This window comes from Acinonyx jubatus, chromosome A2, assembly GCF_027475565.1.
Source record: "Acinonyx jubatus isolate Ajub_Pintada_27869175 chromosome A2, VMU_Ajub_asm_v1.0, whole genome shotgun sequence".
Classification (NCBI taxonomy): domain Eukaryota; kingdom Metazoa; phylum Chordata; class Mammalia; order Carnivora; family Felidae; genus Acinonyx; species Acinonyx jubatus.
In genome coordinates this window covers 139,087,178-139,592,525 of record NC_069383.1, presented here as the reverse complement: position 1 = coordinate 139,592,525, position 505,348 = coordinate 139,087,178, and the positions used below count along the sequence as shown (strand labels likewise).

Below are 505,348 nucleotides of genomic sequence, written 5' to 3'. Positions count from 1 at the left end.
ACTTCATAATTTTAGGGCCCATGAGAGAATGTGTCTCTACTATGTTCCACTACTCTCTGGGTGTTGACGATTCCCAGGGTGTTCCATGGAAGGTGGATAAACTCTGGATCATACAAAGAAATTTCCTGATGTTGGTGGAGGATTGGGAGAGAATGAGATGGGCTCTGGGTCCTTCCAGACTCTGACTTTCTATTTATTCACTTGTTTCTCACCCCGTAAGATGGTGTTTCATCCGACTATGACAGAGATGAGTGTTTCCTGCCTGTCTTTCCTGCTAAATTCACCTCTGACCACCCTGATCTGCCTTCTTTACATTTGACACTTTCTCCTTTTCCATCCAGGACGGGTTCTGTGTTTGCTTTCCCCGTTCTCAGAAATTTTGTCATATATACTGTCAAGAAAAGGTAGGGAGAGATTGCCAGAGAAGAAAGGGAGAAGGATGTAGCTGGAGAGGCTGAGCTGAAACATGATATAACGGGCTGGGATGTGGGTGAAGGAGGGAGAGAGGAAAAAAGTCCTTGAGGCTTGGTTGGTTGCGGGGGAGGGTAGAGGTATGGAGATGTTGCCTGGAGAGGCTGCTGGCTGTGAGAGACTCTGGGAGAAGAGGCATGAATACTTGGGGGTGATTAACTGGTGCCCCTCTCAGGTTTCCTGAGAAACACAAATAAAAAGATTTCTTTAAAAATTTTCTCTTACATGGGGCACCTGTGTGACTCAGTTGGTTAAGCAGCTGACTTCAGCTCAGGTCATGATTTCCCGGTTTGTGAGTTTGAGCCCCACATTGGGCTCTGTGCTGACAGCTCAGAGCCTGGAGTCTGCTTTGGATTTGGTGTCTCCCTCTCTGCCCCTACCTCGCTCTCACTCTGACTCTCTCTGTCTCAAAAGTAAATAGACGTTAAAAAATATATATTTAAAAAATTTTCTCTTAGAAGCTGGACCATGCTGACTTGGGTCTGATTCTGCAGATGGGCAGGGGAGGCCCCTGCATAAACAAAGGTTACAAAAAAAATTTCATTGCCTCTACTATGCCAGAGTCTGTGCTAGGCAGGTGCTGGGGAAGCAAATATAATAAGAAATGATCCATGCCCTGGAGAAATTTTTGGAATTCATTAATTCTAAGAAGCTATGCTTCCAAGATTCTAAAATTTTAGAATCCCATTTTGCTGAAATTCTCCGAAATTCCCTCAAGGGGGCTGGGCAGTACATTTCTAGCACTTGAGGCAGGGAACAGAATTTCTGGGAGAAAGGATTGGTGTCCCCTCTTCCCTCTCTTAGGAAAATCCTGGGCTTTGCAGAGGTTCTGACACCAAAGCCCAGTTGCCTTTGGGATGAACCTTGTCTCCGACTCAGAGGATAACTTTTCCCAGGACAGAGAACCCCCTGTGGCTTACCCATTGCTCTGGCTCCATTTCTGGTCTTTGTCCCAGCCCTATCTTCTCTCTTGGCTGCTTCTCTGTGCACACTTGGCCACCAACACACAATGCTTGAAATCCACTGCCTGGGCCAACCTTGACCTACATCCATAAAGAGCTGAGTAAACTCATTACCTTGAGTCCTATTTAGAGTCTCTGTTGAAGGATGATAGCTTTTAGTTTAACTAGAACCCCGGACCTTGATGAGAAATGTTGTTAAGAGAAAATATTGACTGAGGTTTTGTCCCTGTTAGACAAATTATGTGTATACAATTGGCCAACACTCACTTGTGAGTCTTAACCTTTCAGGGAGCAGCAAGAGTGCAGACACCTCAGCAGATGGGCAGATGGAACCTGAATGAATGGGTGTGCCAACTGTCTCTTTTTGCTCAACATTAGTATCTTTCCATTTCCCTGAAGTTTCCACTCATCTGTCAATATTTTGGTTTATGTCACAAACATGTGTATCCAACACTGGTCTGCTTTGGACTGTCATTTGCTAGAAGCAATGATCTTAGCCTCTGTAATTCTGTTGGTGATTAATAATCAGAATTAACAATAGCCATTCCTGATATCTAATTAGCACTTTATGGGTAGCACAGCAATTTCACTTTGTGTCACTCAACCTGACCCCTGTGAGGTGGGAGGTGGCATGGCCTGGTGGTTAGAAATATAAATTTTGGGGTCCGAGAGACCTGAGACCAAATCCCAGATTGACTATTGGCTAGCAGTGGGATCCAGAGCAAGTTGTTTAACGTCCTCACCAGCTTTTAGGTGTATTTAGTGTAACTGTATTTAGCCTGCTGCCTGGTGCATGGTTGAGGTTCACTGTGTAGGAACTTCCCAGGATCATTGTTTCTATTTTACAGGTGAAAGTGAAGTCAAAGGACTTGCCCAAAGTCAGACACTCCTAGTTCAGGGTTCTTTCCTCCCTATGAGGCTACCTGACATCCCTCCTTGGAGACAGGCAGGCACCAGGGATGCTTGAAACCCTGCTCAAGAGATGAGGTCAACACTCGCCAGCGCTTTGAGGGGTTATCTTTTCACGCTCCCCAGTGAGATGAAATACAATGTCAGGTGATGCATAGACTTTGCCTTTCCAGGCCCTGGCCAGTGGTTTAGTTTATCCTCACCTCCTGCCAGCTGATCAAGGCCAGCCAGTGCTTACGGGGATCCCATTCCTTACACCATGATTGGGAGTGAGTTCTCTTGCTTCCTGTTCTGCTCCCTCTATCTCTGCCCACACCTACAAAGTGTAAACACTAAGAGCAAATGTTTGAGAGGATGCTTGTTCACAGACCTGGATGGTTTCAGGTAGCAGGAAGTTATCATTATTAAATACAGGTTTGTCATAATTTCCTTATATCAAACACATGTTTTATTGCTGGGCTTATTCTCTTCTTCACACACAGCCCACCTATAGCATAACTAGGGGCCATCCAGGTTTTCACAAGGGCTTAGCTTTCCGCCCTGGCTGCCAACTTGCACTTTTGCTCCCGGAACTGAAGCAGATTGAGACAGGAAGAAACCAATGATGTTTGAGCAAGGGTAGGTTTTCTTGAAGCTTTTTTTTTTTTTTTTTTTTTTTTTTTACAGGCTGGACTCTTCTGAGGGGATGGGAGGCTTTAAAGGCCAGGTGTTCTGGCTGAAAGCAGTATGGGAAAACTTCCAGGCATGTTTGCCACTGGGTGGGAAAGTGCTGGTTGAGCCCTCATTCAGACCTACATGTGGTGAGGCCCCCAAATCAGGCTTCTATCTTGTCCAAAACAGCTTAATCCAGGTGGCTTTTCACATGCCCAGTATGTTTTACACTGTACAAATGGGCTTCTGGAAAATATTTCCCTTCATCCAGAACTATTTTTAAAGAAAAATGTTTTCATCTCTTTTTTTCTCCTTCATAAAACAAGACATAAATTGGAATTTAAATGCCTAAAGGAGATTTTAAAAACTACATGACCCTGCCCTCCAGAAAAATACCACTGTAAACCCACCCAAACCATGTCCCCTCATCTGGGCGTTTATTCCACACATGCATGCTTGAAACAGAAACGGGCCAAGTTGAGAATTTTAACAAGCACAGCGCTCAGCCACATTCGGATATGTGCATGTGCCTGTGGGCTGATGTGCATGTTAGATGTGACCTTTTGGTGATGAGAGATGGGCATCATTTCTTTCAAAGCACGATTGGCATGTGCTCACTTAAAAGGATTCTACTGTTTGACCTTTGGCAAGGCCAAGGTCACGGCTAATGGGAAAGAGGAAGATGAAAGGGCCAAGAGGAAGGGAAGTTAGGAGAAGTACTTCCTGTCTCCATGAAGAATACCTGCCCCTCATCTGTTATGAAAAGAAACTCCACTTAGGGAGCGTTAGCTGCCATGGTCAGGTGAGGCCCCAGAGGCTCCAGTGCTGTCTTCCACCTGCCTAGAATCACCAGGGCAGGGAGGAGTTATAAGTGCCCTGACAGCTAGAATACCTGTCCCTAGTGACTCAGGACAGCTCATTTAATTAATGACCATCCAATGGGGTTTTATACTGCCCCAGGTTGGCCATGCTAGAGTATGAGTTCTCTCATCCAGCATAATGGAGATCTGCAGTGGGAGGTTAATCAGAACATCAGTTCAAGTGGGGAATTGGCTGGAGAGGTCAGAGAGCACCCTGAGAGCCGTAGAGAATGTTCGGAAAGCCATGGGCAGTCATCGCTGTGCACCTGAGGGTGTGACTTAATGGAGTGGGCTGGGCAAGGTGGGTCAGTGACCAGAGTTTTCATGGTATTATTATCCTCATTTGACGGATGAGGAGACTGATGTTCAGAAAGTGTAAATGGATGCTTAAGCTCAAACACTCCTGTCCATTTTAATTTAGCTCTTTTTCTTAGAACCATGTCTTCTCTTGTATGGTTCTTTCCTTCCTCCCTCCCTCCCTCCCTCCCTCCCTCCCTCCCTCTTTCTTTTCCGTTAAATAGAGGAAGAAACATGTCATATATAAGTGCCTACAGTGTGCTTGGGCACTTTAGACATTACGTTTCTAATTCTCACATCAGTGCTAAATTTGGAACATCGTTATCTCCATTTGCCGGTGACGAAACAGAAAGAGACATTCTGTGACATGGCTGAGGTCCCACGTTTAGTAAGTGTATTAATTTCCCAATTGCTGCCATAAAAAATTACCGCAGACTTGATGGCTTCAAACAACACAAATTTGTGATCTTACGGTTATGTAGGTCAGAGGTAGAACACAGGTCTAAAGTGAAGGTTGGCAGACTGCACTTCTTTCTGGAGGCTCTAGGGGAGAATCTGTTTCCTTGCTTTTCCCAGCATCTGGAGATCACCTGCATTCCTTGGTTCATGGTCTTCTTCCTTCATCTCCAAAGCCAGAAATGTGGCATCTGGCTGATCCCTTTCCCGGTCCTCATGTTTTTCTTTCTCTGACCACTGCTGGGAAAGGTTCTCTGCTTTTAAGGATTCACATGACTAGGTTTGGGCCCGCCCAGATAATCAGAGATAATCGCCAGCCTCCAAGTTCTTCACCTTAATCACATTTTCAACATCCCAGTTGCCATACAAAGTAACATGCTCCAGCTTGTGAGGAGCAGGATGTGGACATCTTTGGAAAGGTATTATTCTATCATCATAGTAAGAGAAGGAGTTGGGATTAGAAATGGGTTTGGGGTGCCTGGATGACTCAGTTGGTTAAGCATCTGACTCTTGATTTTGGCTCAGGTCATGATCTTATAGTTCATGGGTTTGAGCCCGGTGTTGTGCTCTGCACCGACAGCATGGAGCCTGCTTGGGATTCTCTCTCTCCGTCTCTGTCTCTTCCCCTCCCTCAATCATGCTCTCTCTCTAAAAGTAAATAAATAAACATTTTAAAAAAAATGGGCTCTGTCCATGTTAAAATTTACTATACATCTTCAAACACTGTGGTATCAAAGGAGGGACACATAGATTAATTGAACATAATAGATTCTAAAAATAAGTTCACACAAGTATGGCCAACTCATGTTTGACAAAGGTACAAAATGGCAGGATAGTCTTTTTTATAAATGGTGTTGGTAAAATTAGGCTAAATAAATAAATAAATAAATCTTGACCTAAATCTCATGCCTTATGCAAAAATTAATTCAAAATGGATCCTGGATCTAAATGTAAAGTGTAAAACTATAAAACTTTTAGAAGAACATCTTTGTGACCTAGGCTAAGGCAAAAAGATCTCAGACATGACACCAAAAGCAAAATCCATAAAAAAAAAAGAATTTGAAAAATTGGACTTCATCAAAACTAAAAGCTTTGCTTCGTGAAAGTCCCTGGTAAAGAGATGTAAAGACAAGGAATAGGAAGAAATATTTGCAAGTCACATATCTGACAAAGGACTTATATCTTAGATGTATAGAGAAATCTCTAAACTCAAAAGTAAAGAAACAAATAATCCCATTATATATCTACAAAAGTCTTGAACAAACATCTCACCAAATGGGGGTACAAATGTCAAATAGGCACATGAATATATGTTCAGCATCTCTTGCCATTAGTCAAATGCAAATTAAAACTATAACAAGATATTACAACACACCTGTTAGAATGGCTAAAATAAAACAATACTGATAATACTAAGTGCTGACAAGGATGCAGAGAAAGTGGATCACTAACACATTCCTGTGGGAATGAAAAATGGTATAGTCATGCTGGAAAACAATTTGGCTGTTTCTTATAAAAGTAAGTATATATTCACCATGCAACCCAGCAATTGCCTTGCTGTGTATTTATCCCAGGAAAATGAAAACATATATTTACACAAAAGCCTATACACAAACGTTCATAGCAATGTACTTGTAATATCTGATAACTGGAAGTCACCCAAATATCCTTTAGCAGGTGAATGGTTACAAAATGGTGTTAAATCTGTACAACAGAATGTATTTAGCAATAAAAAGAAATGAAGTGTTGATACAGGCAAGTTGGATGGATCTCAAGGATATTATGCTGAGTGAAAAAAAGCCAACCACAGGAGTTATGTATGTTTACATTTATATAACACTCTTTTGTCATAGTTTTGCCATAAACTCTTTTGTCACACTTCTGCCATAATTTATATGACGAAATTTTAGTGATGGTTGCCAATGGGCTGGGAGTGGTAGAGGGTGTGATTATAAAAGGAGAGCCTGAAAGGGTTTCTTGATGGTGACAAAACAGTTCTGAATCCTGATTGTGGTGGTGGTTGTGCAAAACTGTCCATGTGATAAAATGTCTTAAGTCTATATACCAAAAAAAGGTGTATGTAAAAACAGATGGAATCCAAGTAATGGTTTAATTAATAGTGCACCAATGTCAGTTTTTTTTGATGATGTGGCTATGTTAGATGTTATCATCAAATTATGTTAAGTATACATGGGAGCTCTGTACTGTTTTTACAATTTCTTGTGGATATTAAAGGTTTTTTGTTTTTTTTTTTTTTTTTTTAAAGTAAGCAAATAAATAAAACTAAACAGAACACCTTGAGTCTTCTCACTCCATGCCTGAGGTCCCTACCTGGCAGGTCACTACCTGGCAGTGATGATCGCATCCAATGCTTCGTTATTTGCCTTTACCATAAAATCTGAACAGAAAAAGAGAATAAATCAATATTTTGGCTGAAACAGTATTTTTCCCAGAAGGTTCTGTTGAACACTAATTCAGCAGCATTTCATGTTAGGCAAGAATAAACATTCTGTGTCCAGGCACATTTGGGAATTCCTGGGCTAACTAGGTTTCCTTAATGAAAGGCTGCTTTGTAGGACATGAGCATATGTTATGGATCTCCATGAGGGGGCTACAGAACACAGTGATTCTTTAACTTTTTGTCCATAGGACATATATATTTTTTTCTCCTCTGGGAATCCCAAGAGCCTAGGGATCCATGTACTTGAGAAATAGTGAGCTAAAGCATTTTTCAGAGAAAAGAAAAGCAAGGAGCATGGCATCATTTTCACCATGGAACCAGGCGTTTGGCTTCAGGCACTGGATTCTCTCAAGCCTTTTGCCATGTGGTGAGTATCATAACTTATAGGAGATGTGTTGGAAAGAAAGAGGGTCAATCCTCATTGTGTGAAGGGTCTGAGTTTTATTTTTTGATTTTCCACTTTGAGTAGAGACTTTGGAGAAAATTCTTCCTCTCTTATCTCCACTCTTAGGGTTGGAGGTCCTATTCCCCATCTGACATTGGAACTGGATGGATAGAGAATGGCTAACAATCCATTCTGGAAGCCAAATGTGAGGAGATGGGTCTTTGGGCAAGTGGGATGGAGGGGAGGAAACAGATCTAGGAGGAGAATTTTCTGATGATTACAGGGTTGGCCATGTGGTGAAACCCTAAGTTTCTAAAGAGGCCTACTCATTAGGAATGAAACTTGGAGATGGAGAAGACACTTTGAGTAGACTGAAGAAGTCACTCCATATCTCTACATATCTGTGCACTCTTTCATATGGATTGTAACATATCTAGTATATTAGTTACCTCTTACTGCATAACATATCACCCTCAAACTTAGTAGTTTAAAACAATAAAATGACTATACTTATCATTGTGAAAATTGAATAATGTATAGAATTGTTGAATCACTATGTTGTATACCTGAAATTAATATAGCATTGTATGTCAACTATATTTCAATAAGTTTTTTAAAATTGGTTAAAAAAACAGTAATAAAATTTATTACCTCATGTAGTGTTTGTTGATAAAAAATTTAGAAGTGACCTAAATGGTTCTGGGTCATGGTCCCTCATGATGCTATAGTCTTCTAAAGTTTTTTTGGGGGCTAGAGAATCTGATTCCAAGATGGCTTACTAGCATAGCTGACCTGTTCATGCTAGATGTTGGCAAGAAATCTCAGTTCCTCACCATGAGGACCTCTCATAAGGCTGCTTGAGTGTTCTTACATCATGGCTTACATCTTCCAGAACAAGTGATCCAAGAGGGATCAAGGTGGAAGCTGCAATATCTTATGATGTAGTCTTGGATGTCACATGCCATCATTTCTGCAATACCCAATTATTTATACATATGAGCTCTATTTAGCTCTATTCAATGTGAGAGGGATTACACATGGCATGAATTCCAGCATGAAAGAATCACTGGGGACCATCTTGAAGGCTGGTTACAAAAACCTATAAAAGAAAGAAATTATTGAATGAACATCTTTAAATGGATGATAAGTGTTCTTGAATGGCTAAGTGCGTGACCATTTTTAGAGGTTGTACCTCTCTTCCAAAGAAGAGGCATAATTCTGGGGTCACAACTTCCCCATTCTTTCAACAGATATTTATTGAACACCTACTATGTGCCATCAGTTTCCTTAGGGCCTTTGCAGGGGGAGCCTTGCTAGAGAAGCATGTCCTGGAAGCACAGTCAGCAAGCACATTGTCAGATAGATAAGCTCAGGCAGAAGTACTGTGTTGATTCATGACCAGATCAGCATATTTGCCATTCATCCTAATCATTCTTTTAAGTAGGGGCCTCAAAAAATCGCACCAGCATGAATAGCATATCTACCCTTTGTTTGTTTTTTGGATAATGACTTCATTTCACGTGCTTTGCTTAAACGGATTGCTCTCTTCTCCCTCCTCTCTCTCTGGTCATAATTCTTTCTGTTCCCATTTCAGGTGGAGACAGGTGCCCTCCAAACTACACTCCTCACATTTATCAAAGCTAAATGGCTTCCCGCTGCCTTCTCCCATCTTTTTTAAAAGCAAGCTCCTCTTACGTTACTTACTCAGCCTAACCTGAGGAGGAAACTTGATTAACGCACAATTTATCTCTTCCCTCAGGTTATTTATGCCTCACTCAAAATTCTTCGTTGCCAGCAAGAAGCAGACTCTGGTCATCTCCAGCATAAAGGAATTTATTAGAAGGACATTAGAGTTCTCAGAATTGATAGGTGGCTTGAAAACCAACCTAGGAAATGAGAACCAAGGGCTTTCTGTAGGGCCAGGCAGCAGCGGCAACATGGTCAGTGTGCTGTTGTGGCCACTGTGATAAGGCACCTTCATTTGCTCTTCCTTTCCTTGCTTCATAGCTTTAAGGTTCAAAATTCTGGGGAATAATATCAATTTGGCTTGGCAAATGTCAGTGCTGGTCGCAGGCTCTAAGAATGGGAACAAGCAAGACTTGATCCACATTGTAAAAAAAAAAAAAAAAGGCATAGGTTTCTACAATTCACTAATTGAATTCACTAATTCTCTAAAAGGCTCTGGCTGATTTGTCACCATGCCATTCAAACTGAAGCTCTCCAGTGCTCAATAAGGAGTCAATTACTTCACAGTCCTTAGGATCTACCCAAGCCTTGTATTTTCTGTAAATGAGCCCTCCAAATTGGCAAACACTCTTGGGAAGTGTTTCAATTGGATATTCTGTTAATTTACCAATAATCATCTCCTAATGTCATTTATTACAGAAAATTAGATGAATGTAGCATGAGCAGAAAAATATTGATTGCTGCTCTCTGAATTTTTAATATGAATATTTGATTTATAAATTAATTCTTCATTTTATTAATTACAAGAGTGAGGCAGTTTCCCAACCCAAGTTATGATGCTGAGGATTATTGTGACTTTCTCATCAGCAATTTTAGGTAATGATTCATTAAAATGAATTTCTTTCCAGGTTTTGCGTCCTGTTCTTGCAAGGTGCCTCACACTTGCTTGGGTTTGTGGTTACCTTTTTATGGTCCTTCCCTAGCCATTTTTTCTCAATCTATTTGCCCATTCTGGCCAATTTTTTTCTGAGCGTCTTCCTCAGGGGGTTGGCCTGGTTGACCTCTACCATGCCCCAGGATCCTATAACCTCATTTAGAAAAGCATTTGGCTCTAGTTGGTTCAAAGGGCCTCTGAGTGTCCAAATGTCTTTCCCCAAAACCTAGCCACAGCAGGCATGTAGCAGGGGCACCATTAATTACTTGTGGAATGACTGAAAGAATGAGCAAGTGAACAAATGCTTGTTGTTTTTTCAAGTATCTTCCACAGTGACTCTCCCGTTACATGTTTTAAAACAAACCCCAGATATGGAGAAAATGCAGCCTTTGTGATTAGAATTTCAGGTTCCAGAGTCAGACAGAACCCTTTCTTTGCTATATACAAGCTATGTGACGCAAGGCAAATAAACTTACCTCTCTGATCCTGTTTCTTCATCAATAAAATGGGCATAATTAGATTCTCTATATCACTGGGTTTACCTTGTGGAGGTCTTGTGCAGAGGGCAGGACCAACCTCCCACAACCCAAAATTGGTTGAGATGTTGAGATTAATGATGTCACAGATGTACCAAAATGGTATGAAAATATTTATTGCATCATGAAATGGTCTAGGGGAGGACTGGGCAGCTCCTAAATTGGTCTGAAAGTGGCTTGAAGGGCCAGTGCCTCTGGCTTTTCCTGTGGTCAGGGGATGGGACTAGAGTGAGTTTCCATACATGGGCAGGAGTTCTCATGGTTTAAATTTCCCTTCTGGACAAGGGATGGAGTGTCTGAGCCCTACAGTGTAGGGCTCAGTATTTAATAAACGGATTATTAATGCAATGGTTGATTTAATCCTTTTAGAAACTTTTGCATCTACTATGTATTTTCCTCTTTATAACAACCCAAGAAATTGAGAGACTGGGTCCAAAGTAGAACTTGTACAAAGGCCAACAAATGGTAGCTGCTGACCTCACTATTGCTATTCCCATAATCTTCACCTGCCTTGCCACCATCACCATCACCATCACCATCACCATCACCATCACCATCATTACTATCACTATCACCATCACCATGGCCATTATTACCATCACTATCACCATCGCCATTACTATTGCCATCTCCACCATTACTCCACCAAATCTCCAGGCAGTAAGTACTATTGCCATCTCCATCCTTACCATCATTGTCGTTGTCGTCACCATGACCATCATTACCATTGCCATCACCATTGTTACCATCATCATTGCCATCACCATCATCACCAATGCCTCTGCCACAATCATCAACAGCATCATTGCCATTATCACAATCTCCACCGGCATTGTCATCACTATCGTCACAAGATTTCTCTTAGACTATCCACTTTCTTAGGTTGGAGACCTCTATTTTCTGCCTTGTTGTGGACCAAGTGACATTAGTTAAGAGTAACAAAAGCCATAGGGTCACCCAGCTTAAAAATAAGGACTTTCATCTCTCAAGGAGCTATAGTCTAAGAAGGGTGGTTCCCAGGGGCTCAATGACATCTTTAAAGACCCTGGTTCTTTTCTTCTTTCTGCTCTGTCATCCTCATTGCGTTTACTTGGTCCTTGGCTGGTTCATAAGATGAAGGACAGCAGATCAACATTCACACACAGAAATGTGCGTTTGGTAGAAAAGGGGACTGTTTCTTTCATTAGTTGTTTTGTTTGTTTGTTTGTTTTTTATTTATTTTTATCAGCAAGTAAAATCTTTTGCTCCTTTACTGATATCTAGTGGGTAGAGGTCAAGCATGCAGCTAAATATTGTCCAATGGTAGGGCAGCCAGCCCACCACCACCTCCAACAAATGTTAGTAATGTCAAAATTGAGAAATTCTGATCTAGATAATTAACTGAACAAATAAAACAGGCATGCCTTTCAACCCTATCTCACAGGGGATGTTTACTCTCCCTGTTTCTGTCTCTGTCTCTGCCTCTCTGTCTCTGTCTCTTTTACACAGTCTTTTTTTTTTTTATAGTGTCACTTTATAAGTGGAGAGAATTATGGCAGAGACTGAAGAGACGGCATTTTATTTCACTGTATCTCTGTCCTCTAACACCTCAGTGCTCACAGCCCGGGGCCTCTGGTGCCCCAGCATAAAATCTGTGAGATTTAAACGTATACTATGAGATGCCTTATAAAACATACAAAATATGATCTGACAAGGTCCTTTCCCAATGCCCTCTTCTGCACAAAATCTCCAGGCAGTAATTCAATTTCAGGGCCTTTCTCCTATTAAAATAGGTGTGTGACGTCACCCAAGCCCTGGACGAAAGCACAATCTTATAGTTGGCACTGAGCATTTCCTTCTTTGGGTAATGGATTTTATTTTGCCAAAAATGAGCATTAAAGAGCTTCGAAGGAGACACCATTGTTTTTAGATGGTTTTGTTTGCCTTGGAAAATGTGAGACGTCACTGCATAATGATAACAGCCATTAAGTTCGGGTTTGTTCTGGGGTTAATGGATTACTATAATGCTGTGGGAAATTATTTTCCAATAAATGTTAAATTTCATTTTTTTCTGAGCCTCTCTCTCTTTGCCACATGTTCAGTGTTTTCTTCTTCTGTGTTAAAGATGTGCAAAGCCCCGAAAAGGGGGCTGATAAAACCTGCTGTTTTATCATTTCTGTCTCTCTCTCTCTTTTTAAAAAAAAAATTTTTTTTTAATGTTTATTTATTTTTGAGACAGAGAGAGACAGAGCATGAACAGGGGAGGAGCAGAGAGAGAGGGAGACACAGAATCTGAAACAGGCTCCAGGCTCTGAGCAGTCAGCACAGAGCCCGACGCGGGGCTCGAACTCACAGACGTGAGATCATGACCTGAGCCGAAGTCAGATGCTTAACCGACCGAGCCACCCAGGCGCCCCTCTCTCTCTTTTTTTTTAATATCCCACGTTAATTATTAGTTTGCCTTGGGGAAAAGGAATGGTACTAAGTATGTTTCCTCAACAGAAGAAGCTTGGTGAGCTTTGTGGATACTTATTTCTGTGCGGCTCACATGCATCGAACATTGGCTGTTTCCACAAAATTCCCAAGTTCATCCTGGTGGATTATGATCGTTTCGGTTACCAGTGTGATCCTTTTAAATTCATCCTTTATTACTGTGGTGGCTGAGAATAAATCTGTTAGGCTGACAGGACTGCCTCAGAAAGGCGTTCGGCACAGGTCTCTCTGTCACATTGCCAGCAGTTTCGGGGCGGTGGCTTAAAGTTTTCAAAATGGGTTTGAGGAAATACACAGCTTTCCACATGACTTCTTCCCCTTATCCGATTCTTCCTCCTGCTCTCTGAGGTGTAATCACCCACTGCTTCTGTTGAACAGCCGGAGGCCAAAAGGTCAGTTTTTAGGATGAAACAACCTGCATTCACTCTGTGAACGTTGATGGAGCACCCAGGACGCTCCAGTGCACAACACAGAGACACCCTGAGGGTCCTGACCCCAAGAAGGTCACAGTCCATATTCTCCCAGAGTCTCTACACCTCAAACTCTCGCTAGCCCCAGGGTGCTGAGATAACACAAAGACTGGAGTGCCGAGTCAGACTTGGGAGAATCCGAGCCAGATCTTTCCTAGTATCCAGCTTAACTGACAGTTTAAGGAGACAAGTTATTGCCAGGCACGGGGGAAGCCGGGAGAGGTCACAACCCCCATGGAGTCCCCAGGCCCCCCTCTTGCCACAGTAGAATGCTCCCTCCTCCAGATGTAACAAATGAAGTCTCTGAGCAATGCCTGTGGGGGCAATGCTTACATGAAAAAGCTATTTTGATCGCGAAGCATTTCTATTTTACACTCCAGTGAGCACAAAGGTTACCTGACGTCTTCTGGGGGAGGTACACCCCATAAATCCAGGGATTTTGGATTTGTTTGCTGTAAGCACCCCAGATACCTCAGGTGCATCCCGCTGAAAGCACTCCATGGGGGAGGACTCTCTCCCAGTAAATACATCATCTGTGTTTTCCAGGTCAGTCACTGGCATGTTCATGAGGGGATTGCCTGGGTCACTTTCCTTGCTCTGCCAAGGCATTCTCTGAAGAGAGAGAGAACAGATTGCAGGCATTGTTCATTGTCCTCCCAGGAGCCACGACTGACTAGCAGGGTCTGGTGCAGGTGCTTGGGGACGAGCTTGGGTGTGGCAGCAAATGTGTGGCTCTGCGCTCCTCTGAGCAAGCCTGTCCTGTGCATGTGAGGCCTTCGGAGCACAGCCAGTTGCTGAAGGTCTTTAACTCGGTTTGGCAGAGAGAAGAGACTCAAACCAGGGTCCCGGCGCTCCAAGGCTTTCCAGCAGGGTTCTTGTGTATCCCACTGGATTAAAATTCAGACTCTGGAGTGAAAGCACCATGCACCCTCTACTCCTCACCAGCTACAATCTTGCTCACCTTTCAAAATCCAGAAAGGTGAAGGACATTGCCAGTCTCTTTTCAGGGCTTATTCCGGGCCAGATGCTGGGCTCAGTGCTTTATGACTACAACCTAGTCAAATACTCCTCGCTCTCCTTTGGGGCGGGCCCCCTCGTTATTCTCATTTTGCAGACAGAGAAACTGAGGCCCAGAGAAGGTTAAGCTACTTAGCCATGGCACATATCTTAAATGTGAAGAGAAGGTAGTCAAAGCCGGACACACTCTTGACCGGGGCATTTCAACCACACACTGCGTTTGATTAGAGAGGATTTCTTTGCAAAAGTGGGTTCATCAAATTGCCATTTGTCATTTCCAGCCATTCTACCTCCCCACATTAAACAGTATGAGTTTCCAAGGAGCCCCTCTTCAGTTCCCATCCTGCGGAGTGTGAATGGTTGTTATAAGTAGAAAGCGAGGGCTTTCAAACAAGTTGAAGGAAAAAGTGCTGAAAGCCTAAGCAAAGAATTGAGAATGGGTTTTATGTGCCAGGACCCTGTGTTGTGGCAACACTTATTTGAGTTTGTTGACAAAGATCCAACGTTTGTCGGATGGCCATCAAAATGCATGGCGCCACTCCTTGGTCAGATCATATAGTAGTAACAGCAGCATAGGGAAAATAGAGCAAACTCTGGCCTCCAAACCTGTCAGGTCACCTGTGACCTGTCTTTACCTGCTTCTCTCCTCCTTAGGGCTCCTTTTCTCTACCTACTGGATGAGACAGCCTCTGAGCAGGCCAGCTCAGTCCTGCCAGCTCTGACCTGTATTTGGCCGGCCACTTCCTCCATGGAACTTCTGATAGAGTCTGAGCATATTGCAAACACGGATGTCTCACAAACATTATGGGTGGTGGCTCTTTTATCTTTTTGGATTCTTGATCCCACTTGGGAATCTAATCACATGGGAAACCACAGATCCTCTCCCTAGCAAAATCTACATATACCCAACATTTGGCCCACAATTTCAGAAGATCCTTCCTCCAATGCCCATGGATCTTAGGCTAAAACCCCCAGTGTTAGGCAACAATATACTTGCAACTTGGAGACAGAAGCGCAGGAAACTGTGTTCAGAAATGCAATTCATGCATAGAACATGAACAGAGTTTCACAAAACTCCCCATTGTGGTAGGCAGTTATTGGATGGCTCCCAATGATCCTTGCTTCTTGGTACTCATGCTCTTGTGTGATCCCCTCTGCTTGAGTATGACCTGGTCTCAGTGGCTTGCTTCTGATGCACAGAATGTGGCAAGAGTGAAGGGATGCCACTTTGGAGATCAGGTTATAAAAAAACTCTGGCTTCACTCTTGCTCACTCTCTATGTGTGGCTCTCTCACTTGCTCTCTCTAATGGACACTGGCTGCCGTGCTGTGAGCAGCCCTGTGAAGACATACATGTGGTCAAGAGCCAGCCAGAAAAGTCTGTGAAGAACTGAGGGTCTTCATCCAATGATTCACAAGGAATGAAATCCTGGCAACAATGATGTGAGTGAGCTTGGATCCGGATCCTCCCTCAGTCTAGTTGTAAGATGACACTGAATTTGAAACTGTAGTTCCAGCAGGCACCTTGGTTGCAGCCTTATGGGACACCTTGAGGCAGAGGCCTTTAGCTAAGCTGTTTCTGGATTCCCAATCACAGGAATGCTTATTTTCTGAAGCTTCCAAGTTTTGGGGTAATTTGTTACAAAGGAATAGGTAACAAGTACACCCACAGTCTAACTCCAGGTGCAAAATATGACATAAAAGCTCATGAAGCCTCTGAAAGGGACACTCGGGAGACTCGGTGCCTTTAAGAAGCATGAAAACAGCAGCCATGGGATCCCAGGCTGGGGAAAGTGAATGACCTTAACTCCATAGGACTCCTATGCCACCCAGCCACTGCCAATGCTAGGTTTCTCATGGTATCTGAGGCCTCCTGGCTTTGCCTTCTTGGGTTCTGGGTCTTTTTCACAGACAAATACAATAGGGAAAGAAAGTTGATTGGCTCTCATCATAACGAATGATGAAGTGGTCATCAATTCATTTCTCCAGGGCAGATGTTCTGTGGCCACAGAGAAGGGGTGACCTTTGCTCAACCCACAGATAAGACATTATTTTTTTTGGCTCCCCAGTCAACGCATGGGAGTCATGTCACAAAAAGCCAAGAGGCTGTGGTCTGGACAAATGGCTCTGGGCAAACCGGCCGCTGTGATGAAGGGCAGGTCATCCAGAGGTTGGGCATGTCAAGCTAGTTAACCATCAGAGTGCAAATCATGCCAGCAGAAAGACATAACGTCAGCCACCATAAAGCAAGGAAACTACCAGCAAGGCTCCTGCAGGATGGAGGTGGGCTGGAATGGGGAAAGCTTGCCTGAGGATGATAGCAACAGGTAGGCTAAAGAGGCTAAAGACTCCATTAATATTTAAAACTTTCTGGCCCTGGGGCGTCATGCACTGATAGGAAGGAAGGCATTTTCCACCTCATTGTCTGGATGTCCTGTGAGTAGTAAGAAAGCCCAGTTGGAGGGAGACTAGTGAAGGAGGCGGAGACACTGGGTACCTTCCTCTAGTTTCCTCCAGGGTACCTGCATTTCAACAGGGGACTCTTCGGGTTAGGGAAAAAAAATTCAGATTGAAGGGAAATGAGCTGCAGAAGTTGTGCTCTATTCATCACTGTCTCTACTCTTGGTTCTAGAAATTACCATCCCTCAGAGTTGCCCGTGCCTCAACTAGGAAAAATGGGAGGATTACTTTGGAATTCTATTGTGCCCGTGCAAAGAAACCTGACCACAATGCTTACCTCGATGGAACTGAGGTTCTGAACCTTTTTTTCAAGCCATGACCTTCTTTGGCAGTCAGGGGAGTCTTGTGGAAAAATATTTTTACATGCATTAAATAAATAAATAAATAAATAAATAAAATAAAACAAAACAAATGTAGGACTACAAAGGAAGCCAATTATTAAAATAGTTATCAAAATAATTTTAAAAATCCAAATTTGGGATATAGTGATAATATGTGCTTTTAAATTATGCATTAAATAACTAATAAACCACCAGGATTTCAAAATAGTGATAACTGTAAATGATAAATCAAAATAAGGTCAACAATTGTAACGTTAAATGAAAATGTCTGTGATTTTTATTCACAAAGTCACAGGCATTGTTGATACTCTTCTGGTCTGTTGCCCACACTCACAAGGGGTAGAAATGCAAAATGTTAGAGGTTTATAAAAAAAAGGTGTAACTTTTCCCCTGCAAGTTTGAGACTCTAAATGGTTTCTCACTATGATTTGGGATCTGTAGATTCAGAAAAAAAGATTTATTCTTCTGATGGGGAATATGTTTTGGGAGTAGCAGTCCAGGGCTGGTGCAGCTGCTCAAGAGAGAATCAAGGGTTCAGACTTCCGGCTTCTTGTTCTGATATCCTTAGTATGTGACTTTGGTCCTCATGGCTACAAAATGGATGTAGCACCTCCAGGCTTTGCTTCTGCATTTCAGTTAGGAAGAAGAGGGGAGAGGAAGAGGGAAAAGGTATGTGCCATCTGAGTCTGTCTGTTATCAGAAAAACAATAATTTTCTTGGAAACCCCTTTCGGTTTTCTTCAGTTGACACCTCCTTAGCCAGAACTGGTGACTTGGTCACCTCCAGCTACATGGGAATCTGGGGAGAGAGTATTCTAACTGGGTACACTGCTGCCCAAATGAGGGTGGTGTTAGCAAGGCTAAGGGGAGGGGACATTGGGTAGATTAACCAATGTTGGCTACAACTATTGTCTAATTTTTATTTATTTATTTATCTAATTAATTAAATTATTTTTAATGTTTATTTTAGAGAGAGAGAGAGAGCGCGCACACGCGCAAGTGGGGGAGGGGCAGAGAGAGAGAGGGAGACACAGAATCCAAAGCAGTCTCCAGGCTCTGAGCTGTCAGACAGAGCTTGACACAGGGCTTGAACTCACAAACCGCCAGATCATGCATGACCTGAGCCGAAGTTAGAAGCTTAACTGAATGAGCCACCCAGGTGCCCCTAATTTCTTTCTTTCTTTTTTTTTTTAAAGATGTGTTTCTTTCCTTTTTTTTTTTTTAAGTTTATTTATTTATTTTGAGAGAGAGAGAGTGAGAACGAGGGAGACAGTATGAGCAGGGTAGGAGCAGAGAAAGAAGGAGAGAGAATCCCAAGCAGGTTCTATGCTGTCATCATGGAGCTCGATGTGGGGCTTGATCCCACAATATGTGAGATCAAGACCTGAGCCAAAACCAAGAGTTGGATGCTTAACTGACTGAGCCACCCAGGCACCCCTGTTGTCTGATTTCTCGACAAGTTTTCTCCTCATAATCTTCTGATTTCCATCATTCCCATTTGGATTAGCTGTGGAGGGATTCAAGGTCAGCCTCATTCATTCATTTATTCATTCATACATTCATTCACTGCTTATTGAAGGTCCTGCTAGGCACTGAATCAACTATGTTGAACAAAACAGCCGTGATCTGGAGTTCTCATGGAGATGATAGAAAATGTAGTGGGATTATAAATTCATGAATGGTGAAGAAACACAGCTTCTTTATTTCCTAGAACTTGTCCATCCTACCTCTTAACCTTCTCCTGCTGGGAAGAGACCAAGCTTAAAGGAGCCAGTTAATAATATCTCAGGTTCTTATGGTTTCAACGGTCTCTTTTCAGTTAAAATATCCAGTGTGTTCAAAGTTCACCTGCCTCCCTCAGTTGGTCCCACTCCAGAGCATGTGGAAATAGCAGGGGTCCGCCATATGTCCCTGAAAATGGTGGGAGGCTTGGGAAGCCAGACCCCTGCCCTGCTCCACCTTGCCATGTGCACCCTGTATACCCTCTGCTACATCTAGTGCCTGTGAATTGGGGCAGATGATTCTGGACGAGAGCTGATCCCACCAGCGCAGTGAATGTGAAGTAGGCAAGGCCTCTGCCATCACCCGCCTAAGACACCTTCTCATCCTGGGGCCTTGGCTCCAAGGGCAAAGCTCCACCCCCGTGTCCCTATCTGTTCCCCTCGCCACTTCTCAGATGCCTGCACCTGTCTCATTTCTCCCTAAAGCTGGCAATATGGGAGTCCTCTGTCCCCTCCACCAGTCTGCTTGATATGTGAAGAAAGATCATATTAGTTAGAAATATTGGTCTCTTCTACCTGCAGAGACAAGCTAGCAGGTCAGGTCAGTTTTTGCTTTCTCAGTAAGATGAATGTACTGACAGCCAGGATCTCGGGAGCAGGACTTAGATGTGTGTGTGTGTGTGTGTGTGTGTGTGTGTGTGTGTGTGTTTAGATGTGTGTGTCCGTGTGCATTGGTGGGAGGGGGTGGGGATGGGGATTAAGACATTCCTTTGCTATTTGCGGTCCAACATCCCTATTACCCAAAGAATTAATGTTTAGAAACTGAGTTTTTTTTATGGTTATGCTGGACACGGCACTATAGCTTCTAATAAAAATTCAATCAATCTATAAGCAAGGAGGCAGGGCAGTGTTTTGATTAATTCTCTGGTTAACCAAGGATTAATTTAAATTCCTGCTTTGTTCCAGAATTGTAATGCAAAATCCTTGTAAAGTGTTAGTGTCCTCCCTTTCTCTCTTCCTCTGTTGACAATTGCTAACGTGGACTCTGAAGTCACCGCCCTGTAGGTGTACAGACGAAGAAAATGCCTCAGGGCCACAGCTTCCAGAAGGTCTTGGAAAAGCTGCTATTTTGACTCCTTGCTGGATTTAAACTCATTTTGCCATGTGCCCCTTTATCCTGAGTTAGGGTAACAAAATTAGGTTCCCTGTGAGTCAAGTTCTAGTGCATCGAGGTCTTAGGAGGCTGTCAACTCTGCAGGGATGGGGGCAGTGTCTATCTTGTGTGCCAGCTTGCAGGGCCTGCCTGGCACACAATAGATGCTTTATGATATATCTAAATGAGCAAATGACTCTTGTTAGCCAACAGTTCACCCTGCAGGCATTAATATTCCCTCTGATCCTTCAGGCTACCCTCTGTGAAAGAGCTCTATCTGATAAAGTGGAATCTCACCTGGCTGGGGGCGCGATAAAGAATGCGTATCATCCAGTTCTCTTTCCTCCATTGCATTCCTGGGAAACTTGTGTCTTCCCAGAAGAGCTGGAACTCAGCGCTTGGCTTCTCTCTCCCCGACGAACCAGCTTAGGCTCCCCCACGTTGTGTCCTCTGGATATGAGGATGTGAACCACAGCCGTTACGACTGTGGGCTCTGGGACCAGACAGGGCTTCTTGAAGTCCACGTCCTAGTAGAAAGACTGTCCCAGAAGCTCCCCTTCCATCACTACATTCAAGTCGCTCTGGCCTTCTCCATGCCTTTGAACATGCCAAGCACAGTCTTGTCTCCAGGCCCTTTGCTAGTGGTTTTTCTACCCAAAAACCACTTCCCAGAGTGGCTCACTCCTTAGCTTTCAAACCTCTGGTCAAATGTCTCCTTGGAGGGGCTTTCTTGCCAACACCAGTCTTATGAAAGGAGAAGACAGGATTCAGTAGGCAGACGGGGAAAGATTAGGGCCTGAGGTCCTGGGGTGGGGAAAAACACCTATTTTGGAACAATGCTGGGAGTGTCTGACCACAGCAAATGCCCTCAGGCGTAAGGTTCTTCTTAAGAATGTAACATACCCCACCTAATCCCCCTCAGGTTTCCCCTCAAGAATTTGACAAAAGACCTAAGTAGGGCCAGAGACCACCCTCAAACAATGGAAACAAGCCAATCAGGAGTAGACAACCCAGCGCCTACAGCTATAAAGCTGATAAGCGCAGAACCTGAGAAGGAACTAGGGGGCAGGGGTGGGAGAGGGCTGACAAGAACACTATAAAACAAGGACCCTTGCTTGTAGTCCTTGGGCAGGGCATTCACTTTCGAACGTCTCCTCTCTGTAAAGAGACCTTTCCTACTATTCTTTCTTTCTTACCTTATATTCTAATAAACTTCTGCCTGATGCTCATTTTGTGTCCACCTCTTTATTCTTCGAAGCAGTGAGACAACGAATCCCGGGTATTGTGGTAAAGAATCCTGAAACACTCTCAAGCAAGTCCTCCTTCCCTGCCAGTTCCCTTGCGACAGACTCCCTGCTTTATTTTCTTCTGGCACATTCCAGCCTGTGCGGTTGTCCATGTGTTTATGCAGATCCCCCACTGGAATGTCAGCGTTATGAGGACAGGGGCGTTTACTGCCTTGTTTTCTGTTGACCCCCACTGCTCAGAACAGGACCTGATACAATGTAGACAGTTGAAATCTATTTGTTGCAATGAACAGAGGAATGAATAAAATCGCCTAAAGCTTGCTCAGACTCGGTTTCCTCATCTATCAAATGGCTATAATATCTTCCAGGTTGTCATGAAGATTAGTTGAGATCGTGCGTGGAAGTGATGGCCTTCATAGGAGCTCTTGATATAAGATGCTGAATTTGAAGTCTCCCTTGGCCACCGAATATGTTCTGGGCTCCAAGGATCAGTAAGGTAACTCCAGACCTTATTAATTAATAGCTCTGACTTTTAGCTCTGCTGTGTGGACAGGTAGAAGAAATATCCCTGCAAACAACTTAATTCCTTAAAGCAGAACACTGCCACCTGGCACATTATTGTTATTTCAAAGCTAGTGCTTTGAGGCGTTTGGGAGCAATCTCCTTGAAGGCATTCCTCTAGCTAAGGCATTAGAGCTCAGACTATAATTTCACTGTAAATGTGTCTTTCCTCTTTAAGCAGAGGGTCATTAAGTTTAATAGTGTCAAAGTGCTCTCTGTATTACATGCAACTTAATTAGCACACCCGGAATTATTAAACAGCCCGTTCGCACTGAGAAATATATTTATACTTCTTTTTCTTTGGCTTATACCGATTTATCCGGCAGCACACCGTAACTGTAAATTACAAAGGAGTAATTATTTGCTCCTAAAAAGGAAGAAAGAAATTGAAATGTGGACGGGCACATGCTTGGCTGGGATGGGGACTCAGGGGGCATGCGGTGGGAAGGAAAGCTTGGTGGGCATCTCATGTCTTCAAGAAAGGTTTCCTCGACTCCAAAACTGGGTTAGGTCTCCTAGTTGTGTCTTCTGGAACTCTTCTTCCTGAACACATGTATCCCATAGGTTTCTCTGTTTACCATCTGTCTCCCACTCTAGATAGGGGAGCAGAAGTGCAGCTGCTTCTTTATAAAGCAGATCTTTATTCAATACCTGCTCTGGGCCAGGGATTTTGTCATTGTGTGTATGTGGGTTGGGGACAGGGTTACAACGGTCATCAAAAACAGAGTTGCTGACTTTATGGAGTTTACAGCCGAGACGAGAAGATGGATATTAAATATAAAAAAAAAAATTACAACCACAATAAGGTATTTAGTGCTATGAGTGTCTATTTTGGAAGTTCGACCTAGTCAGGGAGCTCAGGAAAGTTTTTCACAAAGAAGCAATGTTTAAGCTGAGACCTCAAGGATGTGTGGGCATTAACAACCTGAAGAGGGGAGAGAGAAAGCAAAAGCAAAGGCCCTGAGGCAGAGGAATCCAGGGACAAGCAAGAGAAACCTAAAACAGGCCAATGTGGGGGTCAGTGGTCCAGATGAGTCTGGAGATGGGGGTAGGGCTACACCACATAAGACTTTGAGGCTTGCTCTTGTGGAACATTTGCTCTCGTGGAACATTTGCTCCTTCCCTCTTGGGAAGGCCCAAGCCATGTGGAAAGGCCACACACAGACACTCCAGTCAATAGTCCAGTTAAAGCTCAGCCTTCACGTCACCCCAGTCCAGGCACCAGACCTCTGCATGAAGCTTCCAGATGATTCCAGTTGCCAGATGTCTAGTCACCTCTGCCCATTTTGGCCCTTCCATCTGAGGCCCTAGACATGGTGAAGCTGAGGTAGACTATCCAGCTGATCCCTCTCTGAATTTCTGACCCTCAATCCATGAGCATGCCATCATGGTGGTGGTTTTACACCATGTAGGCTTGGGTGGTTTGATATGTAGCAGCAGGTAACCAGAACTTGTGTTAAGGAGACAGGATGGGCAGTTTTGCCAAGGATAGCAGGTGGCAGCTACCATCACCTGTTCTACAATCACCTGTTCTGCTTCCAGGCCCTTCTTCTGCGGGTGATGGGGTGGAAGACCTGGGACGTGCCATCTTCAATGCAAGGGCTTGCCTCTTCTCTTTCAGGGAGGAGAGGGAATTGAGTGGATGGGTTACTCCCTCAGAGTTCTTTTTTTTTTTTTTTTTTTTTTACCGTTTTCCAGGTGTGAAAGTCACACACTGGCTGTGATTATCTGCCTGAGTCCTTATTTAATTGTTATTTTGGGATCAGTTGTTTTTGAAAGATCCCCCAGCTGATACACATTGCTGGTGTTTTGCCAAGAGAGATAAACAGTCTCAGCTTGTACCGCAACTGGATTCAGTGTGAGCAAAATATAGCAGCTGTCTCCCAGCAGAGCCGTCTGCCCAGGAAATACCTGGGTGGCCTGATTCAAATTCACCTTTCAAATCTTTACCTTGTCAATTTTGGTAACGCACAGATGCTCTGGTCCTTCGGGACCGCCTAATCAGGTTTCTAACACCTCAAACAGTTGCACTCCCTGAAAAGTGTACTGGCGAGCAACTTAATCTTCATTGCCCCAAACTAGTGATTATTCTATTCAACCAAAATGGAGACATAAAACCCAGTGCTGAGCAAATGTTCACTTCTGTGGTCTTTAAAGAATGTTATGAATTAAACTGAAAATTGAAATTACTCAGCACAATAATAAATGCTTACTGAGTGTTGTTATTTTGCACATCAGGTGGTAAAACTGTAACTGTGAATAAATTGCTCATAGTAAGATTCCCCCCCCTTCCCCCCTTAATGCTGTAGTGGCAGATGGGCTAATAAATATGCAACACTTTGTACCGACATTTGCAATTTCAGAGGGGTAAAGGCTCCCCCTCCCCTTCCATACAAACAAAATGCACAATCATCCAATATTGTACTTTTTAATGGAAAAACTTAACTCATGTAATGTAAATAGCATTCCATTTTCAACAATTTTACTAGTTTAGCAACAGTTATAATGTGAAAGAACACATAAGCTGGTATTTATGTTCTTTCCTTGCAAGAGCATTTTCTTTCTGTATGGGACTTTGAATTTAGGGAGCATTCTTGTACCTTAACTGGCAGTTAAGGTGGGGCATCAGTAAGTAAGCATTTATTATATGTCCCGTTTGCTTTTAGTTGACATGAGGCCATGTGAATGATGGTCAGGAGCAGGCTGCGGTGACAGGCAGGCCTCTGACCCTACTTAGCTGGGTGACCTTAGGAAGATCCCGTTCCCTCTCTGGTCCTCAGTTTTTGCATCTGCCACTTGGACTTTTAAGTTCACATTACCCCTTAGGGCTAGCATGAGGCTTAAATAATGCAGGTAGTCCCTGGCCCGTGGTCGCCCTCAATGACTGTTTGCTTTCATTATGATGGAGGTGGCTGAGAGAGGTAGAGTTAATAAAAACCTTTGTTCTGAGGAAGGATGACTACAGTTAAAAATATACTAGTGGCGGGGAGCCTGGGTGGCTCAGTCAGTTGAGCATCTGACCCTTGATTTCACTGCTCAAGTCATGATCCCAGGGTGGTGGGATTGAGCCCCATGTCGGGCTCCACACTGAGGGTCAGCCTGCTTAAGATTCTTTCTCTCCCTCTCCCTTTGCTTCTCTCCCTCACTTGTGCTCTTTCATTCTCTCTCTAAAAAAAAAAAAAAAGAAAAAAAGAAAAAAAAAGCGCGCGCGCGCACACACACACACACACACACACACACACACACACACATAATTGTAGCAGGGGAGGTGCCAGGACTCTTAGAGGTCCAAATAATTGCTTTAAAGAATCATCGCTTTCAGATGAAAACAAAGTCATCTATATTTTTATCACAGACATGGGGGAGACTTTTCTTTCTAAAATGTGCTCAACTTCTTTTATTTGTAAGCAGGGCAGAGGAGTAACATTGCCTTAGCTGTTCTGGAGAGCTGGGCAGGGTGCCACTGTCTAGGGGCTCCGGTGGGGTTGATGATTTCAACACTGTTGTAGCCACCAGATTCACTAAGACACGTGACATCTTCAGAGAAATAATTGCATAGGGCAAATCGATGGGGTTTTTTCAGAGATGAGATTCTTGGCTCCAGCAGTGTATCAGTGAGAACCAGCTTATGCTGCAGAAACACACAACCCTCAACTCTAACTCAAAACAACAAAGGTTTATTTCTTGCCCACACTGCATGTTCTTGCAGGTGGCAGGGGGTCCTGCTTGTCACAGTCTGTCAGGGATCTAGGCTGACAGAATAATGCAGGTGTCCATGCTAGAAGGAAAAGAGACATCTGGAGGTTCTTTCAATGGAAAGCGAGAAAAATGCTCCACAGGATGGTGACCCGTCACTAGCACTCACAAGTTGTCCGTAAAAGAGATGACTTTGCTTCACCTAACCTCAGTGGGGCTGGAAGTAGAAACCTACATGTTCTGGGAGGCAAAGAGCTGGAAATTTGGTGAGCAGCATTTATGGCAACCACAGTACATTCTCCTTCTCACGAGGTTTTTGGTCCCTACCTCATTCTGCAGTCAAAATGTCCTCACCCTCTCCCCAGGAGAGATGCTCCCCAAGTCCCTTCCTGTTGTGCTGTGCAGCTTAAATGGCAGGATCTTGGGATAATGGACCGAGGTTTCTATATCAGGTCTAGATATGGCTTCTGTTAATCCAGAGATCTATGAATTAAAAAGACAAGTTGCACACAATACCCAGAATGCAAAGGTGGAAGAAGGGCAGAATAACTGCAATGGTGATGGAGGGAACTCCTGTCTGCGGCGATTCTGAATTTTGCTGGCAGATACCCCTTCCCTGGGTCTGGGGAATACTGCTGGATTTAGGGCTGGGTTCTGTGGCTTCCCAGTCCATCTGGATCCATCTTCTGGGTGTTTTTTCTTTACCTTTAATCTCCTAGGCCACATCTGAAGTCAGCTTTGGAGAACATGCCTCCTTGGGAGCCAATCAGCTTTCTCAGCCTGCTTCCTGCCTGAGGAAAATTGGAGCTCCAAAGGTGGTTTTAAATCTTGAACAGCTGTAAACATTTTTAGCCCAGATGCCTGGTTTCTCTGGCTATACAGCTCTCTCAGAAACTTAATTAGTTTCTTATCTATTTGATTCTGATCAGCTTCCTGTGCCCATAGTTATACTCATAGATTTTTTTCAAGGCATGACTCTCTCTTGATTGGAACCTATTGGGCTTGACAAGGAAGCCATGCTCTGTCTCTTTCCCAGGGCCATTTTGATCTCCTCATTCCAGCAGCCAGGCCAATGGGGGAGCCAGCACTTTGAACATTGCAGTTGTCCAGGCAGAGGGGAAAAAGGCAAAGTGCAAAGAACGTTGCAAAGTTGTCCAGGCAAGTGGCAAAGTGTGCCCGCACTTCATCTCCCACCTGGAAGTGGGAGCACTTCTGCTCACATTTTATTGGCTAAAGCAAGTCATGTAGCCATTCCTCCCTCCAAGAGGGCAGCAGAGTGCAGAGAGAGCTGGGATATTTGTGAACAGCCCACATGACCACACGTTTTTGCATTTTGGTGAGCATGTAGCTGCATAACCAGAAAGTAAGAAGTGAGATTAAACTATAGAAGCCATTGATTATTCTGGTAAGTAGGCCAAGTCCAAAGTAGCATGTTTATGAAACACAGAGTACCAAGTACCTGTCTTGAAGGTTTTGCCTGGGAAAATATTTGTGACTGTCCCACTGGGGAGGTAGTTGAAAGAGGGTACAAGTCCTCATGATAGAAAAACAACTGGTTGGAAGGAGGGATTCTTGAAAATTGGTTGTTCCATGGAATTTGTGTTATCACTAAAGAATTTTGGTGTTTCTTTGTGTTATTCAAAACTTCTAGGTGGATAATAAAAACTTGTTCACATGGACTTGAGAGAAGATGTCGTCCCAGATATTTATTAGAGTTAATGAGGAAATTGGATATGACCTTGTGATGAAACGAAAGAAAGGCACAGACTCTTAATTTTTGCTGAATTAACAGAGAACTAAACCAGTAATTGAAAAGAGTTTTTAAATGTTTATTTTTGAAAGACAGAGAGAGAGAGAGAGAGAGAGAGAGAGTGAGTATGAGCGGGGGAGGGGCAGAGAAAGAGGGAGACACAGAATCTGAAGCAAGCAAGCTCCAGGCTCTGAACTGTCAGCACGGAGCCCAATGTAGGGCTTGAAACCACGAACTGTGAGATCATGACCTGAGTCAAAGTTGGACGCTTAACCGACTGAGCCACCCAGGCACCCCCTAAATCAGTAATTAAAAAAATTAATAAATGACAGTATTCCACTGATTTTAGACTTCTGATGGTAGAGGAAATTGCATGCCAGAGTTTTGATAAACATGTTGACTCTACACATTGTATTGGAGAGAACTACATCGTTGTAATATTGAATTTTCCAATCCATGAACATGGAACATCCTTTCAATTATTTAGGTCTTTGTTGTATCTGACTTCAAAGATGACTCCTGCCTCATGAGATTTATGCCCTTGTGTAGTGTCTACTCACATTGACTCAGAGTTAGTGTGTGAGACCAGTAGAGTATGGCAGGGATGATGGTGTGGGACATCAGAGGGTAGGTCATAAAAGACATAATGGCTTTTACCTTGGCTTCTTGTATTATTTCTCTGGGGGAAGCCAACTATAATATTCCAAGGTCACCCAAGCAGCCATATGGAGAGGCTCATCAGCCTTCAGATGCCTGCAGCTTGAGATAAAATCTTGACTGCAAGTTCAGAATAGCCCCTAAGCCAAAACTGTTCATTTAAGCCACTCTTGAATTCCTGACCTATAGAAATTGTGAGAGAATGTTTAATCTTGTTTTAAGCAGCTAAGTTTTAGGGAAATTTGTTATGCATCAATAAATAACTAATGTGGTTTTTAAATTAGCACCAATAAATGTTTATCATTTTCTGTGTAGAGAACTTCCACATTTTTTATTAGATTTATTCTTAAGTATTTGATATTTTTTGATGTCTTATAAATAGTAATATATTTTTTATTTAGTTTTCCATTTTTTTGTGTCTGTTATTTAGGAAAACAATTGATTTTCATGTATTGGTTTTTGTATCCAACAATAGTAATTAATTCTCACAATTTTTAATAATTTATCTACAGATAAAATAAGACACTGTAAATAAATTTGTTAATTTTAGTAATTTATCTGTAGATTCTCTTGAGTTTTCTATGAATACAGACAATACAACAACAATGTCATCTGCAAATAACAACAGTGTTGTGTCTTCCTTCCCAACTCATACATCTATTATTTCTTTTTCTTGCCTATTGCACTGGTTCAGACTATCAGGACGATGTTGAATAGAAGTGGCAACAGTGGGCATTCTTATGACATTCTCAATATCAAGGGGAGATCTTTCAATATTTCAGCCCTGAGAGTGTTGCTATTCATTTCTGATACCACCTATCAGATAACGGAAGTTCTCTTCTATTTCTAGTTTCTAAGAGATTTTATCATGAATGAATGTTAAGTTGTAGCAAATGCATTTTTACACTGAAGTGATTATACAATTTTTTCTTGTTAGTTAATACAGTAAATTAAATTGATTGATTTTTGAATGTTAAACCAAACTCACATTCCTCAAGTAAACCTGACTTCATCATGATGTTGGATTTATTTCTGTTTATATATTACTGAATAAATTTTTTTTGTTGCCAGGAGCTGAATGTTTATGTCTTCTCCAAATCCACACCTTGAAGCCCTAATCCCCAGTGTGATGATACTGAAGGTGGGGCCTTTGGAAGGTCACGGAGGTAGAGCCCTCTTGCTGTGATTCGTGCCCTTATAAGGGGATGGAGAGATCAGTGGTCTTTCTCTACCAGGTGAAGATACAGAAAAAAGATGAGTGCCCACAGACCAGGAAGAGAGCTCTCAGTAGACACTGAACCTGTCAGTGTCCTGATCTTAGCCTTCCTAGGTTCTAGAACTATGAGAAATAAATGCTTGTTGTTCAAGCCACTCATTCTATGATATTCTGGTATGGCAGCCTGAACTGAATAAGACAATTTTTTCATTTTTTTATTTTTTAGGCTTTTCAGTTGTTCCCAATGGGAAGCTTGGTCTATACCAAACTAGTCAACCAGTATTGGAAATAAAATTCCCTGGAAGGTTTTGAGCAGATGAGTGACCCAATATGTCGTATTTTTAAGGGCTCATTCTGGCCACCATGTTGAAAATAAATTGGTGGTGGGGTGCTGGGGCAATGGTTGAAGGAAGCAGAACAGTGAGAGAGAACATTTGTGTCGGTCCAGGGTGATAGAGGTGAGCATGGTGAGAAGAAGTTGGATTCTGGATGCATTGGGGGTAAAGCCTGTGGGATTCCTGATGGTCTGAAAGTGGAGGGTGAGAGAAAGGGGAGAATCAAGGTTGCTTCCAGATTTTCTGCTCTCGGCAACCAGAAAGATGGGTTTGTCACTGGTTGAGACAGAGGAGACTGTGGCAGGAGAAGGATTATGAATAGAGCTGGTTTGGTGAATTTTGAATGTGTACATTTGATATATTAACTCTTTCAATCTTCCCAAATGACAAATGCAATGTAATTGAGGTGTTCATAAAATAAAGTTTATTTTTTAAAAAGTATTTCACCACACACTACAAGTGAGGGTGGTTCAGTAATACGAGTTCATTTTGAAGATGAAGGATGACCATTTTCTTTGCTGTAAATGTGTGTCTAACCCCACTCCAAGATGATCACCTTTGTGATCATGAAGCCCAGCTCAAATGGGATTTTCTGCTTCTGCTATGGCAGGCCCTGAATATAGACTTTATTTGATTATTGATGTGTCAAAAAAGCCTTGTCAATCCTGTTCTGGAGAAGGAAGAGTTAGAGCCATTTCAGTATAATTTTTTTTCGTTTATTTATTTTATTTTCGAGACAGACTGAGCAAGCGCAAGTGAGCAGGGAAAGGGCAGAGAGAGAGGGAGAGAGAGAGAGGATCCCAAGCAGGCTCTGCACTGCCAGCACAGTGCCCAACTCGGGGCTCGATCCCACCGACTGTGAGATCCTGACCTGAAGCTTCGCTGACTGAGCCACCCAGGTGCCCAGAGCCTTATTAGGGAACAACAAAACAAAACAAAAAACAAACCCCAAACACTGACTTTAGAAAAGAAAAGTTTCTGAAACTTTCATTTCTTGGATGTGAGTGTATCCTGGGTCAGTTACAGTTTCATCATGAAAGAAGCAGGGAAGGTCTAGGGCATATGAAGGAGCCGAGGTTGACTCCCCAGATCCCAGCTTGGTTCTTTTTATTAGATGTGGAGCTGAAAGCTGAATCCTACAACACCACATTTCCTGATATTTTCACTCCTTTGAACATGAGAGTTTAACTCAAGAGAAGAAATGCTTCGGGTCCTGTTAAACTTACACACTATCTGTTGTGTTATGAATTGAAGGGTGCATTTCAGAAAAAGTGGAGGATTGACTATAAATGATCTTTTAGTGCCAACTGAAAGGTGGTAGCTGAGGGTGCCAGGTTACTATAGAAACACCAGGGGGATGAGACAAATTAGGCCTTGTGGAGAAGAAGCAGATTTTTGAAATGATACCCTGTATGCCTTGTCTGACATTTTCCTTCACAAAATGGGTAGATAATAGGAAGGAATGCTCCTAATATGCAAAAATATCAATAATCTTAGAAGGTATTTAGATACAGATAGTAAATTTCTCAATGACTAGAAAAAAATTTTTAACACACCCTCCCCCCCCCCTTTTTTTTTAATGTTTATTTATCTTTGAGAGGGAGGGAGATACAGAGCATGAGCAGGAGAGGGGCAGAGAGAGGGAGACACAGAATCCGAAGCAGGCTCCAGGCTCCTAGCTGTCAGCACGGAACCTGATGCGGGGCTCAAACTCACGAACCCTGAGATCATGACCTGAGCCGAAGTTGGATGCTTAACTGACTGAGCCATCAAAGTGCTCTTAACATAGAATCTTGCTTTTTAAGGGTAAAATGCAACAAATAAACAGAGAAAATATTTCTCAAGCTGCAGCCATAGAGATAGCACCTAATCAGGAAGCAAGGGGTCACGATGAACAACTTCCTTCTATTCATAAGGATACAGATCCCAGCCACCATAAGAACCATGGCTGGTCTGTAGTGTTGCCCACAGCCAAGTCATGGGATTTGATATCAGCTAGTCTGAGAGATCCTTGTGTATTATTAACTCTGGGGAGCTCTCGAACCTGTGTCTCAGTTTCCTAATTTGTAAAGTGGGCAAATGCCTATCTCAAAGAGCTGTCAAGAGCATTAAATGAGATGCTTGGGAACACAGTGAAAGCTCAATAAGTGGTTGTAGTGATGACAGCATAGATGGTGAGGACAATTGCCAAGGAAGTTATCTGCACCCCATGATAATGGAATTTCTGGGTCAGAATAAAGTACTGAGTAGGGTCATAGCCAAAGCCTATCCTAATGAATCCTTAGATTAAATGAAAAAAAAAAGGGGGGATAGTTTTCCCTTTGCTTTGTAATCTGATAGTATTTGTCAAATTTAAGTCAGTAGAAATGCCTTCAGAATACCATAAGAATGCATTTTAAAACCACAGAGTTTTTGCATATAAACCAGAAGCAGTAATTGTTATGATAAAGATGTAGATGTAGATGGTTATGGAGTGTGATCATGTGGCAGAGTGACACCAGAGCCTCAGGTGGTCTAGGATGAATCAAAGGATGCTTTAAATGCCCTTTATCCCTTCAGGTGGATGAAGTTATAACTTCCAGAAAGCATTATAAGAAATTTACCGTACCCACTGTTTTAGAGGCTGATGGATACTTTTATTTATTTATTTATTTATTTATTTATTTATTTATTTATTATTATTTTTTTAACTTATAGCTCAGTATTTGGAAATAGGAATAAAACCCAATGGTGCTGGAATTAGCAGGAGAGTAAAGACAAGAGGAAAATGGCTTCTCTCGCTAATGGGTTTCTAACACCCAACATGGCATGAAAGCCATGGTGAAAACAGCCACCAATGGTGGGGGGGTGTGAATTTCCCTTTTCTTCTCCATGGTTGAAGGCAGCAAATGTCATCAAAAGGATGGGAAACTGGGTTTTGAAGAAGTTGATATTTCTTTGGTGGACTGTTCTGTGTCTATAATTTGTGATAAAGTTCTAGACAGAAATGTGGGGAGAGAGAGATGATGGCTGACTTTCCAAATAGCAATGAAAGGAAAAGCTGGAGTGAATATTTCTGTAATTTCTTCACATAATTCACTCAAATATTAGAAAAACTTCATTAATGTAGCCTAAGGAGAAGAATGCCAGACTGAAATTATATAAAATCTGGATTACAGACTCTATTTAAACAAATATAGTTTAATTATTTCAAATGCTTTTCATATGTCTCAAGATACAAGATGTATTAATAGGTAAAATGAGAGAGTTAGAAAGACTGCTTGGAATAATCTATACCATGATGAATAAAAGTAAAAACCTTTAACATACAGGAGCTGCTTGGCTTGGAATTGATCATTTGTGAAATCTTTATTTTGGAAAGGAGCTGTTGATTTGGGAGGAGGAAGACTCCAGAAATTCATAGGAGAGTCAATTATTGCAACCATATGGGTCAGACCCAAGTTATTACAGATATTGAATAAATACAGGTTTGAAGACTTGCTGGAGTGTCCATTTTCCAATGACAGGTACGTACCCCAGGCGTTAAATCTGTAATCAGTGTTGGGGTGTGTGGGTGGCTCAGTTGGTCAAGCGTCTGACCCTTGATTTTGGCTCAGGTCATGATCTCACAGTTGGTGGGATCCAGCCCTGTATCGCTCTCTGCACTGACAGCATGGAGCCTGCTTGGGATTTTCTCTCTCTCTTTCTCCCTCTCTGCCCCTGCCTCCCTCAAAATAAATAAATGAACCTAAAAAATCTGTAATGAGTGTCAGTGCTAAGAATTTCCCCCAATTCTTAGGAAATTAGTCTTCTTTATGGCTTATTGCATGAAGCTAATGCTCCTGTTCTTTCAGAGTACTGATAAAACATTTTTTTTTAAATGTAGTCTTGTAACAACATACAAAATTCTAGCTTACGTACCTGAAAGTATATATGTACCATTCACATTGTCAGGAATAACACCATAGCCATGCATATCACCAGAGATCCAAATCTGAGAACCCGTTGTTCACCAGGCCCAGGCATAAATAGTAATCACAACAGCAAACATTTACTGAGTGCTCACTTTGTATTAAGTGCTTTTTCATAGGTACCTTATCTATCTATCTATCTATCTATCTATCTATTAAAGTTCATTTATTTATTTTGAGACAGAGAGAGTGCACGTATGTACACGAGCTGAGTAGAGGCAGAGAGAGAGAGAGAGACAGAGAGACAGAAGAGAAAGAGAATCCCAAGCAGACACTGGGCTCCCCTGACGTAGGGCTTGATCCCATGAACCATGAGGTAACCTGAACCAAAATCAACAGTCGACACCTAACTGAGCCACCACCTAGGTGCCCCTGAGGTACCTCATTTATTTGCCTCTTGTATGTCTCTATGTTTTCCCAATTGCTAGGGTCAAATTGTCCTTTAAGATTCAAAAAAAATTTAAAAAATTAAAAAATAAATAAAAAAAACAACCCCCAAAATTAACCCATAGTTTCATCCCATTCACATTCTGCAAAGATCTTTGGGCAGAGGGTCTAGAGTCTTCCAAGTCCCATCTCTGACTTGATAGGAGGCGTTCTGGTTTCTTGACCCTCATCCCTTCCTCTTCTCTCCCTCTCTGTTCTGCACATATCACTCCATGAAACAGCAATTGTCTTAATTCCTTCATAGCACAAAATACCTCCCATTCAAGGCTGTGTACACAAACAGACCTTACAAAAGATGTATGACTCTTAAGGGAGAGATATAAGCACATCTTTAAATTCCCAGGGCTTCTCCTGTAGTCTCATATTTAAAGATATGCCATATACATAGGAGAGTGGAAAACCACTGCTCTACATCTTTGCTCAGATTGGGAAAAATTGCTATTTTTATATGAAAGAAAAATACATCTGACTCACTAGGAGCTACTATAAATGGAAAGACTCCAAAACTTCTTCACAGTATTTAACTTAATGATACCAATTCCTGAATGGTTTTGTGAACTGATGGATTGTAGTTATAAAATACACACTCAGACATACGCACACATGTAATTCAATAGCCTAAGGCAGAGGCTCCAATCACACATAGTCACTCGACATTCTTCCTTTGATTTGGAAACTGGAACCCAGATACATTCATTAACATAAGATATAATCTGAGCCAGGAAAGAGAATGAGGGGTTTAGCTTGAAATGTATACTAGTCAGAGTGAAGAAAGCAAAACAAAACAAGCTATATTTTCCATTCTAGGGGTCATCAACCACATGAGGCTAAAGCAAGTTGTTAGAAGATTATTGGATTGCCCACAGATGAAATCCATCAAGTGATGGTTAGTTTGTTGATTGAAACTGTTGAATGTCACTGACACCACATGCCCTTGGGAATCTTCAAACTGCTCATTCTGGCACCACAGGAAGTAAAGAGGAGAGGTAAAAACAAGAAATGAGAATGGGTTAGGCCAGAGGGTCTCAGCCTTGACTTCTCTGAAACACTGCCATGCCTGGGTCACAACCCAGGTCAGGGAGGTAGGAATCTCTGGGGCTGGACCCAGGCAGAGCATTTTTCCTACTCCCAAGATGATGCAATGTGCAGATGGTTGAGTTTTCAGATAAGCCTGAAATCGTCAATTGGCCAAACATGGAAAGGGATCTCAGAAATTATGAGAATGCAGTCAGTGATATCCCTTTGAAATTAAGGCTGTAGACATTAACAGGGAGCTGCATATGCTGATCAGAGCAAATTGTAACCGGAATCTCTGGAATTCTTTTTTTGTTTATCTGGACAGTGAAGCATTGGTGGATCCTTACATTTAGCCAGCAAAAGAAGCCATGTTTTTTTTTTTTTTCTTAAATCAAATTTATTTTGATAATGGCAGATGTTCTTGAAAAGTACCTGATCTAAAGGATTAAAACCTTTTGATATAAATGAATTCAAAGGGGTTATAAGTATATTGTGCAGACCTAGGTACCTAGATGAATTTTAGAAATATTTAGATATCAGAAGTCAAAGAAAAGACAAGAATTAGGGGTGAAAAGACATTCTGCTTACTAGAATTAGCCCACAAGAAGAGGCTATGAATTTCTTTTACCAGTCAAAAGGTTTTAAAAGAAAAGAAAAGCTCTTTTCAACTGACTTGGCTAAGAGGTTTGTAAGTTTCCAGGGTTTGAAATGTATGAAGCACTTTTGCATGTAGTAGGAAAACCAGAGGGCGAAATTTTGATTGATTTTAATTAAGATAATCTTGAGTTTAGGAAGCTGTAAAGCAAAACTGGAAATGGTTTAATCCCATCTCATGATTTATTTATAGATTATTAAAACTCCATCATTAATAGAAATTATATTTCAGAATGGCATATTATCAGAAATAAACAAAGAGTGATTTCCCTCCTGGACTTCTTAAGCCAGATATGCCTAGATGATTTGGCTTAGCTCAGTGATTAAGGTCTCAGGGGCACCCTCCCCACCACTACCATGCTTTTGCAAGTATCCTTTACAGCAAATAAAGATAATGTTTTCTGATGTAGAGACTAAAACATTGGCAATACTTATTACTATTAGGATCAAGTTTATATGCTTAAATCTTGCCAGGTTCAGCACCAACATTGACAATGATAAGTTGGGCTGATGAAAACCAATCAATACCATTTCCCACACTTCACTTCTGTAATGCTTCACAGAGTTACAGGTGATTAACTACAGAAGAATATGTCATCAGTAAAAATTAGTGCTATCTTGGCCAGTGTTTATTGGTTATTTAATTCTTATAAGTCAAATTATTTTGACTTAATGTGATTTTAAATTATATTAAAGCCACACAAACCAGAACCAAAATATTCATTAAGATGTAGAGCTCCAATATTCATGATGAATGGACTTTAACTTAGATTTAGCCTTTGTTGTAAGTTAACTGTATTACCTATGGTTATAACTTTGTATAATTTAAAACATGAGAAAGAAAATTTCTTCATCTTAGGTGACCAAAGTTTCTGACTTAAACAAAGTTCAGGCGTCAGCATACCTTGTTTTAGATAAAAAGTGAGTATCAAGAATAATCCTATTGTGTGGGGTGCCTGGATGGCTCAGTTGGTTAAGTGTCTGACTTTGGCTCAGGTAATGATCTCACCGTTCGTGGGTTCAAGCCCCGCGTCTGTGCTGACAGCACAGAGCCTGCTTGGGGTTCTGTGTGTGTCTCTCTTTGCCTCTCCCCCACTCTTGCTCTGTCTCTCTCAAAAATAAATAAACATTAAGAAATTTTTAAAATAAAAAAAAAATCCTATAGTGTGGTCAGGGATCTGTATGAAATATCGGCGCAAAACAGAAACAAAAAACAAAAAACCCACTGCTACCACCAAACAACACACACACACTCTACCAACCAACCCACCAACTCTGGGAGACACATTTCTGGGCGTTGTGTTGGAGGTCAGGGCTCACAGGCCTGGAGAGGTGGAGAGGTGGAGAGGTGATCTTTTGCAGCATTTCACAAAGGAGGTTCTGTGGGTAGATAAACCTCTTCAGATACTCTATCGCAAAAGGGTTCTGAGGACAAAGAAATTTGAGAAGTGCTACCTATTCTACTCCTTGGACATTCCCCCTGCATGTTAATTTATTAAAGCCATTGAGAACTTCTCCAGTTAAGACAAATGACCATTTCTGCTTCTTTAGCATTGGATAGTATTATCCAACAGTGTTTGACCATGGGCTTCTTCCTCAAGCCCATAAAGTTTATTAACATTGAATGGAATTTATTTCTTGAAACACACTTTGGGAAATGCTGATCCTTGAAGTATAAAGGCTGACAATGGAGGGAAGAAAGGATCTGCACAGAGCAAAAGAGATGAGACCAGAGAGCGCAAGCTTCGGTTGCCAGAGAGCACTAGGACCCACTGTATAGTCTGTGATGTTCATCTCACTCTGTCATTTGAATCCTCATCTTAATTCTCTCAGGGTGGAAATAGAATTGGGTTGGAAGTGAGGAGTCATAGATTCCATTCTCCCTTCTGCAACTGTCTCTGGATAATTAACTTCTCAATCTGAGTCTCACTTCTCTCCATCATAAAATCAGAGTTTAAAGAAATCATCTCAGGGCGCCTGGATGGCACAGTCTGTTAAGCGTCCAACTCTTGATTTTGGCTCAGATCACGATCTTGCAGTTTCGTGAGTTCAAGTCCCACAGTGCTGGGATCTGCACTGACAGTGTGGAGTCAGCTTGGGAGTCTCACTCTCTCTCTCTCTCTCTTTCTGTCCCTCTTCTCTCCTGCTGTGCTCTCTCACTCTCTCTCAAAAAATAAAAAAAATAAACATTAAAAAAAATAAGGAAATAATCTTGATTATTCTATCTAGGCCCAATTAGATGATTCTACCTCAACTATTATAATGGGAGAAAAAGAGAAGATAGGATTTGCTTGGATTCTCTCCATGACCAACTTTTCTGGAATGCAAAAGGAACCATGTATGAAATAGAAATCCTATAGTACAACCATATGTGGATAGATGATTCCTATTCCTTCTTATTCTGGGTGTTGTGATTGAAGGTTAAGAGTCACAGGACAACCTGGGCTAAAGCTAGTTTTAGTACTGTACTCACTGTCATTCAACAGTTTCCACCCCCATCTCCCCCCCCAAAAAAACCAACCAGTCCAGAGACTTTTAGCAGCTCAATCTTTAATTAAAGCCAAAGGGCAAATTTAAAATTAGTTCTTTTAATTAATCGTCCTTCAGGTTGTACAATCTGTGATTGCACTATTCTTGGTTATTAAGCACAGTTTGCTCTTCAAAAAAAATCAAGATGTGATTGAAATGACTGATTTAAAATGAAGCTAATCTAAAAATATGGAGAAATACAACAGGGCAAATTATTATGCAAAAGTGTCTATGCATTTGGATATGCCAGTGTTTTCCTTTAATATAAAATAAAATAAAATAAAATTAATTGGAGAGAGACGTTATCATCACCAGGGAAGCTAAATCATCGATCTGATGCCAGTTATTAGCTGACTGTTGTTTTTCCATAATTCTCATTACCTGGGCTCTGTAATTAAATAATAATTTAGAGACTGAAGACTTAAAGTCGCTTGCAAGTTGCATCCCAAATTATATGAAACAAACTGAGTCAGTCCCCAAACTTATATCAAATTATCTTAGGATGTATTTTCATAGTGAATAAAACTGTTTTCTCAGGATCCCTTTGTAATAGTCATTTTCAGATATAATGCTCAGTACACATTTGATTAGAAAGGTAGAGATCAAGGTCTTGAAAATGGAAATTAATGGATTCTTCCCCATCGATACGTCTGCCATCAGGCAAAACTTCCGCCCTCTCTTCATGCTGGATCTGATCTTCTCAAGCATTATGACACATTAGACTTGCCAGGGGAGGCTTTAAAAATTTCCAATGCCCAGGTTGCACTTGTGACCAATCAAATCAGACTCACTGGTGGTGGTGAGGCCTCAAAATTTTTATAAACTTCCCAGGAGATTCTAATGTGTAGCAAAATTTGATGACCAGTGAAGCAGTATAGTCCAGTCAGTGAATTTCCAAGTTAACTGGCTGTACCATTTTGGTTCAAAATTGGCAGCATGAAGCCCATCTGTTTTTATTTTTCAACTCTTCAACTTTTCTGGAGCATAAAACCCACCTCAACAGAAATGAAGCTGCTCCTTTAAAAAAGGACAAATAAAATGTAAAAATTGGATACTAACAGTTTGTGGTAGATACATTTTGGAGTGTCCACTTGGTTCATGAGAAACTCTTTAGCTGCCTTCCTCTCTCCATCCACACCAGAGGGTTCTGGTGGCCATTGGACCAAACAGGCAACTTTAATAACCAAGTCTGGGATTTTTGAATTGAAATGCAGAGTTCATATTTCTTTGTGGATGGATGTATGTGCTGTGGAATGGCTGAATGTTCTGGAAGGTGAACAGTAGCTTAGAATTATGGGGAGAGAGAATTCGTTTTGCAAACAAGTCAGAGGCAATGCTTCTAGACTCCCAAAGTAGACATCTGTTGTTTTTGCTTGGTTGACATCCCTCCTAATTTTGTTAACAATGCCTTCTTCTTTAGGGGCCTCTCATTCCTATTCCATGTGGTCCTGGGGATAACTGACAAGACAAGCCTACTAGCCTCTTGCTCCTGGAGCAGAGACTCAGGGCAAAAAAAAGCTGCACTGCCATTTTTGTGACCATTGTTGGGAGAAATGGTTAGCTCCTACTATAGGATCCCTGGAGCTGCCCGGATTCCTGTGCCTCCTGGGGCCTGACCAGCAAGTCTCTATATTCTGAGATCAAAGGTGCTTGCAATTTAAGAATCCCAACACAGATTTTTAGGTCGTAGCTCAAATCAATATGGAGGTTTGTAGCATTCTGTTTTGGGGTTCATGAGGCACTCTTGCATCCTTAAGTATTGTTAGTTCATGGTGTTTTCGATATTTGTAACTACAAGTCTTAACTGGCACAGACCTTTAATTGACTCCATTTATGCGGATGGTCTTGAAACTGGCTAAAGCAGGATCAATGCTCTCCAGGTTCTCCAATCTTCAAGGTCATAACCAAGATAGCCGAACTATTTTATCATCTTGTATGCTTTCTGAAGCCTCAGTTATTTGTTTGCATTTTGTAAGTATGAACATCTTGGAGAAAAATTCATAACAAAGGTATACTTTGTGAACAATAGGATTAAAAGCTTATCAAACAGAAACATGGTTTTAAATAATGTATGATCCTTCGAACAGGAGCCCGAATCTATTCCTGAATAAAGAGCTCTTATTTCCTCTATCAAGCAACATTAAATGAAATTATAGTACTGCCATTAAATCCAATTGTACACCAATAATTTTTCATTTCCAATGGTACTCTTCTTTATTAAAAAATCTTTATTAAATAACAAAATATTCCAGCTAATATAAGTACTTCCTTGTGCTTAGTATTAATATACTTGGCACACAATTCGAGGCCATCTCCTCAAATTCAGGAAGCACGTGATTTTTGCCTTGTGGCGCAGCAAGTAAAGTTATAGTGATCGCTTCCTCCATTTCTCCAGGCCAAGTCGCAGAAGCAGTGAGGTGTGTAGGGTGTTCAAATGGATGGCTTCTTAAATCTGGATCCATGGAGCTAGATTTGAGTATTATTAGAATTCAGAGATCATTGGTAAAAACATTTTTTAGAAAAAGCACAGCACAGAGCTAGGCAGCTTACGTGATTAACAATGTTGTGATCTTTGGCAAACTCTGGATGAACCTTTATGTGATCATAAAATCTGACCAGTGCACAGTGTTTCCTCTTCTAAGAGTCTAAGGGAAGGGTAAACATTATCTTGGAATATTCTGGTAAAAATGCAAGGTAAATAAAAGGAGGCAGTTTAAAAGACCATCATACTTTATTTTTAATACAAATAGGTAATAAAACAAAAGGTACCCATATATCTTTTAAACAAGAATACATTTTCTGTGTATCAAGCCATCATTTACAGATTAACACTGCAAAAATTTTGAATTAATAGCTCTTAATTTGTTTCCATACGATTATAGGAGATAAAAAAAAATCCTATGTAGGATGAGAACGAACAAACAGGAACCAATTCGAAGTCCTAAAATCTTGTCTCTGTATTAATTGCTTCGCTGACAAAAAGATCACACGCATCTACAACAAAAGCGTAGGCATCCTTAACGTTGAACGTTATTTACAGAATAACTTTATTTCTCTCAGTTACTTTGGTTTCCATGGGCCTGCCAGGCTCTGTGGTGCCCACGCAGCTGAGTCACAAGCGCTCTCCTGCTCGCCAGGCAGGCTGGGGGATCTTGGCTCTGGAGGGAGGCCTCACACCAGCTCATAGTACTTCCCTGTCTGGGGATCAAAGTAACAGTTCAGACAGGGGTCATAGAGCAGAGTCAGCACTTCCTCGTCCTCTTCCACTTCCACGCTCGGATCTTCTTCACCTATGGGGACGGGAACCACAGACACGTTAGCTGCCTGCATGGACAGAAATTCCTGAACTGAAAGGGCAGAAGGGCCAGGAGGAGGGAACCTCCATCCCTCCCGGGAGATGCTCTTTCTGTGGGCAGAATGGCAAGGCCTGAACCGTGGGAGTGCACTGCAGGCCTGTGGACTCAGTACTGCAGCGTGAGACTGACCAGCTTCTCTGTGAAGGACAAGAAAAGTTGAGCGTGGAGAACTGGCGGGGAGGGAGACAAGAAAGCGGCAGGGCTGAGGGACTAAAGGGATCAGGGATATATGGGTGGGAGTCAAGACTTGGGGGTGACAGTTCCAGACTTCATCATGGGCCAGAGCTGTGTGGATGCACCCTAAAAATGCTACCAAATAAGCCTGAATTAAAGTGATAATGTTGTTTAGTATGGAACACATATGGAAAATTGTCGGGTGATGAGTAATTTTATTAGTGGTAGGAAGGTCTTTCAAGTTTGCTGGTCACAAGGACATGGCTTCACGTTCGTCCCTTGTGACAGCCAATTAGATGGTTTGGAGGAACTCCTGTTCTTTATTATTATTTTTTAAATGTTTATTTTTGAGAAAGAGAGAGAGCACAAGTGGGAAAGTAGCAGAGAGAAGGGAGACAAAGGGTCCAAAGTGGGCTCTGCGCTGACAGCAATGAGCCCCACGTGGGCCTTGAATTCACGAACTGTGAAATCATGACCTGAACCAAAGCCAGACGCTCAACCGACTGAGCCACCCAGGTGCCCCACTGCTGCCTGTTATAGTAGCAGGTTTGGTTGGTTTCCAACACATGGCATGGAATGAAAAAAAAAAAAAAGGCTGTTTTACTAAGATGCTTCCTGAGCACCTTATATGTGCCAGTGTTGTGCTAGGTACTTGTACACTTGATGCTATCACCAGCAAGTGAGTGCCCCCCCGAGTGCTTCTGAAAACCATGTAATGAGAGCCCAGAAGTCGGAGGCAAGACCTCCCTGAGCTGGAGAGGATCCGAGCAGGCTCAGGGAGGAGAGGTGAGTAGGACAGCACTCCTCTCTCTTCCTTAGCACAAGCTCCTCAGGACCAGAGAAAACCCAGTCTTTGGGCTGTGAGCTCACCAGGGTTAGTTTCAGAAGGGGCAGGGCTGGCATGTAATGGAGGCTCAGTCAATACTGGATGTTTTGGGAAAGGATGAATGCATGACTGTGAAAACAAAGTCTGTGCTAGTAAGTGTCACCGCCCAGAGTACGAGAAGGTGGTGGGACTCCATCTTTTGCAGCCAAAATCAGACCAAGCTGGTGCATGGATGCTGTCGGGGCAGTGACAAACTGGAGTTAAGTCCCAAGGAGCGGGGCCCAGGTGGTGGAGTGGGGGTTTGAGACTCTACGGCAGCCATTCCTCTGACCATCCAAAGACACATAACATGATCGTCCCTGCATCAGGCACTGAACGAGGTGCTGGGGATGAGGCAGTCTAAGAAGCAGGCCCTGTTCTCACGGAGTGTGCATTGTCTTGGGCAAAACACGGAATCAGCCGACTCCTTACGCAGATGGTGCCAGCAGTGGAGTAAAATGTGGAGCTACCTGGGAGGAATGAGGACCTCTGCCTTGCTTGCTAACATCTCAACTGGTGGAGCCCTCCATGGCCAAGAAAGCACTTGCCCTCGCAGAAGCTCTGGATCCAATGAAATAGAAGTTAATGTGTCCATCTGAAGGACAAGGGAAGCCGGGTCTGCAGAGTTCACCAGCTCATCCAAGGTCACTTGGTGAGTCAGAGGCAGAGTCAGGGATGAACTTGGGCTTCCAGACTCTCAGTTCCATCTTCTTTCTGCCATATGGGCACCATGCTTTTGTTAAGAAGGTGATGTGGCCACATTCAATGGAAGCTATTACATTATGGGAATTTAAACATGGAAGAGAGTAAAAAAATTGTAAATGTGTCCTCCATTTGAAAACCTCAGGTTTGGAAACAAAAGAAATTTCATCTCTCATATTTCAAAAATCACAAAGATAAGAGAGTCCATGTGGGAGGGCAGAGGCAAGATCTGGGCTTATTTCGTCTGGAAAAGACAAAGCCTGAGGTTACAGCAGCCTGTCTGGCTTCAAGTAGATAAAAGGCGGTAAGTGAGAGAGAAGTTAAGAAGATTCTGTGGGGTTCCAGAAGGAAACAAGAGGATCAAGGGGGGCAAGTTACTAGGAGCCAGATTTTGGCTCAGCAGAAGGAAGAATTTTCCACACTATAGAGCTGACCGGGAAGTGGAATGTGGATCCTGGAGAGGGTGAAGCAGGGACCGAGGCGGCCATTTGTGTGAGATTTTATTGTGCACAGGGTGGGACCAGATCCAATGATCCTGTGGTGCCTTTGATGAGTTTCTGGGACTCTTTGCTATAGTGGCTTATGTCCTTGAAGTATGACAGCACTGTGCTAATGGCCACGTTAATGGTGGTAGCTGACCTGAGCGCCCTGCATGGTTTCTAATTAAGAACAGGAAATCAGAGAAGGCAGGCTGCTTTTCCTTTACTTTCTATTGTTACCTTAAGAGTGGTCCCCAGGGTCCTGCCTCCACCTTCTTTCTCCATCTAAGTAGGAGAGATTGGGAATGCTTTTCAAGTTTCTCATGGAAGACGACCCCCTTTAGGTCACTTCTGCACATCAAAAGGAGGATGTGCATGTCCTTTACCTTCAGATATTCAATCCATCATCCCTTTCTTGTTTGGGCTACTTCAGAGAACAGAACCAATGAGTAACTAATGTGTGCCTGCTATGTGATGACATCTATACAGTCTGTACCATGTCAAGGTGTGGATGGGACATTCACACATGAAACAAAAGTAGCTACTGAAGATTAGTGATGGGGTAACTGGAAGTTGCAACTGCAGAGTGGCCAAGAGCACCAGGGGCCTTAGGACTGGCAGATGGGACGGATGGGAGATTTGCTGTTGACTGCCCGAATTGACTTTAGGGCACTCACAGGCTACTTTGCCTCACTGGATCCTCATTCCCTCATTTATCAAATGGGAATAACAAGGCCTATTTCATAGGATTTTGTGGAAGGCTAAACTGGACACTAGATAATATGCATAGCCCAGGGCACATAGTAGTTGTTCAATAAATGATCATTATTATTACTGTTAAGGATAATGACAATATTGAAATAAATCATGAAGTATAGGCTGTACATTTTTTTAGTCAGTCAGAACAGGAACATTGATAAAGGTTAAAGTCCTAAGAAAAGGCTTCATAGAGAGGGGCAGTATGACATTTGGATAATGGAGTCAGACAGACCTGGATCCAAATCCCATTTCTACCACTTCACAGCTGTGGGACACTGGGAAAATTCAGCACTTTGAGCCTTAGCTTTCCCCTACATAAGGACAGTAATACTGCCTGGGACAGTACCTAGGGGAACTAAGTAAGATACTCAGTTGCTCTCCGCACACATAGTGAATACTCAATAAATGTTGTTACAACTGTCATCATGAAAAATGTAAGATACATGAGTTAGACACAAGAGGGGTATGCTCGCTTACATCTTATTTCCTACCCCCAAACTGCACCTGTTTGATTTTTTACTACCAAAAGAAAAAAAGATAGTGGATTTGAACAAAACACAAAGCCCCCAACTAGTTTTACAAAGTACATTATAATAAATTCATCTTAAGATAAAAAGAGTTCTTACACCAAAAATCATGTATTTTTCAAAAAGTAAAACTAATTTTTCCATCCAGTGTAATGTTAAAACCACCTATCACTGAGGTAAATGATCATGAGTCAACATATCTCAGGGGTCTGCTGTCTGATGCTTTGTTTAGACTCCATCCACACACTGAGGGAAATTCTGACCTCCGGCACGTCATCTAATTGCTTAGCACACTCTGGGCTGGTACTTTCCAAAAAGATAAAATTTTAAGCTGGCGCTATTAAGTTAGAAAACTCAATACATTTTACGACCAGTCAGGAATCTTTCAAAGATGAAAATAACAGTTGTAATGGGCCATGGGTCTTTATCACCAACTGCAAAGGGACCGAGGTGGATCTAATTCATTAGTAGGGGTTTTGCTACATAATGCATCCAGACTGAAGCAATAACGGCTATATAAATGCATTCGTTCCAATACATATCACTGTAGAGCTGGAACCTCATGCGTTATGACCACGGACTAAAGCGGGTTTTTGTGGTTTTTAGTACTAAAGCTTCAAATGGATGAATTTTAAAACTGTACCAACAATGACACTCGTGCAAAAATTGGGTGACATTATGTATAATTTTACATTGAAGTAAGTGCTTTAAACTTGCATAAAGGGTTTTGTTTTCATTATAACTTAATTTTCAAAGCCTCCAATTTACATCATTTTGAGCCATTGTAATCCCTACGTAATGGAATTATAATATCATTAAGCAATTACCACTATGATGTCAAGCAATGGGAAGTGTTTTGAAAGGTAATTATTGTGCATGGATATGGGGTAATTTTCAATTATATTCTTGGATGGTGCAGGGTTTGTTTTTCCCCCCAAATGCTAAATTGCTCTATTTAAAGACTGGCTACAGAAACTGTAAAAGGACAAATTAACAAATAAAACCATTCTCTGCTACCAGACTAAGAGCATCTGGACAGGGGTCCAAATTACATTTTTACTCTTCACCACATAATAAAGTCATTTCCAGTGAAGTAAAATTGCCTTTCAGATAATAATCTATTTACAAACTTCCAGCTTCATCCACTTTGAAATTGGTTAACAGCAATAACAGAAGAAAAACCAACGGAGCCAGACCAAATGCAGCAGTATTAGCTGCCCTCCCCTCTGTTAGATCAGCTCAGGCAAACAATCCCTCCAATTCACCTTTTGAAAGTCTATTAACATAAATGCTTAATTATCTACATTTATTGCATTTTAACCACAGATAATAGAAAACCTATATGCAGAGGCTAAGTCTTCAAGCTTGAAAACCAATGATGTGACATCAGTTTATGAGATTTAAAATCTCTGAATCAAGACACTGCACCTGATTTTCGATTTTCTGACGTTGCCATCCAGAATTAAAAAAAAAAAAAATTAAATGCATTTTCTCTCTTATAGATCTTGAGAACTGATTGACTGTATTTTTATGTGCATACCAATACACTATTGTTTAAACAATTCAATGGGGAGGGATCTCCATTCCAAACAGTCAGCCTTAGGATCAACGAAGATGACATTTTAGATAAGATCCTGCAGAGCACCAGGTACTTAGAAACTCTTCCACCAATGCCTCTCACAGTAGGGCTAAATTAACTTGTACTGAGAAAGTCGACAGTGAGCTGCTGAATTTTGGTTTTCAGCAAAAATATGTCCTCAGATGGGAGAAAGATAAATGACTGACAATGGGATAAAAAGGACGAAAAGGGACTTTCTTAGAAACCTATATTGTTTCTTGGAAGGCAACTAACATGCTACGATTACAGTTCAGGTTTCATTGGGGAAATAAGTAGGTCAAGCCCTTTTGCAGAAACCAGTACCTATATTTTACATGGAAAATGCCTTTTAAAGCAACATGTTGGAGGGTTTGGTTGATTAACTGGGAATTACTGCAGTTTCGTTCTTTACAGGTAGTCTCTACTTGTGAATGTGCAGTGACTCAATTGTGCTTGTATATCAAATCATGGAGTTAAACTTACACAGTGATACATCTTAAACTTACACAACATTACATGTTAATTTTATCTCAATAAAGCTGGGAAAAAACCTACAAAACCATTGTGCTGCTTGGAAATATGTGGCTTACAACTCTGAATGCATTTTACTATACCCCCAGGGGGTCCCTAGCCAGACTATTGAGCTTTGAAGCCTACAGAGCTCACAGTATCTCAATGGCCGGATTTCAGGCAAGGCAGCAACACTGCATCTGGGGGAAAATGTATCCCAGTTCCAGCAAGGGAAGCTGAAGTCCTGGACCAGGACACCGTCTGGGGTGCATCTGGAGAATAAGTAGGTAGGGATGGTTCTGGAATAATAGAGAGAGCTTCAGACACCAGCAATGTGTTTAGTATTCTACTATAAGGCTCACTTCTAGGACTCCAAAAAGAAGGCATATCTTTGTGCTAGTAAGGGTGTTGATCACCATTCTCCCACCCTCTGCCCCCAACCTCCTCTGTGCAGAAAAGACACCCCTGGGATCCTGATAGCTGCATAAGAGAAAATATCTTCCATCCCCAAGGTTAATCTGAGAACAAAAGGCAACTAACTACTTGCCTAACAGGGGAAGGGGTGGGGACTCTGGACGCAAGAATGTCATAAATACTAATGAATTCATTATACAAGCTGAGCATTGAGGTGGGGATGCTATGGGTCTAAGGAGAGTACTGAAGAGAATACTATTTTATCCAGAAAGCTTCAAGAAAGAGAACTTCCTACAGGTAAAACATTGCAGTGGACATTTCAGTCGTATGGTTCTTACTAACCTAAAGGGAATTCTGCAGTCCTACAGCAGCATGGGGGTTCAGGGTGCAAATCGCCTGGTCAGACAGGCTTGGGTCAGAGTCCAACTCCACACTCAGTGGGTTTGTGACCTAGGCAGCGACCTTAATTCCACCTGTACAGGGTGGGACATAACATAGCCCCACACCTGGGAATGTAGGGAGAAGTCATCGTGAGGTAACACAGGAAAACTCGACACTGGCAGGCACATTATTACTTTTACATTACCAATACTGGTTTTCGGGGGAAAGTCTCCTATGCACCTTAAATAAATCCTGAAGATACAAGGAAGATCCAAAGAGTAGACCAAATCATCCTTCTGTTTCCCATGATTCATGCATTCACAACTCATCAAATATTTATGTAGCATTTACTGTGTCCTAGGTGCCAAGCCAAGCCCTTGGGGATACCAATGGTTGTTCCATGAGGCATAATGTCTGTATGATCACTAATAAAACAGATGTTAGAAGACTGCTTTTAGACTTGGAGTATTAGGTGAATGTCGAATAATTGTGCTGCAGGAAATAAGATTCTGGAAAGACTCCCTTGTTGCACCCGGAGCAGACGGCCAGATTCCCCTCTCTCTGGTTAGCTTCAGGGAACCATGAGGGTTTTCTAAATTCTTGACTAGTGATTTGGATATTATACCTATAAAATGAGCATCCGTTGCCTATTTATGTCTCATGGGGGATTAACCAGTGTTCATAAAGGAATATCCTATGTGGCCTTGCCATAAAAAAGGCACAAGGATGTTATTTTTATGAGACTCCGGCAACTCGAAAAGCACTTCTGAATGTCTTTCTTACTCAAAATCTATGTAAACGGCAGAAGAGGTTTTGCAAGCCCGACGAGAGAGGTCATTACTATTCTGTTTTGGAGCTGGTAAGCATGAATAATTTAAGGGTCATATCTGTAAAGGAACAAATGTCAAAAACAAATTGACAACTATTCTTCGAGCAAAGTCTGCTTTATTTTCCAAAGGTCAGTTTGGTAGTTCTCTTGAGTAAGTTCTGAAATCGTAACTTCCCATTTTTACATTTCACACGCACTCCAGGAAAACACATTTTTGGTTAAGTGTTAAGGGCTCGAGTGCCATGGTAATTGACATTCAGCAAGTGTGTCTCGGCCCAGGAGGAAGTATGGAGAGCTGCCCATCTCTCCCTCCAGTCGACTGGTGCAGAATGCGATGCTGTTCCTGCCTGCTGGCTGGCTCTGCTGGCAGACGGGCTGTGTACTTTAAGGTGGCATTTATGCACTTGAGGTGTTCTATCTGAGCAGAAACTGCGGGTGTGACACAAACTTGTACCGAATAAAGGAGAGACTCGGAGGCCAAATATAAGGCATGCGTGGAAATCAGTGCAGGGAGACCTCACCTGAAACGGAGTCAGGAAGCCCAGAAGGGGAGGTGCTCATCAAAAGCTTTCTATGGCAGCTGACACCGCATGCCTGGGCAGAAAGAAGTTCACTTTACTGCCCCAGCAGAAGGAAGAAAGATTTTCTCCTTGATGAGCAAGAGTCTAGCCAAAGAGAAACCATTGCTACCCTGAACCCTTGCTTTAGACTTTTAGACTCGCAAAGACTTTCCTTCAAAGCAGCCTCTCCCAACTCCCTCCTTTTTCTCTACCAAGTATGGTTCCTCTCCTTTGTTCTCCAGGCTTGGCTATGCTTCGCCATAGCTTGCGTGTCCTGAATTGCCATGCCTCTGCTATTTCTAAAAAAACTCATTTTGCTGGCAAAACACTTGCTCTTTTGTTTTTAAGGTTAAAACACGCACTTACTTTTGTGTGGCAACATTTCTTAGGGCCATGTGTTAGTCAGGCCATCGTTCTCTGCTGTTCATCTACAGTTATGCCTCTAGCTCTCTAGCTCTACAGATACATCTCAGCTTCTCCACTTGTGATGGAGCTGTGGGGGGTCAGCACATCACTTCCTGGCTCTAAACCCCAGTGTCCTTGTGTAAAAGATGGGCAATGACAGTAGCTACACCTCAGTAGGCTATTATGTGAATTAAAAGGCACTGGCAGGTGTGGGTCACAGGAAGGTGAAATAAATATTAGCTGTTATGACTTTCATACTAGACATCTGAAGACGGAAGATCGCCCTTCCCTGTAAGCCAGCCCCCAAAACCACCTTCACAGGTTCTGCAGAAAGGCATGGATGTGGAAGAAGCCTGGGTCCTAATCCTAGCTGGGGCTCTGAGTGGGCACTCGACCTTCCACAAGGTCAAACAGAGGTCGGTGGACTGCATCAGGGTTTTTAGCTGATTCATTGGAGCCCCAGGGCAGGGTTCTGGGTCCCTAACTGCCCCCTTTAGCCAGACCAATTCTGGTTTCATCTCTTTTATATGTTGGCATTTCATATGGAATTCATTTGAAAGAAAAGTTCTCACTGCCTGAACAATAAAGTTTAAGAGCCACTGCATAAGGTGACCGTTTTTAGTTGCTCAAATGCATGGGTGTAGGTTCAATGCTCCCACTGTTGAATTGTTAGAAATATACCTAAGATACTAAAAAATTGGAATGGGGGAAAACTGAAAGTAAGATTTCAATGGATGACTCATGTTTTCCCCCCAAGGTTGGTATAAAAAATGATGAGTTGAAGAACATTTCTCTCTCTCTTTTCTCCCCTTTCTCCCTTCCTGTCTTCCTACTAACAAACATTTACAGAGTATCTAATAATCAACAGAAAATGTGTAGGGTACTTGGGATCCAGGAGTAAGCAAACTGACAAAGTCTCTGCTTTTAAAAACTCACAGGCTACATAGCAAAAAAAGACATTAAACAAGTAAACAAACCACGAATTACAAACTGTGAGAAGGGCACCAAGTAAATATAACAAGGTGAAGGGAGATTGACCTACTTAGATAAGATTGTCTAGAAGGGCCTTTAAGAAGGTGGGTGACAAGCCAACACCCAGGCCTGCCAGCTCAGCAATCGGGTGATCTTGTCTCTCAGTCAGCACCTCAGTCCCTTAGATCTGGTCTCACAGCAACGTTGCCCCTCAGCCTCTACTCCCACTGGGAAAATGTGGCCACTAGTCATTTTTGACAAGCATGGATGGGAGGGGTAGGCAGGTTCAGGGCTGAAACAGGGAACCAGAGGTCTGCTTTTTTTTTTTTTTCCCCTTTAAAGAACTTAGCTGGGGCACCTGGGTTATCAGCCAACTCTGATTTTGGCTCAGGTCATGAACTCAGAGTTTGTGAGTTCAAGCCCTGCATCAGGCTCTGCTCTGACAGTGTGGAGCCTGCTTGGGATTCTCTCTCTCTCTGCCCCTACCTTGCTAGTGCTGTCTTTCTCTCTAAAAATAAATAAATAAATTTTTAAAAAAAATTAAAAAAAAAAAAGAACTTAGCTACTTAGCCCTTGAGATTTTTTTTTTTCCCCGTAGATGAGGAACTCTGAATAGAAAATTTCAATTCCTGATTTTATGTATATTATTTTTGAAGTAGGTAATCTAGGTACTTGGTTCAAAATTAAAAAAAAAAATTATAAAAACAGTGGTTGGGCTCTGGGGCTGGGCTGTTTGGACTCAAACCCCAGCTCTGCCAATGACTCATTGTGTGACCCTGGAACAAGGTATTCAAGAACTCTGTACCTCAGTTCTCTCAGCTGTAAAAGAGCAACAATTACACACGCACAAAAGCAGTGCCTTCCTCACAGTGTTGCTGTGACAGCTAGATGTTACAACTTAGCACAGCATCTGACAGATGGCCCTAAATTAATGCCCTTATGCAACAGAAGCCCAGGAAGAAGCCTGGACTGCCCACAGCCACGTCTCACTTTTCCTTCCGATGTTACCAACTGGATACTCGAAACCCTTATTTTTCTCTCTTTCTAAGAACGCTATCTTGGCATATTGATATGTTGTCTAAAACTAAGCCAATAACATGTAAAGATTAACCAAATAGGAAACACTAATTTTTGATGCTATTAATTAGCTACAAACCATTCAGGCATATCAGAAAAGGGAAAAGGGACAGCTGATAAAAACCTAGGCTGTCAGGCAGGAGGGGGGCCAGATCTGGTTAACATTGGCTGGAACATTTCTATAGCCCTCTGAATTTAATTTGTTAATTTGCCCTCGATGGAAGTTCTCTTTACCTTCAACATGACTGAGCTCCTGGCTGTCAAAACGTCACTTTGCAATGGTGACTTTAAGACCTCCTTTCAGCTACTTATCACTAATATATATCTTGGGTGCCTTTGCTCAAGGACCATGCTCTCTGTTCCTGTGGTTTATTTAGGACACTTAACATAACATATTATTTGTTCTCTCATGGCAAGGTCTCCTTCTGACAGCTGAGATTCTGTTTTTCTGTCATAAGTAATTATAAATGTACATCTCTAAAAAGATTCCCAATTTGGGGGGCATAATTTATTTCAGACAGTAAATCATGGAGACATCTCCATCCCTTGGGCAGCCAAAATGTACGCTTCAGATGTATGAGCTCTCACTCTGAATTCTCCATACCTGAAGAAAAATGGGATGCTCCCCTTTCTCCCTGGGGCAGTTAGGGGGAAAAATGTGGCACCTTTGTTGGAGCAGTTTATATTGGCTTCAGTTCCTTTATTATTATTATTATTATTATTATTTTTAACCTCAGATGTAGCGTTCCATCTTCAAAATTCAACTCTGAAAACCATCTCAGGGAGCCCCACTCTGAGGGTATTTGCCACTGCAGCTATGTACGTTAGACTCTCTCTACCCCTTCCATCTCAAGCCCTCTGTTCCCACCAAAGATTCTTTTCCCTTCCTTCTCTATGCACTCCTGACAATCATGTTCCCTGCTCACAACCAAAAACTAATGACTCATTTCTAGGACTCTGGCCAACAAAGGGAACCCAAGGCAAATCTTCACTCCTGCTTCCTTCCCATTCTTCCATTGCTACTTGTTATAACTCTGTGCCAGCCTTATCTTTAAAGACAAGTAGCCCTGTATTAGTGAAAACATGTATCTAGTGATGTGGGAGTATCAGATCTGCTTTATAATAATATGAACAGCTAATATTTGGTAGTGCTATTCTAAATGCTTCGTGTACAGTATGCCTTAGTGAATCTTCATGAAAAGCTTTCAGGTGGACATCATTATCAGTCTAATTTTACAAATGTGTTAACCGAGGGGTGCCTGGGTGGCTCAGTCGGTTGAGTGTCTGACTTCGGCTCAGATTGTGAACTTGCAGTTTGTGGGTTCGAGCCCTGCATTGGGCTCTCTGCTGTCAGGGCAGAGCCCACTTCAGATCCTCTGTCTCCTTCTCTCTGCCCTTCCCCTGCTTGCTCTCTCAAAAAATAAATAATTAAATTAAAAAAACAAACAAACAAATGAAGTAACCAAAAGTCATACATGTCACACAGCAGAAATTGGTAGAGCTGGAACCCAGATGAAGGTCAATTTGATACCAAAGGACTTATCATCCTATAAAATGAAAGCACAGGCTACCTCATTTTGGGGGTGCAAGCCTAAATGGTTAGCATTTAATAAAAACAGTGGCATCTCAAAGTGACTGATTTTCTCTATTTGTAGTTAACTATTTTAATTTTTTTATGTATAGCATTTTTCATATTCCTACCTTGAACACTCAAGCTTCCAGAAGAATCCAGATGCTGTTCTGTTGGCTGCTGACTAGGAGGAACAATTGGTGGGCTCAACATATTTAACCAGTCCCTAGAAAGAAAAGAAGAAAGTAAATAAACAACAGGTCTACAATTTCACATGTAAGTTTCATCTTTCCCCTGGAGTTTTAATTTCCTGGGGCTTCCACAAAGAAACATTTTTTTCCTTCTTTCATATTTCAGAAGGACAAAATGTCTAGAAGTTAATATTCAGTTCTGTAATCGAGTAATATAATGTCAACCACTGAACTAACTAGTTGTTCCACATATACATCAACTAACGACAACTACTCCTCTTGAAAGATTATCATTGTGGCTCTCACACGGTACACAATCCCTCTCATATAAGAAAGTTATTTCAGTGACTCAGAAGAAATGCGGCAAAGACAAAGCTCCTTATGACCCTAAGGAAGCCTAGCAAAGTCTCATGTCACTCCATGACAACATTCCAAAACAGAAGGTGGTCTTGGAGCGGTCAGAAACCAGCCACAATGGTGGGGTCCGCAGGCATTCACTAAGTGCCTTAGAGCAGCAGAGGGCAAAAGCAGGAACAGTGAGGGGAGCTGGGTCCCTGAGTGACCCGTTCCTTCAGTTCTCCCACTAAGAATGGGGGCAAAAACCACTCCAGAAAGCCCCTCCTACATTCCATCTTTCTGCCTCCAACTGCCAACCAACCTCGTTTCCCAACATTCTTTACTCCCCTTCCTCCCTCTTTCTTTTCCAGTCCTCCAGGTCCCCCTAGGAGGTAGCTGCATGTGTGTGATGCACGTGGGTGACCTCCAGAGGGTGCAAGTCAGTGTGTGTTCTACTTCAAGCCTCTCTCCTCTCTAAACTCGACACAGCTTCTTCAGGGGAAGGGAGCAGGAAGGGAATGTGAAGGATGTTCCAACGTGAGCTCTACTGCTTGCACTGATTTTATTTACCTTATTGTTCACCTTGCATCTGTACGTTTTACCTTATTCGTCTCAAGAGGAGCATGTCCTCATGACTAAACAATGTCTTTCTAAATTTCTGTATTGCCTACTGTCTTTACCTACAATGGGAGACAGTCCCAACAGTAACTAAGAGCACTGGCTCTCCAGGCCAATCTCAGCTCCATGTTTCCTCACGCCGAGAACACGGCCAAGCCACTTAACATCATAAGCCTCTTTTCTAAAGAGGAGTAATAATAGTACCTTGGAGTTTTATGTTAGGATTAAATGAAAAAAAAAAGGATGAAAAAAATTTGGCATGGATCTGGGTATAGAATCACATTCAATAAATTTCAGCTATGACCACCATTGTCTTCATTATTGATGAAAATCATAGCACGGCTTTACCTACAATGATAAACCATGGTAGGAGGAATTGGATTTTGTTGGAATTAAACCCAAGATGGTAGAATGGTTACAAGTCTCTACAGGAGAAGTTTTTCATGAAAGCCCTTCACTCTTCTAGTAAAAAAAGTATCTCAATGTAAAAATTACCCAATTCCTATTTGTAGTATTTTAAGACACTTCTCACCTTAGCTATCACTAGATTATGGCTAGTGAAATAAGGTGAACACAGTGTATAATTGAATTTCATAATAACACATTAAGGACATCAGAAAGGATTTGTCACAGACTTCCAAGCTAATGGGGCATTTTCTGATAAGCACCTTTTATTTAGTCCATTTCATTACAGTAGACCAAAAACTCCTACATTATGGAAAATTACAAGGTCACATACAAATTACCAGCTCCAGTGACCTCATTACTCAGTAAGAGTGTTGGAGAGCAAGGATGAACAACAACAAACAATAATGTTATCATGTGATGACATCCCCAGTGACAAATCAGAAGACACTCTGCACTGGCAACAGTAGCTCCTACTCATGGACCATGGACATGGGGAAAATGTAGATGAGGGTTGTGTGACTATTATAAAAGGCAAGACATTCACTTCTTAGGCAAGTTATTTGATTAGTATTTTTCCTTCTCAGAAGTAGCTATGAAAAGTACAGAGTTCTTCCTTGTGTGATTTTTTTTGATTGTTTTAAAATAATTTCAGATTTACAGCTTTTCTGTAAGAAATACAAAGAATACTTCTTTGCAAGAAGAGTGTAAAGAACTCCAATATATCCTTCCTCCAGATTCCCCCATTTAAACACTTTATCAATTTGCTATCTATCTATCTATCTATCTATCTATCTATCTATCTATCATTTCTCTATCTAAACAGGGTCTGGCAAACTATGGCCCATGGGCAAAGTCTGGCTTACTGCCTGTTTTCATACAAGGCTATACAAAATAAGAATGGCCTTTACATTTTTAAGTGGTTGGAAAATTAAAACAGTATTGTTTCATGACATATGATCATTATATAAAACTCAATATCAGTGTCTAAAAATAAAATTTTATTGGAATAAAGCCATGTTTGCTTTTTATGTATTGTCTATGGCTGCTTTTGTGGTACAATGACAGAGGTTAAGTATTTGTTATTTGGCCCTCTACAGAAAAAGTCTGATGATACCTGGTCTATAACTATAGGCTCATTTCTCCAACACTAACACAACATCACAGATTCATTCTCATCTCTCCTCTTGCCATAGTTGTAACTCTTTTTGATGGTGAGGTACATGGCTCCCATTATCCTCAATAAATTTACTTATTTTCTAAACTATAGGACATACCAAAAGTAGTTTCAGAATTGCTAGGCAAACAAAACAAAACCCCAAACCTACTCTCTAGAGTTCTCTATTTAGGTTTCTTTTTATCCCTTAGTCAAAATACTATGTTCTAAATTTACTTGGGTTAGTTCTTTTCCCCCTCCTTTTCAGCGTGGTTGTATTATTTGTTTTAAATATAGCTAGACTCATCCACTTGTGTTTGTACTACATTTTAGGCATTTTTTCTCCATTAACTGATTTTTATTATTTTTGTTGTTGTTGAGTATGTAAAATGTTAACAGTTCAAAGTCAAAATATGCAGAAAGTCATATTCAGGTAAAAGTTACATTTCCCCCATGCCTCCTAGACTGTTACCACCCCCTCATCACTTCTATGCCATCCTCACTCACCCCTGTATAAGAAATCCATTTCATTAGTTCTGGTATCTGCTTTCTATGTATCTTTTTGCAAAAAATAAGCAGCTACACGTCTAATGCAGAAGGTAGCATATTATAATGACTCTTGAACTTTGATTTTTTCAACTTAAAATACAACCTGGAAATCACTGATCCCAGCTCACAGAAAGCACATTCTTTTTCACAGCTGTGTAGTACTCCATGCATGACTATACCATCATGTATTTCATCACACTCTCCTATGTTTGGGCATGTTTTCAATATTTTGCAATTATTGCAATTAATGCTGCAGTGAATAACCCTGAGCTATCTATTTTTGTATACTTGGAGATAGATCTTCAAGGTAAATTCCTAGAAGTAGAATTCCTGGGACAAAAGGTAAATGCATACTTGGTTTTGTTAGATATTGGCAAAAGCCCTCCGCAAGAGCTGTACCACCTGTGTTCCCACCAGCAATGCAGGACAGTGCTGGTTTCTCTATAGCCATGTCACAACAGTATGTGGTCAAGTTTTTAATGCTTTCCAGTCTGAGAGATAAAAACTGATATATTAAAGTAGTTCTGATTTGTATTTGTTCTCAATATGAGCATTAGGAGTGGAGTTGACTGTCTTCATTTGCATAAGGCCATGTATGTAACATATAAATATATGCATGTATGCATTTTATATCAATATTTTAGGTCTGTTCATTTCTTTGCCCCTTTTTCTATCAAGTAAGCTCTCACTTTGTCATGTGTCTTTGGTTACCCTGGTTTTTTATTTTTTTTTTTTGCCATGCAAAAATTAAAAAAAATCTTTCTGTAATCAAATATATTAATCTTTTCTTTTATTGCCTCTGTATTTTGAGTTATAGTATATGGTGTGAGTTTATTTTGGCATAAAGTGTATCTAGTTTTATCTTTTTTTTAAATTTTTTTTTAATGTTTATTTATTTTTGAGACAGAGACAGAGCATGAACAGGGGAGGGTCAGAGAGAGAGGGAGATACAGAATCTGAAAGAGGCTCCAGGCTCTGAGCGGTCAGCACAGAGCCCGATGCAGGGCTCAAACTCACGGACCGCGAGATCATGACCAGAGCCAAAGTCGGACGCTTAACCGACTGAGCCACCCAGGCGCCCCTAGTTTTATCTTTTAAAAAGGACTGCAGAATTTTCTTGACAAGTGATGTTATTTTAACTTAAGATTTAGAAGATTTTATACAATTAAGAAATTTGGATCAGAGCAATACACTTGTTTGGCTTTTTACTAAGTATGCATTTACAAAGTATATTTTCAAAAAAAAGAAAGAGTTCTATGTTAACTATAAAATCAGGACTTTTCTTGCAGGACTTTTGAGAACTTTTAACACACTGAATCTCCCTAGAGGAGGACAGAGTATACAGCACTGCCTACGTGCGTGCACCTGGAACCATCACATCTCTTCAGATCGAGTCCATAGACCACACCTTGAGAAACGCCGCTTCAGGTTATACCATTTTCCCCATCCGGGTGCCATTGTTTTTGTTTGTTTTGTTTTATTTTCCTTTGTATATATTTAACAATTTCATTTTCTCAAGAGCATTTTTGGGTGGCTTGTTAATAAGCACAAGTACGTAGTCTAGCATCTGTATCTTATATGTTTATATTTTCATATGGAATATTTAATGCTAATCAACTTGACCCTTTATCAGCTTCTTTAAGCATGCCTTCCCCACAGGAAGCAGCAAACATCTGAGGAAGTGGGAGTTTGGCTGAGGCACACTCACAGAGTGCCTGCCTGGCTGGGGCAGGAGATCTGAAGGGGCTCCCTGGCCAGCTCTCACCCCAGCCCAGCTACTGCGCTCTGGAGTTGGCTCTTGCTCTTTGTTCCGCCACTTTCATACTCGCCTTGTCTTTGGCACTTGATACTCTTGTTGCTTTTCTGAGCTCTGATTATAACCCTTTTCTCCCAAGGACGGACTCTTGTTTTATGAAAGCCTCTAACTCCTTCGGTGGATGGATACCCTTTCCAGTCAGGCCTGCCCTCTGAAAATGCTCGGGTGCTGCTGCGTCCTCTCCCCTCCTCTCATGGGTTCAGGCAGCCCCCTCCCCCCCAACCCAGCCTCTCCTCCTGAAACTGGAGAGGAAGGACTTCCAGGCATGCTGAGCACTGTCACCGGAAGATGTTGTTTTACTTAAGAGTCAAGACAACGGATTCACATTAAATACCACATGTAAAAATATAGTGCAGATGGAGAATAAATACCATCTCGTGAATTTTCACAATGGCCAGATTTACCTAATATTAAAATCTTGGCCAAAAAAAGAATACCACAGTTTTCCTCCCACTTGCATGCCAGATTTCTTCGAAGCACTGAGCATTAAATGAATGAGATATTCTTACAACTGAGGATGCTGTCCTCAGTTAAGACAGACTATGGTTTCAGTGCCTTCATTTAAAAAGATTTTTTGGGGGGACGCCTGGGTGGCTCAGTCGGTTAAGCGTCTGACTTCGGCTCAGATCATGATCTTACGGCTCATGATTTCGAGCCCCGAGCCCTGTGTGGGCTCTGTGAGAACAGCTTAGAGCCTGGATCCTGCTTTGTATTCTGTGTCTCCCTCTCTCTCTGTTCCTCCCTCACTTGCACTCTGGCACTCTGTCTCTCTCTCTCTCAAAAAAAAAAAAAAATAAATAAAAAAACAAGAACATTTTTACATACATTTATTTCATTAATGTGTTTCCCATAAATACATTATATGTGTACATATATATATATATATATATATATATATATATATATACTTATATACAAATACATTATATGAAGCCAACAATTTAGCTTAATCATCTCTCTACATATTTGGTAACCATTTACTGAACTCCTGTGTGTCAGATCCCGGGGAATCAGAGAGCTCATAGTCAGACGGATGAAGCATTTTCGCCAGCAGAAAATGAACTACAACATGAGCTGTTCACAAAGGTTGCTGTGGGGCTGATCAGATCACCTGCTTGTTCCCTTCAAAGACGTCTCTTGTAATGAAACTTCTACAGTCTTGTATACACTGAAGTATTTATTGGGGGGAGGGGGTAATTACTTGAGAAATCTAAAAAAGATCTAAGAGATCCAGACACATTTTTCATCTAGCTCTTATTTACACCCTGAGCTACCTGCTGTCATAAAGCCCCGGGTCAGAGGAGCCAGCCAGTGAAATATTTATATGGGAGATCTTATAGCAGGAAGTTAGCAATTTGCAGCAACTTCTATCCAATACCTAATGATATTTATCATGTGGTGCCAGGTCATTTCTTATTCATTGAGGGAAATGTGGGTTTTAACAATCTTGTTATGGCCAGGGAGTAGACTGGGGACAAGCCTGGGAAATATCTTTCTCTGGGGGAATTCACAAATTTGTTTTAAAAGCCAGTGAATACTGTTTGCCCAGAAAAACATACATAAATACCAAATTTTACTTCCAATTTTAGGAGGTCATAGATCATCCAAAGCCCAGTCATGGACTTCTGGACTCCCAAGTTAGGTACCTCTACACCTTGCAATATCGTGGGGGTGGTGGTGTTTCTTGCGGTGTAATTTCCAAGGTTGGCAAAGTTTTTCTGTGAAGGGCCAGACAGAAAATACATTGGGCTTTACAAGCCAAGAGGTCTCTGTTGCAACTACTCAACTCTCCTGCTGTAGTGTGAAAGTACACATAAACAGTAAGTAAATGAATGGGCATGGCTACATTCCAGTAAAACCTTACTTAGAAAATATCATGCCATGAGCATCATCTGGCCCGCTGGCTGTAGCTGAATGACCTCCGTGTTAGAGCAAGGAGCCGTGAGGTGAAACATTCTCAAGGCTCTAATGAAAATTCCTGTCGATTTTCCTACTACATGTGATTGGAATCCGACTTTCTCACCAACTCTACTTCTACTACCAATGCCCATTGATGACCGTGCCTTATGCTCTCTGCAGCAAAGGCTTTTAATGGACCCCTCACTGCCATTCATTCTGACTTCCCTTCTCTGTTGTCTACACTGGAGCCAAAATTCCTATCTGATTATGTCAATGTCTGGTTTAAAACCCCTCAGCATCACTGGGAGGATATTGTATTTGAGGGAAAAACCCGAATCTTTATGCTGGCCTTTGAGGCTTTGCATAAACAAGTCTCTATGTATTTTTTTCTGACCACATCTTGCATTATTCTCCCTCTCACACACTTAGTTCCAGCCATGCTGGTCTTCCCTCAATTTCTGGAATATGCCATGCTCCCTACTATCATGGGACCTTTGGCCAGGCTGTGCCCCCTTGTCTAGAGCACGCTCTCCTCCCCTGTTTTTACCTTTCCTTGGCCTGGTAAAGTCATACCCAAACTTGTGATTTTAGCTGAAGCATCACTCTCTCAGGAAGTCTTGTCCAACACACCCTCTCCAATCTAGCTGAGCTGCTTTGTTACTCCTTCTGATAGAGCCACTGTGATCTTCTCATTAAGAGCTCTTATCTCAGCTCATAATTACATTCTCATTTCTTTGATCATTTGATATATGTATTTTCCCCCAATTGCTTCTTACCAAGCAGGGTGCCTGGCACAGGGTAGGCACTTCCTCCATATTTATCAAGGGCATGACTATTGAAAGAGTCTCTTTGGCAGTTCAGAATACTGAGTGCCACTCATTGTTGAAAGTTTCCCTAACAATCGTTAATACTGTTGCAACACTCTCCATATTTTCCCTCCATTTTGTTCCTTCTCCACCTGCCAGGAGCATGCTACTGGTTCTTCATCATGTGCTTGGCACACACAATTTGGGGCAAATCTGGAGACACACATCTTGCCTCTTTATAGCCATGACAGAAAAATTTAATTTTCTGCCTTAGAAAATAGAATGTTGGTTCAGATACATGTTTACTAGGATAAAAAAACAACAACTAAGAAAATACGTTTCTTTCTTTCTTCCTTTTCTTTCTTTTTTTTTTTGAAAGCTAAATAGCTTTTATCCATAGGATTTCTCTCCCACTTGAAGTAAGAAGATCAAATTATAAGTTGGGAACTCTTTCGTATATCTTTTAAGATGAACTGGAATAAGAATTAAGATGCTATTGTGTAATTCTGGTTCATTTTCCACAAGAATATTCTAACCTCAGTGTTGGATTCTTAGTGTTTGAAGGTTGACTTCTATAACATTCCCACCAAGTGATGATCTAATCTATACCTGGGTATCAGTAACTGTGTATGTACTACTTTCAAAAGACCATATTTCCTTTTCAAAAACTTTGACTGTTAAATGTTTTTTCTCATGTTGAGGCAAAATCTGTTTTCATCACCACCTATTTTTCCTTTCTTTCCCCTTGGCACTTTCAAGGAACAGTTGTAATCTCTCTTTAAGGCACAGTAGAAGAGAGCTAAGGGACTGTCCAGAACTCCTTCCCCTGCTCTCTGGAACAGCAGCCTGTAACCACATGGCCTCCTGGGAGTTATCATGTGAGCCTGCAACCTCAGTTGACTGGCCTATTATGTGGACACCTGACTTAAACTGGGCCAACTGTGTTTCCCTAGAACTTTTGAAACTGGATCTGAAAAGGAGAGACAGTCTCAAGTAAAGATGGATGCCAAAAAAAGCAGAACTCAGATGTCATTGGTCACCATATTTCCTATCACACAGAGGAAGCTAGTCTCAAAAGAGAATGAGGAAGCTTAAAGTCTGGATTCTGGGAATGAAACAGTGTTGGTACCATTGAATGAATATGTAACCTGGGGAGAAGAAACCAGTTTGGGCAATCCAGGATTTTGGTTTAGCACATGAGGAATCTGAGGTCTTGGTAGTTTCTCCAAGGGAAGATGTGCTGGAAATACTTAGGGATCCATTACTAGCCCTAACCTTGGATCTTGAATATGTTGGCATACCTCTAGTACCCACTGCCACCATCTTAGTCAATGTTTCTAGAATCTCTCTTTTGTTCTTCCCCCACTCAATCTGGATTCCCACTAATCCAATCCAGAGTGAGTTTCTAAAAATTTGCTCTTAGGGAAAAATTCAAAATCACCACATTGGCCTAAAGCTTTACATAGTCTGGTCCTATCTCTACAGAGTATTTTTGTGCCTTCCCCTCACTCTCACCATCATGCTACCTCCAGGCTTCAGAGGGAGAGCCACATCCTTAACCTGTTTTCTCATAATTGCCTAGTACTATAGAGTGAAAGTTTGTATCCCTCCAAAATTCTTATGTTGAAAACTAATCCCCACTGTGATGGTATCTGCAGGTGAGGCTTTGGGAAGTGCTTAGGTTGTGAGGGTGGAGCCCTCATTAATGAGATTAGAGCCCTTTTAGAAGTGATCCTAGAGAGAGCCTTTGCCCCTTCTGCCATGGGAGGACACAGTGAGAATACCACTGTTTCTGAACCAAAAAACAAGCTGTGACCACATTATAAGCTCCATCAGGTCAGGCAATCATGTCTGTTTTCTTCACCTTGGGCCTGATGCATAATAGATGTCCAACAAATGTTTGTTGAATGATTATATTGAAATTAAAAAAACATGTTTGTTGAATGAAAACTTGTAGGAAGGACAGTCAGGGCTATAAGAGAAGGACCTCCAGGTGTGAGTGGGGAATGGATGAGTTCTTGAGAAAGACCTGATAGGGAGGTTAGAATGTGCTCTGAGAGTGGCAGGAACAACAGCACAGGCCAGGAAAGGCAGCTGGTTCAGAACAATATGGGAATTATTTTTCTCAGATCTTTCTTCTGCTCCCATCCTGAAAGTGCTCAGAAGATGTTTACATTATGGTGGGATTTGGAATAGGACTACGTTTCTTCCATAGCAAAAGCTGGGAAACACGTTGCATAAAGAAGGGCTGTGTTTTCACCTCACATCAGCCTATGTTTATTTGGAGACATGCAACAAACAGTCACACAAAGGGGAAATCATACTCTTTCTTCTTCTGGCCTCTGCAAAATCATCTTTCCTGCCCATGCTTTTGTCAGAAAATCCATAAAATGGGGAGAACCCAGCTCCCTCCAAGTGCTCAATGCTCCAACAAATCACAAAAATCATTAATTCTTCTTCCTCTATTAAATATACTTTATAAGTTCTCTGTAGAATTGAATCTTTCCTGTTTGGCAGTATTTCCCCTCAGGCTAAAAAAATACTAATGATATAGCATCTTGGGACCATTTTACAGACACTGACTCATTAGATATGGCAGATGATTCAACTCTAGACGCACAAATCCAGGCATCAGCCATCAAATTCAACTATAGTATGTGAACAGTGATAGTGACAGCCCATCTCCTTGAGACAACATGGAGAAAGGCTGAGCCCTTCTTTGCCTTCTTTATACTGTTACCAGCATAGTTGCTTTATGATTTCACATTGAATAGAGGTTTATTGCACCTCCGGACTGTCTCAGACTTTATGCCAGGTACTGAGGAGTAAGACATGATTCTGCCCTTGAGGAATTCAGTCCTGCGGAGATGGATTGTTAGACCAACATTTAGGAGAAGGTTTCAAGTAGGGGTTTCGGAAAAAGTGATGAAAGCGTTGTTCCTGAAGGATGAGGAGGAGGCAGCAAGACAGGGAAAAGATGGAAGGATATTCTAGAAAAAGCAGCATGTTCTATATCAGAAAGGCGTGGAGAGCTGGGAGCACCCCTACTAGTGTGAAATGATGGGCACCGGGCATACATATGTATGCACTAGATGATGGGACTGTAGTCAATTGCTGAAGAAGGCAGGGGTCTTAGGTGACAAACCTAAGTGGCAAAAGTTCTAAAGTTTCAGGAAACTCAGTGTGAGCTGGTAGGAGTGCAAACTGGTGAAAAATCTGGTAATATCAGTCAAAGTTACCTTTGGACCAAATAATTTCACTGCTGGGCATTTATTGTAAACACATACTTGCCCAAGCTCACAAAAAATATGTGCATGAGGATGTTTATCACAGCACTGTTTACAGTAACAAAAAGTTAGAAACTACCTAAATGTCCATCAGCAGAGAACTGGCTGAATAGATTATGGTACATTAAAACAATGAAATAACATCCGGCAGTTAATGAAGAATGTGTTCACCTGTATGTGCAAATTCAGAAAGATGTCCAAAATCTATTCAGTAAAAATCTAAAAAGCAAGTTATAGAGTCTCATCTCATGTATGTTGAAAAAACATACAAATAAAACACGTAATTTCCTTGTAATAGGCACTGAAAGTTTCTGAAGGGTGCACAAGAAACTGTTAAGCATCAGCATACCTGGGAGTAGAAATGTGGGTTTGGGGGTGGGTGGAGTAAGACCTGTTGCTCACTTTCTATCTTTCTGCTCTGACTGAATTTTCTTCTACTTTCCTTTTTAAAGGCAGATTCTCTCTCTTCAGGAGCTATTAATTTGTTGACATCTGTAAGAAAACTTTTCTGAAACACAGCTTCAAAGTATCTTTTAAAAAGCATTTTAAGTGATGAGTGCTAGGAGAGAAACAGGGAGTCTAGGTTGGTCCCTCAACCAATAGGGGAGGAGAGAGGAACACAGTGCGTTCCTCATGCCAACATGCACATCTGAGCTGATCCTAGCAGCCTTCCCCATTGGAAATATCAACTTCAATGATGAAAGCAGAACATTTTGGGTCTTTATAAATGTTGGTAATGTTCCTGGAAATTGTCAAGTTTTCATTTGCATAAACAACAGCTGCTTTATCTAATGCTATAGATAGGACTAAAAAAAAATAGGTGGTGGCTTTTTATTATTACCTTTTTTAACACATCATCCATGATCCTGATTATTAAAACAAAATTGTTCCTGGGCTGAGATCTGAACTGTCATGTCTGACAACTCAATGAGATAACCTGATAAAGAGTGGTTACAATCAGAAAGCTGGAGGATGCTGTGCAATAGGCCAGACTAAAAGCTCAGAGGCAACACACAGACTTTTTCATTTTAGAAGGTGTATTCATGGAAATATGGAAAAAGAAGCTTAATATAATGTTTTAATCTGCTTTTCAAAGGATCCCTCCCTCCCTTCCTTTCCCCTCCCCCCTCCCTTCCTCCCTCCCTCCCTCCCTCCTTCTCTTCCTTCCTTCTTTCTTTTAGTTGCTGTAAGATGAAAGGTCTCAGTGTCATGGAAAACCAAGCTGACTCACTTATCCTTTACCTTTCACTGGAGGGGAATCATTTTGGGGTGAAAATTCTCAAGGAAGTCAGTTTATCTCCTCAAAACAGAAAAAAACTAATCAAGCATTGTCTGATTAATTAGAGACACTTGAAAAAATGCTATCAAGGCCTACAGCTGTAATCAATTCAATCAACATGCAGAGAGCCAATCTGGTTTTCTTGATTAACAAAGCTGAATGTTAAACAGAGAAGTGTGACATTGTAGTGCCATTAGCTAAGGTTACAAATTGTGCATTTTTCCTACATGTTCAAAGTCAGGTCAGGATAAAGTGAAAACTCTCTTATGATGAGGGTCATGGGCATGAACATTGCAATTCTCCCACTTGATATTTCCATGCCAGAAGAATAAGTTTCATCTAAGTAGTAGAAATAGGTAGTAACTTCAGAAGGCTTCAGTGCAGACACACAAAAAAATCAAGTACTTGAAAAGATCACAATAATAAAACAAAGACAAAAAAAGTGATGTGAGATTTCTCTCAGTTTAGTGTCACCCAAGTTGGTTATGGAATTCATCAGAAACAGACATGCCAGACATAAAGAGATAAAATTTTTCTTATTACATTTTTAAGATGTGGATGTGAAATGCATCTATATAGTGGCTGATGAGTAAATTGGAAAATTCAATTTGCTTATTTTATTTGCATGAAGTCAATTTAAATGTCAAGATGTCTAACGCAAGATTGGTTTATTAATGGTTTGTTTCTTGCTCTTTAAAATCAGTTATAACTATAAAGTGATGATTATATTTTGTGTAGTTGATCTTTGCAACACAGTCTGGAATTCTGTCTGTGAGAACAGCAATTCTCAATCTTTTGGAGATAAAAAATTCTCTCTCTCTCTCTTTTTTTTTTGTGCTTAGAATTTAGTAAGAGCACAAATAAATACTTGCTAACTAGTGTATTGCAATCAGATACATTTGTTGCATGTAATGTTACCAAAATAGTTTAATTATGGAAATATGGAAATAATTTACATAAAAAGTAAATTGAAAAGAATTCAAGGTAATATCAATATCATTCCCATTCACATGTTTTCTTGAAGAGAGGTGGAAAGAGTATGCATGGCATATAGAAGTCACTCCATAAATACTTCTGGAGGAAACTCCTGAAGAGTTCAAGCCTGCCCACTAGTAATGTATTGTAGTACCTGTGATTTTGGTTGGCCACTTTTCCTCTCCCTCTTCTGAGAATGTAGCTTTTCTTTCTTATGGGCAACCCACTTCATGTGGTTTGGGGGAGTGCTAAGACCTTCCTTTACTCTCAGTATGGGGGCAGACATGACACCCAAGGTATGCCAGAGGCCACTCTCAGACTTTTGCTGGGTTTATGAACAGGGTCCTGACTCATGTCCACCAAAATGTATACATGCTAATGGTATCTACTGAGTATATTTTCCGGACAGAAAATGAAAGGTAGAGGAAAACGATATGAAGCTGTGATATTTCTTTTTTTTTTTTTTTAATGTTTGTTTATTTTTGAGAGAGACAGAGAGAGTGGGGAAGGGGCAAAGAGAGAGGGAGACACAGAATTGGAAGCAGGCTCCAGGCTCTGAGCTGTCAGCACAGAGCCCGATGCTGGGCTTGAACACACAAGTGGGGAGACCATGACTTGAGCTGAAGTTGGACACTTAACCGACTGAGCCACCCAGGCGCCCCGAAGCTGTGACATTTCTTAACAGGTCCTTCCGAAACCTTACATTTCTATGGGAGACAAATACTGTTTTACCCCGCAGAAGGATGCACATAGAGTAAAGACTTCTCATTCAAAATAAACACATCTTTGGGGATGCAGGGCAAACAGCTGTCTCGTGAAACAACAGGTTTTATCTTCATCTTTGAAGAAACATTAAAAAAAGATCTGAATGCCTGCTCTTGCCACTTTATGCTTTTGTTCCAAGTATTGAGAATAGAATGGTGACCAAGCCACAATCCCCACTCACAAGGAGCTTAGAATCTAGAGGTGGATACAGGTAATAAATAAGTATACAGAGAAGTGGTGGGGTTCAGAATATACCATCCCAAAATGTGCCACTTTGACATAAGGATTATTTTGAGCTGAAGGCAATGGTAAGAAGTAGACACAACAAAAAGTCTTTGTCTCCCCTCTCTCTACCAGGAAGGGTTGGATGGTTTTTACTCATTGGAGACAACTCTAGACTCTTACCAGACACAACACAAGAGGAATCTACATAGCAAACCTTACTAACTTGCTCTTATCTTCCATTGGTTCCTACCATATATATTCATCCTTCCACAATCTGCCACTTCTAGAAGCTCAAAGTCCCTTTCCTTTGTCTTATCACTTTTCTACAAAATAGACTTTTTTTTTTAAGATGCTTTATGAGCCCAAGTTCTAACCATTCTTTTGAGTTACTCATCACTGAGAACTTCTGTGTGTATGCACTTTGCAGGTGTTAATAAGTCTCTGTTTTTCTTTTGTTATTTGTCTTTTGCCACTCTAATTTTCAGGTGAGCATGAAGGGGTAGAGGGAATAAGGTTTTCCTCCCCTACAGAAGGAATATTATTTCAGATAGCAAAAAGTATTCTAAACATCTAAAAGTAAAATTAGATTTAATAATTTTATTAATTAAAAATTAATTAAATAAAAGACTATTTGATGTTAACAGCTCTAGCACAAAGTAAAGGTGATAGGTCCTCATAAAAACTCCAACCTGTTTCATACAGACTGGTCCTAAACACACAGGGAGAATGGGAACCACAGGATGGCTGATTTGAGATCATCTCTCAGAGATGGATGTTTCTAATATAACGAGCCTCTCAGATGAACAAGATAAATTCATATTTAAACCATGTTTACTAAGAGACTCTTAAATACAGAGCACAAACTGAGGGTTGATAGGGGGTGGGGGAGAAAGGGGAAAATGGGTGATGGGCATTGAGGAGGGCACTTATTGGGATGAGCACTGGGTGTTGTATGTAAACCAATTTGACAATAAATTATATTAAAAAAATAAACCATGTTTACCTGTCACTATCACTGAGAATCCATAGATATTTTCAAGCTCCTACATGTGTAGAGAACTTTACAAGGAGTAATGGGGAGGAATGAATCAGAGAGAAGTCCATGACTTTATTTATTTATGCATTTTTGAGAGAGAGTCAGAGAGAGAGTGAGCAAGCATGAGCGTGCACAAGTGAGCAGGGGAGGGGCAGAAAGAGAGGGAGAGAATCCCAAGCAGGCTCTATGCTGACAGCATAGAGCCTGATGTGGGCTTGATCTCACAAACCATGAGATCATGACCTGAGTTGAAATCAAGAACCAGGTGCTGAACTGACTGAGCCACCCAGGCACCCCAGAAGTCCATGACTTTAGACTGACCACCTCAACTTCTAGGATCAATTTCCTAAAACCCAGCAAGGCTTGACTGGTCACAACATGGAATGCTAACATCTTCCTATGCTGTGTATCTGGATGAACAAGTGGCTAGGGGTGGGACTGTAGCAATAGCAATAACTACCTCCACTGCAGCAGAAAATACCTCAATAATCCAGCATGGAGCTGGACATTAGACACATATTTAGGGTACCAACATACCATAAAACTTAAGTTGCACAGTTTTTGATTTGAGCTTACATTTCCTTTTAGGCTTGCAATCTTTGGGTTAAAGTGTGCCTTTTTTCCTGCCTGGAATATGGGAATACCACCCAGGTTGTCCCAGGGATTAAATGAAGCAATAATAGCCTGTGGAAACTCTCCCCACCTTGGGGCCTGCTACAGAGATGGAGCCAGTAGGTGACAGATTTGGTAACAGTGTTAGTAGTTACTAGTGTCTGAAATTACAGAAAAACTTTCACTCTTAAGCAACTTTATACAACACCTTTTCTGGAGTTACAAGACAACTACATGTTAAATGTATTATAACTAAGTCATTAGCAAATGGAGAGCAGAAAACTTTGCAACCTCTAACTTTAACTAGAGAACAGTTACCTTAAAATCAGAATACAAAATAAAACCATCTAAACCATTTCTACGGAATGATGGGACTTAACGCTGCAGAGAGAGTAGGTGGAGTTTAATTTAATGCTCTAATTCAGCTCTCTGGGCTTTTGTAAGGAATACCTACAGGGTATCATTTTCATCACTAAGTGTGTCAGATTATCAGATGCCTTATTTATGTACTGATTTCCATTTTCCTTTCATAGTTTGGTTATTCTTTTATGTTTAGTAGTCAAATAAAACAATGATATGCTAAAAAGAAGCCTCTGTGAGGTGAATGACAAATTTAATTTTTCCCCAATGTTGGCTGGTTGCACAAGAAAAAAAGAACTGAGGAAAGTTGACAGGATCTTTAGTTGACTAGATTTATTTCCCAGAAGTTTCAGGGTGTGTTAATTGCAACATTTTGGTTAATGAAAAATATTGTGAAAGAATGCTGATAATGGGTGATAAATGGACTTTTGAACAAATACGATGGTAAAATGTTATTTTTAAAACATTGGGAGGTAATCATCAGAATTCTTTTGCTGCTTGGCCCATTCTAGTGAGTAAACTGGGCTTGCCAGAAAGGACAATAGTTCTTTCGCATCCCCAAGCTACCATCATCATCATGATTGTTTACGGTGTTACTCCAGCTTCTATTTAATTTAAATATGGTCCTTGTTCTAAAGAAAACTTAACATGGTAAACTGCTAAAAAGGCAGGAAGATATAGAAACATTAAAGTACCAGAAAGAGCAAACTGACTATATGAGACTAAGAATTACACTAATGGTTCTTATCGATCAATTCTTTTATTTAAGTGAAATATACACATGGAAAAGTGCACAGATAATAAATGTACAGCTCAATGAATGATCCCAAAGTGACTGTAATCACCACCTGGACCAAGAAGAGAAGCTTCCCTCACTCCTTCTCATCATTACACTTCCTGCTCCCCAAAGGTAGCCCAGATGGTAACTTCTAACACTACCAACTAGTTGGCCTATGTTTAAATCTTTTCTGAATGGAATCCAACATGTATTCTTTAGGTGTCTAGTTTCTTTCCCTGAATATTACATGTTTGTGAGAGTAAATAGTATTCCATTGTGTAAATATATTACAAATTACTTATGCCTTCTACTATCAAAGGGGATTGGGTTGTAAACAATTTGGAGCCATCATGAATGTGCTAATGTTGAGAGAAAAGACTTTTCCCTTCCAACTTTGGTCCGGGGGTTGAACTGCAAATGAACTGACAATAGCCAGGTGAGCAGGAAAAAAGACAAAGTTCATTTCCATGTGCACACGGGAGTTGCTCATAATAAATAACTCACTGAATAGCCAGAGATAAAAGTTTATATGCCAACTTACCAAAGGGGGTGGGTTTAATGGGCAAAGTATAGAAGGCTCTGTCTGGCTTTTTATGCTAATGGGAATGGGCAGTCGGTCTTCAAGGCAGCCGAATGGCAGCTGTATTTTCTGGAGGCTCGCTTTAGTGAGAGAAAGGGGGTAGAGATATGATTTCTTTCTGCATCCTCTGCTTTCACTGTAAAATAATCCTTATATCAACTCTATAGGTCTGAGTGGGTCCCCACAGTTTACATGTTTTTGGGTGCACATATGTATGCATTCTACTGGCCATACCTCTAGAAGGGTAACTTTTGAGGAAAAAGGTACAGTTATGTTCAGCTTATGTAGATGCTACCAGTTTTCCCAAGTAGTTGTATCAATTTATTCCCTCACCAGCAGTGTGTGAGAGTTCTAGGTCCTCCAGATCCTCACCAAAATTATTGATATTCTGTATTTTAGCCATTGTGATAAGGTGTAGTAGAATCAGTGTTCTTTTATTTTGCATTTCTCTGATTTTTAAAATGGCTGTGTATACTTTCATGTTTACTGGTCATTTGGATACCTTCTTTTGTGAAATGTCTGTTCAAGCCTTTGGCCATTTTTGTTTTCTTTGGAGTGCCTCTTTTTTCTCACTGATTTGGGGTTCTTCATATATTCTAGACTCATATCTATCCTGGAAACTTTCCTGTGTTGCAAATATCTTCTTCCACTCTTGTGACATGACTTTTTACATTGTTGAGTAGTGTTCTTTATTAAGTTCCTAATTTTAATATAGTCCAATTATCAATACTTTCCTTTATAGTTAATGAAATTTGAGACCTACCTTAAGACCATGAAGTTATTCTTTGAAATTGCTTTCTAGAATTTTACTGCTCAATATGGTAGTCACCAGTCACAAGTGGCTACACAGCACTTGAAATGGATCTAATCTGAATTGAGATGGGCAGTAAATAGAAAACACACACTGGATATCAAGTACTTAATATGACAAAAAGAATGTAAAGTATCTCATTAATACAATGTTTTATCCTGATTACAGAGGGACCAACAACCAACCAGAATGACATAAAGAAAGACTCCTTTAAGCTGTAAACATTTGGGCAAATAGCACACACAAAGAAATCTCATCTGAACTTCCTTTATCTGACTAAAGCAGAGCATTTCAAGAATCAGCTGCTGTTAATCCCCCTATTCTGGGGAAGTCTTCAGTCAGGGAGGTGACTGACCTTTAGCAACTGGACATTCCAAGAAATTGCATAAACAAGCCTTATCAGAACCTTCCATCCTTTCCCACTGAAGCCCCAACCCCTCCCTGACCCCATTTATTAAGCTGATGTATAAACCTTTACCCTTGGCTGTTTGGGGGTGTGGGGTGTCTCCTTATAGAATGCTTCCACATGCATGCATATAAAACTTTTCTTCAGTTAACAGGCTGTCAATAAATTCACAACCCTCACTTCCCACCAGTCACTCAAACCTAAGTTAGGAGAGAAAAAAGCCTTCCTCCCCAAAATGACATCTGAAATTATAGTATTTTGGATATACTGGGTTATAATGTAACCAAATTAATTTTACCTTTTAATTCTTAAATCTTCCTAGAAAACTTTAAACATGTGGCTCACATTCTATTTCAATTGGACAACAGTTCTAGTTGATGTTTTATTCCTCTAGATGTGATTCTTTTGCCTCTGGCAGGCAATGAGCGTAAGGTCAGAGGGCTATCGGCAATTAAGATGATTCAAAATAAATGTGTCTTGAGGCGTGTGGGTGGCTTAGTAGGTTAAGCCTCTGACTCTTGGTTTTGGCTCAGATAGTGTTCTCACAGTTAGTGAGATCCAGCCCTTCACTGGGCTCTGTGCTGACAACACAGGGCCTGCTTTGGATTCTTTCTCTCTTTCTGCCCCTGCCTCGCATGCGCTCTCGATCACGTTCAAAAATAAACTTAAAAAAAAATGTGTCTTGAATTCTCCAGAAAGCTGGTCTATATCTGGTTAACTCATTTACCTGAAGTAAATCATTTACCTGAAGCACTCTGGGGTTTACTATGGCCCCTTCTCTTCAAATATCCAGAAACTCCAAAGTTTTCCCCTTAAGCCGATGAGGCTGTTGGAGGCTATTCTTGGCTCCTCAGCCTCTCAGCTTCTGCTTTCTGAAGTGGAATTGTCCTGAGAAAAGTGCAAGGGCAGGCAGGCTGCCTCTCCTGCTTCCCTTCTCTTCTGGAGCAGGGCCCCATAAATTCTCACTACCCTGGAAGCTCTCCAATGGCTTTAATCAGATGATTCTCATATTTTGTCTGGCATTTCTGGTTGTTCTCAGAGGGAAGTTCAGTGTGAAACAACCAAGTCTGCCATTGCCAGAGGCAGAACTCCTATTAATTAATTAAAAAGTATGTCATGCATGTTATTTAATGTTGTAGGATTTTAATCATGGTTGATGTGGAGAATTGAGTTCAGAGTTCTTAAGAAGGAACAGTCCTAATTTCACTTCAGTCAAGTAAGGTTTTACAGAAGAGCAGGGATGACTTTTAGAGTAGGAGATACAGCAAGGTGGTAGTTCCAGGGTTAGGGAGTGTCATGTAGGGCTGGGAATAGATTCTATTTGATAACCTCACTGACTAAATGAATAATAGAAATTCTAGCTCAAAGAAGACACATGGATTATAATTCTCATGCTAGTTCTGATTGGTAGTATTGCCTGGAGTATGTTATAGATAAAGATTTTAAGTTTGTAGTGGTGCTCAGTGGGCAAGAGGATTGCAGTCCACTGGCAATGTCTACATTGGACAAAGGACAGGGGATAGCTGCACATGAGTGTGAATCATAATATTCCAGAAATCATATGCTATGATTGAATGATCATGCATCACAAGTATACTCTGGAACAGTTTGTAAATTAAAATAATTTAGATTCATTATGTAAAGTTTCTGAATATGCCACACCAAAATATGCAGCTTTGGCAAATTGATTGTTTTGAAGACACTTGAGAAACAATAGATTCAGGAAGGGATCCCTGACCTTCCCCTTTCTACCTAAAAAGAAGGGCATAAAATTTCCCAGGAGCAAGGTGCCCTTTCTAGTAAAAGGTACAGTTCAATCACCAGACACACCAATGACAGGAATCTACAGAACAAACCTTATTAACACAACCCTCATCTTCCAGTAGTTTCCATTCAGCTATGACCTATCTAAGGTTATAATGAAGGTCATGCAGAAACAGCATGCTTCGCACATTTATGGAAAACACTGGGCCAAGAGAGAGAATAGTTTGGGTGACAGAACTGAGATTCAGAATGATCTTGATAGTCAAGAATATTGGTTCAGATACCAGTATTTATTCCACAGCTATCTACCAAGATCCATTTTGTGTCAGATCCTGGCACAATTTTTTTTTTTTTTTTTGTAGAGTTCCTGCCCTTTAGAGCTTATAGTATGGAGGGTGAGACCAACATCAATCAGATAATCACACAGAAATGAATAAACACTGTGAAGTTAAATGGTGCTATGAGAACACATGAATAGGGACTTGGGGGTTCCCTATGGGAAGTGGTACTTGAGAGGAAATCTAATGGATGAATAGGTATTAACCAGGCAAGGTGGAAGGCAGGGTAGGGGAAAACATTCTAGGATGGAGCAGCAATGTGAAAAGGCCCCGAGGTAGGCAGGTTTGAGAAGAGGAAAGGAGGCCAATGTAGTTAAAGCACAAATCTCCAGAGGGGAATGATGTAAAGTAAGGTTGGCCCAGTAGGCATGCACCAAGTCACCTGACCTTGCAGACCACTGAAATATTTTGGTCTTTATCCTATGACCAATGAGAAGCCATTGAAGGGTTTTAATAGGGGAGTGTCACAGTCAGATCTGTGTTTAGAAAAGGTTGCTCTGTAGGGAATGGGTATGGGTTGTGGTGAAAAAGCACATGTGAATATATAGAGATAACAATATATAGCTTATACATTATAAGGTTATTGCAATGGTCCAGGAGAAAGAGTGATAGGTGACCGAAAAGCCAAAGATAAGCCATTAGTGGGGTATGGATAGTAATAAAAAAATGAATGTGATTCGAGCCACACTGGTACATACTATGTCCTGGTCAAAGGTCTAACTGTAGTCTGAACTGTCATATTAGCCTGTTCAATTTAGAGAATCCCAATCTGATAAACTCAAAGGTGTCCAAAGGAATATCAGGACTTTATCAGGACCGGAAATGGCAAAGTAGACTTGAAGCTGGAGAAATGAGAGATTGAAGGAGAAAACGGAACATCCAAAAAGCAATATTCAAAATTCAAGGGGTATTATGTGAAAGTGTGATGACTCAAATTATTGTTCTGGAAAGAGAACTAGGACCCAGAGGGAGAAGCTATAGGGAACTCATGTCAGCTCAGTATAAGGGCTGGTTCAGTAATGGAAGGAGCTGCCTTATGTTGCACTGAGCCTGCCTCCCTGGTGAAGACGTGCAGAGGAAATTTTTGAAGAGACACTGGGTTAAATCATCCTTGTAATCTCTTCAAACTCTCTAGGATTCCCAGATTCTCTCAGAGTGTGAGCTTTTTTTTTTGAAAATTTTACATTCCTAATATTCCTATCAACACCCCTACCATCACTATCATCCCTTTTTACCATTTAATGAAAACACACATACCAGGCCCTGTGCAGAACACTTTCACATACATTTCATTTAATCTTTATAATAACACTGTAAGGTAGGTAGTAAAATCCAACCCCTATTTTTTAGATAATTTAATTGAGGCTTAGAGAAGTAATTTCACAAGAATACAAATCTAGCATTTTTATTCCAGAGACAGTGCTTTTAACCAATGCACCACATCACTTCCTAAAACCACTTATTCTACTATATGCCAATGAATCCCATACTGACCTCAACAATTTTAACCAATTCCTAAACCTTCAAATGTGAAAGTGTATGAAGCACCATATTTCCTATGACAAAATATATTCAATGTCAAAGCTAGTAATTGTGTCAGATAGAATAAGGCTGTTATGCTTGGTAACAAACAACCCCCAAATCTCAGTGGCTTAAAAACAACAAAGGTTTGTTTCTTGCTCATGCCAAGTGTCCATAAACAGATGAGCAGGGGAACTGTTTATCAAAGTCATTCAGCGACCAGGCTGACATGAATAACCACCATCTTGAATGTTGCTGGTAAGTGTCAGAGGGAAAAAGAACTCCTCAGGATCTTACACCTACAATCAAATATTCCAGCCAGGCAACCATATGGGCCATTTTGTCCACCATACATTGGTTAGAACTGTTTGGTTAGTTGGCTCCATTCCAAACCAAGTGGACTTGAAATACAGTCCAACAATGTGCTTGGCACTGGGTGATGGGGCAATAGCTGGCAAAGTGTGTTAGTCACTGATGCAGACAGTAAACATGCAAACTGCCTTTGTCTCATACATTTCAGAGTTTCTACCAAGAAGAATATTGACTATCTCTCTACATTGGCTTGATTACTTACTCCAGGTTGAGAGTATTAATATATTAGAAGAGGGGAAATGTACAAAACATGCTGAATTCTGGTAGAAGTCTTCACTGTATATGTAAAACATAATTCGAACCATAATCATGTCTGGGATTCAAGCCCTTGGCATGCCATGTTAGTATGCTCATTTTTGTACTTGGGTTAGATACAAGTGCTTAGGCAGAAAATGTAATAGTTTATTTACTCTCTTACAAGTTTCACTGTACCTAACTATGTCAAGCCATCACTGGTGAACTGAGAGAAGATAAGAAGCAGTTCAAGCCTGACATTAGGTTTTGAATATTAAGATGTTACAATAAAAATCATTTAAACGCATTATAGATATGTTATTCTGAAAATTCTTGGCCATGCCGGTCCATCATTGTCATATTAACTAAACGTGTGCTCCTCAGGTCCCAATTTGATTTATATAAAAATGCAAATCTCTTAAAAATGTTTTGCTTTCTGGTAAATGTCTATAATAATATAAAATAAAACAAATAACTCATCTTATTTTTTGCTATGACTCGGAGCACTCAATTTAAATCTGAACAACTTTTACCCGCTATCTGTAAGCCCTCTGTGATCTCAACTACAGAACTAAAAACCTGCAAAGAAAATATGAAGACAAATCAGTGGCATCTATGAAGCATTTCACTGGAAACGGTTGTTAAGGAGATAACAATTGCTTGTTGTAAGTGATTCAAATGCCCAAAGAAACAAGTAAAAGTGGTGTTTGTGTACTTAAAAACATAATTAAAATTTGTATTACAAATGCTAGTTTAGGAAAGAACTGGTTTTAAAAGGCAATTTCCTGTAAGGTCATTGCCGTGATATTTCAGATGGTACCTTTTTCTAATTTTGAAAGCTACATATTTTAATAGAGAATGGTCCAAAATGTTTTTAAGGTCAAACTGGAAATATGTTGATGATTTAAAAATGCAAACAAAGTGCTTTACTATATTATACTACCAGAGTGTTATTGTAGTTTAAAAATATCATTAAATCAGCACAAACCCGCACTTATCATTTCCTGCACATTTTTCACACCGAGCTGCCTTCTGACTATGAGTAATCTGTTAATCTGCTCTTCGCCTCACAATCCGTCAAAGTGACAGATTCATTCCCTTCTCTAATACATAATATCTTCATTTACTGTATGCCTTGCTGCGACTTGCTTTTTTGCTAGCACTGAAATTTAGAAAATCACAAGCAAATTTAGAGCATGTCACATGGGTGGTTGTTCTTGTTTGTTTCCCATTTCTTCCATTACTCCAACAGGAGAAACTACAACTTTTCTGGACTCTTAATGGGAGTTAATAGTGTTTCCAAAATGAAGGCAATCTCAGGTTTCAATAAAAGTGTTAAAGAGGTCAGATGAGGGCAAATGTTAAACACAAGGTAAGTGTACCCTTTGCCACATGAAAACACTGACCATAGTGGAATTTTCTTCCAGTGCTAGTGGACAACAAATAGATTTTCACCTTTGAGCCTCACCCCTAGGCGTAAAGAAAAAAATATATATCATTTACAAAAAAAAAAAAAAAAAAAAAAGAAAGAAAGAAACGGACATTCATTTAGTAGTTAAGGGATGAATTTCTCCCTGCAAAAGACAGGCCTTCATTAGCATAAACACCAGCATTTACTTGAAGGCCACATTGTGATTTTATTTAAGCTGAAACCTTCACTTTTTATCATGACGTTGACTGACCTCAGACCAGGCCAGATCTCAGGTTTCTTGCTCATTGCTATTTTGATAATACAAACGGTTCTGCTGTTTCAAAACTGTTCCCTATCAATTCAACAAAATAATGCTATGCTCCCCTTTTCCCTTGCTTTGGTTCAGTTGCTTATTACTCTATAAATTCTGCAAATAGAGTGACTTAAGGACTGAAAAATAGGCGAACATGTAAAATTCCAGCTAGTTTCATCTTTAAATAAGAGATAAAGTACATCCTCTACAAATCACCCTTCGGCTTCACTTGTTACTGATACAAGCATTCACACACTAAAACAAAGGTCACTACTGTTAACCTCAAAAGTCAAAAAGCAAGGAAGATGTTTACAGCAAAATATGAGCAGTAGCCTTCTAATAGGTTCTGTTTCAGCACAGACATAATTTTGTTTCCATGCGTTTTCATCCAACACCCAACAGCACTTTCTTGTCCTGACTACCAAATTGCATCTGATTTGTCTTAATGGATGGCAAGGGAGCGAAAGGCTTTTAAAAATCAATGGACAAGAAAGAGTCAATAGAACAATAATGTTAGTGTTAATTCAATCAAATCAGCTGAACGTTGTTTGCCTTTTCTCCTTTAAGTCATTTTGAACGGGACGGACGTTTGACTCATGTGGTATTTATCATACTGAGTGAGTTTTTATGTGGTAATGAACAGCAAAATATGAAGCTGTAAACTCGGGTAAACAATATATTGTTAGAGTGAAAATGTGTGTGTTTTAACATTAATCAATTTCAAAGTGTAATGTTTTTCATTAACAAGTGAAACAAAGTAATTACTGGGAAGAAATAGAACCCACTGCCAACAAAAACAGTTTGTGAGTAGGTGCAGGTTTGGAAGAGCTGTGACTTCTCTGTGACAGGCTAGGGGCTCACCCCCACACATAAAACATTCACACCCCTCCTCGAGGACATGCAGCGCTGGGGGGCCATGACTTCATGGAGGGCACGAGAAAATCGCCTCTCCAAGGCACTGTGCACATAGTAGGTGCACGTGAATGTTGCTGAAGGTCTGAACTGCGCATGCTTTCAGTCCTCTCCTACTGTAGTAGGGTTCCTTGTTTAAATAACAAGGAGAGTATTCTGCACTGGGTTGCAAGATGAATGATGAGACAGTGAGTCTATGGATGTGACGGGCTATGGCCATTTAACCATAATGACGGTCTTCCATTTCTTCGGTTCACGTCATTACCCTGGACCTCAGCCTACAATCCCCTCCCTTCCCCCTCGGACAAAAGAGAGGTGAATGTTATAAACTGGAATTAGTACTTCGACTTTTTAAAGGTGCTCATTACTCTAGAAGGAAAAGCTGAATCTTTTAATTAAAAGTTGAAACGGTAACATGTTAGAATGGTAAATAATTGCTTTGGTAATTACCTTCTTTACATTGGACCCTGGGCCAAAGGTAATCTGAGTTCATCATCCGGATGGATAACAGTGACTGGGGAGGCCTGGGTGACCACAGGAGTTCTTCATTCCACTAGTTAAAAATGCTAAGAGTCTTCAGGGATCCATCACTTCAGGATTAATTTGGAGAGGTGAGGGGTAGAAGATGCAATCTGTTGTTCTAGACTCTTACGGAAATGGGTTTCTTGAGTTTGCAATTTTGCAAAATACGACAATTACTAAAATGCTGATGAGTATTTCCCCAGCCCTCATGGCTTAAGATTCTCTCATGGAGTACAAGTGAACTCAGGTTGAAATGCCAAGTCCCGTGGGCCCAAGAGAGATCTGGTCTGAGAGCAGGCAGACATTTCAACTGAGAAACTGAAGAATGGGGTCGGCAGATGCCCAGGCAGGCAGGGCCAGAATGAGCAAGCAGAGCCAAGTGAAGAAAGAGAAGTATTGTTCAGGTGTGCAGGCGTGCCAGCCAGTTAGGGCCTGGGACAGGGTGATGGGAGCAGGTGTGCAATCTGAGCTAACAGGCCCTGGTGGGATGATAATGGTCAGAGCCGGACTCAAAGTGGGTTGGGCATGTGCCAAGGGAGGAGGAAGGAGAAGTGATGGGGCAGTGGACCACCAGCTGCCCAGCTCTGTTAGAGAACTGCTGGAACCCAACGGGAAGGGTATCCCCGAAGTTGTGCCTAGGAGTGGTGCTAGGGGCAGAGAGGTCAAAGGCAAGGAGCAAGATGATTCTCAAGGGATTTGGCTTACTATCAGTGCCTTTAGCTGGACTGTTCTCCAGGGTAGGGCCACTCTGAGCTGGGCCTTTGCTGTAGACCAAGGAGGGCAGGGGCCCAGCTGGGTCTCTTTGTATCATGTGGTTTTTTTTTTTTTTTAATTTTTATTTATTTTTGAGAGAGAGAGAGAGAGATTGAGAGACAGCAAGAGTAGAGGAGGGGCAGAGAGAGATGGAGACACAGAATCTGAAGCAGACTCCAGGCTCTGAGCTGTCAGCACAGAGCCTGATGCGGGGCTTGAACTCACAAACCTGTGAGATCATGACCTGAGCCGAAGTCAGTTGCTGAACTGACTGAGCCACCCAAGTGCCCCTGTATCATGTGTTTTTAAAGTCTGTTGTAAAACTTCAACCAGTGGACTGAAAACCTCTTGGGGAGCCGGAAGGGCAGCAGTCCCTTGAATTTAAAGGGCACAAGCTCCATAAGCTCAAGTCCTCTGTCTGTTTCTCTATGTACCTTTTTGCTTCTTTTCCACATACGTGTCTAGATTCAGTTAGCCTGGTGAGGATTAGGCACATCTTCTGCAGCAGGGGCAACCCAAGCACATTTCTGGCAAGTGGCACCTGGCTCCACAAAATCTGTATTTGTGTAGGCAAATACAGATGAGCAATTTCCAATAAGAATACAGAAAAAAACACAGGAGTTCAATTTCAGAAAACTGTCTCTGTTGAAAGGTTTAAAATGATACTTTATTGGAGACTTTAGATTGTGGCTATCTTCTAAGGGCTCATCTAAAATAATTTCATGAGATTTCATCTGCTACATGTAGGAACAGGGCCAGGTCCCACTGGCCCTCAAGGGAGGAAAGTATGTAGGTATTTCTTTCTGGGTTCCAGCTAGTAGTTCAATCCATGGTGAGGCAGCTGGGGTAGGGAGATGGGGAAATTCATTCTTGTGAGATTCAATACATATTTCTTGAGTGTCTCCTCTGTGCTTGGCACTGTTTGACGAGCCAGGGATATAGTGAGCAGGAGAGATAAAGTCCCCAGACCCAAGCAGTTTACATTCCAGTGTATTCTGGAGGGGTGTGTGTGTGTGTGTAGACAACAGGCAAACAAGCAAGAAGATACCAGGTGGTGAGGAGCACTGTGGTAAAAACAAAAACAAAATAGATGATGTCATGAGGCTGACAGGACAGGGGCTATTTTAGGTTGGCTGCTAAGGAAGGACCTCTCTGAGGTGACGGCATTTAGATGGAGCCCTGAATGACAGAAGGAAGATGCTATCTAGGGTCTTTTCTAGCGTAAGGGAACTCCAAGCAGAGGGGCCATCTCATGCAAATCTCTTCAAGTGGAAGCAAGCCTGGAGTGTCCAGGAAAAAGGGACATGGCCATGGTGTTTGATACACAGTGAACACGGTTCACAGGGGTATGAGACATGGTCTGGGTGGTGGCACTGAGGGTGGGGAGCACGATCTGATCCTAAGAGCAGTGGGCAATGTTTGGGAGGTTTTGCATGAGGCCATGCTTGGCTCAAGTTTAGATGTGATGCCACTATTCTGGCTGCTGAGTGGGGACAGAGTGTAGGCGCTGAAGGAGCACAGAAAGCAGGTGGGAAGCCATGGCATTTGTCCAGGTAAGGGGTGAGGGCAATGGGGGCTGGGATTGCAGCAGTGGAGAGAGCGGCTGAATCTGGTGTCACTTCGTTGGAGGGATCACCAGGAAACCTGCTGGGGAAGGACATGGAGTGGGTCAGGGTGAGGAAGCAGGAAGTACTCTTGGTTTCTGCCTTGAGTAAAAGGGGGATGATGGTGCATTTTCTGAGATGGGGAAGAAAAAAAAAGATGTGTAGAGGGAGAGAAAACCAATGCTTGGATTCGAGGTATGTGCTAGAGATCCAAGTGGATATCTGTCAAGTTGGCAGCTTGGATAGATGAATCTGGAATTCACGGGAGGGTCAGGGCTGGACATATAACTTTCAGAGTCATTAGAATATGGAAGGCATTGGAAGCTATTATTAAATAGCTTGTATAAATAATACCTAGCATACCACATATTAAAGATTAGGGCCTTTCTAATGGTTATCAGTGTCTAGGGATCTCTGGTCAGCAGGGAGTGGAACACGCATGGAAATTAGATTTAAACTCTATCCAAACAAGAACCTCTCCTAAAAACACAGTGTTATCCTGCTTATGAATAAAGTAATACCACTGTCATCCTATTTTCAGGAGAGGAAAGGGTAATTCTTGCCAAGATGTAGGGAAAAAATTTGACATTTAACTTGTTAACATTCAGGATGAAGATTTTCATTTCTCAGTGTTATCTGGGCATACTTCTACTCTGCTTCCCTCAGCTCAAATCCTGATGGAGCTCCTACCCAAGCCAGTCCGGCTGAACAGCACCAGGAGAGAGAACATGATGCCATCCTGCCCTCAGGGAATTTGGAGCTCCAACAGCAATGACGGTCAAGGAGCTTCAACCAGTCTGGGGGCTCTGAGGACCCAGAATCTCTGTCCTCAGATGAGCAGGTGTGAATTTCTGGGGATGGGGGTATGAAATGAGAGTCGCTGATATGGACAGGTTTTCTGAAGCTAACAAGAGAAAGGATGCAACTAAAAACTGGTGCCTTTGGTTTTATCCACGGATTCTTAAGATGTAATGCAAAAATGCAGATAATCGAAAACAACGGTTAACACAACTAGTTTAGAGAAACTGCACAGCTAATCAGGAAATCCTTTGTTATGCTTTGGTCTGAAGGAGAAACATTTGCTAAAAATCCGACTTACTTGTTTTAAAATGATTCAAACTTAATCATTTGAGGAGAAACATGGCATGCAAGTTCTGTATTTAATTTTATTTATTTATACATTTTCTCTCTTTTGTGTTGGTGGGGAAAAAAGGCTTAAGCAACAGAGCAGCATATCAGACGTGAGTCCTGACAACTGGAGAGAAAAGAAAAATGAAGCCACTGCGATCGGTCCAGAGTAGTACTTGTAGGTTACGATGACAGGCCAGCTTGCCTCAGTCAGGCTGGCTGAGCCAGCGTGAACTGCGGTCAGTGGTTATTAATCATTTGTCAAAGTCCGCAGGGCTTTATCATCTAATTATAGTTATAAGTATGTTTATATTACACAAACATGTGGCAAAGCTGCAAAGGATTCAAGCCTTAACACAATCGGCAGTGACATTAAAAAAAAAAAAAAACTACAGATAGGCGATAAATCATAAAGCAAACACTTCAGAAAACCATGCCATTCATTACGGTTTGGGCATTCAGGAATTGTCTTCTAAACTGTTTATTTCTATAAACATTGAGAACCTTACAGAGCCTTTGACTACCTTCCCTCCTCCCCCTAATTTTCCAATGAGTTGTAAACATACCAAGTATAATCATCATTTGAAATGAAAGACTGGTTATCGACTCCATCCACATGAACAGACAACCAGAATATAATCACAGCTTATTTTATAAAACCCATTTCTGAACAAAAATATCTCAAACTGTTCTGAAGAATCTACATAAACACATAAATGGATGTGCCTGAGGGACAGCTGTAAACCCCACAAACCAATAGATGGCATTTTACAATAAATGACTTAAGGCTGCAAACAGCATTCGTTTGGTAGCAGGTAAGTTTACATGCTAGGAAACATTTCTCAACATGAATGAACTGTGAAATTGTTTCCTCCTACCCAACACGCCTCTAAACTGTATTGGATTATGTTAGCTGTGTCTACACCTTGTCATAGAGGCTGTCACGGTCTCAAACGGCAGTGTGGGTGGACACTGGGGGCGAGGGCCCCAGAATCTGAGATGCTGCCTTTAGGAAAATCTAGACACAAGGGGATAGGATGAGGTGAACCATGTGTATTTCAATTCCTAGACTGTGAATTTCTCAGGAAATGATTACCATTGTATCCCCACTCCATCCAATGTCAAGCATTGCCCTGTGAGTGCAAGTAGATTCTTATACTCTGAGGAAAACAATCTATGAATATATGTAGTGTTTTAGCTATTGGCATCCTAGAGTCAACTCTTCAAAACCCAAATTTGTCTGCTTTGTGGACTGCATGCTATCTTTAACCTTAATCAGAAGCACATAAAACTAAGAAGGTAGTTATGTTGCAGAGATAAGAATCTTCCCAGAGCAAAATGTAAATGAAAGACTTTGGAGATATTGATCGTTCTGTTACATTAATTAAGCTAATTGGAAACTGACTCTCTAAATATATGTTTGTGCGTGGGTACGAGTATGGGTATGAGAATGAATGTGGGTACAAATCTTAGGTTCTTAGGTCTCTGGAGTAGCTGCAGACAGGTCACTGAAGCTGGTGTGGCCACTTCCCGTCCCACAGGGCACCCACATGCTCTCTCGATGCACCTGCATCCATATATGTCCCCTTCCCCATCATGTTTGCATTACTCTGACCACAACTGCACTTAATTCAGGAAATGAAGAGACTACTTGCCTCTTGTGTGTTGTTTAGAGGCTTTGCAGGCAGAACTTTCAATATGGGATTCAGGTTAGATGCTTGTTCATCCAAGGGGCAGACTTGGAAACTTGTCTTTTCATTTCTTACATTTTTTTTCCATCTTCATTTATCAGTACCATTTAAATTTAAAGTTTAATTTTAAAGTTTTGTGTTTAGGGTCTAGGTGTGAGATCTATTTGTAAGAAATGTAGCAAATACAAACCTTAAAAGAATCATAGTTTTCTATTTTAAGTTAAATTACATGTATTACAGGATTCAATTTATCCCATTTTTATATGATCATCTATGCTGACCTTATAATTTTATCATTGTCTTTATTTATGGTCCAATAATGTCTTTCTGCCAATTCTTCCAAGCTGATGGATTTATGGAGCCAAGAGCCAAACCATGTAATCTGCAAGTTTTTTGAACAACTAAACAATAATTTTCTAGAAAACTGTTGGATAACCTGCTGGCAAATGGGGTTGGCAGCATTTTACTTTTTGCTTTGGATTTTGGCTTTTTATTTTATTATGTAAAAATGTAAATTAATTTTCCCTAAATGAATGAACATGTAATTGGCTAAATAAAATATGCTATATGTTAGGTTGGTGAATTTTCCTATATTATATCTTTGGGAATCAAATATTAAAAGAGATGTTTAAGGTTATACATTACTACATCTAAACACTAATTAATCCAACATTATAAGATGTATTTTCTATATAGGGCAGTGTCCCTCTGATGGTAGAACTGGGTTTCTTACGTAAAGTCTATAATGAATCTCATCAAAGCCACAGAATCAGGAACCTGGAAGTGACCTAAGAGAGCATGTAACTCAAATCCTTTCTTTTAAATACATGTTCATATTATTGGTGAGGTCTGAGCGGGTTGGGAGGCTTGTCTGAGATCATATGCTGGGTTAATAGCAGATTTAGGATGAGAGTTAGGTCCTCCTTCTCCTTTTATGGAAACAAAAGCCTCCACTTTCTAACACACCTTAGTCTCACTTTTCATTTGTTCAGATTTATAAATTCTGACTACTTATAATTTGGATTGACATTGTATTTCCAGTTACCTTAAAAGTTTACTCATACACAGATAAAATGTTTATGAGCTGAAGGATTGTAAGAGACACATTTTACATGTCAAGAGCCAACTGATTTTCAGAATGTTAAAACATCTTTTTATATACACTGAAATTACGACCTCAATTTTGAACTCTGTATTATATCTACTTATGATAGTGGCAATTCCCCCTACTAGATAACATGAGAGAATGACCAGATCATGTGTATAGACCAGCAACACTGAGAAGTGATTACTAATGAAGAACATTTACTCTGCCTATGTCATAATATTCTGGGCCCCATTAAAAGTCCTATAAACCATGTAGGTGGTCTCCTGTCAATTTTACATGGCTTGGTTGGCTGTTCATTGCTGATTGGACCAACAGTGGATACTTGGCCCAAGCTAGGCCAATCACATTCTCTCTCCTGGAAAGTTGGAATTGTCAGGCTGGGCATGCACTTTGAACTGTACTTTGAACTGTAATACATAAACTCAAGAGCTGTCAGACAGCCCTATGTGACTGGAAACAGAGAAAGCTGGTGCTTTGAGACCAGAATGGAACAGACAGGAAGAAGCAAGCAGAGATGGAGTGAGGAAATGCCTGGCTGCCTCTCAGTGTTCCAGCACCATACCCGTCCTGAGGCCTGGCTGCCCTTGGGTTCCAGGAGACAGCCCTGTATTCTTACTTGAAAAATCCTCCCTTTCTCTGTCTTTGTCTGTCTCTCTTTTAATACTAGCTAAGTTGTTTTTGATATGTTCAACCAATGAGTCTTAATTCAGATACTCTGAAATAAACTTTACACTTTAGAGCCAGAGCTACCGTACTATCACTGGTGTTTTGGTCCATTCCATGGCGATGGAACCTCTTACAGTATAGGTGAGAGGGCTTGATAATGAGATTCGTTATAATAACCAAGATCCTGGGGGTAGAGCTCAAGATAGACTGACTTTCAATAAATCCCTAATATTTAATAAATAGTGATAAAGTGATAAGGATTTGTACTGATAATTTTTTTTTAGTTCAGAAAATCACTTAATACTACATATATTTCAAAACACAAATTCAGATTTGCTTGCTTTAGTGAGCCTAAAATAATAGGTTTTGAGAAAGAGAGAGAGAGAAAGAGAGAGAGATGTGCATGTGTGAGCATGAGCAGGGAAGAGGGGCAGAGAGAGAGAGAGGGAGACAGAGAGGATACCAAGTAGGCTCAACGATATCACCTCAGAATCTGCCATGGGGCTTGATCCCACCAACCATGAGATCATGACGTAAGTGGAGCTCAAGAATTGGACGCTCAACCAACGGAGATACCAGACGCCCCAATAATGAGGTTTTTCTATATTGACAAATGATGCATAATGTCAATGACATTTTTGAAATAATGAAATAGTTTTGAGATTATTAGCTTTTGAAATTTGAAAACAAGAGAATGGCCTTTGAACTGATATAAGCTATCTTGATAAATTTAAAGGGACCAGATAATACAAAAAAATTCATGCCTAAAATGTACTAAACATTACATACCAATTAAAATCAAGTATCTATGCAAATAGAATAATATGAAATAAATTAACACTTAAAGAGAGTTCACTGTGTGCCGAAAACTGTGCTATGAATTTTTCATGTATTCGTTCATATGATTATCCCAAGAGTATGGGGTAATTATTATGCCTGGGTGACCTTGAGTTAAATGGCTTGCTCAAAAATCTTACAGCTAGTAAAAGACAGAGGTATCACTTAAACCCAGGTAGACTGTTAATCATCACACCACATTCTCAATAACAAAAAGTAGATTGAACTTAGACTCCTAAGGAAAAGAAATTTGGAAGTTCTTTGGAAGTTTTGGAAAACAATTTTGGGAAAACAAGAAAAATGCACAATCTTTAAAAAACATTTTTTTAGTGTTTACTTATTTTTGAGAGAGAGAGAGAGAACAAGCAGGGGAGGGGCAGAGAGAGAGGGAGACCCATAATTTGAAGCAGGCTCCAGGCTCTGACCTATCAGCACAGAGTCTGATGTGGGGCTTGAATCCATGAGCTGTGAGATCATGACCTGAGCTGAAGTTGGATGCCGAACTGACTGAGCCACACAGGCACCCTGCACAATCTTTTAAGGAATTTTTTTTAAAGGACACTTAGCTTATTAATGATTCTTACCGGGGATTAGAAGGAGAAGGTGGATTCATTTCTTGCTGATAATGATGACCCTGGTTGACGGGCTGTAAAAGAAAAACATTTGTGAGGTGCTAATCAGTGTTGTGTTCTTTACATATACTTTCACATGCACTCTCAGTGCTGTCATTTTTTCCTGAGGGACGATCTGCAAGGAGGGGCTGTTTATTTTACAGAAGACTCAAAGGCTGTTTTGGAAGATCCAGCAAATAACACAGTGGTACACATGAGAAAAACACATGTTATTTTAATGGCCAGTCACTGCACTAGATCGCTTCTATGGTGTAAAATTCACACGTGGAATCTTCCTCCCTGTGGAATTTTTACGCTGTTAACATTCATTGATATTTCCAGCTACAGTAAAATAGAAGATATTTCATGGAGCTAATGTTGCACAGTAAGTATCAGCAATAACTCAGAGACCCAGAGATAGGGAATATATATTTATATCTCAATGTTAGCAAGTTTGCAAGGATAGCCTGAATGTTCACTAATGGAATTACACATGTAAATCTTAGGTCAAGGTGGTCATTTTCCCCAAGTGCATAATAAAACCTCAAGCACTAATCAGTAAAGTGGAAAAAAAACCCCCAAAAAACAAAACGGTGCCAATACCTAAGAAAAATATGAAATCTCAACTTTTCCCTCCACAAAAAACATTTAAGTTACTATTTCAAAGCACCACTAAACTACCACATCCCCAAATAAGCCTTAAACTTTTGCCTCCAATGGAATTTGATGTTTTTCCTTGGTTCTATAAAGGGAGACAATTCCACTATATCTCTTTTTGAACATCAGCTTGCAGTATTTTTCTCATGTGGTTAACAACCATGTAATTCTAATACAAAAAACATTTTTTAACATTCTCATTTTATTACAAGCTGGAATTTGGTATATATTTTTGAATTGCATTTAGAGGATCTCCATTACTTCCTTACCCAACAGCGTTGGTGTTAAGCCTTTTTCACCCATAATGTGGCCCCACAGGGCTGACTCCAACTGAGGGAAACGGTACGGCAATGGTGCCTGTACATACAGAGCACATATTCCTTATTTTCCACATACTTCTTATTTTAACGGGTCCTAAAATATTAAAGATGTGGGTCATGGGAATTCTTTGGAGTAAACTGTCTCCCTCTATAAATAATCTCTTGGAAGTGTTCCTTTAATTTAAATCAAACACCCTGTCTGATAATCACAGTCACTTAGCCTGACTCTCTGTGATGCACCATGAATTTAAATGCACTCAGATACTTTGGTAATTGAACCGATATCAATGCATCACCATCTCAGTAATAAGAAACAACAGCTGGGAAAACAGTGGAAGGAAAAACATGTCATAAGACACATTTGATCTCACTGGAGAAATAAGACTTCCAGCAATTTGCAAGTGAAATTTAGTTTTATGATTTAGGCTTTATTATTTCACAGCAGAGAAAGGAATTAGCAAGCAAAGGGTCTAACGGGTTCTCTAGAGCATCTCACATGGTTGCAGAAATACTCTTGATAATCTGTTCATTGGTATTCGTCCAGTATTTCAGCTGTACTCGGCCTCCAGTGAATGGGCCTCCCCTGATTCACTTCCAGAGGCCTTTCCATAACTCTTTAAGTACCACAGTGCTGATATTCAGCAAATTTCCATCTTCTCAATTTTATACCATTAATTCTATTTACACCTGTCTCCAACCCCCTTATTCCAAATGACTTACTCCACCCTCTGGAGAATAGAAATGGCTACAGAATCCTATCTTGTTTGTGACTTAGCTCTCACTTAAGACTACACAGACTGACCCTTTCCACATCTGCTCCTGTCTATATAAAAAAACTGATCCAGTGATACAAGGAGTGAAAAAGAACACAGTCAACAAAAGATTCCCATGAATAGTGGTTTCTCAGTGTTAGAAAACAAACAAACAAAATAACCAGTGGAAATATTTTGAAGTAGTAAAGATTGCTGATGGGAATGGACAGAAAGGTAAAGGAAAAAAATTCAGTTAAAATAATTGTAGGGTGATGGAACTCGGTCTGAATACCTGATTCCTTAATTTAACTTTTAGTATTGAAAGCGAATTACCAAGTTGTCACCCCTAGATATTTTAGTCAATAACCAACTTCAATTTAGTGATGGCATATCATGGCAGAGCATTCTGACTTACACACATAACTGCTATGAACTGACTTCTACACCCCCAACGCTAGTGACTCCGTCTGGGAAGGAAGCATGTTTTGTTTTGGGGTGGGTCCCAAAACCAGGTGGCCTCAATTTCCTTTCTCTGTACATGTCTCCCTATTGCATGATCAGACTCAGGGACTGGAAGGGATCATGGCAATGATGCAGCTAAAAAGCCCCTCCAAGATATTTCAATTCCCTTAACTTTGCTTTGATGCTTTGAAAGGGCAGCGCTTTCACTAGCGTGAGGTCTTTTTGTTTTCCTAGATCCAAATCAGAATGAATGAGAAAGTGCCTAATGGTTTCTAAAAGCTCTCTGAATGTGATGGGGTGGGGATGGGGGAAGTGTGATGGGCTGTCTGAAGCCACATGTCTCCATCCACAAATGGAAATAGGTATGTTTCGATACATATGCAGCAGTAAACCTATTTGCACTATTTCTAGGTAGGTAATATTCTATGAAAGCACAGGTTAAAAAAATAAAATTGGTTTTTTGGCTTTGGAATTCAGCCATATTCAGGCTATTAACACCATAAGAAGCAGCAAAAGAATAGCAACCAATACCTACCAATAACTATGACAATAAGAACAGCACTAGCTGATATTCACTGAGCACATACTCTGTTCCTTGCAGCAATTCTATGAAACAGACAGGATTAATGACTATCCAAAAGAAGAGGAAATTCAGGCACTGGATTTCCAGTCATGCCAGCTAGGAAATAGTGGAGTGAGAATGTGAACCCAGTTTAGCACAGTTTACCCTTTTAACCATTAGGTTGTAGTGCTTACTCCAGCTCACAGGTTCACCTACAGTGGTGAATACCAAAGTTGTTGAAAACAAATATGAAAAACTCAGTTCACCTTATGGCAGGAAGAAAAAAAGTGGTCTGAGATAATTATCTGACGTCTAAGACTACTTCCTCACCGTAAATAAAACTCATGTGATTTCTTTCCTAATGAAATGTCACTTTATGTTTAAAATTAAAGAAAACAGGGATGCCTGGGTGGGTGGCTCAGTTGGCTAAGCGTCTGACTTAGGTCATGAACTCATGGTTCATGGGTTCGAGCTCCGTGTCAGGCTCTGTGCTGATAGCTTGGAGCCTGGTGCGTGCTTCGGATTCTGTGTCTCCCTCTCTCTCTCTGCCCCTCCCCCCCCCGAAAAATAAAATAAGCATTAAAAAATAATAAAAAAATAAAATTAAAGACAGTAAGTTTTGCCATATTGTTAAATTTGGGACAAACATAAGATATAATAGATAACACTCTGAGAACGAGGGCAGTTTATTTCACGGGGTGACTTTCATAGTCACTAAACACAGAACTCCTCACAAATTTCAGTGTTACACTGACTCCAATATCAGTTTTCATATATCATTTCTATAGTGGAATAAGAACATCTGCTCATCAGATTTATCTGCAGCTTAGCACAACCAACTCCTTACCTTTTTTAGTTCAGGAGAATTAAAAGAAAACTCATTACACCCAAAGAGAATTGAGAAGTTAATGAATGTGTAGATCAGAACAAATTAAGAGCTATTAAGTATAAAGAACCTGAAATGCCAATATATTATATATTGGACACGAAGCAGCGAGCAATCATTACGTAAAACGCTGATATGCTGATGAGCAAAGAAATGGAACAGATCCTAGAAACGCAGGCCCTGGTCCTTTTGGTGGCGCTGTTGCTATGCACTAGTGTCAGGAAAACCCAAATTCCTAAAATTTGCCACGAGCACAAGAAGCTTTGCTTCCCCATGATCAAGCTGCTAGAAATTCTGGGGTGAGGGAGAGAAGAGAAGGCTAAATAAAAGAACAGGAGATAACATAATCCTGCCATGTTAAAAGGTAAAGACAATATTTTCATGTTGTTATGTAAAACCTATGAAAATGGCAAAAATGTTGCAAGGTTAATCAAGACCATAAATAACTTGTCTGAGAACCTCACCATATGCTTGTAATTTTATTAAGTGCATTTTGCCTGGTTTCTCCAAATAGTATGCTCTGCAATGTGCCATGTTGATGGATGCATGCGATGAGCGTTTTTTTTTTGTTTGTTTTTTTTTTTTAAACAAGCTGAGGAGAGTTATGTGCTTGATATTAGATTATGGGAATTCTTAACTTGAAGGAATGATGGCTTTAGGGTATCTGCCTACAGGGTAGCATGCACATGAGGAACGCTTTTCTTGAATCTAGGGTAAAGGCAGGACAGAGAAATAATGAAAGAATGAAATAATAAAATAACGGAAGGGTTTGCTTGTAAAGCTCTGAGGGGTAAGTCTGGATTTCAGTGGTTAAGCTCACATCCAAACAAGCATAGTAGAACCTCTACCTATCCTTAGAGCCCTCAGCGGTCACAAAAAAGGGAAATGTCCTAGAAATCTTTTCTGATCACTCAGGTGGCCCTTTGAGGAGAATAACTTTGGGGGAGCAGCAGATAAGAGCTGTGCGTGTACTCTGCTAGGCACTGGGCATGTGCATTCCCCACACCCATTCAGTTCTCACCACACCAATAAAACGAAGCCCTTTTACTACTCCTAAGTTTACAGGCGATCGTGCCAGTAAATGGAAGAGCTGGGATCTGAGCTCAGGTTGGCTGATGTAGGGTCTACATTCTTTTGGCAAGAAGCTGCTACCATTAATAGCTACTCTTTTTCCTTAAAAAGAAACCATACACATACCCACCTACCTATGACACGGTTTTATGCTATTGTCAATCAAAAGCCCTCACCAAAATAAAATTCATTTAAGAATCCATCATAAGCAACTCCTAACTCCCTTCCTAAGACTTCCCAGAGCCAAGTTTTTAAATAAATCTCATGAGAGCTACTCCTAACGGAAACCCTCCAAAATTGATTACTTGTAGCCTGGTTTCCACAGAAGTTGTAAAGTATTGTTTTAATTGAATTTGGTTCTAAGTTAGAAACTTTGAAAAATTCGTCTGTCAAAGGCCAATGGATTTCTCAGTAGGCTTGATTTATTTAGCAAAAGATGCCTACAAAAGCCAATTTGCTATGAGAAATATGGTTACATTTAATTACACTTTTAAATGACTAATTTATTATGTCTAAACACCTTTTAAACAGTACATATTACTCTGAACTGTACAGATGCTGAGAAAAGCTGAGGAATCAAAACTGGTAGTAAACACAATAGATTTTGCTAAAGACTCTTCATTTTACTTTGCATAGGCTTTTGGGTTTCAGACTGCAGTGTGTGAAGTAGTTACATAAAGATGCTAAATTGAATGTGACCTGCTTAAATCTCCTTTTTAAACCATTGGTCATCAAGCCCTGAGAGATTTCTTTCCTTTGTGTATTTAATATCCATTTATCAAACTTGAATGTAAAATATTACCTGCATTGGTCAGGGTTTATTTAAGCCAAGCCAAGTTGATGTTTATTTTGGAATTTTGATGAAAATTATGCTATTGTAGAGTAAAAAAGGAGAACCTTTTAATACTTCTGGTTTATTCATTCAATCTGTGACCAACAAACAGTGATTGAAGGTGACCTCATGCCAGGCCCTGGGCTCAGCACGGTCCTGCCTTCCAAGAACTCACAACCAGGCCTGGGGCACACTGCTAACAATGGTTCCCTGATGTGGTAAATGCTAACACCGAGCCTGAAGATAATGGGAACCCACAGAAGGAAGCAAATAAATCTGTGCAGGGTGGTTGAGGGTCAAAGAGGGTTTCATGATGCAGTTATGTTTGAGTTGGGCCTTGGAAGACAAAGGGTGCTCCAGGTAGAGGAGAGGGGTGGAGGGTCTCCAGGCATAGGGAAAAGCATGATGAGCAATGACATGATTGACATGATCTGGACAAGGGCATCGCATGATCTGTGCAAGCTGCACAGTGTAGCCAAAGTATGGGGGAGTTCTGTGTATCTGCTGGGTAGGGGTTGGTAGTGATGGTGGGATAAGCAAAGAGTTCTGTTTAAGGTGACGGAGAAACAAAGAGGTTATCCTGTTAAAGGAGAGACTCCACCCTCACGTCCATAGATGCAATTCTGTTCCTTTTCAGAACTCGGAATTCCTTTCCCCCTCTTTCCACATGGTGAGCGTGCACTCATTCTTCAACTCTGGCTTAACTGTAGTCTTCTCTGTGAAACAGGTAGAATTAATTGTTCCCTCTGATGTGGGCCTCTCTTCTGTATCTATTATAGAACTCTTTATTCTCTTATCACTACTGCCCCGACTTACGGGTAGCTGTTTACTCTCTACCTCCTTCCAACCCAGTGAACATCTCAAGGCTGGGTCAAGCCTTATTTGTATCCCCAGCACAGTTCACAGCATACTGTACCACTCAAAAACAAAAGCCAAAGCAAAAAACAAGTATGTGGAATGAATTAATGTGGGACAGATAAGCTAGGTTGAGGTGAGAGTATAACAGCACTCTAGCTGGTCTTAAGGGCTGCTTCAAGTTAACACACTCCTTACTTGCTGCCTGAAGGCCCCTGGTCTGTAACAGAACTAACATACTTTCTTTGAGATTTGCAGACCATTGGTCTTGAGGAGTGAAGGACCAGAACTTTCCCAGACCACAGAGGCCAGCAAGTCTGTCTGAAGTCACCTTGGCTTTCCGACTAGCCTAGCAAATTTTGGCAAAATGTTTTTCTTTTTCAGGTCACACAAAAGATTTTACTGACCTCCCTCTGTGTAGCTGTAGAACTTGCCCTCCTTTGTGGAAAGAACAGTGCTTCTGTGCATCACGAAACAAGAACTGGACCCCCTCACACAACCCCTGAGCCCTGAGAGAATGTCTGTAGCTGGCACCATCGAGTCTGCGTGTGATCAACAGATGTTACTGGCCACCGCACTCACTCTGCTGATTAACTACCCTAAACTCCTTTAAAAACTCCTGGGCCATGCAGAAACCTTGGAGTTGCCCTTTGGCCAAGGGTCTGCCTGCTGGCCTCCTGAATAAAGCTCAAACTCCTTTCCTTTCCTTTCCTTTTTTTTTTTTTTTTAAGTAGGCTTTCACGTCCAATGCAGGGCCCAACATGGGCTCAATGTCGGGCTCAAAGACTTGAGCTGAGATCAAGAGTCAAATGCTTAACCAGCTGAGCCACCCAGGTGCCCCTACCCTTTCCAATCCAAACTCATCTCTCCAGTAATGATCTTTTAGGTGATGGGCAGGTGAACTTGGGTTCGGGAACAAGAGTGTAATGGAGATATTCCTGTCTGTTAGTAGCAGAAAGGAAGGTCTCTTACAATGAGGCCTCACGAAGCTACAGCAGGCTTTAGAGCTAAGTCTGAAGAGATAATCAGGTATGAGGTACAAGGATGTGTGCAGAGTGTGTTCTGGAAGTTATAACTTGGACCAAAAGTGTGGAACGAAAGCTGAGGAACAGTGAGAGATGAGCCCAGGGAGTGGGGCAGGTCTCAGATCATGGGGGGTCTTGTATTTTGCCTAAACAAAGAGGCAATGGGAAGCTAGGAAAGGCTTTATGCAGGGAAGAGATAAGATTAGATCTGGGCTTTAGGAAGGTCACTAGTGTGAATAATAAAGATAATAATGACAACTAACTTTAATTTACCAAATGCTTATTATGCCTCAGATACAGTGCCAAGTGCTTTACAAGGTCACAGCTTGGATTTGAACCCTGGCAATTTGTTCTCAGAGCAGAGGCCCCTCACCATCAGGCTGTGGTGCCTGGCCTGGAGGCAGAGAGGTAACCAGGAGACTATGGAAGGAATGTGGATGAAAATTAAAGTGCCAAAGCTATGGTGTTAGGTGGTGAGGGGATTTGGAAATGAAGGGGTGGGAGAAGTGGAGGTGTCCTCCACATTTCTGGTTTGAGTGCCAGTGTGGATGGTGGCGCCATTGAGATACACAAAAAGCAGGAGACCATCATGATCAAGTTATGAGTTTGTTCTTCTTTTTCACCCTCCCTGTACAACTTCTAAAGGGAAAGGCATGAGCTCTCAGACAGACCACAATGGTTCTTGCAAACTGTTCTATTTAAACTGTATGACCAACAAGATGCAGTGTTCATTAAGAAATGCAATTTTCCATTTGGTGATAGTTCCAATATTGAAATAGGCTGAATTTGATGCAATAATAAACATATCTTATGAATACCAAGGGTAGGCTTTTCAATTATTTTCTCTGTCTAAAAAATAGACTGTTTTCAATTTCTCATTTGGTCAAATGGAGGGGTTATTAAGTTCATTACCAATGATGTTATTTTTGGCCACGCACTTTTAGAGCGGAGCAGTTGTTGTGCATGAGGACTTCAGTCCTTGCCAGAACAGGACAGGGATGAGAACACCGTATCCAGGGCAACCAAGAGCTCAGCCTTTTCAGTCCATAAATAATCATTCCTCAGTTTGCCCTTTGTAATGCTGGTCTCCAAGTTACTTCACGACAGAAAGAGCTTGTTTAGGGGGCCACTGTTCTTTTTCTTACTTTCCATTTAAATGACTGCTAAGGATTATTTTATAAGAAAGGACATATTTCAATTCCATTCTAAATTTTATTGGCAAAAGTCTGCAACTTCTTTTTTTTTTTTTAAGTTTATTTATTTATTTTGAGAGAGAAAGAGAGAGCATGGGTGCATGCAAGTGCACACACAAGTTGGGGAGGGGCAGAGAGAGAGGGAGAGAGAGAATCCCAAGCAGGCTCCATGCTGTCAGCACAGAGCCTGATGAGGGGGGGCTTGATCCCACGAACTGTGAGATCATGACCTGAGCTGAGATTAAGAGTTGGACATTTTGGGGCGCCTGTGGCTCAGTCGGTTAAGCCTCCGACTTCAGCTCAGGTCACGATCTCACGGTCCGTGAGTTCGAGCCCCGCGTCGGGCTCTGGGCTAATGGCTCAGAGCCTGGAGCCTGCTTCCGATTCTGTGTCTCCCTCTCTCTCTGCCCTCCCCCGTTCATGCTCTGTCTCTCTCTGTCTCAAAAATAAATAAACGTTAAAAAAAAAATTAAAAAAAAAAAAAGAGTTGGACATTTAACCGACTGAGCCACCTAGGAGCCCCTGCAACTTATTCTTATGTTCTTAGCTCTGGCTCCAAGGATACTCTGAGTAACCAACCAGCACACAGAAATATTTTTCTTTGGGGTGGGGGGAGGGGTAGATACTCTTTGGCACCAAGGCTGCTGGAGGAGTTACACAGGCCCGATCATTCAGTTTAATGAAAATATAACTAAGGCAAGAGAAGCCTGCCCCCACGTCTTGTTAGAGCCAATCTGAATTCGTCCTCCATGAAGACTTGTTAAGTACTCTCCAGAGCAAAAATCTCACCTTCTGCTGGATGTAGCACTTATTTGGCAAATTAAGTCCCACATTGAGAAGTCACTTTATCATGGTGGTTAGAAGCTCAGACTCAGGAGTCCTGCCAAGCTAAGGCTGAATCATTTCACTCAAGAGTCTCAATTTTCCCATCTGGAAATGGGAACTCAACAGCATTTACCACACAGGACAGCAGTAAGGAATGGATTAGATAACACATGTAAGGCCTAGTGCCAGAGCATCTGAGATTTCTAAGACCTACAAAGATGCTGGAGACTTGGGAAAAAAAATTTCTTGGAAGGAAAATCGCAAAATTAATGAATATTTAATTCAATACTTAAAACATATGTTATCCACTGTCAACTACACTTGAACTCAACCTTTATATAATTTTATATAAATATAAATCAGTTACTCAGTTTTATATTCCCTTTCAAAAACTGTATAGTAAAAAAGTTGTATTTATTGTTGGATCACAGTGTATTTTAATGTTTGATCTGACGTTGAATGTGACCTTATATGTAAATATAAGTAAACTACAAGTAAATTTCCTTGGGCCAATGGAGGTCTTAAAATGTCTCTAGGTACTTAAAGAAATGGTAGCTCTAATTACCACTATTATAATAATACTGATTTCATTATTCTGCCTTATGGCATTTTTAAAGCTGTATAGGACTGTTCTGTCAGTGCTTCTGCTTTGTCCTTCCAATTCAGCCTTAAGATCCTTGAGGACAGTATTGGGGAAAATGGACGGAGTCAAAACACTGGGTTCTTCTCTGGTTCCACCACTCACCAGGTGTGGAAGCTTGGACCCAGGATAGGTTAGTTTCTTCACCTGAAGAATGGGAAGGCCCTGACCTGATCCAGCTCCTTGGCTGGCCTATAGTGAGGATGGTGGGCCATGTTTAAAAGGGCTTTAACTGTATAAACGTACGGGAAAATACAAGCTGCTGAAGCATCTGCAATGCCTACCATGGCCCTTAGACACAGGGAGGAGTAAACATCCTTCTTTTTCATTTACTTAATAAACATTCATTTAACAAATATCGACCCTCTTCTGTGTGCCAGGGCTTGTGCTAGGAGCTGGGGATACAGTGAGATACCTAGAATTGACAGTAAAATTACTCTTTTTTGCTTTCAATGTATGTTTGTATATATCACCATACAATTACCTGAAGGTAAGACAATTTAAGAAAAGACAGACCTAAAATGGGCTCCGAATATTTTTCTTTTTTTTTTAAAATAATTTTTATTTTTAAGTAATCTCTACATCTGACCTGGGGCTTGAACTTACAACCTCGAGATTGAGAATGGCATGTTCTACTGACTGAGTCAGCCAGGTGCTCCTGAATGGGCTCTAAATATTTCTCATGGGGAGTGTTCTCATGCTGGCCCTAGTTTTCCCAGGCAAGGCTGGGCGTTGTTAGAAAGAAGCTTGCTTGCCATTAAGGCAATAAACAAAGATGCAAACCCCTAGACTCACAGGTGGCAGGCAGGAGTTCCAGGTAGTTGTGTCGTCACTGCTGGTGCTAATGCTGACATTACAGTTGTCCACCTGGGAAGCACTCAGGCCATGGGAAGCCCCCATATCCTCCAGTTCTTCATTCTGTTGCCGCCGCAGGCTGGCCAGCATTTGCAACTCAGATTCACTCATCTGGCTGGGCTGATAGTTCCTCCAGTCATATTCCTGACCAAGAGAGAAGAAAGGGACAGAGCAAAGGGTTACTTGGCCATTCTTAATTTATTCTATTCACTACCAACAGATGTTACTCTACAGCCTTAATCCCTTTCAAGGGCTCTCCACTGACTGATGCCCTGACCCTTAAAGTGCCCTTATACAATGCCTACCCCACCTGCCTCACTTTGTTTGTTTGCTCCCAGCACATCAGCCACACTGTCTTTCATTAAAGTCCTCAAGAGCATCAAACTCATGTCTGCCTTAGTGCCTATGCACATGCTAGCCTGTGTGGCCCACGTACTGGCTAACTCCTAGGTGTCCTTTGGGTCCCAAATTGTGTCATCTTCCAGGGAAGCCTTTTAGGACAAACACAAACTGGGTCAGCCCCTCCACAGTAAGTGCTCTCATGGAATCATAAGGTGCTCATTTTTTAGCATTTATCACAATTGCAGTTATGCAATCATTTATGGGATTCACAGGTGGTCTACAGGCTCTACAAAGGCAAACACCATTGCCTTACATTCGTTGTATTTCTCATGTCTGGCGCTTGACCAGTGTTTGACTACAAAAAAATTCAAAAAGTTTTTTTTTAAAAAGAAAAATCACTTTCCAGGTGAAGATCCAGTTTACAAGAATACTGATGAATTTCATCACTGTAAACATTATGACCAAATACATTCAACTTTCAGTAAGATTGAGAATGACTGATGCTAATAAAAGCCACCAAATTAAATATAATCTTAAGATGGGAACAGTAAGTTCTGAAAGCCATAAAGACCTCATAGCTATAACAAACACACTGAACTGGACTTTACTATATATATATATACATATATATAATACTATATATATGTGATACAGATTACATGCGTATATATATACGCATGTAATCTGTCCGGTATATTTCTCCCCAAGAATACTACTACAAATCTTTAGAGGCTAATGGAAATATTCTTTCAACGTACAGGGAAGAAACTGTCATATGGAATTTTCAAAAACCTTTCTTTCTCTATGGTCTAAAACCAAGTTTGATGGCAAAGGTTAATTTTAACATCGCTAAAATGTTAGCATCACTTGTGAGTACTGATTTACATCCAGGACTGCCATATAACTTAAAAACAATCTTGGAATTTTCTTGCCCATCTGCAAACACTGGTTGTGCTCAAAAAGGTTTCATGACACACTAGAATTTTTTAGATACTCAAACCTCTATACTTACTTTCTCGGAGGACTCTTTGAGACAGCTACTGTCTTCTCTTCTTTTCTGCCTCATAGGGACGTAAAAAATTAAGGAAATATAATTTAAAAAATTCTTGTGTTTCTACGACATTAAAAAGTTTTAAATAAAGTACTGTCATTATCATAACTAGGGGATTATGGAAGCTTGTGATCTAATAATGTGATGTAGACATTTTCTGGAAAGTTGCTAGTGGAAACTCGTTTAAATTTTTATAATTTGTGGCTGCAGCAGCCTGGCACCCTGAGAGACCATGCAATCTCTAATAGGAGATTCCATGAGTATTTAATATGTTTTGAGAGTTCTTGAGACAAAACAGGTATCACAAGAAGAAAAAAATTTATACTCTAATGAGTATCTAATGAGTGTTTTTTCTAATGAAAAATACTAAAACAAAAGAGAAACAGAAATAATTTAAATGTAGAAGAAATAGTTGGGGGAACAATAAACATAAGAAAAGATGCTCAGCATCACTGTCATTAGAGAAATACAAATCAGCACCGCAATGAAACACCATTCATACCCATTAGGGCTGTCATTATACACAGTTGGACAGTAACAAGTGTTGGTGAGGATGCAAAGAAATTGGAATCCTCACGAGTTGCCGGTGGGAATGTAAAATGATGCCACCACTTTGGAAAACAGTTAGGTGGTTCCTCAAAATGTTAAACATGGGCCACATGGCCCAGTAATTCACTCCTGGGTACATACACAAGAGAAATGAAAACAGATGTTCATACAAAAACTTGAACACCAAAGCTCACAGCAGCACTATTCATAATAGCCAAAAAGTGGAAACAACCAAATGTCCATCACCTGTTGAGTAGAGTTTTGCTTATCCACACAATGGAATGTAATTTACCCATGAAGGGTCATGAAATACTGACATGTGCTACAACATGGATGAACCCTGAAAATATTCTGCTAAGTGAAAGAAACTGCAGACAAAAGGTCACAGATTGTATGATTCCATTTGTATGAGATGTTCAGAACAGGCCTATCCATAGAGACAGAAAGCAGATGGGCTGTTGCCCAGGGCTGAGAGGTCTGGAATGGGGAGCGACTGCCAATGGGTATACAGTGTCTTTTGTGGGGGATGCAAATGTTCTAAAATTACATGGTTACAGAATCTCGTGAATATGCTAAAAACTGAACTGTACTCTTTAGGAGGCTGACTTTTATGGTATATGAATTATATCTCAATAAAAACAAGGTAGTTCAGTACTCAGATGTGAAAACTAGACTCACAGCTTGACTGTGGGCTCAACAGTGAACACTGCGACTTGCTGCGCTTTGCTTCAGTTTTTCTGTCAAAAAAAAGGAAAAAAAAGAAAAAAGGAAAACAAAAATGGAATGAAAGATTCTAATGTGTCACCTAAGCATGTTAAGTGGCTTGTCATTGCTAACACACACTTTTACAGTGAGAAAGTAAATTCTGTTTTCATCTTTCTTGAGAAAGCTTTAATATGTACTCAGTGTGATTAATTCATCCATTCCTTTTATTTATTTAATCCACAAACCCGTACTGTGCCTCAGGTACAACCATAGGTATTAGGGCAGAAAACCAAGAGACAATGGGCAGTGGTTAAGCCTGACAGATCTGAGTCTGGGCCCTAGTTCCATTGGTTAGCAGCTTGATGTGACTGGGCAAATTACCTAACCTCTCCCTTCCTCAGTTTCTTCATCTGTAAAATGGATACCTCATGCATACCTCATATATACCTCATGTATACCTCATGTGATTTTCAGTGGGCTGAATGAAGTAATGTATGTAAAATGCTTAGCGTAGTATCTGACAAACAGCTACACTAAGGGCCCCCAAACTTAGGCTTTGTACCTCTATGAAAAAATGTTTGAGTATGTACCTTCTAATATATGATTATTTATAAATTAAACAATGTGTGTACATATATATATATATAATATATATATATGTATGTATGTAGTTTTTTAAAGAGATAGGAGTTTATTGAATATACCACAGGGAGTGGTGGGCAGGACAGCATAGGAGAGACTGTCTGCCACATGTATAGCTATATTAAACTAGTATGCATAGTATAAAACATATATAAAATGGTGGAGCTTAACAAAAATGGAAATAGCTCAAAAATTTTCTCCTTCAATGATCCCAATGGATCATTTTTGGTGTACATCTTGGGTGAGTACCTCCTTCTTGAGGACCACAGAGTTGGCAATCAATACATATGCTTCCTGTTATTACTGTTCTTTCCTCTCCCCCCTCCACCCAGTGGGAGTTCATCTATTCTGTACTATGCCAGGAGCTGGGAGTATAAAGAAAATAAGACACACCTCTGTCCTCATGGAGCTCATAGATGAGAAACGGGAGACATAACAGGCATTATAAATCAGGGTATTATATGTACCGGGATCAATACTACAACAGAGATATGACTAAGAAGCTTGAGGAATGCAGTACAGCAATGACTAACTGCCCAGCAGAATTGGAAGACACCTCACAGGGGTCCAAGATGACACTGGATAGTAATTAAATTTGTTGACAAAGGGAATGAGTGGCCTTCAGAGGGAGTGAGCTCTCTCTACCACCGGAAGTACTAAAGCAGAGGCTGGGGAAATGACACCTGCTGGGAATATTGCAGTAATCTGCAGTGGTGGAAATGGACCAATTGATTCATTCATTCATTTACTCTACAAATACTGAGACCCTATTGTGGGCCAGGAACTGTTGATGCTATGCACTCTGAATTTCCATGATTTTATTTCATACAATAGTAAAACGTGTTCTGACAACACCCTGGAAAAGGCAGCCAAAGATGAGCAGAGAAAGAAGTGACGTTCTCCAGGGTCATGAATAGAGCAACTGGTGGCAGAGACAGGTAATTAATTTAGTCTCCTGATACATTCTTGATTTGTAATCTCTTAAACCATTTCAAAATTATCAGAAAGGCTGAATCATTTATTCATATATATATATATTTTTTTTTGAAAGAAGTCTTGCAATAAAGTCTTCACATGAAAGGGGACTCAAGCACAAGACACTATCTAACTAAATTATACAACGCTTGAGAGGCAAGTGCCTTATCTAATTCTATCTCTGAAAGGCTCAAGATGTTATGTATAACCCAATTTTGCCTCAAAATATCCTTGGAGGAAAGAAGGGGGACATTGATATATCAGTCAGATTTGTTTCAGGAAGGAGGTAATGGGCTCAAGGCTATATACAATTCTGCTGTGCTCAGATTCCCAGGCAAGTCTTTCCCTCGTGAAGCCATTCAAGCTACTCATTTTCATTGATCTTCCTTCAGACATTTTTAGAAGGCTAACACAGTGAAGCCACAAAGACAAATGAGATGTGGCCCCTTAGAATCTAGTAAGGAAATCAAGAGCTAGAAAAAAATGAACATAAAATAAGGTAGCATACACCTGAATGTAGTATTAATCAGAGTCTTAATCATGATTAAAAGGAAAATTGATAATTCCAGCAAAATAATAAAACACAACAAAAATAAGCTTATAACTTGATGCCCTTCACCTAATCTCTCTTCTCAAGCTAGTAAGGCAGAAGAGCTTAATTGATCAAACACGTGCCTATAGAATGTTGTGAGCCTCAGATAAGAGCTCATTTTACTGAACTGTTCTAAGTTCTAAGGCTAAGTTCACAATGGTGGTGTAGAGCCAAAATGAGACACGGCCCTGGGTTAATAAGATCAGGTGAAGAAACTCATTCCATTCTATATGGATGGGAGAGTAATAAAATTGGGAGAAAATTGGGCCGTTATTCTCATTCTGGAACCGATAAAATCTCCAAGACTCTCTTTCTGAATCAGGTTTGCATTGTAACAGTGCCTGAACCCACAGCATACGGAACATCATGTTGTAAAAAACTCTTAATGAAAGGTCTACCAAACTATCCCTGGCTCTTTGTATTCTTTTAAGCTACACCAAGATACAAAAACTACTACTACAAAGGGACTGTGCCTGTTAGAGCAGAATATAATGTGAAAGGCAATGTGAGGAAAGGAGTTACACCAGTCTGGCATTTCAGAAAAGAGAGAAGTCACTTCTTGTAGGATTGGTCAAGCTTCATGGAGGAGATGGTCTCTAAGCTGGACCTCAAAGGATAAGAAGGGTGATACGGCAGCATATTCTAACCATCAGGCAGGAAAACATACGGCAAGCTAGAAGTATCGAGCTTATGTTCATAAAAAGCATTAAATACACTAGAAATACTTAGACATACTGTTTCAGAAATGAAATTGGAAATTGAGTTCCAAAAGAACAAGGATGGAAATGCCTAGAATTTAATCTAAACCTTTTATGACCAAATGGCTTCCACTGCCCTACCCAAGTTTATTAAAAGTCTATGATTCTAGAGGCGCCTGGGTGGCTCAGTCGGTTAAGCATCCGACTTCAGCTCAGGTCATGATCTCGCGGTCCGTGAGTTTGAGCCCCGCGTCGGGCTCTGTGCTGACAGCTCAGAGCCTGGAGCCTGTTTCAAATTCTGTGTCTCCCTCTCTCTCTGACCCTCCCCCGTTCATGCTGTCTCTCCCTGTCTCAAAAATAAACATTAAAAAAATAAAAAAAAAGTCTATGATTCTATCAAAGGACATATTCTTATTGGATTATATGATATCTCTATTATTTAGTCATTATTATTATTTTTAAAGTTTATTTATTTTTGACAGAGAGAGAGAGAGAGAGAGAGAGCTAGGGAGGGGCAGAGAGAGAGGGAGACACAGAATCCGAAGCAGGCTCCAAGCTCCGAGCTGTCAGCACAGAGCCTGACGCGGGGCTCGAACTCACCAGCCGTGAGATCATGACCTGGGCTGAAGTCGGACGCTTAACCAACTGAGCCACCCAGGTGCCCCATCTATTTTTTATTTTTAAGGAATTGTCATACCATTTTCTTACTAAAGAAAACAAAAACACTAATTTGAAATTTTTTAATGTTTATCAAAAATACAAATTGGAAAAGATATATGCACCCCTATGTTTACTGTAGCATTATTTACAATAGTCAAATTATGGAAGCAGCCCAAGTGTCCACTGAAAGACAAATGGATAAAGAAGATGTGATACACACACATACACACACACATAGACATACACACAGGAATATTAGCCATAAAAAAGAATGAAATCTTGCAACAACATGGATGGACCTAGAGAGCATTATGCTAAGTGAAATAAGTCAGACAGAGAAAGACAAATACCATTTGATTTCGCTCATGTGGAATCTAAAAGAGAAAACAAACGAACAAACGAGCAAATAGGGAGAAGAAACTGATGGTTACCAGAGGGGAGGTGAGTGGGGGATGGGTGAAATAGGTGATGGGGGTTAAGAGGTATTGACTTCCAGTCATAAAATAAGTAAGTCATGGAGATGAAAGGTACAACCTAGGGAATATGGTCAATAATATTATAATAACGTTTTATGGTGACTACGTTTGCCATGGTGAACATTGAATAATGTATAGAACTGTCAAATCTCTATCATACACCTGTAACTAATGCATTGTATGTCAACCATATGTCAATAATGAATTTAGAAAAAAGAAAGAAAAAAGGCATATTCTCAGTAGCTCTCATCAAAAGAATGGATAAATAAGTGGTATGATAGTGGCACAGTAGGACACTATATAACAATGAAATAAGTGATACACTGAATCTCACAAAAGAAATGCTAAGAAACCAGGCACAAGAGGATAGAGACTGGTAAAACCAGTACGGGGGTTTGGAGGAAAATCTGAAGGGATAGTGGCAGAAAGGGATAGTGACAAGGAGGGAGGGGCTCCTGGTGTGTTGGCATTGTGCTGTTTCTTGATCTGGATGGTGGTCACGTGGATTTTGTTCAGTTGGTGGAAATTCATCAAAGCAGGCACTTAGGATATATGTACTTCTCCATGACCAAAGCTGGCAAAGAAGTCCAAGATTCAAAAAAGATTTCCTAGGAAGTAATTAGTTGTTAATCACTCGCACTTTATTCTGCACTGTCTTAGCTGGGGCAAAAAAAAAAAAAAAAAAAAAAAAAAAAGAAAAAAAGAAAAAAAAAGGCATTTTGTAAATGCTGAAGAGTCAGTATCACTGGTAGGTTCAAATGTGTATTATTAAGAGTTTTGAAGTTATCACTAGAAAGTTTTGGAACCCAACAAAATAGCAAGAAAAGTAGTAGAAATCTATTTTCCAAAGCTAATTTTAAAGTTTAATTAGCATTTTATTATGAAGATTAATCTCCTCTCTATTGCTATTGGCAGACAGTGTTTAATGTCTACATTGATGTTTTAAATAATAGCTGGTGGTAAATTAGTGTTCAGGCATCTCTTCACCAACTAGCACCCCCTGAAGACTGGTTTCAAAGTCCTGAGCATGTATCCCACACAAGAGTTTGCCCTGATTCACTGGGGATGCAGACCCACTAAAGATAAGAATGAAGGGAAGACAGAAGCCTCAGAGATGAGCTGCAAGTGACACATACATGAGCAAATAGCTCTTTCACAATATATGGTAGCTTTTGGCATATGTCTTCACCATGCAAAGGGGTAAATCAAAATGTAAAGAGCAGGCCACGGTGTAACTTGAAAAACTTTGCTAAATCGAAGGGATGACCTACCAACTGAACACAGCAGACATCAGAAGGCGGGTTATTTAAAAGAAACAACTGGTCAGAATCTAGACTGTGTTTTGTCAATGGCATTCATGTTGACCTAGGCTTAACCAGACCTAATGCCACCTCTGCAATGTCTGTCACAAACATTTTGGCTTGTAACCTGGAGACACTTCAAAACCCCTGACTCAATTTGTATTTCATCATCTATGCATACTAACCCCTTAGAAATGTCTCAGGTAGAGAATTCTCAGGTAATTTAAATGCAATAGTGGCAAAAGTCCTTGCAAAGAGGTTGCTTTGTATGTCATATATATAGCTCTCTTTGGCGGGGCGGGAGTAGGGTGGGTAGAGGGCATGAAAGTATTTTTTTAATTGTTTTTTTAAGTTTATTAATTTATTTTGAGAGAGCAGGGAAGAGGCAGAGAAAGAGAGGGAGAGAGAGAGAATCCCAAGCAGGCTCTGCACTATCAGAGTGGAGCCCAATGTGGGGCTCGAACTCATGAACCGTGAGATCACGACCTGAGTAGCAACTAAGAGTTGGTCGCTCACCTGACTGAGCCGCCCAGTCACCCTGCACCAAAGTATTTTTTTAAAATTATGCTTATATCGATGGGCTAAATTTGTATAGAATACCCTTTTAATCCACGACTTCCATACAATATACTTCTATCCATTTTGCCTTGGAAGTCAGCTTGCTGATTTTCAGAAAGAATTCTCGGACAATCATAGCTGAACTCTAATAACCTTAAAGGAAGTTGATAAACAATTTCTAATTTTCTAGCACCTATCTACTGAGTTCAAGGTACTTCTTGAGTTTAACAATCAACTATAGACTAGAAGGCAGTTAGTAAAGCTAAATGGAACACGTTTTATATTATATTCAAGGATATGCCATCTGTAAGGCAACTGTAGCCTTGTACATGGGCTAAGCACAGTAGTCATTCAATACACGGTAGTTTAAAATATTAAAGAACCAGGAGGAAAACAATTACTGAGCCTGCTTATAGAAACGAAAATAGCAAAGCCAACCGATGTTTCTAGCATGGGAAGATGATAACTTTAAGTTCAGATGTCAAACAGTTTGGCTATACTGTAGTAATGACAGATACACCCAACATCTGTGCATGCTTGTGCATATTAAAATACTGTAAAGCTTAAAGTCCCAATGGAAGTTAAGTTGCCACGTGACCACAGAATTTTCCTAGTGGCCTTTTTCTAGGGGTGGTGGTGCAGTGTAGTGGAAGGTGAGCCAGCTTTTCTGGCCAAAGTTCTAGGGTTTGATACTCTGCTTTGTCACCTATTAGATGTGAACTAGCTAAAACCTCTCTGCTTCCTGTTCTCTCAAATAGGAATAAGTAAGCCCTCTTGTGAGGGTGGGAGATGAAGACTGGACAGGAAGTGTGGGGCACCTTGTAGACGGCTTGGCACACAGCAAATACGTACCCCAAAACCTTAAAGTCGCAAACAAGGTTCTTGAATCAAAGACCTTGATCTCAATGTGTCTAGGAAATACTGTCAGCCTGAGGCTTCTTCCATAAAACCGGGAAATGGCAAGCAATGACTTGCTCCTTTAAAATTAGGAAAACTAAGCCATCAAAGAAGATAGATTTCTTCAATAAACATTTGACTAGTAGGATGCTAACCTTAGCATTAGAATATTAGAGAACAGAGAGTAAAAAGTTACAGTGTGTTGGCTAAACAACTAATGTGTTTTCATCGATTCATACTTCTGATAGTCTCTTAATTTTTGCCCAGTCTTTCTATCTACCATTTTTGAAATTCCTGAGAATCTGAAACTGCTCCTCTTCACCAAAGTAACTGGCACATTGTTTGCATACCTAGCTGTTCAGAACTGGAGATATTAAAATGTCCTACTTCCTTTTGCAATCTCATATCATCACCCAAATTTTGGTGCACGTTTCCATTTTTAACTATTTAAACACACTTCTACTCTAGACCGTTTTGTCCACAATTAAATTGGACATGAGATGCAAAGAGTTTGTTTACTCAAAAGAACAAACTACTCTGTAGCATCACAAGTATTTGGACTGAAAAAGATACTCAAAAATTAAGACAGAGGGCTAGGAGCAAGTTCCACCTGGGAAACCTTGATGCTTAATGCAAATCCTTTTACTAGTAGCACCAATGTTATTTAAGCATCACATTCTGTAGCTTCATTGATACCCCCTGCAGTGCATTGACAGATAAACTGAGATAATGACTCTTTTTTCAGAGGCAAGGAGAGAGAGTATAGTTTGGACAAAACAGGAAAACACACTCTTCTCCAAAGGCTATTAATTGGTAGGAGTGTCCAATGTAATGAATGAAGTGTTCTCACCATGGCTAACACTATGGTTTATAAAACTGCTGTTAGTCCTGTCCAAGTTAAATTCACTCCATCAACCACGAAGCTGCACATCTATAATTCAGCTCTGGGAACAAGGCTTGCGCACAGAGGGTACTCTCTGGGGAATGACCGGAGAGACATCAGGTTCTGTGTCTAAATATTTTTCTCTCTTTGGTGAACATTGAGAAAACACCAACATGTTACCTGGCAGAAGTGACCCATTTATTCATTCTTATGTTAGCACTTGATTCAACTATTAACAGAGGACAAGAAGCACATATAGCTATCACTTATTGAATAGTACCAATAATTAGTTTTTGGAATCTACTGAATTTGAAAAAGTTTGTTTTAGAATGCCAGGCACACTGGTTTACATTTCTAACTACTCAGAAATAGGTACAAGAAAGCATATTTTTGGATTTTGGACTAAGTGTTCTACATGTACTATCTCATTTAATACTCATGATGACCCTATGGAATAAGTATTATTTTCTCCAAGTAGATAGATGAGATAACTGAGGTTCAAGGAGGTTAAGAAATGTGTCCAAGGCCACATAAGTTAAAAGAAGCAAAGCCAGAATTAAAATCCTGGTCTGTCTGATTTGAGCTAGGTGCTCTGAGGCATAGTGTCTACTGCTCTTGACTCTCAGAAGAATGAAAATGTAGATTGACATGCATAGAATTCTCTTTGGGGAAGGCCCTGAGGGTGGCAAAGATGAAGGCTGTCTATCAGGTGGCCCAGGAAAGCATGAGGCCAGTGGGCACCTGTAGTGGAAGCCTTGGAAGGAGGGAGAGTCACCGGGTGAACCTGCATAGTTGGGCCAGGATGATGGACGTAATTACAACACACAGAGCAACCTGACCCCAAAACAGGTGTTTTGCAACAATGGAATATTGTTGTAACTGAAGAAAGTCAGAGGTCAGAAAGACATTTATGAATTCTTTAAACAATGGGGTATTGCTGGAAAGACAGCTGCAAATGGCATACTTGAGTGGCAAGTTCAAAGAGACAGATGGCTTCCCTTTGAACAAAGAGTATTATTATATACCCTAGAAAATGCAGAACTTCTTGTAATGGAACAGTGGCTTGAAAGCTCTAAAAATTTACAAAATCATTTTCCTCTAAGTTTATAGAGTACAAATTGCAAAGGACAGTAAACTTCTACCATTTAAAAAAAAATATGGGCTCAAGTTCATCAGGGAGGCAGTGAAAGTAATCCCTTTTCATTATCCAAAGGAAATGGCTTGGCAATTCAAAAAAATTATACCATGGCTTTTAAAAGTGTCCTTCCACAATTCAGTTTTGATTTTTTAAAAATGAAAATGTGAAAATTAAACTAAAAAATTATATGAGATTCATTTTACTTTTTTCCTTATAAAAAGCCGTGTTTTTTTTTTTCTAAACAGAATACCTGAATTTTTTTTTTAAATTTTTTAACGTTTATTTATTTTTGAGACAGAGAGAGACAGAGCATGAATGGGGGAGGGGCAGAGAGAGAGGGAGACAGAGAATCTGAAACAGGCTCCAGGCTCTGAGCTGTCAGCACAGAGCCTGACGCGGGACTCGAACTCACGGACCGTGAGATCATGACCTGAGCCGAAGTCGGACGCTTAACCGACCAAGCCACCCAGGCGCCCCAAGAATACCTGAATTTTTAATTGGTAGCATATTTTGTCTTGTGACAATAACCATTCTTCAATAAGCTCAAACTTTTTCTGGAAACACAAAGCCTGTTATATACGTCTTTTTTGTTTGTTTGTTTAAAGATGCACATAATGACATTTACAGGTTTAAAATGATTCATTCAAAACTGTTTGAATGCAGTTATACATGTGGAAAAGTTTAATTACCAGCTATCTGCATGGTTGTGATATTACCCAGAGGGCTGTACTTGTTTCTTAATTAAAAATATTTGAACTTAATAATAGGGAACTCTATTTAAATATGAATAAAACATTGCAAGGAAGAAGTTTACCAAGTAGTTAGCAAATCAATTTCAGTAAGCGTTCCTTAAGAATTACTAGTCCTCTGTCGTATCAGGGGATGTATCTCCGTTTGTAAGAACCTTTAATTTTCCCTTGTCATAGAGTCACCTCTCGTTGGCACTTTGGGAGATCAGATTTTCGATGGGGTGTCCACTTAGAATTCTTGATTGCAGTACCTTGATGGCTAAGTGGATGGCTCAGGTCTCCTCGCAGTCTTCCAGAGCCCAGTAAATTACATGACCATCCTCCTGATCATTCAGGACACAAACCTGAGAATCATCCTTGATTCTGCCTGTTTCCTCCTCCTTTTGGCCCCCCCATTATGCCAGGAATCTTCCATTTTCTTCATCTCCACTCAGATCTATCAGAATAATGCCTCAACTGTTTTCCCTGCTTCTATTCCTGCCTTGTTGCATCCATCTTGACACTGTGAACTGGAAGTTTTTGAATGTACATGTCATTGCCTTGCTTCAAACCCTACAAAGACTTGCCATTGCATTTGGAATAAAGGCCACCTTCCTCACCATAGCCTTCCTGACCTTACATCATTTGAGTCCTATGTACCTCTCTGCCCTCATCCTCTACTACTTTCCCCTTGACCTTATGTCCCAGCTTTCTGACCTCCACTATTTCTCATAGATGTCCATTTCGGGAGCTTTGCACCCACTGTTCCTGATACCTGAAACATTATTCCTAGGTTCTCTGCATGGCTAGCTTCATCTTAAACTTTAATCTCAGCTCAACTGTCACCTACTTTGTCAGGTAGTATCTAAAGTATCCACCATTCTGGCCAACCCTGTTCTCTATTACATCACCTTGTTTTGGTCTTCCTGCACCTTTGTCACAGCGTATGATGACTTTGAGTATTTGCCTTCATGTCTTCATTGTCTGTGTTTCCCAACAGATACAAGCCCCCTGTCTGTTTTGGTTGGTGTATCTCTGGCACCTGGGGGAACATCTGCCCTGACAGGTGCTCAACAAAAGAGATGATGCTGTCACTTATCCAGAAGTAGAACCAGAACAGCTATAATTCATCACCTAGAAGTCCTTTATGTTAGAAACCCAGCCTAGGTGGTAGAAACCACCATCCATGTCAGCGCTCTAAATTTATGGACTACAATGCTAGCCACCAAAGGGAATTTCATACCTGCATTCATATAAGATTAGATGGACTTCTAGCCCCAGGATAATTGCCAAACTTTCTCTTGCATCAAATACATTTCCTCTGAGTCATACCAGTAAGAATCCTCCTAGGTCTGACTGAGCTTATCATATCTCTGTTAGAATTCACTACTAGGAAATACTAGTTGAAGTATTAAATCTTAAATATCTTGAAGGAAAGCTTTTCATTCAAATGAAATCCATTTGTGGGGGCAATTAGGAAAGAAAGAAATAAAAGACATCCAGATTGGAAAGGCAGTAGAACTATTTCTATTTGCAATGACATGATCTTGTATATAGAAAATCCTAAGGAATTCACAAAAACACTATTAGAACTAATTAACATTCAGCAAGGTTGCAAGATATAAAAAAATCAATATAAAAATAAACTGCATTTCTATGAACACTAGCAATGAACAAATAAAAAATAAAATTAAGGGAATAATTCTATTCACAACAGCATCAAAAAATTTACTTAGGAATAAATTTAACAACAGAAGTGCAGGACCTGTGTGCTGAAAATTATAAAACATTGCTGAAAGAAATTAAAGAAACAAACAGAAAGATATCCATGGATTGGAAGGCTTAATATTGTTAAGATGTTAAGATATTCCCCAAATCGATTTAAAGATTCAATGCAATCCTAGTTGCCTTTTTTTTTTTTCAGAAATTGACAGGTTGATCCTCAAATTCCTATGGAAATGCAAAAAGAATCCAGAAAAGGAAGCACAAAGTTGAAGGGGTCACACTTCCTGATTTCAAAGCCTACTATAAAACTAGGAATCAAGACAGTGTGGTACTGCATAGAGATAGACATATAGATAAACAGAATAGAACTGAGAAGTCGGAAATAAACTTTTACATGCATGGTCAACTGATTTTCAAAAAGGGTGACAGACAATTCAATGGGAAAAGACAGTCTTTCAACTGACAGTGCTGGCACAAGTGAATATCCACAGGCAAAAAAATGTAGTTGTACCTCTATTCCCACTATAGACAGAAATCAGCCAGAACTGGATCATAGCACAAAATTTAAGAGTTAAACTATAAAATTCTGGGGCGCCTGAGTGGCTCAGTCTGTTAAGTGTCGACTTTAGCTCAGGTCATGATCTTGCAGTTCGGGAGTTCGAGCCCCGCTCTGGCCTCTGTACTGACAGCTCAGAGCCTGGAGCCTGCTTTGGATTCTGTGTGTTTCTTACTCTCTGCCCCTCCTCTGCTCATGCTCTGTCTCTCTCTGTCTCTCAAAAATAAATAAAACATAAAAGAAAAAAAAATTTTAAAAAGAGTTAAACTATAAAATTCTTAGAAGAAAAGATAGGAATAAACTCTGTGATCTCGGATCAGGCAACCATTCTTAGATATTACACAAAAGCATAAGCAACAGAAGAAATAAATAAGCTAGACTTCACCAAAATGAAAAAATTCTATTGCTTCAAAAGATAGCCAAAGAAATGAAAAGACAAGTTACAGAATGGGAGAGTATACTTGCGTATCATGTATCTAAGAAACTGTATCCAAACTCTAAGACCTAGATACTAAAAAGACAAATAATCCATGAAAAAATAGGCCAAAGGTCTGAATAGGTGTTTTTCCAAAGGAGATATACAAATGGGCTGATAAGTGTACAAAAAGATGCTCAACAGCTTTAGTCATTAGGGAAAAGCAAACCCAAACCACAAGGAGATGCTACTTTACACACTAGGATGGCTGAAATGAAAAAGGCAGACAATAACGAGTGTTGACTGAGATGTGGAGAAATCCCCCAACCTTGCTTTGCTGGTGGGAATGTAATATGGTGCAGCTGCTTAGGGAAACAGTTTGGCAGTTTCTCAAAAGTTAAATGTAAAGTTCCATATGACCTGGCAATTCCACTCCTGGGTATACACCCAGGAGGACTGAAAACATATGTCCACACAAAAATGTGCATATGAATGTTCATAGCAGCATCTTTCATTATAGCCAAAGAGTGGAAACAACCAACTATCAACTGATAGATGAATAAGCAAATATGGTACACTCACATAATGGATTATTATTCAGACATAAAAAGAAATGGAAAGGTACAACATAGAAAGAACTTGAGAACATCATGCTAAATCAAAGAAGCCAGACACAAAAGGGCACACTGTGTCTGATTTCCTTTATAGGAAATGTCCAGAACAGGCAAATCCATAGAGACAGGAAATAAATTAATGGTTTCTGGGAGTTTGGGGGAAGCAGGCAATGGGGAATGACTATTAATGGGCACAGAGTTTCTTTTGGGATGATAATAGTGATCTAGGATTAGTGGTCATGGTTGCGTAACTCTGTGAATGCACTAAAAAAGGCTGAATTTTGTATTGTGTGAGGTAAATATTAGTGAATTATTAAAACAAAAGTCACCACCATGGTTTTCTGGGACCTGGAGAAAAAATCCTTTCGCAGAGTTAGCAACACACAGCACTCTTGAGGAAACTTGTTTTCACAGATTCTTAGCTGCAGCTATTAAGTGGAGAGAACGTTGGGTATTAGCACCCTTTCACTATGACCATGAATTTCCTTTTTAAAGGAAGAACACTGGAAGAACACTCCATTCCCATCGTAAATTCCCCCTGAAATGGGGCAAGGTGCCTATGCCTTCAATAATTTTACACCCTATTAAATTGAGGTTACCACATTCACAATTGCGAGCCGCAGATTGCAGTGATCATGTGGGTTGTAGAGATCACATTTTATTAACCTGAATTTTGACACGGAGGTCAAACCTCTCTGCACAAATGGTAAGCAGTGCCTTTGTGCCTTGATCCCCTCAACAAAAGATGAAGCTCCTTCCCTCTTTGATCCTCATGAAGGGAGTACTCTGTCAGTCTCCTTAGCTGTAAAATGGAATAATAAAAAATGGAACGCTGCACAGAGGGCTCCCATGCAGAAGGGACATGTGTCAGGTTTGTGCTTTGTAATTGGCAGTGAGCAGCTGTGAGAAGGGTCTCTTGAGACAACCCAAATGGTGTCTGCATACTGGCTTTTCCTAAAAGCCTCTTAAATTAACAGGATGGGTAAGGAAAGTGCCTTTCTCTCCAACCTTCCATTATTCCCTGGTATTATCTTAGAGCGCTATTTTTCAGGCAGTGGACTTGGCTGAGTGGCCAGCTACTTAAAGTCCATTTGTGCCTCCAGCTCCCAAGGTGCTTTTTGTGCTCTGGTTTTATTTCCATAGAAAGATGGAAAGATAAAAAATAAACAATCTTTTGGCTATATTACGATGACAGATTTTACCTAGTAGAAGCGTGGTGGCAAAAAGATTAGGGGAAAATGGACTGGAAGACTTCTTCAAGACTTGCTTTGGCTCTGGTTTTTGGCAGCCCAGCCAAGTGGAGCACCATTGTAGAATAAATCTGTCAGGTTAGTTTATTAGCTGTATTCCACTTGTTAGCACACCAAAGAAAAAAAATTACAGTTAGGTAGAACATTTGTTTTGGAACTATTTTCAAAAAAAAAATGAGAAACATGCAAAAATAATCCTGACAACTTTTATCCTAAACCACCATAAAACAAATCCATTTTCATTATGTTAGGTGATTTACTACTTTCTTGTGTGCATGCGTACACACATGCATACAAATGTGGGAAATAAGAGGAATGCACATTCCGGTTTTATCTGGATCTTTCTTGAGGAGTGGCCACCATTTAGAGAAGAGTCAGCATGTATTTATGTGGCCCAGAGTGGTGGACACAGGCAGCATTTCTGGACTCAGCTTCAAGTTCTAACTCCTCAACTAACTAGCTGCTGTCCTTGAACACAGTGCATAACCATTCTGAACTTCGGTTTCTTCATCTGGAAAATGAGGATGAAGGTCTCCACCTCTCCAGTCATTGTGAGGATTAAATACTTCACGAAAAAGGGGCTGGCATGGTCAATGCTAAGAAATATTAGCTTTTTCTATTTTGTTAATGATGATGTACGTGTGTGTTCCTTGTGTGAGCGAATAGTCCACCCTAAATTGCTTAGAACATAATTGAGCCAAAGCTTTACAGTATAACACATACAGAATACTTAGGATATGACAAATAGAGTAAACCTTTAATGTTTAAAAAAATTGAAATACTGGGGTGCTTGGGTGGCTCGGTGGGTTAAGCATCTGGCTCTTGACTTCAGCTCAGGTCATGATCTCACGGTCCAAGGGTTCAAGCCGCACATCGGGTTCTGCCTGGCTGTGCAGAGCCTGCTTGGGATTTTCTCTGCCTCTCCCCTGCTCGTGTGCTCTAGCTCTCTCAAAATAAAGAAATAACCTTAAAAAGATGGAATATAAGTTCATTTGTTCTGCAGAGCTTCATTTGTTCTCTGGTTTCTAAGTGCAGCTCTGGGGGGGTTGAAGGAAGAAAAGTACTAACATAGGAAGGAAGAAAATCAATCTGATGGACATGAATATAGCCACCAAACTAGCCTAGGGATTTCTTCAATGACACTACTCTATGGTTAACCTTCACTCATGCCATTTATTATTTGGGGGAACTGCTGCAAAGAGACCAGAAAGTGAATAGAATAATGATGTTTTTATGGCTCCTAATGTAGATTGTTATCGAAAATCTGCCAATTTTACTGGCAAGCCTTTGGCTCAAAAAATAAGATCTTCGTTTGTAATTTGCAGGCAGTGATAACTAAAATTATGAGAAGTAACTGGGAAATAAAAAATAACTATGATGATAATTATCTTTCTCATTAAAAACAAGAGGCATTCTATTATCACTGGGATGTGCAATATACTCTTTTAACAGCTGCTGCTACTGAGCTACAACACATCCCAATACGAAGGCAAATACATTACTGATCACCCAAATGATGAAAAATAGGTACTGCTGAAAATGTGTGCAAAATGGAACAGAACAGAAACACAGCAGGATGTGCTGCGGCCTCTGCAGACCAGAGCGAAACCACTTACAGCTACTTCAGGAATCGGTCTCAGCTTTTCTCCCGAGATTTCCTTTAGGGACGTTTTGTTTATTGAAGTTGGTACTTGATGGGCTGGTAGGTCCTTTGCTTTGATAACAGCATCTGGAGTTTTCTGAGAGGATTCACTTCTTCTGGGGGGAGAATGGCATGGTGTAGGCACCAAACTCGTTTGAAAGTCTTTTCTATCTATCTGCTTCGCCAAGGAATTCTGGCTTTCTGCTGCTCTTGCTTCTGCGTAGACACTTTTTAGAGGTCCTGTATCTGTCCACCTTGTAGCCGTCCCCCGCGTGCTCTCTCCTGTTAACTGAGTTAACCCTGAAGGGCTAGTTGTTGGGCCCAAGGAACCCTGGATACTGTAGTTACCCTACGTAGGGGAACAAAGTGAAACTATTTTGAGCCAAAATTTATGGTGAAGAAGTTAGTGAGAACAGTTTTTAATAAGTTCACTTATTCTCTGAACAAAGGCAAAAGTATAGCTATCCTATTTTATTCTGCATTAAAAATATAAGTAACTAAAAACAGCAATGCAATGCAAATAGGTATAAATCATTTGCTAAGATACTCTGCTAGATGGTATCTGGTCTTGATAAGGCATATAGGAAGTAGTCACCAAAATTATAGTCATTTCAAGAAAGCATGTGAAAGAAGAGGATCCATAGGAAGTTACTTTAGAATTATATACTTTGACTTCCTAATAAGCTAAGTCCATGGGAAGAGAAAGAGCTAGAACTTAATTTAGCTTATTTAGGCAGGGAAATGTTACTCTAAAAACAAATTGGTCTATCAAAGTACCTTTTTCTTACACTATTGTAGAGAAGTTTTATTCTTCAAGAGCAACAGGTAATAAACATGTTTTGTGAAATATTTTTCTTACATGAAAATTTCAATTATAGTTATTTTTTTCCATAAGACATGAGCATCATTAAATACAATTATTTGGAAAGCTAAAAAGGAAAGCAACATGAAATTTACAAGTATGTAGTTCTGGGGTTATCCCTGGGAAAGCAAAAATTAAAAATTTTAAATCTGAGAAAGGAGGAACTGCAAACATAAAATCAATGGCTGTGAAAATAAATAATGGAAATGAGAAATTCAGGGCTATTTCATTTGGTAGATTTTTCTGCTATAAAATAAGAAATTTAAAAACAAACTAGTGCAGGGGCACCTGGATGGCTCAGTCGGTTAAGTGTCCGACTTACGCTCAGGTCATGATCTCACTGTTCATGGGTTCGAGCCTCGAGTCAGGCTCTGTGCTGACAGCTCAGAGCCTGGAGCCTGCTTTGTATTCTGTGTCTACTCCCCCCCCACCCCCTGTCCCTGTTCACGCTCTGTCTCTCTCTCTCAAAAGTGAATAAACTTAAAATAATTTTTTTAAAAAACAAACTAGTGCAATCATTGCTTATACGTGCCATGGTAGATTTTTCCAATTTGTCTTATTTATTTAAGTATTTAAATACGTAGGGGCACCTGGGTGGCTCAGTTGGTTAAGCCTCTGACTCTTCATTTTGGCTCAGGTCATGATCTCATGGTTTGTGGGTTCACCACATCGGGCTCTGAGCTGTGCAGCCTGCTTGGGATTCTGTCTCCCTCTCTCTCTGCCCCTTCCCCACTCACTATCTCTCAAAATAAATAAAAGTAAACTTTAAATATGTGAATATGCAATAAATAGATATTAAACATGTAAATATGTAATAAAAGGATATTAAAATGATAAACTGAGGACAGAAAAAAAATCAATAAAAGCAGAGTACATTTTAAAGACATTATCTGATGTCTTAGAATGTGTATCTTACATTCAGTTTCAGTAAGCTATTCCCTACTCTTCCATTTGTAACCACAAAGAACCAAACATCTAGTTATTCCCCAAATTTGGTATTTTTTAACCTTTTTTTTGTTTGTTTTTAATTTTTATATGTATAGAGAGAGAGCTTAAGCAGGGGAGGGGCAGAGGGAGAGAGAGAGAGAAGTGTGGATCCCAACCCTGGGATCATGACCTGAGCCGAAATCAAGAGTCTCACACTCAACCATCTGAGCCACCCAGGTGACCCTGGAACAGATTTTAATTCAGTCTCACTGCTAGATAGTGCTAACTCTTCTCTAACTTAAAAAAAAAAAAACAACAGGGACACCTGAGTGGCTCAGTCGGTTGAGCGTCTGACTTTGGCTCAGGTCATGATCTCACAGTTGGTGGGTTTGAGCCCCTTGTTGGGCTCTGTGCTGATAGCTTAGAGCCTGGAGCCTGCTTTGGATTCTGTGTCTCCCTCTTTCTGCCCCTCCCCCACTCACACTCTGTCTCTTAAAAATGAATAAATGTTAAAAAAAATAAAAAAACAACTCTTGTTTAATTTTCTATAATTGTTATATACAATTGGCAGTGGGATTTCTTTGAACAAAAGACCCTCTACTAATTCATTTCCATCATATTTCAATAATAAAAACATGTACCATCTATTTAAAACAGATTGGCCTTAAAAATAGGTTGGTTAAGCACAGAAGGTATAATTATGCATCTTTGGGCCACAATCTTTGGATCACTCTGGGATTCCATTTTGTATATGACATGGGCAGAAGTTAGGAGCTTTTGCAATAAAATATTTATTAAGCTCCTTCTATGAGGGAGGCATTTTCTAGGCACCATATAAGATATACAGGTAAGAACATGGGCACTGACCTCGGGAGGCACAAAGTCTTAAAGGCAAAAAAAGCATAAAGCAGAGAGATAGATACCTACAAAAGTAATAATTTCATAAGGTAGAAGGCAGTAAATATCATTCCAAAAGTTTCAGATGTACTATTATGAGAATTTAGAGGGATGCATCAAAAGTTAGATGTTTGCTACATCATTTTAAAAACACTTTAAAAATAAAATTATTATAAGAAGTCTATTTTTTGCACCTGTGGGTGGGTCAGAGTACAGCCTTTTCTTCCCCCTCAGTAGTTTACTCAGGTGTAAAATTATTTCTTTTTGCTTGGCATGAGCGGTGATTACATACACAGAAATACTGATGAGCTGTGTATGGACATTCATCTCACATTTTTCCTAAGATATGCCCTGGTTGGGAGATGGGCCGAGGAGGACAGATTTAGCTGTATTCCCTGGTGAGCATTCTCCTGGTTGTACTGTATTTCCACGGTATTGTTTCTATGCTATTTTAAATATATGGAATAGATAAATAACTGGAGAATCTGGGTAGAGTGAAAAAGGCTTGCTTACTTTGGCTGCCCCAGAACCAATTCTGGTTTGCCCCAGATTCTGAAAGGGGAATTAGTATAAACGAGAAAGGGAAGAGATATAGGAGAATAATACTTTGATTTAAATTGGGTCGGCTTCTCTTTTAGGGAGGAAATAAATAGAGAATAAAACGTAGTAATGTATTTTCTAGGAGTGGTACACTGGCAAAACCCTATTCCTTTCTTTAGCAACACTTTGATTTACTAAAATAGATGATATACATATAGATGATATTTATTGATTTCATAAATGTAATACCTTTGGGCTCGACATGCTGTTTGATTAATTTTTTCTTATATAACATATGCATTTGTTATATGCATTAGAAGTTAGCTTACTACGACCTGATTGAAAAACAACCACTCTTTCCCCTTTGGTTTATCACTCAGCTACTGAAAACCTGTACAGCAATTGAATATAATTTGTCAGAGTGGTAAAGAAATTGTCATGCCATTTTCACATTCCAATCATCTGTTCATCTGTTTCTCAGAAGAACAAATACAAAATGCCTTTGATTTAACTTAATATATTTTTTTTAAAAGTCCCAAATCTCTTGAACCGTTTGTCTTCTGGGCTCAGAGGCATTTGTTTGTTAAATATTCAATCACGCCCCAGTGCTGGGAACATCAATAGAGTTTGCCTGATTAACTGTAGCACAGCATATGTACGCTGAAGATGAGAATGATTTCCCCAAGGACCCAGCACTTCCTCTGCTGAACTATGTTTCTTAAAAGGACATGCAGATGGGCATTTGGACAATAATTTCTGGACGCACAGAATGGATTGTTCTTGCTGAGCTGTAATTTTAAAAAGATAATTTTAATGACTCTTGAGGGCCACCTACTTGGAGCAGATGGGACCCAGGCTCTTTGTATCAAAACTTTAATGTTGAGTGAGTCAGGATGGAACTCTGTTTTAGCCTTTGTGAAAGTGGATGATCATATTTATTTATATTTCAATTGATTTTTTAATTCAGCCCACAGTGAAAAAACGTCTTCTATAACATTTTTAAAAGTTCTATAAAAAAACACGTCTGCAATATTCCAAACACACCTTTGATGGCAGTTCTGAATTTGTAATTGAGGTGGAGTCAGCAGGAGTTTTTACTTTTGTCCAATGTTTTAGTGACTAAATGTATGAACTGACAGCATCTTTTAGTTGGGACATTAGCGCTAGCAGCCAATAGAGATGATATAGGTATATATTTCCATTGTCACCTAAAGAGCACAATTATTTATATAGATACAGTTAAAGACATGAGTCATAACAGAGTGAGGAAAATAATTTCTTCTTGGGGCACCTGGCTGGCTGAGTGGGAGGAGCATGTGACTCTTGGTCTCAGGGTCATGAGTTCGAGGCACACGTTGCATGCAGAGATTACTTAAAACTAAAATCTTGGGGCACCTGGATGGCTCAGTCAGTTAAGTGTCCAACTCTTGATTTCTGTGCAGGTCAAGTTCCCACAGTTCGTGGGATGGAGCCCCATGTCAGGCTTTGCTCTGACAGCATGGAGCCTCCTTGGGATTCTCTCTCTCCTCTATCTCTGCTGCTACCTCTCTCTCTCTCTCTCTCTCTCAAAATAAATAAATAAATAAAGATTTTAAAAAATCTTAAGGGGCACCTGGGTGGCTCAATTGGTTGAGTGTCCCACTCTTGGGTTTCGGCTTAGGTTGTGATCCCAAGGCTGTGGAATTGAGACCCTCATTAGGCTCCATGCTGAGTGTGGAGCCTGCCTGCGATCCTCTCTCTCTCTCTCTCTCTCTCTCTCTCTCTCTGTCCCCTCCCCCTCGCTCTTTCTCTCCTCTGCCCCTCATCCCCACTCGTGCTCTCTCTCTCTCTCTCTCAAATAAAAATAAATAAAATCTTAAAAAAAGATTATTATCTTCTTTGATGATAATAAGATTGACCACTCAAATGTATCTTAAAGGTCTTCACTAACAACCATCCCCAAGAAGTATTTTTACTTCCACCTCTTGAATTTTACAGGAAACTATTAAAGTAATACAGTTCTCTCTGGGTGGCAAAGATAACTGATAGTGGTAACTTATAATGCATTTTACTAACTAGTTTATAAGGAAGTAAAATGAAAAGAAGATGTAAGTGTTTCTAACAGGTAATTAATCTGCAACATGCTTGATATTAAAAGGGGTTGGGCAAATTATTTTTGTAAATATGTTTACCTATAGCCAATGATGCTTCACAGACAAATCATAGCAGAAGTTAGAAGGACTCTACAGGATGGGCAAACACCATCATGTGAATATTTGGGGAAAATGATGAGACTCCTTTAATTGTTTAAGACAGAAACATATTTTTCTATAAGTTAAGACTTCATGCTCTTTTAGCTGATAACAATTTAAAGATTTCTTGTGGAAACTCTATCCACAATCAAATATTTACCTGCAAGATGTTTATCTTTTAGCTAAGTGGCATAATGATATTCTAAGCAGACAAAAGTTTTATAATGTTTTTACTTGCCTACAAAAATGAAGAACCAAGTCACAAGAACCAAGGGGCCTGTGACTTCTGCAGAGAAGAGAGCTTCAAAAGATAATAATAAAGACATATAGGGGCTCCTGGGTGGCTCAGTCAGGTAAGCGTCTGACTTCAGCTCAGGTCATGATTTCTCCGTTCATGAGTTTGAGCCCTGCATCGGGCTCTGTGCTGACAGCTCAGAGCTTGGAGCCTGCTTTGGATTCTGTGTCTCCCTCTCTCTCTCTGGCCCCCACCACCCCCTGCTTGTGCTCTGTCTCTCTGTCTCTCAGTCTCTCAAAGGTGAATAAATGTTAAAAAAAAATTCTAAAGATAATAGTAAAGACATATAGATGTGAACAGCCTTAAAAAGTTTCTCATGAAAATTAACTATTAAATTTGCCTGGTAGGTTTACAGAATATGTTATGTTGTAATTCATAATATACAGGAATAAAAATGCAAGGCCATATATTCAAAATAGAGGCCTTCCATTTTTTCCCAACACATACATTGACATTTAAAAGTTTTTAAAGGCTACACAGAAATATAAGCAGCCTCAAATGGAGTAAATATTCTTTCAATTTTGTGTATGTACGTGTGTGTGAGAAAGTAATTCAAATTCATTAGTTAAGTGCACAGGGGTGAATGTTTTGTAGACGAACTCAAAAATCTAAACTATCAGGAAAAAAATACAACGAAACAGCTTAACTGCTGAGTGTTAACAAAAAAGTACCTTGAAAGCAAAAATAATGGGAAAGCTGAGAGGGAGGACTAAAAGGGTCCTTTTATGCCGTTGTTGGTGAATTTGTCCTCTGCAGCCCTCTACGGAGTTAGATGGGGAGAAGATCTGGAAGCTTCCGCTAATTTGAATTCTCTAAGTAGTCAGTCTACATAATTCATGTCCAACTATGGATAATTTTTTGGCTTAATGTTTCAATTTGGATTGTGATACAGGACAAATTACCTGGCCTTGCAAGTATCTACTTTAGTGTGTGATACACAGCCAGAGTTTGGGGGGAAAAATGATGGTATTTCCAAATGAAAAATTAAGTTAGGGGAGTAATAAAATATTAATATAAAGCTAACTATCTCAAGTTGTAAACCAGGCGTATACTCAAAGCCACGTTGGGAATAATGGCATAAAATACAATGTAGAGATGATAACAGTAACAGGCTTTTTTTCCTTTCAGATGCTGCAATAGTGTGAAAGGAGCTTTCAAGGATAATTCACTTTACATGGTAGTCTTGATTTTATAGCTATATATTTCCATAGTGTGCTTTTCAAATAAGAAGTACAAACTCAAAATTAATTGAGTATCAGGAATATTAGTATACATGGCTGCCTAGGGAATAAAATATATAGTACAGCAAAGACAAGAGCATATGCAAAAAAAGAAAACTTATAATTTTGAGGCTCTCACACTAATGAAGATCTCAGATGTGAATTAATGAATAGGCACTTAAATTACAAAATCAATATATCACTGAAAGCTTATTTTAATTAGCCTTTACTATTGTATGTGTACTTTCCCTCTAGCTATCATAATAACACGATTTGATTTTGCTTAGTTTACATACTACTGAATATACCTAATTTCCCTTTAAAAATACTCAATGGTCTACCATCAAATAAAGTCTTTTAACTACAAGTTACAAACCTAAAGCATAGTAAGTAATGTAATTATACTCATTTTTCCACCGTTATTTATAACATAACATTGTTTTCCTTAAGTATAATTATGTTACTCTAAGGATATAACGTTCTCAAATAATGCAACTAATATAGTAAGGATGCCTAAATTAACCGAACTGACTTTTCTTCAAAGACTATATGTAAATAAACATTTGAAATATGTAATCCAATTTCCCATTGACTTACACAATTAATAAATGGGAGAAGTAATCCTACAGAAAAAGAAATGACCAAAAAAGCCCAAACAATTTGATAAAGAAGGGATCATCACAAATTCTAGAACTCATTTAAATACAACCCGACATTTTTGTTGGTCATGTTTTCTATTTTAGTTTGTGTCTTGTTCTTGCCTCTAACAACAAACCCTAAAGCCTGTATAATATGACAAGGCTTCTGCCCTTCTCTCTGGCTGCCACTGTTAGCAGGCTCCCACTAAAGGTGGGCCAGGCCCAGTGTTAGCAATGAGATGGTCTGAGTATAGGCTCTAGCTGTATGCTACTGGTCATTTTGATGGTCATGGCACAGGGGTGACCAGATAGCTATGCCTCTCAAAGCTTGGGTAATGCATGATACATTTATTTTCGATTTTGTATAGTTGGTAATTAGCATATGTCTGCATAATAAACAATGAAAAATGTAAGGAGTAGCTAATAGCAAAAGAAAGCACATAAAGTGATAACAAGTTAAAATATTCAGAACTAGTATTCATTTTCCCATGAAGCTCTATTGCTTCTTGTCAAGACTTTTCCTTCATACAGACAGAAGAGGTAAGTTCCTCATGTCGTGATATTTAAAGGGCAGTTTCCCATAAAACTTCTCTCAAAGTTTTCCAGGGAAGGAACTAATAATTCCCACCTGCCATGAAATTTCCACCATTACAGGAATTCTTTTGGTTTAGGTAAGAAAGATGGTGCTGTGCACATGGGAAAAGGATGGGCTATCGTGTTAATGAAATGATATTAATTAACTTATCAGACTAGCCAATTAAGACCTCAGAAGAATTGACAGCTGGGATGGAGGAGATACTAGATGCTGAAGGCAAATCTCTATTTTATAATTTTTATACCTTAACGTTATTCAGGGTGAAAGGGACAAAGACGTCCTGAGCACAATTTGATACGCTGGCATCAAATATACTATTTATGCAAAAAGGGATTTATAGTAGGTTTGTTTGGTAGGACTAATAGTTTCACCACACTCAGAAGCACATATTATAGAAAAAGGATTCCCCCATGCACTTTGCTATGGAAACTCATTAAAAGTTGCAAAACACCATAATTACTGCCTGAATACTCTCATCACATTCTCAACTGGCTCTGAAGGTAGAAGCTCTGTACCTAACCTGCATGCTACTGTCCGAATGGGGATCCTTGAGTTATAACTTGAAAAAAAATTTTTTTTGTAAGCATACACAAAAATTTTTCTAATTATAATTATATAAGCATTATATTACATATAATCTAATATATTTATATTTATAAATATATTTATTATATAATTTATTAGATATAATAATTATTATATAACTTTAATATAGAAATGATTTGTATAATTTCTCTAAACCATAACTTGGCTGTAATCTGCTTTTAAGATAATTATTTTTCACAGAAAATATGAATGCCTATCATTAGAGCACAAAACTAAAGGAACTTCACAAATAAATTCATTTTATATGGGGAAAAAGAGTTACTGGATTAAGTTTTAAGCAAATGTTTCAGAACTACTTTCCATTTGGTTTATAACGAGTTTTTTTTTTAAACTTTATGTGAATTTACCAATTTGTAAGATATGTTTGTATTCTAAATAACCGCAAACAGAAAACCCTGGGTAAGGCAAGTCCCAGCACTAATCCATGATTCATTATCTAGACTTTAATTGGCACAACTCTTGAAATTCTGGGACCATATGGAAAATAATTAGTCCTAATAGGTCTAAGGTGGAGAGATGGCAGGGGAGTAAGGAAGCCAGAAAACTGTCAATTTGGAATGCTTGGCCACTGCAGCACGATTCCCCCAGAGAGCCAGAACAACGTGTTCTCAATGTCTTACTGGTCTCGCCATCATACAACTAAACTGCGTGTTACTTCTCATTCTGTGAGGCAAAAATTAAAGCGAAAAAACAAAAACAACCCCAAAACTGGTTTCCATAATTAAAAATGAAATTGGCTGACTGCTAATAAAAAAGGCAGCAATTTAGAGTTACCATAACAACCTGAGGCAACTGTTGACTGACACTGCAATCTGCTGCATTTTTATAAATAGCAGTTGATTTCTCCTCTTTCATTTCAACTGGTTTTAGCGCTCAGTGGAGCTAATGCAACAACTGCGTTTTAAAACGACTGCACTTATCAAGCAGTGTTACCTCTTCGCTGCTGTCACCGCCATAAAAATCATCCTCCAATTCAGTGTCTCTCCTTGTCACACTGGTATCCTCTTTTAGATCCAAAATAAATGGGCACCCCTCTGGGGACAGAGTTTGAGTTTTTCCATGAGGTGCTGATCGCGGTCTTGATGAAAAAGTGAAAATGTCCTTTGGAACAGCCTGGGTTTCCTCTGCCAGTTGGTCACGTTCACTTTCCTTGCTGGCTTCTAGCCACAGGTGTGAAGCGTGGCGGGAGTCATCATCTAGAAGGAGAGACTGTCTGCTGGACGCCAAATAGGAAATGTGATCATTTTCAGGAAATATCCACTCATCTGACATTTGAAAAAGATGAGAAAAATTAGAGGAGTGTTCCAGAAGTGTTATATTAGGCAGGTGGTTAGTTCAAAATTTCTTGTGTTGAAACAGAGATTTATTAAATAATGCAGAAGTCAAGGAATGCAATCTATCCACATCCTGTAACCTGCTAAACATTTAACCCCATAGATCAGAGCCTACAGCTATGGGCAACTCATTTGCACTTTCTCTCCATCTGAGTTGAAGTACTGGCCGGGAAATTTATAAGTCTGAAATAATTATCACCTGTCTTGCAGCAAGCTCTTTATAGCACAGCCTCATCAATTTGATATTCCAGGGGGGAGGAAATCTTCCAAATTTAAAAGCGTTTGAGTAACTAATATCTTCTTTTACCTGTAGGAGGGCAGGGCATTTAACAAGTTTCTTTAAATAAAATATCTGGGCATTGTTCAGATTACAAATCATGGAGGAGAGGAAACCATGAAGACGTTAACAGGCTTTTCTTTTCCCTTTCACTGACTGAAGTGGGGGCAATTCATAGACTAAACTGAGTAGACTTTTCAAGTAATAGTAAATCCACAGAAATACTTGTTAATGTGACTGGTGATTTCTGCTGGTGAAAAAGTTCTTTATGTTTAACTATAGGAGGGAATGTTTTCATACAAAAATCTTTTTGCACAACATTGTTTTTGTTAAAAATACTGAATACTACACCACTGAGATACATTTATATCAAAACTTTAAAAAATCTTTCAAAAAGTAGAGTTGATGTACAACGTCACATTAATTTCAGGTGTATAACATAGTTTAATCTTTTATGTAACACTGAGGTATATTTTTATAGCTATGATCCAGGCAAATTGGAACAAATATTTACAATGAATATCATTAAAAGCATGCTTATTTTCTTTAGAATGATGGCAGGAAAAAGTCACATTTTCTCAACTTAGTCTATTTTCCTTAAAATTTACTTTTTTCCCTCCTACATTATGTCAATGGTGAAAATGTTACAAAAATCTGGGTTCAGCAGAACCAAAATGTGGACATGGTCATTTTATCCTGACTCTGGAATCTGGCTACATTTATCTTCACAAGGAAAGTAACCAAGATTTACTGACTTGAAACTCTAAAGCCTACATCAGGAAACCAACAAAGAAAAGACCTTTAATAAAAGTAACATTAATGGCACAAATGAAATTGTATTCAGCATAATGTATTCGCTGGTTGCGTAACTTAGCACTATCATTATATAACATAACTTGCCTGTAGAAAGAGTAACAAACACTTAGGGAACACCTACAAGGGACAAGGCTTTCACATTTTCTGTAGGTAAATGGCCAACAGCAGGCTGAATCTATGTCATCAGACCACATTCACAGGGGATGTGGAGACTCCTGGGTCAGTGTGCCGTGAGCAGGTGAAATAAACAGATTCACTGGGCTGTCCTCTTTGGGACAGCAAAGTCTTTCGCGTGGTGCTAAGAACATAGCACATGCTTTGTAAACTCTGTAGATGCTTTATTAATAAGTAAATGTTGAAAAAGATTTAAAAAAAACCCCAATGTGTTGCATTACATACATGGATCCGTAAAGAAAATTGGAGGAAAAGATACTGGGAATCTTCATTATGCAATTAAACAACGTGCATGACCTATTGCCAAACATATTATTAACTGTCAAAAAGTCAAAGTCAAAGGAGTGTTTTTACACCAAACGGACTCTAATTATCTCACCGCCACATGCTTTTTTGGAATTTGTAGTTTTACCTCAAAGTATTTCCATATCAATTGTAATGAATAATTTGGTGTGTTTTCTTAGGAAAATATGTAAATTACTGTGTAATCACAATATTGCAGCAAACAAGATAAATGCAAGAATGATCACCTAAACATCTAATTAGTTTTTCTACACAGTCAGATTTATGCTAGAGACACTAATTGCGCCTAACATTTTAATGAAGGTTTCAACATTGCATAAATACGACTGACAAACTACAAACAATTTTCATTTATTTTCCCTTTTCCCTCGCTCAGAACAATTCGCCTTTGTAAAAGTACCACACACCTGCTAGGCAAGATATGTTGATGGGCTCAATGTGCTAGACTCCAACCATCTCCATTATAAAGAGGATGGGGGACTTGTAACAATAGGTAATCTTTGGGGATGGTGATGATGTCAGGTGAAAACTTTGGAGTTTCAAACTTTCCTTCTGATGCATTGAAACTTGAACATAAAAATACCCTTTCATCCCTCAAAGTCTGACATGCAAGTGGGGTTAAAAGGAGATTTATGAAAAATGATAGATTTTTAGCAAGCGACTGAATCACAACTTTTCAAAATGACTGGGTTTGAAATGTTCGACATACTTAGATTTTATTCATTATTAACGATTCTGGGGTGCCATAAAGATGCCAACCTGCTTGATCAGGAGACTGTGGTGCTGGAGAGCTTGGGTTCATCTCTGCTTTCTGTTGGGACACAGTGTTGAGGGGGGTTGTCGCTTTATCTTCATTCCTGTTATTTCCTGAAGAACAGCCTTTATTGGAATAAATATTTTCCACTATGCTATTTTTGATTTTTAAAAAAAGTTATTTTCAAAGAACACTATTAACATGGGGTACTTTTCTACATGACTATTGAAAAGCACATCAGAGGTGACAATACAGATTATATGCAGTTTTTTTTCTTTTCCACTAGAATGTTTTAAAGATGAACTCAGCTGCATTTTTGTAGCGGTTCATCTTTAAACTCCTTGATATTTGCATGGGGGACATTTTAGATTTAAGTTTTACAATATGCAATAAAAGGAATTCCAAAACCCATATCATTTTTAAAGGGTCCTATATTTCCCCTTTGGTTCCACATAAAATGGAGTGTGTTTACTTTAAATTACAACTCTTGCTGAAACAGACTCTTTTAAACCAAGCTCTTTCCTTCAGCATCTTAAGAAAATGGACACAATTAATTTTTCTATCATTTTATAAAAATAACACAAATCCTAACAAGTTGAATTTCAGCATACCCAAGAACCCTACATTTTTGAGAAATTATGGTAGCAGATGAGTACAAGACATACTCTGGGCTTGACTCGGTAACTACTGCATGTGCAGACAAATCTATCCTTGCATTACCTCAAATCCAGTATTCAAAGGGATAACTATAATAGCCACCTAAATTTATCTAATGCTTTACTGGTTGCAAACAGTTGAAATTTTAACCTACATTATATCAGATGGCATAGAGTCAAAAGGGAGAGACAGTAAATGTAAAAAAAGATGAATATGCATATCTGAAAAGGGCTCAATTTAAAAAGAAGAGATATAAATGAAACATGAAAAATTACGAGTTAAGTTCAATTTTAGGAAAGTCTGCAGGAAGAAACCTCCCCTATCAAATTTGGGCCGTTTCTAAAAAACAGTAATTTAAGCTTATTCAGCCTTTGAGAGTAGAAAGTAGGAAGTCCTTTATTTCTGCGGTACTGTCTATTTAATCCAGCAAATCTCCGTTAGGGCTCTAGAGCAATTCTTTTGCAGAAAATTTGATTTCCATAATCCCTGTAGAAAAGATATTTATATTTTAAATGAATTGGTTCGTAATCCTTTGAAATTTACAACCTGCAGAGAGAGATTCCATTGTTCTGAATAATATACAGATATAAGATAGTATTGAATTAGGGTCGTACCTTGGTGTGCCTCTGTCCTTTCTCTGTTGGTGCTTTTTAATCGTAATCTTCTCCTGTTATTATTCTTATCTGCTGATGGTTCTTGAGGGGGATGTGGGTGCATAACATGCAGATCAGCTGGTATGTTTTCATATCAAAGAACAAAAAGCCAGAACAGAAAGTAGTATATGGTTTGAAATAACTCAGTAAATATAATTAGAGCCATAATGAGAATGTTCCCGTATCATTTTGACACCATGCAAAGCTATATCAAAAGCATAACTTATTCCTTCATGGAAAATAGGTATTTATTCCTACTCCAATATTAGGATCATATGAGGCTTTCAAAATTACTAACACATTTTATTCTTGTAACATAACCTTACAGAGAGCTACAGGTAATTTGGTTAATGTTAATCACACAACACGCTATATTAAAAAACATAAAAAATGGAACTGATAGCTAATACAGAAGAATAATTTCTTCCTTTAAAAGAAGAGGTAGATAAATTTCTAAAGAACCATGGAGAACTGAGATTAAACCTGAAAAAGAATTCTTAAGTGTAATTTAATTATGTAATAGTAATAATAATAATATTCATAGTAGCACTTAATAATAACTGAATGTTTAATTTCTTGGCACAATATGGTATATTTGACTGATTTTTCTTCTTGAATCCTCACAAAGACCATGTGAGGCAGTCATTACTACTATAGTGCCAGCAGTAATTTTATCCCCATTTTATAGATGAGGAAACTGAGGCCCACAAGGTTTGGGAAATTTGATTAAGGTCTCACAAATGGTGGTAGAGTTGGGACTAAGTATCTGTGTTATTCATTTCTTTAACTCAGTTTTGTATTGCATGGGAAATATAGTCTGTAATAATGATCATTAATCTCTAAAGCAAATAAAATGAACACAAGTGCCCCCCTTTTCAACTCTCACAAAAGTCAGACATGCAAGAATGGAAAAACTGACAGTGAGTGGTAAGCCTTTGGTGCTGGTCTCAATCCTTTCCAATGATTACAAATTTCAAATCACTTTGCCTCTCTGTTAGCCATGAACCTTCAATCTATAAAATGGGACAAAAATCACCTCTTCACCAACAGGGTTCTTTTTATAGCAACAAGAGAAAATAAAAAGCACTTTATAAATGGAAGAGATTAGTTAAAAGATATAATTAAGAAAACTTAAAATGCAGGTGGAGTTCTCAAAATATAGTGACAGTAGAATGCTATATTATTTCCTTGCCAATCATCATAAAATAAAAACACAGGGTACTGTGGCAATTTGAAATAGTGGAATAAAGAGAATAATAGGTTCTAGATGATAATATATGTATAAATTTGAACATACTTCAATATCCGCCATCTTTTTCATTTTTATTTATTTAATTATTTTTTTTCATATTTTTCATTTTTAAATGATAATTCTCTGGATGTAAGATCTAGTCAAGAATATAACTTCGAATTTATCTTCACAAGAACATTTCTAACTGTTTTCCCCTAGCTATCAAAACTTATGCATGGTGGCTCAGTAAGTTAAGCGTCTGACTTCAGCTCAGGTCATGATCTCATGGCTTGTGAGTTCGAGCCTCGCATTGGGCTCTGTGCTGACAGCTCAGAGCCTGGAGCCTGCTTTGGATTCTGTGTCTCCCTTTCTCTCTGCTCCTCCCCAGCCTGCACTCTCTCTCTCTCTGCTCCTCCCCAGCCTGCACTCTCTCTCTCTCTCTCTCTCTCAGAAATAAATACACATAAAAAAAATTAGAAACAAACTTATGCACGATTCTTACCATGAATAGGTACGGTCTGCTTTATTTGGCAAACATTTTCTTTATGTCTTTGCTCCTCCGACGCAGGTATCAGTGAGGCTGACATTTCTGCACTGCTAACACAGTTCTCTGCCATAGACTGTTGGCATGATCGGTTATTTCTGGACCTAATGGATCTTATTGTCTATAAGGAAAAGGAATTATCTGCACATTTTTAAATATGGGAATTGCATTTATTTCCTGTAGAATATACACAGATTAATAATATTTGGGCAACTAAAATGTGAGGAAAAAAAAACTAGAGGAAATGAATAGATTAGAAAGTTGGTGGAGAGGAAAATTATAGTAGAAAATTGGAAAGGAATGGAAGGAGAAATATAACATGAGATAAAACAAGTCAAGCGAGTCTTCTAGACACAAGTTAAAATGTGCTTATTTGATACATTCCATCTTTAGTAGATAGGCGGTGAGTTGAAAATTTCTGTGTATCTCTGAAATTCGGAGGAAATTAAAAATAAAAATACAACATTTGAGAATCTGGTTGTTGTAAGGTGTCTGGTGATGATCCAATTCCTTTTTGAAGGAGAGACCATAAAATGTGCTCACATATATTTGTCTTTAAGTTTTGTGAACACAGTTAATGAAAAGAATACTCAGAAATGTTAATTGTGTTGATATGGCAAAAATAAAACAGTTTTGAGGTTTTTTTAAAAATCCAGAATTTGTTCCAAATTTATTCAAGCCTTCTGCTTTTGGCATGTATTCTCTCTCCTTCTTCCTCAACCCCCAATCCCTGCACTGGGGAAAAAACCCTTCCCTTCCCATGCCTCTCACGCTTAGATGAGCTCTTCAAATCTTGCTCCTACCTCACTGGATATCCTCATGTTATTTCTTCTGCCAGAGAGTGGAGGTGGTCCAAGTACTCTGGATCCAAAGGCGATATGACAAACATCGTGATTTTTACTGGTACGCACACTGCCTGTTCCCTTGTTAATGAACTGATCTGTTTTGTTTAAGGAAGGCAATAATAGTCCATTAATGGATATAATGACTAGTACCATGTTGCAATGTTTCTGAAAATACAATCCAGGTGTCACATGATCCAAATTCACAGGGCACTTATAAAAAATGCAGATGCTGAAGCCTAACATCAGATCTACCAGATCTGTAGAATTAGCATCTTAGGGAGGGGAGGCAGAAATCTATAATTTTAACAAGCTCTCCCAAATAGTTCTTATGTTCACAATCATTTGAGAACCACTGCCACAAATATTTGCCTCAAAAAAAGAGAGGAGGAGGGAGAGAAAAGAAAGAACAGTTACTAAAAAATACATCCTAGTAAGGAAGTAGTTTAAATAAAACTAAGTCAAGTGAACAGATATTTGATTAAGCACTCTCTTGAGCACATACTAGAGGTTATCAGGGACACAAAATAGATAAGATATACTGCTTGCCCTCGAGGAGTCTGGAGGGAGGTGATAGTACAACAGGTAACCGTAACACAAAGCAGACCAGTGGGAATGAAGAATAAGTGACCTCTTATACCTCAAATAATTAAAATTAGAATTACCCTACAATCCAGTAATCACACTACTGGGTATTCCCCCCCCCCCAAATACCAATACATTAATTCAAGGGATATCTGCACCCCTATGTTTATTGCAGCATTATTTACAATAGCTAAACTATGGAACTATGGAAGCAGCCCAAGTGTCCACTGATAGATGAATGGATAAAGAAGATGTGAATTATACACACACACACACATATATACACTAAGTTACTAAATATTATTTAGTGTTAAAAAAGAATGAAATCTTGCCCTTTGCAACGACATAGATGGAGATACAGAGTATTATACTAAACAAAATAAGCCAATTAGAGAAAGACACATACCATATGATTGCACTCATATGTGGAATTTAAGAAACAAAACAAATAAGAAAAGGGGTCAGTCAAAAAGAGAGGGACAACCAAGAAACAGATTATTAACGACAGAGAACTGATGATTACCAGAGGGGAGGTGGGTGGGGGAAGGGTGAAATAGGGGATGGGGATTAAGGAGTGCACTTCTCACGATTAAAAAAAAAGAAAAAGAGTAAGTGACTTCTTGAGTGGACCTTGAGTGACATAAGATTTCAAGAATGAAAGATGTGGGGTGCCCTAGATGGAAAAAAAGTGTCTGAATAAAGACGAGGAAGAGTGAACTGGTAGGGTATCCTTGGGGAATGAAATTACCAGTTTAGCTGGAAGGATGAGTTTGGGTCACAATGAACAGAGCCTTAAAATGCTAAGAGCCAATTTTAAATTTGGTTAGGCAACAGGGTATCATTGAAAGTTTTGTGGGAGAAAGAGAACAAATTGGTTTCACCTCCAGGATAGGGCAGATGTGATTACCAAACCTTGCTGTCTTTCCCTTCTTCTGGGCATACAGCTACATTACATTTTGAGCCTTTTCTGCAGTTATATGGGTCATGTGACTGAGTTCTGGTTAATGAGACCGTAAGAAGTGAAATGTGAGAAGTGTAAACTAATTCCTGGCCTCTAAAACCCCCTGCATAATCCCCAGTAATCTCTCTGCCCTCATCTCTTGACAAGATGAAGAAGATCCAAGGGAGGACTTTAAGGCTCCGAGAAGAATCATTGCATAAAAGGAGCCTTGGTCTCTGAATGACCACATGGAAGGCTGCTGGAGGAACTCCTGACTAGATGAGGCTGTGGGGCTCTTTGTGACTGTAGGTAGGCTTCCCGGACTAAAAGAGCAGGTGAGGGTGATGGTCCTTAAATCAAAAAACTGCCTGCAAGCTAGAAAGTCTTCTGCTCTGCTCACTTGCAAGACAGAACCAACTTGAATATTATGATGTCGGCTCCAAGTAAGTCCACGTTTGTCCCACAGTCCTGGATATACATGAGCTATTGGCCACTTCCTGTCTGATCTATTCCTTGAAAAAATTCCTATAGTTAGCTGGGTGGTCTGTTTAGCCTCTGCTGTAGAGCTATGATTTTACATGTGCTAGAGTTAAAAACCACTCCCCTGAGAAGGCATGAGAAAAGGCACAAAAATTAGTGAAAGCATGCCACGCTTGGGAAGCTCCAAGTGTTTATTTAGATCTGAGTGGAAGCAACATGTGTGGAAAGATGGGTGTTCTGGGTCTGGTTTTGTGTCTGCAACAGATGAAGCTGAAGGGTTGGGCAAGGGTCAGATTGCTGACATGATATGAGAGAATGTTTGCTGGACAGAAGACTAAAATGGCTGGCAAAGTGGTGAGCAGCTGTACTGTTTCAGTTTTCTTCAAATTCTTGAAGCCCTGTTTGGTAGAAGAGAAATTCCATTTGTCCAAAGGGCAAGAACATAACTAATGAGAAGAATTTACTTCAAGGTTTTACTCCAACATAAGGAGCATCTTTCTTTAATTAAGCATGTCTGGTCATGGTGGTGGAGAATTTTCTGTCATTTTGAAGGTGTCCAAGCAGAAGTGTGGGAAGCTATTCTGGCTGTTCTGAGGCAGATTCAGATACCAGATGACTTCCTACTTTCCATTTCTACTTTCCATTTCTAGCCTAGTCCTCTCTTCAGAGCTCTACTCCTTGTCTCCAGTGGCCTTCTTGCTCAATTCCTTTTCCACGTCTCCAAGATGCTTCCAACAGAAAACTTGGTCTAGAGTATGGCACTACAATCCGTTGAGTTTGAACAGTTAGGATCTGGGTATCATTCTTGACTCCTCCCTCCACCTTCTCCACAGCCAATCCATGTCCACTTCTCTGTACTGCCTCTGCCAGCACTGCAATCCAGGCGATCATCATCCCTCTCCTGGATGATTGCAAAGCCTCTAAGTGACCTACCATGTCTGTTCTGGCTCCCTGTCCCATTCCCTCTCCAAAATGCGGCCAGAGGGTCTTATGATGGAGGTACTCCTTTCCCTCAAAACTTTTCAATGGCTTCCCCGCTGCTCTTAGGATTAAGAAGAAAACCCTTAACAGTAGCTGCAAAAACCTACATGTTCTTGCTTCACTTCATACCTTTCACTCTCATTTTCTGCTCTCTCAAAAGCCTGGCCTCCTCAGCTCTTCCTGCCTACCAGACCATTTGTGCATGCTGTTCCCCATGGCTAGAAGGCTCTTCCAGTACAGGTATTCCCATAACCTTTCCCTCACATAAATTTCCACCAAAATTGCTCTTTTACATGTGTTTGTGGGATTCTCTGATAATATATGCTTCAGTAGATATAAACTCAGTAGCCTACTTCTTCACCCCTGAATTGCTAGTCTGGTGCCTGACATGGAGTTATAGATACTTGCTGAGCAAAATGAATAAATCATTAAATGTAATGAATCAAAGGGATGTTGGATTAAATGACTAAATATTTCTTTTTTGTTAATTTATTTTTGAGAGAGAGAGAGAGAGAGAGAGCGAGCGAGCACAGACAGAGAGAGAGGGACAGAAGATCCAAAGTGGGCTCTGCACTGACAGCAGCAAGCCTGATGCAGGGCTTGAACCCACGAACCATGAGATGATGACTTGAGCTGAAGTCAGATGCTCAACCACCCAGGTGTCCCAGTGACTAAATATTTTTAACTTTGGCTAGAATTTCAGTTTTCATTTTAAGAAAAATCTGTCTGTGAACTGAGGACGAAGACTGGATAGGACGGACAACTGCCAGGATATGGGGGATGAGAAGGATCAACAATGACCAACACACATTGATAATTAAATGAGTGGTATGGCTTTCAACAGTAGTAATGCTATGGCACTACAATCAGATTCCTACTCAGATTACATGTGAAATTTTCTAGTGTTAGCAAATAGATTATTGGTTGTATGTACATCTGTGTTTTAAAAGTCATTATAAATATCCATTTGGAGTTAACAAAACCCTGTTAGCCTCTCAGGACCAATAACAGAAAGAAATGACACTCAAATCCCAGGCCAATTGGAAAAATTTGTTATAGAATCTATCATCGTTTGTACCTTTTGTGACCAAGTAGAACAAATCCTGGACTATTGATTTTGTTCTCAAATGTGGATTTTCCCCAGAAAGAGCCACTGAGGGTCCTGAATGTCATGGGAGTTGGCTTGGGCCTACATGGAGATTTTCAGTAATCAGAATAGGAGAATTTTTTTTTTTTTTTTGGAACTTCCAGTCATGGGAACCATTAGGAATGGGCATATTTTTTGCATATCTTTCTGTTCAAACATCTTATGGGGCAATTTCCTTAATGTTTTTTCTTACTCTTTATATATATATATATATATATATATATATATATGTGTGTGTGTGTGTGTGTGTATATATGTATATATATATATATGTGTGTGTGTGTGTGTGTGTGTATGTATATGTATATATATATATATATATATATATATATATATATATATATGTTCCCCCCAATTAATTTAAGCTCCTTTGAATAGAAAGGCCATTTATTTGGTACTGTATGTATCCCCACCTGTGGAGCCCAGTACAGTACATGGTAGACAACGGACAAATCTCACCACAATTATAAATAGCATTCAAGATTAAAAGGAAGATTTTTTTAGGGGAGGGCATATTTAAAAGGCCATACTGATATAGTTCCAGCTTTAATTCAACAAAATGTACATATTAACTAGTTTGTAGGTATTTAAAAAAATTCCTAAATACCTTGAATTTTTTAGAGGAATATCTTGCTTAGCAGTAGATATCCAGTGACCATTAAAGGTATACCTAAACCTCATATAATACAATCTTCTAAATCACAGAAAGTTAGATATGATCCTCATCTATACGGTTTCTTTAAAGAGTAATCTATCACTACGCATTTAAATTTAAGTCTATTTTCTAAAATTTACAAATGCTAGTGCATGTTTTCACAAACCAACACTCTATATATAAATACTCTCCCATTAGGTTATCTCCTTAGTTAATAGACTCAACTTTTTGGTACAATTAACATATATACATTCTTAAAGCCTGTTTCATTTTAGTAATTCTATTTATAATCATTGTCATGATTCTCTCTGTAAATATGTATCATGCTATTTATCTACTGTAAGAGAATCCTAATTAAAACCTACAAGGGAAAGTAACTTAGACTTTGGTTTCTAAAATAAAAAGTAAAAGGGACAAAGTTTCTATCTATAATGAGAAAAATCTTAATAAAAGAACACTACAAGCAGAAACCCATGCCTTTTGAATTCTAAAGGGAGCTCTTTTAAGAATGATATCAATATGCACAATATAAGGTTAAAAATCACGATTAAAGTCATGCTCTAGGCGTTTCATTTTCTTGAGTTTGTGGAAAATGAACTTGGTGTAGGTCAGAGATGTTACCATTAATTATTTTGCTATTTTATGAGGGGTACATGCCTTTGTAGTTAGAATATAAAACCTGAGGGTCTACTCTCTAATTGTCTCTTAGAAAAATAAACATTCATTTTTGTCTCAAGATACAATGTTCTAATTATAATAGTCATTTAAGTTTGCAGGGTTTTCAAAGCTTAACCAGAAAAACCTGCTGAATTTTCAACTCTAATCATTGAAGGGTCATGCTCAAGACTTACATCTATTATCTAGCAATCAAATCAGAATTAAACTTGCTACCAGAATCCAGACCTTGAATTGGATTAATTTTTATTTTATTATATGTGCACTGTTATAAAGAATGTCAAAAATACAAAAAGGGCTGTTCTGTGGAGCAATATTATTTTAGACAAGGTGCTTAACCTTTCTAAGCCTCACTTTCTTTCATTAAGATTGAGATAATGACAGTGCTTAAGTTATGGTGCTTTTGTTAGATTGTATGAAACAATGCATGTAACATGCCAAATACTGTGCTTAGTAGGGACTAAATGGTTAGTAAATATGCTATTAATATATTACATCTTGAATAGCATTTAACACTTTACAAAGTCCGTTCATAATCATTTATTTATTCCTTCATTCACCTATCCTTTCAGTAATGATTAGGCATCTGCCCTGGCCAGCCGCTCTAGGTACAGAGTAAGACAGGGAATAAGATGAACACATACCTCCTTCAAGGGGCCCACAGTCTCATGGGGGAGGCAGATATTACAGCAAGTCATTCATAAATAACTACATGATTACCAGTGTGATAAGAGGTGTGCAGGAAAAGTTCGGAAGGTTATTAAGTGTATTTAACAGAGGGCTGGTATCTAGTATTGGGGTTAGCGGGGGAGAGACATTCAACTTGGAATCTAAAAGATGACGGATATGATACGTACATAGCCTCTGTGCAATTTCCAATCACTTGTGATATTATCCTATGTCCTCCGTAGATGAAGAAATGGAGGCTCATGATGTTCAGAGATCTGTCCACACAGAGCAGGGGCTCAGAACTCCAGTGTCCCAAGGCTTACCACATACGATGCTGCCCTCAGTGGGCCACGAGGGCATTGCAGGGGATTCTTCCCATGTCCGCTATTTATTTTCTGTGCAGTTTTGTGAAGACATCTGATGAAACACTTATTTTGCTATCTGAAAAGTGGGTCTGTTAATGCCTGCATAGGTAAGTACCAGAACTTTAAGGATATGATAGTTAATATATGTGGTGAAGACAAATGGGGTTTATGAGGTATCAAATATAGAATATAATACTGTAATATCCTTTTTCAGAGGAAAGAAAGTGGGGTGTGGGGAGAAGGACAAATGGAAACGGAAGTGGGTTCAATGCCAGGCAGGTAACACATATGTGAAAGGCAGGCACTTACAGAATGTGAGGTGAGGGAAGTGTGGCTAATTTGAGAGTGCACATCCTATGCAGAAAATTTTATTTCAAAACTCTTTTAGACCAGTTGGGAGGACTGGCAGTCTGTAAACTCTGGAAGCATGATGAAAAGACAGGTAGGTAGGTGAGTGACTAAAGCAGGGCAGGCCTTAGGTGATGAAAATCACTCTTCAATTTTTGCAAATAATTAATACCAGTATTTAGCCATATCTCATTAATAAAAAATTTAAGACATTTTTGAAAGGCAATAAAACACATTAAAAACTAAAATTAGAATAGCTCTTTCTCCACTAAACTTGTGTATGACCTTAGACAATGTCATCTGTGTGTAAAGTTAGGCTATGGCAACAAGATAAAAAGCAATAAAGCACAAGATATTACTTTTCTTCACAAACTCTTAATTTATTAAAAAGCTATCAATGGCCTAGTTTTGGTCTTTACTATTAATGAGTAAAGGAACATTTTCAGGGAAACAGTTTTACCATCTCAGGAAAACTTTCCATTTTTAATAAAGAATGGAGCTTATACATAACATAGGCCTTAGTACATAATTTCCATCATTTGGTTTTGGAACTAGGACAGTTTCCTATAATATGAGAGAAGGCTCCCCCGAAATTGCTTAATGGGAGTGAGTAATTAAGAATGCATCTCTAAAACAGACTGCCTGGTCAATCCTAGGTCTACCACTCACTAATTACTTTATCTCTGTGAGCCTCAGTTTCCTTATCTTCAAAATATTGATTCTGATGGTTTCTACACAAAAAGGTGTATCAGAGGATTAAATGGGATAAATGATGTGTGATGGCTAATTTTATGTATCTATCACCTTGACTGGGCCACAGGGTGCCCAGATTAACTATGACTCTGAGAGTGACTGTGAGGGCAAGTCTGGATGAAATTAACATTTGAATTGGTAAATTCCACCCCAAGCCCCATGGTAGGTGGGCATCATCACCCAATCCATGGAGGGGCTGAATAAAACAAAAAAGTGGAGGAAGGGAGAATTTGATCTCTCTGCCTGACTCCTTAAGAAGTCTGCAGCTGCCCTCCGACTGGCACTTTCACTATCAGGTCTCCTGGTTCTCAGGCATTTGGGTTTGGACAGGAACTACATCATCGGCTCTTCTGGGTCTCCAGCTTGATGACTGCAGATCCTGAGACTTCTCAGTCTCCAAAACTGTGTGACCCAATTCCTTATGATAGGTCTCTCTCTCTTTATTCTAAAACCTAATGGTGGAAGTTATCTATCAAGGCCTGTATTATATGTAAGTTGTATATATGTGTGTGTTCTGTTTCTCTGGAGAAACCTGACTAATACACTATGTAAAAGATATAGCAAAAACTTACTAAACATTAGTGGTGATGATGATGATGATTTGCTGCTTAATATACTCACCTGCTCAAATTATATGGCTAGCATCACTCATTGATTACTTAATTCACAAATATCTATTCAGTTCTTGTAAGTGTTAAAGACTGAGCTAAGTGCTAGGGATACTAGGACCCCTGCAGTTTTGAAGCTCACATTCCAGTTGGGGACACAACAATAAGCAAACAATTAAGTAAACAAGAAGATACCAGGTAAGGATAAGTGCTGTGATGGAAACGAAAGCAGAGTGATGTTACAGAGAGGATGAGGACCTTGATGATTACAGTCCTAGGTTCACCACTATGTGAACTATGTGTAAAAATGTATGTGAGCATAATTCATACTAATACAGTATAGGTTAAAATACATATTTCCCTATTATATCATAAATAAAGAAATTTAATATTTAACTATATACTTAAAAGATTTTATTTTGTCACTACTTTTGGATTTACTTCCCACTATATATCTTAAATGAAAATACTGACATTAAATAAAGAAATATATTTTAATTTTATAGCAATTCTCTGGGTTTTTCAAAAGACAGAAAAGCATATAGAAGAAACTAAAAATGTCTCATAATTGCTCTAACATAATACATCTAGTAATGTCACAAATCATGAATGAAGTAAGTTAAAATTCTCTAATAGAGGAAGACATGAGAAGTAAAAGTCTTATCTTCCTGCCCCTTGCCTCTACTAGTCCTCGTTCTTAAAGGTCACTGTAAATTTTTTTGTATTTTCTTAAAAAAATGTATGCATATACCAGCATTCCTAGGTAGCTATCTTATTTACTTAAGTCAGTGGGCTCATACAGAAATAGCATCCTATGTTTCCATGTTTCACTGACACAGCTTTGAGACCTTTCCAGACCATCATAAGCAGATCAGGTCATCTGTATAGCTGTATCCATAATATCTTATTGTCTGGGTATTTAATCAACTCCCTACTATGCACAGGTTTTTATTATAACCCATGCTGTAATAGACATCTAAAGGAGAAATGGAAAGGTTGGAACAAGTCAGTCCTGCAAAGTAGCACAATTATCAAATGGATTAGATGTGTTTTTCACATTTAATATTGTAGTAATATTTATATATCAAAGTTTCATCAATATTTGGTGGAAAATCACAGAAAAATTAAAATTCACTCTGTGTATGATTTGTGATATTTCTGCTGTTAACGAATTTCACAGATACTGACCAATACCCAGACTAAATTCCTTTCATGCTTAAAAATTTTTAATGAAGGAATATGACCAGTTATGCCTTATTTTTGCTAAAGATGGGGAAAGAGGATATATAATTCAAATGTAAGAGACAGTGGAGTTTACTCTTATTATCAGACATTGGACCCAGAAATTGTGACATCTCTTTAAACCAATAATCTTAAGACAAGGCTTTACTGAAAGTGTGAGTTTAAAAAATTGTTTTGTTTTTTCCTGGAGTCAGGATCCAAATCCTTCTTCTTTTAGGTTCTACTTTACAGTGAATTTTGTTACCTGATTTGAATTTTGCTTTCATAATGTGAAACCCAAAGAAGAAATTCTAATAAGGATCTCACCAGTGCCAACTATAGTTAGATGATTATTTCAGGGTTGTGCTAAATGCATTAACTTACCTATGTGCAACTGTGCTGTAAGATAGAGATGCCAGTGTCTTCTTATTTAAAAAAGGAGTAGAAGCCCACTAAGACCTCTGCTGTGGAAAGGAGGGTACTTGGGAAAACTGCATTCTAATTTTTAAGCAAATTACTGGTTTTGATTTGTGCTTAGTGGACCATTGCATCTTGTCATTAGTAGCCGAATGCTCAACTTCAATAACCAGACAGATTCTCTGGTTTAATTAAACTGGGGTCCCATTAATGAAAATAAGATCATTAAAGACCCCACAATTCTCTGCAGGCTAACAGTCATTAGCTAATGTGCACTGGGAACTGACAAAGTGAACAGAGCAGAAGTGTGGGAACGTTGGCTTTTGGGAAACACAATTATCTTATTAATTTTATTAGTGCTCTTGATCAAGTTATGTGACATTCAGCAAAACGCACTCTAAAATGGAAGCTTCAAGGTTTCCTCTTTTGCTCAAGGGAACATACTAGAAAGCATCCATAGGAAGCAACTACTTCTTTCTGTGGCAGCTTCACTGGGCTCTCAGTGTGTGCATTTATAATAAAAAACACAATTGGCATGAGTACTGTACAGTCAATTATAAGAGCACACAGTAATTTTCTCATGCAATTCAAAATCTCATCATGGGGAATCCACTTTTCAGACAGACACAAAAACAAATAGTTAAAATGAAGAAATATCTTCTGGCTTTTCCAAGATTAGAAAGTCTGCCCTTGGGCATTATTCATTAGCTGCACCTTTCAAATAAAATATCTTATACAGAGAAGACTAATTATAATTATATTCATTTATAGTAAGTTTCAAAGCCCACAAATGACAAAATTAGCAACTGCAAAGTATTTGTAGAAAGAGAACCACAAAGTTCAATATACAGTAGCCTCCTCCCATCCCCAGATGATACGTTCCAAGACCACCAATGGATGCTTGAAACTATGAATAATGCCAAACCACATATATACTGTTTTTTTCCTATACATACATACCTCTGATAAAGTTTAATTTATAAATTGGGCACAGTAAGAGATTAACAACAATAACTGATAATAAAATAGAACAATTATAATAATATACTGTAATAAAAGTTACATGAATATGTTTTCTCTCAAAATATCTTATTGTGCTGTACTCACCACTCTTATGATGATGTGAGATGATAAAATTTCTACATGATGAGATGAAGTGAGATGGATGATGTAGGCGTGTGACCTAGAGTTAGGCTACTACTGGCTTTCTGAGGATACATCACAAGGATGTGAACCACAGTTGACCACAGGTAACTGAAACCTCAGATAAAGGGAGACTACTCTATTTTCAAGTAATCTTAGCTGCCTTGCATGTGCAATGGGATTTATGTTAAGAGGAACAATCATAATCCTTATGGTTATAAAGGAATAGAAATTGGGATTCACAGGGCAGGAGAAGTTTGCTATTAGATGATGATTATTAATTTTCTGTATACATGACTCAAGCTGACTATTACTATCAATTGAGATCCCATTCATGGAATTTGCAAAATATATACTAATATCCTCTTCTACAAGGTAGGATCAAATATGGCCTATGAAAAAGTTTCTGTTTAATTATAATATTGAGTTAATGATGCAATTGACATTTACTCAAATTCCTCTTTAATCTCAGGCATTACATGTGTCCTTGAACTTTAAATTTAAAAAAGATACCAAAAAAATCTGGATATAGACTTGTGTTTTCATTTAAAGACATAATTAATTCTTAAAACATTAAGCCAGAGAGATAAAAGAAAAACGAGTATTCACAATTGCTCTTATATTTGATAGGCTTTACAGCTTAGTCATTACTGTTACTGAAAGCATTCACAGCCTATCAGATACAGATAGAGTGTTTGGTTATCAAAAAAAAAAAAACAAACCACTCTTACTCATTTCATTCTGTGGTGAATCTTCCATTAAGATTGATTTGTGACCTGAGGTGTTTACAGCAGCTGTCTGGTTAGTGAGATCTTTTTCATCCATTTATGTCTCTGTCTATCCCTGCCCCCCTTAAAGATAGTACCTATAAAAATACACTATTTCTCACTACCTGTGCCCTGTGCTACCAAAATGCCTTGCCTAAAGTTGGCAATTATGGAAGCAGGTGATAGGAACATGGGGGTTTATTACGTCTTCACTCCACTTTTCTGGAAGTTTGGAAATTTCATAATAAAGGGTTTAGGAATATAGTGTCTATTTACACATAGTCCCCTGACAAGGTTTAAACTGAAAAAGTTACAAAATAGGTCCTAATTCTCTAGGAATATACAATTTAGGACATGTAATGCTGATGATGATCGACATATAGAAAATATACCAATAATAAATAAATCCAGGATAAATAGAGAGTGAAACAGTCCATTTCTGTAACTCATTCATTTCATCATGCTAGCTCCTTTCTCTGGATTCTACTTTGACCTCTCTCAAACTTTGACCCTGCTCTTTTCCCCATCTGTTACCTGGGAATCAACAAGTCCTGCCTGTGTTTCTCCTGTAGCATCACTTAGGGTCATCACTGACATTATTTGCTCAGATGGCTGTAAAGACATCTGAGTTGTATTTCTTAATCTCTGGTTTTACCTGACTTAAAGATTCATCTTGAATCTTGGTGTCAAATTCATCTTCCTAAGAAGGGCATTACTGTGTTTCTCCTTTAGGACAGTAGGAGGAGAATACTCTTCAGGTATTCTTCTGACCCAGCCATTCAGCCTTCGGAGGCCATTCTTCATACTTACTAATCCCTCAGAAAACTCACCCATGCATTTTGCTATCTCCTTGTCTTTGCTTAGTCGTCTGCACCATCTTACACTTCCATAAGTCTTATATTTATTTATAATAAAAATTTATGCAAGTATTGATTGAATGCTTTCAGGACCTACTTCTTTGTCTGTAAGTGCCTTATTATGACCATCATTTCACTTTCCTCAGGATTACTTCCATGTGAGTGTCAGCTGAGCCACAGCTTTGTTTGGATGTGTGATCCAGTGGTTTTCAACCCAGGCTACACATCAGAATCACTGAAAACATTTAAATATCCATCCAAGGCCAATTAAGTCAGAATCTCTGGAGATGAATCACAGACATTAGGAAAAAAGAATTTTTTTTTACAGAAGTTATTTTTAAAATGTCCCAGATGATTCTAACAAACAGGAAGATGAGAACCACTCAGCTGAAGATTAGGTTTCTTTTTTTTTTTAAATTTTTAATGCTTTTTTTTTTTTTACCTTTGAGAGAGAGAGAGAGAGAGAGAGAGAGCGAGCGAGCATGAGCAGGGGAAGGGCAGAGAAAGAGAGGGAGACACAGAATCGGAAGCAGGCTCCAGGCTCTGAGCTGTCAGCACAGAGCCCGACCTGGGGCTCAAACCCACAAACCATGAGATCATGACCTGAGCTGAAGTTGGATTCAGCCGTTTTAGGCCAAGAAACAGCAATCCCCAAATATGAACGTGTACAAGCCCACAGAGAGTGGTTAGATAGAAAGTCACACATGGGGTATGAGACATGAAACTCTGGAGGAGGTTGGGCTAGGGGAGGTTGGCTTTGTGTGAGTTCCCGAGGGGTGTTTCATTTTGTCTTCTAAAATGGTGGGAAAGGGCATTAAAGGTCTTTAATCAAAGAGCAACAGGATCACATTTCTTTCTTTTTTTAAAAATTTTTTTTACATTTATTTATTTTTGAGAGACAGAGCACAAGTGGGGGAGGGGCAGAGAGAGAGGGAGACCCAGAATCCGAAGCAGGCTCCAGGCTCTGAGCTGTCAGTGCAGAGCCCAACGCGGGGCTTGAACCCACAAACCGCGAGATCATGATCTGAGCCGAAGTTGGACGCTCAACCGACTGAGCCACCCAGGCGACCCAGGATCACATTTCTATTTCTACAGTCAGAAAGATAATTCTGACAGCAACGTGGAGATTAACTGGGAGGCTAGGGCCATGGTGGGGACCAGATCAATGAAAGTAGCAACAGGATAGAGTAGGAGACAGATTGTTTAGGAGGGATAATTTGCTGGGCTTGGAAGCATACAGGAAAAGGAGAGGAATAACCAAGGATGTTTTGATTTGGTATGTAAAAACCGAGAAAGTATTTTAGTTGCTAAAGAGAAGTTTACAATGATTTATCACAGACACGGGTCGATGCTGGAGTGACTTAGTATTTAACTTCAAGCTATAAAGCATCATTGCAATGCTGTTTTTTTCCGTTTTGTTTTTTTGTTTACTTATTTTTTTTGGTCTTACAAATAAATATGCTTATAATTTAGGTGCCTGAGTGAATACCTGATTCTGCTGAATTCAGGGGATGACCTCCAAATTTTATTTCGGTTTGGCGGAGCTTAGTCATGTTTAGCAGCTGTGTGACTTGAGGAACATCTGTTGTCAGCTGGCAGCTTCGAGGAATAATGTCTGTAGGTTCATTGGTTGGAAAGGGAACCCCATATCCAGCTGAAAACAGAGGCAAACATTCATTTCCCAAATGTAAGTCATTTTTGCCAAATGGACATACCTTATAAATGAAACCAATTAAAGTAAAATATTTTTAGAGTATAGCTCTGAACGAGTTACATGACCTTACAGCCTTGGCTTTCTCATCTGTATATGAGTGTTGTAATTGCACTGCTTCCCTTCTAGGACTGTATGAAATATTAAATGAGATAAGGTGTATAACATACACAGCAGGTTCGGAGACTTGTGCAATAAATGAGAGAAATCACTGAATATATTTTACACTTATGTTTCAATACTAGAAATGTGACTCAAGAAAAGATCTAGTTAGGGGCACTCTGATGCAGATTTCTGGGAGTACGTTGGCTCATTCATATGAGATCAGTACATGTGATGACATAATTGAATAAGTACCTAGAGCCCCTATATGAATAAAGCAATTTTTTAAACTTTTTTATACTGAAATAATTTTAGATCTATGAAAGTTACAAAAATAGTAGAGTTTCTAATACTCTTTACCCAGCTTCCCCTAATGTTAACATCTTACCTTTTAATACTTTCAAAGAACAGTTTGTTATTATTAAAATAGTGTTTTTATTACTGTAATTTGTATTTCTAATGAGATTTGATATCATTCATATATACTTATGTGGATATGCAAATTTTCAGTTTAGTATATCTTCCGTTCATGTTCTTAACTCATTTAGGTATGAGAATATTATTTTCTTATTTATTTGTACATAGGACCTCTTTTATGGCAGAGATATTAAGTCTCATCATATGTAGCAAGCAGGAATTATAAATTGGTATTAGCATTCCAAAAGTAATTTTACTATATGTATAAAAGGCTTTAAAAATGTATGTGCCATTTTACTGAGTAGTTTTACTTTACAAATCTATTCTAAAGTAAAAGAACATCAGAAACCCAGATGAAGATCTATATAAATAGGTGTTTATAATTTCTGAAAAATAAACAACTTGAATTACCAGTAAAGAGCCACAAGAAATTCTATTTATGAAGATGGCTTAATGATAGGGAAAGACTTGTGATAGGAGGTTAAATGAAAATAATATATATAAAACTCTAACTCTACTGTAGAAAATCAATAAATAAAATGTGTGAATGGCAAAAAGGCTAAAATGAAATATACCAAAGTGTAAAATAACTTTTGATGGTTTAGCTTAAGTGTAGCTTTTATTTTCTTCTACATGAAAATGTCTATAGGTGTTTAATTTTTATAAGTAAAATTTCTAATTTTAGAATCTGGTGGAAAAAAATTGTGCATGTATATGTGAATGTAAGTAATAAGAAAAATTCAACCAAGCATCCCTTGAAAAACATCTTATGTAAGTATAAACTCTAACCACATTTATAAAGGCAAATGATGTTAGGTTTATATGCACCTAAGTCGTGGCAGTTTCCTAATTAGATACTAATGTTCTAATCTTGAAAAGGAAATGAATCATTTAACTAAAAACTTAAATACCCATCAACAATGTAATGTAATGTAATGTAATGTAATGTAATGTAATGTAATGTAATGTAATGGTTTCTAAGTGTCCTAATGCTCCAGTCATTAAAGATGCAGTAGATTTACAAATCTTACTTTTCAGGTGTTCTTTGTTGGTCCATTTCTTATTTGTCATCGACATTTAGAAAATCAATATAAAGTAGTTGAGTAAATAAACTCTCGAGATAGAAAACATTTGGAAAAGTAAATAAACTAACTCCAGATGTATATCTGACATATCATTCCAAACTCCTCTGAGGTAGAAAAAGGCAATTTCCACAACAATGCTCATATTGATAAACTAAGATTTTATACTAAAAGAGGTAGAGAAGGCTAAAAGGCCCTGAAATAAAATGCTGCATTCTCAGTCACATAATGACAAGTCATGGAAACTTGAGCTTGTGGGGACTGCGTGGATGGTATAGGGAACAATGCCGCACAAAGTTTGAAATGTATCTCAAACAAAATCTGAGTTTTCAACTAACGAGAAATAAGCAGCTAACCCCTGGGAATCAAAATTCGAAGACAGAGACTATTACAAAACTCCAGTCTGAATTTTACAGGAATGTGGTTGACATGCAAATCAGATTTCACAGTAAAATGCTGTGTCATCTCTCCTTTCTATGTACCTACTCTCCTTTGCACCCATGATTGTCTCACTACTTATTAGATTGTTCATCGAGGGAAACTGTGGGCAGTATAAAACCTGAAATAGAAGGCAAAATCAAAGAAAAACTATTGGTTTATTATTTTAAAATAAAGACTATTAATAAGCCCATTTACCAACTACTGACTCTCAAACTTTGTGGAGGAATACATGGAAAGGACCTTTAGTCTCATTTTTGTGAAACCAAACTATGAAAGAGCTTCCCGACCTGGGAGTTGGATGTTCTGATAGACTGGAGTGGAAGTTAACTCGGCTCCCCACCACCCAGCTCACCAATAAATACCCCTTCTCCATGTCCAATTTCTAGGTCACTTTATTTTTTTAGCATTCATGGCTTAATTAAAAAATATGAATTCTAAAAACAGCATAGATCCTACATACAAATTAAATAGTGCTAAACTGTGAGTACATAGAGGGCATGGTCTGCCTTCATTCATTCATTTACTCGTTTTATCATTTAGCAAATACTTATTGAGCCTCTCCTATGTGCCAGGAGCTTATCTAATGGCTGGGAATCTAGCCAGAATGACCCTGTCCCTGGTCTTCTTGGAAACTCACATCTAGTAGGGAATGTGAAATAAATTATACTATAAATAACAATTTAATTGTATTTTGTTAAATGTTCTGAAAGAAAAGTTCCAGGTGTTATGAAAGAGGTAATGGGTCTCAGGGAAAGTCTTTTCTAATAAGGAGACATTTAAGCTGAGTCATGTAAGATAAACAGAAAGTGGCCAGCTGAAGTAGATGGAGTGATCATTCAGGTGGAGGGAACACAGCATTTGAAGACTCTGAAGGCAGAAGGGCTGTAGTGCATTCTAGGAACTGAAAGAAAGACAATTCTGCCAAAGGATTCTTAGTGTGGGAGAGAGACCAATGAGAGAATCCCGATGGTGTATTACCATCTGGCTCAAAGGGGATGCTCAGTAAACGGTCATGATGAAAGCCCCTTAAAACAGCTGACCTAGATTACAAACAGCTGCCAAGTCCTCCACTTTTCATCTTTGGTTTTTCTTTGCTCGGCTATATCCTGAGAAGTATGCCATGCACACATTCTTTCGATACCCCATCTTTCTCCCCAGATGGCAGATAACAAATCAAGCTGGTAATCAGACACCAAGGGACCAGGGACTATCTGCATTGTTCTTCCAGACAAGTTGTATCTTCTGTAACAGACTGTGTATGGAAACATACAGACTGCTTGATTAACGTTGAAAAATGACACAAATTTTAAAGTACTTTTGCTAACAAATCTGAAGAAAACAATGTTGGCTGGAGGGGTCAGCTCAAAACGGCAAAACGGTACATGAAGGAGAAGACTATGAGAAAACTTACAGATCTGCTCATGCAGCATCAGAACACAACCAGATGGTGGGTTTTTTGCTGTCTTTTGCTCCCAGTATGAGTTAGAATGTTTGAGTGACTCTGTAGCCCTGTTCGGCTTTCTTTGGCCATAATGTCATCATAAAATGAATCATTCTATAGGTGTTGAATACCATTGATGAGGCTCTTAGCTAGCTTTAAAAATTAGTCATCAATTTTAATATATGTATAAAGCACTTTGTGCATTAAAAATCATCACCCCCATTTTATTGGGGGGGGAATGTCTTATAAAATCGTGACATTTACTTAATATTTTAATGTTTATTTATTTTGGGTGGGGGAGGATCAGAGAGAGAGGGAGAGAGATTCCCAAGCAAGCTCCAGGATGTCAGTGCAGAGCCTCATGCAGGGCTTGATCCCACCAACTGTGGGATCATGACCTGAGCTGAAATCAAGAGTCAGATGCTTAACTGACTGAGCCACCCAGGTGTCCCTAAAGTAGTTAAATTTATAGACGTATCAGTTTCTGAGTTCTCCTAATTCATATAATTTAAATAAAGATTAATAATAGTTCAGTGGTCTCAAGACTCAACCATATTCATCTTATTTATCTGAGAACAGCCTGTAGTACCTAGCACAGTGATTTTATATATAATCTCACCTCTCTGAAACACCAGTGGGAGCCAAGTAGAAACTACAAGTCTTTAACTGCCAAAATATTTGTCTTAAGTTTGTTTGGGCTGCTATAGAACAGAACACCACAGACTGGGCGTCTTAGAAACAGCAGAAATTTATTTCTCACAATTCTGGAGGCTGGGGAGTCCAAGATCAAGATACCAGCAGATTTGGCATCTGATCTGGGCCCTGTTCCTATTCCTGGTTCAGAGACTGTTGTTTTCCTACTCTTACCTCACATGGCAGAAGAGGCGAGGGAGCTCTCTCGGTCTCTTTTATAAGGGCACTAACCCTATTCATGAGGGCTCATGACCTAAACACTTCCCAAGGCCCCCACCTTCAAACACCATCACATTGGGGATTAAGTGTCAACATATGAATTTTAGGGGGACACAAACATTTAGTCCTTAACAATATTGCTACAAAGTCTGTTTAATTTTTATTTGTTCATTCACTCATTTGCCATGTAACTGTCAGATTTTCTCTGGGCATGGCAGAGGTTTGAATCCTGCCCTTATGGAGCTCATTGTATAATGCAGAAAGATATTAAGAAACAGTATAATATAGTGGTTAAAAGCACAGCTCTGAATCAAGGCATCCTGGGTTCACATTCTAGTTCTATCACCTATTAGCTGTGTGACTTTGGCGTGCTAGTTTACCTTGCTGTGCCCTGGTCTCCTTATCTGTAAAACATGGATTAAAAAAATAATGCTAAACTTATAGGGTTATTGTGATGATTAAGTAAGTTAGTGTATATAAGGGCCTAAGAACAGTGCCTGGTACATATAGAAGTGTTTATTTTCAATAACAAAGACTTATGTCAATTATTTCATTACAACGGACACAAAATCACCATGTCTTAGCATGTGGTTTTTATAATAAAAGGTCTTGATGTTTAAAGGGGTAAATAAGCCTTAAGTACACCAGACACTTGGCTATCCTGAAATGAATCATGCCCTTAGTTTTTTTGAAAATATTTTGTTGATGGGAAATACACATTAATATAAAATTAAGCATTTTAAAGTGAACAATTCATTGGCACACAGCCCATTTACAATGTTGTACAGCCACCACCTTTATATATATAGTTCCAAAAACACATTTTCATCATTGCAAAGTAAAATTCTTTACCCATTAGCCAGTTTCTCTCCATTCCCTCCAACCCCCATCCCTGGCAACCATTCTATATGGATTTATCTATTCCAGACATTTCATATAAGCAGAATCATACAATATGTGACTTTTTGTCTGTGTGTATGATACATACCATGTTTTGTTTATCCATTCATCTGCTGATGAACATTTGGGCTGTTTCTGCATTTTGGTCATTGTGAATAACAGTGCAGTGACTATGCATGTACATGTGTCTGTTTTCCATTCTTTTGGGTATATACATAGGAGTGGCACTGCAGGGTCATATGGTAATTCTGTATTTAACATTTTTAGGAACTGCCAAACTGTCTTCCATAGTAGGTGGATTCCAATTTCTCCACATCCTTGCCAACAGCTGTTTTCCATTAAAAATAAAAATTATAGCCATCCTAGTGAGTGTGAAGTAGTATCTCATTGTGGTTTTGATTTACATTTCCCTAATGACTAAAGATGTTAAGCAGTTATTCATGTTTGTCAACTATTTATATATCTTCTTTGGAGAAATACTACAGTAGCTAAGTCCTTTGACTATTTGTTAATTGGTTGTGTGTATTTATTATTGAGTTGTAAGAGTCCTGTCAGATATATGATTTGTTAATATATTCTCCCATCCTGTAGGTTGTCTTTTCAATTTCTTAATAATGCCTTTTGATACACAAAAGTTTTAAAATTTTAATGTCCAATTTATCTATTTTTAAAATTTTGTTGCTGTGCTTTAGGGTCAGTCATATCTAGGAATCCATTGCCAAATCTAAGGTCATAAAGATTAAGTTCTATTTTTTTTTCCTAAGAGTTTTATTTAGCTCTTAAATTGAGGTCATTGATCCGTTTGAGTTAATTTTTATATATGGTGTGAGGTAGGGGTCTATCCTCATTCTTTTGCATGCGGATATCTGTCCCAGAACCATTTGTTGAAAAGTCTCTTCTTTCCTAATTGAATGTTCTTGGCACTCCCATAAAGAAATCAGATGTATGGGTTCATTTCTAGACTCAATTCTATCCCATTAGTCTATATGTCCATTCTAAATGTACCAAACTGTTTTAATTGCTGCAATTCTTGAGGCAAGTTTTGAAATTGGGAAGTGTGAATCCTCCAACTTTGTTCTTCTTTTTCAATATTGTTTTTGGCTATTTGGGTCCCCTTGCAATTCCATATGAATTTGAGGATTGGCTTTTTCATTTCTGCAAAGAGGTCACTGAAATCTTAAGAGATTGCACTGAATCTCTAGATCTCTTTGGGTAATACCAGCATCTTAACAATATTGTCTTCCAATCCATGAACATAAGATGTCTTTCCATTTATTTAGGTATTCTCTAACTTCCTTTAGGAATGTTTTGTAGTTTTCAGTGAACAAGACTTTCATTTTCTTGGTAAAATTTATTCCTATGTATTTAATTATTTGGGATGAATATATAAATGAAATTGTTATCCTTAGAGTTTTTGAGATATGAAGTCCTATTAGAAATAATATATAAAATACCTACTTATATAATTGCTAATTTTTAAAAAAAATGTTTATTTTGGGGGGGGGAATGCGCACACATGAGCTGGGGAGGGGCAGAGAGCAAGGGAGAGAGAGAATCCTAAGCATGCTCCACGTTGTCAGTGCAGAACCTGATGTGGGGCTTGATCTCATGAACTGTGAGATCATAACCTGAGCCAAAATCAAGAGCAAGAGTCAGAAGCTTAAGTGATTGAGCCACCTAGGCACCCTTAACCTTTCATTTTGAGAGAGAGAGAGAGAGAGAGAGAGCACATGTGAGCAGGGGAGAGAATCTCAAGCAGGCTCCACACCTAGCATGGAGCCCGATGTGGGGCTTTATCCCACAACTCTGGGATCACGACCTGAGCTGAAATCATGAGTTGGGTGCTCAACCAACTGAGCCACCCAGTGTCCCTACAATTGATATTTTAATCAGAATAGTTCTGTGTCTTGATATATAGATATTCATAACCCATTTTTGTGGGATCTACTATTGGCTAGGCACCTCTGCTACACTGAGATCTTATGCCTTTTCTTGCCCTGGGGTGGTTTACTAGGCAAGGGCAATCTGAGTTCAATTCCACTGCAGGAAGGAGTGGGCATGCAGCCTTAAGCTGATGAAATCTGATAGGATGTGCACTCACCTGACCTGGAGATAGAGAGGCAGAGAAACTCTCAACAGTGTTAATTATTAAAAACACTAAACCATACCAGTTACTGAGGAAGGCAAACTTGTATACTGTTGAGGAAGGAACAGTCAGAGGCCTGGCCTAGAGTTCCACCTTCCTGACCTCAGCACAAGATACCTCATTTCCATGGGCCTTATTTTCCTCCTCTGTGTAATTAAGACATTGGATTAGATGATCTCTAAGGCCCTTCCCTGCTCAATGAGTCCATTATGGCAAGATGTCAGTATTTCTAGTGTTTTCTCTGGCCTTTGAAGGGATAATTTTCTTCACATTGCTTGACATTCAATAAAGGCTTATTGAATAAAGACAGTGACTGAATGAATAATTGAACAATTAGCCAACCTTTACTTCATTAATTCATCAGACATGTATGACAGATTACCAACACCAGGCCATGTGCTAGAGATAAAAATATGGAGACTTAACCTATGCCCTCAAGGGGCTCTCAGTCTGAAATTATACTTTTAATTATTCTATTCTTGCATTTTTCAACACAGAACACATGCCCAAGTGCTGATATCTTATTTTATTTTTTAAGTTTATTTATTTATTTTGAGAGTGAGCACATGCAAGTGAGGGAGAGGCAGAAAGAGAAGGGAGAGAGAATCACAAGCAGGCTCCATGCTGTCAGTGCAGAGCCCCATGCAGGGCTTCATCTCACAAACTGTGAGATCATGACCTGAACCAAAATTGAGAGTCAGAGGTTAAAGCAACTGAGCCACCCAGGCACTCCACTGTGATATTTTAGAAAGAACACTGAACTGGGTGTCAGAAGACCCATAAAGTCATCAGTGACAGAGTCTAAGTCCATGCCTAGTGGATAATCACTTGTTCTTTCCTCTCTCTTTTCTCTCCTCTTGTTCTTCTCTTACCTGTGTGTGTGTGTGTGTGTGTGTGTGTATGTATATATATATATTTTTTAATGCAGAATGATACAAGTTAATCAATAATTCAGTCATGCAAATGCTTAAAAATGCCAGTCCATGTCCCCTTGGGAACCATAAAAGTCATAAATTCATTTGAACCAGCATGCTTTACTACTTGTTCAGCATAAGCCATTCCTCCGGGCAAGTGAAAAACTGGTTAATTTCTTGTTTTAGGGTTCTAGTAATTCACTTTCTATTATATTGCACTGTGTAAACAGAGAACAGCAATGGAATCAGGCAACATTGCCTAGCATGGGTGAGTTTAAGAGGTTCTAGAGTGAAATGCAGCAGTTTAAATAAGCCAAGGACAACAAAGTACTGAGCTTAAGTAACATTTAATACAATATCTTTAAATAAAATCTCCGAATGGAATGTACAAAACAGGAAAAAGAGTTTCCTAAGATAAAAGTCTCAATACTATGACTAACAGATCTGTCTTTGAAGGAGAAAATCAACCCTCCCACTACTTTCAGTATGAAAGACAAAGGGACATCCATAACTTATCGAATACAGACATGTTTAACATGGCCGGTCACCAAATCGTGACATTCTTATTCCATGACATGTCTTGCCTTTTTTTTTTTTTTTTTAAGGAGGCTCCAGCCCAGTGTGGGGCCTGAACTCATGACCCGAGATCAAGATCTGAGCTGAGACCAAGAGTCAGATGCTCAACTGACTGGGCCACCCAGGCACCCTCCCCCTGCCCCCAGCTTTCTAAAATTTCCCCTCCCTTCCACCCTCCCAAGAAGGGCAGTACACTGTAGTAATTAGGAGTATATACTCGAGTCCTAATGACAGGCTTCAAAACCTGCCTTTAGTACTTAACAGTTGTGTGACACTGGGCACATTATCTGACTTCTCTGTGCTTAAGTTTCCCTATCTATAAAATGGGGATAATAGTAACATCCACTTCATAGAGTTGTTATGAGCATTAAGTTAAGTTCACATATAAAGTGTTTAGAACACCTACTGCTCTTATTAGCACCATAATCATCACTGCTATCACTTCTGCTGCCAACCTCCTTGGCCAGGGACACTCATTTTGCCCCATACTGCTATCCTTTCTCCTCTTTTATCAAATGTCTTCATAAGTATTCTTGTACTGTTTATGTTTCTAGTGTCTAAAATTACACAGTGAACTTTCAGGGAAGGAAATTTGCTCTACCTCTTTATGTCACACAAAACATGCAGCCTAGTAATAGAATATTATATTAAATCATTATTCCCACCCCTACCATGTACCATACTGAACTCCCTGTTCCTTGAACACATCAGATATATTCATGATACCCTGCCTTTATGCACATACACTCTTTCCTCTTTTAGAAATGCTTTCTTTTCTTGTTATCCATTTTCATTACCTGGGAAATTATTATTTTTCCTTCAGGATATATTTTGGAAATTTATTTCTCTAGGTGAGTATAGACCAAACACTGCTCTATGGATAGATACTGACCCATGAAGTCATTTTCACTGGTCTGTGGTGAAAATGTCAGCCTTTATTCTGAAATTAACACCTTCCTAATGTGTGTGTGTGTGTGTGTGTGTGTGTTTAAATGTCTTTTTAATTAATGAAATGATCAGAATAATTGTAGTTTTTCTTTTTTTGTTTGTTTTAATGCTCTGATTTGGCAAATTCAAAAGTTGGCAACCTTATGTCAGTCAATTTTTTCTTAACTTGGTAGGTCTGTGAAATCAAAGTGCCTCTCCAGGTGGCTTTCTCAAATAAGAGGTAAGTGCTCCAGACTCTCCTCCCACTGCTTGTTAAGCCCACTAGTTAAGTTTCTTCCAGGTATAACAATCTACATGTACATGTAAATCTTCCTGAGAGATCCCAAGCTCCTCAAAGCAGAGGCTGTGTCAACCCAGTGCCTGATTACAGGAGGCAGATAAATGTTTAGCATCTACACAATGAATCATAGTTTTTATCTTGTCACATACATTTTTATATTTTATTGGATCTTCACAACCACTTCATAATAATTAATGAGGAAACAATGCTCAGAGATGTTCAGAACTCACACAAAGCACAAAGTTGGTATATGATCACAGCAATGGACTGTGGGACCATTAACCTGTATCTTTGGCCTCTACAATACCAATTTAACTTCTCCAAGATGTACTTGGTTTACACACCTTATGCTTTCAGTGGGAATGTAATAGTATTTTGCTTAACCAAGGAACAATTATTATCCTCACTTTACTGATGCAGAACCTGAAGCATAGAGATTGGGTGAGCACTTGTACAAGGTTAAGTCCTGGCAGCTCAGTGAGGAATATGGGGTTATATTCCACAGCACCCTGAACCACAGCATGCCTCCCCAAGTCTATTTGGAACATTTGAGGCAATCTGAGATGCCACATTCATAAGGCTTTTTTTCAGTCCTTCTGAAAAACTAAAAGAAATCATGCCAATGTTTGTTCTTGGAATTTTTTTACAGATTACCCATTCATTTTAAAAACTGATTATAAAACAAAATATGTGTATATTGTTCAAAAATACAAATGGTACTACAAGATTATGAGACAAAGTCATCATTCCCTGATTGCTGCCCTCCCCCCTCACTCATCCCCCCAGGCTCGCAATGCAGAGGCAACTATTCTGAAGCCTCAGCAATAGCTTCTATCTTCTGGTACTTATTTGTTTATAAACAGTAGCCTCATATTGGCATTTCTGCACTTATGCTTTAGATAATATCTCTGACTTCCTATTTTGGAAAAAAAAAAAGATTTAGCACTGTTAAACTACCATACCACCTTCCTTCCCTCCCCACATCTTTCAAATAGGATTTTTCATAATTTTTGGATAACTTATTATTTAGTATGGTACATTATTAAGATTATGTACAAAAATTGTGCCAATAGGCAACTATTTTTAAGGCAAAAATCTAAAAGGTGGACAACACCAAATGCAGGCAAGGCAAGAGTTACTCTCATTCATTTCTGGTGGGAATACAAAATGGTATAGCCACTTTGGAAGACAGTTTGACAGTTTCTTAAAAACTAAACTTACTCTTACCCTATGAACTGGCAGTCATCCTCCTTAATATTTACCCAAATGGGTTGAAAATTTATGTTCATACAAAAACTTGCACAAGAATATAGCAGCTTCATTAATAATTGCCAAATTTTGGAAGCAACCAAGATGTCCTTTGGTAGGTTAATGGAAAAACAAACTGGTAATACAGACAAGAGAATATTATTCAGCATCAAAATGATATGAACTATCAACCCATGAAAAGACATGGAGGAACTTTTTAAAAAAAATGTTTATTTTTGAGAAAGAGAGAATGAACGAGCAGGAACGGGGGAGGGGCAGAGAGAGAGAGGAAGACAGGGGATACGAAGCAGGCTCTGCACTGACAGCAGAGAGCTTGATGTGGGCTTGAATCCACAAACTGCAAGATTATAACCTGAGCCAAAGTCAGATGCTCAACTGATTGAGCCACCGAGGCACCCCTGGAGGTTAAAAGGCATATTACTAAGTGAAAGAAATCAGTCCAAAAAGGCTATATGTTGCATGATTCCAACTATGTAACATTCTGGTGAAGGCAAAACTATGAAGACAATAAAAAGACCAATGGTTGCCAGGAATTAATAGGGAGGGAGGAGTGAGTGGGTGGAACCTAGAAGACAAGGGCAGTGAAACTATTCTGTATGATAGTATATTGTTAGATACATGTTATTATTCATTTGTCAAAACCCACTGAGTATACACCACTAAGAGGGAATGCTAATGTAAACTATGGACTTTGGGTGATAATAAAGTGTTTATGTAAGTTCATTAATTTTGGCAAATGTACCACTCTGGTATGAGTGGCTATAGCTGTGGAGACTCTGCATATGCGGGGGTAACGAGAACATAGAAATTCTTTGCGATTTGCATTCAATTTTGCTGTGAACCTAAAACTGCCCTTAAAAATAAAATGTTTTTTTTAAAAAGCTGTACACATTTAAGCCATGTAACATGCTATGATTACGTTTCTTTTCTTGTACAACTTTTTGTTTTCCTTAGGGTTGATCACTGTTTTATTTTGTGATAGATTTTTGTACACACCCCACATTAATTCTTCCCAAACTCCCTATTAGCACTATAAAATCAAATCAACTTTACTTTCCATGTTCAAACACATCATATTGTATCAGATATATTCTTTTCCTAGAGACTTTCTTCTTGAAAGCCTCCATTTTCCTGCTGAAATCTGGACTGTTTTCTAGATGTGCTGAACAAATGTCATCCTTTGAATTCCTTTAACCACAATTCTGAAAATTCTCTTTGCTTTTCTCTGAAATCTTGTTTCTTGGATCCCACATACTCCTTTTTCTTGATCTATTCCTTATATTTTATGGAGAATATCTTCCAGATCTTTTCTGACAAAGGATTTAAATAAATATAAATTTTTGAGACCTTGCATGTCAGCAAACACCTTTATTTTGCACTCAGTTAATTGTTAGACTGGATGGGTATAAAATTCTAAGTTGAAAGTAATTTTTCCTTATATTTTGAAGGTATGGTTTCAAGGTCTTCTACCATCTAATGTTGTTGTATGAAGTCAGACATTATTCTTATTCCTACTCCTTTGTATGCAACTTCAATTTAAAAAAAATTCTGGAAGCTTTAATAATCTTTTCTTTTTTTCCCTCCTATTCTGAAATTACACAATGGTGACTCTTTTCTTCTTTCTTTTTCTTTTTCTGTTTTTGATGAGCTATGTCAATCTGAAAACACCTGACCTTTAATTTTGGGAAATCTTCCTATATATCATCCCTCCTGTTTCCTTTAGTCTCTCACTTAGAATCCTATCATTCTGTTGATGGGTCTCTTGGACTAACTTCTAATATTCTTAACATTTGGATCTTATTTTCAGTCTTTCGGGCTTCTTAAAAAATTTTTTTTTATTCTAAATCTTTGAAGAAAGACAATACAATACAATCTCAAAATAGCTATATAGTTTCTGTGTCAAAATGTCCAGTATACACTCAAAACTTACTAGACATATTAGGATACAAGAACAAGAGAAAAACAGACAACAAAAACAGACCCACAGGACAGACAGACATTGGAATTGTGAGCCATGCCTTTTAAAATAACTTTGCTTAATATATTTGAGAAATTAAATAATGAGATGGAGAATTTCAGCTAAGGAATGGAAACTATAAAAAAAATCTAATGGAAATTCTAGAAACAAAAAAATATAATAACTGAAATTAAGAATGCCAAAGTATGTGTTCATTTATCTTCTTGACAAATATCTAAAGAAATGCCTATCTAGAAGCTGCAAGAGAAATGTAGAATGATTCTAGCAGCACTATTCAAAATGCCTAATATGGACAAATAAATTGTGGTACATTCACACGATGCCATACTATGTACAGTAATTAAATTAGCAATATAGGTGAATCTCACAAACACATTTTACACAAACACATTAAAATACATGTTAAAGAATGTATATTTGGAAAGAATATATACTATATGATTCCATTTAAATAAACTTCAAAAATAGGTAAAATTAATTTAAATTGTTAGAAGTCAGGAGAGTGTGACCTCTCAAAAGAGAGAGGGACATGACTGGGAGGGGATTATGAGCAGGGATTCTAGGATGTTTGTAGTATTCTATTTCTTGATCTGGATCATGGTTACAGAAATGTGTTCACTTTGTGGTAATTCATAAAGCTGCACACTTATGATTTATAAATGTTTTTAAATTATATTAAAGGCTTATAAGATAATAAACTTCAATAAAATACAAGAACAAATAACTCCTATTTTACAGATGCAGTGTTTTCTTAACTTTGAGAAAAGCATGTATCTATTTCCTACTTTATCTATTTCCTTCTTTCTGTTAGTTCTTGTGTCTATCTAACATGTATCCAATGTACCTGAGTTGAAAAGTTCTCTGGATCAGTTTCTCCAGAGAAGAAATATCCTATTGCTTGCTTATTTGGAGTTAGAAAGGGAATCTGGGATCCGTTAGCAGTCCATATGGAATTTTAGCCAATTTCCTTGCTTTTAGCCACACTCTTTTATTTCCTGCCTTTGGCAGGGGGCTGCCAATTCTTGAGCCCCTCTGAGCTTCTACATTATGAATCTCATTGGTGAATCTCTCTGTAAACCCACTAGTTTCAGCTTCCTCTGCTCTTCTAAGTCAGTTGTCATTCCTCAATCTTACAAAATTTATGAACACACTTTGTCTGTTGTTAGCTACTCTTCCATAATTTTCATCCTGGTGGGTTTATTGCCATTTTTAGTCCTATAATTTTAGTGGGGTTGAGGAAGGATCAGAGATAAAAACATGTATTTAATATGCCATATTTTGATTTACTCTTTTCCTTACATTTATTTAAAAATATTAATCAGGTTATGATTTACCTCCTATGCTCTGATGTAGAATGCACATACATTTCTATAAATTTTGAGGTTTCTTATTAGCTGGGTGCTATTTTTTTTAAAAATGAAGTCTTTTGCTTTCTTGTATAGCCTTTTTTAAAAAAAAAATTTAACGTTTATTTTTTGAGAGACGGCATGAGCTGGGGAGGAGACAGAGAGAGAGGAGGTCACAGATTCTAAAGCAGGCTTCAGGCTCTGAGCTGTCAGCACAGAGCCTGATGCGGGGCTCAAACTCATGAACCATGAGATCATGACCTGAGCCGAAGTTGGATGCTTAACAGACTGAGCCACCCAGGTGCCCCTCTTGTATAGCCTTTAAATGGTACATAAGATGAGTGGCTGGACTTCCTGCCTTGTAATCTCTCTGGGAGCTGTTAATGCACTGCTGTGTTTTGTTATCAAATGAAATTTATAGCCACAGTTTCTTGTTCCACAGAGTGAACCACACAAGGATTTCTCAGACACTCATCCAGACAGAGCACAAGTCTAAAGTCTACTTTATACAAACTTCTAAGAAATCACCTTTGCCATCTTATGTGCTGCTCTGTTTCCTGGGCTTCTAGAAAAATTGATTTTGTTAAAAATAATCCCACACAAAAATCAAAAGGAAGCATCAGTATTCTCTCAATACTTTCAGTTGTTTAAGACTATCTTAGGAGAGTTTGTGCCATCTTATAAATTCTGGACAGTTCAGTTATCTGCAGAATATATTTATTAATCATATAATGAATAATCAATGTGTATATTTCCAATCTTTCTACAAATAATATGAGGAATAACTCAATCATTTTTCTATTTTAACATGATTATTGGAAAATTAATATATAAATGTAATTTCTCCCAAATGAGTTCATGATATAACCACAGAATAATGAGATAGTATACGTTGGACAATAGCAGAGCTTTTTGAATGTTGACATCTTTTGAACACCCTTGTTAATTTGGTGATTTTACTACATCAATGAGACCTATCTCCTTAGTTGGAAATCAGACATTTGCTTTGTTAGCCTCCCTTGCAGCATGTGACCTAGCCTCTACAAGTCAGACAGTACAGTCAGACCTACAGAGTCTTTGCCCAGTTGCAGTAGCTATTGGGGGTCTTCCTTGGAGCAGTCCTGTGGTGGGAGCTGCGTTTGTTTTTGGCTGTAGCCTCTAAGCCTGATTTTCTGGACATCCTTGAGATTCTCTGAACTGGCTAATTTCCTTAAATAAATTCTTTTTTCTGTTTCAACTACCTAGACAGGACTCAATCACTTGTAACTAAGAACCTCGACGGATTCGCATGGTAAGTGCGATCATAAACAAACAAGAAAAATAACCACAAAAATAAAAAAGATATCTTTGTGACATTCAGCTATATTTAAACAAGTGATTCAGAGTAAAGAATGACATATGCTACAACATGGATGAATCATGAGGTCTTAGGCTAAGTGAAATAAGCCAACTATAGAGAGACAAATACTGTATGATTTTACTTATATAAGGCAACTAAAATAATTAAATTCATGGAATCAGAGTAGAATGGTGGTTACCAGCAGTTGAGGAGGGGGGAAATGGGAGTTACTAATCGATGGGTTTTGGTCAAGATGAATACGCTCTAGAGATCTGCTATACAGCATTGCACCTGTAGTCAACAATAACATGTTATACACCTAAAAATTTGTGAAGAGGACAGATCTCATGTTAAGTGTTTATTCCACAATAACATAGAAAAACCATTTCCATGTACTCATACTATCCAAAGGTGTGTCTAATTTTTAAAAACACATTGGAGAATTTAAAAATCTTGGTAGCAATTTGAACATACCGTCTTTATCAACAGTGTCTTGAGGCTTGCATTTTAAAGTAAAGATCTTCCGTAGCTTACAGTTAGCAGAGACAATAATTCCATCCAATGACTGGAAAACTGCTCCCTTGAATATTTCACTGGTAAATGCTACCAAGTCTATACATAGATTGCACCACTAAAATAAAGGAAAGAAGGGTAAGTACTTTTCAATAATCACATAGGTGAACAAGCCATCTATATGTGGGTAGTCCAGAGAGTGGAGGCAATTATCTGGATCAACTTGCCCCAAAACAACTTTCCCCCTTAAGCAAATCTCTATTTTGGCTTCAGTTTTCTTAAAAATTGCATTGATTCTTCCAAAGAAGTCATCGTAATCTAAACTATACATTGGTCATCTGACTGTAGAGTTCTCATTACAAGGCAAGATTTTGACAACTTTGGGAAATAACTCTGGATCTGTAGGTAGTATGCTAGTGGGAAGCTAATTGCAGGTGCGTTAGACCACTTAAATCTTCAGGGATAAGTAGCCAATTGTTCCTTCAAGGGGACTAATTTGATCATAATTAGCCACTTATATTTGTTAAAAAAAAATCATGGATGAAATTGGAAGCCGGGTTTAAATTGTGGCCGGTGCTGTCTACTTATAACCAATTAACCTATTGTACAGAAATAGATTCTTCTAAAGAATTTGTAATTATGCCTGGTATTTGCCAGTTTTTAAAGTACTCTTTGCAGGGACTAATTTCTGCCCATTAAACAATTAGACTCCTCAATACTTCATCAAATGAATTCTCTAAATGGTCTGACTGAGTTAAAGAAAAGGAGAAAATAATCATTTAGTGAGAAATTAAGACATATTGAAGATTGCAGGACAACAGGAAAAAGAATTTTTGAAATTAAAAGCACAGTAGTATTTAAAGTTGTCTGTACTTCTTTTAAAATATCAGTTTACATAAGGTTCATCTTATTAATCTGTCAAAATCGAAAGTTATATTTATTTATAAAAGAGATAACGATGCTATTTATAAAGGCATATTCTATTCAGGAATGTCGATTTTATTATGAAGGAAAACCTGAGGTTTTTCCACAGGAGAAAAGTAAGACAGATTGCAGCAAGTTACTGATTAAATACAGGAAGATTAATCATAGGTATCTCAAGAGTAGAATTATATTCCCAGGCAATGGGGATGCTCTTGTTTTTTGGGTGAAAAGAAGTCTGGTGGAATAAGAGGCGGGAAGGAGGGCTGACTGTGATGTGGTAATGAGACTCGCTTGACCTGCAGGGTGGTGAGCTTCGGGGAGGTGTGGGAGGTAATGTTGGATGGGCCAGCAAGCCAGGTTCTGGAGGGGCAGAAAGATCAGGAGAACCTTGGACTCCAGAGGGTAAGGTGTCATTGCAGCTCTTGAAGGAGAATGTGACAAGAATGGAGTACTGGGAATTCTAGAGTATCCCTGATGCAGGAATATTTGGGGGTGGGAGGAAGGCTGAGGTAGAGTGGAGACAGACTGAGGCACAGGAAGACTAGTCAGTCAGTCAGTCAGTCAGTCACTTAGGCATGACATGAGGAAGGTCTTGTAGAGGGCTAGTATTGGGGGTGGGATATAAGGGACAAGTCCAGTAGGCATGTCATGGAATAAATGAAACATCAGGGTTTGGTAAAATCCAGGTTATAGGGGATGGTGCTACTGGGGTTTCCAGCTATCCAATAATAATTATTAACATTATTAACATCACCATTGTTGTTATGTGGTTCCTATTCTTAAAAGACTTAAGATTATGTACCAATTGCAATCATTCAGCCAGTCTGTCCCAACAGTAACTGTATTCATCCATTCCTCCTCACAGGTGCTAAGCACAGGTGCTAAGAGAAGTCACTGGGTGTGACTCTGACATACAGAAATGAATAAGAGTCCTTCCAGTCTGGGAAGGGAGGCAGACATGTGGCATCTGGTATGAACCGTTATTGCAGAGGGGGCTCAATGTGGGAGGATGGGAAGGCTCAGGTAAGGCTTCGTTTTAAAATATTTTAAATGTTTATCTATTTTTGAGAGAGAGAGAGAGAGAGAGAGAGAGAGAGAGAGAGAGAGAGCGCATGAGTGGGGAAAGGGCAGAGATAGAGGGAAACACAGAATCTGAAGCAGCCTCCAGGCTCTGAGCTGTCAGCACAGAGCCTGATGTGGGGCTTGAACTCACAGACTGCAAAATCATGAGCCAAGATGAAGTCGGACGCTTAACTGACTGAGCCACCCAGGTGCCCCAGGAAAGACTTCTTAAAAAAAAACATTTAAAAAATGCCATGATATTATATGTAAATACAAGCCCAAACATAGCAAATTTTATACAAAATGTAGTTCTTGTCATTTCTCCACTCTTCTAATCATACTGGCATCTCTTAACTATTTCTTCTCTCTGTATTTTTAAATAATACCTTTTGATTTATCAATTTTAGACATTATGTTCTGTTTTCCTGTTATGGTAGATTAAGACTTGTAGTTCACTTAACACTCTACTTCCTCTACTTCATCCTCCATAGGTAATTATCTCTCCTTTCTTTTTTTCTTTTTCCTCAAAATTAATATTCTGTGTTTTCCTTTTTGTGACTATGTAAATACTGTACACAACTAAGCCAAGTGATTCTCTATGATTACCTTTCTTCATGCAACTTCTTTGTAATTCTAGGGTTAATGATTGCTTTTAAAATTATCTGCTTTATTGCATTTGAATCCAAGTTTTCCTATATCTAGGAAAGGAAAGGCTTGGAGGTGACATTTGAGTTTGGTTTTGAACAAGGAATAATAGTTTCCAGGTCCAAGGTGACATGGGAACATGCTGGTCATTTCTTCTCAGGGCCCTGCCCTTTATTCCCTACTTCTGTGAACCCTCCTACTGGCTGCACCTGTATACCCCATCAGACTCCATCAGCTTGGCTTGGGAATTGGTGTCCACTTTCTTCAAAAACTCTGAGTCCCAGGAAACCAGGCCCTTACCCATAACACACTTTTCTTATCCATCATAGTCAAGCTTCTTTTATTTCTTCTGCCTGGATTCATGCATCATAGAAAGTACTCAACAAATAATGATCTGCATGTGTATGTGCATGATGTATGAAGACATACATATACATACATGCCAACACACATACTTTCAATCTTTCATTTTATTTTTCTAAGGTTTTATTTTAATTCCAGTTGGTTAACATACAGTGTTACATTAGTTTTAGGTGTACAATATGATGATTCAACACTTCTATACATCACCCGGTGCTCGTCACAAGCACACTTTTTAATCCCCATCACCTATTTCACCCATCTGGTAACCATCAGTTTGCTCTCTATAGTTAAGAGTCTGTTTCTTGGTTTGCTCTTTTCTTCCTCTTTGTTTCTTAAATTTCACATATGAGTGAAATCATATCGTATTTGTCTTTATCTGACTTAATTTTGTTTAGTATTATACTCTTTAACTCCATCCCAAGTCACTGCAAATGGTAAGATTTCATTCCTTTTTTATGGCTGAGTAATATTCCATCACACACACACACACACACACACACACACACACACACACACACACCACTTTTTCTTTATCCACTCATCAGTCAATGGACACTTGGGCTGTTTCCATAATTTGGGTATTGTAGATGATGCTACTTTAAACACTGGGGTGCATATATTCCTTTGAATTACTTTGAAGTATTTTTGTATTCTTTGGGTAAATACCTACTAGTGCAATTTCTGGATTGTATGGTAGTTCTATTTTTTAACTTTTTGAAGACCTTCATACTGTTTTCCAGAGTGGCTGCACCAGTTTGTATTCCCACCAACAGTGCAAGAGCATTCTCCTTTCTCCACATCCTTGCTAATATCTGTTGTTTCTTGTGTTGTTGATTTTAGCCATTCTGACGGGTGTGAGGTGATATCTTATTGTAGTTTTGATTTGCCATTTCCCTGATGATAAGTGATGCCGAACATCGTTTCATGTATCTGTTGGCCATCTGTCTGTTTTCTTTGGAAAAATGTCTATTCATGTCTTCTGCCCATTTTTTGTAACTTGGATTGTTTGGTTTGGGGTGTTGAGTTGTATAGTTTCTTTATATTTTGGATATTAACCCTTCATCAAATATCATTTCCAAATATCTTCTCCCATTCTGTAGGTTGCCCTCTAGTTTTGTTGATTGTGCAGACCTTTTAATTTTGATGTAGTCCCAATAGTTTATTATTGCTTTTGTTTCCCTTGCCTCAGGAGATATACCTAGAAAGAAGTTGCTATGGCTGATGTCAAAGAATTTATTGCCTCTATTCTCTTCTAGGATTTGTATGGTTTCAGGTCTCACATTTAGGTCTTTAATCCATTTTGAATTTATTTTTGTGTTTAGTGTAAGAAAGTCCAATTTCATTCTTTTGTATGTTGCTGTGCAGTTTTCCTAACACCATTTGTTGAAAAGACAGTCTTTTTCCTATTGGATATTCTTTCCTGCTTTGTCAAAGATTAATTAACCATATAACTGCCAGTTCATTTCTGGGTTTTCTATTCTGTTCCATTGATCTATGTGTCTTGTTTTGTGCCAGTACCATACTGTCTTGATTACTACAGCTTTGTAATATAACTTGAAGTACAGATTTGGGATGCCTCCAACTTTGCTTTTCAAGATTGCTTTGACTATTGGGATATTTTGTGGTTCTATACAAATTTTAATATTCTTTGTTCTAGTTCTGTGAAAAATGCTGTTGGTATTTTGATATGGATTGTATTAAGTGTGTAGATTGCTTTGGGTAGTATAGACATTTTAACAATATTTGTTCTTCCAATCCATGAACATAGAACATCTTTCCATTTCTTTGTGTCATCTTCATTTCTTTCATCAGTGTTTTATAGTTTTCTGAGTACATACAGGTCTTTCATCTCTTTGGTAGGTTTATTCCTAGGTATCTTATTGTTTTTGGTACAATGAGATTGATTCCTTAATTTCTCTTTCTGCTGCTTCATTATTGGTAAATAAAAATGCAATGGATTTTATATGTTGGTATTGTATCCTGCAACTTTATTGAGTTCACTTATCAGTTCTAGCAGTTTTTTGGTGAGGTCCTTTGAGTTTTCTAAATATATAGTATCATGTCATCTGCAAATAGTGAAATTTCTACTTCTTCCTTGGTGATCTGGATATCTTTTATTTCTTTTTGTTGTCTGACTGCTGTGGCTAGGACTTCCAGTACTATGTTGAATAAAGTGATGAGAGTGGACATTCCTGTTTTGTTCCTGTCTGGAGAGGAAGAGCTCTCAACTCTTCCCCATTTAGGATGATATTAGCTGTGGGTTTTCCATATATGACCTTTATTATGGTGAGATATGTTCCCTCTAAACCTACTTTGTTGAGGATTTTTATCATGAATGGATGTTGTACTTTGTCAAATGTTTTGTTTACATCTTTTGAAATGATTATATGGTTCTTACCCTCTCTTTTATTTATGTGATATATCACATTAATTGATTTGCAAATATTGAAACACCCTTTCAACCCAGGAATAAGTCCCACTTGATTGTGATAAATGATTTAAAAAAATTTTTTTTAATGTTTGTTTATTTTTGGGAGAAAGAGAGAGAGAGTGGGGGGGAGGGGCAGAGAGAGAGAGAGAGGGAGACACAGAATCTGAAGCAGGCTCCAGGCTCTAAGCTGTCAGCACAGAGCCCGACACAGGACTCAAACTCATGGGCTGTGTGATCATGACCTGAGACGAAGTCTGACACAACTGACTGAGCCACCCAGGCGCCTGGAATGATTTTTTTAAATGTATTGTTGGATTCGGGTTGCTAGTATTTTATAGAGGACTTTTTGTATCTATGTCTATCAGAGATAATGGCCTGTAGTTCTCTTTTTTTGTGTGGTGTCTTTATCTAGTTTTGGTATCAGATTAATGCTGACCTCATAGAATGAATTTGAAAGCTGTCTGGGGGGCCCTGGGTGGCTCAGTCAATTAAACATCCGACTTCAGCTCAGGTCATGATCTCACAGTTCGTGAGTTCAAGCCCCACATCAGGCTCTGTGCTGACAGCTCAGAGCTGTCAGGGCCTGGAGCCTGCTTCAGATTCTGTGTCTCCCTCTCTCTCTTTGTCCCTCTCCTGCTTGCACTCGATCTCTCTCAAAAATAAATAAACATTAAAAAATAAAAAAAAGAGAAAGCTGTCTGTCCTTCCTTTTCTACTTTTTAAAATGTTTGGTAGAATTCACCTGTGAAGCCATATGGTCCTGGACTTTTGTTTTTTGGGGAGTTTTTTGATTACTGATTCAATTTCTTTGCTGGTTATTGGTCTCTTCAAGTTTTCTATTTCTTCCTGTTCTAGTTTTGGTAGTTTATATGTTTCTAGGAATTAATCCATGTCTTCCAGGTTGTCCAATTTGTTGGCATATATTCTTTCATAATATTCTTTTATGATTGTATTTCTGTGGTTTTGGTTGTTATTTCTCTCCTGTCATTTGTGATTTATTTGGATCCTTTCTCTTTTCTTTTTATAAGTCTGGCTAGAGGTTATCAATTTTATTGACTTTTTCCAAAGAACCAGCTCCTGGTTTCATTAATCTGTTTTATTGTTTTTGTTTGTTTGTTTCTGTATCATTTGTCTCTTCTCTAATCTTTATTATTTCCTTCCTTCTGCTGGCTTTATGCTTTGTTTGTTGTTCTTTCTCTAGCTCCTTTAGGTGTAAGTTTAGGTCATTTTAGATTTTTCTTGCTTCTTCAGATAGGCCTATATTGCTGTATACTTTCCTCTTAGGACCACTTTTGCTGCATCCCAGAGGTTTTGGACTGTTGTGTTTTCATTTTCATTTGTTTCCATGTACTCTTTTATTTCTTCTTTTATTTCCTGTTTTACCCACTCATTGTTTAGTAAAATGTTATTTAACCTCCATGTATTTGTGGTCTTTCCAGATTTTTTCTTGTGGCTGACTTCTAGTTTCACAGTGTTGTGGTTAGGATAAAAATGTGCATGGTATGATTTCAATCTTCTTTTATTTGTTGAGGCCTGTTTTGTGGCCTGATACATGATCCGTTTTGGAGAATGTTTTGTGTGCGCTTGAAAAGAATGTGTATTCTGCTGTTTTAGGATGCTGTTTCTGATTATATCTGTTAAGTCCATCTGGTACAGTGTGCAATTCAAAGCCATGGTTCCCTTGTTGATTTTCTATTTAGGTGATCTGCCCATTGAAGTAAATGGGGTGTTAAAGTCCCCTATTATTGTATTGTTATAATGAGTTCCTTTATGTTTGTTGTTAATTGTTTTATATATTTGGGTGCTCTCATGTTGGTACATAAATATTGGTAATTGTTAGATCTTCTTGTTGGGTTGTCCCTTTTACTATGATATAGTGCCCTTCTTTTTCTCATTATAGTCTTTGTTTTAAAGTCCAGTTGTCCAATATAAGTATTATTCCTCCAGCTTTCTTTTGACATCCATTTGTGTGATAAATGTTTCTCTATCTCCCTCATTTTTTTAAAATTTAAACTCAAGTTAGTTAACGTACAGTGTAGTCTTGGCATGAGGAGTAGAACCAGTGATTCATCTCATACATATGACATCCAGTGCTCATCCCAACAAGTGCTCTCCTTAATGTCCATCACCAATTTAACCCACCCCCCACTCACCTCCCCTCCAGCAGCCCTCAGTTTGTTCTCTGTATTTAAGAGCCTTATGATTTCCCTGTCTCTGTTTTTATCTTATTTTTCCTTCCCTTTTGCTATGTTCATCTGCTGAGTTTCTCAAATGCCACATATGAGTGAAATCATATATATTTCTCTGACTGACATATCTTACTTAGCATAATACCCTCTAGTTCCATCCACATTGTTGCAAATGGCAAGATTTCATTCTTTTTCATCACCAAGTAGTATTCCATTGTATGTATATACCACATCTTCTTTATCATTCATCAGTTGATGGGCATTTGGGCTCTTTCAATAATTTGACTATTGCTGATAGCAGCACTATCAAAATCCCCCTCACTTTCAATGTGCAGGTATCTTTAGGTCTAAAATGAGTCTCCTGTAGGCACTGTATTGGTGGATATGGTTTGTATCCATTCTGGCACCCTATGTCTTTTGACTGGAGTGTTAGTCCACTTACAGAGTATTACTGATAGATATGTGTTTAGTACCATTTTATTATTATTTTGTTTCTGGAGATTTTCTCTGATCCTTTCTTGACTTTCTCTCTTTCATGTTTTGATGATTTTCTTTAGTGATATATTTGGGTTTCTTTTTCTTTATTTTTTGCATGTTTATTTATTAGTGGCTTTTGATATATGGTTACCATTAGGTTTGTATATAACTACTTCCGCATATAGCAGTCTATATTAAGTTGATGGTCATTTAGGTATGAATCCATTCTTTTCTCCTCTCCTCCCCAGACTTTAGGTATATGTTATTATATTTTATTCTCCCCTTTTGAATTGCTTACTTAGTTTTTACAGAAATATTCATTTTCATTATTTTTGTGTTTTCCACCATCATACTACCCTTTTTTGTCTCTTCTTTCTAGTCAAAGAGTCCTCTTTAATAGTTCTAGCAGGACTCGCTTGGTCGTCACAAACTCCTTTAGTTTATATTTTCCTGGGAAACTCTCTCTCTCCTATTCTGAATGACAACCTTGCTGGATAGAGCATTTTGACCACAAATTTTTCTCATTAAGCACTTTGAATATATCATGACACTCCCTTCTGACTTGCAAAGTTTCTGTAGAAAAATTTCTGCTTGACTTATGGGTTTTCCCTGGTAAGTTAAGGACTTTTCTTGCATTGCTGATTTTAAGATTTTTTTCTTTATCGTTATATTTTGCAAGTTCAATTACAATATGTCATGGTGTGGGTCTGCTTTTGTTGATTTTGAGGAGAGTTCTCTGTGCCTCCTGGATAAGGCAAGTTTTCAGATATTATTTCTTCAAATAAACTTTCTGCTGCCCTTTCTTGCTCTTCTTCTTCTGGGACTCCTATAAATATGAATGTTATTACATTTGATGGAGTCACTGTAAGTGACTAAGTCCACCTAAGTCTACTCTTGTTTTGTGTAATTCTTTTTTATCTTTATTATTCAGCTTGATAACTTATCATTACTCTGTCTTCTACATCACTAATTTGCTCCTCTGCTTCTTCCATCCTGCTATTCCTTTCATCAAGCGTGTTTCTCATTTCTTTTTCTGAATCCTTTATCTCTAAGTTATTCCTTGTCTCTATGTTAAGGGTCACATTCGTGCCTTCCACTCTTTTCTCAAGTCCAGTAACTATCCTTATGGTCACTGTTTGAAATTCTCTGTCAAGCATGTTATTTGTCCATTTCACTTAGATCTCTGGCTGTAGCCTTGTCTTGTTCTTTCACTTGGGATAAATTTTTAGTCTCATTTTGTCTGCCTCTCTATATCTGTTTCTGTGTGTTACGAAAGTCAGTTTTGTCTTCTGAACTTGAAAGTAGTGACTTTATAAAGAAGAGGTCCTGGGGCACCCTGCAGTGTAGTATCCCCTGTTCACCTAAACCTGGCACTTCAGGAGAGCATCCTGTATGTGCTGCTTATACCCTGCTGCTATGTCTGAGCCACTTTTCCTTTCAGTGCAATTATCCGCACTGACTCTCTGCCTTTTGTGGGCTGTGCTTACTCTCTGTGGTGCGAGTGGGACCCAGGCAGGGCAGCTTTGAGAGGGTGTGCCTGCCAGGGAATTTGGGAGTGGGGTGGCAGTATCAGCAAAGTCTGCACTGGGGCACTCCAAAATGCTGTAGTGGTGGAGGCCGCATTCTGGAGGTGCCAGGGGTGCGAAGGTGAGCAAAGATGACTGGACAGGGTGGGCCCTGCACACAAAGGGTGGCTGGGGTTCATGGTTGGGTGTGGTGCAGTGTCTAGGCCAGCGTGGTGACTGCACGTGGTGTGCAGTGGTGGTGGGTGGGGTGCACTGTGTGGCTTTCACAAAATTTGTCCTGAGCTGAGGGCTGAAGCCAGCAGGCTTGGAGTCGGCTAGTTCTCAACAGAACCTGTGGGCATGGCACACTGCCAGTGGGTCAGGCAGCAAGTATCTGTGCAGCTCTACTTCTCAAAGGTGGCTCTGTACTTATGCTAGGAGATGGGGGAGGAAAATGGCATCTGCGAGTTCCCTTCTTTCAGAGAAGTCCCCCAGCACGCTCTGGAATCAGTATGTGCAGATCTGTCTCCCATTTGCCCCCATGGTTGTGCAAACTACTGTTTTTTTTTTGTTGCCTCTCCATGCAGACTGCTGTCTCTTTCAGGGTGGAGGCCCAGCTATTACTCACCCTCCTGGCTTGCCCACCACTGAGTCAGCTGACTTTTAAAGCCCTAGGTACCACTGGTCTTATAAACTCATGGAATTCAGCCCCTCTGGGTTTTTTTTAACGTTTATTCATTTTTTGATGGGGTGTGAGTAGGGGAGGGGCAGAGAGAGAGGGAGACGCAGAATGTGAAGCATGTTCTAGGCTCTGAGCTGTCAGCACAGAGTCTGATGCAGGGCTCAAACTCACAAACTGTGAGATTGTGACCTGAGCCAAAGTTGTCCACTTAGCCACTTAACTGCTTAACTGACTGAACCATCCAGGTGCTCCCCCATTTTAAAGTGAACTCCACACCCAATGTGGTGTTCGAACTCATAACCCTAAGATCAAGAGTCATATGCTCTACCAACTGAGCCAGCCAGGTACCTCAGGCCCTCTGGTTTTTAAAGCCAAATGTTATGGGGATTAGTCTTCCCTGTGTGAGCCCCCTGGTGCAAGGGTCCATTTCTCTGCCCTCTTTGCATGCAGCTCCCTCCCTCCTGCAGGCAGCCTCCCTCTGCCTTTCTGCCCTTTCTAAACTTTTGGTTGCAGCTTCTTCTCTATATTTAGTTGAGGAATTTGTTCCTCCAGTCTTCAGATTACCCTCCGGTTTGTTGACTTGGATGTGGATGATACCTAGTTGAAATGTGGGATGGGGTGAGCTCAGGGTCCTCCTACTCCACCATCTTCCCAAGCTCTCCCTCAAGCAAAATCCTCAAACTCTCATTTTATAATCACTCAACTAACCCCATAAATGTGTGGGAACTGATAACTAGTGAATTCATCTCTTAGAGGTACAGATGGGAGTAGCTCCTGAGAAAGATGGGAATAACTTTCATAAGTCTCCACTGGCTAGAGGAAATAGAAATTACTGTTTTTTAGCTGGTATCTGTAAAGGTTCCACTTTTCATAAGCTTCAACAAATAACTCATTATTCATATAAACACTGTGATAGGCTTTTGGGAGTTTCAGAAGAATATGAACTCTCTACTATCAATATGCAGCTTATCTGAATTATAGTTGATCTTTTTTTCTTTAAATTAAAAAAAATTTTTTTTGAGAGACAAAGTGCAAGCAGGGGAGGGGCAGAGAGAGAGGGAGACACAGAATCCTAACCAAGAGCTGGGCTCCAAGCTGTCAGCACAGAGCTTGATGTGGGGCTCAAACCCACGAACCGTGAGATCATGACCTGAGCTGAAGATGGATGCTCAACCAACTGAGCAACCCAGGCACCCCAATAGTTTATCTTTATAAAATATTATTTTCCTTATTCTTGGTAATCAACCAGTCTTAAAATCCCTTTTTTGACATATTTCTTGACCTCTAATCACTTTCTTCCTATGTGTAACTCTAGTCTAGCAAAGAATTCTTGATTTACAATATTCCTAATTATGGGCTTAAAAATTATGTACCAGAAAGACAGCAATCTGACAGAGAAAAGACAGTTTTGCTTAGTTTGTTGCTTCAATTAGTAAGAGAGTTTATACTATTTAGCTCCAGCATGGAATTCTGCATAAAGGAATTGGCTGGCAAACGGCAAAAGAATGATTCAAAGCATGAATTTCTAGGTTTTACAGATTCATGTTTTGGCCCTATGGCTTTATTATATACTGGTGTAAGGCCAGTAGACTGTGTGAACACACACACACACACACACACACACACACACACACACACACCAGTCAAATGCATGCAATAACAAGTTCTTGGTCGTCCAGCACTTTCTGATTTTCCTTGCCATTACTGCAGGAAAGATGTGAAGATAATTGGATTCATTTTGCCAGTGTAGAAAGAGCCTGAGTCACTGCACACAGCTCTAGCTAGTGGTGCCTTTCTAAAAGGAAACAACAAATAAGAAACCACAATTTCATAGCCTAGCAGTCCTAAAGTACATCCCTTCTCACAATTTTAGAACCTCATTCTGTTTTTGTGTTCCTAAAATGATAACAAGGAATGGGGTTTAAAGACGTTTATTCTTGTGCCCTTTAAAATAATATTTCACATGTTAGCTTTAGTATCTCCATAGAAAATCTGCTTACAATGGCCATATTCATCTCAATCACCATCATATTGTTTATTAAATGGTGTAAGCAGAAATCAAAATAGCAATTTTATATCTGAATGGTCAAGAGAAGCAATTAGCTATTACTACTATAAAAAAACAGTTTCCTGAGGAAAAGCAAATCTTGACAAGTCCTTATGCAGAGACAGGGAAGTTAAGGAGAAGTTGGGGCTATTAGTGCTGCAGCTCCTGGTTGAACCACAGAAATGCAAGCTCCTTATAACGTATCTTCATGATGCCTATTTAGCAGTTGACCCCCACCTCCCATTCCTAATCTGCATTGAGCACACAGTCTCTTCCTGAAATAGCAGCCCATCTTTCTCCTGCTAATTCTCAAGTCATCTTTCACTGTGCCCTCTGAAATCCTTACTACTGAAAAGTACTTACATCCTCTGTATTTATCTAAGGGTCCTGCAATACCCTACTTTAACTGAAACCTGGCTTTTCTCTAAGATAGTAGCTTTCAACTCTGGAGTTGAAGCTCACTTATGGAGTTCACATGTGCTTCTACAACCTCCGACTTTGAGGCCATGGGGCTAGGTTGCATTGGGAGAGGGCTTAAACTTCCTACTGGGAACCCTATCTTCTTTGAAGTCTGAGGCATTGCATTCACAGGTTCTTCTACCCTTTTAAATTCACTGATCTTCAGTTCAGTCCCTGGTCACTCCCACTTCTGCAGACACACTGTTGCCAGCCCACATACACATTCCCGAAAAATGCTGGGACCAGATTCACCTTACCTTCTATAGTACTGTCCAATACCCTGAGTCCCTTAACCTCCTTTCCCTCAAAAGCTTCTTCACCTCTTCACTCAGTAATCCACTCAGATGGCCACATCCTGAGATTTAACTTCATTTCTCTGAAACACTTAACTTTTAAAATTTGGAATTAGAAATTACTTTCTATTATCTAATTATAATATTCTGTTCTTTAACCTGTCTGGAAATTCCCTCCAGTTAAACCCTCCTGGCAACTCCTTTTAAATACATTCCTCCTAGGGATGCAAGAGTGTGGGCTCTGGAGCCTATCTGCCTGGGTTTGGATTCTACCTCCACCATTTACCAGTTAGATAATCTTCACAGTTACTTAACCTCTCTGTGCCTTGCTTTCCTCATTTGTAAAATGATGGTAATTATAATACATCTCTCAGAGTTGTTAGGATTAAATGTTTAAATACATGTAAGCACTTATAATAGCGCCTAACATATATATGCTTAACATATGTTAACCATACAATCTTTTTGACTTTCATACCACAAAATACACAGACTTTAAGGGCACAGTTTGATGATTCTGACCATTCATTCACCTGCATACCATCAAGTTATAAAGTATTTCAGTCACTCCAGAAAGATCTTTTGTGCTGCTTCCCTGTCAATCTCAAACTCACCCCTCTCGAGGGCAACCGCTAATTTCTTTCACCTTAGATTAGTTTTGTCTATTACTTTATATACATGGAATCATAGTAAATGGCTTCTTTCACTGGGCTTAATACTTGAGGTTCATCAATGTTGTTGCATGTATTAGTAATCCATTCTTGTTTTGCTGAGTAGTACCCCATTCTGTGAATATACCACAATTTAACTGTTCAATCTTCTGTTGTGGGACATATGGGTTATTTCAAGATTTTGGCTTTTATAAATAAAGCTATTGTAAAATTCCCATACAAGTAGTTTTGTGTCCACATACTTACATTTCCATGGGTATACACCAAGGAGTGGAATTGTTGGATCAATGGATAAATGTTTAACTTTATCAGAAACTTCCAAAGATATTTCCAAAGTGGTTATGCTGGAAATTCTCCATCTATGCTGGAAATGTATGACAATTGCTTTATACCTCACGAGTATTTCGTATTTCCTGTGTCTTTTATTTTAGCCATTCTAGTGGGTGAAGTAACGTAACTGTGTTTTTCATTCGAATTCCCCTGAAGCTGGAGCTCCCTGGAGCTCTTCACATGTTTATTTGATTGCATAATCTTTGCGAAGAGCTTGTTCAATTGTTTTTGCCTTAAAAAATGTCATTTTTTTAATTATACAGTTGTAGAATATATTCTGGATATGTCTTTTGCCAGATATATGTATTAGGGATATTTTCTCCCAGCTGTGGCTTGCATATTCATTTTCTTAAGAATGTCTTTTTGATGAGTGGTTTTAAATTTTGTTGAAGCCCATTTTTGTCAATTTATTCTTTATTAGGGTTAATGTTTTCTGGGTTCTATGAAATCTCCTAAAAGTGTTTATATTTTTAGCATTTAAATTTAGATCTATGATTTATCTTAGTTTTCGTGAATGGTGTGAAGTATGGGTTGTGGTTCATTTTCTTTTCCCCATATGGATGCTCAGAAGTTCTAGTTCTGAAAAAAGATGCTCCTATCTCTATTAAATTGCTCTCGTGTTTGGTTGAGTATCAACTGACTATATGTGTTGTCTATTTCTAAACTTTTAGTGGTATCTATGCCAATAACACATTGTCCTGATTACTGTAGCTTTATACCATGTCTTGAAATCATGAGGTACAATTTTTACGTTTTGAAAATTGTTTTGTAACTTAAGACCTTTGAATTCCCATATATATTTTAGAATTTGTTAATAAATTTTGCAAAAACTATTAAAAAAAATAAAAAAAAGCCTTGGGCGCCTGGGTGGCTCAATCAGTTAAGTATTCAATTCTTGGTTTCGGCTCAGGTCATGATCTCATGGTTTTGTGAATTCGAGCCCGACGTTGGGCTCTGTGATGGCAGCTCAGAGTCTGCTTGGGATTTTCTGTCTCACTCTCTCTTTGCCCCCTCCCCCACTCATGCTATCTCTGTCTCTCTAAAAATAAATAAAAATAAACTTAAAAAAAAAAAGAAGCCTGCTGGATTCTGATGGGGATTAGATTGGATATACATTCTTTGGATCCATAAACAACATGTCTCCACTTATTTAGGTCTTCAGTTTCTGTCAGCAACGTTTTATACTTTTCAGTGTAGAGGTCTAGCATATATTTTATTAAATGTATTCCTGAATATTATGTATTTTTGATGCTATTGTAAATATTTTCAAAATTAAAAATTAAAAATAGAATTGTTGAATAACCATATTGTACACCTAAAATGAATATAACTGTTTATGTGAAGTATACTGGAATTAAAATTAAAAACTTAATAAACATATTTAAATTAAAAAATTTTTTTAATTTCAATTGTTTACTGCTATAAACAACTTATATAGAAATATATAGAAATACAATTGACTTTGGTTATATCTATGCTATGTTCTGTGACCCTATAAAACTCACTTAATCTAGTAGGTTTTGTTTAGTTTTTGTAGATTGCTTAGAACTGTCTACTTAGATGATTATATTGTCTGCAAAGAGAGAAAGTTTTACTTCTTTTTTTATGATCTGTATGTGTTTTATTTCTCTTTATTATCTTACTGCACTTGCTGGGACCTCCAATACAATGCTGAATAGAAGTAGAGTAGATAACCTTGCTTTGTTCCCTGTCTTAGGGGATAAACAGTCACTTTTTCACCACTAAGTATCATTTAGTTGTAGATTTTTTTTAATGGGAACCCTTTATCAGGTTGAAAAAGCTTCCTTCTATTCCTAGTTTGATGTAAGTTTTAATCATAAATGGCTAATGAATTTTTGTTAAAAGATTTTTCTACATTTATTGAGATGATCTTATGATTTTTTTCTCCATTATTATGTTAATGTGATCACTTACACTGATTTTCAAATATAAGACCAACCTTGAATACTTGATGTTAAGGATTCATATATTTATGTTCATGAGTGATACTGATTTATAGTTCTCTTTTGGGGATTTTAATGTCTTTGCTGGCTTTGGTATCAGAATTATGCTGACCTCATTTTATTCAATGATTTGGGAAATGTTCATTCTCCTTTATTATCTGAAAGAGTGTTTAAAATTGGTATTATTTTTTTCTTAAATGTTTGGTAGAATTATACGTAAAGCCTGGATGTTGATTTCTGGACCTGTATTTTCTTTGCAGGAATGTTAATTACAAATTCAATTCCTATAAATAAATATATGGCTATTTTAAATTTTAATTTCCTTTAGTATCAGTTTTAGTAATTTGTCTTTGACAGAAATTGCCCACTTCATCTAAACTGTCAAATTTAATGGCAAAATATTGTTCATAATATTCCTTTATTTTCCCTTTTCCCTTTCATTCTTGATATTGGTAATGTGTGTACTTTTTTTCTTGATTAATATAGCTAACAGCTTATCACTTATTATATCTTTTCAAAGAACAAACTTTTGGTTTTATTTTCTCCACTGTCCATTTTTTTTTTTATGTCATTGATATATTCTCTTGATTATTTAATTCTGCATATTTTAGATGCTTCAGATGCAGGGAAATCTGAGAGAGGAATGTTGAAATCTTCATCTAAAATTGTGTATTTATGTTTCTCTCTTTGGATCTGTTACTTTTAGGTTTGCTATATCTTCTACATGAGATGACTCCCTCATCATTATGAAATATGCTTCTTTAAATAATATTCATTTTCCTGCAGTCTACTTTATCTGATATTAACATAGTCACTCTAGCTTTTTTAGAGTTAGTGCTTGCATGGTATAACCTTTTTCTTTTTAAATTTTTCACCTGTGTCTTTAGATTTAATATACCTTTCTTATAAACATTATACTATGGTATCTTGCTTTTTAATTAATCTACAATCTCTGTCTTTTAGTCAGAGAGTTTAGTCCATTTCCATTTAATGTAATTATTCTGATGTTTTTGAGTTTAGGACTACCATCTTGCTATTTGTTTTCAATCTGTCCCATCTGTTCTTTGTTTAGTTCTTTCCTATATTCTTTAGGATTGAATACATTTTTAGTGTCCCATTAATCTAATCAATTGGCTGATTAGTTATACTCCCCCCCCTTTTTTTTAATGATTGCACTACAATTTACAATATGAATCTTTAACTTATCACACTCTAACTTTGGGTAATGATAGAATATCTCATGCTTAAGAAACTAAAAAAACGTGTACTAATATCTCTACCATTCTTTTTGTTAATGTCATATATTTCATATATTTTTCTTCTATACCATTATTATTTTTGCTTTCAACAAATACTTTTAAAGAAATTATGATATGAATAAAGAATCTTTTAGATTCATCTACATATTTAACATTACTGGCACTCTTCTCTCATTTACACCCACATTTCTACCTGGTACGTATTTTTTTCAGACTGAAGAACTTCCTTTAATATTTTTGTAGAGCAAGTTTGCTGGCAATAAATTCACCTTTTCAGTGTGAAAATGTTTTTATTTTGCTCCAACTTTTGAAGGATAGTTTCACCAAGTAAAGAATTCTTTATTTTTTAAACCAGGTTTAAAAAATTTTTTCCCCAGCATCATTCCATTATCTTCTTATTCTCATTGCTTCAGATGGGAAGCTGTGATATATTTTATCATTGTTCTCTGGTGTATAATGTATTTTTTCCTCTGGATGTTTTTTAAGATTTTCTCTTTATCATTGATCTTTAGCAATTTATGACATACCAAGGGCATGGTTTTAGGGTTGTTTCTTTTTGTTTGTTTTTTAAGTTATGATACACCATGGTATGCTGTGGTGTGGTTTTTGAGTGATCTTCAACTCAGTTTGTTGAGCTTACTGGATCTGTGGGTATATTTTTCAAATTTTAAAAAAATTTAACCATCTTGTCTATAAATTTTCTTGTGCTCAATCTCCTTGCTTTCCTTCTACTACTATGATTATACACATATTAGACTGGCTGATACTGTTTCACAAGCCATTTGGACAGTACTCATCTCTTTTTAGGCTTTTTTCCTCCTCCCTGTGCTTTTGTTTGAATAGTTTCTATATTTCTGACTTCAATTTTATTGATATTCCACAGTGTTTAACTTGGTGTTAAGTCCAGTGAGTCTCAGTGCCATTTTCTCCATTTTTTCACTGATTTTACTTCTTAAGTCTCTTTCTTATCTGTCCTCCTCATCTACTTCTTTGCTACTACTCTAATTCAGGCTTATACATCTCACCTACACTTCTGCATTGCCTCTTAACTGGTCACTCAGCCTCTAGCTTTTCCCATTCTGATATCATAGTTATTTTCTAGAATACAGATCATACTACAAAACTCCTCCATGTTAAATATTTTTTAAATTTCTAATGGGCTAAAATTCAAACTTCTCAACATGGCTTTCAATCCCCTTTATGGTTTCATCTAGCTTTCCTTTCTAGCACTGTAATTATGTACATTTGAATCAGTTAATGGATCAAATGTGACATAAACTTTCATTATTTTTGTTTTTGTGTATTCACAATTTGTCACAAACACACTATAACATCCCCCAACTTGGCTACATATATCTGATATTTTCCTTTAATAGCATTTGGTTCCTAAGATTAGCTTGGTGTTCACCAGAGCCCATTATCATTCATTGTTCATGTGTTACATTGTCTCCTCTGCCATAGTATAATCTCTTGATGAGAAAGACTCTGTGTCACTTACCTTTGGATTCCTAACATTTGGCACAGACCTAGACCTGAGCAAGGACTCAATAAATATTTGCCAACTGAAATGAACTATAAATTCAGAAGTTTATTATGACACTATATTCATAAGTCAATAAACATGGATTTATGTCAAGAGAAAATAAAATAATAACTATATCAACCAACATTAACTGAGTGCTTACTATGGGCTTGGCACTATTCTAGGTAATAATTGTTTTGATCCTAACAACTCCTCTAGGAAGCAGGTTCTCTTATGTCACCACGTAACTGATGGGAAAATGAAGCACAGAGAGATTAACTGACTTGGTCAAGGGCTCACAGACAGAAGTGACAACCAGAATTTGAATCCCTACAAACTAGCTGTAGAGACCACACTTCAACTCTAACAATATTGTGCCTATTCATGTAATTTATGAGGCAATCATCTGTTTTCCAGAACAAACATTTTTATGTAGTTGGTCCTACTTCACATAACCATTCAGGGCCAGCAAAAGAAGGCATGGGACTGCTCTTCTTTCCCCAAATTTCTTCAACATCCATATTAAACTGACAGGTGAGTAGAGTGAGAAAAACAGGTATTTTTAAATGATATTCTCAAAAAGGAAATGAAAACATTTACAAACCTTCAAATAAGCACCAGAAGGTTATAAACATTCTCTAGTATCTTAAATGTATATCTAAATGATCTTGTGTCTAAATAAACCTGCTTCCTCTATTTCCTTCTCATTCAGTGACACTCAAGAAATTAAATACTGTTAAAAACCAAAAACTTCTATATCACTAGCTTTATGGGAAAAATGATCTTTGAAAGGAAGTTTTAAAAACATTATACCACATTTTCAGTTTGTAATAAAAGCCATAACATAATCCAACAGAGTTGTGGTTAAAGAAAGTACAACTTCTAAAGAATTGTCATTTAAATGACAAACACTGGGTATTTAAGTGGTAAAGGTTACTAAAAGATTTTGGCATTATAATTTATCATACCACTTCCTTATAGCTCCAATGAATGATTCATGCTCAATGATATTTCATACCTGAACTTCCTATTCAGATACAATTAGATATACTATACATTAATGTATACTTTGGTGGCAAGACATTGATGTTCATCTGATACCATTACCAACTAACTAAAATTATATTGACAAAGAAGATTGATTTCAGTGAGTCTTGACTAAGTGGCTATCTCCATTGTTTAATCTGATGGTTATTAATTTTTCAAATTGCTCTTACCATTGAAAACCTAAGTTAAAAGAAGAAATTGTTGTAATTTAAATGTTAAAGTGATGGGGCGCCTGGGTGGCGCAGTCGGTTAAGCGTCCGACTTCAGCCAGGTCACGATCTCGCGGTCCGTGAGTTCGAGCCCTGCGTCGGGCTCTGGGCTGACGGCTCAGAGCCTGGAGCCTGTTTCCGATTCTGTGTCTCCCTCTCTCTCTGCCCCTCACCCGTTTATGCTCTGTCTCTCTCTGTCCCAAAAATGAATAAACGTTGAAAAAAAAATGTTAAAGTGAATCACTCATAATTAAGAATAACATGAAAAAAATTTTTTTTATTTGAAAGGTTGAACATTTAATGGTAACTGGAATAGTAAGTGGCCTATACATAAATATTCATACTGGTGTGGCTATAAGAATATTTATTTGCTGCCTTTGGCTATGTAAAGGTTTTAGCTAAAGAACAAAGCAAAGTGGAGTATTTAGCAATTATCCTCTAAATTGAGGTTGCAAACTGTATGCTCAGAGGGCCTATGTAGATAACCCAAATGTATGAAGCAGGAAGGGTCTGAGTGCACCTGCATTCTTTATGAGTGGAGAGGACTAAACTTCACACAGAGCTCAAAGCTCTGTTAAAAGTGTGCAGTTGGGGGCGCCTGGGTGGCGCAGTCGGTTAAGCGTCCGACTTCAGCCAGGTCACGATCTCGTGGTCTGGGAGTTCGAGCCCCGCGTCAGGCTCTGGGCTGATGGCTCAGAGCCTGGAGCCTGTTTCCGATTCTGTGTCTCCCTCTTTCTCTGCCCCTCCCCCGTTCATGCTCTGTCTCTCTCTGTTCCAAAAATAAATAAACGTTGAAAAAAAAATTAAAAAAAAAATTAAAGTGTGCAGTTGCCACTCGGCTTCAGCTGACTGCTCACTGCACAACAGACAATATTGACAATTTCTGATTTATAAATGTTAGCTAAAGAGCTTTAAAATACTGTGCTTCAAAGTTTACCACCAAAGTATCTACAGTTCCTAAGAAAGTAGATGTGAAGAAAGTTTTGGCAAAAAGCAGAGAACTAGAGCAACACCACACCAACACCAAGGAGGATCCTAGCAATGGCATTCTGAATGGGTGGTGCTCTCTCTCATCTTACTTCTTGCTATAGAAGGTTCCCCTAAAACACGGCTCAGCTTTAATTCGATAAGGGCCCAATGGGAATAGACTGCATTAACAGTGGAAATGAAAGACACTCTGCTGCTGTAGCATCTCTTGGATTGAGGGGAAAGGAGTATAAGTTTTAGAACTGAATTTTTAAATATCTGTTTGAATAGTACAGAATACTTCTGGGATTATCAAGCACATTTAGAAAGGTACATGACAAACTCATTTATTTTCTCTCTCATGTCAGGAGACACAGTAAGATTTGCCAATTTGGTTGAACAAATATTTATGGAGCACTTACTACATGCCATGTACTTATAGGGACTAGGGATAAAAGTCAATTAAGACAAGCTTATAGTCTAAAGGCGGGGAGATACATAAGCAAATATGATTTAGGTACAGACTGAAGAAGGGTTATGAAGACCATGAATTTGTGAATGGCAATGGTGAACTATACCCCAAATATCTAAACCACAGAGGGGATATCATGGAGGGCTTCCTGGAAGATATAGCAACTAAAGACCAAACTGAAGCTATAATCCTTATCTATGACTTAAGACTGTGCCAGGCACTGTTCTAAAAGCCTCATGTTTATATACTTGTGTAAATCTCCACAACAATCTTAATAGGATGTATATCTCATATTATCTGCATTTTATAGATGAGGAAAATGAACAGAAACTTGCACAGGGTCACATAACTAGTAACTGTCAGAATTCAGATACCATGCTCTTAACTTCTATATATTACTTATGGGTTTGTATTTAACAAAATATAAAATAATTAGAATACATTACAAGCAGTTATGACTTGGTGATTTCACTGGGATGGGGAATGCTATAGAAAAAAATGTCTTATCTTTGCTTATTGCTTAGGACTATCTCAAATGTAAGTGAATAATTCTTTCCAGATTCAACCAGAACACTATAGAAAAAATATTTTATCTTTGCTTATTGCTTAGAACTATCTCAAATATAAGTGAACAATTCTTTCTAGATTCAACCACATTGAGGAAAAAGTTCTAGATATGTTACAAATATTATGACTGCTTTGCCTTTTAAAATTTAGCATGACTTAAACTTACCTAAAATAGCGACCAATTTGCTTTCTTCACACCAGGATTTTTTAAAAACTACATGTAACTATTCTCCACTGAGTCATCTAACTGGAGAGTGGGAAGATGAGGTAGATGAATCAAAGAACACTGCCCCACAGGACCTATTACACATATTACTATTTATTTTTTAGTTTCGGCAGTACACTTCTTGTATCGTTAGATACCTGGTACTGCTAGCACAAATTCATGTGACTTATTTGTTAAATAAGAAATATTGGTCAATCAAGTTCACTTGCGATGTTATCAAGGTTCACTTGTAAAGAAAGATAGTATTTGATTTTCAAATACTGTATTCCTACAAATAACACTGTGTGTGTGTGTGTGTGTGTGTGTGTGTGTGTGTGTGTGTATGTATTATAGCCATGTACAGAATGATCAGTTAAAATTTAAGAAAATATCTAGAACTTCAGTTAGTTAACTGACAAAGGGGACTGAACCCACAAAAGCAAGGTAAAGACAGATTTGATTCATTTAACCGCACACAGAAAAGTGTATTGGTCTCACATACAATTTAACTCTTGGAAACCACCTAACATTGAACTCTAAAAAATCTTAGATGAATAAGGAAATCATACTTAAACATAGAAGGGTGAATGCAATTTTATATTATTATAAATGAATTATGCACCACTAATTGCCGTGTTACAGACTCCAACTCTATTACATATACAGTGAGTTTTACATTGCCTTCTTACATTTGCATGTTGTTAGAGGACTTTTATTTCTACTCAAAGAACTCCCTTTAGCATTTATTGTAAGACAGGTTTAGTGGTAATGAATTCCATCAGCTTTTTTGTCTGGGAAAGTCTTTATCCCTCCATTGTTTCTGAAAGACAGCTTTGCTAGGTATGGTATTCTTGGTTGATTTTAAGTTTTTTTTTTAATATTTATCAATATTTCTTTTATATTTATCATATTCTCTTCTGGCCTGAAAGGCTTCTGTTGAAAAATCTCCCCATAGTTTTACGGGAATTCCTTTGTATGTAACTTCTCTCTTTTCTCTTGTTGCTTTTAAAATTCTTTCTTTGACTCAACATGTAATTGTAATATGTCTGTAATATGTCTGTGTAGTCTTATTTGGGGTCCTTTGGGCCTCTTGGATCTGGATATCTATTTCTCTCCCCATGTTTGGGAAGTTTTGAGCCATTACTGATTTAAATACACCTTCTATCCTTTTCTCTTTCTCTTCTTCTTCTGGAATTCCCATAATGTGAATTTTGGGAATATTCAAATAATGTAAATTTTCCTTGTGTCTCATAATTCTCATGGGGTTTTTTCACTCTTTGTCATTTCATTTCACTTTTTACTCCCCTGAGTGGATAATTTCAATTGCCTTGTCCTCCAGGTCACTCATTCTTTTTTCTGCATGGTTGAATCGCTTTTGAAGCTCTCTATTGAATTCTTCAGTTCAACTTCCTATATTTTTCAGCTCTAGCATTTCTGTTAGTTTATTTTTGATGTTTTCTATTCCTTTGTCAAAAATCCTGTGCTGTGTGTAGTTTGTTTTCCTAAGTTCATTGAGTTGTCTGTCTGTATGTTCTTGTAGGTCACCAAACTTCTTTAAGAAGATTATTCTGGGGGCGCCTGGGTGGCTCAGTCGGTTGGGCGTCCGACTTCAGCTCAGGTCATGATCTCACGGTTCGTGGGTTCGAGCACTGCGTCGGGCTCTGTGCTGACAGTGCAGAGCCTGGAGCCTGTTTCGGATTCTGTGTCTCCCTCTCTCTCTGCCCCACCCCTGTTCACACTCTGTCTCTGTCTCAAGAATAAATAAACATTTAAAAAAAAAAGAAGATTATTCTGAATTCTTTGTCTGACACATCACAGATCTCCATTTGTTTAGAATCAGTTATTAGAGCTTTATTAGTTTCCAGGTGTCATATTCACCTGACTTTTCATGATCCTTCCTTATACTGGCATCCATACATCTGAGTAAGTGGTAAAAGGTTTCTTCTAAAATAAATGTATTTAAGATCCCCAAAGGTGAGTTATTTAAAGGAAAGTATTAATCACAGGTTGTACACAAACATGGTAAAGTCATGAGAGTAGTACTAAAATAACTGACGTTTGAGAAAGACTAGTCAAGTCATATCAGGCTCAAATTTCTTGGCCTGTAACCTACAGTTTACATCTCCATACATTATTGCTGCTTTAGGTCTTAGAGGTTACACAATAGGCATAAAATCTCCCAACCTATATCTGCCTGTTGTATTACAGGACTGCTGTTTCCTTAAGGCTATTTTTTGAAAATCTGGCCACAATGATTAATCATTCTTTGTTCTCCAAATGTGTACCAATTTCCAGCCTTCAAGCTTCTGTTCATGCTGTTCCTTCTGCTTGGAATGCTCACTTCCCTTCTCTATCTGTTGAATTCTTACAGTCCTTCAAAGGCCCAACTAACTGTAATCTTCTTCATGCAGCCTTTCCTCATCCTGCAGTCAGATGGGCTTCTTTCCCTTTCATGGTACCAGTAGAACTTCTCTCTTCACTGAGCTTTCTATCAGTTTTGGTAATATTCCAGATGCTCAAATAATTATATTCTCCCACCTAGTGGATTTTAAGCTCTTTCATGGGAGGGAAAGGAAGAGTATGCATTTTATTCTTTTTTATATACTTAACAAAGTACCTTATACACAGAGTAGGCCCATAATTAGTATTTGCTGAATTTAAATTTAATATTTTAAGCAACATTCATGTGACACTTACAATTTTGCGCTTGATCATGAAAAGTGGGATTTTTGCATGGAGAGGAGTTGAGGACAGTTCCTTATGGACCGTTGATAAATACAATCTTCTTTTAATGTTCCCTAAATCAGTAATTCTGAAAAAAGAAAGAAAAGAGAAAGATTTTCATCAATATAATAACCGCTGCTTTGGATAATCATCAAAATGATATAGTTTATCATATAGGCCCTTTCCAATAGGGAGATCAAACACAGAATTTAAGAACTGCCTTTTTTTTTCTTTCAAGGAGTAATAAAGTTTCTTCCTTAAATTCGAAGTGCTCACAAGCCTGAATGTATAAATTCACTTAATATGCTAATTTATTTCAGTACTCTACACTAGATTTCCACAGTCTTCTAGCCTATGAAAAAATTCAATTTGTATGAACTGAGAAACTGCTAGCTTTTAAAAACCATGCTTGTTCCAGCCCCTTAAGCTTGTGTTATCTTGGGATATACTGTCACCTACTAAATAGGAAAACATTATGGGTTTCTTTCCCTAGAAATGCACCTGTCATTTTATATAGGCTCTTAGTCTGCTTAGAGACAGACACAAAACACTGACTGTCGGTTTCACTTCCTAAGCACATATCTTCAAACCAGAATTATAATACACAAGTTTATTGCTCACTATTCAGGTCAAGCCACAGTGATACCAAGGACACTGAATTTGAACATCTTTAATAGATTTAGACCACAGTCATGATCACAAAGATTAGGTTTGCTTCAAATTGATAGAGGCTCATTTTTATGTTCTGCTTCCTTTAGGTCTCAGAGGCAACAGGAGGCTTAAAATCTCCAAACCTGTCTCAGGCTGCTATATGGTAGAGTTGATGCTTATTAAAGACTGTCTTTTTACCGGAGAATAGTGATGTTTCTACCATTTTTAGCAACTTTATCTACATGTACAAACTGCTAATTTTCTACAATTAGTAATCCCCCAAGCTGACAACATTTCATTCAAATGAACTACTATTAATATTTACAGTGTAATTAAATATTTTAAGTCAACATAGCCTTTTCTTTTTTAAAAGATGTTTATTTATTTCACTTGATCTTAGCCAAAAGGCCAAGAAGTGATAAGATGTTTATTTATTTATTTGGAAAGAGAGAGAGAGTGTGCATGCAAGTGGGGGGGGGGGCAGAGAGAGAGAGAAAGAGAGAGAGAGAGAGAGAGAGAGAGAGAGAGAGAGAGAGAATCCCAAGCAGGCTCTGTGCTATCAGCGCAGAGTGCAATATAGGGCTTGATCTTACAAACTGTGAGATCATGACCTGAGAGCCAAAATCAAAAGTCAGATGCTTACCCAACTGAGCCACTCAGGTGCTCCAACATGGCCTTTTCTTTTCTTTTTTTTTTTTTTTTAATTTTTTTTTTCAACGTTTATTTATTTTTGGGACAGAGAGAGACAGAGCATGAACGGGGGAGGGGCAGAGAGAGAGGGAGACACAGAATCGGAAACAGGCTCCAGGCTCTGAGCCATCAGCCCAGAGCCTGACGCGAGGCTCGAACTCACGGACCGTGAGATCGTGACCTGGCTGAAGTCGGACGCTTAACCGACTGCGCCACCCAGGCGCCCCAAACATGGCCTTTTCTATAGCTTTTCCTTATCTCCCTTCCTACTTTTCTAATCTCATTATTTCTTCCCTCTAAAATACATATTCTTCTGTAGAAAAACTATCAGTGAACAATGTTACGAATAAATACAGTAAAAATTAGATGAGATGAATTCAGAGTATGCCCCACCTAAAAATTATACCCTACCTGCACTAAACAATACTATAAATTTATTTAAAAAGCAATAAAGCCTTTCAATCTATAGTCAGAGGTAAGGTTAAAATGCAAAAGTGTTAAGCTTACTGCAGTTTTATACTTAGATGTATAAGTAAATATAGTATAATATTTGCCCCAAGGCAGTGTCTTCAAAGTGGGATGAGCACACGGGGAGGTGGGGTGGTTAGAGCTATCTTTCATCCCATCCTTTACAAATATTATTTTTGTGCACATTTCCAAATAAATGTGTTTTTGAAATAAATAAATGTACCTATGTGGTTAGAGTGCTCAAACATTTTACCAATAGGGCACAGGATCAAATATGTTTGGAAAGCATTGTCATGTTATTAGGTCTCTTGTGTAAGAAGCTCTGATTAGAAAAATAGAAGGAAAACCATATTGGGATTCTGGAAAAGGAGAGGGAAGAAAAAGTTCCCTCACATCATACAAAAAGTTTGGTTGCACCAACCAAAACTCAGTTGAGCACAATCTTATTAAAGCTCTGCTTTGCTTATAGAGAAAAGACTATGTCATTTTTATTTGAATTGGTAAGGATCAAACTCCAGAAGAATGTTTGAGCAGACTACCATTTTATCAACATATAGAACTACAGGAACATTCATTCATTCACATATTTAAGAAAAAGCTCACTGAACCAGACAGTATCCTGGGAGTACACTGGGGAATATGATGGTGAGAAAAGCAAGGTAAAAAAGGAGAAAGAGAAAAAATAAATGCCAGTTCTCCTAAATGCAATGAAGAAGAAGAGACGGAATTAGATAACATCAAGAAATGATCTACTTTATAATAAAGCCAGCAGGGTTAGGTAGGACCTAGGAGGTAAAAAGAGGGCATAAAGTAGAAAGGGTAGCCTAGAGCCAAATCATGCAGGGTCTTTAGCCAAGGTAAAGGGTTTTATAAATTTACTGTTCACACTAGGAGAGTCAACATTCCACCTTGCATGATGAATGGATATCATAAAAACAAATAATTATAGTCTCTTTGATTTCTTTATTTTATATGTATAACTGAAATGAGGATTTTAGAGTACAATCTCATGTGCTTTGATAAATGTATACACTGATGTAATCACCACTCCAAACAAAATATAGAACATTTCCATCACCTTAGAAAGTTCTCTCTTGGCCCCCTCTCATCAATCATCACTCCTGATTTCTAACATCATGTCTAAGTTTTGTCTGTTCTCAAAATTCTTATAAATGAAATGGTGTAGCATATACTCTTCTGTGACTGGCTTTTTCACTTAACATGACATTTTTGAGATTTATCCATGTTGTAACATGCACCAATGGTTCCTTTCTTTAATTGCTGAGGCTTGTATGGCTATGCAATTTATCTATCCATTCTCTTGTTGATGGATACTTATTTCCGGTATGGGTTTCTCATAAATAAGACCTGTCTGAATATGCCTGTGAGTTTTTTTGAGAACAAGTATTTTCATTCTCTTGATAACTAGGAATGGGATTACTGGGTAGTTGGGGAATAAATATGTATAATTTTATAGACTCTATAGATATCTTATAGGTTTCTCATAAATAAGACCTGTCTGAATATGCCTGTAGAGTCTTTTTGTGAACAAGTATTTTTATTCTCTTGATAACTAGGAATGGGATTACTGGGTAGTTGGGGAATAAGTATGTACAATTTTATAGAAATAATTCTCCAAAGTGATTGCAGTGGTTCCATACTCTCAACAACTTTTGGTACTAGCAGACTTTAATGTTAGCCAATTCTGGTTGGTATGAACAAATATCATTGCGATTTTATTTGCATTTGTCTTATGAATGACACTGACTACTTTTTTTTTTTTTTTAATAAGCTTTATGCCCAACATGGGACTCAAACTCACAACCCTGAGATCAAGAGTCGCTCACTTCAATGACCAAGCCAGCCAGGTACTCTCACCTTGACCACTTTTACATGTGTTTACTGGTATGTCTTGTGTAATGTCTGTTAAGTCATTTGCTCAACTTTATTGGGTTGTTTTCTTATAATTCTGAGAATTCTTTATATATTTTGGATATTTGTCCTTTGTCATGTATATGCATTGTGAATACTTTCTTGCCTATTGTCATAATGGTATCTTTTGTTAACCTTTTATTTGGAAATAATTTCTCACACAAAAGTATCAATAGTACACAGAAACTCATATACACATTATATTAGCTTATTGCTTAATGATACCTTTTGATTAGCAGAAGTTTTTAATTTCATGAAGTCCAGCTTATCATTATTTACAGTCGCACTTTGTATTTCCTAAAAAATCCCTGCCTAGCCCAAAGTTGCAAAGAAGATACTTTTCTACGTTTTCTTCTAGATCTTTATAGTTTTAGTTTTTCATTCTATGATCCATCCAATATTAATTTCAGTACATTATGTGAGGTCGTGGGTGTGGTTCTTTCTGTATGTTTATCAAGTTGTCCCAGCACTATTTGTTAAAGATTCTCCTTTTCCAAATTGAAATGCCATGGTACTTTGCTGAAAATCAATTGTATATGTGTGAGTGTGGATCTATTTCTGGGCTTTCTATGGATCCATTTGTTTCATTTATCCATTCTTCCGCCAATGTCACACTGTTTTGATCACTCTGGATTTGTAGTAAGTCTTGAAAGTAGATGAAGAAACTCTTCAACTTTCTGTTTGTTTCTTGTTTTTTTTTTTGTTTTTTGAGGTTCATTAGGCCCTTGCTTTTCCAGATAGATTTTAGGATCCACTTATCATTTTCTATAAAAAAAAGTTGTTAAGAGTTTTGGATTGTGTTGAATCTATAAGATCAATTTGGGGAGAACAATATTGAGTTACCCAATCCACTCACATGGTATTTATTATGTATTTGTTTAGGCCTTGTTTAATTTCTTTCACAATATTTTACAGCTTTAATTTTAGAAGTCTTGTGCAGCTTTTGTTAAATTTATTCCTAAGTATTTTGTTTTTTGATGTGATTGAAGATAATTGCTACTAGTACATAAAAATTTCATCGATTTTTGTATATAATTATTTCTGTGACCTTGCTTAATTCACACATTACTTTTAGTAGTTGTTTTGTAGATTCCTGAGGATTTTATACATAAACAATCATGTCTTCAGTGAATAAAGACTTTATTTCTGTTTTTTTTCAATATTTTCATTTTTATTTTTTTCTTGCATTACTGCAGTGGTTAGCACCTCCAGCATATACTAAATTGAAATGATGAGAGCAGAAAACCTTGCCTTGTTCCTAATCATAAGGGAAAAATGTTCACTATGGTTCTATTACATATGTTAGATGTAAGTTCCCTTTAACATATTGAGGATCTTGTCTTTTCTATTTCTAGTTTTTTTAAAGGTTTTTTTTTAAATTCATGAAAGGGTATGGAATTCTGTCCAATGCTTTTTCTGCATTGAGATAGTCCTGTTGTGTTTCTCCTTTATTCTGTCCATATTTTGAATTATACTGATTGACTTTCAAATGTGAAACCAACTTTGTATTCTTGGTATAAATTTCAATTATGCTAGTATTTTGTTGAAGAATTTTACACCTGTGTTCATGAGGTACATTGGTTTGTATTTTCTCATGATATTTATATCAGGTTTTAATAACAGAGTTAAGCTAATCCCATAAAGTGATTTGGGAAGAGTTTCCTCCTCTTCTATTGTCTGAAAATTTATTTAAAATGGTGCTAGTTTATTTACTTTTATTTTTAAATGTTTATTTATCTATTTTGAGGAGGGTAGGGGCACAGAGAGAGGAAGAGAGAGAATCCCAAGCAGGTTCCATGCTGTCAGTGCGGAGCCAGATGCAGGGCTCGATCTCACCAACTGTGAGATCATGACCTGAGCTGAAATCAGGAGTCGGATGCTTAATCAAATGAGCCACCCAGGTGCCCTAAAATGGTGCTAGTTTAAATGTTAATAGAATTAATGTAAGTCTAAAGCTTTCTTTGTGGGAAGATTTTGGTTATATATTCAATTTAACAGATTATGAGGCTATTCAGATTTCTAATTTTTGTTGTTTCAGTTTTAATACATTGTGATTTTATTGCCTTAAAGTTGTTCATATTATTCCCTTTACTATCACTTAACATTAGTAGGATCTGTAGTGGTATCCTGTCTCTCATTCTTGACATTGGTAATTTGTGACTTTTCTCTTTTTATTATTCAATCCCTCTATGGTTTATTAAATTTAACTTTTTAAAGAAACAACTCTTGGCTTTGTAGAATTTCTCTATTCTTTGTTTTCAATTTTATTGATTCTTGGTTCTAAGTTTATTTCTTTCCTTCTACTTATTTTAGGTTTAATTTCTTGTTTTTCCCCCTTCACTTCTTAGGGTGGAAAGTTAGATAATTAATTTTAAACCTCTCTCTTTTCTCATACAAACGTTTAAAACTTATAAAGCTTTCCTCTAAGCATTATGTTAGCTGTCTCCCACAAATTCTGATATGTTGTACTGTAATTTTCATTCAGTTTGAAATATTTTCTAATTTCCCAAATGATTTCTTCTTTGAATCTTGGGTTACTCAGATGTGTGCTATTTAATTTCCAAAAAGTACAGTCTTTCCTATATATTGCATTGCTATTGATTTTTAATTTAATTCCATTGTGGTCAGAAAACATACTTTGTTAAGTTTCCTTTTTAAAAAAATGTAATAAGACATTGTTTGATTCAGAATATGACTGATGGATGGTCTACATGCACTTGCATTTCTTATTTTTTTTATTTTAAAACTTTAAAACATTAAAAACTACTTTCCCCAAGTTTACTCAGTACTGATCCATTTATCTATAGGCCATTCTTTCATATTTCTGGGCAAGTCTGGCACCTAGATCACAATTTTCTTCTGCCACCATTCTGGGTAACTTTATCTACACAAGAGAGAAAAATTTAATTTAAACGTAAACCTTTTCCACCATGACAATCAACACATCTATTCCATTTTAGCACCTTATACAGATAGCCCTACTTTGTAGCCCATCATCACTAGGAATTGTTCAACTTCAAGGTCTCCATTTCAAATTTTCTTCCTGATTTCATTAATTCATTCAACTAGCATTCAGTCAATGCCTTAACAGCACAACACAAGGCACCAGAGATACGGAAGTAGCTAAGTTGCAGAAATCATTCTCCAGTGTGGAAGGAAAAATAAACATTCTTCAGTAGCTGTTTTAGCACATTTCATAGATGTTATCTTATTAGGTCTCACAAAAATCCTTCACTAAAGGCAGTATATTCATTCTCCATTTTGTAGATAGGGAAATTAGACTACATAAACTAAGGAAGCTACTAGTGTATGGAAATACAGCTAGGTAAGTAGCAGAATGTTAAAATTGCCTCTTTAAAATCCACCACGATTTCTGTGATATGACTGTATGGTCACTACCATAATAGCCTGAAGCTCTTTCATTCATTCATGCTCAGTGGCCACTATTTGCCACATGCTGTGCTAGCAGTTACAAGGCTGCCTTGGTGCCCTCCTTGCAGAACCACAGCCAAACACTTTCAATACAATACTTGTTCATCTGATAAAAACCACATACCCTTTTGCTTCTCCCCTTCTCACTCTTTTAAAACCATTTCCTGCTCAATTCTGGCTTCCAGTCTGGATCCAATTTTCTAATAGGTCACAAACATGTGTCTTACACTATGACTCCAGTTAAAGCCTCCTGAAAGGATGATCCAAAGCTAGAAAGATGAGTGTAGTAATCCACTAGAATGTGGTAATTCATCTAAAGAAAAAAATATCTACCAAATTTCAGAAGGTCTTTGTGCTTGGCACACAATCAGAACAAGTGACTTAGACTTCAGTTCTTGATGTATGCATTCCCCAAAGAAAAGGTAGTGATATTATTATTAAATATCTATTAGGGGTGTCTGGGTGGCTCAGTTGGTTAAGTGTCCAACTCGATCTCGGCTCAGGTCATGATCTCACAGGTCCTGAGACTGAGCCCTGCATCGGGCTCTGTGCTGACAGTGCAGAGGCTGCTTGGGATTCTCTCTCTCCCTCTCTCTCTGCCCTGCCCTATTTGTGCATGTTCTCTCTTTCCCTAAAAAAAAAAAAAAAAAAAAAAAAAAAAACCTTAAAAAATAAATATCTATTATGTATTGAACATTTCCTATATGCCAACACTGTATTAAGTATTCTAGATGCATTATCTCACAATGCTCTCATAAACCCCACAAGATGTCTATTAGTATTATCTCTACTTAACAGATGAGGAAACTGAAGCTTTAGTTCTCAGACACCTAGCAGAATGCAGATTTAAACTCAGATCTAATTGATCCTAGTACCTACTACATTCTTAACAAGATGCTGATTTTCTTTTGGGCAGACAGTGCCTATAAAAACATCCATAGTAGAAGAATCTTTGCTCCTGGGAACAAAATATTTAGCATCTGGTAACTAAGACTGTTTGGCGGGACAGAGCCCATGTTTGCCTTTGTAAGTATGTGTGTGCATGTGCACACACATTCCATTCACAAATTCTTCTTTTAAAAATTTGTAAAAAAACAAAAACAAAGACAACACCCCTCTGATTCAGGAACTATTATCTTGCAATTAAAAGCTCATAGGTTAATCTGACTTTCTTAATTTTCATGTTCTTGGAGGTCACTTCACCATGCCACCATAGGCTTCACATACTTACAATCCTCTCAGTTATTAGTGAGGAACCCTGTGAATCACTGATTCTGCCCTGTTTTGAACATCTGAGCTTCACTGTTCCAATTAGCTGTCAGGCTGAGGAAAGGACACAGGTGCAAGTAGTTTATTGGAGAGCTGATTCCATGAAACAGGAATGAAGGAAGAGGGAGAGTAAGACAATAAAAGAGGAAAAGCCAAGATAAGAATGTGCTGTCAACAATACTGCTATAGACCACAGGGGCTGCATCCCACCAGGATGTCCAGGACCATGGGAACATGTACAGAGCATCTCCCAGAAGTGTCCACTTGAAGAGAGGAGGTGGGAGCATATATTCTCTACCTTCCAACTCCCCGCAATGGTTAAGGGTTGCCTTGGGGGGCCTAACCTCCCTAGTATTTTCAGGCTATGCCTATCTGTGGGTGGAGTAGTAGGCTCCCACAACATCAAAGAAAGTCCTGGATGACACTTTATATGGGAAGCTATCCAAGCAAGCTTGCTCCAAACTACCCCTGCAGCTGCAGCTGATATCGGACGTGGACCCAGAGGACGTGACATGGAACACTGGAGTGGGCTGCCACAATGACAATACCAGCATGCTTTCTACTTAAACATACTCTCCCTCCTGTTGTTTTTTGGTGCCTTTGCTTATGCGTTTCCCTTGAAAGCCCCTTCTCTGATTATGCCAGCTGAAATTATATTCATCCATCACAGTTTGGGTTGTAATGCTACCTCCTCCCTGAAAACACCTCAGACTCCAAATTAAAAATAATTACATCTTTTTTTTTTTTTTGACTCACCACAACATGTTTTTCAACCTCTATTACTGAATTTCTTTCATTCCCTCTTGGTGTTCTAGGTCAGTAACTACAGTCCATTTTATGGGCCATAATCTGATGCAAATATGCAAATCTTTTCCTTTGTTTTCATGGGTGAATAACATGCAGTTCCATAAATTTCAGTTTTATCACTTCTAGTAACATTCTAATTGAGTTTGAAAGGGTTACTAGCATTTGGTACTCCCAAGCCCATTTTAGAGTTTCAAGCAGTCTCTCATTCTAAACTCCACAAAGAAGTCTGACTGCCCTGAAAGGTTTGGTGATTTGTAAGAGTTCCCAGTACGCACATGTACAAACACAACAGAGGTGGGATTTCTGCAGTTTGCTCCTGGGAACAAAATATTTAGCATCTGGTAACTAAGACTGTTTGGCGGGACAGAGCCCATGTTTGCCTTTGTAAGTATGTGTGTGCATGTGCACACACATTCCATTCACAAATTCTTGGTAAGAATTTGTCCTTGGGACAAGGACAATTCATTATCAATTCATCATCAGTGTTGTCTTGAGTTAATAGTAGTTTCTGAGTACTGCTTTTTTTTTTTTTTTGTGATCAATTGTTATTATTCTAGACTACTCATTATCAACAAGTGTGGAAATAAGCTGTAATGGTTAAGAGCATTAATTTCAAAGCCATACTTTCTGTGTTCAAATTCTGGCTTCACCATTTCTTAGCTGTGTGACAGCGGGTATGTTACTTAACCTTTTGTACCTCAGTTTCTTTATTAATAAAACGTGGAAAACCATAGTACTCATAAGATTGTTGTGAGGACTGCATATGTAAGCGAATATAAGAAAAATGCTCAGAATAGTGCCTGGCACACAGAAAATTCTAACTAAGTACTAACCATTGTCAACTTGGGTGGTCGTGGATTGTTTAGTGAATGCTGTGTGTTTTTAGCCTTTCATTTTCTACTAACTAAAATATTTATTAAGAAAGAAAGGCCCCCTGGGCTGTAAGGCTCCCTAAGAACCATACAGTGGGTACACAGCCCAACTTTGTCCTTGTAGAGGTCAGGTCTTTGGTTTGCACAAAATAGTTCTCCATCAGACCTAGCCATTATGGCTCTGATCTCTGGAAAAATGTCTAAATGCTCACGTGCCCAGTTTAGGACAGAGGTATTAGGACTAAGCCACTCATATGGTGATGAGAACTTATTCTACTGTCTTTGCAAAAATAAATATGCAAACCTTCCCTATCTCATAATCAAGAATACTTGGTTTTGGAGGGAAAACAAAATCATGTGATAAGCTTAAATGGTTCTGAAAGCAAGCTGAATTGCTACTTTAAAAAAATTAAAATTAGTCATTCATGAGAGAGAGAATATAAATGCATATGTGTGAACTACTTAAAAGCTTCATTATGCTCATGTGCTCATGTGCTTTTTTGGGGACAATTTAGTTGCTGTAAGGAAGGCTGCTTGTAAAACAGCTCTTCAGTTGTAATACAGGCTTGATTTTCACCATCTCAAACCTCCTGTGACCTAACAAAGCAGAAAAAGACAAGCAACACTGGCATTGCTCCTCTTACACTTAAAGATATATATATTTTTAAAAACCCATATGAGTTAATACATTTTTATATCTGTAAGTGAGCATTCATAGCTAAGGGTCAGCAATGTAATAGAAAAAGTAATGAGACCATGTTGAGAAAAAATGGGGTAGTCAACAGGAAAATCAACCTCATTTATTATAATATTCTAGTGATCAGCAGGTGTATAACTCTTTCAGCTATGGTCATTAACGACATTCATTCCAAACTTAACATCTACATTTGCAAACCATTTGAAAGTAAAATTACTTTCCAATTCAGTTTCCAATTTGCTTTTATATCTTCATCTTTGATTGACAATTTTTTTTTTAACAATGGCAACCTCAGTGAGTATTTGAGTAAATGGTAGCAACCATCCAATAGTGTAGATAAACTCATCTATTTAGATTACCTATTCACTTTTCTTCCATATATACAATCATTTACAACCACTGAATGTTCACTTCAGTTTAAACTTGCAAAACTGATGTCAGGCTTCTGGTGATTAGATTCATTTATTAGAATTATTTGTTCTTAAAGCCAAAGTGGTATTTATTTTTTTTATCATGACCTAAAAATGACCAAATTTGAATGCACACCTTCAGTGATGCCATCAAATAACTCCAGGTATAATTGCAAGAAAATAGTGAGTTTGCAAAATGGTACATTTAAATGTGTGCAATGATGTTTAGGTATATAGTTAACATGGCTGTGTACTGAAATTTAAAGTCATGTAGAAGACGCATAAGATACATTCATTCCTATGCTTCATGATCACCACAGGGAATTTTATTCCATTAATCTTTCCCAGATCCTTTCTACTGAAGTTTAATTCATTGAGGATTCTTTTGTCCTTTATAAAGAAGAATAGGAATTCTGAACCTAAGATGCTTTCATATGTTTAGTAAAACACATGGAGCTATCTTTTTATAATTAGCATTCATTACAAGGCATATTTCACAGGTATGACTTTAATAACTGGTACTCTTTGAATTTTTCTCTGAATATAATTTGATCCCCTTTTAAAAAGCAGCTTTATTGAGGCATAATTTACATGCCACAAAATTCACCATTTTTAGGTGCATCTTAATGGCTTAGTTAGGTAAGTGTCCAACTCTTGATTTCAGCTCAGGACATGATCTCACAGTTCATGGGATTGAGCCCCGCACTGGGCTCTGTGCTGTCAGAATGGAACCTGCTTGGGATTCTCTCTTTCTGTCTCTCTGCCCCTCCCCTGCGTGCATGCTGTCTCTCTTTCTCTCTCTCTCAAAATAAAAAAATAAACTTAAAAAAATTCACTACATTTTTAGTATATTTAAGGAGTTATGCAACTATGACCAGAATTCAGTTATTGAACATTCCCATCATCCAAATAGATCCTGCATACCTGTCTACAGTCAGTTCCACTCTCATCCCCACCCTCAGGCTACCCTGAATCTGCTTTGGGTCTGGAAACTTGTCTTCTCTAGATATTTCATATAAATGGAATACAGAATATAAATTTTTTTGCATCTCACATATTTCACTTAGCACAATGTTTTTGACATGCATCCATACTGTAGCTTGTATCATTACTTTTTATTGCAGAGTAGTATTGTAATATATGGATATGCCACATTTTGCTTATCCGTTCACCAACAGAATTGACAGAATTGTAGTTTGTCTCCAGCTTTGGCCAATCTAAATAATGATAGTAAGAACATTCATATTCAACTCTGGGTGTAGTCATGTTTTCACATTTCATAGGCTAACACCCAGGAAGACAGCTATTGTGCTGGGTATGGGGTGGTATCTCACTGTGGTTTTATTTTTTTAATTTTCTTAAGTTTTTATTTAAATTCCAGTGTAATTAACATACAGTGTAATATCAGCTTCAGCTATACAATACAGTGATTCAACATTTGCACACAACACCCCGTGCTCATCAGAACAAGTGCCCTCCTTAATTCCCATTACCTATTTAACCCATCCCCAACCCATCTCCCCTCTGGAAACCATCAGTTCTCTATAGTTAAGAAAAAGTTCAAAATAGAACTACCCTACGATCCAGCAATTGCACTACTAGGTATTTACCCAAAGAATACAAAAATACTAATTCAAAGGGATACATGCACCCGAATGTTTATAGCAGCATTATCTACAATATTCAAATTATGGAAACAGTCATTGTGGTTTTAATTCGCATTTCCCTAATGACAAATGATGTTGAGAATATTATCATGTGCTTTTTAGCCATTTATCTATTTACTTTTATGAAATGTCTATCCAAATCTTTTACTAAGTTTTAAATTGGGTGATATATTTTCTTACTAATAAATAGTAAGAGTTCTTTTTATATTCTGGATACAAGAATGTTATCATATATATGATTTGCAAATATTTTCACCATTCTGAGGCTGTCTTCATTTACTTAAAGGTGCCTTTAAATGCAAAACTTATATTTTTTTATAAAGTCCAATTTATTATTTTTTATTTTTGTTTTGTTGACATATCTACAAATGCTTTGCCTAACCCAGGGTTATGAAGATTTCCTACTGTTTTCTTCCAGAAGTTTTATATTTTTAACTCTTATATTTAGGTCTACAATCCATTTTGAGTTAATTTCTGTATATGGTGTGAGGTAAGGTTCTAATTTTTTTGCATATGGATATCCAAATGGCCCAGCATCATTTGCTGAAAAGACTATTTTTTTACCTACTGAATTGCTTTAGCAACTTTGTAAAAAAAATCAACTTATCATAAATGTAAGGTTCTATTTCTGTATGCTACTTCATTTATCTATCTTCTTCATGCCAGTACCATACTGCCTTCATTACTGTAGCTTTATACTAAATTTTGAAATCATTAAAGATAAGTCCTCCACCTTTGTTCTTCTTTTGCAAAACTGTTCTATTATGAATCTTTGAATTTCCATATAAATTTTATGATCATTTCATCAAATGCTGGAAACATTATGGTAAGTGAAAGAAGCTAAACACAAAAGACTACATACTGTATGGTTCCACTTATATGAAATGTTCAAAATAAGCAAATCTCTAGATGGAAAGAAAGGGCTGGGAGTAGCAGGAGGCGGGGAGTAACTACTCATGGATGCAGGTACTTTGTGGGCGATGAAGCATTCTAAAATTACGCAGTGGTGATGGTCGTACAACTCTGTGAAATATACTAAAAACCACTAAATCATACATTTTAAGGGGAGAATTTTATGGTATGTGGATTACATCTCCACTAAAAAAAAAAGCTGTTATGAGTTCAGTCACTTATTGGTGATGGGACTTTGGATAATGGGAAATATAGCAGAAAGATACAGAAAAGAGTAAGCATCACCTTTGTTGGTGATGCCCTTGTGCTTTAAGAAAACATTCATTCAATGACCCACAGTCATTGTTGTAGGTTCAACTGTGTTCCCCAGAAAAATATGTCCAAGTCTTAATCCCTGGTACCTATGAATGTGACCTTATTTGGAAAATGGGGTCTTTGCAGAAATAATTGAATTAAGATAAAGTCATGCTGGGTTAAAGTGGGCTGTAATCCAATGATTGGTGTCCTTATAAGAAGATGGAAATTCAGACATACACACACAGAGGGTACCATGTGACTACAGAGCCAGAAACTTGAGTGATGCATCTATAAGCCAAGAAATGCCAAAGATTGCTGGCAACTGCCAGAAAAGCTGGCAGAGAGGGGCATGGTAGATTCTCATTAAGTGTTTCAGAAGGAACTAACCCTGCTGACACCTTGATCTGGGACTTTTAGCTTCCAGAACTGTGAGATAATACTGTTGTTTCAAGCCACCTAGTTTGTGGTGATTTATTATGGCAGCCCTAGGAAACTAACACAGTAATATTTACATCTTTATTATTAAAGACAAAGGGTTTCAGGAACTAGAGTCAACCTCTTGGGAGTTTCAATTCCTTCATCTATAGATTGGGGATCGTGCTCGCTTCGGCAGCACATATACTAAAATATAAATTGGGGATAATAACATCTGTCTATTCATCATGCTGAAAAATAAAGAACAAATAAATAAATAAATAAAATTAAAATAAAAAAAAATTATAAACATGAAAATGAGAACACTGCTACCTGTGAGAAAAAAGGGAAATTTGTTTACACAGCCATCAAGTGCTAGATACTGTTCTATTTGTTGGGATAGGTGGTGTGCACAGATGTTTGCTTTATTAATATTTTATGATATATTTCTTGGGCATATGAGTGATAGTCAAACCCTTTCTGTACTATCCCCAGAAAATCAATGTAAAACAATAGTTCCTTTTAATGTCCTACTCTCTTGTCTTTTTGGCTATATTAATAAATAAATACAATAAAATACAAAATTATAAAAAAGAAACTGTGAAGCACTTTGTAAATATAGGATATTACTCCTCCAGATGTATGTTTCTAATTGATTTGTCAGCTCTAATTTATTGGGTTTTCTCTTTCCTTTTCTTCAAGATCATCTGTTTTTAAGCAACATTCACCTTCCTTAGAAAAGCTACAGCCTGGATGCTAGAATTCTCTAACATAAAAGTGAGATGTCAAACCATGGAACTCTCATACCACTCACTCTCCTAACCCTACCTCCCAGCACCCCCACTCCGAAAAACACACTTTGTCATAAATTGTCAATGAACTCACGTTTATTTTAGGAAATACAATACCAATGCACTGCAACCTTTTGTTTATACATAGGGTTAGGGGACTGCTTGTTCCATAACTGACTATTGTGTTGCACTGAATAGTATCATTATAAATGATCACTTTTTGAAGACCACCATAAAGAAGATATTTGGCACTAAAAGTACGTTTTTCACAAATTGTAAATCAGGATGCTCAATTATCAATATAAAATACTACATAAACTCTGATTATTAGGGATTTCTGAGTATTTAGAGTCTTGAAAAAACTTTTTAAAACTTTTGCCCTCAGTGAAAATTTGGCAGAATCCAACAAGGGGGGGGGGATCTGTTAAGTGTCCTTGAACACCTCCAGATTTTCCCTCCCTCTTCATCTCTGCTTTCCTGATTGTATCACTATACCTGTAGAAGATTATGAGCCTTTAGGTAATGTATACATTCTTTTACTCACATGAAAATCTCACGTGTCTTAAATGGAGAAGATTTTACAAGTACGTAAAGATACACTTATATGGAGGCTCATTACAACATGGAGAGAAAAACAAATAGAGAAATTTTAGATAAATATGTTATCCTATACCCATGCAATAATACATATAGCAGCTACTAAAAAGAATGAGACAGATTAATATGTAGTAGCATGGAAAGATTCCCAAGATAAATAAAAGTAGGTAGGCCCACTGTCACCATACCAAACCAATTTCTATAAAGTATAAATGGTAGATTCTCTTTGTGGAAAAAAGAATTATAATACCACACACAAACACACAGAATTAATCTCTGCAGGCACTCACGAAAACAGTTACCTTTAGAGAATGATTTCAAAGATTCTTAATTTAGGTATGGATTGCTTTTATTATATAATTTCTAAATGGAAGAGCTTTAGCCCATATGGACAAAGCAATGATTAGTAGTTTACTATCTGAAATAAAATAAATAATCTACACAGACAACGATATATAAAAAAGAAGGTTTAAAAAAACTCTTTACTTCTCGGGACCTCAAAAAAGATATGCAACATTTCACAGGTACCACAAGGGAATTGTAGCTAGGGTTTTGCTGCGAGGCCCATACTCATGTGGGGAATCAATAGACCATCCTTCGAGGTAAGAGCACAACAATTTACTTATAGTGGTTTATCGAGTGCTTAGTTCAATACGAGTGGACATTTTGTCAATAACATTCTAACGGATGCTATGGATGACAGTTCAGTGCTATAATATACAAGCTGGAAGGCCATATAATAAAATCTATAGGTCCCTGGAGTCAGAGGATGATCATTTGTAGAGGAACTAAAGAAAAACACCAAGAAATGTCTCACTGTAGAGCCTAATAATTGTTTTGAAGTAAAAAGCAAATAGATTTGGTTATTATGGATTGCATTAGTGGTAACACATTGGTGCCATTTTTATACATATTTTATCTTACAATATTTTAGTAAATGAAAGGTGAAATTAGAAAGCTTTCCTTCATTTGAATTAGGCTGGAAGCTTATCAATGTAAACACATTTCCCAATTAAGTTAGACAACACATAGAATTCATCACCTGAATCCTGTTGGTTAGAAATAAGAGCTTGAGATGAGCAGCAAATTAACTTGTTCAATTCCATAGACAATTCACAAGTTTCCAGCACAAGGCTAACATGGTCACATGAGCTATATCTGTACCAATTTTCAAAGCAAGGAAGTGTTCCCAGAAGGCACAAAACTACTGCTCGTTTAAAAAGTATATCCAATTAGATATCAAGATAATTTTATGGGCAGAAGATAATACCTGTCATTTTCACATTTGATTTCTGAAGCATTCACTATTCCCTTTTTCTTTTCCCTAAAGCTAGATTTATGTATTATTCAATATTCTGGGAGGAATTAAAATGTGCATTCAAATAGTTCCTATAGACTTATATCTGGGAGCTTCTGGGTTCTCTTTTCTCTCTCTTTCTCTCAAACATTCTTTTCCTTGGGGACTATTTTCCACCCCCCCTCTGATTTTAAATGTTTTCTGTATGTTGACAATTCAATCTACATCCCTAGCCCTGATTCATTCCTTGAACTCCAAACTGCTTACTTCAAACCTTTCCTGGATATTCCACAGACATTGCAAATGAAACCCACCAAGAGGAAAACCAACAAACAGATTCTTAACTATAGAGAACAAACTGATGGTTACCAGAGGGGAGATGGGTGGGGGATGGGTGAGATAGGTGATGGGAATTAAGGAGTACACTTGTGATGAGCACAGGGCAATATATGGAAGTGAATCACTATATTGTACACCTGAAACTAATAACACTGTATGTTAACTGGAATTTAAATAACTTAAAAAAAAAGACCCCAATTCCCCATCTTCACTACTCCCAGCAGGGCTCAAATCAGAAACTTAAGGGATTTCCTCTCTTCAAGTCTATCAGTTCTATGTTGAATCTACTCATTTCTCTAACTCTTATACGGTCACTCTGGTCCAAGCACTGTATGTCTTGCCTGCACAGCCTTCCAGCTGGTCTCCCTGCTTCCATTCTTATCCTCCTTTCCCTAGTCAAGACTCTCAAGTGCATCCAGAGTGACCATCTTACATGGGGATCTATTAGCCTGTCTTATGTCAGTAACTTCACGCTGCTCTGAGAACAAAATCTACGTTCCTAGCTCACAAGGTCTATAAATTATCCCGCCTCACTTACCAGGTCTCATTCTCTATAATCAGGAACCTCAAAGGAAAAAAAAAATCACTCTACATGGGTTAAATGAATGCCATGAAATATCTCCTCACAGAGGTATGGGCAGGGTTGAGGGAACGAGGGATCGTTAGACACTGAAAGGTAACAACAGAGGGCAGCCATAACCATTCCTAGGTGTATAAGGGCAAGAGGAGGACTGGAGCCAGAGCAACTGGATCTTCGTAGGAGGGGTCCCGCAGAAGGAAAGGAAAGAAGTACCCTGACTTCTCTCTTCCTGTCCTCTGATCTCCTGATGATACTTCCCACTGACTGAAAAGGCCTGAGATTGAGGGAGTCTGGGTGATTAATACAATGTGATGTGGGGGAACAGAAGGCATGTGCTGCCCTGGATACAGAGCACATGAGAGAAGACAGTCCGTGGATCTGGAGGGGTGGAAGGGAGATAAAGCAGCATGCATGCCAACCTCATTTGTGCCACTGTACAGCTTCACACCTGGTATACTCTTGTGACAGGAATTTGCACAGGGCTTTTCTTTCTGTGGCTACCTTTTTCCTTCCACAGCTGGTTCTTCATCCTCCTTCAAGTCTTAATTTAAATATCCTTATTGCCCTACCTAAGAACAAGTACCACCTTGGTTAATCCTTTGCCTGTTTCCTTCAGAGTACTTACCAGATTTGTAGTTATGTACTTGCTTTTCTCTGCCTTCTCCGTCAGAATATGAGGGCAGTGGCAATGTGACTAGCAGATGCCTGCCATACAGTAGGTGCTCAGTAAATATTAGCTGTATTAATGTTGGCCAAATTAGATAACAAAATCATAAGGTTGTGTCTAGAGACAATGGACTTACAGAAACATCTGCATGAATTCTAAACTGAGGTAGCATTTGGGAAAACCCACTTAATCTTTATTTTTCTGTAAGGCATGGTTTTAGCTTTTAAAAAAATCTTAATGCAAAGTAAAAATCTACATTAATAGATGTTCCATTCCTTGTTTACTTAAAAGGAGAGTGTCTATTATGGCACCAAGGGTCTAAAAGAGAATAAGTGAATCATTTAAAAGCAAGGTTTATGCTCATTTCTTTTACTGCTGTTTCTATAGCAATAGCATAAAATTACCTGTTTTGGTCTGTGATGCTCTTGGTACTAGAGTATTAGTCATTTCAACACCTCTTTTTTTCCTTTTAATTGAAATAAGGTAACAAAAGAACAGGGAGTAGCTTTGAATGTGGCAACACTTGGCTGTAGCTAACATTTTTTAGATATAAGAAGATGGCAGGTGCAAAGCATAATCCACAGTGGTGACAACTCTTCCACATGATCATATGTTTAAACATCTACGTGCTTCTCTCACCTCCTCTGAAAGAGGAGCATCAGCTGATTCTAAATTTCAAAGCATTTTAACCTACAAATGACAAGGGCCTATTTGATTTTGCAGAAAGTCTATAAAAAGCAACCTTTGGTTTCACTAATACACCACATTATTTTTAAAGACAACTGCATTTATTTTTTATTATTATTTTTAAATTTTTTAACATTTATTTTTTATTTTTGAGAGACAGAGCATGAGCAGGGGAGGGGCAGAGATCAGGAGACACAGACTCTGAAGCAGGCTCCAGGCTCTGAGGTGTCAGCACAGAGCCCAATGCAGGGCTCAAACCCATGAACTGTGAGATCATGACCTGAGCCGAAGTTGGATGCTTAACCTGAGCCACCCAGGTGCCCCAAGGCAACTGTATTTATAATGGGCACTCTCCACTTAGGATTCATTCAACAAGGTGCACCTCAACATCTAAGCAGTTAACAGATGAAAAGTGGTTGTGAGTGTTGGCAGGGGAAGGAAAGCCAGGAAACACCTGATTCTGGAAGGAGGCGAACGTGGAAGTCAAAACACGCAAGGAAAGGGAGGAGGATCAAGGAAAACCGGAAGGTAAAAGTGGTTGTGAAAGAATGCTGCCGACACATGGGTCACTGCTTGCAGGCCTGACGACACCGTCACCCTTCCCGAAGGAGGGAGAGCAGCAGCACTGGCAGAGGAGAGCTGTGTGTGTTATAAGGGCCATTACTGTCATCACCTGGCATCTCCAAAGGGCAACTGGAGTGAGCACAGGCCATGGGAGCAGGCCAGGTTAGCTTTAAATCCTGGTCACTATCTGTGAAACTTGAACAAGTAATTGTCAGAGCATTCATTTCTTCATCTGTAAAATGGGGCTAATAATACCTCACTTGCAAGGTTCTTGTGAAAACAGGAGGCTAGCCCTCTTTATGCCATCTGTTGCTATGCCCAACCCCTGCTGGTACTTAAATTGGACCAAAATACCTGAATTAGTCTTTCTCAGCTAGAAATGCTCATGTTGCATGTATGAACACCTACAATCAGAATTAAAAGAGGTGAAACAGTTGAAGCAAATGTTTTTCATAAGCAACAGTAATCAGGAAGTATGGAGTAACTTCTAAAAGGTGACAGCAGCCATCTTGGCAAGCACTAGCGTAAGTCCTGACTGTGGCCAGGAACCTACATCGTGCTTGGGGCTGGGATACTGGCCCTGTGGGGATACTGTGTGTCACAAACAGTGACCATATGGCAAGACTGTGGGGATGTAAAAAAATCTGGACATTGAGTATTCCCTCGTAAAAGTTTTATAGCTTTTCTGTCAGATATTTGGGGTGGTAAAGGCATGGCCGTGGATGTTACTGGAATTACTGGAGGATGTCCTTCCTGGAGTTACTGCAGCCCAAGAGGAGAGGGTCTGGAAATTGGTGAGAGAGCACCAAGGCCTGCACGGCCCTTCATTCTGGCCTAGAGTAGGGAGAGACCAGCAGAACACAGAAAACAGAGGGACACAAGGCAGATTCACAAGGACCCCTACGGCCACCTTCCTACCCTTCAGGTTTTCACGATCCTCATACCATCTCTGACTCCCCCACTCTCTCGCATTCTAATATTGTCCCAACCCTGACCTTCACACTCCCATCTTCTTTCTGAGCTTCAGAAGCCAAAGGCTTTTTTCCCTGTTCCTGATTTGTCAGGTTGCAAATCTCAACTAAAAGCAATCTAATTGCCTCATAGTTGACAGCTACCCAGATGTATGAATGTTAAGAAAAATCGTTAACTGAAACAAGGCAACATGGGGGAGATATTTCTGAACTTGGGACTTCCTGGCACTTCTAATGCAGGGGTTCTCATGACCACATTTTGAGAAACATGGCTGACTTCACTGGAAAAGCACTCCTTGGGCTTTCAATTCTGTTCAATCCCTACCTCTTTTTGGCTACCCTCTGAAATATCCACTCTATTCCTAGGTCCTAATGCATTCTTGCTGTATTATTTAAGCTTAACCTTAACCGGGGTTCTTTATTATTCTGCTCATGGTGGTGAGGCTATGATTTGTCAGATGCCTTATGCCAGGGCTCAAGCTTTAGAAGTTACTACCCAATGAGGTCCCAAAGGGCTTGCTTCTTTGCAGCCAGAGGCAGGACTGGATGGTATGAACCTTCAAATAAGGAGAATTATAAAACTTCCAATTCAAGTGAAGGCAGTGTGGGAGAAGAGAATAGGCTTTTCAGACTATCTGAACACAAATCGTGATTCTTCCATTTATTAGCTATAGCACTTTGGGCAAATTAGGCCTCTCTCTTCTCAATGTCCTCATCTTAGGACATCTTAGAAATAAAAGTAGGCTCTATCTACCTTGTAGAATTGCTATGGGGATCAGATGTGATAATGTATGGAAAATGCTTAGCATAGTCTAAATAAGGCATATCTGTGCTTTATGTGTTAACTGTGAATTGACTAAGTTTTGCTCATATTCCAGATCTTTAAGGTTATAACAAAGCATTTCTCCAAGTGTTTGAGCAAAATCAAAGCTCCTGAGAAATGAGCCACTCTTGATCATCCACCTTTGTACAAAAAGAGGATGGCTCTTGGTGTGACAAGAATACAATCTGGGTTCTGAATGTCTGTAAGAGAATGTCAACTCAGTCTGGTATCTACAGTACATTGATCTCACCTGAAGCACCAGCACTGAATGTCAGCATTTATGCACGTGTCAAAAAATTCGGCTATGAACTGACTGAATCTAGCACTTGCCAAAGGCTTGCTTGAGATGTCTGATGTTCCGAACCATATTATATTTCCCCCGCTAAAGAAATGCCTTCACAAAGTTGAGATTTAATGTTTCGTCCTCAGGGTTTTTTTTTTTTTCCTTTTTTTTAATGGAGAATCAATATAAGAAAAATCCATTTGAAGAAAACTTTATGTCTTTTGCAGAAATCATATCCCGGATGGCAAATAGGTTTCATCTTACGTGCCAACATCAAATGACTGGTAGTGACTGGAGTGCTCTGTTAAGAAGGATTGCAAGGTTGCCATGATCGATTAGCATGGTCTGCCGGGGACACCAGCGAGGAGCTGTGGTGCCTCTGTGATACATCTACCCACGTTCCCACTGCCACAGCTGAGGGCACGGCTCACTGTGCAACATGCTGTACCTTGTAGGAGCACCTCCTCACTGTACATGTCCCATAGGCTGCTCACCACTGGGTCTTTGCACTGTGAATCCCTCTGTCAAGCTGCCCTCCTCCCACAATCAAGTAGCCCTCAGAACTTGAAGAAAAGGTTACCTAAAAGTTACTGAAGTGGACTCACAAAGGGTAAGATTTGAAGACAGGATGCTTCTCAAATCAAGGTCTTAGAGAGCAGGGCAAGGAAATCTAGTGGAGGCTAGACACTATGAATGAAACTTAAGCCTGATTAGTGGTTATTAAGAACACACAGATGAAAGAAGAGGGTTTGAACAGAAGAAGGAGAGTCAGTAGGAGGGAAAAAACACATTTGGAGAAAAATGTTCTGACCATGGGCCATTAGGGCAATGATGGTATTTCAGACAGCTCAAAATGACAAATCATTGCAGTGTGTTTTAAAGAATTCTTTACCAGAACCATTTTAGTGATATTAAATTGTTTAAGTGGCCATCTGTGGAATAGTGCAGCAACCGGGTGGGTTTATGGACCAGTCTGGAACATCCATTAAAATAGCTACACGTGCTGCATGAAAGCTGTTTGTGACTTTCCTTTGCCAATCACAAATATGGTTAATTCCACCTTGGTAGTCATTTTAATTTTCTATAGGTTACTTAAAGCAGAAGGAATGTGGGTGCACTAAATTGTTTCCAATTTAATAAAGAATCTATTTTTTAAAAGCACAAAAGCCACAATTTTAGTTACCAGTTTTAGAACTTATGGTTCAGTTTTAAATCTTTTCTATTTGAAAGATTTACACAACAAAATCAGAGCAAAACATCATAATGGATAAACATAAAAGAGACTGTCTATTCTTATTATACTCAAAAATTTGCTTACTGGAAATAAAAAATCAAATATTTTATTATCTAAGCCCAATAACAATCACCACAACACACTAAAGTAGAAGTTATTGCTTATAAATGTCAAGAATGATAGTAATAATAATAAACACTTATACAGGGCTTACTCTGTGCCAGCTGCTGTTCTGAGTTCTTTACATTACATTGTAATCTTCAAACAAACCCATGGGGTGTGTCTTATTCTTTCCACTCTATAGATGAAGAAACTGAGGCACAGGGACAGTAAGCAACTTGCCTAAGATCACGTGGCTAGTGAGTGTGTGGACCAGGTTTCAACTCTAGGCAGTCTGGTTCTAGCATCTGTCCTCTAAACCACTACGACGTACAACCTCCTCACCTTTGGTCCAGAAATCCCATTTAACCCCTGTGTAAGGCATGATAGGAGGGGTGGGCTCGGGCTATTTTTGAGCTTCATGCCTCTCAGTGTTCCTTTAGTCCCCATGATTACTGTTTAAAGAAAAGGTAAGGATGCTTATGAATTTGGTTGGTAGGAAAGGAAGAATCCAGTTGGCAGGAAAAGCTGGTGACAGGATTCCATCTTGTTTATTAAAATCAGATCTTTTCTACTCACGTGAAAAGCCCAAAAGAACTTCTCCTGCACTCAACCATCAATAATTGCTACTGGCTTCCTATTTCTTCAATTTATGGTGACACCGTATTTGTCAGACATCCCTGAGCGATCACTGGTTTTTGCACTGTGAACTAGCTTAGTGATGAGAGCACAGCTTCTGAATTAGTTTCTGATAAATTTCACCAGAGGGGATGGGAATAATTATCACCTTTTACCCCACCGCCCTCAAACCACATGTCGACCAACAGAAAATGCAGGGTGCGGAATCGTCACACTGTGAAGATAGATGTAGCCTAATGACATGGAAAGAGATGCCAAATCGTTTTCAACTTTAGAGGGGCCAGCCTTGCAAGATTTAATTAGCTTACAGTTGAGAAGTAATTTGAAGCTTCAAATTATAGTTATTTAGAGACTCTTGAATTGCTCATCCTTTCACTTTATAAAACTACAATATGAGGCAGACTTCCATGGAAAAGATGATTAGAATAATAATAATAAAAAAAATCCCTACCGAGAGGCAATAAAAGGAGTGGGAAGAATCAAGCTTGGGAGCCAGGCAGCCCTGGGTTACAGCCCCACAGGTGCAATGCTGGGCTATTCATGAACTTCTCTGAGACTGTGTTCTCATCTATAAATTATCATTTGTCTTATGATGCTGTGTGAGCTATAGGGATTTGGTAAAATGCCTGGCATATGTTAACGTTCAATAAATTTTGGTGTACTTAACACTGTTCCTGTTCTCAGTTTATACTAACTCTGAAATCTTCTCTGAGAATCTCCGTTTCTGAAATCCCCTGCTCCTTCCTCTTCACCTCTCCTCGTGCTTTCGGAAATCTATCATCACTGGCCTCACTGCGACAGCCTCTTAATTTGGCTCACGCCTTCTAGTTTTCCTCTCAGCATCTTAACACTTCTGTAGAAAGACAACCACCAGTGTTATCTTCCTAACTTACAAACACGATGAACCCCTTGCTACAGAATAAAATCTGAAAACCTGTGCCTACTTCTCTGCCTTCATCTGCCATCACTCTTCACTCACTCCTATTTCTCTAGCCAAACCAAAATACCAGTGGGATCCCCTGTACATGTGTCTGCTTTGGGGCCTTTCACTTGTTCTACAGCAACTTTTGGAAACATCATCCACTCTATCAAGTATCTAACTCTAACGGGCAAAGAGGAGACCTGGAGATTACTTGCAGACTCCACAGAAATTACACACACTTCTGTAAGCATTTCTCCTACCATTCTATATTATATTTGTTCTATATCATTCTCTTTGATAGACTATGAACTCCCTAAAGAAAAACACTGTATCTTTAAAAAAAAAAGTTAAAAGTTTGTATTGTATTTTAATATGTATATTATCGAACAACTTTGAGATCCCATATCTGTAACAATGACCTTCCACAAATCTCTAGTTTGGCACAAAGAGACTCCAAATATGAAAAACGTTTCCACAGGACCGAATATCGAACAGAAGGGAAACACATTCATATCCACTGCCTGGACATCAGTGCTGCAGGTCAGCAGGGGCCTTGGTCCTTGAAGGAGGGTGAGGCTGCCATTGGGGCAGCAGCCATCTTGTTCTCCTGGCTCAGGGAGCTTTTCTTAGTTCACCAAAGACCTGGGTTGAGCTGTCTGCTTGTGCAGCACTGACTGAAGAACTGGTGGTGGAAAGAGAGTGCCACCTGGCCTGTCCCTTAATGAGGGGGACTGGCAGGAAGGGGGGCAGGAGGATGAGGGCCTGAGAAGGATCCCTTTTCCAGGGGATGGAAGAAGTGGAGGCAGTTTGCCCATGACAGGGGGTATTTGTGCCTTGAAATGAGGAATGATCACTTGCTAGCCAAAGAGTTGGTGTCTCCAAGCCTTCCAGTTGCCTTTTCCTCCTTTCCAGGTAGTCAATGAGCAGGTTCAACTCATTACCATACACTTTCCCTCAGTCAACAGGAAGAGAAGGTGCTGAATGCCTGAAGGGACAGAGTAGCTGGGTAAGGCGCCTGCAGTGCAATTCCAGCATGTTCCTGCTGCTCCCGTTCAGAGAAAAATCTCCTGTATTCTTTAGCCACAGCACAGGGCATCTTCCAGGAGCATATGACAATGTACTAGGGACAAGAAAAAGCTTTTGATACACTCATGAAGCATAATTACGGTGCAAGAGGAATGCAAAATGGGGACCCATCATCTTTAACTTCCTGGAGTGTTCGTGTAAGACTTGATTCAGAGGAGAGGTGCATCATTTCCACCATAAGGCCGTGATCCTGCAACCAACGACCTAGGATGGTTATGTGTTATTCCCTCTGTTCACTGTTGATAGAAACAATAACACAATTGATCTGAAGGCCTCTCTTGATCATGTTCTCTTTGAACCACTTGATTAAAAGTACTGGGAAGGCCCTTCTTTCTGAGTGTCCCCACCACTGACATCACCAGAATGGACTGGTATCACTCATGGTTGTCTTTGTTCCTTTTTGAATACTCAGCCACATTCTACAGTAATTCTTTAATGCTTAGCATGTCTTTACCCTCCTTTAAGCAGCCCTCTTGAGGAAAATAAGAAATCAGCAGAATAGGTTTATATGGCCTGCTGCTTTTAGCTACTGAAGATCTTCCATATTGTCCCCTGTGAAGCCTGGCCGATGAAGACATCTTAAGTCCTGAGATCACACAGCTGGTAAGCAGCACAGTACTGAACAGCTGCAAAAACTCTATCTGTGGAAGAGTAACAAAACCCACATGTAAAGATCAGCCTGCTAGGACTCCCCAAAAGTATCAAGACATTGTATATTCTCTATCTTTGTACCTCCAGGATCTAGAACAGTGTGTCTACAATCTTATATAGTACATGTTGAATAGATATTAAATGAGAGAACCTCTAAACAGCTTTCCTCAATTAGTTCACTCTCATCTTTCAGTTGGCCTATCAATCATTAGCCATTATTAAGTTTCTATATTTTTGGTTAATGATTATTCTTCCTTTATTAGAAAGTAAAGGATTCTATCAGTAATGTGGATTGAGCTAATGAATATTTTCTGCCTGCTACAAACACATAAGTTTGAAAAAAATGAAGTTTAAATGATAAGAGTATGTTGTTGATGAGGCATTAAATGAAGAGGAAATACAAGCCACAGCTGACCAGCAATCAGTTGATGTCAAAGTGTGTGGGGAGCAGGGGGAGGAGAGGAAAGGAGATCTGTCCTAAATAAATACAAGGATCAGATCCTAATATGTGTGTGTATGCATATAAAATTATGGGCAGAGGTCCCAGGACTGTAACACTATGTGGGGACAGTAGATGTGGCCTTGGGCTTACCTAAGATGAGAAGCTAGACCCGAGATTCCTGCATAAAACCAGACCCTGAAATGACAGTCCCCCTCCATGACACAGGTAAGACACTCTTTCATTGCTCCAGGCAAAAAAAAAGCTGGTCTCTAGCCAGGCTCCAGGGTTGAGGAAAAGTCTACTATGAGAAATCAAAACTCCAAACTAAAGCCATGTATGCGAATTTAGTCTTAGTTTAAACTACCCTTATGGCAAGGAAATTCCAAGTTTAAGAAAGACATTTAAAAACTGGTCCTATCTCGGTGAAAAAGCTGGAAGCCAAAAGCCTTGAGGTAGACAGAAGAGAATGCAAAGATTTTCCAGAGGTAAAACACACCTCAACGAAGACAAACACACTTTCCAAAGTCACTTACCAGTGTAAGGAAGGAGGGAGGGAGAGTCAGCAGATGTAAGAAACAGAAGGAACAGCTTCTTTAGAAAGCTATTAGAGCTATTAGAGCAATCGGAAAACCACTATAAAATAAGTATTATTTAAAACCACAATAAAATAGGATATCATAAACAATAGATTTGAAAAAATACCAAAACTTTTAAAAAGTTTATTTCATTAAAAAAAAAAAAAAAAGGACTGGGAAAACTACATATTAGCTATAGCTAAGGAATAGTGATCTGAGGAAATTACCCCAAATGGAGAGATGCAAGAAGAAATGATGAGATGGGAGGGGTGCAAATGAAGTGAAAGGTATCTAAGGTGCTTGCTTTGTAAGGGGATGGGCTAGTGACTTTCAACTTTGTTAAGGTCAATATACAGGTTACAAATTTATAAATGTAAAGGTTATAATCCCCAAAAGAATACAAATGGAACCTACAACTTCCAAACTAGCTAAGGTTAAACAAGTACTACATACAAAAACTTGATTTGGATCTAAATGTATAGCCTTAAATTACTTATTAAAAAAGTGAGATTAAGATTAATAAGTTAAACATTCAACTCAAGAAATCAGGGACATAATATATTCACAAAGTAGAAAGAAGGTAAAAATTAAGAGAATAACTAAAATAGAACCTTTAGAGTATCAACTAAAGCAAAAATCGGATTCTTTGAAGAGACTAATAGAAAACTTCTGGAAAAATTGGTTAAGAAAAGTATATATTAGAAATAAAAATATAATATTAACATTGTACAGATATGGTAGAGAAAAAACTACATATATATTCCTCTATATCTCTCTCTATAAAAAAACTCATACAACTTTTATAGCCCTCTTATATTAAATTTAAAACAAAGTGACACTTTTCTAGAATGGAAATATTAAAATTGACTCAAGAAAAAAATAGGAAAGCTAAAAATACCTATAACCATTAAACAACTTGTACTGAAGTTCAAAAATCCATATGCCAAAAAGCACCAGGTCCAGATATTTTAAAGACAAGTTCTAATCAAACATTCAAAGAACTCAATACATACTGAGATGAGAAAAAAGAGTAAATGCTCCCCAACTTAATTTATCAAATTTGACCTTATATAAGAATGGAAAGAAAAAAATTATAAATTAGTCTAATTAATGAACATATATTTAGAATTCCTAAAAAAATAGAAAATGTATAGCAATGTATAGCAATATCTAGCAATATCTAGCAATGTATAGAACGTCTAAGATGATCAACAGGGGTTATCTCAAGAATGGAAGGATATTTCCACATGAGAATATCTGTGTTGAAATCCATGACATTATCAGATTAAGATGAAAAACATGATCAATTCGACAGAGGGAGAAAAAACAGCATTCAATAAAATTCAATACTCATTACTGATAACAAGCCTTAGCAAACTAGGAAAATAAACACATTAATCTGTGATTGAGTTTTATTTTAAAGCTTGTATCAGTCAGGATGGGTTAGGTTATAATAATAAATAACCCTTAAATCTCAGAAGCTTAATGTAAAAGCAAAAGATCATATTTTGTTCACGCAAGTCCCATGGAGTACCAAGATGTTCCATTTAACTCTAGTAACTCAAGTACCCAGGATGGTACGTTCTTCCCTAACCACCAGGGCACTGAGATGGGAACATGGTGACTGGCACACTAATTTCTTTTCTTTTTACATTTTTTTTAGTGTTTATTTTTGAGAGAGACAGCGCACAAGCGGGCGTGGGGCAGAGACAGAGGGAGAAACAGAATCTGAAGCAGGTTCCAGGCTCTGACCTGTCAGCACAGAGCCCAATGCGGGACTTGAACTCATGAACCGTGAGATCATGAGCTGAGCTGAAGTCAGATGCTTAACCGACTGAGCCACCCAGGCTCCCCTGGCACACTGATTCCTAAAGCTTCTTCCTAAAGTGACCATGTCACTTCTGTTCATCTTTACTGGTAAAACAAGTCATAGGTCCAACCTAATAAAAGGGTAAGGGTGAGAAAGTGAAATTCTACCATATATCTGGAAGGAAAACGATAATATTCGGAAACAATCCCAATGACTATCTGGGTTATATATTTGAAATATACATAAATATTTGCTCTTCATCCTTGATTCCTGACACAGAGCTCCTAAAACCCTTGGAACTTCCTGACAGAAGTGATAGATTTTTTTTTTTTTAAATTCCATAACACACTTTCAACCTTACCTTAGTCTATGCTAATAAGGTGGTTCTTGGTGGGTCCCTAGATATTCCAAACTAGGGGCTGGTTGCCAGAGAAACCAGTCATGTGATTAAAAGGTTGGAATGTTCAACCACCAACAGCCAACAATTAATCAAATGTGCCTACTTAATTAGGAACTCTCATGTAACCCCTAAATAGTGGGGTTAAGAGATCAGGGTTGGTAAAGACATCAAGGTGCTGGGAGGGTATGGGCTCTGGAAGCTCAGCACCCCTTTATCCCATACCTTGACATATGCAGCTCTCCATGGTGGTTCCTGAGTTGTATGTTTCATAATAAAACAGTTGTAGCAACTCTAACACTTTCTGTCATGAGTTCTGAGTCATTTTAGCAATTATTGAACTTGAGTGTTAAGGAAACCTCCGGGGGTGGGGAGGTGTCTCTGACTATTGGTCAGAATTATGAGTAGCCAGGGTGCTCTATTGCAATGAGTGTCCGAAGTGTGGGTGGTCTCGAGGGACTGAGACTTTAACCCATGGGGTCTAACACTAACTGGGGGCTTGTGTCAGAACTGAATTTAACCACTGAGCACCCAGCGGTGTTGAAGAATCTGAGACTGTCACATACAGCCCACCACCCCCCCCACAAAAAACCCCACAAATTAAAAGCATGGCAGATGATTATTATGTATACCAGAGTTGAGAACTATTGCATTCAATTATTAACTATTGTATTTCTGTACTTTCATTTGATCCTGAAAGGAAAATATCATTGTACAATATTTACTTTTCAGTTTCCTTTCCTTTCTTTTTCTAAACGGTTATTTATCATTCAAAAAACACTTGCTGGGGTGCCTGGGTAGCTTAGTCAGTTAAGCCGTCCAACTTTGGCTCAGGTCGGGATCTTGCAGTTCATGAGTTCAAGTCCTGCATCCCCCATTGGGCTCTGTGCTGACAGCTCAGAGCCTGGAGCCTGCTTCAGATTCTGTCTCCCTCTCTTTCTGCCCCTCCCTAGCTTGTGCTCTCTCAAAAAATAAACATTAAAAAAATAAAAATAAAACATTTCCCATTTTTGTAAGATATTATTGTGCAAATGGAAGCCTGAAGAAAAAAATAATAATTTGCCAAGAACATCAATGCCCATGGTTCCAAATGTTATTTTGACATCTTCTGCCAGAAGCTGTCATAAACTTTTCAGACAGAAGACATTCCTAAAATATTTACATTCTGTGCTTTTTTTAAAAAACCATTTTTTCCAACTTAGATACCAGGAGATGACATTAATACATCACATTTTAAAAAGACTCAATATAAAATTAGCGATAAACTGCACAAGTAAAGGAAAATCATAGATGAAAGGTCAGTGAACATTTTAAAGTCTTTCATCACTCAAATCAACAAAAAATTGAAATTTGTATCATGTTTATTTATTTTTTTATTATGAAATTTATGGTCAAATTGGTTTCCATACAACACATTTTTTCCTTTTATAGATTTACTGTTACTATAATTGAGACTAGTTAAAAAAATCTAGCTGATGATGTAGAAGACACACAGAATCCAGGTCATTCAATCGTAATTGGCTCTAGATCTGCAATACTAACAGTAGCACATCTTATGAAAAGAAGGCAAGTATATAGAATTAAGACAGCAAGGAAGCCAAAGCACTGAGTAAGAACATGCTGTTTTTAGAATTTTTGCTAATGATGATTACATTTTAAATTCTTCCTAGAGTTTCACTAGATACAGCATTACTCATATCCTGTCTTTAAGAGGTATTCAGTATTACTGAAGTATGGAAAGAGGACACTGTAAGTAGTTCATGACCAAAGTTTTCAAGATTCATTAATGAACTTTTCTAGACATTTCTCACTCAAGGAAGATAAAATTTTGTAACAGAAATCTGTTACATGACAAATCTTTAAATATTAACTTAAAAACAAAAAAGCAATGTTTGACTTGCACACTACTTTCAATAAAATTAGCCAGAACTTAGTTTTCACTTCACAAGAAGATGATCACTTTTCAACAATGGAAGTAAATTCATTTCCATAATTTACATGAAATTTTCAAATAGCAGTAGGATTTCGGAGCCAAGAAAAAATTTAATTAATACTTACCATATATGGCTTCATTGGGGTAAGGACAAGAAATGAACAATTTATTGATTCATTTTTAGCAAAGCACAAGGAAAGGCATGAGATATAGCAGAAATGGAAAGAATTACGACCTCTGAGAAAGGTGTTCGTCAGGAGTTTCAAAACTAGCTAATCATGTGGATAATGTATAAAAAATTACAGTAAATGAAAGTAATTTGTATCGAGAAAAACTCTCAGTGGAATTAAATGCCTGAGAGGTGCCTGCAGTGAGCTGATGGATAGCATGTAATAAAGTCAGGAGCAAATGGAATGCATTTTGTGCTCTGACAATGCCTTGGGAACTCTGAACTGCAGCCCTAATCAACCCTCAGAGAGGTCCTGGGAGGATGTGGTAGCTGATGAAGAAATTAGCAACTCCAAAGAGGCAGAAAGATTGACACAGTAAATCAAAGCAGAAATGACCGTTTTTCGGGGGCAGTCATTTCTGTATTCTTCCACTACAGGTTATAAATAGCTGGAGAAAAGACATAGTATCTACCACTACCGATGAGCTCATTGCAATGTCCGGTCCTAGGTACTGCACATCAGCTTCCCAGCTGCCAGAATGCTCTTCCCAGCCCTCCACAGGGCTTGCCCATTACTGTCCTTTGGGTCTCTATTCAAATATTACTTCCTGAGGGGTGCTTATCCTGACCACTTTTCCTAAAGCAGACCCTTTCGTGTGCCTTCTTATTATTCTGTATTTACACCATAAACATCTACTTTTTTATTTTATTTTTTAAAACACGGTTTTCTTTCCTGCCTCCTCTAATGTAATATAAACTTCAGGAGGGCAGGGATTTTATCTGCCTTGATCACTGAAAATATTCTCAGCACCTAGAATCACTCTTGACACATAGTGGGCACTAATACATATTAAATAAATGAATAGCAAAAACACTAAAAATATGTTTTCTAGATACACAATCACAAGTGAATGAATGAATAAAGTCTCTTTGCAAAGGAAGGCATTTATAATATTTTCTATACCTTTTGGTCTATACTGTATAAAGTCTGATTGTGTCCCACATCCTCAACAATTTATAGACATTCCCTAAGAAACAAATACTCATCAGTTCCCCCAGAAGAAATAGCAACAGTTACTTTACAAAAGCTAAGAGCTCCCTGCTGTTGGCAGCAGCATATTACTAATGCAGAAATATTAATGATATTTCATTATGGATAGCATCTGCTTTAGGCAGCACCAAGCATGCCAACTTAAATGTTGTGGAGGCTGAGTAAAATAGTTCCAGCTAACGAAGTGACAGTGACATCTTCGTGACTAAGAAAACAGATATACCCATCTCCAGCTAGACTTCTTCAGCAGTGACCTCTGATACAAGCTCAGTGACAAACTGCTCACTTCCTAGGAACCCCAGGATGTCCTCTAAGGGCTGAATATGAAAAGGCAAGTTCAATAAATATTCACTGAATATTAAATATTCTTTAATGTTTAATTTTTTTTAATGTTTATCTATTTTGAGAAGGAGAGAGACAGAGTACAAGCAGGGGAGGAGTGGAGAGAGAGGGAGATGCAGAACTGGGAGCAGGCTCCAGACTCTGAGCTGTCAGCACAGAGCCCTACACAAGACTCGAGCCCAGGAACTGCAAGATCATGACTGGAGCCAAAGTCAGACGCATAATCGACTGAGCCACCCAGGCAGCCCAAATGCTTAAATCATTCATTCATTTTTTAAAAAAAATTTTGTTTTAATGTTTATTCATTTTTGAGAGAGATAGAGTGTGAGTGGGGGAGGGAGAGAGAGAGGCAGACACAGAATCCAAAGCAGGCACTGGGCTCTGAGCTGTCACAGCATAGAGCCTGATGCGGGGCTTGAACCCACAAACTGTGAGATCATGACCTGAGCCGAAGTCGGGTGCTTAACCGACTGAGCCATCCAGGTGCCCCTCATTCATTCATTTTAAATGAATAAATTACACTCTCCCAGAATAATATCCTTGACTTAGATTACTTACTTTCATAAAAGTAAATTAGGTTTCAACACAATTATTCTAGACAAGTTGGCAAAATATAGAAATTTCAAGTAGGTTCAAAATTCAGCTTGGTTGACTTAGTAACATCATTGCTGCTAAACAGTAACATCACTGTTGCTTAGTAAGCAAACTAAGTTATCGAGTTTTAAAGGACATCACATAATGCTTGTTGCAACCCTGTGAAATGGGTTAGCAGGGCTATCTCCGTTTCACCAATAAGGAACCTGAGGCACAGAGAAGTTAAATGATGTGCCTGGAGTCTCATGCCCAGCAAACGGCAAAGCCAGGATTCAGACTCAGACAGTCCGGTTCTGGATGTGTGCTGTTAATCACTAATCTAACCAGTGTTATTCCCAGGTGCTTGCCTGCAAGCATATTGTTACCAGTCCATGACCAGTGAAGTACCGAAACTGAGAGTAAGTATTCAGAAACTTACATAGCAATCTGACACTGTTATGACACCCCAGTATGTGATCACTGGACTCCTCTTGTTGGACAGGGTACAGACCAGATTAGGAGTTGTCAAAGGCATGTGAATGGCATGTGGCCCTAACTATGCACCAGTAATATGTTGGTATTAGATGAACAGGAAATTCAACAACAACAACAACAACAATGAAACACCTCTACTTTAAATAGTTTGAGAAGCTCTCATTAATGCTGACCTCATTTGAATTCTCAGATTATCCCATCTCAGATGGAAAAGAATACGGGGGATATCACTTTTTGCCTGCCTTCATCAGACAACAAAGAACGATTCACTCAAGTTTGCATTTACAAATTTAGTATGTATTTTAAAGACGACATTATATAAAAGCATTTCAATCTGAAATGTATGAATGATCTGTGCCCTTTACTGTAAGAAAATATAATGCTTAGTCGTTTAAGGTATATAAGAAAATACCTACAAAAACACCCATCTAGAACTTTAAGCTTTCAGTTCTACTCTCAAAAAGAAAGCCTTCATAAAATGCTAAATACAATAAAAAATATTTAACTTACAATTTTTTTTAATGAGACACACACCCCTTACCCTACAAAATCAGTTTTTCAGAATCTAATTCCTTTTTTCAGATTTAAGATAATTTGGAAAGTGATTTAAATCAGATCAGAAACCATAAGGAATGAAACTTGAGGCAGTAATTTTCCATATGATTGAGGAAATCAAAATATGTCTAAAATAATACAGTGATACTGAATATATCTACCTTCATGGAGGAAAAAATGATACATTGATACATAGTGATTATCAACATAAATGACACATATACCTTAAAAGACTTTTTTCCCTTTTAATGGAACTCTTCCTAAAATGCCGTAAAACTTCTTTGTAAAAGTGCATTCTAGACATGATTCGGAAAACTTTTGCTAAGGCTTTTAAGCTCTGAAACAGAGACCCAATATGTTGTGATTAACTGAGATACGGTAAACTGTTTCCTCCCAATTCTGGCCTTAGAATACTGCTAGGCTCCCAAATCTCTTGTCCAGGTACCCTCCTGGTGAATTTTTTTTTATGTTTTTTTTTTTTTTTTTTTTGAGGGAGAGAGAGAGCACGAGTGGAGCAGGTGCAGAGAGAGAGGGGGACAGAGGATCCAGAGTGAGCTCTGCGATGACAGCAGAGAGCCTGATGCAGGGATCAAACTCAGGAACCGAACCGTGAGATTGTGACCTTGAGCCAAAGTTGGATGCTCAATCTACTGAGCCGCCCAGGTGCCCAGTAAATTTCTAAGGGGACACTTGCACTTGCCTCCACCATTTTTTCCTACATTTTCATTTTCAAAATCTGTCTTCCTAGGTAACTACAGAGAGAAAAGAACTATAGCGAAGAAATGCACACACAGACACACGCCACCCTCACACTGGCTTTGAGTCTCTGAGCTTACTTTACACACAATTCCAAATCAGTGGAATCTGCCTTTTCTTAAAGCATGCAGAGCTCTCCCGGGTCACAGGCCTTTTTCTGCCTGCTTCTGAGATTCATTACAGATGGCTGAGGCTGGGAGCTAGAAGGCTGGAGAAGTGGGGCATTACTTGATCTTCTATCATTCTGATAAGAATTCTATGAGGCAGAGAGAAGGCATATGCCATTATCCTCATTTTTTTTTAAATGGAGAAACTGCAGCATACAAAGAAAGTTAAGTAACTTGCCCAAGGCACCAAGCAAATTAGTGTCAGAGAATTCAGCTCTTTAAAACCCCTGCTCTTCTCCTCATCAGATAACAATAGTGCCTTTCCTCTCCTCCAATACTTCTCACACATATTTTATTCAAGTTCGATATATATCTAAATTGTACTTTGTGTATATGCACTTCCAGACACCTCAACCAAATCATCAAATTATAATTTCCTATTATGTTTTCTTTGAAATGTCAGCTTTTGAAATGATACCCATAAATCTTTCAAACATGAAATTAGTAGGAAGAGGAGAGAAAGGATGATTGGAAGCAAAAAATAAGAACAGTTTCAATGACTTTGCTTGGGAAAAAAACCGAAAGATTAAAAAAAAAGACAGAAAAAAAAAAAAAAAAAGCCCGGGGTGGGGAAGAAGGTTCTTTTTGATGGAGTGGTTTGCCTCTTTGCTTTCTGCAGTAGGTGGAGCTATGGTACTATTCTTTAGGGTTACAGGAAAACTATCAGTGAAAAATAATCCAATTCGTTCCTAGGATAGCCATTTTCTTTTGCATTTTCAAATAGTACTTTTCTGTTTTTGAACATTTTTCCTCCATGCCCTGAGACTTCAGGCTGTTCTGCCTACATCCCTCTCTTTTCTGGAATGACAGAGAGTTACCACCTTCACTGCATATCCTTATGATGTCGTTTTTAGGAGGATATTGGGAGATAGGGTTGCACAAAGCAGCCTGCTTCCCGCCCTCCTCTCCCTCCCTTCCCCCCCCCCCCCCCGTTCCATCACTCAAAAGGTTTCCTCTATAATCTATCAAATCTATTTTTTAGCTCAGAAACAGAATGCTCCTGCAGCTGAAAATCTGCCAGAACCACCACTGGCACATGTCTTTTAAATTTTCACATATAACCCCTCATAAAAATATACTACTTATAAAAATTAAAAAGAGAATAAAACAGATTTAATTAAAAAATAAGGAATTAAAATCTAAAACTAGACTAAGTTTTAGCCCAGCAAGAAAATAATTCATCCTTAAGAAAGTATATAGGAATCAACAAAGTACCAAAAAAGTGGTCTTTAGGGGCCATGTGTCTGATACTACTATGATGGTTAATTTTATGGATCAACTTGACTGGGGCACAGGATGCCCAGATATCTGGTTAAACATTATGCTGGGTGTGTCTGTGAGGGTGTTTTTGGATGAGATGAACATTTGAATTGGCAGACAGAGTAAAGCTGAGAGCCCTCCCCAGTGTGGGTGGTCTCATGAAATTTATTGGAGGCCTGAGTTGAAGAAAATGCAGAGGAAGGGAGAATTCATTCTCTCTGCCTGACTGATTTAGAGCTGGGACACTCCTCGTCTTCTGCCTTTGGACTTGGACTTTGACTTGAAGTTAGACGAGGACTGGAGCTTACTCTGTGTCCTGGCTCTCAGGCCTTTGAATTCAGATTGGAACTTTACCAGGGGCTCTCCTGGGTCTCCAGCTTGACAACTGCAGATCATGGGACTTCTCAGCCTCCATAACTATATGGGCTAATTCCTTGTTTTTTTTTTTTTTTCTGAGAGAGAGAGAGGCACAAGTGAGCAAGGGGCAGAGAGGGGATAGGGAGAACCCCAGGAGGGGCAGAGAGGGAGAGAAAGATAGAGAAGAGGGGCACACCCAAAGTGGGGCTCATGCTCACCCAATGTGGGACTCGAACTCATGAACTGTGAGATCATGATCTGAGCCAAAGTCAGATGCTTAGCGACTAAGCCACCCAGGTGCCTGCTAACTCCTTATAATAAATCTCTTCATATATACAACATATACATAATACAAATATACCTATCCATCTCTCTATATAAATTGATTTTGATTCTCTGGGGAACCTAGACTAATACGGTTATGAATTTCATGTTAAGTTGAAATAGTGTTGACATAATATTAATTCCTTTCTAGGTAACAACACCATACTTGTTTTTTCTGGTAAACAAGAGGCACAGTTTCTAAACTTATTTACATAAGTAAATCTCACCTGTAAAAACTCTGCTCGTGTTTTTACACTTGACTCTGTGAATAAATGCTACAATGATGACAAAGGAAAAGGAAGGTATCTCTATGTCTTCCCGCTCTCTGAAAAAGCAAGCTCTAGTCTGCACATGATGACCTACATGTCTATCTTTATCCTCTCACTACTAGAAAAATACAACTTTTACCAAAAACAATGGCTGCTATTTTTCCGTAACTCTGAAGATATTGAGACTATAAATAGGTATAAGGGAGCGTCAAATCTACAAAATTCACTGAGTAGGAAATTTATTTACTTACCTTAGGAAGTAGGTAAATAGAGAAGTAAATAGAGAGTCTTTTTTCAGGTTCAGGGAAATAATTAAACAAAGTTACCGAATGCCTACCACATCCTCGGCCAGGGAAACCAGAGGTGTGGTCCGTGGGCCATGTGGTACTGTCTACATGGAAGACACACAGCCAGAGCCAGAATACAAATTGGCTTTACCACCAAGCACACAATTTTTCCCTAATAAGAGTTACTCACAGAAGAAAGGAGGGTATTGATTTACACTGTGGTACTGTGGCACAAGTTCCTTACCTCACTGTGGATGGTCATTTTGAGTATCATTGTTCTAGGCAATTCTAGGTATTTTCATATATGTTATTTTGTTACTTGTAATACCTAACACTTCTGGAATTCTTATTATGTGCCCAACACTTGCACTAACATTCAACCCTCACAATAACCCTGTGAAATGAGTACTATTATCCCCAACGTATGGGTGAGAAAACTGGTGCCCAAACTTTTCACAGACAGTAAATAGTAAGCTGGGATATAAATGGGGCAGTGTGGGCTCTAGAGCACACTCCTACCACTTCACGATACTGACTCTCTTTGAATCTGAATCCTCATTTCAGTTATGCAGACACCAACTGTCTCCATTTTAGAGCTGAGAGACAAAGCTCCTAGGCTGGGTGCTGCCCAAAGAAGGGCTATACCTAGTTCATCCCTGCAGGTTCTCTCTGGCAGCCTCTAATGATGTCCCCATGCCTGTAGGCATTGTGCGGAAATGCAGAAGGGTCATGAAACACGGTGTCTACTCTCATGACGCTCCTATCCTCATGGAGAAAATACGATCAGTAACTGAACCAAGTATGAGGTGGAAAGGCTTTCCTGCCCTGGGCTCAGAAGAGTGAACGTGAGGACCCACAAGTTCTTTTCAGGACATGTTCCACACCCTAAGCCTTGAAGGTGGACAGGTCTAACCTTGCAGAATTGCAAATGCCCACATTATTTGACAATCTGCCCACCAACGAGATACGGAAAGAGGGACAAATAGGTACCTTTCTCACTAACAATGTCTAGATGGACTTCCTGTGGGGTCTGGCTTCTGCCTTGGGGAAAGGTATGGGAGGCCCGGCAAGAAACTGGACAAGTACAATCCTGCACAAAGTAAGGTCAGGGTGGTATATAAATTCAGCTCTTGAAATATGTGATTGAGAGAATCCAGGATCTCTGAGCAGATGTGACCCATCTAGCAGAAGTTCTAAGGGGCGCACTCAGTGGGTGTTCCACAGAATTGACCTTTCTGTTGTTTGAGTAAAGGAACCAAGGACACTAACTCAAATTTGAAGGTCATTATAACGAGTCTTTGAACTTTGGCAGCTGTGTGTCTCTGGGTGGGCAGCTGTCTAAGGGCAAGTCCTTCAAGGTCACAGCAGAGTATGGGGGTGGTAGAGAATGCTAGCAGCAGTGAAACAGGATCATAAAGTTAGGGAGACTCTTCCCAATACGTGTCTACTGGAATAGTAGAAGGTTAGGAGCAAAGATTTTGAAGTCTGGTAGGCCTGGTTTAAAAGCCCACTCTGTCTCTTTCAAACAGTGTGACTGTGAACAATTTACCTATCCTCTGTAAACCTCAGTTTATTCATTTGAAAAATGGGAATAATAATATCAATCTTGAGATGTAAACTATAAGGACATGTAAGATGAGGGGCACTTGGTGGCTCAGTAGGTTAAGCATCAGACTCTTGATTTTGGCTTAGGTCATGATCTCACAGTTGTAAGATCAAGCCCCGTGTTGTGGAGCTTGCTTAAGATTCTCTCTCTCCCTTTCCTTCTGTGCTTCCCCTCCAACCCATGTGAGCATACTCTCTCTCTCCTTCTCCCTCTGTCTCTCTCTCCAAAAAAGATATATGTAAGATGCTTAGAGTAGAAACCTGGCACAAGACTTAACAAAAAAAAATGACATTTAATAAGTCCTTATTGTATGTCAGGCACCCTTCTAAGCTCTCACACCCATTTACTTATTCATACTCCACAAGAGACCTATGAGGCAGCATGGTGCACTGCATTATTATGGACACATATTCCCTACTCTGTTCACCGTGAGAAAATACATCCCTACCCCAATGACTCTAGGGTCAGCTGTGGGATAGTCTTTGCCAATGGCTATCACAGATGTGACCCATCTAGCAGCAGTTTTAAGAGGCACCCAGAGGCTCCATCACAATACTGAACTTGATGGCGGCATGACAGCCTGCACCCTGGAATGAAAAAGACAGGTAGAGTAGAGCTGCAGCACACCTGTAGCCTACATGTGCACTGAGCAAGAAATGAATGTGTGTTGTCACAGGCCATGGAGAGTTGGGGATCATTCGGTACTTTTAATATCCTCATTTGCAGCTGATAAAATTGAGGCACAAAGTGGTTAATTCACACAAACTCACACAGCAGGTGCGCAGTCCAATTCTAAACCACCACTCACTGCCTCTGATCTGGTTACCATCACCATCACTGATGAGGACTCAGACACCAGGGGAGGTTTGTTAACAGCCAGGCCTGGGAGGGAGAGCTTACTGATGGCTAAAGGTGGAGCACAAAGCAGACCAGAAGTGCTGGTGTGTGTCTCATGGAGAGAAGCAAGATCTGTATGTAGAAGAAGAGTGGACGCCAGTGTGAACACAGAATTTGGAAGAGATGAACAAGATCAGTGGAATGTATGCTTTATGTGGTGGAAAGTTAGAACCATTGAAGTTTGGGGGACCAGAGAAAAAGCCACAGACTAATAGGCAGCCGAACAGTCTTAAAAACATGAACGAGAGACTGAGTAAGGAGGCTACTCCAGGCTTGAGACAGGGACCTAGAATAAGGTGGGAGCATCAACAATACCAACAGAGGGGACCAGACAGAAGATGGTTAGTGACTATTTGGAGGTACAAGAGTCACATTTCCACTTACAGTTCTTAAACAAGAAGAGGGAGGAAATGACAGATGGATTCTAAAGTACCAAGTCTGGGGGAATTGCATAATGATGGTACCCAAGCCTGGAAGGTATAGACCTTGCATATTTCTACAGACCCTTGGCCTTCTGATTTTTCTCACTGGATTGTTCCCAGGAAAGGACCACGCTGTGGCCAGTCACTAGAGCTAACTCAGAAGAGGTTTTAACAGGTCTTATCAGAGCTCTGGGTTTTGTACCTAATGATATTTATTATTTGCAACACCAGAAAATCCAGTCTCTGTAATTTAATTTATAGAACTGTAATTTAATTTAAATTACACCTCTGAAACTTAATATAGAACTACCACGTCTGAATTTTCCTTCTTCGCCTTTTTTCACCGTATGCTACTTATTGCCGCACTGTTGTCCATTTGCAGGAGTTCCCTGCGATGACCGGGAATGGGGTGTAGACAAAGCTACGGGGTGTAGATAAAGGCATGAGGAGAAGAAATGTTTCAGCTTTGAAATGCCAATCAAGATTTTTAGCAGCCTGATTGGGAGTCAGAGAAACAGAGCCATGATAATGGTAAAGACACCGATGCTGGTGTTAATTTTTGCAGGAGAGGAAACAATGACCTGATGGTAAGATCTAGAAATAAATCATTATCAAGGTAGACAGGGAGGGACCGTGATACCTGACAGATCTGAGAATGCTGATGGAGGAAACTGGAAACATATCAGGGCCTGTCAGTTCACGAGACAGCCAGGACTCAGGGAGAGTCCAGGAAGATGTGAGAGGTGTGTGGGGGGGAGGTGCAGACCAACAGAAATGGAGACACAAGAACAGATGGCAAACTGGAAGGCGTGCTCTGAAGAACAGAGCAGAATGCTGTGTCCCTACAAAAAGGAAGGCCCATTTGGGGAGCTTCTGGAACAGAGCTCGTGGGACACCATCTGGGGTGGGGCTTAGGTGAATAACATACAGAAAATACCATGTTTTGAACTAAAACTGAGGGCACTGAGGAGATACTCAGCCAGGAAAGGATGTCACCCATGGAGAGAGGTAAACTGGATGATGTGAACCTGATGGGGAAAAATGGAGAAATCCGGACTTAAATTAGAGGATGAAAGGGAAGAATTCATCTATTAATTCTAAAAGGCTTAAACAATTAAGTGTTACTAAAACTAGGATGCAGATTGGAATCAAATAAATAAGAGAAAGAGTCATTTTAAAAAATGTTTATTTATTTATTTTGAGAGACAGGGGAGAAAGAGCATGCACACATGAGAGACAGCAGGGGAGGAGCAGAGGGAGAGGGAGACAGAGAATCCTAAGCAGGCTCTGTTCTAACAGCAAATGGACACGGGGCCTGACCCCTTGAACCGTGAGATCATGACCTGGGCCGATACCAAGAGTCGGTCGCTTAACTGACCGTGCCACCCAGGTGCCCCAAAATAGTCAATTCAAAGGCCCGAAGCTTGCTGAATGGAAACACAAGAAAAGGAAAGAGAAGACCTAGAATCTAAATCAATGTTAAAATAACTAACACAGCACGGCAAGTTACACTTAATCTCGACACTTTATATCTGAAGTCTCTTTGATAGCACAGTAAAAACAGAGCCTTGTATACTGCCTCTCTGTGACAATGTGGATCAACAAGAAGACACAATGCAAGAAAACAAAGGGGGTAGTAACCCTGATGATTGTGGGTTTGGCCTTTGAAGAAGAAAGTCTTCCTCAAATCTCTCAAAAGCAGAAAACCAGCCAGGCACTACCTCCAATGCAGGGTGGTCTTAGGGAGGAAGGGGGAGCTCCTGAGGTTACTATCTGATCTCATAGTAGTTAGAGGCTCCCCAAGCCCACTGCCAAAGAATGTAGCTGGAGGGAAAGGACAGAAAGGTGACCTGTGCTAAAGACAGGATTCTAAAACCGAAAACTCTCTAAATAGAAAGGTGAACTACTAAACAAGGCTATAACTTTTGGCATTTTAAAACACCCACAGGATACTGAAATGCCATGTGATTGGCCACTATCTTAACCATTGCCTAGGAGACACAACAATGCAATTAAAAGCATATGGACTGTGAGAGCTTGAAATAACTAAGTTGGGGTCCCACTTCTTCGCCTGCTGAGATGTCTTGGGAAAGATAGTCTTAGAACCTCAGTTCCCTCATCTATAAAAGGCAACTAGTAATGACCTTTTACTCCAGAGTATTTGAGATGATGCTACCAGGAGTACCTGTCATACTTATGTGCTAAATAAACATTAGCTCCCTTCCTAAGGGATATGTGGTCCAAACCCAGGGGTCACACCTCCAATTTCTAAAGTCATTGGGAAAAATGAATGTTTCTTAACCATGTATTTTATATCCATGAGTAAATGGTGTTATGGGAGAAAAGCTAGTGTAAGTATTTTTAAATGGGAAATCATTCACTCAACAAATTTTGTTGAGCAACTAAAATGTGCTAGGCACTATATATGGTTAATTAAAATCTTATTCAAAAATTGAAAAAAATCTACTTAATTTATGTATTAAAAATTATCATTGATGATGCTATAGTTTTGATTATAAGAAATACTGAAGTGTATCCTGGACACCTTAAGGGGAAAGAAAAACAATACAAGCTACTGACAAATTAACACCATAGAGAGTACTGCTGAATTTTACATTCTATTATTCCTACTCTCAACCATAAGTCTGATATACTTGGGATGGTCTCTAGGTGTAGTGAGGGATGCCAGATCAATGTCCTTGGGCTTATCAATTGGGATTGGTTCTTTTTTTCTTCATCTTTCTCCCTTATCCAAGTGGCTGATACTTAAAGTTTATATGAAAAGGAGAGTACTAGGAATCTTCTTTTAATAGGAACTAACATTTGTACAGCTTAAAAAAGCACTTTCTTTTTATCATCAAACTTAATCCTCATATATTAAGTAGGCATTTTCTCCTTTTCCATATAAAAAAGCCGGAGCTCCTAGAAAATTAAATCACTTGCCCAAGGTCTTGGTTAATGGCAAAACTGTAAGATATCCAGGATTCCTGACTGAAAATTCTGTGTTCTTTTCCTGTGGTTATATGATGAATCAAAAGACCTATTCTGTAAGCATTTCAAGAGTTTGGAGGGGGTGGGAAATGCAGTGACTATCCATGCTAAAAATGCACTACAGAAGGGAGGTGGAAAAAATGGAAAGGTTTTAGGAATTATGAAATGCTATAGATAAGATTCTTGGTCATCTGAAGCAAGATACTCATTTTATGCATTATAATAACCTAGTTTCTTATTTCTCTCTGTTTTTCAAGACAACAGCTGGAATGAGTGGGTGTAGGGCAAGCAGATGTTACAGTTCTATGGAAATTCCGAATAGGAGAGAAGGGAATGAAGACTTGCTGCCCAGACCTATTAGCCAGAAACTTGTTGGTGTTTATGTGGAACTTACAGGTGTTATGTAACCTAATCTATTCAAGGCATTCAGACACAGAGTTAATACTTGGAAAGCTAGATGCATTTCAGAATAGTGGGCCATTGGCTGCTTTCACAGTACTATATTTATAGTACTATTCTTTACCTTTCTAAACCAACAGTCACATATATGCCAAAGAACACATATGTATCTCCATAAAAGATCCACATTAAAAATATCAGAGGCACAGTGTTGGCAATGTTAATAAGTCTAGACACAGACAGATGAAACCTCATTTTGATGGGACAAGTCTGAAAACATCTGTTTCTATTTTCCAGACATGATATGAACACGGAGCAGTCAATATATCTAAGTCACAGACTATGCCTGATGACGGTAAAAACTGGTCAATCCTAATTTTGCCACTGTGGAACATTACAGGACAGGTGTGAAACTAACTTGAAGGAAGAAAGCAGAGGATCCTGTACTTCAAATATACAATAGGATGAAGATTTTCTGACTTCACTTGCATTGCCCCCAATTACTAATGGCTTTTTCAAAATTGGTTTTTGCTTAAACTAAATACAGGGGAAGTTCTCTTAACAGACCCACTGGACTGATATTTTTTTGTCAAAACATCTGTTGGAAAAGGCAGACTCATATGTAGTCTTTCAACCCCCTGTCAGCTGTGCAAGAATGGGCCTTTAGCCTGGAATACTCTCTTATCAAGAAATAAAGAAAGTCCTCACAGCCTGTGCTGGATGTATAACCTTGCGCGGGAATACCTTTCCTTCTTTCAGACTCAGTGTGTGCTCTTTGTTTTGCTTAAATGTGTGGCACCTGGCCATATGGCACCTGGCCAACTCCCCTAACTCTGTCTGTCCCCTTCAGCTGAAGGATAGGGTCCTTGAGCTATGGCACAGGAGGGGTGTGTCTAGGTCAACTGCCCCTGTGGGGTAGCTACCCAGACAAGCCCAGCCAACATCAGTCAACTCTAACCCACCCCTTAGATGCATGAGAAATAATACGTAATACTTTTCAGCCACTGAATCTTAGAGTGGTTTGTTATGCAAAAAAAGCTAACTGATGAGAAGTCATCTTATACATCACTGTGTTGTGTGGTAAACACCACACTCTATTGGGAGACTATAACATACTTAACATGTACTATGTATGAAGTTTGCTCTCATAATTTTCAAATTTTGCTCTTATGTGATTTTTATATAAATTAAATTTCATATTTGTGTTCAGTCATTTTATATCACTTTACCCAGTATAGATGAACTCATCTGATATAAAATGCTGGTAATATCATGTTTATGTGCCTGCACTCTGTCCCCACGCAGGCAGTAACTGTCATAGATCTATCATTAGCTCTTATTGTCATAAAACTTTAAATATATTAATGTAACTGAATGTTTTCATAATCTGATTCTTTTTTTTTAATGTTTATTTTTCAGAAAGAGAGAGAGAGAGAGAGAGAGAGAGAGAGAGAGAGAGAGAGAGAGAGGAGAGGCAGAGAGAGAGGGAGACACAGAATCCAAAGCAAGTTCCAGGCTCTGAGTTGTCAGCACAGAGCCCAATGTGGGGCTCGAACTGAAGTTGGACGCTCAAATGACTGAGCCACCCAGGCACCCTTTTGTCATTTGATGCTTAATTTTCTTGTGGTCAACAGAGACTACATTATTTGTAAACTAATCAAATTTAATTGATTATTCTCATTTCTAGATTTGATGAAGCTTGAGAGACAATATGAACTAGTAAACCTTATTTGCAAAATACCGTAGGCATCCTGAAATAGTTAAAACAAATGTGGCTTTCAGTGAAAAGGACCTCTTGTTTTCCTTATAAAGCTGAAACTATTTCCTTCCACATGTAATGAATACAATAAGAATATACCTTTTGATAATCTGGGAATGTAGAGGAAGGGAAATGATACACAAGATACAGTGTTATTCGTCAATGAAAAGTATTAAAAACCAACGGCCACTGGCCGTTTTTATTTGGAGCTGGGAAAAAGAAAGATGAATTGGCTGTGGATGGGGATAAGCTTGCACCAGGTACATGTAGGCAGTGATGGATCAGAATGCTGATAAGCATCCCCCCACCCCCCTACAAAGCAAGACTCTGACTGTCCGCCAACATTTTCCCATAGGTCTTCACCAAGAGCTGGGGGCAGTATAGTGAATGTAGAGGGTGGAACTCGTGAGTGAAGGGAAATTCATCTAACGCGCTCTGGGATTTCAGCTCCTGGAAGCTAGGGGTGACCAGGAGAGCTGAGGGAGAACTTTGCAAGGAATTCTTGGCCTTCACAGAGTGTACAAGGTAGCCTTCCTCAGTAGGCTTGGGTCAGGTAGCGGGGGGGCTGGGGGACATCTTCCAAGGCACAGAAAGCCAGGGGCAGGACTGAAAACAAAGAGCACTCTCTAGGGACCCAAAGACTTGGCATCTAGGCTATAAAGGAGAGGGAGATCTCTTACAGCTTGGAAAGCCATGTGTCTATAAATCTCTTAAATCTTGCCAGTGGTCAGAGCTCAAGCTCTGTTGAAGGGAAAAGATCTAATCTTGCTCTCAAAAGATTAGTAACAAACTGAATCACACAGAAGCTTTCAAGCTTTAAAGCCCTGCCCCAGCCCGACCACGGACTGACTCAGCCCTTGCCTCCTCCACTGGCCTAAGAGGAAAGGGTATGTTCTTTTTGGAGGTGAATGTTATTTACTTCAGAATTTACTGTGCTTTGCATGCAATGTGTGGTATGTAATTCAAAAATTAAAAACACACAGAGAAGCAAGAAAGTCATCGTTCAATAAAAGCTGATGCACAGATGACTCAGACAGATGATTATTTGTTACAAAACTGATGAATACTCTAATACTGGCAGCATTTCCTTCACAGAGATACATTAACAAACAGGTACATAATCCTAGCACCCAATGAAAGGTGCAGAAAGTCTTTTTTTTTAAATTTTTTTTGTTCTAAAGACATAAAAAAATTTTTAGGATTTACTCCATTCCAGATCCTGACTTAGACACTGAAGCGGCAAAACAACGTATAGTCTCTTCCTGGAACTTACATACAGTCTCCTGGGAAAGACAGACCTTAAGTAAACATAAACCAAACTAATAAATGCAATAATATAAGCATAAAAAGAATGGTATGGAAGGCACGGGAGATGAAAGGAGAAGAGTATGGAAAGCTTCAAAGTGAAAGACATTTGAAGTCAAGTTTTTTAGGATGAGTGGGATTTCACAGATGGAGACGAGAGACAGGGCCCCCAAGAGGAAGGATAAGGAAGGATGTGAAAGAATGGTAAGTATGGTATGGTTTCGGGAGCCCACCAGCGGTCCAGTGGTTTTAAACAGCACAGGGCTGAGGGAATATGTTGGGAGGAAGGAGATATGATTGGGCAAGACAGTTGGAGCCAGAATGAAAAAGCCTTTAGTAGCACAACAAAGACTATGGAAAGCTCTTAAGCAGGGAAATAATAAAATCAGATTTACATTTGTGACAAATATTTCTAGGACTTGTAACACTACATTATTATTGTTTATAAATTAGCCTCTGCCTGACTATGAGCACTTGAAGGGTAAGAAAAGATGATAGGAATTGATCAAACATGAAACAAAATAAGATTTGAGAGATGACATTAAGAAAATTCCCTGAGCTTTATGCTGAAATTGTGATCTTTATTACTAAAATGATCACACAATACCATTTTTACATTTATCAATCATGAACTTTATTAATAGGGCAATCCTGGTTCAATTTGTTTTCATACAGGGACATAAGTTAAAGCTTAGTTTTAAAATTTCAAAGTAGACTATGTTTTAAAAGACACAAGTATCATTTCAGGACGAGTTAGTTAATTCAGAAAGAGAAGTGTATCACTTAGGGATGTGTTAGGCTACAGATACTGCACAAAAATAGTGGCTTAACCAAAAATGAGGTTTATTTATTCACTCAAATCTAACGACTGGCAGTTCAGGACAGGGTAGTGGCTCAATAATGCCATCAGGGACCCAGCTATTTTCTCCACTTTCCCCTGTGCCATCCTCACACACAGCTTTTGCATTCATACTCTCAAGAAGACTGCTGACTTCCATGCATTGTATTCACACTTGGAGCAGAAAACAAGGCAAGAGCAAAGTGCCAGAGGACACAGGGCTAAAGAACAAGTTAGTGCACTTATGCTAAGTGAAATAAGTCATACAGAGAAAGACAGATACCATATGTTTTCACTCCTGTGTGGATCCTGAGAAACTTAACAGAAGACCATGGGGGAGGGGAAGGAAAAAAAAAAAAGGTTAGAGAGGGAGGGAGCCAAACCATAAGAGACTCTTAAAAACTGAGAACAAACTGAGGGTTTATGGGGGGTGTGAGGGAGGGGAGGGTGGATGAGGAGTATTGAGGGGGGCATCTGTTGGGATGAGCACTGGGTGTTGTATGGAAACCAATTTGACAATAAATTTCATATTAAAAAAATAAAAATAAATAAAAATAAAAAGCTTTCCTGGGAGTACTGCCAAGCGAAATTCAACTTGTATTTCATTGGCCTGAAGTAGGTCATGTGGCCATCTCTAGCTACATGGGAGTGTTGGAAGTGTTTAGCTGGGTTCACTGCCATCCTGACCAAAATTTCTGCTAAAATTTCTGCTAAAGGAAGAAGAGAAAAATGGATTTGGGTAAGCAGTGAGCAGTGTTTGCCACAGAACATAACATAAAACTTCACCCAGCTTTTCCGTTAGCTTGCAATAGTTTGCAATCCAACTGTCAAGAGACCCATGCCCAACGCCCTGCATGCCTATGAGGGAGGCATATAATTTTCTCTTTTGTAAGCAGTTCATGTTTGCTATTAATGTAGGCTACTTGAAAGGATGTTCCCAGAATACTTTGATTTGAAGAATAAACTTAAAACAGAGACAGCAATTTTTGAAGTTTACCTAAATTCATTACATATGAAGGGCTTGTTGAAGTCACTACAGATGACTGGCAATTTTATCTTTTGTGTACACCAATACTGGTGAAAGTGTGCCCACTTGTTACACATCCAAGTAGCAGAAAAACAAACACCTGCTCATGTTCAATATTCTAGATGCTTACCAGGAAGGCTAGGATAAGCCAGCTGCTACTTTCCTTCCTGCCCAAATATTTTCCAAATATTAAGCTATTTTTGTTATTGCAAAGAGGTAACAAAATTCACAGAACTAAGCTTTTAACAATTGGCTACTATATTTATGGCAGATGGCTACATTTACAATTATTAACAGTCTTGCTACTGCTTGAATATAAAAAACCAAAAAAGCTACATAAATTACATGCTCAGTTGCCTTTTTTCTAATTTAACTTAAGGGAACAGGAATTAATTTGATCTATTTTAAATATTTGCCAACAGGATGAGTTCAATGACGTATGGAAGGATAATACTGAATTCACTGTCTTTCTACCTCTTGCCACTAAACAATATATCAGCTTGCTTTTCTACTGAAATTGCATAAAATAGATAGGACAGCTAATTTAAACAGTTGTTTGCACATTCAATATTTATAACCCGAATCTTGCATGACTGACTGGAAGCAGTGAGTTAGAAGGTTTAGTTCAGCTGCTGCCTGGAGTGATGGATGGCCTCGAAGAATTTCTTGTTCACTGACCAGATCAATCACATAACAGAATAAAATAAATAAATAAATAAATAAGATCAGCCTTAAACTAGATTCGCAACATTTCCATCTGTATGCAAAACTGTTGCAGGAAGAAATGTATCATAAAACATAATGTGAAGCTACTTAAAAATAATAAAATTCACCAGAGATGCTATAGGATGCAAATAAAAAAGACAGGGTGACAGAATGATATCTTATGTTTTAACTGAATATTAACCGAGACTTTATTATATCTATAATCCAAAAGTGTTGTCAATTTATAGTAATATTTTGACTGAGCTCAGACTCATAAGTAAAAGGGTTTACAAATCATTGAAAAGGCTGCAATTTGGGGGGTAGTATTTGCAGTTGAATGTTACTGAATTGAACTAAAATGTGGTGTTGTGTCCATTATCATATACTGCTGTTTTTAATTATTCCAGTGGCCATTCTAAAACATGAGTCTGTTAAATAAGGAGTGAGCAGACATCTGAGGTCTCCAATTAGAGTAACCCATCCGTTAATGTGCATTAATGGGGGAAAGTGGTAGTGCTGTGTGCAGGCCATGGCTAGTGAGACCCTCCTCAGTGCATGCTACAACTGGTTTCACTGGTTTGTGGGAGTCCCTTGGGAGCATCTCTTTCCAGCTCCTCATTCAGTGATGTCAGGTTGGCATCTTGAAAGCAGCCAGTGGGAACGTTTACCCCACAGAAATTAGCAAATGTTCAATATCAGGGCTCCTCAATACCCTACTTCCTCTGCAGAGCTCATTGGTAAACATGTGCCAGCACATAGCAGTGTAAGTTGCTCCTCGGGTCTGGGTCGGGCGTGGGCTAGGAGGCTGAGGGGACCCAGAGCTGAAAAGCTTGGATCCTGCTGAACAGGTGCAGGAGGGAGCAGTCCCAGACCCCGGATAATCCTGAAGGTACCCTGGGTGTCTAAGGATGTCTGTAGGTCGCAAGCAGGACAACAGCAATGGCATCTGTCACTTTCTGTGGCCCGCAGGCATTCATCTATCCTCTTCTTGAGCGAGTTTACCCCTCCAAGCAGTAGAAGTCAGAGGAGGAAGAGTAATAAAATGGGGAGAATTACAAGAAATGAGAAGGAGAAGGAAGAAGGAAAAAGAAAATGAGAAAAACAATGAAAAAGAAAAAAGTAGAAGGCAAAGGGCAAGAATAAAAAAGGTGGAGAGGAAAGAGAAGGCAAAGGAAAGAAAGAGAAGGCAAAGAGAAAGAAGGATGTAGAAGAGAAAGAAGAAATAAAATGAGGGTAAGAGAGAAAAGAAGAAAAGAGGAGAAGGGAGGGAGTCATAGAAAGAGCAGGGATGTGGAGAAAGAACAGGGGCTTTCAGACTTCTGCACACACAGGCAGAAAAAGGCCCAGAAATGCTAGATGCATGGGTCGGCCCTTGGGTCTAAACTGAAGAGACAGACTCTAGAGCTGAAGACAGAACCTTTCTGCAGCTCAAGTCTCTTTTCCTCTTTAGTGGCCAGAGCTTAGGGTTCTCTTTTGAGCCAATGGGTGAGGAAAATTTGGCTATATTTCTGATAGTCAAGCAGAACCAGGGAACAGATGCTGGCAAAACAACAGAGCCCGGGTTCCGGCCACCTCATGGGTTTCCAGAATTCCCCACGGTGGTGGTTTTCAGACATCAAGGGCATCAAGCATCACCTAGAGGACTTGTTAAAACACAGATTGCTGGTTTCTCCCTCAGTACTTCAGGAGTGGAGCCTAGGAATTTGCAGTCCAAATTCCCAAGCTGCTGATGCTGCTGGTGTAAAACATGAACTTAGTAAAATAAAACATATCCTGGAAATGATTACAACCCACACCTTAAGATCTTATTAACGAGCATCTTAGGAAGAATTCAAATGAGAGAAATACAGGCTAATAATGAGGGGCAGAAGTCCTGAGAGGGAAGAAAGGCATCACAGATCAATTATTCCTGCTTACAATTATGACTTCAACTGGCTGTGGCATTTATAAATGTTTCTCTAGTAGCCAACTCTGGAGTCTCTGACTCCCTCCCTGAAATCTCCATACCCTCAGGGCTAGGTCTTCTGAAATCATTTTTATACCAATGAGCACAACTGAACTGAACAGAAGTGAATGCCTGACCCCAACTAACACAACCATATTCACTCTCTAGGTATTTTGAAATTGCCGGGTAGGACTGGAAACGAAGCAGAAACACAGAACAGCTGAGACGGAGGAGTGAGAGGGAGTACTTAAGGCTTTCTAATGCTGGCTTCCACACCCAGCTGCATCAGTGTCCTTGGGCTTCTGTGACACTCCAACATAGCTGCGTTTGATGCCCCTACTGTGCTTTAATTCACTGAAGCTGGTTTGGTTAACCGAAATAAGTCAAACGAATCTAGCCTCTCTCCGAAACTATGGAGCTCATGACCCTTTGACACATTGGACATACCTTGCTGATTCTGGTATTTTAACCTTTGTTAGTAGCCTGTGCCAGGGTGCTACCACAATGCTGGTGAGGAAACAAACAAACAAACCCTTATGCCCATTTCTTTCTGTGTTGGAAAAGTTTTATGCACACATCCTCCTTACCATCTTTAAAATATCAGGTAAAACAGTTATTTCTGTTTGTTACTGAGAATATCAGTTAGGACTCTATGTCAAAAGTTAACAGAAAACCCAATTGAAGCTAGCTCACTTAATAAATGAAATTTATTAGCTCACATAATTGGAAACCACAGAAGTAGGACAGGCTTCAGGGGTGACTGACTTAACAGCTCAAAACAGTCATCAATGACCCAATTTCTTTCTCTTTCTCTCCTCTGCCACCTGAGTCAGCTTTATACTCATGGTCACATGACAGTTGCCAGATGCAAATGATGCTCCAGTCCAGCAACCTAAACAAGAGCCCTAAAGTTCACTCTGATTGGGCTAGAGTAGGTCAGACTCCCACTCCTAAAAGAATAAATGTGGCTAAGTGGATGGAATGTACTAACTGACCTATCAATCAAAGTCCACACCAGGGGCTGGCTATGTTGTCATCACTTTTACTAGAAATACAAAGACTGCCATTAGGCAGGGGGAGATATCCAAACAAAACACAGAAAATTTTAGGAAGAGAAAAATGTGGCAAAGTATGCTAGTCAGAGAGCCAACAACTGTCTACCACACTTGTTTCTTATATGTGTAACTGGAAAATAACTTAAAAATTCACTTCGTTTTGTAACCATTATAAATAATAACTGATTCAGGCAAGAATCATCATGCTAAACTAGTAAAGGAAACCTTGATGAGGACCAAGATATTTACACACTATCATGGTATATCCCCATAAATGACTTAATAATTTAAAGAGAAAAGTAGTAACTTAACCACGAGGAAACCTGGAAGACATCACTTTAACCAAGGGATCAAAGTTACCACCACCTAAAATGGAATGAACCAACATCATATGCCTCTTGGTAAAATTCACTGAGAAGGATACAACACCTCTTTCATAGTATTTCTAAAGTCAAAAATGTAGAACTTGAATCTAATAAGGAAAACATCAGAAAAACATGATGAAAGGGCATTCTACAAAATAAGTGGCCTGAAATTTTCAGAAAAGTCATTGATGTGAAAGACACAGAAGAGCTGAGGAACCATTCCAAATTGATGGAGACTGAAGACAAAGAAAACTAAACGAAATGTTAATCCTAGACTAAAAACATAATTGCTACAAAGGACAGTAGGTCTATACCATGAGTAGTAATACTGCATCAATGCTGAATACCCTGATTTTGAAAATTATACTGTGGTTGTGTAAGTGAATGTCTTTGTTATTAGTAGGTACACACTCAAGTATTTAGTAAAGGAGTAGAAGGTCTGCAATTCACTCCCAGATAGTTTAGGGAAAATGCGTATGTACACACACACACACACACACACACACACGTGCGTATACACAGTGAAAGTAAAAGCAAATGTGGTAAAATGTTAATTGGTGAATTTGGATAAAAGTAGTTCTTTGTACTATGTTTGCAATTAATTATTTCAAAATAAAAGTTTAAAATATTTAAAAATTATTTTAAAGGTTTTTTTTTAATGTTTATTTATTTTTGAAGGAAAGAGAGGAGAGACAGACTGTGAGCGGGGGAGGGGTAGAGAGAGAGGGAGACAAGAGAATCCAAAATGGGCTATCAGCGCAGAGCCCGACGTGGGCCTCGAACTCACAAACCACGAGATCATGACCTGAGCCGAAGTCAGTCGCTCAACTGAATGAACCACCCAGGCGCCCCAAAATATTTAAAAATTATTTTCGACTGCATGTCCCTACAATTTTTCTCAAAGCATGAGGTACTATTGCTTTGCACTGTGTATCACTTAAATTTCATAAGGTCAGAAGAGCTGACAGTAAATCATAATTTTCTTGTAACTTATTTATTAGAAACTCAGCTGGTAAAGGATGGTATGTCTTGGCCAAAACCTGTTGTTTCCTTTTCTTCTGGGCACAGAGCCAGATCCTACTTCCCAGCTTCCAATACTGTTATGGGTGGTATAGGAGTTCTGGCTAGAGGAATGTGACCTCAAATATCTCCCCATGTGATTCTCTAAACTCTCTCTTCTGTACCTGCTATCCAGATACAGAAGATCCAGTAGAGGACTCCAAGGTCCTAGATGAAAGATGGAAGGAGTGTAGGTCCCTCAATGATTGTGTGTGATCAGAGCCCCTACCTGGCCTGAACTGACTTACAGCAAGAACAGAAAACAAACTAATGTGTTACATTACTGAGATTAGTGGGTTATCTGGTATAGCAGTTAGCCTACCTGACTAATAAAGTCACTTGAGTTATAAAATAGATTAATAGAAAGGCAATGCTCCAGGAAAATGCACTGAGGATATCATGTGCTTGCTTTCAGAATATACTTTAGAAGAGCAGTTCTCAAAGTGTGTTTAAGGGACTCTTGGTTCTCAAAGAGCAGTTTGGGGATCCCAGTCTCCAAGACCCTTTCAGGGGCTCTGTGATATCAAAACTATTTTTGGAACAATACTAAGACATTCTTTGTCCTTTTCATTCTCTTATGAGTACACAATGGAGTTTGCCAGAGGTGAAATGACATATTATCCCATAAGAGACTGAATACAGAATCAGGTATGAGAATACACCTGTCTTCTAGTTAGCCAGACATTAAAGAGATTTACCGAAGTGTAAAACAATGCCACTCTGTGTTCCTTTTCTTGTTTGCTTTAGAAAATACAGATATTCTATGTTGGTTATTCAGAGTTACTTATGCTAACATGTAATAGGGTTATTATTTCTAAATAATATATATCTTTCAAATTTACTTTTAATTTCTAATACAGTAAATACAGACAAATATAACCCACATAAATGAAAACTCTTTGGAGTCTTCAATAATTTTTAAGTGTGTAAAGGGGTCCTGTGACCAAAAATTAAAAAAAAAACACTTTCACAACAAATAGGAGTACATACAAAAGTCACAACATTTTAAATAAAATAAATCCATATTGTTAAAATATAAAGGATGGTATAGTGATGGTCTCCCGTTGACCTTTATTAACTGAAAAGCATAGTGTCTAGGACACAGTAGGTGCTAAATAGATAATTGTTAAATTAGTACATTGTACAATGGTGAGGATATCCATATTTAAGAGTGTTATGATAATTGGATGGGACAATACATATATGTGTTTGTGTATATTATCAGTGTTCACAACTACTTACTATCACTCTTTTATGTAAGATGTTTATATATCCCCAACCCACTGACTTTAAGCTTGGCTGTATGACTTCAGTCGGCCAATGGATATAAATATAAGTAACATGTCCCACACATATCCGAGAAGCTTTAAATTCATTTGTGTGGTTTTGCTCAGACTCTTGCTCTTCTGCCCTTGCCTCATGAAGAGCATGTCCCACACAGGGGCTGTTTGTTCAGTGCAGGTTCTAGAATGAGAAGACACAGCCTAGATATGTAGTTGACCTAGAGCTAAAGCATAGCTACAGCTCACCTGCAGCTCTCAGGTCATGTGAGACAGAAATATATATAAAAAACCTGTTGTAAGGCACCTTAGCAAACTTGGCAAATACAGTATGAAATGACCCTAACATACTGTAGATGTTCAACAAACCTAACCAATTTACTCAGTGCTATTAATCAGCTAAAGAAGCACTAAAAAATGGTGCTTAGTCCTTGAGTGAGTGCACAAAGCAGAGCCTACCCTGATTAACTAAGACATTTTATACAGGATTCCACATACATGAAGTACATGACATAGGACAGGACATCAAAGTAGATCATCAAAGTAGATCTCACTCTAAGTGGCAACTGGGTTGCTCAGTCAGTTAAGCGCCTGACTCTTGGTTTTGGCTCAGGTCATGATCTCACAGTTCATGAGTTTGAGCCTTGTGTGGGGTCTGCGCTCACATCATGGAGCCTGCTTGGGATTTCTCTCTCCTTCTCTCTCTGCCCCTCCCCAGCTTGCTCTCTCTGTCTCAAAAAATAAACATATTTTTTAAAAAAAGTAGATCTCACTCCAATAAAAAATTCTGGCTACTATGTACCCCTAAATACCACCCACTAGAGGGGCTCAGGAATATCTGTAGAGCTCATGGGCAGCTAACTGAGAAAGAAGGAGGTTCTGAGGTAACTGAAAAATGTTTAGACTCAGAAGAGAGTACAAGTGGGTCTATCAGCCCATCTGCCTGCCCTGCCCATACCCTCTTCTCAGGATATCTGTTTTCTGAAGCTGCAACAAAGACGGCTGGCTTAAGGCCAATGATTGGCCAATAACTGATCCTGATTATTCTTTCAGATCTATGCATTGTAAGATACACCTACTGAACCTGGTCAGACAGTGATGGGTATTGGAGTTGTAGGGTCACAGAGGGACTTACTGGTAGCCATATTTGCCCACATTCACAATGACAAACACAGGAAGGTGGTCTGTGAGATGAAACAGAACAGAGAAGACTCACAGGATAAGAAATGAGAGAGTAGCTGAGAGAGAAAGAGAGAGGGAAAGAGAGAGAAATTAATGACAACCATCACCTCCTAAGAGGCCTGTATAAAGTTGTACATTTGGGTTCTTATAAGCTCTCCATGTTCTAATACTTATCCTTCTACCAGACATAATTTAAATTGATTAATGTCCTTAACAACCAAACAATCCTTAAAAGTAGGTTTTTTTTTTTTTTTTTTTTTTTTGAATTTTGCTAATCCTGACCCAAACACAGAATTAATTATTTCTGGTGGTTTTTAGAGGACAGGGATTGGGGAGGAACAGAAATCCAGACTACGGTAACAGAATTAACTTTCCACAACTGGTAGTCCAAAGTACTTGTGCAAGTAACTTCACTCTCAAAGTGTCAAAAACCATGATTATAAAATCATACTACATCTTTCCCTTTTTCCAACTCAAGCACTAAAAAAAGCAGCAAAGATGTCAAGCAAAGATGCTAGAGAGTCAGGAGTTCTGGATTTAGTGTTGGCTTTGCCTCTAAGAAACTTTGTGTCTTGAAAAATGTCACATCGCTTTTCTGAGTCTCAGGGTTTTTTCTGTAAAACATAGGGGTTAGATATGATTTATAGATCCCCTACAATAATAGAGAACTTCTAAAATGTTTTAAAAGTTTATGCTAACACATCAGTTTCTAAAATATAGTAAATGTGTACATTTTATTACAAATCACTATGTTTATGGTATAGCAGTAATCACATATGTTTTAAATAATTTATTTTCCAAGTTATAAATCAATGGCACTTAACCTCAGAACAAAGCGGATGGTCATACCTATGTACAGCAAACAGAACAGCTGTACCTATTTACTGCTAACAAATGTAACCAACCTCCAACTATCCTGAGGATTTCATATCACTGTCATTGTTTCAATTATAATAGCTTTTAAAATATGAAAAAGATATAAAATGTAAGATCACTAATGTGTTCTAATATAAAAGTGCTGACTGCTTGGTTTTAATTAAAGTTCTCTTGGAGTTCTGTTATGGGCTTACAATCAGAATTTTTATCAAAAAGCCAAATGTGATGCTCCTTAGCTTTAATCCAGCCTTGAGAACATTTACTTACATATACTCCTACCCACATAACCATTTTGAGAAAACTCAAGGGTACTTATTTCTTCTTACGTAAGTTCTCCTGACTCTCTTCATTCTTCAAAATAGTTACTATCCTGCCAGCAGAGGTGTAGCTAGAAGAAATGTACTTTATACTTGGCAGGGCAAATAAAAGGTTAAATTAAGGCTCAGTTAGTAGTTTTCCAGGCATTAAGGACTGAGAAGAGGAAAGCTGGACACTTTCTTAATCCCATTCACCTCCTTCTCACTCTAATTCTTATTTCTTTTTCTATCTTTTTCTAATCTAAGAACCACTTTGACAGTATATTAACACATTTCAGCATAATACAATATAAACTAGAATTACTGAGGACTCACCATGCACAGAGAATTCTTCTAAGTGCTGTGAGTGACCACAGTGATGAATAAGTTGTCCTTATCCTCAAAGTAATCATATACACAAGTATGGGAACACTGAGAATGGAGAGACTGACTGCAACCAGAGAACTCGGAGAGGATTCATGGAGAATACATATTTGAGTTTTGCCTTCACCTAGGGTTTCAAAGGTGAAGAGACAGGATTAGGTTGGATGGAAACTTAAGCCAAAGGCATAAGAGCATGTTTGGTGTTCAGCAACCAGGGTGTCTACGGCAAGGGGAAGGGAGTGGAGTGAGTCATGGAGGGAGAGGGGCATCAGGTCAGATCCAAAAAGACCATGGGTGCCCAGTGACCACCAACTCTGTAGGGCCTTTGGATGAAGAAGCTTGGGCTATGCCAAATTTGATGGTCATGGATCTAGGCTGCCTATGACCAAAGGTTAAAACTTAAAGTTCAAATGTTGATCATTAAAAAAGTAAAAGCAAATGTTAGGAGTTCCCAGCAACAGAGGACTTTAATGTAGTTGCAATTTGCAATGTCAGCTTACTTTAACTATGCAGTACTACTCAATTTTAAAGAGAAGGTCGAACCACGTATCAGTGGATTTCAATCTTTTGAGGGAGAAATGGCATCCTCCGTTCGTATAAAACATATAAACATTATCAACCCAAAATGTATGTAAGATTGGAAAAAAGAGAGAATAGGACTTAGAAATTCAAAGTTCAGGGCTCCTGGCTGGCTCAGTTGGAGGAAGCATACAACTCTTGATCTCGGGTTCATGAGCTCGAGCCCCAGATGGGGGGTAGAGAATAAATACATAAAACTTAAAGAAAAAAAAGAAAGAGGGGTACCTAGGTGGTTCAGTTGGTTAAGCATCTGACTCTTGATCTTGGCTCAGGTCATGATCTCACAGTTCGTGAGTTGAGCCCCACATCAGGCTCTGTGCTGACAGCACGGAGCCTGCCTGGAATTCCATCTCTCCCTCTCTCTACCTCTCCCCCCAACCCCATGCATGCGTTCTGTATCTCTCAAAATAAATAAACTTAAAAAAAAAAAAGAAAGAAATTCGAAGTTCAAAGATAGCTCCATTGGGATCCAAATACACTAGCCCCCGAAAATCTCATGGTCTAGTTAGGGTATGGAGTTGGTTGCAGAGATACATAAATAATAAGACCATTATGTGATAAATGCTATAATAGATTTATGTATAAATGCTATTGTAAGATACATTCATGATTTATTATACATATTTCATTCCATCAAAGTTATTTCTGTGAATCCAAATAAAGATGCTAAAGTATTTGTGCATCCAGGTAAGAAATTCTACAATTTATGGGGGGAAAATTACAAAAATCAGGAATTCTAGAGATACCAGCCCTCCCCATTGAAGGTTTCTCCTTGTATTTATTACTGGACGGCTTAATCAAAGCCAAAGGACTTCATAAAGTTTCATGACATATTTTAATTGCTAACAAGGAATTTTGCTTCCACATTAAGAAGTTCTAGAATGCTCCATTAATAAAAATTCCTTAATTATTATAAGTTTTATAATAGGGACCATATAAGTCCCATAACATACATATTATATTGTATTTTGTAGATGTTTAAGATGATTTTATTTTGAATAACTGAAATTACTAAGTGCCAGACTAAAAATAAAATGCAGTGATAGGAAAGGAGAAACAAACTAGATGAATTATTTCTCCTGACAATAAAAAGTAAGCTATGTATCAATGACATTGAAGAAATCGATCTTTCCAACTCTGCCATATCAAAGAAGGAAGAGCATCTGGAAGATATGTGATTTGCTATGAGTAGTCTTTAATCATCCCTGCTAGTGAAGGAGAACACAGGCACTGGTAAATAGCAAAGGCCTAAATTTTATACCTTAAGTGCTGGAAATTTATATGCTTTGTTTTTCCCAGGGCCTGTTTCTTCACAGACGAACCTTCTTCTCTATCTGTGATTCCACGCTTGGCCCGGTCACCTGTAAGTCCCTTCAAACCAACACTCTGAAGCCGGGAGTTCCTACAGTTGTCTTCTAAGTAAATTGCTAACACCCATACTCAATGGATGGGAGTCACGTCTTTTCATGTTTATGCTGATCGGTTTCTTCCAGATAGAGAACTGGCATGAGTCACTAGTCAAGCAGACTTCGATCAAAGAAAAGCTACTTTTCCATTTCTCTTCAGGGATGAGTACCATGAAGATTTCACAGGGAAAACAGACATGCCCAACTTGTCTCAAAATGTTTTAGAAGGACAATCTAAAAATTAAATATCCCTGCACTCTTATTTAGAGACATAAAAAATTGTAAATTATGCAGTTACCGTTTGACATTATCCAACTCAATCCTCATAATTACTCAATAAATAGGTATAAATATCATCCCCATTGTACAGATGAGGCTGTGACACACAGAGGACTCAGCAACTTGCCCAGGGTCTTCAAGCTAACACACGGCAAAGCCAGTGACTCCCAAACCTGCAAGACAACTCATGACAGGACTCTGACTTATGCCCTGATGGTGTTTGGGGCAATAATTTATCTGCACAGTGCTTCAACAAATGCATGGCCTCTTATTATGATTTTGCAGAGTAAGGACACTTCCAAATATTTCCATACATGCAATTTTTCCTTTGCTAGTATTGTGTTTTAGCTTTCAGCACATATCTAGGTTAGCTAAAGAGTACTGCCAAGATAATTTAGAGAAGTAAAATGAACTGAACTAAGAACCAGAAAGAAAAGACTTCTCAAAAGACATTTAAGAGATAAAGAATAGAGTATCTGATTTATACACCTACCACGTGTTACCTAAAACTTCTACACAAAACCTATTTTAAAGCATGCAAATTTAACATATTATGAAAGTCAGTATGCAAAACATCTTAAAGTGCTCTCTTTACGAATGCATGTAACAAAATATACTGATTATGCAAGCACATTTAATTGGACATAATTAAAATAATGAGATTTAAATACTGATGATTTTAAAAAGAAAAAAATAGAAGTCAGAATTAGCCATGAGATACATTCAAAATGTTAATCAAACTCGCAATGTCATGACCACTTTAGTACACCATATTTCTAGTTTAAAAAAGAGCAGCTCCTGGCCATTTTTGCCTGGTTCTAAACACACAGTTTAGACATGTATTCACTAAGTGATATAAAGGATTTTATTGGATAATACAATACTTGGTCCTTGGATAACATCATTTTTACAAATAACTTAAAAGCTACACAGCAACCACTATTTTCTTTAAAGGAAGGTGCCAAAATGACCAAAAACATAAAGTACATTTTCCATGAGAAGAGTTGTGCTTGGTTAAATGGACACAATCTCAAAAGCTCTCACCAATGTCATTCTGATGTAAAGACATGAAATTTAGCTGTTCTTTCGACTCTGGTGGCTTTAAAGTGTCTGAAGAAGACTAATAACGTGTGAAAAGAACAGGTCTGCAGCTGTGAAGCCATATTCCTTTTACTTGGTATACAGTTTCAAAGGAGTCTACTGTCTCCAATGCTCCTGAAGAAGAGGCATTAGGAGCAAAATTCAATAGAGTCGAAGGACCTGAAACTTCTATCAAACTTCTTTTCTGACCTCTTTGTCTGGCTCACTAGCAACAAAATAGGAAAGGTGATATAGGGGAAACTTTCATAAACTTACCTTAAGGCTAAAGCTTTGTTTTGTAGGATGGGTATGTTTCAGTTTTCCATTTTTACAGAAATGGAAAGCTTTAAGATCCACATGGACCTAAACCTCCTAAAATTTCTTAGAAAAAGCCCCAAAATCTCCGATTAACTCTGACAATTACAATAAAATTAAGAAGTTTACATTACCATACACTGAAGAGCAAACTGAGATGGAATTTAAGAGCCTGACCCAAAGGCATATAACTAGGGGATAGAGCAAAAAGATAAAAGAGGAATTCTGGAATGAGCATCACAAATCCTAGATCAAATTCTAGGTTAAAATCATTAAATTCTATTCAGATAGAGTTTCAAATTCAGAATATTGCAATGTGGAGATCACAACAAATCAGTTCAAATTTGAAAGGACTAGGGGCCCTTTCAGAAGTCTCTCTTTTTTAAGAATTTACCTTGTGAGATTCCACATGAAAGTAGTACTCCAAATAGCCAAAGGCTCAAAATGTGAACCCTTCTGGCAGTATTTCCCAGGACCTATACAGGCTAAGCATCCCAGCCTCCAAAGAGCACATGATACCCACCACCAGCTTCATAGTGTTTTCATCCCACATCCTGAAAAAGCCCTGGTTGAGATGAGTGAAAATGAGAAAAATAATGTCAGTTCACTAGAGGCATTAACAATATAAAATGTCTCTCAGAATTCATCGAGATAATGACAAAATCAGGAGAAAGGAATTAATGCATCTCAACACTATTCAGTATAATGAATGCAATTCCTGTCAAAAAATGTAATATTCCAAAATCATTTAGTGTGATTGGCAGCATCAAATATAGCAAAATGGATTTCTATTTCAAGATGCAGTTGGTTCTCTTCCAAGAGCTCAGGTTCATAGTGTTCCTCCAGCATACCAGATGTCTGCCCCCAGGTTCTGAAACACCTAACAACCCACACAGGGGAACCACTGGCTTCCCACTGCCATGTACGGAAGAGATCACAAAAGGAAAGAATTCTTAAAAATCTGCTGTTTATTAAATCATTTAACTTCAGGTCAAATAGTGAGCTAGAGATGCACTAAAATACTTTGGAAATGAAAACCGCAACTAATGCTAAGAAATATGCAAGTCAAAATGAAGAGTTTATTTTTAAAAAGGGAGGGAATTTTATTTTGTGGGTTGACACCAAGAGAGAAGAGAGAATTCCGTTATTTTATTGCTAAATACACTATGCGTTAGTACAGTAAACACTCCCTTTGCTCTATACCCAAAATGTAATATGCTTAGATAACTCTGGTCAGGTTATGCAGCTCTGAAGAAACAGAATCCTCTCAGAACGGCAGACTTTTCCTTCCCAAACTCTAATGCTAACACTGTATTACGGGAAGCCCCTAAAGAAGGTGTAGAAGTCTTACCCCTTTCGTCTCATATAGGATTCAAATAAAATATCCCTACTACATATGTACACATGTATAGTTAGATAGAAAAATAATGGTATTTTCAAGTATGGCAGCATGGCATAGTGGTTCAGGGCACATATTTAAACACATTCCACATTTAAACTCCAAGTGTGAATTCTAGCTCTAAGAGTTAGTAGGTCTATGACCTATGGCAAATTCATGAACCATCCTGGACTTACTTCACTTTCCTCAAAACAGAGGCAATAACAGAGGCTCGTTCTGAGGATTCTTTCAGCTAAAACAAAGTGTTTGGACAATGTCTGGTATATAGCAAGTACTTAATAAATGTAAGCCATTATTATTTTATGTTAATTTTCTCATTTAATTCTTATGACACACCAGTGTAGTAGGTATTATTACTCTCATCCCATGGGTGAGGAGAGTTAAGTAATTTGCCCAAAGTCACACAGAGATAAAACAGGACTGGATCTGTCCAGGTCCAAGCCTACGCTCTTACTTCTACCTAATTCACATGTTACCTACAGGTCTCGCTGTTATGTCATCATAACATTTATCAAGGTGCATTTCAATTGCTTTTAAACTGATCTCTCGCCCTCAGAATAAACTCTGTGAGGACAGAGACTGGGTCCTGTTCATTCATTTCAATCCATTTGTCCCCAGTGCCACTCATCCACCTTTCAGAGCTTTTGTGCCAGGCATTGTTAGGTCCTGGCATATCCTGATGAGTAGAACACACAGGGTCCCTGTCCTCATGGAACTCAAAATCTACCCCAAAAGACAGATAATCAAGTAAGTACAGAATTACAAACTGGTATAGTTATAAAGAAGGAAAAGAATGGGGTGCCAGAAAAGAGCAGAAAAGATGAAATTCATTTAGTGGGGTGAAATCCAAGAAGACCTTTCTGAAGAAGGGGCACATAAATTGAGATGAGAAGACTGACAAGGAGTCAGCAAGGCGAAGAAATGGGGATATGAACCACTTGTGTGTAGAAGCCTAAGAAAAGACTTCATCTGGCAAAGCCAGTATGGCTGGAAATGAGCCAGTTTGGTGGACAAATGTGAGCGCAGGGCAGACAGGGACGAGATGAGAAGGGAAAGGTGAGAGACCAGAGCACACAGGACTATCAAGAACTTGAGAGTTGATTCTCAGTACAATGGGAATTCCGGGTGGTTTTTAGAAAGTACACTCTATTTTTTTTTTTTCAATATATGAAATTTATTGTCAAATTGGTTTCCATACAACACCCAGTGCTCATCCCAAAAGTAGAAAGCACACTCTAGCTGCAATGTGGAGATTAAAATGAAAAAAGACAGGAGAAGAATCTGGTATATCCACTGGAATGCTCAACAGCAGATGAGGGGTGGCGTGATGGCAGTTTGGGACTAGGAGGGTAGAAGCGAGAGTTGGAAAGTGTACAGGTTTGATGTATACTGCCCCCCCTCCAAACCCCACCACTCCATGCAAAACACACTGCATGACAGGAATAGGAATTCAGTGACGTGTGGACTGACTGAATGAGTGGTTCCTCAAGCAGAGCCGCTGCTGGTTCTAAGGCATCCACTATCCCACAGATGCGTGACCTCCCCCTGAGCAGTACAATCATCTAGTGGACGTGAGAGACATGGGAAGATGCGGAAGAAATGATGATTGCATTCATAATCCAGCTGGCAAGACTCCACTTACAAAAACCTCTTGATGTGTAAACGTGTCTTTGTGAAACAAAATGCCTCTCCCATTCTGACAACGGAAAATTTCAGAAGCCAGATATCTTTCTGCTATATGGCTTTCCAAGCTTGTTAGAGAAATGTATTATTTAAAATAGCCTGGAGCTATGCTGCTAGAAACACGGTAAAACACGAAGGGCGCTGAAAAAAGTCCTTTCATTTAAGAAAAAAAAATGCTATAGTTACAAAGACAATCTCAACTCGTTATTCTACCTTCTTTCTTGTAAAAATATGGTCTCTGTCATTACTTCCTAAAATGGCAAAATATTTTGATTACCTATTAGCAACAAATTCAAATGCAGAGTTAATACATTTCCTTATAATCTGATAAATTCACAAGGTCAGGACACAGAATGTCTTCCCCATATTATTTGATAATTTTGACCTTTGTCCATAAGACATTTATTTTGCTAAAACTATAACTAAAGCCATTTGAAGGGTGCCTGGGTGACTCAGTCAGTTACGTGTTGGCTCAGGACATGATCTCACAGTTCATGAGTTCAAGCCCCACATCAGGCTCTCTGCTATCAGTGCAGAGCCTGCTTCAGATCCTCTACCTGCCTCTCTCTGTGTCCCTCTTCCATGCGCGCGCATGCATGCATGCTTTTCTCTCAAAAATAAACTTAAGAAAAACAAACAAAAAAAAACTAAAGCCATTTGAAAAATCCAAATACTTGTTTGTCCATGTGGGTATGAGAACAAAACAATCTACGACTACAGTCAAATGAACTCAAAGTCTAATAATTAATTCCACCAAATGTTTCCCTATCCTTACATAAGCCAAGAGCATTCATTAATAATAGGGTAACAGATGCGCCAGGGTGGCTCAGTCAGTTGGGTGTCTGACTTCGGCTCACGTAATTCATGGTTCGTGAGTTTGAGCCCCGTGTCGGGTCCTGTGCTGACAGCTCAGAGCCTGGAACCTACTTCAGTATCTGCCCCACCCCACCTGTGCTCTCTCTGGATCTCAAAAATAAACATTAAAAAATTTTGGAAAAAAAAATAACAGGGTAACAAAGCGATAGGCTATTCACAGCAGCTGCTCTCTTGCTGTGACTTAAGTTAAACCTAACATACTTGTCAATCTCTCAATAATTGAAGCTTTAGTTATTATCAACTTAGTTAAAACAGTGTATTGCCTAGGCCTAAAACAGAATATTGCCTAGGCTAGGGTGATAAGCTCAAGTATTTGAGGACACAAATAAAGCTTAATTTTGCATAGAAAAAGAATGCTCATCAGCAGAAGATTCTGCTCCAAGGTCAAGCCAAGAGTCTTACACAGCTTTGATCAGAAGACCAACCACCAGTGCCTCCACTGCTGCTTCCTAAGAATCTAAAAGCACCGGTGGTAGAGATCAGAAGAAAAAAAGGCACTGCACTGGATTTCTATATAAGAAACTTAATAAGCTTAAAAATAAAATATAGTTTGCCTCCTTCCATTTGGTAGGAAACCACTTTCCCTTACACTGGAAATAAAGCTTTATATGGTACTCTGTACCTTTAGAATGCCTTTAGAGAGTCTTGAAAATGCTTTTTCTGCAGAACCAGGGAAAGATACATAAGAGCATCAAATAAGTTTTTGGTCCTGTTACTGTAAGAACTATTTTAAAGAATTATGGTAATCATGGCAGAGGACAATAGAAAATCTTAGATATTTACTGAGGTTTAAAGTTGAATAAAACGAAGGCAAAAAATTGTTCCATCTGTCCTTTGTCTTTCAAGAAAACAAGACTGTATATTATTACCTAAAATTCATATTTTTCCAACATATGCACAAATCACTAATAATGTACTTCGCATAAACAAAGAGAAAAGAATAACCTGAAATTTATGTTATTCTCATTTTATTAAGAAAGCTCTTCTTTCCTCTGCGCTTGCACCAATATAACTAGTACAAAATTACCTTCATTAGTAGGAAAAGTTATTTATTCCAGCAGGGAAAATAAAAGACTAAACTTAGGTACTGGACAGCTATTAATTACAAAGAGAAATGAGAAAATACCATACTTTAAGTCTAAAGTTTTAACAAATGTGCAAATTTGTTAGTGAAATTGTAAGGAATATTCCATGCTATATGAGTACATAAATCAATGCATTATTTCCAATCTCACAATCATCTCAGACCACAGACAGCTCAAGTGAATTAAAGTTGTATATTCTCATTTTTCCTAAAACAATCTGTTCATAGCAAGGCTATTTAAAACAAATATATTCCAGAGCACAGGCAGCTCAGTTGGTTAAACACCTGACTCTTGATTTTGAATCAGGTCATGATCTCACGGTTCCTGAGATCAAGCCCCATGTTGGGCACTGCACCGACAGCATGGAACCTGCTTGGGACTCTCCCTCCCCAACCCCTCTCTACCCCTCCCCAGCTCTCTATCTCTCTCTCTTTCTCTCAAAAATAAACAAAACATTTTTTAAAAATAATAAAATAAAATATATTCCAAGCCATTCATATATCAACACTGAGGGCCAATATTTCTAGACTAAATAACTACTTTTTTTTTAAGTTTATGTATTTATTTTGAGAGAGAGACAGAGAGCGCATGTGTGCACATGCAGGAGGGGCAGAGAGAGAAGGGGAGAGAGAGAGAGAATCCCAAGCAGGGTCCGAACTATCAGTGCAGAGCCCAACGTGGGGCTCAAACTCACAAACCATGAGATCATAACCTAAGCCAAAATCAAGAGTCAAGATCAAGATGCTCAACTGCTTGAGCCACATTAAGTAAATAACTTTAAAATGAGGTATTTCAATCCATTGTAATCCAAACATAGTTTTCAATAGCATAGAGTACAAAGTTATCCCTCATTTGAACCAAAAGTTCAAACTTATAAATTATTTTTTTCTTCATGTTATAGGTTGTTTATTGTCAAATCCATAGTCCTTTGATATTTTCTTAAACAGATGAAATTTGCTTTTTTCCCCTTGGGAAATGACAGACTATAGAGATAGCTGAGAAATACGATTAAATTAGTTTAATTACTTCATGTCGGCTTGGTAAGTCACTGCTCTTTAATGCAAAAACTGCCACTTGTAATTAATGACTGTCCATACTGGTCCAATTGATCAAATGTCTAATACACATAAAACATTGAAAGAAGTTCTGTATATCTTACAGCAATTCAGTGGAGAAGTCTTGTCCCAAGGGTATGTAAATCTGAAGTACAAGAAACCTCTGGATCAGTCCAACTAGAATGAGAGAGGAAAAATATACATTAATATGTCCCAACCATTTATATGTGCATATAAACACACACAACCACACACATTCAACAATCTGAAGCTTTTAACGTTTCAGTAATACAGACCTGTAATAACACTACCCAGGAGTTACAGCCTCATTATAAAAGCAAAAAAGTTGATGAAAATCAAACGAAACTCTAACAACAAATGTTGCCTTTTAAAGTCCCATCTGTAGGGTGAAATTTTTATGAAAAATTAAAAAATAGTAATTTTTTATTTACTATTTTTATTAAGTTGCAAGAGAATGTACACAGAGGACTGCATTCAACAGAAACATATAAAATTAAACTACAGATTCCCATCAAGGCAGCCATAAAAGCGTGTGGCAATTATTTTTATCCACTGACAGTTTTAACTGTACTAAACAACTTAATAAAAAACAATAGATCAAGAAAAACAATTCTAATTATGACAAGTACAACTGAAGGTTTGATGAGCCATATCTAGTTCATATGGTTTTAAATGTGTCTACAGTGAGATGGATGGAGGAATGTAGTTTCATTTATAATACCTTTTGTTAATTTAACATACTTTTAATTAATTCAAAGCTCACAAACTGCAAACTGCTTTTATTCTCCATCACCAGCTTCATCTGAATTAAAAATATATGAAGAAAAGCCAACCCCTACGGCACTTTTGACAGCTGAAGTGTACAACTGTTTGAAAAACCAATTGATTTTATATTACCTCTTCAGACCTACTCACTTAATTCCTTTTCTCTTAGGTTTTGAACCTTTGCTTGATCTCTCAATTACAATGCTCCTAATGGATGTTTTAGAATCACTTCCTCCTAAAACATCCCTTTTAGGAACTTTTTTCCTCATGTGGGACTTCGTTAGGAAATGGAAATGTTTTCACTTATCTGTGAACCTGTCCTACAAATCTAATAGTATAGGGCAATGCTTGAAGAGGCAACTGGTCTAAGATGCACATTATTTTCTATTTATTCTGACTTAGGAGGCTTAACAAATTTAAGTATTTTAAAGTAACAATACATGCTTGGATAGTCTATATATACCTTCTTGTTTAGAAATTCCTTCAGTGAACTGTTTTGCAACATTCCTGAACAACTTAGAGTTTCTACATTTTGCCTGAAATTTAGTTTCTAAAAAACAAACATATTAGGTCAAGTCTGCTTACTACTTTTTAAATCAGACATTCAAGGATAACTTTTACTTATAATGTCAAGCTTATAAACTGCTCCAGAGAGCCATCCATAGACTAGCAATACAATGGCATTAGGGAGTAACAGGCTCTGACCTTTGAAAATTCTCTAGGAACAGGATTTTACTAAATTTATGGAAAAAGTCAGCGAGGCAACCTGAGTTCTGGACTACAAAACCAATGTGAGACACCAAAAACGAGGCCAACTTGAATAAACCATCATTAATTAATCTCTCTCTTGCATCTTCCACTGATTTTTCTATTGCACAACGGCCTCTGTATGTAGAGCTGAGAGAGCACCTGGATAAATGAAATCAGTCTTCACAAAGGTCCCTAGGTTGTGTCCCACATCTCACTGAATCAGCACTGTTCTCTTCAAACACAAGGAGCTCCACATATAGGGCATTTTCCTATGAACATTTTTAGATCTGAAAGACACTTGCTCTTAAAAAAAGAAAGCTTTGTAATTCTACTTTCTCACATATAGAAGCCCTAGTTTCCAAAAGGCTTCACTTCTAAGATTAAAAGAAGTATGACAACACCATATGGTGATGATCTGACAAAGTAAAAAGTACTTTAATAACATTTGACATACACTGATCCTGTGTGTCAGAAATGCTAAATAAACTCCCTAGTAATTTTTTTTTCCAGTGGCCTAGTAAATTTAAACTGACTCTTCATGTCTACCTTATATTGAAAATCACTCTAACTAATGCTGAATGTGAACTACTAGTAGTCCAAAAATGCCCGAGTATATAAAAATTCATAAAAATCTAGTTTTTTACTGAAATACACAGGTTTCTGCAGTTTTCTAATCTGTTTTCTGCTGAAATTAATTACCTCTATTTTTAAGGGCTCAGGTCCTTTTTTCCTTTGAATATTTTCAAATGCATTTAACTGGTAAAACACCATTCATTTTTTAAATTTTTTTTAATGTTTATTTATTTTTGACGGAGAAAGAGAGAGCGCGCGCGCGCGCATGAGCGGGGGAGGGGCAGAGAGAGAAGGAGACACAGAATCAGAAGCAGGCTCCAGGCCCCGAGCCATCAGCATACAGCCCGATGCAGGGCTTGAACTCACAGACTGCGAGATCACGACCTGAGCCGAAGTTGGATGCTCAACCAACTGAGCCACCCAGGTGCCCCAGTACACCATTCATTTTTTAAGCAGTGGGTTTTATAGCTGTTCCCTCACAGCCAGTAACAGTTAGATGCCGAACACATACCTCACGAGTGTTTGTTTTACCGTCCAAGAGTTTGGGACTAGAACACCGCAAGGTAATCCTTTCCATATGTCCTGCTAAGTCACAGCTGAAGCTATTTCCTGGTTCCCAGCGTAGTCCCAGCACAAACAGCCTGCTAAAGTCCACTCTTCTACTTCAACCCAGAAGATGGTAAATGGCTATGCCTCTGTTACTGGGCATTCCATATTCCTCGGGCAAATCAGAAAACCTTTCTGGGCTCTTTCACTTTCGTGTGTAAAACTGGGTTAATAAATTAGATCTGTACCTCACAGGATTATCTGTATGGATTAAATTAGATCTATCATTCAATAAAGATATATTAAGCATCTACTACATGCCAGACTCGATGTGGACATTTTTGTAGTGACTAAGACAGCCACGGTCTCTGCTCTCTTGGAACTTCTATTCTAGTTCCAGGAAGAAGATCAGGGTGCAATGAAAGCATATAATCCTGGGTCGTTGGAGCAAAGAGGATGATGAGTGAAGGTTCTCTGGCAGAAATAACATTGGAATTCAGCTGAAAAGAATAAGCAGGGGTTGAGTGGGCAAGGCAGATGAAGGAACACATATTACAGGGAGAGGGAATACTCCATCATGTGATGAAAGAAACCATGGTATAATGGATGGATTGAAAGACCTAAACGGCTGGTAGGAGAGTCAGAAAGGGAAAAGCAGCAGAAGGTAATTCTGGCAAATAGCTAGGATCTCAATCTTTCAGGACCATGAAGGCCATTCAAAGGATACAGGTCATCCCAAAATCAATGGGAAGCCACTCATCCATTCATTAATTTATCCCACACAGATTTATTGAATGTCTACTATGTGTTGGGCACTATTGTAGGTGAACAAAACACACTGAATTTCTGTGCTGGGGGTGTTTGCTTTTTGGCAATGGTGAGAAAAACAATTGGTAAAAAAAAACAACCTTAAGAAACAAACAGCATGTTAAATGGTGAAAGTACTATGGGAAAAAGTAGAGAAAGGTAAAAGGGATCAACAGTGTGTGGAAGGGATATAAATTACAGGGCAGATGGGTCTCTCACTGAGATGACTTTTTTTTTTAATGTTTTTTTTTGAGAGAGAGAGCGCACGCGCGCACACATGCGCGTGCACATGAATGGGGGAGGGGCACACAGAGAGAGGGAGACACAGAATCTGAAGCAGGCTCCAGGCTCTGAGCTGTCAGCACAGAGCCCAATGTGGGGCTCGAACTCAAATGGTGAGATCATGACCTGAGCCCAAGTTGGACGCTTAACTGACTGAGCCCCCCCAGGAGCTTGGAGAAGATGACGTTTTAATAAAGGCCTAAAGAAGGGGAAAGGGTGAGCCATGCAGCTATTTGGCAAAAGAAAGCTCTAGGCAGAGGATTACCAGCTTATGCATAGGTGCTAAGGTGACAGGGCAGCAGGCTATGTTTGAAAACAGCAGGGAGACCTGTATGGTTGCAGCAGAGTTAACAACAGAAAGAGTAATTGGAGGTAAGGTCAGAGAGCTAAGAGGGCACCAAATACTGCAAGGTCCTACAATCTTTGGTTTTTAACCAAGAGAGATGGGGCATTTTCAGGAGAGGAGAGTCTTATAGTTCAAAGTACTGCTCTAGCTGTGAAATTGACAACAAACTGTAGGGAGGAAAGTAAAAAAATACAGGGAGACCAATGAGAAGACAGCTGCATGAGACATTCCAAGCATGAAGTAACGGTAGCATTGGCGGGGACAAGAAGTAGTAGACTCTAAAACTAAGTTAAAGATAGAACCAACAAGATCTTCCTGATGGAAGGAATGAAGAAAAGAAAAATTGGACTGACATAAGTTTTTTTGAGCCACTGAAAAGACAAGTTGCTAACAACTGAGATGTGGCTGTCTACAGCAGTACGAGTAATTTCTAGGGTTAAGCAGTCCAAGTAGAAATGTCATACTAGCAACTGAAACTCCAAGTCTGGAGTTTGAGAGGGAAGTCTGATTTGGAAATAAACGTAAGCTGGAGTAAGACAGAGATGGCATTTAAAACCATGAGACTAGCACCGATAACCAAGGGAGGAAATGCAGAAAGAGGGTAAAGGGTCAGGTCCACAGGCACTGCAACATTAAGCTGGGTTGAGGAGAAGAGGAAGAACCATGAAAGGAAACTAAAAAGGAAGACGAGTGAAGTAGAAAGGGAACTAGGAGGATGGGCATCCTGGAAGATGAGTGAAGAAAAGGGTGTCAACTTTATCAAATGCTGTTGATATGTTAAGCAAGATGAGGGCTGAGAATGAGCCACTGGATTCAGGAATAGAGAGATCACTAGTGACCTTGACAAGAGCATTCTCAGTAGAGTGGTGAGGTCAAGGCCACTGAAGGGTTTTAAACAGAGCAAGTCATAATGACATTTATTTTAGAAAGAATACCAAAATGTGAGTTGGGGGGAGGCCTGGGGGAAACCTCATAAAGATGACCTCATCCTCCAGAGCAGCTGAAACTCAGATAAACACAAGGCTTCAGGGATGCTGATCCCAAAAGACACACCATTGGATCCAGATGCCACTGGCAAAGAAAACAGTAATTTCAAACAAAAGCCTTAAACAGAAAGTCCTGGGGCAGACCATCCAAATGATAAGTCCTGGGACAGACCATCCACATGTCCGCATGTGACAGAGCTGCTTCTCATAGGGGCAGCTCCATAGCGTGATCCAGGATGAAGAGTAGCATGGAATTATTTATTTAGTTAATCATTTACTTAAGTCTGGTTAGGAAGGTGAACTGGCTATAATCAGAAATTATGACCCAAATTGTTACAGTTTCTTAATGTGGACTATTTAACAAACTTAACAAGCACCAACTATATATGATATGCTAAGTCAGGCGTATGAAGAGATGATGCAAGATTCGTGCACTGGAGAAGTGTATAATCTGATCATTAATATCACATTTTCCTTTATCTGATAAGACGTTAAGTAAAAAACAAGCAAAACTCTGGCATTCAGAGATGCTCAAATATAATTCAGAAATATCATTACTTAAAATGAAAAGTTAGGGGCGTCTGGGTGGCTCGGTCAGTTAAGAGTCCGACTCTTGATTTCGGCTCAGGTTATGATCTTATGGTCATGAGATTGAGTCCCACTTTGGGCTCTGCATTGGGCGTGGAGCTTAAGACTCTCTCTCTCCCTCTTCCTCTGCCCCTCCTCTGCTACCACTCTCTCACATGTGCTTTCTCTCAAAAAAATGAAAATAATGAAAAGTTAAACATACTTACTTTCGTCATTAAACTTTTTTCCTAAGTACCTAATATAGTAGGAAATACATATGTGGTACCTAATGTCAAGTTTGCATAAATAAAGTGGATGTTTACTCTTAAAATAGGAGTGTATAATGGTAACTGAATTAAATTTAGAAATGTTAATTGAAAGCTAATTCTCCATTCAAGACACACCATTTAAGTTTAACAACAGCTTCACTTAGAAGGTCATTTTATACTAGTAAAAATAGCTATAAAGTTCCGTTATCAAAAATTACAAATAATTAATCTTAAAGGCATTAGTACAAGGCAGACTCTGTAAACTGTTCCATTTGTTATAGTACCACACATGCTACAGAAGAGCCAGATTAATTTTTAATTGCATTGTACAAGAAATACATTAAAAGAGTCTTCTTCTGTTTCTTCCAATTAAAACTATCATTTTTCCTTTTAAAAAGCAATTATAACACGTTAAATTTGTTTTATTTCTAAAAAAAAAAACTTACATAAATGTAGGTAAAGGGAGCTTGTCTTTAGTCACTGAGCCTCTGGTAGAGGAGAAATCTTTCTCAGATCCAACTGAGAAAGGTTACCAGAAGTGATTTGATTTTATTGATAACATGATTATGTGCATAGATGCTAAGGGCATTACACAGAAGTACAGGCCAACAAGAGACCTTGGTTTAGAACAAAGTCATGTTCCTGTAAATCAGATATATCCATCTCACAAAGTCAATATCCTTAAAAAAGAGATGGACCATGTCTCCTGTAGTAAGAATAACCTACAGTTTCAGGCATATTTCTCTGGCTCACCTTACTTAGTTCACCTCATTTATAAGCATATACATTTTTGAGGAAATAATTAAAAAAAAAACTCTACTGTTTAAAAAAAAACAGGAACTATGAGGAAATCATAATTTTAAAATGGTAGCAAATTAATTAAAATTATTTCAAAAAGATTATCTCTTCTCTTTCAGGTTCTGTTTCTTATTTTAGAAAGAAACACTGGCAAACCATTTTAAAATTAATCACCTTCCATCTGTAATTTCTATGATTTGGTTTATGTGTTAGAAATCTAAAATATACATGCAGTAGCTTGAAGTGGTAGCTAAAGCAGAGCCTGTGAAAGTTTGTGAAGCTAAATCAAAAGGAGAAAATCCAGTACGAAGAACAGATCTTTTCATAACTTTTTTTTTTTTTTTTTTTTTTTTGAGAGAGAGAGTGCAAGTAGGGGAGAAGGGAAGAGGGAGAGAAGAAAGAATCATAAGCAGGCTCCATGCTCAGCGTGGAGCCAGACAGGGGCACTTGATCCCATGACCCTGGGATTAAAACCTAAGCCAAAATCAACAGCTGGACATTCAACTGACTGGGCCATCCAAGTGCCCCTCAATCAATGTTCTTAATTGATAAAGGAACAGATAAGTAAATGATTAACATAAAAAAATAACTGGCTGCTTATACTTAATAAACCACCTGAAATCTATAGTTAATAAATACATAGCATAAAGTTGATGAAAATCTGATTAATCATTTTGAAAAACTATATTTCTTACATTGCCATCAGTTTACTCAAAGCCCAATTTGATAGGTGATAGAGTCCTGAATTTTAACCTTGGTTCTGCCAATAACTGGGCTTCTGATTGTAAATTCAGGTGATCTCTCAAGGTTCCTTCTGCTTTAAAATGCTGATCCGAATTTCCAATGTAAGAATTGAAAATCTACTCTTTGGGCTTTTGTTGAAACACATTTATATCTAACCATATTAAATATTACTATTCCTAATGGTATTACAAGTTGATGTGTCATTAAGTAATGCCTTCTATAGTTTCTTACACAACTTTTTCTCATGAATTCATTCCTATCATTTAGAACTCCTGGGTTTATTTCAAAGCTTACCCTTAACTCTCTGATTTCTTGATGAGGAGCCAACCTCAGTGTGTTCATTGCAAAAGAACCACTGTCAGGATTAGAGAGTTAATAAATGTGAAATGCTAGGGAAATCATAGGCACATACTAATTACTCAATAACTATCAGTACTATGATAATCAATGGCTATCAAATAATCTTCTAAATCTTCTTAAAAACACTTCCAGATTTCAAACTAACATTGAAACAGAATATATGTATTTATATAATATTTATATATATTCAATACATTTTATATAAAGCCTGGCAAAGGTTACTTCCTAAATTAAAAACAAGCCTATCACTTTAAGTAAACAGATGCCAGTAAAAATCAAACTAATGCCTGTGTAGTAGACCTAAAAGTATAACTTTAAGAATCAAATGTTAAGCTCTAATATTAAAAATCTTACTTACGGATTTGCTTATTCTCCTTTGGTAACTGGATTTTGTTTGTTTGGCTGCTGCCTTCCAGGACAAACACAAAGCTTTTAGCTTCTTTATCAAACTCCTGTAGAACAAAAATATAAACAATGGTATTTGGCTTCTATTATAAAATTGGAGCTGCAAACCCACAGAAAAAAAAGTCCCAGATTCAAATGACTTAAAAGTAGGTTCAGGCCCTGATGATACTTTCACCCTGAAATGTGCTGGGAACTGGACTACAGAAGCCACACTATGTCACTTGAAAAATCCTCTTGTATCAAGAAACTCTTCCTCCCAAACTGTAAGAAGTTCCCCAGTTTCAGGGATTCCCACTACTAATTTAGTTTCCAGAGCTTAGTTACTCTTCCTCTCACTTTATTTATGTATTTCTAATGGCACAGGCTGAACATCATTCTGTGTTACAGTACAAAAAAATCATCTACGGGTGCCTGGGTGGCTCAGTCGGTTAAGTGTCAGATTTCGGCTCAGGTCACCATCTTGTGTTTCACGAGTTTGAACCCCGTGTCAGGCTCTGCGCTGACAGCGCAGAGCCTGGAGCCTGCTTCAGATTCTGTGTCTCCCTCTCTCTCTGCTCCTCACCCACTTGTGCTGTCTCTCAAAAATAAATAAACATTAAAAAAAATCATCTAACCTAAACTGTATCCAGTCCATAAGTTCCTTGGTGCCTGGCCATGGCTCATACAGAATTAATTATTGCCTTATTTTACTAGTGCCCTAATGTGAAGTTCTATGTATCACCTACTTAAAATCAGTACAAAGTAAAGTGTTAACAATTAAGGTAACTTTAAAAAAATCTAATGTAGGAGAAACATAAACAAAACAAAACCTGAAAATAAAAAGCCTCCTTATACGTGACAGTCCAATGTACATGACTTAAAGTGGGAATAGAAATTTTTTTCTATTTTTTTTGAAGCAAATTCGAAATCTGAGTATAAATACCTGTTATAATATTTCACAGATCCTACCAATCTTCCATTCTGTATGTGTTAAGAAATGCATTGTAACTAATTGCTGCTAAGAATTAAATAACATTAAAATAAATGTGTATTGTATCCATCACAACAGCATCTCTCACGTATTTGAAATGAACACACATAGACTGAGTGTATTATTTATTCCATCTATACACAAGTTAGGCATATACTTAAAACCTTTCAACAGCTTACCCAAATCATCAACACAGTCCATAACCTGCCACGTGGTCTGGTCGCTGCCCAGTTTTTCAAACCTCAATCTTTCTCTCTCTCTCTCTCTCTCTCTCTTTTTCAATCCTGGCCTTAGTGGCCTTCTTGCAATCTCTTAAAAATTCTAAGCTCTCTCCTGCACAAAGAATTGGTATGTGCTTTTCCCTTTACTTGAAACACTCTTCTCTCTACCAGCCCCACACAGTATATAGTTAGCTCTCAGAGATCCAATGTCATTTCCTTGGGGAAGCCTTTCCTACACTCCCTGCTCTATACCGTCAGAGCATCTTTTAACTCTCATTCACAGTTCAGAGCTGTAGGATTTTAAGCAAGTTGCTTACTCTCTCTATGGCCTCAGTTTTAGCATCCAGAAAATTGGCATAAAGTACCTATCTCACAAGACTACCGTATAGATACATATAACGTGCTTAATGCTGGACTTGGCAAACAGTAAGCACTCAGTTAACAGTAGTTTTAAAGAGTTTTCCATAGAACAAGGCCCACAGAAAGATATTCTTCTCTTTAGTTGTATAGGAGAGAAGAGAAAGAGAAAAGGATAAGGACGGATATAGGTTTTTAGATCTGGTGGCAGCAAGCTGAGACAGTTTCAATCTGATGGCATCAGTTTGCCCTGTGAAATGGGGTGTGAGGTCTTCTGGTGAGTCATTGAAGAGGGCCTGTCCTGGTTATAGGTTCGGAAGTAGGGGGTAGGGAGAATTGGTGGTTGAAACCCTGAAAATAATGAAGAAATAATCATTTTAGGGGCGCCTGGGTGGCTCAGTTGGTTGAGCATCCGACTTCGGCTCAGGTCATGGATCTCGGGGTCTGTGGGTTCGAGCCCTGCATCAGACTCTGTGCTGACAGCTAAGAGCCTGGAGCCTAATTCGGATTCTGTGTCTCCCTCTCTCTCTGCCCTTCCCCTGCTTGTGCTCTGTCTCTTTCTCAAAAATAAATACACATTAAACATAATAATAATCATTTTAAAGACTAAGAGAACATAAAAAGAGAACTTTCCAGGCTGTTCACGTTGAATTTATAGGAATATTAATCTAAGAGGCTATAGATATTTTCTCCAAAGTTATTGAGGAGCCCCAAAATCAGCTCAGAAAAGATAAATGACTGGGGATTCCGAGACAGTTGGCCTTCATTAGGCAAGCACTATGAAAGAACAAAAAGCAAGGGCATTCAAGGTTTTGCCCAGGAAGTGACTGAAATTACAGACTGTGGATTTTGGGCTAGAGAGTAAAGGAAGTGAAAACAGAGAACGTACAAGCCTAAATAAAACTAAGCACAGGGGAAGTAGAAAGGCCAGTGGCCTAAAGGTCTCAATTAGATTGAAGAACAAATACAGTGAGTAACTGAGCAAACAGCCTTAAGAACTGAAGCTCGGGGGCAGAGGGGCATGTCTCAATGTCTTACTGATTTCAGAGGCCCTGCAGTTTGCAGTGATAAGGTCCAGGGCGTGACAGTGGCAGTGGGGGCTGACACAGAGCCCAAGAGGTTGCTAAGTGAAGAAATCAAGAAATTGGGAAGCACAAGGTTTGGAGAGATTTTCCTCACAAACACTGAAGTCACCTGAAACAACAATAGGACTTGGCTTACAGAGAAGGGTTATGAGCCCTGTGCCAAAGCCTTAAAGGACTGAGGAGTGGTTTCTGGGAGAGCTGCAGCCAACAGCATCATGAATGAACCAGTAAATACAGTTCTGAAACCTTATCAAGTCCCTTTTGTTATAACCTTCATTCTCATTTCATTCCAGGATTTAGGTGGCTCTAGCTTCCAGCACTTACTTTCCAAATCACAGAGGGACTGCCAAGGATCTTCCATTTTGCTCCAGGATTTTTGCCCTGAGCACTAAAGATTTCAACAAATGCACCTCCCTAGAAAACAAAAACATTAAACATGTTTAAATTATAGTGAAAGGCAGTGCTAAGGAGGAAATAACACCCACCACAGAGTCTGTAACTGCTGTTCCAGGCATCTGTCTGTTGAGTAGATCTGGGAAGAAACATTACCCCTGTTATAACTCCTACATTATACCCTGATTGTACTTAAGCCACAACCATTCTGATTTGGGTCACCTTGGAGAAATGGTTTAAGGAATTTTTTTTCAAAGCACAATATACATTAAATTATGTTATACAAACACTACACTCTCTCAGTGTGGGGTTCCTTTACATGCCATGTATAAATCATGCTTACAAAACATTCTAGTCATGTCTGACTAAAGGGTTTAAACTCAACTCTAGAGCCAGGCTAATAAATTCTGATAAATTATCTGTGGCTACAAGCTTTTCAGTCATACTGACCAGAGCTCCAACACTAGCTTTGGCATTTATTAAATGTCCAACCTTGAGAGCTATTTAACTTCTTGATTCTCCATCTGTAAAATGGGTTGTTGGATTACACGAGATAGTAAATAGACCCTCAAGCACAATACCTTGTGCATAACAAGGGCTCAATAGTGTCAGCAATAAATATTCAAAAAAAGGGCGAATTGAATATATTGGCACTGGTCAATAAAAAAGCTTGGGAAAGAGTGAGGGATGGGAGACAATTCTTATTCTGAGCATTCCTAGATCTTTGCAGATATTTAATATAATTTGGAAATCTATAAAATCTGTACAAGAAAAATAGAGAATCATTTCTATAGACATGTGTTCCCTATTGTAAAACTGAGAATATGGAGGGCCATGCTTATGTAAAAATACTGAACACCTAACTGAATATCCATAAGCTTTAATTATCAAAGAAAAGAATTAAGATGATTATCTCTGAGGAAGAGTTAATTGCAAGAAATTGAGAATCTGAAATGAGACTAAATATGCTTTTCTTTTATAGTCTGTTTTAATTATAAGCAGCAGATGAGCAAATCCGTCTGATTTTTGTAAAGAATTTCCAGCTTTTAATTATTCCCAATAATATAAAGATATTTTGGCTTCTTAGTTTTAACACAGTCACATTAAGACACTTAATCTCTTACTTAGCCAGTATCATGTGCAAACTGTGTGTAGGAACTAATTACTATAAATTACTATAACTTCTGGAATTAGGTCATATATCAAAAAAAATTTTTAATCTGAGGCAGTTTTTTCCCTCCCTTTTTAAAGAAAGCTCCTTGTACCTCGAAAAATACTCCTCCCCTCTTCCTTCCGCTTTCTCTGATTTTACAAGTTTCCCACAGTGGGCATATGCTTTTTTATAGCAATATATTTTACTTATATTACGTGAGATACCAGTGTGTATCAATAGTGAGAGGCACTTGGTAAAACTCAAGATTTATGGGCCCTGCCCTTTAGATTCCGGTCTAAGAGGTCTGGTTGGGGGTTTAAGATCTGCATTTTAGTAAGTCACGGGCAATCCATACAGCTTGAAAAGAACTTGAGCTGACGACTGAACAAAAGCCAAATCACATGCCCAAACCTTGGCTCCCTTCTTCTTTTTTCTTTTGGAGTGAAGACCACACTCATCCAGTACTTCCTCCGCACCCAGAAAAAGACCCAGTTATGGGGGAATGGGGAGGGATCCTTGTCCTCACCCCGAATGCGAACTACCTCACCCTAGAGGAAAATACTATACACAGGTTGGAGAGTCGTTTCGGGTTACCTGGTACTCATTTTTGAACATTCCCGCAGGGGGCCCGGGGCTTGGGGGGCACGGAGTTCAGGGCGTCCAGGGAGTGGCGTGACCCTGATGGCTGGAAATCGGCGGGCCGGAGCCCCAGAGCCCGACCGCGGGTAAGGGAAGGGCTTCGTGCGTGGCCCGACTCTTCTCAGCCCCTGGTCAGCTCCTCGTCGAGCCCCTGCCCCGCACCATCGCGACCCCCGCCTCAGGGGTGCCCAGGCTGAGACGGCGCAGCTGCCTGGGCGGGCTCCGGGCGGCCCCCTGGGGAGTGATTGTGTGCGTAACCTACGAAACGGGGAGCCCAACCACGAAGCCACCGAAAACCGCCCGCTCGCCCGGGAGAGACGGGCGCGCTCCCGCCGCCGCCCCGCCCCCGAATTCGATCGGAAAAGGGAGGGGCCGAGCGGCGCCAGCTATGGGGCCGCACCCATTGGCTCCCACGAGGCGCCTGCGCGTTGAGCTCTGTGGGCTTCTTGCCTATGGGCAAGTGAGACTACGCCGTGACGTCGACGTTGCCCTGGCAACCTAGGGACGCTCTTAGAGTTGTTGGACCGCCCAACCCGTGACTTGCGCTCTGTAAGGTCATGACCTGTGTGTGCGGAAAAAGCCCAAAATGAGCCTGGTTTAAGAGCTACCACAGGTGCTGGACTCTTCCAGAAAACCTGTCGCGTCCGTTTGGTCTCCTTTATAACACCGTTAACTGGTAGGTTGCTGAAGGAAAGAGGCGTGGAATTGTGGAACCCTCACATGGCCTTTGGTTCGAAGGTTCCCAAACGTGGTCTCATTGAGGCAGTTATAGGGACTGCTAGCCCCTTTCATTGTTTCAGAAGGCCCAAGGAAGTAGGAGTATTTTACTCAAAATCACTGCACATGTTAAAAAGCCAAGGGTTTTTGCTCAAAATAATAACTACATACAGTATTGAGTCAGGCACTTTCCTAAGTTTAACTATTCGGTTATTTCATTTAGTTTCTAGGTCAGAACCACTCTTACAAGGTTGTTATTATTATCAGTCTTTGGCTCAGAAAGGTAAAATAGCTTGCCCAAGATCACATGGCCAATAAGTGATGGAGCTGATTTGGTGCTCTTGTCTAATGTTGTACTCAAGGCTGAGTTAGCTCCTGGTATAGTGTTATTAATAACCAGGTACCACTCATGGAGCGCCTACTACAGGCCAAGTGCTTCACAGGTCTACAACTGTGTGACGTTAAGGATTAGTGTTCTTTCAGCTGAGAATATTTCATTTCAGCATTGATTAGGAATTTACTCAAGGACATGATGTTACTTTTTAGTTATGACTAAGCCTGATACTCTAATTCACCAAAAAGTCTTAACTATTTGTGTCCCCTACAGTATGCCACCCACTGTGAATCAGGCACAGCATGAGAAAATGAATGCTGTCTGGACCTGCTCCTTATCAAGGCTAAGAAAACTGATAAGGAACAAACTTATTTCAACACACTAAGTCTAACACTAGGTGTGTACACAGGCAGAGGTGAGGCTGCCACATAATGTTGCAGTAAAAATATCTAGAATCCAGAATCCCTGATTCCTAGAGCTCAAACCTAGTTCAATAAGTCTTTGGTTAGATTCTGTGCTGGACGCATTGGGAATTACGGCCAATAGACATCGTCTCTTGTCTTAATAAGACTTGTTATCTACTGGGGACATTTATTCACTTATCAGATAATTCCTATGGTTGTAATATATGCTAGACACTATGCCAAGAACTAGGTATAGAGGAAAGGCCCCATCTCTATGGAGCTTACACATTCAAGGGGATGAGACACAATAAACAGGTGAGTAAATAAATAATTACAACTTGTGATAAATCCCACGAATCTGGTGATAGGGAGTAACATTGGAAGGGTGTATTAGTTTCCTGTGACAGTTATAACAAGTTACCAAAAACTGGGTGCTTAAAACAACAGAAATGTATTCTCTCAAAGTTCTGGAGGACAGAAGACCAAAAATGAAGGTATCAATAGGGTAGTGCTCTCTTTGGAAGCTTTAGAGGACAATCTGCTCCTTGCTTCTTCCAGCGTCTTGTGGATTTTAGCATTCCTTGACTTGTGACTGCATCTCTCCGGTCTCTGCCTCCATGGTCACAATGAATACCTTTTCCTTTTTTGTGTGTATATCTTCTCTCAGTATCTCTTACAAGGACTATTATGATGACATCTAGGACTCACTTGGATAATTCAGGTTTATCTCTTTATTGCATGATCCTTAACTTAGTCACATCTGCAAGACCTGTTTTCCAGATAAGGAAACATTCACACCTTCCAAGGGGTAGATGTGGGCATCTTGGGGGTTGAGAGGAGGTCCAATTTTTTGGCCTGACACAAACGGTGACTTTCACTATAATACAAAGAAGTTTTAGATAAGTGCCTTAAGAGAAGCAAAAAGTCAGTGTGAGTACAGGGGGAATCCAGGAGACATCTTAAGGCTTTTAACAATCTACCTGGGTCACTGAAAAGCATGTTGTAACAACAAAGCTGAAGAGAAACTCATAACTTTGTCCTGTGTTATTTTCTTTCTCTCCTTATCATTATCTGTATTTATTTGTTTATATGCTTATCATCTGTCTTAAGTTATTAGAAGGTAAATTTGATGAGGGCAAGGATTTTTTTCTATGTTCATCATTATATCTCATCTTCTAGAGTAGTGCTTGGCACATAATAGGTGTTTTGTAAACACATATTTATTGATTGAATTAAAGGAACCTTGTCCTTTCAAATTCACCATGTCCAAAATAAAACTTCTCCAGACCTGGGCCTTTTCCATCCTTCCCACTCTCACTAATACCACAGTGCCTCCTGTATCCTCTCTTCCTGTGGCATAGCAGCCTCCAAGATGGCCTCCACTGATCCACATCTTCTGGTATGTTTGTCCTTTGTGTAATCTCCGCTGGGAAGTGTACTGGACCTAGCGACTCACTCTAATGAATATAGTATGATGCTGTTAGGTCATTTCCAGGAGTAGGTTACAAAAAGATATGATTGCCTTCTTGCTCAGCTGCTTTTACTCCCTTGCTCTGGTTCTTCTCCCTACTTCTGTCCTTATACAAAGAAATCAAGTTTCTATATTGTGAGTACCCCTGGAGAGGTCCATGTTGCAGGGAACTGATGTCTCCAGCTAAAAGTCAATGAAGACTTTAGGCCTGTCAGCAGTCACATGAGTTAGGTTTAGAAGTGAATCCTTCCCTGGTCAAGCCTTGAGGTAAATGCATCCCTGGTCAGTGCTTTCACTGCAGCCTTATGACTAAGCCAGAGTCAGAGGCATCCAGCTAAGTCATATCCTAATTTTTGACCCACAGAAATTATGAGGTATTTATTGTACACTAAATTTTAGGGTAATTTTTTTACATAGCAATAGATAAATAATACACTCCCATACCAATCCATCACCTAAACCTATTTATCTATCTATCTTTCCTCCATTGTAGTCTCTACTCGGATTTACCTATGATTTGCTCTTCCCTGAACTACTATGATAGCCTCCTAATTCACACACCATGTTGGCTTCCCTTCAAACCCATCTGCACATTGCAGAGTCATATTTATAACACAAATCCAGTCATATCAGTCTCTTTCTTCTAACCCTTTTGTGACTATAAACCTGTCTTCCTTTCCAGGTTCAATATATACAATATGCAGCCCCCTTCATTTCGGTTTCTTTTAGTTCTTCATGTTCAACATGTGTGCTTCCACTGTAGGGTGCTGATATGTTCTTTTGAATAGATTACTTTTGCTCCCTTTTTTCTTTGGTTAAGGCCTACTTCTGTCAACACAGAGTTTAGATCAGGGGTTCCTTTCTCAGGGACACCTTCTCTGATTTCCCTGACTTGATCAGATCCCCCTATTTATAAGTTCTCATAACATCTTAGTACTTAGCATTACTGAAATAATTGAAATTTTGTTGTGTTTATAATATTGGCCATCTCTGTTAGACTGTCGGTTTCAAGAGAGCAGGGACCATACCTGTTTTGTTTACCCTTGCATTCCTAGGGCCTAGTATACTAGCTCAACCTTGTACCTGGTATAACAAAACATTAGTTCCCCTGGATGAGTGAATGAGGGAGGGAGGAGATGAAGGATGAATATAATCTTAAAAGACAGGCATAGGCTTTGGTGTAGAGAAAATAAGAAGAAAGCAGTTGAAAATATGTTAAAGTAAATGGGTGAATTAATAATCTCAGTTTATTGATGGGAAAGCTAGTTATGGAGGTGATTAATCATAGTGCATCAGTAAGTCTCTTTACTCAGGTGTTTTTTTGTTATTTTATCACTGGTTTATTCAATTTAAGGCTAGAAGAAACCAGTATCATTTACTTCAATCTCCCTATCTCCTTGAGAGAAAGTAATTGTCCACTGTCCAGTTGCCCAGGGATTGAGTCATTGGGTCATTTCCTGACCCTCCTAACTCCAACAAGTTCAGGAGATTTATAATTGGACTTTGATTAACAAATAAGGGATAGTGCCTGTCCAGGCAATAGGCATTTCAAAGACGCCTGACTCAGATCAAAGTTGTTTTGTCTATGGTGAAATCTACCCTTACCAGTGATAGTGGTGTCTATAAAGCAACATTAGAGTGTGTACTACTTTAACAATATGAACTCAAAATGAGAGCTAGGAAAAGACCCAATTTCACAATATCAGATGTTCTTGTTTGATCTGGATGAATGCAAGCCCATAACTAAACTCTTGGATTTGGCCATGACTTTAAGAATGGCTACCAAAATTCAGCCCTGACACCAAAAACAAAAAAAATAAACTAAAACAAACTTGGCTTAAGCCAAGTTATTTATGTACATTATACAGTGAAACATTTTCTCTAATTTCTACAGTTTTTAAAGAAGTCAGTACATTTTGTAATTGTGCTAAATTGATTAACTTAATTTGACAGCCTTAAGAATTAGGCACTATACAAGCTTTAAAGTGTTTGTCTTTGTTCTACAAAGAAAGCAATTTGGTGGTGTATTAATGTTATTAAAGGATATTGGATGACATTTAAAATGGAATAGACTACTGTTTTTGAGGATGGTGGAATCTTTGTCAATGCCTTCAAGTTAGATGCTATGATTATCAATTTGACAAGAAATAGTATTCTTTCGAACTAAGAATATACAGTATTTACTACAATATAGTTGTAGCTTATATTTTGTTTGCAGTTCATAATCAAATTATTTGGCATAATGGGAAGGAAAAGATACTGGTTTGATGATCAAAGTTTGTTTTGCTGCACAATAATCTAGAAACATTTACTACTTGAAGAGTTATTTTATTCTATTTCCACATTATGGAATAACCTTATGAGTGACAATAATGCCAAGTTGATAGAATAATTTAAAAACTGTGACTATTTTATAGTTAAAGTAAGTTGAGAAAAATTAGTGATACCTGAGTCATCCATCTGACTTTTGATTTGAGAGTAGTGATGTCTTCTTTTTTCAAGAAGGTGGGGTGTAGGGAAATATTTTGAGGGTTTTACTGTTGATAGATTTTTTTCCGCCCTCTCTGGTCAATGAGGTTCTAATGACACTTTTCTGCCTATACCTTTAGATGACAAATACTTCAAAATTCATGTATTAACTTGAAATTTCCCAAACTAGCTACTACCTGATGATTTTCTCAGGGGGAAAAAAAACTATTCCAGGAGTTGAATATTTAGGTATAAATACTTCTCTAAGATAGTTTTATAGAATAAGCACTTAGATTTAGAAAAATGAATATAGTTGTGAAATGCATCCTTGAAAAGATTAAATGAAGTGAGCTGATATTTTTTTTCTTTTTTTTAATTATTTTTAAATTTACATCCAAGTTAGTATATAGTGTAACAATGATTTCAGGAGTAGATTCCTTAATACCCCTTACCCATTTAGCCCATGTCCCCTCCCACAACCCCTCCAGCAACCCTCAGTTTGTTCTCTATATTTAAGAGTTTTTTATGTTTTGTCCCCCTCCCTGTTTTTATATTATTTTATATTATTTATATTATATTTGTATTTATATTATTTTTGCTCCCCTTCCCTTATGTTCATCTGTTTTGTATCTTAAAGTCCTCACATGAGTGAAGTCATATGATATTTGTCTTTCTCTGACTAATTTCGCTTAGCATAATGCCCTCTAGTTCCAGCCACGTAGTTGCAAAGGCAAGATTTCATTCTTTTTGATTGCCGAGTAATACTCCATTGCATATATGTACCACTTCTTCTTTATCCATTCTTCCATCGATGGACATTTGGGCTCTTTCCATACTTTGGCTATTGTTGACAGCACTGCTATAAACATTGGGGTACATGTGCCCCTTCAAAACAGCACACCTGTATCCCTTGGATAAATACCTAGTAGTGCAGTTGCTGGATCGTAGGGTAGTTCTATTTTTAATTTTTTGAGGAACCTCCATACTGTTTTCCAGAGTGGCTGCATCAGTTTGCATTCCCACCAGCAGTGCAGAAGAGATCCTCTTTCTTCGCATCCTCGCCAATATCTGTTGTTGCCTGAGTTGTTAGTGTTAGCCATTCTGACAGGTGTGAGGGGGTATCTCATTGTGGTTTTGATTTGTATTTCCTTGATGATGAGTGATGTGGAGCATTTTTTCATGTGTCGCTTGGCCATCTGGATGTCTTCTTTGGAGAAGTGTCTATTCATGTCTTTTGTCCATTTCTTCACCGGATTATTTGTTTTTTGGGTGTTGAGTTTGGTAAGTTCTCTATAGATTTTGGATACTAACCCTTTATCTGATATGTTGTTTGCAAATATCTTCTCCCATTCTGTCAGTTGCGTTTTAGTTTTGCTGATAGTTTCCTTCGCTGTGCAGAAGCTTTTTATTTTGAGGTCCCAATAGATCATTTTTGCTTTTGTTTCCCTTGCCTCCAGAGACGTGTTGAGTAAGAAATTGCTGTGACTGATATCAAAGAGGTTTTTGCCTTCTTTCTCCTTGAGGATTTTGATGGCTTCCTGTCTTACATTTAGGTCTTTCATCCATTTTGAGTTTATTTTTGTGTATGGTGTAAGAAGTGTTCCAGGTTCATTTTTCTGCATGTTGCTGTCCAGTTTTCCCAGCACCAGTTGCTGAAGAGACTGTCTTTAATCCATTGTATATTCTTTCCTGCTTTGTCAAAGATTAGTTGGCCATACATTTGTGGGTCTATTTCTGGGTTCTCTATTCTGTTCCATTGATCTGAGTGTCTGTTTTTGTGCCAGTACCATACTGTCTTGATGATTACAGCTGTGTAATACATCTTGAAGTCCAGGATTGTGATGCCTCCAGCTTTGGTTTTCTTTTTCAAGATTGCTTGGGTATTCAGGGTCTTTTCTGGTTCCATACAAATTTTAGGATTGTTTGTTCTAGCTCTGTGAAGGATGCTGGTGTTATTTTGATAGGGATTGCATTGAATATCTAGATTGCTTTGGGTTGTATTGACATTTTAACAATATTTGTTATTCCAATCCAGGAGCATGGGATATTTTTCCATTTTTTTGTGTCTTCTTCAATTTCTTTCATAAGCTTTCTATAGTTTTCAGTGTATAGATTTTTCACCTCTTTGGTTAGCTTTATCCCTAGGTATTTTATGGTTTTTGGTGCAATTGTAAATGGGATCGATTCTTTGATTTCTCTTTCTGTTGCTTCATTATTGGTGTATAGGAATGCAGCCAATTTCTGTGCATTGACTTTATATCCTGCAACTTTGCTGAATTCATGGATCAGTTTTAGCAGTTTTTTGGTGGAATCTTTAGGGTTTTCATATAGAGTATCATGTTATCTGCCAAGAGTGAAAGTTTGACCAAGGTGAGCTGATATTTAATACCAGTTTGTCTTTAAATATATAAATACTCTTTTGTTGTCAGAAAAAGTTGTTAGATCTCAGTAGCAAGTTTTTTCTTATATAACCTAAATATATAACTATGTAACCTAAATATATATTATAAATATAATAATATAAAATATAACTAATATACTATATAATTTTATAAATATATTATATATATTATAAATATAATATATGTATTTCTTATGTAACCTAAAGATATAACCTATATAACTGGCTAACCTAAAGCCGGTTAGTGTTGACTCATGCTAAGAAGGCTATATAGAAAACAGGATATGCACATGCAAAAAAAAGAAAAAATGAGGTTGGACCCTTACCTTATGCTACATAAAAAACAAACAAACAACAACAACAAAAAACCTCAAAATGGATCAAAGACGTAAAGATAAAACTTAAAAACTATAAAACTATGTTTTAGAAGAAAACATAGAGGAAGAGCTTCATGTCACTGGATTTGACAATGATTTCTTGGATATGACATAAAAGCACAGGCAACAAATCTAAAAAAAGACAAATGAGACAGCATTAAAATTTAAAACTTAACGTGCATCAAAGGACACAATCAGCAGAGTGAAAAAGCAGCCTGTGAAATGAGAAGAAACATTTGCAAATCATATATCTGATAATGTGTATATTTAGAATATACAAAAAACTTCTACAACTCTACAACAACAACAAAGTCACTTGATTAAAAAACAGGCAAAGGTCTTGAAAATATATTACAAACGGCCAATAATCACATGAGAAGTTGTTCAACATTACAAATCATCAAGGAATTGCAATTCAGGGGCGCCCGGGTGGCTTAGTCAGTTGAGTGTCCGACTTTGGCTAGGTCATGATCTCGCAGTTTGTGGGTTTGAACTCCAAGTCGGGCCCTCTGCTGACAACTCGGGGCCCGGAGCCTGCTTTGGATTCTGTGTCTCCCTCTCTCTCTGCCCCTCCCATGCTCATGCTCTGTCTCTCTCTCTCTCTCTCTCTCTCAAAAAATTTTAAAAAAATTAAAAAAAAAAGGAATTGCAATTCAGAATCTTAATGAATTATCACCTCACACCCATGAGGACAGCTCATATCCAAAACATGTAAAATTATAAGTGTTGATGAAGATGTGGAAAAATTAGAACTTGTGCAGTGTTGGTGGCAATGTAAAATGGTGCAGCAGCTATGGAAAATAGTATGTCAGTTCCTCAAGTAATTAATATAGAGTTATATGATTCACTTCTGAGTATGTATTCAAAGAAAATGAAAGCAGGTCTTGAAAAGAGGTATTTGTACACCTATGTTCTTAACAGCATTATTCACAACATTTAAAAGTGGAAGCAACCCAAGTGTCCATGGATGGATGAATGGATAAATAAAATGTGATATATACAATCAATGGAGTATTATTCAGCCTTAAAAAGGAAGGAAATTTTAACACACACCACAACATGGATGAACCTTGAGGACATTATGCTAAGTGAATAAGCAAATTACACAAACATACACACACATACAAACATACTATATGATTCCACCTATAAAGTATATAGAGCAGAAAAAAATCATAGAATCCGAAAGTAAAATGATGGTTGTCAGGGAATGGGTGGAGCAGGGAGAAGTGAGAAGTTGTTGTTTAATGGGTGTAGAGTTTAAGTTTCACACGATGAAAAAATTCTGGAGATTGATTGCATGACAGTGTAAATATACTTAATAATACTGAACTATACACATAAAAATGTTTAAGATGGCAGGGCGCCTGGGTGGCTCAGTCAGTTTAGCATCTGACTTGGCTCAGGTCATGATCTTGCGGTCTGTGGGTGTGAGCCCTATGTCAGGCTCTGTGTTGAAAGCTCGGAACCTAGAGCCTGCTTCGGATTCTGTGTTTCCCTCTCTTTCTCTCTCTGCGCCTCCCCTGCTCATGCTCTCTCTCTCTGTCTCTGTCTCACAAAAATAAATAAAAAATGTTAAAAAAATTAAAATATTTAAGATGGCAAATTTTATGGGTTTTTTTAACCATAATTTTCAAAAATTTTATGGGGGGAAGGGAACTGATTAGGAAAAAAAGATCTAAAAAAGGCTCTTAGAAACAGCTTGAGAAACACTGTTACTAATAATTATATGTGTGTGTGTGTACGTGCATGCATGTATGTGCATGCCCAGGCATGTCCATTTTAGCGGAACTATTTAAAGTTGGAGTGCTTTACTACTAAATACATAGCATAATAGCATGTATCTCCTAAGAATGAGGATAATCTCCTACATACCATTTTATACCATAACACTGCATATATATTATACCTCAGTATCATTATCACATTCAAGAAATTTAATATTGAACAATAATATATTTTGATATTCGGTCTATGTTCACATTTCTCCAGTTCTCCTAATGTTTTTTTTTCCACACAGGGTCAATCAAGGATCATACTTCAAATTTGGTTGTAATTTTAGTCTCCTTTATTTAGAACAATTGGGATCTTTCAAGATGTTGGCATTTTGGATAGTTCACACCAGTTGTTTTATAGAATGTCCTTCAATATGGGTTTGTCTAATTGTTTTCTATGACTAAATTAGACACTTAGGACAAAAAATCACTACATAAGTGATATAATGCATCCCTTTTGGAGAGAAATAATACCAGTTTGTCTCATTATTGTGATGTTGAGACTATTTGGTTAATTAAAGTGGTGAGTAGATTTTTCTATTAATATTTTTTATTTGTTTCTAATAAAAGGCATATATGCTTAGTTCAGAAAACTTGAAAAATGCAAAAGAAAAGAAAATCACTATAATTTCACTACAAAGAAATAAACATTGTTATTGTTTTGTGCATGTCCTTAAGCAGTCTTCTGTTGTTCATAATATAGTTAGTTATTCCAACTTTTATCTATTTAAAATTTTTGCTTTTATAAATAGCCCAGTAGTGAACATCATTGTCCCCTTCAAATCTTTGTCCTAATTTTTAAAAATTATTTCTGTAGGATTTCTAAAATGTCAGTTGTTTGATTAAAAAGTATTAACTTTTTCACTTTTGCTATTATATTCTCTGATTTTTATTTGGGTATATAGTACTCAAAAATTCCTCATCGAATGTGAACACTTCTGTTTCAACAGAATAAACAAATTAGTGTAAGAACCAGGTAGAGACTGGCTGTCTGCATTCTGTGCAACTAGTAGAAAAAGTCTTAACTGGCTTAACCCAGTCTATGGTAAGGTTTTTCTGAAGTCCTATATCCACAGGTGATCCAATCAGCTGAGGACAGGGCAAAGCAGGTATAGGATATAAGCAGCACTGTTAGGAAGCAGATTTTCTGAAGGAATGATGTAACAGGAAGAGATATTTGTCATTTCTAGTATGTTTAGTTTAACACTTGCTTTAAAGAAAGAAGTCTTTCTCAATGTGTTTGTTTTTGTATTTGGCACATAACATTCATTAAAAGTATCATTTCCCCCATGGTTTCCACCACAGGTCAAAATAATTTCCGATCTGTGATTAACTCCACTCCATTCTCTGTTATGTGGTATTGTACTCTTTCTAATACACAAATATGCTCTTGTCCCTCCACTGCTTAAATGCCCTTTAGTGATTTCTTACCACTGTTAAGACAAAAGCCTTGCTTGGTAGTTGAGTGGATGTGAGAGATAAGGAAAAGGGGAGATTAAAGGATCCTGTCAGTTTATTGCTCAGATAACTGGGTGAATGGTGAGGTCATTCATGAGGAAGATCAGATTATAAGTTAAATTTAGATGGAATAAATTTGAGGTACCTGTGGGACATGCAATTTGAGCTCTTGAATAGGTGGTTGGGTAAATTGTTCTAAAATCCAGGATGGAGATTAATGAGGGCTAGAGATACAGAATCAGGAGTTACCAAATTCAGATGGTAAGTAAAGACTCTGAGATAGTGGAATAGAAAAACCAGACAGACTAGAGTAAGAAGAAAAGAAAGCTTGGGCAGAAATGACATGTGAGAGTTGGATAAAGGATCAAAAGGGAGCAGTCAAAAAAGTAGGAGAAAGACCATATATATTTGGTGACTCCTGTGCCAGTGGTGTAAAGGTCTTTCAAGAAAGGGATAGGACAGCAAATGCCTATGCTTCTGAGATTTCAAATAAGACTTGAAAAGTAACCTGGGAATCAGCAGTGACCTCTGCAAGATTACTTTTGTTAGAGCCTTTCACTTAGAAGCCAGACTCCAGTAGACTGAGGAATGATTGGCAAGTAAGAAAGTGGTGACAGCAAGTGAAGACAACGCTCAAGAAGTTTGGTTGTGAAAGGCAGTAGAGAAACTTTAATAGCTAGCACTAGGGAGTTTACAGATTTTTTAATTATTATTTGTTCCCATTGGGAGAGACTTGGATTTTGAAGATTCAGAGGAGAGAGAGAATCATGTGGAGATCCCTGAAAAGGAATCTAGAAAATCCCTGAAAAAAAGTCTAGGATGTAGACTCTTATTACATTTTCCTGGATTATTTGAAATTTAATTTTATATTCTTGAGTAAAATTTTAGTATGCAGGCTCTTTTGAAGGCTACAATTATAATGTACCTTTCCACTAGTAGGAACAAAAGCAAAATAATTTTTTTGTGTGTGAGCACCTTAAATTAATGTGATTTAATTGAGTATTAAAGACCTGTTATACAGACTACTGATGGCTTTTTTTGTTCAAGTATTATGAATAGAAATGTGTATGTGGTGATCTTTAAATAAATGTTCTACCATAGTTCTGTAAAACTATATGGGAATTTACAATTGGAGGCAAAAATAAAGAGCCAAGTGCAAAAACTTACAAAGCCTCAAAATTATGCAAGAAGCTAATCTGAATATCAAAGGACAGAGGATATAATTTATTTATTATAAATTCTGTCTGGAAACTCCTTTTTCATACTATGTCAAAAACCCTTAAACATTCACAGTTTAAAATAGTCTATTTGCTGCTTTATAAAAAAGATTATGAATTTACTTTAAAAATAACTTTGTCACTGTTAACATTGGAGATAAAATTGCATCAGTACCCTTTCATGAAGATGGTTTTACTTAGGAACCAGATCATAATGTTAAAAATAAGCAAAAAACAGGTTATGGTATCCAAAATTTTGGATCTTGAAGATGTTTGAACTGATTTGGTGATCATGTTATTATTCTGCTATTATATTGCTATCTTGTATAATAGAAATTTTGCTTTATTTGAGTACATTTCCCAAAACAGAAGTTAATAATTTGCACATTTGTTCTTTCAGCACTCTTTGTGTTTAAAGTGATTGAATGCTAAACTGAAACTGGCTCACACAATAAATAGTTGATTATTGGTTCATGTAACTTAGCTGACCAGAGTAGATCCAGCTGTATCCCGAGCTCCAAAAGCATTGCCAGATTCTTTCTCTATATTCTTTTCTCTAGTTTATCTTAATGCCTAGGCAAGCTCACAAAATTGCTGCAGATTTCTCAATCTCATTTCCTTATTTCTAAGTAGAACATTTTGAGCCAAAGTCCTTACATCACCTTAATTTGAATTGACTGAGATCAAATGCCTATCTCTACCAACCACAGTGGTCAGATAAATGTACATCCACATTGGCTTAAGACTGGGTTGTATCTATTTTTAAAAATAGATATTACTTTATTTTATTTATTTTTAAAATATTTATTTATATTTTGAAAGAGAGAAAGAGAACACATATGTGTAAGCAGGGGAGGGGCAGACAGAAAGGGAGACAGAGGATCCAAAGGGGGCTCTGTGCGGACAGCAGAGAGCTGAATGCAGGGCTCAAACACACAAACTGTGAGACCATGATCTGAGCTGAAGTTGTATGCTCAACCCATTGAGTCACCCAGGCACTCCTAAATATAAATTTTATACTTTAGAAAAGCTATAGATTTATAGAAAAATCAAATATATAGTATAGAGAATTCCCATATACCCCACATTCACCTTCCCCAATTACATCTTACATTAGTAATAAAGCAATATTGATACAATATTTTTAAATTAATTAATTTTTAAATTTACAACCAAGTTAGTTAGCATATAGTCCAACAATGATTTCAGGAGTAGATTCCAGTGATTCATCCCCTATGTATAACCCCCAGTGCTCATCCCAAGTGTCTTCCTTAATGCCCCTTACCAATTAAGCCCATCCCCCCTCCCACAACCCCTCCAGCAACCCTCAGTTTGTTCTCTATATTTAAGTTTTTTGTGTTTTGTTCCCCTCCCTGTTTTTATATTATATTATTTATATTATATTTATATTTATATTATTTTTGCTCCCCTTCCCTTATGTTCATCTGTTTGTATCTTAAAGTCCTCCTATGAATGAAGTCATACGATATTTGTCTTTCTCTGACTAATTTCGCTTAGCATAATGCCCTCTAGTTCCAGCCACGTAGTTGCAAAGGCAAAATTTCATTCTTTTTGATTGCCGAGTAATACTGCATTACATGCGTGAGCACGCGCGCGTGTGTATACACACACATATATATGTGTGTGTGTATATCTACATACACACACATATATATGTATATATATGTATATATACCATGTCTTTTTTATCCATTCATCCATTGGTGGACATTTGAGCCCTTTCCATACTTTGTTGTTGATAGTGCTGCTATAAAGATTGGGGTGCACGTGTCCCTTTGACACAGCATACCTGTATCCCTTGGATAAATACCTAGTATTGACTTCTTCCTTGCTGGTTCAGATGCCTTTTATTCCTTTGTGTTGTCTGATTGCTGCGGCTAAGACTTCCAATATTATGTTGAATAACAATGGCAAGAGTGGAAATCCCTGTTGTGTCCAGACTTTAGGGGAAAGCTTTCAGTTTTTTCCTGTTGAGGACGATATTAGCAGTGGGTCTTTCATATATGACTTTCATGATCTTGAGGTATGATCCTTCTATCCCTACTTTCTTGAGGGTTTTTCTCAAGAAAGGATGCTGTATTTTGTCAAATGTTTTCTCTGCATCTATTGAGAGGATCATGTGGTTCTTGTCCTTTTTTTTTAAAATTTTTGATGTGATGTATCACATTGATTGTTTTGCAGATATTGGACCAGCTCTGCATCCCACTTGGTTGTGGTGAATAATTCTTTTAACGTATTGTTGGATCCACTTGGCTAGTGTCTTGTTGAGGATTTTTGCCTCCATGTTCATCAGGGAAATTGGTCTGCAGTTCTTTTTAGTGAGGTCTTTGTCTGGTTTTGGAATCAAGGTAATGCTGGCTTCATAGAATGAGTTTGGAAGTTTTCCTTCCATTTCTATATTTTGGAACAGCTGCAAGAGAATAGGTGTTAACTCTTCTTTAAACATTTGTTAGAATTCCCCTGGAAAGCCATCTGGCCCTGGACTCTTGTTTTTTGGCAGATTTTTGATTACTAATTCGATTTCTTTACTGGTTATGGGTCTGTTAAAATTTTCTATTTCTTCTTGTTTCAGTTTTGGTAGTTTATATTTCTAGGAATTTGTCCATTTCTTCCAAATTATTGTCATATAATTGCTTGTAATATTCTCCTATTATTGTTTGTATTTATGCTATGTTGGTGGTAATCTCTCCTCTTTCATTCTTGATTTTGTTTATTTGGGTCCTTCCTTCTTCTTTTTGATCAAACTGGCTAGTGGTTTATCAATTTTGTTAATTCTTTCAAAGAACCAGCTCCTGGTTTCATTGATCTGTTCTACTGTTTTTTGTTTTTGTTTTTTGGTTTTGGTAGCATTGATTTCTGTTCTATTCCTTATTATTTCCTGTCTTCTGCTGTTTTTGGGTTTTATATGCTATTCTTTCCAGCTCTAAGGTGTAAGGTTAAATTGTGTATCTGAGACATTTCTTCCTTCTTTAGGAAGGCGTGGATTGTATATACTTTCCTCTTATGACCGCTTTTGCTGCATCCCAGAAGTTTTGGGCTGTGGTGCTATAATTTTCCTTGACTTCCATGTACTTTTAATTTCCTCTTTAAATTCTTGGTTACCCCATTCATTCTTTAATAGGATGTTCTTTAGTCTCCAAGTATTTGGTACCTTTCCAATTTTTTTCTTGTGGTTGATTTTGAGTTTCATGGTGTTGTGGTCTGAAAATATGCACAGTATGATCTCGATCTTTTTGTAGTTGTTGAGGGCTGATTTTTGTCCCAGTGTGTGATCTATTCTGGAGAATGTTCCATGTGCACTTGAGAAGAATGTGTATTCTGCTGCTTTAGGATGAAATGTTCTGAATATATCTGTTAAGTCCATCTGGTCCAGTGTGTAATTCAAAGCCGTTGTTTCCTTGTTGATAATCTGATTAGATGATCTGTCCATTGTTGTAAGTGGGATGTTGAAGTCCCCTGCTATTATGGTATTATTATCAATGAGTTTCTTTATGTTTGTGATTAATTTATTTATATATTTCGGTGTTTCACGTTTGGAACATAAATGTTTACAATTGTTAGATCTTCTTGTTTATAGACCCCTTAATTATGACATAATGCCCTTCTTCATCTCTTGTTACAGTCTTTATTTTAAAATCTAGATTGTCTGAAGTAAGTATAGCTATTCTGGCTTTCTTTTGACGACCATTAGTATGATAGATGGTTCTCCATCCCCTTACTTTCAATCTGAAGGTGTCTTTAGGTCTCAATTGGGTCTTTTGTAAATGGCATATTATAGATGGATCTTGTTTTCTTATCCATTCTGTTACCCTATGTCTTTTGATTGGAGCATTTAGTCTACTGATGTTTAGAGTGAGTAATGAAAGATCTGAATTAATTGCCATTATGTTGCCTGTAGAGTTGGATTTTCTGGTGGTGTTCTCTGGTCCTTTCTAGTCTTTGTTGCTTTTGGTCTTTTTTTTTCTTTTTTCATCTTTTCTCTCCTTAGAGAGTCCCCCTTATAATTTCTTGCAGGGCTGATTTAGTGGTCATAAACTCCTTTAGTTTTTGTTTGGGAAATTTTTAATCTCTCCTGTTTTGAATGACAGCCTTGCTGGATAAAGAATTCTTGGCTGCATATATTTCTGATTCAGCATATTGAATATACCCTGCCACCCCTTCCTGGCCTGCCAAGTTTCTGTGGATAGGTCTGTTGTGAACCTGATATGTCTTATCTTGTGGATTAAGGACTTTTTTTTCCTTGTTGCTTTCATGATTCTTTCCTACATTCTTTTCCTGAGTACCACTTACAGTTTGTCACCATTACTGTTGATGTCTGAATTTTTGGTATAGATCTTTATCTATTCACCAGGAAAAGATGTTTTTTTTGAGGTAAGAAAAGGTGTTAGGGGTTAAGAGGGTTCCACATGAAGTTGACTGAATCCAAAAGTGCTCTAGTTTAAAAAATGTACACAAATATCCTCTCTCCCCTCCCCCCATCCCCAGATTAATTCCACTAGTATTGTTGGGTTGGGATAGTTTGGCTATTTGCCATATCTGTACCAATTTCCTGCTACTGTTTTGGGTGCTGTTACTGGCCTAATGCATTGTATACTCTTTCCTTATGCTGGATCCTCTTCTGGAACATCCCCTCCTAAAATCTAACTTTTGTTAAGACCCTCAATTCTCTATCAGTTAGGTATATCTCAACCTCAATAGTGGATAGAGTTTAAATATTTTCTCCTGGAAGGCTTTGGCCTTAGTACAAATCACAAGATGCAAAAGGGTACACATATCTTTATAATTTATTCTGCCCCAGTACCCACAAACATCTAATCCTAATCCAAATAGACACATGTGGAGAGGGATGTTGTCTAACTCCACTGACAAAAAACATCTGGGTTCCAACTCTACTCAGGTTCCCTCTTACTAGGGGGATTTCCTTCTTCATATTACCCTTTCTCATTCCATAGGGGCCCAATGTGTTGTTTAGCATATTCATTGGAATTAAGCTATGAGTATATAGTTGATAATATTAAGAGAAAGGTTTGTCTCCTAAAAGGACCAATATGAAGGACTTCCACCTCCCTTCTGTTAACATAGGGAAGGAGCCTGCCATGACCACCAAGATGGAGGCACTGGTAGAATTTAGAATGAGCTACTCATTCTACTTAAGCTACTCTTCTAGAATGAAGCTTCAGGGAGTTCAGAGGGGTTGAAAAGGACACAACAAAGGTAAAAGAGGGCAAAAGGCAGTAGAAAGGAATCCAGGATGCTCATCTTACATGGTCTTCTGACATCTAATGTCTTGTTTGTGATAAGTTAATAGAAAAGATGTTTCTTTCTGTTCATAGACTTCCATGAAGTGCTGATAGTGCATGCATAATGCATATGTACACATATATACAATATCATAGTTCTTAAATATACCTTAATCAATTGAAAAGTCCTTGAAGCATAGTAAAGTTTAAAGCAAACATAGAAGATAAAGGTTCCTTCACTGATAATTTGGTTATGACAACCTTTCTTGAAAAGACTGGGAAGTCTTACAAACTTTTTGTGAAAGCATTTTTAAAATGGTCTTCAGGTATATCTAAAGTATATACTAGCCATATTTATTACACAACACTTATGATTGTGTAAATTTGCTACTCTTCCTTAATATAAAAATTATACTAATTAACCAAATTTAACTAGAGATTTTGGACCTGGTTACATTTTATTACTATGACCATTGTCCTAACAAAATCCCTAGTATAATCCCCAGGAGAAACAAGTTACTTCAATGCACTAATCATAGAACCCTGTGCCTTTTTCCCCCGTCCCCACACTGTTTGAATAACCTTCAGTTTTAAAACTTACTGCTCACTTTGACCATGAAAACTCCTTTGCGGCATTTCCTTCTGTGTAGTTAGAAGTATTTCTCAAGGACAAGTTTTTATTCATTCAGAAGTAGATAGTTGAGAGCTACTAAGTGCCAGACACTGTGTTAGATATGGAGTATAACTGTCAACAAGGCAGTTTACCTCTGCTCTTCTCTGTAATCAAAAGAAGCTAAAATTAACTGAGAACTTAATGTGTGTCAAGCCCTGTTCTAAGTACTTTATGTGTATTCTTTCTGATAATTCTCACAACCATCCTAAGAGGTAATTTTGATTTAATCCCTATTTTACAAATACGCAGTGTGGGGGTGGAGAGGATAAACAACTTGCTGAAAGTAATACAGTGAAGGGTAAGCCCATGCTAAGCTACCTATACTGTTACAGGTAAAATTCTGAAAAATTCTGTTCTGAAAAATACCAAAAACTAATACAAATTAGTTTTTCCTGGAGGATGTGAAATCTCTTGTAGAATGGATGAAATTTGTAAATGTGAATATAAGCATGGGGCTGAGACTGTAAAAAGATATACCATTTACACATAATATGCAAAGTATTGAAATATATTCAAAACAAAATCATAATCTATTTTGACTACTGCTGTCATCAATTGGCTTTATTTTGTATATCTAAAATTACAAAGCAGCATTATTTAAGAGATATTCTATCATCCAGATCTGAAGAAGTTTGAGTGATACCATGCTGTATTTTCGGGGGTGCATGGTAGGAAACGCACAGCACCGGTAACATCCTTTGCTGCTATCTTTGGTCTTTCCCCAATCCTATGCTTTCTCTGTTGGCCTGACAGGTTGCTAAAGATAATCTTTTGAATGGGTAATCATGGATAATGCACTTAGCTAAATTTAAATTAATTAGAGCTATATTTAGATAATAAAATGGTTCTATTGAAAATAGGACTCATTTCTACAGAACAAAAATTTAATCTTTGTGTAATATTGCTTAGGGAATCTGGCATGCTCCTGATATGGAATTAGAATTAAGTTACTTAATACTTATTGAATTGTTTTAGCTTTTTAGTTTTCTCTCCCCACTTCTTTGTCCCATTTGTTTATCTCCTTGGTTGGCTTGTTTGGGATTTTTCCAATCCTTATATTTTTCACAATATTACTTCTAATTCCTTTAAGCTAAAATATAAATGCTAAATAGAAAAATATAATTCTGCAAAGGGACTTTAGCAGCTTTGTTTTCTGTTTATTTACTTGTTTAGGAAATTGTTCTTTAGTTTGCCAGAAAACAATCCTGTTTATAAATAGTAGAATCACTGTTGGAATTATGATTTTCTTTAACTGTAACATATAATCTTAGGTGAAAATTTTAATATGTACTGTCATAAATAATGTTAATATAATAAAATATGAAATTTACACATTTTAATTTTATTTCAGGTTGGAATATACCAATAAATATGCTGTTACTGCTCAAACAAACCACTTCCTTGTGTTGCCATCTTCAATCAAAATGTAGACTGCTATAGGTAACTCATCTCCTCTTTTTATTTCCAATAGTTGAACTTAGCTGCAACATGCTGAAAACTGAATGGCTCTAATTTAGAAGATTCATGGTGTATAAAAAATATTCAATGTATGAAATTAAGAATCATTTCCATGTAACCATGTAGGAAACCCCCTGGGTGCATTTTGGCTCTTTGTTTGTAACAAATCATTTTAATTTGAGAACACTTATGTAAATATGAATAAGTATAGTATAAAAGTCTTGTGTGTTATAATACAAATTTTAACTCTCTGAGTGTATTGGAAACTTCAAGTTTTCTAGTTTAATATTGAGCTAATAGCATCATTTATTCAGATGTTAGAGCCTTATAAATTTTTTTAAGTAGGAAAGATGATACAAATTTATATGGATTTAGATTGGCAGATAAAGGTTGTATCAGGCCTTGTCTCTCTCTCTCTCTCTTTTTAAATTTATTTTATTTTTTTATTAAAATTTTTTAATGCTTATTTATTTTGAGAGAGAGAGACAGAGCATGAGCAGGGCAGGGGCCGAGAGAGAGAGGGAAACACAGAATCCAAAGCAGGCTGCAGGCTGTGAGCTGTCAGCACAGATCCTGACATGGGGCTTGAACTCATGAATCATGAGATCATGACCTGAGCTGAAGTTGGATGCTCAACAGACTGAGCCATCCAGGCACCCCAGTTTTTTTTTTGTTGTTGTTGTTTGTTTTTTGTTTTTAAGAGAGCGTGCACATGCACCTGGGCACATGTGCATGTGTGTGTGCGAGAGCAAGTGAGTGAAGGAGGGGCAGGGGGAGAGGGAGAGAGAATCTTAAGTAGGCTCTATACCCAGTGTGGAGCCCATTGTGGGGCTCTATCTCACAACCATGAGATCATGACTGAGCCAAAATCAAAAGTCAAACAGTTAACCCACTGAGCCACCCAAGCACCCCCCAGGCCTTTTAAAACAAGTATTTTAAAATAATTTTTTAGAACTTGAAATTAAGTGTAAGAAAACAAGTTTTCCTTTGTATATTATGGCCTCCTTAGACATACTTAAAAAATCAAAAGTTCTGAAATAATTGTAAAATAGTCATCATTTTCATTAACTGAGGCTATGCTGCCATAACAAAATAATCCCCAAATCTCGGAAGCTTAAAACAACAAAATTTGTTTCCTGGTCTTTTAACTCATCTTGTATTGGTCAGCTGTAACTCAGTTTGATGTTGTCTTCATTCTGGAACCCATGCTGAGAGAGCAGCCTCTACCTGGAACATTGCCAGTCTCATGGTAAAAGAAAATGAAGAATGTATTGGAATCATACAATGGCTCTTGAAGCTTCTGCTTGGAAGTGGCATATCTGGCTTCTCCTATTTTATTGGCCTAAGGAAATCATATGCAAAGCATGATGTCATAAAGAAGCACCAAATATTTTGAACAATAATAAAATATAATTCACCATACTCGACCTTCTTGGTCACAAATATTCATTTCCTTCCTTTTCGCATGTAAAATATACTCATTCTGTATCCAAGGTAGACAACTTAATAGTCTCATCCAATTGTACTATCAGACTCAAAATTCAAGATATTATGATAGTTTCTCTATAAACCATGGATGTGATTCCTTTTCAGGGACAATGAAATATATTTTTATTTAAGCCAGTGTGATTGATGTTTCTCTTACATGCCACAGAAAACATTACAATTTATAAAAATCTAGTATCATAGTTGTCTGAAATAAATAGAATACTGACAAAGCAGTTTCTTCAAGTTGGACTACAACTGCATCAGGCTGATTCTTAAGATACTCTAAAATGGAAACTGCCTCTGAAATTCTTTTCAAATATTATTTTAAATATGAAAAGACAACTTAAAAACTTTAACTACAGAAACAAATGGATATACTATTACCATTATGGCATCATAACTTGATGTTTTATTATTTAAGACTCATGATATTGGTTCTAATGATGCAAAGATCATTCAATAGGGAAACAATAATCTTTGGAGCAGATGGCTCTGGGGCTACTGGATATCCACATGCTAAAGAATAAAATTGTATTTCTCTTTCACCCCATATTCAAAAATTAACTCACAGTGGGTCAAAGACCTAAATGTAATGGTTAAAACCATAAAACTTTTAGAAGAAATCATATGTATCAATCATCTGGACCTTGGACTAAGAAATGATTGGTTAGATACATCACCAAAAGTACAAGCCACACACACACAAAAGATAATTAGATCATCAAATTGAAAAAAAAAAACTGCTTAAAAGGACATACTCAAGAAAATGAAAAATTGAAATAATGGGAGAAAATATTTATAAAATATTTATATGATAAAAGACTTGTATCCAGATTATAAAACGCGATTGCTAATCAATAATAAAAAGACACATAACCCAATTTAAAAGTAAGCAAAGGCTCTGAATAAACATTTCTCCAAATAAGATATATAAAAACTAATATGCATATGAAAAGATGTTCAACATCCTTAGCCACTGGATAAAAATTAAACCCATGATGATATACCAGTTCACACCAACTAAAATGGCTATAATTTAAAAAAAGAAAAATGTTGGTGAGGATGTGGAGAAATTGCAATCCTTATACACAGATGACGGAAATGTAAAATGGTGCAACTACTTTGAAAAAGTTTGGCAGTTCCTCTAGAGATTAAATGTAGAGTTACCATATGACCTAGATTTTCTACTTATAGGTATATTCCCAAGAGAAATGAGAGTATGTATCTACACAAAAACTTGTATGTGAAGGTTCATAGTAGTATTATTTATAATACTCAAAAAGTGGAAACCATGCGATATGGATATATACTACAACATGGATGAACTTTAAGAACATGCTAAGTGAAAGAAGCCAGACACAAAAGACCACATAGTGTATGATTCCATTTATATTAAATAGACAAGTATATAGAGACAAATATTAGTGATTGCCAGAGGCTGAGGATAAGAGGAAATGAGGAATGTCTGCTAATGGGCACAGTGTTTCTTTTGGGGGTGATGAAAGTATTCTGAAATTAGATAGTGATGATGATTGTGCAACTCTATGAATATACTGAAACCTTGGGATTATACATTTTAAAAGGATAGTTTTTATGGTGTGTGAATTATATACCTATAAAACAAAAGATTCAAAGCTATGTGTGCCAGCTGAAAAAAAATTCAATTGTATTTCTATACAATGATAAATCAGAAAATGGAAAATATTATTCTATTCAATATATCAACAAAAAGAATTAAATACTTTTGGAATAAGTTTAATAAAAGAAATACAAGACTATTATACTGAAAATTTAAAAAATTTATTGAGAACAAAGAAGATCTAAATCAATGGAAAGACATTCCATATTCATAGATTGGAAGGTTCAATATGTTTAAGGTGAAAATTTTCCACTACTTGAGCATAGATTCAATGTAATCCCTGTCAGAATTTTTGGTGCCTTTTTGTATAAGTTGACAAGCAGATTCTAAAATTTATAGGAAATGCAAAACATCTACAATAGCCAAAACCGTTTTGAAAATTGGAGGACTTTCACTTTTCAATTTCAGAACTTACTATAAATATAGTTATCAGGACAGTGTGGCACTGACATAAGGGTAAACATATAGATGAATGGAGCACAATTGAGAGTCCAGAAATAAATGTGTATATTCATAGCCAATTGGTTTTTGAGAAATATGCGGAGGACATTCATCGGGGAAAGTATAATCTTTTCAACAAATGAATTTGGGACAATTGGATACCTACATGCAAAGACATGAACTTATACTCTCATTTCACACCATACATAAAAATAATAGTCTTAAATGTAAGCTAAAACAATAAAACTTTTAGAATAAAACATAGTAGGAAATCTTTGAGACCTTGGGTTAGGCAAGGAGTTCTTAGCTATTTCTTTGCACAGCCTATAAAAGAAATAAATTAATACATTGAACATCAAAATCCAAAACTTTTGCATTTCAAAAGTCACCATTAAGAAAATGAAAAAATTGGGACACCTAGTTGGTTCAGTCAGTTAAGCAAGCAACCAGCTCTTGATTTTGGCTCAGATCATGATCTGATGGCTGTGGGAGTGAGCCCACATCCGGTTCTGCACTGAATGTGGAGCCTGCTTAGGATTCTCTCTCTCCTTTTCTCTCTCTGCCTCCCAACCCCCGCTCATGCCCTCTCTCAAAATAAATAATAAATAAACTTAAAAAAAAAAAAGAAAATGAAAAAATAATAGACTGAGGAAACACATATCTGATAAAGGTCTTGTACCTTCCAAGAACCCTTAAAACTCAATAATAATACAAATAGCTCAATAAAAAAAATGAGTTAAAGGTATGAAAGACATTTTACAAAAAAATATATAGAAATGGCTATTGAACATGTGAAAAGATGCTCAATAGCATTAGTTATTAGGGAAATGGAAATTAAAACCACAATGAGACACTATTTCACACCCACTACACTGGCTATAATAACTAAGAAAACAAATGTTTGTGAGGATGTAGAGAAATGGGAACACTTATACATTGCTGGTGGGAATGTAAAATCTTGTAGCCACTTTTGAAAATAGTTTGAAAGTTTTTCAAAAAGTTAAAACTACCAGATAAACCAGCAGATCAGCTCCTGGGTATCTATTGAAGAGAAATGAAAACATAAGCCCACAAGAAAACTTGCATGTGAATGTTCATAATAGCATTATTTATAATAGCCAAGAACTGGAAACAACTCAATTGTCCATTCACTATATTATATCCATGTAATTGAATATTATTCAGCAATAAAAATAACGTACTGCTTACACAGTCTACATTATAGATAAACTTCAGAAAGAATGCAAAGTGAAGGGAACACATATTGTGTGATTGTGAAAACATATTGTATGATCCTATTTATAGGATATGTCTAGGGAAAGCAAATTCATAGAGATAGAAAGTAGATTAGTGATTACCTGTGTCTAGGAGTAGGAATCTGGATTTAGTATAAATGGGTTTGAGGGATCTTATTGGGGGGATCCAGTTGTTCTAAAAATTATTAATGGTGAAGATTGCACCACTCAGTAAATTTGCCAAAAATCACTTAAATTGTTCACTTGAAAAGGGTGACTTTTGTGATATATAGATATAGATATAGATATAGATATATATAGATATATATATATATGTTGTCTTTTTTTTTTTTTAATAATCACATGGTAATGTGCCAAAACACAGCAAGGGGATGAGGACAGAACAATTAAAAATGAAAGGGATCTTGGGTTTTGCTGCCAATTTAAAACAATCACAACAATGAGGTGAAACCAAAATGATTTAAAATAATTTCTCTTTTGGTGCTTTCATTTCTGTCTTTGGTAGTCAGATTCAATGGTGACCATGGAACCTTTGTCATTTAGGAACCACACATATGCACACAGTCTGATGCTGTCTGAAGATCTTGAAAAATGAAAGTCACAGCAAAACTAACAAACAAACAAACAAAAACTACCAAAATACTCCAAAAGTTCCACTAGGTGCTACCATTTTCTAAGTCTTTTTAGGTCTTCATTTTGTCAATTACTTTATAATTCATATAGTTTCATGTAGTTGTTGTCTCCTCTAAATTTTCTCTAAAGTTACTTTCTAGGACCCAGATACTGTTTGACAGTGAAGATTTGTGTTTTCTCTGAATTTCTGAATTGAAATATTTTAATCTAAAGTAGCTTATGGAGATAATCATTTTAAAAACAAAGCATTGTACTTCTGGAGAGAATAGTAATTTGTATGGTTTATTAAATAATTTATAATACTTTATATTCCTATTTAGTTCCTCTGAGATATAGTTGGTCTTATTTACTCATTCATGGACCTACGCATTGATTCAGCAAATATCTATTAAGTACTTATTCTTACCTAGTGCTAGACTAGATGCTGGGATTATACCAGTTAACTCCACATGAGGAAAGAAAAAAATAAACAAAGAAACAGTAATTTCACAAGATAGGATATCATACAAGAAAGAGTGGTCAACGAACTTGATGTAGACTGTTCTATAGGTAGTCTCCTCTGGGGAGGTAGTAGGTGAGCTAAGATCTGAATGATAAAAACAAACACCCAATCACATGAGGATTTGAGAAAAGAGCATTTTAGGTACAAGACTATAAAAGACCTCTAAGGGTAATTGTGCCTGGACTGTTTCTGAGAATATAGAAGCCAATGTAGTTGGAATGTGATGATGCGGGAGTCGTATTTCGTAGGTCATAATAAATCGTATGCATTTTGGTCTAATTGCAACAGAAAGGCACTGTAAAGTTTTTAAGCATGGCAGTAACATAATCTCATTTATATTTCAGATAGGTCAGTTAGGCTGCTCAATGGAAACTGGAATGGAGAGGGAGATTGAATGCAAAGTTAAAGCAAAAAGACGAAAGCCTTTTGCAGGAAAAGAAATGGTAGTATCTTGGACCATGATAATAGCAATAAAGATGGAAAAAGATGAGTAGATTTGATATTTTTCTTTAAAAGTTAGAGTTAATTATACTTCTTAATGGGTTAAAGGGATGAGGAGATAATATAAATCAAAGAGGACTTTTAAGTTTTTGATGCCAAGAACTGGGAGGATGGTGGTTTCATTTACTAAGATGGGGAAGATTGGAGGAGAAACAAATTTGGTAAGGAAAATACAAGTTTTTCCTATTTTGGAAAGGTTGAATTTGTGATCCTATTCATCAGCCTAGTAGAATATCAAGTAGGCAGTTATATATTTAATCTGGAGCTCAAAAGACAGATCATATGATTGGACACATGTATCTGGGGGTTACTGCATAGAGATGTCATTTAAATCTGTAATTTCTTTTTTTTAAGGGTTATTAATTTATTTGGGGGAGGGAGAGGCAAAGAGAGAGGGAGAGAGAGAGAGAGAGAGAGAGAGAGAGAGAGAGAGAGAGAGAGAATGAATCCCAAGCAGGCTCCATGCTGTCCGCACAGAGCCTGACATAGGGCTTGATCTCACTAATGGTGAGATCGTGGATTGAGACAAAATCAAGAGTTGAATGCTAAACCACTTGAGCCACCCAGGCTCCCCAAAATGTCTCCATTTTTAGAGAGAAACTGACAATCCAGCTTTTGATGTGATATCTCACATTTTAAATATATTGGCTGGGGAGCGTGGGTTCAAGACAGAAGTGTAGGAAGATCCTGAGCTCACCTGCTCCCCTGGATACACCACCCACAACTACGTTTGAGACAATTATCACCAAAGGAGGCCTGAAAACTGGATAAACAGAGTCTACACAAGGGACAGCACCAAGATGAGCAGGAGAGGCAGAGACATGGTCTCACTAAGGGAAAAAACCACACCCCAGGCTTGGTGCTCTGTGGTCTGGAGGGATATCAAAAGGACACACTTTTCCCTGAGTTAGATTTGAGCTCCATATCAGGCACTCCAACCCTTAGATCCTGCACAAGAGAAATAAACTCCTAAAACATCTGGCTTTGAGAAGCAACAGAGAGGGGTGCCTGGGTGGCTCAGTCAGTTAAACATCTGATTGTTGGTTTTGGCTCAGGTCATGATCTCACAGTTCATGAGATAGAGCCCTACTTTGGGCTCTGCACTGACAGTATGGAGGCTGCATGGGATATTCTCTCTCTCTCACTCTCCAAGTAAATAAATAAACTTAAAAAAAAAAAAAGAAAAGCAACAGAGAGTACGTCCAGGAAAACTATAGAACTATACAGATAAGAAAACCCACTCTTAAAGGTGCAGTATACAAACTCACTCAACTTAGAAACCAGCACAAAAACACCAGATTAAAAAAACCAAAGACCAGTGGTAAAGGAAACCTACTTATTAATCTTGGCATGCCAACAGGCTGGCAGCTGGGCCTCTGGGAACTGAGACACTAGTGGCAGCCACATTTGCCAGCTCATTCTGCTGTGCTGATCCCAGTGCTGTTGAACACCATTTTGGAATCTACCCTCTAGACTACTATGTCAGGGAATGTGCCCCACTGAGAACCTGCCCAACCATATGTCTTGTCAGGCCTTGCAGCTGACAGAACAGTAACCCTGCCCACCAGCACATCCGTGGCAGTCATGGCCAAGACTCACAGCAGCCTCAGTGAAAGCCAGCCCTACACACCAACATGCCCACAGCAGTTACAGCTCTGCCACAACAGGAGGGTGAACACAGCCCACACAGGGAACAGCCCTGAAGTGCCTGACTCTGATAGCCAGTAGTGGTTGTGTTTCTGGGCCCCACAGGACATCACCTACATAAGATCACTCCTTCAACACTGGGAAAACTAAAAAACATAAAAGACTGGGAAAACTACCTAAAACAGAAACAAGCACAGAAAGTAGGCAAAATGAGACTGAGGAATATGTTCCAAATGAGAGAACAAGACAAAATCTCAGAAAAAGAACTAAATTAAATAGAAGAGTAATCTACCCAATAATAAGTTAAAAGTAATGATCATAAATATGCTTACCAAACTTGGGAGAATGGATGAACACAGAACTATAACAGAGATAGAAAATATAAGAAAGTATCAATCAGAACTGAAGAATAAAAAACAGAAATGAAATATACAGTACAGGGAATAAATAGCAGATTTATTTTTCAGTGAACTGGAAAACAGGCTAGTGGAAAGCACCCAAACTGAACTGCAAAAAGAAACAACGAGATAGTTTAAGCGACCTCTGGGACAACATCAGTCACACTAATAGGGGTCCTGGAAGGACAAGAGAGAGACAAAGGGGCAGGAAGAAACTTATTTGAAGAAATAATAGCTGAAAACTTCCCTAATCTGGAAACAGATATCCAGTCCCAGAATTAACACAGTCTCAAACAAGAACTCATAGAGATACATACCAAGACACATTACAATGAAAATGTCAAAAATTAAAGGTAAAGAATCTTCAAAGCAGCAAGAGAAAAGCAACCAGAGAAAAGTTACCTGTGAGGGAACCACTGTGAAACTGTCAGCTGATTTTTCAGGAGAAACTTTGCAGGCCAAAAGGGAGTGGCATGGTATATTCAAAGTGCTGAAAAGAAAAAAACTTACAGTCAAGGATAGTCTACCCAGCAAGGTTATCATTCAGAATTGAAGGGGAGATAAAGATTTCCATGTGGTGTTGGGAAAACTGGGAAGCTACATGCAAAAGAATGAAACTGGACCATTTTTTTTTTACCATATACAAAAATAAATTCAAAATGGATTGAAGACTTAACTATAAAACCTAAAATCATAAAACTCCTACAAGAAAACATAGGCAGCAGTTCTTTGAGATGGGTCTTAGTGACATTATTTTGGATCTGTGACCAAAGACAACAAAAGCAAATATAAACGGAGTTACATCAAACTAAAAATGCTTTTGTATATCGAAGGAAACCATCAACAAAATGAAAAGGCAACTTAGTGAATGCGGGAAGATATCCAAAAACGATCTATCTTTATCTATCTTTATCTATCCAAAATATATGTCTTCACAGAAGACATAGAGGGCCAAAAGACACATGAAAAGGGGCTCAACACAGTTAGCCATCAGGGAAATGCAAATTAAAACCACCATGAGTTATCACTTAACAACTATCAGAATGGCTAGTTTGCAAAAGAGAAGAAAGAACAAGTGTTGATGAAGATGTAGAGAAAAGGGAACCCTCGTGCACTGTTGGTGGGAATATAAGTTGGAGCAGCCACTATGTAAATCAGTATGGAATTTCCTCAGAAAATTAAAAATAAAACTAACATATGACCCAGCAATTCCACTTGTAGGTATTTATCCAGTGAAAGTGAAAACACCAGTCCAAAAAAATATACACATCCCTATGTTTATTGCAGCATTATTTCCAATAGCCATGAAATGGAAGCAACTTAAATGTCCATTGATAGATGAATGGATAAAGAATATACGGTGTGTGTTTGCGTGTTTGTGTGTATGTGTGATGACTGCCAGAGGGGATGGGATGAGGGAGGTGGACAAAATAGGTGAATGAGATTAAGAGGTGCCATCTTCCAGCTATAGTATAAATAAGATGTGGGGATGTACTATACAGCCTAGGGAATATAGTCAATAATATTGTAACAACTTTCTATGGTGACAGATGGTAACTAGATTTGTGATGACTATTTTGTAATATATATAAATATCAAATCAGTATGTTATACACCTGAAGCTAATATAATATTTTGTCAATTATTTTTCAAAAAATGTTGACAAGTTATTCAAAATTTAAATAACATAATGTTGGTGAAACCAAAGTGTTATGAATTTTGCCATAAAGATCATAGCATGGAAAGCTCATGGAAAGGGCTGTCAAAGACTTGAGTTCTTGTCTTACTTTAACCTAACCAGGTACTTTAACTTTCCTGGCCTTAATTTTTCAATTATTGAAAGTACACTTCTATGACCCAGTGTCAAGCATGATAATTAGAACTTTATGAAATACTAGCAGTGATCAAGTCCTGTGGATCTGAAGTGTAAATGCTAGATTGAGTCATATGAAATTACTGATAATTGGCCATTTTGGATCTACAAAAACATTACTTTCATGTTATTCAACCTAATAGTTTTGTTTCACTTGAGTATGAAAGCATGATGAACCAGGCATTGCTGTGCTGAGACATACTAGAATCTGAGGGAAAAAAAAAATGTTCTCCTACATTTTATAGCAAGGTCAGGAATTTGGCCAGAAAGCCATAGGCAGAGGACAAGAGCATTAATGGAGACAGAATAATGATTTGCCTTTTATTCCGCTGTAGCAGCAGCTAATTTGATCTGACTGAGCTCTTGTTTCTAGGTTTCTCACTTAGGTATTCATTCTCTAGACAGGCCTCCAGGTGGCTCATACCTGAGTCCATTTAGGAATCTGATTTGGATCTGAATCATTTATATGTATGAAGATTATAAGCCTTCATTGTTTGTAAAATAATAATACTTTTAAATAAACAGCTCAAGTTCAAAGTGAAAAGAAATGAATGAGTATCAACATGTGTACATTCATTTTTACCCAGAACAGTTAACTGAGTTTAGCATTAACCAAGCATATAATATAGCTATGCACCAACTCTTTCAGTCTGAGTTCAACATCTCATGCATACCAGGTATAGGGTACTTAACAATAATTACCTTACTAGTTTAAAGTGGGCCTTACAGTAATCCACATTGTAATTTTTTTCCTACTCCCTGAGGCAATTAATTTTAAACTATAGCTAAGGCATGCAATCCAGATGTACATTGATTTCAGGCTGGATTACTTGGTGTCAAATTCAGTTCTTTTGTTCATAAGGAACATGAGAGCTCTACACCATTTGTGTCAATATAGTACTTTGTGCTTAAACATGTAGTATATATATTGAGAAAATATGTAGAACCACCTCATACACATAAGGATATTTTAGTTCAAGAAATGCAATAGGTGTCCAATACAGAATGGTTGAATGAATAAATATGTGTTGAATATTTACCGTATGCTTGATACTGTGATATCAAAATATAAAAAACCCTGCTCTGCCAGGAAAGTATGAGAATATTGGAGTATGGGAATGACATTGGTAGGGCAGCAGTGGCAGTGGCAGTGGCAGTCTTTCATTCTGTCAGTTTCGCAGAGTGGTCCTTTATGCTAGAATCTTAGTCTTAAGTTAGTCCTAGTCACTGTCCTCCTAGCAGTTCTGTGAGCTTCCACAAATCTCTTTAATGACCTGCTTCTCATTAATTGGCTAAAGTTGGTCTCCGTTGCTTGCAACTAAAAGCCTTGTGTGATTCAAGGGAGAACCCCCAGTGCAAGCGAGATGTCCTTTTTATAGATAGGATATTTTTGCAATGAACCTGAGGGGACTGACTATGCTTAAAGAGTAAAACAGGATGAAGATTTTTGAAATAACTGGGCACAAAAGTTTTTTCCCTAAGGTTTTTAAAAAGGAAACGAGATCACTTCTACAGTGTACCTAGTGTGGCAATAAAGTCCACCAGGCTTGTTGTCAAGGGAAACATTTAGTGGGTGGGCAAGCCAACATTATTCACTTCACTAGCATCATTATATGAAATTTGAAAAATAATGATCCTAATTCATCAACTACTTAAAATTTTTTTAACAGTTACTCATTTTTGAGAGACAGAGAGAGATAAAGCATGCATGGGGGAGGGTCAGAGAGGGAGGGAGATGGAATCTGAAGCAGGCTCCAGGTTCTGAGTTGTCAGCAGAGTCCAACGTGGGGCTCAAACTCACGAACCAGGAGATCATGACCTGCGCGGAAGTCAGACGCTTAACTGACTGAGCCACCCAGGTGCCCCAGCTATTTCATCAACTACTTTTAAATTAAGTTCACCTATTTGCTATGATACTGAAGTTCATAACACCTTAGGCAGATTTAGAGAGATTTCAGTTAAATGGTTTAAGATAAAAAATCTCCATGAACTGATTACAACAGGAGTTTATTTGTAAAATTCGTTTGCATGGCATAATTCATTCCTCAACTTTGCCAGATAAATTTGCTGTTGCTGTAGTTGCTAGATATCTGATTCATTCATTTTGGTATAAACTCAGTGGTAAAATTTTGCTTATAACCATATATAAACTTTCCATGGATAATCAGTTTATCTAATGGAGAAGAAACTGATACTGACTTCATTGAAACAGTTTACTTTTTTTACATGTAAAGAAAAAAATGAACGTTTGTTAACACAAAATTATTTGTAAAGGTATAATTTATTTAAACAATAATTTCTTTATAGTATTGTCCTATAGGTATGGTTTCAAAATGTTTATGTTTTGGGGAGTGTGGGTGGCTCAGTTGGTTAAGTGTCAGACTCTTAATTTTGGCTCAGGTCATGATCTCATGGTTTGTGAGTTTGAGCCCCACATTGACAGTGTGGAACCTGCTTGGGACTTTCTCTCCTCTCTCTGCCCCTTTTGCTCTCTCTCAGAATAAATAAATAAGCTTAAAAAATGTTTATGCTTTAAAGCATCCGCTAAAAATGTTAATGTCCAAAGTGAATCTTCAGAGATGTCAAAATTCCATTATCTCTTTGTTAATAAATATTCAGCATTGATAGGATATCAGATCTGGCTGACTGCTTGTCAAGAATGTTGTAGAAAAAAATGTAATCATTGGATGATAGGACCATTGAATTAAACACATGACTTAGAGATTCCTTCAAATCTTGAAATTCTATGAGCATCTATGATATACAGTAAGAAGTAACAAATTAAGACTCATAGTTTAACAAATTCTTTTCATATCTGTGTAATTTTAATTCCATCTCAGATTTTAAAAGCTGGATAAAATTTTAGTAATATAGCTATTCTTTATAGAAATTGCCTTTATTAAAATGATAGAATTAAATGAATTGAGACTTCCAGAAAATTATCTAGTCCAAGTTCCTAGTTAAATATAAAACGTTGTAATTTTAAACAAAAACAGTATTTTCAACACTCACCTTTAAATTTTTGGTTTTATTTAAATTCTTTTATGTATAATTTATATCATATGTAATATTTAATAGTGTGTATATATTATATATAAATGTTTTATGCATATATAGATATAATGTATATTTGTCATATGTACACACATTATATAAATAATGTATATATTTATGTATACTATTACATATAGTATATATATTATATGTACATACACAGATATATATATATGTATGCACATACATATATATATTTGTATATATTATATATATAAATGTTCTATCTCCAAAACATCTCTTAAATCCATTTCTCCCCAGCTTTTCTGTAACATTTCCTAATTCAAGTAACTATCATGTTGTACCTGGGCTGCTGCCATAGCCTTCTACTGCTCTCCCTGCTTCCACTTTTGCCCCCACTCCAGGCAGCCAGAATGAACTTTTGAAACTGTCAATCATATATATATAATTCTTCTCCTTAAAATCCTTCTGTGGCTTCCCTCTGCCCTTAGTATATAATCCTAGTTCCATAAAATGTCCAACAAAGCCCTCCAAGCTGTCACATGTGCCTACATCATCAATTTCATCTCTATCCTTAGTCTCTTTTATTCTCTCAGCATTTTTTCTGTTTACAGGAATATAGAATTATAATTTACATGCCACACAATTAACCCTCCTAAGTTGTAAATTCAACAGATTTTAATATAGCCAGAGAATTGTACAACCTTCATGACAATCAATTTTAGAACATTTTCGTCACTCCAGAAGAAAACCCAGTACCCCATAGCGGTCATCCTCAATTTACCGCCAACACTCTTAGCCCTAGGCAATACTAATCAACTTTCTATCTCTCAAGTTTTGCCTATTGTGGATATTTTATTTAAGTGACATCAAACAATGATTTTTATGACTGACTTCTTTTACTTAGGATGTTTTCAAGGTGCATCCATGTTGTAGTGTGTATCAGTACTACATTTTTTTTATTATAGGATAATGCTCCATTGTGTAGATGTATCACATGTTATGTATTCATTCATCAGTTAATGGATATTTGAGTTGTCTCCATTTTTTGTCTATTGTGAATAGTGGTCCTATGAACATTCATGTACAAATTTTAAGTGGACATATGTTTTTATTTACCTTCGATATATACCTAGGAGTAGAATTGCTGGGTCATATAGTAACTCTATGGTTGTAGTAGTCCTCCCTTGTCCATGGGGCATGGATATGTTCCAAGACTTCTAGCGAATGCCTGAAACCACAGATAATGGTGAACTTTATATATAGTATGTTTTTTCCTTTACATACTTATCTGTGATAAAGCATAATTTATAAATTAGGCACAGTAAGGGATTAACAATAACTAATAATAGAATAGAACAAATATAACAACATACTGTAATAAAAGCTACCTGACTGGTCACTCTCTCAGAATATCTTGTACTGTTCTCACCTTTCTTCTTGTGATGATGAGAGATGATAAATGCCTATGTGGTAAGATGAAGTGAGGTGAATGACATAAGCATTGTGATGTAACATTAGGCTACTGTTGACCTTCTGATGCTTTGTCAGGAGGGTCATCTGTTTCTGGACTGCAGCTGACCATAGATAAGTGAAACTGTGGGAAGCAAAACTGTGAACAAGTTGGGGGGACTACTGTAATCTTGAGGAACTGCCAGATTGTTTTCCAAAGCCAACTGTGCCATTTTATATTCCTACCAGCTGTGGATGAGGGTTCCAGTTTCTCCACATTCTTGCCAATACTTGTTACCATTTGTCCTTTTTAGTATGGCCATCCTAATGGGAAATGTTATCTGCTTACTGGCCCTTTTTATATCTTCTTAGGAGAAATATCATTTCAGAACTTCTGCCCATTTAAAAAAATTTGGGTTGTATTTTTCCTTAATGAATGGTGAGAGTTATTTATATATTCTAGATAGAAGTTTCTTATCAGATGAATGATTTACAAACATTTTTCCCCATTCAATGGATTGTATTTTTCCTTTCTTGATAATGTCCTTTGAATAACAAATGTTCATAATTTTGATGAAAACCAATTTTTTTCTTTTGTGGCTTGTGCCTTTGGTCTCATAACTAAGAAACCATTGCTCAACCCAAGATCATGAACATTTAAACCTATGTTTTCTTCTAAGAGTTTCATTTTTAAGCTCTTACAATTAGGTCTTTGATCCGTATTTAGTTAATATTTGTATATAGTATGAGGAAGGGACCCAACTTCGCTCTTTTGCATGTGGTAATCCAGTTATCCCAGCACCATTGTTGAAAAGGCTATTCTTTCCCTATTTGGTGGTCTTGGCACCATAGTCAAAAATCAGTTGATCATAGATATATGGTTTATTGCTGGGCTCTCAAATCTATTCTATTAATCTATAAGTCTATTTTTATATCAGTACCACACTCTGGATTACTGTAGCTTTGTAGTAAGTTTTGAAATTGAGAAGGTATGCATCATCCTACTTTGTTCTTTTTTTAAAGATTGTTTTGGATGTTCTAATATTCTTGCATTTCCATATAAATTATAAGATCAACTTGTCAATTTCTGCAAAAAAGTCATCTAAGATTTTAATAGCAATTGTCTTGAATTTGTTCATCACTCTGGGGTCTATTTCCATTTTATTTTATTTAAAAAAATTTTTTTAAGTTTATTTTTGAGACAGAGAGAGATAGAGCACGAGTGGGGAGAGACAGAGAGAGAGGGAGACACAGAATCTGAGGAAGGCTCCAGGCTCTGAGCTGTCAGCACAGAGCCAGATGCAGGGCTCAAACTCATGGACCTCAAAATCATGACCTGAACTGAAGTTGGACGCTCAACCGACTGAGCCACCCACGTGCCCCTATTTCCATTTTAATAATACTACATCTTCAATAATATATTCTAATATGGGAGGTCTTTTCATTTATTTAGATCTTCTTTAATTACTTTTGATGATATTTTGTAGATTTTAGTGTATAAGTTTTAGACTTGTTTGGTAAATTTATTCCTAAATATTTTCTTTTGATGTTTTGTAAATGAATGTTTTATTAATTTTATTAATTAATTTTCAAATTGTTCATTGCAAGTGGGTAGAAAGAAACTGGTTTTTGTATGTTGATCTTATATCTTGCAACTTTCCTGTATCCATTTATTAGCTCTAAGTCTTTTTGTGGACACCTTATGATTTTCTATGTACATGCTCATGTCATCTGCAAACAGAGATGGTTTTATTTATTTCTTTTCAATCTGGATGTCTTTTATCCTTTTTCTTGCCTAAGAACATGTGTTGGATAAAAGTGGTGAGAGCTGACATTCCTGTCTTCCTCCTGATCATGCAGGGAAAATTTTTCAGTGTTTCACCATTAAGTGTTATGTTAGATGTGGATATTTATCTATAGTTTTTTTTTTGCACCAACACACAGAGTGTTTAGAACTTGACAAACTTTCCTGCCTCAAGGCCTTTGCCATCCTGGTTTTTTCATGTTTGGCTTCTTCTCATCCTTCAATTTTCAAAACAGGCTTTCCCCAGCTAAGATGAACTACCTCCTCAAGTTATTTTTCTTTAGAAGGGCATCCTGTTTCCTTTATAGCACCTACTCCAGTCTGTAGTTATTTTTATATTTATTTGCTTTTAATTCTCTGGCTCTTTATCTATATTCCATGAAGATAGGGACAGTTTCCATCTTGCTTGCTGTTGTGTGTCTGGTGCCCAGAACAATAAGTACTCCCTACATTCTGTTGAATGAATGAGTGAATAAATAAGCATTCACAATATACCCATGTGTCTTTGAAGTCATGTGATAGATTTGAACAAACCTGGGTGTACCTACCCACTTAAAGACTATCTCCCACTTAAGAGTAGCCACTTCAGAAACTACTGAGTTGTTTCATGATGATACCATTTTTCAAAAATGTTTCTAGAATTCTTTTGTTTCTTAAATTCCACATGAGTGAAATTTTTTGGAATTAGCTTCACAGCCTCTGACATTTTCTTTGTATCATATCACTTTTTAAGAAAAAAATGTGAATTGTATAAACTGAAATCTGTATCTGCACTATTAGGCATGTAAATGCATGATGATATGACAAGGCAATGGATTTGTCATCATTAGCATGTAAGAGAACAGTCATGTTTCTTTTACACTAACATGTTTGGAAACTCATTTTATGGTTCTGGAGTTAATACACTTAGGTATGTCAAAAAAAGAAAGCCTGCAGGTAGCTCTTGTCTGAGATTCACATCATAGATTGTTTTTCACACCTGGGTGGCTTGGTTGGTTAAGCCTCCAACTCTTGACTTGAACTCAGGTCATGATCTCACAGTTCGTGAGTTCGAGCCCTGTGTCGGGCTCTGTGCTGACAGTGCAGAGCCTGCATGGGATTCTCTCTCTCCCTCTCTCTCAGCCCCTCTCCCTCTCATGCTCTCTCTCTCTCTCTCAAAACAAACAAACAAACAAACAAACAAACAAACAAACAGAAAGCCTGCAGGTAGCTCTTTTCTGAGTTTCACATCATGGATTGCTTTTCACTCAGTTTGTAAATATGCCAAATGGGCTTTTAAGTGAGACCTCTGATCCTATCCTGACTCTGATACTATGTCTCTAGGACCCTGATAAGTTATTTAACATATCCGAGCTGTAGATTCTCTCCTGTAAAATCATTCAATTTACTGGACTTCTAGGAGTTAGGTGAGATAATGATATTGCAAATGCTCACCCTAGTGCTAGGTATAGAGTAGGCTCTTAATAAATGACAGCTGCTATAATTAGTATAATCACTTATTTAGCTCAGCCCCCCATCTTACCACTAAGGAAACTCACTCAGTTTTCTGCCAAGAATAAGGTCAGATGTTAAAAAACTGACACTCAAAACTGATTTACTGGCTCAGTCCACTTCTTTCCAATTCAACATGCAGAACTAACAAGAAACAAGTGTTGCCAAGGATATGGAGAAAAAAGAACATTTTTGCACTGTTGGTGGGAATGTGCAGCTACTGTGGAAAACAGTATAGAGTTAAATGTTTGAAATAGAACTACTCTCTGATTCAGTAATTGCACTACTGGGTATTAACCCAAAACCCACAAAAACACTAATTCAGAGGGATACATGCACCCCTCCCTATGCTTATTTGCAGCATTTTTTATAATAGCCAAATTATGGAAACCTCCCTCCCAGTGTCCATAGACAGATGAATGGATTAAGAAGATGTGGTATATATAGACAATGGAATATTATTTAGCCATAAAAAGAATGAAATCTTGCTATTGGTAACAAATGGAGCTAGAGGGTATAATGCTAGAGGGTATAATGCTAAGTGAAATAAGTCAGAGAAAGACAAATACCACATGATTTCACTCATACATGGAATGTAAGAAACGAAAGAGGTGAGCTTAGGAAAAAACAAAAAAAGAGAGAGAGAAGTCAAAAAAAGAGACTCTTAACTATTGAGAACAAACTGGATGGTTACCAGAAGGGAAGTGGGTGAGGGGATGAGTGAAATAGGTGATGGGGATGGGGAGTGCACTTGCAGTGAGCACTGGGTGATGTAAGGAATTTTGAATCACTATATTGTACCCCTGAAGCTAGCATAACACTATATGTTAACTTTACTGGAATTAAAATAAAATTAAAAAGACATGCAGAACTAGCCTCAGCTTGCAGAGCTTAACAGCTGGGGGAGCAAACTCATTTCATGGCTAGAAGACAGCCAGGAAAGAATGTGGCATGTATACTTTCCTAATGAAAAGTAAACAGAAGGACCTTTTTACTCCTTTGGCTGCAAATCAGAATCCTTTTGTGCAAATTGAATTCATATTCTTATTGCTTCAGGATAAAATAGATTCCATTACCATTCTCCATCACTGTTTCCCTGTTTTCCTTGCTCTGAGTGTATCCCATCTCTTAGAATTAGAATGGGGGACTTTAGTTGATCACAATAGCCATTGGAAAGTCATAGGGGAAAGAAAGAAAAATAACCTTCACTGATGCAAAAGAAGAAGTAAAACAAATAACCACCAGGTAACAATAACATTTTACTTTGAAAATTTTCTGTAAGATTAGAATAGAAAGTCCTTGTGACCATATATATGTCTATATACAATATGTGTTGTATGTGTATGGCTCTTAATTTATTTCAGCTGGCCTTCAGGAAAAATCAAATTTGATAGGAAGGATTAGGTTGAAAACAATTTGAGGGAAATTTGAAGTTTTTAACATTTAAATACATTCTATTAGGTACTTTTTACAACTATTGATTATATCATTTCTTAATAGAATCTGGCCTGAGAGAAATGACTTTATAAAACAGAAAAGCAAGAAAGTTAAGATTTTTACTTCTTTCTTTATGATCATTCTGCATTAGGCTGAGTTAAAGTTGTGTCACTTACGCTTTAAACAAAGATGAGGTAGTGAGGGTAGAAATCCAGCCCAGTCCCCCACCAGTTTCCCAAGTCTTCCATGGGGCACCTTTTCTTTATACAAGGGCTCCCTCTTTTCACTAGTCACATGCCCAAGGAACTGCATCTTTCCTTAAGAGATACCTCTAACTTGTCCGAAGACCCTGCAGAGACTAGAATAGCTCTGATAGAGGCTCTATAGCCATACTAAAAAATGGCATGGTAGCATAATCTGAAATTAGCTTATAGGGAAAAATCTATTTTGTAAGAATGAACAAACACTCCAACTCTTGCACACATAAGTTCATAACAGAAAATTAACCCCGTGTGAAAACTTCCTAAGTTCAATCACTAGTTAGTTTACTTCATGCATGCCTGCATCTATTCATTCAATACATATAATAAAAGAATACTGTCTCTGCTGATCTAATAGATAAGGAATTTCAGAGAGAGTTCCGCAGTGAAGGAAATTTAACCCCATTGCTATTACATGCTATCACTGTGTGATTATATGCATATTATTGTGATTACCCATTAATTTACAACAGTGCACATTCAGTGTGCATTGTTGAAAACTTGCTTAGTGCTTTCTGAATATGTGCTAAGGAAAAGCTAGCATTTTATGCAACCATATGATTAGCCCCTGGCCCCACCGTTTTCTATTTACCCTTTAAAGAAAATCCCGGCTGAGCTTTTGCTACTCTAGCTATTGTTGAGTTCTCTGGATGGGTCCTTTTGGGTGGCTGCCCGAGCTCATTAGGCCTCCACACCTAGCTCAGGCAGCATTAGCCAGCAGATTTATCTTAATATAAACAATGTTACTGAATGTGCTGTGTTGTATTACTTTTCTTGAGTCTTTACCTCTGTATGAGTTCTCTTTTTATTTCTATTTATGCCACAATGAAAGCTTTTCAGTGAGCAACCAAATTTTTTCAAGATCACAGCTCTGAGTTCCATGGGTGCCCTTTTTGAAATCACAGGGGTTAGTGCTTTATGTATTAATCATGTCCAGCTCTTATTTCACAGATTAATTAATCTATCCAGCTAAAACATTGCAAACAAGTCAAGCTTCCTTTTCTTCCTTTTACTTAAAGATGTGTTTTGGATAGTGTTGAGAAAGACTTCCGCCTTAGTGAGAAGAGGGTGAGACTGACCTGGGGCTGGTTGTTTGGTGTGGAAGTTGTTACTGGTTGATCAGTCAGCTTCTCTAATTCTTAGTGCTTGACAGAGTTACTGATGAAGGTTGTCAAAGTACGTTCTTTGAAGGTTGCTTCACAGTACTTCTTTTGCCTTCTCCTGAAAACTATATCCCCAGTTTTCTTTCAGCCCATGGGGTAGTGTTGTTTCAATGCCACTTGGGTTAAGCATGTACCTAGGTCTGAGCCAATTAGCATATCATATTTCCTGGTTACAATGATTTGTTTAGAGAAGGTCAGGTGATCAGATTGGAGCCAGTGAGACACAGTGAATACTTGGTTGGGTGGGAATGCTGGTGGGGGGGCGGGGCAAGAAGTCTTTTTTCTACTAGACATGAATGAAGAAAGATGTATCTTTAGGACCTCTAAGTGGTCACTTGAGACCACTGTGGGACAGATTTGGATGGTTTTGTGCCCCTGGGTCCAACCAAGCCTATAAAGTCAGATATACCCTTGGATTTTTCAGTAATGTAAGCAATTCTCATTTTGCTTAATCTAGTCTAGGGTGGAATAAACAACTTGTATAGGTTTATGGGTATGAGGAAGTATATGAGTTGAGGTCATATTTGCTAACACTGGGGCATCATTAAGATAGTTTGGAAATCCCTCTTGGTTTCCCTAGATCTTAAGACTCTACCCCTTCAAGAAGAATTTGAGAGTTTCAACAGCTACTCTTGAGCTAACTCTCATTCCACTCTACCCTAGTCCCAAGCTTGGCCAACCCTGTCTCTCTTGCAGCTACAAGGAATGTGGAAGAAACCTCAGGATCATCACTCCATCATAGTTCTTCCTTATAAACAGAACTCAGAGTCCACACTCTTGGAATCATCATTAGTGTCTGAGGCGACTTTAAAAAGGACATGAAACGTGAAATAAAACTATGTCACTTCATTTGTGTATTAGCAGGTCTCAACCTGGAATTGAGTGGGGTTCCTAAAGAAGTAGGATGAGGAATATGTTCAGTGTCAAGTTTTCAGATTATGAGATAATTTCATTTTCTTACTTTGAGTCTGACTTCTTAAAATTGATAAGTGAAAGAAGAAATTCAGGAGGTAAAATGTTTACATATTTCTGAAAATGCCAGCAAAATTTTTAAATGTTTTTATTTATTTTTGAGAGAGAGAGAGAGAGAGCATGCATGCATGTGCTGAGGTGCAGAGAGAGAGAGGGGGACAGAGTTTTCAGAGGGGACTCTGCACTGACAGCAGTGAGCCCAATGTGGGGCTCAAACTCACAAACCATGAGATGATGACCTGAGCCAAAGTTGGGTGCTTAACTGACTGAGCCACCCAGACAGCCTTGTCAGCAAATGTTTTTGATAATATTTAAACATGTATATGGAAGACTGAGGAATATTTCTTTAGTTAGATGTTCTCATAATATTTAAAATATGGTTATTTTGGTATATTCAGTTTGTGAAAATTTGTTACTCCTTATACTTAAGACACATAAATACAGTCAACTTGTCTTGATAAAGAAGCAACACAATACAACAGAGCAAAGATAGTCTTTTTAACAACTGGATAATCACATGCAAAAAGGTAAATCCAGATACATACCTTACACCCCTCACAAAAATTAGCTCAAACTGGAGAACATTCCTGAATATAAGACCCCTAGAAGAAAACATAGAAGAAACGTTTGATGGCTTTGTACTTTATAGACTTGATAAGCTGGACTTCATTAAAATTTTAAGTCTGCTCTACAAAAGACACTGTCAAGAGAATGAGAAAACAGGACCCAGACTGGAAAAATTGCTTTCAAAAGATTCATCTGATAAAGGACTGTTATCCATAATATAAAAGGAATTCTTAAAACTCAACAATAAGAAAACAAACACCTGATTAACAAATGAGCCAAAGACCTTGACAAAGACCTCATTAAAGAAGACAATACAAATAGCAGATAAGCATATGAAAATATGGCCCACATCATATGCCCTCAGCAAACGCAGACTAAAACAACGAGATACTGCTACCTACCACGTGTCAGAATGGTCAGAATCCAGAACACTGACAATACCAAATGCTGGAAAGGATATGGAGCAACAGGAACTCTCATTCACTGCTGGTGGGAATACAAAATGGTATAGCTACTTTCGAAGACAGTTTGGTAATTTCTCACAAAACTAAATATACTCTTACCATATAATCCTGTACTCCTATTCCTTGCTATTTTTTCCAAAGGGGTTGGAAACATGTCCATGTAAAAACCTGCAAATGCATGTTTATAGAAACTTTATTCATAATTGTCAAAATTTAGAAGTAACCAAGATGTCCTTCAGTAGCTGAATGGATAAAATGTGGTATATCCAGATAATGGGATATTATTCAGTGCTAAAAATAAATGAGCTATGAAGCCATGGAAAGATATGGAGGAACCATAACTGCATATTACTGAGAGAAGCCAATCTGAAAAAGCTACATACTATGTGATTCCAACTATGTAACATTTTAGAAAAGGCAAAACTATGGAGTCAGTAAAAAGGTCAGTAGTTTCGAGTTAAGGGTAGGGATATGGAGTGCAGAGTATTTCTAGGGCAATGAAAATATTCTGTAGGATACTATAATGATGGATACATGCCATTATACATTTGTCCAAATCTATGGAATGTTCACTCACTAAGAGTGAACCCTAATGCAAACTATGGGCTTTGGGTGATAATAATATGTCAATGTAGGTTCATCAGTTGCAACAAATGTACCATTCTTGTGGGGGATGTTAATGGCAAGGAGGTCTATGCATGTGGAGGGGGGGGCAGGGAGAATATGGGAAATCTCTTTACTTTCTTCTCAATATTTCTGTGAAAATAAAACTGCTCTAAAAATAAAATCTATTTAAAAAAAGATATGTGTACTCTCTATTTCAATAAAAATATTTTTTCAAATCCTAGTTACTATAGTGTCAAAACTGAATAAAAGTATCTGAATTTTTTTATCAATAGAATTCATTTAAAAGGTAGATATTATATGTTCCCTAACCCAGTAAATTATATGGCCTAGTGTATGTATTAAATTTGGCTGAAATTTTGAGTTGTGTGAGAACACTACATTCATTTCAGTTAGAGAAAATTCCTAGGGAAACCTGAATGTGATAGTTCATCAAAGTATCTGTTATTAGTTAGGAACCACCTAAAATAAGCCTACAAGTCCTCCATCTGTTCAAATTCTTCATTTCCTCTTGTTTCTAGTGTATGGTTTTTTTTATTACTGAAAATAAAAGTTTGTTTGTTTGTTTTTAATGTCTTTTAGGACAATCTCTGTGTGCCTTTCCAGGTTTCCACTGTAACTCTTCTGTACTGCATAAAACACTTTTCTAGGATTTTATTTGGCCCAGTCATTTTTGCTGTGTGCTTTTGAGTGGATCAGTTTATTTATTCATGATGCTGATTCCCACTTAATTCTCTGGGAGTAGGACTGACATTACACATAAAGCACTTTAAGCTTCTCAGAAGTTAAGCACTGAAAAAATGATAATGTTGTTTTATTGCAGTTGTTTATTGTTTATAAGAGCATTCAGATATTGCTCATCTTAGAAAATGTCTTTTTTCATTTTCTAACCTATTGGACGTCTTAACTGAATTTTCAGATCTGGTTCCTAGAACACATTTATCATTGTTTCATCTACCTGTCTGTCTATATGTGTCTACCTAACCTATCATCTATCTTTCATTTATCTATTATCATTATATTTTAATTCTAGTTGTATTTGTTAGACTGATCTATCAAGTGGAACCCTTTTGAAAATTTGGGAGTTCTTATTTTTTTCTTTCTGGAATTTTGTGATGAATATGAATGCAGAGTTGAGTTGTTTTGCTGGTTGTGATGGGTGGCGTTTACTCTGTATGCCTTGGTGAGTCTCCTTTGTTGCATTGCTCTGTTTGCAGCTGTGACTTTGCCATGGTTGTGGGCTGGTACTTACACACAATAGATAAACTGTAGGTTGGATTAAAAGACAGCTAAGGCTATAGTGGAAGAGTCCACCTGTGAGTACTTTAAACCCTTTTCCTTCCCATCTTTTGATCCATGTTTTTCCTAAATCTTAAATTTAAAGTAGTGTATGTTATTAATTTTTCCAATTAATACAGTGAATAGTATTTATCAGTGTTTCATTTTACATATTTTTATTCACATTTTCTGAATTATTCCTAAATGAGATCATTTATGTAAAAGTATCAATTACTAGCTTGAACTCTTGACAGGCACTGAACAAACATTAGTTTTGATTTTTAAAAATTCCTTTCCTTGTTAATTTTTTTGCTAGTTTGACCTAATGTTTAGAGCACTTTGTAGAAAAACTCTCCCCTTGGTAAGAGGCAGTCAAAGGTGAGGAAAGCTGCAAATATGAGCAGGGAACTTGATCATTCACTAGGTTCCAGATATGCCAGTCATCGTTACTATGCAAAACAACTTGGGATTGTGGCATTCCTCGGATCACTTATAAAACTTTGTTCATGGGGGCTGCAAACTTTGAAACTGGAAATATCATGGATTTGCCATGGATAATGGAAGGGAGCTGATTGATATTGATAGATTTCAAGGATGATGGCCTTTCTCATCAGGACCAGTGGTCCATATAATACTTGGACCAAATAATTACCCAATGCAGTGAATACTTTTCAATTCTTCTTTGACCTCCAGACATAGTAATAGCGTCTAGTCAAATAAACATTGTGCTCTAATGCAGAGTTGATAAGCTGGCCTCTATTTTTCACTCCATTAATGATGTCTCAAAACATTCCTTCATCTTTCTGTAAAACCTCCTGCTCCAGTGAGCCTCATGCCATCCATCTTCCACACTCATTATATCCCCTATCTTTTATTAGATAATACAGTGGTCTCCTTGCTACCCATTCTTCTTCATTAAAGCTTTTCTTTTAAATTTTTTATTTTAAATGAATTCCTATTTACAAGAGTTCTAAAGAAGTATACAGAATTCCCATATACCCTTCAGCCCACTTCCCTAATGTTAGCCTCTTATCGAAACAAGGAAATTAGCATTGGTTCAACATTATCAACTAAATGATAGGCTTTAATTGGATTTCACCAGTTTTTACACATGTCCTCTGTTTCAAGATCCAGTCCAGTGCCATGTTGCTCTTGGTTGTTATGTCTCTTTAGGCTTCTCCAATCTATCTTTCCTTGTTTTATAGCCTTTCCTTACTTTTCATGACTATGACACTTTTGAAGATTACTGACTAGATGTTTTTAGAATGTCCCTCAATTTGTCCCTCATTGTGACATGTTTTCAACTGATTAGACTGGTGTTAGGATTTGGAGGAAGACTGCTGCAGAAGTGAAGTATCCTTCCCATCACATCATATTAGGGGGTGCATGATGTCAATATGACTTAGGACTGGTGCTATAAACCTTGATCCCTTGGTTAAAGTAGTGTCTCCCAGGTTTCTACACTGTAAAGTTATCATTTTTTTCCCCTTTTCAGACTCTTGGGTTAGACAGGAGTCACTAAATCTAGCTCACACATAAGGGGAGGAGAATTAAGCTCCACTTCCTAGAGGGAGAAATATTGAAAAATGTTTAGATATATGTTAAAATCACCACAGTAATTAATAAATATATTGGGAAGATAGTTCAAGGCTATGTGAATATCCTGTTTCTCCTTAATGTTTGGTGGCTACTTTTAGCATTCATCTGTGGATCTTGCCTAAAACAAATATTTCTGTGGTAATTTTCAATTTTCCTCATTCCTTCTACATTTAGTATTTAGAATTATTCTGTATGGAAAAATTGTCACTTCCCCCCTATTTATTTATTTAATCACTTATTTATATCAGTATTAATTCATGGTTGTTTATTTTATTTTTATGCTATAATCCAAACCAATTGTTTTATTGCTCAAAAAGCTTTGGCCATTGGAAATTTTTAAGATTGTTTTGCATGACCTTCCTCTACCCTTCTTAATTTTTTTTTTTTTATTTTTTAAGTACTTCAATTTTGGTATTTATCACAGCTTTTCTATTTATTAATTAAAGACAATCTGTTCATTGTTTTTTGTTGCAATTTGTACCATTGTTCTGAGTGACTTCCATGCCTATGTGAACAACTTATCCAACAACTTACCCAACTTAAACAACATCTCATTTCTGTGACTTTATCAACTCTCATGATCTTTATCTCCACTCAACTTCAACCACGTACAACAGTTCCCATGCCCTGATTCTTGCTATTACCTGGAATTGCTCTACTTTAGCAATATTAATTTTCAACATCTAATTTTCCATGTCTCTCAATCTCTTCCCCCAACAATTATTCTTTCTTCTCATAGAAACCTCAAATCTCTTCATTTCTCTTTTTCCCCAGTCCATAAACTATAAACTTCACAGCCCATGAGCCAGTCCTTCAACCAGTTGCTGGCAAAACCCAAGAACCTTGTTATGCTTTTGGTTGAGTTTGGCAAGCCTTCTAGGTATATAGAATTCACTCTCTCTCCCACTCTGCACTCTGCTTAAAGCTGTCACTCTACAGCTTTTTACTCCCACCTCTTCTCAGGTGATGAGCTCATTTCTTGCTGCACAAAGACAATAGAAATCATCAGAGAGAACACCCCCAACTCCAGGCAACAAACTTATTATCTTACCTATCCTACTTTTATATTTCTCTCCTTTCCTTTTGTTCCTCCCATGAAGGATATAGATCTCTTCCTATTTAAGGCTAATTCCTTCCATGTGGGCTCTGAGTCCCACTCTTTCCCTCCTTTATAACTCTCTCAGTTTCTTGATTTTTTTTCTCATTCATATTGTTAAATTTTTCCTTTCTCTTGCTGACTTCTATACTTGACTATGTAAACAAAGCAAAATGAAATAAAAGCCTTCCCTCCCTCAAGCCCACGTTGCCCTCCCAGTACATCCGTATCTTTATTTGCATCTGGATAGGCACACTCTTTGAGAATTGTCTACTTACCTGACTCTACCTCTTAGTCCACCACAATTCAACTATTGTCCTCTTGCACCATTCCACTCTACTGTTCTTACCGAATGCCAATGGCCCCATATAATTCAATCCAACAGATTTATATCAGTCTTCATATTAGTTGATCGTCCTTGTTGATCATTCTTTCCTCCTCAAAATTCTTCTTTTTATTTTGCTTCAGTGGCAGCTTTATTTTTTACTCCAACCATTCTGGCCATTCTTCTTTTGTTACCTATCTTTTGAGGTCACCCCTTCATACACCAGCACACTCTTGGAGAGGGGGATTTTGTTCTCTCCAAAGCCCTTAATTATTCTCCCCATGGCTTAAAAATCTGTGTTTCCAGCCTAGAAGTCTCATAAGCCTGAGCTCTGGATGTCTACCTGATTCCTAGATACCACCACTTGTATGTTCCTTAGGTACTTTTGTATTCACATCCCAAATTAAGCTCTACATTTTTCTCCTCATTCTGTAACTCTCTTTTTTCCCTCTCTTGGGGAGTGGTACCACTATTTCTTTGGAGCTAAAACCAGAAATCTGGGAGTCTTCCTTGACTTTATTATTTCTCTTGCTTCCAGAAGTAATTTTTTGTTTTTTATTTTTTTTATTATGCCAAGAATACTCTTATCTGCCCTTTACATTCTTTCAAGTCTCTCAAATCATCCCCCTTACATGCCTTCTTTGACCACCTCTCTACCTCCAGGCCCCTCCTTTGTATTTTATGGTATCCCTACATCTGGTTAAAGTTAGCATACAAATGCTTCGTTTACTTTCCTGTAACTCCAATAAGTAGGGCAGAATAAATGAATTCTTTTGATTTTTTATTAACCATAACTACTTTTTACTGCTTTTCATTTAAATCTTTTTCTAGGCAAAAAGTGATATAAAGGAGATTTCATTTCAGAAAATCATTTTAGAGACATTCCCCATGGAAACGTCATTACAAATGGTAGTTGGGTTCTTAGACAATCCAATATCCTAATTCATAATATAGCTGAAATTAATTTATAATTCCCCTTTGAATTTTCCTATATATTATCATTGCTCTGGAAAATCCCATATTTTCCTTTCTTCCCCTTCCCTATTACCTGTCATTTCTTTTTCTTCCATAGCATCTCATTCACATAATGGGTTAAATAGCTTTTTATGAGTTTTATGAGATCTCTTTGCTACACTGATTGCTTGCAAAATGGCAAGTTGCAGTTCTTAGCAAGAAGAGAATATGTTGGCAAAGATAATGTTCATGCCCCTAGTTGAATCCACATCAATTGATTATTCCTTTGTTTATGGAAAAACGGAATGGCTAGAGGTTATGACTGCCACAAAGCCTGGGACCCACTATCTATCAATTACTGAAATGGGATTGCAATTTCTCCATACACATTTTCTCTAGATCATTGCTAAGGCAGTCAATGGCCACCAAGGATAAAAGTAGTAATGGCCTGGATGTATGCCAGGTTAGCCATTTATATGTATAAATGTTGGTTGTTCAGGTTTACAAAACTTGGAGGAGTACACACACATGCATACATACACACATACACTTTAACCATTAGAAACAATCTTGTGATCTAGTATTTCTGCTTGGGCTATCAGTGTAGAAGAAAAACCTGCTATAAAGCAAAATCTCTTCTGCCTTGAGGTTGTGACTTCTTGATGAGAATCACTCAACTGAAATCCCCAAAACTGAATTTCCAATTTACTTATACCTGAGTGGTTAATGTTCACATTTCACTCAGATGTTGGACTCAGCCCAAGAGTATACTTGGACTGGGCTCCTATTAGCAAAAATTTCTAGAACTGTGGATGATATTTGTTGCATTGTCCTTCACCTGGTTAACCTGCCTGATACTTTTGCTGAAACAGCGAATTTCTCAGGCTGCCAGGTACCATGGTTATCTGTCTCCTCATGTTGATTTCTGGCAGTCAACAGGCATGCTGCTGTGCCTCTTAATGTCCATGTGCAGAAGCAATGTCTTGGTTGCAGCTGGTCAAACATGAAGCTTGTATGTATTAGTCTGTCATGTACCCACAACTACTTTGTGGCTCTACTCACCTAGACCTAATTGCCTAAGATAAATTATTCAGTACACATTCTTGATGTAGTTTTTCAGTCATCTTTATGTTATGAAGAGTTTATGTTCAAAAGGAATCACCTGGACTTCATATTTTGGTGGTTGCAGCTTATCGTAAACTGTAGCTTACGTGTTAGAGGTACACTCACTAAGTTGTGTCAATACTAATTGTGTACCTAAGCATAGCCTGTTGACCAAGAAGTGGAGTGTGCTAAGAGAAATTGTGGTCTGGTCCTTCGCCTTTTTGTGGGAATAGTATTTGATCTAATGATTATAATTTGTTAGCCAGTTAGTGTATACTGAACATGTGAAATGCTTAAAGCATAGCCCTAAGCATTTTAAAGAGGTTCAATACTCTGTCTTTGATTTAGTCACTTAAAACACATACTCATAAAATGGTCCTAAAACAATCTCTGGGTGATGGTTCATTAAGTACAAGCCTATAAATTTTATCTACAGTCAGTGCTTAGGTTAGAGTCAAGGAGTGATCAGAGTAAGGGAAAGTACATTCACTCAACACATTCTAGAAAAGATTTATTGAATGCTTACTTTGTATCAGGCACTGTGCTAGGCTAGATATTAGGGATACCAAGATAAATCCATTCACTTGCCTCAGGATCTTAAGAGGAAGACAGCATGTGAAAAGGTCATGGGCAAACTGCTATAGGAACAAAAAGAAAACTCTGAGGAGTGAAGCTTTCAGAGGTATGTAGAGAATTTGTAAAACTGTGAATCTGCAGTTCTACATAGAGCTACTGCTTGCAATATTTGGTTCCTAGTTACCTTGGCTAGAAATGACATATCATGCCACACTTTGTCCCAAGCCCTCTGTCAACAAACTGACCATTTGGAATTCAGTAAGTGATAAAGCTGAACTTTGCAAACTTTATGTTAGACTTTAAATTACAGAAAGGCATAAGGAGGAACTTAGAAGTTCACTTCGTTTAACCAAGTGGGTCCATGTATTGAACAAATATTTGGGTGTGTGGTGAAATAGCACAGGCACAGCCAAGTGGGATGGGATGATATTGGGAGACAGAAACACACTGCTAGTACAAGAAGATTCTTCAGGACTTTTTGCAATATTCAGATCCTTGTCCACGGTTTGTCTCACTATGTCATGCCTATCTTCAGGTAGTATTGTCCTGAAATGCATAGACCACTGTGGTCTAGCAGAAATATAATGTGAGATTCATATATTTTAAATTTCCTAGTAGTTACATTAAAAAAGTTAAAAATAAAGAGGCAAAATTAAGTTTAGCAATATATTTTATTTAACCTAATATATCCAAAATAGTATTTCAACATGTAGTCAATATAAAAATTTAGTACTTTTCTCATACTTCAAGAACTCAGTAGCCACATTTGGCTAGTGGCTACCATATTGTATAGTGCAGCTCTAGGCTGATACATACTGTTTTTTTAAGAGTCTCCATAGAGGATGATTCTTCAACCTTTTTTGGGATCCCATTCCAATGTTAATTGATGCTGGGAAAATGCTCTTAAATGTAGCACAGATTCCTTATGCCAACATTTGGCTGTCTCTTCTCATCTCATGCAGTTATCATGGAATATTTACTGAACTTCTGTATACTAGATTACATGTTAGGTGTTGGGATATAATAGCAAGTGCGACTACTGTGGTTCCTGCTTTTAGGAGGCTTACAGGGTATAATGTAGAAGAGAAATAGTAAATAAATAAATGTGTAATTATGGCATGTGTTGTAGTGGAAAAGGTCAGAGAACACCTATGAGGACTTGTAACTGAAGAGTCTCTCCTAGTCTGGAAGGACTGGGAGACTTCCCTTCAGGGAATGGCCTTGATCTGAAATCATAATGATACCTACAGAGGGGGGCTCTGAGACAAAAAGGCATTTGGCATCTTGAAGGATCAAACAGGAAAATGGTGTGGCTCAAGTGGAAAGAGTAAAGGCAAAAGTGGTTCCTAATGAGGTTGGGGAGTTAGGCAGAGGCCAGAACACATGTGGCCTTTAGGCCTCATTAAGGACCAGAATTCTTCTAAAAGCAAGAAGAGGCCACTGTATGTTTTTAAGGAATAGAGGGACATTACTGGATTTGTGTCTTAGAATATCCTCTGCTATAAACTGGAGAATGGAGCTGAAGGAAAACAGATGAATGTGGAGTAACATTTCAGGAAACTTAAAAAAAACCTGTTTTATTTATTTTGAGAGAGAGAATGCGTGTGTGTGCGTGCACACTTGCACACCCATGAGCAAGCAGGGGAGGGACAGAGAGAGAGGGAGAGAGAGAATCTCAGTCAGGCTCCATGCTGTCAGTGCAGAGCTGGATGCGGGGCTCGATCTCATGAACATGTGAGATGATGACTGAACCAAAATCAAGAGTTGGACATTTAACCAACTGAGCCACCCAGATGCTGCAAGAAACTATTTTATAACCCGAGTAAGAGGATTAGGGCAGTGGCTACCTAAAGCAGTAAACTGACGACTTTGGGACATATTAATAGTTAGGGCTCGATGATGCATTGAATAGTGGGGGAAGGTGGCACTGAGTACCGGGAAGAGGAGTGTCTGGACTGATTCTTTGCTTTTCTGACCTGTTGAAATAAATTGGTCCTTTTGAGCTCTCTCAGCTTTCCTCTAGCATGCTGAAAACTTTAGGGTGAAGTATCCATCATCTAAAATAGAAAATATAGTGTTAATTTGCCTGTCATCTTTCTTTTTTGCTTGAATCAGAAATTTGTAATTTGTAATGTAATGTTAGTGTAACATAAAGAAAAAAATTAATAGTGAGCTTCTGTCCATATCTCTTATGCTTTTACTTACTGAGTAATCACAGGGTGAATCACTTAACAAATTTACTGCCTTTAACATTGTTGTCTTTTTTCTTATACATTATATAATCTTTGCATTGACACATAATATTATTGCCTTAATGATTGTCATGAGTAGCCATTAATGACAGACTTTGCAGACGAAGGCTAAAGGGAAACAATAAAGGAAATAATTCATCTGATCTCAAAGTTTCCTAAACCAATTAAGAAACCACAACAATAAGCTTTAATTAATTTTTTACAACTCTTTTGTACAGATTTGTAATCATTCTTAGCTAATCATTAAAAGATTACATTTTGCATTGCTATCTTTTTTTAACATTAGTTATTAAATAGTTCATTTATTTCCTATTCTGAGTCTACTCTGACATAAAAAATTCAAACTGTTAAATAATGCAAAAGAGTTGGGCTTTGACAATAATGTTCATTCATTCATGGGATAATTATTTAGCTCCTAGATACTTAACAGGACAGATAACCCTTGGGGAGTTTAAAATATAGCAGGAGAGTCATAGATGAATAAATACATAAATAAATATATAATTTAATACAGTAGTGATAAGTGCTATTTATAAAAGGGAAAGAGATACAGAGCTTAGAACACCAATGAGGGCTATGTAGATATGGTGATGAGGGAAGAACTTTCAATAAGGGAAACATGAACAGTGTGCCCTGAAGGTAGTAGGGAGTATGCACTGAGTAAACATCTGAGGTAAGACCCTTTGAGGCACAGGGAAGCAAGTACAAAGATTCTGAAGTGGTCACGTGCATCTTCCAAGAACATTGGTAAAGAAGCCCATGATGCTGAACTGCTATGAGGAAGGGAACAAAAGAGGAAACAAGGTCAAAGAGATGATGAGGGGCCATATTATGAAAAGTGTTAAGGTCAAATAAAGATTTTGGATTTTATTTAAGTACAAAAGGAGTCATTGGAGGGCTTTGAACAGAGGGCAAATTTGAATTTAAACGTAGGGTATATGATAAAAAGGCAAATCAGGCATGATTCTTAGGTTTTTGGCCTGGGAATTGGATACAACGTGATGCCATTTATTGAGGTGGGGAAAACTAGGGAGGAATGGATTTAGAGGAGAAATCAAAATAGTTCAGTTTGGAGCGTGTTAAACTTGAAATGCCTCTGAGAAATTCTGGTGGCTGGAAATATGCATATGAAACTAACACCTAGAATTTAAAGTAGCTGTTGAAATTCTTGTCCATGGATCCCAGGAGGTTTATTCTGCAGCCACTACTGTTTGTATTTATCTCCCCTCTTTGCCTAATTTTTACTCCTGCCTTAGACCTTATGGAGGGGCAGAGGACATTCTTCCTATTGGAGAAGGATAGTAGTCCCTATGTGGATGATGATAGTGGTATAGAGTGGGAATAGTTATTCAGTTATAGGCATTTGTTGAAACCTTGCTGTGTGCAAAATCATAATAGGGAGCAAAAGCAAACAGAGTCTTTGTCTTCACTGAGCTTAAAATCTGGTGCATAGTAGGGCATAGTGGCTTAGATAAGACCTTAATCAGGTAATCACAAAAGCAAACATAACATTGTAATGATATCATGTAATGGAACAGAGATGCATGTTGCTGGAGTGTATAACAGGAGGAGTTATGTCTTGATATGGAGGTCAAGGAATGCTTTCTGTTGGTGTTATCATGAGTAGTTATGTGAAAGGTGAGTAGGAGTTAACTAGGCAAAGAATGGTCCAGGGAGAGGGAACAGCATATGCAATAGTCCTGTGGCAGGAGGGACTATGGTACATATTCATATGTAAAGAAGACTAGACTATGGCAGGAGCACAGAGAGTGAGGGATAGCATTGCACAAGATGAAGGTGGAGATTCACACAGCAAACAGTTAATGGCTTGTAGGCCTCATGGTTTGAGAAAAATCATTGTGGTTACAGTGTAGAGAATGGATTGAGGCTGAGGGATGGAGGAAAAGGACACAAAGGATTAGGGAGACCATGGATCTCAGCAAGGGGGCTTCTGTAGTAGTCTAGGTGAGAGATGAGGGTGGTTTGGATAGGGTGGCATAGAACTAGGGTAAGATCAACTTCCCAGGGGGAGCTGAGGAAGTGGGGAGCTGAAGCTCAGTCTCAAATAGAGGCACCAATGCTAAGAAATAGTACAGCAGGGTGATTAAAACTTTGGGCTTTGGAATCAGATGTAACACAGATTTGAGACATAACTCTTCTACTTACTGCTGTGTGACTTCACACAGACTTCTTTAAATTGGGGCTAATAGTACCTATACCACAAATTATTGTAGGGATTAAATCAGACTATATGATAAAATGCTAAGCCAGTACTCAATAATTACAGTATTGTCACTTGATGGAATTTAGAAGTCACTTCTAGAAAGAGGTGTCAGGGGAAAAAACAGTTTTTTTTTTCTATATTTGTTGGAAATCTTTAGAGAAAACCATCTACAAATCTACAAATTTACAGGTTTACTGAGCATCCATTTTCAGCAATCACTTGCAAGAATAATAGGAATTGGTTATTGATTATAGTTTTGATTTTGAGTTAGGCTTTCAAAGGAAATGGTCCTGAGATAGGCTTTTATAGAAAATGGGCCCTATGTAAAAATATTGACATATAATAAAATTTGTGATCTTAACATCTGTGATCAATGTGATTAAAATTTTGTCCATCTTTATTTGATATAATATAAAAAGCAAAACAAAAACAAAGTGTGGAGAAGAGTCCCTTTAGACTCAATTACATGCCATCATTTTCTAAACTTCATTATTTACTTACTATTAAAGGCTTATGAGTTAATTAATGTCCTGTGAATCACAAATCAATTATTTCACAATGAAGCATAAAATTAGTTTAAAGAGATTCATATATAGGCATGACATGGTGTATTGGCTTCTCTTCAGAAGTGGATCAAATAAAAATATGTGACCAGAAAAAAATGTAGATGACATGTTAGGTGGTGGGTAACTAATTGTGCTTTCAGCATCGGAGCAAAAAAAAGGCATGACCAGAATTCTAAAAAGCATGCCTTTGCATTTTTGTTTAAAACTTATAATGGCTTCATAAACATAAAATACTCTCCAAATGTGATTCAATTCAAGGACATCTTTATTTTACACACCTAAATGAAATAATATATGTTAAGTACCCAGCCCAGGAACTGGCATATAGTATTTATAGAATAATGTTCTTCCTTTTCCTTCCCCTAAAGAAGGTGCCTCTGCAGTTATTTAATTGCAAATTTTACTAAAAGCACCTTTCTTTTCTTTTAGTAGTATTATGCTCCTTTCTGAAATTATATGTGTAATACATGCTTATTGCAGATAACTTGGAAAACACAGAAAACAACAACAAAAAGGTCATCTGTGATCATGCCCTAGAGAGAACTACTTTTGATATTAAGGTATATGTTATTTTAATATGCTTTTTCTAGAATATTCATTTGGAATTCATAACCTTGGCTTTAAACAGCTTGTTTCATAGAGTACATGATAAGGAGATTTAGCCAGCTAGGGTCTATGTTGTTATTTTTGAAGAACAGAACAGATCCTAATTGCCAAATTGCCAAGCTGTGTAGATATTTTTCACTTGTTCAAATCTTTTAAAAATAAACCTCATTTTAAGAAATAGGTTTAGATTTACAGAAAAATGGCAAAGATATTACAGAGCGTTCCCATGTACCCTGAGCCCAGTTTCCCCTATTATTAATTAACATCTTGCAGAAGTGTGGTATGTGTGTTACAATTAATGAACTAATGTTGAATGCTATTAATAACTAAAGCTCTGAATTTATTCAGATTCCCTTAGTTTTTACCTAATGTCCTTTCTCAGTTTCAGAATCTCATCTAGAATACTACATTGCATTTAGTTGTCATGTCTCCTTAAGTTCCTCTGGACTGGGAAAGTTTCTTAGATTTTCCTTGTTTTTAATGACCTTGAAGTTTTAATGAGCACTAGTCATATATTATTTGGAATGCTGCATGGGAGATTTGTTTATTCTCTCATATGTATGTATATATGTATGTATACATGACTTACATATGTATTTATCATTTATCTAAGTCAGTATGGACTCATGGATATTTGGTTTATACTTTGGGCTATAATCCAATACTTTCTTATTTTGTTGCTCAAATTATTATAGCTTTGGCCATTGTGATCTCTTGCAATTGACTACTGTGTTTTTTTGACATACACTTTTTATTGGAGTCCTTTTTTTTTTGTTTTGTTTGAGTACTTTCTTACATTTTGGCACTATAAGATGCCCTAGATTCATTTTGGAAATTTCCTGTCCCTGTCCCAATCTGTCTATAATTAAAATTAAAATCAGTAGGGTCTAGAATCAGATGACCTTATTTCAAATCCTGGCTTAGCCATTTGCCAACTATGTGATCTAGAACTGTTTTACCTTTTGGGAGATGAGCAGGGCCCGGTTTCCTCATCTGTCTGAACTTTTTTAGGGCAGGGATGTTTTTTGTCTTTTTTTCCTTTGCTGATACTCAGTACCTATACTTGTGTCTGGGATATAGTGGTATTCAATAAAGAAATATTTGTTGAGTGAATATAAATTCAGGTAAGCAAGAAATATAAATGGCTTTGTTTTCTTATTTTGTTCTGAAATGTATATTTATTATTTTCAATATAATTTCATTATTATCAAAGTAATATATGCTTAATGATGAAATGGTACTTCAAGATTTTTAAAAAATGTTTGTTTATTTATTTATTTTGAGAGAGAGAGAGCATGAGTGGGGGAAAGAAGCAGAGAGAGAGGGGAGAGAGAGGATCCCAAGCTGGCTCCACACCATCAGTGCGGGAATCCTAGGCAGGGCTTGATCCCAGGAACCATGAGATCGTGACCTGAGCTGAAATCAAGAGTTGGCCACTTAACTGACTGAGCCACCTAGACTCTTCAAGATTTTAAGCAAAATAATCATCTTCTAACTCATTCCCTGAGGCAACTACTTTTTAGTTTCCTTAGCTGATTGTTTTGATACCTGTCTCCTTATGTCTAAATTTTATTTTATTTTATTTGTTGTTTGTTTGTTTGTTTTAGAGAGAGAGAGCATACCCGTGCAAGGGAGAGGGGCAGAGTGAGAGAAAGAATCTCAAGTAGGCTCCACACTCAGCCCAGAGCCTGATGCCAGGCTCAACCCCACAAACCCGGGAACATGACCTAAGCCAAAAGCAGGAGTCGGGCACTCAACTGACTGAGCTACTCAGACGCTCCTACTTATGTCTAAATAACATGTTTTTATTGTTGCTTCTTGATTTATAAATTTTATGCATTGTCTATTCACTTACAGCTGGGGAGGATGAAGATCTAGCACCACACACTATCTTCTTACCTTCCCATTCTGCTTTCAACATAAACCAGAGACCATTAGGAACACAGCTGAAAGCAAGTTAAATTTATTATTTTCTGCAACAAAGAAGACCCTACATCATAGAGAGCAAAGGTGAGTTTCAAAGGGAGTCTTAAGGCGTGTTACAAAATTTGCGGTGGTCTTAGCAGGGATTGGTCAGACTTTGTAAATTAAGGGGCAGGTGGAACATTAGTGGTTTTAGAAAACATGAGACTATGTGAAGTTACCCTTGCCTCAGTTTATTTGTGGTCTTATGTGTAGGAGTCTGAATAAACTGGTGCTAATTGTGAGAGTCTATAAAGAATATCATAGTTTGGTTTGGTACAGTTCTGTGAATCAGTGCACATTTTATAAAATATAATTTATGAGTTAATTCTCAATTTCTGTCTAACATCCTAGTTTCCAGAAGAGTTCCTTTTCAATTTATCACTCTCAGTAGAGTTGTATCAAAACTGTGGTCAAATTAATATTTGGTGCTTACATTTCTACAACTTTTTTGGAAGTGGAGCCACATAGTATACTTTTTTTCCTTTCCCTTTTCTCACTTTACTCTCTTATATGTAGACATTTAGAGGTCAGGCATTATTAGTGGAGCAGGCTCAAAATAGGTCTTACAACCTGGTCTGTAAACTTGCAGAAGTACCTGCTCTCTGTTTTTTAATTTGTTTCACACTGTGTGAAAGTTTGAATGAAATAAATCCAGCAATATTCCTGAAATTGCATACTTTTCCCTTTAGACAATATCAAACAGTCAGAAGTCCTGCTAGGCTTTTTTGTGATCAATTTTGGAATCAATATAACAGGTATCTTTATTTTTATTGGTTGCTAGCCTTATTATTTAGTTGCAAGTGTTCCTTTTATATTCTTGATACAGGAGTTTTGTCAGTTATTTGGATATTTTCTTATTTTTTATTTTGAATATTTTCTCTTAGTTTGTGGCTATCAATTTCATTTTTTTAATGTTTACTTTTGAGAGAGAGACACAGCATGAGCAGGGGAGGGGCAGGGAGAGAGGGAGACACAGAATCTGAAGCAAGCTCAAGGCTCTGAGCTCTCAGCACAGAGCCCAACACCGGGCTCGAACTCAGGAGCTGTGAGATCATGACCTGAACTGAAGTCAGACACTTAACTGACTGAGCCACCCAAGCACCCTCATTTCATTTTTTTTATTTGCTTTCCAAATCTTTTTTAAAATTTTAGTCCAGTAGAGTTAACATACAGTGTTACATTAGTTTCAGGCATACAATATAGTGGTCCATCAATTCCATACGTTACTCAGTGCTCATCATAAGTGTGCTCTTCATCCCCTTCACCTATTTCACCCATCCCTCCACCCACCTCCCCTCTGGTAACCATCTCTTTGTTCTCTGTAGTTAACAATGTGGATGGAGCTTGAGAGTGTTATGCTAAGTGAAATAAGTCAGAGAAAGACCAGTACTATATAATTTCACTCATATGTGGAATTTAAGACACAAAACAAACAATCATAGGGGAAAAAAAGAGAGGAAAACCAAGAAACAGACTTTTAACTACAGAGAACAAATTGATTATATATATATGTAATGTAATTATATATATATATATATACACACACACACACACACACACACACACACACACACATACACACACACACACACCTTCTATATCCATTCATCTATTGATGATACTTGGGCTGCTTCCATAATTTGACTATGGTAAGTAATGCTGCAATAAACATAGAGGTGCAAATATCTTTTCTAACTAGTGTTTTATATTCTTTGGGTAAATACCCAGTAGTAGTGGAATTTCTGGATCATATGGTAGTTCTATTTTTGATTTTTTGGAAAACTTCATGCTATTTTCTAAAGTAGCTGCGTCAGTTTGCATTCCCACCAACAGTGCAAGAATGATCCCTTTTATCCATATCCTTGCCAACACTTGTTTCTTATGCTTTTTATTTTAGCCATTCTGACAGGTATGAGGCATCTCATTGTGGTTTTGATTTTTGCATTTCCCTGATGATGAGTGATGTTGAGCATCCGTTAATGTGTCTTTTGGCCATCTGTATGTGTCCTTTGGAGAAAGTCTCTTCGTGTCTTCTGCCCATGTTTTAATTGGATAATTTTATTTTTTTGGTGTTGAGTTGTATAAGTTCTTTATATATTATAGATACCCTTTATCAGATATGTCATTTGCATATATCTTCTCCCATTCATTAGGTTATCTTTTAGCTTTGTTGATTATTTCCTTCGATGTGCAACAGATTTTTTTTTTTGATGTAGTGTCAATAGTTTGTTTTTATTTTGTTTCCCTTGCCTCAGGAGACATATCTAGAAAAATGTTGCTATGGCTGATGTCACATAAATTATTGCCTGTGCTCTTTTCTGGGATTTTAATGGTTTCAGTTCCTACATTTAGGTCCTAAATCAATTTTGAGTTTATTTTTGTGTGTGGTGTAACAAAGTGGTCCAGTTTGTTTGTTTCTTCCTCTTTCCCTCCCGCCCCCCTTCTCATTCTTTTTCTTTCTTTCTTTCTTTCTTTCTTTCTTTCTTTCTTTCTTTCTTTCTTTCTTTCTTTCTTTCTTTCTTTCTCTTTCCTCCCTCCCTCCCTTCCTCTCTTCCCATCTCTTTCTTTTTCTTCCTTCCTTCCTTTCTCTCTTTCTCCCTTTCTTTCTTTCTTTCTTTCTTTCTTTCTTTCTTTCTTTCTTTCTTTCTTTTGTTCTTTCTTTCTGTTGTTCTTTCTTTCTTTTGTTCATTCTTTCTTTCTCTTTCTTTCTTTCTTTCTTTCTTTCTTTCTTTCTTTCTTTCTTTCTTTATGTAGCTGTCCAGTTTTCCCAACACTATTTATTGAAGAGACTATCTTTTTCCCATTGCATATTTTTACCTCCTTGTATGAAGATTAATTGACCAAATAATTGTGGGTTTGTTTCTGGGCTCCCTATTCTATTCCGTTGATCTATGTGTCTGTTCTTGTGCCAGTACAGTGTTGTTTTGATTACTACAGCTTTGTAGCATACCTTGAAATATGGGATTGTGATATTTCCAGTTTTGTTTTTCAAGATTGCTTTGGCTGTTTGAGGTCTTTTGTTGTTCCATACAAATTTTAAGATTGTTTATTCTAGTTCTGGGGAAAATGCTGTTGGTACTTTGATAGGGATTGCATTAATTTAGCAGATTGCTTGAGTAGTATAGACACTTCATGAACATTTGTTCTTCCACTTCATGAACATCGAGTATCTGTCCATTTGTTTGTGTTTTCTTCAGTTTCTTTCAACAATATTTTATAGTTTTCAGAGTTTAGGTGTTTCACCTCCTTGGTTAAGTATATTCCTAGGTATTTTATTACTTTTGGTGCAGTTGTAAATGGGATTGTTTTCTTAATTTCTTTCTGCTGCTTCATTATTGGTATATAGAAATACAATTAACTTCTGGGGCTGCCTGGGTGGCTCGGTTGCTTAAGCATCTGATTTCAGCTCAAGTCATGATCTCAAGATTCGTGAGTTCAAGCCCTGCACTGGGGTCTGCACTGACAGTGTGGAGCCTGCCTGGGATTCTCTCTTTTTCCTTCTCTCTCTGCCCCTCCCCTCCCTCTCTGTCAAAATAAATATATAAACTTAAAAGAAAAGAAATACAATGGATTTCTGCATATTAATTTTGTATCCTGTGACCTTACTGAATTCATTTATCAATACTAATAGTTTTTGGGTGGAGTCTTTAGGGTTTTCTATATATAGTATCATGTCATCTCCAAATAGTGAAAGTTTTACTTCTTTTTACCGATTTGGATGCCTTCTAAACCTAGATTTGTTGAGGCTTCTTTTTTTTTTTTATCATGAATGGATGTTGTACTTTGTCAAATGATTTTTCTGCATCTGTTGGAATGATCATATAGTTCTTACCCTTTCTCTTACTGATGTGATTTATCATGATTGATTTATAAATATTGAGCTACTCTTGCATCCTGGAAATAAATCTCACTCAATCGTAAATGATTTTTTTAATGTATTGTTGGATTCAGTTTGCTAATATTTTGTTGAGGATTTTTGCATCTATATTCAACAGAGATATTGGCTTGTAGTTCTCTCACATTTTTTTTTTTTTTGGAAGTGTCTTTATCTGCCTTTGGTATCATGGTAATGCTGGCCTCATAGAATAAATTTGGAAGCTTCTTTCTTCTTCTGTTTTTGATATAGTTTGAAGAATAGGTATTCTTTGTATATTTGGTAGAATTCACCTGTGAAGCTGTGTGGTCCTGGACTTTTGTTTGTTGGGAGCTTTTTGATTACTAATTCAATTTCTTTGCTGGTAATTCATCTGTTCAAAATTTCTATTTCTTCCTGATTCAGTTTTGGGAGGTTATATGTTTCTAGGAATTTAGCCATTTCTTCTAGGTTGTCCAATTTGTTGGCATATAATTTTTCATAATATTCTCTTATGATCCTTTGTATTTCTGTGGTGTTGGTTGTTATTTCTCATCTTTCATTTCTGATTTTGTTTGAGTCTTATCTCTCTTTTTATCTTTTTTGATGAGTCTGGGTAAAGGTTTATAAATTTTGTTAATCTTCGCAAAGAACCATCCCTGGTTTCATTGACCTGTTCTATTGTTTTTTAGTTTCTATTTTTGTTTATTTCTGCTGTAATCTGTATTATTTCCTTCATTCTACTGGTTTGGGGTGTTGCTTGCTCTTCTTTTTCTAGCTTCTTTAGTTGTAAAGTTAGGTTGTTTATTTGAGATTTTTCTTGCTTCTTGGGGCAGGCCTGTATCACTATAAACTTCCCTCTTAGAACCACTTTTGCTGTGTCCCAAAGATTTTGGACCGTTGTGTTTTCATTTTCATTTGTCTCCACATATTTTTTGATTTCCTCTTTGATATCTTGGTTGACCCATTTATTGCTTGGTAGCATGTTTTAGCCTCTATGTATTTGTCTTATGTCCAGATTTTCCTTGTGGTTGATTTCTAGTTTCATGGCATTGTGGTCAGAAAAAATGCATGATATGCCTTCGATCTTTTCGAATTTGTTGCAACTTGTTTTGTAGCCTAATATGTGATCCATTCTGGAGAATGTTCCATGTACACTTGAAAAGAATGTGTTTTCTGCTGTTTTAGAATGGAATGTTTTGACTATATCTGTTAGATTCATCTGATCCAGTGTGGCATTCAAAGCCACTGTTTCCTTGTTGATTTTCTTTTTAGATGACCTATCCATTGTTGTAAGTGGGGTGTTAAAGTCCCCTATTATTATTGTATTATAATTGATTACTTCTTTTAGTTTATTATTAGCTGCGTTAAGTATTTGGGTGCTTCCATATTGGGTGTATATGTACAATTGTTATATCTTCTTTTTGGATTGTTTCCTTTATGCTTATATAGTGTCCTTCTGTGTCTCTTGTTAGAGTCTTTGTTTTAAAGTCTATTTTGTTTGATATAAATATGGATATCCTGGATTTCTTTTCACATTTATAAATGCCTTTCCATCCCTTCACTTTCAGTCTATATGTGTCTTTGGGTCTGAAAAGAGTCTCTTTTAGCCTGCATATATATGGCTTTTACTTTTTGTTCATTCTGTCACCTGTCATTTTATTCTTTTTAGGTAATATTCTTTTTTTCTGCTTTTTAATTTTTGTTTTTAAAATTTACATCCAAATTACTTAGCATATAGTGCAACAATGATTTCTGGAGTAGATTCCTAGTGCCCCTTACCCATTTAGCCCATCCCCCCTCCCACAACCCCTCCAGCAATCCTCAGTTTGTTCTCCATATTTAAGAGTCTCTTCTGTTTTGTCCCCCTCTCTGTTTTTATATTATTTTTGTTTCCCTTCCCTTATGTTCATCTCTTTTGTCTCTTAAAGTCCTCACATGAGTGAAGTCATATGATTTTTGTCTTTCTCTGACTGACTAATTTCACTTAGCATAATACCCTCCAGTTCCATCCACGTAGTTGCAAATGGCAAGATTTCATTCTTTTTGATTGCCGAGTAATACTCCATTGTATATATATACCACTTCTTCTTTATCCATTCATCCATCAATGGACATTTGGGCTCTTTCCATACTTTGGCTATTGTTGATAGTGCTGCTATAAACATTGTGGAGCATGTGTCCCTTCGAAACAGCACACCTGTATCCTGTGGATAAATGCCTAGTAGTGCAATTGGTGGGTTGTAGGGTAGTTCTATTTTTAGTTTTTTGAGGAACCTCCATACTGTTTTCCACAGTGGCTGCACGAGCTTGCGCTGCCACCAACGATGCAAAAGAGATCCTCTTTCTCTGCATCCTCACCAACATCTGTTGTTGCCTGAGTTGTTAATGTTAGCCATTCTGACAGGTGTAAGGTGGTATCTCATTGTGGTTTTGATTTGTATTTCCCTGATAATGAGTGATGTGGAGCATTTTTTCATGTGTCAGTTGGCCATCTGGGTGTCTTCCTTGGAGAAGTGTCTATTCATGTCTTTTGCCCATTTCTTCACTGGATTATTTGTTTTTTGGGTGTTGAATTTTTGGGTGTTGAGATAGATTTTGGATACTAACCCTTTATCTGATATGTCATTTGCAAATATCTTCTCCCATTCTGTCAGTTGTCTTTTAGTTTTGCTGATTGTTTCCTTCACTGTGTAGAGCTTTTTATTTTGATGAGGTCTCAGTAGTTCATTTTTGCTTTTGTTTCCCTTGCCTCTAGAGATGTGTTGAGTAAGAAGTTGCTACGGGCAAGATCATAGAGGTTTTTGCCTGCTTTCTCCTGGAGGATTTTGATGGCTTCCTGTCTTACATTTAGGTCTTTCATCTATTTTGAGTGTGTTTTGGGGTATGGTGTAAGAAAGTGGTCCAGGTTCATTCTTCTGCATGTCACTGTCCAGTTTTCCCAGCACCACTTGCTGAAGAGACTGTCTTTATTCCATTGGATATTCTTTCCTGCTTTGTCAAAGATTAGGTGGCCATATGTTTGTGGGTCAATTTCTGGGTTCTCTATTCTGTTCCATTGATCTGAGTGTCTGTTCTTGTGCCAGTACCCTACTGTTTTGATGATTACAGCTTTGTAGTATAACTTGAAGTCCAGGATTGTGATGCCTCCTGCTTTGGTTTTCTTTTTCAAGATTGCTTTGGCTATTTGGGGTCTTTTCTGGTTCCATACAAATTTTAGGATTGTTTGTTCTAGCTCTGTGAAGAATGCTAGTATTACTTTGATAGGGATTGCATTGAATATCTAGATTGCTTTGGGTAGTATGGACATTTTAACAATATTTGTTCTTCCCATTCAGAAGCATGAAATATTTTCCCATTTTTTTGTGTCTTCTTCAATTTAGTCCATTTACATTTTGTTACATGTGTTTTGGTTGTTTTGTTGGCTTTCTTTAGTAATGTACTCAGATTCCTTTCTCTTTACTTTTTGCATATATATTACTGTTTTTTTTTTATTTGTGGATTTTTATTAGGTTTATATGTAACATCTCTGCATATAGCAGTGCATTTTAAATTGATAGTTGGTTAAATTTGAACTCATTCTTTACTCCTCTGCCCTCCATGTTTTAGGTATATGGTGAAATATTTTATATACTTTTATTTTGTGAATCCCTTGACTGATTTTTATAGATATACACCCTTATTCTGCTTTTGTCCTACTTTTCTTAATCCCTCTACTTATTGTCTTTCCTTTCCACTCAGAGTCCTCTTTAACATTTCTTCTATGGCTTGTTTAGTGGTCATGAATTACTTTTGTTTGTCTGGGAAACTCTTTACCTTTCCTTCTATTCTGAATAGTAGGCTTGCTGGATAGAGTATTCTTGGCTGCATGTTTTTTCTGTTTAGCAGCTTGAATATATCATACCCCTCCCTTCTTGCCTTCAAAGTTTCTGCTGAAAAATCTACTGATAGCCTTTTGGGGTTTCCCTTGTATGTAATCGTTTTCTTTTCTCTTGCTGCTTTTAACATTCTCTCTTTATCACTACTTTTTGCCATTTTCATTACTGTGTATCTTGGTGTATATCTGTTTGGATTGATTTTATTGGGAGCTTTCTGTGGCTCTTGGATTTGGATTTCTATTTCCTTTCCCTGATTCAAGAAGTTTTTAGGGGCGCCTTGGTGGCTCAGTCAGTTAACTATCTGACATCGGCACAGGTCATGATCTCATGGTTCATGGGTTTCAGCCCTGTGTCAAGCTCTGTGCTGACAGCTCAGAGCCTGGAGCCTGCTTTGGATTCTATCTTCCTCTCTCTGTGCCTCTCCCCGACTTGTAATTTTTTTCTCTCTCTCTCAAAAATAAGCATAAAACATTAAAAAGTTTCTAGCTATAATTTCTTCAAGTAAAAGTTTTACCTTCTTTTCTCTTTTTTATTCTTCTGGGACTCCTATAATGTGAATGTTATTACACTTGATGATATCACTGTGTTCCTTAAGTCTATTATCATTTTTATTATTATTTATTTATTATTTATTTATTTATTATTTTATTATTATTTTTTCTCCCATGTTCAGCTTGATTGCTTTACATTACTCTATTATCCAGGTCACTGATCTGTTCTTCTGTTTTCTCTAGTCTACTATTTATTCCATTTAGTGTATTTTTAATGAATTCTTCATCTCTAATTGGTTCTTTTTTATGTTTTCTATCTCCTTGTTAAGGGTCTCACTGAAGTACCCCACTCTTTTCTCAAGTCAAATGAGTATCTTTGTGACCATTACTTTAAATTCTCCCTCAGGAATATTACTTATCTCCACTTCATGTAGGTCTCTTGCTGTGATTTTGTCCTATTCTTTCATTTGGGACATATTCCTTTGTCTCCTCATTTTGTTTAACTCTTGGTTTCTCTTTCTATGTCTTTAGAAAGTCATCTTTGTCTCTTGCTGTTGGAAGTAGTGGCTTCATGAAGAAGAGGTCCTGTAGTGCCCTGGAGTGCAATGTTCTCTGTTCACTAATACCTGGTGTTTTAGGGGTATCTTCTGGTGTGTTGTATATACCCTGCTGCTGTGGCTGGTCCACTTTGTCTTCAGTCCAGTCATCTGCAATGGTTCTCTGCCTGCTATGGGCAGGTTTGGTCCTTTTGTTAGTAGGCCCATCTAGGATGGCTTTGAGCTTGAGTTGAGTCAGACTGGGTGTTTGCCATAGGTGCAGTAGTACTGAACTGTTTTGTCTTCTGACATATTTTCATTGTTGGGTGGGCCCTGTATTCAGAGCAGATGTCTACTGCAGCCCACTTTTGGGGCTACAGTCAGTCTGGTGTGTATGTTTATCTTCCCCTCTCCCCAGGATAGGAGTCCCTTTGGAGTGGTACTGGCCCCTGTCAGGACTGTGTGCACACCACCAGCTTGTGGCACTACTTTGGATGGGCTCAAGCCAAGAGAATATTGAAGGGGGTGGATCTGTAGAAGTGCACACAGTTTCACTTTCTTAAGTGTGTGTTTTGAAGACTGGAAGATTTTACTTTTATAAAGTCCAATTCATCATTTTTTTCTTTTGTGATTACAGACTTTTTGTGTTTACTTTATGAGATATCTTCTGATACAAAAAACACAAAGTTTTTCACTTTTTTCTTCTTAAAACTTTATAGTCTTAATTTTTAAATTTGGGGGAATGCTCATTTGGGGCTTATTTTTTGTGTATGGTCAAAAGTGGGGGTTGAGGCTCATCTTTCTTTTTTTCCTATACAGATATCCAATTCTAGCTCCATTTATTGAAAGAATTGTAATTTAACCATTGAATTATGTTGGCACTTTTGTCAGCAATCTGTAGATCAGGTATGTGTGGGTCAGTTTGTGGACTATTTTATGCCATTAATTTATGTCTATGTTTATGCCATATTACACTGTCTTGATTACTATAACTTTATAATAAGTCTTGAAATCAAATAGTGTAAGGCTTCCAGATTTGATTTTATAAAGTATTTTTCATTATTTGAGATCTTAGGATTTCCATATAATTTTTAAGACTTTTTTTAAAAGACTTTGTTGTTTTAGAGCAGTTTTAAGTTCACAACAATATTGAGCAGAAGGTGCACAAATTCTCCCTGCCTCAACATGTACTAAGCCTTCTGCATTAACAACATCCCCAGAGTGGTACATTTATTATACTTGGTGAGCTTATAATGATACATCATAATACATATATTGATACATACAAAGTCCATAGCTTACCTTAAGGTTCACTCTTAGTGATGTACATTCCATGTATTTGGACAAATGTATAATGACATGTTTCATCATTCTAGTATCATAAAGGATATTTTCACAGTTCTAAAAATCTATGCTCCACCTATTCATCTCTCCCCCTAGTCCCCAGTTCTTGGCAACCGCTGATCTTTCTACTGTCCCTATGGTTTTGTTTTTTCCAGAATGTCATATAGTTTTGCAGTGTGTAGCCTTTTCAGATTAGAATCATACAATATGTAGCATTTTTAGATTCACTTCTTTCATTTAGTAATATGCATTTAAGGTTTCTCCATATCTTTTCATGGCTTTATATGTAATTTTTTTTTAGCAAGGAATAATATTCTATTATCTGAATGTTCCACAGTTTATCAATTCCTTTACTGAAGGAAATCTTAGTTGCTTCTAGGTTTTGACAATTATGAGTAAAGCAGCTATAAACATCTGTGGGCAGGTTTTTTTTGTGTGGACATAAATTTTCAACACCTTTGGGTAGTTAACAAAGAGTGTGAGTGCTAGGTTGTATAGTAAGAGTATATTTAATTTTTTGAGAAATCAGCAATGTGTCTTCTAAAATGGCCAAACCATTTTGCATTCTCACCAGCAATGAATAAAAATTTCTGTTACTGTTTCCTCTCTGATTTTATCCTGTGAAAAAAATTGTGGAGAATGGATATAATTTCATCCTTAAATTCTTGATAGGTATCACCAGTGAGCCCATTTGGGTTGGGTTTTTGGTTTGGGAAGGTTATTAATAATTGACTCAATATCTTTAATAGATATAGCCTTATTCAGATTATCTATTTCTTCTTGTTTGACTTTGGGCACATTGTGTCTTTTAAGTAATTGGTCCATTTCATCTGGGTTATTAAATTTGTGTGAATAGCATAGTATTTCTTTCTTATTCTTTTAATGTCCATAGGATCTGTAATTATGTGTCCTTTTTTATTTCTTTTTTTAAATTGTATTAAAATTTTTTAATGTTTATTTATTTTTGAGAGAGATAGAGAGAGGAGAGAGAATAAGAGTGGGGGGAAGGGCAGAGAGAGAGGAAGACACAGAATTCAAAGCTGTGTCTCAGAGCAGCTGTGACACAGCTGAGCTGTCAGCACAGAACCCCATGTGGGGCTTGAACTCACTAACTGCAAGATCATGACATGAGCCTTAGTTGGACACTTAACTGAGCCACCCAGGTGCCCCTGATTTTTGACATTAGTGATTTGTGTCCTCCTTTTTTCTTAGTTAGTCTGTGTAAAAATTTATTGATTTTATTAATTGTTTTCAAAGAACGAGCTTTTAGCTTCATTGATTTTCTGTATTGAATTCTTGTTTTTAATTACATTGATGTAGGATCTAATTCTTACTATTTCTTTTCTTGTGCTTACATTGGATTTAATTTGCTCTTCCCTTTCTAGTTTCCTAATGTGGAAACTTAGATTATTAATTTTAGATCTTTCTTGTTTTCTAATACAGGCATTCCATGCTATAAAACTAATCACTGCTTTTGCTGCACCCCACAAATTTTGAGGAGTTGTATTTTTTTTTCCATTTAGGTCAAAATATTTTAAAATTTCTCTTGAGATTTATTCTTTGATTTATGTGTTGTTTAGAAGTATGTTGTTTCATATTCATGTATTTGGGGATTTTCTAGCTATCTTTTTGTTACTGCTCACATAAATTTTTAAATTACTTTCTCAATTTCTTTTAAAAGTCTGCTGGGATTTTGATTGTGATTAGGTTTCAATCTATAGATCAGTTTGGGGAAAATTGACACCTAAAGTAAAATTGAGTCTCTCAGTGTGTGAACATGGCACATCTCTCCATTTACTCAAGTTTTCTGTAATTTCCTACAAAAAAGTTTATAGTTTTCAATGTGCAGGTCTTACATATGTTTTGTTAATTTTAATGTTTAATATTTTATGGTTTTTAGTGTTTTTCTTATTGGTATTGTTTTAAATTTTTAAATTGTCTTAAATTTTACTTTCTAATTATGCATTAATATTCTGACCCACCTTTCTCACGGAGTGTAAGAAAAGTCATTTCAACTGAATATCTGTACCAAAAATTTTTACAGTTATTACAAGAAAAAACAGTATAGTGAGCAGAATAACATTTCTATAGATAAGAAGGCTATATTTTGAACATATTTATATTAAAAATTAATCATTATCTGAAATTCAAATTTAACTGAGCATCCTATATTTTATCTGGCAGCCGTAAGCACACTATTATTTTACATTGTGTTGAGATATTAACCAAGGTACCTAGACAAGAGAAAATAATTAAAAGCATATGAATTTGAAAGAAGAAAAATGATCTTTATTTCAAATGATATTATTTTATATCTGGAAAGCCCAAAACGTTAGTGGGAAAACTAACACAAGTTAATAAGAGAATTTAGTGAAGTAGTAGGTTACAAAATCAAAATTAAAAAACAGTAACTTTATTATGTAGAGAAAGAAGCCATTTAGAAGATGTAATAGAAGGGAATATACCATTTATTATATCCAAAATAAAATATCTAGGCATAAAATTGAGAAGAAATATCTAAAACATTTAATGAAGAAAACTATAAAAATAGTCCTGAAAGACCCAAAAATTACCTCAAACATGTGGAAAGTTTTACCATATACTTGGATAGAAAGAGGAAACAACATAAAGATGTCAAGTTAATTTATAAATTTAACAGAATTCCAATAAACTACTATCAAGCTTTTTTCCCCTGGGGGATAATCCCCTGGGATTATAAAGTTCATTTAAATGAATAGTCAAATCACTGGAAACGGAGAGCAATAGGGATAAAATAGGCCTACTTGATATTAAAACATAATTAAAACAATGTGATCATGGTACCCGAATACGCAGAGAGAGCAATAGAAAACCCACAAGTAAACTTAACAGCATATGGCAACACTATAGGTTGCACTTTTAGTAAGTGGTATTGAGATAAACTGGGTAACCATGGTAAGTATATGAAATCGAATATATTCCTAATACTGAATATTATGATAAATTTCAAGTGGTTTAGAGATTTAAATATTAAAATAAAAGAAATCATATGAGTAGTAGGAGACATATGAGTAAAATCCTCATGAAATCCAAAAGGGAGAAGATTGTTTAATCTGATAAAAACTTTTGCATGGCAAAAACAAAACAAAAAGAATATTTTTACCATATATAAAAAGACAAAGGACAATTTTTTTAAATTGCAACTTTTATCACAGATCTAGTATTAATATGTAAATAGCATCTGATATGGAAAAGAAAAAGACCAGCAAATCTATAGAAAAATGGGTTAGTAATTTGAGTAGTCAATTCAAGAAAAGTACTGCAAATGGTCCTTAACTATGAAAATGATGCTTCACTTCATTTCTCATTTACAACAAGAGAAAAATGCAAGTTAAAACAGCCTAAAACAAAATTCTGATCTACCATATTGGCAAAGGTTCCAAAGTTTAACAACCTATACTATTGGCAAAGCTATGGGCAAATGAATGTTGTTATATATTGCTGATAGAAATCAAAATAATACAATAATTTGAAGGGGAGTTTGTCAACATCTAGCAAAATTATGTATGTATACCTTGATCCAACAATCTAACTTATAGAGCTCTAGAAGGTATAGTAACAAAATGCAGTAGTAAAAATTTTACAGTAGTAAAAATATGTAAAGCATAAGCAAAAAGATCTTCATTTCAGCATTATTCATGATAGCAAAAGAAATTTCCAAATGTTCATCAGTAGAGCACTTGTAGGCACTGCACAATAAATTATCATGCAGCTGTAAAAGGTAATGAGTATTATCTTCTGCAGAGGATCTCCAGCATGTGTAGTGTAAATGAGAAAAGTAAGGTGCAGAAAAAGTGTGCATTGTATGTTACTATTTTTATTTATTTATTTGTTTGTTTATTTATTCATTTATCTATCTATTTTAACGTTTATTTATTTTTGAGAGAGAGAGAAAGAGAGTGGGGGAGAGGTAGGGAGAGGGGGACAGAGGATCCAGAGCTGGCTCTTTACTGACAGCAGCAAGCCCAATGTGGGGCTCGAACTCAGGAATTCATGATATCGTGACCTGAGCCAAAGTTGGATGCTCAAACAACTGAGCCACCCAGGTGCCCCTGTACGTTACTGTTTTTTTTAAGGGGAGGATATAGGAATATACATATGTTTGTGTATGTTTGTGCATATGTATGTATTTGTATATATACACACATATATGTTTTGTATATATTGTATATATATTGCATTTATTTGTATATATATTTTGTATATATATGTGTGTATATATGTATATATTTTTAATAGAAGGATAAAAATATTGATTATTCTTTGGGAGAAAAAGTAAACAATATGAAGGAGACAGAGATAGAAGCTAGACTTCTCTGATCATACTTTGATTTACAGATTTGAGTTTGTATCATTGTAAATATTTTATATAATTATAAACAAAATGAAATTAAAAATGATCCTAAAAACCAGAAGCAAAATAAAACAAATGTCTAAATGTATGGAGGTGGTGGCAAAACCACAAAGAAGAGAATTATTTCAATTATATGTATATGTTGTAGATAATTAAATTAAAGTTGACTGTATATTCCTAGTGGAGTGTATTTAAAACAAAAAACAGAAAAAACAAAATAATCTTTTGGTAAACATTGTTATTGGTGATGTAGGCATTTTTCTGAGACTGGAGAGTGTGTATTGTAGAATAAAGTTAATGGGATATAATAAATAATGGGATGTTGAGGCTGGGATATTTTGTATAGAAGGAAGGAGATACAGATTAAAGACTTATGAGATTAATAAAAGTCTTGTAGCCCTGAATTTGAATTGGAAGTATCAATATGAACATGTGCTCTATACCATTATTTAAAAAAAAAAAACATTTTATAGCCCTTTTCACTAAAAAGGGCTGGGTTCATGACCTGAAAAACAGTCATGAACCCAGAGCAATGAATACTTTTAGAATTCTAATTGTGGTCTCTACATCTTATTCCCACTAAAAGAAACTAGAACTTGATGCAGAAATGGCAGATTGCAGAATCTTGGGCAGAAAATTTATGGGATAAGACTGAAACATCTTGTCATATCAAAAAGTAAGATAAATGCCAAAGACAACTAGTGTAGTGACAGAAGGATGTAGGACTTATCTTGAACAGAATCTTTTTGGACAAAATATGGAATACCTTCAACATCACTAGGAAAATAATTGCAGTGATTTGAAGCACATAAAATAGGTTTAAATCTATGAGTTTATAGTGATAAAAAGAAATTACTGGTCACTTTTGGAGAATTCTAGGTAATCAACTCGTTATTCCAAAACAATAGCTAATAAAGGAAAAGTATCAAATATTTACTCTTATTTTCCCATTCAAATTGTATCCCTGAGTAACTAAATATTTGATGAGGAGAAATTTGTACTTATAAGAGTATTCCAGCTAGTAAATGAAGAAGGAAGAATTAGAGTATCACTGTTTTTCAGTCCTAATAAATTAATGGATTTCAGTAGTGATCATCATTAGTTGCTGACATCCTATATAAAAAAAATCAATCAGGTATTATGCACCTCCTAATGAAAATACATGACATCGCTTATGAACTAGCTTTGCTAATAAATCAAAAAGCCTCTAGATCTAACAAACAATCTACAGGAGATATTAGAAGCAGAGGAACGTTTGAATTACACCATGGGGATGCAATCAGCAAAATTTATACTGTGGGATACTCCACAAGGGAATTAAAAAACCATTTCTTGAGCAAATAAATATAAAGGAAAAAGAGAGAGAGATAAGTACATATCAATCAATTACAATACATTGACTTTATTAGGATCCTGATTCTAACATAAAAAACTGTAGGGAAAAGTGGAGAGAAAATGAAAGCGATCCAGACAGAAAGAGACACACATTTATAGAAATTGGACACTTACACAAATTTCAATATTGCCTAAATATTTGATAATATTAAGTAATTATTATAGACTGGAAGCAAGACACCCTAGTAGCTACAAGCATATCTAGTTAGTGTCCAGATCATGGTTTCTAAATATCATTCTTTACTCAAAAAATGGCTGATTCAGGTTTGGTACAGGGGAAATGTAAAAAAGTCTAGCACTAAAAAACAAGAAATTTCAAAGACTAAGAGTACATTTCAAAAAGAACACAGAAGCTGTTGGGAATTAGGCAAAGGTCATCAACAGAGGCTATAACTACTGGATTAAAGGTTGTTGGGGAATAGAATATTCATGCCATAGTGAAGTACCTTCACAGAGATCAACTTCTAATTACAAAAAGGAGAAGTGTACCTTCAGCAAGTGATCAAATTTATTATTACCTGTAGAGGTACTGCTACCAATGACAATAATATTGCAACCTGATAATGATGCAAAAAGAAGTACATACTACTTTCCTAGTGTTCTTGGGAAGAAAAGTTATGACTAAATCTAATAGTGAGAAAATAATCAGACAACTTCATAATATGATGGCCTGGACCCTTCATAAAAAATCAATGTCATGAAAAACACAAGAAAAAAGCTGTTCTAAATTAAAAGAGACCAAAGACACAAAACAAGCAAATGCAATGTGTGAAACTTAATTTGGATTCTGCATGTGGGAAAAGGTACTATAGCAGACATAATGGAGGCTTCTGGGATTATTTAAATGAGGGCAGCATGTTAGATGAGATTATTGAGTTACTATCAATTTTGTAGGTATGATAATGGTGTTGTGGTTATATAGGAAAATATCTGTACTCTTAGGAGATTCCTGCTGGAGTATTTAGGGGCAACGTGTTGGGAACGTACTTTCAAATGGTTTGTAAAACATACACACGGATGTGTATATGTATTGAGGAGAATAAAAAATGTGGCAAGGTTTTAAAACTGGTGAAACTTGGTGAAGGTATACAGGTGTTTATAGTAATTTGGATTTGTCTTTTTTATATAGATTTGAACATTTTTCTATTAAAAATTTGAAAAAATTAAATAAAAACAAATTATTACTTATGTATTTTAAGAATTGTATGTTTGCTTAAAGCTTATTAAGATGCATTATTTTAAAATCTTTTAATATAAGGCCAAGTACTTCTTTTTAAGTAAGGCATAGCTAATTGGAGTTCTGAATCTATCTTGCTTAAGCCACAACATTATTATAAGAATGCCCATTTTCAGTTACTGTGAAACTAAGTAAAGTCAATTGCAAAGCAATGAGACAAAACTCTTCTGAATTTCTTTTATTTTTTCCTTTAGTATTTTACCTTGATCTCTTCTACAATACACTTTTATTTGAATCTTTCCAAGGCATTTAGCCTGGTTTTTGTAGAAGCAACCCTTTCTTCTCGCATTTATATTTCATTAATTTACATGATATGCAATTAAATGTTATAAGTAAAACAACAACTATAACTGATATTAGCAAGTTTGGGGACAAATACACTTAACTCTTGGTAAATATACAACTCAAGTTGGTGGGAATTGAAAAAGTACATGGATGTACAAAAGAATAGCCTACCAGTTAGAAGGTTATAGTGTGCTGTAGTATCAGCTGGGATATGTCACAATGATGCTGTAGATCGTTGGTTAATCTGGTAAACTGCTTGAGTGGAGATTGGTTAGAGAGGGTGTACTGTAGTGAAACACCAAGCCTGTGCTGCAAACGGGATTCAATATTGGTCACACATGGTTAAGCTCTGTCCATAGTCATTGTCTGGTGACATTCGTTTATGAATAATCTCTTCTGACTAGATTACTGTCAAGGCCCTTCCCTCAGTCAAACTAAATAAAGCGGCTTCAGACTTTGTTACGGTCCCAAAGGAGCACAGTTAGGTCACTTTTCTTTCCTTTTATCCTGTAACCCACACTTATCCCCAATAATGTGAAGCTATTCAGTTAGAAATTATGTTACTCAGGTTCTGTTTCAGTGTCAGCTGGGAATATCACATAGAACCATGGGTGTTAGACTTGGTAGTAGAGGTACTTGTTGATTGTTTCTGAGGCAATGCCAATGAAATTCTGAGTCTAAAGCAGAACGGAAGGTTACATACAGCTCCCACCCTGAAGTTCCCCAAGAGGTGAAGCTCATTGTGAAGGCAGTGTTGATTTTCCTACTTCACCATCCCTTCTGAGAGGAAGAGGAGAAAGTTCTCCTGCTTTGTGAGCCCTGAGAACACTATTGTCAGAAAGATGAGTGTCTCTTTCTTGTAAGTGGCGTGCTAGACAGCTGCATTGGATATCTGTCTCTGTTCATTGAATTTGCTGCTCAGTTCTCTGAGGAGGCAAGGAAGAGAAAACTGTTGAGGAAAGCTTTCAGCAGATTTGTAAGAGCCAGCATTTCTTGCCTCTAGAGCTCAGAGCATTTAACTGCTACTCTTCCCCTGGGGGCCCTTTTCAGGTTCTGGCTTTTTCAGGCGAAGCAAGAGACCCTAATTATTTCACTTTCAATCAATTCTGAAGCCTCAAAGACCAAAATTGTCTCTTCAGATCCACTCAGATGCCAAAGAGAGGTGTGGAAAAGAAATTGCTGCCCATCTACCAGCAGCTGTAGACCTCTAAGCCACCTCTTGCTTTCATTTTCTGTGTGGTCTTCAGGAATTGTTGTTAACACTCAAATAAGTAAAAATAAAATGTTTCAATGGATACCTTGAGAATACAGAAAAAGCTATAGACACTGTGGCAGGATTTACTACTATTCATTGACCAGTTCACTTTGCCCTATACAAGGGAGAATTATACAGGACTTGTCTTTGGCCAGTGAAATGTAGTGGAAGTATTTACTTTCCAGTTCTTGAATCTCCACTTCTTTCTTCTCCAAAGTGTTGAAAATAACATCATCATGAAACCTTTGTAAATAAACCACCCAAACTTCATCTAAATGTATTATCCATTTAGACATACCTCAATTTGCTTATTATTATTTTTTTCAGAAAAAAAAATAAATAGAATTTTAAAAAGATTCATATGCCCAAAGAAAGTCTTAGGGAATTCTTTTGTGTGTCAAATATGTCAGTATGTTTTTTTTTTTTACATTTTCATACCTTGACTGTGAAAAGCAAAGTACATCACATATTCTTCTTTTCTTAGCTACTTTTGTAGATTTGTTTTCTAGATGTTTTGTTATTTCACTCATCAAACAAATGCTTACCAAACACCTGTAACATTCAACATGTTGTGCCAAGTCCTGGGTGTACATGTTTATGTGTAACTGTAGTTGTACCTGAGTATTGTGTGTTAGTTTTGCTGTTATGGACTGAATTGTCGCCCTGCAAGATTCATATGTTGAAGCCCTAACCTTTGATGTGACTGTATTTGGAAGGACTTTTAGGAGGTAATTAAGGTTAAATGAGGTCATAAGGATAGGGTGGTAGCCTTATAAAAAGACAAAGAGATCTCTCTCCATCTCTCATGTTCTCTACATGCACATACTGAGGAAAGGTCATGTGAACACACAGTGAGAAGGCAGCAGGCCAGGAAGTCTGCAAGCTTGGAAGAAGGTTTTCATCACAACCCAACCATGCTTGCATCCTGATCTTGAACTTGCAACCTCCAGAACTGTGAGGAAATAAAGTTCTATTGTTTAAGCCACCTAATCTGTGGTGTTTTCTTATGACAGCCTGAGCTGACTGAAACATTTGCCATATCCAGAATTTTGTAACTAGAATATCTGTGAACCTTATAAGAAATAAATCAAGGGCAACAGAATAACATAGAACTGTACTTTGTACAGCTAACTATAAACTTATGAAATTTGTAATACTAAGCTATTAAAGGGAGAAAAATAAAGGTCTAAAGAAAAGACAGATAAATTCGTGAAAGTCAGATTCATATTGACATACTAAGGGAAACCAAGATTCTAAACTTGAGAAGGACAAAATAGGGAAGAACAAATCAGTCATTTTTTACCAAACGAGTGCTCAGGCATGTCCTTAGACAATATATCTCACAGTGTGGTTTCAGACTACCTGCATCAGAATTATGTGGGTGTGCCTATTGGATATCCAGATCTCAGGACCATGCTGAAGTCATGTTCAGTTTCTCTAAGGTGAAGTCTCAGAATCTTCATTTTAAACAAGTTCTCTAAGTGATCTTTAGGCACACTGAAGTCTGAGATACCCTATTCAGGCATTGTGGGATGGCATAAAAAATGTTAGTCTTTGTCCCCACACTGAGATGCCTACAGATACATGAAATAATGGAGGAATCAAGGTGGTTGTGATCAAGTACTCAAATTTATGATACAGAGTATAAACCTATAGTATTTGTAGAAGAAGAGGACAACAGAGAACAGGAAGTAGCTACTAGAGATCTGTTTCCAGCACCCTGATAACTTAAGAGGGAGCAATGGGACAGTACACCAGGGGAATCAAGGAGGCCTCAGAAAGGAAGGAACATGCCATCATCTGGAGAATAAATAAGCTTTCTCCCTTCAACATTTTTTAGAAAAAGATGATAATGGAATAAAACACAGTTTTTATTTCACAAGGACAGAGAGCACAGAGAGGAGATAGGAGTAGATGAAACAAACATTTTTGGAAGACAGAAAGCAGATGAAGAGTGATTAGACTAGAAGTATGCCAGTGACCCCTGGACAGCCTCTGGAGTCTCAGCTCTTGGAAGCATCAAGTACTGCAGAGAGTGGGGGAGAGAGATGTGTAAGGATAGAGAGGGAACATAAGTGGTTGGACCCTGGCAGGAGCAACAGGCTGATTCTCTGGAGGATGCAAACTGGAGGAGCCTTGCCATCAGCATTAAGCAGAGAGTGAAGCACAAGGCAAGGACTGCAACAGGGGTTGAGTCAACTTACTGAACAATGAGACTCTCAGTACCTCCTCCTCCCCACTCTGATCTTAGAAATCTGAAGGTCCGATGTCTTCCCTCAGGCCCTTCTCAAATCCAAAAATGGATGCTAAAAATTAGTGTAGCAATGCCTTCAGAATGTTAAGAGTATGTGCCCAGTTTCTTAATCAATTAAGAGATTTATCAAGTAGGATAAATGGTAGAATGAAGATATTTTCAGATATAAGAGTACTGAAAACATTTACCTTCTTAAGAAGTAACTGGAGGGTGCTTTTTAACAAAAACAAGGGAACAAACCAAGAAAGGAAATTCGGTATGCATCCCTACAGTGAGACTTAGAGTACAGCTGGCATAGACTGAAACAGACAGGCTGAGGCAAAGGGGACTGAAGGGAAAACATTTGAACTCAGGTCTTCTGAGGTTTTGAATCTTAGGAGCATTCAATATCCTGTAAAGAGTCTGCTAGCAGTGTAGCATCCTTCCATTTTCTTTTTACTTTGCTTGGCCCTATGTGAAATAGATGTTTTTATACTTACCTTCTCATCCTTGTTTCTAGTTTCCATTTTTGGAAAAGATCTAAGAAGCATACCTTTCTTTTAGAAATGATATAATCAAACATTATCAGTGATTGAAGTAATTAGTGTAGTTTTCATATCACCATTTGAGTCATGTAACCTTAACTAAAAAGTGAAGAAACCAACATTAATATGCAAAAATCTAGGTGATTTTATGTTACCTTTTATTTATAGATATTTTAGGAGTTTACTACAATATTCTCCAGATTGTTCACTAACTTAGTAAATTGGAAGGACTGATTTTCCATTTTTATGGGAAAAAAACCAATAACCACCATTTACAGCAAAGAATTTGCACTAGGCAATGCCTTAAAATAATTTTGAAATGTATTTATTTACATCTCAAATATGACTTCTTTCTAAAATGTTCAAAGTCTGATTTCCACAGCTGCAATTAAATGACTTTTTAGGATAATGTTTCATTTGGCTGTATTATGTTAATAATCAGCTAGATGATGTATATCTTTTCCATCTTTATGTAACCATGAATTATTCAGAAGTGTTCTCTTGCAAATGCAGAGTAGAGGAATTCAGTTCCTTTTCCCCCAAAAGGGTCAGACATGCTTTAGTTTAGAAGAGAGAGAGAAAAAAAGTAGATTCTTTCTTTTTCTTTTTAATCCTTTAAGACTTATCGAAGTGAACAGCAGGAATTTATTTAAATATACAATAATGAGAAAATGCTCACGTAAACTAATACATCTACTTGACAAAATGATGCAACTCTCAAAAACTAATGGTTGGAAAGACAACATAGCTGTATGGAAAGATGTTTGTATAAAAAATAAGTGAACAAAAACATGATATAAAAATGAATGCACAATGGAATTTCAATTAAAAATAGTCACCAGAAAAAATTCTAGAAGAAAATACAATAAAATAGTAATGACAGTCATATTACTATGGTAGGAATATAGGTGATATTTTTCTTCTCTATGTTTTCCAATTTTTTTAATGTTATATTATTTTTATAATGAGAAAAAACAAGCAAACCAGCACACCCTTATTTAATTACTAGTGTTTTTGATAAACCGGGTTGTGTGCTGAGGATATAACAATGAAAAGATATACTTAGTGATATATAAAATATATCAAGTTTTCCCTGGTGATTACTAAAATGTATACATTTAATATAAATTTCATTGAGATCTTATTAAGGAGAAATGTCATTAATTAAATACTGAGTAGGTGCTTTTCATGTGTACCTTGTCCAGTCCACTCAACAATCATATGAAGAAGATGATTCTCTTTTTATGGACAGGAAGTATGTCTCAGAGAAACTATGCAACTTATTTGAAGTGGCATAGTTAATAATAAGAAATTGAGTCTGGCCCGATTGGAAGTCCATTCTTAGTCATTTAACAATAACTTACTAAGTACTGACTATGTACCAGAAATTGTTTTAGATTAAGGATTTTGAAATGAACACAGCAAAGACCCTGCCCTCATGGACCTTACATTCTAGTGTGAGGAGATATAAACACAAATGAGTGGCAGGAGTTGTATTAGAAGCTGAAAAGTGCTTTAGAGACAAATAAGGCAGATAAAGGGGCTAAGGAGGCAGAGTAGAGAGGGGTTGCAATTTTGAATAGGATGATCAGGAAAGGCCTGACTGAGAAAGCAGTGTTTGAACAGAAGCCTGAAGGAGTTGAGGGAAGGATCCCAACTCTGCAGAAGAGCATTTCAGGCAGAGGAGACAGTAAGTATAATGGGCTTGAGATGAAAGCATGCCTAGAGGAACAGCAAGGACACCAGCGTGACTATAGCTATGGAACACAGTGAGTAGAGTGGAACAAAATGAGATAAAGGAAGATAGTAGGGAGCCAGAGACTTTGAACTTTGTAGGGCATTATCAAGACAGGAAACCACTGGAGGGTTTTAAGCAGAGGAGTTGCTTTATTTGACTTAGTTTTCAAAGGATCATTGCAGCTTCCATGTGCAGAAAAGTCTGTAGGGGGATCAGAGTTGAGGCAGGAGACCCTTTGGAGGCTACTGCAGTGAGAGATGATCGTCACTTGTGCCAGAATAGGAGTGGGGGGCTGTCAAGAACTGTCAGGGCCTGAGATTTTATCCTACTGCTTATCTGCAAGCTATCAAGTTAGCCAATTTCTTGCATGCTGGCAGAAAATATGAGTTTTATGGATCAGAGACAAAGGACTTTATTTCTCATGACATAGTAGTCAGCCCGTGCTTCATATTTGTTTCATCTCTTTTGTCCACCCTGTCTCATGGGGGGATATAGAGTGGCTCAAGTGGACACTGTATACAGTGGGTTTGTGTTACGGCTGAGGGACCCTAAGTTTAGGAAATCCCAATCTTTTGTAATGGATGAAAAGCAAACTTGCCTAACCTCTGCTCTCTTTATTAATGTTGACAAAAACAAATGTGCCCTCTGTTCCAGAGGGAATACTATCTTCTAAGGCTTTTTGATATCCAAACCTCCTTGGAAATATAGTCTAGAACAAGAGCTACCAGGGCCTTCCCTTGTAAAATAAGCAAAAATGTTAAAAAAAAAAAACAAAACATGGAGAATTGTCTCCCAACAAGGATGTAATATGAAGTGGCTGTGTTCTAGAGGTATTTTTTAGTTAGAGCCCATATCAGATGTAAGAGGAAGAGACTCCAGAATGACACTATGGTTTTTGCCAGGCACTATACTAGATGCTGGGGATATGGTGGCCAATGAGACATTCCAGGTCTTGGCCACCATGGGGCTTACCTTCCCGTAAGAAAGAGAGAGACCCAAAACAGGTATGCATGCCAAATAAGTGTAATGATTGACCTACTTTATATATAGTTTCTGGAAATTTCAGCTGTGCAAAAATATGTAGTTTTATTGAAACCAGATAAAGTTACAAGCAGGATAGAAAGGGAAGAGGTAGATTAGACCCCATAGATGAAGTCAAGTGTGCTTGCTCTTAGAATTAATTTTATCCTTTTCATCTTTTTTTTTTTAAGAAATAGAATTTCCTTGAGTTTGTACTTTCTTGCAGTGGACACATTTAGAATCATTAGTAACCTAGACTTGCTTAATTTGGAAGACAAACATTGAAATTTTAAAAGATTTCTATTTTAGGAATAAAATTATTTTACTTTGCTTGCTTTATAGACATACATTTGGAGGTTGACTGTAATGAGCTATTGTCATTGATGGAAAAGCCATCCATCATCAATTTTATTTCTTAGTGGTTAGTTGTCTGTCCCTACCAATTAGAATAGATGCTTGAGGCAGAGATTGTTTTGTCTGTGGATATATTCTCAGTTCTTAGAATACAGCCTGGCAAATAACGTGTTTATAAGTATTTTTTAATGAATGAATGAATGAATGATACACATATTATATTGTATTCTGCTTGTAATAAATTCCTTCCTTTAGTATTTGTTTCATTTGCAGAATCTTTGATGTCTGCTTTCTATCACTTTTTTTTGTACCATAACCATTCTTTAAGTATTGGACAGTTAGATGTTTCCTAAAGGTTTGCAATGATACAAAATACTGAAGTAATGTTTTATGCATATTCACGTTTAGATTTATTTGGAATTATCTCTCTCTTTTTTAAGTGTTTATTTATTTTGAGAGAGAGAGAGAGTGAGCAAGTGCACAAGAGCAGGGGGCAGGCAGAGAGAGAGAGGGAGAGAGAATCCCAAGTGGGCTCAGTGCCATTAGTGGAGTGCCTGACATGGGGCTTGATCTCACACACTGTGAGAACATAACCTGAGCCAAAATCAAGAGTTGGCCACCAAACCCCTGAGCCACCCAAGCACTCCTTGAATACCTCTTTAGTAGAAATTTGAAGGAGTGGGTCAAAGGTACTAAAATCATCTTTTGCTCCCTCTGTCCCTCTATGTTGTATTTTCCCAAAGAGTATAAACAGGTTTCAGTGGATGAAGGTTTATGTTTGATCTCAAACTAGAATTCATTAACAATTAATTGTTATGTTTTTTAAGCACATTGTGTGTGTGTGTGTGTGTGTGTGTGTGTGTGTGTGTAAGTAGAGTATCAAGTATGTTTTCATTAGCATTTATTTGATGTTTCCTGATGTATACATCTTCATGTTCATTAATTAGTATTTTTTTAAGTCTAGTGTGAGCTGTCTGTTAATGTACTTTGTTCAGTAGATCTGCTTGTTGAATTATCCACTCATAAGTTCTAGACAGAATTATGACATTTTGGTTTTTAGCACAGCTTCACATAAAGTTCTGGTCAGGCTCAGAGGGGGAAAGGTGAGAGGGAGGGGGCTCTTTGGAGCTCATATCCAGGCCTTGGGGAGCCTCATGAGGAGGGCCTTCTGGAACCACCATTGATGACAGATATCCCTCTCTCAACAGATATCTATTGTGCTTGCTGCTATGTAAGTGGAAAAATAAATATCTAATTACACTGTGTTAGAAGTATGACAAAAATAGGGTGCAGTAAGAGACAATAATGAGGAAGGGTTGAGTGTCTGGAAACTCTACTCACATCAGGAGTGCGTTTTTGAGGAAGTGGCATTTTACCTTAAACCTGAAGGAAAAGATATCCACAAGGTATCTAGGATGTCATATATCTGGCAGAAGCACAGTGTAAAATGCCATTACTACAGCTTGCAGGAGAAACCCGTTGGGCTGAGCCATAACATCCTGTGGGTCAGGAAGTTGCTTTCATCTTGGTATCATTCAAGATGACTGTGCCAAGCCAGATGGATGAAAGAATGATATTGCTCAAGTTCCTTGCATGCCTGACCACTTAGTGGGATATAGCAAATACCTGTGCTTGTTTGAGGATCAAATAATAAGAGAATCACTGTGTGTCATTTCCCCTGTTCTTTCCATATGATTGAAATAGTTACAATAATTAGAATTCGGAGGAGCCCACTCTCTCCTGATTTTATGAATCATGCTGAAAGAGCAGCTAACACAGCATAATACACAATACAGTCATAATGCAGTCTGCATAAAAGCAGTCTCAAGTCACATAAATGCTTTATAAAAAGTCCCTGTCTCTACACAAGGTCTTCTACAGTATGTAGGGACAATGAAAATCAGTATCTGATAGCTGACTTCATCTGGCTTTCTAACTTTGATTACTACTTTCATCATTTTGTCTTACCCATTTAAGCTTATTCTTAATAAATGGACAATTGGGGCCCAGTCTCTTTTAGAGGTAAGAAGGGTTTGAAGCCATCTTGCTGTTACTGTTAATTTAAATAATCCTCAAAAGTCCACATTGCATTAGAGAATACTGCCATGTGTAAAATAGATTTTATTTTCTGAACATTTAGCAGTTTATTTTACAATCTGCATGTAACCCTCTATTACACTCTGTAATGTCTGAGGAGGTATGCATGTACAGTCCATTGCCAGAAAAAATACAATCTTACTAGTAGCTGACTGCAAGCATTCTGAGAGTCCAGAGTATGATGCCAAATTTTTAATTCTGTTCTCATTATGCTCTTTTAGCCTGACTCTAGGTCCCTTTTCTCCCTAGTGATCTCCCCCTTCTCCCTTCTTCTTTTACTCCCCTACCCTCCCCATTGGTCAGAGCTGGGGAAACCAGTGTTCCTGGGTCTATTATGGAAGGTGATGAGGAATCAGAGTTGGTGGCACCTCACAGCCCTCCCTGGGATTTGGCTTAAACTTTTCAGATTCCTTGGAATGGAATCTGTTACGTAAAACCAGCCTCTCTGGTGTTAAGAGCACAGCCCTCATAGCACAACTCTGATGTAACTGTGTCAAAAAAAAAAAACAAGAAACAAAACAACAAAAAAACCAAAACAAAAAACAAACAAACAAAAAACAACCTCCCTTCACCAAGAGGGAGGCTAAGTAGGAAAGAAAGGGTGCAGGGGACAGAGAACCTGAGTCTGTCACAAGTGGTCTACCAGAGTTCTTTGAAGTCCATTTATTCCATGGTAAACCTCTCACAGCCACTTCCCCAGAAACACATCTTTACTAAAAAAAAAATGCTTTCTAGGTTCCCAGAAAGCAATCACAGTTCCAATACAGCAAAGAAATTTAGTGAGGCAAGGACAATCAAGTTATCTGCACATTCAATAAAAATGGCTTGGGCACTTGTCTTTTCTAAGTTTTTTTTTTTTTTTTGTAATGTATGTAAAAGAAATTAAGCCAACAATGACACATAGTTTTAGTTAATAGATGGTAAGAAAACCTATTTATTTTTAGAAGCTGCTCTTTGTTAATCTGAAAGGTCCATTTAAAATTATAGTTGCACTGATAACAGCACTGTTAACTTGATAGCAAAAATAACTACAACATAAGGTTTCAGGCCCTGTCCCACTCTCCAGGAGCTCTCTCTCCACACCCTTGCAGTGGGTTTCTCAGGAACTCATTCTCATACAAAGGGCAAACCAGACACTGAGCTGAATTCAAGCTTTCATTCTTCCAAGTGCGATCCATCATTGAAAAATGTGTCAGTGACACTGTTCAAAGCTTAACGTCTTGCTGCATTCAGACTTAACTTTTGCAAAATAAAAGTGGCTTGTCTAAATTGTCTAAATATGTATTCATGAAAGCCTAATTATCTAGATTTTTTTTTCTGAAAATGGAATTTTAAAGTTATACCATGGCTAAGAATTTGTACCCATTTCTCTTGATGTGATTGATGTTTTCCAAAGAGACAGCCAATGAGGCTTTATAGCAAGCTTTACTTTAGGAAGTGAATAACTTTTTCTTTTGTAAACTATATAAAAAAGGTGCTACATATTATGTACCAAGAAAGGTAGTTGTTTTTCCCCCAAAGTGCCAAAAAATCTCTTTCATCTCCTGGCGTGCTCTCAAGCTCATTACTGCTTCAATATTTGAACTTGTCACCTCTCCAAACTCATCTAGTTGCATTTCATCATCTTTTGACAAATCTTAAGGTTGCTAAAGCTCCTTTGGATTTCTATAAAAGCTCATTCTTTGAGATTCAGAAAGCTTCTTTAAATCTAATTTTCTTAGCGTATTTTTATAAAACAAACCAATAAAAGGATGACCACACTTCAAATAGAATATCTGTCTATATTTCAATGTTTGTTAAAACATTTTGTTCACTTCCAACTTTCTATTAGAACTTCTTTTTTTTTCCCTCTGCCCCTAAGTCTGTGAGGAGATGCTAATCTTCCTTAACATCTCATAAGAAACAAAGAGCAGAAGACCCTGGGGAGCCAGCATTTCCGGTAGTGGATACTATTGAGAAACCCAGTTAGGCCCAGAACTCTTCAACTCCATGAATCGGCAACTCCACCACCACCTTCTTTTCTTTTCTTTGCCCACCTTTGGAGAATTTCTTCCCTTCAAACATTCCCTTTCATGTAACGTTTAGGTTTTCTGAATACAGTCCTGTGAATTACTGTCGCTGTTCTTGTACCTTGAAGGAGTAAAGAAAGACTGGCTTTAAATGTGTCTGTTCAAGTGTTCCCAAGCTGGAACCCAGGCCGACTAGGCCCAGTAAATATTGCTAGAACAGAGTCCAATGTATTCTGCAGAGCCAACAGACAACATTTCATGTTCAAAGGAACATTGCTGGGCTCATGCCTTTCTGTGGAGGAGCCAGAGCTTTTCCCTCTGAGCCTACCTGCTACACAGCTAGAGCAATCCCCTGGGGAGAGGCAGCCTTCATTTACTTAACACTGGCTCCCTTCCGTATCATTTGTTTGAATAGATTAGAAGAGCACTCCTCTCTGTACCAGCTCATCTCTCAATTTAAAAAAATTTTTTAATGTTTATTTATTTTTGAGAAAGAGAGACAGAGTGCAAGCTGGGGAGGGGCAGAGAGAGAGAGGGACACACAGAATCCAAAGCAGGCTTCAGGCTCTGAGCTGTCAGCACAGAGCCTGACACGGGCTCGAACCCACTAACTGTGAGATCATGACCTGAGCTGAAGTCAGACTCTTAACCAACTAAGCCACCCAGGCGCCCCATCTCATCTCTCAATTTAGATAGAAGAATATCCGTCTCAAAGCCTTTGGCCTCTTTCAAAGATGTACGTACCTCTGTGGTTTGGATGCTGTTTTGAAGGTACGACAGGGTCAGCTGGGAAAACCAGGGACCCACAATAGGTTCCATTCTCAAATGGCCACTAAAGTGAAACACCTTAGGATCCCTCGGTGAGAACAAAGAGGTCCCTAAATTCAAAGAAGTGTTTCCAGAGGAAATGAAAACATTTTTAATGAAATGACAACATTTTAGTCTTTATATACAGAAATTGAGTAAGTGTTCCTTCTGTGGGAGGTCTCCCTCTCTGAGCAGGGGTAAGGGATAGGGAACCACTCCAAACACCTGGGGAAAACTTATTAACACTTTGGAGAAGTCACCAAAGAATGATAAATACTGCCTTGCTCACAAAGATTTTCACTTCCCCTCCTAAACATCTCCAACGCCTTCTCTGATTTGTCACATAAACATCTGCTCTGGCAAACATCATAATTTCTCTCCACAGAACCAGACTTTGATAAAAACAAAAAACAAAGGATTAGAAAAGAGAAGCAGAGTGCTACACATTTCTTTAAAATTCATTTCTTGATTCTCATTAGGCTTTCTATGACTTGGAGCCTTTAAACATAAAATGCTTGTTTTGTATATCTGGTCATATTCCTTTATAGAGTTTCTATGCTTTCTGAGCCTTTTCTAATGTTTATTTATTTATTTTTGAGACAGAGATAGATAGAGAGCAAGCAGGGGAGGGGCAGAGAGAGAGGGAGACAGAATCCCAAGCAGGCTCCATGCCATCAGCACAGAGCCCGATGTGGAGCTTGAACCCACGAACCATGAGATCATGACCTGAGCCGAAACCAACAGTTGGATGCTTAACCAACTGAGCCACCCAGGCGCCCCTTTCTGAGCCTTTTCTAAATGAATTGAAAAGAAACAGAAAACATGGCCACTACTTTTCCCATACTAACTGTAGGTGGAAGATACACCTGAAATGGCTTGAAACTCAGCAAATCAATACAATATACTGGCTCCCCTATATCATCTAGGTAGATGGAGCTCTTGGGTAGCCTGAAGGCTCCCAAATTTGAAGAGCTTCATTGGTATGCATTAAGGTCCTTAACAAGCGCTCCCTCTCCCACTCCCTGTGACCCACACTCCATCAGAGTTTCAGATGCCACAAAGCCCCTGAGCCCTCAGGCTAGGTTCAGATCCCATGGTATGCCCTTTACTTTGATGTTACAGGGATGATTTTGGTGGGCAGTGAAGCTGCCCTACTTTGTGGTTTGTGATGGTAGTTCAAAGTTGACTTGAAGCATGTTGAGTAATCAGCTAGAATAACTGGTAACAAGACATGTGATTCTATAAATTTGGATACTGCTGCATAATTTGGTAATCTTTTTGGGCATTATTGATATTGCTTTTAAGGTTTTATGTTACTAGTATTATTTTTAAAAATCCCCTTTGTTTCTCACATTACAAATATAATATGGACTTGTGGTTAAGAAAGCACATGATACAGCTATGTGTGTGTGCTTTATATGAAAGTTGAACAACTCCTTCATTCCCCTCACAGCATGAAATGACTCCTTCCACAACTTTCTCCTCCAAACAAATATATCCAAGCATATAAGCATATTTATTGCTTGTTATTGAAATAAAATCATGCTGTATGCAAGTTGTTTCTTTTACTTAATATCATAGATAGCCTTGCAAGTCACTAGTTATGGTTCTAATATTATCTAACTTATTTATGCATTTATAAACACATGTATTTTAATTTTCACTAAGTAAGGTAATAACACTTCCTGTAGGATATCACCTTTCATTTTAATTTCTATTATTATTAACATTTAAACTTTCACTTTTATAATGCTTTACAGATCACAAACTCCTCTCACATGCACCATCTTATTTATTCCTAACTACTTTGTGAGGTGGCAATTAACTCTATTTTAGTTGATCAGGAAGCTTAGAGAAATTGGTATCTTCCTTTCATCACAAAGCTAATAAAGGTAGAGTCAAGATTCAGACTTGTCTTGTCTTACTCACTCATGTTTTAGAGAGCACTTAATCTTCTGATAATATTTGAAAATGTGGAAAGGCAGGAAAATCTCTATTGAATGACATTTTTAATCCCCTTCACCATATCAAAACATTGTCAATATCATTTTTTATTTGACTTATAAGCTTCTAGCAATACAACCATCACCTTATCTACCGTATCAGTTTGTTCTGCTATGCCTGCATAGAGACTAGTCAATTTTATGAGAATTTTTTTGCCTTGGTTCTTAAAATAGTTTCTTAACTATTAAACTGAAGCATTGTTCCATTTAAAATGTATTTCCGCATCCCATTATTTGCTCCTAAACTCATTTTATCTACATTTTCTCTGGACTGAACTCAATTTGCTGTACATTAGTCCCAAAGCCTGAATGATTCATCTGAATCTAAGTACATTATTTCTCATTGTATCTTGCTTTTCACAATTTAACTTAGCCTGTACACTTGCTTTCTATGCATCCTCCAAATTAGTAGCAGAAAAAAAACTTTTCAAGATGAAAACAAAGCTTGCCCTTGGCCTTATGGGAACATAAATATTGGTCTGAGAAATGGCTTGGTTACTGTTCTGATATATCTCAAGAGGCACTTTCCTTTTCCTATTTTATTTGTTAATGACAACATAAAAAGGATTAATTATAATGCTAAGTTTTAAGTATCCAACCATGGAGATCCAGCCCACAATGAAAGTAGGAACTTTCAGGCAAAGATGTTGGTAATTAATAAAAAAGCACATACTTACATAGTGTAGGGTAACATAGAAACAGAATGGGCTGTGGAGATGGAAAGATACAGGTTGGAATTCTTGCTGTAATACTGCTCACTCTTTGACTTTGGAGAGGTTCATTAGTCTCTCTAAGTCTATGTTTCTTCAATTAGAAAGTAGGGATAACACTCAGAGCCTCCTTGGGTGCTTTAACTGAGAGGATATGCCATTGCCATTGCAATGTTTGGCATTTAGGAAATCTTCGGTATGTCAAAGTTTAACCAGATGTAATTGTTGATTTTCAACTGCTTTGTTGAACTCTATGCCATATATCCCTTTCTATCTTGCCCTAGCTATACTTAACACCTCATAGACTTATATACCTAATATGACTAAATAGCTAAAAAGTAAATTTAACGTTTTTGGTTGGGTTCTTCTGTAAGTGTTTCCATTAGTTGTTTTCCTCTTTGTCATTTTTCCTGACAATATAACAAACTCATGTTTCATATCTTGAAGACACATTTTTGGTACAAGTCTTTTATTATTATTATTTTAATGTTTATTTAGTCTTGAGAGAGAGAGACAGAGACAGAGAGTGAACAGGGGAGGGGCAGAGAGAGAGAAAGAGAGAGAGAGAGAGACAGAATCTGAGGCAGGCTCCACACTGTCAGTATAGAGCCTGACACTCTATACTGCAAGATCATGACCTGAGCCAAAGTTAGACATTCAACCTATTGAGCCACCCACGTGCCCTGGTACAAGAGTCTTCTTAAAGATATTTTAATTTTTTCTAAAAATTTTACAACTAATTATTTATAAAATTAGTAATAATAGTTACAATATTTTTTTAAGGATTTGTCTATTTATTTAAGCAATCTCTATACCCAACATGGGACTCGAACTCACGAACACAAGATCAAGAGCCACTCACTCTTCCAACTGAGTCAGCCATGTATCCCAGTAATAGTTACATTATTAATGTACATATTAGTACTCTGAATGAGTTAAAATATCCCCCTCCTCATAACCTTATTCAAGTATGGATTCAAACTTTGATACTATGACTTATGGCTTCCTTGCACAATTTATTATGCACATACATTCAGATTTTATGATATTCAGTTAGCAAAATAAGGTCACATAGTGTCAAAAAAATTTTTGAGTCTTTCACTTTCTTAAACACTTTGAATCTGGGTGTAGGGAATTAGTGTTTAGTAAGTATTTCTTTTGGCTTTAAACTGGAATTAAGTGATTAGTTTTGTTTGGTCACATTTGAGGATAGTGGTAGAGTATTTCAGACTGAATAACTTTTGGTTACCTACTAGAATACCATTTCTGAGGATAGAGGACTGTAATTCTTTTGTTAAGTAGTTTACAGTCATTTATTTGTTTGAATGGACCATGTAGATAGAGGTAAACAAGACAGATATCCTAGCCTTGAATGAACTAAGATTCTAGCTGGAAAGAAACAGAAATCAGCATATAATTAACATAAATGAGAATTTCAGACACTGAAAGTGTCATATGAGGATAATATAGGGTAAGATGATGTGAAGGGAAGGCTTCTTTTTAAATTGAAATCTGAATGACATGGAAGGTGACATGTGCTGATCCAAGAAAGAGTGGTCCAATCAGAAGAAAAAAACTGTACAATGCTCTGAAGTGGGAACAAGATAGTGGGCTTGGGGTTCAGGTGAATGTACAAATGGCTTTTATCAAAGGCAAAAATATGAGTGAGAACTATACATCTGGAAGCCATTGGCATCCATGTGGAAAGTTAAGAAACGAGAAAATACATTTGGATATTGTCTTCTTTTAGGTTCCACATACTCAAGGTTAATGAATTCTTGTTCAGCATTCCAACTGGAATATCAACTGGGATTCTGTTTTTCTAAACTAAGGGAGATTGTACAAGAGCTCTGGAAGAAAAATGTTGCCTTTTCCTAAAGGGGAAGACTAGTGTGCTTACAGATAACGATTTCTATGCCATATATCCCTTTCATTTTAATTAAGTGCAACTGGAAATTAAAGGCTTGAGTTTCAGGATTGATTCCTTAGAGCTTAGACCTGTCACTTCAGTCAGGCTAAATTTTGTCCCACTACCAAGCAGGGCACTCTACCTAGAATTAAAGGTCCAGGAGAAAAATCCCTGAGATTGTTCAATCTCTCTGTTTCCTTGTCTATGTTGGCATAAGATCATCAAATTTTGGTATGGGCATTTCTGAAAATGAAGGCAGAAATAGTGAAAACAGAACTTTAAGCTATGTTTTAAAAGTTCGTGCTCCTCCCCTAATAAAGGACATGTGTTTTAAACTAGGTTAATGCTTTTTCTGGATCTCCAATTATAGTACATCTTCATTTTAGGCATGAATAGCTTACATTTTCATTTCCTGAATTATCTGAGCTGAAAAAATCATCAGAGTTATGCAGTTCAACCAGATTCTCAAATCTTTTTAAAGAAACTTTCCCCCAAGAGAAAAGAAATCAGAAGGATTTAGGGTCTGCATGAATATTGTTATTAGCAAACATTGTAATATGTCAAATTTTGAATATAAAGAATTTATTACACGTGGTAATTATCTCTCTAGATTCCTTGAGCAGAGAGAAGGTTTTAACACCAACACTGAATGTAAACTAATAGCACCCTTACCTACACTCTATCTTCTGCCCACCCAGGAGAAACAAATCATCTGTGAAAAAAATTAATAGCCTTCCTACTGTAATGCATCAAAGCATTATGATCCCATTTTCTACTCTGGACTTTCTCAACATTAGAACTTCTTAGCAAGGCAGTAGAATAATTGGCATTAGCAGATATTGAAATTAGTATTAGATACTGTAGTCAACTGTTGTTTATTCTGGGCCAGGACATTTGGTATTCCCAAAGAAATCTAGTTGGCCAAATATATTTTCCTCAGAATTCATAAAAAAAGGAAGAATCCGAAATAGTAACAAATTATGTGGTTACCTAAAATCAACCTATCTATGATTTTCTGATGCACAAGAATTTTCTTGCTGCACGGAACACGGAGCAGGCTTTTACTAGGAAGTTGGGAGACTGATGTGAACAAGCTGAACCATATTTTGTTTTGCAGTGCTAACTGGCAATCACGGAGGATCACAGATTCCTATTTCTGAAGGCAGGGATGTGGAAATGAATCTGTGATAATTTATCATCAGAAACATGAGAAATGACTAAGTATCATGCAAAATATTTAGCCCTGGTAGATAGAGTTTGGAGGGGAAATTTTTAAATTTATTGTGAAGTTGATTTAATTTTGTTTTAAAACCAATCAAAACAGTATAAAGAGGTAAAGTGGAAAGTCTCATTTCTACCTTCTCCCATCCATCCTGTTTCCCCTCTTCTCCCCAAGCCAAGAAACTGTACTTATTTCCCACATATTTATCCTCCCAGAGTTTCTTTATGCAAATTCAAGCAAATGTGGCTATGTATTTGTATTCCCCTTTCTTACTGCTGTGAAATAGTTCATGACTGGGACAGTTATAATATATATGCTTATGAGATATGTATGTGTGCCATGCCATCAATGTATCTTCAGTTCTCACAACAATCATGAAGTAGGTAGTATTTTCTCCACTTTACATATGAAGAAACTGAAGTTCAAGGGAGCTAAAACATGCCCCACATTCACACGTTGTTGGTACTAGGATTCAAAGCCCTCCCTTTTGCACTGTTTGTTTGTATAACTTCAGCAGTTTAACCCTTCTGTGTAGAACTATCAGGACAGAATCCTGCTGCTCTTAAACAACACATTCCATTATTGTTGCATTCAAAGAAACTCATGGGAAGTTTAATTTTTTTAATTTTAAAAACAAAACCTCTTTTTTTATAATATTGTTTTTATAAATAAGAGAGTGAAAACTCATGTTAAATCCAGCTATTTAGGTAAAAACCACTGTTAACATTTTGATGTCTCTCCTGAACTGTTTTGTGTGTAACTTGATATCCTATCTTGCAGCATTTTGGGGGGAATTATGGATTGGCATAAACTGATCATTCTCAACACACTCATGCACACTGTTAGTTCCCTATGTAGTTACTCGGGAATCCAGAATGTTATTGGTAGTTGAGTGGCCACAATGGGCAGGATCAATATAGCATACTTTGGCGTGATTTTTCTCCTGGTTCCAAGTACCTTAGTGGGATGCATAGATGCCAATAATAATGTCTCTACACAGTAGAGGAAAGAAATGAAAATTTTTTTCACTGTGTACAGCCACAATGCCATTCCAAAATAACTTACCCTAATAGCCTACATGCTTCCACTTAGGCAAATGTCTACAGACATGTCAATTCTTGATGCACAGTGTGAGCTTACAAGTATATGTTTCATGTTTCAAGTATATGTTTATGGCGTTTCACATACTCAGATAATGTCATTCTATAGTCATAAACAGTTTCTTTTTGATTCACATTCACACTCCTCACATTTTGGCCAATGAAAGCCCTTTGAATTGAGCTAGCTCCTTGTCAATACCACCAGGAAGTTTTGAAAGTATCTTGTTTTCTTTCCTCTAGATGTGCCAGCCCCATCTTGAGTTCCCCCATTTCAGAATCAGAATCAGATTCTAGAAATTAAATTTCGGCACTAGGACTACACATTATACTGTTTCATATTATTCAGGGGTTAGAGAATGATGACAAAGACCTATAGGACTTTAGTGATAGAATATTTACTTTTTTCAAAATATTAATGAATTTATGTTGCTATGTCCATTTTAATATTTATTTATATTACTTAAAATGATAGTTGATTAGTAGTTCATGTGAACTTTTTCTATCATTTTGAGCTACAGTTTTTCTTTGTTCACTAGCTCTGATATTCCATGATATATATTGTCTTACTAAACTGTGTATTGAAATTTCTATGTTACTCCCAAATTTCTGGTTTCATTTTCTTTCCTTCTGTCTCTTAGCTTTAACATTCAGAAATTTAATGTACAGGTCTCGGTTGTTTCTTATGTCAGGCATTACTGGAACACAAAATGCCTAAAAAGGAAAATAAGGCCAACTTCTTTTCAAGGGGAATACTAAAGAAATAAAGTTATGGGCCAAAGGGCAAAACTATAGAGACAGTAAAAAGATCAGTGGTTGCCAGTGGTTCAGGAGGAGGGAGGAAAGAAAGGATGAATAAGTGGAACAGAGTGTTTTAGGGCCATGAAACTATTCTGTATGATACTGGAATGGTGGATACGTATCATTATACATTTATCAAAACTCATAGAGTATATAACATATATGCATTTTAGTTAACAATATATCATTGCTGGCTCATCAACTATAGAAGTGTACCGCACTAATTGAAGATGTTAGCAAGAGGGAAACTGTGTGGAGAGGGAGATTGTGGAGAGAGGATATATGTGAGAACTCTGTACTTCTGCTCAAATTTTCTATAAACCTAAAGCTAAAAACCAATGTCTGTTAATTAAAAAAAAAGTTGTAGGCCTTCAATATTTGAAAGACAAGAGACACTTAGATTCTTAGACACTTAGATAAACTTTCAAACTATTAATTAGATAATAGAAATAATGGGGTCATTTAAGACAAATAGAGTCGTTTGGGGTCTTTAACCTATATTTATCTTAAAAAAATTTTTATTTATTATGAAAGTGTAATGACATACAATTTATATTAGTTTCAGGTGTACAACATAGTGATTTAACAATTCTATGCATTACTCAGTGCCCGCCTTATATGTGGAATCTAAAAATCAAAACAAACAAAAACCAAATAGACTCTTAAATACAGAGAACAAAGTGGTGGTTGCCAGAGGGGAGGAGGGTGGGGGATGGGAAAATAGATGAAGGGGATTAAGAGTTACAGATTTCTAGTTATAAAATAAATAAGTCATGGAGATGAAAAGTACAGCACAGGGGATAATATTGTATATTTACTTTTTAAACCCCATTATTTTTCTGAGCCCTGTTCTTACTACCTTGTCTGTCTAAGTCATAAGTGTTGAACTCCAATTTCTTTATGGCCTTTGAATGACTACCACTCTTCTTTACCTTAGGAATATATTAGTTTGCATATTAATATATATTTAAATATACAAATAAAATAAAGAAATAAAATATGGTAGATGCTCATTATATGCACCTATGGGGCAGTCATACACATAACTTACATGAATTGATCTTAAAAATATAGTCCAGAGTGGAGTGCCTGGGTGGCTCAGTCAGTTGAGCATCCAACTTCAACTCAGGTCTGATCTCACTGTTGGTGAGTTTGAGCCCTGCCTCAGGTTCTGTGATGACAGCTCAGAGCCTGGACCCTGCTTCAGTTTCTGTGTTTCCCCTCTCTCTCTGATCCTCCCCCACTTGCACTCTGTGTCTCTCACTCTCAAAAATAAATATTAAAAATTTTTTTAAATACAGTCCTGAGTAAAAAGATTAGAAACAGAATGAGATTTGTGTGAATTTAAAATACGTATTTAAAAAGCGACAATATACATTTTATAAGAACACGTGTACATTTTAAATACATCAGAAATAGTTGCTTATGAGAATGGGGGATGGGGATAAAAGGGAATAAGTTAATAAAAAAGAGAAGGGTCTTGCTTGGACCAATAAAAAGTTTATTATCCAACAAATATGAGTAGTTTTTGATAGAAGTCCTTGTTCAAAAATCCACTGATGTCACACTTTCCTCAGTGACCCAGTGGTCTCCTGCCTTAGACTCGTCAGTTTACATCCAGGACATACTTAGCTTACATTCCCTCCTTCAGATTCTAAGTACTCCTTGGGAATCTGACTGTGGTGATTTGGATTTTTGTCCTATTCCCACTCTTAACCCAATCTGCAACATTCCAGTTATAGATTGGCAGGAACACACACACACACACACACACACACACACACACACACACACCCCATCCATTCCACATGTAAGTAGAGAAAGTGGGATGACCACAGACATCTCAGCAAGGCTTGTTCATGGCCCCTAACTGCCAATCTATGTATAGTTGGGTCCTTGTAGACTGGGGCACATTTTTGCTATATAATATTTCTCTTTTTCTCAAAGCTGACATCACTTTTTCAGAAAAACTTGTACTTGTATTTAAGGGAATGTTGATAAGCATTATGCTGTCCTTTGTCTTGAATCACATAGTGTTAACAGGCTACATTCTCATCTGTGGTGAGAACATAGTCATAGACCAGGTGACTCTAAACAGGAGTTTTGCTTCCAGCTGCTTGTGCTCTGGAAAGCCTGCTTCCTTGCACATCATTGCTTTAATTTCCTTTTCCTGACAACTAGTGATTTCTGCAAGCTGCACTGTAAGATGATCAAGTTGGGCCATTCAGTTGTGGGAGATTTTTTTTTAAAGTTTATTCATTTATTTATCTTGAGAGAGACAGAGACAGTGTGAGCAGAGGAGGTGCAGAGAGAGAGGGAGAGAGAAAGAATCCCAAGCAGTTTCCACACTGTCAGCATAGAGCCTGGTGTGGGGCTCGAACTCCTGAAACCATGAGATCATGACCTGAGCTGAAACCAAGAGTTGGACGCTTAATGGACTCAGCCATCCAGGCACCCCCAGTTGTGGGAAATTATAATGTCAATATCCTGAGATCTTTCCTCTTGACCTGCTCAAATTCTTCAGAGGAGACCCTTTCAATTTCCTGCCTGAAAAGTGAAGTTCTAGTTGTCAATTTTCTGGAAACTAAATGGGTGAGAGGTTGGAGGTCTTAATGTACAGTATGTATACATTCAGTGAATCGTTCTCTTTTCACTATCATACGCCATCACATTCTCAACTGTGCCTGGTGTCCCCTTATTTAAAAACCCCATCTCGCACCTGGGTGGCTCAGTTGGGTAAATACCCGACTTCGACTCGGTCACGATCTCGCAGTCTGTGAGTTTGAGCCCTGCATCGGTCTCTGTGCTGATAGTTCAGAGCCTGGAGCCTGCTTTGGATTCTGTGTCTCCCTCTCTCTCTGCCCATCCCCCACTCATGCTCTGTCTCTGTCTTTCAAAAATAAAAAATAAAAATGTTAAAAATAAATAAATAAACAAACATTAAAAACCAAAACCGTTTTAACCTCTCTGAAAAATAAAAAGCCAACTACCTATGTTTTGCCGGGATAGAAGAGGGGTTCTTGGTATCTGACTGCTCTTTCATTTCTTTTGTGAATTTTCTATTTGGTTGTTTTTCTCTTGTAAACTTATAAGATCATTTGTCTACTTTATTTAAAATATCTTTTGTCCATTTACTTTAGGACTATCACTTGTCTATTTGCTTTATAGTATCTTTTGCCATCCAAATGTTTTAAATTTTTATACAGTTAAACATATGTATCTATATATCTATCTACCTCTATATATCTTTCATATTAGTTAATGTTAAGTTTCCTCTCTTGGTTAAGAAGGTCTCCTCTACTCTATTTCACATGTCATCTCCCCAATTTTCTTCCAAGTTTAATATTTCCTTATATTTTACGTTTCAATCTTTATCTATCTGTAATGCATTTTTTAGTAATGTGATACAGAGACATTATTTTATTCCATATGAATAGCCAATTGTGCCGAATATATTTCTATAAATAAACCATTTCTACTTATTAAATTAAAAATAGTACTTTTCCATATGTTTTATTCATAAAAATAGTGGGATACTATTTATTAATTATCAATTCCCTTCACTGAGCTATTTGTTCCTGTGAAAATACCATATTCATTTGACCACTGTGAAAAGGCAAGAGCCTATGGATGTCCAGAAAAAACAAGTCATATGTGAAGGATCCCAAATTAGGACCATGACTAGCCCTGGTCACTAGAAGGCATTGAGGCACCGCCTTTGAAAGTATGAAAGAAAATGTTTCCAATCTAGAAATTTTATAGTAGAGAAACTATCAATCAAGTATGGTGGTACAATGAAGGTGGTTTTAAGCATAGAAGATTCCAAAGTGTTTACCTCATGCACTGTTTCTTAGGAAGCTATTGTATTCTACCCTTTCTTAGGAAGCAAAAAATCGGAGGAAACCAAGAAAGAGGAAGAAAAGGGATATCAGAAACAGAAGATGCACTGAGCTGAGAGGGTAAGAAGGTCCCCAGGATAATGTTGAAGGGACATCCAAGGATGAGTGTGGTACATCAGGCAGAGCTGAACACCACTACGATTGGTGCACGTCAGAAGGTTCCAAGAGAGCAGGAGGAGGAAACTGATAGAAACCTGACGTGTCTGTGTTGAGAGGAGATTTATAAAACTGACACAGAGTTAAGGCTTGAATAAGTGATACATATGTAGAACATTAAGGAAATGATTAAGCAGTAACATAATTATTTGCTCCAGAGAAAACAAAAAGATGTGTAGAAAAGCAGTATAGTTCATTTCATAGTTCATCTTTGGATGATATTTACATAGTCGTAATATCAAAACCCATGGTTTTTGTTTGATCTTCCCTGTATATGTGTAATAGTGGTGAGGAGATGGACAAGGGTGTGAGTGTGTGGTAGGAGCAGGAGGAGGAAAGGTGCTATTACTTTTATATAATACGAACATGATATTTAGAGATATAGAGGCAAATTCCAAAATGATTAATTACTTGAAAGAGAAGCAAGGTTTGCCTTTGGAAGGAGAAGAATTGGGAGAGAGTGGATCAGGGAATGGCTGTTTTTCATAAATAAACCCTTGTAATGTGGATTCCTTAAACTAAGACTCAAGCACAACTCATAAAAATAGCAACTAAAAATAACGTTTAAATGAAAAAATAAACAAAGTGATTTTCAGGTTAAAATCTCCCAGGTACATTTTGTCCTATTTTAAGTGAATTATTATTATTATTATTATTATTATTATTATTATTTTTGGGTTTTTTTTTGAGAGAGGGAGGGTGCAAGAGAGGGGCAGGGAGAGAGGGAGAGAGAGAGAGAAGCAGGCTTCATTTGAAGCAGGGCTAGAGCTCACCCAAAGTAGGGGTTGAGCTCACCCATTGTGGGGCTCGAATTCATGAACCGTGAGATCATGACCTGAGCCAAAGTCAGATGCTTAATCAACTGAGCCACCCAGGCGTCCCATAAGTGCAAGATTATTTTGGTAACATTTCAAAAATGTATTAAAAACTAGCATGGGGGCACCTGGGTGTCTCAATTGGTTGAGTGATTTTGGCTCAGGTCATGACCTCATGATTTGTGAGATCAAGCCCTGCGACGGGCTCTGCGCTGAGAGCATGGAGCTTGCTTGGGATTCTGTCTCTCCTTTTCTCTCTGCCCCTCCCCTACTCTCTCTCTCTCTCTCTCTCTCTCTCTCTCTCTCTCTCTCTCAAAATAAATAAATAAACATTAAAAAAAAACTATCATGAATTTAAGTGGCTCCACCTTTCCTTAATACCAATGCAGTTTCAAAATTTAGAGCAAGTTCTTCCCAGATCATGTGTACACTTCCTCCCATGGCAGTAGGGTGAGAATGTAAATGTCTTGAGAAATGTAAAAGGAAGGCAAAGGTCCCAACTTGAGAGGCGATTCAGGGTTCAGAAAAGTAGTTCTTCACTTTGGGTTTATTTTTAATTGGTGGAAAAAAATATAAGAAGCATACCTGCTCTATTTCTGTTCTTGTTCCATTCTGGCCTCAAGCACAAGTGCTAAAAATCGATGAGCTCTTCTAAAATTTCCAGTGCCAGTGTTCAGATTCAAGACATTAATAAGTTCAGGTCAGTTTGGGGGAAAGCAGCTCAACTTTGATTCAGACTTCTGTCTTGGGAAGATTGGTTTCTTGCTTCTTATCTTCTCACATCTTTTCTAAAGGTATTTTCTTTCTCTCTCATACACGCCTGCGATTAGTTTATATCAAAGCCTTTTTCTCTTCTTTCAAAATGATCTGTTCCATGAAGTATTTCGGGGGTGAAGGACCACCTACTATTTTACAATGTCCCATTAAATGGATCTCTGTGTCATCTTTATGCATCCCTGTGGGCTTTTAAATCCAAAGCCCTTCAACAATGATGTTTTTGTTCCCTATTCTCTGGATGCCTCTTAACCATTTGAAGGCAATGTTACAGAGATATGAAGGGATAGTACTAATTTATATAATTCATAGTTGAGAGGTATAATCCTGACATATGAAAGGGTAAAATATGACTTAGGTAAATGTGTATGACTTAGGTAAATACTTTAACATCTGAGGGATTACAGTGTAATTTGCTTTCACATTTTGTTGATATATTACACATTTTCTATCAGTTATCAGATATGTTACAAGGCTCTAAATAGTTTTGGACATGCTTATTGATGCTCTTATGATTTAGTTCTCCCCACCCCCACCGTCATGTGTGTGGCCAAGTTTTTAAAATATACAATATGTCACATACCCATAGAGAAATAATTAGGACCCATGCAATTCAGACACTTCTCTTTAATGGTAACTGTTGTTTGTTGAGTATATTTGAATCCCCATTCTGATAAATATATACAATTAAATATACAAGTGGGTTCTGATATTGTTGATGAATTCTTCCTTATTAAGGTAACTGGTGATAGCCCTAACAACTATGGCTAAGTGAATGTTGTGTTACAGTATATTCTGTTTATCTTCCGTTTTCTAATTGGTCTGGTCTGTTCTTGCCTCCAGACCCTTATAGCTGAATACTGTTATGTATTCATGCACTTATTCAAATTATGGCTTTTATGTCCCGGGATTTTTTGTCAATTAATGTCTATGTAAAGCATTGCTCTTCTTAGGGGTGTGCTGCAGGTTGCCCTATGGATCACTAAAGCTCTATGTCCTTTCTTGAGCACCAAGTTTATATAGTTATTGTTTTGGTACTGTACCCTCTCTGTAGGACCAGCATGCTTGAATGTTATGTCCTCTTTACCATGCGGCCATTGGAGAGATTGAACACCGCTTTTGTGGGAAGAGTCTTCCTACTGGGTCTTGTCCTAAAACTGATCTGTTTTTCACTCAAGCCTGAGAACTTCCTGTGAGTCAATATTAGCTCAGGCTGATACTGTTTAATCACTTAGTAGTTTTGGAGGGGAGAGGGTTATGCATACACACACGTGTTTGTGTAAAGGTATAAATGTGTGTGTATATATATATATGTATCTATACATATATTACATTTATATGTAAAATCATGAAAATTCAGCCTGTTTTATTAGGTGCCAATAAGAATGGGTCTTCCAGTCCTGTATTCAGTTTCCATGGCAAGGACTTCAGGGGAATTTTTTGAGAGAATATGACCTTTATTTTCTCAGTTTTATGTCTCAAAATGGGCAGAGCTCAGGATGTTCTTAGCTTTTTCTTAGTTCCCTGGTATGAAGCTGTTATCTATTGATTTTAAATGAAATATTTTTGAGTTTTTTATTTACATATTTGCATATTTTATATTTGAATTAATAACTTTTATAATGGGGAATATATGATAAACTTATGCTTTCAACTTACCTGGGGTTTTATATTTAAAGTATGTTTCTTCCAAACAGTAAAGTGTAGGGTCTTGCTTTTTTTTTTTTATGTTTACCTTTTTATTTATTTATTTATTTATTTATTTATTTATTTATTTATTTTTTCAATATATGAAGTTTATTGTCAGATTGGTTTCCATACAACACCCAGTGCTCATCCCAAAAGGTGCCCTCCTCAATATCCATCACCCACCCTCCCCTCCCTCCCACCCCCCGGGTCTTGCTTTTTAAAATCCAGTCTGACCAGGGAGCCTGGGTGGCTCAGTCAGTTGAGTGTGTGACTCCTGATTTTGGCTCAGGTCATGATCCCAGAGTCATGGGATTGAGCCTCACACTGGGCTCTGTGCTGAGCTGAGTGTGGATCCTGCTTAAGATTCTCTCTCTCTCTCTCTCTCTCTCTCTCTTTCTCTCTCTCTCTTTCTCCCTCTGCCCTTCTCCCCCCCCATACACTCTCTCTCTCTAAAAAAAAAAAGTCTGACCATCTTTGCCTGTCAAATGGAGTGCTTAGTCCACTTAAAGTTAATGTAATTGTTTATATGGTTGGGTTTTAGTCTATCATCTTGGTATTTGATTCTATTTGTCCTACCTGTTCCTTATTTTTCTATGTCTCCTTTCTTGCTCCTTTTGGGTGAATCACTATATTTAGTATTTCTTTTTATTTCCTCTATTGACTTTTTAATCTATACCTCTGTGTATTTTTAGTAGTTTCTCTAGAGATTATACAGTTTAAAGATAAATCCTTTATATTTAAAGGGCATGAGCAATGTAAGATCCTCACGTCAGTACAGTTTAATTCTTGCCTCCACCAGCTTTTCCACTTGGTTCTTGAGTGTAGTTTCTATCTCTGCTAAAATTCTTCATTTTGTTCACACATGTTGTCCAACTTTTATACTGGTTTCTTTGATGTATTAATCATAATTGTTTTAAAATCTCTGTTGTATAAATACAAATATATAAACTCTCTCCAGATTTGCTTCTATTACTTATTTTCTCTTTTTTGATCATGGGTCACATATTTCCTGCTCCTTCACATATATTATGATTTTTTATTTTTAAATGTTTATTTATTTTTGATAGAGTGCGAGCAGGGGAGGGGCAGAGAGACAGGGAGACACAGTATCAGAAGTAGGCTCCAGGCTCCGAGCTGTCAGCACAGAGCCCGACGCAGGCTTCGAATTCATGGACCACGAGATCATGACCTGAGCTGAAGTCAGAAGCTCAACCAACTGAGCCACACAGTCACCCCTGATTTTTTATTTTATGCCAGGCATTGTATTTAAAAGGATATTATAAATACTATTTACCACCATGAAAGTGACGTTGCTTCTTCTGTCAGGCTGTTAGTATGAGGGACTATATCAATCTGATCTGTAGTGGAGCTGGATCTGGGCTTTGTCCCACATTTAGTTATATGCAGTCATCACTGGCTTCAGATGTTTTCATGGTAGGGTCAAGACATGTTCTCTGTGGAGTTTGATGATACTCTCTAGAGGTCCCAGTTGCCAGCTTTAAATGTCACAGGGAGCCCTCTTTGCTCTCTAGTCTTTCTCCCAGCTTTCTACAACCCTTTTCACCTTGCTGTCCAGTTGCCCCTGGAGGACTGCTGTGGTACCCTCTGTTAAGGTCCCAGAGTAGCTTGGAGGGATTTCTCTTGGGATTAAAAAATATGCTTTTAGGTATTTATCTACCTATTTAAAAAATCAATTGATAGGAAATTCACAATCTATAAATTAACTATTTTAAAGTGAACAATTCAATGGCAGTACATTCACAATGCTGTGCAAACACCACCTAGTTCCAAAATATTTTCATTGCCCCTAAATAAAGCCTCTTATCTATTAAGCAGTTTCTCTCTATTAGTATGTCTGCCTAGCCTCTGCCAACCACCAATATGCATTCTGTCTCTTTGTATTTGTATTCTGTCTCTTTGTATTTCATGTCAGTGGAATCATATACAATTAATCCCTGAACAACATGGGGGTTTGGGATGCTGACTCCCTGCATAGTCAAAAATCCATGTATTACTTTGGTTCTGCCAATACTTAACTACTAATAGCCTACTGTTGACCAGAAACCTTACTGTTGACATAAACATTTAACACATATTTTGTTTGTTATATGTATTAGATACTGTATTCTTACAATAAAGCAAGCTAGAGAAAAGAAAGTGTTATTAAGAAACTTATAAGGAAGGGAAAATATACTTATAATTACTATATTTATTGAAAAAAATACATATATGAGTGGACCCATGCCATTCAAACTCATGATTATGTTTTTGTTTTGTTTTAAATTTATTAAGTTTTGAGAGAGATAGAGACAGAGAGCAAGCAGGGGAGGGGCAGAGAGAGAGGGAGACACAGTATCCTAGACAGGCTCCAAGCCGTCAGCACAGAGCCCAGTATGGGGCTTGAACCCACAAACTGTGAGACCATGACCTGAGCTGAAGTTGAACGCTTAACTCACTGAGCCACCCAGCTGTCCCAAACCAATGTTTTTCAAAGATTAAATGTAATATGTGAACTGTGTCTGGCTTCCTTCACTTAGCATAATGTTTTAGAGGTTTCCTTTGGTATTTTGTCCTTCTCTCAACTTTTGGCATCCACTACCTTTACTTGGTGAAGATCTCGAGTGACTTCTCTTCATTCTCCTATCTTACCACCAGTATTCAGTGAGCCATTGCTGGTACTTGTATTTGGTGAAGTTTCTATTATCTCTCCTGACCTACATCCAGTCTCAACACTCAATTAAACCCCATGGTAAAGAATTGACAAGTTGGAGAAAACTTCCTTGTGATTAGGGTTCCTCAAGATCAAACTTGTCACACCAATCTTCAAGGAGCTGATAAAAGTTTAGCTACTTCACTCTATCACTGGCAGATTTATGTTCTTCTTGATATTTTGCCAGGAAGTAAAGAAACTATGAATCTGTTTTCTCCTGGATGGCTTTATCACTTCCAGAATTTAGTTTTTTGTGTGTGTTTCTTTGCATCTTCAGCAATCCTTGGTGGGAATTCTTGCCTTGGTCCTGATCTTAGAGGAAAAGCTTTCAGTTTTTCACATTGAGTATGATGTTTTCTGTGGCTTTTTCACTTATGGATTTTATTATATTGAGGTAGTTTCTTCCAAGTCCTAGTTGTTTGAGTATTTTTTATCATGAAAGTTTGTTGAATTTTGTCAAATTCCTTATCTGCATCAATCGAGATAGTCATGTGCTTTTTTCCTCCATTCTGCTAATATGGGACATTTCATTGATCAATTTTAATATGTTGAACACTTCTAGGAATAGATCCCACTTGATCATGGTATATGATCCTTTTGATATACTACTGCATTAATGTGCTAGTATTCTGTTGAGGATTTTTACATCAATATTCATAAAGAATATTGGTCTGTGGTTTTCTTTTCTAATAGTGTCTTTGTCTGGCTTTGGTATCAGGGCAATGCTCACTTCATAGAATGAGTAAGGAAGTGTTCCTTCCTCTGCAGTTTTTAAGAAAAGTTTGTGAAGAATTAGTGTTAATTCTTTAAATGTTTGTAGAACTCACCAGTGAATCCATCAACTCCAGGACTTTTCTTTACTAGAAACTTTTTTATACTACTGATTTATTCCCCTTACCAATTACAGATGTATTCAGGTTTCCTATTTCTCTGTGATTCAGTTTTTGTAGGTTTTGTGTTTCTAGGAATTTGTCCATTTTATTTACCTTATTTAATTTGTTGGAATATAATTTACTGTAGTACTCTCTTAAATTCTTTTTATTTCTGTTGAATAAGTAGTAATGTCCTCACTTCCATTTCTGATTTTAGTAAGTTGAGTCTTTTCTCACTTATCTTCTGTCTCATTGTTCTGTCCATTATTGAGAGTGGAATGCTGAAGTCTCCAACCATTATTGTAGAACTGTTTTCTCCCTTCAATTCTGTCAGTTTTTATTTCCTTCATTTTGATGGTCTGTTATTAGGTACACAAATGTTTATAGTTGTATCTTCTTGCTTTATTGAACCTTTTGCTAATATGTAATATCCTTTTTTGTATCTTATAAGCTATTTTTTAAAATTTAAAGTCTATATTGTCTGATATTAGTATCGTTAGCCTACTCTCTTTTGGTTACTATTTGCATGGAATATCTTTTTCCATCTTTTCACTTTCAACCTGTTTGTATCTTTGGATCTACAGTTACTGTCTTGTACAGAATCTGGTTGGATCATAGTTTTTGTTTGTTCACCCTGCCCCCATTCTGCCAATCTCTGCCTTTTAATTGGAGAATTTAATCCATTTACATTTAAAGTAATTGCTAATACAGAGGAACTTGTGCCATTTTGCTATTTGTCTTCTATATGCTTTGTAGGATTTTTGTCCTCATTGTCTGAATTACTATCTTCTTTCCCATTTAGTTGTTTTTTTTTTGTAGTGAGATATTTAAATTTTCTTCTCATTCTTTTATGTATAGTCCATGACTATTTTCTTTGTACTTACCATGGGGATTACACTTAAAATCCTAAAAATTTAACGCTATAATATGAATTTCTACAAATGTAACTTCAATAATATGCAAAAGCTCTGCTCATTTGTGGCCCTTTCTTTATCCCTTTCAGTTATTGATGTCACCGAATCACATCTTTAAACATTGTATGTCTAAAATGTAAACAATAATTGTTTTTAAAAAATTCATTAGTCTCTAAATTATTTAAAAAAAACCAACCCTAATAAATATCAAGTTATAAACCAAAGTTACAATAATAATAGCTTTTAGATTAATGTTTTTAAAGTGTCTTTTAAATCATGTAGAAAACAAAAAGTTACAATCTGTGTTTACAATAATACGAGCTTTGGTAATTTCCCATGTATTTACCTTTACTGGGATCTTTATTTCTTCATACGGTTTTTTGTTACTGTCTAGTATTTTTTCACTTTAGCCTCCAGGACTCCCTTTAGTGTTGCTTGCAAGGCAGGTGGAGTGGTAACACATTCCTTCAGCTTTTGTTTATCTAGAAATATCTTGATTTCTCCTTCATGGTCGAAGGCCACTTTTGCTAGATATGGGATTCTTGGTTGTCAATTTTTTTCTTATTTCAGCCCATTGCTTCTGGCCTCCTAAATTTCTGATGAAAAATCTCTGATAATCTTATTGAAGATCTCCTATATGTGGGGAGTTTCTTAAATTCTTAATTCTTGCTCTGAAGATTGTCTTTGTGTTTAGACATTTTGATTATGATGTGTCTTTCTGAGGATCTCTTTGAATTCATCATACTTGGAATTTGTTGAGCTTTTTTGTTGTTTATATTTGTATCTTTAATCAAATTTAGGAAGTTTTTGACCACCAATTTCTCTCTCTCTTTCTCTTGTCTTCTCCTTCTGGGCCTACAATTTGCATGTTGGTCTGCTGAATGGTGTCTCATAAATCCTACAAGCTCTCTTCATTTTTATTCCATATTTTTTCTTTCTGTTTCTCAGCCTTGATTATTTTCATTTCCCCACATTCAAGTTCACAGATTCTTTCTTTTGCTTGCTGATATCTGCCTTTGGATCACTTTAGTAAATTTTTGATTTCAGTAATTGCACTTTTCAGCTCTTGAATTTATTTTTGGTTTCTTTCTAGGTTTTCCTATATATTATTGATATTTTCATTTTGTTGCTAGATCATTTTATTGACTTCCTTAACAACTGCCTTTAGTGCTTTGATCATCTTTAAGACAGTTGTTCAAAGTCTTTGTCTAGCAGGCCCACCACCTGGTCTCTCTCAGAGATAGTTGGTTTACTTTTTATTGATTTACTTTTTCCTTTTAATGGTCCACACTTCCCTGTTTCTTTGTATGCCTTGTGATTTTGTTGTTGTTGTTGAAAACCGGACATTTGAATTTAATAATGTGGCAATGATGGTAATCAGATTCTCCCACTTCCTCAGGGTTTGCTATTTCTGTTTTGTTTTGTTTTTTTTTTTTTTTTGTAGGCTGTCTCTGTGCCAGAGATCACCTTAAGGTGTAAATTTAGGGTTTTCTCTGGTCTTTTCTGAGCCTGCACTTTTCCTTGAGCTTGAATGATGATTTTCCAATATATCTGGTATATGCAGTTGTTTTTTTAATGTCCTGGTATTTTATGTTTGACTCTCAGAAAGGGAAAAATGAAGGGAGATAAAAGGCACTGGCTTTTTAAATCCCCTTGGAAGTTGCTTTATTCTGAAGGAAAGGAACTTGCAACCATGAGGAGGAAGTTCAACAATGGCTGCCTGCCTTTGTGTCTGTGCCTCTGTGATCATAAGCAGATATCAGTGATCAGAACATAGATCCCTGTTATTTGGAGGACAGGGTCCTTGTTGTCTACCCTACTTCCATAGGTTATTTGCAAGCTGCTCTAGGACCATGCACATGGATGCCTGCCACAGAGTTGGTGAGTAGGGAATGGATAGCTGCTGCTGAGCTAAGAGCTAAAATAAATTAAAATTAACTAATTTACTGTCCAGGACTTCCTCTGGAAGTTGAAAACCCAATAGACTCTAGAGTTCCAAAATTGCTGTATCAGATAGATTCTGCCAGCACAACTATTGTCTAGGTGGGAAGGCCGATTCTTCATGCTTCCTGCTCCATCAGTTTCCCATAATCCTTTGTTTATATATTGTATTTTATATATAAAAATACAAGACTGTGATGTAGGTTATGAATATAATTATGCAATAAACTTTTATGATAAACTTAGTGACCAGAACATTATCAATTCCTTTGAGGATGCTTGAATGACCTGAATTCTATCCCTTTGTTTCCTCATCAAGAGTTAACTACCTGCCTACATTTTGTATTTGTAATTCCTTTACTTTTCAAATAATTTTCCACATAACTATGCATCACTATAAAATGTATTCCTCAGGTTTACCTGCTTTTGAGCTTAATTGTTTACCCCTACTGAAAACAGTAAAATTGGATCTTTACCTCAGATCATACACCAAAACCAATCTCTTCACTCTTCAACTCAACAATCTGACTTCTGCTCTAACCATTTTATGAAGACTGATCTTGATATAATCTCCATTGACCTCCATTTTGTCAAATCCAGTGGCCATTTTCCTCTATTCCTACTCAGCTCTCAGCACTATTTGTTGTAGTGAATGTTTCTTTTCTTCAGAGTAGTCTTCCCTTTTGGCTTCTGTGATACTGCACTCTTCTGGTCTCTCTTCTTCCTTCATGGCCTTTTCTGCTCAGTCTTCTTCCATGGCATTTCCTATCTAATTTCTAGAGTTCCTCAGTGCTCAATCCTAGTTTCCCTCTATTATATCTTTATGCTGTTTGTTAAAAAAAAATTATTTCATTTTAGAGAGACAGAGAGAGAGAGAGAGAGAGAGAGAGAGAGAGAGAGCATGAATAGTGGAAGGGGCACAGAGAGAGAGAGAGAGAGACAGCGAGAGAGTGAGAGTGAGAGAGAGAGTCTTAAGCAGGCTCCAAGCTCAGAGTAGAGCCCGATGTGGGGCATGATTCCACAACCCTGGGACAATGACCTGAGCCAAAATTGACAGTTGGATGCTCAACCAACTGAGCCACCCAGACATTTCTCTTTATGCTCTTTCTTTAGGTAATCTTATCCATGCCCATGGATTTACAGACCACTACTGACTAATGACTTCCAAATTTATATTTTGAACTTAGTGTTCACCTTGGACCTCAAAACTCATACATAAGTTTGTATATACTTCTGCTTGGTATAAACTTGGTATCTCACACGAACTTCAGAATTAACATGACTTGAACTGAACTCATAAATTTTTGTGAAACTCCTTGTCTTCCAGTCTTACCCATCAATAATCAACTTAGTTGTTTATTTCAGAAACCTAGCAGTTATATTTTATTCTGTGTACTTTCACTCACTATACCCAATTCATACAATTTCCCCACATTCAGTATTCAAAATATATCTTAAATTTTTCTGCTTTTCACCATCTCTACTACCAGCAACTTGGTCCAGATTATCAACATCTATTGCCTGGCCTACTACATCAGCCTCCTAATTTATTTTCCTGCTCTATACTTGTTACCCTTTAATATATTCTTTACAAATCAGCCACAAAAGTCTTTCTCTGAACATAAATCTAACCATGATACTTCCCCACTTAATACAGCTGTTACAATTAAAATAAAATCCATACTCCTCATCATGGCAAACGTGGTCCTGCATGCCTTTTGCTTACCTCTCCATTTTCTTCTTGAGTCATGTTCTCCTTTGCTCACCATGTTTCAGAAATTTTTGCCTCTTTTCTGTTCCTAGAAGAAATGAATCTTTTTCTCATCTCAGAGCCTGCCCATATGTTGTTCCCTGTGATTGCAATCCTTTCCTCAATATCTTCAAATGGTCAGTACCTTCTTATTCGTGAAATCTCACTTAAATATAGCTTTCTCAGATAGACTTTCCCTGATCATTCCATTCAAGGAGCCTCTTCTCCCTATTTACTTTAAATGCCACTCCAAATGACCTCTTCCCACCATTATGCTCTGTATTAGTTTCTGTGGATGTTATAACAAACTACCACAAACTAGGCAGCTTAAGGCAGAAATGTATTCTTTCATGGTTCTGGAGACCAGAATTCCAAAATCAAGGTGTTGGCATGGCTGAACTCTATGTGGAGATTCTAGAGACTCATTGTCTCTTCCAGCTTGTGGTTGCTGTCAACATTCCTTGACTTGTGGTCACATCACTCCAAAGTCTGCCTTCATAGTCATATTACCTATTCTCTTCTGTGTTGCTTTTCTCCTATAAAGATACTTTTGAATACCTTAGGGCCCATTAAGACAATCTAGGGTAATTTCAACTCAAAATCCTTTAATAATGTCTGTAAATATCCTTTTTCCAAATAAGATAACATTTAAAAGTTTTAGGCTTTAGGATTTGATATCTTGGGATGGTCTTTATTCATCCTACTACATGCTCTGTCATGATTTTCTGATGATCAGATTCAGAATACCTTTTTTAAATAAAATAAATTTTATAATTATTTTTTATGTATACATTTATTATCAGTTTCCCTTAGACCAGCACTATCCAGTAGAAATATAATGAGAGCCACATATATAATTTAAAGTTTTCTAGTATCCATATAAAAAGGTGAAAAGAAACACATGAAATTAACTTGAATATATATTTTATTTAACTCAGTACATCCAAAATATTATCATTTCAACATGAATCAATATCAAAATTATTACTGAATATATATTATTCTGACTAATTTTGAAATTATTACTGAATATATATTATTATATATACAGATGTATATTTACTCATTGAATGAATAGTTATTATATGAGTAAAAAGAGACAAGCAAAATGTCATGCCAAGCTATATCACAATTTTCTTAACATATATATAAATATATGTTTTTTTTTTTTTTTTTTTTTTGCAGAGTCACATTTATCTGAACTGTGAGTAGAAAGTTAAGTATTAGTGATTATGAAATTTCTCTATGTGTTTCTAAACCAACTCACATTTGTGCATTATTTGTCTGGATGACAAATTTTACAAGTTTGCATTCTTTAAATATTTTATTTAAATTTTAGGGGTATTTGTAAATGTTTAATATTCTGGGATTTGGTGAAATGGATCTTAATACATATTTATTATAATAATTTTCTTAGTTATGGTGAATTCTATTAACCAAAATTGCTGTGGAATTCATCCTCTTAAATATTTATTGTCACATAATATTTTAGATTTGAGCAGTGGGGAAATAATACTGTAGCTCACTGAGAAATTAGAATAGTAATGAAATTCAATCTATAATAGTTTATACATCATTTTGAACTGACTAATGTTAGGAAAGGCATGCATATTCTATTAAAATATTAAAAGTTATTGAGGGCAAATTTTTATTTAATATTAAAATAAAAAACCTCTTTAATCACTGGGAAGAATCCTCAGAAGTGGAAAGAAAAACTCTACATCAACTTAAACATTTCAGGACAACCAATTTCACTAATTTAAAACAACTTCCAGAGCTAAGGATCCAAGCAAATGAGCCATTTTCTTTAAAAATTCTGACTCATCTTGGGAGCATTAAAATTAATAGAACTTATGATCTTGAGTTCTACTCATTTGTGAATGTGTTTTCAGTAAGTACACATAATTGGGGTTGGGATCTGACAGTCCCTTATATATATAACCACCATTAATATACATAGAGTTTTATACCATTAATATTTCAAGGGGTTTGACTCATGATTTTATAAAATGAACACACCCATGAAATGAACTAATGCAGAAAACAAATCTTATTGTAGACTAGTGGGATGCTCTATACCTATAAAACATTGGGATTAAAAGTTCTAAGACAATATTTTAGCCCAAAGCCCTAATCCTTTCTATAGAATTCTGGGGCAGAGAAGATGATAGGGGGAGTACAGTGAAGGGAAGGTGGGTGGGGTCAGGGAAGTGTAATCACATTTTGCAAGGATCTCATGGATGAGTGGGTCAGTGCTTTATTTTCAAGAGGCAAATTTTTTAGCATTGGTTATCACCAGATTTTTCTCTAGGCATTGTTGTTTTGTTTTCCATCAAAGTTTACTTTTCCCAGTCCTTGTCTACTCTACTTTTTGACACTTTCCTCCTGGAGGCTCAGATTCTGAGCTCGTTCTAATGAAGGTAGGAGAAATATTCTACACTTTAGCCATACCAGTCAGTGGTGTCTGAATTTAGTTGTGCTTCCACAAAATTTTTTGTTATGTCCAGAAGGAGCTTGAAGGGTTGAATAAACTCATACAACTTGGTATGTCATCATTAGTTGCCCTACTTAGTACTCTGGTTCCCCATTGGGACTCTGATACTCTGTCTTTGACAGGCTCCTATTCCTTGAGGTAGATATAATATTTTAATTAAAACAAAAGACAAGCATCATTAACAAAAATCTTAAACTTGTTTCTCCAAGATTTAACTATGCTTGTCTTTAAATTTTTTTTTAATATTTATTTTTGAGAGAGACAGAAAGAGTGCACCTGCGTGAACCAGGGAGGGGCAGAGAGAGAGGGAGACTGAGCATCTGAAGCAGGCTCTGTGCTGAAGCAGAGGGCCTGATGCAGGGCTTGAACTCATGAACTGTGAGATCATGACCTGAGCCAAAATTGGACGCCTAACCGAATGGACCACCCAGGCACCCTGTAACTTTATGGTTTTTATATTTAGTAATTTATGAAAGTCATATCTAATAACTTTCAAGTGTTGACATCAAAGGGTGAAAAGTAGTGACTGCTTTAAGAATTATATAAATTTCTGAGTAATAAGGTCAAAAGGTGAAAATTTAACAGATGTCATAGATTTTGAAGTTAATATAATGTATAGGCATGTTTATCAGAATTAAGTGTGTTTATGAAGAATTTTACTAAAAGAATTTTAGGTATTTTCAGTTTTTACTTATGTAATGAAAGATTTAAAAGTTTTAAGAACCCATATGGTTCTGGTTGCCCAGAACCATAGGGGCACCTGGGTGGCTCGGTTAAGAGTCCGACTTTAGCTCAGATCATGATCTCACAGTTGGTGAGTTCGAACCCCTGCATTGGGCTCTGTGCTGACAGTTCAGAGCCTGGAACCTGCATCGGATTCTGTGTTTCATTCTCTCTCTGACCCTCCCCCACTTGTGCTCTGTCTCTGTCTCTCAAAAATAAATAAATGTAAAAAAAAAATTTAAAGTTTTGAGAACTGTATAATGCTTAACCCTGAGAACTTCTGAGAATATGCAAAAGAAATGCTAATGTAACATCAAATACATCAAAAATTGAAAATGAAAGTCCATCATGCTGAAGAAAATCATTTATAAAGAAACAAAAATGTCTGAAAATGAAAGAGAAAAACTCCATAGGACTAAAGAAATAGAAAAACACATATAAATGCTCATAATCTATAATCATGTAGAAAAGCATAATTCAGTAAATTTGTGTTAAAATGGGATTTTATTATATATTATATAATATAATGTTTATTATATTACATATATACACATAGTACATACTATGATATATATTATAATATGTACCTTATTATAATATAATAAATGTGGAGCCCTAAAGCAAACTCAGATCATTGTTGCATATTACATTTACCTGGATATATATATACCTTTATATTCAGAAGAACATAGTTTCTCATAGCTTTAGCTGTTTCAGTTGCATATAGTACCATTCACAATTCTTAGGGACAGATTTTTGACTGTCTGTTTTTACCTTTAAAACCCATGAGTGTGAAAAATTCAAAAGTTTGATTATTTGACTTAGATACTGTATCTAACAAGAATTAGGTATTTAATTATCCTAACAATAAACTTTATGAATATGTAAGTAAAATATATTCATATTTTATTAATAATTATTACAATCTGTAAGAATAATGAATTTCCATAAATTTCATCAACTTTTTGATTTCAAGATATGAATGCTTTATAATTGTGAAACTCATGGAATCCAGTCAAAATCATGTCCTTTTCCATTACTTCATCTAAGCTCTTTTACAATATTAGACCTCCTTGGAAGATGACATCTGCAGGCAGTAGTTTAAATTAACCAAAGTTCTTTGGGCACTGTTCATTGGACTATTGACTGCTCTAGATTTGGACTAACCCAACAACTGGATCGGTATTATTAGCTCTCACATTCCTTTATATTTTCTGCTCATTCATCTTCCCTCTAGCATATATTAATTAGGCAGTGAATAAGACAAAGAATAATACTTGGGTTCTTACAGATTCATCTACTGTCACTAACTGCATTCCCAAACCAGCCACTTGGAATCTCTCTGCATATCTCAAAACATGTTGCAAAATTGTCAAGACTATCAAATCCCATTTACTTTCCATTCATTTTAGTATTGTACAGAACAAAGTTCTTCTAAGAGGACTAAAGGGAATTTTGTTAAATCAAATAAATAGCAATGGGGTTTTAGGGTTCCCCAAAGCCCGGAACTCATGAGTGTTGACAATTTAAGTGACAAATCTATCCAATAGTATGGTGGTTGAGATCCATTTATTTTCAGGGAGAGGAATAGATGAGCTTCTTCTCCTCTAGTTTTACCACTCCCAGTCAGTCCAGTGATGGGATTTCATCTCTCAGCCACACTCTGAATAGGGCACATTTTGGAAGGGACCGCAGAGTTCAAAGAAGCATCAGCAAAAATCTCTGTCTGTGGAAGCTCCCCTGCTTCTCTAAGATGGTGGGTTAGCAGTTGATTTAGACATAAGTTGAAAAGGGGACCTTTAAATTTGAGTTAAGATTTTACAGATTATAAAGTAACATCTTCATTAGACATCTTTATTCCATTCTTTGGTCTTACCTTATTCCTCACCTCACCCACTCCACAATACACACTCTTATCCCTGAACTCCGCCCTTGAGCTTCATTCAGTGTCTGTTTCTCCATCCAACCCTGAGGCTGACTCCATGTTTTCCTCCATCTCCAAGTGAGGTTTTGGATACTCGGGGATGGAGTGGGGATTAGGGGCAAGTTAGGATGGGGGTGAAGTGAGCCTCTCTCAATATAGTATTATTATTAAAAATGATATTTTTAATTTTTAATAATGTTTTTACATTCTAACTCATACCACTCATTTTGGCACCAAAAGGACAGCTGTGTAAAAATATCTTGGCATTCAGCTACATAAAAATGTCTTTCTTTGGCCACCAGTAGACCTCAGTAACACTTCACCTGGAACATTGATGGGGGAGAGAATATTGGTACTGTAAAAGATCACTTTATAAATTTACCAAGAGAAATAAGGGAAAAGAAAAGTGTTTGGAGTTTACTACCAGAATGATGGTATATCTGTATATTTCTTCACCTGCCTTTGACCTTTTGTTTTATTATTGCTGCCCCACACAGGCCTCTGTAACTGCTGCCAGCAGTTTCTGATTCATCAAAGACATCACTCTCAAGGGTAATTATTTACACATGGAAATTGGTTGGAAATTAGGTGTCACCAAAAGGCTGCTTTGTGTACTGTGGTGGCGTGTATATAAATATATCGGTTCATAGTTAACACATGCAAAATACTCACACGGATGAGTGGTGAGTAGAGCTAGCCATAGACCAGGATTTCATGAAATAGAAGGGGCCCCATGAGACAGAAAGTTGTGCCAAATAACTTGTTTCTAAAATCTGAGCTCAAATTCTTTTACAACATCCCCAAAGAATGGCAAGGCACATCAAATGACCAGGAATTCCTAGCTCACAAGATGGAATACTCCATTTCCAGTTGGTTCTAATTCAAGCCTTTGCTTATATTTTGACTGCAATCTGCCTGCCTTGAGCCTTCTTCTAGTCCTAGTGCAGCTCTCTGCAATCAGGTTAAGACTAACCCTTTTTCCCCATAGCAACTTTGCAGGTTAGTTTTAAACAGATATAACTGATCTCTATTTTTTTGGTTTAAATGAAATACTGCCTTTAATTGTAACACTGAGGGATGGATTGAATACTTGTGTTCTGAGATGATCTAAAAGAAATGCTAATGATGTGTAACTAATATAACACTGTATGTTAACTATACTGGAATTAAAAAAAAAGCTTGTTCAAAAAGATATATGCACCCTATGTTTATTGCAGAATTATTTACAATAGCTAAGATTGGAAGGAACCCAAGTGTCCATTGATAAATGAATGTATAAAGAAGATGTGGTATATATATAATGTAAATACACACACACACACACACACACATATACATTTCAGTATATATAATGAAATATTACTGAAGCATAAGAGAATGATATGTTGTCATTTGCAACAACGTGGATTGACCTGGAGGGTCCATTGAACATTATGCTGTGTGAAATATGTCAGAAAAAGACAAAAACCCTATGATTTAACTTATATATGGAATCTAAAAAACAAAACAAATAAAAACTCCCACAAATCTAAACAGACTCTTAAATGCAGGGAAAAGACTGATAATTGCCAGAGGGGAGTTTGGGCAAAATAAAGGAAATTAAGAGGTACAAACTTCTAGTTATAAAATAAATAAGTCAAAGAGGTGAAAAATAATGCATAGAGAAGGCAATAATATTATAATAATGTTTTATGGTGACAGTTTGTGACTACACTTATCATAGTGAGCACTGAGTTATGTATAGAATTGTTGAATAGGTATGTTATATGCCTGAAAGAAAAGAAATGCTAATGAGATATTAAAGAGGAAATCAAATACATCAAGACTCAAAAATAAATGATAGATTCCTGGGGTGCCTGGGTGGCTCAGTCATTTGAGCATCTGACTTTTGATTTCAGTTCAGGTCATGATATCACAGTTTGTGGGATGGAGCCCCCAGCATTGGAATCTACACTGACAGTGTGGAGCCTGCTTGGGATTCTCTCTCTCTGCCCCTCCCCTGCTCGTGCACATGCTCTCTCTCTCTCAAAATAAATAAATAAAAATTAAAAAAAAATAAATGATAGAATCCTGATGTTGATAAGCAAATGCCATGATTTTGACTTCTTTCAAAATTCACCAGTCTATCCATCACAGCATAAACAGCCACAGTGAAGTAATCTGATTTCTAAATCACTGGCTTATATATAAACTTTAAGAACACAGTTCACTAACAACGTGGAAATTGCCTATATAAATATGTAGGTACAAACAGGTAGATAATGGGTTATGACTTTTGGAATTAAAATTGTAGCAGTAAACAGAAGTGATGAGCAGCTAAGGGCAGATACTCTGGAGTCAGTAAAGCTCGAATCCCACCTCTGCAACAGATTAGCTGTGGGACTTTGGTCACGTTACTCAACATCTTCTCTGGGACTCAGTTTCTTCATCTTCAAAATTAGGATTCTACTTACTTGATTTGAATTCTAAGAAGGATCAAAGGAGGTAATATTTGTAATGCCTAGTCTCTAGCAATGCCAGCTACTTACTAAGGGTGGTAGATTAGTTGCAAACTGACTCTGATTCTACATGCTTTCCTTTTTCCACACCCTTTGAAATACATCATGTTGATGTTCCTCCCATCAAGACATAGAGTCTATTTTTCACCTCTTATATCTATGATGGCCTTTTGACTTATCTTAGCCAATGTAATAGAGTGATTGCAAGCCTAGACTTTAAGAGTCATTGTGTTCTTTTCCTCTTGGACACTTATGACTGCCGTGGAAATAAGCTTGGCCCAGACTGCTAGCGGATTAAGGAGCACATGAAAATGATCTGAGTTGTCTCATTGCAGTTCATCCTAGATCAACGAGACCACTGTCACTTATCAATACAAATACTTGTCAAAAAAATAATGCTGGTTGTTGTTATTGTTTGGAACATGACTGACATATAGTAATCTTCACATATTTAAAATATACAATTTGAAGGGCGCCTGGGTGGCTCAGTCGGTTGAGCGTCCGACTTCAGCTCAGGTCATGATCTTATGGTTTGTGAATTTGAGCTCTGCATTGGGCTCTGTGCTGACAGCTCAGAGCCTGGAGACTGCTTCGGATTCTGTGTCTCCCTCTCTCTCTTCATCTCCCACTCATGCTCTCTCTCTCTCAAAAATAAAAATTAAAAAAAAAATTTTAAAAACCAATATATATCCGTTAAAAAATAAGATATACAATTTGATAAGTTTATGTATGTAGCTATATGAAAACAATATGTATACAGCAATGAAACCATGACCACAATCAAGATAATGAATATATCTATCACTCCCCAAAGTTTTCTTGTGCTCCTTTGTTGTCCCCATCCCCAGGCAATCACTGATCAATTTCTGTCATTTTAGATACATAAGAATTTTCTAGAATTATATATAAATGGAATCATAGAGTATATAGTCTTATTTTTTGTTTGGCCTCTTTTACTCAACATAATTATTTTGAGCTTCATTTGAATTGCCCTATGCATATTGCTGAGTAGTACTCCATTTTATGGACATACCATAATTGTTTATCTATTCACCTATTGATGAATATTTGGGTCGTTTTCAGCTTTTAGCTATTGAAATTAAAAATTTGATTGTAAGTCTTTTTATGGATGTATGCTTTCATTTCTTTTGGAAAATACCTATGACTAAAATGGCTAGATCATATGGAAGGTGTGAATGCTTAACTTTTTAAGAAACTGAGGAATTATTTTCCAATGTGTTTGTACCATTTACATTCCGCCAGCAATGGTGTTTGTTTCATGTTTTTGCCAACTCCTGATATAGTTAAGCCTTATATTTTTAGCCATTCCAAAAGGTATGTTATTTTAATTTATATTTCGCTAATGCCTAATGCTGTTATAAATTTCTTATGTGCTTATTTACCATTTAAATACTTTGCCTATTTAAAAATTTTGATTGCTTATTTTCTTATTTAGTTTTGAGAGTTCTTTATATATCCTGTGTATAAGTTTTTTCACCAGGCATATGACTTACAAAAATTTATTCCCAATCTGAGTCTTATCTTTCATCCTCTAAACAATGTCTTTTGAAGAGAAGAATTTAAAAATTTTCATGAGGTGCAGTTTATTAAATTTTATAGGTCATACTTTTTGGTGTCATATCTAAGAATTCTTTGTTTAATCCAGAGTCATGAAGATTTGCTCCTATGTTTTCTTTTAGAATTTGTCTAGTTTTATTTTACGTTTTGAGTTAATTTTTATATATGCTTCAAGATGTGAGACAGCTTCAAAAGGATAGGTATTAAGTCTTCTTAAAATGTTTGGTTGAATTCCCTTGGGAAGCCATCTGGCCCTGGACTCTTGTTTGTTGGGATATTTTTGATTACTTATTCAATTTCTTTACTGGATAGGAGTCAGTTCAAATTCTTTATTTCTTCCTGATTCAGTTTTGGTAGTTTATATGTTTCTAGGCATTTATGCATTTCTTCCAGTTAACCCAATTTGTTGGCGTATAATTGCTTATGATAGTCTCTTATTATTGTTTGTATTTCTGAGGTGTTGGTTGTGATCTCTCCTTTTTCATTAGTGATTGTATTTATTTGGATCCTTTCCTTTTTATTTTTAATAAATCTGGCTAGGGGGGTTATTGATTTTGTTAATTATTTCAAAGAATCTGCTCCTGGTTTCATTGATCTGTTCTGTTGTTTTTTTTTTTTTTTATTCTATATCATTGATTTCTGCTCTAATCTTTATTATTTCCATTCTTCCACTGGTTTTGGGCTTTATGTGCTCCTCTTTTTCCAGCTCCTTTAGGTGTAAGGTTAGGTTGTGTATTTGAGATCTTTCTTCCTTCTTTAGGAAGGCCTGGATTGCTATATACTTCCCTCTTATGGCCACCTTTGTTACATCCCAGAGATTTTGGACTGCCGTGCTTTCATTTTCATTGGCTTCCATGTACTTTTTAAATTTCCTCTTTAATTTCTTGGTTAATACATTCATTCTTTAGTAGGATGTTCTTTAATCTCCAAGTATTTGTAGTCTTTCCAGATTTTTTCTTGTGGCTGATTTTAAGTTTCATAGTGTTGTGGCCTGAAAATATGCGTGGTATGATCTCAATCTTTTTGTAGTTGTTGAGGACTCGGTTATGAGCCAGTATGTGATCTATTCTGGAGAATGTTCCATGTGCATTCAAGAAGAATGTATATTCTGCTTCTTTAGGATGAAAAGTTCTGAATATATCTGTTAAGTCCATCTGATCCAGTGTGTTATTCAAAGCCATTATTTCCTTGTTGATTTTCTGTTTAGATGACCTGTCCATTGCTGTAAGTGGGATGTTGAAGTCCCCTAATATTATGGTATTATTATCAGTGAATTTATTTATGTTTGTGATTGATTAAAAAATATATACACACACACACACACACGCACACACACACATATATATGTGTATATATATATATATATACACACACACACACACACACACACACACACACACACACATATATACACACACATAGCGTACCAAGTTGGGGGCATAGATTATTACAATTGTTAGATCTTCTTGGTGGATAAACCCCTTAACTATGATATAATATCCTTTTTCATCTTTTGTTACAGTCTTTGTTTTAAAATCTAGTTTTTCTGATATAAGTATGGCCACTCCAGCCCTCTTTTGATGTCCATTAGCATGACAGATTGTTCTCCATCCTCTTACTTTCAATCTGCAGGTGTCTTTAGATTTAAAATGAGTCTCTTGTAGGCATACAGATGGGTCTTTTTTTTTTATCCATTCTGATACCCTATGTCTTTTGATTGGAGCATTTAGTCCATTTACATTTCAGAGTGATTACTGAAAGATATGAATTTGGTGCCATTGTGTTGCCTACAGATTGGTGTTTCTGGTGATGTTCTCTGGTCTTTTCTAGTCTTTGCTGCTTTTGATCTTTTTTGTTATGTTTTGTTTTTTTCTCCCAAGAGCCCCCCTTAAAATCTCTTGCAGGGCTGGTTTAGTGGTCACAAACTCCTTTAGATTTTGTTTGTCTGGGAAACTCTTTATCTCTCCTATTATGAATGAAGATGTGAGACAAAGTTCTTCTTCTTCTCCTCCTTCTTTCTTCCCATGGATATCCAATTCTAGTGCCATGTGTTGAAAAAACTATCCTTTATATATTGAATTGTCAATGCATCTTCATTGAAAATCAGGTTTTGTATATTTGTGAATCTATTTCTGGACTTTGTATTCTGTCCCATTGACTGTCTTTATACCAACACTATACTGTTTTGATCACAGTAGCTTTAGAATAAATCTTAAGATCAGGCAATACTAATTCTCCCACTTTTTTCTTTTTAAAAGTTGTTTAGGTTATTCAAGAACCTTTGAATTCTACATAAACTTTAGACTAAATTTGTCAAATTCTACTGAAAAAGCCTGCTGGGGTTTTTATTGGAATTGCATTGAACCTATAGACTAATTTGGGGAGATTGATGTCTTATCAGTATTGACTCTTCTGGCTTATAGACATGGAATGTATTTCCGTCTATTTAGGCATTCTTTAGTTTCCCTCACAAGTGTTTTGTAGTTTTCAGTGTATAGGTCTTACATAACTTTTCTCAGATTTATTTCTAATATTTTTCCTTTTAAATAACATAAATTGTATTTTTAATGTTTCAATTTCTGACTGTGTATTCCTACTATATAGGAATAGAATTAAGTTTTGTATATTGATCTTGTATCCTGTAAGCTTGCTAATGTCAGTTATTTGTTCCTGTAGCATTTTGTGTATTTCATCACATTTTATGCATAGATGACCAGGTCATCTGTGAATAAAGACTTTTTGTACTTTTTTCTTTCCAATATTACATGCCTTATTTCTTTTTATGGTTTTATTTTATAACTGGTATCTTCAGTGTATTGTTGAATATAAGTGTTAAAGTGTACATCCTTGCCATGTTCCTGACTTTACAGGGAATGCATTCAGTCTCTTACCATTAAGTATTTGGATGTTATAGGTTCTTCACAGGCATCTTTTATTAGGTTGAGAAAGTTACATTCTATGTTTAGTTTGCTGAGAGTGTTTAACAAATGATGCTGTAAATATAAAGACAAATTAAAAGAAAAAGGATGAACAAAGACATAGCATTCTGTCACTAATGGAAAGAAAGCTGGGGTGGATATATTAATATTGAAGTAGATTTCAAAGCAAAGAATATTAATAAAGATAAAGAAAATCATGGCATAATAATAAAAGAGTCAAGTCATCAAAAGGACATAATAATTGTAAACATTTATAAACATGATGACAGCACTTTAAAATATAGGAAGCAAAATTGATTGAGCTGCAAGGAGAAATAGACAAATCCACAATTAATAGAGTTTGTGTACACCTTTGTGAATAATTGAGAGAGTAACTGTACAGAGGGTCCACAAGAAATAAGAGACTTAAAAATACTATGAGCAACAAACAGTTAAAAAATTTAGTAAGCAATAAGATACTGTTCACAAGAAAGTAGAATGGTGGTTGCCAGAAGCTGGGGGAGGGGCAAGTCGGGAGTTATTTAATGGGTATAGAATTTCAGTTTGCAAGATGAAAAAGCTATGGAGATTACACAACAATGTAAATGTACTTATACTACTGAGCTATATACTCCAAAATGGTTAAGATGGTAAATTTTATGTTATATGACTAAAAAAATTGGCATCCGCTAATTAGGATTATAAACAATTTCCTGTAAAACAGGTAATACATACTATATGATAAAAACCAAAAGAGGTAATGTTTATAATAATACCTAGAAATAGGCATATTTCTGCAAATATATGCAGATCCTTTATGAGGAGCAGTATAAAAGTTTATTGTGAGATGTTAAAAAAGACTTAAATTAAGGATGGCATATGTCATGTTTATGAACTAGGGATTTAAATATTTTTAAAAGATCAGTTATCTCCAAATAGATGTATCAATTCAATGCAATTCAAATCAAAATTACAAAAATTATTTTCTGAGGAATTTGATAAGTTGATTCTAATATTTATTTGCTAAGAGTCATGAGGGGTGCCTAGGTGTCTCAGTTGGTTACATGTCCGATTATTGGTTTTGGCTCAGGGCATGATCTCATGGTTTCATGAGTTTCAGCCCCACGTTGGGTTCTGCACTGGAAGTGTGGAGCCTGCTTGGGATTTTCTCTCCACCTGTCTCTGGCCCTCCCCTACTCATGCTGTCTCTGTCTCTTTCAAAATAAATAAATAAACTAAAAATAAAGAAAAAGAAAAGAGCCATGAATAACCAAAACACTCTTTAAAAAAAGGTGATAGACTTGCTCTAGGAGAGCTTAAGAATTATTAAAAAACTAGAGTAATTAAGCCAGTGTGGCATTAGTGTAGAAAAGACAAATCAACCAATGGAATATGGTCATTTGATATATGACAAAATGTTCATTGTAAAAAAGTTGGTAAAGAATGATCTTTTCAATAAAGGTTGCTATGACAATTAAGTATCCATACAAAAAAACCCACCAAAGTTATATTCTTAAAAAAAATTATTTTAGGTGGAATAAGATCTATCATGACAGGCAAAACAAGAAAATCTTCTAGTGGACAAACAGATGAATATCTTCATGATCATAGAGTACATAAAAGTTCCATTTAAGAGGACACAAAGCTTGTTAAATATAAAGGAACATGTTTTTAAAATTACCTACATTAAAATTATGAACTTGTATTCATCAAAAGATACTACATAGTGACTGAAGAGATAAGCCACAGAAGATATTTCTAGCACATATGATCAACAAAATATTCATATGCAGAATATATGAAGAACTCCTACTAATTAGCAAGAAAAAGAAAAGCAAATAAAATTGGAAGTGAAAACTTAAAAAAATGGGAATTTCAAAGAAGAAGAAATCCAAATGGCTAATGAACATGTGGAAAGGTGCCCATTCTTATTAGTAGTAGGGGAATACAATCAATGCCAGTATGAAATATAATTACCACTTAATGGTTTGGCTTAAATTAAAAAGTTTGACAATAAATAGTGTTGGCAATTATGTGGTCCAGTTGGCACTATCATACATTATTTCATGGGGGTGTAAATTAATATAACCATTGTAAAGCCATTTGGCGTATGAAGCACAGTTGCAAATATGTACATACATATGTATAAGATACTTCATAGACACAGTAATGTTTTCTATAATCCAAAGCTAGAAAGCATCCAAATGTTCATCAATAATAGAATGGGTATATAAATTATGGTACATTTATAGAGTGAAATATTATACATCAGTGAAAATGAAATCATCCACAACTACATGCAGTAACATACATCAATCTTACTAAGATAAAGATTAGACAAAACATAATACATATTATGATTCCACTCATCTAAAGTTGAGAAAACTTGGGGCACCTGGCTAGCTCAGTCGATTGACCTAGGTGGCTCATTTCATGATCCTCATGGTTTGTGGGTTTGAGCCCTGTGTTGGTCTTTGTGCTGATAGCTCAGATCCTGCTTCGAATTCTGTCTCCCTCTCTCTGCCCCTCCCCCACTCATGCTCAATCTCTCTCTACCTCAAATAAACATTAAAAAATAAAATTGAGAAAACATTACTAAATTTATAAAGAAATTATTGTCAGAAAAATCAGGAATGTGGTTACTTCCAAAGGGAAAGGAGAGAGTTTGTTACTGGGAAGGGAAACATGGAGGCTTCTGTAATACTAGCAAATGTTTTGACTCTTGACCTGCATAGTGGTTAATGGTTATTGCCTGTTGAAATACACATATATGCCTTCACTTTTCTGTATGTATGCTATGTTTCACACATACAAAAAAAAAATACAAGAATATATCCTGATGAAATCATTCCCTTTTCTCCCAGAAATGCCAGGATGGCTCATTATTAGGAGATCTGTGAATATAAATAATCATTAGACCTAAGGAGAAAAGTCCTCTCATCACTTTATAGCTACTGAAAAATAATTCATGAAAATTCAGCAGTTGTTTGCAATAACAAAATGTGTGCAAATAAAACCAAGTGAATCTCTTTCTTAACATGTAGTAATTATCCATTTCAACCTAAATGGCAGCATTTTGCTTTGAGGAAAAGTTCTAGAGATATTCCTACAGAGATTAGAGAGAGTAATTATGCCCATTACCATCACTAATATAGTACTGTAGTGGCTAAACCAAAGCAATTTTTAAAAGCTAATTAATTACTAATATAAAATCAGAGGAAGAGGAGGAAAAATGATCAATGTTTGCAAAAGATAGAATTCTATATCTGGACAACCCAGGAAATTAACTAGAAAACTACCACAAACAAAAAGGAAATTTCAAAAAGTTGTGAGGATGAAATGATTATTCAGAAATCAGTAGCTTTCCTGTGTGCAAACAATTAGCAAACAAGACATATAATGGACAAAAGATAGCATTTATAGGGATATCAAAAAGGATTACATATAAGAATAATATTTTTTTAATTTTTATTTTAGAGAGAGAGTGTGTGAGTAGGGAAGAGGGGCAGAGGGAGATTTAGAGAGAGAGAGAGAGAGATTGAGAGAGAATCTTAAGCAGTCTCCATGCTCAGTATGGAGCCCGATGTGGGGCTTGATCTCACGACTCTGGAATCATGACCTGGGCCAAAATAAAGAGTTGGATGCTCAACCAACTGAGCCACCCAGGCATCCCTAGGAATAATTGTAACAAGAAATGTTGGGATGAATGTAAAAGATATGGAATATCCTTGAAAGATAGAAAATAAGTCTCAATCATAGGAAGACTCAATAGTATCATAAGGATTTATATTCTCCCTGAATTTAATTTTCAACTTCTAAATGTAAAATGTGCTATAGAGTCATACACTTAATAACATTACAATAACAACAGTTTTTAATTGTAAGTAGTTAAGCTAATTGTAAATTTATATGGGAAAATAAACCAACATGAATAATAAGGACAATTTTGGATGATGAAGGAAGACTAGCCTATCAGATAGTGTATTAGTCAGCATTCTCCAAAGTAACAAAACCAACAGGTTACACATATGCCTAGTCACTGTCAGTGGTAAACTAAAATGAGGAACCCAAAACTTGACCTATTTTGCCCTACATTCCTCACTTTCCTTCCAAACGAAGATACTGCTTTTGAGTCCAAAAAAAAAATTAAATATTTGGAGATAATTCTTAGGACTGTGAACCAGAATGAGCCCTCAGATCTTGTTAATTTAAGTGAAAACTGCTTGTCAGTGGTGTCTTTGGCAAGAAAGATTTAGTTTACTTTTTGAGAATTTTAAAATCTTCTCCTGATTTGAGTGCTATCCCAAAAGCTGAGGAAAATGACACTAATGGAGGTCTCATGCTCCCCAATTCAAAGCATGCAAACTTATGTAACCAAAAAGAAAGAAGGAGAAGAGAAAGAGGAGGACAAGGAGAGGGAAGTGGGGGAGGAGGGGGAGGAGGGGAAGAGGAGGAGAAGAAAAAGTAGAAGGAGAAGGAGAAAAACTGCCTACTATTGCCCCAGCCAGCATATCTGGCATTCCATTCCATGTACAAATGTCCACTCATTTGTCACTTGAAACTCCAAACCCCAGAGTTACTACTGGTAAGTACCCATTCTCTTGGATAGTTTTTTTCAGAAATATCCCATACATGTATTTGTATATAAAAAACAATTCTTCTGAGTTTTTCATTCTTACTCGATAATATATCTCAGAGAATTTTCTTTTTTTTAATATTTATTTATTTATTTTGAGAGAGAAAATGAGAGCATGCACATGAGCATGGGAGGGGCAGAGAAAGAGGGAGAGAGAGAATCCCAAGTAGGCTCCGTGTTCAGCGTGGAGCCCAACACAGGGCTGTATCTCACCAGCCATGAGATCATGACCTGAGCTGAAATCAAGAGCCAGACACTTAACCAAGTGAGCCACCTAGGCACCCCAGATGATTTTCCTTTTTAAGGGCTCCATGCATTGCAGGTTGTGAGCAAATTGTGTCTGGGGGCTGAAATCCAGCCTGTATACCACCTGCATTGGGCTGTGAGAGCTGGGGGTGTCCGGTGGGGAGAAGGGACACCTTTGTCTCATTGTTTTACCTGGGTGTCGGTGGTGTGGAAGAGGTTCTGCCTTTTTGCAATTGGTTCACCAAAAGAGGGCACACTTTTCCTAACTCACACAAGGGCACTTTATGATGAACTATAGAAATGATCCCTGAAAGTATAGTCTTAAGGGCACTTTGTTAGAGTAACCTATTTTGGATGTTTCATGATACATTTAATGGCTCTCTCATTGATTGACATGCTTTTTTGGTCACACTTTCTCCCCATCCCTCCCACCAGTACAGCCAGTGCTGCAGTGAACAGCCTTGTGATATTTTAATGCTGGGTGACAGATTAACTTGTGTCTTTGCCAACATGGCCTGTGTTATTTCCTAGTTTTAACAGACTACAGTTTGCTCACATGCCGTTTCTTAGCATTTCAGACTTTCTTCTACCCTCTTAATCAGTTTTACAGGTCTCAGATCAATTCCCGAAGTTTCAGAGCTGCCCCTAACTTTGGCAGTGGCACAGGAAACTGTGTCGGCACCGACACGTTTCCCCGTATGTCTCAAACAGAAAAATTAATAAAAGGAGAGAGGAACGGAAAAAGCATGACATGTGCAACAGGGACTCTTTGGAAAGGAAGCTGCACTTATTGGCAAGGTGATGAAGCCAAAGAAAAAAGAAAGGCTACCATCTGTGTTTCTTTTCTGAAGTGAAGCTGGAAGGAACTCACTCACAAGCTCTACCAGACAGAACAGTCAAGGCAATGGAATCCGTCTATTCTCCCTGAAGGAAGTAAGCATCCAATGCTTGGGAAATTGCAGTTAAATTAAATGTCAAAATACTTTCAGCTGAATTATCAGGCTCCTCTGCTTTAACTGGTGTCATCCACATCCTCATCCTTTCCTCATGACTGCCATCCCCCATATATCAGAGCAAAGAGCACAGACCTCCCACACGCGGGTCCTTCCTGGACATCTCAGTGTGCATTGCCTGTTGCATGTGGGACTTTTTCTTTTAAAAATTTTGGCAAAATACATATACTGCAAAATTTATCATTTTAACCATCTTGAAGTGTAAGCTTAGTGGCATTAAGTAGATTCACGATGTTGTGCAACATCACCACCATCCATCTTCAGAACTTTGTTCATCTTACAGAAGTGGAACTCTATACCCACTAAAAAACTCTCCATTCATTCTTCCCCCTAGCCCCTGGCAACTTATTACTCTCATGCAAATAAGTCCTACAATATTTGTCTTTGTGACTGGCTTGTTTTTTTCACTTGGGGTGATGTCCTCAAGATTCATCCATGTGGTAACATATACTAAATTTTCTTCCTTTCTAGGACTGAATAATGTGTATGTACCATATTTTGTTTACCTACTCCTATTTAATGGGCATTTAAATTTTTTTCCATTTTCTGGCTGTTGTGAATAATGCTGTTATAAACATTGGAGTACAAGCATCTGTTTGAGCCCTTGCTTTCCATTATTTCAGTGTACATCCAAAGTAGAATTGATGGATCATGTGGTGATAACCATTTAATTTTGGGGGAGAACTGCTACACTGGTTTCCACAGTGGGCACAACATTTTACATAGCCCCCAGCAATGCACAAGGGTTTTAATTTCTCCACAGCCTTGTGTGGCACATGTAACTTTTGACACCATTGACAAATGGCTCTTTCCCATGTCTTTCCATTAATTGCATGAAACGTAGAGAGTTAGCCAGCTGTTCTGGAAAACTGTCTAAAGTTGACCCTCAAAGTCCTCTATTCAGAAATAGATAAAGAGTATACAATGCCTGTCAAAGGGACTAATGAATATTCAAATTGTTATTTTCCTTCTGTATATTTAATTCATTCTTCTTTTCTTCTCTCTTTTTTGACATCATTACCATTTTCCTTATAGTGAGGATCCCTACTCTGTATGAGAGTGGGTATAAAATAGTTAAATTAAAACTTCTGGACTCCTGCAAGAAATGTCAAGAAATGGAATTCTGCTTTTGCACCTACTCGACACTTTTTTTTTTAAAGTTTATTCATTTATTTTGAGAGAGAGAGGGGGAGAGAGAGAGCGAGAGAGAGAGCACACGTCAGCGGGGGAGGGAGAGCAGTGAGGGAGGGAGAGAGAGAATCCCACGCAGGTTCCACGCTGTCAGTGCAGAGTCCGATGGGGGGTCCGAACCCAGGAACTGCAAGATCATGACCTGAGCCCAAATGAAAAGTCGGATGCTTCACTTACTGAGCCACCCTGGTGCCCCTTCTGATCACTTTTCAATTTAGACTCTACTTGGCCGTTACTTTTTGTCAAGAAGTAAGCAAGGAAACATACATAGATTATCACAAAGCAAAGAACAAGGGTGCAACACCCAGAGGCAGATGGAATGGCAAGAGACATATAGCAAGGGCACAGAGAGAGAGAGGACCTGTCCTGGCTCATAAATAGAGGTTGATGGTCCCAAATGGCAATTGGCAGGCTACATTGGAACAAAGCCACACTTAACTTCAATATGCCGATTGACACATTCCATACCTAAGAGATTGCAACATTTCTGCAATAGTAATAAGTTCCCTGACAGTGGAAATCAGAGTGTCAAGAGCAGCCTGTGACATGGGAGGAGGAGCAGCAGGACTGTAGCAAAAACAATAACAATAATAAAAGTGACCATTTATTAAACTCTAACTATGTGCAAAGTACTTTATTATTCTTTTGCACCATATTATTAGGCACCACCTGATGATGATGATAATGCAGATGCTTTTAATATAATCTTTTTGAATCTTCACTACGTCCCTATTTTATCAACTAGGTTCAGACAGTAATATATCCCCAAATCCCAGTGCTTTAGTATGTCCTTTTAACACTATTTAAATGCATTGTAATGTAATTTAAAGGCTAATTCTGCAACTTTTAACAAAATGCACTGTTTTATTTTATAATGAGACCCTTGGGTAGACTGTATTTTTCTGATTATTCTCTGAATTAGGATACTTTGCAATATCTTTTTCACCCCAGTCATTTATTTTTCTTCCAAACTTTTGGTCACTTTTAAATTTGGGAATATTTCTTTTAGTTTTTTGTTATAGCCTTTAATTTTGACATATCTTTCCTCTTCTCCAAAATGCACAGAGGTGTTTTAATGGAATTAAAATCTGGATTAGGAAAAATAAATATGGTTTATTAGGAAATGAAGGTTTTAGGGTATTCAAGTCAAACTATCTAGATGACCCTTTGCTTTTTTATTTTATTTTATTTTTTTAGAAAGAGAGTGTGTGAGTGGAAGAGAGGGGCAGAGGTAAAGAGAGAGAGAACCTTAAGCAGATGTGGGGCTTGATTCCATGGTCCTGGGATCATGACCCGAGCTGAAATCAAGACCTAGAGGCTTAACCAGCTGAGTCACTCAGGCACCCTGGTGACCCTTTGCTTTTGTGTGGTGCCTGACCAGTGTAGGTTGGATTGTCTTTAACAAGGAAAACCAAAACGAAAGAAAGAAAAGAAGGAAACAAGCAAGGAAGAAGAAACCATTTTGATGAGACGAAAATTTGAAAAGACAAATTTATTTCCCAATAAAATCAAGTTAAAAAGCCAATTTATTTTACTAGATAACCTCTCTCTTTGCTAAGAAATTTCTAGAGAAAGGATATTATTAAATAGTATTAGCTATTCTGATTTGCATTAAATTTTGGTTTGCTTATTAAGTAAAATTTTGTGCAGTTTCATCTTGCCACATTCTGGTATGGTAAATCTAAGTGTTTAAAGATTTTTCTTTTCACTGGGTATTTTAAAGAATTGAAAATTTCTTGTATTAGAGAGAGACAGAGACAGAGAGTGGGGGAGAATAGAGAGCATGAACCGTGGCGATTGACAAACTGGCAGAGAAGCAGATGGGAAGATAAGTCTTTGGTCTATACATTCCCAGCTGGCTTTGGGGGATAAATTCTCTGAGGTGGAGTGGGTGGCCCTATTGTTCTTTCTGCTGAAATGTTTTCTTCAAGCTGAGAGATCATGAGAAAAAGGCAGCTTTATCTTTTCTGATGGTGTGTTTAGATGGTCCCCTTAGTTAATTTTAGCTCAATTTTAAAAAAGCCTATTTTTTTAATGAGTTTTTAATGCCTTTCCTATACTCAGGTGGTCTTTTGCAATGACCCGGACAGTAGCAGAAAGAAAGGGTGCAAATGCTTGAGGCCCGACCACTTCCCTAAGGCCAAATATATTATCCTTTTGGATAGGTCTTGTGAACTTCTGTAAGAAGAAGAAAAGAAGGAAAATCTGTTCACCTTTTATCTTAATAATGTATCGAACCAGAAAGAAAGAAACCTCCAGGGAGAAAGAGAAAGATCACAGTGCTTTGTTTCAACCAACAAAACTCAGGCTCAAACAAAGAATAAAAATATTTCTGGAGGCATATTGTGCCCACCAGGCATTTTGTTGTAATTAGGGAAGAGTCATACAAGGCCACTGGAGTGACTAAAACTACAGCTATATTGGCTTTCCTCTTTGATGACTTTTATTTATTTTGTTTTTTGAAATTAACTTGAGGTATGTATGTGTTTGTGTGTGTGATCATAGCAGTGATCTGACAGTAAATGATCTGTTTATACAAATTACAAGAGTTGAAGAGATAGCAAACTTGCCTCAAAAGATTAAAAAAAAAAGTTCATATAAAGGAACAAGTAAGAGCTTATTTCTTAGAATATCTACTCTTATGTTATGGGTATGTTTGTTCAGAACAACCAAAAGGATTTTTCAAGCTACATTTGCAGCAAAAAGAAAGGCTTCACCTGCTTGGGGCAGGTAATGTAATGTTTAACTAATAAGAGAGAAAAGGCAGTACCTCCCAACTTTGATTTTGCTTTCTGTTTTTCTTGAAGGAGAATGATCTTCAAGCCAGAAGGATGGACTAAAAATCAGTAAAAAAAAGATTTAAAATCCAAGAGAGATTTGAAGAGGAGCACTTGGCCATTTACTAGAGCTCAGATCAAAAGTTATAGGCAACTCCCATTTCACAGCCCTGATCAAAGAACTGCAGTTGTAGTTGGTAATCTTTGAGAAGTCATGGAGTGTGGGAGAGTTTCCAGAATCCTGGGTAGGGGCTAGTGTCCTAATTTTCAAAAGGAGAGGGTAAACAAACAAAACAAAACCAAACAACAGTTGGATGTGGGGCGCCTGGATGACTCAGTCAATTAAGTGTCTGACTTTGGCTTGGGTCATGATCTCGAAGTTCGTGAGTTCAAGCCCCACATTGGGTTTTGTGCTGACAGCTCAGACCCTGGAGCCTGCTTGGGATTCTGTGTCTCCATCTCTCTCTGCTCCTCCCCTGCTCTCTCTCTCTCTCTCTCTCTCTCTCACACACACACACACACACACACACACAAATAAACGTTAAAAAATTAAAAAAAAAAACATTTTGTGAATAATTGGAGAAAAGAATATGGTGAGACTCATTCTAAACATAGGCTTTTCAAGTCAAGTCAAAATGGTATTGCCTTTTCTTCTGATTATTCATTAGACCAGGGACTGAGAAAATGTCAAAGGCAGCATAGAGTCTCATCATTTGGGGCTCTGTGTGGACTGTCACCTTTTCAGAAAGGCAATTCCTAAGCGGTTGGTCTAAAGCAGCTATCCAGGTTAATAGCCATAAAATGTTACCTTACTGTTTTTATTTAAGACATTTATTGATATATAAAATTATATTGCAGTGACTTTATTTGTGTATTGCTTGGCTCCTTTCCCACTGGAATGCAAATTCCATGGGGTTGACAGTCTCATGTGTCTTAACCTTTACTGTATTCGTGCCATCTTAAACAGTACCCTAGCAGTAAGCACTCAATAAATGAATGTTGCTTAAATGCACTTTTTTTGATATAAATGATTTCCAAAATATAAATGTGAGGTATAATGATTATTTTGGCAAGCCATTTGACCAAGTGGTCCATTATTTCCTTGATAATGAGATAGAGAAATTTATGGGATGGCTTTATAGCTGCCAATTTGTGGCTTGGCTGCCAATTATTATAGATATTTCAGACCAAGTAGGGGTAGGGTTAGTTGCAAGACAGATCAGGGACAGAGGCTGGCTTCTGATTCCCTTACTTCTTCATTTGTAATTCTATCTGTAAACACATGAACATGTCTAAATGATGGTACAAGTGAGGGGCTTACACTGATCCCAGAAGGATGCTTCATCCTGTCAAATTAACCTTCATTTTCTTATGCTTGCGTATCATGTTGCTCATTCTTTTATTTAACATTTATTTCATTCTGCTTTGTTTCATTCTTATTTATTTTATATAGTTTATAGTTTTGAGTACATTTGAAATTCAAAAGGTAAGGTATGCATTGAAAAGCTTTCCTTTCACTCCATTGTCTGCCAACCCATCCACCTCCCCAGCCCATAAGAAACCAATGTTATTAGTTTCTTTGTATTCTTCCAAAGATATTTTAGTCTATTTAAGAATACATACACATATATTTTTTATATATTAGTATTTATTTTGTCTATATATCTGTCTATCTATCTATCTATCTATCTATCTATCTATCTTCTCTCCTCTTTTTATTTTTTTTCCCACAAGCAGGGGAGGGGCAAAGGTGGAGAGAGAGAGCATCTTAAGCAGGCTCCATGCCCCACATGGGGCTTGATCTCACCACCATGAGATCATGACCCGAGCTGAAATCCAGAGTCTGACACTCAACTAACTGAGACACCCAGGCACCCCTCCCCTCTTGTTATGCAAATAGCATACTATGTATACTGTTCTGTACTTTTATTGTCCACAGATGTTTTAGAGAAAACTTCCATACATGTCCCTCAAGAATGTCCTCATTCCTCTTTTAATGATGCATAATATTCCATTTTTTGGCTGTTTCATAATTTCTTTAACCTATCCCTTAATGATGGACTGAAGTTTTTCCACATCGTTTACTATTATAAATAAAGCTGTAGTGGATAACCTTGTATGTTATGTCATTTCACATCTGAGCAAGAGTATGTTTGTCTTCAGGGAAAAAAATTATAGAGGTAAAATTGCTGAGACATGTATTTGTAATTTTGGTAGATGTTGCTAAATTTCTCTCCAAAAGGGAGGGTACCAGTGCATATTCCCTGTTCCCCCACATTCTTGCTAATAGAGCTGTTTTAGTTCTGAATTATGTCTTTCTATTATGAATAAGGCTGGTCATCTTTTCTGTGTTTGAGATCCTTCTTCATTTTTTGACTTGTTTATGTATGTGCTTTGCCCATTTTACATTTGGATTACTGTATTTATTCATGTTCAGAATTTGTTATAGTTTTAGGAAATTAGCTTTTTGAGGGAGATATGGATCACATATATGTTGTAGTAGAAAATTCTTCTCCATATGGTTTCTCTCCATCTCTTTCCTAAGTTTATTCTTTTTTAAAAAAATTTTTTTAATGTTTATTTTTGAAGGAGAGAGAGACAGAGTGTGGGGGGGGAGGGGCGGAGAGAGAGGGAGACACAGAATCCGAAGCAGGCTCCAGGCTCCAGGCTGTCAGCACAGAGCCCGACCCAGGGCTCAAACTCACAAACCACGAGATCATGACCTGAGCCGAAGTCAGACACTCAACTGACTGAAGCACCCAGGCACCCCTTTCCTAAGTTTATTCTTTATTATTTAAGTTTTTGACTACTGTAAATGGGGTCATAATTAGGTTTTATGTATCTGAGTTGCTTACTATCTTGTATACGCTAGAGGTTGGCAAACTACAGCTTCCTGGCAAAATATGGCCTACCATGTGTTTTTGTAACACATGTAGGAACACAGTCATGTCTGTTTGTTTATGTATTTGTTTATATATATGGCTGCTTTTGCACTCCAGTGGCAAAGTTGAGTGTAGTTAAAATAGAGACTTATGTGGCCCACAAAACCTAAAGTATTTACTGTCTGGACCATTGTGAAAAAAATTTGCTAACTCCTGTTATAAGCTTCTTCTTTGAGGGTTTATTCAATTCTTTAACTGTACAACTTAGTAAGTTGCATACAGTCAGTGCTCTGAATAGTACATAGTATGTTTAACTGACTAAGGAAAACCTAAAGCTGTTATTAACCATTTGATAGAAATCTGGCTTTCTCCAAATGAGAATGGTGTTAATTTTACAAATATTCATTGGCTATCTACTATATGTTTGGCACTATTTTACATTCTGTGGATATAGCAATTAACAAAATACATAAAAAATCCTATCTTTAAAAAAAAAACACTGGACATAACTAGGCAATTCCGGTTTTATTTGGCAACAAGAATTACTGTTCAGCCTAGTACTGTTGTCTAAATAATAATTGTTAATATGTAATTACCTTCTATATCATTTGTTGATTGGCTGTCATTATAATCATTTTGTAAAATATTCTGACATTTTAAACACTTAAATTCATAACACCATTAATCTTTGATATGTGCAGTGTCCAATAAGTTAGCCACTAGTCATATTTAGCTTTTGAGCACTTGAAGCATGGTTAGATTGAATTAAGATGTTGTAAAATACACAGTGAATTTTAAAGATTTATTACAAAAAAGAATATATCTTTAATAATTTTATATTATATGTTGAAAAATATTTTGGATCTATTGAGTTAAGTGAAAGGTATTAATAAAATTAATTTCAATTCTTTGTTTATATTTATGTAGCTATAAGAAAATTTAAAATTGCATATATAGCTTAGATTATATTTCTATTGGACAGTCTTCTTCCGGAAACCTCCTTTATGCTTAGCTGGTGTTTCTCAAATATGGATTTTTAGTAGATGGGGACACAGGGTTAGGCAAAAGTTTAAAAGTTTTTTGCTGGGTTCACAGAGTCTTTAATGTGTTAGTTTGCAATGTTAATTTCCATGGGGATAGGCATTGTTTATAGCATTCCCTAAATACATTTTAATCAGAGCTTTCTTGAAATGCCCTTTGCTAGTCTCTGACCAAACTGGCAGCACTGTGCTGCACATCTGCTCATCTTGGAATCTGGTACAAAGGTACTGATAGGACAAGGCTTTAATTCACAAGGGCAGTCTTCAGTTCATTTTCTAGATTTTCCCTTGCTTTTCTAAGTAAAATCAATACAAATTATTTTAAAAATTAATTCTATTGTTTGAATAAAATTCACCAAATTTTGAAAAGTTTTGTTGATTAAAAAATATCAAGGTCAACTGGACTTGTAAAAATTATTCATTTTCAAAATGTAGAACTGTAAATGGGCTTGTCCTTTTGGATGGTGATGTAGAGAAATCCAGTGATGAATGGTATGGAAGTATTAGTTGAAAGTCCTATTTTTGACAGAAGAATATACCATTCACTTGACCTACACAGTGGGAAATGATAAATTCCAGAATACGACTGAGGCGGGAGTTACTTCAGTGACAAATGTTACCATTTATTATATTTGGAAGTCCTCTTTAGAAAGGCATCTAGGAGATAACTAGATGTAAGCCACCATGTCGTAAGCCTTGAATGAGCTTTCTATCATTCAACCCGTTTCAGAGTATGAGAGTGTCTCCTCTGAAGACATCGATCTCACACTTTCAGATCAACAGAATTTCAGCTCCGCACTTCTAGTAACTCAGAAATGGTTCTCAGGCCTTTCTCCAAACTTTTCCCCCATCATGAAATCCCGTGAGTTATATGACACAGAGACATACTGCATTGTCGATGTTTTGGTAAGGACGACATGGACTTTTTTGTTAACATGCTGAATGTGCCTTTTGACTTCTGGCAGAAACTAAATGGAGTAGAAATTGTCCATCTTAATGATACAACAATGGTAGCCATTCCCCACAGAGAGAAAAGAATCCATTGCTACGTTAACGGTCCCTTTTGGGACTCTCCTAGTGTTGTCTAGCTCTTGTAATTGAAACAAACAAAAAAAAGTGTAATTCTTTCCTTCTAGGCTTGGTTTTTCTCCTTTGTGGCAGAAAGCTTACCAAATTAGAATAAATGAAGGAAAGTATAAGAAAAGCAAGACTGGAGAAGCTGAGTAAGTGAACTCTTCTTGCCAAAGACTGTGTCTGGGCAGTGCATTCAAATTGGACATGGCAGAGCGGATCTGATTGTTGGTCCTGCTTAATGGTAAATTTCTGCAAAGTCAATTGACTGAGCATATCAGTGCTCTGAATTGACAGTTAAACCAGACCAAGCCCACTAAATTGGCTATCCTTTGGTTCTCTGTTTTTCAGTCCTACAGAGTCATAAATCAAATAAACAACCATCCAACTAACAAATAAATCAAAACAAACCAGCAAAGTATAAAATAAATAACATAATTGAAACATGCTTTTTCCATTTGGTGTTCACACAATAGATCAACATAAAGGTTTTTTATGTTTTGCCTTTTCTTTATTCTGTTCATGGGCTGGTGATGGTGCTGGTGTGGACTTATAGACACTGAAAACTTACTTGCAAGGTTGCATTGAAATTTTAATCTAAAATTGAAATGTGTTGGCTTGTCATGAAGACTGCCATTGCATCATATTTATATACATGTGTGTTTGTGCTTGTGTAAACATGTAATACTTAATGAAAATTACAAAATGCCATCTCACAAACCAACAATTAAATTGTTGATAAATCTGATCCAAGATGACCCATTTCATTTTCTTAGAGTAAGCCACTTTTTAAGTGTGTTTAATATAAAATAAGACATTTCACTGTAAAAAATTAGAATTATAAGTAGGCAAATTAAGAAAAATTAGCTGTAATTTCACCACCCAGAGATAGTCCTACTAAGGTGTTACAGCTTTCTTGACTTTACTCTCACATTAAAACATGAGCAAATACCATACACAGTGGTCTTCTAAGCTGTCCTTTTTGGAGCTCCTGAGTGGCTCAGCTGGTTAAGCATCCGCCTCTTGATTTGGGCTCAGGTCATGATCTCATGGTGATGAGATTGAGTCTTCCGTTGGCCTCCATGTCGGGGTGGCTCAGTCGGTTGAGGTTTGACTCTTGATCTGGAGTCAGGTCATAATCCCAGGGTCATGGGATCAAGTCCTGTGTTGGGCTCCATGCTGAGAGTGAAGCCTGCTTAAGATTCTTTGTCTTTCCCTTTCTGCCCCTTTCCCCTGCTTGCATGCTTTCTCTCTCCAGAATAAATTTTTAAAAAGGAACAAGTACATTTAAAACATTTTTGGTTACATGTTCTGAAATAGCCTTTTAGAAATGATATGTGTACCTATGCATAATTATCCAATATGCAGTATAATAGTGAAGGAGGCAGGTAATCTCTGACTGTAGGAACCTGACAACCTAAGAAGATGATGCTTAGCTATATTTTGTATAGTTAATTACTGTGATTTAACAACAGTGTCATCACTTTACTTAAACAATAAAAAACCACATCTAGCATTTATTAATTTAAATGCTTATTTTCAAAACATTTAAATTAATAAATGTTTTGAAAATAAGCATTTAAAAACAAATATTTTATTTAAGTGAGCCTGAATTTTGGTTTTACTTAATGGCTAATACCTACAGTTAATTGACTTAACACAGCAGGGGTCTAAACTGATCATTAAATCCACCAAACCCACTAAATTCGCTATCCCTTCATTCTGTTTTCCAGTCATATTTCCAGTACAAAAAAGGTAGCAATCAGAAAAATAATTTATAAACTATAAATTAATAAAACACTAGTAGCACCTCAGAAGCTCCTCTCAAGCTCTCATTTTCTAATTCCTCTCTCATCATCAATGATGATGACTCTTCACAGACAACAAAAGAAAAACTAAATAGGACTCTATCAAAATTAAAACTCTTTTGTGCATCAAAGGACACTATTAGAATAAGAAAACGACACATAGACTGGGAGAAAGTATTTGCAAATCATACATCTGATAAGGGATTAATACTTAGAATATATGAAGAGCTCCCAAATCCAAAACAACAATGTAGAGACACAAACAACTTGATTAAAAAATGGGCAAAGGGCTTGAATAGACATTTCTCTAAAGAAGATATACAAATAGCCAATAAATACATGTATGAAAAGACACTCAACATAACTGGTCATTAGAGAAATGCAAGTCAAAACCATAATGAGATACCACTTCACACCCATTCGGATAGCTCTTAACAAAACAAAACAGAACAAAACAGAACAAAACAAAACAAAACACAACACTCAGGAAAATAACAAGTTGGTGAGGATGTGGAGAAAGTGGAATCTTTGTGCATTGCTGATGGGCATGTAAAATGGTCTAGCCAGTATGGAAGAGACTATTACATTTCTCCCAAATAATTAAATATTGCATTACTATATAATCCAGCAATTCTACTTTGGGGTGTACACTAAAATAATTGAAAGCAGGGATTCAAACAGATACTTGTATAATAATGTTTATAGCAGCCTTATTCACAATAGCCAAAAGGTAAAAACAACTCAAATACCCCCTGGCAGATGAATAGATAAAAAAATTGGTACATATTTATTATTCAGCCCTAAAAGTGAAGGAAATTCTGATATATGCTATAACATGGATTAATTTTGAAGACATTATCTTAGCGAAATAAGCCAGATACAGAAGGACACATATTGTGTGACACCATTTCTATGAGGTACCCACAGTAGTCAAATTCATAGAGAGAGAAGGTTGCAGAGGCTGGGGTAAGGGAGAATGAGGAGTTCTTGTTTAATGGGTACAGAGTTTCAGTTTGGGATGATGAGAAGAGTTCCAGAGATGGATAGTGATATTGGCTGCATAATAATATAAATTTACTTGATGTCACTAAACAGTACACTTCAAAATGGTACATTTTAAGTGCACCTGGGTGGCTCAGTCGGTTGAGTGTCTGACTCTTGGTTTCAGCTCAGGTCATGATCCCAGGATCGTGGGCTCTGTGCTAAGCTTGGAGGCTGCTCAGTTTCTCTGTCTCTCCCTCTGCCCTTATCCCCCCACTTGTGCTCTCTCTTTCTATTAACAACAAAAAAAGGTACATTTTATATTACATATGTTTTACTATATGCACAGAGATGATGACTCTTCTTTATTAGTTCTGTATGTTTTTGCACTTTAAGTTGAATTATGCAGTGTACCTTTTTGTGTTGTGTGTGTCTGAGTTTTTTACCTCAACATTACTCTTCGCATTCATGTTGCAGGTGATAGTCCCCTGTTTATTTTAATAGCTTTAAAGTATTTGTTAATAGGAATAAACCACATTCTCCTGTTGATGGGTACTGATTCTAGTTTTTGCTTCTTTTTTCGTTTGTATGTTCTTTGCTATTTTGCCTAAGACTGTTACTCTTTAACATGTCTGTCTGTGACACATAAATATATCTCTACTGAGTATATACTTAGGAGAAGGATTGCTGGGTCATCAGGTATGCATTCCACAGTCTCATGGAGTTCCAGTTGGTTCCATATTCTCATCAACACTTGGTATTCTAGTTTTCTTAGCTATTGCAGTGGGTTTGTGGTGCTGTCTCATTGTGACTGTAATTTACATTTTCCTGAAGACTAATGATGTTTACTATGGTTTAATAAGTCCTTTGGCAATTTGGATATCCCGTTTTATGAAGTAACTCTTATCAGTTTTTCTATTCGGTTGTCTTTTTGTTTGTCTTATTGATTTATAGGAATTCTTTATTCTAGAGCCTTTGTGGGATACATGTATTCCAAAAAAAAAATGCCCACTGTCTTGCTTTTTAAAACTGTCTTAACGGTACCTCTTGATAAGCAGAAATCTTCAATTTTAATATAGGAAAATTCAACATTCTGTGCTTCTATGGCTAGTGGTTTTGTGTTCTGTTTCAGAAATCTTTTGCTTAACCCAAACTTCTAAAGATACTATCCTATGTTATCTTCTAGTACATTTATGCTTTCTTTTTTTTGAGTTTAGATCTATAAGTTACTTGGAATTGATTTTTGTGTATGGCATGGGTTTGGTGGTGGGTGGGGGGTAAGTTGATAACTCATTTTTTCCATATGGATAATTGACACAGCATCATGTATTTAAAGGACCAATTTTACCCACTACCGTTCAATGTCACCTTTGTCATAGCCAAGAGAAATGAAAGCAAGCATAAGTCTATCCAAAGACCTGCATACTAACATCCACAGCAGTGTTGTTTATAATAGTAAAAAACTAAAAACAACCCAGGGGCACCTGGCTGGCTCAGTTGGTAGAGCATGTGACTCTTGATCTCAGGGTTGTGAGTTCAAGCCTCATGTTCAGTGTGGAAATTACTTAAAAATAAAATCTTTAAAATAAAATAAAATAACCCACATGGTTACCCACAGATCAGTGTGTAAACAAAATGTGATACATCCATACAATAGGAAACTTATCAGCAATTCAAAAGTAATGAACTGCTGATACCCTGAGTAATATGGATTGAAATCAAAAAATAATTATACTGAGTGAAAAATAGTATAACTCATATGATTCCATTTCTACAAAATTCTAGAAAATACAAACTAATCTATAATGATAAAAAGCAGATCAGTAGTTTTCTGGGGGAATAGAGGATAAGGAGTAGCAAGAGAGTAGGATTATGAAGGGGCATGAGAAAACTTTTGGGGGTATTGAATATTTTATATTGATTGTGGTGATAATGTTACAGGTGTGTAACATGTTGAATCTCATTAGGGTTAAACATTTTAAATATGAATGGTTTTTATACATATAAAGCTGTCAAAGATCAATCAGAAAGAGAAAATTTCCATTGTGATTTCTTCTCTGTTTCATGGATTATCCAGAACATTGATAATCTTCTAAACATTTGTGGATTTTTTAGTTATTTTTTGTTGTTCTTGTTGCCATTGACTTGTAGCTTAATTTTATTATGGCTACTACCTGCTTTTAACACATTAATCATTGAAAAACTTGCTTTATGGACCAGAATGTGGTCAGTATTGGTAAACATTCCATATGTACTTGGAAAGAATGTGTATTTGCAGTTGTTAGTTGTAGTTTTCTATAAACATCAATTAGATGAATTTTGTAATATAGGTAATTCAAATAATTTCATTATTTTATCATCTTTTGTCTGCTTGTTCTATCAGTTACATAGGCAGATATTTTGATCTGCAGTATCATGTGGATTTTTCTGTATTTCCTTTTAGTTCCATCAACTGTTACTACATTTACAGATGTAAAGCAATGATGTTAGGTGCATATTTATTTAAAATCGCTATATTTTCCTGGTATATTGACCCTTTTGTCATTATGAAGTTTCCTTCTCATTTCTAGTAATGCTGTTTCCCTTAAATTTGATTTTGTCTGTTATTAGTAAAGCTAAGCCAGTTTGTTTTGATTAGTGTCTGCTTTGTGTGGTGTATTCTTTTCTGTCTTTCTACTTTGAGGCTTTCTAGGTCTTTATACTTTAGATGTGTTTCATGTAAGCAAAGACAAAGACTCTCTTTTATTTGGATTACATAGCTGTTTACCATAAGGGAATTACTGGTATATTTTAATTTAAATCAACCATCTCACTTTTCTTTCTCTTTGTCCCACTTATCTTCTCTTTTTCTTTCCTTTCTCCTTTTGTATTGTTTCTTTTAACCCCTTTATTTCTCCACCATTAGATCTCTCTTGCTAGTCTTGTAGTAGTTACCCTAGAAATTGCCACATGTATCTTTAAATCATTAAATAACATCATTTAGTATATTTCCACCTCCTGGACAATGTAGTAACTTTAGAACATGTTAATTCCACTTCCTCCCTCAGCCTTTTATGGTATTATTGCTAATGTATTTGTTTCTTGCATTTATATTAGATATTTATGTAGATATTTTAAGCCTTATAAGTATTTTTGTTATTACTTTATACAACTATGCATTTAAATACATCTTCATACTACTCCTTTTCATTGCTTTTTATCTCTTTCTTTATCTTCTTCTAAATGTGATCATTTTCCTTCTACTGAAGAGCACTCTTTGGTGCAGATCTGCTTATAAATTCTCTGAGTTTTCAGACTTTAACTTCATTTTTTAAATGTTATTTATTTTTGAGAGAGAGAGAGAGCAAGCAGTGGAAGGGCAGTGAGAGAGAGAGAGAGAGAGAGAGAGAGAGAGAGAGAGAGAGAGAATCCCAAGTAGGCTCCATGCTAACATGTTGGGCTTGAATTCATGAACTGTGAGATCATGACCTGAGCCGAAATCAAGAGTTGGAGGCTTAACTGACAGAGCCACCTAGGAACCCCTCAGCTTCATTTTTGAAAGTCAATTTGGCTGGGATTAGAATTATAGGTTTGGTAATTTTTTCTCTTTTCCCCCCCTGGCACTTTGAAGATATAATCCCACTGTCTTTGGTTTCTATTGTTAATAAGCTCTTAGTCTTACTGTAGATCCTCCAGAAATAATGTGACATTCTTTCTAGTTGTTAAACTTTTCTCTTTGTCTTTGTTTTTTAGCAATTTTATCATGTTGTGCCCAGGTATGATTTTTATTTGTATTTATTTTATTTGGGATTTGTAGTAGCACTTTTCAGATTTTGCTTTTGCTCCCATTCTGTCTCTCTTCTTTGGGGACTCCAATTATACATATTAGACCTTTTGCCCATATTCCACATGTCTCTTACACTCTTTTTAATATATTCTCCTCTCTCTGTCTCCTTTGGTTAGATATTTTCTTCTGATTTATCTTCCAGTCTATTGATTCTCTGTTTAGCTGGATTTATTCTGCTTTTTAACTTATTCATTGAATCCTTTATTTCATTTATTGGATTTTTTTAGTTCTACAATTTCATTTGACTTTTTCTTTATAATTTTCAGGTCTTTGCTTGAAATTCATTTTATCATGTACTTTTAAAAACATAACACTTAGTTATGCTTTAAAGTCCCTATATGATAATTCTAATATCTGTAAGAAGATACCCACAGAAGAGTGGGTCTATTTCTATTGTCTTTTCTTATTTTTATTTTTAGCTATTTTTTTTTTTGTCATGCCATGCATGTGGGTCATTGTTTATAAAAATTATAGAGACAGTTTGAGTTTCTGGATCATATCTTACTTCAGGCAGGATTCACATTTGTTTTTGGCAGCGGATAGCCTAGCCTGCATATCAGTTTGATCCATCCGTGGGTAGAGCAGATACAAAGCTGGGCTTCAGTTCTGTGAGGGTTATTTTATTTAGAGTTTATACCCTTAAGTTATAGCACTTCAAGAGTACCAACTCGAAGCCCAAAGTGTTTACTTAGGCCCTTCCTACTGGGTGAACTCAGAACCGCAAATTTTGTGAGACTACAGTAAACTCTGTTCAGTTCTATAGCCTTTCAGACACTATTTTCTGTTCACTTTTCCTTACTTTTCAGCTGATTCTTGAGAATTCACAAATAGTTCAAAAGTGGTGCCAAATGCCAGTTCACTTCTCTGGGTTTCTTTTCTTTTTAAGATCTTGGTCCTTCAAATCCCCACTGTCTTTGTAGCTCTCTGACTGCCTTCCAATTGATGTTTGTTTTAATTTTTTCCAGCTTTTATAGCAATTGAGAGTAGTAAGGTTCATTTCAAATAAAATGGTCTGCCATTTTAAGGAAGGGAGAAAATCAGTATGATTTGGATTTATATGTTGTTATCATTTCTGTTATTTTCTCATATTTTTATCTCTCTGATAGTAAAGAAAACAAGCATATACAGATTTTGCTTCAGGCAAAATTCATAGTTAATGACTCAGCTAAGAATTCCTTTTACATCTCTGAGCAGCTAAGAATTTTCTCACTATTCATACTAGATCTAGTGCTTTTACCTAGGATAGATAATAGAAATACTGGAAATGACAATTTTCTGATATTGCATATTCTGCTTAGAAAAATGATTATTTTCCATTTATAGATATTTAAATCCTGTTTGTGATTAGTTGTGTCCTAACTTTTGTTTGGGCTTAAACATGTGGATTCCAATAATCCACATGTATTGGGTACTTAGACATAATGCCAAGGCTTTTATGTGCATCGGCTCATTCAGTCCTCACAGCAAACCTCTGAGGTAAGACGTATTTTCATCTTAATCTTGAGACAAGATAGCTGCATTTCAGAGGGTTTCATTAACTTGCTCAAGGCACACTATTAGTAGGTGATGAAGCAAGTGCTTGAACCTGTGTGATGTAGTGGAATGACAGTGGTGTTTGAAATGAGACAGACCAGGCTTGATACTCTAGAATTATCACTGGGTGGCTGTGTGGGCAAGGTCTGAGTCATAGAATCCTCATGTGGTAATGATATGACTTGCTTAACAATGTGGTGTCCAGAAAGTCAAATAAGTTATATGAGTGTACCTGGTATACACGAGGCACTATCTGAATGCTAGAGCCCTTCCTTCCTTCTTGTGTAAACATAAATATTTGAAAAAAACCTTAAAGTTTACAAAAGACTTTCAAGAACAGGGTATTTATCCCATTCATCAATTCTGAGTGATAATCTGGATAGGTAGAGATGTGGAAATGACGTATCAGAGATGTAAAGTGACTTGCCTCCAATTACTCATTTTACATGTAGAAGAATTAAGCTCTGTTGATTGCAGTGCACCTAGATTAACACCATAAATATGTCCTGAAAAGGGAATTTTATGTAAATTACTTAATATTTCAATTGTACAAGAGGAATCTGCTATTTAAAGGATCCCTGCAGTGAATGCTTTTGTGAAGTCAGGAATAATTCTGGAAATGAAAATTATATTCCACTAATTTATCTGTTTTACAAATTTGGCTTTTAACGTTTCTTAAAGTTGGTGGTGTCTGATATTGACTTTTCCATCCTCAAAATGTCTTTCTGTTGATAAGATATTGTTACTTCATTTCTAGAATCTAATTAAAGTAGATAGTTTTCTAAGGGACAGCAAATGTCAAAATCCACTAGGGTTAATTGCTTGCAGTGTATTTTAAAAGTAAAGGAACATGCAAAATCAATAAAACCATGGTAGCAGAATTAAATTATCTTGCAACTGTTTTCTTCAAATGTATGATTCATTTGAACATTTTAACATTTTGTTCAAGAAAGGCATTTAGGTTACAGCTGTGTCTTCAACTGAGTGCTACAATGACTCAGCTGGCCTTGGTGTACAGGTAAGGTGGTCTTCTTTCTGGCAAGTGCTCTGGATGGTTTGTTTTATAAGAAGAGGCCAAATTTACCCTCAAGACATCCAGTTGACTAGGAGATTCATCTTCCAGACTCTTGGCAGAAGACATACTTCAAATTCCCCTTTGTTCTGGTCTTACCAAGCTCAGCTACTTAACTATATTTACACTTAAGAATGCCTAAAGGGGGGCGCCTGGGTGGCGCAGTCGGTTAAGCGTCCGACTTCAGCCAGGTCACGATCTCGCGGTCCGTGAGTTCGAGCCCCGCGTCAGGCTCTGGGCTGATGGCTCAGAGCCTGGAGCCTGTTTCCGATTCTGTGTCTCCCTCTCTCTCTGCCCCTCCCCCGTTCATGCTCTGTCTCTCTCTGTCCCCCCCCCCCAAATAAATAAATAAAAAAAAAAGAATGCCTAAAGGATCTTTGCTCCATCCATTTATCAAGATCAAAGGATTCCAGTCTTTCTCCTCAGACGTGAGCAGAGGAAAGCATTCATGGTGCAACACACTTGTGTCCTTGAGCAGCTCACCATGTGGTATATGACCCAGGTCTGAGGTATCAGTCTTGAAGTGCTGCTCAAACTCCTCTCCTTTCTCTTCCACTTACCTGCAGCCTTCTAGTGTGTGGAAGACACCAGCATTAAAATCATTGCTCCTAAACTGTTGTTGAAAATGTGGTATAACGGGCGTTAGGAGAATCTGTGGGAGATTCTTACATCTCTGAGCAAGTAAAGGTATGCTTTTCTTAAGGTACAGAGTTATTTTTAGAATTCTGTGATGATTGTTAGAAATCATATTTCTTCTTTGCTTTGACTGCTAAGTAGCTCAGAACCAAATTTCTAGTACCTATCCAGAAAAGAAATGTATTACAGGATTTATCTTGTTTTCCTGCTGTTGTTTTTATTTACTTTTCCTTCCTTCCATTCTCCCTTCCTTCTTACCCTAGCCCCTTCCTCCCCAACACCCACTTCCTCCCTTCCTTCCTTTTTCCCTCCCTCCCTCTCCATCTCTCTCTTTTCTTATGTCTTTTGTATTGTTGCATATATGGATTTATTTTAGCTATCTATAAACTTTTTTAGAATGATGTTGGGGTATAAAAATAAGTAGCATACTTCTCTGTATATATATATTCTTGAGAGTAATTGATTATTAAATCTTCCTGCCTTATTTATAGATTTTATCTTGATATAATATTTCTTAAATCTTCTTCTTGCTTTAATATGAAAAAACTTATGATGTTAAAATGTAATTTAGATCTGCGTATTTGTTAAGCACCCATGAAAAAAGTCTTGGGGAAGACAATTATTCACTTACTTTATTTAATATATATATATACATATATAGAGAGAGAGAGAGAAAGAGAGAGAGAGAGAGCAAGCTTTATTTAATATATATATACTTTATTAATTTATTTAATATATATATATATATATATAGAGAGAGAGAGAGAGAGAGAGAGAGACAGAGAGAGACAGACAGACAGAGAGACAGAGAGCAAGCAGGGGAGGGGCAGAGAGAGAGAGAGAGAGACACAGAATCCGAAGCAGACTCCAGGCTCTGAGCTGTCAGCACAGAGCCTGACATGGGGTTCGAACTCATAAACCGTGAGATCATGACCTAAGGCAAAATTGGACACTTAATAGACTGAGCCACCTGGGTGCCCCTCTACATACATATATATTAATTATATTTATTAGTCTCCCCCCTGTAGAATATAAGTTCTAAGAGGGCAGAATATATCTCATGTGTTTAGCATATAATATATATTGACATATAAAAGGAAATTCAATGAATACTTTTGAGTGAATGAATAAACAAATTAATACTTCATAAGTTTTCTAATGCTCGATCATTATGAATACAGCATTTGATTTTTAGTGATGATGTTACACATACACATATATTTAAGAACTTTAATTTTGTATTTATCACTTACATTTAAATTCTGCTTCTCTAGATTGTAATTTTTCAATTAAATATCCATTGCTAATGACATCTTTTCATTAGTTCTCTATAGAAATATGGTCACACATCATAAAGAGGAGCAATATGGCATTTTCTACCCATGTGGAAAGAGCAATTATCCTGAACTAAGCCTAACATTTAATATCTCTGCATCTCTCTGTTAGTTCTTGGGAGTCATCACTATAATTCAGTTGCTTTATTTTTCCTTATATTGGGAAAGAATAGGGAAGTAACATTTACTGAGTGCCTACTAGGTGATAAGTGGTTGCCATGTATTTAATTATATTTATTTCATTAATTCCAACAGTAGTTCAGTGAGGAAAATACTGTTAGCATCCCCATTTCATAGACCAGGCAACAGAGCTCGAAGAGGTGCTATAAATTTCCCACATCACAGCTCCCGGGGATGGACTCTGGCTGTGCGGCCACAGTGTGTCCCTCTGCCATACTGACCTCGACTCCAGGCCATGCTCACTGTTTCTCAATCATCAGCTCCTTGCCTCTGCCTGGCCCTCACCTTTCTCAGGTCTTCCTTACACAGTGCTTTTATTCTTTTATTTGGTTGGTCAATAGTGTTCCTAGTCATGTGACAGGAATGCCAAATTAAGTCTTTTGGTGTTCAGTGAGTAGCTTTTGCCATTGAGGTTTTTGAGCAGAGGACTGTTTATCCAGGGAGCAGAGGGGAGGTTGTGTGACAGCCACAGAGGCTAGAGATGCATGAGTGGGCAGGTGATAGTCTGGAGGCTGGTTGGCAAAATAATGGCCCCCAAAATGTCTGTGTCCTAATCTCTGGAACCTGTAAAATATATTATATTACCTAGTGAAAGAGTCTTTGCAGATGTGAGAGGGTATACTGGTTTATCCAGGTGGCCCTATTCTAATCACATGAATCCTTAAAAGCAGACAACTTTTATGGATGTGGTCAGAAGGAGATGTGGCTCAGAAGAATGGTCTGAGAAATGCACTTTGAAGACAAAGCAAGGGGGCCAGGTGCCAAAGTATGTAGGCAGCCTTTAAAAGTTGGAAAAGGCAAGGCAAGGGATTCTTTCCTAGAGGCTCTGCAAAGGAACGCGGCCCTGCTGACACCTTGGTTTTAGTCCAGTGAGACCCCTGTTGCACAGAATTGTACAACAGTAATAGTTGCTGTAATTCACTAAGCTTGTGGTAACTGGTTATGGCAGCAGTAGAAAACTAATATAAAGAGACATTTAGCCTACAATGGGGCAGTAGGAATTTCACTCTTCTGCTCAGAACTCTAGCTTTCCCTCCTTCCCACAGCTTGAAATCTCAACCTTCTTGCCCAGTTCTCCAGGTTCTGTGTGACCTGCCCATGCTGCATTTCTCAATGGTGGCCCCTCTGAGCTCCATTGGTTAGGCCACTTTCCTTTTTGCCCCATGAACCCATGGTGCTCACTTTCCTGTCTGTACATGATGTTCCTTCCAAGAAAGTTACCTGTTCTTCCATTTCTTTTCTTGATTGCATCTGCCCTTTTTGAGCCCTGTCCTTTCTGATCAGCTCCAGTGTCAATGTCCAGGAGATACAGTCAGCACTCCACTATATTCATACATTTCATCTGTGCTGTATGTTACCAAGTTTTCTTAGCTGTTTGACATATTATATCCTATTTTGTATTGGTTGCTACTTTTAAAAAATGCCACATATTATTCTATAGTGTATTAGAAAATGTGATTTAGTGGAAAGATCATGTGCCTAGAGTTCTGAATAAGCACTTTTGTAGCTGTGCACCCTTGGTGAGATATTTAACCTGTCTGAACCTTGGTTTCCTTATCTGTAAAATGGAAGTGGTCGTATCTACTTCACAGGATTTTTCTAAGGATTAAAACATTCCAGAATGCTTCATTCCTCTGCTCCTGGAGGGCAGAGACAATGCCTTATTATTCCTCCACATGCTGTCAACATCCATTACCATGCTTAGGCACAAGGTAGGCTTACAGGTTGACCTCTGTTTATTGGCAAACTTGCACATCTTGTTGCAGATTTTTCCATCATTTCTGTACTTTCACACCCCACCACTAATCTTTCATACTGCATTATGTAATGGCTGGTTTAAAAGTTTTAGCTTTATATCGTCTATTTAATTTCTGGAAGACCTCTAATTTTACAAAATGTTTATGGAGACTGACCTCCCGATAAAACTCCCATGATTACCCAGGGTTACTCCCCATGGATTCTCTGCAAGTGCCCCATTTTATATTATTTCCTGATCTCAACATACCTAACTCCACAAAGCTGGTCTCCTATTTCTTGATGTCTTTCATCTTTCATTTGATATGGACACCGTTTCAGGTTTATTGCCCATGGATCCAGGTGTTTCTGTGATAGGCCAGGTGTTTTATAATATATGAGTACTTTCACTGCCTGCATTCTCAAGATTTGAGGGATGCAGGTTATCTGCTTTGGAAACATTCTTTGCTTTTCATGGTTCTCGATTTCGTCTCTATTTCAAGAAACATTAACCCTTGGTTGTTCTCTTTGGCTACCTTTTTGCGAATTTTAGATGTGTTCTTTCCATGGCCCTGACTACCAGAAGAGCAAAGTCTTTCATTTCTTCAGGAAGTCTCTGTTCTTCCCTCTTCTCTGATTACATCCTGATGATAACCCTGTCAGGTCTGGATCTTTTGTCAGTGAACTTTGCTTCTTACCATTGTATTTTTATGCTAGTATTACAGTCTCTGACATCTGCTTGGCTTGAACTTGCTGGAAGAAATCTTTATAGGCAAGATGATTTATTGCTAAAAATTGAGTCCCAAGTGTGTCTTAGGAAACCTTGTGTGTGTGTGTGTGTGTGTGTGTGTGTGTGTGTGTAGATTTTAGAAGAGGAGTTCTTTCTTCCTTACATTGATTTTCTTTGACTGGGATAATTTTTGCAAAGAGTTTCAGACTAACACCTATTTTTGGAAAGAAGCATTCATAATTCTTTGAGACTATTTTTGTCTCTAGAATGTCTAACAATTCTTTCTCTCTGTATGTGGTCAATATAGTTGGTTCTTAACCTGGTATGCCTGGGAAGTAGTATATAGCAGGCCACTACAGGAATGTCCCCAAACTTTGATCAATGTATAAAATTTGTTTTTGCTAACACTGAGTCATACTGTTAAGCTTTTAGGGTGTTGTCTGTCAGATGAATCACTGACTTGAGCAGACTATGTAATGTACTATATAGTGGGATACAGCTGGTAGCATTTAAAAGTATGGCATAATGTCAACCTAGTGCCAAAGAAAGAGTTTCCATTTACTGAAACATTAATTCTTAGCCTCATTAATTCTAAGAGATTGTGGTCAAGGCAGAAAACAGATCTCATAGAGATAGATTGCTGCAAGGTGACCAAGGGTAGTAAGATAAGATACTTTTACAGAGATGCAAAACATGGTTACACTGTGATAATGATGTTTTGTAAATATTGTTGACGTTTTATAATGTTGTTTTGTCTTTTTATACTTTCAAATATAAAACCAAAAAAGGCTAATATGTGAGGAATATGTGAATACCTGAATATTCCAAGCTTTAATATGAGCATTCTAAAAGGAAGGAAGGCTTTCTGTGCTGTATATTTCAATTGGGTGAAGGAGAAATAGAATTTTGCATTATCAATTACTTTTCAGGAACCTGTGTCCTGATTGCTGTAAACTTTTTGAAAATAGGTGACAGTATACTTATAATTATTTCCAAAAAAATGGGACTAAGCGTTTCTGAAACATTTTTGTTTCTTAGAAGATGTTCAACTATTTTCCTTGGTGCTCTTCTCTACCGACAGCTTACAGAAGTGGACAGGTGGGCTGGAAACAGCCTTTCTTATGCAAAGCTGTTTATGAACTACCTTTTATACTCATTGCTTCATCAAAGCAAATGTGCAGAGTTCTCTACTAGTAATTTATGATAGCCTCCACTTAATAATAGGGATAGAAACTGCTTTTACATAGATCAGATTTTGTTGCTCATAAATTCTATGCTGATGTTAATGCATTTGTACAAATTTGTAGCAAGAAGGGCTTGCTTTCATACTTGCTTTTCATACTTGCTTTTCCATTGCACAATACTTTGGGCTTCCCTTTATTGAAACTTCCAGAGCTTTGCACATAGGATGAATTACAATTGGTTTTTAGATTTTCCTGAGGGCTAGAGTTTCAGAAATTTGCTTGATTAATTTATTCAACAAATATTATGTAAATATTTAACATATTTAGGGAAAGCTCCCAGAAAGTCAAGGTCAAAGGAATGAAGTACCATATAAATATTAAGTAAATATAGCATCAGAGGTCCTCACGGTTTTCTTTGCCACAGTGTTCACCTCATTCAAAGTGATAAAACTCCCTTATGGAAATAAGTTCTATGTTTGAAAATCTCTTGTTTTTATCATTTGAAAAAAAAGTCTACAAATGAGGTCATTGTGATGAACCCCCTCACCAGATGAGGAAACCAGAAACTCTGAGATTATCCCCAAGGAAGTAGAAGAGACTGGTGATTAGACTTTTATCTGAATGTTAGTTTTGCATTTTGACCAGAAGGGTGCACTGTTGTATTTTATTTATTGCTTGGGGGGGGGGGGGGGGAGAAAACAACAGTGTTCTTTCCAATGAATTTAATTCATACATCCTTGTAATTTGTGCTTTCTTTTGAATTTTATTAGCATTTTAGTTTCAATTCTTAACTTCCTAGGTTCTTTTGAGTCCTTTCTTGAAGGCTCACAGAGAATGGTACCCAGCATGCCAAAAACCTGACACAGCAACACTGTTTTACCTGTTCTGGTTTTCTCTCCTCTGAGGGAGGAATTTATCATCTTTGTTACAGATGAAACAGGTTTGGCGGTAGATGCTTCCAGATGTAACGCTCTGGAATGTTCCCAACCTTGACATCTGGGGTTCAGCTAGCTCATGCTCAACTTTCTTTTCTGCTTTCCCGGGCTGAGGTTAATGGGGGTTACATAGTCATCCTCTAGGTGTCATTTAGGCCCCCCGAATCGTTACTGTTGGGATTTTCAATTTTCATAGGAAAACATGTATGTGCACTGTCCCTCCTAAATAGCTCTTTTAAAAACTAAAAATAACATCACACCAGCAAAAATCCTTTATTCTGAAAGTTCATTGCTAATGAATCATTGTAGGTAGATCGTACAAGAAAGTAACAGGACACACATGAATACTTTTTTCTGAGACTTCTTTGGAGATAAAATTTTGGTCATAGTTACATATGGAGAGAAATGCATGCCTGATCTCAGATTTCTCAAGCATGGAATTGGCACAGTAGACTTCTAGTCCTTTGTTAACAACATTATTTATAGTTCTTCCAAGAATTTTTCCGAGCATACACTATCATGATTTTTAATTAATAACATCTACAAATATGAAGGGATTGCCTTTTAAATAAGTAAACACAAAGAAAATGGTAGTATCAAGTCAGAGGGATAATGTATAAATGGCCCATCATAATCTTACCTGTGTGTAAAATGTAAAGAAAAAGATTAGAAGAACATATATCTAAATGAACAATGTGGTTTTCTTTGGGTGTTAGGATTATCGAAGATTTCTTTCTGCCTTTTGACACTTCTGTAATGTTAAAGTTATCTATGTGAGAATAATATGCTACATTTATAATTAGAAAAGAGAAAGAAAAATATCTTGTCCTATACAAACTAAAATAGTCAAAGCAATTTAATAGGAAGCTTCCTAACATCATCTTGTTACAAATACCAGATTTTAACATTTAAAGGCAGAAGTTTTAAAATGTAAGCGGTCATATATATTTATGGATTCAACATTTAAAAATCAGCTTAAACTAAAAAAAAAGGTCCAATTTCTATGGGATGCTTTGCTATGTACATGTGCATATTGATTTAATACATGAAGTTACCATTTTCATAGTAGCCTCCATTCCTAGTCCGTATTCCACAACCACAGCTAAAGCACTGACACCTATCTGAGTACAATTCAATAAAATAGCTGGCATCACTCTTTTTTTTGTTTCTCTTTTTCTTTTTGGATTTGGCCAGCTCTTGGACTAACTAAATTAACTCAATCAACTGATGACCTTATGTCATGTATGCACAACTCAATTAACTGCAAATATTTGAACCTATTAATGATCAACCAGTCTCTTTAACACTTTTGCTTCTGTTTCAGTTTTCTGTTATTTTGGTTTTGTAGGTCAAGTGCAAGAGGTTGAGTCTGCAGCTAGACAAGAGCAATAACCCTTATTATTGGGATGGTCACCACCCGGTGGATGGTAAAAGTTTGATTTTCACGTACATGGGTCCACTAACCAGGCTTTTCTCATTTGGGACTAGGGTGAAGTGAAGGAGGCATTTTTGGATAACATACTTGTGGATAACTCTGGGAATAGTTAATCCATGAATATTTTTCTGAAGACTTTCTTAAGACTTTTATATGTGTTGGTGGGTCAGTCATTGGTGTTCGTACTCTGTTGAAGATGTAATGATGGAATTTGAATCAAAGGAATAAAAATTCAAAATTATGGAATGCACAGTTAACACATCAGAGTTTTTCCTATATTATTCCCATGCAACTCCAATATACCATTAATACATATGTGTTTAACTAGAACGTAATTACTTATAGCTGAAGTTTGACCATATTTTAGCCGTAACAAATATGAGGGATATGAAAATCTTTCAGCAAAGGCAGTAAACCACTATGGCAGTATTTCTCATCTCTTGGTAGGAGATTGGGAGTGGAGTGGGCATATCCTTCCAGTAGGATGTGTTTGGGTTAAAAAAAAAAAAAAGCATACCCTTCTTCACCCTCCAGTTGAAAATCCTGTGTATTGAGCATTATGGTGTCTCATCTATAGTACATAATTTTTATAATTTGTGTGTACTTAGCTTTATCCTTACTTGGTAACAAGCAAAGAAGAGCTGTACTTGTTCATTTATTTCCTACTTCATTTCACAAAGGCTATGAGACAGTATCTTAGTCATCTTTCTAGCTCTATAGCCTTAGCACCAACCCTTGCACACAATTGATGCTTGATGAATATTTTAGAAATGATATTTGAGATATGTTAATGAGTTAGAAGTTTACCAGAATAAAGAAAAGTCTTTTGAATTTCAAAGACATTTGAGGCATGAATTCAAGTGTCAACAAACAGATGTGGGGTTGAGTGATTACATGAGTTCAGGCTAGTGGTACAGGGCAGACTGTATGTAAGAACTGTCCTGGCTGACCTCACATACCAACCACTAAAGACAGGAACACCATCATTCTTTGTGATCACATTTTATTTCACTTCATTTAGACTGATTATAGTAACCATTTAAAAATCCTCATCTACTAGTTCCAAAATCTGGTTCAGCTTGGAGGAAGAATTGGTTGATTTTCTTTTCTTTTGAGACAGTGTTCCATTTTCTTCATTCTTCACATGGTTGGTAATTTTGAATTGTGTCCTAGACGTTATTTGTTAAGCTGTGGAGGTTCTGTATTATGTTATTTACTCTCATGAATATTGCTTCTTTTGTTTTAGTAGGCAATTATGTTGACTGGACTTGCAAATCCTATTTCTTGCAGTGGTAATGTAGACCTCAGTTCAGATGTTTTGTCACTAGCTGAGCTGCTTTGAGCCTGTTCCATGGTTGTGTGGTTCAAGGATCAGTTAGAAATGTAGGTGAGGAATTTGACAATTCTTTCTCTAGGTCTTTCCCTTCCAGGATCAACCCACTACCTTCTGCAGTGATGGTTTCCCCGGCTTTATTTTTCTGGTTCTCAAGCCAGAAATACTTCAATGTTCCTAATTGCACCCTCTTAACTTGCCCCCTTGCCTGCTAGTGTCAACTACACTTAGCTCCAGGCTAAAGGCTGTGCAGATAGGGTGTTTGTACTCTTTTCTGCTCATTCTCCATGCTGTAAAGGTTGTCACTCTTTGTAGTATATCCTGGTGTTATTTTGTTTGTGTGTGCAGGGGTATTGTTGCATAGTCTCTTAGTCTTCATTCCCAGAACCACAGTCTTTTTACTTGACTTTAAAAGAATTATTATGGCAATACATATTCACTTTAGAAGATTAAACTTTAATCTTTTCACCTGTAGATAATCACTGTTAATATTTTGAGGTATATACTTCAATTCTTTGTATATGCTTCAGAATTATGTATATACACACATAAATACATATATATAAATACATACAGACACAGAAGGACATAAATAAACAAATATTCAATGGGATCACACTGTTTGGTAACCTGATTTTCTTAGTTAAAATACCATATGTCTTTCCATGCTTGTAAATACACATTTATATTATTATTTTATGGTTGTTTTGTTTTTTATTGTATGGATACATAATTTATAACCCAATCATGTATTGTTAGGTGCTTAGGCTGTCTCCATTTTTCATTGTTATAAATAATTCTTTTAGGCAAACATCCATGTTCACATGATTATATACTTTATAACTATTAATTGAATTGTTTTATTAGAATACATTTCTAGTAATGGTATTTTGCATCAAAGATATATACATTTTTAAGGATTTAAATGCATTTTAACAAATAAAGATTTGTCATAATTTATTCTTACATAAAATTGTAATAATTTATTCTACTGTAGTATTTGGAGTAGGCTGAATAATAGTCCCCTCAAGTATCAAGTCTTAATCTTTGGAACCTGTAATGTTACTTTATTTGGAAAAAGTCTTTGCAGATGTGACTAAATAAAAAACCTAAGATGGAGAGATTTTCCTGGATTCTCCAGGTGGATCCTAAAAGTAGTCACAAGTGTCTTTATAAGAGAGAGGCAGTGGAAAATCACAGACAGAAGAAGACAAGACAGTATGACCACAGAAGCGGAGATTGGAGTGATGTGGTCACAAACCAAGGAATACTGGCAACCACCAGAAGCTGGAAGAGGAAAGAAATGAGTTCTCTCTAGAGCCTACACAGGAACTGCATGCCCGCCAACATGTTGATTTTGGCTCAGTGGTGCTGATTTGGTACATCTGGTCTCTAGAACTGTGAGAGAATAAATTTCTGTTGTGGTAAACCACCAAGTTTTGGTTATTTGTTGCAGCAGCCACAGAAAACTAATGTAGTGTATGAGAATGAATAGTTTCTTCTACTCTGTGGAAATCCTTTATGGTCTTTAAGATGAAATTGAACCTTATTTCATGATTCTTTGAATTGTGACAAATTTATTTTTCTTGCCTATTTTAAATCCTTGGTTTTGCAGTTTTTTGATGCAACAGCCAACTTGAACTTATTTCTTTTTGAAATGCAATACCTCCTGTTTTCACAATTCTGTCTCTGATATAAGAATCTAATAAGGATAGCCTAAAAGTAAGGAGATTAAACTTAAGCTATTTCAGTTCTATGTACATTGTTCTGTAATTTTTATCAGTCTTTATAAAGTTTGTACCATTTCAGTCATAAGGACATTTCTAGAAACAAGTATTTCCTCTTTTCAGAAGTACAAATTTAAGCTTCTGAAAGATAAAATATGTACTTAAATAATTTGTACCTATTTTAATTCTCTAAACATTTTGAAAGATTCATCTAAGCAGAAAAGAACAAAATAACTTTAAGATAGTTTAAAAAACTATTTTCCACTGGAGACTACCAAATTATTTCTCTCTCACATATTCTCTCTTTTTCTCTCTTCTTGACACAAACATATACACCACACACACACACACACACACACACACACGCCCACCACCACCACCACCATAAATACACAAATGGGATCACATGTTTTATACTTTCAAAATGTAGTATTTTATGCTTTGCTTTAAAAATGTAGCATTTTCTTTTTTTCTTGGCTTCCTTTTCCTTCTTACCTTTCTCCCATTCCCTTGTCCCACATCACCAAACTTTCCTATCTGGAAAACCCATGTTAACAATCTGGTATATATCCTCTTGTATTAGCCTTAGTGGTCATATAGTCATGAACAAACATGACTATATCATTTTTTGACGAAATGACTAGATCATTGTTTGACAAAAATGGGATTATGATATTATATAATACTTTGTGTAACTTTAAAAAATTATTTAATAATACTCATGGATATTCTTCTAAGTCTATTGGTTTAGCTCTAATTCTTTTTTTTTTTTGATAGAGGCATAATAGTCATTAATGTGACTTGACCAGTTAACCTCCTCTTATTGAAGGGCACCACTTACTTTGTAATATTTTGCTACCTTGAATAGTGCTGTTATAAATATTCTTGTAAATACATTTTTGCATATGAGCACTTTTATAGGGGAGATTCTGAGGTATAGGATTGCTAGGACAAAAGTAATTTAGTTTTAATAAGTACTGCCAGACTGTTTCCAAAAAGGCTATACCAATTCATATTTTCATCAGCAGTGTAGAGATATGTCCATTTTCCTCTCATCCCTGCAAGGAATGGACATTATTACTCTTTCATTTTTGCTTTTACACTAGGTAGAAAATATTGTATTGATTATTGTTCTTTTCCTTACTTTTAATGAGGTTGAGTATCTTTTTATATGTTTGCAGTCATTTGGATTTGCTCTTTCCATATTCTTTGACCATTTTTCCATTGGGATATTTAATTTTCCTGTTGATTCAAAAAAGACACTTGTGTATTATAGATTTTACCCCACCAGCTCTCATTTCTATTGGAAATATATCCTCAAATCTATATATGTTTTTGTGGACTTTGTTTATTATATCTTTCTCCATACAAATGTTTAACAATTATCTATTGTGTGGGTTCATCTATTCTTTTGTTATCTCTGGGTTTTCTGTCTTTATTATAAAGGTCTTCTGTACCTTCTAGATTATACATGTAGTCTTCTAGATTTATTATGTTTTATTTTTTTATGGTTTAGTCTTTATCTGAGATTTATTTTTGTTTAAGTTGCAAGAGAGAGGTCCACCTATGTTTTCTTCCAGATGAATAACCAACTTGGTCTATGTTGTTTAAAACTGTTCGTTCATTCCTTTTTTAGCTGAACTAAAATAAAATTTCTGATATATATTTAATCCTCAAATTTAGAGAAATCTGGTTGTGGATTTTCTGTTTATTACATGGACTACCCAGTGAATACGTTGGTGCCATTATGATATTATTTTGATTACAATAGAGTATTAAAGTTCTAATATTTGTTAAGACATGCAATCCTTTATTCTTCTTCTTCATCTTTTTCCTAGTTCCTTCTGGGCTTTTTCCCCCCTCTCTTAGATCTAAACTTTAAGGTAAGTGGATCTAATTCTTAAAAGTCTCTCAGTTCTGTTTTAATTGTATTAAATCTATATATTAATTTTTGGATTCTTTTGGTGGTTTTGAAATCCTCCCATTCAGGAATGTCATACTTCTTTGCATTTATTCAAAGAGATATTGACTTCTGTATATTTATATTATTCAGCTCTTTGATAACTTCATTAAATTTAGTGGTAGTTTACTAGAGTCACTTTGGTTCATAAGGCACAGAATCCTATAATCAGCAAATAAGGGGGGGCCTGTGTGGCTCAGTTGGTTAAGCGTCCAACTCTTGATTTCGTCTCAGGTCATGGTCTCATGGTTTGTGAGTTCAAGCTGTGCATTGGGCTCTGCACTGACAGTGGGAAGCCTGCTTTGGATTCTCTCTCTCCCTCCCCTCTCTCTGCTCCTCCCAAACTCATGCTCTCTCTCTCTCTTTCTCTCTTTCTCCGTCTCTGTCTCTCTCTCTCTCTCAAAAAAAAAAAAAAAAGCAAAACAAAACACAAAAGGCTATTATCTCTTTTTTCCCCAATATTTATACCTGTTATTTTATCTTCTTGCTGTATTTTATTTTTTTGAACTGCCAAGTTATTATTAAACTAAAGATGATAAAAGTCACCTCAGCATAGCTCCCAACTTAAAATGGGCTTAGTGTTTCATAATTTAGGAAATTATTTTTCAGTCATTGGTAAATAAACTTTATCATATTTGAGTCATTGGTGTGTATTCTGTTTTTATTTAGCTTTTATGTCAGAGATAGCTGCTTAGTTTTATCTAAGGCCCTTTCAGCAAACATTGATATTATCATGTGCTTTTTATTCTTTAATTTAATGATATGATGAATTTATAATTTTAGATTTCCTGATATTAAGTCACTCTTGAATTCCTATAATATACTTTAGTTGATCATGTGGTATTATTATTCTTTGCTGCATTGTTGGATTACATTGCTAAGATGTTTTTTCATCATTTTATCCTTACTCATGAATTATACTGGTCTACAGTTTTCTCCTATGTGGTTTGCACAAGCTGTACTTTAAAAATATCTGTTAAAAATATTTCGCTAATGGTTTTGTTAATCAAGTACAGAGTCAAATTTTGTGAATGCAAGTATTCATCCAACAAATATTGATCAAGCTCAGTTCCAAGCCAGCTTTTTTTCTAGGTGCTGGTGACATAGCAGTCAACAGCACAGATATACACCTTGCTTTGTGGGGTTTATATTTTAATGAAATGACAATATTCCATTGAGACATAAAGATATCATTAAGTTTAATTATTTCATTTAATTCCTCTCTGTCCATATTTATTTTTTTGTGTACCAGGTTTGTTCAACTCTGAAAAGGTTCACTACTATTTTAATTTACCAAGCTCTGCTTCATTTCTAATATATTTGTTTCTTATTTTAGATGCTGTATTTTTTGATGCCTATAGATTTATAACTGTTAGATTATGTAATTGTACTACATGATATTCTCTCTATATTAGATTAGTCTTTATTAATATTAACATTGCTGCTGCTTTTTCTTTTGTTTGCTTGTATTAATCTTTTATAAAGTGATTTTCAGGCTTGGTTTCTTTTATTTGGGTAAATGTAGTTGGGTTTTGTTTTATACCCTGATATGACTATCTCTCTTTTTTAATGTGAGAATTTGGTTTTGCCATATTTAGTATTATGACTATGTAGTTGATGTTATTTCTTTTATGCATTTATTTATTCACTTATTCAGCACGCATATGTTAAGTGCCTCCTACGTATCAATGTATTCAGCAATGAATACAACAGATAAAATCCCAAACTTGTGATATTTACATTGTAGTTGGGAGCCTAAAGGTAATAAATATAATAAAAATCAGAAAAATATTGAGTATATTAGAAGGTGATAGAAGTTATGCAGAAAAAAACACAGTAAGATTATGGGCAACATTAAGAAGGTTATAATTTTAAATAGAGTGGACAGAGTGGGTCCCCCTGAGAAAAAGACACTTGAGAACAGAATTGAAGAAGATGAGGAGGTGAATCAAGTGGGATCTGAGAGTATAGTTTTCTAGGCAGAAGAAATGGCATTCTGTCAGATTTTAGTGTGTCTGGCATGTTCAAGTTACACATCAGGATAGCTAATGTGGTGGGTTTGGTAGAGAAGGAGATGAAAGGAAGACTGTGAGGCTCAGAGAAGCTTGATAATTATTGAAAATTATTTTTTTAATGTTTATTTATTTATTTTTGAGAGAGAGAGCCCAATTTGGGAAGGGACAGAGAGAGAGGGAGACAGAGAATCCCAAGCAGGCCCCCGGCTCTGAGTTGTCAGCACAGAGCCTGATGTGGGGCTCGAAACCATGAATTATGAGATCATGACCTGAGCCAAAGTCGGCTGCCTAACTGACTGAGCCACCAAGGCAACTGATAATCATTTAAAAAGGAATAAATTAGGAAGCCATTGACAATTAAAGAAATGTATTTAACACATTTATAGAGGTATATATTTGCATAAAATGAAATACTCTGATGAGTTTTAAAACATTTATATATTTGTATAAATCCCACCATTATAAATATATAAGGAATTTTTATTAACCAGAAAGTTCCTTTGTGCCCATCTTAGTCAATAACCAGATCCCATCTCTGGCTTCAGGCAACCACTAATCTTTTTTTTTTTTTTTCTGTCACTAAAGATTAGATTTATCTTTTCAGATCTTTATACAAATGCAATCGTATAGTACCCTCTGGCTTCTTTTGCTGAGCATAATGTTCTTGGAATTCACCCATGTTGTATGTATTAGAAGTTACTTTTTTATTGCTGAATAATATTCTATTGTTTGAGTACACCTTAGTTTAATTAGCTATTCGGTGTGTGAAGGACATTTGAGTTATTTCCAGTTTTTGACTATTATGAATAAAGCTGTCAAAAATATGCATATACAAGTCTTTGTATAGACATATGTGCTATTTTCCAAAGAAATCAAACCATTTTGTATAAGCAATGCTGTAGAGTTCCTGTTGCTCCATATCCTCATCAACACTTGATAGTGTCAGGCTTTTAAATTTTATTTACTCTAATGCATGTGGAGTGGTATCTCATTATTTTAATTTGCAATGCCCTGATAATTCATGATATTGAGCTCCAACTCATGTGCTTCTTATTTATTAATGTATCTTCTTTTGTGGAAATTCTGATCAAATCTTTGCCTATTATTTTTATTGGTTTGTTTGGCTTCCTTTTATTGAATTATAAGAATCAATAAAAGTCATAGCATATGATTTGTATATATAGTCCTTTGTTGTGTGTGTGTGTGTGTGTACGTGCATGTGTATACATGTATATACTAATGGATAACTAACTATAGCCAATGTCAAAATAAATGAAATAATATGTAACATTAACATATCAATTGAAAATGCTAACTCCTATTTGGAATTAAGTTTTTAAGAATAACTTCTGGGTCAGAACAATTTCTCATTACAGTGCTGTGATTTTTAAAAGCTAGACAGCCAGTTACTGTGCAACACTCATTTATGTCTACATATTTTGTAACTCACAGTGCAGAAGTATTACTGCAAATTCTTTCACTTCAAATTTTATCATTAACTCTCCACTGGTTACAAACTAAAGAGTTTAATTTTACTTGGCATATATCCTTCCATTCCCTTTGGTTGGCTGAAAATGCATAGCGTGGCCATGTTATACCTATAGGTGTTATATATTACAACTCACACTGTTCCCTCTTTCAGCTCTTCAGCTCAATTGATCTAGAATTACTCTGATTATCTATCTAGCATGACCTTCTGAATTTTCACAAGGATGAAGTTCTATGTCAGAGCCTTAAAAAGATGCATTTACCATTTTAGCTACTTGTGGTCAATAGGAAGATTTATTTTCCCAAAAGTCACTTAATTCCACCATAATATCTTCTTTACCTTAGGAAGAACAACAGTGTATTTCTTTGTGCTCAGCTCAGCCTGCCAGCTGAGTCCTTCTCCTATGCTGTTTCTCTTCCACATCCTCCTTCCTGTGTTTGCTTAGTGTACAAATACCAGAAACCAACCTTTCCATCTCCTGTGAATTAGAAAATATTATCACAGCCAGGGTATTGTTGAAAATTAAATTTAACAAATAAAAGTGTAGTGAAGTTTTAAATATAAATCAGACACATCCCTAGGATTTGCTTTTAACTGCACACCTTCTAAGAAATTATATTTTTACTCCCAGCAAATTACCTAGGAGAAAAAAATGACAAGAGTAATCTATTTTTTTCACAGCTGGTTGGTTGGCCAGAGTTTCTCATCAAGGAGTACATGCTGTTTGCTCCCCAGATGGACAGCCTGGATGAGCTACAAATCCACAGAGCCTGGGACACAAGGTGGAAATTATACTGCCAGTGCTTTTAATCTTGCACAGCTCTGCACACTCGAAATTGCAAGTGGCCCATTTCCAAATGAACATCTATTGGGACAATATCCTATATCTTGTCAGAATGAGTCCCATTAAATCCTCAGCTGGAATTAGACCAAAAACTTGTAATAATTATGGGAAACTTATTAAAAAGTTGAAGCCCTAGACTGTGACAGTGAAAACACTTAGGCCGCATTAACAGTAATTGAAATCTCTGTGAGTATTTCTTTTCAATCAGTTCTTGTTGATGGCCAAGCAAAGAATGCCAAATGAGAAGGTGTGAAACCCAAACACCCAACTTCTAAGGGGGTAATTATCTTTTGTTTCATTACAAAATGTAGCATTGGAATGCTAGTGAACTGATCTCTTGGGAGCCAAGGCACCTGCCAGAAGGCTGTCCCTGGCTCCCATCATGAGCTTGGGTCTTGCCACTGTGTCCACCAACAGGATGCAGTCTCCTTGGGCCTGTTCTTCACGTCATGGGTCTCCTTTCCTCTCTCTTCTGCCACTCTACCTTGAAAACTCACTGCTTCCCCTAGCAAGTCCTGAATGTTAAGAACAAGAGTATTAAATAAATAGCTTTAAAACCTGGCCTAGTGAACATTTGGCTAGTAAGTTTAGGGCTTTATTTTGAAAGCAGAAAATATTAAAGTAATCTTTTCTGCATTTCAATCACAAGGATGAATCTACTTTCAATGTGATTCAATCTACTTTCCTCAGATGGGAAAGTTTGTAAAAGGAAAAATTTCAAGTTAGGAGACCTTTTCAACTTGTGTTTTGAGTCTCTTTTTTCAGCTTGTTTTTCAGTAATTTTTACAATGAGGAAGAAGTACACCTGATCATGTTTGGCTTCTCATTTCTGTATTGCTAGGGGTGATTCTTGGGCAACCTTAATTTTGATTTGTTTTGACTTTTATAGCTCAGGATGACTTAAAGAGATAATTTGGACTCTTGAGAGAGGAACTATAGAGAAAAAGACCCTCAAATTTTGGGCTCATGGAGGGTATAGACCATTCTTAATGGCAAGTCTGATTTATAGAGTGTATCTAGTGAATGCAATTGTATCTACTTTTTACAGAAATTCCAATGCTCAACAAATGCTGCAAGTAGGTCAAACCTTCACTGGAAAACCAGGTTGGGTTGCAGACACCAGATGACAGGAGGGGCAGTGACAGATTGGAGTGACCCAGAGTACTGGAACAATGATGGTGAGAGACTTAAAAGTAGATTTTGTGTGCAGGGGTCAAAGAGGGGAGCTCTGGGGAGTCCCACTGGGGAAGACTCACTATGCATGGCTATAGAGGGCAGAGGTGTGACATGAGGGTCAAAGGAAGGACACCCAGATAGGCTGTTGTCCCAGAACAAGGAGAATAAGCTGCCAAAGATGAGAATGCATCCTATTTCTGTCGGTGTTCAGGGAAGGTCTGGGCAATCAGTTGGAATTACGGTGGAGGTGACGTATTCAAGTCTGAATGATTGAAGGAAATACAAAACTCTAGGTCCCTCCCAATTCAAATGTGCCATGGTTTTATAACAATCCATTTATTTGTTTCAAGAGGATGAGACATATTTTGTAATTAGTACCATCCAAATGAATGCCAACACTCTATAGGAAAACCATTTTTCCTAAATACGTTACAGATTCTACTGTTATGATCTTCATAATGTTTTTTTCTTAGATCTTATGATATCAACCCTACTTTAGTTAAATTTAAATTTATCATGAATTCTAAGGTAGCTAAAATTTAAGGAATTTACTTCTGAAATGATGGATCATAATGAAGAGGATAATACTCCCCAACCACTTTAAACACTTAAAAACATAAGATATTGTATTTTGAAGGGTGGAAAGCATCTTTAGAATGGATTCAGAATTCCCTATGCAACATTTGTGGTCTTTATATTTTATGTTGTGAGAGGGTAGTGACAATATTAGTACATTTTCTGTTACTTAAAATAGGCTCCTGATAGAAGACTTAAGCTCTAGAACAGAATTGGAATCTCTGTCTTTTTAGCTAATACATTATTCTTAGATTGTTAAATGATAGCTATAATAAAATGATACTTCAGGGCCCCAAAATGAGTTCTTGTGCAAAGCTACAATAGGAAAGTATTCAGTGACAACACAGAAGATCATTAACTCTATTTTCATTGAAACCAATAGCTGTAATGTATTTCCCTGTACAGTGAGCTAGTGTGCCCTGGCCTGATTGTGTTCAGAGGATTGATTAATGATAACATCTTATTCTTGCCTCCCTAAGTATGGGGTGTGAAGAAGGGAGGAGGCCTGGGAAGCAGTGAAAATGGCAGGAGTGTGGACAAGAGAATTAAGGGACAGAAGATATACCATTACTTCTTACTAGACAATGTTTAGCTTATACTTTTTTTTATTTAAACATTTATTTTTTTATTTTTATTTTTTAATGTAATTTATTGTCAAATTGGCTAACATACAGTGTGTAAAGTGTGCTCTTAGTTTTGGGGGTAGATTCCCGTGGTTCATCGCTTACATAAACACCCAGGGCTCATCCCAACAAGTGCCCTCCTCAATGCCCATCACCAATTTTCCCCTCTCCCCCACTCCCTCCATCTACCCTCAGTTTATTCTCTGTATTTAAGAGTCTCTTATGGTTCGCTTCCCTCCCTCTCTGTTTGTAACTATTTTTTCCCCTTCCCTTCCCCATAGTCTTCTGTTACATTTCTCAAGATCCACATGAGTGAAAACATATGATATCTTTCTCTGACTGACTTATTTCACTCAGCATAATACATTCCAGTTCCATCCACGTTGCTGCAAATGGCATGATTTCATTCTTTCTCATTGCCACATAGTATTCCATTGTATATAAACCACGTCTTTGTCCATTCATCAGTTGATGGACGTTTAGGCTCTTGCCATAATTTGGCGATCGTTGAAAGCACTGCTCTAAACATTGGGGATACTTGTGCCCATATGAATCAGCACCACTGTATCCTTTGGATAAATTCCTAGTAGTAGGATAAATTCCTAGTAGTGCTATTGCTGGGTCATAGGGTAGATCTATTTTTAATTTTTTGAGGAACCTCCACACTGTTTTCCAGAGTGGCTGCACCAGTTTGCATTCCCACCAATAGTGCAAGAGGGTTCCTGTTTCTCCACATCCTCTCCAGCATCTGTAGTTTCCTGAGTTGTTCATTATAGCCACTCTGACTGGCATGAAGTGATATCTCAGTGTGGTTTTGATTTGTATTTGCCTGATAATGACTGACATTGAGCTTTCATGTGTCTTTTGGCCATCTGGATGTCTTCTTGGTTCAATTGTAAATAGAATTCGTTTCCTGATTTCTCCATTTGTTCCTTCATTATTGGTGTATAGAAATGCAACTGATTTCTGTACATTGATTTTGTACCCTGTGACTTTGCTGGATTCATGTATCAGTTTTAGCAGTCTTTTGGCAGAGTCTTTCAGGTTTTCCATGTAGAGTATCATGTCATCTGTGAAAAGTGAAAGTTTGACTTCTTTGCCAATTTTGATGCCTTTTATTTCATTTTGTTGCCTGACCGCTGATGCTAGGCCTTGTAACACTATGTTAAACAACAGTGGTGAGAATGGACATCCCTGTCGTGTTCCTGATCTTAGGGGGAAAGCTCTCACTTATTACCCATTGAGGATGATATTAGTTGTGGGCTTTTTATATATGGCTTTTATGATGTTTAAGTATATTCCTTGTATCCCAACTTTCTCGAGGGTTTTTATTAAGAAAGGATACTGTATTTTGTCAAATGCTTTTTCTGCACCTATTGACAGGATCATGTGGTTCTTATCCTTTCTTTTATTAATGTGATGAATCACATTGATTGATTTGCAAATATTGAACCAACCCTGCAGCCCAGGAATGAATCCCACTTGATCATGGTGAATAATACTTTTTATATGCTCTTGAATTCAATTTGCTAGTATCTTGTTCAGAATTTTTGCATCCATGATCATCAGGGATATTGGCCTGTAATTCTCCTTTTTTGTGGGTCTCTGTCTGCTTTGGGAATCAAGGTAGTGTTAGCTTCATAGAATGAGCCCAGAAGTTTTCCTTCTGCTTCTATTTTTTGGAACAGCTTGAGAAGGATAGGTATTAACTTTGCTTTAAATGTCTGGTAGAATTCCCCAGGGAAGCCATCTGGCCCAAGACTCTTATTTGTTGGAAGATTTTTGATAACTGATTCAATTTCTTCAGTAGTTTTGGGTCTGCTAAAATTTTCTATTTCTTCCCATTTAAGTTTTGGTAATGTGTGGGTATCTAGGAATTTGTCCATTTCTTCCAGGTTGTCCAGTTTGTTGGCATATAATTTTTCATAGTATTCCCTGACAATTGCTTGTATTTCTGAGGGATCAGTTGTGATAAATCCATTTTCATTCATGATTTTATCTATTTGGGTCCTCTCTGTTTTCTTTTTGAGAAGTCTGGCTAGGGGGTTGTCAATTTTATTTATTTTTTCAAAAAACCAACTCTTAGTTTCATTGATCTGGTCTACTGGTGTTTTTTTTTTTTTTTTTGGATTCTATGTTGTTTATTTCTGCTCTGATCATCTTTATTATTTCTCTTCTTCTGCTGGCCTTGGGGTTTCTTTTGTTGTTCTGCTTCTAGTTCCTTTAGGTGTGCTGCTAAATTTTGTATTTGCTATTTTTCTAGATTCTTGAGATAGGCCTGGATTGCAACATATTTTCCTCTTAGGACTGCCTTTGCTGCATCCCAAGAGTTTGGACTGTTGTGTTTTCATTTTCATTTGTTTCCATATATTTTTAAATTTCTTATTTAATTGCCTGGTTGACCCATTTGTTCTTTAGTAGGATGTCCTTTAACTTCCATGCATTTGGAGGTTTTCCAAACTTTTTCCAGTGGTTGATTTCAAGTTTCATAGCATTGTGATCTGAAAGTGTGCATGGTATGATATCAATTATTTTATATTTATTGAGAGCTGTTTTGTGACCTGTATGTGATCTATCTTGGAGAATGTTCCATGTACACTCGAAAAGAATGTGTATTATGCTGCTTTAGGATGACAAATTCTGAATGTATCTGTCAAGTCCATCTGGTTCAGTGTATCATTCAGGGCTATTGTTTCTTTATTGATTTTCTGTCTAGATGATCTTTCCATTGTTGTAAGTGGAGTATTAAAGTCCCCTGCAATTATCACATCCTTACCAATAAGATTGCTTATGTTTGTTTTATATATTTGGGTGTTCCGAATTTGGTGCATAAACACTTATAATTGTTAGCTCTTCTTGATGGATAGACCCCATAATTATGATATAATGTCCTTCTTCATCTTTTGTTATAGCCTTTAGTTTAAAATCTAGTTTGTCTGATATAAGTATGGCTACTCCAGCTTTCTTTTGACTTCCAGTAGCATGATAGATGGTTCTCCATCCCCTCACTTTCAATCTGAAGGTGTCCGCAGGCCTAAAATGGGTCTCTTGTAGACAGCAAATAGATGGGTCTTGTTTTTTTTTATCCATTCTGATACCTTATGTCTTTTTATTGGAGCGTTTAGTCCATTTACATTCAGTGTTATTATTGAAAGATATGGATTTAGAGTCATTGTGTTATCTTTAGGTTTCATGCTTGTAGTGATGTCTCTGGTCCTTTGTGGTCTTTGCAACATTTCACTCACAGAGTCCCTCTTAGACTCTCTTGTAGGGCTGGTTTAGTGGTGATGAATTCCTTCAGTTTTTGTTTGGGAAAACTTTTATCTCTCCTTCTATTCTGAATGACAGGCTTGCTGGATAAAGGCTTGCATATTTGCTTGGCTGCATATTTTTCCTATTCAGCATGTTGAAAATTCCCTGCCACTATGTTTAGCTTATACTTAAGTTTTCTTTTCTCTATTGCTGTTATCCTCCCTGTCAGCCACCATGATGTCTTCTTTGGTTTTTGCTTGCATCATTGAAGATGCATAGGGAATAATCACTTCTCCTAGTTCCTTCAGAGGGTAAAATTAAAAAAAAAATAGTGGTGTTTTATATTCATTTTCTATTGCTTTCTGCACAATTATCACAGGCTGTGTTTGGTTCTTGACTCAATTTCTTTTCCTAGTCTCTCAGTTATGACCAGGAAGAGAAGAGCTTCCTCTATTGGTCTCTCTGGTGCCCTGGCCTTACTTATAACCTGGGTGAGCTCTGATTTGCCTTGGCTCTTTTTTTTTTCCTTTAAAGTTTATTTATGAGAGAGAAGTGGGACAGAGGGGAGGATAGAAAGAGAAAGAATCCCAAGCAGGCTCTGCATTGTCCACACTGAGCCCATTGTGGAGCTTGAGTCATGATCTGTGAGATCATGACCTGAGTCAAACCAAGAGTCAGATGCTTAACCAACTGAGCCACCAGGTGCCCCTCATTTGCCTTGACTCTTAAGTGCAGTCAGAATCCACTTTCTTTTTTTCTTTTTTAAAAATCTTTATTTATTTTTGAGAGAGAGGGAGGGAGAGAGACAGAGCATGAGCAGGGGAGGGGCAAGAGAGAGGGAGACAGAGAATCTGAAGCAGGGTCCAGCTCTGAGCTGACAGCACAGAGCCCGACATGGGGCTTGAACGCACAGACAGTGAGAGCATGACCTGAGCCGAAGTCTGAGGCTCAACCTACTGAGCCACCCATGCTCCCCTTTTTTTTAATGTTTATTTATTTTTGAGAGGGAGTAGGAAGGGGCAGAGAGAGAGGGAGCCACAGAATCTGAAGCAGGCCCCAGGCTCTGAGCTTTCAGCATAGAGCCCAATGTGGGGCTCAAACTCACCAACTGTGAGATTGTGACATGAGCTGAAGTTGGATGCTTAACTAACTGAGCCACCCGGGCACCCCAGACTCCACTTTCTTCTCTAGAGCTGATCCTTGGGGAGCCTCACTTACACTGGGAACCTAAATGCTGGGAAGGGTTTGAGGCCATATTTAACAATTCAGAGGCAAGGGTCAGGTTTCAGTGAAACTACTCAGGTGGCTGTGCAGTCAGAACTTCCAGTACCGTTCTCGCCTGTCCAGTTACATTCTCCTTTGGGTGGCTGTTCTGACTCCCAACTTCCTTTACTTTTCTGTCAACCCCCACTCACTAATGAGAAACCCAGTACTTGCACACGGTTCCTTTTCCAACAAAGAGTCTTCCAGTGGGGTGCCCTGTGCAGACTTACCCACATGTCCTACTGTCTTCCTTCCACTGAAGTCTGACTTTGCTCTCTCATAATCTGAGAGCCTCTTTGGTGATTGCAGAGAGTGGTGGATTTGCTTTCTGGATAACACAGCGGCATGTGCTCATCTGAAGGTCATTCTATACAAATGGATTAAGTAGTGTATTTGTTTCCATTGGTGCTGCAGCAAATTGCCACAAAGTTAGTGGTTAAAACAATACATATGTATTCTCAGACTTCTGGAAATCAGAAGTCCCAAGTCAAGGTGTTGGCAAGGTTGTGCTCCTTCTGGAGGCTTGAGGAGAGAATGTTTCCTTCCCTTTTTAACTTCTAGAAGCTACCCGCATTTCTTGGCTTTTTTTTTTTCTTTAATTACTCCAACCTCTTGCTCTATCCTCACATCTACTGCTTACTCTGATCTCCAGTCTTCTCTTGTAAGGACCTTAATGGTTATATCAGGCCCACCTGAATAATCCTGGATAATCTCCTTGTCACAAGATCCTTAACTTAATCATACCTGCAAAGTCCTTTTTCCTGTTCCAGGGATTAGAAGGGGGACATCTTTGAGTGGCATTTATTCTGCCTGTCGCAAGTAGTATTCAGTGTAGACGCTCTTTAAGTCAGTATTTCTCAAAATGAAACAATATACAGACCCCGTTTTAAGAAATAAAATTTTATAGACTCTGCCCTGTGTTGACTTATGTTTATTAGTTTGTTACATGAATGCATAAAAACATTAAACTGCTTATAAAAACTTCGCATTTGTAACTCTTCTACAAAGATAAAACTAAAACAAATTTACAAATTAAATACAATACATAAAGTGCATAAAATTCAAATTAAGTACACTAATTTAATACGATAGATGATATGGTTTCACTGAAAGTGGAATTGCTGAGAAAATTTGAGCGTGGTGCTGACCATGGGCATGGGATTTCTCCTGAGTATAACATGCCTGTCCTACCTGTTGTGTGATGACTCAGTTCTTCCTTGTTTTCCCTCACAGTTGTTGTTCATAGAGGATTCTCTCACATAATTTGGCTTTTACCTTTCTTGAACACTTGCTCATTTCCTCACTTGCCCGAGACAATGAAAATATTACTGTGGATCCCAGTAAAAATACTGGCTCTGAATTTGCACAGCAGTACTTGACTAGGTAATGGTCATCCAGGAGATCCAGAGTATGCTTTCTTAAAAAAGAGGATTATTTTTTAATTGAAAAACCAATCATAATTTCTTACAGAGAATTCATCAGAGGGACTCTGCCTTAACTCTGACGTTAATGGTAGAAATCGTAAGCAGTGGAGGAAGCATTTTTCATTGAGAATATTATTTTATGTAAATCTTACATCACTTAACTTTTAACTTTTTTAATTAGTAATAATTGCACCTCAGATAAACCTCATTGGCTACAATACTGCCACTGCACAAAGCTTAACTTTTAACTTTTTAATCTTTGTACAATACACTAAAGCTCTTGAGGGAGTATTTACAAGACTGCTTTTTCAATAGTCTGTGACTATATATTTGATGGGGGAAAAAAGTATTTTAGAAAGGAGAGAGTAGGGGATAGACAGAGTGAGAGGGATGTAAGGGGTGATGAGTGGATGAGAAACTGATTATATGAGAGCCCTGGTTTCCATTGTGCTGAACAGTTTGGCTATTGGGTTACATAGTCACCCAGGAAAGAATTTAAGTGTCCTCATAGTCTGGAGAAGGTATGGGTTCCCTGTCCTGGCTATAGTTCTTTCTATAATCTGACCCTCACAAAGCTATTATTTCCTTGGTGTTCTCCTCCATTAGTGAAGGTTGGTAGGATGTGATTTCACAAGCTGCTTCTGGACCAGAATTCTCCTGTTTGCTGAGCTCCATGCTGTTCTGAGAACATCAGTTACAATGCTATCTGCTTCCTTCTGGGAAAATTCTAGTCTGCAGTCAGGTCAGTGAAGGTGATTAGAGATCCTGGGGCTAGTAGGATTGCACACTGCCATATCAGTACTTACGAAATTCATTGGCTCCTAATTTTTAATTTGTTTTGAAAAAAAAAAAAAGACAAATTTACATTTCCTTTCCCTACTGCTGTCATTCACACTAGAAGGAATTTTATGTTTTCTTTGTGAAACAAAACAATTCTGTAATGGAAGAAAGGAATCTTGGAAAAACATCAGCAAGGTATACACATTTTTTGCTCTTGCATTTGGGTTTTGCAGCTAAGATATACCCCAAATTATTATCTACCTAAGATTTATCACAAGGTCATAATCTCATCAAAATCCTATCCGCTACACAGAATTGCCCGAATTCACTTCCTGTTGGTAAATTTACTCACCAATTTTATGTTTTCAACTCTCAACTTCTTAATAGAATGTGGCATTTGGTTTTTAAGACCTGATCATTGCGATGTAATTACAATAGAAACATCTTGTTGGTGTGCAATGGGTGCACAATATTTAATGAATAAATAAACAAGTAAATGATGCTAAAAAGCTGATTTTTAAATCTTAATTTCATGGATTGCTTTGATGCCATTGTATGATTTTATTATAAGTAGATTCTACCAGAAACCAAGGGAGAGTTGGAAAGAGATGGAATGGGATAAGGGTGTGGTGAAGGAGGAGCAGGTATGATGCTTTGGTGTTATGTGCTGAGATTTTTTTTTTTTTTTTACAGCACAGAAAATAATAACATGACAAACATTATATTCACCACCAGAAATTATTATTTTGAACATTTCTTTTTTCACATTTTCTTTAAGTCTTTGATTTTTAACGAAAAATAAATAGAAATAAAACTGAAGTGTCTTTTTGCTCCACACCTTGGCCCATACCCCTTACCCATCATCCAACCATTGCCACAACTGTGGATTTGGTGAAAATCCTTCCAGTTTATTCTTTTACATGTGTGTGTGTGTGTGCACACATGCATATGTGGGTATAGTGTTATTTTCTAGCTTGCATTTTTAATTTTCTGAAATGCGGTGTGGATAGGATTTACAGGAGGGCTATGCTTTTTCTTCCTTTTCCCTCTCTTTTTCTGCTTTTGGTCCTGAGCTAGTTTTCTTTTTTGTGTACTTTATCTCCTATAAGTTAGGAAGACATGTTTTTCAGGACCTAGTATTTTCTTTCTTTATTTATTTTTTAAATTTTAAGTAGGTCCCATGCCCAACATGGGGCTTGAACTCAAGACCCAGAGATCAAGACTCACATGCTGTACTGTGAGCTAGCCAGTTGCCCCCAGGACCTAGTATTTTCTTCAAACAAACAAACAAACAAACAAACAAACAAAACTTTATTTTTCTACTTATGAAGAGAAGACAGGATTATTTGGAAAACTGAGAAAACATCAACAGGTCTGTGTTAACTGGGAGGCTTGCTTACCTGCAGAGGAGCTCCTGCCTTGGCAATCCCTACTCCCTCTCTTCTGTTTTATTTTTCTCCATAGCATGTACTAGTATCTGAGGTACTATATATTTACATGCTCATTTGTTTATTTCCTGCATCCTGTCCCTAGAATCTAAGTTCCATCAAACTGGGGCTTTTGTTTTTCTACCATTATTTCTCCCATGTCTAGAATTGTGGAAGGCACCCAGTAAATATTTGTGGTATGAATAAATGAATGAACAGCTTCACTATTTTTCATATTATATACATGTCATTTTATATGAAAAGGCATCATATAAAACAGCTTTTTTTATTTTTATTTTTTAAATGTTTATTTATTTATTTGGAGAGAGAGAGAGCAAGTGGGGAAGAAGCAGAGAGAGATGGGAAGAGAGAATCCCAAGCAGGCTCCACTCTGTCAGTGCAGAGCCAGACATGGGGCTCAATCCCATGAACTGAGATCATGACCTGAGCTGAGAAGAAATCAAGAGTCGGACGCTTAATCAACTGAGCCACCCAGGCACCCCAAAACAGCTTGCTTTTTAAAACCATATATATTGTCAACACTTTCCATATCAAGAACATTTTTCTCTAACACTTTTCATAATGGCTCCTTAATATGTCACTTTAGAAGCGTGACAGTTTACTTAATCATTATCTAGTAATGCACATCTTGATGGTGTGCAAAATTTTATAATAAACGACAGCTCAGGGAAAGATGGGCACTTGAATACACATCCCTTCCTTGCACTCTCTCTCCCATCCTGTGGAATAGCACTGCAACTAGAGCCGGCAAGGGGGCAGGACTCCAGTTCCCTCACTTTATAAACTTCACATAGCTCCCTAGCTATTTGTTATCATCGCTGTCCTTTTTCCACCTGGTGCATTTGAGTCAGACAGGAAACAAGTGTTGTATTTCTCTTCTTATTCAAAGCCATCATCCAATGTTGTTGAGTATTGCATTTCAATACTTCTAATAGGACATGCATCATGGGCCGAACCTGTGATTTTTCCCCCTTAGGAGATTTTGGCTGATCATTCAGGAATACAGCTTATTTTGTTTTGCTAATTTCATGCAACTCCCTGCCTGTCACTTAATCTTCAGCACCTCTCAAATCAATTGATCAGAGGTAATTTAGGTAAAGCATTTGCTTTCTCTTCCTACCCTGTGATCAATAAGTGACTCTTTAGGAATAATTAAGTGTCCTTACCTCCTAGCATGCACCACCTAAGGGCCCCTTAGTTACTGGTACACAAACTTGCTGCTGTGACCCAAGGAGAAATGTTCTCCTTAGAAGGATAAGCTCCTTAGTAATATGGGTATGAGGATAAATCAGTGACTCATTAGTTCCAAGGAATGTCCCTTTTCATCTTCCAGAGAAATATCCTTTGTACTTTCTTGCCTCTAAAAGTTTAAGGAGATCCCAATTATTTTTATTCATTCACCCATATTGGCCAGCCTAAGATGGCCTTACTCAAAGTCTCAGAATAAAAAAGTCTTACAGGAGTTAAAGGGGTTTTACATTATATTTATCTGCAAAACACACTTGATTTAATTAAGATATGTGATAGACATAATGGTAATACTTCCTATTTATAGTGTTTTCATAGTTTTTAAAAGATTTCTGCAGACTCCGTCATTTGTCCCTTGCAGTGTGAATATCTTTATTTTATTGGAGAGGAAGCTGACTTTTAGAAAGGTCCGTGTTTTGCCCATTGTTACAGTTAGTGAGAAGTGAAGTCAGAATTCAAATCCCAAACCACTGATCCAGTTCTTTTGACAAAGCTTAGATGCCCAGCACTATCCAGATGTTCTTTACCCTCCTGCATGTTAGAATCATCTGAGGAGCTTATTAAAAAACACTACTTCCTGGGCTCACCCCTCTCAAGGATTCTACACCATTTGGTCTGTTCCAGGGCCAGGAATCACTATTTTTTTAAAAAAGTTCTCCAGGCGATTCTAATGTGCAGTCTTAGGGTTCTCCAGCACAGTCTCCCTAGGTAGTGATGACACAATAGGCAGTTCGCCTCTAATCAAGAAAAGCAGTTTAGCACAAAAACATAGAAAAGAATGATGACTTCATTTTGCTCTCCCTCTATGTCATTAGAGAAAATCATGGGAGTTTAAAAGTCATTGCAGAGAGATTAAGCTTTTTATTAAGAATTATGGAATGGCAGAAGTTTCTAGCTATGTCGTGACCCTCTCAGGGAAGAAAGCTGCCCCCTTCCCACTGGCAGGTGACTCCTCTACCAGAAATGTGAGGTCAATCGATACCTTACCATTACCGTATTTTGACCTATCTCCTTTTGATGATGCAAAAGAATGTTAATCAGGGCTGATTATTTTTTGGTTCATCAAAAGACTTGACTCCAGTCAGCGAATCTCCATTCTTTGTTTAAAGTCTTGAAGTGCAAGAATTTGGCTATTCTATTTGTCTTTTCTGTCTCATCTGGAATGGGTTTGGCACACATCCACAGCTTCACCTGTTTGGCTCCTTTTCATACACTGGTGTCAGAAAAGCAATGGAATTCTCTGCTGTAGGCACACCGGTGTCTAATCTTGAGAGGGCTTCTCCAGACTTCAGTAGTGCTTGTTCAGGTGGTCTGCTCCTGTGTATTTTTTAACCACTGCTCATGCTTGATTTATTATGCCTTACCTCTGCTTCAGGAAGGGCCTCCTCAGAATTCTAGTCCTATGTTGCTTGTGTCTATTCAGAGTTTGTGTACTCTTTTTGTATAACATCCTACATTTAAATAATTGGCTTTGAGGCGGCAAGAGGCCCCCCAGGCACAACTAAGCCCAGTCTTTACAGCCAGACCCATCTGCCTTGTTGGAATTTCAGGGTTTCCACTCATGAGCTGGGAGGTCTGAGCCAAAATACTTAATCTCTTGGAACCTCAGTTTCTTCATTTGATTTGAGAATTAAATAAAATGATTTGTTAAGTGCCTGACATAACATGGGTGCTCCATCTGTGTTAGTCTGTTTTCCTAGACTTGATATTCTATTTTCAAAATACTATAGTTGCATAGCTAAACCTGCCTGTGTTATCTTCACCCCTCAATAAATAGGTCTAGCTGCTCAACAATTCGCTGAGAAAATTGGAATTCTATCTCTGATCTGCCCAATTCCAAAGATTGTTGCTTCTTTGGTAAGCATCTTCTGGATTTTAGGTAGGGCATCTATTTAAAGAATGGAAAGAGAGATGCTTAAACAATAATGTCCAAGTCACTGCCTGCTTTTCCAAGCCCCAACCTTTGCATGAAACATTTGGGTAGGGTAGGGTATGAGACATATAGGGGTGTTGATGGTTTTGGTGGCATAGTTGTGTTGGAGTGGGTGTGTGTCAACAGAAGGAATGTGATTGTAATAATCAGTTCACAAAACTCCTCACAGTGTCTAAGTGGCAGAGCCCTGCATGTTGAGAAGCTCCAGAGAGTCTTTAAGTAAAAAACTTCTCACAGGAGTCAAATATCAACAAAACATCTGTGTGCCTAATCAAGGAGGTACAAGGCCACACTTAGTCAACAGGAAGATTCCCTATAGAAAGACATCACTAAAAGAGTGCCGTATGATTTATTTGCTCTAACTCAATTTCCATCTGTCTCATAAAATGGATTGTGTACACATTGCACTCCAGGCATCCAGCCAGGGCAGAAGCATACTAAGGAGCAGAAAACCTTCCCCTCCTTCGGGTTGTTGGTGACATGCTCTGCTAAGAGCCAGGCATGGCTAGGGTGGTCTACAAGGAAATGCCTTGGACCACTAACCAACATCATAGACTTTTGGGAGTTGGCTGGATCACGGGCCTTTGAATAAGGCTTCATAGCAATAATGGGGGCCAGGTGGGTTTTGAACATTGTGCTTTTTTCCAGAAATTCCTGTCACTTACATTTACAGACTCCAGATGGTAATTTTGCCAGTTCAGGCAAGATGCTATCCATAGTTGCTTATATTTCCTATATAAATGGAGAATGGGCCGAACAAATGCTTTTTTGCTATAGCATGTCAAAGCAAATCAGATGAAACAGAAACCCTTTGTTATTCTGTAAACAGGTGAAGGAACTGCTTGTGGCCAAGAAAAAACCAATGTGATCCTATAAAACCGAATCAATAGTAAGGACCCAAAAATTCCTAGAGCCTTCTAAAAATTGAACTATGTGGGGACTTCTTACCTTTTCTAGGTAACAGAAATCTCATTTCTTTTGTTACTAAAGTTTCCTTGTTTATGTTATTGTAACATCATCAATAGATTTTAAGAAACTAGTTCTGTAGGTTTCTTCAGCTTTCCTCCTTTTCATTTGTTTTTGTTAGGCAAACCTAACAAGTCAGTTCCATAACATGTTTGCCATGGAGAGGGAGGAAAAGGAAGTCAATGTGAGGACACCCCCAGACAAGATTCCATGTCCTCTCCTCTGGAGCCACAGCATTCCTGTGAACACACCCTGCTCAGCTCTGTGTGACTTGGGACAGTTATAAAGCCACTCAGAGATTTAATTCCTTCTTTCATGAAATGGACATAATATACCTATCTTTCAAGTTTCTCTGGAGGAATGGCATAAAGTTACATAAAGTCATGGTCTTACTCCTGTATGCTCAGTGGATGGGGTTTAATAAATATTTCTTATATCTGAATCTGAATGTCAAAGCCTCATGCTGGGGTGGGTGATAGAGAGAGACAGCTCTTGCTCTTTGGGGTTAGAGTATCTCCTGGTAGAGGAGATTACCTCTCCTCTGAGACAGATGACTCAGCAGCCCTCTGTGAGCCCACTGCCTGCTGGACACAGTGACTGAGTGCTGAGGAAAGCAATGAATAAAAGAACCCCCTCCCCCATGGAGCTTATGGCCTAGTTGGAGACAGGGACATTCAAATAAACAAATTACCATCCAGATGCTAAGGGAAACAACTAAATCATGCACAGGGGAGAGAGATAACACACAGAAAAAGTAAGGCCATGGGTTAATCTGGCCTGCTGCCTGTTTCTGTAAATAAAATTCATTGGAACACATCTATGTTCATTTGTTCATGTATTGTCTTCAGCCACTTTTGCCCTAAAGTGGCAGAGTTGAGTATAGCCTGTTGTGTTTTAACATGGTACATGTTCCTAAAAATTACTACCCTATGCAAGATTGTGCAATAACATCCACAGACCATATGGGGAAAATGGCATTGTGGGCAACACTGAAACAGTCAGGGACAAATATTAAAAATCGATAGGAAGCTGATAAAGATAGCATCACTATTTTACACCTGTTAAATGGTTAAGAAACATATACCACAATAAATATGGAAGTTGACCTTGAAAAAGACGTGGCATCTTCCAGCAGGGCTTTAGCCTGTGCGCTATTCAGCAGTAGAGGAGGGTCATCTGAAATCTGATGGGAAGCGGTAGCACCCGGCAGGCGGGAGGGGGGTGGGGGACGATACGGCTCACAGCATCCCTGGTGACCTGGAGCAGATGGTGGATGTTTGAGGTACGTGTGTGTGCGTGTTTTGCGTATTCCTGGGTGTCTTGTTTCAGCGGGATGCAGTTTTCCATCGTCACCTAGTGTTTCTCATGGAGGAAACTGTACTTAAACAAACAAGAAATTTGTGTCATGCTCCTATTGTTCCCCAATATATTAATCACTCTGGGACAAATTCATGTTTCTGAAACAAGTGTTATTGATTGTTGTTGCAACAGAGACCATATGGCCTACAAATCCTAAAGGACATACCATTTAGCCCTTTCTGGAAAATGTTTACCGACCTCTGGCACAGAGGAAGGAGGGGTTAATGCTGAGGTATCAGGAAGGTTCCCAGAGGGTGTCATGTCATGTCTGAAGAGGAGAAGTATGACAGGTTGACACAGGGGAACAGGAACGTTTTGCCATTTTTATTGTTATTCCTTCTCCCATCCTATATGTGCATTTCTTCATCCCTGCCTCCTTTCCCAGGAGTGCAGCTTTTCTGAGTTTTATACAGAGGGAACTAAGTGTGGGTCAGAAAATGCTTCTTTGATTTAAGAACACTGAAAGTCATTTTTTGCCCCCAAAATACTTCTCCCAGCCCTCATCTTGGAAAGACATGGCCTTGGTAATCCCTTCCTTGTGGTAAAGCAAATAGAGTGGCTCATCAGTGTCATTATTACTAAGTTACATAGTCCTCCCATTTACCACCCCCTGTGTGGGGTCTGACTCCTTTCCTGAGGTCTGGCCCCATCAGACCTTTGCTGCTTCATCTCCCAGAACCACACCTAACTACTCTCTATTTCCCTCTGAGAGTTATGCGTCTGATTAGAGATATACACAAGTGTTTCACAGAGATGGGCTGGTTCCCACCAACAAGATGGTTATAATGTAATTAAATAGTTGACTTAGGGAAAAAAGAAAGGTGGGTCAATCAGAAAGAGGTAGGTCATGAAGAAAAGTCATATCATGAAGAAAAGAAAAAGTCATGAAGTAAAGAAAAAGGAAAGAAGGCATCTTGGTCCTCTGTACTTGCTAGAGGAAACTTATATGCATAAGACATCTTACCCTCATGTCAGAAAACAATCACATTACATAAATCTCCTTGGTCTGTTTTCACAATCATTAACTTTTTGATTATGATTTGCTTTCAGGGAAAATTTATGATGGCCATTGTGATGTGATTATAGTAATCCAAGTACTGCTCAAAGGAAGCAATACATTGACCATTTGCTATTATACATCAGGCTACTGAGTGTGGTTAATGTGAATCTACCCTGAATACTAGCTCCACTCTCAAGCTCCTGAATAAATCAGTTTTCTGGGCCTTCAAAGTAGAGGACTGGGTTGGGCTCTAGCAAACACATAAAGAATGTCCATTCCCTATAAGCCTCCCCCTTGCCTACAATGCTCTTTCTTGTCACTTTTGCATCTTTGGATCAAGGCCAGTAAGTGGGACTTTTATGACTCCCTTTTCCTCCATTCTCAGCCAGTGTTGTTTTCTCTGGCCTTTGAAACTTCATAGCACTTTATTTATACAAATCTGTCTTAGAACCTTATAATATTTTATCTTGCATTACAATTATTTGCCTTGGGTCTTCTCTTTGCTTAAACTTAACACTCTGAGAAGGCAGACTCTTATTTTTCTTTGTGTGTCCCAATGCACTCAGCACAGCAAAGTGCTGAATGAACTAGAAGCATCCTGAGAGAACTGATAAGCATGCCGATGTGTGTGTATGTGTAGGTGTTGAGAGGTTGTATGTGGAGCAAAGAGATTTTGCTGAGGGAGGATATGCCCAGTCCTAATGTCATATGGCATGGGAGGGCAAAAAACTAGTTAAACACAGAAGAAGAGTCCAGGTCCCTGGAGTAAGGGCTACTATTGTAGACACTGTTTGAAGCACCTTGCACACACCATCTCCCTTTTCATCTTAATGATCCTACGATGCAGGTGAGGTTTACTCTCCCAATTTTATAGTTGAGGAAACCGAGGCTCAGAGAGATTAAGGAACTTGCTCAACATCAAGTAGGTATTAGTGCAGCTGGCTCCATGCTCCATCTTCTTGACTGTCATGCAAAAGTGTCCTGCCCTAGCTTGACCTTGGACCAGCACCACATAAAAGGAGGGCGGTTTAACAAACACCATTCAACAGGTCAGTGGCAGATGAATAAAAAGGAAAAGGACTCTGGGGTTCAGACTACCAGTGCATTTCCCATGGACTACTGTGGAGATGTGTCCTGCAGGATGAACTTTGACCCTGAGCCACACCTGTATGCCATCTTGCATCAGCCCTTACTTCTATGTAAGAGCACCTTCGTCCAGGCCCCAGGGCTCACTAGGGCTATCTTTGGAAATACAACCTGCAGAGTAATGTCCGTGAGTGGGTTAACTTAAAGAACAGTGAGCTCCATGCCCCTGGAAATATCCATGCAGAGTGACCATGCCTGAGTCACGGGAATGTTTGGCAGGAAGAACATGAGGGTGGGGAGGGAGAACTCTATGACCTCTTTTACAAATGATTTGAAAGATCTAAGAGCCTTTGATCTCATCCCCCCCCCTCCTTTGTTTCCCTTACAAAAAAGCTACAGAGAAAATGGGACTAAGTGTCATGCCATGGAAAGAGAAGTGGACAATGGTCTGGAGGTGGGCTGGTCCTACTGAGCTACTGGTGGCTCCTTAGGTGACTGAGGGGAGAAGGTGGCTGCAACTTAGCCAGCCTTTTCTTATTTGCAACTAGGGATAAACTGTCTTTCTTATCTGACAAGATATCTTTGGAGAACATCAGATTATAGGTGTGAATGTGTTTTGAAAAAATTGTGGAAAAGGCAACATGGCATATTCCGAGTCTTTTTTTTAGAGAGGGCGATTTTAAAAAGCCATTCTTACAACATGACTTGAAGGTCATTTGAAATCAAAATGGCATAGAGGTCCCTAACTTTCACATTCAGTTGGAACTCCCTCCTCTTCTTTCTTTAAATGCCTGTAGCAGGCTGATTAATGCCCTCTGCCAAGAGGTCCATATCTTTACTCCCTGGAACATGACTTATGTGGCAAAACAGATTTTACAGATGCGATTAAGTTAATAATCTTGGCATGGGGCAATTCTCCTGGATTACCTGTAACCACCAGGCTTGTCATAAGGGGGAGACAAGAAGGTCAAAGGCAGGAGGAGGAGATGGGACAAATGGAGCAGAGGTTGGAGTGATGTACTTTGAAGATGGAGGAAAAGGCCATGAGCCAGGGAATGCAGGTGGCTGGTAGAGGTTGGAAAAGACAAGGAAGCAGATTCTCCCCATGAAGTCTCCAGAAGGAGCACAATCTTGCCAACACTTTGATTTAGGCTTCTGACCTCCAGATCTGTAAGAAAATAAATTTGTGTTGTTTTAAGCCACTAAATTTGTGGCAGTTTGTTACAGCAGCCTTAGGAAACCAATATGATTTCCTGCCTCTCTTTCTTTCCTTCCTCCTTCCCTCCTCCTACCCCTCCCTCTTCTTCCCCTCCCCTGTTGGCTTCTCCCTTCTCCCTTTTCTCTCTCCCTCTGTCCTTCTCCCCCTCTGTCTGGCTCTCATCCCTTTCCTCCCATCCTTTTCTCCCTACCCTTCCCATCTTCTCCCCTTTTACTCTCCCCTTTTGGGAGTAAACAAACCAAGTAGTAGTTAGAAAAAGACCTGATGATTTAATAGTGATTTCTTTCTTTTCTTTTCTTTTTTTTTTTTTTTTTTGGTTTATGGGATTTTTAAGTTTTCTGCTGATTATTATGAGCTCTTGGTGAAGAGATTAATTCAGTTACCATGATTTGTTTCCTTGTCTTGACTTCATAAAATCACAGGAATACAATAATATAGTTATACATCCCCTGGGCTTGAAAATGCCCAGTAATTACAAGTGATTCACGAGAACAGCTTAACTTGTAAGGGATTGTATTGTGCTCCGTAGTAAGCAGTCATTTATTAGGTTTTAAAAATGCCTTTAGAAAGGATATAATGGGTTCATCAATTAAAAGTATGTTTGGAAAAAACTCTGGGGCTGTCAGTAGTAATTCTTCTTCCCCTCAACTCTTCTTTCCGAAGCTGCCAACTTGTGTGTGGCTCCGCCATGTGTGCCCTCCTTTCCTCGTGCTCCCTGGTGATGGCGGTTCCATCTGAGGAGAGCCGTGGGGGCCTTGCTCAGATGGCCAGGCCTTTCAGAGCCGAGACCGTGGTTCTCTTTCTCAGCCTGGCCATCCATCATTTCATTAGAGCGAGGTTGCCAAATTGACACGTCCTGGCGAAAGCCCCTGATACCGCAGTGGAGATGTGCAGCGTCTCCTCAGGCAGCCGGGTCGCTGTCCTCGTTACTAATGCTCAGCCCTGTCGCTAACAGATGGCTGAGAGTGATCTTCCAGGGGAATTCAGCACCCTTGTGGCAACTGGCACTTCTTCCAAACACACAACTTGTAAAAGTTCTTCTCTTCCCCTGCCCTAGAATGGGCCTCTGCCTTCTTAACTCAAGTGAGAGAGGTTGCTTTCCCTTCCGCTTTTTGCAGAACGAAGTGTGCAAAGCCTGTGCCCCAAGTTTCCTTTCTTGGGAACATGCCATGGCTTTCCCTTCCCCAGACAAGGCTTACGGACGAAGTCTTTGCTCCTTCCTTCTTGGGACAGACTGAGGCTACATCACAGCTGCCCCATCGTTTCTTCTTTGCTTCTCGCCACCTCTTTGTTGCTTCTTTCTGTTCCTTTTCCTTGCTAGTACTTTCCTGGGAGGCAGCCAGCCTCTCCCCACAGCTAATCTTCCTGTCGGTGATCTGCCTCCTGTGGTTTCCTGGGGGACCTTGCTACCTGCCTGCTTCCTGGCCACATAGGCTCTTTCCAGTCTTTTCACTGCTTGCCTGCCACCCTCCCCACGGACTTCTCTGTCTCCCCTCTCACACAGATCCAACTCTTCCATCTGGAAGCACTTCACATAATGCTGCAACTGGCAAATGTTGGTTGATTTCTGTCTCTCCATTCATACCAAATATTTTCGTTTCCCTACATTTCCTTTTACACCTTGCACCTTACATCTAGCACCCATCCCCAATATTCCACTGAAAACTGTAGTCTATCTGTCTCTGTTACCTCCCACTCAAATTCTCTGCTCTTTCCTGAGATATTCTTGGTTCATGCTATTTTGGACACTGCTGATTACCACCTGCCCAGCATACACACAATTTAAAACTTGATTTTCACCTAGTTTCTGGGCTTTCTGTCTCCAAAATCCTCCATACTCTCATTTCTGTTGATTTTTTCCTTCTAAATTGTTATAATTTATCTTGTATTGTCAATGACCACTACAATTGATTCTACATTTTCTATGCCAGTCTATCTCTCACCAGGCCCCAGTACACACACTCAATGTTAGGGATTCTGGTTTCTGCATACATGATATTTATTTTTACCTTTCTAACTTTGTTCATATGTTTATCCATTCAGAAATATTTATTGAGAACTGATTTTGTGCCGGACAGTGTTCTAGTGGGGATATAATGGCAAATAAAGTAGACGGATTACTGCCTTCATGGAGTCTGGAGTCTGATGTGGGAAACCAATGTTAAACAAATAAGCACACAAATAAGAGTTAAATTTGCAAATGTGGGAAGGGCTTTAGAGGAGAGGAATGTGGCATCCTGAGAGAATAACATGGGCAGGAAGGAAGGTAGAGAGAGGAATCTCTCTAATTAGGGAGGTCAGAGGAAGTTGAAGTCTGAAGTTAACTAGATGCAGGGGGTGAGTGAAGAGTTTTATGAGCTAGCAGAAACAGCATGTGTGAAGGCCCTGTGGTATAAGAGATTGAGGGACTTGGTGTAAGAAAAGGCTAGAGGTGAGCAGAGACCAGATCATGCAGGGTTTGCAGACCATAATGAGAGGTTTTAAGGAAAGTGGAGGAGGAGGACATGGTCAGACTTGGGTTTTGAAAAGACTCTGTTCATTTAGTCCACTGTAGCAGTGTCAATTCCTTTTCATTGGGCACACATTTTTGAGACATACCAGAAAAGAGAGCTGGCGGACTAGTTATTGTGAACTTTAAGTCTGTGGAGAGTTTTCAATGAAGATGCGTAAGGCCCCAGGGAACCGGTCTAACAGATGTTGTCAGCAAGGCAGAAGGGGTGAGAAGTGCTTTGGTTTAGCCAAATTCCTCTGGGGACCTCTCTCAGACTCAGCTTCTGTGGCTGAGTTACATTGCCCTGATCTGATATTCAAGAATAACAGCTGGGGCTGAAAGAAGGCGGTGGTGGTAGCTGTGTGCAGGTTGCTGTGGGTAATTGGAGGTAAAAAAAGGAAAAGTGGCTCACCTAATTGCATTCTAAATTACAGCTATTGTTCAATCCCTTCCTTAAAAGTACTTGGTGCATTCAAGAAGAAAAGTCCTTTCTGGAGTAGGGAAACAATGGGGGGGGGTGTCCAGGGAGGGGCTGGATGAACATATATTCACATCCCCTTACTCAAGGTGTTATGTTTGTAAGCACAATTTTGAGTGGCTTGCTCAATTATTTTCACCCTGTGCGTGATAACGGTAATAAACTTAGAAAACTGAAACACATGAGTCTACAGTAATTGTTTTTTAGATAGTGTAATAAGTCATGATAATTGCTTGCAAAGCATTTTCCCCCTCCTTGTCTACAGGGGTAAATACATTAAAGCCACGTTCCTGTATACTCTTTTACAATCTATTAGCATAATAACGCATTATAAAAAAGCCCTGCTGCTGTGGGAAAGTGTGTGATATTGGTCCATTAGACACCTTTGTCTTATATACAGGAAGCTAATGGCACTCTTTATGGGCATGATGTTAGCTTGGTATATGCTTGTTACCAACTAATAGATCCAGAGCGTGAGGTGCTGGTTGATAAAAGTTATCCAACACTAACAATCCACCATGATTCTAGCTTCTTGCTTGAAAATTGCCTTTAGTCCCATGTGAATGGGGAAGTCATCTTGATAAATTTAGCTGCAAGTCAAGTTATAACCAATGTTCACAGAGTGTAATCAAATTAGATCTTAAAGCCTTTAATTTCATTATTAGCATGTATTATTTCTCAAACCTTGTAATTAAATAGCATATTAGGAATAGATAATTTTTTCCCTTTTATACATTTATTAGGTATCTGGGGTTAAATTTGGAGCTTTGTTATAATATGCATCTGTGTATCCTTAAGTGAGGATGGCTTCTTTTTTATCAAAGTATAATTGAAAATATAATATATTAGCTTCAGGTGTACAACATAGTGATCGAACATTTATTACAGGATGGCTTTAATTATACCTGAGGCATTAGAAAAGTAACTGGTTAACTAAACTAAGGGAATTTGTGGCAAATAAGATATCATTATGTTTACCCAAGCACTGTTATAATCTGAGAGCTGTACTATTATCCAAATTATACAGAGGGAAATTAGACACTCATTATTTACTTTTCTTGGACATTTTGTGAGTTTGTACAAAAATTTTCACTGCACACACAAGATTAATTCTTCCTGAGGTTTACATCTGGTTTACCATAAATCAAGAACTTCTGAAGAAATGTTCTTTTCTTATTCTCAGTTAGCAGTAAGAAATCCCCGACTTTGCAGTTATGAAACAGTGAATGTTGTGCAAAGCGGAAGGCACGTGGGGTGCACACAGAGGCAGAGCAGCGATTCAATGACTGCCAAGGGCATGGGTGGCCCCTTGTGCAGCCAAGTGGACTGGCCTGAATCTCTGAGCAAGGTCTGGTCTAGAGGCTTCCTCTCCACCCAGTTGCCTCTCTTCCAATCTCAAACAGGGCCTGTTGCCAGGATTGGCCAAATTCCCAAGAAGCAGGTAGCTCAGCACCTCTCAGCCGTGGCCCCATATCAGAATCACCCGGGAATATTTAAAAATTGCAGATGCCTAACCCCCACCTCCCCACCCCCATTCCAATCCAACGTGTGACTGGAGTTGTACTCACTGTAGTTGTTCCAAAGGGTGGATAATGGGAGCGGTAGGGGCCTGATGGCCCACTCTTGGCTGGCTGCAGAGCCAGGTGGCACGCTTCCAGTGAGCCTGGATCTACCCTGCCCTGGAAGTCACTGGTGCCTGATCACTCCTGACACAATTATAGCAGATGCATCATCCCTGGCTTAAGATATTCCTCTCTAGGTATCATAGGTAGAGAATTTGCTCATCACTTTGCAAATATTTACTAAAAAGTTACTTGCCAGTTGCCAGGCACTCTTGTAGAGTCTAGGGATATAATAGTGAAGAAAACAGGCATTTTTTTTCCTGAAACTAGAAGGGGGGGAATAAAAAAGAGAAATAAAGGAAAATGCATACCAAATAGGAGGTTGCTTCCTAGGAAGGAAAGACACCTGAAGCTAAGATAGAGAATGGCAACTTCATGTCTTGCAAAGATTCACTCACAGAAGTGGAGCCTTGGTTGTCGGAAGAGGCTCTGGCAGGAGCCAAGCCAGTCCAAAAACTCATTCTGGACTGCCTGGGGTGGATCTTGCCTTTTCATTCACTGTAGTTACATTTTTTTCCTGTCTGTGACATGAGGACATTGATATAATTTGCTTCCCTTGGAACTGACTCTTCGCCACACCCACTTGAGTCTCCCTTAGATATTGGTGGTCTTTAGTGGTTGGGGGTCACCCGTGTCTTCATCTGCTCAGGGGCAGGCTGGTTTTTAATCTCATCTACAGAGAGCAGCCCCTGAAAAAGACTCTCAGATTACAAAATGTCTCCTCCTTCTTGTCATTTCTGTCTCCAGACCCCTTCATAGCCGAAGCCCCAAGAATCAGCTTCATTTTTCAAGGATCCTCTAGGGCACAGTCTGTACATGGAAGTAGAATAATGATGTTCTCAAGGACTTCCTTCCCACTCCTGCAGGGGAAGCCCTTGGTGCCAAATTATTGACACTGCCTCATTCTCTGCCACATTGAATAAATACATTTAAAATGGGATTAGTTTGTGAGTCCTTGGCTTGATTTATAATACATTTTATATTCAGATGTGCTGCTACTGTTTATCTCCACAAAATAAATATTAAAAATGTGTTTGAATCTCACATTAAATTTATATTCTTGCTATTACAATTTTATTTCTGTCAAGTGATAATCACTTTTCAGACATAAGGCAGAAGTAAAAGCACATATGCAAATAAAAGTAGTTATTATTTCTCCTTAAGATGTCTCCTTAAGGTCTTACTCTGGGCTTACTCCTTTCTCACATACAATCTATATAATGAATATTGGGATGAATATGAGCTCCTTGGTTCTCACAGTGTATCTAGGCAATTTGTTTCTGTTAATGAGGTTGTTTTTTTTTCCATTTCTTGAGATCCAGACAAAAGGAAACAGTGAGTCCTTTGTCATCCACTGTTGTTGGGTGTCCAGTTGGTGCCAGAGACCCACAATTGGTAATAACATGCTTTGGATTTGTATTTTCAGTAGTGGGGATGGGAACTGCTAGCATCCACACATTTTTTTTTTTTTTTTTTTTTTTTTTTTTTTTTTTTACTAGTTGCCCTTACAGCTAGTGGCCAGGGACCACATGTATGGGATGAGTGAAGTGGAGAACAGCTTCAGTCATGGAACAACTCTGCATCAAAACTATGATCTGATCTGGTCATCACACTATTTGAAACCATACTACAGCATCGCAGTTCAGCCTATTGGATCAATACTACTACTACTACTACTACTACTACTAATAATAATAATATAATTGGGATGATTAAACCTAATTAGTTTTGAAATCTTGGTTATAGAACTGGTGTGAGGAGAGGAATTGTAAATTACAAATTCAAGCAGTCTTCTGTCTCTAAAAGTGGACACTATTTAACTTTCGGAGAATTTAGGGATATAGCTTTGAAAATTGTGGTATTGTAACCCAAAAACCTCACTCTCCCTAAGGACTGACTTTCAAGGGTTTTTGTTGTTGTTATTTAATTTTAAAGTAAGCTGTTTAATCGGAATTATACCAAAAGAAGTAATACCTGTGCCTTTTGTAAGCTATTTGATAATCTCTCATGGATAATATTATTAAGAATGTGAATTATCACAACTACCATATAGTGAATGCACAGGCACTGTGATGAGCACTTCACATATATGACTTCATACCATCCTACAGAAAACCTATGAGGTCGGTATTATTATTGTACCCATTTTACAAATGAGAACACTGAGCCACAGGGAAATTAAATAATGTCTTCAGAGTCATCTCATTGACTCAGTAGTGGAACTGAGAGATTCCAAAATGCATTTGTCTCATTCCCAAGTTGGCGTTCTTGCTCAGTATCCTTTATGCCCTATGGAGAAGATTTTTGAAAATATGGAAGATAAAGCTGATATGCGTTTTTAGCTGTTTGATCAAGTGTGTATGAAGAACACTGAGGTAACAAGGAGTCTTAGGTTTCAGTTTTGGCTTAATCACTTATTATTTTTGTGTCCTTAAACAAGCACTTTTACAATTTGGGGTCTTAATTTCTTCATCTGAAAAACAGGACTAATGATACTTAAATCAGAAGTCAGGAGAGCATTTTGTAATTTAAGAACACTCTGTGGATGCCTCAAATTCTCTCCTTGGTTCTATCTTACTCAATATTTTCATTATCTTGAAGATAAGTAGGCCATGATTATCAAATTTGTGGATAACATAAGCCTGAGAAGGATATCTAATTTGTTGAATGAGGCAATCAGGACACAAAAAGGTACTGTAGACTGAACAAATGATCAAGACATTCATGATGAAATTGAACCACTTTAAAAAGTCACATAAAGGACAATGGTATTTAGTTGATTCCAAACTAATGACTGACATTGATTGAGCAATTACCATGTGTCAAGTGCTATTTTCAGCTCTTTACACATATTATTATACAATTCTTACAACTGCTTGGAGTAGGCACTGTGCATATTCTCCCTTTACAGGTAAGGAAACTGAGTCATGAAGAGATTATTTGCCTAAAGCCATTAAGCTAGTAAAGGGAGGAGACAGCATGTTGAGCCCAGAAGATCTGGACTCTTTAATTCTACACCAAAGTGTGTTGTTGAGAGGGCTCACACAGGTTTTTGGCCATGTTAATAGAAATATTGCATCTAGGTGAGACTTAGTAAGAGTGAGAATTAGGCAACATACTCTTGGATGTTCTACAAATTTTATATGATTATATTCATACATCGAGGGTCCTTGGCAAACCAGAGAACATGGAGAGAAGAGCTGTGAGGATGATATCATCTAAAGGAATGCTTGGGGGAGTGTGGAAATGTCATCCTTGGAGACAAGGACCTATGACAGAACAGCCATCTTTAGGTATTTGCTATAGGGAAGCTAGAATTGAACTCTTTTGTGAGTTTCAAGGAGCAGACCTGAGCATATGGAGAGATATTAGGGTAATTTCTGTTCAATGTAAGTAAGACTTGGCTGAAGATGAAATCTGCCTGCTAGTAGAATGAGCCTCTGCTAAAAGTCGGCACTCAATCATAAAAAGTATTCGGGCTGAGAACACTCAGGTGGCTTCCCACCAGAGAGCTGAGCTGTTAGTAGATTTCTGTATCAGTGGGAGTATCCATAGTTTTATAGTATCCATATAATTTATATAATTTATAAATATATAAATCCATATAATTTATAAATATACTATATATAAATATATATTATATATATATTATATATATATAATTTATAAATATATAAATCCATATAATTTATAAATTATAGTATCCATATAATTTCTAATAGCTTTTCCAACCTCAAAATTCTACCACTTCATTCACTAACTATACAGGCCTCATGCTTCATCCTTAAACATAGATATTTTTCTGTGGTAACCCCAAAAGGTTCATGATTAACTGGGCTTGAGCTTTATACATTTCATTGATGAAACAGCCGCAGTCGATTAGGGCAAGGGTAAACACTTGGACCAATCTGGCTCAGTCAGGTTCTCTTGGAATTTGGGATCAGTTGTCTCTCTGGAGCTGGGTCGTACTGAAGCCATGGAGTTGCAACAACCATTTCCATGCTGTAAGTGGGGAAATTAAAAATACTGATTGGCAAGGAAACAGATAAATAAAGCAGATGCAGAGTAAGGATCTCATGTAAGATGAGAAATCACATGATCCAAGGAGAGAAAGAGAAACTGAGAGATGATGAGTCTCATTACTTTGGTTCCCACTGGCTTATAGATTCTGGACTTTAGTTCCCCAAGCCTGGCTGGCTTGCTGCTTCTGGGTTCAAGGACACACACTGGATACTCCCGATTAGTTACCATTATTGTGCTCAAAGCATTCTGAATAGGTTTCTATAATTTGCCACCCAAAGTATTTAACTTTAGACCATTCTTTTTAACTAGGGTAACTCTTCTTTCTTTGTATCAAAAACTTACTTTCACTGTCTTCGATTGACCACTTAACAGTGGCAAGTCATTACAGGTACACATTTTCCCCCAAAGATATAATGGTTATAATTAAGTGATTCAACAGTACTTTAATGCAGAAGGGCCTGGGCTATCCAAATGTCAGACTAAATTATAAAGTGAGCAGAACTAAAATGCCACAGGATGTAACCATCCATAATTTATGAGTAGTAGGATCAGATCAGTTCATAAAATGAGCTAGAATAATTTTTTCATGGTTCCATATGTTTTTATTAAAAGATATATCTCACTAGCAGTGAAATACTGAAGATTAATAACAATTCAGAAGAGTGAAGCATTCTTACCATATCCCTGGGACCTCATGTTTTTGATTGTGTACCAGGGGAAATGTCATTAGTTGAGGAACTGCTCTATCAGCCTTTGGGAATATGAACCATGAATATTTTAGGTGAGACATTGGTTCTCAGGAGGATCCCATGCTGCTGTTTTTGCTATGGTAGAAATCTCATGTGTTTTCCAGGACAGACACCCTCTGAGATGTGAACAGTAAGAGGAATCCTTATAGGCTTCTAGAGCAGAGCCCTGCCTGCCAAGAATAAATCCAAACTGGAGATTGTTTGCCATGGGTCTATGTGACAGAAACATTTGCAATCGTGTCACTGAAAATGTTTGTTTTGCTGGGTCTACATGGCAAATAGGATACAGATCAGTGAGCAAAGAAATGGCTTGCTGAGTAGGCTGGACATCGTTGATGAAATGTTTGCTGGAAGCATGTACCATGAGTCTTACTTCTGTACCCCATCTAGGGGTTGCCACGCTGGCTGACAGCATTTCCAGCCTCAGCATTTATGAGAAATGAGCTGGAGTATTTGTCATCATTAAGGCTCTAGATTGTTTTCTAGGAGTGTTAAACCTTCTGACCGTATTGTAACTCACGGAGTTTGACCCACATCTCTCTTGAAGTTTGGAGAGGACGGCTATCCTTTACTTTTATGGAATAGATGTGTTCCAAGGAGCTACCAGTAAAGTACATTGTATAAAGTAAATCCCGTTTCCCCATTGATTTACTTTATAAAACTAGAGATGTGCACGTACCATGGAAAGAAATCCACTACATGTTTGGTAAGGAGGCAGCTTAGGTGGCCTCTACTACAGTCTGATGGTGAAGCCCCCCAAATGCTGTCATTCATGACTGGCTGCAGAAGACAATAGTTCACCATTAGTACCCTAATTTTCTTCTGTGAAGTTTCCCTGCACCAAGGCTTCCTCATAACCACTGGACATCTGCTGTGTATTTCATATCCTGTAGGATTTCCATGCAAGCTGGGAATCTCCTTACACTATACTCATGATTTTAATCTCTTTTTTCTCTTTAAAAAATTTTGTTAAAATATCATTTAGCCAAGCTGGACCATAACATCATACACCAGTTCAAATCTCCAAAGATGTCATTGTTGTGATACCAGGATGCAAATTGGGAACCCCAGGGTGGGTCTAGGCCTAGAAGATACTATACCATCATTTTAAAGTCAAGGAGCAACACAGGAGAATAGTACCTGAGAGATATAGTTACAGTCGACTGAATAAATTCCCAGATTAGAACTGTACATATGCATAAGATGTGATGAATGAACTGAGGGAAAATGAGTTAGAATTCACTAAAATAACAGCGCCCTTTGCAAAACTACATAGAACATGTTTACTTTTCAGTACATTGTTTTGAGTCTCAGTAAATATGAGTTATTAATTGCCCTGTGATTAGTGAAATCTATCTTTTCTTCATGGTTGATTGGGGAAGGAGAGGGAGCCTGCTGAAGTCAGTGCCTGAAGCCTCTGTTTGGTTAGTAGCAGCCAGCACAACATTCCTTTGCCTATGAGGGAAAGCGAATATTTTGAGAAATGAGGAAAAATAACTTCTGATGTTAACTAGATTCCTCAGAGGTCTAATACCTAGATTTGGTTTGTTTTTCTGAATTTTAATAAGTGGTATTGGGGTTTGTTCAATTTCCCTATTTTCAAGTTTATTATATGCATCCAGAGAGAATGATAAATTTCTATAGTTACCAGGGCTTAGCACTCCACCAACTTGGTTAAACTCATTACAGTGCACCTAGCTATTCCGCACATGTAGCTCCAGTGTGGGTCATGTCATGTCCTCTATCCCTGTAATGAGTGTAGCACATCCCTCTCATTATGGTGAAGAAAAGCCTCCACTGCTGTTGTTTTCTGTCCTACTAACAGCCCTGGGACCGAAGTCCATGGCACTAAAGTGGGCTTACTTCTTTGACAACCACCATGGCTTATAGATTTATTCAGTACTTGCCATGTGCCAGACACTGTGCCAAAGGCTTTGCTTGCGTTCTCCCAGTCACTTCTCTGTCCAACCTATTGCCATGCCACAAATTGGCAAACCAAAGCTCAATGGGTGAATTCACTTACTCAAGCCCACACAGCTAGTGGTAAGTGGCTGAGCAGGAACCTGAAACCAGATCAGTTCCTGCCAGGGTGCAGACTGGTAATCACTTTTCTCCACCACCTCTTTCTCCGATTGCCATTTAATACCAGGCTACTAGACCATGTCACATCAAAATGGGCATAATGCAGGCTGTCAAAATAAGGCATTCAATCAAGAAGGTTGCTGAAGGACTTGTGACGGAGTATGGCTCTTACCCTGGTTGAAATTTCTGTGCTTCAAGACAAAAAGAACATGGTAGATTTTTTTTCCTCAACAAACTTCATGATAAGTCTGTCATGTATCATTGACCTAAGAGAGGGCAATAACAACCCAGAAGGGCACTTTCATTTCTAGGATATTCTAAAAATAACCTGTTTGATTAATAGCTATGTCCACAGACAATAGAAGTCCACATTATGGCTGAGGAAAGGGATACCGTTCTCCCCTCACTTCCCAGGTGTTTCTCAAACTGATCCAATTACTTAGATCACCTTATTCTGACTTTTTCATTTAACCTTTATGTATCCCTGGGATTTAATTTATTCAGGGTGAATAACCTCAACTCATGGGATGTTTTTGCCCAAAGCAGGACAGAGATAAACCATTTCTCTCAGAAATAAGCCTTAGTGACCTTTGTACCACAGTTTAGGGTACTTACAAACCATTGAGATGAATGCTCAATCAGAATATGGCAACAAAGGTCATCTTGAGGTCCAATGACCCTGTCTCTATAGTTACATCCCTCAGTTATCCAGTTCAGAGAATCAGAAAGCCCTGCAGGTGGTGACCATGTGCCTCTATGAGATTCTTAGATAGTATTATCTCAGGAAAGTTAAATAACTCATCAGTTTGGGGAAGGAGAAAAGAAAAATGAATTAATTGACCTGTTCATTCAAAAAAATTGGCCTAGAGAGCTGCAAGGAGTTTTTTCCTTAGAAAAAAACCAACTCTATTCCCAATATTGAGACAAGAACTCATCTATCTGAGACATAATAACAGTCTTTCTTAGAGGATTATGGACAGAGAGTACTTACCCGGAGTGTTTTGATTATATTTTCCAAGCATAACAGTTTATAAAAGTATGAATAGAAAATTTCAAGTATAGTGTTGTAGATAGTAATAAAGTAATAATGATAATAATAATAATAGCCACAGATTCCTCTTATCCTTGCATACATGCATTTTTGCCATGTGAATTGGCTGCTGTTCCTGTCAAGAGTTGGAGTCACTTTTTCTACCCTTCGGCTTTCTGTGACCAGTAGAATGGGGCAGAAGTGATGACATTATGGGCTTCAGGGGATATTGCAGTTAATCTTCTCAAGCTTTTGCTGTCCTAAGATGTCCATGTGAGAAAGCTTGGGCTAGCCTCCTCAAGGATGAGAGACAACATGGAGTAGAGACATCACAGCTTTGGCTCCGTAAACCAACCAACCTGTTCACAGCTGACCCACCAGTTGCCTGCAGAATCACCCAGTTGACCCACAGACTTGTGAACAATCATAAAATTATTGTAAGCCTTTAATTTGGGAATGCTTTTATGCAGGTTACATATACTGAGTGTCATTCTAATACACACATACTTTAAAATGTAAATATATCTCTGGATGGTAGAATTATAGGTGACTTTAATTATCTTTTTTATACTTTTATTTTTTAAATTTATTAATTTATTTGTTTATCATAGCTTTATTCTCAATATTATCACAATTTCATGTTTATTTTTTCATTATGCTTTTTTTTGTAATAGCAAACAGTTTTACCAACTTGGATTATATTATTTATTGTTCTTTTTTTAAAACATTTTTAAGTTTTTTAAATTTACATCCAAGTTAGTTAGCATGTAGTGCAACAATGATTTCAAGAGTAGATTCCTTAATGCCCCTTACCATTTAGCACATCCCCCCCACACACAACCCCTTCAGTAACCCTCTGTTCTCTATATTTAAGAGTCTCTTATGTTTGTCTCCTCCCTGTTTTTATATTATTTTTGCTTCCCTTCCCTTGGGTTCATCTGTTCTGTGTTTTAAAGTCCTCTAATGAGTGAAGTCATATGATATTTGTCTTTCTCTGACTAATTTCGCTTAGCATAATACCCTCTAGTTCCATCTACCTAGTTGCAAATGACAAGATTTCATTCTTTTTGATTACCGAGTATTACTCCATTGTATATATATGTCACATTTTTATCCTTTCATCCATCAGTGGACATTTGGGCTTTTTCCATATTTTAGCTATTGTTGATAGTGCTGCTATAAACATTGGGGTGCATATGCCCCTTCGAAACAGCATACTTGTATCCCTTGGATAAATACCTAGTAGTGCAATTGCTGGGTCATAGGGTAGTTCTATTTTTAATTTTTTGAGGAACCTCCATATTGTTTTCCAGAGTGGCTGCACCAGTTTGCATTCCCACCAGCAGTGCAAAAGAGATCCTCTTTCTCCGCATCCTCGCCAACATCTGTTGTTGCCTGAGTTGTTAATGTTAGCCATTCTGACAGGTGTGAGGTGGTATCTTATTGTGGTTTTGATTTGTATTTCCCTGATGATGAGTGATGTTGAACATTGTTTCATGTGCCTGTTGGCCATCTGGATGTCTTCTTTGGAGAAGTGTCTATTCATGTCTTTTGCCCATTTCTTCACTGGATTATTTGTTTTTTTGGGTGTTGGGTTTGTTAAGTTCTTAATAGATTTTGGGTATTAACCCTTTATCTGTTATGTCGTTTGCAAACATCTCCCATTCTGTCGGTTGCCTTTTAGTTTTGCTGATTGTTTCCTTCGCTGTGCAGAAGCTTTTTATTTTGATGAGGTCCCAGTAGTTCATTTTTGCTTTTCTTTCCCTTGCCTCTGGAGACGTGTTGAGTAAGAAATTGCTGCAGCCAAGATCAAAGAGGTTTTTGCCTGCTTTCTCCTCAAGGATTTTGATGGCTTCCTGTCTTACATTGAGGTCTTTCATCCATTTTGAGTTTATTTTTGTGTATGGTGTAAGAAAGTAGTCCAGGTTCATTTTCCTGAATGTTGCTGTCCAGTTTTCCCACCACCAGTTGCTGAAGAGACTGTCTTTAATCCATTGTATATTCTTTCCTGCTTTGTCAAAGATTAGTTGGCCATACGTTTGTGGGTCCATTTCTGGGTTCTTTTTTGTGTTCCATTGATGAGTACTTCTTTTTGTGCCAGTACCATACTGTCTTGATAATTACAGCTTTTTAATACAGCTTGAAGTCCATGATTGTGATGCCTCCTGCTTTGGTTTTCTTTTTCAAGATTGCTCTGGCTATTCGGGGTCTTTTCTGGTTCCATACAAATTTTAAGATTGTTTCTTCTAACTTTGTGAAGAATGCGGTGTTATTTTGATAGGTATTGCATTGAATATGTAGATTGCTTTGGGTAGTATTGACATTTTAAAAATAGTTGTTCTTCCTATTCAGGAGCATGGAATATTTTCCCATTTTTTTGGTGTCTTCTTCAATTTCTTTCATAAGCTTTCTATAGTTTTCAGTGTATAGATTTTTTTTCACCTCTTTGGTTAGATTTATTCCTAGGTATTTTATGGTTTTTGGTACAATTGTAAGTGGGATTGAGTCTTTGATTTCCCTTTCTGTTTCTTCATTGTTGGTGTATAGGAATGTAGCAGATTTCTTTGCGTTGATTTTATATCCTGAGACTTTGCCGAATTCATGGATCAGTTCTAGCAGTTTTTTTTGTGGAATCTTTTGGGTTTTCCATATAGAGTATCACGTCATCTGAGAAGAATGAAAGTTTGACCTCCTCCTGTGTGATTTGCATGCCTTTTGTTTCTTTGCGTTGTCTGATTGCTGAGACTAAAACTTCCAATACTATGTTGAATAATAATGGTGAGAGTGGACATACCTGTCTTGTTCCTGACCTTAGGGGGAAAGCTCTCAGTTTCCCCATTGAGGATATTAGTGTTGAGTCTTTCACATATGGCTTTTACGATCTCGAGGTATGATCCTTCTATCCCTACTTTCTTGAATTTTTTTTTATCAAGAAAGGATGTTGTATTTTGTCAAATGTTTTCTCTGCATCTATTGAGAGGATCATGTGGTCCTTGTCCTTTCTTTTTTTGTTTGCGATGAATCACATTGATTGTTTTGTGGATATTGAACTAGCCCTGCATCCCAGGTATAAATCCCACTTGGTCGTAGTGAATAATTTTTTTAATGTATTGTTGGATCCGGTTGGCTAATATCTTGTTGAGGATTTTTGCATCCATGTTTTGCATCAGGGAAATTGGTCTATAGTTCTCCTTTTTAGTGGGGTCTTTGGTTTTGGAATCAAGGTAATGCTGGGTTCTTAGAAACGATTTGGAAGTTTTCCTTCCATTTCTATTTTTTGGAACAGCTTCAAGAGAATAGGTGTTAACTCTTCCATAAATGTTTGTTAGAATTCCCCTGGGAAGCCATCTAGCCCCGGACTCTTGTTTTTTGGGGATATTTTTTATTACTAATTTTATTTCTTTACTGATTATGGGTCTGATCAAATTTTCTATTTCTTCCTGTTTCAGTTTTAGTAGTATATATGTTTCTAGGAATTTTCCATTTCTTCCAGATTGCCCATTTATTGGTGTATAATTGCTCATAATATTCTCTTACTATTTTTTTTTTTTTAATTTCTGCTGTGTTGGTGGTGATCTCTCCTGTTCCATTCTTGATTTTTTTTATTTGGGTCCTTTCCTTTTTCTTTTTGATCAAACTGGCTAGTGGTTTGCCAATTTTGTTAATTCTTTCGAAGAACCAGCTTCTGGTTTCATTGATCTGGTCTACTGTGGTTTTTTTTGGTTTCAATAGCATTGATTTCTGCTCTATTCTTTATTATTTCCTGTCTTCTGCTGGTTTTGGGTTTTATTTTCTGTTCTTTTCCCAGCTCTTTAAGGCGTAAGTTTACGTTGTGTATCTGAGATCTTTCCTCCTTCTTTAGGAAGGCATGGATTGCTATATACTTTCCTCTTATGACCACCTTTGCTGCATCCCAGAGGTTTGGGGTTGTGGTGTTATTATTTTCATTGGCTTCCATGTACTTTTTAATTTCCTCTAACTTCTTGGTTAGTCCATTCATTCTTTAATAGGATGTTCTTTAGTCTCCAAGTATTTGTTACCTTTCCAAATTTTTTCTTGTGGTTGATTTCAAGTTTCATAGCATTGTGGTCTGAAAATATGCAAGTATGATCTCAATCTTTTTGTACTTGTTGAAGACTGATTTGTGTCCCAGTATGTGATCAATTCTGGAGAATGTTCCATGTGCACTGGAGAAGAATGTATATTCTGCTGCTTTAGGATGAAAGGTTCTGAATATATCTGTTAAGTCCATCTGGTCTAGTGTGTCATGCAAAACCATTGTTTCCTTGTTTATTTTCTGATTAGAAGATCTGTCTATTGTTGTAAGTGGGGTGTTGAAGTCCCCTACTATTACGGTATTATTATCAACTGGTTTCTTCATGTTTGTGATTAATTGATATGTATATTTGGGTGCTTTCACATTTGGAGCATAAATGTTTATAATTGTTAGGTCTTCTTGGTGGGCAGACCCTTTAATTATGATAAAATGCCCTTATTCATCTCTTGTTGCAGTCTTTATTTTAAAGTATAGATTGTCTGATATAAGTGTGGCTACTCTGGCTTTCTTTTGTTGACCATTAGTATGATAGATGGTTCTCCATCCCCTTACTTTCAATCTGAAGGTGTGTTTAAGACTAAAATGGGTCTCTTGTAAAGAGTATATAGATGGATCTTTTTTTCTTATCCATTCTGTAATCCTATGTCTTTTGATTGGAGCATTTAGTCCATTGACGTTTAGAGTGAGTACTGAAAGATATTAATTTATTGCCATTATGTTTCTTGTGGAGTTGGAGTGTCTGGTGGTCTTCAGTCCTTTCTAGTCTTTGTTGCTTTTGGTCTTTTTTTTTTTTTTCATCTTTTCTCCACTTAGAGACTCCCCCTTATAATTTCTTGCAGGGCTTGTTTAATGGTCACAAACTCCTTTAGTTTTTTTATCTGGGAAACTTTTTATCTCTCTTTCTATTTTGAATGACAGCCTGCTGGATAAAGAGTCCTTGGCTGCATATTTTTCTGATTCAGCACATTGAATATATCCTGACACTCTTTTCTGGCCTGCCAAGTTTCTGTGGATAGGTCTGCTGCAAACCTGATCTGTCTTCCCTTGTAGGTTTAGGACTTTTTTTTCCCCTTACTGCTTTCATGATTCTTTCCTTGCCTGAGTATTTTGTGAATTTGACTATGGTGTGCCTTGGTGATGGTCGGCTTTTGTTGAATCTAATGGGAGTCCTCTGTGCTTCCTGGAGTGTGATGTCTGTGTCTTTCCCCAGATTAAGAAAGTTTTCTACTCTGATTTGCTCACATAACCCTTCTACCCCTTTTTCTCTCTCTTCATCTTCTGGGACTTCTATGATTCTGATGTTGTTCCTTTTTAATGAGTTACTGATTTCTCTAATTCTCAAATCATGCTCTTTTGCTTTAGTGTCCTTTTTTCCTGCTTCCTTATTCTCCATAGTTTTTCCTCCCCTATCACTGATCACTGTTCTGCCTCATCCATCGTTGTTCTGGTGGCATCCATTTGAGATTGCAGCTCTGTTATAGCATTTTTTATTTCATCCCAACTAGCTTTTACTTCTTTTATCTCCACAGAAAGGGATTCTAATCTATTTTCGACCCCAGCTAGTATTCTTATTATCCCGATTCTAGATTCTGGTTCATACATCTTTCTTGTATCTATGCTGGTTAAGTCCCTGGCTGTCGTTTCTTCCTGCTCTTTGTTTTGGGGTGAAGTCCTTTGTTTCATCATTTTGAAGGAAGAAAAAGAATTAATGAGGTAAAAAAATTAAAATAAAAAAAATTAAAATTAAAAATTAAAAACAATACACACACACACAAATCAAATAATGATGCTAGATCCTAGGTATGTTTTGGTCTGGTTGTTGAAAGGGGCTTATAGATTAAAGAAATAAAAGGAAAAAGAAAAAAAGAAAATGCTTGAAAATTTGAAAAATGAATACAATGAGATAGAGTAAAATGAAACGATGGAAGTAAAATAGAGTTTAAAAAATTTACAGAAAAGTCAAAAATGTAGTAGAACAATTAAAGAAAAATATTTTTAACAAAAATTGAAAATAAAAATAAATTTTTTCTTTTTGTATTCAAGAAAAAGAAAAGAAACATAAAAGAAAAAAATTTGAATAGATGGACCAGCGAAGAGACTGAAACACGATTGAAATTACATCTTTTTCTCCTAGAAGTCAAAGTATGAAGTACTTTATAGTACGTAAACTAAGCAGGTGAGAGTCTTGTGGTGTTCCTCAAGAGCGAGGTTGGTCCAGTGGGCGGGTCTTAGTGTAATGGCTTCGTTCCCCACTAGATGGTGCTGCTTAGCTTACTGGGGTGGATTGTTGTGGTGCTTGTAAGTTTGTATGCATATATGCGGGAGGGGTGAAAATGACATCACCCAGCTACCCAGTCTCTAGTATCGGAACTCTGTTCTCCCCGAGTAGCAATCGTGCACCCATCCTTAGTCTCTGGCTTCCATCCACTCCCTGCTTTTACACTGCCCATGACCAAGCCATCAGGTTGTCAGGCAGCACCTTCCTGACTGAGTTTTATCTCAGATGTGGCTGTTTTTCCCAACCCCTTATTTCTGAGGGACCACGGCTTTGACCTGTTCTGCCCCTCTGTAGGAGGGTCTCACTGAGCAATGGCCAGTGCCGGCTGCACCCAAGAACATTCGCAGGACCATGCTGTTGCTGATGCCCAGAGACTGTGGCTGGGTGCCAGTATGCCCCAGAAAAAATTTGCATGATCCTATAGCAGCAGTGTTTTAGAGATTATGCAAAATCACAACACACATCTGGCACCAGGCTTCACCCTTAACGGCCTTATTCTAGCACCAGTGAATGTAGTTGTTCCCCAGAGTCCACTGGGGCCTTTGCCTGTGGGGCTGCTGCACAGCCTCTACCAAATGTCCTCCCAGCAGGGGAGCCACCTCTCCTCGTGTGGCCCAAGGACTCCTGGAGTTCACTCTGCTCCTGGGGATTCACCCTTCTCACTAGAACACCACAAGGTATTGAGCTGCAGAGTTTCAGACTCTGTGCTCCCCCTGTTTATAAGGTCTTAATGGAATTTAAACTCTCTTCTTTCACCTTTCTCCCTTTTTCGTTCAGTCCTTGCGGATGTTTCCACTTTTCCACTTTATCTCATACTGCTTTTGGGGGGTTGCTTTTCCCACACTCTCCCCCTGTCTCCGTCCTCTCTCTGCAAGCAAAAACAGCACCCTGTCCTCTGCGGCTTCTCTCTCCCCCATTTCACCTCTCTGTGCCACATACCTGTTGAGTTCTGTGGTTCAGGTTTTACAGATTATTGTGTTAATCCTCAAATCAGTTTTCTAGGTGTGAATGATGGTTTAGTGTTGATCTGGCTGTATTTAATGGATGCAAAACAGAAGAAAAACTTCCATGCTGTTCTGCCATCTTGGCTCCTCTCTTATTTTTTTAAATTTAAATTCAAGTTAGTTAAAATACAGTGTAGTCTTGGCTTTAGGAGTAGAACCCAGTGATTCATCTCTTACATATGACACCCAGTGCTCATTCCAAAAAGTGCCCTCCTTAATCACCATTTACATCTCCCCAGCTACTTCCCCTCCAGCAACCCTCAGTTTTGTCTCTGTATTTAAGAGTCTCTTATGGTTCACCCCACCTCTGTTTTTATCTTATCTTCCTTCCCTTCCCCTATGTTATCTGTTGTTTCTCAAATTCCACATATGAGTGAAATCATATATTTGTCTTTCTCTGACTGACTTATTTAGCTTAGCATAATACCCTCTAGTTCCATACTTGTTACAAATGGCAAGATTTCATTCTTTTCATGGCCAAGTAGTGTTCCGTGTGTGTGTGTGTGTGTGTGTGTGTGTGTGTGTGTGTGTGTATTACATCTTCTTTATACATTCATCAGTTAATGGACATTTTCCAATAAACTTGCATTACTCTAATGATAAGATTAATAATGAATGATATTGAACATACTGCTGATTTTAATAAAATGACCATTGCAAACAACTGGTGATTGAGCAACTCAGTCACTTCCCTTAGGGAGTCCTTAGAACAGTATGTTCCAGTTACCCATTGCTGTCTAACAACTCCAACCCCTCCAAAAAGAACCCTTAGTGATAGAAAACAACCATCATTTTGTTATGCTCACAGTTTTGTGGATTATAAACTTAGGATAGGCATAGTGAGGGTTGCTGATGACTGGAGTCTCAGTCCTGATGAATATGGCATCCTGATGACTGGAGTCTCAGCTGGGCTACTCAAAAGGCAAGAGATGGTTGAGACAGCCCTACTGGAGTTATATGCCCAGGGTTCTAGCTATCAGCTGACTTCCTTGCTTTTTCCACATGTTGTGTCTGGTGGAGTTGGAATGTTCAAGAGAGCTCCTTCAGTCCCATATTTGGTATTTGGTCAGCCATCTCTCTCTCTCTCTCTCTCTCTCTCTCTCTCTCTCTCTCTCCCTCTCTCTCCCTATCTCCCTCTCTCTTTTCAAGGCTTTCCCATATGTCAAGCTTGAAGAGCAAGGCAGTCTAAGAATGGGCAGATTTCTTATTTGATGGCTGAATTCACTCAGAGTAAACATTCTAAGAGGTACAAGCTGCAAGCCTTCTTATGACCTAATCTTGGAAGACTCAGAATGTCCCTTATGTTGCATTTAATTATTTCAGCAAGCCACTAAAGCCCGCTGAGATTCTAAGGGAAGAGGATTACTACTCAAAAAATTTGTGGCAATCTTTAATCTATCACATTTCATTCTCTGGACATGAATTATTTACAATCCTCCCACATGCAAAATACACTCACTCTTTCCCAAAATGCCCAGCCAAATTATATCATATTGCAATATTGGGTGTCAAGGATTGCTTCACTGGAATCAGATTTGGGTTTGTGAGTCTCCTTGTGTGTGAATCATTGAGTATAGTTCCTTGAGTACAAATTATTATTGATAAGAAGACTTGTGAACTACAGAAAAAAACTATTTATTCCCTCCCCTACACAATATGCAATGGTGAGAAAGGCACAGTATAACCAGAGTATAAACACTTCCATCCCCCAAGGAGGGGGGCTTTGGAGAACATATAGCAATCAGTTGTGCAGAGAAAACCAGCCAGGTGCATGTCATCAGTTCTTTTTCCTGGGACAGGAAATGTTATGGAATGAATGTTTTTGTCCCTCAAAATTCGTATGTTAAAATGCTAACCCCCAATGGGATGGTATTGGGAGGTGACGCCTTTTGGAGATAATTAGGTCATGAGAGTGGAACCCTCAGGAATGGGATTAGTTCCTTTATAAAAGACACCTTAGACAGCTCTCTCATCCATTCTGCCATGTGAAGACACAGCAAGAGGTCTGCTACCAGGGAGAGAGCTCCCACTCTACAATGCTGGCACCCTGATCTCAGACTTCTAACCTCCAGAACTATGAGAAATAAATTTCTGTTTATGTGCCACTCAGTCTATGATATGTTGTTATAGCAGCCTGAGATAACTAAGATAAGAAATATTCCTTGATTGAGGTTTAGTGTTGCTTCCTGGGAATAACTCCTATTCTGGAAATTGTTTCCATTTTATAAGCAAAGTGGAAAGAATCAAGCTTTTTTGGGTTTGAATTCTGACTTTATATTTACTAGCTATGTGACTATATAATTTATTTTATCTCTCTGAACCTCAAGTTCATTATCTATAAAAAGCATATAGTAATACCAACTTACAATATCATTATGGAGATTACATGAACTAATCTGTGTACTTAGCCTGGTACCTGGCACCAAACAACTTCTAATTTTCATTTTTTTGTGATGTTAGTTTAGACAGTGGCAAAATTGTCACAGGCCTTGAGAAGACCACAGGAACTCCCCCATACAGAGGCCATTATAGAGGAATCTCCTATAGAATTATAGAGCAGTGACTTGGAGCATGTCCCACAGAATTGTTGAATAGTGGACTTCTATTGCAGAAAGGAAGTTTGAAAGAATCTAGTTAGCTCAGTTAGAAAAGTAATAGCAATAATAATAATAATAATAGTAATAATAATGAAGCTTTCAGAAATTATCATGTTTTTTGAGGTCACTTACTGAATGCTATTCTTTAGCCTCAAGTGGCATTGTTTGTTTCATGTTCTACAATATTCAGTATGGCTTTATTCTTCCATCTCCTATAACGAAGCTACTGTGAACAGAATTTCAAGTGTAGAGAGTGGCACCAACATTTGACCTGACCTGGCTAACATGTTTGACCCTGCCATATGGTTCAGAGTCGAGCAATTGTTCAGAAGTTTTCATAGTCCAAAGTAGTTGGCTGAGATCAATGATAGCAGGATGTTATGTTTAATATCAGCAACTGAGTGGAGGAGAGGAGGCACACCAGATTAGTGTGGCTCCACAGTTTTGTAACACAGTCCTCCATGAAAAGACAATGAGATGTGACCTCAAGCACAATGTTTGGATCAGTATACCAGGAGATTTAAGGAAATTCCATTGCACATAAATATAAATACTCATGGATAACAAATGAAAACGAAAAACTGAAAAATGTATTCCAAGTTTAATGATGACTAGTTTTACTATAAGCATACCATCCCCCTCACCTTTTTTTTCTTCTGGAACTGTACCCAGAAAGACAAATAGGTAGTCAGCAAGTGCAGCAGGCAACATCAGTGCTCCACCCATATGCCTTCAATTTATTTACTACATCACTTCCCATCTCCTTGCCATATTCATGCACTCTGGTTCCCCCTGTGCTTTCACTTCTAATATCCAGCACCGGGATCTCTCTTTGGAGGACCTTCCTACAGGCCACTGCCTATTTTTCTAGAATGTGCCAAGAGCTAATGTGTTTGGGAATTTACATCCCCTCACTGATGGCTGAGTTGTGCAGGAATGCAGTACTCTAAGAATAACTCTGAGGAGCAATCTCTACTATGTCTAGACATCTCTGCATGGTTAGGCCACTTTCCGTGGGAGTTTCCTTGATACCTGACCTTTGGTTGACCTCCTCCTTTTCTTCACAATCCCACTCCCCCATTGACCCTCCAGTTTCTCCAGGGAATACTTTCTATTAAATCATTTTCACATAAATCTTCATCTCAGGGTCTGCTTCTAGGAAACCTACCCTTCAAATAGGATAGGAGATGTCAAAATTATCTTTGAAAATTGATTATATTTCCCATAGGTATTAGATGCATGGCTTATGTATAAAATCCTAAAAAGTGATTTTGCACACTAAACTTTGGGAACCACTAAAGTATATTAAGCAAGGAATAAAGTAAGATTCTACATAGAGATTTCTGGGTCCTTAAGATAGTTTACAAACTTCAGACAGTAAATGGAGATACATGGAGAATTCTAAAGCAGAATATGTTCTGTCTCACTATATAGTTTATTTCATTATGTTTAAACATTAAGCCTTTATGCCTTGAATACGTATTAATAGTTTTGTTTATTGTTATTGGTTGGAGGGTTGAATAAGATTATATGGGAAGATCAGGTTCTGAAGTCAGCAGGAAACTTAAATGCATGTACAACAATGAAGTTAACCTGTGTCTTTTAAAATTCATTTATTAAAAGCATATGTATTGGCCAAATTCTATGTATTATTTGTGTTATTCTAAACGCTGGGAATATGGCAGTAAACAAAACAAATTTATGCCTTCATGAAGCTTACATTCTAGTAGGAGGAGAGAAAACAAACAAGTTATTATATGATATATAATATGTCAGATGGAGAGACACACTATGGAGAAAAATAAACCAGGGTTAGTTGGCTAGGGAGTGGCAGGGTGGGGGTATTGCTTTATTTGGGTAGTCAGGGGAGCTTCACTGATAAGGCAATATTTGAACAGAGACCTAAAGGAAGTAAGGAGGTCACCATGCTGCTATCTGGTAAAAAATCATTCTAGGTAGAGGGAGCAGTGTGGTGGACATAGGTCCCCTGCTGGGGAATGTAGTTGAATACAGTCTTGCTGCCACCCTCTGGACCCACCACCACATTCACATGGAGGCCATACTTCCCCAAGTCTCTCCCCTAGCTAGTAACTGAGCAGAATGGGGTTCTAATTCAGGACTATTCCACCTCCCACAGGCAACAGTGGCTCATAGACACCCCACTGGCCTGCCAGAACCCCCATTAGGACTGCACTGCAGTGTGAAACCTACCTATGCAATCCTCTTTCCTTACCCTCCCCATTATAGGTGTCAGATCGGCACTGTGGTCAAAGGCCCTTTCCATCTTCTCCACACCCATTCCCTTCTCCTTTGCCCACATTTCCCCTCAATACATTTCTTGCATTGCTAATTTCATCTTGGCATCTGCTTCTTGGAGGGCCCAAAGTAACACAAACAGAAAATGCAAAGGACTGAGGCAGGAGCATGCTGATATGATCGAGAAACATGAAAATTAGCATGTCAGGAACAGAATTAGAGAGGAGGAGAGTGATGGGGAATATGGACAGACACAGAGCAAGAGACCAAATCGTGAGGGTCTGGCAGGCACCATAAGGACCTAGAGTTTTATTCTTTGTAATACAGGGACACCTTTGGAAGATTCTGAGCAGTGGAGAATGTGAGCTAACATTCTATCATTTATCTATCTATCTATCTATCTATCTTAAAGTTTATTTATTTTGAGAGAGAGAATGAGCAGGGGCAGAGAAGAGAGAGAGGGAGAGAGAGAATACCAAGCACAGGCTCCTTGCTATCAGCAAAAGAATCCAACATGGGGCTCAATATCATGACCATGATATCATGACCTGAGCTGAAATCAAGAGTCAGATGCTTAACAGACTGAGGCACCCAGGAGGCCCGATCTATCATTTCAAAAGGACCCTTGTCACTGCTGCTTTGAGAGCAGATGATTGGAGGAAAGGGCAGAAGCAAGGAGACCAGCTTGGGGGCCACTGAAGAATCCAGATGAGAGATGGTGTTTGAAGGAAGTGGGTAGTGGGGGAAGTAGGGAGCAAGTGGATGAATTCTAAATACATTTGAAGACAGAGCCAGCAGGCCTTGCTGATGGTTGAGCCTGAGGTATGACAGAAAGAAAAGCCAAAGATAACACTGAGATTTTTGGCCTGTGCAAATGGATTTAGCATTTACTGAGACAGGGAAGACTGGATATTATGAAATATCATTATAGATTTTCTAGTTTAAATAGGTTTCTCCTGCCTGTGTGCTGCCAATGATGCTTCATTGATGTTTCTACTTCATTACAAATCATATTCCTTATATCATGGTTGCAACTGCTACTATTGCTACCTATCAATTAATGTGTACTTGGTGCCTGCTACACAAACCATTATAGATACATAAAATCTTTATATATTTCTTTATATATATATATTTCCCACATCTCTCATTTAAACCTTACAACAACCTCATGAGATTAGCTCCAGGTTGGTTTTCTGCTTTGCTTTGTTTTGGCCTAAGTTTATGTAGAGAGTTAGTGCCAGGCTCAGAATTGAATCCAGGATGGTGTGATTCTAATGCTGTGCTCTTCATTATCCCATGTGCTTCCTTTTGACACATGTGGCTCTTCGGTAGCTGTTTTGTGTTCACCACTGTCTCCATACCAGTCCATATGCTTCCTAACAAGTTGGTATTGAAATCAGCTTTGTATACGCTACTTCAACTACTAAGTTTCCCTGCGTAGACTAGGTTTGATAATTCTTGGTGGCATTTTGTGACTTGTATGTCTCTGACCATTGGCTTGATAATATCCAGTGGCTTCTGTGGTTGTCCCTTACCTGCCTGACACTACATGGTCCCATTCGAAACTTCTGCCTGATTTTCAGTACTTGGTCATTGGACTCTATCTTCCTGTCATCTCTGGGCTACTCTCTACCAGAAACTTCAGGGAGAAGACCCGGCCTGAAATTTCTGGCCCTGACACCTCATTTCTGATGCTACTCATGATTCCAATGTCCTGGTTAGAAAGAGATTTAGAGACATTTAATTCTTTGCTTATGCATTCCCTTTCCCTGAATATCTGAAGCTCCCTTTCAGCTAGCTGAGTTAGTTATAACTTGAGAACACTTATGCTATTTGACATATATGAATTATATAAGCAGGTTGGGTTTCTGCTTCAAAAGAAAAGCCAGAACAGCGAAAAATTGACTAATTGCGGACACACTTTTTCCTATCCATTCACAATCTTTTATGTAAACTTGAACATTAACTCCTTATTATTTGGCAACAACAAAGTGCACTTGCAAAGACTCACCTTCAAAATGGCCAGCACTTTCTGACATCCTCCAGCTAATAATAACTCTGGACTGTGGACATCTGATCAGAATTAATTGCAGCAGACTGGAGTCCTGCAAATGTTAAAATGTCTTTAGTTTTACAGACCAATAGATGTTACAGTTCAGCAGTTCTGCATTATTAGTAAGCTTCTTGAATCTTGAGGGAGGGAGCCCAACAAACCATTGTAACCTTTATAAATTAAATGAGAATTAGTGCCTGTGCTTGTTGACTGTATCAAGAACAAGGATGCAGAATAAAAATAACACCTTTTTTTATATCTACCAAACAATTTAATATAAAAAGCTTGATTTGCCTGAGCAAAAATAAAGCAGTCAGCTAAATATAAAGTATTCATCATATGCAGGGGAAATATCTGACATGTTTAGGGAGTAGACTGATAGACAAAGAGAAAGAAACCCTAATAAAAAGGTCAGAATGTAATTTAAGAGGTTAATGGTTAGACCATGATAGCCAAGAAAATATTAGTCTCCAAATCAAGGTGAAAGTCTGTGACTTTCTAAAGGTCCTATCTAAACTCCTAAAGGACCAAGAGACTGGGATTTCTACATGTCACTTGTTCTTCCTGTGTTATATGTTCCTATTAACAAGTGGAATAGCTTTATTATTGAGGACAAATAATAAAAATGGATGCATAGAATTTGGGTAGATGGTCAAAATTTAGAATAGGCTACCTATAGCTGTGATAGGGTATATGGTGGTATATGGGAGGGAATAATAGGTGGACATGAGAGAGAAACTCAAGAGACTTTTCATGCATTAACTATGGCATGACTATGGCAAAAAACAAGAGGTAGTTTTTAAAAACTGTTAGATTGGATTGGTAGAAATGAAATAATCTATTATTTTCATTAGCAACAAAGAGCATTCATCCCAATATATACCTGTTGACTAACTTGTGCTTAGTGTCTCAGAGACAATAAGACATTCATATTGATTTTTCATTCATTCTGCATAATTTATTATGCACCACCCATATATTAAGTATTGTGTTAGAACTCTAGGCCAAGGCTGGCAAGTCCTAGAACCTAGTGCCACCACATGCCCATTGTTCCCATAACAGACATCACCAATCAGCCACAACACCGGTATCACCAATTAACCACAACACTAGTTCCATTGCTTCTGATTATGGTCTCAGAGTCTTTTTCAGCACAGATATGGACCTTTGCTATTAGCACAGACCACACAGAGGTTACTGCAATAAAATGAGGTAGCAAAGAGTGAGAACTAGAATGAAATTAGAATGGTGAGGATAGGGAAATGAATACATTAGAAAGACACTAAAAGGGTAAAAGAGACAGGACATTGTCAGTGATTGGATGCTGGCTGGGGATGAAATTTGCTGGGGCAAAATTAATAATGACACCAAGGTTTCTAGCTTGCTCAACTGGGTAGACAAAACACCATTTATTGAGGCGTTTGAGGGAGAGGAACATCTGTAGGGGGAAAAATAAGCTTTAAATATTTTGAGTTTTAGTTTCCTGTGGGTCATCCAAATAGAAATTAAGAAATTGGATATTTGAGTCTGTAATTCAGATGCATGATCAAAACTAATGAGGAGACAGTTTAGAGGGTTGTTGTAACACATGGACACTGGAGTCCCATTATCTGGGTTTGAATCTTCATTCCACACGGTGCTAGCCGTATGACCTTGGTGAAGTTCCTTAGTATACCTTAACCTTGAGATTTTTCATGGTTAGCATAGAGATAATTATAGTATCTATCTTAGAGGATCATCTTGAAGATGAAATGAATGCTGGCAACACACAGTGAGCACCATATGAATACTAGCTCTTATTTTTGTTGTCATTACATCTAAACAGTGCTAAATATTTGTAGAATGAATGAATCCATGGGGTAACCCAGAGAAAGTTTAGAGAATGAGAAGACAAGAGGAATAAAAAATAAACTTGGGTTTATTATACCTTAATGAGTTGGTAATCTAGTTGTATGAAAATTCAAATGCCTTGATATGTCCATGAGTGAACAAAGAAAGATTCCAAATCCAAATGGTAATTCTTATCAGAACACAGAAAAGAAAGTCAGTGTGACAGGCCAGAAGACTATTTGAGGACAAAATGAGGCAGCTAACCTTGAGCTAGGTAGGTCCTTCTAGAGGGACAGTTCTGTCCAAAAAGCAAGTGTTGGCTAGCCAAATACCCACAGTTGGTTGAAAGGCAAGATAAGGAAGCAAGACGCAAGGTTTCATTGATAACACTGGTTGGCAGAGTTGCGGTAAGCAGTATAGTGGCCAAAGCAGTTATTTCCATGTCGCTGGAAATAACAACATGAATTCATAAACTTGGTGTACTCCCACAACAAACATGCTCCTGAAAAGGTATACAAGGATCACAGCATTGTAAATCTGTGTTTTGCAACATATTGTGTTGTTGTGATCTATGTTATTAGTTACTCATATAACTGGACTGGCAGGGCTTATAGAAACCAGTGCTAGTGAATGACACCCCATCCCACAGGTTCTCAAGCGAACCACCACCACCCCGCCCCCACCCCAGGTCATCCTTGATTCCTCTCTTTGCTCTTCACTCCCTGAATTAATTAAGAGTACTCTTGACTCTAAGTTTCAAGGACATCTTACATCCATTATCCTTTTTACGTCTCCACTCTTATTCCTGATGCCAAACAGAATCTTCTCTCACCTGGGTGACCTGCAGTAGCCAGCAGTCTCTCTGCTTCTCCCTATAATCCATTCTCCAAATCAAGCCATGTAACTCCTCAGCTTAAAGTAAAGCCCAAATTTGTATGGGTTTTGTATGACCTATAAAGCTTTGTATGACCTGACCCCTGCCTACTTCCTTCATTTTGTCCTTCTTCCCATCTTCTTTTTTTAATTTTAATTTTATTTGAGAGAGAGAGACAGAGAGAGAGAGAGAGAGAGCGCGCAAGTGAGCAAGGAAGGAGGAGGAGGAGGAGGAGAAAGAGGAGGGGAGAAGGAATTCCAAGTAGTCTCCATGTCTGATATGTGGCTAGATCCCATGATCCTAGGATCATGACCTGAGCTGAAATCAAGAGTCAGACACTCAATCTACTGGGCCACCCAGGCGCCCCCCTCCCTTCCCATCTTCTAATATGCTTTAGCTTCACTGGCCTTCTTACTCTTCTCAAATACACCAATCTCTTTCTCGCCTGAAGGCCTTTACATCACCTGCTCTTCCTTCAGGTCCTGTAGACTTTCAGAAGTCTGATCCCTTCTAATCACTGGGTTTCTCATTTCAAGTATGTTCCCCTCAGGGAGCATGTTACAGACACTCTGTACATCCCCATTTCCCTGATCACTTTCTAAGAAATCCTGTTCAATTGTCTTCACTGCCATTTTCTGATATTTTCACCTTGCTTTATTTGCAACTTTTTTGTTATTGTCACCCCCACTAGAATGTAATTTCCACAGTAGCAGAGACCAGGGCTGGCCAGCTTATCCACTGGATATAGTAGGCACAGTGCCTTGAACCAGTGATACTTTTGGGGCCCATGAAAATGTTTTAATTTCTTTAAAAATTAGGGGAAATGGGCATAATAACTCCAATGAATATGAAATAAGGAATCCAGGCTGGATTAAATTTGTTTTTAAATATAGTCATAAAATACAATTTTTAATACTAAAAAAAAATTTATTGTCAGTTTGAGAGAGAGAGACAGGGAAAGCAAGCACGAGTGGCAGAGGGGCAAAGAGAGAGAGAGAAAGAGAAGGAGACACATAATCTAAACCAGGCTCCAGCCTCTGTGAGGCTCCAGGCGCTAAGCTGTCAGCACAGAGCCTGACATGGGGCTCGAACTCATGGACCATGAGATCATGACCTGAGCTGAAGTTGGACGCCTAACCTACTGAACCAACCATATGCCCCTAATATTTCTATGGTTGAAGGAGTCCATGAAAGTCATAGGTAGCCATGATGGGGACTTTGTCAGTCTTGTTCATGGCAGTGACTCCAGCACCTAGAACTATACTGGGCACAGAGCAAGCTCTCAAAATGACTTTGTTGTTCAGATAAATTTAAGTAGCTTGATAACTTTGGAGTCTGGCCTAATAGAACCCAGGTTGTGTGTATATACACATGTGCATGTAGGTACATGTGGTCATGTGTGTTGGACATATTCTTTTTGTCCCCTACATCCACTGTCTGCCCTTGTCTACTTGGCTCTGGGAATGAGGAAGCTGATTTCTATGTATTCCTATGGTTTCAGATTGAGTTCAGCCAAGGGGCAGCGCCAGCAGGAGATCTGAGAATGGGACAGTGAGGTCTCAGGATTTATTCCTGGGGTGCCCTCTCTGCTGAAGAGTCAAAATGGACCTCCTTCCCCCATTACCCTAATGACCGCTGATAATAATGATAATAATAATAATAATAATAATAATAATAGTACTAATTAGTATTTACTGAGATTAAATCTGGTGTCAATATTTTTATGTAGCAAAATGATATGATAGCATGATTGACAGCCTTTATTTTATACTTGAGTTTTGCAGCACAAAAATGTACTGCATCAGTGTCCTCAAAGGTCTCTCTTGATCATTTGACATTCATATGTTCTCTTCCGATGTCCCTTTTCTCTCTCCATGCTTGTAAGCTTTTCCTTCTTTTGTTAGTAGGTCTAGCTTTATTATGTCTTCACTTGTCAATGGATGTAGTACGTGACTGAGCAACTTTCCAATATCACTGTCATTAACTTTATGAAATATTGACTCTTATGCAGTCTATGTGATTTCATGAGCAATGTGTTTGCTCTCTGGTTCCCCTGAACTTAGCCCAATTACTGTGTCATGATGTGAACCTTTAGTATTAAGTGGTCCTTGTTTCTGCTGGAATGGCTAGCATCCTGTTTCCCAAGCTTCTATTATAAAAGAATCCACATAGCGCTTAAAAAACACTTTAGTTCCTGTAGGAAAAGTTTTGTTTTTTTCATGATAAAAGTAGATATATGGTAAAGCCTAAGTTCTTGCAATAAGCAAAAGACTATGTGGTTCCTGGTTTCTATGGCATAAAGAGTGTGTTTCCACTTTGTTGGCTGCTCTTTGTTCTTCCCTTTTTTCTTTTTACTTCTGTCATTTTCTGTAGAAGAATCAAAATTTCAAAATATACAAAATCTAAAGCTAAGATCTTGAAGTCATTTTAAAGATAAGTGATGGATAATTAAATGAGACAATATACATAAATGTACTTTTAAAAGTATCTAAAATTAATTACTCAGGTAAATTTGGTTTTAATATATAATACAGTATTAGCCCTAATGGCTAAGTTCATTATAATAATCAGTATATAAATTTCCTGGTAATATGACGAGTGCTTGGAAGTACATCTCATAAATTATTAGTAAAATGTGAGATAACTAACATTCATTTTTACATTTATTTTAGACAAGGATTTTTGTCATATTTCTAAGTAGCTCACATCTATATAGGTAAGTTCTTTTGATTTCTTCATTTTATCAGCTCTCAAAATGGCAGTAATATTTTATAATGTTCCCAAAATATTTGCTTTGCTAAACCATATAAATTATATCTCATGCCTAATCATTAGCACATCATCATAGTGAAATTTAGATAATAGTTGGAGGCATCAACATTTAATTATGAGTTATGATTTTAATGATATTCTTACATGAGTGTTTCATCAATAGCTCTGGTCTGACAAAGCCAAGTTTGACCCTTTATATTATCTGCTTTCCCTCCTCCAGGGTACTCCTTCAGTATAATGACATTCTGATTTTTGCAGTAACTTAGGGCAAACATTTCTAGGTCATCTTCCATTTGTTCCTCTACTGCCATCTCCACCCCTCTTCCTCCTCCTTCCCCCAGTCCTCCATCTAAGAAATCATCTGATCCTGTTGCTTTTTTCCAGAAGGGGAACAGGGAGGAAGATGTCTGACAGGGAGCTGTAGAGAGACATGGCATATTTGAAAACCAATGCTCAGTGCTGACAGGATACTGACTGAGTCTTGGGGGAGAGCAGTGGTGGGAGATCAGCATGTTGAGGAAGATCCTGTAATGCCTTCAAGGTCTTGCTTAGGAATTTGGATTTTATACCTTACTCAGAGGGAAGTCACTGGGAAACAACAACAATAACAACAGAAAAATGTAGGATTGGAGATTAGCATGGTAAGTGCAATGAAAGGAAGGTGAGGAAGTTTCACGTGCTGATAAAAGAGTGATTGACAGGAAAACAGGGAATATGGGCTCATCAGGGAAGGAACTAAAGCTGAAGATTGAGGGAGGGGGTGGGTCATACCAGGAGAGAAAGGAGTGATGCCAGAGAGCAGTATAGAAAGAATGAAGAAGCAGAGCAAGTAGAGGATGTAAGGTGGTGGTCAGAGGGAAATTTCAGACTTAGAGGTTTGAAAAGAGTATGATCCTGAGAGTCACTTATGTCAGGTCCACAGTGAATACCTTTGAAATAGATGAGGGGCAAGAAACTGGGAGGCCTGGGCTTTGGTGGTGGTCATTATGGAGGCTATTGTTATTACAAGAATGGATGGCAGTGTTCAGAGTGGAAAGGAAATTTTCAACATATGGAGGAGTATGAAGTGGATATTGGTGGATGCTGGGAATGGGGCAAAGCAGAAGAGCTTATCAGTTAAGAGCACCAGCTGGGTTTGAATCCTGGCTCCACCACTTTCTGTTTGTGTGGCCCTGGGAAAGTTAGGTTCGTACCTTTGTTTCTTCATTTGCAAAATAGAGATGATAGCAATAATAACTTTCACAAGGTCATTATCAATATTACACAAGATAAAGCATTAAAGCTCTCAGAAAAGTGCCAAGCTCACAGTGGGTGCCCAGCCAATATTAGCCATTATAACTCAGAGGTAGAGAAGTAAAAGTTGGTTTTGGCCTTGGAAGGAGGCAGGAAAATATTGGCTCTCCTTCTTGATGAGGGCAAGAAAGAAAAAGTGCCTGGGAGAAAAATATGTCCATATTTAAAACAAACTTATATTAAAAAAAACCCTATCTTCATGTACAATAACTGTAATTGAGAATTTAAGGTAGCTTCTTGGCAATGGACTGAACTTCTGGAGATCTCTGGGGAATGACAGCTGTCCAGAGGATCTGACTCATGGCCAGGACAATGGACAACAGTGATGAGAGAGGTAGAGGGGTGAGATATAGAGATAAGAGACAGATTGGCTACTCAGCCTTGGAATTTCAAATGGAACTCTGAAGAGGGGTGGTGGGTAGTAGTATGTTTGCAACATCCCATTCTCTGGTGTAGACAGTAGACACAGTTATGACTAGTTTGGTTGCACTATAGGAGCCTCAGATTGGAGGTTTATCAGAGTGCATTTTAGTTGAGTGTTCTGAGAAATCAGAAAATGCCATGGGGGACCAGCTCATTTAAGCAGATGTGACAGATTCAGATGTAAAATATTGTATTCTGTTTGCTCTTGGAATTTTCTCTAAAACAATTAATTCTACCCATATCTTAAACCTCATTTAATTTTACTTTAGATTATTTAGTTAAGTCTGGAGCTTACCTTTTGGATGTAACCCACTTTGTCTTCCTGGTTGTAACTCTTGCCTCTTGGGGAATAATTTGGCTATACTTCCTTAAGACATAGCAGTCTCAGACTACTTTGGATAACCCCCCATCTTAGATTGGGTTCACTCGAAACATACTTAAAGATGAAAAGTTAGGTGCATAAAGTTTATTGGGAAGTGCTCTCAGGAGATACACCTGTGAGGAGGCAAGGATGGCAGCATTGGGCAGAAAGAGAAGCTGATATGCAGTGAGGTTGCAGCAGAGGCTTCAACCAACCCTACAGGGGCTCTAGGGCTGAGATGGCCTTTCAGAGTTGTCCCCCTTGAGGCCAAGGAACCCGATATTTATAGCCAGTCATTGACTGTGGATTGCTCCCTGGGAATGGGCATAAACTTGGGTGAGGTAGTTCCCTGAGGCTGAGGGAATATTCCAATGAGGGATACTTCCAGGAGCCTTCATTAGCCAACATTTCCAGCTGATGAGGGATGGGTGTCGGCCTTTGAGAGCAGCCACAGTGTTGCTCTCTGGCCAGGCAAAGCACCACAGTACCTACTACATCCTCTTTGTACAATGTACACACAGTGTACACACAGATTTTCCAATGTACACACAGTGACTGATTAAAATTACCCATACAACTGGCCTTAATTTCTGTAGGGTCATGTTGGGGGTGAGATGGGGGATGAAGAAAGAGAAAGGGAGTCAAACAGGAACAGTAGGAGAAGGCTGAAATCTTATTTCACACCCTTCACAATTTTGCCCAGGGACACCCACAAGAGGCAATGCCAAATACACCACAGAGAACGAAGGCTGGTGTAACAAATGTGGAAATTACTCCCATGGGCCATGCAAAAAAGAAGTTTGTGCATTTTGTACTACTCTCTCTTTCCTTAGCTGCACATCTACAGACCATCTTTAATATCTATGAGGTCATCATTCCACTTGGCAACACTACTGTGGAATTACACAGAAATTGATCTACATATCACATGGCGGCTAACAACGAGGAGAATGAGCTTTCAGTGATTATTGAAAAGTTAAAGGACTAATTATGACAAAACTACTGCCTTCTCTGGAGAAGTTACCCTTGCAGAAGAAAGAGCAGTGCATCCTCCCACTAGGAGAATTTTTTAAAAGATAAGAGCTTGGCTCTTAATATTAAATTAAAGGTAATAAAGAAAATTTTAAACTCTGAGGGACTAAAATAATGGTAGTTCTGTTCTAATGTATGGAGTTTTGGAATGCCTGATAAAAAAGTACCATCTGGGCTGTACCAGGACTATAAAATTAATATCCACTGACCTGTCTGAAATATGCTCTCGTGAGTGATTGTGTCTCCAGCAGGTTATTTGGCTTTTCTTAGTACCAAAAATGTGCATCATCCACCATAGGGATGGAAAGATCTCCTTTTAGGGGTGATTATTGAGTTATTGCCCCATGATCTCAGAGAATTTTTGATCCCCTGACCACCAAGAGGCCACTTTCGATACTTTCAATTCCAAAAGCAAAAGTCATGGAACACTCCTCCCTTTCATTCACTGGGAAAATTTCTAAATGATGACAATTCTCTTATTCCCTGGAAAAGAATAAAGGAATATGGAAGATGTGTTAGAAAGAAATTTCAGATATATCCCTCTTCATTAAAGTGTGAATTTCACTCTAAATGTGCTCATTTCCTAAGTTGTAAATTATAGTCCAAAAAAAAAAAAAAATAGAACCTGGCTATTCCCAAGTTTATGAAATCACATAGTCTTTCCTGATGAAAAATTCCCTGCTCAACAACCAATTTGCCACTAATGATAATAAGGTCGTCCAAGTGCACAGCTGTTGGGTTACCAATGTACACATAGTGACTGATTAAAATTACCCAGCAAAACCATGGAAGTGGGCCGTTATACTGGTTGGAAAGTTGTACATAGAAAGAAGCTGTAGGCATTGATGGAAACTGGTTGGTCAGCCTGCCATTAATTAGCAAGGGAAACCTCTCCTGTTTTAAATAATTTATACCTGCATCCAAAGTAGGTAAGAGGAGTATAGCAAAGGAAGCATTACTGCTTACCAGGAGAACTTCTCCAAACACAATTTACCAGCATAAGAGGTAACTGGGTTTGAACACAGTTCACCTTGTGACAAAGCTCAGCCTGAACAATTGACTCTTCTGATGAAATGATTTAATGTGCAACTGAAACTAGTTTGTCTACTAACCTAGGTATAAGGAGCATCTGGTGCTTTTGTATCTTTGGCGGGCAAACAGCATCAGACATTTTTTGTTGTTTATTCTATACTTTTAGGGACAAGAAAAATATCTTAGATCCTTGGACCATTTCTTTTTTGTGTATTTGACTTAAATAGCTGGCAAAGCCATTGAAATAAGTGCCATTTTATTAAATGGGAAAAATGTAGATTGATTCCATTCATATAAATAATAAATTCTCTGAACATGTAAAATATTTCTGAAGCTGCATTAATGCACATTTGCATTTCTCTTTAATATGAAACAGCTGTTGTATTTTTCATTTTATGGCATTTTAAAGAAAAGGAAAGGATTGGGAACCAACATGAATCACAGGTCCCTACTGCATTTCATTAAAGACAATATCACACTAATTCCTGTTGCTTCTGAGTCTGGTGGAGAACAGAAACTTGCTTCATTTTTAAAACCCTGAAACTTAACATAGAAACTTTAATGTAAGCATTTAAATTATCAACTTGGAATGAGAAAGTGAGTCAGACCTGATATGCATCAGCCTAACTGCACCACTCTGGATTTAGGAGCTGGAAAGGTATAGAATTTACTTACATAAATCAAATCATCGTGATGAAAGGTAGCCACGTAAATCCCCATTTTTCACCTGGCATTCTCATTTGGATAGAAGAATTGATTCTTTTAGCAGTGGATTCAGCTGCCTTCCTTCTTTTGCTAACATGGTTTCTTTACAATTATGCAAACTAAATTTCAGTCACCTTCTTTATCATGGCCTTGGGAAATAAAAACCTGGCTGGTTAAATACAGCTGATGTTTTTCATTATAGTTTGATAACCTACATCCCACATACAATAACCAAACCTAGATTTTTTTTCCTGACATCCTGAGCTGAAAATCAAATTAATTTTCAGTCACCCTGGACTTGTGGCTTCGTATTTTCAATAGGATTCTTAGTGTACACTCTAAGAGGACATTTTGTTCTCCTTTCTGCCTTCTTCCTCTTATGATTCTATACTTTGGCGGTATGGCCTCAGGGGGAAAAACACTATATTTTAGAGTCAAGTATATGTTGGGCAGGATTTTGACTGCTTCTTGTCTGCTGTGTGAATTTGGCAAGTTAAGTGAACATTCTGAGCTTTAGGATCTCTGTTTGTTAAATGAGAATATTTAATTGTTGCCTCCCAAAATTTTTATAAGGGCTGAAGGGGAAAATATGAGTAAAAATACTCCATTGCCTAGGACCCAGTAGGAGCTCACAGATGGTGGCCTTCTCTCTCCTTCTCTCTTTCTCCTTTTTTCCCTCTCATTTCTAGCTCAAAGGGACAGTGGCCAGGCAGTTGTCAAGGACTCTCTCAGCTGCGGGCTAAGTGTCTCCCACGGTGTGTTAAGTGGCATGAGAAAGTTTCCTGCAGATGACATAAGTCACAACCACTGTATATATGACAACGTATCTATTTGTGTAGAAATTTCAACCCCAGGCTCAGCATGACACATCATTTTCTGAAGGCAAGTTACAAAAGGCAGCCTTGAAGGCATGGAGAAGCTCAAGGTTCTCTAGGGATGTTTGAGAGGGGGGCACTGTCCCAGACTTGGGATAGAATCTGCGAGTCCCTTTCAGGGCTCCTGGAAAGCTGTTTGACTGGAAGCTAAATAAGGCAGCAGGAATCTACCACACCAGGGTATGGCCATGATCAAGACCAGACTACTCAGAGTTAACAAAACCAAGAATATATGCCAGGATTCAGTGCCTGCAAATATATTTTATTCTTACAAAAAACTCTACAGTGCAGGGAGAATTCCTCATTTAATCACCTTGATTCTTACAACTCCTTTTTTTTCTTGTTTTGAGAGAGAGTGAGTGTGCAGGTGTGCCTGCACACATACAAGCAGGGGGGAAGGGCAGAGACAGAGGGAGGAAGAGAATCCTAAGCAGGTTAAATGCTCAGCATAGAGCCTGACACGGTGCTCGATCTCATGACAGAGAGATCATGACCAGTGCCAAAATCAAGAGTCAGATGCTCAACCAACTAAGCCACTTAGGCACCCTGATTCTTTCAACTCTTATGCAGTGAGTATTATTTGCCTCATTTTATAAATAAGGAAAGAGAAGCTTATTGAGACAAAACTGATACCAAAACATTGGTCTTTCTGTAGCAGGTGGTAGTGATGTGTAGAATGTGTACGTGTGGACTCTAGAATCAGACACCTTGGCCTGAAGCACAGTCCTGACACTTCCTTGCTGAGTGTCCATGGACACTTTACTTAACTTGCTTGAATTTCAATTTCCTCATGTGAGCAATAGGAATATCTATAGGGTTGCTCTGAAGATTCAATAAGATGGTGGGCTAGTTGTGCAAACACACCCTTGAATCTTTCTTTTCTCTGTCTTCATCCCTCCTCCTTCTCACCAAACTCCCAAACCTCTCTTCTTGTAGCCTTTCTCATTTCAACAACATGTACCCCGTCCATTCATTAGCTATTCAGGCCCCTAGCTTAGAGTCATCCTTCATCCCTCTGTTCCCCTATGTCTTTCCCACCCCTCAGTCCAGTCCACAAGTCTCTCAGCTCTGCCTCCAAAATACTCCGTGAATCTATCTGTTAATCTCCATTTATACTTTCAAACACATGGTCCCTAACTGGGCAACTGCTTTTACATATGCCCCTTACAGTCTTTTCTCCACATTACAGCCAAAGTGACCTTTTAGAAATATAGATTGTATCATATGACCCTAGTGCTTAAAATCTTCCAATGGCTTCCTGCTGCACATAGACTAGACTCTAAACAAATTGCCTGCATGATTCCTGTTTACCAGTCTGAATGTATCTCATACTCTTGTTTCCCACACCCCTGCCACACTGGTCACCCCAGGGCTTTTGAACATGCTACTTCTCTGTTTGGAATATTTTCTCTCATGTTTTAGATTTTAGATCTAAAATCAAAGTTCTGTATATGATCTCAGAGAGTCCTTTGGACTCCCTGCCTTAAGTAGATCCATCCCAGCCACTCTGTCTTACGTTATTGCTGTCCACCTTTCCTCTCCATTATTTATAGCACTTAACACCACCCTGTGTTATTTCTTTGTATGCTTCTTTGATGGCTTATTAGTATTTCTCCCTGTCCACTAAAACATGCTCTAAGGGGTCTGGGGCTTAATTTGATAATCAGTAAATAGTTCTGGGGCAGAGGAGGCACTCAGTAGATATTTGTTGAATGAGTGAATGAATGAATAAAAACAGCACAGCACATACAGTAAATACAATGCTATACTTTCTTCCTATACTGAAAGCAGAGGCTGGAAGTAGTTTCAAAATCAAGCAGAAAATAAGGAGGTGGCTGGGGCACAGTATTGCATAGTGTAAAGAAGACAGCCTTTGGAGTCAGGCTGGCCAGGATTTCAACTCTTTCTCCTAAGCCTCAGTTCCTCTATTTGTTAACTGGGAATAATGATATCCAAGCTACATAGAGCTGTGAGAATGAAATGAAATGACTTACAAAATGTTTAGTACCAAGACTGCTGTAAACTCTAAATAAATGGTCATTCTATCGTTTTTGAGACCTTGACAATTTGGTAAAAGTGAATTTTGTTGATTCACAAATGCTTTCTTTTTCCCTCTCTCCTTTCAGACTTGAGCTTGCTGGACTTGAGCGTCAGGCTTGTGTTGGTTTAAGGGTTTGCAGGGTAAGGATAATTGCAAGACAAAGAAATAATTAGTCAAATTTCCTATGGTTTTCTTATGTAACTTTTTAGTTGATCCACATCATTTGCAGTTTGTTTATCTTGATTGTCAAAGGACTCAAATTAAGAATCATTTTAATTTTATAAAACTGGTGCTATATTGACATATTGGACAAAAGTAGTCAATTTTCACAAATGAATCTTCTCAACTGAATCCGGTCAGATGTCCTTCAATCACATAAGATACTTACTATGGTGGGGAAAGAAATGATTTGAGTGAAATGTATGGTTGATTCCATACTCATTTATAAAAGTGGCTCAAACTATGGCAAATTTTTATGATTTGTTCCAGGTCATCTTCTAATGTACATGTTATTAAAAGAGTGTGAGCCCACAGACTCATGGAGTAGTGGTAATCAGAGGGCAAATGTCCCCAATATTACCTCAGGATCAAAGCCTGTCATTCCTGGGCTGATGTGTATTGGTCCCTGCTCCCTGTTTTTGCTCTCTTTGAAGCAAATTAACAAAAACTATGACTTAGTGGTTATCTTAATTATCTTGAAAGTAACATCCTTTGTGTGTCAGCCAAATTCATGGCAATTCCATATTATTGGATGGAAGGGACTAAAGGCCCAAAAGATAAGAACTCTAACTCATTTTACATGAATTATTTTGAAAAGTAATATTTCTTTTAGGAGAAGATGTTCCTGTCTTCCTTACTCAGTTCCCTTGACCTGGAATGCCCTTTCTTGGCCCACCTCTGAATATCTGAACTCTGCTCAGTTCCAAATTCCTGCTACTTTCTCTATGAAGACTTTCTCTCTGCTGTACAATATGGTAGCCACTAAGCATATGTGACTATTTTATTAAGATTAAATAAAATTAGAAATTCATCTCATTCACACTGGCAACATCTAAAGGACTTGATAGCTACATTGGACTATCTACTGGAGAGCAGTGATAAAGAACATTATTCAACATTGCAGAAAGTTCTATTGGATAGCACTATTCCAAGAACTGCAGATGAACACACAGTACTCCCAACTTTCTCTGTCTTCTTGTAGAGCCTTGCTTGTTCCTTTTCGGAGCATGTCACTTTCTACCATGTCACTTTCTACCTTGATTTCTATCAGTGACTGTTTTCAAATGATGCTATGTATAGTTCAACATGATTCAGGGTCTCATTGTACCACGGCAGGAGATACTAAATCATCTGGAATCCAGGACTTTGACCTTCCACTTCAGCCATTTTGTCTGTTTACCTAGTGGAGTTCTATGTGTGATTACTTTTGCTAAAAGTTTGAAAACCACTGTCCTCTTTACTCCTATTATATTTTCTGCTCAGACCCCTTGAGAACAGGATTTACTTTTGATTCACTTTTTCACCTCCACACTACTGTGGGTTTCCACAGTAGACCCTCAAGATTTCTGGTTGGTTGAATGAATGAGGAAGGCCCTAGAGCCTATGGCCAAACACAGCTCCATTCCATAAGCTCTACAGTACACTTACTGAAACTTGTTTGCAATCAGATCTCTTACGAATCAGGGACTGGATGATTTTCCCAACATCCTCATCACTGTCAGTGTTAGCAAAAATGTAGTTTATGGCATTTTAGGCTCCATCAATTACTTTCTTTTCTCTCTAACAATTATTTGGGTTTTGATTTACAGTTTGGTTTACCTTTTCTGATCTGTTTACACCTCTTAACAACCTTCCATTCATCCAGTTCTCCCTCTAGGGAGTTTAACCAGATTGGCCAATTAGCACTTCCTTTTTAACAAAAAGATAAATATTTCAGTCTACTCAAGTATGGAGGACACCTTGTAGTGATGAGATAAATCAGGACTTCCCTATAGATTTTTTTTTTTTTACCTAGAGAGAGTGCATCACTTGAAACAATTACAGCAGTAATAATAATGCATACATGTAATTGCATGTTTCATGGTTATATATCTACTGGGAGCTTTGATTTTTCCTTGGAGTCAAGGACTGTGGAATCACATGAGATTTCTCAGTTGGCTTGGAGGTTAGATGAGTTCTGTTGTTTAATAATTGTAATGTATGATGAATGTTAGTGTAAAGTGGGCTTAGCCAAAATGTATGATGTCTGACATCTGTTTCCACACCTTCACCATAATATCACTAGAATTATATAGTATTATCATGCATTCTAAAAAAGAATGTATCATGTATCCATAACAGATGGTTCTGGCCTCTCTGCTAATTGGCTGTTCAAATAAATTGGGTGACAATTCTAAGAAACCACAAATCATGTATTAAAGTGTTATTTTATTTTAAAGAATGAGTATCACATTTTACTCCTTAGCTCTTTATTTATAGAGTTACTTGCTATGTCTCTTAATGAATTACTAGGTTTGCTGAAACACTAAATTGTCTTTGTTTAACTGAGGGACAATGAATTGGCTTTTGATGCACTACTAATTTATAGCTGTGCAGGTGATGGTCTCAGCATCAATCTGTGATATTCTTTTATCTAGACTAATTCCAATATAATATTTCAATTTAGTTTTCACTAAAGCATTCAATTTGCATTTAAAAAGAAGTCAATATAGGATAATAAAATGGTGTCAACTGATCACTAATGAGCTGTTCCACTTGTGTAACACTGCCCTTCTCACTATGAATTGTCTTGGACTGATATCCACTACTCTGGGTGCCAGCCAAAAAGACTTTGAATGCCTGCTAGTGCTATACACCCAGAGATGCTAATATGGACATATCGAATGGCTGTTTGACTATTTATTCCATCTATGCCAATGTAAGTAGGTATGTGGGAAACACAAAACTGAACCAGACACAGTACATAACCTACTTGGGCAGTCATGAAAATAGCTAATAATAGTACAAAGAAGGGAAATAAGTGCCCTCACAAAAGTCCAGACAAGCTGTGACAGGAATTCAGAGGGATGAGAGCTTGTTTCCTATGGAGGCTGGGAAGGCTTTACAGATGGCATGGCATTGGAGCAAGACCTAAAGAATAAGTTATGTCTGAAAAGGGTAGAAGAACATTTTTGACAATGTATTGGTTTTCTATTGCTACTGTAACAAAACACCAAAAACTTAGTGGTTTAAAACAACAACAGTTTATCTCATAGTTTCAATGGATCAGAAGTATAGTACAGCATGACTCAGTTGGTTCTTCACTTAGGTGCTCACAAGGACAAAAATCTAAGTGTCTGCAGGACCACATTTCTTTCTGGAGACTCTGGGGAAGAATCCACTTCCAACCTCATTGACATTGTTGGTAGAATTGAATTCCTTATGGTTGTAGCACTGAGGTCCCAATTTCCCACTGGCTGCCAGCTGGGAGTCTATTTCACCTCGTACAGCTGTCTGTGTTCCTCATCCCATTGCCCTTTATATCTCAAATCTCTCTGCCTACTCCTTCTACTGCATCTCTTTAACTCTCACCAAAGAAAATTATTTTTTAAAGGGCTCATGTGATTAAATTAGATTGAACCTACCCAGATAATTCAGGATAACGTCCTTATTTTAAGATCTGTAACATTAATTACACTTGTGAAGTCCCTTTTGCCATGTAACATACATAACATATTCACAGTTTCCAGGAATGAAGGCATGGAGATATTTGGGGGGGCATTATGTGTACCACAATGATGGAAAGCAGTAGAAACTGAGGGACTCTTCATGGCATTAGTGAAGTTAGGCATGTGCAAAGTGACAGAACAAGAAACTGGGTGGGGAGGCAAAATTGATCACTCCTTCCATGTATTCCTAAAATACTTTGGTGACTCCACTAAGAGTACACTCAGGTATGTTGAGTTATTTTCTATTTGATCCTTGGGACCAGGGACCTGGCTTTATGTAATTTTGCACACCAGGGCTAGCACTCTGCCTTCTCTCCTGATGGGTAACTGATAGCATATTTTTGCAGTTGGGTTGAAGAAAAGTGATGGCAATTGATGATCGAAAAATAGCATTCGGTAGGCCAAGGAGTAAATCTTTAGATGAGAATTGTCAGACTGAGGTGATAGGGGAGATAATTTCAGCAAGTGTCTTGTTGGTGAGACAGGAATCACACCATGGAGTACACCCCGTCATCTCTCATGCTTGCTGTTTCTTACCCTCTTAGACTTGTACCACCTTGAAACTTTCTGATTTTGGAGTAATTGCTGTACCAGTTTTTTTGTATTTTCAGGTAAGTTCATTGTTTTCCAGGTTTCTCAGTAGTCCATAGCCCCTCCACACTGTAATGTGTTCCTCATATCTTGAAAAAATGTAATTTAATATCAGTTTACCACCTAAGCGCCACTTAGTTCACTTAGCAGGTTAACAGGATAACCCTCTGACTCTGTTATTACTTTGGGTTAAATAGGGAGGCTACACTTCAGATGTCTACTCTTCTGGATTGTAGTTTGTCTACTTCACATAACCTTTCTGAGGCTTAGTATTCTCATCCACAAAATGGGCATATGATACCTCATAGATCGTCATTCAGATTAAATGAGAGTATGAAGGTAAGTGCTTGGTCCTTAGTCATTGATTAAATTGATTCATGATTTTTACGTATCAATCCTCAGCCCTTCCTTAAAATGACTGTAGCACAGGGTCTTATTGGCTACACAAATGTAATTTATACATGAAACACCTAAAATATAAGCAAAAAGAAACAGGGTGGCAATTGAGACCCTGGTGATAGGTTACCTCTTCTTCTCCCTTCCAACTGGTCCCTCCTTTTTCCTACTATTCCTCCCTTACTATGTGGGTGCCTCTGTCTCGGTCCTGGAAAAACATGGAACAGATTCAGTGTCAGGGGTCCTCTGACAACCTGAGAGAGTCCCCAATCCAGCCTGTAGTGAAATCTCTCTTCTCTAGGATTTGTCTTACTTTTCATTTGGCAGCTCATCATGTGCTGTCCTGTGACACTTGTTCTCTTGTTTTAAATATCAAATGTTTATATCTTATCTCTCAAACTACTGTATGAGCCTCTAGTCACTCATTCAAATGCATTTTTGAGTACCTTCTATGTGCTAGGCACTGGAGAGGCAGTAGGGTCAGGATAGACACCGATACACTAGCCCTTGAGTTGGTAGTCTAGTGTGGAAGATGGATAGTTAAACAATCGACTGTGATCAGTGTGGTATGTTTTTACAGGGGACAGAAGGGGCTTATAGGAGGCCAGTATCTTTATGCAGTCCATAATGCCTTGCATTTGATAGATAATAAATATTAACAGACTAAAAATGTTTATAATTTTACCCTGTTGGGAATTTAATTCAGCAATATTATAGCTTGCTCTCTCCCAACTTGAGATCAGGCTCCATCAGAGATTTCCCATTAGGTCATGGGGACTCTCTGCTCCCAGGTCAGAACCTGTAGCACTGCCCTCGTCAGGCCTAGCCCACATCTGACTACCCACAATCTCTTTGTTGCCCTATTAATAGCTTAACCCAGTGACTCAGAGATTACTATGTACTTGAGAATCTATCCATGTACCAAAGGACCCTCTTTATTTTTGTTGCCCAATTCTTGTTTTTATTTTTGTCTTCTTTTCTAGTGCTAATTTTAAAGAAATAGGCCTATTTCATGGACAGGAATGTATTTTAGGAACAAGTGAAACAAAGACAAACCATTTTTGCTCTTTCTTCTTGATTGCTCTGAATTTCTGATTATTTTGTGAAGGATTGAGAGAGGGTTCATGGGCACCCTCAGAGGACTTAAAGATGGACAAGTTTACAGGCCATGATACCCAAGATAGCAGGCCTTTTATTTATGATGCTTATTCCATATGTATGCAGTTTTTGGAGACATCCTTCAGTACACTTGCTCCTTCCCCTTGAAGTCCCAGAACATTTTCTACATGCATCCAAGGACAGTGTACCTTCCAACTCTGCTCAAACTAGTGAGCATTCTCTAGCAGCTGCTCACAAAGGTGCAGGAGAGAATTATGTTACTCTGATCTTTTGCTCCTGACAAGCTTCCTCATGTGTGGTGAAATATAAATTGGATAAACCATGATTCACTATTAGATCTGGAAAAGAAATGACACTGAGATTCATAAATTAATGTTAAATCTATTTTCCGCAGTGATTGCACGATTAGGGAGAGCTCACTCACCTGTAGTTAGCAATGACAAATGATCACTGAAGAATCATGTTATTAAGTTTTCAGTGACAATTTTAAGAAAAATATTAAAAATACTTTATGAAATCATGAATGTAGCATTTGGTAAAGTGACTTTTTACCCAATACCTTAAAAAAAAAAATCACGTGGCCCAATCATTACCTGAACTTCTTGACATACTAATTAACTCTGATTTAAAACAGCCATTATTTTTAGAGTTAAGCTTAGTGAACATTGTCTAATATTATTATGTGACCATTAATATGACTAGGGAAAAATGAGATAAGAAAAAGAAGAAGGCAGTAATTAAGATGAGTAATTTGGTAACAAAGTTGAACTAAAGCAGGTTGGTGACTCTTCAGCATGTGATAATGGACATTATTGGTATAATTTATCTTTCAAACTAAATGACTCTACTTATCCCCTGGCCTGTCTATGTTAGATTTTTGTTTCTACAGACACTGGCAAATGGAATGATAGACATTAGAGTGAGTCTTTGGAAGTCATCAATTGTCAAGTTCAGGAATCTTGACCTCTGAATGTTACATGAAACTGACTAGATCTAGGTGCTTTCCTGAGATGTAACAATAGGGAAAATCCAGAATGAATTCAATGAGGAATACTTTGCAGCCTACAGTAGAGTCCAACATAAAATGCTCTTCCTTTTTTTCAAAAGAGTGATCAATAAGCTACCAGCTGTATCAGGACCGTATTACTGGAGGTGAATGAAATCATGAATGTTTTCTGTGACTGAAATCATCATTCCTCATCCATGTCCAATGTAAAAGAAGAATTAAATACGTAATCTGGGTGTTATATTTAAGTGGTTCCACCATATGGATGTAAATCATACATTCAATAAATTTGTCCACACATTAGTTAAAAGTTTGTTATGTGTTAGATATCATTCTAAGTGCTGGAGATTCACCAAGGAATAAGACAAAATTCCTGCACTCAAGGAGGATACACCCTAATGGCAGGAATCAGAAAATAAATCAATTAACACACAAATAAACAATAAGATACCAGATTGTGATAAGTGTTATGAAGCAAAAATTAGAATGATGTCAGAGAGTGGGTGGGGGACTGATTTCAATAGAGATTCCAGGGAAAGCAAATCTGAGGAGGTGGTATTTAAGCCAAGATCTAAATAATGATGAATGAGCAGGTTACTCTAAATTGTGATTAATGAGCAGGTTACACTCTGGATAGAGGAGACCTAGTGCAAAGTCCCCAGACAGGGATATCCAAGGGACAAAGAGAAGGCCAGAGAGGTTGAAGCCCAGTGAATGAGGAAGTAGTGGGGTAAACTGAGATTGCAGAGGTAGCAGGGGCAGGTGATGCAAGGCCTTCCTGGCCATGGTAAGGATTGAGTCCAATTGTAAAGGGAAGCTCTTAATCAGAGAATGGTGTGTTCTGACATGCATTATTAAAAACTGTTTGGTTCTGAGGAAGAACTAGTTGGGAGGTTGTGGTGACAGCCTGGACTGAAGGAGTGGGTAAGAATGGGGAAAGAGAGAGAAGTAGGTGGACGGGGGGACATATTTTGGTGGTAGTTAATAATTCTTGCTGATGAAGTGGATGTCAGGTGAGAGAGGTCAAGGATGACCCTTAGGTTTTTGGCTCAAGTAACAGGGTAAGTCGTATAGTGCCTTTGAGATGGGGGAATGCTGGGAGAAGGGCAGGGGTTTTCTTTCTTTCCGTTTCTCTTTCTTTCTTCCTTCCTTCCTTCCTTCCTTCCTTCCTTCCTTCCTTCCTTCCTTCTTTCCTTCCTTCCTTCCTTCCTTCCTTCCTTCCTTCCTTCCTTCCCTCCCTTCCCTCCTTTCTTTCTTTCTTTCTTTCTTTCTTTCTTTCTTTCTTTCTTTCTTTTTTGTTGGGGAGGGGATTAGAGAGAGAGTAGCATGTAAGAATCAAGGGTTCTGTTTTGAGTATGTTAAGTTCCAATGCTTATTATACGTTTAAGATACGTATAATATGTTAAGTTCGTATGCTTATTATACATTTAATCAATCATCTGTGTGCTTTTTTAATGTAGGGTCTCAGACTCATCCATATCACTTAGGAATATATTTGGTTTCAGGTAATAAAACAACCAAGTAGAAGTGGCTTAAACAAATAGGGGCTAATTTTCGTCTTATAGAAGCACATACGGAGACATGTAGCGCAGACTTGGTGCTCAACTGTGTCATCAGAGACCCAGGATCTTTGTAGTTCTCTATGATGCTACCCTCAGCATTTGGGTCATTGCTATGGCTATAAGGTGGTGGCTGCAGCTCCAGATTTCAGTGTCCACATTTAAGTCACTGAAGTCAGAAAGAAGTGGGTAAAATGGTGCTAGACACATTTATCTTTTTTTTTTAATCAAACAAGCAAAGCTTTTAGCTCTCATCAGAGACTTACACTTATTCTCATTGACCAGAACTGTTCACACTGCAACCCTTAACTGTGGGACAACCTGGAAAACAGAATACTTAGCTGGGCACATTGATGCCCTATACAAAATTTGGGTTATATTACCAAGAAAATAGGGCCATTTGATATTGGGTAGGAAATTAACAAGTGTCTGCCAACCCAGGATATTCCAACATAGAAGTTCTGGGGCAGGAGAAGTTGGGGAGGCTTATAGTGCCACACGTTCTAATGCAAGCCAGGGCTATATATGAGACAAGTCTGTACTTGTTGCATAGACAATAAGTAGACAGCTCTAGGATGGACAGAGCAGGGCTTCCTGTTCCTTCCCAATTCTTAAAAATACCTTTTATACCATTATTTACCTCTTTATAGATTAACAGCGCCTCTCTATGGAATAAATTAGCTTATTATTTCAGAGGTAATTGTAAACTTTATCTTCTAGAATGTCATAATTTCCCTTATCTGGGGACCTCATGCATTCCTGGAGTCAGGATGGTTTTTGGAAATGTAGCTTTCTCCAATTGCTGGGTGAAATGATTGTTTCTGCACCCCCACCCCTCCAATTCTGTCCTGTATCAGGCTCAGTCTGCCATGCTCATCACATAAGTCAGAATAAGAGTGGATGGCAGGTCCAGTTATCTTGAGCTTGGGTATAATACAATGTGTCACTCCCCATTACAGAAATTATCATTAATTATTAACAACAACATCTTTGACATGATGCATTGTCTACATTGTCACTGTCAAAATGGAATGGTGATTAATGGAAGCCCCTTGGATGGAATACAGCAAAGTATGATGAAGAAAAGAAAGCTCAGAAGCTTGGGGGAAAAGCACAGAGAACTGAATAGCTTGGTGTCTCTCTCTTTCTTTAAACATAAACATACACACATGCTTTAAAGGGTGAAAAACCAGTCACTTGCCAAATTGGAAACAAACATAGTTTTTTCTTAAAATTCTAGGAAACGGGACATTTGGCTTCCTCTTTGTTTTTATCTAAGCATTTGAACCTGGTATTATATGTAGGACCTGATTAGGACAAAGTTAATCTTTGGAGTTATCCACTTCCTTTTTGTTCTTCCTACTTGCTTTCAGGATGTTTTCTATGTGTCTAGGTCCTTCCTGGGAGCATGCAATGCCCTTGTACTTTCCCAGTCAGCATCCCCACCCATCAGAACAAGAGGTCTAGAAGTATACAG

At 37.9% G+C, this 505,348-nt stretch overlaps 1 protein-coding gene, 2 long non-coding RNA genes and 1 other non-coding gene across 29 annotated transcripts; 2 read left to right on the top strand and 2 right to left on the bottom strand.

Annotated features, from left to right (window-relative positions):
* The first annotated feature begins 16,769 nt into the window (after positions 1 to 16,769).
* LOC128314641 (uncharacterized) lies at positions 16,770 to 17,434 on the top strand. The gene is made up of 2 exons (XR_008296507.1): positions 16,770 to 16,893; positions 17,199 to 17,434. It is a non-coding gene; the product is annotated as an uncharacterized LOC128314641 (long non-coding RNA).
* A 23,577-nt stretch (positions 17,435 to 41,011) lies between these two features.
* On the bottom strand, positions 41,012 to 271,921 carry CFAP20DC (CFAP20 domain containing). 22 transcript variants are annotated; one of them, XM_053219154.1, is made up of 20 exons: positions 269,653 to 269,685; positions 266,649 to 266,742; positions 266,225 to 266,285; positions 258,581 to 258,653; positions 248,672 to 248,846; positions 215,249 to 216,556; positions 214,603 to 214,760; positions 189,792 to 189,906; positions 164,767 to 164,923; positions 147,980 to 148,144; positions 133,841 to 133,977; positions 132,996 to 133,158; positions 131,224 to 131,340; positions 129,958 to 130,077; positions 127,228 to 127,559; positions 117,458 to 117,832; positions 100,441 to 100,485; positions 99,027 to 99,230; positions 88,125 to 88,186; positions 80,965 to 81,570 (listed from the first exon to the last, which is right to left on the bottom strand). In XM_053219154.1, the coding sequence occupies exons 8-20, from the start codon at positions 189,807 to 189,809 to the stop codon at positions 81,321 to 81,323; spliced, it is 2,145 nt and encodes a 714-aa protein (XP_053075129.1). In that variant the 5' UTR covers positions 189,810 to 189,906; positions 214,603 to 214,760; positions 215,249 to 216,556; positions 248,672 to 248,846; positions 258,581 to 258,653; positions 266,225 to 266,285; positions 266,649 to 266,742; positions 269,653 to 269,685; the 3' UTR covers positions 80,965 to 81,320. The 22 variants fall into 22 exon arrangements, 21 of the variants coding, with proteins under 21 accessions (XP_014920755.3, XP_026894907.2, XP_026894913.2 ...); XM_053219153.1 differs by lacking the exon at positions 248,672 to 248,846; XM_015065269.3 differs by lacking the exons at positions 80,965 to 81,570; positions 214,603 to 214,760; positions 215,249 to 216,556; positions 248,672 to 248,846; positions 266,225 to 266,285 and adding exons at positions 41,012 to 41,589; positions 53,608 to 53,702; positions 271,469 to 271,911 and having other exon boundaries at positions 269,653 to 269,742.
* Positions 271,817 to 474,336, top strand: LOC106968861 (uncharacterized). Of its 5 annotated transcripts, none has more exons than XR_008297102.1 (9): positions 271,817 to 272,189; positions 291,422 to 291,510; positions 327,610 to 327,689; positions 329,593 to 329,745; positions 330,390 to 330,455; positions 388,071 to 388,125; positions 436,017 to 436,117; positions 437,228 to 437,357; positions 474,108 to 474,336. It is a non-coding gene; the product is annotated as an uncharacterized LOC106968861 (long non-coding RNA). The 5 variants fall into 5 exon arrangements; XR_001429220.3 differs by lacking the exon at positions 474,108 to 474,336 and adding an exon at positions 450,990 to 451,750; XR_003413838.2 differs by lacking the exons at positions 327,610 to 327,689; positions 474,108 to 474,336 and adding an exon at positions 450,990 to 451,752.
* LOC113593629 (U4 spliceosomal RNA) lies at positions 444,593 to 444,731 on the bottom strand. Its single transcript, XR_008297403.1, has one exon. It is a non-coding gene; the product is annotated as a U4 spliceosomal RNA (small nuclear RNA).
* Positions 474,337 to 505,348: the final 31,012 nt, after the last annotated feature.

Excerpts from the sequence above, each read along its gene's own strand:
- CFAP20DC (XM_015065267.3), bottom strand. The coding sequence starts at position 271,489 with ATGTTCAAAAATGAGTACCAG. Across the intron at positions 266,743-269,652 it reads GTCCCTCTGTGATTTGGAAA|GAGTTTGATAAAGAAGCTAA; the intron begins GTAAGTGCTGGA and ends TTTGTTCTACAG. Across the intron at positions 100,486-117,457 it reads GACCGATTCCTGAAGTAGCT|AAAAGAAGAGAAGACAGTAG; the intron begins GTAAGTGGTTTC and ends CCTATGAGGCAG.